The sequence below is a fragment of the Camelus bactrianus genome, chromosome 21, assembly GCF_048773025.1.
Source record: "Camelus bactrianus isolate YW-2024 breed Bactrian camel chromosome 21, ASM4877302v1, whole genome shotgun sequence".
Taxonomy (NCBI): Eukaryota; Metazoa; Chordata; class Mammalia; order Artiodactyla; family Camelidae; genus Camelus; species Camelus bactrianus.
The window spans coordinates 23,267,132-23,843,847 of NC_133559.1; the positions used below are offsets into that span (position 1 = coordinate 23,267,132).

General features: G+C 45.2%; 2 protein-coding genes, 1 long non-coding RNA gene and 1 pseudogene across 8 annotated transcripts; 1 reads left to right on the forward strand and 3 right to left on the reverse strand.

The window, feature by feature from the left end:
• Positions 1 to 8,503: 8,503 nt before the first annotated feature.
• ASTN1 (astrotactin 1) lies at positions 8,504 to 308,708 on the reverse strand. The gene is made up of 23 exons (XM_010954895.3): positions 308,189 to 308,708; positions 204,125 to 204,312; positions 174,817 to 175,210; positions 173,237 to 173,383; positions 172,041 to 172,148; positions 167,236 to 167,385; positions 166,080 to 166,247; positions 158,612 to 158,696; positions 114,209 to 114,283; positions 107,586 to 107,723; positions 106,927 to 107,077; positions 98,631 to 98,797; positions 95,487 to 95,681; positions 93,976 to 94,103; positions 87,678 to 87,782; positions 85,166 to 85,354; positions 48,635 to 48,903; positions 42,991 to 43,124; positions 38,628 to 38,779; positions 37,405 to 37,540; positions 31,687 to 31,787; positions 21,128 to 21,311; positions 8,504 to 18,092 (listed from the first exon to the last, which is right to left on the reverse strand). The coding sequence occupies exons 1-23, from the start codon at positions 308,469 to 308,471 to the stop codon at positions 17,855 to 17,857; spliced, it is 3,885 nt and encodes a 1,294-aa protein (XP_010953197.2). The 5' UTR covers positions 308,472 to 308,708; the 3' UTR covers positions 8,504 to 17,854.
• LOC105069007 (casein kinase I pseudogene) lies at positions 238,863 to 239,905 on the reverse strand (annotated as a pseudogene).
• Positions 308,709 to 314,411: 5,703 nt separating the features above from the next.
• On the forward strand, positions 314,412 to 422,073 carry BRINP2 (BMP/retinoic acid inducible neural specific 2). Of its 2 annotated transcripts, none has more exons than XM_074349834.1 (8): positions 314,412 to 314,973; positions 372,613 to 372,959; positions 402,097 to 402,287; positions 403,395 to 403,603; positions 414,039 to 414,144; positions 416,602 to 416,838; positions 419,256 to 419,478; positions 420,957 to 422,073. In XM_074349834.1, exons 2-8 carry the CDS (start codon positions 372,691 to 372,693, stop codon positions 422,071 to 422,073), a joined length of 2,352 nt encoding a protein of 783 aa, XP_074205935.1. In that variant the 5' UTR covers positions 314,412 to 314,973; positions 372,613 to 372,690. The 2 variants fall into 2 exon arrangements, with proteins under 2 accessions (XP_074205935.1, XP_074205934.1); XM_074349833.1 differs by having other exon boundaries at positions 314,413 to 315,445.
• On the reverse strand, positions 399,405 to 443,647 carry LOC123616826 (uncharacterized). 5 transcript variants are annotated; one of them, XR_012501400.1, is made up of 13 exons: positions 443,492 to 443,647; positions 432,391 to 432,488; positions 427,526 to 430,713; positions 424,881 to 424,975; positions 423,931 to 424,105; positions 421,270 to 421,380; positions 420,250 to 420,338; positions 416,628 to 416,868; positions 414,087 to 414,181; positions 413,022 to 413,130; positions 411,088 to 411,305; positions 409,869 to 409,944; positions 399,405 to 405,144 (listed from the first exon to the last, which is right to left on the reverse strand). It is a non-coding gene; the product is annotated as an uncharacterized LOC123616826 (long non-coding RNA). The 5 variants fall into 5 exon arrangements; XR_012501401.1 differs by lacking the exon at positions 424,881 to 424,975; XR_012501403.1 differs by lacking the exons at positions 423,931 to 424,105; positions 424,881 to 424,975; positions 427,526 to 430,713; positions 432,391 to 432,488; positions 443,492 to 443,647 and having other exon boundaries at positions 399,418 to 405,144; positions 409,869 to 409,941; positions 421,270 to 421,405.
• Positions 443,648 to 576,716: the final 133,069 nt, after the last annotated feature.

The following is a 576,716-nucleotide window of genomic DNA, read 5'->3' on the forward strand; positions in this document are numbered from 1 at the left end:
AGTAGATAATGAGCTGGAAATTTCATATAAAGCAGTGTTTCACACACTGAAGGAGGCGTCCGCCACTGAGGGTCGCTCGCCAAGGTCTCTGGCCACGCCAGGCACCACCTGGCCGCCTGAAGGGCGGGGTGGTTATCTCAGTACATCTGTGAGCCACGTGGGGAAGCCTACAGAACAGATGGCTAGAGGTGGGAGCTTGAAACTTGAGAGAGAGAGATGTGTGACCACATTAAACATTTGAGAGTGAAAATAATATGACCTGACAGTTCCTTTATGGTTTGCAAAATACCTGCCTATGATTTACTGCTCCCCATGGGTTACACAGAACAACCTTTTCCCTTTTTTCTTTTCATGTTACAGATGAAGCAACTGTGCATTAGAGAGGCCGTTGAAAACTCTGTTACTGTAAGTAAGTGCAGGCTGGGGTGGGACTCCAACCTTTCTGTCCCCCGGTGTGATGTGCTTTCCACCACGCGAAGTTCAGCCCACTAGACCCAGAGCGAACCCAGACCCAGCTGAAACGGGGAAGTCACATGTCTTTTCCCTTGTTTACGCTTCAAGGTGCTCGCTGGTCTCCTGGTGGCTGTCTTAGTAGCTGGTGGTAGGAAAACTGAGAGTAAACCTAGAGCATCCTTCCAGGGCCCTCTGCTCATGCCAGGCCCTGAGTATAAGCAGATGCCCCTGCACATGCCAGTTCGGCCGGCTGGACGGAGACAGCTGGCAAGGCTGCCTTGCCCCTAACAGCTTCCTCGGGGAGAGTCCTAGAGGAGAATTTGGAGCTCTGGCTTCCCCTGACTGACAAACTTAAATGACACGGTGAGTCACCCACCAGCTGGGGGACTCACTACTCTTAGATTCAGACCAACCAGATGATGAGGGGCTCAGGATGGGGAGCTGGGCAAGAAGAAGGGTTTTCACTTATAAATAACTCCAGAGCATCTCTGGAGCTGGCTTTGGGTTAGCTCTTTTTATGTCACCCCAGGGACCCACTGATTCTGGAACCCTAACATTTCAGTTTGCCCAGTGGTTGGCTGAGGAAGAAAAGGGGTGCTGATGAGAATCTTATATCTCATATGTCCGTGTCCATAAAACCCTGTGCCTTGGGTATTTGGGTCCGGAACAAAGACTCATTAGAGAATAATCGCTATTTTCAAGTGTGCGTGATTTGCTGATGATCCCTTTTTGTTTGTTTATTTGTTTTTTCCCTTGATCTTGCCACTGGATCTGCAGGTTACACTGCCAAGTGCTGGTAAGAGCTGGTGTGACAACGGCAGAGTCCATTCTTAAGAGAATCCGCAAGTCTTATCTGGTTAACATTCCAAATCAGTGTAATAAAAACATTGCTAAGCCCTGAAAGATAGTCCAGAGCAACTACAATTTGCTAATGTTCTTCAAATCAAATTTCCTTCCCAGGATAATTTAATATAGACAAACTCCCTTTGCTTTGTCTTTGTCCACATAAAAGTCACTTATTCAAATGCAAAAGATAAATAAATAAGGAAAGTGTTGACTTTTTAATGACTACCAATCACGTTTCATCAATTTGCCTTTTCTCTCCCTCGTGACTGCTATCTGAAGGCAGCTGTCTTTGAAAAAATGTTTGTAGACAGAGAAGTCACGTATTTGAGTCTCACAAAAGGCCATCAAAGTTCAACAATGTTCCCATACCACAATTCAATATGTGCATTTCAGAGTGCTTTCTGAATAGTGAAGCCAAGTTGTGTTAGGGCACAAATGACTTCCAAGGAATGATTTTGTGGGCAGTGAATCAATAACCTTCAGAATGACCTGGAGGAGAGTCCTAGGGCTTCTTAAAAGTGTCCCGGGAAATACGCTTACTAACTCTGCTCTTGCCTCCTCTACTTTGCTCGGTGACCTGCTGCAGGGAGCAGGCAGGGATGACTGAGTCTAGATTTTGAAGGTCAACGTGTAGGATGTATTAGTGACTTGCAATCTGTGGTCAGCATCATGGTGCTCTGCAAGGAACACAGCCTTGAAGCCTGACAAATTTAAATGTGAATTCTGACTTCACCGCTAACTAGGTCTATTACCTAGTTACTTAACGGCTCTGAGCCTCAGTTTCCTAAATATCTACCTTTGCGGGGCTCTGCCCACCTGAGCAGTGCCAGGCAGGAGGAAGTTCAGAAGTGATCGGTGGAAGCGATGAGGATAGTCTGACCATGGGCAGGAGGGGGGAACTGCCTTTAAATAGCTTGCAAAGACCCTTAGAGGGTCTATGAGACGCGTGCCATTGTTATTACATTCTCAGGACAGAGCAGATAGGAGACTCCCGCGTGGGGTCTGCCTCTTGGGAGATGTTCTAGTCTGTTGATTCAGAGTGAAGCAAAATGGACTTGTAGGATAATGGTGGTAAAGTTTGGTACTGAGAAAAATAAAGTGGGCTAAGGAGAAATTTTTGGAGTTGGCCAAAATGTTGATAAGCTCCAGATATTTGGAATGTATCTGGAAAGCTGTGCTAGCTATGTGGAATGCTGGCTATTTTATTCAAAGGATAATGGAATTACTGAATTCCAGTTTGTAGAAGAGTACTGTTAAATGCAGCCTTCTATGAGGATGGAAATGTCCTGTGTCTACACTGTCCCGTGTAGTAGCCACTAGTCACACGCTTCTGTTGAGCACTTGAGGTGAGACCCACAGGATGGAAGGACCACATTATTAATTTTTAAAAATTCCAATAATTTAAATGTCTTCAGACATTTGAAACCTATTTACCCGTGTGAAAAATGTCTTTCCTGTAGATTAAGTTCATTATGGGACTAAAACATGGCTTTAAGCCTTAACATTTTTTTTTAAAAAACATTCAAAAAGAAAACACTAAACACCATAGTGGACAGCGCATTTCTGGACCATTACAGAGACAAATCATTCACATGTGCTTTTGAAATATGCTTTAGGCACCATTTAAAAAAAAAAGCATGACACATGTCATGGCGGAAGAAAGGGTACAGCCCCTGTCACTTGGATATTTGGGTTATATTATTTTAGTGTAAGGAGACTAAACTTTAATAAGTCATCTATAAATTTATACATCCAGAAACTTCAAACCAGAAATAAAAAAAGGAAAGAAAAAGGTCTCTTACTGACATGTAGTTTACATGAAACCTCTGCAGGGATTTTTTGGTTTGTTTTTTTTTTTGATTCTGAAATATTTTATTTTATTTTATTTTATTTTTTTAACATTTTTTATTGTGTTATAGTCATTTTACAATGTTGTGTCAAATTCCAGTGTAGAGCACAATTTTCAGTTACACACGAACATACATATATTCACTGTCACATTTTTTTTCACTGTGAGCTACCACAAGATCTTGTATATATTTCCCTGTGCTATACAGTATAATCTTGTTTATCTATTCTGCATATGCCTGTCAGTATCTACAAATTTTAAAATCCCAGTCTGTCCCTTCTTATCCTCTGCAGTTTTTTTTATCAGATGAGTTAACAGAGTTACCACTGGGACCTTAATTCTGAGAAATCAAACAGAACCAGTAAAACACTTATCAAAAATGAGACATGAGAAGTATTCAGAGAGGCACAAAGAGGCCCAACGTGCACAGCTAATCAGCGGCAGAGCCAGGATTTGGGCCCTTGAGGTCTGCCTTTAGCATCTGTGAAGTTCCTACTATGCTCCAAGGGAACACTCCCTCTCGGGGGAGACCGCACGCGTAAAGCATGGTCCTTAGCCTTGTGGGTTCTCAGGCTTGAAAGGGTCTCCGAGAGACTGAATTATCCACATGATGTTCCCTTCCATGGGTTGTCCCTTCTCATTGCAAACCAGTCTAGCATTAAGGAACTCACTGTCTCCCAGACAGCACATTTTATATCTGGTCTGGTCTGACTTTAGTGAAGCAGAACAAAACAAACAAATAACCATCCAGCTGGTGCTACCTTTGTTTTGGCCACTGAATACTAATTGAGCACCTGTTCTGCGCCAGGCGCTGCTCGGGGTACAGCAGTGAACAGAGCAAAGTCTGTGTCCTCATGGAGCGTGGGGAGAAGTAGGTGGACACAGACAACGTACCCAGATAGGTACACCTGCCTGTCCGCAGGTGATGGGCGCTGCCAAGAACACTCAGCTGCAGTGAGCGGGGCGAGGCGTGGCCGGGCAGGGGGTGCCAGTGTGTACAGGGAAGGTCCCTGAATGCTGCTCAGAGACCAGCAGGAAGGGAGAGCCAGCGCCAGGAGCGCCCCCTGGGGGAAGAGCAAACCGGCGTGGGGAGCAGCCCCAGTGAGGTGGGAGGGGACTTGGTGGGCCCGCAGAAGAGCACTGAGGCCAGCGTGGCCAGAGCAGAACAAGGCAGGCAAGTAAGGGCGGAGAGGGATGGGGCGTGGGGAGGGGTTGCGGTGGTCTCCTCAGGCCCGGTCATGACTTTTACTGGGAAGGAAATTGTTTCCAACATAGGTTTCTCTGCATCTGCACCTAATCCAGCGGCATCCCCTTCGTCACTCTCACATCCATCCTCCTCCTTTCCACCGCCCTCCTCTCACCCTGGCTCGGGCTGCCATCACCTCCTCAACAGACCACAGTGACATCACCAAGCCAGGTCCCTTCTGCCGCCTCTTCCGTGCAGTCCACCGGCATGCGGCTTCCACATCACTCCTCGTAAAGCACAGTTCACATCCAGGCACCAGTGGTGCAGAAAACCCAGTTCACAGTGTCTGCCTGTCCTGAAGGGTCAAACCAGTCCTAGCACAGCCAACCTGTTACACCGACCTCCCACTACGTCTGCTTCCTTCCCCTCAAAGAGGATGTGTCCCTGTCCCTGCCCCAGAAGCCTCAGATTTGCTCAAGCTAATCCCTAACCTGGATGCTTTTCCCTCCCTTGTCTTCCCGTGCCCCAAACCTGCTCATTTCCCAGTCCCTTCTCAGATTTTCCAGTCCTATGGAGCTGACCTTCATCCCCCATCTGCCGAGATTCACTGTGTTCATGACCCATATCGTCCTCCCCTTAGATAATCTATCTGGTTGACTGATGTTTTGTTAGATGTGTTCTTGTCTTTCTCTCCTATTCAAACTGTAAACTCTTGGAAGCCAGGTGATCAGGGTGATTTCACACCTTTTTTGAGAAGCAGAATAAAGCACCCCTTCGTCTGAGCAAAAGCAAACCAGTGTCAGAGACCATGGCTTGAAAAGCGTAGCCCAGGCTGGGTTTCTGGCCATATTCACCCCTTGGACCAGGCAGCCTTGGGCAAGACACAACTTCACAGCCCCACACAGCAGCCCTGGCTTACTGATCTTCCTCGGTTTCAGGTCCCTGGCACTGTCTTGCGCAATGAGTAAAACCTTGAAATGTGCCGAACTGAATCCCAATCCTGATTGTTATGGATGTGAGAACTGAGAGAAAAGAGGTTGTTGTGTTTGGGGTTGGAGATGGGCGGGTGCGCCTGTGGCCACTCGAGCTTTATGCTTTCACCGGTCCTTCAACATTGGTCCAGACAATGATGACAACACAGGCCCAACACAGGAGACTGTGGCTTGGGAGTGCGCAGTATCAAGAAGACTCATTTCGAAGTCGACCGTCGAATTCAGGTTTCGTCCATCAGTTTTACGTTGAGGTGTGTGCTTTAACCCAGCTAAGACGTGCACATTTGGTTTTAGACGTGTAGTCCACGTGGATTAGGAAGAAGTAGCAACTGTTGATGAGGCAAGACAGACGATCTAAGAGACAACCTGACCTGAGATGAAGTTAAGTGACCTTGAGCAAGTTATTTAATGACTTAGGATTCCATTTCCCCACCTGTAAAATGGAATGGCAATTCCTAACTTAAAGAATTTTGATGCAGATTTACTACAATAAACATGAAGCAAATCTGCCACGGAGCTAGCACTTTTTAAATGGTGGTTTTAAGTATTATTACCTGAGGAAAGCAGAAGTGTCCCTGAGACAGAAGGGACCAAGAAGAAATGGAGTGGTAGGGATGGTGACTGCCTGGCTTTTGAGTTTCCATGCACCTTCTGGCCTACGATGTGAGTTTGCTAATGTGCTGGTTGGTATTCTGTCTCTCTCTCTCACACACACACATGCGTACATGCACACACACACACTCACACACTGATGTGTGTGCACACACACCCGTATACACACACTCACATAAAATAGAGTGTTCTATAAACCTCTGGCTATGTTTTAAACATAATTTCATTTAAAGCCATGCCCTGTGCCAGTTTGAGGCTCCAGATGAAATAGAATGTGACCCTGAGTCCAAGGATTAAGGGGAGGAAAAAATATTTTTAAACTATGTCAGCAAAACAATGTTATTTATTCACAATTTTAGAGGGTAGTGCTGATGCCAGAGCATGCCCTGGGGCCCTGGCTGGGCAGCATCCTTGGGAGGCAGCAATCCGTATCCACCCACAATAATCGTAGATGTAGGCCATTTATTTACCAAGTAAAGCAGGCCCAGGCAAAGGTCGGAGCTTGGGGAGTGTAATAAGGCTTCCTCTAGGTGTGAGTGAAGTTCCTGGAGGCACCAGGGCATCCAGACTTGACTGTCTCAAAGCAAACTTTGGAAACTGAAGGAATTTATGTATTCATCGTGTTCATGCAGAGGGTCTAGGCTTCACACTGAAGACCTAGTGTGGACTCACAGCTCAAGGAAATGTTGGGCAGATGACTGAGTCTTTTAGGGCTCATCTATAAAGTGGGGGGCAAGTTTATATTTGCAGATTTGTTATGAGCACTCAATCTGGAAACCTCAGTAACCCTTGAAAGCACCTGGCATGTCAGGAGTTCCATGTGAGTTTCTTTCCCATAGCATAGCTGCAGCTCAGTGAATACTCATTAATAATAAATATATATTAATGAATGTATTTCCTTCTTTCTTTTTCAATGAAGTAGCCAATACAATCCTATTAGCATTTCAGATGTACTTAAAATCTCACCACTTGTTTCCAGTTTCCATTCATGCTAGAGCTTAGACGAGAGTTTCTTCTAAGCCAGTTAAGGCTTCAGGGAAGAGGAAACAGGACAGAAAAGAGTTGAATCTGGAGAAGGGTTGAATCTGGCAAGACCTGGAGGTGAAGACGAGGTCAGATTCTGGCAATATCTTTTCCAGGCACTAGGGGGAGCTCCAGGCCTCCTTCACCGTAGATCACTTGGCCAGCAATTTACCTCACTCTTACCAGGTTTTCTATGAGTCTCCTGGTAATGGAAGCCACGTCTAACACTGGGCTTTGGACACAAGACCCTGCCTTGATCTCAGACTTGGTGTACTCTATAAATTCAGCTCTTCGAGTCACGCCAGCCCCACCCCTTCCCTGCTGTTGTCTTGTTTCTCCTGGCGCCAGCATTTTCCAGACCGGCCTCTTCAACCCAGTGCCATCCACGTTCCCGTCGCTAACACCCCACAGTTTCGTCTTGTTTGATCAAACTGTGAGGCTTTCGAGATCCCAGGTCCGGCCCCACCGTGAGAATACCACCTTGGAGAAGGGCAGGCAGCAGATGGAAAGACAGAAGTGAACTTTTGCAAGGAAGAACTTTCAAAGTGATTGCTTGTACCCTGAAGAATGTCAGGCTTGGAGTTTTGGGGGAAAAACAAATAATTTATAGATCAAGTCTCTTTTGGCTCTTTGTGGAGTTTTCCAAATTTCTTCTGGGAGGCCCCCATTCTGTGGCTGGGGGTAGGAAAACTCACACCTGGCAGGCCAGCTTGTGTTTTCCAAGCCTGCCTTCCTCCTGAGTGGCCCTGAGAGGTAGGGCAGTCCTTGCTGGTGGCCTGGCCCCAGGCTCTGTGGGGAGGAACCGAGCTACGCTCAGACATTCCAGCTGCTGCTGAAACCCAGCGGCACTTCGTTAAGTCCCGGGCCACACCCTCTCCTTTGAGTGTCAGCCAGCATTACCCTGGCAACCAAATGCCCTTTCTTTATGCTGCCCTCCCCTCGCCCCACACCAGTCAGCTCCATCATCAACACCTCGACTGTGGGCCTCTTTAGGTTCCTTCCTAGTTGCCAGGCTGCTTCCTACTCAGAGGCTGCAGGCTGAGGATGAAAACATCTTCCCATGTCTAACACCCAAGAGGGGGATGGTTTGGAAGGTCCGGAAATTGGAAGTACATTGGGCTGAACTTCTTGGTCAGGGGTTACTATGGTGTAGACACCACAGATCCCTGGGTGTGGGAGAATGCTTCTGTTCTCTCACTGTATAGACATCTGAGGAGCTGGCACGGTCTGCTTGAGAATCCGACCAGCCTGTAGGGTAGTGATGACTCAGGCCGGCAGAGATCAAAATGTCAGTAAGATCAGGCATGGGAGGAATTCCATTTCCACGGGTGCCAAGAAACTCATGTCACGTGGACCCTTGAAAGTGCAGAGGCCCAGCTCCATAGTCATTTCATGGCCAAGATGGACATTGTGCCGAGGACCAGGGCGAAGCTGTAAGACGTGGACGTGTAAAGACCACTTTGTCTCATTTGTTGGTTTTGCCGCATGCAGGAAACTCCCCGCCACCAACAGCAAAACAAAACAAAACAACAGGCAAAAACATTGTGTTCAGTCAAAGTTTACTGTTAGTTCAGCTCAGTCATCACATTGCCCTCATATAGGTTCCAAGTCCCAGGGGGACATAGAGCAGCTTTGCAGAGTGGTTAAAAGCATGCACTCTGGCTCCCACACTTCCCTGCTTTATGGCTTCGGGAAGGTTACTTAAGCTTTCTGAGTTGCCTCATCTGTAAAACGTAGCTATTAACAGTGTCTGTCCCTCGGCTTGTTGGGGGAATTAGACAAGAGAAGCCACGTGACAGTGGTTAGATGGTACCTGGCACATAATAAGCAACGATACATGTTACTTGCTAGCAAAACAACAGCGTCTTCAGCAACAACCAAAAAAAATCACATAAAATGGTAAAACCTCTTAGAGAAAGTTCAAAGATAGCACATGATATTGTGCACAGAAGTTGAAATAGAATGTTATACACATGAAACTTACATAATGTTATAAACCAATGCTATCTCAAAAAAAAATCCCACAGGAAGAAAAAGAACGCATAGTATGAACTTGAAGCATGTTTTCTTGCAACCCTACAATGTCGTCAAGAGAAATCAATTGGGAAAGGATAATATCGGAGGCACGTGTGACTCCATTTCAGTGTTGAAGAACAGTAAAGAGGGCCAGGGAGCACCAGTGTTGCTGAGCACTTCCTGTTGAATACAGTTGATTGAACTGAGTACATTCCCTGTGCTACACAGTAGGTCCTTTTAGTTTATCTATTTTATATGTAGTAGTGTGTGTCTGTTCATCCCGACCCCTAATTTATTGCTCCCCAGTTTTTCCCCTTTGGTAACCATAATTTGTTTTCTGTGCCTGTTGAGTCTATTTTGGTTTGTTAATAGAATTTATATTCTTTTTTTTCATTCCACATATAAGTGACATATGCTATTTATCTTTCTCTGTCTGACTTACTTCACTTAGTATAATAATCTCTGGGTCCATCCATGTTGCAGCAAATGGTGTTATTTCATTGTTTTTTTATGGCTGAGTAGTATTCCATTGTATAAATATATCACATCTTTATCCAGTCATCTGTCGATGGACAATTTAGGTTGTTTCCATGTCTTGGCTATTGTAAATGATGCTGCTGTGAACACTGGGGTGCAGGTGTCTTTTCAAATGCATGTTCCAGACATTGTGCTGAGTGCTTCCAAAAGCACTGTCTCATTTAATCTTCAGGATGGTTGTGTTGGTGAAACTACAGTCTCTCAGCTCAAACCCACCCTTTTGTCCTCTACTTTGTGATGCTGCCGTTGGAACACTGCAGACTTCAGCTCCTTTTGGACAGTCCATTCCATGTTAGGTTTTGTCAATAGGGGCCACTAGAGGGCAGTTGGAAGAAAGTAGGGAGAAAGGACTGGTTCCTTCTGGTTTGCTTGCTGTTCACGTCAGCATCATCCTGCTCCTGGTTCTTCATCGCCGCGGTGGCAGCAGTTCGTTCTAGTCTCTGTCATCTCTGTGCACTTGAAGAACCGGCTTTTTTATGTTCCGAAAAGAAGTTCCAGCACCAGGCAAATGGCCTCTCCTTGAGGAAACCTCCTTTCTGTTTCCTCCTTTTGTTCTCCTAGTGGTGGCTGCTTCCTGCAGTTATCAGCACCTAAGTGTTATCTCAGTGTATCAAATATTTTTGCCCTTTGATCCCTCAGTATCTTTTAACCAAGTCCCTATATTAAATTCTCTCTGTTGAAATCATGACTGGATCTTCACTGACATGCTGTTCAAGTGGCAGAAACAGATGGAGACTTTGAAATCCTTCATTTTATGCCACTAAGATACCAAATTAACGCCAGTAAGACTATCTTAAAATACAGATTCCAAAATGAAAAATGACAGTTCAGAAAGCATAAAGTGCTGTGAAAGTGATGATGGAGTAACAGGGCCAGAGATCTCAGAAATGTGTTTTTTTTCTCACTCTATTTCCATTATCAGTGAACCATGAACCTATATTCACTTTTGTGTATGTCATAAGTTATATGACATAATATTATATTTTGATGCATATATAAGTGATTTTCTTGGATGGTCCTGATTTTAGGTGTTGGTATCTATTCTTTTTCATATAAATTAGGGGAAGACAAATGCATGGCACACATCCGGCTGTTCACCATTTCCACATCCATGCTAGGCATTTATCACACATCTCACCACTCTTTCCAGCCAGATACAGGTCCATCCTCAGGTCACAGGCAGCCACTACACGTGATCAAATTTAGCACTCAGGCGAAAACCTATTTGCCATCCTTGTGCTCAATCTTAGAGTTTATGGAAATTTCTTTACTTTTGGCATCAAAATTCATCTTCCAGATTGTCATTCAGGCCCTAAAGGGTTATAAAATTCTTATGCCAGATGATACGCAACAACTTTTAGTTTGAAGTATGTATGAGTTAAGAGCCAGCTAGGAAAGCAGAGGACATCTTAGATCATTCAATAGCGAAAATTCAAAATGGGGAACCAATTAGAAAGGCTTTGGAGTAACAGAAAGGGCAGGTAAAAAATGTGGGTCAATCCAAAGTTTGGCGACAGCAGAAGCTCCTGCTTTGAGGAGGTAAGATTCTCGAACTGAAACTCAGGAGCTGGAGCCGCCTAAAGGGAGCTAAGAGCATGGTGGGAATGTCCTGGAGTTCTGAGGCCAGATGGGTAGCCAGAATCACAAAGAATATGCTAAAGACGTCATCCAATCAGAGAGAGGAAGAAATACACAAAGAAGATGCTAAAGACATCATCCAATCAGAGAGAGGAAGACATACACCAGCTTCCTCCCGCTCCCGGTCCTCCAGTCTTCTGTAAGTGCCTGCCATTGTCCTGCCGGGCTCGAAGTCTGTTGACGAGGGTGTCTGGAAAATGCAGCTGACAAGGGTCAGCTCTCTGTGACACAGAGTAGAGCCACAGAAGGTTCGGGAGTGGGTCCGAAGACAAAGAGGCAGTTGGTTTTGAGGAGTAAGTGTGTTACCAAATCATACTCAGCAGTCACTAAGACAAGATGGCAGTTAAGGCAAGTCCAACCTCGTCTTATCTACAGGGTGTTAGGTCCTGGGACATCGCAAGGACATGGCAGGAGACGGTTCATGTCTAAGTCAGTAGGTCACAGAACACTGTATAACTCATTGGGCAGTGACAGCCTCAGGGTCACTTGACATTTGGATCCTTCTGAACAAAGGAAGTTGCTCCTAATTATTAAATACAGAGTATGGCTGAGGTTTTCCTACTGGGATGGGTAGTAAGAAATCTATTACATTAATTCGTAGACCAGGTGAACAGACTTCATAAACTCTAAGAAAAGGCAGTTTTGGTGAAGAAGCAAGATAGCAAAATCTGCCCCTCCCTACAGGACTCAATTCAATGACAGCACACCCTGCAAGGTCCTGGCACACAGAGGGCTTTTCCCCTCACTTTGGAATAGTGCAGACGTAAGCCACATCCTGGAGCCCCACACGCATCCAAAGAAATTGTCAGTTACGCTGTATGACGCTGAGGTTTCAACTGACGCTAAGCTGGTTCAGTTGAAGAACAATAAATCAGGAGTTGCTGACAGAAACGGGGTTGGGAGGCAGGAAGTCCTCAAAATCAGGGCTTGGTCCTGGGTCAGCATATCAAGCCGTGCTGTTCTGAAGGGCAGGAGGCTTTTGCGCTCCAAGTGTCCACTCCAGGATCGGGGGTCCTCCACGGATGCATGCAGAACACACAGTACAGGGCAAAAGGACCATTACAGCCCATTATCAGGCTACATCGGACCTACAAAGCTGGGGTCACAGTCCCTTGGCTCCACATTATCCTCATGTGACAAACAAAAAACCAAGACAGACAAACCCCAAGCCAAGCCAAACACACAAGCGAACAAGCTATGCACCAAGTTGTTTTCCTGATGACGGTGGTAGGTCTGCACAGAGGCAGCCACATTTCCTTTGATGGTCTGACATGGGATAACCAGCCAGTGATTTGTAAAAATCTCAGCGGGAGTTTTCTGTTCCCGGGAAGCTCATTCACGGTGGAGGCTGTGTTGTAATGGCTCCAGCCACCAGCCCTTGGTCGAAACGCCGGCACTTCAGCTTTGCTGTGAACTGGGGCGGGTGACCTTAAGCCTCTGAGCCTCTGCTTCCCCTCTCCTCACAGTACCCGGTTCACAGAGTTGCCGTGACGACGGAGGACCAGCCCGCAGTTCAAAGCTAGTGTGCGGCGTCCAGCACACCTCAAGCGCGGGATGCGCACATTCACGTCCGGGAAGTTCCAGAGGCAAAGGGACAGAAAAACAAAATGATTAGAAGAAACCTTCCCTTCTAATTTTTCTTCTTTGTCCCAAACTGTCTTCTCTCTTCTCTTTCTTTATCCGCCTGGCCCTGGAACAACTGTCCCCCCTCCCAGGGTTCCCACTAAGTTCCTGAGGTTCAGTCTCCCAGAGCCATTGGGATGAAGTGCCCGCCCTTCTTTCTGTTCTCCTGTTAGAGCTGAGACTCACCTCCGTGGCGAGAGGGACGCTGTGTGTATGTAGCGCAGCCTGGGTAAAATTTCCTCTCTTGTTCGTGGTGAATTCCCGCCCAGGGAACTACTTAGGTGTTCCATCACTGGGGGATGGACTGGACACCACTGGCCCCAACTCAGGTCCCTTTTACTTAGCAGACCGACCCTCTTCATGGCTTAAAACAATAACCATTTTATTAGGCTGCGTAATTTTCAGGGTGAGGGATTTAGGCGGCACTTGGCAGGCTGACTCTTCTCTTCCAGGTGACATTAATGGAGGCTGCTGGGTCGTACACAGCTGGCAGAGGGACTGGTCTTGAGGGTCCGAGACAGCTTCATTCATGTGTCGGGTGCCTTAGCAGGGATGTCCAGAAGGTGGGCTCAGCTGGGGCGGTGGCCCTGAGGCTTACACGTGACCCCCCCAGCATGGTGAGCCCCGTATGTTGGCCTCAGATTTCTGCTCCAAAAGCAAAAGTTACAGAGAAAAAGACAGAAGCCTCAAGGCCTTTTCTTGACTCAGGCTTGGAAGTAACATAGCTTTACTTCTATTAGAATCTACTGGTCAGAACAGTCATAAACCTGCTCAGATTCAAGGGGAGAGGCAGCAGAACACACATCTAGACGGGAGGAGGGTGGGAGAATTTATGAGCATCTTTTAAAACCGCCAGTCTTCATCTTCTTTAAATAGTTCCTGTTTGCACAAAGACCAGGATTCTTGCTGTCACTTTTCAAGAGAGCCGCCTGGTGCCCAGGCACTTAATATCTGGTTACTGAAGAATTTAAAGGGAATCACATGCGTTGGTGGCAGCACAGATCACATCTATTGAAAGTCACACAGTAGAGAAGGCGACGAAAGATGGAGTGTGGAGCTACTCACCATGAAACCGTACATAATAGCCAGCCCCTCCCAGATGCCTCTACAGAAGGCAAGATAAGAACGTGTCAGGCCAGGCCTTTTGCAACATTATTCTTAGATGCCCAGCGTGTAGATTTCAGCAACTCCCACAGCATCCTGTATGCCTCTGTCCTCTGTCGTGGTTCTCCTCACCCTTGTAATGATGGGTTCAAAGTCTAACTTTCCCCATAAAATGCCACCCTCCGCGATGGAGAACAAACTTATCGCCAGCATACCCTCTGCACCAGGCCTGGTGTCAAATGCAGCAGACGTGCAGTGAATACATTCCGTTGGCTAATTATTTGGAGATGATGGCAGAAAAAAAAGATGAGACTCTCTAGTTACATAGCAAGCAGCTTGTAATTTGCTGTGAAGTATTTAACTCTTTTTTTTGACTTAGGACATCAAGGCCTATGGATGCAGAATCTAAAGTATAACGTTTAGAGTTCTGACAATTCCCCGTGGGTCCAGTCAGACCAGGCCGATGATTAAAGGACACAGGTAACATCCACACACCCGACACTTACTAACGGCTTTGTTTATTACTCAGTTGATTATTCCATTTTTTATAATCATACAGTGATTCCCTTTTAAACAAGACTGTTATACCCGAAGTTGGTCACACACTGTCCTCTCTCTTCCTTCTATAGTAGTAAAGGGGTTTTTTTTCACACTCAGTTTTTTAATAGAACATTTCCAAATATCAAGAAATGTGATTAACTAAAAGTAATGAACGGACCAAACTCCATGAGAAACGAACACACGCTCAGTGAAAGGTCCAGCGCGGTCACAGCGGGTCACGCACATTCAGGAGGGAGCACCAGCGGTCTCCCGGGGGCCCAGCACTGGGAGAGGGCTGGTGCGTGTAAGACCTGTTTGGCAGCTTGGAAAGTTGAGGTTTAATACTGGTCTTGTCAATCACCCTTTCTAACTAGAAAGGGTTCCTCCAATCAAACTGCGGGCAGTGTCCTCAGGGTGTGGTGAAGTGTGTCTCCCCAGGGCAAACATCCTCCAGGGAAACCCTCAGAGGGTCCCAACACTCTTTCCTGCTCCATTCAGGTTGGTCTCACTTTAAACTTGAAAGTAGATGGGGTTGTGTGTACAGTGTGTATGTGTGTGTATAGAGTGTGTGTGTCGTTTGTGTATACAATGTGTGAGTCTGTCGTGTTTGTATAGTGTGTGTGTATACTCTGTGCAGTGGGTGTGTATACACCTTGTATATAGAATGTGTGCAGTGTATGCATTGTCTGTATAGTGTGTTGTCCATGTGTAGCGTGTGGTGTGTGTGTATAGGTGTGTGGACTGTGTATATGTGTTGTGTGTACATCTGTGGCTGTGTGTGGTGTGTGTATACTGTGTGCATGTGTGTACGGTGTGTACACTGTGTGGGCCTACAGTTTGTGTTTGTGTCATGTGTAAATAGTGTAATCTGTAGTGTGTGTGTAGTGTGGACGCATGTGTGTATAGTGTGTGTGTATGCTGTGTAGTGTGTGTGTAGTCTGGATGCGTGTGTGCATAGTGTGTGTGTGCGTACACTGTAGTGTGTGTGTAGTGTGCATGTGACTGTGTGCGGTATGTGTGTATGCTGTGTGGTGTGGGTGGTGTGGACGCGTATGCGCACATGCAGTGTGTGTGTGGAGGGCAGAGGGGACACTGGAGGAGGAGGGGAGTCACGGGAAGGAAGAGGCTGAGCAGGAAGGGTCACAGGAGAAGCAGAAGGAGATGAGGTGGCTGAGAGGAGGTGGAGGGACCTGGGAGAGTTGTGGGGGAGGCAGAAGGAGGGAGGGAAAGCCAGGGCCTCCTTTATTGGATAACACAGAGGGAGGGGACAGGGCAGGGGGTCCCTGACCTGGGTGTCCTCAGACTCCTCCACGTTTTCTGTGGGGACATAAATAAGGGACAGCGAAGCAGCAGCAGCAGCCAAACCAGCTCCTCGCAGGCTCCGCCCCATTGGTTGGGACCCTTCCTCTCTGGTCATGGTCAAGATCAGACACTTGCCCTTTGAGGCAGTTTACCTGAGGCCTTGTGTTGACCACAGGTGGTCTCGGAGTTTTCTGGGAACTTTTCCCTGGAACTGGGGGGACCTCTGGGGGGTACATACCAGAATGCGATAAAAACTTCTCCGTCTTTCTGCGGAAAGACGCAGGGAGGGGTGTGAGATCAGCCTGTGCTTCGCTCGCGGGCACCGCGGGGAAGGCCCCAGACCCCCTGGTCCCTAAGGGCGCTGTCGCTGCAGAGCTGGGGTGCCCGGTGGGCGTGTCTACCCCGCGGAGGCCGGGGCAAGGAGGAGCTGCGTGTCCCGGCAATGCTGAAAGCAGTGCTGAGGGTGGCGAGGGGTTAAAATCCCGTGCTTGGGGTGGGGGTGGGGGAATCCGACAGCCTGATTTCATATGGTAGCTCAGGGGGGTAAGAAATGAGAGTGGGGGAGGGGACGCAAGTTGCATAACCTCTCTCTGCCTCAGTTTCCTTATCCCTGAAATGGAGCCAAGAAGAGCACCTCCCTGGAAGGGGCAGGGGTGGCACTGCGAGAATTCAGCGATACCTAGAGCGCTCAGAGCGCACCTGGCACCCAGGAAGTACTCAGTAAACGAGTTCTGTCATTACTACTGTTTAGGAAAAAATCGGTATGGCTCAATGACTGGCCCTACAGATTCTGCATCTCCTTCCTGACCCTTCTGTCGTGTTCCCAAACGAGGAGCCCTGGTCAAAGGCAGAGGGGCTGACAGCGAGCGTTCAGGCCGCGGGGGTGTTTAGGGGCGGTTAGGGCCGTCACGGGTCCGCAGGGCCGCACAGAGCCGTTTCTGAAGGGCAGGGTTTCCTGCCAGCTGGGCCCCCACTCACGCCCATGCTGTTGCTCGGGGAGTGGGGCAGACACAACGGCCGGGCCCTTACCTGCGGTCACCGAGCTCGCCTGCCCAGGCTCTCCGCCGCTCCCAGCAACCAGATGGGAGGCGAGATGAATGATCTGCCAAACCAGCAACATAATTAAGCAAATTCGGCAAGGGGCAAACGGACAGGGCTTTTTTCTGGTCGGCAGTAACTTCAGCTCACCAGAACGCTGAGGTGGAGGTGCCAAGCCCTCCTGACCAGAGCAGGCATCAGCCAAGACTCATCGGTCCAGGGGAAGCGGTGTGATGTGCACTGGGGGTCTGCAGAAGTTCACCCTGGAGGCACAGGAGTTTTTTTTTTTTTTTTTTAAACAATAAACTACACTTCTTTCCTAGAATGTGGGCTGCCAGTTAGACTCCCAGGTCGAGGTCTCTGCGGGTGCATCTGACAGGTAGCATTTTGTTGCCTCTTAAAGATCAGAATGTTCAGAGGAGAGGTCGGCGATCTTGCCCAGGGAGACTGAGTTGCAGGACCTCGAACTTCAGGGGGCCTGCTGGGGTGCGTAACGGGGCTGGTTCTCCTCTGGGGTGTGAAGACAGCAGTCAGAGGCCTTGGGGAGACACCACGGGACCCACCCAGGAGCCGCCTTCCTGATTTTCTTGTCGTTCTCTGTGGGCAGAGCCGGGGCTCCCGGTGTGAGCTGCTCCCGCAGGAGGAAGCCGGAGGCGGGGCCCGAGGCCGCCCCGCAGCTTCCTAGCCGCGTCTGTGCCCCGCCATAGGCGTAGGCGACGCGGGAATTCCGTGAGCCCAGGCGCACCCGCCCTTTTCGGGGACGCATGACAGAACTCTTGAGCGTCTTGATGAACCTCTCGGACGAGAATGAACGAAACAAATTAACCAAAAAATAAACAAGCCCGAAAATACCCCCCTAAAGAGAAACGCGGGAAGCCCTGGCTAGCAGGCTCACTGACCACGCAGCTGAGGGCGTCCTACCGAAGAAGGTCTGCAGGGAGCAAGGGTCACGTCCTCCCTGCTCGAGATGTTGCCTGCGGAGGTTTAAATGTTCCATTAAAAAATATTAAAAAGCCACACACCGACCCAGGCGCGCTGGCTCCCTTCCTCGCTCCGGCTTCCTCCGGGCAGCTGCGCTCCGGCCGCGCCGCGGCGCTAGGTGTCTTTGCTGTCCCCGTAATCGTTGTAGGGGACACTCAGGGTCTGCTCCTCGCACGTCTTCCTGAGGTCCCGGCTGAGCTCTGACCAGTCAAGCCCGTAGGGCTTGATCTCACTGTAGCGGCAGCCCAGGTACCTGAGGGAGCTGCGTCGCAGGCTGATCCTGGGCTCCTGCAGGAGTCCGTTGCACCAGCTGCTGAGATCCCCGAGCTGCGAAAGGATGAGGCCGGCCTTCCTGTGGGGCAAGCACGGAGGACGCTTAGGTTACACAGAGCAGAAGGCAGGAAGGGTCCACAGCGTGAGACTCTCAGCCTCAAGAGGGCCGAGCCGGGTCTGTTTTGCTTCCTGTCCCAGAGTTGGCAGTTAGATCAGGAGGCCCTCTATAAATATATGTCAAGCCAATGAACGAATGAATGAATGAAATAATTAATCAGGATGGATGAGCAAAGCGGGGCATCAAAGCAAAACAGAGAAGCAAAACGCACTGTGGACAAATAAAGAAGAGAAAACGACTCATATTTTAGTGGGAATTAATGCCCTTTTAAAATCATAGTTGTCAGTTTCCAAAGACAAATCAATTCACTTTAAAGCCAGTAATTTATCACCATTAAATGACAAATAATATGTTTGACTGGCTATTTCCCTTTTCAAGGCTATTTCTGAACTGAGTAGAAGCAGCCGATAAATTGCAGTTCAGGGGATCTCAGATGTAACTAATTATGCCTGTCTGGAGGTGATTATACTGTAATAAGGGCAGAAATGCCCTCAGTGCACACTGACCCAGGGTCATTCTTTGGGAAAATGCAGACTCGCAGTGGCACACATCACCTAATTAACCTGCAGGTGAGCTCACGCTCTGTTCTGCTGTCTCCTCTGGAAAGTCAGGAGGCCAGGGCCATCGAGCCCTCATCCAGGAGGTGATGACAGGGAGCCTGAGCTGTTGCAGATCCGAGAGCAAAAGCGGCCAAGGTGGGCAAGGTCTCCCCGAGTTCACACTCACTGGAAAGGAGTGATCCCACGGGGCCAAGAATAAAGTGTGAGACCCCTGGGTACAGCCTGGGGAAGCGGGCTGGGCTGTCACCACCATCTGGCTCACTGGGGTTCGGACTTCTTCTTGGCATCTACTTCTGTTAACAGGAGCGGGGACCACCGGATGGCCAGTTCTCAGCCCTTATGGCTTTGACTCTGAACACTTAGGATAAGTGGGGGGAAAGGTGTCCCTCACTCAGCTGTGTTGTTCCTTCTTCAAAAAACCTAAGTGATCAGAAACCCATGAAGGGATAGTCTCTTGTTCCAACAAGCCCAGGTGAGGCTGTGAAATCTCTTCTGGAAAGCTCCGTGAGCAGCATCCCTTGCAGTATTTATCGACTGCGAGGCCAACTTTACAGGTGCGGAAGCAGCTCTTTTCTAGTTCAATCAGCAATTCTTTCCAGAAACTGGAAGTTTCTGCCCCGCGTTTACAATGAGCTTTCAAGAACAATAAGCAGATTCATTTCATTCATTTTCTTCCAGCCAGGCGAGAAGCATCACAAGGGCTGAGCTCACCGCATTCTTAGGAGGGCAAGCGAGAGACGGGCAGAGGTGGCGCTGGAGGCAAGGTGTTGCGCTGCAGCAGCAAAATTCAGGGGCCCCGAGGGTGTGAGGTCATCAGAGGGCTGGTCACATTCTCTCCAACGTCAGTGGTGGGTCAGAGAAAATCAAACACACACTCTGCCAGCTAAACAGCTTCCGCATTGTCTCTCCCCTGCCCGTCAGCCTCTGCCATTTGGCCAAGCCAGCTTTCCAAAAATGGTCATCCACAGGGACTTTGGTGGCCCTCCTCTTAATCTGTCCTGCCGCGTGTCATTAGTTACTGACACATTCTTGGGAGGTGGAGGAAGGGGAGAGAAGGAAGAGTGAAGGGCCGTGTCTGCATCACCTTGAAGAAATGGATAAAGGTGCACCTTCGCCATACTTTCAAACAAATGGGTTTAACTAGTAGGTAGGGTTTTTGTGGCTATTTTCATTGCTCACTTTCTAAAAAACTAATAATGAATTTAGACCTGCCCTTGACCATCTCAGAACCTGTGGTCTTCTTGTTTCTTAAGAGCAGTGCAACCAACAGGGTCCTCAAAGTATTTCAACCCTCAACTCCATCTGGAAGCCTCCATGAATGCTAGTGGAACTGGGTTTAACTGAACCGAGGGGATCCTTTCTGCTTCCTTACAGGACACATGCACACACCCCACTGACTTTCCTGTTCAGTCTCACGGCTCACCCCAAAGTGGGCTGCTGTATCTCAAGGCAGGGGACTGGTTGTTTCCTGTGGTTCTCCCCGAGGTCCACGACACTGAAAAGTGAAACTTTATTTTCCACAAGCTAATGAAACTACAAATTCTGCACACCCCCCACCCCCAATATATAGTCTTGACAAACCAGTATTATACATGAAAGAGTCTCCTGGGAAGAGAGTTTTGAGAAGAGATCACCAAGCCAGCAGCAGGCCTCACTTCACAGTGAGATCCACATGTTCCCTCACTCCCCCTTTTCATTAACCAGCTGCCTTTCTGACTCTTGAGTTACAAGAGGGAAATTTTTAAAGCGATCCAGATTCCCTTGGAAATCAACACGATATCGGCAATGTTGGTGCTATTCCAATTGTGACATTCATGCACTTTGACAGAGAACTGTATATATGGCCTCAACTAATGTCAGAAGGAAGGAGGGAGGGAGGGGGAGGGGAGCAGGCAGACAGAGGGACTTGGGAGGAGAGGTGGGGAGAGGGGATATTAGGCAGGAGTAATAGTGAGGGCAGGAGTGATGATAAGATTTGGAGCAGGGAGGATATTTGTTCATATACACCTACTTTCTAACCCAGGGTTTCCTTTTTACCAAAATTGAGACAGAACAAATGAAAAGTCCCGTATCTGTTTCTCTCTGTGTCCTTCCACAGCCATAGGATCTGTTGGCCTACCAACCTTTATAGGAAATAATTTATGGAATGCCTATAGATTCTTCAGGACCTTACACATAAAATCATTTTATTTCAGGAAGATAATCCTAAATTCTCTCCTTTCTTCAAAAGTAAGAAAGGCAGGACTTGACTACTTAAATATAGCTTATCCATAACTAATCTGCATGAACTGAGCCATCTTAAAACACAGGACTTTCTTCTCCAAGCACGTAAGTGCACCTAGGCTGTCTGCAAATTCACGGATGCAGAATTGTAGTGGGAGAGGAACAGAATTTCAAAGAGCTGAGGTCTTTAAAAGAGACAAGTTTATCGATTACCTGGGGCCTAATTCATCCTCGCACCGCCAGGTGAATTCTCCAAAACTCTCATAGTGTTGATTATAGTGGTAGAGGACCCGATGCAGCGTCGGGGAGCCCAGGTCCAGAAGGGTGTTGTAGGCGGTCTGCTGTTCCTTCCCGCTGGTATAGCCATTGAAGAGGTTGTAGATCTTGTCTGCGATTTCTGAGGAGAAAAGGAAAATAAGTAAGGTTATATATGTATATATCAATAATTATAAATATAGACACATATGTGTGTATATGCATGTATATGTGTGTATTTATATACATCCATATGAGTGTGTGTGCGGGTATGTGGAATTATTTAAAGAATTCTGGACCTACCTAGAGCCTGGAGAAAGTGGTTTGAGTAATTCATTTTATTCCTGCCCCATCAGGTTTCAGTTTTCTCTTCTATATAATGAAAGCCTTCAAAGAGAATCTCTCTAAGGCCAATTTCAGGGACAATATTCTTTGTCTTTACCCATGTTTCCTAAAAATACAGAGCCGCAGGCAAAAGCTCATAGATTGATACTTTATTGGAAAATGCAGTCCCAGGGAAGTAGGAAGAGGATGGAGAGAAATGAGGCAAGAAAGGAGGCAGAGCACATACAAGAAAGTGCACTAAGGAGCCGATGGCTATGTTTTGCAGGAGAGGATGCACGAAACTACTGGATCCCCAGGGGTCCATCCGGGGGGGGGAATGGAAGAAGACTCTGTCACCTGCTCCCATGCAGGACTGCTCCATGGGGACTCTTCACGTTTGCCCCCATGAGGCATTAAAGCCCCTGCACTCCTAGATACAAAGTGGGTCCTGCAAAAGCAGTGGGGAAGCCCTGGACGTGAGGGAACAGCATTTGGCTCAGGGACGAAGTGAGGCACTGCCTTGAGCAACGTGAAGACCAGGAGCGGCCTCAGTGCCAAAGGCAACCTGGTCCCTTGTCAGCAGGGACGCAGGTCCTTTGCTAGGGCCACCCAGACAGGTATGAAGTGGCAGGTCTGTGGTTGTTAGAGCAGGCAGAGAGCTGGACATGAGCAGAGAAAGTGGGGCATGAGCCAAACGGCAGGAAACCATACGTCTTGTGAACAACGGGGGTCCTTGGGCAGACAAAGAAAAGCAGGGACCTCCGGATTGATAAGAAACCACACATTTTGGAATAAATGTCCTGGAGGCAGACAAAGGAAGGTGGGAAAAGTCAGGAATCTCTGGCATCAGAATGTAACCTTTTTCTCATTACGCCCTCACTGCAATAAAATGAGCCTTGCAGATAAGAAGTGCCATCATGCAGTGACGCCGTAACACTTCTGATCAAGATTAAATAAGGACAAAAATCCCTCCTCCCCTTGGGAAGGTGGCCCTGGGATGAAATCAAGGACTATGACCCCAAACCCCTCCCTCTTCAATGAGCATTCCACCCATTCGTTCTTATATGACCCCATATTAGCCAGCTTGCCAAAGAAACTCAGTGACGCTACAGTCCGCCGCTCTCCCCTTGAGAGCGTACTATTGCTTAATAAATCCCCACTCTACGTGTTTGACCTCCATCTCTCGTCTCTGAATTCTTTCTGTGATGGGACAAGGACCTGCTCTCCAGGAACATGGCAACATAGACATTCAATCCAGTGCAGGTCCAAGTGAGTCACCTTTTGGTTTAATTTCTCTCTCTTGTATTTCTGCCTCCAAGACGTTGCCAGGACTGAACTTGGTGAATGTGGCAAAGTGGTGATGAATTGGTGTGGCCTTGGCATTTTCCCCTATTGAGCTCTCACCACCTTATCCGTAAATGTCTTCTCATCAAACCTGTCAGCAAGGAGAACTGACCACATTTCCTTCCTAAGCAGCTGGGAACTGGAGAGCCGTGCTTTGTCTCAGATCCAGTGTTAACTCTGGGGCTGAAGAAACTGAAGTCTACTGGCTTCTAAGCCAGACTTTGCCCACTTGGACCCGCTGTTAGCCTAAAGGCGCTGATTCCTTGTCACCATTCCAAGTGAACTCAAGGCTGCTGGTAATGACACATCATTGCAGCAGTTTCCTGGGTTGGAGTGAATAAAATTTCTACCTCCACTCTGCCCAAACATTGTGATAATTCCCTTCTTTTTCTGTCTTGCCCGTTGCCCACGAGGACAGGAGCCAGATCTTACTTCCTCAGTGTCCTGAGTGGTGAGCACAGAGCCAATATAGTTGATCAAAAATTGTTGGCTTAATGAGTGAAATTCATGACTTTGGGAGTCATTTGAGTCTTCCTTGGGTGAGGGTTTCCAGTGATCTATCTTCAGATCAGGTTATACCGACCTGTTAGCAATTAAACTCTTGTAGTCAGCATCTTTAGCTGCATGAAAAATGATTTCAGTCCAGAAATCCATTTAGACTTTCAGGATGTTAGAATTCTCAGGTTATTAAAGCAGGGTCAAGAGATAAAGTGGACAGTGATTCGGAATATAAAGATCTTTGGTATCTCCAGTTATTTATCAGCAGGCTGTTGATTGCCAGGAACTTTACATACGTGCATTCACATCCTCACATCACCACTGCACAATGGGTGTGGACGTCCTTGTCCCACAAACGGGGACTTTCACGAGAGGCCAGGTTACCCGTCCAAGGTCAGAGAGTCGTTGCAGGCTGGAGTCAAGATTTAAAACTATATCCACCTTCATTGCTCTTTTGCATCGATGCTCAGGGGATGGTAGTGTTTAACCAATTTGAGATACAGGAGGCAGAGTCTTGGGGGATGTGATTCTGGTGACTATTTCCAGGGGAGGACATGGCCCTGGCTGGTCCACAGATGCCAAGTAAGGGAGAGGCCTTGTAGGTATGCCCAGTGTCTGTCTCTTCTGGACTTGAGATGGAAAGAAGCAGAAGGACTGTTCTAAGAGCTGTGCTGTGGTCAGCGGGAGGTAGGGACTGTGTACTAAGAGGAGAATGACCCACGGAGGAAAAGTGTGGGTCATGAGACTGGAGCCCAGATGGGGAGGTTTGGGGCTCCTTCTCCCACCCTCTGATGGATGTCCATCTGTTCTTATTTCTGGTGATGGGAAATAGGTTCCCAGGCCTCAGGCCCCGGTTGTGACAGTCCGCTGAGGAACAGTGATGACTGGGAAGGCATTTTCTGGCATATTTGCTGCTCTCATAAGGCAGCAGTAATGTCCAGCAAGAGAAGGCTGGTGCTTCCCATTAGCAGCAGCCTTTGTGCCTGGGACCAGGTGGGATAGGCCCAGGTTCCACTGTAAATCTCCTAAAACCAAGATAATCTAACTCCAGGGTGTGCTTGGAAAGCCTACATTGCTAAATGGGATGCTACGTTCAGAAAGATCTATATGCCAGGCTCCCGGAGCCTGAGTATTTCTGGCTCCTCCTAGCTCACTGAGGGAATTTATGGGTATTATTTCATTAGCTTTCATAGTATCTCAAGAATTCACTAACTCAAAGAATGTTAAAGATTAGCAGGTTTTTTTCAGTCATCATTTTACCCAGCTTTCCGCTTCACAGCAGTCTTGAGCTATCCAAAATAGGTATCTGTCTTCCCTTTCTTGGTCTGCATGCGATTCAGGAATAGTTAAAATGCAGGCGAAGAGGTGGTGAGGTGTCTATATACACAGCCTCATCACGAAAAAGGGAACCGAGTTATTAGAAAGATCTCCTGGGGAGCAGAGTAAATGAACGGGGCTGGGACTGAAGTCCTCAGACCCAAAGCTATGGTAAGGACAGGCACCATGGCGTCAAGTGGAGCTGGGTTCCATTACACTAGCTGTGTGGCCTTGGACAAGTTACTTAACCTCTCTGGGTTTTAGTTTCTTTGTCTGTTCAATGATGATAATAATACCTACCTTCCAAGATTTATTGTAAGAAAAAAGTGATGTTGAATGTAAAGCCTTTCTTTAGCCCAGTGTCTGGACAAAGTGAGCATACATTCATTCATTCATTCATTTATTCAATAAAATTTGTACTGAGTGCTTACTGTGTGCTTGACATCTTTCTAGGTACTTGGGCTACAGCAGAGAGAAACTGACAAAATTCCTGACCCTGTGACACGGTCTGGTCGTAGGAGACATTCAGTTAAGCAATAAGCATAATAGGTAAGTGTTTTCGAAAGTGGGAAAAAAATAGCACAGGAGAAGGAAGATTGGTATTGCTGGATGGGGCACTGCGATTTTAAATAGGGGGTGGGTCTCAACTGGAAAGAGAACATTCAAGCCAAGACATGGAGGAGGGGAGAGAGTGAGCAGTGGGGGGATACCTGGGGCAGAGCACACAGAGGAGAAGAAATGCTGGCACAGACTCCCCAGCTACGGCAGACAGCAGATTTGAAAACAGCAGATAAGCCATGGTGTTTGGAATAAGGTGAGGGAGGAGAGAGTTGGACAATAGTAGATATTATTATTTTTTAATTATTGGTCCTGGTTCCCTACTGGATCATGCTTTTCCCAATGCCATTAAATAGTCTTATTTAAATGAGAGGAGTGACTCCAGGAGCAGAAGTGAGCTTTCTCATCCCCCAGCAGTAATTGCTCTTTTTCCTACGAAATAAGAATCCTAGGAAGCATCTGTACCTTCCTTGGCTGTTATGACAGAGTCCCCTGAAGGGAGGTCCTAAGTCATCACTGTCAGTATTCTGGGGGAGCTACCTGAAACCACTGTCTGTCCGCACTGAAGTAACTGACCACAGAATTCCACATGAAAACTTGAGGACAATGACTCCCACCTGGCGTCACATCTTGGCATTCTTAGCACTGTCCAAATTGCAGAGTGTCTTCCTCCTTCGCCTTGTTCCCAATGCACTCGAGTTAAAGTTCTTCCTTCTGTCCTTCCCATATCATGTCCTTGCTTATATGTCTCCATAACATAGGTCACTATCTGAAATATTACTTATTTTGCTTTTTTGTTTGTTTGACATCCCTGCTTCAATATAAGCTCCCTGAGGCTGGGGGTTTTGCCCCCACTAATGCCCAGTTCAGGTGTTTAGTGAGGGCTTAAAATAAGTTGTCTGATTTGATAAACTTGTGAAATCTAATTATAAAATTCTTGTAAACAAATTCTGAGCCTAATTCTTTCTGTTTCTTTAGCATCTAATGTCAGGGCGGTGGCATAATTAACAAATGGCCGTGAACAAAGAAAATGAAGAAAAGGACAGTATTTATGTTTGGCATCAGGAAAGGAGGATGGAGGTTGGAGAAAAGATGGATGAGAACCAGCCTTCGCTTAGTGAAGTTACATGAAGAACTCTGGGAAGGCTGTGCCTGGACCTGGGGATCGGGCTGATCTGACTGCTAACTTCATTCAGCCTTTCCTGCTGGGAGAGGATGGCTTCAATAAAACAGCGGTAGAAACTTACTTGCACAGTGGCCTTACTGTCACGAGATGGCAAAATTCTACATAGAGAGCATCTCGCTTGGGAAAATGTTCATATAAGAAATAAAGTCTGGCTTCCTGCTAGATAATTAGGAGCTGAGGTCATGCTCTGGGTCACTCAAAAGGTAATTCCCATTTGTTACTAGGTTTAAACTCAACCCAAGTGAGTTGTATTTCCGATCGCCATCTGGGTTTGAAGGAGGCGAAACGTATGCTTTCTTGGTGTAAGTGCCAGGTCCGTATTAATTTGCAAGGATGCCCTCAATTAGTCTAACTCATTAATCTCCGCATCTGCCCCGCATGGGACTCCTTTCCGACTAGAGGAGAGCAGGCCCTGGGAATGTTAATTTCATTCTCTCAGCATTAAATTGCCTCTCGAGCTCCCAGCGGGTCTGCTGGGATTTCAGAAACCCTTCTTTGCCAGGGGGCACACAGGGTCAGAAGGAAGAAGCACATGTTGCTATGCTCTGGGGACTAGAATAAACGCAAAGAAGCCCCACAGAGAAGCAGGGAAGTGGTCTCTCCCAGGCAGATTATCCTGCGTTGGCCACTTTATCCCCGGGTCACTTCGATCCATCTATTCCTGCAGGCAGCTTTACGCGACGTCCCTCCTACCTGCTTCTCACCACCCGACGGCCAACCAGCCTGCTGCCTGTTCAGCAAGCAAGTCCGAGGTGCCTGCTGTGGCTGCCGGCAAGGACGTCAGCAAATTCTCCAAAACAGAACTGGCTGGGGCACCTTCTCATCACCTGTTCCTCTCTGGCTTGTAGAAAATCAACAGATGATGAACTAAGGGTGCTGTGGGTCCTCTCCAGTCTCTCCTCTAGGGGTTTTCAACCCCACATTCTGCTTTCATCATCAAGGGATTTCAGGGACCATCAGAAGTCATTCAGTCCATACCCTACGAGCCCGGCAGCGCTCAGAGTCCAGACAAAAGCACCTCTGTCTTCTACTTAAAGGTCTCCGTTCGACTGTTACGCCTCAGTGGACACCAACAGTCCCGAAGGGGGAGCTTTTCTGGTACCTAACTTGAACACTATTTTTTCACGTACGTCTTTTCTTCATCAGTATTGAAAGACAAAGAAAAATTTTCAGTCTTTTACACAAATAACCCTGTAAAATGTCTAGTTTAACACTGCAAGCAGAATGGGCATTGACGCCAAATGATGAGTCTGAGTGCGGGTTCTGGAAGATGCTAGCTTTGCGGCCCTGGTCAGCTTACTTTATCTACTCCGAATCTCAATGTCTGCACGTATAAAATGCGGGCAATATTCTAGTCATTTAATAAATACTTACTGAGTTCCTACTCAAGAACAAACTCCACGCATGGTTAATGATATTAACAGAGACAATGACTGATTCTGGAAGTTTAGGGCGTACAAGTTTCAATAAGAGAACTGTTGTGGCCATGCTGATTTGCTGGTAGCCCGCAGATCACCTTCTTTATGGCTCCTGACTCCAGCTGTATCAAGTTGACCATGACCGACACAGCCCCTGAATGTGTACTCCCTAACGTTTACCCAACACTTACTATGGCACTTAAAAAAATACTTTACAACCCACCAGCTGAATGAACTAGAAAAAGAAGAACAAAAAACCCCAAAAGGCAGCAGAAGGAAGGAAATTACAAAGATTAGGGAGGAAATAAATAAAATACACGTTAAAAAGACCATAGAAAAAAAATCAATCAAACCAAAAGCTGTTTTTTTGAAAAAGTAAATAAAATGATATCCCATGCTCTTGGATTGGAAGAATCAATATTGTTAAAATGGTCACACTGCCCAAAGCAATCTACAGATTTAATGCAATCCCTATCAAATTACCCAGGACATATTTCACAGAACTAGAACAAATCATAATAAAATTTATATGGAACCATCAAAGACCTAGAATTGCCAAAGCATTACTGAAGAAAAAGAAAGAGGCTGGAGGAATAACTCTCCCAGACTTCAGACAATACTACAGAGCTACAGTCATCAAGACAGCATAGTATTGGTACTAAAACAGACATATAGACCAACGAAACAGAATAGAGAGCCCAGAAATGAACTCACAAACTTTTGGTCAACTAATCTTCGACAAAGGAAGCAAGAATATACAATGGAATAAAGACAGTCTCTTCAGCAAATGGTGTTGGGGAAACTGGACAGCAGCATGTAAATCAATGAATCTAGAACACTCCCTTACACCATACACAAAAATCAACTCAAAATGGATCAAAGACTTAAACATAAGACAAGTACAATAAACCTCCTAGAGGAAAATATAGGCAAAACATTATCTGACATACATCTCAAAAATGTTCTCCTAGAAGAAATAAAAGCAAGAATAAACAAATGGGACCTAATGAAACTTACAGGCTTCTGCACAGCAAAGGAAACCATAAGGAAAACAAAAAGACAACCTATGGAATGGGAGGAAATTTTTGCAAATGAAACCAACAAAGGCTTGATCTCCAGAATATATAAGCAGCTCATAAGACTCAATAAGAAAAAAATAAACAACCCAATCCAAAAATGGGCAGAAGATCTAAACAAGCAGTTCTCCAAGGAAGACATACAAATGATCAATAGACACATGAAAAAATGCTCAATATCACTAATTATCAGAGAAATGCAAATCAAAACTACAATGAGGTATCACCTCACACCAGTCAGAATGGCCATCATTCAAAAGTCCACAAATGACAAATGCTGGAGAGGCTGTGGAGAAAAGGGAACCCTCCTTCACTGCTGGTGGGAATGCAGTTTGGTGCAGCCACTGTGGAAAACAGTATGGAGATTCCTCAAAGACTAGGAATATACTTACCATATGACCCAGGAATCCCACTCCTGGGCATATATCCAGAAGGAACCCTACTTCAGGGTGACACCTGCACCCCAATGTTCATAGCAGCACTATTTACAATAGCCAAGACATGGAAACAGCCTAAATGTCCATCAACAGATGACTGGATAAAGAAGAAGTGGTATATTTATACAATGGAATACTATTCAGCCATAAAAATCGACAACATAACGCCATTTGCAGCAACATGAATGCTCTTGAAGAATGTCATTCTAAGTGAAGTAAGCCAGAAAGAGAAAGAAAAATACCATATGAGATCGCTCATATGTGGAATCTAAAAAAAAAGAAAGAAAAACAAAGCATAAATACAAAACAGAAATAGACTCATAGACATAGAATACAAACTTGTGGTTGCCAAGGGGGTGAGGGGTGGGAAGAGATAGACTGGGATTTCAAAAATGTAGAATAGATAAACAAGATTATACTGTATAGCACAGGGAAATATACACAAGATCTTATGGTAGCTCACAGAGGAAAAAAAAGTGACAATGAAAAAAATACTTTACATAAGTTCACTCATTTAATTCTCACTAGAAACTTACCTACCATTTTATTTCCTCTGTCCATTTTACAGAAAAGTAAACTGAGGCATGGGGAGAAACAACCTGCTGAAGGTCAAGTAGTTAGATGGGAAAGCAGACATTTGACCCTGAGTGGTCTGGCTCCAGAGTCTAAGTTTTCCCATAACCAGTTGGTCTCCGTGCTGCTTTCTAAGTGTTAGGGACAGAATTGTGGGCAAAAAGAGATCAGAACCCTGCTCTCATGGAACTCACTAATGAGGTAGACAGGCACTGAACACATGATTATAGTTAACAGATGGAGATACATATCATGAAGAAAAGGAACATGGACCTGTAAGGGCATCTAGCAATGGCCCGTGACCCCTTCTGTAATGAGGCAGGGACTCTTGCTCTGAGATCTGCAGGCTGAGAGGAGTTAATCAGTGAAAAGGACGGGGCTGGAGAGCACTTGAGACAGTGAGACCAACATGTACAAAGGCTCTGCGTAGGAAATGGAAAAGGTGTGATGGACTAACTGAGAAAGGCAGTGAGGCTTCAGGAAATACAGCGATTGATGGGAGAGTGGCAAGATGGGGCTGGAGAACTGGGCAAGGGACACTCCACTTAGGTTCTAAGATGCCCGTTACATATTTTGATCTTTGTCACAAGAGGAATGGCAATCCATTAAAGAGTTGTAAGAAGAGGCGTTAACATGATCAGATTTCTGTGTTGAATATAACAGTGCCTTTAACATGCCATGCATGTTAAATAAGGTAACACATGTGAAAGTCCTTTCAGAAGTTGTAAGGTGCGAGAGCATCAGTGATTTTAATTAGAGCAGGTCTGGGTCACTCTTTCCACTGTGATGGGCATCACCATGGCGTCACCCCCTTGAGCACTGTGGGACTGTGTCATCTCATACTCCTCTCGATACAGCTGGAGTCAGGAGCCACAGTTCAGGTGATTTGAGGGGCACCACGAACCAGCCTGGCGACAGCATTTTTCTTATTGAAACTTGCACAGCCCAAACTTCTAGCATCAGCCAGTGCCTGGGTTAATGCACACATGCTATCAGCCCATTAGCAGTCCAGCTGCTAACAGGCATTCGTGTTTGATCAGATCACTTTAACCAGTGCCAGAGCCCTGCAGAAGTGGTGCCCAGGACGGGTAAAGTCTGGCTGTGTGTGTGTGGGGGGGTGTAATAAGTCTTAGATCAATGGATGATATCAAGACGGCCAGGGAGCTTCCTGAGAAGAAGCCCCAAGAAGTGTGCTATTTGTGTAATGGATGTGGACCCAACCCAAACCTTTCCTAACTGACAAAGGCTCATTTCAGTGCACGGAAGAGGGACGATTATTTACCAGGCACTGGTCCGTTGTTACAACTCCAAAATATACAGTGAAGATTCTGACACATCTCTGGCAGGGAGCATATGATAAAGCAATTAATTTTAAATCTGTAGCCCTCCTATGCTGTAATTCAAAATAACCTTTCAGGTGTACAAAAAAATATGAAGAGAGCGAGCGACCTGATCAGCACCCTGAGGGCCAAGGTCAGTTACGTCACCACGTACCTAAGCACCTGGTGTACCTCCATGTGTGCCTGGGGCTCTCACCAGTGTCTCCCACTGGCTCCTTGACTTGTGGATCACGTGGAATAATAGGATGCAAGGCGGGTTTCCGCCAGAGGCAGAGGTTGAGGAGTTCCTGGAAAGGAGATGCTCTTGCCCTGAGCCTTGAATTCTCCCCATTCCCGGCTGAACTCCAGGGCGTGGCATTTGACTTCCTTGCTCCCTGCTGCCCTGCCGTGAGAGAAGGTCCCAGGAGCACCCCTCCGCGGACTCTGCTAGCCTCAGTGCTTCTTACCTTGGGCTTTGACATCATCCACCACCGGACAAGGGGTCTTCACGATCACGTCACTCGGCCTGGAGCGCCGTCCTGTGTTGTCCACTCCCCACAGGGTGAACCTGGCAGGGAGGGTAAGGGACATTATCAGAGAGCACCTGAGAGCCTGGCTGTTAGCCAAATTTGCCTGGATGGGCCGGTCTGTCCCTGGCTGTTGTCACCATCCAGGTCATAAAGTACGCAGTCTAGAGCCTCTCACTGCCTCCTGGTGGGTCTCGGGTTGTAACTGGCTGTCTTGCGTATGTTGTCTGATGGCAAACATCAGGGCATAGGGCAATGGTTCTCAAAGTGGGGTCCCCAGGCTGGCAGCATCCCCTGGGAAGATGATAGCAATGAGAATTCTCATGCCCCCCGCCAGACCCACTGAATCAGAAGCTCTAGGGACGAGGACAGAAATCTGAGCTACGACAAGCCTTCTAAGCGATTCTAATGCCAGTTACATTCTGGCAACCACTGAGCTGAGGGGAAGAGCAGGTATCTTTGGAAACAGATGGCCTGAAGCCTCCACTCCCCGCCTTGTGGAGGTAGAGTTGACTCCTCTCAGCTTTGTTTTCCCTCTTCTGGGAAATGGGGATGATACTCAAACTACTCGCAGGTCGTTGCAAAGATGAAAGGAGATACTAACGTACAGGAAGACCTAGCACCCTACCTGGAGCCCAGAGACGGCACACAAATCCTATTAATTCTGCTCTGTCCGTCTGGTGCTCAGGTGAGGCTTTTCTGCAAAGCACCAGAGGACAATTTTCCTCTTTAAAGTCGAAGTGAAACAGTCAGAGCAGAGGGGTCCTGACTTGCCCATGGCTGGGGGCTCTGTTTCCTCCATGCAGCTCCCCTGGACCCACTGAGATGCTGCCCGGCGTGCGCCAGGCATCCAGAGTGGAAACCTTATGCTACCCCTGAGAGTGAGAAGATGTGGTTCTAAGAGCTCCCTCCGCCCTTCAGCGCGCACACACACACCCACACACCCCCCCAGGAAGAGGATGAAGCCCTGCTATCAAGGGCTGAGAGTAAGATCTCCTGCCCGGGTGATGCAGCTGGCTTGGAGAGGAAAGAGCAACGCCAGGTGCAGCTGCTCAGAGAGGGGTTCAAATACAACCACGGAAATAACCTCTGGTGTCGGCGTCCAGGGCCTCTAACGACTAATCTAGAGAGTCTAAAGCAAATCATTAACGCCGCCTTTCTTGTCTCTTCCTCTTGTGCAGTGTCGCCGTGGGAGGCTGTGTTTATTGGCAAGTCCGGGTTTTCTCTCCTCTTGGCGGAGCTACGGGGAGGAAGAGAGGTGGGAGGAAGAGAGATGCCCCGAGAGAGGGGCCCAGGTATGTTGTGCAAAGGTAAATGGGCATCAGACAGCTGAACCGCAGAGGGAGAAAAGCAATGGAAATTGCCTAATGATTCTGCCAGGAAGAATATGTTTCTCTTTGCAGAGAAGAGACAACCTTGCATCTCCCACTGGCTCCCCACAGGGCAGCCCAGGAAACGGTCAGTGTTAAGAACCGTGTGCCCCGATGTGCTGTTTTGCCTCCTTCTGCTTTCCCGGAGTCTCAGGCTGGAATCTGGGCACCTCACACAGCCAGGCTGCATCCCCCCGATTGCCCCCTGGGGTCCGAGTGAGCCCCCTTCTCTCACTGGAGGTCCTGGCAACAGGGCCCCTGATCTGCCGGAAGTCGGTCTGCCGGCTCAGAAGTGGGGCGCTTGGTCTTTGTTGCAGACTTGGCCCTGGCCTCACTTCGTGCTGTCACTTCTCACCACAGTCAGGAGACGGGAAACCCTGTTCTCCCCCAGGCTGATGCCCTAGTGCCGGCAGGGTCGCGGGGCTGCTAGCGGGAGCCTGGCCCTGGGCCCCGGTTCTCACTGCCAGGCTTTCTTCCTTCACTGCCTCGTCTTTTTCTGTCCGCCTTCTGGGGCCCTGAGCATGGCCTTGGGACTCCAGGTCAGGGCGGGAGCCTTGCTACTGCTGAAGGGGTGCTGCCTGTCCATACGCTTACAGGCTTAGGGGCACCTGCCCTAGACAGTCTGTCTATGGTGGGGTCCAGCCACATTTTGCAGCCCACCTTTATTTAACTCTGGGCCACTAATTTCTAGCAGCTTCCCTGGATGTGATGAAAAATGTCCTAAGCCCCAGGTACCAAGTGGCTGTCAGATGGACGCGCTCTCTCAGTGCCTGGGATGGAGTTAACCCTCACCCCCCACCGCTGAACCACTCCTCCCAGTTTTGCTCCCTGTTCCATCCTGCTGTGAGTTCCCACTAACTCTACTAGATCCTGGGCTGGATCTGGATTTAATACAGATGCCTGTATTAAATTAATTCTCACGTTACTTCTACAGGGAAATTAGTATAAAATTTAGGGTCCTGAGCCCTGACCATTTTTAACTGCAAAGCAAGCTTTTAGGAAAGGCAATATTCCCCACAACCCTCTGAGCAGAGAGGACACTTGACCTAAGAGCCCATCCTTAGTGGTCCCGGCTCCCTCAGTCCTCGAGGGAGCCTGAGGACCAGCCGGATCAATGTTGCTGCTGAAGCCAGACTGGGGGACACTTCGCACCTTTCATGTGGAAACGTGGTGTGCAGTCATTTCAGGAAGGCCGCTCCGTTTATTGTCAGCGTCGTCGTTTCCAGCACTGGACGGCTCGTAGGACAGTAAGAGGGTTATTAGCCGGGACTACTGGGCGGGAGAGATGAGCCCTGCTCCCAATCCGGGGAGCGAATGTGTAAGGACATTTACTGCTTCGCCCAACGCCCCTGGGCCCTTCCCACCGCTGCCTGGCTGGGACGGTTCAGCCTCCTGTTAGAGCCCGTGTGATGACACGTAGATCGTGTGTGTGTGTGCGTGTGCATGCGTGGGTGCATATGTGTGCAGGAACCAGTGCAGCCCTGTGCTGGCTCCAGGGCTGAGGTTTTAAAGTCCTGAAACGTGATGTGCGTTGAGCCTCCTTGGGCCTCCTGCCGAGGGCTGCCTTTCACACTCAGCCTCTCTAGGTGTAGTGGTTTCTGCGCATGGCTCCAAATCCACTCCCTTTTTCTGAATGACCTGTTTGCTGTCGCCTGCCCCCAAAGGCAGAGCTGTCCTGTGAGCACACGCTGTGATAGAGGGGTGGTGGGCGACAAGACCAGGGAGTCACCTCCCCACTCTGGCCTCAGTTTCCTCGTCTGTCCAGTGTTGACGTTGGACCAGACACACTTTAAGATCCCGTTCAACCAGGGACTCTTAGCTGTTTTTATATAGTGGACCCTTCTCAGAATAATGCTTTTCAAATGCATCAAATAGAGCTCATGGGAAGACAAAGTAAGCCAGCTGTGCTGAAAGACCATTCCACTCCGTGGACCCAGGTGAAGAGCCAGCGCCACGCTTAACGTGGGTAATACGATCACACTAGACCCTTGCAGGGGCCTGGAGTGGCTGGGGAGTGAGATGCAGTGAGGAGAATGCAGACCCTGATTCAGTTCTTAGCCACCTGCCGCGCCCCAGACGACAAGCTGTGTGATTCTGGAGAAGTTCCTCAGTGTTGCAGCACCTCAGCTTCCTCAACTATCAAATGGGAGCAATAACCCTTATCTCACAGGGTCAGGGGGCTCCCAGAACCACCCATACGCGGTGAACACTCCCATAAACGAAGGTTGCCTTCCTCCATCACACAGGTAAGGAAACTTAGCTGCAGAAACTTCAAGCGTAATCATTTAGTGGTTGGAAACAAAACCAGGCTTGTGGCCCATGTGCTCTCCGCTCCTAAGGCAGGGATCCTCTCCTTCACAGGGCACAGTCGCTCTGGCTTCACCCGCCCCCTCTGCGGAGGGGACTCGCCCCCAGGCCCTCTTCGTGTGATCCGCAGCGCCACCTAGTGGACGTCGGCTGTCTTTCCCCTCTGCTCCGTGCACTTGTCTCCTAAATTTCTGCAGTAATCAACCTTGACAGAAAGCTCGTGTTTTGCAAGACATAAGAGGGCGACGCTGGAAGTTCACCAAGGATAGCAGAGAGGGAGAAGGCACTGGCCTCAGGTCTTTGATCAGGAAATGTAGCCAGGGCTGGCCAACAAGGGGAGGGTCCCACGGTGGGTAAGGGCTGGCACTCCTAACGGACAACCAACCACGCCAGCCTCACTTCGAATCAGGAAACTTGAAATTCCTAATTAACAGTTGTTAATTACTTGGGAATTACTGAGCCGTATTATAAATGGTAGTTCCCGTTGCACTGAGTTGGAAGCATTTACAGCGGGTTAAGCGTTCCACGCTCCCAAATGTTTGTTCCTTTTACCTGTTCCCCTCCTGACGAAGGGCCACCCGCTACCTGCCCAGGAGCAGGTCAGCTGATGCGAATCCTAAGTAGACTTTCCTCTGTCCCATTATCACAGTTGGTCTCTCCTCATTCATCAGCCCCTCTAGAGTGTCACTCGTCTTAATGTATTTTACTTCCATCACGCTGGCCCCTTGGTTACCTCTCTCTTTTCTATATTAAAGACATTCAGCCTGAGCATTCAAGTTCATCTTGCAATCCACGCCACTCACATTTCTAGCGCCTTTCATCTCTGAACTCTCTAACTGTGGAAATGGACATGATTCATTCTGGAAACCTTCACTCTGTTCTCGTGACCTCATCAGTAAACTGCTAAATATTTTTCATACTGATGGAGTCACGGGGTCCCAGAACGGCATCACTGTGAATTCCGCCTTCGCTGCCCCTCAGTTTTCCCATCATGACTTAGATTCCATCACTATCTCTCCTCTTTGGTGTCTTTTATGTCTGCTTCACAAATACTTTACCATTGTTCCCAGAGCCCAGAGGGAAACGGGGAAGAGCTTCCAGGAAGAATCGAGCTGTTCCAAGCACCACGATATAGGCGCTCACTGTACTTTCTTTGCAGAAAAATGCTGACCATCTCTAACCTCTATAAACTATCTATTTCGACGCCACTGGAGCTAGATTTTCAAAGCAGAGTTCTTGGTATTTGATGCCCTTCCTCCAAAAAATGCGATCACCTCCTCTGACTTCCAGCGTTCGCTCTCTTTCCCCTGCTCACTTTCTTCAGTTCCCTTTACTCACCATCTGCTTCTGCCTCATTGTCCACTTGCTGCTGACCGTCATCCTCGCCTTTGCCCTTGCTGCTTCCTCCGCCCGGCGTGCCTCTTCCCATGTGACGCCACCTACTGAAATTCTCCACGACCCAACTCAGGTGAAGGCCACTCAAGGTGGAATTAATCACTTCTTTCTTTTCTCTTCTACAACACATCCCTTGCTCTTTACTTTTTTGCTTTTCTTTTTTTTAAATAGTAGACTTTGGGGGTAGGGAGGTAATCAAGTTTGTTTGTTTGTTTGTTTATTTTAATGGAGGTACTGGGGATTGAACCCAGGTCCTTGTTCATGCTAAGCACACACCCTACCACTGGGCTATACCCTCTCCTGCTGTTCCTTGTTCTTCGGTATCTAGCTTTCATCTCGTTCTACCTGCCGTTAAAGTTACTTGTTTCTATATCTCCCTTCTCTGCTGCAAACTCTTTGAATGATGGGACTACTTACCTTTCTTGAAGTGCCTGAAAGTTTCTTTCTAATGCTGATCGGGACAAGATTTGAGAGACTCAAAATAGTTTTCCAAGTCTCTGGAGGAACTCAAGTTAGCAAAAAGACACCAGCTGAAAACCTGGGGATGGTCAGGGGAAGGAAGAAGGAGGTGGTGAGGGTCACTCACATGTAGATGGTGTCGGGTTCCAGGCATCGTATGATCAGAGAGATGGTGGTGAGCTGCTTGTCCGGGACCTGAGAGGGCATGGCACACGGAGACTTGGCGCCTGAGATGATGTCGTCCACAAAGCTCAGCACCGTTTCTGCCCGGGGGGTGGGGGGTGGAGGGGAAAAGGCGTGAGAGAGTGTGATGGCCAAGCAGCCCCCGGCGGGGACCAACTCCATGAGAACTAAATATGAAAATCCGCTGGTCCCAGGCTTCTGAAACTCCTAGCAGGGAAAGGAGCCCCTAGAAGGAATGGCTTTCCTGCCTCTTTCCTATTCAGCTAGTCAGTTTAGAGCCATTTGTCCAGAGTTAGTTCTGAAACAACCAAGGTGAGATGTACCTGCCACCTCTGTGAGCTCTTTTACGACATGTTCTCGGCACAGGCAGGGAACGGCTGTTCTGGTCACTGGTCACTGCCCCCCCCTTCCCCGTACCTGTGCACATCAGGGGAGGACCCCTGAGGAAGCCGGGGCATGCCCGGCTCTCCACGCCCGGAGGCAGCGCGCAGGTTTCCAGGCTTTGGCAACAGTTTCACCAGAAGCTGTTTGCCCTGAATCAGACTGTGGACGCCACCATCCTGCTGGTGACCATACTCGTGCGTCAGTTTGAGTGATGATTTATGTTGACCTTTCCCTACTTGTAGACAATGGACCACTAAGGCATGAAACATTGTTTCATGGGGTGTTCCCACCCTTTTAAGACTTCCCTCTGCTAGCTGGAACTGGCAAAAGCAGAGTTTGCTTTAGGACAAGATGTGGGGTAAGCACATCTGTTTCTCCGTGTTTTTGCCTGAACAGGGCCGGGGGGTGGGATTTATTAGCAAAGGAATTTTTTCTTCTGTAATCATGGCAGTGGTTAACACAGAACTGTTTCCTAATTGTGGGCTAGGACAACTAGTGTAGTGCAGTGTTGTTTCTTGGTGAGTGTGCCTAGAGGCAATGAAATGGACACCTCTCTTATAAACAAAAAGAAAAACAAAATCAAAGCAAGATTGTCAAAGGCTCACCATGCAAAACGTCTCAAGTGGAAAAGATGGTGGCTGCTTTTCCTCCCCGCTCCTCCCACGTGGCCCTGGGACACTGGGGACCTGGAGCAAAGCCAGGAGGCGGGACATCTTCCTTGTCTTTTGTTTTTACCCCCTCCCCCCGGGATTGAGAAGAGCCCGTGAAGGGGGAGATGCTCACCTGTCTCCACTTTGGAGTGATCCATCCTGTCAGTGACCTTTTCTTGACGGATGAGGTAATCTACAATCTGCACCCCGATTGGAGGCTCCGAGTGCTCCCACTCCAGGACCACGAGGGTGCTGCTGGGCTCGTGAACCGTGGAGAGTCTCAGCCTGGGTGCCGACAGGAAGAAATATGAAACGGACGCCCAGCCGAGACCCGTGACGTCTCCTGATGCCACTACCGGCCACCTTATCAATGGTCACATCGTAAACTCTTCTTTCTAACCTTTCATAAACAACCATTACAATGATCTTTTTGAAGGCTTGTCTCCTTCCCTAGAGGAGAGGTTAGGAAGATCCTTGACATCTGTATTTTATTCATCTAAGTGTCTGTTACAGAGTGGAACTCAACATGTACTTGTAAATAAATAAATGAGTCAAAGATGAATGAATGCTTGCACCTTACAGGGTTAGTGGACAGGGCTTTGGGGTAACCTTTATAGGGCTTGGAAATATAATTTCTGGTTTTTGAAAGATAAAAAAATATGCCTCTAATGCTCACAACCCAGGCCCTTGCAAGGTGGCGTCTGGGAGAGCCTTGCATTAACAAGGCCATGGACAGCTCAGTGTCTGTAACGCTACCAGGATCTGCCCTGTTGGTGGAGCCCTGGCTTCCCCGCTTGCTGTGGGTACTAACTTGTGCTCAGTTTGGAGGTAATGCTCAGAGGGGACTTTCCTGGGCCAGAGAAAGTTGGACACGTGGCACGTTCTCCTCAGGGTGACGTCCTGTGTCTGCAAACTCCGGTTCTGATTTCTGTTTCTGTCTTTGCTCTTGGGTTTTGATGCATATCCCGATTCCCATTTCCAGTCTTTCTCTGCTTTTCCCAGTCACTGTCTCCTCATTTCATGTAAATTGTCCACTTTGACCACTCTTTGCCTTGCCATCTCATACCTCTTTGTAACTTGTGAAGACTCAAAAATGCTACTGACAGTCACTGGTATGAATCTCCCAACAATCTGAGTTGTTTTGATTCGCTGCCTTGTTCTCACCTCATGTGTGTGTCTTTGGTTTCTCACTTGCGTCCTGTCCCCTGTCTCTTCCTAGACCACTGGCTTCTGGGGGTGTTCCTGGTTTTTACTCACTCCAGCCTCCCTCTCTTCCATTCATCCCTGCTGTCCACCCGCATCCTTGGTTTCTTTATCTCATGATCACCCGTAACCCTGACCCTCGAGCCTCCACTCAGCTCACCAGATGTGCCATTGGTCTCCCGGATCCCTGGGCAAGGCGCTGTGGGTGGATCACACCAAAGCCATGTCCAGTTTCAAAACTCAACAAATATTTTTTAAGCACCCATTACTGATAAGAATGTGCTCAATGCTGAAGGTGCAGTGGGGCACAAGCCGGCTCCAGCCCCTTCTCCCATGGAGTGGCCAGGAGACAAACACAGTGACACATGTGATTGTAATAATGTGTGATAAGAACTTTAACAAGAAATCACGGGAGGCTGTGGGAGCAAAAGTGAGGAATTCAGCTGGTGGGGAAATAATACGAAACACATGCTCTTTAGTGGCTGATGATGAAGGAACGCATAGCTGACACATGACACTGAAGCTGGAATAGACCCGAAACAGTGTGGATATTGACAAACTCATTAATTAGAGTCATATGCAGAGGGCTATTTTGAAGGAAGAAGGCATCAGGAAGCTTAAGCAAGTAACTAAGCCTTTCTGAGAACTCAGATTCTGTGAAAATGTGGACTGAGGCTGGCCTCTGCTGAGAAACAGGGGTGTGTATGATTTACATAGGCTTGTGTAAAACCAGAGTGTGTTTCTATTTCCAGCTACCAAATTCAAGAGACTAAGGTCTGCTGCTGAGTGATTAGAGCTGACAAGAAAAGTAACGTCCTTAAAAGACGCTCCTGTTTATGGAAATTTAGCCCAATTTGATCTTTAGCCACAACATTTAGTAAACGCAGGTTTAGAAAGGAAATCACTACTTCACAATGACACCTACACCCCAATGTTCATAGCAGCACTATTTACAATACCCAAGACATGGAAACAGCCTAAATGTCCATCAATGGATGACTGGATAAAGAAGATGTGGTATATTTATACAATGGAATACTACTCAGCCATAAAAACCGACAACATAACACCATTTGCAGCAACATGGATGTCCCTGGAGAATGTCATTCTGAGTGAAGTAAGCCAGAAAGAGAAAGAAAAATACTATATGAGATCGTTCATATGTGGAATCTAAAAAACCAAACAAACAAACAAAACATAAATACAAAACAGAAACAGACTTGTAGACATAGAATAAAACTTATGGTTGCCAGGGGGATAAGGGGTGGGAGGGGACAGACTGGGATTTCAAAATGTAGAATAGATAAACAAGATTATACTGTACAGCACAGGGAAATATATACAAGATCTTATGGTAGCTCACAGAGAAAACAATGTGACAATATATATATGTTCATGTATAACTGAAAAATTGTGCTCTACACTGGAATTTGACACAACATTGTAAAGTGATTATAAATCAATAAAAAATGTTAAAAAAAACAAATACTGAAAAAAAAATTCACCAAGCTAATATCTGTCTCTCCAATAAATAACAAAATAATAAAGGATTATTATTTGTTTCATTCAAAAAAAAAAAAAAAAAGAAAAGAAAGGAAATCAGCCTTCAGGCACTGATGACTGGCTCTTGTGTCCACCTGATGAGAACCCTTTGGAGGCTTCAGTGTTGTGTGTCAAAGGTCGCTTTCTTAGCTGGTGAATCAGTCTAGAAGCACCATCTTCTAGGGGCTCCATTTCTACCAAAAGAAAGATCTTTTACTAATAATGGGCTTGATTCTCTTTTGACTCAAGAGGTCAAAGTCATGGCTGAAAAGAGCAGGAAGCCAGTGGGTGGTGTGTCTGAAATGAGCCACAAGAAGAAGGCCAGTAGGTAAGAGAAGACGTTGGCTTATAATGACCAGTGTGTTCTCCTCTTTCTCCACTTTCTTCCTGCTGGGTCCTGGCCCTTTAATGCCCACCCGCACGAGCGCGGGACCCGCCAGGGGGCAGTGTGCACCCAGACCAGCCTCTCTCTTGCCGATTTCCTCCTGCTGTCTTGCTCCCGCCCACTCCGTCCTCTGGTGACCGCGGGTGCGGGTCCTCCCTTTGGGCTGTCCTTGCCTTACCAACCCACGGGCTCACGCTCCTCCAGCCTGTCCTACCAGCTCTCTTTATCAGACACTATTTCTTTACTTTACTCCCCTGGCAGATGCTGTGTTCAAGGCTAAAAGGAATCCCTGCCTTTTACCTGAGTTCATCCAGTTCTGTTCAGCCATCCTCTGAGAGGCTGGAAACTGGGCGTGCTCGTGCTCAGCCACCTCTGCACACTGCTCACCCCTCAAATGCAGAGACTCGCTGGTGCTCATCCCGACCTGCTCCTCCAGCCCATACTTGTTCTGGAGCATCCTTTCTCACAGCTGTGGTTCCCTTTCTCATCCCTTTGGGGCTGATTAGTGCTTACTTGTTTCCAGGGCTCCCGTCTTTCCCTCTGACCCCTGAGCACCTCTGGAAGGCTGCCCGGCTATCACGCCAAGGCAGGTCCGAAGGGAACCAACCTCCTCAAACCTGCCTAACCTTTGATGCTTCTTTTCTCAGTAGGAGCCTCCTTAACTCTTCTTCCACCCAGGCCATCAGGCTTAAGTCCATTCTCAACTTCTCCTCCCTTCTCCCTCCCCCAGTCAGTCATCACCAAACCCTGCTGTTTCTACCCAAAGTTATCTCTCAGTTGTACTATAACGCCTGGGATCAGGGTCTCTTACCTATGACACTGCTTCCTGCTCTATGACCTTGGAAGAATGATCCTGTCCATCTGAATCCATTTCCTTGCCTATTAAACGGGAGGTGGGAGCAGTACCTAACTGCTCCCCACGGTGCCCGGCCCCCAGTCAGCGTGGCGCTGGCCCAGGTCTTATTCCTGATCTCTCACGCCCTCCACGGCAGTAGCACGGTGACCCGTCTTATCTTTGAGCCATGCTGTCCTGCTCTCTCCACCTTCAGGGAGAAATTCAAATGCCATCTCCTCCATGAAGCCTTCACCATTCTTCAAATTCAGACCGGACTGTCCCTTTTCACACTTCCCTTAAATGTCTCATATACCCCTTACCAAGCCATCTCTTCTACCATTAAATCTGTGCACCTGCCTCCCCTTGAAAATTGAAAGACCCCCCCCCCAAGCAGGGACTGCATCATGGTTTTCTTTCTGTTCCCTCGTACCCAGCCTACTGCTCTGCAAACAGCAGACACGCTTTAATAGACTTTGCCAGAATAAAGCGGAGGCACGCACACAAAAGAGAGGTGGACAGAGGGGGTCTTACACGGGCTGCGGGAGAGGCGCGCAGGTGGGGAGCCCGTCAGCTCCGAAAGCGGTGGAGTCACATCGACACCAGTCCTCGATGACGTCTCCAGTCCCTGAGCACCAGAGGGAGCTCATGGTGGCCTCCAGCAAGAGCTGCAAGAGAGAGCAGAGGAAAGAGTGAGCGTCTGGGAGCCCGGGCTCTCCAGAATCCAGAGATGGAGCATCAGGGCCCTGCTTGTCCCAAACGACTCCAGCCAGCAGGCTGCAGCACGACTTCACCATTTGTTTCTACCCCATGAGATTGTTTCTGGGAAACCTGGACCCTGTAGGACCTCTAGGATGTCTCTCAGCGTAACAGTTCATCCCTGCGGTTGAGGGCTGTCACCTTGGAGGCAAGGCTTCGTCCATCTCCCATTTCCCATTCTCTGCCATCATTCCAGGCCTCGGGCTCTAGTGACAATGACCTCTTCACATACACTCGAGGGAGTGGGGGCTGCCCTTACCACTCTTCCCTCTGCCCAGAGGCACTCAGCCTTTTCTCAAACGCCTCACTGTGCATCCTTCTCTTCACCCTGCCCCGGTATTTCCTCTGCACCCCTTCAGCATGTCTTGTTTCTCACTTACAAGATTCATGCAGTCCTGCCTTGGGTGGTGATTATGCGTGGGGCCCCTCTTTCCCAGGAGAACTGGAAAACCAGGCAGCACACAGGCTAGGAGCTGTGCTCCGGGGCAGTCCCCCCGGGTGAGAACTCCAGCTCTGCCCACCGCTGCCATGCGACCCTGGGCAAATCAGGTTTCTCATTTGTTGTAACGATGAATTGAAATAATAGATGGCAAAGGGCAGAGCACAGTACCTATGCTCTGCACATATTATTGCCACATAAAAAATACACATTAGTCATGAATAAATGTCAGGATTATTTTTGCCCTGGAATGACAGGATTGGGTCTTCTGTGGAAGCGTGTAAATATCACAGAGCCTAAAATAATTCTTTCCATACAGTGGGTTCACAGCAGATAGTCACCATTCAATAAAAGGACAACAATCTGAGAACACACTTAGGTCAGTGAGGGAACAGAATTTGGGAGAGGGGCAAGTCCCCGGTGAAGAAGTGGGCTTTGCCGGGTGCTGGCCCCTCAGTGGGGCCCTGCTGCCTCCACCCCAGGCCCAGGGTCGGGGAGGGCCTGAGAGCCTGAGGCCACAGGGCACGTGGCTAGCCAGGCTGGCCAAGGTCACGGCTTTCTCTCCGGGTCAGGGCAGCATCTGCAGCCTATGCTGCTTCTCTGATTTTCTTCTCTCTGTCCCACTCTCACCACAACCTCACACAACTGATAAACTAGAGAAATGAAACGGCTATCCTGGAAAACTTTAGGCCAAAAAAAAAAATCAAAAGACAGGGAAAAAAAGGGGGGGAAAAAGGAAAAGGAAGAAAATAAGGAAAAGAAGAGATAATCCTACAAAAGTCAGCGTGTCCAAGCCCAAAGCCAGTCTGCTACATCCCATTCTTTCCGGACTTAACACAGGCCACCCGAGGCTGGAATGGCGGACACAAGGTCCAGACGGGCCCCGTCTCAGATTGGAACCTCCAGGGAGTGGGGACTGGTCTAGCTTATCACCAGGATCTGTGTAGTGTCAGCGTTTTCAGGGCCCCTTCAGGAGCTAACCCTTTCATTTGAGCTCCAGGATAAACGGCCACCATGATTCTCAGTGGAGGACACTCAGAGCCCAACAGTTTAGGTGACTTGCTCGCAGTCGCAGGTTAGTAGCGAGCGGCCGCACGATGGACTGGGCATCGCAGGCTCTTTCCGTCACACGCTCTTCATTAACGCGGCGCCCACCCGCTCCTGGGGGGAGGCCCGGGGCATAGGAGCTGCTCCCTTCATGCTCTGTCTGACTGAACCAAATTCAGATCAAAAGGTGTGTTTTAACCTAAGAACACAGGCTTTTCTTATTGGCTCAGCTCCTCTGCGGGCCACTTCCCAGGCTAAGCATTGAGGCTACAGTGGAGCAGAAGACACAGATGGCCCCTGCCTGCGTACATCTTACAGCAAAATAATAAACAAAAAGTTACATAAATAACCAAATATCCGGAACTGTGGGCGGGCTCCGGAAAAGGGCGAAATGGTGGCAGGAGGGGCAAGGAGGGGCCAACCTCACAGAGGGGCTTGGGAAGGCCTCCATCAGAATGTGTGTTTTCATCTGAGCTTGGACGGACAGATCAAGAGTTATCTGGCCACAAAAGCTAGGGGAGTGTTTCCGGTGGAAAACCCAATATTAAGAAGACTGTAGCCTGGATGAAACCCTGGCTTCTAAAATCACCTGAGAAAAGGTTAGTCTGGCTATAAGAGATGGGGGTCAGGGAGGAGGGGCAAAGAGTTGCTTGGCAAGTGGGAGGGAGGCAGGGCCTGTTACAGAGGGTCCTTGGGACCCTGTGTGGGGGTGTCGGATTCTAAGAGCCACAGGAAGCCATCAAAGTGTTTTAAACTGGGGAGCAACATGACCAGGTTTTCCATGTAGAGGCGTGAAGACCAACCCCCATGATGGCAATTATTTTAAATGCCACCTCTTCGAAAGCTTTAATTTTCCACCTTTGATCCGCACCACTCCATGAGAGTTCCTACTCTCTAAATCCTGGGCTGCAGGTACCTGGGAAGGTAGGATGAGGCTACAAGGGAGAAATCACGAAGGGACCCTTTTGGAAAGGAAGAAAAAGGCAAATGACATTTTTTTCTTAGTGCCTACAATGTGCCAGGCATTGCCGAGGAATCCTCGTTTGTTATTGGACTTAATTCTGATTCCAGAAAAGAAATAGGATTTTCCAGTTTTTATTATTTTTTTCTCTAAGGAGAGCAGCTGAACTTTCAAGCCAAGTTTATCCATCCGTTCATTTCCCCACTCATTCATCACTTCGTCCTTTCATTCTGCAGAATGCCAGCTAGGTGTGACTACTGCTGGGCACTGGGATTCCACAGAAGAAGTTTCTTGTTGTCCAGAGGGAGTGGACAGCTACATGAACACTATGACAGTAGGTGATAATGATCTAAAAGACGTATGCACGTATGCAGTGGGAGCTGCATGAAGGAAGACTGGGTTGGCCTGGGAGAGGAAGGCAGAGCTTTTAACAGCTGGTGATGTTTAAGCTGAAACTTGGAGGTAACAGCAATTGCGAGTGGCAGCAATGTGGGAGAGGGTGTTCCTGGGAGAGACAGCTGCAAGTCTGAAGGGTTGGATTCACGGGAGAAAATATGCCGTGTTTAAGGAGGTACAAGGAGTTAAACTTTGGAAGGTTACACTCTGGAGTGGGTACAACCTAACCATGTAAGTGAAGACAAAACTAGACAGTGAACTGCCCTCGTCGTGATGTGCTAAGGACTCTGGATTGTATTTGCTGGATTATGCAGAGCCATTGAATTACCTCGCTGCTCTGTGATCCGAAGTCCGTATTAGACAGATGGCTCTGACTGGTCTAACAGGAAAATCAGTAAGAAGGCCACAGCAGTAGGAAGACAGTGGCCTGACACTACAATGGATGACTGAAATACTTAGGCTGTGACAGGGGCTATAATAAAAAGAGGATGGATTTAAGAAATCTGTGGCCCTGGGTGATGGAATAGACGTTAGGAATAAGAAAAGTCTGGGAAGTGCCTCTGGTCCCCAGTTCGGGCAACTTCACAGGACATAGTGCCATTCCCTGGGATGAAAGCAGCAGGTCTGATCAGGGGGGAAGGCGGTGAGCTCATGTTTGTGGAGACACCTGTTTGGTTATATTACCTGACCTACTTGTTTCTAAACTGCAATCATAGACTGGACTGAAATATGGCATTCGAGATTATCCAGTCCAACGGAAGAAGGACAATGAGGCCAAGAGATTGGAAAATTGGCGGAGGATCTACCAGAGAGGTAAGGAGAGGAACACACGCTGGGCCACTGACGCCAGGACTTAGCTCCCCTCTGCTCCTCCTTTGCTTCCTCACTCCTCCTCTCTATTTTTTGGGAAAAAAGGGAACAATTAGAAGGAAAAGCAGAAGAGAAGAGAGAATGGTACAGACAATGCCCAAGGAAGAAGAGAGAAGAAACACAGGCTGGTGACCCAACTCCCGCCTGGGCCACCGGGTCCGTGTGTTTAGAAATTGAAGGTTCAAAACATGGCCAGATGGGAGCTTTCTCTCCACCCTTCTCTGAAGACCAGTGCAAGGAGACAGGGACGGGCTAAGCTCTGATGATGGCCCTGCAGAAAGCAGGGACTCCAGGCCCCCTCTCCTACGAAGCTCTTCTGTTCTGCAGGTCTGCACACCCCGTCCCATCAGATGGGGCTGTGAGCAAGCCCCCCGACTCTGCTGTTCCCAGCAACGTGAACAGGAGCTCTCGGGGAACCACTGCAGCAGCCTTGCGAGCTCACAGAAGACCGAGTAGGACAAGCAAGGGGGAGGCTAGGCACTGGCTTAGAACCACTGCAGCTTCGGTTTCCATGGCAACACAAGCCCCTCCTTCCCATCATCCTTTCAAGTCCCCCCCCTCCAGTGGTCTCTTCCCTTCCACTTCTCTTCCCATAGTCACTTCTATCGTAGGCCAAAGGAACAATTCATCTTTTTGCTCCTGTGAAAACCCTTATTTTCAAACACTCAGTGAAATATCTGTGGCAGAGGCAGGTAGGCGAGAGAAAAACACACACACACGTGTGCAAAATCCTTCCCGTGGGTTTGAGCATCACCTGTGAAGCAAACTGACACCCCAGGTGTCCCTTCGAAGAGAAAAGAGAGAGCAATTATCACCCCACCTGGACAGGCAGCCCTCTCAGGCGGGCCCGCGGCTCACTGCTGTGCCTACCGCCCCTCGTCCCCAAGGCGGCCTCAGCCTGCGTCTCAGAAGCCCCACACCTGGAGCGTTTGTGTGTTTTATTTCTGTCGTTGTTGTTAGCATATGTGTTTTTGCCCTTTCTGTTCTTTTCATCCTTGAGATCAGAGAGCGAGGGCACTGCCTCTGCCGAGTTGATCCAGCCTACCCTTTCGGGTCCACTGGTTTCCGCCCAGCCCCTTTGGAAAGGGAGGCGCGGAGGGAAAGGACAGGTGGCTGGGAAACGTCATAACCCAGCTGCAGAGTATGAGGCAGAAAGAGCTGCACGGACGTGGAGTTTGGTGCTTAGGGTCAGAGAGATGGGCAGGGAGCCAACCTGCGCCAGGAGAAGATGGCCAGGGCCTTCCCTTTGGGATCTGTGCCTCAAAGGCTCCTGCTAGTCCAGCGGCAGCAGGTCCCATGCTTGGGGTCACTTAGGGGAGCTGGTCCCCCTGCCATGCCAACATGGGAGACACTGCCGGGCCTCTCCCCACAGCCATCCCCCGAGGCTCTCTGAACACGGCCGTGGAGACTGACTGCAGTCCTCCCCGTCTACCTTCTTCCTTCCGGCCCTTGTTGCTCACAGACCTGGACGAATGCTGAGCTGTGAGTCCTGAGTCATCATCATCAGTGCTGCAGATGCCTTGATTTGATTTAATATGCAAAAATGCAAATCTAAGCAAATTAGGTGCCTGGAATAGCTAAACAAAAAGTCTCACTACCCCTGTTCTCACAGGGAGCTCAGCTGGCCCCATCACCCCCTTGGGTTATGTGGAAAGCCCTCTGGTGTTGGGGACACGTCCCCGAGCCAGGAGTCCCAGGCGTCTTACCCTCTGGGTCTGGTTGTTGGTCACCAGTTCATAGATGGGGGCTGCTCTGGTCACCTCCAGCAGCACCGGCTCGGCAGGGGTGTCGGGGCCGGATGTCACATGACACAGGGGGCAGGACGAGGGGCACCGCCCCCTGCTCTGGCACTCCATGCGGACTCCCGCCGCCATGCGCTTGGTGCCAGACTCTGACAGGCTGGCGATGTACTCCGGGAAAGTCAGCACCTTGGGGTCTCTCTCCCGCTCCTCTGACTCGTCGGATGGGGAGTTGCCTGCCCGACACAAAAAGGAAAGGAACAGTGAGTGGGGAGAAAGAGCAAGGCCGTGCATGGCCTCGTGGCCCCTGCGTGCTGGAATCAAGTCCTTGAGAGGCCAGGAAATGTCTGTGAGAGGGTGAGAATCGGATGCTCAATTTGGGGAACTCATCCTCCCGGAAACCCACAGAGTTGGAAATGGCCCTTTCAAATGTGAGACCAGGCTTTTTCCTTTTTCTGAGATTCATCAGCTCCACGGATCCTTTCAGAGGGAGGCTTCTGCAGTCTTTGCAGGAGCCATGACTGTCATCAATAATACAAACAGTAACAGCAGTGATTGTTCTGTGACTCAGTTTCTTCATCCATAAAATGAGGATATTAATAGTACCCGCCTCTAGCATTGTGTAATAAATAAACAGCAAATTATTTTTAAAGGACATAACACAATGGCTAGCGCATGTCAAATCATCATCGTCACAGTTTTAATCATAACTGTCAGCAAGTCTCACGTCTGAACTATGAAAGTGAGATCTGTTCGAGACCTCCCTTAACCCCTACAATGGCTCTCTGTGTGAGTTCTGTCATTGTACCCGTTTTACAGATGAGGAAAGTCAGGCCAAGAGCCTCAAGACCACAGAGCTTGTAGATTGTGAGATCTGGGATTTGAATCTGTTTTCATCTGATCTTAAAGTCTTTCAGTCATAGAGAAGGACGGGACTTCCCTGCTTCATTATTAATCACTGCATTGAAGAGGGGGAGGGAATTTTGACTTTTTCAAAAAGACTTACACTCCAAAGCCTGACAGGTGGGTTCACATCACCCCAATTGATGAGTAAAAGGTAGTTGGGAAGCTCCTGGTTTATTTTTGGTGAAACACTGGAAATGCCTGCCAGAAAATAATAGTTTGTTCCCTTTATGATTCCAAGCCTTTATGATTTTTCATTTAAGTCATTCATTCTAGAGGAAGATGGAGGCAGAATCTGCTAACACAAAGCTCTGGGTTCCTTATGAGACCCCTGACCCTTCGTGGCAAGTTGCAGTCCCGAGTGTGAAACAATTTCAGGGCGGTGGCTGGGCTCGGGAAACAATAAGCAGATGCACAGCATTCCTTCTGGTCCTCTCAGGCACACCAAGGATGTGCTCCCTGATGGGCCCGAGCTGGGGGACAACTAAGGGGGAAGGATTTGCAAAGTGGTTCCATAGGGTGATCATGAGATTCGACTTATGACTTCACAGCAGAGTTCTCTCTTACAGGCTTCAGGCAGTTCCATTATTCTCCCCCTTGTTTGGACCATTTGGTCCAACCAAGTAAGACCAACCAACCAAGTAAGACCATGTGGAAGTGTCACGAGGCAGTTCGGCACTGCTGTTTCCCAGATAAGCACCGTCACTGTGCAGGTGAGGCATTTTTGCCTGCAGCTCCACTGACACAAAACTCCTCCTGCACACGAAGGCAAGGACTCACTCAGAGAGTATAAACATGGAGTATAGTTTATCTCACACGTGCATTTTGTTTAACAACGTATCCAGGGCTGAGCTCAAGCCCTTCCCAGGTCACATGAGAACTGCACCACTGCACACAACAAAACCAAGAACAGTGCTGTCAAACGGGAGGCCCAGGAGCCCACACCTGCTAGCCCCAGAGTCACTCCAAGCCAAGTGCATCTCGATGAACATCCAGGCTCATGTAACTCATTCAACCCCATGGCTGGGAGTGTTTGTAAAGTGGCCACGACCTGCCAGGAGCTCCTCACCCAGGCCCTGGCCAGGCCTCCGGTCGTCTTCATCAGGCTGTTGGGAGCGGGCCTGAACAAGTGGGGGTCGGGTGAGAGCTTTGCACCCTTGATGTGATTTCTAGAAAAACAGGCCCTCGAGAAAGTGAATGAAATTTTTAAAAAAAATCAGTAAAGAGACAGTGCTTCTTTTCAAGATAATATTTAAAACATTTCACTGTGCAAACCCTGCCAGAGAGCTTGAGGGTCTCTTGCCAGCCCCTGGTACCCCTCACGCTCAGATTCGTTTCTTTCATTATCAACCCACTCGTCTTTCTAACCTCCTGGGGGTTGAGAAAGTATTCAACTAAGAGCCTGGGGAAAGGGTTTCTACAAAATGACCACTAGATGGCGATATTGAGTCTAAAATGACCACTGTGAGAGGAAAGGTGTGATAAATTCCGTGCGGCCACATTGATACCACAGAAAATAAACTTATGGAAATGTTAACACCTGGCTACTTTTTTTAAAAATATGATAGTACAGTTTTCTTTTAATCGAATAATAAAAAAAGGTTGAGCAAAACAATTTCATAAATTTTACCCTAACAAGAAAAATATAGAGTGAAAGACACAAGGTAATCATGGGAGCCACAAGATAATGAAGGGAAAATAAAACAAGGGAAAATAAAAATCCCCGTCCAAGCCCTTCACATGGAGTAAATTTACTTCGATAAATAATATGTCACCAAATTCCTTTCCTCTCCCCTTTAATCCCCAGATACCCAGAAACTCCTCCCACACCCAACGTGCACATTCATATATGTAACATACAACCTCAGCCTATTCATCCCTTAGGGTGTAGCCCTGGTAGACAAACCGGCCACTAGAGGGCACTGCAACCCCAAACACTGTGGAGCTGAACCACAGCCTCCCTGACTTCAGGGCTTCATCATCAAGGCCCATAATTGCCGTAAATATTTGAGAGGCTGCTCCTCTGGCTGCTGCCTTCCTGCTTTCCCAATTAAAATCACGAGGCAACGAATGCCCCTCAGTGTCCTTCAGCCCTGGATTGGTGCAGCGGTAGGCAGTAGAGAGGCACAGAAGATGATGGAGGCCACCAGACCCTTGTTTTAATCGGAACTATATTTTCCTTCTCCTGCAAATACTCAGGTCCATACAGAGCTGGCCCTGCTGGAGGCCAAGGCGAGCTGCCCCTCTGGTCCCTTCCTCCTGCAGGATGGAGCTGTCTGGAGAGGCGTGAGATTTACACAGAAGTAATGAGCAGCTAGCTCCCCAAAGCCATCTATCCAGGCTCCAGTGAAGAATAGAGATGTGTGTATGAGAGAGATTTTTCGAAAAGGAAATGCATTTTCCATGTGCAGTTAAAGATACAATGGGGAAATACTCCTTAAAATGATGGAGTCCGGTGGCATAAGTCCAGATAAATCTCCCTTTGCCCAAAGGGAGCGCCAATAACCATCATGTCTGTGGCAAGTCAAAGAGCAGCTCAAATCCTCAAAGCTTCAGGGGAGTCTGATCTTTGACACTTGCTTTTAGCCACATCCCCCACCCCCACCCCCACCCCGCTGTGTCAGAGTGGGTGGTAGGAAGGTCTGTGTGTGGAGAGTCAGGGAGGAGGCACTGCCTTATCTCCTCAAAGTGCAGTGGCTGCCTTCTGTCATCAGCCCCTCCAAGTAGAGTCTTTTCTTACTTCTTCCCTCTTCTGGCCTCTAGATCCTGGGTAGAAATGCTCTAGTAATCTGAGACACTACATTGTCTCTTAAAAAAACGGACATTCTATTTCAACAAATACGCAGTTTCTGGACTTAAGAATAAGCTACAATTAAAGTCTTAAAAGATTAGAACTGACAAAGGTGCCTTCTGACCTAGAATAGCCAAGTGTGGCCCTCCTCTGACTCCTGTTTGCAGAATTCACCCCACTCTTCTCAGGGGAGGCTTTGGGGTCCCCAAGACACTTAGCTTTCTCACAAGTAGAAGAACAGCCAACCTGGAACATCGTTAACAACCCTGAAACTGCAAAGCATTTTGCAAATGCAGTTTGCTATAAATAAATGCCATTTGCTTTAGGCTAAATCTGTATCCGACAGCACTCAGTGGATGAGTTTCCCCAATAGAATATCATGGTATGAGCTTATTGGCATCTTCAGCGTTCAGAATCTCTTTGTGGATGTACCTATGGCCTTAGGCATCCACATATTGACCCACCGAGACTCGGGAGCACATGAAGATGATAAAAGTAACTGACCCATCCGCATGCAGGGTGTGCTCTGCTGGTGGAAACTGACAAGTCATGAAGGTGAATTAGTTGTGATGAAGTAAATTGGTACAATTCCTGTAGGATTCGGGGACCACTTAAGAATCTCTCTCCTGAGTTGGTGCCCAAGGCAATGAGATGCTAATAACATTACGGCTAGAACTACCCAGGTAGTTCATTAGGCAGCCAAGAAGTCAAAGGAAACTCATCACATCCCAGCTTTTAGAGACAGCTTAAAATCCACAAGAAAAGAAAGCTTGACACAGGGTAGGTGAAGCACGGCTGGAGCAAACTGCACCTGAAGCCCACCAGCACCCCAGTTTCTAGGGCCTGCCCCCACCCAGCCCCACACTGGAATTCCTGGAGTTTTACCAGAATTCACATTTCCGCCCATGCACCCAGGCTCAAGTCAGTCTCTCAGAGTGTTGGTCAGTAGACAGAGAGGGTCACATCACCCTGGATGGCCTTAAATTGAACTCCTAGACCTGCCATGGGACACATTGTCTGAGACCAGAACAAAATACAATACGATGGATTCATACTCAGGGAAAAGCAGACAGGGCATAAACTGGTCACTTCTCCCTACACCTCAAGATGAGCTAACAAGTGCCCTGGGGTCAAGGGATTACGTCTTCTTCATATTGAAACTCCTCTCCCTAGCCCAGGGGTATACATCCATTTCCATATCCATCTCTTGTTCTACCTATCTGTATCTATATACCCGTGGACTGTATATATTATTGGGGGGGGAAGGGCACTGAATATATTAAGTCATGGCCGTACATCTAAAATTTAAAAAGAAGTCAAACACAAAGAATAAAACCGGAGCATTTGTAAACTGTCTCTAGCCCCTTACCAAAGCTTCAAACAATCAAGCAGAAAGAACCAAGCGTTATCTGATGACAGCCAAATCTGCATCTCTCACCGGGACTGCTTCCCCCAGTATAACAAACAGAACCTAAACACACTTGCTCGGAAGTTCATTTGAAAGTCCAGCAGGCACCTCAAACTCAACGTGTCCCAAACCGCAGGACTCATTTCTCCACACCCTCCCCGGCAAGCAGCCCCTCCGCTTGCAGGTCCCGGCCCAGCAAAGGAGCCAGAAATCCTGGCATCGCTGCAGGTTCTTTCTTGTTCTCGCAATCAATCTCCCAGTATTCTTGAGTCTTCGTTCCTCAGCTCCCCTCGACCGTCCACCTCTCTGCCTGGCCGCTGCCGTCCCCAGGGCAGAGCAGTCTAAAGTGTGAGGTCGGGTTCAGGCTGCTGGCTGTGGTTTCTGACTTACCCCTTGTTAGCTGTGACACGTAGGGGGCGTTTCTTGACCTTTCTGTGCCTGGCCTTCCTCGTCTATCAAATGGAGACAAAGACTGTACTGACTGAGCAAGGCTGCGGTAAAGCCTGACTGAGCTAGTCCACGGGGAGAGCTGAGCAGAGCTGGGACACGGTGAGCATCTCTCAAATTCATGATTCCGACAATGCCCGTCTACCTACCCTGCCACCAGCCACACCATCAAATGGTGGGCTCCTTGAAGGTGAAATTACGCCTTGTTCTCCACTGTAACATCCCACAGTGCCTAACATGTAATGTAACTAATGCATTTGACACTTCATTAAACAAATATTTATCAAATGCCTACAAATGTGTGTCCAATTAATAAATCATTTATAATGACTCTTATACGAAGTGACTACTCTTTGTGCTCTGTAGGCACGAACTAGACAGGCTGGGTTTAAATTCATTTCTTGCTTTGCTGTCCTGGGTTCTTTGAGATTTCCTAGAAGAGGCACATCAGTTCAGAGTCAGTTCCACTACTTTCAGGCACAAACGGGAACTGGTCAGAGATAATTCAGTTGCAAAGATTTGTGATGATACTGCAGAAATCCTTTTTGCAGATTTTGAAAGCACACACGTGCATCTCGGAGGTTACTGAGGTGCGTTAAGTCATCACCTTGAGATGTAAGGATTTCAGCTTAAGAAAAGGAGTAGCCAGTTGTAGTGCTGAAGAGACAGTGGTTCTCCTGTGACTAGAAAATGTGAGAAAGGTGTGGCCACTAATGTCACAACGTGGCAGAGGGGCATGGCTGGTGTCCTGGGCCTGTGAGGTCATGGGGACCATTGGCTGGGGTGGAGGTGAGGTGGAGGTACATCGCTGGGGGTTCTGGGCGGCTCTGAGACCTGAGTGATAGCGTAGTACCAGGATTCAGCATCACATCACCCACTTCTCCAGCCAACAAGGCGGTGATTGTGACAGCAAGAGAGGGAGGCATTCTGGACCCCAAGGATGGTCACAGGGATGAAACGTGCAAACCCACATCTTCTGCACTTTTTCCACTCTGCCCCATCTCAGCCGGCACACAGGAGCCCGTCCACCCACATTACCAGCCAGGCATTCATCACGACCCATTAGCTCAGGGGAAGCACATCTTTCTTTTCAGAATTAAATACTGGACAACGTTGGTTCACAACAATCCAACATGCTCTGAAACAGTCCCAACTCTGAAGAGTTTGCACTCTTGTCCTTCCTTACAAATAAATCCACAATTAAAAAACAAAAATCCTTTGTCAGGATGTATCCTTTACTTTGTGGTCTAAAATTAAAGTTATATTAAGAGATACAAGCTATGAAGTATAAAATAAGTAAGATATAAGGATGTAATGTGTACCAAAAAAATGAAAGTTACTGTATTGCTTCAGATCTCATTCTTTGGTATTCCTACAGGGAGTTTCTGGAAATAGTGGACGGTCTTTGTCATAAGCAATTGCAGCGTGTCCCAGTGTGGTGAAGTCCAGTGTAATAATTAGTGGTCATCAGATACCCGCTGGACATCTCACAACGCACCATAAGTGGGGACGTTCAAGAAAAGGTGTCTTATGGAAAACTGAATTTTTTGTTTAACTGGTACTTCACCAGAAAATGCTTACTTTTCCTCTAATTCTTGTTGATACTTCTCTAAAAATGTGGTTTTCCAGCTTTCTGTCTCCCTCATGAAGCACTGCCTACCAAACAGATTAAACCTTTCCCCAAGGTGCCTCCTGGTGATGATTTTGTGCATCCATTATGACCATGCAGCTTTGGAAGCTGTAGGAGGCAGAGATCAAATGGTATGTATTCCCCAAACAGCTCTTAAAAAGTTGACCGATAACACAAGGTTCCATTTTCTTAAGGTCGCCGCCCTCTTAACGGGCACATCGTCAAACAAATAACCCCCTGGTTGAGGTTCCCGGCTCAGTCGGCTCATGTGAAGTTGAAGTTTTGGTGTAGACGCAGTGCTCTGTCTTTGCCAAAGGTTGTCAGTCAGCTTTGATGTGGGAACAGTTGATTTCATAACACATTGACAAACTGGAATGTTGGTCATAGTGACGTTCCAACTGGGATGAGAGATTGAGTCCAAGAAAGCGCGGACTGCAGCGTCCACCAAGGGATCAATAAAAACACAAACACAGCCTTTGCTTAGCAGTGGCCCCAAGGGCACCCTCTTCTTAATCTTCAACTTAGTGTGAAAAGGAAACTATGAAGACAGCCCAGTGATGCGACCACCACTTGAAGGATGCCCGGTGATGCCCCTCTGCACAGCCCACGCGTCTCAAGAAGGACGGAAATGAAACCCAAGACTTCCTAGGAAGCCCTAAAAGCTTTTACTACAAAAATGAGCTCTTCTAATCAGCTAGACCGCTAGTCCCCAGGGGGCAAGAAGCTGCCTCCAGTTTTGCTGGATGCCCCGCACTGGATAAGCAGTGAACAGACACACAGGGATGAAAAGCAGCAGGGATTTGAGCTCTTTCTAGTCTCTGATTGCCTGCGATTCCTCCGGACTGCAACCCGAAGCCCATTAGGATTTGTCATACAAGCCAGGCCAGGAAACCTGAAGTGCTTCAGCGGGGTTATCCGGAAGCACTTAGCAAGCGCGCACGTGGGAGGGTGTGAAGGCTGTGGGAGACGGCTGGTACGGTGCGGTCCCCACGCTCCCTCAAATTGTATTTCTAACTCTTTCTCTTTCCTTCTTTCTTCCTTTCTTCCTCTCTTTCTCTCTTTCTTTCTTTCTTTCTTTTTCTTTCTTTTCTTTCTTTTTTTTCTCTTTCTTTCTTTTTCTTTCTCTTTCTCTTTTTCCTTCTTTCCTTCCTTCCTTCCTTCCTTTCCTTTCCCTTTCCTTTCCCTTTCCTTCTTCCTTCCTTCCTCTATTTCTTTACTTTCTTTCTCTCTATCTCTCTCCCTCCTCCCTCCTTCCATCCCACCCCCTCTGCTCCCATCACCCCTGGTAGAAGCAATCCCACGGATACTTCGCGCCTGTGTCCAGTGGGCTACCTCCCACCCTGCGTCAGGCTGAGTTGGTTTTATGCCTTGTCCGTCCCACTCAGCCCCCCAACCCCCTGGGGTGGGGACGTGCTCACCCCGTCCTTAGAGCCCGGCAGCTGCTAGTCTGTAGCTGCTCCCTATCACGATCTGTCATAAACGCGTATGTGCGCGGTCTAACACCGTCCTTTTGTAAAGTTTATGTGATTCCGGTTTTCGTTTGCCTGTTACAGCCCCATTTCTTTATTCACCAAGTGCCTTTCCTGTGGCTCTTGAGTAGATCACCAAGAGTTTGATTCATACTGAGCCTTTCTCTCTGCTTCCTGGGGCTGCCATGACAAACGACGCCACATGAGTGGCTTAAAACAACAAGAATTTATTTCCCCAAGTCTGGGGATCAGAGTCCAAAGCCAGCGTGTCAGCCGGGCCATATCCCCTCTGAAGGCCCCGGGGGAGGGTGCCTCCTTGCCTCTTCTAGCTTCTGCTGGCTCTCGGCGCCCCTCGGCATTTCCTGGCTTGCAGTGGCCTCATTCCAATCTTGGCCTCACATGTTACGTGGCCTTCTCTGTGTGTCTGCGTCCTAATCTCCCTCTCCCTTCTCTTATAAAGACACTAGTCACTGGACTTAGGGCCCACCTAAATCCAGGATAACATCGTCTTAACCTAATTAAATCTGCAAAGACCCTATCTCCAAATAAGGCCACATTCTGCAGTTTCAGATGGGCATGAATTTTGGAGGGGACCCTGCTCAACCCACTGCAGCACCCACAGCCTTTAATATTGTAACATTGACCTGCCAGCCCTCTCCTGACCCACAGCCAGTGACGGTTCATTTACTGGCCACTGGGGAGCTGGCTGTCCATCCCTTCAACTTCCTCCCAGGGCAATGGGAAGAGGGAAGATGATTCTGGCTCCATCAGCGCCCCTGGCCCAGCCGCAGCTGCCTTCAGGTCCTTGTCAACATCCAAGTAAACCTGACACAGAGATTCAGAGTCACAGACTCCTGGGTGTGCGGACCTGCACTGGATTATCCCTGCTGATTCGCCACAGACAGAGCGGCATGGAGAGGGGGTGGGGGGAGGGGGCGAGGCTGAGAGAGAGCTGAGAATGAGGAAGGCCTGCGGGATTCGTCCTTTTCAAATCTCCATTAGCAGAAGGACCAGGTGAACGAGTGGGCATGCTCGGCGGGCTGCCAGGAAAGAGCCTCCTGTGCCCTTGTCTGGAGATTAAGGCTTCCCCCCCTCCCCAGTCTTGTTTCTCCTGTCTGGGAGGCTGAGCTGAGAAGCCAGGTGTGTACCCCCAGACCCCTCAGGAGTAGGCACCTCCCCTCTTTCCTGGCCCTCCCCAAGAAGAAGCCAGAAAAACACAGGGACAAGTAGAGGGAGAAAACCGTAATAGAAACAGAAAGCGTGTAGAGGAAAGGGCGTGCCCAGCACCAGCTTTGGCCTCTGTTCATGTTGAGGGCTCCCCTGGGGGCCTCTGTGAGCTTCTGGCTGCATCCGCAGAGTGGGACTAGCAATGCTGCCCTCTGACTGCCATGCGGCGTATTTCTCAGCCAGGGGGTGCCCGTGAGTGCCTTTAGCTTTGCCAGAACCATCAGCTCCATCTACCCTGTTACTCTTTTTCTTCCATCTCCTCTCCTACAGGTTCCAGCTCCTACCTCATCACCTCTTTCCTTTCTGGCTTCAAGCCTGGAGAAGACAAGCAGAGCCCGGGGAAACCCCTGGGCAGTTCCGAAACGGGTAAAACTGACACGTGACCATAGCTTGCCTTGTCTCCACGTGACAAAAACCGGGCAGGACACTGTGTGTACAGTGTGTGCGTGTGTGTGTGTGTGTGTGTGTGTGTGTGTGTGTGTGTGTGTCTGGGGATGCTAACACAAGTGGCATGCAGGCAGAAGTCCTCGGGGCTCGTGGGGTTCCACAGCAAAAGATTCAGTGCCTCGCTGAGATGCTGCATAGGCTAGCTTATAAATATATCTAACTACCAAATGGTCTAGAAATTTTTAATAAAAATATTATTCAATAATAATACTACTCTAACCAGCAAGGGAATGCTGTAACGATCTCCATTTTCCTCTCGATACTCATCTAGCTTCTGTTTTTCAAATGAATTTGGATGTTAAATCCTTTTGCTGCCCTGACCAATTTATTCTGCAAATTAACTATATGTGACAGGACTTTAGGTCTGTTGCCACTTAGCTTTGCCTCACTGAGATTTATGCTGCTTTCCTGCGCGTTGGAGCCACCACCAGCTCAAATAGATTGCGGCTCCTGGTGGTGATTTTGGATTCCGCACGAGCACCTCACTTCTTGGTCCTCTTCTCTTGAGTTTAAAAAGCGCTGAGTGGGCCGGGCCCCTTCCACCTCTCGGTGACCTGTGCCCTCTGTTCTCAGACACCCTGGTCTCTGCAGCTGCCTGTCCAGCCTTAATGAATCTCCCATTGTAAGGCGTGGTTTCACCCAGAGCCGGGGCCCACGCTGCTTTGTGAGGGAGACTCAGCCTGGCTGCGACACGATTTGTAAATGGCGGCAAGAGCCAGATGCGGGAAAGCAAGGATTACAAGATGAAGAGGCTGGCAATGATGGAGCATGGCTGCTGAGCCCAAGAATATAATCTCAGATTGTACTAAGAGAGTGCGGTGACCAAGCGATGGAGAGCAACAGTGCCTGGTCAAGCCACACACCATGATTTGGTTCAGCTCTGAGTGACCCAAGTCGGGAGAGACTCTGCCAAAAGGGAGGGCAGCCAGGCTTCCAGGGCACATGGAGACGGTGCGACGTGAACAGTGGTTGACGGAATTAAGGGAGTTAGGATGGATACAGGGAGACTTGGAAGCAGGCTTGGCAGCTCTCTCTGTAAATATTTGAAGGGAAGAGGGATCACATGAATTCCGTATGTGTGAGAAGGCAAAACAAAGACCCAAGAGGGGAAAGGAGAGAGAGGTGAGTTGACTGAACCACAAATTTTCACTGAGTCTGCTACGTGTCAGGTATAGTACTCAGTGCTCATGTATACAGGTCATAGGAGAGAAAGCTCATTTTCGGGTGTGTGTGGTGGGGGGAGTAGATAGAAGGGAGACACTGATAAGATGGATGTTAGAGGCGTGGAAGACAGGCTTTGGAGGAAGTTTTGAAATGTACTCCTGCACGTGGGGGAGGCTACAGAAGATGCTTGATTCCTTCAGGGACAAGTTTTTATATTGATTTATAACTGATGCAAAGTAGGATGGGCAGCCTTGGAGCTGACAAGCTCTGGGCTACACACAGAAGGGTTCTTGTGGGAGCCAGACAGCCACTTACCAGGGGTTCTACAGCGGTGGGGGGGGGGATATTTTAAAAGAATGAGTTCTATGTCCCTTTTAAGTCTATCTCCCAAATGTTAAATTTTTATTCTGTGACCTGATCTCCCAGTATTTCCTTCAATCAGTGAGGTGGAGCCAGGGATATGCATTTTATCAGACACGCCCAGTGATTCTGAGTCCAATACCTGTTGGGGTTCGCCACCTTAAACAAGAGTAATTTATTTTATAAATACCGTCAGAACCCTTTTAAAAAATTCTCCAACTAACCCTAATATGTAAAAGATATAAAAGGAGTAGACTCTTTAGGCATTTCACATCATGAGTGGTAAAAATAAACAACTCTGTCGTTGACGGAGCCATTCAAGCATTGACTCAGAGCCCCAGGGTCCCAGCAGCCTGATTGGAAAACTACTGATTGAGACAGGGAAGACACTGCTCCAGGAGTGATCGAGCATACTCCCCAGCCACGAGGACCACGTGCCTGCCCTGAGAAGGCTATTGCCACAGAAGTGGATTCCAGCACTGGCCATCGATAGTCACTTTGCCTCCTGGATTTTGCCAGACAGGAAGCAGTGTGTGCTCAGTCCTACCTGAGAGGGTAACAATGAACATCAGAAACCTTTTATGCTCTTGACCTAAAACAGATCTACTTAATCACGTATGTTCATCTCATGAAGAAGGGGCTTCAGGGAGAAGTGAGAAGAAGGCAGCACTCACGCAAACAGTTCCACCAGAGGGACAACGAGACAAACGAGGGGCAGATGTAGAAGCCAGCTAACACCCTCCTTCAGACAGTGATTATAAAGCTGGGTATATAGTAACAAGTTCCTTTATTAAATCATCTCACTCCGAGACCATAAAGCAAACTGTATCATTGCCTCCCACCTGTGGCGCTGTCACTTCCCTGCACGCTCACAGTAATCGCAGACACTGAAACAATTACGGATGTTACAATGACACAGCGGTGTGGTTTCTGCAAAGGGCCCCGCTGTTGTTCGTGTAGCGGGGCCCAGCTGGCAGTTACGACAACCAGTAAACGTTGCCCATTAAAACCAAGGCCTCCTTTAATGTCTCGCTCTCCCTTGTGCACACACAGAGTTTTTTTGGGGGTTTTTTCCCCCCAATAAAGAAACTATAGGGCAGAGCAGCAGTCACAGCAGCGAACAGCCACCGGCCCGACCCGGCCCATCCCAGCCACGGAGCCAGCAGGAGCGCCCAGACCCGAAGGTGGGTGAGGACGCGGTCCATGAGAAGGCCAGAGTCCCTGCGGCCTTTGAGGCTGGACCACCAGTCCAGGTGGGAAAGCAGATGTCTGGTCCTGGAAGTGAAGGGGAAGACCAGAGAGGGGTGTGACACCCCCATCTGTTTTCAGAGTAAGCAGCAGAGGCAGAAACCGTGAGTATATCGCATCAAGGGCCACCACCTCAGCTGGCAGAGACCCATCTCCACCCAGAATTCCCCATCTGATGACATGGGGCTCTGAAGCCCTGGTTCATACCCAGAGCTCTGAGACTGATCATAATGTTCAACCCCATTGGGCTAAAGTTTCCTGATCTATAAAATGGGTTTATACCAGAACTTACAAAATCATTCTGAGATTACATGGGATAATTCATGTAAAGCCCTCAGGGTGGCTTCTGGTATCTTAGCTTTCAACGGCAGCCATGGTTCACCAACAAATCCCCATTACCTAGCACCATCTTGGCACCAAACAGGTACACGATAAATATATAATGAATTAAAAAAAAACCCACTGATGCTCAAAAGCAAAACAAGGATCCCTATGGGCTAGAGACAGAAGAATATTTAGTAGTTAAGGACTAAACTTGCAGGCTTCAGGTCTGCAGGAACTCAACCCACCACAGTGGCTGTGAGGTCAGTTCCTACATAGTGAAGGAATCAGAAGTTCCCCACGGTGGGGTGGGGGGGGACAAAACTTGACTTGAGAAAGGGCTTCAACACTTGCCCCTCAGAATGAGGCTTAGGAAGCCAAGACAGTCCAGACCTCTGCCAGCAGCAAGATGCCTGCCTGAGATGGCAGGAGGGGGCAGACACAGCGTGTGGCCGACTCACTGGCTTCGGTACTGGAGCCATGAGGTCCCTGACAGCCCCACGGGATGGGGAAGTGGGAAAAAACATACAATGCTGAATCTATAGTTAGTTTGTAACAGTGTGCTCCTGTGTATAGATTTGACACAGGACATTAATCAAAAGATGAGGTTGGTCACCTCTCGGGCATCCCTGCTGTTGACGGCAGGCTTGTTCAGAGTGACGGACCCCTCTGGTCCATCCGGGGGCACGCTCAAGGCTGCAACCAATCTCTCTGGGAGCTGGGTGATCCTTTAATTGCTATTAGGGGGGAAATGGATAAAAAAGATGCTGCTGACCATGAGCTTGAACTGCTTCAACTAAAATTGCTACACGAGTGGAATAAGATTAAATGTTGATCTCCCAAACCAACCTTTCTAGTTACAAAATATTTCTCCCTGAAATGCAAGGTTATTTGGATGGTACTTGATTGGAGTGGATGCTATATAAATGGTAGTGTTTAAGGACCTCCACCCCATGTCTTGAATAACCATTTATAATACTGAGGTGTTAGTACTAAAAGAGTGCTGGGACTTTTAGATTATTTTTCATTTTCACAAGAAAGAGAAAAAGCAAATCTCTCCTAGGTATCAGCAAAACCCCACGGGTATCTTTCCCTTGTATCAACCTGGAATCAAAAACCAACAGAGAAGTACAGAAAATCAGCCACTTCAGATATATTAAGTCATGAATTCTGTTTCTGAAGCTTGCAACTGTGCGATTTTGTATTTAATTTCAATTCCTACGGTAACAAGTCTACTGGAGGGCAATTTAGATATTGTCTTTAGTCTAGTGTCAAACAAAGCCACAAAATGGAATGAATGTCCGCCCTTATGTGCATCTGCAACGCGCACACACACACACGCGCACACACACACACACGCACACACACACCCCCCCTAACAAAATACCACCTCTCCCCCAGTGCCAGGAACTTAAATGGTGTCAAGAAAGCTGAGAAAATAGGACCCTTTTAAAATGATAGGTAAGAAGATTCATCTTTAACTTTTCCAAATCCCTGAGGCACATCTAATTTTGCACACGCAGAGACAGTAGGAAGTGAATGTTGTCAACAAGCAACCAGGGCTAAAATTTTCCATGTATCGTGGTAAGTACTCATGTCAAGGTTGTTACCATTACTTTTTTTTTTTTTGAGTGCAGATCTTTTTAGATCCTTCCTGTGCTTCTGTCTCGAGCCTCCCAGGACTTTCTTCCCACCAAAAAGTTGGTTGACATCATGTAAAAGCCAGAAGACCCAAACTGGAACTGAATTCAATTTGATAGAGCAAATACTACGTTACTGAATGTCTATTTACAAGGCTCTGTGCAGACCTTCTGAATATACCAGAATGAATTATGTGTAATCCCTATGCTCAAAGGATGTATTACCTTACAGAGGAGATAAGACCGACATACAGAACTTCAGTGCTATATTTTTTTAAAAAGGATCCAATAAGGACCAGATGATACAGGACAGTTAGACCAGCAGAGGCCTCACTGAGGAGGGAGCTGTTGCGTTTGGCCTTGAGGGATGAGGCATCCTTAGGAACAAGAGCTACCATTTACGGCAGGAATAGGCAAACGTCTTCTGTGAAGAGCCAGACAGTAAATATTTTCGGCCACTCAGCTCTGCCTCTGTGAAAGCGCCACAGACAGTACGGAAGCGAGTGGGCGTGGCTCTGCTCCAATAAAATGCTATTCATGGAGACTGAAATTTAAATTTTATATAGTTTTCACATGTCATCAAATATTATTTTCCTTTGTATTTTTATTTCCCAATCTCTTAAGTAAGCAGAAGCCATTCTTAAATTGTGGGCCAGCCAATCCCAGGTAACAGACCAGGTAGGCCCACAGGGCCATTCGACCACAGCTAACAGACCAGGTAGGCCCGCAGGGCCATCGGATCACAGGTAACAGGCCAGACAGGCCTACAGGGCCATCTGATCGCAGGTAACAGGCCAGGTAGGCCGGCAGGGCCATCTAATCCCAGGTAACAGACCAGGTAGGGCCACAGGGCCATCCGAACACAGGTAACAGGCCAGACAGGCCCACAGGGCCATCCAATCACATGTAACAGGCCAGACAGGCCTGCAGCTCATGTTTGCTGAGACTTGACCCCCGACTTCTCACTATAAATACAATGCTTTATTATCGTTGAGCTCATTGACTCCTGACACCTTGTTCTGTAAGGTAGATGTAATTGTTTCCATGTTTAGATATCCAAAGTGAAGCTTAGAGAACCTAGGTCATACAGATTTCAAAGACCTTGCTTTTAACCACTAGGCCACGCTGTTTCTCGGCGGTGGTAAGGAGCTCACGGCAATGGTGAAATGAATAGGATTTCTTTGGCCGAAGGCACTTAAACATCTAAAAAGACCTTTAACAAGGAGCATGAGTTTTGCTCTCATGGCTTGCTTGTAGTCAACTCATTTTAAATCTTTGTTATCACCATGTTCCCTCTTTTCACAAGTCATGCAGGGCATGGGTATAATGGTTAATAACGTCTACTTTCCAGAATACAATATTCTCTCACATCTGAAGGAAAAAGAACAGCCTTCTGGCGTTTGTTGCAACCTCCCACTCCCGCCCAGGTTGCGCAGAGCCACATGGGGAAGGGCTTGCTTAGCCCTGCAGGTAGTGAGGGTGCTTGGAGACAGAATTCTCTGAGAGCTGGGACTTCTTTCTTTCTCTCCTCACTATTTTGAACAACAGTTTTCATTTATGGCGTCTTTTACTGTCTACTGTTTTGCTTTGTTGTCTTTACCATCTACTGTTTCAGAGCAATTTTACGTGCGAGAGAAGATGGAAGGAGAACAGGAATCGTCGTGTTCTCTCATCACCTGCTAAGATGACCTCAGGTGGTGGCTCCGTTCTTCCTTGATTGCCTTCTTTCTCTGAACAGAGCTAAGCGTCCTGTCCACTGTCCGTGGAGTCGTTCACGAATGTAGGATCTCACTGGTTGTCAGCTTCCAGATAGGATGCTGACAGGCTCGTCAGCCAGTCGGTGTTACCGACCTGTTACGTGCCCAGGATTGTGCTCCGTACTGTGGGGAGCTGTAAAGTATGAGACTGACCTCAGAGAATTTGTAATCTATTGGGGACAGCAGGATAACAAACATAATACAACAGTAATCATAATAATAGTAGCTGCTTTTTATTACCTGCCTTGGCACTCTACTTTGCTTGTGTTCTATCAAGTAAAAAACAAATCTCGACTTACTAGGGAGAGCCTTATTCAAAAAGAGTATTGCAAGACATGGGGCAGAGACAACTGTAGTAAGAGGGGGGACTATTACAATTAGGAGAACGCTCTGATAAGGTCTGCGAACATCTCGAGAGTTAGATAAAACGAGTTTTCCTTTCATAGAAAGAAGTAAACAAAGCTAGAAAGAACCACGTGTGGGGAAGTGGTATGAGGCCAGCCTGTTCACAAGGGGGGCCGGATACTGGTTCAGGCTGAAGGTGAGCCAAAGTTCAGGAGCCTGGAGGAAGGAGATAAGGTTAACCAAAGTCTGATTCACAAGCATTTTGTTTTGATGGATCAGCGGGGACAGGCAGTTCAGCTCATCATTTATACGGCAAAGAACGGGAATTTTGAGGGTCTGTGTCTGGCCTGGTCATTGATAAACAAGGAGAGGGGTGAGTGCATCTGTGAGTCTTCTAAGTCTCATGGGGATGGATGGTTCTTTGCAGTCAACCATTTTTTCAGAACCTGAAGGGGTGACTGGATTTCTTAACCTCCAGGTAAGATTTAACACTAAGATCACTTTTCCATATTGACCTTAGTGGTTGGTGCTGAAAGTGTCCCTGTTTTAGAGATGACAAAACTGAGCAACAGAGAGGTTAATTATTTTGTCCAAGTGCAGAGTTCCCACGAGAGGAGGTAGGACTTACACCCAGGTCTGTCTGACTCCAGGGTGTCCAGTCCACCCTCCCCCATATGACTGAGACTGGTCAGTGTCACTGGAGTTTGGAGATGAGAGGTTATCAGTGAGGCTGGAGAAGGCTTCGTGGAGGACCACAAGAATGGGCAGGAGCTGACTAGGTAGTTAGGGACAATGTGGGTGACCAGGGTAGGGGCGAGAAGGTCAAAAATAGAGGTAAAGTTAGCCAAGGAGGTCATTTAAAAGCTTAACTCTGTGACAGGGAGGTTTTAGCTGGAAAAATAATGGGCATCAAAGTTACGTAGATAGAGTAGGGCCATGCGGGATGGAGCCGACCTTCGCTGCAGCTCTGCAGGAAACGGCGTGGAGGGTGACATGGCCGAGGGGAAGGAGCCGGGCGGTGAAGTGCAGACTGACTTAGAGCAAATGAGTGCGTGAATGAGAGGCTGGAGGCAAAAATGACTGGCTGGGGGTGGGGGGGTGCTGTAGTCACAATGCAGGCTGGGAGGTCTGCGGTGACAACCACGTGTAGGGAACGAGGGGCAAACGGAGGGAGTATTTCAGAAGAAGCAAGAGGATCTGGTGCCAACTCTGGATAGAGGAGTTTAAAGAGAAAGCTTCTCCCTAATTATTAGAAGCTGTGTAGCTAAAAACTCAGAATTTTTCTCAGTAGATCTCACAGAACTTCTGTTTTTAGGATCTGTTAATAGCATAACTCAAAATAACAAACAGACCAACAGAAAGATTTTTTCAAGCTCTAACATGAGGGAGCAACTCAAGTGAAAGTTAAGCAGGTTTTCGGTAAATCTTCAAAAAGCCTTTAAAATTCTCATATGTATTACAAATCTCCAAGAAGGCAAAACACCATGCAGAGTTGTCAAAAATAATTTGAAAGTGGAATTCATGTCTTGCAGAAAATCTTGCTGGACTAGTGTGCCACAGAGCCCGTCCTGGAAAATAACCTCCCAGTTATTACTGAGGACCTACTATGGGCCAGATGCTCTGCCAGACTCAAGACCCTTGATCTGACAGTCCTCAGCAATCTGCTCATTATCCTGTTTTGCAGACAAGGATCTGTTTTAAAGTCGCTCAGCCACCAAGTCTCTACTCCCAAATCCCCCTCTTCCCTGTGCATCGTGCTTCCTTCCGCATCAATAGAAACACAAGATCTCCAGACCCCAGCTTCCCCAGCTTTCTCAGGAACACCCGAGTTCTGCATTCTGCTGACTTGTTTTCAACAATGTGAAGTCCTTTCCCAGGATGCAGGGCTTCATGTGTCACGGGCCTGCTGATCCCAGCTTCCAATCTGTTGGCATTCACCTGCTGTCATACACAGCTTCCGGAGGCACCGTTCGGATTTTAGATGACTCCTCTCCCTTTGTTCCCCAGAAGCTGACATCTATAAACATGACAACACAGGCAGGAGAGGGCAAGAGGAGCAACCTCCAGCTTCTCGGTGCGGGCTGGTGCGAGGCGGGGAGGAGGGAGGGGGCGCGGATAAGGTCCTGACGTCTCACACGTCCCTGCAATTGACATGTACCCCCCTAGTGCTCACGGCTGCTGCCATCACAAACTGCTTGGTGTCAAATTTAGAATAAAAACCAATTAAAAGATAACAAGGAAACATATGCTCGAAAGGGCAAGAATCTTGAGTGTTTACAGAAATATGACCTCTAGCTGCTGCAGGGGAGCATCTATGTGTTTTACAAAACAGAACCCTTCCTGCCCAACCCATTTTCTCCCATGTCCCTAGATCATCTCCACCCATACGGCTTTCCGTGGAAAAAACGCGGTGATTTTTTACTAGGTGGATGGACTAACTCGTATCTGAGACCCAGAGATCATGGAGATCATTGTTGGTCCCTTTCCCCTGAGCTAGGACAGAGGACTGAGTCTGGGCTGGGTCCAAGGAACTGTTAACATAATGCCTGGAGCTGGGTTCAAGGTGCTTCTACTTGGGGTTCCTGCCGAAGCACAGGCTGTTAGTGAGATAAGGAAGCAGGTAGGGTCCCCACTCCACCCTTGTATCTCACTGAGGCATGCCCACAGTTCAGGAGCCCCTAAGAAGGAAGAGACTGCTAGGAGGGACACCCTAGAATGGAGAGGTTGCTGCCTTGGGTGTCCGCTGCCATGTCAGCATCCGGAAGCAAATGCTACTATCACAGAAAGCAAAGGTTGTGCTACTCAGCACCCGTGTCAGCTCAGTTTAACGTCTGGGCTAGAGTGTTTTCAATTCTCGCTGCTCCATAATTGGGAAATCACCCCAGGAGCCACAGGTTTTCCATTTACGTCTCCCTAAGAAATTTCCACGACCGGGCCTTGCCATGGCTTACAACAGCCTCACCCTCCGCATCCAACGAGTTACCTGTTAGCCAGGTTTCCAAAATCACTGTCACATCCATCCTACACTTGACATTCCTTCCCCCTTAGTCCAGACCCTCAGCAGTTCCCATCGGATCTACTCCAAAATGGTCCTGACTGGTCACGCCGGCTCTAGATTTTACATCTTCCAGTCACCTTCCGGGGTGTTACCAGCTGTACGCCTCTAAAGCACAACAGGAACGTATCCTGTCTCTGCTGAAATCCGTTACTCACTCCCAAACCACATTAAGACAGAGAAGTAGGTCCTTCAAACCACTGCACGGCAGAAGCAGGAGGACTGGGCGTGGCCAGTGGGCCCTCTGCACCCACCCCCGGCTCTTCACCAGCCTTATTCCCCCACGTCTGGCAGGAGCACCTTTTCCTCATTCTGCGTGTTTACGGGCCCTGCCTCTCCCTGTTGAGAATACCATCTCCACCCACCCTCCACCTCTTTGTCCAGGCAACAACCCCGCAGGAAGGTTTGCTCCATCCTGCCCCAGTCTGGACTAGGGTCCCCTCTCCAGTGCTGACTCTTCTTGGGTCTCTTAGACTCCTTGCCACAATACACTGCAATTTCTGGTTTACTGGACACCCTCCCACATATTTTATAAACAACTTGAGGGCAGGCCCTGGCTCTCATTCATCGGCGTGTTAGCATACCCTTAGTATAGAGCCTGGCATTCGATACACTTTTAGCAGTAGGTAGTCAGTGAGTGTTTGTTAACTTGTGAAATGGAGCTCCCTCCCCAAGGGGGGCATTGTAAGGTGAGAACTGGGTGGAGTAAGGGTTTTATTTTGTCAGTAATGCCTAGTAGTAAAACCGTTAAGAGTGGATGAGCTCAGGTCGCAGATCTGGCAGCCTCATGGGAGGGGGTGCGTATCCTGGGACAGCCTCGTGGGCAGGTCCAAAATGCAGAGAGATGCATGCAGGCATTGGGACAAGCACCCCGAGCCCTCCTGGCTTCCAGCACTTTGGGAAAGCGACAGGCAGACCTGTGAGGCAAGGATGAGGAGTGAGCAAGCCTGGGTTCCACTTCCGGTTCTGCCCCTCTCTGCATGACCACAGACCAGTGTCTTCACCCCGTGGGCCTCAGCTCCTCCCCTGGGAGTCAGGGGTACAGGACTGCCAGTGGTACAGAAGCGCAGAGCTGGGGAGTCCTCCTGCAAGGCCACCTGGTCTACAGGCTGACGTCCCGAGCAGGGACTGGTTCTACCACTCCGCCCAGCATCCTGAGGACCTGGGACGGCACGCTGGCTCCGGGGATACCCCAAGGGACGGAGCTCAGCTTTGCAAGCTGTCTTTCATGCTTCACAATTCAAAGTGAAGCCACTGTGATTGAGCACAACTCACAAAAGACCCTTCACCAAACGGGGTCATAATACGTAACCTACCTCCTCACTTCATAGGGTGGTGAGAAATAGGATATATGTGAAAAATACTAAAGATCCTAAGTCTTGCATATATATTAGCATTATAATTATTTTTCAGGGTTTGCAGTCATAATGCTGTAGGATTCTCTAAGGGAGCATCGCTCTAAGGCAAATCTCACTGCCCAGCTCAGCAGGACAAGACATGGCTGCCCACTGTCTTCTCCTCCACAGCCTCCGCTGATTCTCCCGCCTCCTGGCTGCTCCCCATGCTCTCCTTTGTCGAACCACTCCCCGCCAGCCACCTCCACTCGGCCTCTAACTGTGGGAGCAGCTCAGGGCTTGGTCCTGGGCCTGCTTCTCTCCTCTCCTCTGTCTTCCTCCCTAGGTGCGGGTTGCACTCTGCATTCTCAGATTTGCATCTCTAGCACTGACCTCTCTTCTGAGCTCCAGACCTGCGTGTCTAACTGTCTACTTGACTTCTTCCCTTGGACGTCTCCATGGACACTCACAGTCTGCACGGAGCTCTTTACTCCCCCCCCTCCCCCAGCCTGTTCCATCCCATCGCCCCCTATTTGTGAATGGCACTCCGGCATAATCAGCGTCTCAAGCAAATGTCTAGGAATTATCTCGCTGCTCTTCCCCTGCTCCCCCCTCTCCCAGATCCCACTCCCCCCACCCCCCGCCGTCTTCAAGCTCCTCTGTACCATACACAAACCTTGCTCCGTTCTTTCCTCTCCATGTCCCCTGCCCTGGGTTCCTGCTTCAGGTCTCTAACTGGTGTCCTTGTGTCCACTCTGGCCTCCCTTGAAGTTATTCTCCACTCAGTGCAGGAGGGTCATAATATGTAACCTACCTCCTCACTTCATTGGGTGGTGAGAAATGGGTGCATGAAAGGCACCTTGCAAAGCAGAGCTCCATCCACACATACGTGTGACGGGGCACTTGCCTCCATGACGCTGCCTGGCCATCTTTGTCTTTCCCAGCCTCCAGCCAGCCCATGGTCTCCTCACCCCCCTGCTGCAGCCCCACTCAGCGCCTCACCTCAGGTCTTTGCACCGGCCACCCCCCCTTCCTGGGTTGCCTCTCCCCCAGCCCACCTCCATATCCCTGCCTGAGCGCCACTCCCGCCCTCCCTGATGGCCCTCAAGTGGACGCGGCCTCGGCCACCCTCTGTCACAGCGCCCCCTTCATCACCCTCACAGCCCATTCACAGTTCCCAATATTGTGTCTGTTCCTTATTTTCTTGTTTATAGTCTGTCCCACCCATGTCTATTTCACAAGAGCAGGAATCACGTCCCATCTACAGTGCTGTCTGCCCAACGCCTGCCCAAAGCAGAAACTCAATAAAGAGTCATTGAATGACGAAGTAATTTTTAAATGGTTGATTAAATCATAAGAGAGATTTTCTTTGGTTTCAATTTGCCTTTACGTTTACCTGTAGATCATTAATGATCTTTACCAGCCCCATGAGTGAATGCAGGATGCATGATCTATACTGGTCCCAACGCATTAATTACCCGTGAAGGGAGCTAGTGTGGACGTTTTGAAGACGCAATGCTGCTTCTTTCTACCCAGCCCTCTAAAAAAATGCAGTGACCAGTAAAGCTTGGGGGCACCAGCCTCCTGATTATCTTCGTGCACGTGACTGCGATCAAGTCAATATTGAATGTGAACCCACTGTGAGCAGAATCTAAGGCAACACCTACAGGGAGATGCAAAGAAGTGGGAGAGTCCCTGCTCTCTAGACGAGATGGCAAACAGACCAAATAAAAATACACACAGCCGGAGATGCCCCAAACACATCAATATATATAGAACCAGTTACCACCGCGATCGACTGGACTTTCAATAAATTGACAGGAGGGACCAGAGCAGTCAATGCGGGCAACAGAGCCACATGCAGAAATGACTTTTCAAGCTGCCTCTGTGCAATCAGCCTGACTACAGAAAAACCCCAAGGAAACAGGAAAAAAACATCAAGGGAGCCAGGCTGTTGGTTTGCCCAATTAGGCTGCTTTGCCCTGTCCCTGGCACTCACAGTTCGCCTACAAAGCACATATTTTAACTGGCAGATTCACTGAGAAATTGAGCTGGAGAAATGCTTCTTTCTACCTTTCTTTTTCTCTCTTCCTTTGTTATTTTTTTTTTTTTTTTACCAGCAAAAGGAAAATATTTGAAAGTCTTTTGAACTGGCTTGATTTTTGCGACTGCTCTAGGCTGAGGGCTTCCGTGCTGCTACATTCTAACTCCCCGGAATGAAGCCCGTCCCCTGCCAGACTTCACCAGGTGGATGGACCTTGTATGGTTATGACTTAGCGAAGCTACCTATTCCTTCCTTATCGAATTGGACCTTATGAGGAGACCAGTGTGGCCACTTTCTGGAGCCCCAGGGCATGAACTCTGTTTGGGCAGTTACTGTGCCCTCTCTGGCCTCAGTGGGCAGTCACCAGACCGCAGGTAGTCTGCAAACAGCCCTTCACAAAGCAGCAAGGTGAGAAGAGGTAAGATGAGGCTGGCAAAGGAAAGAATTATGCTTTACCTGAACATCTAGAATCCCACCGAAGGTAAGGAAATTTCTTTTATTGCCCACTGTATTGCTGATACCTAGCACGGTGCCTGATCTTCAGCAGAACACATTTACTGTACACATTTCTGAATGAACGCATGAACGTCATTACCGTGCAAAGGGGCTCACACCTTCCCTCAAGGTGCTGCTAATTGAGGTCTGTGTGTCTGTCCCTGACTCTGCTGGCAGCGGTGCATCAGCAATCAAGTCAAAGTGCACTTGGGAATTTTCTAGAAGGAAGTTGATCTGATTGGAAAACCATCTTCCTCTCATCAGTCACGGAGACAGAAATGATGTATTCGGAAGCCTTTGACAGTAGTAGCATTCATCATTTGCATTTGGTAGTGTAGCTGGCAGCTGGGGTCAGGATTGAAAACGATGTCAAGCACACTCTTTTTTTTTTTTTTCAAAATTAATTACAACAGACCTCATCCATTTCTTGCTCATTTCCTTGACGTTCGGTTTTTTTTTAATGTATTTTTAATTTTTCCTTTTAATTTCTATCTTTTAATAGCTGAACCAACTTCCAGAGAGCTCTATGAGATTCAGGGAGACCGCCTCTGACAACAGAAGAAGGGAAACTAGGAGTGACTACTGGCCAAATGGATAAACTTACATGAGACGGGCTTGTTGGTTTAGTGCTTTAAGCCAAAGTAGTCAAACACTGTCTTGTGTTTCAGTTTAAACACAAGTTGCATGTTACACCAAATACATATTCCCTTACCCCTCCCCCTCTACCAAGAAAACTTTCCTACTTGCTTTGTATAAAAAAGCAATTATAGGAAAGGTGGTAAAAGAAAGACCACTGTTAGCGCCTCAGACATTAACTGGGAGCCAGAAACTATCACAAATGGGAAGTCCACACATGGACTCGCCCCAGTTCCCAGTATGTAAACGTAGCCCTCCCTTGTGCTAATCAGGTGGTGGTAAGAGTCTGGCCTGTTCTTCTAATGCCAAATCCCAGCACCTGACATCATCCCGGGGTGGGGCTGGGGGGGCGTGACGTCCCCCACACAGAACATTCACACCTGGAGATGTGAAAGGGGGCTGGTGAGAGGGTGGGCTGGGGCTGGGGGTTGGAGGAGAAGGCATTTGAGGAGATGCTGTCTTAGACAATATGTGACCGTTTCCATTGGAAGGGGAAAAGGAGGATAAAAAAAGTATGGCATTTGCTCATCTAGTCATTCAACAACATTTACTGACTGCCTGCTAGATGCTGTGCATGGTGCTCCTCACTGCAAGAGATGGGGTGGGAGTAGGGAGTGAACTCAGATTCGTTACATGTAGCTCCACCTTTCAGAAATTGTTGACCCCCTCATGCCTCCGAGAATACAGAAGTGCTCCTCCAAAGCAGATGATCAGTAGAAAACAGGATAAGATAGGAGCCTAACAAAAACATAAAAACTACTAACCAGTTATCTCGCAACCCCAACACACACATGTTGGAGCTTGGGTGGCTGCTAGGGCCAGGGTCCCATCTCTGGGACGCAAGAGGAACCAATGACTGCATCGGGATGCAGGCAGTGGAACCAGACGGCGCAGGCTCTGGATCATAGGTCAAAAGGGAGGTGATGCAGCTGGACACTTACGTGAATTTCCCCCCTTTGGAGAATGCACCTGACAGCTCCTTTGCACTTAAAAAGCAGTAACACCCAGGCTGCTTATCAAAAAAGCTTCCTCAGGGAATCTTTTCCACAGCCAGCACTTTCTAACATCCCCAACTCCCGCCCCCACCAAGAAAAATCCCTCTCATTCGGGTGGGACAAATCAAGCTTATGTCCTGGTTTTTTTTCAGCAAAGGAGCTGCAACTGGGACTGAAAACAACTGCCGAAAGATGTGATTCTGGTCTTGATTTTTGAATGGAGGTTTGACCTCTCTGCACCCCACCCCCACTCCCATTCAACTAGCCTGCTTAGTAACCGATTTGTGACTTCTGAAATATACATCAGTGTTTCTACAAAGAGCAAATTTACCCAGTTTGACTGACATTTCTATTTTGATCTGTTGCTATTTTGTTCAGAAATAGTAAACTGAACTGCAAATGCCATTAAAGTAATGCTAGTATAATAGTAGTGATAATAATATGAGTCACAATGCATTGAACAGCTGCAGGATGCTAGACATCGTGTTTTATTATAAAATTATTGCATTCAATCCTTACACCACCCTTACTTGTAAGGTAAGTATCAACAGCCCTTTTTTACAGACATGGAAACTGAGGCTTGCAGTCATTAAGTAAACTTCTCAAGGGCCACAGCTAATAAAAAGTTTGATGCAGATCTGTCCGACTCCTAACCCTTGCTATAAACGGCTACATTAAACTCCTTCCACTGCAGTATCAGTTGAGTTTGCCTATTTAGCCTTGAGCCAGACATTATTAAATGCTGCAGGCTGTTATCAGAAGTTGAAATCATTTGCTGAGTATATGGAGTCACAGAATAGTGGAAGTAGAAGAAACTCTAAGTGTCATAGAATTCAAGTTAGTTATTATACAGATGAGAAGATGATTTTGAAGAGGGTTAAGTAATTTACCCAAGGTCAGCTGGCTGGCTACCCACTCCACTGAGACCAATAACCCAGGTCTCTTGACTCCCCATCCAGTGTCCTTTCCCTCAACATGCTGCCTTGGAGTAGGCTGGACAGTGTAGATGTACTACCTCTTAACACACAAGACGCTCATCCCAAAAGACGTGGAAGGGGTGTGGGTATAGCTCAGTGGCAGAGTGCATGCTTAGCATGAACAAGGTCCTGGGTTCAATCCCCAGTACCTCCAGTAAAAAAAATTTTAAAATTAAAAAAAAGATAACCAAAAGACATGGAAACCTCAAGTGATGTCAGGTTCAGATTTTCAGATGTGGTGCAGAATTTTGCATTGTATCACCATTCATGTTGTAATTTTTTCCAATATATTTTTTGCAGATATGAACGGTTAGCTGTGGGATGGAGACCTTAACTTAAGATCAAAATAAAAGTACTTCTGGATATACGTATTGTACTATTAAGCCTGTAGCCCTAGGCTTATTTCCCTTCATATCACCATGGCCAGCCCACTTGAGCACTGACCTACATCTGGATGCAAGAGACGGGGCTACCCAAATGGATCCCAGCTTAGCTTGCTGAATCCAGGAATCAGAACAAGTTCGGCCACAAGGAGAGTTTCTTCCCTTCATATCCTATCAGAGATTCCCGGCCTCTCTCTCCTCCAGTCATGTTGCGTATCAGTCTGGTATTTACCAAGTAACTTCCATATGCCCTACGGGATGCGAGAAGCTATGAGAATTCAAAAAGATGTGAAGCCTTTCCATTTGCTATTTCCTCTGCCCCCAGATCTTTGCATGGCCAGCTCCGCCTTGTCTGCCAGGTCTGAGCTCAAACTCACCCTTCGTCACCATCGCTGAGGTCTTCTCCATGCCTGCCATCTTAATCAACCCACGCCCCACACCCACCCATCCTCCAGTCATCCTCTTTTGCATCCCCTGATCTTGGTTCCTTCATAGCATCTATCGCTACCTAGAATTATTGCTTTCATTTATTTGTCACTTGCCACTCTCTTTCTCTTTTCACTAAGATGTAAGCTCCACAGAAGCAGGAAGCTTCCCCGTGTCACTCACCACTAAACACCCGGTGCCTAGACCAATGCTTAGATGTAGACAGAACTGAATAGATGAATGAATGAGTCCACTCTCAGGAAGCAATCCACCAAGCTGTGAAGGCAAAGCGCACATATTTGGAGTGGAGAATAATCCAGAAAATGAGATAATCAACTACTAACTTGTACTTTATGGGTAACATGTCACTATGGTCAGGCCCATCATTATACGAAAGGAGTTTGACATCATGAACAGAATTGTCCCATCAACTAAAATCCTAGCCAGGTTAAAATGGGAAAATCTAACAATTTGTGGTTTTTTAGAGAAAAAAAGATGGGGGCTTCGTGAACACTATTGTAAAAAATAGAGAGCATGCTTGAAATAGTAAGATGAGGACAGTGTTGCCTACAGTACAACGTTAAAAAAACAAACAAACCTAGCTTTTCACCTTTAAGCCTGATTGTCAGCATGTTTCCAATTCCTTTCAGTGCCCGAGGGCTTAAGACTGTTCAATTCTGCACACACGCCTAAGGATCAATGGTTTAATCAGAGACAAGTTCTGGTCCAAAGTGAAAACCACTCAGGCTCGTTCTCCTGTCTGTGACAGACCCTCCTCTGTGAAGAAGACACCAGGACACACCCCAGAGGCCACCATGCCATGGTTCCCGTGTTGAAGTTCCTGCACTAGGTAGGATGAACAGGGATGATGAGGGAACCCGCTCCCTGATGGTCTTGAGAAGAGACCACAGCTTTGCTTTTCAGAATGTGGTCCTCAGACTAACAGCTTTGGTGTTAGCCAAGAGCTCGTTAGACCTGCAGAATCTCAGGCCCCACCAGACTTACTGAATCAGAAGCACTATTTCAGCAAGATCCCAGGAGACACATACGCACATTAAATTTTGAGAAGCATTGTCACAAAGAAAAACAAAAACTCCTCCAGAAACTGTGTCATCATCATTAATTATGGACCCCTCAAAATCCCACACCAACCAACCAAAAATCTAGAAAGCTCAAGGTGAACAGCAATGGGTCCATCATGATGTCCAACAACGGCTGACGTCTGCCCCTGCAGTGTTCACCTTAGACCAGTGGCCTGGCTTCAGTTACGTCTTGACCCCACTTCCATCTTGTCCACTAACCTTCCTCCCTCAATCTCTTCTTGGGCCATTTGCAGGCAAGACAGCATGCCCCCATTTGCAATGTGTCTCAGTAGGTGAAGGCCCTCTTCTTGCCCTCACTCTGCCACTTCCTACTTTCGGGACTGCATGCAAGTTGTTTAAGCTCTCTGAGGCTTTATTTTCTTATCCATAACTGGGGAAAGTAAGACTTAAATGATGTGTACATTTGAGGATTAAATGAGAAAAGTTATGTAACATGTTGTTTGGTAATATTATGCGTGGTAGCTTCTTCCCTCTGCCTACAGATCCTGTTTACTCCGGACTCCGCATCAGAGCCTAGGGACTTGAAGACTCAAATTAAAACCTCACACATATGTTCAGAAAAGCTTAGATCCTCCTGGAAGCCTGTTTACGATACCACCAGGCTCGGCACCGGCAGTGCCTCCTTCAGGCCTGTCTGCCTGGGATGCCACAGAACAGCTGTCTCCTCCAACCCCCTCTCTGCTCACGACAGGGCTGTGCATGCAATGGGCCCTCAGCAAACGTTTGCTGAATGAATGAATTAATCTTTTAAAGAAAATAGCTGTATGCTGTAATCGCTTTGCCACTAGAGTGCTAACTTTGTCATTGTAAATGTGCACAAGAAGGGCCTTCGCAGCTGGTTTGTAACCCCAGGGTTGTAAAGTATGAAGTGTTATGCAAACCTACGTTATTACTCTTCACTGGGTTTCTATGCTGTGCCTTTAACTGCACAGCTTTTTGTGTCACGTACCACAAATATGCAAGTCAGCCTATGAACTAGACCAGCATCAAACACAAAGCCTGGGCCTCTGTGGCGCAGCACTCACAGACCAGGCGCAGAGGCTGATGGCTGGTCCGGCTAGCGCTTTTGGTTCAGCCACGGCAGAAATCCGTTCGCTCTCCTGGGGAGATGGACCGTCTGTCCTGGGCTCCATCCACCCAAAGACAAATTGATGAAGGTGGAAAACATGGAGCCCTGTGTGGTAGGAATACAATGCCACGCAGGTGGTTTACATTTTTGACTCTAATCTAACTTAAGACTTCCCAGAGCTAGAGGGTCCCTTTACAGGAAAGACTTTCAGTTTGTGTCTTGGAAGAGGAGGAAGCTATTCTTAGCTTTCCCCCTAGAAAAGAAGCAACTGGCTGGAAACAAACAAACAAAAACCGAACACCCCCTCAGCCCAAATCCCAGTGTATTATGGACTAGAAGGCGCAGCAGAAAGAAACAGCTTGCTTATTGCCAGTTGTCACCTCCAGATAACCCCACTGATACGCCTCAAAAGCAATGGCAAGAAAAAGCTATGGCAAAGATCAGGTCTAACGTAGCAGTGAGAGTGGTACTGGAAAAGAGAAGGAAGAAAGACTGGAGGAAACCCGCTCCTGCATGGAAGGAAGGAAGAAAGGAAGGCGAGAAAGAGAAAGAGAGAAAGAGAGAGAGAGGGAGGGACGGAAGGAGGGAGGGTGGAAGGAAGGAAGGAAGGAAGGAAATATATTGTGGTCCGTGTGTCAGATAGAGGATTAAAATTAAGCCCTCAGAGGTTCTCATTTGAAGAAGGCTCAATTTGGGGGGAGGGAGCTCACTTCTCTGTAATCTACAGATCTATAGCTCTTTTTCTTTTTCACTGGTTTCTTCTGAAGTAAGAACAAAATAAAGGATTTATCCCTTCAACAAACAGTAGATGCTCATTATACTCCGGGCACTGTGTCCAGGGTGAGGACTCCAAGATTAGTAAGAAATGGTCCTTGTTTAGCCCCTCCTCCCAGATTTCCAACCAAAGTTCAGCTCTTTGTAGATACTATCATGTGTTTTGTTTTTTTTCAAATAACTTTATAATAAGTCTTCACTCAAGATGGCAGAAACTTTTCAGAATATTTTTCTCAAATGTGTTAAAAAAAAAAAAAGATTTCATTGTAAAAGTGGCACATGCTTATTGTGGGAAAAGCAACACAGACATTTTTAGTACCAAAAAAAAATTCCCTACCCCATACCCCTAATCTTAGAGCAAACAAAACATTTGTATATATATATATACACACACACATATATATATACAATATATACACATATATATATACACACACATGCATACATACATACATACATATATAAAAAGCTACTTCAAGTTGAGATTATATACATGTTTCTGTAATATTATGTATACACACATATATATAAAGTAAGAAGTTAAAAATTATATATATTTATATAGACGTGTATGTGCATATATTTATATGTAACATTTTCAAAACAAACCAGACCTTAATATACCTACTTTCCTACAATTTGCTTTGCTCGCTTGAAAAGGCTAGGAATAAAACTTCCCTGGATGGAGAGAGAGCAACCTGGTAGTAATGGTTGCCTGGCTGCCTCTGGGGAGTGAAACTGGGAACCAAGAGTGGGAGGAAGATTTACTTTTCACTTTATTCTCTTTTATACTTTTTGAATTTTTTAAATAAATAAACTTTTTAAATTACAGAAAGAAAGGAGATATGGTACGTGCTGTCAGGTCTGTCATCTTGAGAGTCAGTCCCAGAGGAAAAGGGTGATTCAGGAAAGGTGAAGAGTGCTGCCAGGTGACGCACACAAGGAGGCACCGAGCATCAAACAGGCAGCAGCGAGCTCCAGCTAGAGCATCAAGGAGGGCTTAGTGGAAGCGGGGACTTTTGAGCTGGCTCTTGAAGAATAGGAAGGAGGAAACAGTAGTATGGAGGTAGACAGAGGACAGGGTTCGACAGGCTCAGAAGTGTGGAAAGGCTCAATGCCCTCTTCCAGATGAGAGGGAACTTTGATCCTGGACCCAGAGTCGAGGCCTGACTCTGGGTCAGGGTGTCATTTCATTGTAGATGGCAAATTATAGAGCTGAAGCGGGCAATTTAAAAATGCAAGCAAGAAACAGAAATCATAGCCAGGAAGACCAATCTGCTGATGCAGAAGAGGGGGAGATCCACCCAGAAACTAGGCAACCAGACAGACACCAAGGAAAAGAGAAAAACAGAGAGCTGCAAGAGGAGGGCAAGTGAGGAGCCCAAGGGGAACTTGCCGAGTGAGATTTTAGAGTCGTGGAGATTTTAGAGTGCGTATCTATGGCCTCAGACTGCGGCAGGAAGCGGGTCTCTGAGGCCTTAAGCTGTCTGGAATCAAATGCCAGAGTTCTGGATTGATAGCCAGCAGCCTTGTGTCATCAGAGCGGAGGAATGCTCGACGTAGGGAAGGGTCAGTGAGGCGGCAGCCCGGGAGGGCAGTGGGTGTGCTAGGCTGAATATCTGCTCCTAGAGATGTCCGGCCCTAACTTCTAGAACCTATGAGTGTCACCTGTGATTGGCAAAAACTGCAGATACACTTAAATTAAGGTTCTTGAAGTGGGGAGATTAACCTGGATTATCTGGTTGGATTCAATGTGATCAAAAGGGTCCTGATGAGAAGAGGCAGGAGGAGGCAGAGAGATGACCACGTGCCTCAGAGGTCAGGGTGATGCACTTTGAAGGTGGAGGAAGGGGCCACAAGCCAAGGAATACAGGCGGCCTCTGGAAGCTGGAAGGGGGAAAAAAAATAAAAGAGAGAGGGTAGTTCTTCCCTACAGCTTCCCTTCCTCCAGAAAGAACCAGCCCCACTGATACCTCGAGCTGAGCCCATGAAAACTGATTTTGGACCTTTGGCCCCAGAACTGTCAGGAAATAAATTTACGTTGTTTTAAGCCACCAAGTTTATGGTAATTTATTACTGCAGCCACTGGACACTAATGCAGGGAGGGAAGCCATATTCCTGCTGAGAAGGAAGTTAGTGAAGGGCTTCAGGCTGAACAGTCACGCCATAAAGGGGCATTTTAAAAAGGTAACAGACGGCGAAGTGTAGAACGGACCAGAGCGGCAGGAAACTGCAGAAGACGAGACACACGAGGATGCGATTTCAGTACTTCCCGCTTCCTCTGAGAGCTGGGACTGTGAACTCGTGCGAAATGCACAGGGGACAACACCTGCTGAAGAAATGTTTAGGTGGTGAAAAGAACAGAACTTTGTCGGCGGCTGAGCATGCAGGATGGAGGAGAGCATCGGGAAGGACTCCTCTCTTTCTGTTTTGGCCCATCAGTGTGGTTCACGCATCTACTGATGAATATAGAGAGGAGAGGTGTCTGTCATGGAGGTGCTTGTGGAATATACAGGTAGAAATGACCAACACTCAAAGGCAGGTGAATTTCTGAATTCCAGGGAAGAGGGAAGGATTTGAGATGCAGGTTGAAGTAGAAACAGAAGAGACTCATCCAGCAACGGTTGAAGAAGAGATGGCATTAAAGATGAAATCCTGGAAAATAACAAAATGTAAATGATTTCCCTAGAGGAGTAAGGGCAAAAAAAGAATGAGAAATAAAGGCCAGAGATTTATGAAGAGAATTTGGACAGAACAGCATCGAGGATGCCAAAGGAGAGAATTTGCAAGAAGGCAGACCTGGTCCAAAGGGACAAATTCTTCAGCTGAGACACATAAAATGGCCACAGAAGAGGAAAGTGAAACCGCTTATGAAGTCCTTGATTTCCTTCTACAGAGTGATTTCTACAGAGTGAAGGGGTTGAATATGATCATTTGAAGAGTGAAAAGAAGCTAAGAAAGTAGAGAAAAAAATGTGTAAACTACTTGCTCAAGGAATTTGATGGGGAGATGCTGAAAGGGAACAGAAGTAAAAGAGTTGCATATTATAAAAATATTATTTTTGGAAGGTCAGGGAAAGGATAATTGTGGCTAGAGAGGTTATAGAGATTAAAAAGGAGGAGAATAATGAATGAGTGAGGACCAAGAGGAGGCAGAGAGGGATGGAGCACGTGTGCAGGTGGAGAAATTAGCCTGACGGCATTTTCGGAGGCATGAGGGCAAAGGATGATGAGAAAAGATGAAAGTAAGTTTAGAAGTGAAGGGACCAAGGTAAGTAAGTTTAGAAGTGGAGAGAGCACAGTTGGGAAACTTCAATTCAGGTAGTCTTTATTTGGGCTGTTGCAAAAAAAAAAAAAAAAAAAAAGATAGGCAAATTTTGGACAATGAGAAATGGCAGGATATTATTCATAAGCTTCAGTCAGGCTTATCTGAAGATGGGTGTTCCTAATTATTGGTAGGACCAAACCATAGCCTTGTAAGACGACAAATAAGTGCCTGTTGAGTGAAGATCTGGAGATCTGGTCAAGAACATCCATCTCTGGGTTTTCATCAGTCAGGTACAACGGATGCAGTTTACACGCCTGTGATAAAACCCGCGTGGGAAGCCACCACATCAGAAGGGCTTTCCCCACCATTCCCACTGCCGCCGCCACCACCACCGGCATCACTGACAACGGCAGCAACAGCCACAAACCCTTGTAGGAGGATCATCATGTGCCCGGCTCTGGGCTAGACCCCGGGAATTCAAAGTTGAATAAGGCAGGGATCCCACCCTTGAGAAGCTGTGTAGTGATCTGTAGAAAAAAGAGGAGACTCTTTCCTCAAATGCCTGACCTGAGAAAGCTTCTCACCTAAAGAAGGACTCGCAGGATCCATAAACTAGCAGAGCTGGAAGGGACCATAGAGGGCTTCACGGGGGAGGTGCTGATAGTTAATTGACTAAACAAAAGCCATCTGGCTGATTCTGGAGTCCCAACCCTTCAGTCCTGTGATCTTTCCATTTCATTTCACCCCTGATAAACTTCCTTTCCTATTCAATCTGCAAGCAATTTTAGGTATCTGATCATAGGTATAAAAGCAAAGAACAGAAAATCTCTTTTCACTGGAAGGTTTTTAAAGTTAGTGCAGGCAAGAACCTATCATCAAAGGACTCAAGTCCAAAAAGGTGTCACTTTTATGTCATGGTAGGTACATCCCTCTCAGAACACTTGTCACCACTAGTGTATAAATTCCTTTCTGGAGCAATCCTCTCAAGAGTGCAGAAACGCAGAAGAAAAATCTTCCTTTGTCTTTTGCACTTATAATTCTTGATCGGTAGCACGCTTCATGCTTTTGGAATAAAAAGAAATTAGTGCCTAGGGAGGAGAAAAATATTTAAGGGTAAGAATCCAATCTGACAATAAGAGAGAGAAACTTTGTGACATAAAAGTAAGACTCTGGAGTCAGTCCCGGGGTGGGTATACGTGGACAATTGTGAGAGAGCAAAATAGACATACTGCAATCTTTGAGTATCTTTTAATGTCAATAAAAAGCAAGGGCTGGGATACATCATATTTATAAGAACTCAAGTCAACAGTAGGACTAAACCAGCTCCTGTGTGGCAAGAATGGCCCAAGATCAAGGCGGCTGGGGCACAGTGCCAAGTCCACAGACAGACTTCCCTCCTGGACTTAGTATTGAACCTTAAGGATACTACGATGCTCAGGATAGATGCAGGCAGAACCAGGAGTTCTGAAGAAGGTCAGACTCTCACCTTCCAGCAGTCCCAGAGCCTGGCAATCCTTTGACTACTGGCAAACAGAAATAGAGGACCGTTTAGCCGTTTGGTTCAATCACTGGGCTCTGGCATGGGAACTTTGAAGTCAGAAAGCTTTGCCAGCTGGAACTCCTCTTATCTAAATGTGGTTACATTATACTCCTTTCTTGGCAAATTGGAATCAGGACAATTTTAAGACGCTGAAGTTTGAAGGGATACAAGGAGCCTTGTTGTGGTTGTGTCTTTGAGCTTAAAGGAATCAGGGCGTGTGTGTGTGTGTGTGTGTGTGTGTGTGTGTGTGTTGGGGGGATGCCTACAGCCCAGGCAAAGCTTCTTGCTTCTTTTGGAAGAAAGTGCCCAGCCAGAAGAGAGGCGAAACAGAAATCCGTACGGAGCTCAGAGAACCGAGAGCATCTCAGCCATGAGAGCACGTCTCCCCTCACGGCAGCGCTGATGACAGCAGAGGGTCCCTGGTCTCGAGGGACCCTTGGTCATTAAATCTTACGATGACCTACTTCTTGAGTTTTCATTGTGCTAATTTCATCACTTGCCATTTAGCAACTCACACATCCATAACTTGGCCTCATCAGAATGCCATGAGGACAAGCTGAGAAGAAGAAATTCCATGAATGGCAATGGTAAACCAGTCCTGGTTGACCAGCATACTAATTTACCAGCCAGGACTCCTCCCATATCAGAAGGTGAATTCAAAAGGTTTGAAAAATTCCAATTTCTTGTACTTAACTTGGACTGAATACTAACTTGCCATCAAGTAGCGGACAGAGATTTATTCGTGAGGCTGTTATCCATGACTATAGAAACCCCTGGGGCAAAGGAGACTTCCTCACAGCACGAGTCAGCAGAAAAAATGGACCTGGACAAAGGGCAGGACAGAATGAGCAGGGGTTTACTACGTAACTACTGGAAGGGGTTGCCGGCCCGTGTAGGATGGGGTTGCTGGAGGCAGGAAGTGGTGGGGGAGACGTCAACACTGTCCCATTCTCCCCTACTCCATAAGCTCAGTCTAATACTTGGCCCTTGCTATGGTAGCAGAATGCATGGTGGCTGGTAAAAACCTTTCGGGGAGTCCCTCCTGCGTCCAAGTTCCCCCAGATACCCCCATTTTGAGATTTGGTTTTAGCAACCAAACCTTGGCAATCTGAAGAATGCTCAAGACCATAGAGGCAACACCTGAATTAGTCCTTTACCTACAGACGCCCGTGGTTTGGTCCTATGGACCGCACCTAGGCAGCCAGGACTTGCATGGGGAGTACAACTTGCCGATGTCACTCACCTTTGCTGATGTCTTCATATTCCAGCCAGAGTCTCCGCTGGACCTGCTTGTTTGGGTACCAGATGGAGCAGGATTCCTCAAAGCCATAGACAGCTTCCTGGATGTAATGGTTGCCAAACTGGTCCAACAAGGCTACAAAATCACCACGAGATGTAGCGCCATCCAGGGAGTGCAGAGCATTGCTTAGGGCTATGGAGAAACATCACCCAAGAGTAAGGATGAGGACTCACGATGGGGGTGTCTGGATTCCCGGGCCACTCGGCCTCCAAGGTGCAAGTGCCATGTGGCCTAGAGTGATGCTGGAGAGCTGGCTGCAGCTGTCAGGGGAGCATCTCCAGCTAGCTAAGTCAGACATTTCAGTTCCTAAAAGAACAGCTCTTCAAGCCAGTTGGTTAATTGCTAACTTCATGCACGTTAAGCAGAACATTGTCAAATCTCCACTACCCCCGTACTTAAGTCAATGTTTTTTTTTTTTTTCAAATCACAAGTCATGACATTAAATCAATTTAGTGAGCTCAAATAAAAGCATTAAAAAGAAAAAGAAGAGCATGGTCTAAAATAGAAACACAAATACCAGCAGAGAACAGTTCCCATCGTAAGATGAAGTACCGCTTCATGAAACTTCTGTGGTGAGTGTGTGGGAGTGTGTATGCACAAGGTCACGGCGTAACATGTATTCTAACTGGGGATAGTGACCAAAAAGGTTTGTGAAATATTGCCTTCCAACAGAGAAGTTGGTAATGGAAAGTTAATGGAAGAAGAAGGGTAAGAAAAGTCGCTAATATACTGCTTATATTTATTTAAGAAAATCAAAAGCACGAAGTCTGGGAAACGGCAAATGGAGAGCCTGTTTGCCCCCTCAGCCTCCTCCCTAGGAGAATCTCCTTGGATTCGCTTTCCCTGTTTAAGAGAATTATATTTGTTGGAAAGACAGCCACTGGCCAATTTTCCAAATCCAGTACCTTCTGTACCTGGCCAACTTTGTACAGCCTTCCTTTAGACACACCTGTGTCCCATAAGGACAAGGCAGAGCCGGGTCCAGGCATGAGACCCCAGGGGCTAACATGCATATCACCCATGATGCCATGTGGGGCTTTGAAAAGCACGTGGCAACAGAGAGCCCTGACTGTGAACCCCGATACACACAGTACCTGTGCTGGGTGCAAACTCAGTGTGTGAACAAGGCAGGGTCTCCAACCACCGTGTTTTTCGAGAAGGAAGAGTAGCTTATTTCTTCCCAGGTATTTTCTGTACTAGAAGAGTGTACCTCAGTAATATCTAAACCCCAATCTCTTCTTGCTAAGAACTGTTTCGTGATTTAAAAAAAAAAAAACGAAAAGTTCTGAGTCCCTTCTGGAAATGCTCTGTATCCTTAATGCATTTTCTCTCTCTATGCAGGAAGCTTCACCTTTTGTGAGTATGTCTCACTTCTCTTCATAACTCTCTACCTGTCCCCTACTCTCTCTCTCTCTCTCCTGTTGGCCCTAAGACTCTGCTTCCTTGATGCTGACCCTGAGACCCCTCTCCTTGTCCCGCCCTCCCGTGCCAACAGGATCACCTGGCTCTGGTTACCCGTTCATGCAACACGGTGAAGCCAGACTCTGGAGCATGAACTTCAGGTCCAGTACATTCTTTAGGTAGCCTCGTAGGAAGGAGTGGAGCAGTGTCCTTCTAGTCCACGGGGAGGAGGTGGAATAGGGATGTAAACCTCATGTTAAGGCTACTTGTAGAAATTCTCTCTTTTTTTTTTTTGCAAATTCCACATTGGAATCTCTCAAATGCTAGGAAAAACTTGATTCAAGGCATTTACCACTAAGATTTGAAGAATACTTACACAAGGTGCCTAGCCATTCTGTTTTGGAACAATTTATCCTAAGTAAGTTTAGAATTCACTGCTCCTTGCCTTACTAGACACAGATACAGATAAAGATATATGTAGATCTACAGATGCAGAAAAATCTACATCAATCAATCATCCATCTATCTGTCTGTCTGTCTGTCTGTCTGTCTATCTATCTATCTATCTATCTATCTATCTATCTATCTCACTTGCTGTTTAGGAACCACAGCTGTTTTTTAATTTTTACTCCTCCTTCCTCCTTCTTGCTCTCTTTCCCTTATTTTTTTCATCATATAGAACCTCTAAGTTATACTCTTTGCATTTGGAAAGGGTTATTCTGTCAATTTATAAAAACGTCTGTTTTTGCATATCCTCTCCACACCTTGGGTGACCCCAGGAAAAATGATAAAGTAGGTGTTTATCTTCAGTGGTACCCCCTTACCCTTTCTATCTCTTCTATCCACTGGGATAAAACCTGCAATTCAATCTATACTAAGAAAGCAGTCCTATTCTGTTTGCCTGGAAGAGTGAATCCGAGTGAACAGGTTATAGATCTCATGGAGTGGCTTCATTTTGGATGGCATGTTCCACAAGGGTAAAAGGCTTGTGCCTCTGGAAGGGAATTCCACAGCCCAGGAGCAGGTGGGAGGGGCGGCTTGCAGCTGTGCTCACCCTGAGAGACGGCCACTTGGCTGAGTTTGATGTGGTACATCACAGAGCGGACCTTCCAGTGCTGCAGCACGGGGTATCCGGACACCTCGCTGAAGTTCACCATCCCTAGGGACAGAGGAGATGCGGGCTCAGTGTGTGCGACTGATTCCCAAGTCCCAAGGCTCCTGGGTTAAGGGGTGTAATTGTGAGAACATGAGAAAGCATTCTTTGATGGAGAAAAGTTCTGGAATCATAGTAACAAGAGTTATCATTTATTAAACCTCTCCCCTGTGCCAGGCATTTGTCTAAGCACTTTGTATATAGTCATGTGATACTGTTGAGACAGGGGTTACTGTTTACATTTTATAAATGAGGAAACTGAAGCTCAGAGGGGGCGTTTAAATCAGGGCCCCGGGTCCCCAGTTAGAGCCAGGATGGAGTTCCAGATGTGTCTGAGACCAGGCCAGAGTTCTTAACCTTTCTATCATACGCTCTTCATAAACTCATATGAAATGCTAGGCTCACTGCAACACACGGGGTTTTACTCTCTTTAATAGCTGCAGTAACTGACTCAGCTCACATACCTGACAACGTTGATTTCTGTGTCCATTTAACTGATTTGTATTCAGTGTTTAAGTTTTAATTACTCTGAAGCTGATAAGGCATGCTTCTCCTTTACCAGGAGGGACAGTGTCCGTGTGGCTAAGTAAGGGGCAGGGATGGCCCTATATTGGGTGTCATCTATGTGACAGATGTTGTCACAGGCACTGTATGTGGTCCCTCTTTTACAGATGGGAAAACTGAGAGTCTGAGAAGCCAAGGTACTTATCCACAGTCACTCTCAATAAAGACACACTTGTAGCTTCTTAGTGATGTTATAGTGAGCTGTTCTTGCTTGAACACCTTGGAGAAAGAGTAGCATCTGAATTGTAGCCATTACTACAAATATAAACTGTTACAGAAACAAAAATAATTAGGCCACAGGACATCAAAAAACACCTTGCTAAGTTTAGAAAATCTATTTTAGCTTCAATTCTATGCCTGATATATGCATATGTGTATGCATATATATTATGTATGTACGCAAATATAATGGCCATGTATATGATGAATTTAGATAGATTGTGTGTGTGTGTACATATAATGGCAATAATATATACATAGTGAATTATCCTGCCATTTTGACCCACGCTTGCTTCAGGCTAAGACAACGAATTTCATACCTAAACTGGATGATGAGTAGGCGGGGTTAATTAGCCACTTGTCAACTCCGATCAAATTAGCTGAGTAATTGCCAAATTTCCATTTCTGTGTGAATCATATGGGAATAATTATTGGTAAGAAAAAAAGCAAAAAAGGTCAGGAGAGGTGCTTACTGAATCAATTGCCTAAATCTCAGGAAATCAAAGACAAGTTACTTGAAACTCAGGTTTTCAGCCTGTTTCCTTTCAAATGTTCTTCCTTCAGGGCGTTAAGCTTTGTGACGGCACTCATACTCCCACACACTCTGGCTTTTAGCCTTTATGTTAATTATAAGAGCGTATAAAGGAAATTCTAACTTTACAAGATTAAGACTCCGGTCACATACTTCCAAGGTACGTTTCATCAGCGTTATAATGTGCGTGCTCTGTAGAACTGTTCTGTGTAGCTGGCATCCTCTAGTGATGCCAGCTCATCTGCTTGTTATTTTGGAAGCTCTATTAATAGAAAAATAGCCGGCACGGTAGATAAAGGCGCCTGAGCTGCCAAGGGGGGCTGGGGGAGCTTGTGGTGCCTGGTCGTGGCATCTGTAATGCGAGAGGCTCAGTGACATGGCCTCTTGCGTCTTTTCAATTCTGCACTTCCAACCAGCTGTGTGACTTGGGGCGTGACTCATTTCTTTCTGTTTTCGTCCCTGGAAAGTGGGGATAATAGCATTCATCCTGCCTACTTTACAGGTAGGTTGTCAGGACACAATAAAGTTATGGGAATAGAGGGGAAGGTAGAGCTCAGTGGTACAGTGAGTGCTTGGCACGCACGAGGTCCTGGGTTCAATCCTCAGTACTTCCATTGAAAAAAAAATAAAGTTATGGGTATGAAAGCACACTGAGAAAAGACAGCATCACACACACGGAGGGTTTCCATCATGTTATCATCCTCCTCCTGACCTCTCTCTCATCACCCCTAATTGTGGGAACTTGACATTTGTTGATTGAGGCTTTTGTTATAGACTCCCAGGCTTTAGTTCAGGTCAACAGACGGGAAAAAAATAAATAAATAAAAGAAGCACGGATGTTGTAGGGGGGAAGGGATGACAGTGTCCCACATTCACTCAGGATGAGCCAAACAACCAAACTCCATTACTTAACTGCTACACAACAGTTGTACTGAATGCATTTAGGCTGCACCATCATCAGGGAAACAGCTGCATAACTGTCAGTGTCCGGGAAATGTTGCTTTGTGCCCACTTACAGATAATATTTCCATTGGTTAAAAAGAAAGGGGTATTTTAAAGTATATATTTTCTTGCTGAGTCATAGGATTCTTTTTCTTTATGCCCTTGACATGCAGTCAGCTCTAGTTTTTAAATTTTATTTTATTATTCTTTGGGACATATTTGTGAATGATTTTTTTCAAGCAAAATCTGACTATGTTTTCTCAAGGAAGAACATTTTTTTCCCCTATGCATGAAAAATGAACTATGGGAAAGAAAGGAAGAAAGCAAAAACAAAAAAGAAAGAAAGAGAAAGAAAGAAAAAAGAAGGAAAGAGGAAGCAAAGAAGGAAAGTAAGGAGGCAGACAAGGAAGGAAAGGAAGACAGAAAACAGAAGAATGAAGGAAAGAAGGGAGGGAGGGAGGAAGGACAGAAGTTTGTTTTCTCTTGTTATTTTATTGAAATGTTAAGGGGATGTACTGTCCCCAAAGTTCTAAAGTCAAGGGCCCGCTTCCTTTGTGTGAACCTGAAGAAGTCCCAAAGAGCTCAGAGCTCCAAGTCTTCACATAGATTGAGTGATTACAGCACCCAAGAGGCCCATGAATATGGCCACCAGCCTCCTCTGCCTCCTTGGTCTGCCTCTGACTCTCTTCTTTTTCTCAACTGAGAGACTGAACATGCAAATGGACGATGACCAGACCATTTATAAAAAGAAACCTCTGGCCCACAGTCTGCAGCAACCAGCCCAGGGAACCACCCACTCACCTACAGCAGCCAGCCCAAGACGCTAGTCCACTATCTCTAAGTCAGAACACCATCTCTCCTAGCTCAGGAGGCCAAACACTAACCCCTGTAAAAATCAGACCAAAATAACCAAGACCTGATTAATAATGAACAGCTTCCCGAATTTGTGTTCTTGCTTCCAAGTTAGGTCTAACCAGAGAAGGCAACTACATATACCCCTAAACATTTACATAGACATTTATGTTCCTGGTTAGTCGGACCACCTACATGCCCACAGCCTCCAATCAGGGCACATCTGAAACCCTCCCTCGCCTCCACTCTAAAGCTTTCCTACTTCTCTGCCTGCCTCTCAGTCTCTGCCAACATGGGAGTGATGGTGGCTGCCTCCCTGGCTATAGCGAGCTGTGCAGAAATAGCCTTCACCTGTTTTCATCCTGCTGGTCTTCATTTATCTCCACACCACTTATAACACCAAAAAGGCTGGCGAAGCTGAGAGTTCTTAACTGTCTTGATGAGGAGGGTGGCAATCAGCAAGATAAAACACATACATCAGTAATTTTCCAGTACATTCTTCAAACCCAATGATTCTGAAAGATGAAAACAGCTGTTGTAGGTAAAAGGATTCTCTCATTAAAGAGAGCTGGGAATTGCGGGGCTGAAGAAAGTGAAAGGGTTTTCTTTACTGCGGGGCTTCTTGGAATCTCTTCTAAGGTGTTGCAAATTGCTGAAAGGTGGAGACTACAGTCTTTCCAAAAGTATTTGAAGACAGAACCTATTTATGAGAAGTACGCTGGTTTTTCATGAGAAAAAAAAAAAAGCTTGAAAATGCTGATGCAGAAGATTCCAAAGATCACTTTAGCTCTAAATTCTTTAAAGCTTGTAGGTTTATGGGGATTATGATTTGTAATAGCATGTAGTGTGACATGGTATGACATTCTCTGTATGACTCTCAGGAAAGACATAATCAAAATGTTACCAGAACTAGAAAATAAATATGGAAGAAATGTGGTCAACCATCTCTTTAACTGATTCTTCACATCACCCTGGGCTTTGAAGAAACAAGACTGATTCCTTCTTACATCAAAGGAAACACCTGCTCTTGGACTAACTGGTGCCACCTCTTAATCAAAACAGGTTAAAAAGAAAGGCCGGGCAGAAAAGCAGAGGGCGAAGAAAAGTTCTCATGTCAGTGTCTCAAGGCCATGAGACATGGAGGTGTCCCACCTGGACCCCCTTCTACTCCTCTTGCCTCCAATGTGGCAAATCAGGCGGGGTCCAGGGGCACAGGGGAGAAAGGCGTTTCCCTTGCGAGTGAGAACCAAGTTTGGATCTCTCCCTTATTTCCAAAGACGGAGATTCAGACACACACTCTTCTGATGTTTTTTAGATCTATCCACTTAATTCTCCCCCAAAAGCTCAGGTCGCGTCCAGGACAACTTGGTGGACACAGGACAACTTTGTGGCAGCTGCAGGGCAACTCCTCACCTCCATCTAAGGTCTAGTGTGTGAGAGACATGCCCCAGTGACCCTTTAAACGGAAGCCTGGGAGTCTGTTGGTGGCACGCAGCCTGCCCTGCACGTGTCCGCCCTCTCACATCTTCTTTACCAGACATTTTACACACAGCCAGCAAGCGTTTCTCAGCAAATGACATGGAAACAAAAAAACTGTATTCCCAAACACTAAAGATGGAGGCTTTAAGGACACGCCCAGAAATGCGTTTTAATTTTTTTAGTTTTGTGTGTGTGTGTGTGTGTGTACCTGCGTGATCTTTTAGAGGGCAGCTTATTTCAATGAGATTGATTTCTGGTTCAGAATATATCTAATTGTTTTCTCTCTCGCTCCCTTTCCTTCTCCCATAGGGAAAACACTGTTTGGTAGTTTGAATGTTCCTGTTTTCCTTCTTCCTCGGTATACTTATTTATTTAGCAAACATACGTCTCACTATGTATCAGGAGCTGTTCTAAAAACTTTACAAATATTAATTTATTATTCTTCATACTAATCCTATAAGAAAGACAGTATTATAATATGCATTTGTTACAGGTAAGAAAACTGAGGCACAGAGAAGGTAAGTAACTTGTCCAAGATCACACAGCCAGTGAAGAGTTGAGCCCAATGTCCAGAGCCTAAGTTAGTAATCGTTATGCTATACTATCTCAGGTAGACCTACTTCTAATTCCGTTTAGGTCTAAACTAAAGTTTTGAACATAACTTGATATCTAGAAAAGGCTTACCCTCATTCCATCCATTCCTCAGAAAAGGGAAGGAAAAGGGGGAGAAAGGTATAGAATAAGGAAGACACAGAATGAGGAAGGGAGGAGAGTGATGGAGAAATGAACAAAGCCAACAGTGGAACTGAGCTCATGTCCAGCTTTCTAGCACAAGATGCTGAGTTCCCAGTTGGTTGCCTCTTATGGGTCCCTGGATCCCTTTGAAGTGTCCTCTTTGGTCCAAGAGGTGCTAACTTGGGGGCAGGTGGTCTTCAGAGACACAGAAAGGAGAAGCATCCCCTGATGCTCCTGCCTCTTCCAGTCAACCCATACCTTTGATGCTAACGATGAGCCCAGGAGAAGAAAGCCACTGGGCTCAAAACAACACGGAGGGCCAGGTGTCATGATCCCCGTCTTACGATAAGGGCCATGAGACCCCAAGGGACTGTGTTGTCTAATGTCACACAGCTAGAAAGTGGCAGAGCTGGGAGTCAAACCCAGGGCCATCTGGCAACAGAGCCCTTTCATTCTGTATTCCCTCACACCGCTCCGTAAGGATCTCCGGGGAGCCCAGCAGTCCCAGTGACAGATGTTTAGGTTACAAGCAATCCATTATCTTTCTGCCTCTCCTGGGGACCGGTCATTTCCTCTAATCCACCGAGAATTCTGAACTCTTATATATCTGTCACCTTATTTGTTTTCAAAATACCCCAATGAGACTAGCAGGGAAAGGTATTATCATGACCATTTTGCAGATAATTATATAATAATCTTGGCAGTTCTACTGACAAATAATCCTACTAGTGTTTCGTTTTAGGACTGAGCTTTGATCACGTGTCAAGGAAATCACTGGCTTTGAAATCAAAATAAGCAAAGTCGAGAGTCTTGAGTTTGTAAAATCATAGAGAGCCACCTGTTTTGCCAGTTAAGGAGGGTGTGTGGCACACTCACCAGTCAGGAAGTCAGGGTCTGGGGTGGGCTCTGAGATTTCCTCCAGGCACTGATTCTCCAAGGGGACAGTGGCCACCACAAGACCATCTGGCAGTTGCTGGTCTAAACCTCGCGCAAAATTGTTTTGCCTGGAAAACAGAGGCAGACTTTCATCTCTGAGTGTTCAGGTGAACCCACTCCTTGGTGGACGATCTGTATCTCGACCCACAATGGATCAAAAAGTTCCTCTCACCCTGAACCCCACTCAGTGTACACGCCTGGAGTAAGACATGAGTGTGAGAAATAGGGCGAGCGTGGGGGGAGATGGAAATAAACTAGCTGAAAAGGTATTTAGAATATAGAGAAGATTCTTCCCTCCCTCCCACCCCAGTCCTTACTCCCTGATCCCCTTCCCACAAGGTCTGGGTACACGCAGCCACCACAGTGTTAGTTATGACACCTTAACGCTTGCCACTGACAAAGTCCCAGGGGAAATTTTAGTAAAGCCTACTGTCTGTGACCGAAAACACAACTGATTTCAAAAACTAGCTTGGAAATTTGCTATTGATGTGCTCATAAGCATCCAGACCCAGCTTCCTAGCAACTGCTGGTCCGTATTGTAACCCTTTCAACATCCTTATCATCACCATCGTAATCACCATCACCATCACCTCCTGAAATGCATGAGTTCTGAGGAAGATGTATTCAAGCAGCCTAAGATAGATTAGGGACAGGAGCAAATGAAGTCTCTCCTGGGAATATTCTAGGTCAGTGGTTTCAAACATTTCTTTCTCAGGATCCCTTTATACTCTTAAAAATAATTGAAGACCTCAAGTAGCTTTTGCTTATGTAGATTGTATCGATCAACATATATGATATTAGAAATTGAAATAAAAATTTAAAAAAATATTTATTGATTCATTTTAGGTGACAACAATCAACCTGTCAAATATTAACATGTTTTGAAACATGATGAGACAAGTGGCATTATTGTAAAGCTTTTTGCAAATTTTTAAATGCCTGACTTAGGAGAAGACAGCTGAGTCCTCATCTCTGCATTCAACTTATTACAATATCGTGTTTGAGTTGAAGTATACGAAGAAAACCCAGCCTCTCTGTAGGTGGAAAAGGCAGGATCTTAAGCATCCCCTGCAAGGATCTCAGGGATCCTGGGACCACACTCGAGGACAACTATTCTAGATTGACTCACATGCTGAAACCTCCACCCAGAGGGACAATAGAATGTGAGCATTCTGTGATGGCTTCCATGGAAAATCTTGCAGTCCCTGTCTGGGCAAGGTAAACATTTATTTAACCGTTTACTGTTCACCCAGAGGAAGCATGGTTCTTGGATTCTTTCTGGAAGGAGGAGTGTAGACCTGGAAAAGACCACGGGAGAGAAAATAACCTATCTTTTTAGGATCACATTTACCTGGACCCAAGATACAAGACTTTATGCTGACTTTGAGGCTCGTCAGGGAAGACATCCATCAACAGCCCTGAATAACCAGTTCTACGGACATGGGGTTCACCTGAATGTTCCTTTCAGCACCTGTCCAGCAGCCACTTCCTTAGAATGGTTGTTGTAACCAAAGTACATCTCCCCAAAGAGGGTCTGGTTCATGGGAAGCTCTCTGCTTTCCCCACAGTCACCTCCCTCAGGGCAGGTCTCCGTGATGAGTTGGCAAGAGCGTCCATCCACACCAAGCTTGTAATCCTCGATGCACCTAATATGGCGGAAAACTCAAGGTAAGAAGTTATTCCATCAATGAGCTGCTCAGTCAACCCAACGTAGCAGATTGGAAAGAAATGCCTGTTGGATGGCCAACGATTATGAATATCCCAGTTTGGTTCTGCCCCTTTTATTATTCAGTTTCTTAAGTCTATGAACCAAGTCTCCTTGCATTAGATGAGCGCACGGAACATCTCACCTTTCCTTTGCAGATAAGTGTTTTCAGAGCTTTGGAGTGCTGTCTCCTCTAATAAGTGTCTGATTTCCCAGAGATGTCAGAGTAAGAATCACTGGAGATAAGCTTATAAATGAGTTAAGACATTTAAATCCAAGGTATTCTAGACTCTTTCTCCGGAACTATCCACGTGACCAGACCCTGCATTTGTTTGGAGAGTAATTAGGCAGCAAAAAGAATTGTGCTTAAGAAATTAATAACCTTTTAATCTGGTCCTGTGACAAGTCAAGTAAGAAATTTAAAAGACTGATCATCTTGCAGCTGTGTTCTGTTTGCATGTATGCAGACACAATTAACATATTAACTCCCCCTTCATTCAGAGTAGCCTTCCTGAACTAAACAGACGCCAGGGCATGTTGTGTGAACACCTCCTTGGTGTCCTCCCCATTAAGCACGTACAGTTACTGATGTTGGTAAATATGGGGCAATGACCCATAAGTCATTAATTGAACTTTATTTGTAGTTATATTGAGAAGAACACAATTTGTTCGTTCAAGTAAAAACTACTTTGATAAAGCTGTCATTTTAAAAGCATATTGATTTAATTTGGGTCTCTCCTTCAAAACATACCAAATTTAGAATTTATAGATATTCATGGCATTAAAACATATCATTTATTGCTATCTACAGTAATTGTGGCAATAAGATAAATACCTCTGTTCTAGATAGAGGAACACATAATCATAGTTTTAAGTGGTGAGAAGCAATATTATCATGGCAATAACTCTGCCCTTTACTGCATGACCTTGAATCAGTTGATTACTCCCTGAGCTTCAGTTTCCACATCTGTACAAACGGGAAAAACAGTAGCTGCTTTTTGGGGGTTGGTTGAGAAGATGAAGTGAGACACCAAACTTAAAGAATTTATATTGTGCCTAGCACATAGTGAGTGCTCATCGTGTTGTTATCATCACGAGCAGAGGTACAAATGAATCCTGCGTAAACGCGACTTTGCTTTCCCCATTTACCATTTATATATTGTGTGAACAGGTGTGAGGAGAGCTCTTTAATTATAAGTGCAAGTGGTTTGGTCTTCCTAAAGAACCTCAAATCAAGGACTTCTCTCCGCAGGCTATATATAGTGGCTTGGAGAGTGCAAAATATGCATGTGTACCAAATTCCAATGGAATGGGAAAGTCCCATTAGGGACCTACTGCATTTGTCCAGGCAAAGGACATGTCTTGAGACCCACAAGGGACTCTCCAGCACCAGCCTAGGTCTGGGACAAGATGGTGAAGGGCCTCCTTCCTTGAGCCATAACACAGTGCTTCTGGAAAGAACTGGGAGGCTGGCTGGGTCCCTCTCAGACCATCCTGAGCGTCTTGACGGCTTGCCTTTTCACACTGCCTCCTCCCCCACTGTCCTCTGTGTTCATAGCTGCCTGTCTCCCTGTAAACTCCTCTGAGAGAGGAGACCAGCTCTCACATCCTGCTGTCTCTCCTACATCTGACACCTAACCAGGGTCTTTGTGCAAAGAGGGAGCTCAGATATGTGCTCATTAAATAAATAAATTCTAGGCAACTGTGGCTGATTTTAACTCATTAACTGAAGTGGGTCAACCAGAATGGTAACGTTATAGAGACATTAAAACTGAGATCACATTCCATTTATGGAATGGGATTTTATAAGAAACAAAACAGGAAAATTGTTCAATTGCAAAGAAATAAAAATAAAATGGAATACAATAAAATAAAATTACTAGTCCACTGAATAATCTTTTCATGATGATCCAGCAAGCGCTGGCTTTTAGCAACAATCCAGCATGGCTTCATGACTCTAAACATTGATTTTCACCACAAGCCTATTCCGATTGTGAGATCCTTGAGGGCAGGAACCAAGCGTCATTCATCTTTGCAGCCCAGTGGCCAGCAGGGTGTGGGGCACAGAGGCAGTGCCCTCCCCGACAGGCAGGAAATGAGGGGGATGGGGGGGCAGGGGAGAGGGAGGAAGAGGGGGTGGAAGGAAAGGGGAGAAAAGGATAGACAAGACAACCACGGGTGTGGGTGTTGAAGGATGGGCCATATTTTTATGCACTTACAGATAAACAACGAAAATGTTTTAAAATATAATTCCAGTCAGTGGTATGAATTTCAGTTTTGAGGGAATTTCAGAATTTTTTTTTAAAAACAGGGAGGGCTTGAATTCCAGTGCTAATCGTCCCACCTTACCAGCTCCCCGATTTTGAGGGAGTCACTTAACCTCACTGCGTGTTAGCTTTGGCATCTGTAAAAGGGGTGGCACTGCCTGCCCTGTCCTGAGAAGGGGTGAGATGAGGCTGGCCCGCGGCACAGGGCTCTGCAACTCCACGCAGGAGCAGTCCGTCCGGGGAGGGAGGCTGTGCAGTCCCCTCTTCCCTTCTTTGACAGCTGATTCATTTCCCACAACCTTTCCCAAGCTTTTGGACCACAGAATTGTTTTGTCACCAAACACGTAGTGATCACACCACAAAACACAGTTAGGGAATCCTGGTGAGGACGGGCAATGATTTAGGTAAACCCTGTGGTCAGTTTCCCCATTTTCAGTGGTGGAACTAGACTTCTCACCCTCCCAATCTTGACTTTAAAAGTGCTCCTTTTCCAGTCCCAGAAGGCTCTTTCCTCAGAGCCCGAGGGCTGGCCTCGGTGACTGAGTTCATTCAGACTTACTTTCCCACCTCCCAGTCCCATCTCCCAGTCCCGACTTGTATGTCTTCACAGGGAGCTGACTCACCCGCAGAACATGAGGATGTTGTACATGGCGGGGTCGTCCGGGAAGGGAGCCATCTGCTGTAGACACAGCTGTTCACAGCCACCATTGAAGCCGTCCGAGCAGTCCACCCCGATGTGGCGGTCATAGCAGCCGGAGCTGTCCTTCATGGGGCTGAGTCCGGATGGGCACTGGCACAACCAGAAAGCATCCACACAGGTGGCTGAATCAGGGCCCTGGGTTCTCTGGGAACCAGAGTGTATCCACCGATGCCTAGTTTCAGCCCTCAGCCTCGAAACCATCAACACTGGTAAGTCATGCACGAATTTCCCACTGTGCTGGGCTCCCTTTAAAAGCAAATGACTTTTTTTTTTTCTTTTTTTTTTTTTTTGAGGTGATCTTGCTTATTCTCTCTTTTGGCACAGATCACACACATTTGTATTAGAGCCGATTCCTCCAAGCAGGCTGGAAGGGAGTGCTGTAGCAAAACAGAGCAAGGTGAACTGGCCTCCCAGTTGGGCCTCAGGCTGGCAGGAAGGTGGAAGTGAGGGGCCAGAATCAAAGTGCATTAGCAGAGATTCCTTTTGGGCTAGAGGAAGGGAGTGCTGCTGTTTGGATTTAGTATTAATTGGACTTTTTTTTTTTTTAAGTCCAAAGTACTTTGTCAACGTTGGTACCAGACGGCAGTGCTGGGGAGAGTGGGCTGGACCCAGCCGCCAGCCAGGAGGGCGTGGACTTTCCCTGTGACCTTGGAGGGAGGTTTCTTGGCTCTCCTAGTGGGAGTGGCTTTACTCATGACCTTCCTGCCTCAAGGATGTCCTGAGGAAGACGCAGACAAGGGCACCTGCTACATGAGTGCCCGCAGGTGCCACGCTCGGGTCTGGGCTTTGTCCCAGTGCCCTGGACACTCCATGTGCAACATTTAGCTTTTCTGCACCATGTCCTCAATAAACCACCCAGGAACGACAGCAAAGGAGACAACAGAGGAAGAGAGGTCAGCAGATCCCGGGGAAGAAGAAGGGGCTTGGTGAGCAGTAGAAACACTCATAAGGCCTCCATGATGAGCCCGGCAGTGTCTAACCTTCATACACCTTACTCTCTTACCCTCACAGCATCCCATAACGTAGGCAGGTGATCACCCTCATTTTACTTACGAAGAAACCGAGGCACAGAGAGCTCAACTTTCCCAGCGTCGTGAGGCTGAGCATGGCGGAGCCCCCCCCTGGCAGGCTGGCTATGGCGTCCATGACTTGGCTGCCCCGTCACTAGCTCACATCACCACCAGGCGCTCACACAACAGTCACTGTTCACTGAGCACTTACTAGGCGCTGGGCGCTATGTGATGCGATTCAGGTATTTCATCTCACAGCCCCCACGTTATCCTCGCTTAATAGACCTGGAAACTATTAACAATTAATGCATGAACTTCTCACTGCACCGGACTCCATCTACGAGTGAATGAGTATTTTTTGCCATCCTGCTTCTTCTGTCTGTGCAACAGATCCTGTGCATTTGCGTTACAGCCGATTCCTTCCAACAGACTGGAAGGAACAGGTAACTTACCCGGGGTCCAGCAGCTTGTATGGGGTAGAGCTGGGGGGAGGGGGTCTGTCTGGGTCTGATCTGCTTTTAATGACTGTCATATACATACCATCAGCTAGCTACCACACTCTTCCAAAGCTAAAACCAAACCAAAAAAAAAAAAAAAAAAACTTTTAAACCCTGGTGGAACCGTTTTAAGCGCCTCCCTCCTGCCCTGCTGCCTGGCTTCCACTTGCTTTTGCTCTCGGTTGCCAAGCACCTTGGCCTAGTAGCCTGGAGCTGCCGCAGGTGTGCCTCTGAAAACCCACCTCTCCTCCTTCCACACCTCCCAACTGAAGATCACAGCAGGATGTGCGCTGTTTGCTGACACTAATTCTGCAATTTCCCAAACAAATGGCCCCCCTATGGGCCTGCCAGCCTCCCAGCCTGGTCCATCCCCCTTCTCCCGGTGAAGCCAGCTGGAGTGCTGGAAGGTGACAGCCTTTCAAGATGTTTCCAAGGGCTGCCTTGTGCTGGGCCAACCCAGATGTTCCAGATGATGGTAAACAAGCAAACGAGGCAGCTGAGGATCGCACCCCACATTTTGTTCGCCCCCCCCCCACGTCCTTGGCCACCCAGCTGTCAGGCCAGATGTGCCACCAGAAGGGAGCTGGCTTCACCACTGTGAGGCTGTCCCGGCATGGGTGTGGGTAGTGAAACACGGACATTTGATTGGAATGAAACGGGCTGCCCTGGTTGCCAGGCGTTGCGTTTTCTTTCTTTCTCTAAAGCTTGAGAAAAGCCATCAAAGTAGAGACAAAGCCGTCACTCCCACCTCGCGTGTTTCCAGTCCCCGTACCAGCTCACTAGCTCAGTCACCAGCCAGGACTCCCCATCTCTGCGGCCACCTGCTTTTTTTCAGAATGCCCCATCAAGCATGATGTTTGACAAAGATGTCACTGAATGAGACCCCAGAGGGGCTTTGTTCCAGAATCCCAAACCTGGCACATCCACATCCTGCCTGGCTCTGGTATACAGATAACCATCGCTGTGCCAAACTGGATCACACTTTCTTAGGCGGCTTGGAGGGAAGACAGAGTTAGCTGCCTTGTCCAAGGTGGATGCTTTCTCCTCGTAAGCAAAGCTGAAAGTAATAATAACAGCTACCAGGAATTAAGCAATTTTATGTGCAAGACAGTCTACATCTATTATCTTCAATTGCAAAATTCAATTTGGCTTCTTCCCCCTTATTTTATAGATGAACAAACTTAGACTTGGAAAGATTAAGCAGTAACTTGTGTAAGGTCACAGAGGTGGAAACTGGCAGAATCAGAATTCGGACCTAGTTCTCTCTGACACCAGCGTTCATGTGGGTCTCTTCCACTCTGCCAGGCTGCTTGCCACGTGTGAGATAACCTAAATTTTTGGAATTGCTAAAAAAACATAGTCACTGTGTCAGTAGAGTAAAGTGACCCTGTAGATGTGTTGTTTGTCTGTCTGATTTTCTTAAGCAACTTCCGGAGTACAGTCTGGACTCAGTTATTTGAAGATTTGAAGATTCAGCCTAATATTCTCTCTCTCTCCCCCTCTCTTTCACACACACACGCACACACACACCCCATATTATGGGTGTGTATATTTATAGGACAAAAGACTGCAAACTGTCCAGAGCAACGACCTTGAAGACAAGACAAGATCCTCAATCACTAAAAAAGATGCAATTATCTTTACTGCACTGTAACTTACTTGGGCTGCAGTTCAGAGTAAAACATTTTTGAAATAGTTCCAGAAAAAAAAAAAAAGCTGAAACCAAAAATAGAGTTTTCTTCTTAACCCATGTTGAACCAGAACTCCCATCCCCGAGGAGTCTAATCACTCGTTTCCCATGGTAGAAATTTGCTCTTGTTTTTGCCTGAATGTTTCCTGTGTGGTTGTGTACACATTCTGTGCTCTTCAAAATCTGTATCAAAATACAAAGAGACTACAGGCTCTAAATAATGACCTCTTCCTAGAAGTACGTGCAGCCGGAGACCAGTTGTCAGGAGAGAAAACTTGTGTTTTCTCTTTGCAAAGTGCTGGCCATTGTCTTCTCCTGGCTTGTGGACAGTCCCTCCACTTGTCTCTCAAAAGAGAACTGTTTGCTCAAGACTGAGCCCCAAGGTCATACACTGACCCCTCTTTGCGTAGGTCACGGTTAGCAATCCCATGGCCTTTCCAAACAATAGACTTGAGAAGAAAACTCCATTCATTATGGCAACAACCCTCCCCCATCCAGAGGGTCTAATAAATGAGCTCATAGTTCAGTGACCCCTAAAACACACAAGGTTAATCATCTTTCATGAGATGCTCGTGGCTTCTTGACTTATTACTGGTCTAAAGCATAATTTGCTAATGAGATTAAAATGATTTCCCCCATTCAACTCCTTTTCTTCCCTGTCTTTCCCCTCTGTTTCTAGCAGTGATTTCTGGTTGATTAATTACTTTGGAGTCTAGCGAAATCTCCCTCAGCCTGAGACACACACACCTCAGCTCCATATCACGAGGTGGTGGCGCTGTTGGCAGATGAACAGGACTGATGGACACGAGGGCGTATTCAGGGCCCCTGGGAGAGAAGGAGCGACTTTCTGCAGCTCGCCGGCCTCGCCTTACCTGGATGATTCATAAGACGTGCAGCCAGAACTCCTACTCGAAATAGGTTCTTTCTAACAACATGACAGTCTCATTCCTTTCACAGCTAATGATGGGCTCTGACATGGAAGGCCAAGCCATGCAGGACTTCTCCCAAGGGGGAAAAACTGGATGGAATGAAATTTATATTTCAGCGTCCTGCCCTGTTCTCCGAGAGCCGCTGAGGCATACCCTCCTGCTTACAGGGAGAAAGAGGGAGGGTCACCGGGTCACCCGTAATGGTCACCACACGCCTGCACTCCAGTAGAGGTGAAATGACACATTTTGTGGGAAACCATTGTGGACGGCATCTGGACAGAAGGGCGGCAGGGCCACTGGGTCGTTCAAAGCTCATTAGAGCATAATGCTCTGGCCAGGAAGGTCATGCGTTCAATACAAGAGGAAGCGGGGCGGCCGCCCTCTTGCCTTCCACCTAAAGAAGTGCACATCGCACAGAGCAGAAGGCATTCTGGGGAGGCCACTGCCAGACGAGTGTGGAGATAAGAAAGAAGCGTTATGGCAGGTCTTTCCATTTTTAGAGTTTTTTTTAAAAAAATAGATTCATAGTGTTGGAAATCATTTTCAACCTTTCAAATAAAGTTTTATATTAAACCTCAATACATAGGCTTGTTAAGAATGAAGATGCTCTAGGGGGAGGTTATAGCTCCAAGTGGTAGAGTGCATGCTTAGCATGCATGAGGTCCTGGGTTCAATCCCCAGCACCTCCTTTAAAAAAAGTAAATAAACAAATGAACCTAATTGTCTGCCCCCGCCACACACAAATAAATGTTCTTACAAAAAAAAAAAAAAAGGAACGAAGATGCTCTGGTTTGGGAGAGAAGAGACTAGAATCCTACCCACTGAGGTTGGTGGTGGCCCCGAGGATGTCTGGGAAATAACTCCCAGAATCTGTGACAAAAAGAGGCCTGGCAGGTCAAGTTAAGGCTCTTGAGGCGGGAAGATGACCATGGATCACCCAGGTGAGCCCTGTAATCACAAGAGTCCTTACAAATGGGAAGCAGCAGAGGGAGGATGTGCTACAGGAGAACGGTCAGGAAATGCAACGTAGCTGCTTTAACGATCAAAGAGGGGGACCAGGAGCCCCCAGATGTGGGCAGCCTCTAGAAGCTGGAAAAGCCCAGGAACAGACTCTCCCCCAGAGCCTCCAAACAGGAGTGCATCCCTGCTGACACCTGATGTTAGCCCGGTGACACTCGAATTGGATTCTCACCTACTGAGCTGAAAGATACTAAAATGGGTCTTGAGTCGCCAGTCCCGTGGTAATTTGTTACAGCAGCGACAGGACACTCACACAGCGCCTCTGCAGGACCCCATGGGGCTCCACAGAACAGAGAACCGTGCCCTTGTGCTGTCCAGGCAGGGACCACGGCCCCCTCCTCGGCACGGCAAGGACAAGAGGTAGGAGCAAGAACCAGCAGTCCACGGCGGGTGGCTGACCTCTGCTCCAGCACCCACCCCGAGGGTCAGCGGGCCTGCGGTTGGAGAGTGGTCTGCTTTGGAACGGAGTGACTGAGGCTGGCACAGGGCTGTGCCTTTCACGGGTATTTGTTTCCTGTCCCCAGGGACTCTATAAACAACAGGGCAATTAACTGTGTAGCAATTAACCCTGTGGGAGTCCATGCGTAACAGAGAGATGTGCCCTGCCTTCCTAGAAAGATGGAGGCTGATGTGGACCAAGCCCACCCATCTGGCTTGAACTCAGTCAGTATATGACTGCACACTGTCTCTTCCTACCTCTCTGTCCCTCTCCCAGGTTCCTTAAGGGCCACCTTGCCCTTGAGTCCTCCTCTCCTTTTCCTTTCACAAGAAAGTGCCTTTCCGGGAAGCCTTTCAGCTCAGCACCCAGAGAACTGCACGTCGGGGCTGATGTGGAGAGGAAGACGGCCCGATTCTCCCCAGACTGCAGGCTCTGCAGCTGGTGCCCTTGTCCCTGGTCTGCCTACAGATGACCCAGGACCACTCTGCTAACACAGCAAGGCTTCGGGATGGTAGCGGTACCCAGTGGAGTCAGACCAGGCTCAATGTAAAGTTCTTCTCCATAGGGTCACAAGATCACAATGTGGCATGTCACTCTCAACCCTCCTTCTGTCTCAGGGATCCAGTGCTTCACAGCTAATGAGAAACAGTCAATTGAATGGGCCTGGCCCCCTCCTCCCTCCAAAAGCCACGTGGACCAGTGACTTTAAAGTCTTATGCTAATGCCAAGCACTGGTATAATTGGGCGCCTTTCTGCAGGGGCTCTGATTCTCAAATGCAGCAGCCTTACTGCAAATACATATTCATCGGAACTATTCCTGCTAGCCCCGTCTCACAGATCATAGTGTTAAAAGTACAAAAATACATCAGCACGGCTCTGTGCCAAGCAAAGGGGCAGGATCACCAGCAAAAGGCAGCTGACAAGGCAAAGCCTGAGGGGCTCAGCAAAGGGGTGGAGGAGGGGGAAGAGATGGGGGCTGTATCCTCCTGCACGTGTGTGACTGTGTGAGCATGCTCACACTCATATGAGGGGGCCACGGGGGGGCCCTGGGGGCTGTTCACATATGTGCACACACAGTGTTTCAGCACTTAGACTGACCCAACTGAGAGAGCAATGAGAACGAATGGTTAAAATCTGGATGAAGAAATGCATGTTGAATAGTAAAAAAAAAAAAAAAAAAAAAAAAAAAGAAATCAAAAAAAGTCTCAGCTGGGCACTCCATTAGACAGTGAAATTGTCTCCTGAGGGACCTGGTTGGGAAGCTCATTGCCTAAGACACCCGAAGAACACTTATCTTCGTACTTTTCTGATCGCCCTTGCTGTTCTGCTTTCCCTTCCTTTTAATGGACTGGCCGGGATCTCCGCCTCCCTGCCCCTCAGCCCTCTCTCTTTCCTTTTCCATTTCTTTATTTTCTGTCCCTTCTTGGATGAATCAGGCTCCTGCCACCTGCTGCCCAACCTGGGAAAGTCTGGGGAGGCCTCAGGGCCGAGAGAGTTCCACTCTGGACCCCAGGTACGCATCCATCTTTGATGGAGAACAGGTCCCCAAACAGAGCAGGTGCTTGGAGATGGGGGAAATGGGGCAGGGAGGGGGGCTGTGAAAGATGGAATGGGCCCAGCATCCTCACAGCTGGCCCCTGCCCTGGGTCCCTTTACAAGAGCACAGCTGTCAGATTGGGAAGCAAGATGAGGCATCATATCCTCCCCTAGCGCTGGAAGCTCCTGCACGACAACATGTCTCAATCAATCACCTTTTCCTCTCCTTTATGCTAACTTGGTGTATGGCTTTCCTTGTGTTTCCTCTCTGTGAGGATTGCATCATTCTGCCCTTAAAAGAAGGGAAGGCTGGAAACAGACACTAGTGTTGATGGGCACAAAAATGACTAATATAAAGGCACCAGCCGCTGAAGGCTTGCCCATCTGGTCCTGCCTCCATATACCAGCGTGGGTCCATCCATCTTCACGTCCATGGCGTGGGATGTCCACCCTAACCCAAATAGTCTTTCTAGTCCACTGCATCACATGTTTACACGTGCCAAAGTCCATACAACTGATAGCAAAGTAGAAAGCCACCTTTGGCGAAGCATGGTCTCAAAGGGGACGTATTTTAATTTTTTCTCTGGCACTCCTGGCATAATTTATTTCTTCCATCATTCTGGCCTTAAGTAGAGCTCCTCTAAAATTTCATATCACAGTCAGTGTAATTTGACTCTAGACAAAGATAGGTTCCTTCTAGAATTATCCTATTGTCAATATAGTCTATTTCTTACTAGAATCGATAGTGTACTATGAAGCAGTTAATTAGCTCTCGAACTGTTTAGGGGGGTCCATCACACACCAGACTGCAAGACTGGAAAGAGAGAATCATGCTATGTAACTCGTGAAGTTTTCCTTGGAGAGTTAGAGTACATGGATTAGGTGTTCCGTAAACACATCTTGGTTAAATGGCTGGTATTTGCTCCTCGTCTCTGTCAAGAGAAAATTCCTAATTTAGACCAGACAGTAGTGACAACGAGAGAGGGATGGTTCCTGACCCTCCCTTTCACTCACAGTATGTTGTCAGCTCTAATCTGCATTGTGCCGTACCCGGTGCCCCCTCTTCCCGAAAAGACCAGCTGGACAGGGCAGACATACCACGCAGCCAGTGGAGTCCAGCTTGCGATCTGAGATGCAGCGGAAGTTCTTGCTGCAGCCCCCGTTGTCCTTGCTGCAGTCACGCACTGGTCCAAAGGAATCCAGGAGACCCTCCAGACTGTCGAAGGAGGACGAGGTCATCAGCTCCTCTCTGGGGGGAGACACAGCAGGAGGAGTCAGGGGACAGCAGGTGCGACACGCAGCACCGTGTCCTCCACATTCCTGTCTGGCTGACCAGATCACGGCTCACTCTCTCTTACAAACACTGCAGATCAGCCATGCTCTGAGCCTTGAACTAACAAATTACGGACATTCTCCATGTCTGGGAAGTAAGCCAAGGCTGTAACGCCTGGTCAAAGAAGGAGGTCTAAACTTGGGCAGGGAAATTAACATTTTATTGCCTGTCAGTCCTTAGGGGATGTGGGAAGTGCTTATGAACTTTAATTTTATGCCCCCTCTTGGTGCATGAGCCTTGGGGTGTGCAATATTGACCCAGATAGAGTGGATCCTGACACTGTGTCTGGGGAATTCGAAGGCAGCCTGCCAGTGTCTCTTTTCAGCTTGTCTCGATTCCCTTCCCAGCACCTTGGACCTTCAGGGAGTTTCCCACTCAGCCTTCCAAACCCAGTGGAGCCACAGCACCCTGAGGCTGGACTCACCTGACCTCCACAGCATCCTCCATCACTGTCATGTCCGTCTTACACTTCGCTGATGGGTTGATGGCCAGTTCGGCTGGTGGAATCACAAAGCTCTTGCTGAGGGGCAACCACATGCCCTCCCCAAGGGTGTAGGTGAATCTGCAGAGACACCCAACACCAGCTGGTCATGCTTGGGGGGGTGAGGGGTGACCACCCCGTTGGAGGAGCTGGCTCCCTACCTCCAGCTGCCTCCTTCAGGAAGGAGAGCTTATTGCCATTTTATGGATGAGATGATTGAGTCTGAGGGAGACAGACAGGTCTGCCTCTGCTCACACGTCCAGACAGTTGGAGAACTGACAACATGGCCTCCACTTACCAGGTGTTAAAAGTGTCTTTGTGTCAAATCATAAAAAAATCGAGTTCCAGTTTCAGCTTCAGATTTGAAGCTGGGGGCTTCCCCTACCTTAAGTCGGCTCTAATTGGAAGCATTTTAATTGAAGAGGCAGGTTGGCCTCCCACCATTCCCATCCCCCGTGCCGCACACCCACTGTGGTAGTGATGGTTTCTCTCAGTGCCTGGAGGAACCCACCAAGGAAAAGAAAGAAGAAAAGCTCCCTTTTGCTGGCTTCTGTGTGATGGGAGCAGCGATGATTGAAGCCAGGAGCCTCCAGGGAAGAGGGAAGAGGGATGAACAAGACAAGCCCAGATGTATTTTCCACACTCCTGCCCACACCCTTAGCTCAGGGCGCTAACCCTCAGGAGGTGGGGAAGATTTTTTTTTTCCCTTACAACAAGGGCTAAAATGAATAAAAGAATCAATCAGCATTTCAAGGGAGAGCTTAAGGAACCATGAGAGATTATTTGTTTATTTATTCATTCATTTTATTTCAAAGGCATTCAAATGCTCTGTGTTCATAGTCAAAAATAGTCTACAGGATAAAAGCCAGTGTGGGTGGGATATCATGAGGCTGTGGCAGTCTGGCGTCCCCTTCCCACTTAATGTGGAGGGAAGAACAATGGAGAGAGATGCGTACAATTAAGCAGAACCCAGCACCAGCTCCATTAGCATGCTGGTCACAGAGTACCATTTCAGAATCCCGCTCCTTTTCCTCCCCTGACCCGCACACTCCCAGCTCCACTCCCTGGGTTGCCTGAGATGCTAGGAAACCAGACTGCTGATGTGAAATCTTTTATGGGAAATGTAGCCCTCTCCAGGATGCTGGCCACAGAGAATCCCTGCTGCCCGAGGCTCATGAGTTAGAAGCAACTAGGCCTCACAATTTTCATCCACTCCCTGAATGACAGACCTGGGTGGCAGAGCAGCTGAAAGAAGAGAAAGCAGATGCCCAGGGGAGAGGCAAAACCGCGGAGCAAGGGAGAGGTGGCCAGGATTTGGGACATTTCTCTCCTATTCCCACCCTCCTCTTGGTCCCTTACTTCTCTGACCTGTGGGGCAAACCTCTGCAGTCAGCAGCACTGAAATATCAGAGATGCTTTTTGCTCTGAAGGAGGCACTCAACTCCTCCACCCCCAGGAGACTGGGGAGTGAGGTCTGTGTAGGGAGGGGTCGGTACCAGCTGAAGGAAGCCCATTACTAGGGAGACAGAAGAGAAACGTACCACTTCTCTCTTCTGTGAAGCAGCTGGCAGAATTGAAGGCGCGCTGGCTCCTTCACACACACACACACACACACACACACACGACACACGACACACGACACACGACACACGTACGTACGTCATCAGACAAGATTAAGGAGCCAATTCGAGGCAAGCGATTGGCCTGTGGTGCCTGGGACCCCAGATTTAAGGACGAATGTGGGTTGAAGGCAACAACATTTAAGTGTTCATGTCCACTTTTCATTTTGACAGGGAGATTCTAATAGGCAGGCTCGGAGAGGGACACCGCCAATATTACATATAACATCGTTTCAAGGAGAAGATACACACATTTGAATGGCACTGGGAGGAGACAGCTCATCAGGACATAGAGGCGAGTTTTTGTTTTCTATTTTGGTTTGAAAGTTACAAGGTTTGCGCTGATGCAGAGCAACAAATCTGCGACCTGTAGCTTCTCATGTTTGTAACAGATTTTAGGAGATGACTGGCGGTTCTAGCATATTTCTTTTGGGAGCGAGCAATCCGTGTCCATCCGTCTCATGGTTTTTCCTCCTCCCCAGACGAAACTGTTCACGGGCACGCCAGACCCACGGAGCACAGGTCACCCTCCGGAGATGTCTCTCTTCAGCTTCTTCCCTCACCAGACCCTGCTTCAAACTTCGTGCTCCTGCAACGCAATCTGACTGCAGTTCCTCAAGTCGTCCTAATTTTCTCACCTCTTTGTCTTTGCTCTTAATATTCCTTCTTCCCGAGTTTCCTTTCCTCTCTTCTTTGCTGGACTCCCACTCAGTTTAAGACTCGGTAAAGACCTCTTCCTGAAAGCCCCCTAGGGACTTCACGCCGTAAGGCTGAGTCGGGGACTCTCCTCTGGGCATGTGCACGTGGTCCTTTGTCATCCCTAAGATGCTGACTGGTACCCATCTTTTCGTGTGTCCATCACCACTCATAAGAATGTTCTCTCTTGGATGGCAGAAGACAGTTCTTTGTCATCCTTGTAGCCCCACTGCCTGATATAATTTCTGACCCAAGAAGGTCTCTCCATAAATACTTATTGACTGATCAACAAGGAGACTCGGTTATGTGCTTTAGTTTGTGCTTAGCTATGTTCTTTAGCTTAAACAGGCTACTAGGGAATATAATCTCAGTTTTCCAATTTAAAGATACAAGTCGTGGTGAAGATTATTCTTCATTTAAAACATGATATGGGTTAACCTCTGGGTTTGAATAAATTTAATGGTCAAGATCGATCTGGGTTTGATAGGATGGAGAACCTCCTAGGTGCACAGCAGCTTCTGAAACATGACACATGAAACATGACAGTTAACAAGAAAACAGTGTAATCTTCAGTCTCTGGTGGGGTCAAGGTGAGATCCTGTACATGGAGCAAAGTCAGGTGTGGGTTGAAACTAGCCTTTATTGAGGCTTTATTGAGAATCCTCTAAAGGCAGGTGCTCTGCAGAGCCACCACATTTATCCTCACAAAAGCCCTCTTAGGTTAATCATTTGGTCCCATTTTACCAAGTCATCAGCTAATACTTTAAGAAGTTTAGCACTCTCTCCAAGGTGACTTCTCCTTAAGTGGGAAAGATGGGGGTTGGTCTGATTCTCAAGTGTTGCTCACAGCAACTTTCCAGCCCATGTTGGCTCATGCCTATAAAATTCTAAAGTTTCCTTTCATCTGAAAAAAATCTACTGAGCAACTCCAAAAACCAAATATAGAACAAACTGTCAGGGAAAAGCTGTGTCCTAAAATCTCATCTGTCCCTCATCCATGCGGATTTGGCAAGAACATCTTCAAAAAGCCACGGAAGAGAAGCTGGGTGAACATCTGGAATGCCTTCCCATGCTGGGCCTTCTCGCAGGACAGCTGGTGACGGCCACTGTGGTGGATGTCTCAGCTGTGGCCTGAGTCCTGCACATGGCCCTGCTGAACTCGAGCTTGAAATTTCTGTCCAGAATCAAACACTCGCCAGAAAGCACTGGACAGAATGAACCTGTGCTCTCACTGTGGTTTGGCATGAAGTAGAATGGGGGGGAAATAAATGATAAATAGCTCTTAGTTTGGCATCTCCACCCTCTCCCAGAGCAAGCCGTTCCAGAATGAGGTATTATTCCAAGGGATACAGGTACACGCTTGGAGGGAAGGTCTCTGAGAGTGAAATGTGGTCTGTACTGACCTCTGCCACTGGAGGATCTGGTGGAATGGAGTGACCTTAGCTACAGTGGAAAGGACATTTTCAGCACCAGGCTGAGTCTGGTGAGAAGATTCATTCTGGAGGTTCAGACTTCCCTTGGACCCTTTGAGTCTAGTTTGAACCTTCCTGGATTCTTTGGGATTGCAGATTACCAAGGTCAGGTTAGGTATCAAGGTTTCCTAATCTGGCTTCAAGTCCCCAGGAAATGCATGAAATGATCATCTACAGATATTTATTGAAGACCTACTATGTTCAAAGTTATGTTAGATTTTGAGTATTTAAAGCCATATAGGATGTTTCCCCTCCCCTGAAGAAGACAACCATGTTACTGAGAAGCAAATTGGCAAATTAAGAAGAAATATGAAATTAATAACTGACAAATAAATATTGCAGTCAGTATTATATACACATTTGGAGAGGAAGGAGTCATTATGGATTAGTGCAATGGATTGGAGATGCTTTAGGCCAGTGTTTCTCAATCCCAGGTACAGATTAGAATTACCATGTGTTTTTAAGAGACACTCATGCCCTGGCCCCACCTCCTAGAACTTTTGAATTAGTCGGTTTTACGCTAGGTAAGATCATTGCTCATTTTTAAAGCACACTGGGGATTCTCATGGACAGCCATAGTTGGAGAACAGTTCTTGTATGAGACTGTAAATTCCCTGACATCAAGAACTACCTTAGTCACATTTGTTTGGTCATATCTGCAGCATCTAGAACAGTGCCTTGCAATAGTAGGTGCTCAATAGATATTGAGTTTAGCTGAAACTCAGTCTACACCATGACAATGGGCAGTGTTTACAGCAGGGGGAGAAAATGCACAGAGGAAGTAAATGTGCAGAATGGGAGATGGTCAGGTTGCCAGGGCAGTGGACCGGTAAGAAGGTAAATCTAAGAATGGAAGGTTCTACAGGAGAAGGGCAGCTTATTAAAAGGGAGTTTGTACACTGGCATTCAGTTGTGGAGAGATCTGAATGTCAGAATTTACATTTTATTCCGTAGTCCAGGGAAATATGCAGTGGCTTGGAATTTATCAAGAGCCTAAGTCATAAGTGAACAGAGTAGCTAGTAAACAGTCATTAGCTTCTTGAAGATATTGCCATCACTGACCAGGTCATAGAAATCTCTAGGGTGGCCCCTGGCAGTTAGTTTACTGAGATCCCAGACTGGTTTTGATGAAAGTTCTTAATACCTGAAATAAGGAGATCACGACCCAGGGTTTTCACTTGAGAGACTAGTTATTGCCATGATAGGGACCAAAAGGGTTGGTCACTATTGATTAACCCATGGCTCCTGAGATAGTTGGTTGCATGGGTCAGACCACACAACGGGTCCCCTCTGCAGTGACTGCGTACCACATCCAGGTGGTAGCTAACAAACTTGCAAAGAATAAATGATGTTTTTGGGGATGGAAACAGAGTTTTTGTGCAGGTTCTGCTCTAATAGCAATTTCATCAAAGCTCTTGTTTTTCAAAGTGTTAGTTGCTGACTTTTAAGAGAGAGGGAACTTATCGATGTTAATCAAACTCCACCAGGCTCTCCATCTGCCTTGTCTTTATCACTCTTCGAAGTTCCCAAAAGACCAGCAGTAGGAAAAAGGGAGAAGAAAAGTTAGCCAATGATAAATCATTGTTGGAAGGTTTAAATGCCTGAGTCATAGTCTAAGGAAGATAGCTGACATCTCTTGCAGCACAGATCCTCAAAAGCAGCCTGCAGCCAATGCCATTAACAAGACCCAGCCGCCCCGGGAGGGACACTGAGGAGAGAAAAAGGGCAAGGAAAGGTTCCACTAGGAAATAGTTCTGTAGACCTGGAAGGGATTTGGAAAGGCAGCAGCAGAGAATAGGTGAGACTCAGTACACTGCAGGGTACAGTGAAAAGGAACTAAGTTTTCCATTTGCTCACTGTTCCTCCAATCCTGCCACGCAGTAGCTTGATGCCTCCTTTGACATCAGGCACTCGGGCAGGACTGTTTACTTCCTCTATCAGAGGGCTTGCTCGTGAAGGGAGATGCATTCCTGTCCGTACCACCAGCACAAGCACAATCTCTGGCACTTACTGGGTATTCAGCAGATGCACGTTAATTGAAAGATAGATTGACAGAATAAATGGAGGAGAAGATCTTGGCTTGGAAAGAAACTTGCATTCCAGCTAAGGCCTGGTGTGAATTAAACTTGAGGAAAACCCCACAGTTCATGGCTGGCACCCAAATTCTTCCTTTGCTTCTTCACTTTTCTAATATGTGCTATTCCCAGGTATGCAGGTAGACATTTGGGAGGGACTGGAAACACCCCATTTGATCAGGAGGTGGTAGATTGAAAAAAATAATACTGAGGTATAGTTAAGAAAGTGGAGAAGCAGAGGCGGGAGGGATTCATCTTGGACAACTTAAGGCTTTATGAGGAAGGCGCAAATTAGATGCAAGATGGGGAGGCAGAAACTGGCATCAGTTGCCTGTTCTGTGCTGGTTTCTGTGCCAGGGGCTTTCCCTGTATTATCTCATATATTCCTCTCAACAATAGAGCCAGGCATGTAATGAGCTCTGTTGAACAAATGTGGAAACTGGAGGCTCCAAGAGGTTGAGGTTTTGACTGGGGTTCATGGAGCAGGCAAGGAAGGAAGACAGACCTCAACAGAATCTGTCCAGCCTCCACATCCTTCATGCTGTCATGGCGTGGACGGGGGGCAGGCACTCTTGTTACTAGGAGGGCAGAGTGGCTAAAAGTGTTTCCCATTTTATAATTTACCACCAGGAAAGAAAGTTCACTGAGAAGTAGGACACGAGGCTTGCAGATATATATCAGCCAGTCCCTAGACAACCACTTACCTGAATATTTTATCAGAAGGCTGTTCTCCCAAAACCAGGTCAAAGCCTCGCTGAAATATTGTGTAAGGCCAAGGCCTGAAAGGAGAAACGACATTCAATTAAAGTCAATCAGCAAACGCTTTCTGAATGTCCACTCTGTGTCAGGCATCATGCCAGGTTCTGGAGACCCAAAGACAAAGCGGACCCAGTCCCTGTCCTCAAGAATCCCACCAAAGGGAGCTCACAAGACCTGGAATACCACAACCCAACCAAGAACAGGATCAACGCAAAACTCACTGACCCACTAGGAAAGTGGAACTTGATAAGACATGACAGTTTGGAACTACATACAGAGTAAACTATAATGGTGTCATAGCCATAATTTATTGTCCTTCAGATGTAGATTTAACAGACACTTAGATTTGCCTCACTGAAGGAAGAAGGGCAGTATGATTTCTCGGAAAGAGGAGGCCTCTGGAATCAGACAGTTCTGGGTTCAAACTCTGTTCTGCTGTTGAGACAACTGTCTGCCTTCGGGCGGATTATTTGCCTTCCTGAGCCTAATTTCATCACTTGTGAAGATAAGGTTGCTAATAGCTGCTTCACAAACCATTGTGAAGATGAAGCAGACCTTTCAGGCTAAGGCAACAGCTCATACAGGGTCCTCAGCATGTCCTCTTTCTCTCAGAATGACATGAAGATTCTGGGTCTCTGACGGTTCCATGTGGTTTCAACCACTATAATGTCACGCATTCAAACAGAACCAATTGAAATGGTATTTTAAAATAAGACTTAACTACCTGTCTCTCTAGTGAGCATCTAGAAGTTAGTGCATGAACCTGAAAGCATCAAAACTATTTCTTTTAGATTGTATATATCTTTTCACTAACCCAGAGGTCCAAGTCCCAAATTATTCACTCCTCCCAGCAGGGCTTAGCAGAGCCCAGCAACACGTCGGGGACTAGATAGGGCGCCCTGGGTGAACTGGGCTCTTGCTCTCAGGGAACGTACAGTCTCCATGTATAGCCCCATTATACCAACCCCATAACCTAATTATTGAGGATTTTACTGTAGACAAGCCTTTGGTTTTCAAGGACTACAAAAACTCAGGAGAATAAATCAACACGATTATTTGGGACTAAATCCAATACTAGGAATTAACCGAGTAGTTGTCAGTGAGGGCGGTGTCGCCCAATAGAGGGCATTTGGGGAAATTTAGGGCAAGTGCCCTTGAATGACACAGTGATTGGAGGACATTACTGGCATTTAGAAGGCAGGGCTAGGGAGGCTAGAGGATCGCAGTGCTCGGGACCGCTCTGCACCACCAAAAATCTCTCCACATCCTGCGAATTTTCTGAATGTCTTGTTGCACATTTATGGAGATAAAAGCCTGCTTATAATTATCTGAGCCTAGATGCTAACTCCATTTATATATAAGCACAAAGCAACACGTATTGTTTTAATATAAGGTGCATTTTCTAGGTGACTTACTACCATGCAAATTAAGGGAAGATTATACATTATCACTTCAAAATTTTTACCAAGAATTTGTTCATAATTTTGGAAAACCACATCATGGTCTGCAACGCTGTTCGTGGTCTTTGAATCACCAATACAGCACATCTGCATCAGTCTAACCACTCTTACCTGTGTCATGTATTACATATTACATTACGGTGAATCTACATTAGATGCAAATGTCTGTCAACTTTATTATTTCTTCTATTGTGCTATTGCAGAGAATTTTATACGTTGAAATAGTTACTATGTTATAAATTATTTCTCATTTCTCTTAATTCTTGTTAAGGCATATATATATTTTTAAATTTTGTATATACAGATTTTATTATATATGAATTTCATTTAAGGATTGTAATAGGGGCTAAAATTTATTTGTCATAAAATGGGGTGTTGGGTCCAGTGGGGTTGAGAACCACCAACGACCCAACCAGCTAACTAATCAAGTGTTCAGAAGAGTTGGTATTTGCAAGGGGAGGCCCGTGGGACTGCAGAAGGGAGTGGCTGGAATGAATGCATTCATTTTTTATCGTCAAGATCTATAAACACTTTATTCCTGGAATTCAATTTAGAAAGACCCTGAGGCAACTGGACTTGGCTCCCCAAAGTACCCAAACACTGTACTATGAATAACTCCTGCATCAAATAAACAACCCATGTGTTCTTCGTGTTTGTTCTGTTCATTGGAGGTGAACCCACAGAGTGGGGTTTGAATCTGATGCTGTTTTTCTGAACAGTGAATGGTGGCCTATGAGCAGCTAAAAAAATATGTATTATTTCAAGAGACAGTCTGAAAATCAGGAGAAAAAAATGTCCCATCTAATCCTAGATACCTAGAAAGGGCAATAAAAAGAGAAAAGAAACATGCAACTTTATCTCTCTTTTGGGCAAAATTACATTTAATTCACTATCAGTTTAACAATTTTAAATAACACACGTTTTGCCTTCAAGTCATCTCCAGTACTCAAAACGGGGATACTGTGTGATGAGACTTCACTCTTGGTGTGGTTCCTAGGTTGTTTGAAAATATAATTTGAGGAGCCAAATTTTAGGGCTAGCATTGATTTCGATGTGAACAATTAAATGCATGGGATAACATAAATAAACTCGTATTCAAGCCACAGGTGACGAATCAAGGAGCCCGGAAGCACAGATTAAGCACATACTGGCCTGTTGCTAGGCCATCAGGTCAAAGAGACCACCTGCCCTCAAGAGGCCTGAACGTTAAGAAGGGCAGCTCAGATGTGCTGCCTGGACCCGGCCTTGCTCACACGGGCGCCGTGGGTAGGACATGGGCTCTGGAGCCAGCCCGTTTCGAATTCCAGCTCAGCTATCAGTCGCTGTGTGACCTCGAGCAAGTCCCTTAACCATTCTGTGTCCCCATTGCCTCATCTGTGAAATGAGGCTGAGGGTAATGATTTTATCTACCCGGCAAGGCTGTTACAAGGAGGAACCAGTTACCATGGTTAAAGTGTTCAGAACAGTGCCTGGCATTTAGTGAGCATCACACACACATTTGTTAAACACGTTAAACGTACTAGTGACCTGAACCCAACACAAATGCCCTGACAAGGAGATCTCCAAATCCCTAACGAGGAAGAGGCATCTTTCCCTACGCGCAAGCACAGGCGACACCAGGTTTTCACTCAGACTGCGAGTGTATTTGTGTTGGCTGCGGAGAAGGGAGTGATGCACGTGGGGAGACCGGACGCCGCCCCCACCTCCCGGCCGGGGACCACTTCACAGGGCAGTGACTCCACAGCACTGACGTGAAACACGGAGAGAGGGGAAGTGCATGCTGGGAAATGAATGGCAAGAGAAGTCGGAGGGTTTGCAAACCGCTTCACCAAAGGGAGAAAAGAGAATCGACTTACTTCCTCCCCCCTAGTCGGGGATGCGCTGTCAGGGCGATGGGGATTCTTATTTGATTTATTTAGCAAATATGTACGGAGGGCCTATAGTGTGTGAACTGTGAGACTCGGCAACGGGAGGTGGGATAAAGGGGTTCTTGTGCTCAAAGGAATCTGTGGTCTTTCTGAAGAAACACACGTATGCCCAGACGAGTAGCAGAGAAGGAGTAAAAGGGGGGAGGAACGGGACGATGGCGATGAGCTAAGTGGGCGTGGCGGCAGCAGACACTCACTCTGGGCACCACGCCGGGAGGGCTGGGTGCTGGCAGCACATGGGAGGGCAGCAGAGGGGGCTTGATGCACGTGCGTGGACAGGCCACAAGGGGTCACCTAGGAAAAGGCAGGGGCAAAGTGATGAAGAGCTGGACCTAAAAGGGCCCCAAACACTTTGGGGGTGAGTTACCTGAGGACCGATGGAGGAGGCCTCTGCATTCAGGCTTTCTGGATGTGAGTAACAGTAAGAAAGCTGAACCGGCCTCACCAGAAGGAGGACCATCACTGAGTCAAACATCCAGGCTCAGATGGCAGCTGCCTTGAGGATGCCTGGCGACAGGGTCTAGAGGAAATTGCCCCTCTCCTCTTTTTGCTCTGTTTCTCACTCTATAGGCGCTGTTCTTTCATGAGGCTCCTGCACACAGTGGAGGCTTGGCTCCCCGCAGCTCCAGCTCATGTCTTCACAGGCTCAGACCACAGAGAGACACTCCCCCTCTTTGTTAGGGAAAAATAATCTGTGAAAGAGCTGCGTGACATAGCCTGGATCGGCTGAGCCACCTGGACCCGTTTGTGGGGCCAGGGAAGCAGAGGCATCCAAGCAGATGCAACTCCCGTGTGGTTTTCAGGGCTGGAGCTGGGAGGAGGGTGACTGTCAAACAAAACAATAATTTCCACCTGACTTCGCATCTGCCTGTGGGGGCAAGAGCGTGACCTCCATCCGGAGTGGATGGCATCACTAAACCGACTGTGCCAATATTGGTTCTGTGAAAAGAGTGCCCTTCAAGAAGCCCGAGGATCGTGTCAGGCCAGGTGTGGGGCAGGAGGCCGAGCACCGCAGCTGGAAGGAAACCTCAGTCTTTTGACTCCAGCTTAGGTAACGTGGCCTCAAATATTCTCTATCCTGCGTTGGGCAACCTAGTCGCATCTTCTTAGTTTAGGAAAATTAACAGAATCGGAAGTCAGAATAGAGCTTGTTTGTTTGTTTGTTTGTTTGTTAATATCCTCATTCTGATGAATCAAGACCCTGAAGATTGTCTCCCGAGCAGGCAGCTACAGATGGCCTAGATTCACGGGCATCACGGGCCAGCACAGGAACCATCTGGGATCCATTGCATCGAGCAAGAACATAATCTGTGCCACAGAGGAGCCCCGTCGTAATGGAAGCACAGTAAGCAGTCAGCAGGACACGCATGCAAACTGTGTATGTGGAGAGCTATCAGTGAACTCTTATCTGCCTTTTCTCTTCCGCCCCTGTCTCACACAATACCCCCAGTTCATGCAGTCTCCCTTAAGCACCGGCGATTTCTAAGCTTTTGGTTTCTCTTCTCGACTCTTGCTCTCCCAAGACACATCTGCCGTCACAGAGTGTTTTACTTTAGTCCTTGGGTTAGGCCAGAAGTTGGTTGTGGCCTTGACTGGACTTGATTTGACTGGCTGCTTAGGCGTTCCTTCCACTATGCAACCAAGAGAGCCAACTGGGTGAGTGAATCCCTGCACGGCCAGCCTGATGGATTGGTTCCTTCACAGTGGCTCTCCCAGGGCAGAAAGGGACCACATCTGTGCTGGACAAGAGCATTTTAGATGCTGCTTTTTGATTAAATGCTACTCCTAGTTTTCCACCTAACCATGGCACCTGGTAAGGGAACTCAGGAATTTGCGGTCAGCATGTCTAGTGAGGGGCTTCCTGGTGGAGAACTTAAGACTTAGCACCTGGGGGTGAGGGAGGAAGATGAGATGAAAGAAAGGTAGGAAGGAAGGAAGGAAGGAAAGAAGGAAGAAAGGAAAGAAGGAAGGAAGGAAGGAAGGAAGGAAGGAAGGAAGGAAGGAAGGAAGGAAGAGAAAGAAAGAAAGAAAGAAAGAAAGAAAGAAAGAAAGAAAGAAAGAAAGAAAGAAAGAAAAAGGAAAGAGAAAGAAAGATAGAAAGAAAGAAAGGAAGGAAGGAAGGAAGGAAGAAAGAAAGAAAGAAAGAAAGAAAGAAAGGAAGAAAGGAAGGAAGGAAGGAAGGAAGGAAGGAGGGAAGGAAGGAGGGAGGGAAGGAGGGAGGGAAGGAGGGAGGGAAGAAGGGAGGGAAGAAAGAAGGGAAGAAAGAAGGGAGGGAGGGAAGAAGGAAAGAAAGAAAGGAAGAAAGAAAGGAAGGAAGGAAGGAGGGAAGGCAGGAAGGAAGGAAGGGAGAAAGAAAGAAAACGGGGGTGGAGACAGTGAGAGAGACATGTATGTACGTGTGTATGTGCAGACACAGTTCAGTGGAGAGAAAGAATGTTTCAGCTGGAGGCGATAATGAAAAAGGCATTTCATGATGAGCTTTTAAAAACTAGGAGCTGCTTTTGAACTCATATATTCTTCAACCTATTGCTAAAGAGGTCATTTTACAAATGAAAATAACTTGTCTGTCGTTAAGTGAAAGCACACCCTTTTAAGCTTGCCTCTGGCCCACGTTAGGCCAAGTTTCTGGCGGACCCTGGTTTCCAGAGGTCCCTCTGCGCTGTTCACAACACTTTGGGGTCCTGGTACAGGAAGTCATACCATACGCTACGTGAGAGCTTTTGAGCAAATGTTCCTTTTCTTAACTAGGTAAATGCATTTGCAAGGAGGCAGCAGTGAGACAAACAGGGAGTAGAGGTTCATTTAAAAAAATAATAATAATAACAAACTTCTGGAAAAAGGTAGTTTGCGAGATACACAGAGCCAGGAGCCAGACTGAGTAGGTTTAAAACATGGTGAGATATAGAGGAGAAAGATAAAGACGAAACTGGTAAAAGTAAGTTTTCCAGCTATGCAGTTGGCTGAAACGTCCCACACCTCAATTTATCGTAAGGATGAGATGAGGAGATGACTGTGTGCCACTGTCTTCACAATCAGCAACAGTGCTGGGAGGAATGAGAACGGGAATGGCGGGTCATTAGGTTATCTGGTAAACTTGTGGCTTTAGCAGCAGTTAAATAATAAAGATAATGTTGCCCGATGTTTCTAAAAGATGCTTTAGGGCCTCAGGGCCTTTGCAGATGTTGCTTTACCTGGACTTTCCTCCCCTCTCATTTACTTGGATAACTTACACTATTTTTAAGTCAAACTAGAACTTCCCTAACGTTCCAAGACTAGGTTACATCTCTTTGTTACATAAAGCACCCTGCACTCTCCTTTACAGCGCCTGTAAGTATAATGTAAATATTACATATTTAGTTAATATGTTCCCCTCATCAGGTATAAAGGACCCTGTCATCATCTCTGCTCTGTCCTCACTGTCCAGCGTAGAACCATCACATAGTAGGTGCTCAGGGAAGAACTAGACCCCATCACAAATGAGGCTGAGGGTAGGACAGCTCTGGGTTTGAGTCTTTGATGAAGCAGTCCGCTGTCAGGTAAGTCCATTAATTTCTCTCATCCTCAGTACCTTCAACTATAAAATGTGGATAAAATCGTACCTAGAGTTGTCAACTGAGCATATATGTACTTGGCCCCGTGCCTGCCAAACAGGACAAACTCAGCAAACGTTATTGTTCATTATAATTAACATTCCCATGCAGTGAATAGAAAACGCATTTCTAACATTAAATTTCAAAAATAAATCACGATGACATGGTATATTTTACAAACTCATGTTATCTTTAAGCATATAAATCTCATGTAAAAGATTAAATTGATGTGATTTGATTCATTATTTAATGTCTATTAATAGGTCAACAAATTCATTTGGAAGTTTTTATGCAGAAAAATATATTTGTCAGGAACTAGCATAGCAGCCAGGAGTGTGACTCTCTGGAGCCAGACTGAGCAGGTTTAAAACCTGGCTCTACCGCTGATTAACTCTGTCCTTGGTCAAGGTCATTAACTCCTGCCATCAGACTAGCCTGTCCATGTCCTCCTTGTGCTCTGGTCGTGCAAACACCACATCACCCTCATCTTCCCTCCACAGTTCAGAGCCTGGCTCGCTGTCCTCTTCAATAATTTTTGGTGACTTCAGCAGCCCCTAAAATGAGACTTTCAATTCTCAAACCACTCAGCGCCTTGACTTTTCTCCTCAGTGATCCTGCCCCTGACCCTTCCTCCCACAGTCATAGCCTAGATTACCAATATCTGCAACTCTTCCTTGGTCATAACTTCAAGAATCCAATATCTGGCGAGCACCTCCTACCCTCCAAGTTCATTCCTCCTAAAGCCACAGAATATTTTCTAGCCTCCTGAGACTTAAAATCCATTCATCCAACCACCCTTTTATTGACCCTCACCCACCTCACATGCTCGTTTCCCTCTCCACTCAAATTCAATTCTGTGATCCATTATTGTAATCACCCTTTCATGTAACCTCAACTCTCTCGCCTCTCCACTGCTTCATCATACCCATCGAAACACTCCAACACTGGTTAATCTCAATGACCCTGTGGCTCCACTTCTGGGTTTGCACAAATGTGTGCAGCTGGCAACCACAGTGATTGGTCTCGCCTTAAATCCTACACCACTGACCTCAAGTGGGCTCCGAATACTGCCTACTGATCAAACTACATATTCCTCATCTGTTCACTCTCCCACTCTCAAGATCATTATTTCATACCTTCTCCTTTCTCCTCAAACCTCCAACACCTCCACCCCCATCCTCGCCCGCAGCTAATGATCCACTTACTACATAATTGAGAAAACAGAGGCGATCAGATTAAAAGCTTTCCCCACTACATCCACCCACCTGCCTCCCCGAGTGCCCATCACTTGGTCCTCTTTCCTTTCAGGGAAGTCATGAACAGTCTGCGTTCCTGTCTTGAATGCTGCCATCCCAACTCCCTCTTTGACATCCATCTATAGGCGATGGGATATAAGGGAAGGAGCCCTAGATGGAAGTTACAAGTCCAAACCCCGTTCTACTATTATGACCTCAAGTAAATAAGACTGATCTAGACCCTCAATTTCTTCACACTTAGAATGGGAATCATGAGATACAGCACACTCTATGCAAATTTTACATTGGTGACCAAAGTGTGTACAAATAAATTTTAGATCCTTAACAGTCTTTGATTTTTCATCTTTTAATCTACTTTCTTTTTTGCAGTTTTCATTTGATATTTTCTGTACATGTGCCTGTGTGTGCTTAACATAAGTAATCGCATTTAAAGATACAACAGTGAAAAACTGACATAATCCCTGGCTTCCTGGGGCTTAGTTTTCTCACCTATAAAATGGGACAATAATAGTACCCACCTCACCAACTGCACAGGATTAAATGATGTGATATGTGCAAATAACTTATAATAATCTTGGATATAGTAAGTTCTGAATACATTTAGCTGTTATTATTCACATATTATTTGGAATGCTGGTTCTAAATGTTGAAAAGGCTTTTGCCTGAAGAAATTTTAAAAGTGGACAAAATGATTTTGAAAATGACAATAACAAATGTTGTGACTTTCCTCCCCAATTTTGGCATTCAAGGCTACAACCTTGCCCCAAAAAGTGGTAATGAAGACAAATAGACACATTATGATGGTTAATTTCATGTGTCAACTTGATTGAGCCACAGGGTGCCTAAATATTTGGTCAGACGTAATTCTGGGTGTTTCTATGAGGGTGTTTAAATGAGATTAACATTTGAACTGGCAGACTGAGTTAAGCAGATTGCCCTCCCTAATGTGGGTGGGCCTCACCCCATCAGCCGAAGGCCTGACTAGAATTAGAAGGTTCACCCTCCCTGAGTAAGAGAGAATTCTTCCATCCTGATGGCCTTCAAATGGAGATATCTGTTTTTTTTTTTCTGCCTTTGGACTCAAACTGCAACACTGACTTTTCTTGGGTCTTGAGCCTGCTGGCCTTCAAACTGGAACCACATCATCAATTCTCCTGGGTCTGAGGCCCTTGCAATCACACTGGAACTACGCTATTGGGTCTCCTGGGTCTCCAGCTTGCAGACTTGAAGATGTTGGGACTTGTCAGCCTCCATAATCGGATGAGCCAGTTCCTTATAATAAACCTTTCTATATATTCTACATCCTACGGGTTTTGTTTCCCTGTAGAATGCTGTCTAATACACCCACATACACAAATGCACAGACAGAAATACAGAATCCACACTTAACCTTTCTGTCAACACAAAGAGTGTCAGAGAATTAGAGCAGTGAGGACACACAGGCTTGGACCCTTAGTCATGCAGGAGATATTGTTACCTGGACCCCATCACTGGCTTTATGGGGAGAAAGGGTAAACACCTGCTTCAGTACACTCAGGGGGCATCACAGAAACAGAGCCCACCTGTCCTCAGTTGGGGAAAGTTGGCCCAGAGACTTGCAGTTCCCTGTGTATTCTGGGATTAAGGATTATATAAAGCAAAAAGAAGAAATCCTGACTGGGTCAGAAAAAGCTCGTAACAGTAGCTGCCATTTATTGAACGTTGACTACATGTCAGGCAGGGGCATGCTCAGTGCTGAAAACATCAGCACATCCTTTCGCTACCACCTGGAGAGCCGTCCAACTGTACAGTTATTATCCCCACGTTGCAAAGGTAAACAAAGGTTCAGCATGGTTAAGAACACTGTCTGAGGTCACTGAGCCAGCAAGGGCACAGTGAGTGTCGTCATGGACCACATCGCCTGTTCTTTGTCCTACACCTTGCCTCCTCTTCTCACCGTCATGGGCACAGAGCTGCTAGAGAAAATGTGCAAAAACAGCATCTGGTCTACAGACGAGGATGCTGCCCGGGTACTGGCCTGGCTTGCTCACCGCTGGCCTCCAGGGGCAGGGAGGTGGGTAGGGGAAATGTTATGCACAGTACAGGAGAATTATCTGCTCCCTTGCCTGTGTTTTCATAGGGCACTTCTGCCCTACACCATGTGGTGACAAAGTTACCTGTTCATCTGTCTCCCTCTTTTCATATTCTTGCATTGATATCTAGCAGAATGGTTCTCGGGCTTCAGTTGCTCTCATCCACATAACCAAGGTGGAGCCAAACATCAGTATTCTTTATGGTTAGGGGGCTGATTCTAAAGCACACAGTAGGTGGAGAATCATCAGCCTGACATATGTCCACTCACACTCTCAATCTTTACCAATGAGTTTGGTCTTCTATACAAGAAGATCCCCATAAAAATGGAAATTATAATCTAGCCTAAATATTCACTGGAACCCTGAATAGTAATGAGGGATGAAGCATGTTGAGTTCTTTCCTGTCCCCTTTATCGATGAATTAAGAGATCCCAAATCTCATTATATCTATATAAGATGCACATTTGGGTTTTTTTAAGTTGTCAGTCATTTTTATTTTAGTGGATCAACATTTTCATTAAGACAGTATTAAACAGAATTGAGATGTTCATAAATGTGCCCACAGGTAGGGACACAGCCCCCCACAACACACATACACACACACATACATACAAGGGTCTGTGTATGTGCCACGGCAGACACCTCTGCCTCTCAGCAGTTCACCTAAATCACCCCAGAAAGGCCCCACCATGGCTCAGATTTTCTGTGTAGGCTCTGTGGAGTCAAGTCTGAGATCTGCATTTGAGTCCCTTGCCAGTTCTGAGAAATTGACGATTGATTTAACCTTTCCAAGCCACCCTTTCTTCTTCTGTGAAATGGTAACAATAATAACTGCCTGTTCCTCACAGGGCTGTAGAAGAGTCAATGAATAAACAAACACAATTCCAGTACAATGACTGAAGCACAGTTGTTACTTTCTACATATAGGTGTCCTTTCCCCATTTTTCTCTGGGCTCTGCATCTAAAGACCCAGCTGATTTTTGCGCTGGGCTGTGGAAGCCAGGATCTCAGGTTCAGTCCTCCTGAAAGCCTCTCAGGCTCACTTGCTCCTGTCCCTTGGGCAAAACCTGCACCAGGTATCCCTGGACACCCATCTTTGCCCACAAATGACCAGGATGCGAGCTGAGTGATGGATCTGTGCAAATCCATCCTTGTACAAGAAACACAGCTCAACCCCTGTTCACTGCTGAGTATGACCTCCCCACACAAAGGAGGGTGCAAACCTGGGACTCCCTCTTCCCCCAAGATGCACACATTCAATTCCCGCAAGAAGGTAGGAGAGTGAACAGCACTAACACGAGAAGAGAGTGAAAGATAAGAGGCAGAGGATGTGCTGGAGAAGAGACAGCTTCGTACATTTCTGTGATCTTCTGTGAGGGGAAACTGACAATGCAAAATAAACCAGGGGACAATCACAGCAGCGCCAAGGACTGTAGTCAGTAAGAGTCTAGAGCTGTTACTCTTTCCCCAAAGTCCTTTCCTATCTACTAATTTGTTTCAATTCAACATGTTATTTAGCAAGTTTCACTATTAATTCAGTCCCTCATTCACTCATTTATTTATTTACTTGAAAAATATTAATTAACCAGTTGCATTGCTAAACACTGTCAAGGGACACAGAAATGATTCATACACGTTCTCTGTCATCAAGGACTTCATTAAGTGACTCATTCCTTGAGCGCTTATTCTGCACCTCTGATGAGCCAGACGCAGTGGAGAGCGCGGGGACCACGGAAGAAAGCCTGGGTCCCCGCCCGGGTTCACGGCCTTTTGGCATGAGAATGACGAGAAAACAATCTGTGGCATTTGGTTTGTCGATTTTTATAATTAAGCAAGTAAAAACTATTATTGATTGTACATTTACTAGTCGGCGATGAGCCAAGTGCTTGATGTTTATTATTGCACTTAATTCTCATCCAGACCCTGCGGCATGAGCATGATGGTATTCGTCTTTAATAGATGGGGAGAGTGGGGCTTAGGACAGTTAAATAACATTCACTGAAGTCTCCCAGCTAATGCAGGGCAGAGCCCAGGCTCAAGCCCAGCACTCCCAGACGCCAAAGCCCTGGCAACGACCTCGAGAACATCACCCTCCCTGGTGCTGCGGAGAACAAAGGGGAGTCACTGAGCTGCACGGGCTGGAAGGGCTAATGAGATGAGAAGGCATCCGCACTCCCACGGGGAAATGAGGAAGTAGGGGGGGAAAGGGCTGAGTTTGACCTGCGAGCATCTGGCCAGAGGTGGCGCTAGACAAACGGGGCTGGCATTTAAAAGAGAGGCAAGGACAGAGAATCAGAGTGGAAACAGAGGCGGTGGCAGGAGAAGAGAGAGTAATAACAAGGCACTGACCAATCCTTTACTATCCCCGTTATCTCTGTTTCTTAGATAAGCTCACTGAGGCTCAGAGAGGTTACATGGCCAAAAACGACACAGAAGAGAGGTGACGTTAGATCATTCATTCATTCATCCATTTATTCAGCAAATATGTATTCAGCGGCCAGCACGGGACGGGTTCTGTGTTCTGGGGACACAGAGGTGAACAAACGCAAAGATGGTGAGGTTCTGCTTCTTGAGTTCACACCAATGAATCACAGTTGATGTGAGCACTCTGAAGAAAGGAATGTGGTCCTTGAGTGTGTATGGTCAAGGGGAGCCTGTCTGAGAAGGTGAGGGTTAAGCCCTGGGCGAGGAGATCTTCACAGACAAATCGGGTCCTGTCACTCCCATCCTTTAAACTCCTGTCCTGACCCTCAAAGCCCCCAGCATGCCCAGCTCCTCCTTCCTCACCAGCCTCACCCACAGCCTCTCTCTCCCTGCTTATTGTGCCAGACTCGTGGTGTCTGGCAGTTCCCAGTAGAGGCCGGGCTTTTTGCTGCCCCAGGACCGTCCAGAATGTGCCAACCCTAAAAAGCCTTACGCCTCATCCCGATCTGGCTGGTACCTCCTCATGTGTCCGTTTCAGCTGAAGCACAGCCGCACAGACCTCAGATTTCAAGTGACCCCGCTCCTCCCCTCACTTTAGCCACTCTCGGCTAGCCCTCTACTTTCCCTCATGGCACTTTTCACAGCCTGTGACGGGTTTGTTTTCTTGTTTGTTCTAGTGGACCCCTCACCAGAGCGTTTATCCCCCGAGGGCAGGAGCCCCGAGAGTCCTCTCCTCACGGTATCTGCAGCTCAGAGCAGAACCCTACACACAGTACACCCTCATGGAAAAAAAAAACATTTAATGAATGATTTTGGTGATTATAAATAAGCAGACACATGTGTGGTCTGTGTGTGTAAAAGATGAAGAGAGGAAAAAGAGAGAGAGAGAGAGATGGTCAAGCTGGGTTTGAAGTTTCAACGTCATAATTAAAACACCAGCATCAACCATCTCCACTAAGAAATTAACTGACGATAAAAGCAGAGCCAAAATATGTAGATATTTGCCTTTAAGAAATTTAAGTGGGGAAAGTAAATGAGAAAAATTATAGGAGAGGTGATAGAGTCAAGCGATCGTCTGACATTTGAATAAGGGATAGAAGGTGTCTGGGTGTAAAAGCAGATGCAAGAAATTGTTGGCTGGGGAGCACGACTGCCTAGAAAATAATCAGAGCTGGAATGACAAATTAAGGTGGAGAGTTTAGCTTTGGCACCGAGAACGACACAGCCACTTCAAAGACAGGCGTGAGAGGAGGTAAAGATGAGGAGAGAGCGAGTCAGCTGGAAGAAAGGGAAGGGAGCCTGTGTCACACGGCTTTGACTTTGCCGTTAGATCCGAGGTCATGGGCTGAGAGCCAGGGGCCAGCACAGAACAGGGTGCTTGAGCAGAGTGGAAAGGTTTTTGGCCCATGACAAGAGGTGGACAAGAAGACTGGGAGGCTGCTGTGGGTCCCTGGTTGAAATTACAGAAAGAAGACCCGCGAGCAAGCTCCTGTGGGGTTCTCCCTAGCTCTAGGAAGCCCCAGGGCAGCAGAGAAGCAAACAGAAAGCTCTTATAAAGGTTGGAATGGGCCAGCACTGGAATGGCAGAAAATAAAAAGGATTTGGGGGTGACTGTGAATGTATTTTTATGAATGGATTTGCATGGGGTCTAGGCTGGCTGGAGAGGTAATAATGCCAAGAAAAGGGCAACACATTTGATGACACTGAAAAATGAAGTCAAAGAGTAGAGTCTTTGGGAGGCTGAAGTGGGGCAAGGAGAAGCTGGGAGATCTAATGGTGGGATGCTTTTAAACTGTAATGCCACCAAGGAGTGGCCTTGCTGGTAATCACCTAAACTAGAGAAGAATCAGAAGATACTGATGAACTGAGACGTCTGTTAGAAGGACAACTAACGTGTATGCTCCTTCGTCCATGCAGGCAGCAAACAATTACAAAGGGCTTATTCCGTGTCAGACACCACACTCAGCATCGGGGAAATAAAGCCAAGTGAAACACGGCCCCTCTCAAGTACCTATGATCTAATGAAAGAACCGGACCAATCAATGGACTAGTGTCATAGCTGGTGACACGGATGGAATTGTGCCCCCAAAATAGTTATGTTAAAGTCCTTCTTGTAGTACCCTCTAATGAAAAAGAATATGGAAAGGAATATACGTGTGTATGTTGTAGGACTGAAGTATTATGCTGTACGCCAGATATTGACGCAACATTATAAGCCGACTAGACTTCAATTAAAAAGAATCTAAAAAGTAGGAATGTTAAGGTCCTATTCCTCCATGTCTCAGAATGTGACCTTATCTGCGGATGTAATTAGTTAACATGGGGTCATTATGGAGTGAAGCAGGTCCCTACTGCAACCGTGACTGGTGTTTTTAATAAGATGACGACCATGTGAAGACAGACATGCAGAGGGAACACCATGTAAAAAGGGAAGCAGAGATTGGAGTGATGCAGTTGCAAGTCGAGGACCATCTGGGGCTACCAGGAGCTGGGAGAGGCAAGGAAGGAATGTGCAGACAGAGCACGGCCCTGCCGAGACCCCAGTTTTGGACTTCTGGCCTCCGGAACTAAGACACAAGACACTTCTGCTGCTGGGAGCCACCTGGCTTGTATGGCAGCCCTAGAAAACACACACGCTTGGGAAAATGAACTCAAAAGAGAGCTAACTGCAGGGTTATGGACCCACAGAGGGAAGGTATCTATACTGTGGGCCAAAGAACGGTTTGCAGAAAAAGCAGAAGGAACCCGATTTTGAAGGATCAATATGAATTGATTTGACAAAGATGTGGGGAAATGCAGTCCACAGAGGAAAGTCCTGCCTTTAGCCATGGAGATGAGCACGGCAGGTGGGTCTGTCCTCCTGGAGCCCGGTGGCCCTGACACCAGCACTGGAGATGAGGCCAGAGGTCAGGGCAGAGCAGAGCCCGAGAGCAAAGGCTGTGTGCGCCAATAGAGGAATTTGGAATTTTGTCCTGAAAGGTAATGGAGAGCTACTGCAGGAATGCAAACCACGGAGGCAAGAAGGGTGGTTAGTGGCTCAGAGAGTTTCCCCGTGAGAGACGAGAAGGGCTGGGATGAAGGGAGCAGTCAGAGGAGAGGGGCCAGTTCTGGGTGAGATGAAGAAAGCAGAAATGAACAGGACACGGTGATTGACTGGATGAGGGTGACGAAAAGAGAGGACGTCAGAGTGAAACCCAGATTTCTGGCTTGAGCATCCAGGTGGTGGCGGCTCCGTTCTGGGACAGCTAAAGGAGGAAAAAGTTAAAATTAGGAGTTCAGTTTTGGGTATACTGACTTTGAATTGTTTAAAATGGGTAGGAATACGGTCACCAGAGGCGAGAAAGTGATCTGTCCTCTTTTGGTCTACCAAATAAATCGATTCTTTTTGTTTGTTTGTTGTTGTTGTTGTCGGGGGAGGCAATTAGGTTTATTTATTTGCTTACTTATTTTGATGGAGGTGCTGGGGATTGAACCCAGGACTTTGTGCATACTAAGCATGTGCTCTACCACTGATCTATACCCTCCCCCCTAAATCGATCTTGAGAATTAGAAAGTTAGGAGACAACTGGAAGCTGAGGTCAGCAGAAAGATGGAAGAGGCCTGAGGACGCAGAATTCAATTACAGTTGACTCTGAACAGTGGGTGTTAGGGGCTCTGACGTCCTGCAGTGGAAAATCCACAAAAGCTTACAGCCAGTCCTCCGTACCCGCGGTTCTGCCTTGTGCAGTACTATGGTAGTCACCACTGAAAAAAAAAATCCGCGTATAAACTGACCCACGCAGTTCAAACCCGTGTTGTTCAAGGGTCCACTGTAGCAGAGGGGCTTTTACAACTACACGTGCCCCAAAGCTTCCAGTTGCAACAGAAGTGTGAGGCAATGTCTGTGCAAATTTCCTTCTCCAAGGGGGCTGGCCAATGCACAGAAATGTCCTGTGAGTTATGTAGGGCTGGTTATTAATTGATTTCTGTGGAGAAAAACTAGGAGGAAGACAGAGAACAAGATTCCAAAATCATGGCTCTACCAGCCACACCTATTTGTGGAAGTCCCGAGGGCATGCAAACCAAGGGCAGATCTGTCGGGATGAACACTTCAACCATTCCCTTCAGGGACTGCTGACTGGCCTGCACCTAGTGCAACAGTTGCTCTCAACCTTCAGTGCACTTCAGAATCCCCTGGGAGGCTCACCCCAATGAGGACTGCTGGGCGCCCCCTCAGAGTTCCTGAGTCAGTAGGTCTGGGGTGAGCTGGAGAACGTGTGTTTCTAAGAAGTTCTCAGGTCATTCTGATGTGGCTGGTCTGGGAATCACACCCTGAGACATTGTACTAGTGGTGGTAACCCTCACTGGGCATCAGAATCACCTGGGGGCTTTTAAATTATACGAATGCCAGGTTCAACCCCCAGAGATGTCTGATTTCATGGGTTTGACGTGGGGCATGGCCATGGAAATGTTTTAATACACTCAGCGAGGTTCTAATGTGTAGCCTGGGAAGAGAATGATGGTCTTGCTTTGTGCCTGGCACAGAGACAGACACTGGGGCACACGGAGTAAGACGACCTGGCCCGGGTCATAGGAGTTCATGGTCAGGAGGAAGAAGTGCGTGTGTGTGTGTGTGTATATATGTAAATAGTTATACAAGTGTATATATATGTATATAGTTATGGACTATAAGAGAGGTGAGTCATAGAGGTTTGTAAAAGTACAGAGCAGAGCTGAGGGGAAGCAGAGGAAAGCCACAGAGCTGATGACTGACGTGGGATTTGGAAAGGAAGACTGGAAGAGAGAAGGGGTTTGGCTCTGCAGGTTGGCTACCAAGGAGGTGGAGGCGGTGGTGTTGCTAACGCTGCTGCGGGCGATGCAGATCGATGATGCCCGAGAGGACGCTCCAGTCGGGGAAGCAGAGAGCCTAAGAATGTGGTTTGTTTGGATAATGCAAGTGGCTCAACGCGGCAGAAGCACCAGGACCATGGAAGTGAGAGCCTGGGATGAGGCTGGCCGGGCTGGTGGGTGGCAGGTCAGGGAGCGGCACGCACGCCAGGCGGAGGCTCCGGGCCATCAGGGGTCACTGGAGTGCAGGAAGTTCTCCCTGCAGTGGCCCCGGCTTCCCCACTGGGCTCCCTTCCCGGCCTCACAGTCACAGCCTCCCACCGAACATCCTGACAAGTTTCTTGTTATTTTTCGTGTAAAAGACAGATAGGAAAAAGCAATTCAGTGCCTCGGTCTTGTTAAACTCGCAGTAGATTTCAATCCCCTTTACTTATTTATGGACCTATGTTTCCCAAGTGTTCCTTTTCCCTGGTATATTTGTAAACACCATTTTCATTTCCTCTTAATCCTTTTGGCAGCATTAACTCACTCCGTACTCACTACCCTTATCTTTCCTAGGGAAAATGTTCACAGACAAGGTTAAAATTCAGGTTTCTTTCTTTCTTTCTTTCTTTCTTTTCTGTTCTCTCCCAAAACTTTTTCTGATTTGAGGTTTGGGAATGTTTTCTCTCATAGACCACATTTTGCTGAAGGCAACTCACTCATAAGCTCAAGATATGTTCCTTACTTTCTGCATCTCAGTGCTCCCGTGCTGTGCACACAGGTCCCTTTCTGTCTCTCTCTCAGGCCTGGAAAGTATTCACTCTGATCTTGGCCTTGGGCACAGTGGTCGGCAGCCTTGCGCCTCTGGACTAACAAAAGGTTTCGGATTCCCTGAGGCTGTCCTTCCTGCATCTCCCACCAACTAGATTTCCACTCACACAAATGGCAGCACGGGGCCTGCCGCTCTTGGAAGGTGGCGCTACAGAACGTTCCAGCTGGGGCCTAACCCGTCTGTCAAGCCAATGGCGAGTGGAGACTTGAGGATGTCCGGTGGTTGTAAGGGCCTGGTCAGGGACAAGACAGAGGAAGACACAGCGGGGGAGGCTGCGCTCCTTATTCACGGATACCATGAATGCTCTGCAGTTTCTGAAGTCTTCCAGCATTTTCCAAGATGGGGCCTTTATTCTCCCTCCCACTGCTGCCAGGCTCAGTGACTATTCCGTGCAGACAGCAAGGGGAAGGGAGTGTTCCAAAGTGCCCTTCTGCAGCGTTTGGCTTTTGATTTTCCCTCCCTCCAATTTAAGTGATGGGGGATGGTCAGCACTGCTCTGGGGAGAAGGAAATGGGAGGACGTTACCTCCATTAGAACCAGCCAGAAATGAAAACCATTGCCTGGGAGGTAGGGAGGTCACCATCACACTGAAAGCCGAGAGGCTGGACCCTTTGGGAAATGTTGTCCGCATGATTATAGCCTCCAGGGAAAGGCTGGACTTGAGGAGACCATAAAATCCCAGGACTTCGAGACCACATCCCTCACTGCAAACCCACCACCGTGTGCCCACTGCAACGTCGTGAGCCTCGACTCCGAATTTCGGAGATTCCAGGGGACGGGACACTGGCTGCCTCCCAGGGGAGGGCATTCTGTTTTGAGATGGTGTTAAGCATTCAACATTTTTCTTGTTTAAATTAAAATCTGCTTCCTTCTCATCTCTACCTATTAATGTTGGGTCTGCCCTTCTGGGCAAAACAGAGCAAGTCTGACTCTCTTGCTACGTTTGTCACCATGTCCTCCATTCACTGCTCCTTCTCTAAACTAAACACCTCCGAGAGTGACCAGCCTCTGGTCACTCTCATCTGGACATTGTCCAGGTTGTCACTGAACTGCCCAGACCTAAACTTTGAAATCTGTGATTGACCAGACCAGGTACCAGAGGGCAAGATTCACACACACCTTCCACCCCCACCCCCCACACTTTCCTGGGCACCTGGGTCCTACTGATTCTGCAAGAGCACCTTAGACACGGCACAGGTAAGAGCTCGCACACGCCCCACGAGTTTGGCACCGGGGCAGATGCTGACGAGGACACCCACATCCGCACCTCTATGCTGCTGTCATGGATGCTCTGGGGAAACACCCAGATGTCCCCTTCAGGACCCAGGTCGCCCCAGGCTTGGGAGTGTGGCTGCAGATGGACCTCAGCTCGCTGGGAAGCTGCTTTGCCTAACATAGGCCTCCTTCTCCGGGGCAGCCCACCTCTAATGGCTGTTCCATGGGAGGGTCAAAGGCCCAATCCCCTTGCCTCAATTTGGGACACCTCTGAAAGGCTGTCCCAGTTCCATAGCTCCCCTGGGACTGGCCAAGGCCACCCTTGTCACTGCCTGGAGGTGACTGTCTCCTTCTGCCCAGTCTCCTTCTCTCACTGCCTCCCTCTGAGTTACTGCTCCTGAGGAGACCTCTGCCCTGCGTGCAGATCCTACCTCGGAGTCGCATCTGGGGAAAGCTGACCTGCTCCCAGCACACACACACCTCTCCCCCCACGCCGGCCTCAAGGCCAGCCATCAGGCCCTGGTGAGAAGGGAACTCGGTGCCCTCACCTTCTCCCATCATTTGTCTTCTGTTTCAAATCTAGACACTCTGGCTCTCCAAACGCCTGTCTGGCCAGAAGAAGTCACGTGTCCTGTGTGCACCACAGGCCCTCTCTCACTCTCCCCTCCGGAGGGTAACATAAGGCCTAAATAACATGAAGTCTCTTCCTAGGGCAAGGACATCTCAGAGAGGAAGACCCAGGGCCCGTCGTCCTTTAACCTGCAGAGTCCTGTTCTGCGCCCGCCTTCCCCGGCGCTGCTCCGCCTGGGCTGCCCCGCCTGGTCACGCTTCTCTCCGCACACCCCGTCCTCACGTCCCCTCTTCCCAGGGCTCAAGATCTCAGCAGCCCCTTGCTTCTGCTGTGTGCTCCCTGCTCCTGACTGACAGCACACGCCTGATACACTTCGGCAGCTGAGCAAGGACTTCAGCTGACCTGACAAGGAGTCTGGGCAGGGTGGAGAGGATGAGAAGGCTCTTAGACAGTTAGCAGGGCGGGATCCTGCTTTCATTATTGCCCTGCTGCTTGTTGCTGCCTGGCTGCTCCCTGGGACCAGCCCAAAGCCAAGGAAGCAGCTGGCAGGCATCCAGGCCTCCTGCACACCCGATTCCTCTGCCCAAGGTTCCAGAACCCCCCTACCTGGAGAAGTACTGGCCACTCATCCACCTGTCCTGCCCCGATATTCAGGGGTACAGCTGTTCAGCCCCTGTTGTCCCAGGGCTGGGCTAATTTACTTCCACACTGTAATCTTGAGACGAAGTTATTTCATTGACACCCTCTCTCCAGCACACCCAGACACAGACACAGACAAAGACACACACAAGGCATTTTTGCTCTCCACGCAGGCCATCTTCTGAATAAAAGAGGATCTACCATGCCTGCGGAATACAGGCATTTTCTCTTCTCACTGCAGAGCTGGACGACCCCAACATTCACCTTGAATCCCTGACAAACCCAGTAGCCCGCGAGCAGGGCGGACTGGCTGACAGGTTCCAGAAGCAGCAGTGGAGGGAGATCTGGCTCCCAGCACCGCCTCCGAAGCAGAAGCTCAGACCTGCTCTTTTGCCCCTGGAAGGGCTGTCTCCTTTTATGAACGCCTTCCAGCTTATTTCATTTTCCCAGATCCATCTTCTGCCCGTTTGTCTTCACAACGTTTGCACCCTCTATAGACAGAATAACCAGGAAGATGACAAATGTGTTCCCAAGTACAAACAAGAAATGAAGTTAAAGACGGTGCTGAACCACAGGAGAGGGGTTGCAATCACTTCCTAAGAGCGAATATGAAATCACTACTTTAAAAATGTGGTGGAATGATAAAGACAATTAACACCCAGACACAGGCGACCACGACCATCCTGACAGTTCAAACCAGGTGTCTGGTGCCTGACTCCCTCACAGCTCTATGTGTGCGGTGTATGGGGGCGGGGATTAAGAGGGTGACACCTTAAAGTGCAGAGATGCCCGAACAGATGCTCCAGCTGTTCATGGTTAGAGTGAAGTAAAAATAGTTTGGAAGTAGGGAGAAGGAGATAGGTCAAAACGTCCATTTTCTAAGCACTCCCATAGCCATTAAGCCAACAGGACAGATCCGTCATTTTGTGTGTCATTCAGTGCGGTCCTGTGGATCTGCACGTGAATTCAGGAACCAGACCACCTGAGTTCAAAACCTGGCTCTGCCACCTATTAGCTGGGTGACCGTGAGTCAATCACTTTACTTCGGTGTCTCCTTTCCTCACAGGTAAATCGGTGACAACAACTACATTCACCTTCCAAGAGACTAATGGTAAAATAGCGCCCACCTCACAGGCCTGTCGAAAAGATTAAAGGAATCACACGTGCAAAGTGCTCATGGTGGCGGGCGCATGCCGAGCACAATGTCAGGCTTGCTGGTACCATGGCCGTCACCCTGACCTGTTTAACTACCCGTCAACTGCCTCCAGTACTGCTGGCTTCACCGTAAGCCAAGGGGGGAAGATTTTGACCCCTCTCCTAACTGGCAAATGTCTGGACACACTTTTGATTGTCACAACTAGGGGAGGGGTGCTACATGTGTGTAGTGGGTGGAGCTCAGGGACATTATTAAATGTCCTGCAACACACAGGGCAGTCCCCTCACGACAAGGAATTATCTGGCCCCAAATGTCGACAGTGCTGAGGCTCAGAAACCCTGATTTAATGCAGGAGTCATCAAACTTTTTCTGTGGAGGGCCAAACAGTAATTCTTTTTGGCTTTGCAGCCATATAGTCCCTGTTTCAATGACTCAACTCTGCCTTTGCAGCAGGGAAGCAGCCATGGTTGATACACAAACCAATGAGTATGGTTGTGTTCCAATAAAACTTTATTTACAAAAACAGGTAGTAGACTGGCTTTAGCTTGAAAGTGGTAGTTTGCGGGTCTCTGAGCTAATGCCTCCTGGGCCTTCCTGAAATACCATCTTCATCACTCCCTCTCTTGCCCAAAATATACTCTACAGCTTCCCATTTCCTACAGGTAAAGTCCAGACCCCTTGTTTGGAATTCAAAGCCTTCTGGCCGCTGCCTGTCTTTCCACCCGTATCCTCCACGCCTCCCCATCAGGCCCGCTGCCCCATCACCCACTGTTTCCAAACTGGCCACATGCATTTCCTCCTCCACCCCTCACCGTCTGCCCATAGTCACTTCTTCATCATGCACATCCTCTAATTCCTGGGCTCTTTCCTTCTCTTCATCGCTCCTTTTTCAAAGGGTGAGCTGAATGGCACTGAGCACTGTGAGCAATATGCTAGAGGCTGTCGAAGGCAATGGATTGTCCTCAAGTCAGGTAACAGCTCTGGGAGGAGAGGAACATCTGGGATGGAGAGACATTTCTGAGAAGAACAAAGGGGATTTGGTGGCCAACAGCGGGACTTACGGAGAATGACCCCAAGATTCTCATCTGGGAGACTGTGTGGTTGACGACGCTATTTACACAGGCCCCAAGTTGGGGGCGCTGGAGCAGGTATCAGGGTGGGAACGGGTTTCATGCTCAACCCTGGACAAGTTAATTTGAGATGCTTGTAGGAAATCCATGAGCAAATACCCAGAGAACAGTTGGGAGTAGAGGCCTGAAACCAAGAAAACAGACTTGGACAGGAGGGACAGATTTGGAAAACATAAGCATACAGATCAAGTCCAAGACTCCGGGAGAGGGGGGATCACCCAGGGAAAAGGCTCAGACAACCGAGTGCGGAAGGGAGCCCAGGAGCTCTTCCTGGAGGCTTTGGCTTTTGGATGCTTAAATGTTTGACCTTTGTCCAGGACAGTTTTAACGTAGGGAAAGCTGAAGGCCAAGGTGTCACTTTAGATTATTTGCAAATCAATAGACAAGGAAAAAAAAAAAGGATTTCATCCCTAGGTAGAGTAACAAAGTGACTTCCAAATTAATTCCCAGCTCCTTCAGAATATCTTGGCTCTGGGTATCAACCTATATTCTATCCAAACCTAAATGTTTTTGAGGATTTCCAACTGATGTTAATTCCACCCATGGATACAAAGCTGGGAGGTAGCATTTATTCCTTGAAGGAACCTAAGAGATGCAATCCCACTTGCTTCTCTGCACTCTTCCAAGATATGTTGGTTTAAAGATCTTGGAAAAATTTTTAGAGCTGCAGTTGATAATGATCTGTGTATCTGTGCACCTAGTCCCGGGTCATGGCTCTAAGCACAGGGACAAGAGGAATAACACGCTGGTGAAGGAAATCAAGATTCAGTGTTAAGACAGAGAACCCAGGAGCAACTCAGTGTTTACACAAATACACATATTCTTTTGTTTGTTCAGATGAGATTAAAGTGATTGATTTCATGAATAAGGAACACTGGCTGGGAGGGTCACTCTTGTGTTAAAATTCCAAGGTTCTGAACAATAGGATTAGCATCTTGTCCAAAAGTATGCTCTGTCTGCATCTTGGTTGACACTCCACCACCAGAGAGGTCTTACGCGCTCAATATTCTGCAACTCAGAGCTAAGGAGCATTCCCCCGATTCTGGCTTTGCCCTGGCCCTCTGCAGAACTGGATTTGGGGAGGTAAAGTCGATTTGCCACTATTTCACTCATCTAGAGTTTTAAGTGTGATAGGGGAAGAATACTTTGACAAGAGGGTTCATTTTGATCTTTGGGATTTGTGTTACCTTCTGATTGACTCCAGGTTTAGGCATTCAATTTACTCTGTTCTAAAACTTTTTATCCAGCTGTCAAAGGCATTAGATCTAATCACCGCCACTTTCTTTACAGAATAGTAGCCTCTGCAAGGGGAGATATTTTTCTCCTTTTCAATGGTGGGAAAAGAGCCAATTAAGCTCCATCCTGCAGAGGTACCGTGGCCTCACACACACACAACATGAACCTAGCCACTCCATTAAACTTTGCATCCGTATCCCGAGAAAAATGAAACAGAAAAAGATGATGTCAGCCACCCCAGGTCTCCAAGGACCACCTTCCTTTTCTAAATCAAGGATCGGGGTGCCCCTTCCCTTCCCTCCTGAAGATTTCTTCTCCCTTCCTGCAGTGCACAAGGAGAGGGGGAAGAAGAGGGAAGGAGAAGGGGGTCGCCAGGACCGCAATTTTTGCCAGTAATGGAGGAATAATGGCTCATTCCAGGAAGACGGAGAAAATGGGCTAAATTAGAAAACATTTCACAATGTCCGGCCTCAGTATCAAGTTGAGCCAAACTCAGTCCAGCACAGCAATTTCCCACCTCCCAACTGTGTCTGCCTGGGCTCAAAGCTCCAATTATGTCAGCCTGAATGCTTCTCCGAAAACTACTACTTCTCTTGTCCGCCTTCCCCTGCCCCATCCTGAGCTCCGGGCTCCAAAAGGGGACAGTGACTGGATGCCGGCTGCAGCTCCTCCTTCAGCTTCCTCGAGCTGCCTCCCCTTCTCCCGCTTCCTTTATTAAAAATGCCAATACTACCATTTTCTGCCTGGTTTTCCGAAAAACGCAGCGAAAAGGAGCTGAGGCAGGGAGGGAACGGGAGCGGAGATGATCTGAACCAAGGAGGGGCTTTTCATCTGGCTGTCCTCCACTGATGCTCACAGTCCGGAAAGCGGTGACGGCGCAGCAGGGGGAAGGAGACGAGGCTGCAATTTTTTTTTTTCCCTTTTGAAATTAAAACTCCCTTAAAAGAGAAAATGCTGTCCTTGTAACTTTGGCAGGGACTTGCAGCTTTTGTTCCCTTTGTCTGAGTGGGAAATTTCGTCTTCTATTTTGGAAGAAGAGAGAAAGAGAAAAATGGCCCGGAAAACCTGGAAGACGCCAGGTACCAGGGGAAGAAAGACTGGGAGGACGATGAGCAGGGGGAGGATACCTGGAGGGGAAAGAAGCAAACCAAAAGCGGCTCTGAGGAGGAGGGGGCAGGAAGAAGTAAAAGGAAAAAAGACCTATGGGAAGAATTAGTGACTGGAATGGTTATAAAGGAGCAGGAAGGGAAAGTACAGAAAGGATGAAGAACACAGGAAAAGCTGTTAGAGAACCATAAAAATTTCCAACAGGAAGGACTACCCAGGTAACCCCCAGGGGTCAGGTTTATCATCCGCTCAGGCTTTTTCCAAAATGCTTACATAAATCAGGCAGCAGAGCCTTCCGCTCCCCACTCTGCGCACCAGCTAGTCAACACCAACATCGTACCTTCAGCCGAAGTTTCTCTGTCTGCTTCTCACTCGTTTCCTACTTACGCCCCCTGAATAACTTCTCTGCCCTTTCCTGTGACATTTACACCACGGAGATATTACTAGACGATGTCACATCCCCTTTACACGTGCTTAACCCAAGTTAGACACGGAATGATCATTCTTTTCCTCTCTCCCTGGAAACCAAACCTTTTGCCGCCATAATGAATCTCGGTGTTGTTCCCCCAAACCCCTCCCGTCTCTGCGCTTCAGGTACTAAAGCACCTTCAACAGTCTGATCATGAAAACTGGAGAGCAATTTGGGTGGTTGTCCAAAGCAAGGAAGGGAGGGACGTGTACAGTACAGAGGAAATAAATACAGAAGTAAGAGTCATGAGACCAGATCCCCAGGCTAAACTCTACCACTAATCAGTGATGCTACTGGGCCAGACTGTGAGCTGGGCTGCGTGACAGTCGAAGCTCGTCTGAGCTCCGACAGACTAAGATCTAATCTTCATTGACCCTGCCGTCCAGCAACTTTGTGGAGGCACGTGGGCTTCAGAATCTTCAGAGTCTGGTGATGTTGGGTTCAAATCTTGCTCAAACCTTGAAGTCATTTACTTGATTCTTCTGACCCTTTGTATCCTCGGATGTAAACTTGAGAAAATATTGCCAATCCTACCGGGGACGTTGTATGAAGTAAACAGAAGTTCCCAAACTTGCCCAACTCACAGCACCCAAAGTGGCAACCCTAGGCCCAAAGGAGTCTCCACTAGTTTTATTTATTAAATCGTCAGGTCCAAAAATCTTACTAAATATTCACATCCTAACAGTTTATTAGTCATTTGAAAAAAATTAAACTTGAAAGTGCTTTGAGTGGTATCTGTCCGATATCCCTGTGTTTCCCCTAACAATTTGAAATGCATCTCACAGAGCCCCTGTAAGGCCGCTGTGGGCCCACACCCTTCACTGTGTACCGGGGAATCAGGAAAGTTGTGTGCAAGTAAAATTACCGTAAGTGCTGAGTAGGGACCCGACAAATGGCAGCTATTTCTGCTACCAGCTAGAACATTCCTTTAGCATCTAAACTGGGACTGGAAAAGTGAGCTGAAGTTGATCCCCTTCAGATTCATTGCTTCCCCATGTGTTACATCCAGGCCCAGAGGAGCTGGAAGAGAACTGAAGTGAGCTCCTGGGTTGAACTCCACCTTTAAGAGAAAAACATATGTCTTGATGAACATTGTGAAGGAGGGTTACAAAGATGACCTTGGAGAGTGAGAATTCTACTTCTGAACTCATTAAGGACCCCAAGTTGGGCCCTGTGGCTCCTTAAATATCAAGGCTAGACAAGGATCAGAAAGGAGCCTTCTCGACTGTCTAGAATAAAATAGCAGAAGAAACTCTTGTGTCCCTTCTTTTTCCAATAAGACTTGGCATCTTTTCTAAGATGACCTTTGTTGCAGTCTCTACCATCGGGTATGACTTTGGGTGTCAGAGTAGAGAGACCCTCAGCAGGGCAAGAAAAATTCCTGTTGCTCTCCCCTCTCAGAGAGTGATGACAGTGGAGCTATCAACCACCTGCCACTATTTGCTCATTGATTCTGTCATTGATTTAATGTCTGTTGGGCACCTACTGTATGACTAAGAGGGCTTGGCACCGTAAACACTGAAAAGACAAGCACAGAGTTTCTTAAGGAGTTCCCCACTGCTTGTACAATCCAGTGGGAAACCAGACCAAGGGTTTACTGACCTCTTATGTGTAGGTGCTGTGGAATCTTAAGGAAGACTTTGTTCAACCTACTGCAGCAGAGGTGAGGAGCAGAACAAAGCAAGAGTGTTTGGGGAAGGTTTTCTTGGAATAGGAGTTAGAGGTTAATGGAGCGGGGACAATGCTTATTCTTAACCCTCCCACCTCTTCCCCCAATAAATAGAAAAACAAAACCATAAAGAAACCAGTGACTGCCCCAGGAACACTTCCTTCTTAGAAAACCACCTACTGTAAAGTCTGGCTGCATGCATCTCACCAGTGCACACCCAGACCTAACCTAGGTCAGGGGACTCTGTTGGCTTCACTTCCTTCCACGGTGACAGCCATCATCCCACCTAAGTACCAGCCCTCGGGTTATCAGTGGGACCATCTCAGGACCACTCTGTCTTCCTCAATGCACCTACCTAAGTCACTCTTCAAGATGCTTCCTTCTCATTCTTTTACTTATCTCAACTCATTCATTCATTCATTCATTCCTTCAGCAGACTACATTTAGTCAGCCTCCAGCTCTCCTATATTCAAATCTCTTGTATCCTGCATTTCCTGCACATTCTGCATTAATCTCTGCTGAACGTAAATGTTCACCATAATTCTGATGGAGACTGTTCATTTCCGCATGCGAGGCTGGCATTGGAAAGATAAATACATTAACTCAGAAACGAACACCATGACAAGTATTAAATATAAATAAACTGAGATCATGATAGCTATGGTGTGAAAACAATGGTGGAGATAATGCCTGTGAGCTCAGGATCAGAGGAGACTGGGTGGCGTCACACAACCATCTCAGAGGGAGCTATCTGGATGCAGACTGAAATAGTAAGCAGGCAACAGCCAGGAAACTTTGGCGTGGGCTAGGGACTGGGTAGGAAAAGCCATTCCAGGCACAGCACACCCCCGAGCAAATGCACAGACATGTGGTACAGCACAGTGCACACACAGGCTCTACAACAGATTCCATGTCCTGGAACATAAAATTCTGGGCAGACAGTGATCAGAGAGGATGGGGCTGAAGGGGTTGGCATGAACCAGGCCAGAAAGAGCCTGTAGGCCACCTCAGAAAGGTCCAAATTGATTCTGTAGGGCCATAGGTTTCATTGATGAGCTTTGAGCAGAGTGTAAAATGAACAGTTCATTTAGATGGATCTTTTTGGTGAATAAAGAGGAAGAATTTGAGGCCAAGTCAAGGGGAAGGGAGACTATTGTGGCGGTACAGGGAGAGAGAAAGTGCCAGCCTGAGAGGGTGGGGGTGCAGGTGAGACTGTGTGTGTATCACGGGCCTTTGGATAAATATTACGATGATGAGGAGATGCTGGAGTCCCCTAGGGGCATCCCATAGTCATTAGCAAGCCCCCTCCCCCCCGCGATCTGGACTCAAACGCGCCCCTTAAGAATTCCATGATGGGGCTCCACTGACGGATCTTCCCAAGATACAGCAGGTTGGTGGTCACAGCCCTGAACTTTAGTGCTGAAATCTCAGGCCCAGGCTCATGCAGAAATCTGAGACCTGGATCTAAGCGAATGGCTCTGTTAATTATTATTTCATTCACAACAGGCACTGAACTTCCAAGGGATTAAGAGACTGAAATTCAGAAATAAAGAGGCTGCCCAGGTACATGACCAGCGAGAGGCAAGGCCGGGACACAAACCCGGGTTTGTTTAACCAGCGTCCAGGTGCCCTCTCCCCCTCTCAGTCTCTCTCTCTCTGTCTCTATCTCTCTCTCGCACACACACTTCCACTTCACAGCGGAGTCCTCATGGCCATTGTCAAGTACATTCTAAGTGTCTAGAGCCTCAGAGCCACTTTTGCTACCTTCCCAACCCACATCCCATAAGGCCATAGATTACTGGCTGGATCCTTAACCACGTCCTACATTCCATTTTCCTGGCCTGAGCAAGGTTAATTGTTAAATTGGTTAAAACTGAAAGAATGGGGAGAGGTTTCGTGATAGCATCACCAGCCCTCTCCCTGGGCTTCAGTTCAAAGGAATCGCGGTTCGGGGCCGGAGGAGAAAACAGCGAACTTAATGCGCTTGCAGGCTCTTCCCCGCCTCCCTCTGCAGCCCTCGGTGAGCAAGGGCACCGCGGGGGCTGCTGGGAAGCGGAGTCTTTGACGATGTGCTCTCCCTGCTGGGAAGACTAACGGCTTCAAAGAGGGCATCCCGTCCACGACAGGGGCCTGTGTGGAAAACCCGACTGCAGTGTAATTAGGCAAGGGACTGGGAGTGAGGCTAGGGTGCCCAACAACAGCCTCCCCTGCCCAGCGGAAAGCACAGTTTGGGGAGGGGAGAGACAAAGCTTTTGACGAGCAGTAGTGTGTCTTCAAGGATGACGGCTGGGATGCTGGCAGAGAGAAAGAGAAGAGTTCAAACCAAACCCAGCCCAGAAACTCAGCCTGGCCAGGGGTCAAAGTGGAAAGGTTTTAAGTAATGGAAGCAGGACCTCCCTCCTGAAAACCATCCCTGACAGGTATTTTGATACCTGATGTGAGATTCTCTTTGACTCTTGGAGGAAGGACCATTTATTTGATCCCTTTGCCACCTGGTGTTACCAACAGCCTCCATGAGTTACACACTCTTGCTTTCTGTGGTTCTACCATTTACCTCTCACTACATTAGAGATGGGTACCATTATCACCCCCTGTTCACAGGGGGAGGAACCTGTGGCCCAGAGAGCTCAAGCAATTTGCCCAAGGGAAGCGGGTAGAGTCAGTAAGAGGTAGAGCCAGGATTTAGCCCCAGACTGCTTGTATGGTTTTAACCATTAAGTCCTATGGGCTCAGCTCCTCATGTGTTTACGCTTCTAATGGATTGCACCTTACAGGACTATTGTGAGGATAGAATAGAGTGTCCAGCACAAACGAAGTCCTCAGTGGAAGTGATGTGAGTGATCTCAAGGTGCTCCCTCCCGCCCGCCTCCAACATAGGCATCTTTCTATTAGCTCATTTCTCATAAGGCTTGGAATCTCACGAGCAGCAATTATGTAGTTTTTATTGAGCACCTACTACATGAAAGACACTATGTACTTGAGGATGAGACTCAAAATGCAGCCCTTGCTCTAAAAGTCTCACTGACTATAAGGGGTCATGACAAGTCTAGGGATATAAACATGGCACAATGAGACAACTGCCCCAAGAGAGAGTTTCTAGCCTGAGGGAGCCCAAAGGAGGAAGAGGTGGCTTCCAACTGGAGAATAGGGAAGGCTTTATAAAAGAGCTGGACCTGGGAGAATGGAGTGAGTTAATGAGGAGTGGCTGGAGGAAGAGAACTGGAGGGGAAGAGAGGTCCTGAGCACAAGTGGAGGGAAGATAAAATAAAAGGCCAGTGCGGTCTAGAGCAAGCAGCCCAGCTGGGCTGGAAACAAATGCTGGGAGTCTTGAGTGCCAGGAGGGACCTATCCTGAGAGGCTATCTGGTGGCCAAACTTGTCCTCAGACACCACACCGCAAGCCTAGACTCAGAGCCAGACTGCCACGCATCATCCCTTCTCCTGACCCCTACTGTGTGCTGCCGAGCAAGACTGAATCCCTCCCTGCGGGGACTTCCCCATCAGCACGGGTGATGAAGGACTGCTATGAGCACTCTCAAACTATTTACAAACAATACCTTCACTTAGAAAGCACTCAGTAAATGTTTCCTATTATTATTTAAAGTGAGGTAACACACAAAGCACCTGGAAGACATCCCAGCCCATAAAAGGAGCCCAGGACACGTGGATCTCTTTCCCCTGCTGGACGGAGTGCCCCACCCCCAATATCTCTCTAAGTGTACTTCACTGATGCCTGAAACAGTTCATTCCTCTGGGCTAAACTCCACCTCTCCACAGGCTCCTTTCAAAGAGCAAATGTTTCTGGGACCTGGGAGGAAAAAACCCCGTAAGTGGCTGAAAGTGGAGAGAAGATGACTGCAGGAGCTCAATCCCCCTAAACTGGAGAACTGAGAACACGGGGTGCAGGGCGATCCTGATCATTGTGCCTGCAGCCAGCCCAGCTGTCTCACATCGCTTCAGAGAGGGGAGGGTGGAGGGGAGGGTAAGGCATAAGCAAAGGGGGCTTTCGCCGTCCACAAATCTACTAGTTCACTGAATACACTACTTTCCTTGTGAGGCTGCGCCCTGAGAGTTAAGCGCATGGACTGCAGACAGATCGCCTAGACGCCGCTTACTTTGGTGTAAGCTTTGGGCAAGCTACCAAACCTCTACATGCCTCAGCCTCCCTATCTGCAAAAAGGGCATAGCTTCTTCAAAGAGTTGTGGTAAGATTAAAATATACAAGCTCATGGAAATGTGCCAGGCAGTGAGTAAACTCTCAGTAAATATTAGCTATTATGGTTTACCTTCACTTACCGGGTAGGAACCCACTGAGGGTCACAGTGCTAGAACTCCTTTTAAGGCAAGACTCTAAATGAGATAAAACTGCTCGGCCTGGAGGAACAGATAGCCTAAGAGCTACGTGGAGAGTGTGAAGGCACAGTTTTAGTAGCTTCTGGTTCTTTAGAGAAAGAGGATGGGGCAGGATATTAAAACAAAACAAAACAAAACCAGGAATGCCAAGATAGACTGGGTTCCCTAACAAGAGGGCGTCCCAAGCCAGGCTCATGAACACTTTTGATGGCATCTCTAGGTCAGCATTTCAAAGGGTGGCGTAGGCGTCATCTACCCTGATTTCAGAAAAGCATTCATTCATGGCCTTAGGAAATGCATCCTGTACCCATTCTGGGCCAGACACCTGACAAAATCTTTTATACAGATTAGAGGGAAATAGAAGGGTTGAAGGAATATGGCTGATGGATTTCTGTGTGATTCAACAAATGTAACCAACAAGTTTCAAGTAAGGGGTCAAGGTCAACCTGTGGGAAGGCCTCTGATGGGGGCAGGGCTCGGAGGTATTCTCGTTAACAATTTCATCAGTTACCTGGAGAAGGTCACCGAAGGGACGTTAATTAAATTCATAGATAATACAAAGTAGGAGGGACAGCTAACACCTGGGATAACAAAGTCAAGGTCCGAAGGATTTCAATGCCTGCAAGCTAAAATTTAATAGTTTTATATAAGACCTGAACTTAGGTTAAGACAGTTGTCTTCCGTCTTGAATATACTTTCCGTTTTTGACAGCAGTCCCTGTGAAAAGGATCTTTAGTCGATACCATAAACTAAATACATGTGAACCCCATGGCTCTTCCCTTGAAGGACCTAACATGAACTTGGCTTGGGATTCATTCATAGAAAACACAGGGGAAGAAACAGGCATGGTACATTCTGTAGGGTGTTTTGATCAGTCCTGGACACCATCTGAAAGGTATAATGACAAACTAGGGAGATGCAGAAAACCGTTAGTAGGGTCTCTACGGGATTCAGGAAAATCGCAGTCTAAAGACTAGTTGAAGGAATTAGGTACATTCAGAAGGGAAAGCTGGTTGGGGGGGGGGGAAATCATTGCAACTATTTGAAACATTAACGTGTAGCCAGCTCACATATGGAGATCCTGTTTGTTCACAGGTGCCCACCCCACACCCTGCAACAGAGGAGCACGTTTTTCTAATCCGCACAGAGGCACCACATAAGCTGGCAGTCCTAGGCGTAGAAGAAAGAAATCAGCGTACTCTTTATTGTTCCAGGACAGAGCTGACCAAACAGATGGAACTTACTGGAAAGCACACTCAGGCTCAGCCTGAAGAATGACTGTCTAAGAACCTGTATCACAGCAATGGAATGAGCTGCCTTTTCCAGGAACGTGGCCTCCGTCACTGACAGCATTCGGGTGGCCATCTGCTAAACAGGCTGTGGGAGGGGTTCCTCCACCAGTGGGCAGCTTAGATGATATGACCTTGAGATGGGCTCCCAGCTCTGAGGGTGGGGAATTGTTCATGAGTCAGCTGATATTCTTACTCCCACCTCCTGAAATTAGGAAGGTGAGTCACCACTCTCATAAGTCTAGAGATCCAGTTAGGTTCAGGAAACAGGGGTCTGTGTAAGCCTTGCTCCAAGATAAACACATGCCTTTATTTATTTAACCAATGTTCACTGAGCAACTGCTATGTGCCAAGCGGTGTGTTAGGGTCTGACAATACAAGGCTAGATAAGAGACACCACTTCTGCCTTTGTGGAATTTACATTCTAGAAGTGGATTATTCTAAACCCAACTTGCCAAATGGATGTGAAGATCACATCATTTGGAGGCAGTTCAAAGAACATAAATGAGGCCACGAGCAATGGAAAACATCGCCCTGGGATGCTTAATGCCGTCCCTTATTGAGTGCTTACATATTTATGCCACATTATTACATTCTTATTTTTACGGCAAAGGAAACTGAGGCTCAAAAAAGTTATGAAGCTCAGCCAAAAATACAGCGCTTTTAAGTAGAAGTGAGATTCGGGCCCAAGTCTGTCTGACTCCCATTATGCTCTGCTGCCTCCCGTACAGATAAAAACAGGAGCAGGTGAACCCACATCCTTGGGAGGTAGGTAACCAAAGCCTCCTGGCTGGGATGAGGTCGTCTGACCACGGCTATTAAGGGAAGTCTGGTTAATGACATTTAAGACTATACCTAGAAGGAAAAACTGCTGAACGTATCCCAGCCTACCTTCTTCCTAGTCCAAGTAGCTTGAAGAAAACGGATGGCCCCATCCTTCAAACATGAAGATGTCACTCGACCCACTGGGCGAAAGGCTCTGAAATCTTCACCAGTAGCAAGGACTTGCCCATGTGTTTTATTCTCCCTCATTTGTGCCAGCAGGTGGGCAAATGCAATGCCTGCACAGGGTCCACGGTGAGAGTGCGCCATGTCCTCCTGATACAATGGGCCCTCCTGACTTGGACCCTACAGTCGTGAATTTAGACCAGCCACAGCCCAGAGCTACTCAGCAACAGGTGCCTGGCCCCGACAGGTACCAGCCTGGGCCCCCCAGGAGGTTCTGACTGAGTGCTTTTTTTCACATGCATGGGACAGGAGGAGCCAATGGCATTTGCCGTGTTTAGGCCTCCAGCTAGGTCCCCCTGGTGACTTGTCCCTTTGCCTAGGACTCTACATCATTCTGAAAGAGATGCGTAACTGCAGACTACATGCTTATGGTTTTAATCAAGGCATTTGCTCAAGGATCACCTTCCCCCAGAGCCTCAAGGCTGAATTGTAGCTTCTCTCCTGCTTTCATTTTGAGACTCTCAGAACAGTAGCCGTTGTAAGTGTCAGCTATAATTACTACTATATTAATATCACTATTATTACTGCCGCACCTGAAGGGTAGAGTGTGGGGAGTGCTGTGACACCAGGCATGCGAAGTCCCACGGCTCCCTGGCAGGGACGTTAACTTCACTCCAGGTGGGGTTCTCTGAGTGTGGAATATGTTCCCACGTGTGACCATCCCACCATGGTGAGCACTCACTCCATTTATAGTCATCCTTCTCATGTGGAAGGAATATAACAAGACAGAAAGAGACTCAGAGATATTAGAGAAAAACTAGTGACTACCAGCGGGAGAGAGGGAAGGGAAGAGCAGCAAGACAGGGGTAGTAGGTTAAGAGGTACAAACAGGGATGTCTGTCAACGTTTTATAAAAACTTTGAATGGAGTGTAAGCTATAAAAATATTGAATCACTATGTTGTACACCTGAAACTAATATAATATGGTAAATCAACTATACTTCAATAAAAACAATACATGAAAAAAAACAAAAGTCATCCTTCTCATTTGGTTATAAACAAGGGAGCCGCTGCTGTACAGGGGACTGGAAGAGGTCCACGCCAAGCACCGTGCTCCGGGCAGCCCCTGGGACATCCTCCACCCCCAGGGCCCATGGGGCTACAGTGGCACTGCGGCACTGAATAGCTGTTCAACTTCCACCGTGCGGGCCTCCCTTCACAGTCCTGCACAGCAGACATCTGGGGACCCTCCTCCATCCAAAGATCTTTGCTCCATAGGCCAACCTCGACTGCAAAGTGTGGCTGCCAGGCGATCTCTCCTCAAGCCAACAATGCCACTCAGTATGAAAAACCTTGTGGAAAGGTTAATAAACTGGGTGGGGAGGCGAGTACAAGGGAAGGAAGAGATCGTTCCAGCGGCTGAGCTGCACTGTGTGACGAAAGGAGCCTTGATGTTGGCCTTAGGCAGTTCTGTTCACCAGTCTGCGGCCTGGCCACCATGCTACTGAGCCTCACATAATAATAGGCACCTTGCTCATTGTATATGAATATACACACACATATACATATCTATATGTGTGTAGAGGCATGAATGAATATATGTTTTATATATATGTATTTTTTTTTTTTACAAAGCAAGAGCTATAATAATACGATGTGATTTCTGTTCAAAAAATATTACCCCTAAACAAACAAAAGACTTCAGAATGAGTTCCCTCCATGGGATGGCCCTTCAGATGACTTGGATTGCCTTCTTTTTACTGTTCTGTGGGGTTTATTTTTTTTATTTAGATTTTCCACCCATTACATGCATCCCCTTTATAAAAATAGAAACAAAAGATAAAGACCAAAATGTGCAGTGATGAAATGTTTGCTCTCCAACACAAAGTTAAAACTTAGGGGAAAATAATTGTAGTTATGAATGTTTGAACAAGAATTTCAAATGCTTATCTAAGAAGAATAAACCTTAAGATGAGTTTTACTGAAATTGTTTTCACAGAAATTGTGGGTGGGATAAACACTACGAATTGCTCACCTCCTAACCAGTTTGGAGGAGTTTTATCAAGATTAGTGATGATATTAAAAAAAACCAAAACACTGAGCCCAGAATTATATGCTTAATATATGGCAGCAGTTAATCAGCATTATCTGAGGGGCTGCTCAAAATCTCCAGTGACACTGAAGTTGTACTGTGTTAAATATTGTGCTGAATTTGAGGGTCACTTCTTGGTGTCCATCCAGTCCTTTGCTTTACACAGACTTACAGAGATGTTTATATTAGAAGAATTTGACCTGAATGCTAGACCCTGAGCCACTTTCTTCTTTCCTCCAAAATCAGGTTTTCAACTGAGAGTTTTCAGTTAGACATTAAGAATAACTTCCCCAAATAAAACAGTTTGAGAAAGATAATGTATCACAAAGACACTTTTAAAGCTTCTTTCTTAACTGCCCCCCCCCATTTTATGGTTACAAAAGTAATACATGCTCATTGTTAAATTATGAAAGAGAACAAAAATATATTCAAAATTGAAGGGGGGGCAATAGGAAGGAAAAATTTTTGATGCATAGAACAATAAATTGGGAAGAAATATGCCAAAATGGTAACGGTAGTTTTCTCTGAGCATGGAATAATGAGTGGACTTTTTTCCTATTTATGTTAAAGAAAACAAGATAGTCAGGATCTCCAAAGCCAAGGAAAATGACAGCGTTCTCAAACCTAGCATTCTTAGATCGAAACCCAGAGAAGCTGCAGGTCTAAGGAGCAGTCCTAGTGGAAAACATCCATGCATTCAGTAGAATTTATAAATTCAGGACACTATCTGGAAAGCATAAGCCAGACATAAAACATTCATTTCTATAAAATTGAAACAATTTATCTTCCATTCTTGAGCAGATGGGAGGGTAAATTGAGGTTGATTTTTTTTTTTCACCCTGGTGGTCATGTTGGAGGAAATATGAGTGTTCCCACCCCCGGCACTGTTTAAAATAAGTCTCTCAGTGCCATGACTGGACCAGTCAGAGAGAACGCTGTGAAAGTTTCATCCTCCTTTGAGGGGGGTAGGCAGTACTATAGGGGGACTGCAGACACTTGTCACGTGGGGAGGGGTGGGATGAAGCTGAGTCCCGTCAGTCCCTGGGGGAGGAGGACACAGAGAAGCAGGTGGGGACCACAGAATGTCCACATCTCACCTGCAGCTGATAACAGACTTCCGGAGTGTCACATGCCTGTCACATTGTGTTCTCTTTGAAATCAGTATTTAACTAAATGATTTATCTCCAATACCCACCTGCCACTATAACGCTTGGCCACCAGCTATGTGACCTTGAGCAAGTTCCTTCACCTCTCTGATCCTCTGTTTCCCAAACAGTAAGATGCAAGAATCCTTTAGGATGCACTCAGACGCTAGTCTACAAACCTGTTCTTGTTTTCATTAGAGGGGATGCCTTCCTTGGGGGATGTGGAGCTCCTACACCTTGCTTAGGAAGGGTCCTTAAGTCTGGCTGTGTTTCAGAATCATTTGGCGGCAGGGGAGATTTTCTTATGTACAGAGTCTGGGCTTTCTCCTAGACCCATGAAATGAAAATCGCTTGGGGTAGAGATCAGAAATCAGTATTTTAAATAAGCTCCCCAGATGATTAAGTCTCTGCTCCATGAACTGGCATCAGGGAGTCAATTATTAGGGCGTATTTCGCCCTCGTATCACCCTGAGTAACCAAGAAGGTTACAATTGCCTCTAAAAGGAGAGCAAAGGGCATCGCCTAAAATGACCATGGCCAGGGTCAGCAATGGCTCCTCAAGTGCCTTTGTGCAAATGAGGAAAAGGCACGTATCTAGATAAACATCCCCTGTGTCTCAGAGTTTGCTTGCTTTGGCCGCAGGGGCAAGGAGGGTCTCAGCCCTCAGCCACTCTTCTAGCAAGATGTCCACCTGCAACGTGCAAAGTGTATGGCTGTACTCAGCTGCCTGACCACATGCTTTGTGAAAATGGGTCAAGTTCCAACATGTTTTAACTTGAGAAGATCCCTGAGAATGAGGTTCAGAATTCCCGAAGCCAAATAGGGGACTGGATCCCGTTCGGTCTGTCCAAGGAGGTGCTGGCAGGTGGAGATTCCCTTTCAACTACTCAGTTCCTGCCTGCTCGCCCAGCAGAGGTCAGTTCTATGGGGCAGTATTTCTGCTGGAAACAGGTCACAGCGGGGCTGAGACAGAGAGTGAGAGCGAGAGCGAGAGAGAGAGCGAGAGAGAGAGAAGGAACTAGGAACTTTAGGTTTAATTCTAAGAGCTAAGATGATCTGTTTGACATTGAAACGAGTGGTAGAGAGGACCGCCACATTTCTACTGACTCCTGGAGGAGACGCAAGTCAAGAAAAAAATAGGAACGAAAAGAAGAATGAGAAATAAAGGGCCAATTAAATACACAGGAAACCCTTGCTAGGAATAAGTCGAGTAAGTTAGGAGTAATTAGAAAGTCTCTCTCTCACACACACACAGAAACACAGAAACAGAAAAAAGGAGAAAGAAAAAGAGCTAATGGGAAGATAATCGCATTTGTGCATGGCGTGGCGGTGACAGGAGCTGGGCACAGACAAGGAGGTCGGGGCTGGAGGGAGGAGGGAGGGCACCTAGAGATAAAAGAGCACCAGCAGGCTGGCCTGCAAATCTTGTCTGAGGGGCTGGAGGGAGGTGAACAGGGCATCAGTGACACAGAAACAGGCATGGGGGTGGGGAAGCAAAGCCAGATGAGCTCACAACGGGCAAAGGACAGTCAGGAAATGTCATATGTCACGCAAGACTGTCTGACTCCATCTGAGTCACTTCTGATGAGACTTTGGGCAGGTCAAGGAGGCCAAGCACTGCCCGGGACCTGGGCTGGCAATCAGAGCTACCCCCCAGCACCCTAGTCACTGCCCTACAACAGGTCAGCATTTGCACTTTGATGGTCAGACAGCTGAGAGGACGTTCTCGCTCAGGTTTAGGTGGTCAGAAGGTGAGACTGGGTTTTAAATGGATCATTTTGAATAATCAGTGGAGGCTGGTCTCTGCTCCGTACCTAGAACCCAGAGGCAAAGGCATCCTCTCCAGCGGGCTGTGAGTGGCCTCTAGGGAAATGTTAGAGATGGCATCATTCAGACTGACTCAAATAAAATTACTTTCTGTCAAGGACGCTTTTGAGCAAGACAGAGGGGCTGAGGCCAACCATGACAACACCATCCTCAATCTTGGCTTGAAAAGGAAACTGGATTCTATGGTGTGGGGCATTTGTTCCTGATACAGAGTTAGAATCCCTTAGCAGTCACTCCTGGGAGGGTGAACAGAAGGGAGGAGCTGTAGACATGGAACAGTAAGCACCTGGAACAATGGAAAAGACATATTAAGGTGGTGTGGGCTGTATGACAGTGTGTGTGCATGTGTACACGCACCCACGTGCACACACGTGTACTAATCTGGAGGCAGGTCACGGTAAGCATGTGGCCTCCTGAGCAGGCAGTGAAAGGAGGCCTCTGATGAGCCGGGCCACTCCTGACAACAGCGTCTAAAACCTTGGAGAAACACCTGTTCCTTTTCCACAGCCAGTCTCTTCCCATCTCATAAATTATTACTTTATCACCATCCTTCAGCGCTGAAATCTAGTAATCTATTCTCAGGTGGGGCATCTCCTTGGTGTTGCTCCCTGTATCTGAGATGCCAGAATAAGAAATCAGACTATTATTTACCAAGAATCTTCAAACACATGAATTTAATCTAACTGCGATCTTCTGAAAAATGTATCTAGAGGCCACTGTATACACTCTTAACCTAACAAAAACATTATTATAGCCTCTCTTAATAATCTCCAAAGTAGTTTAATAAATGTTTTTCCTCCTCGAACATTTTCACGTAAATCAATCTCTCTTGCCTCCTCCACTCTTACTTACTGGTTTCATTTCTTGTTGGTGAAAAAGCTTAATTTGTCCTTGTTGCCCTAGCAGACAGAAATCAAACAGACACCCTAACAGTCCTGGCTGTGTCCACGCAGCTGTAGGCGTGGAAGGCGGTGCAGTTGTGCAGGGATCAGACAGAAGGTGTGGCGAAGCCCTGCGCTGGGGTAGGACCCCTCTATCCTGGCTCCTCTGTTGGGCACCTGGGTCACCAGGTGGGCTAGGGCACGAACTGACTGATTTTGTCGCCAACCCCAAAGACCAAGGATGTAAGCTCAAGCATCTCATGTTCTTCACTAGAAATCTGTCATCCAGGACTTTGTTTAAATCCTTCTGAAGCTATTTTTACTTTTAGTGAATAGGAGCCCTGTGTGTAATGACTTCAGTGATCTTATAACCTGCCACTTGGATCCTCTCACCTGGGTGCACTTCAGTGATGGGCTTTACCACCCAGACTCACACGCGGATGTCTCACTTCCTGGGCATTTTTGGCAAAACCAGAGTCACCAGAAGATGGCTGAATCCCCTCAACTCACATACCTTGTACATTATGGTCCCCAATTTTCTGTCATTCTTTGCTGTCTGGTCTTGAAAACTTTTTATCTACAGGATAATTTTCAGACTATGCTTTACTTGCAGAATCTAGATAAATAAAACTTTAGATAGCCTCAAGAGATTTTGTGTGTGTTCCCTTTGGTTTCGATTTTCTTTTTAGGATAATTTTAATTTATTTTGAAGGGCCCAGAAAAATAATGTGTAGTGAGGGGACATCCCACCAAATAAGCAGACGCTCCTGCTGATAATTCTAAGGCTGTACACGTGGAGCTTTAAGGTCCAGAGCCTTAAGAAGCAAGAGCTCTTCCAGCTTTAGTCTTTACCCAATTTATCAGCCTCTTCTAGTGTCTCTGTAAATTACACAGTTAAGTTATATTGAGTTATTTGTTGGCCATTCTTGGAAAAACCATGCTCCCTACGTCTCCATGCCCTGGCATGTGCTATTCTTTCTGCTTAGAATTACCTCTGTTACCTGTTAAACAGAACAGTTCAAAATCTAACTTCTCCCCAAAGTCCTATTCTAGACTCTTGGATGTCACATAAGTCACCCCTTAATCCCATTGAACTTTGCTCACAATTTGTTTTCACAGGTTTTAAATTCATTGTAATTTTTCCTTTCTGTTATGTGCCCATCTACCTGTCTAGACTATTAGTTCTTCCAGAGTAAACATCTAATTAGCAGCCTCGCTTATCCTGGGTCACAATGGGTGATGGAGTGAATATTTGTTGAAAACGTGAATGAGTGAGAGAAGAAATGATGGAGTGTCGTGGTGAGAGGATTTCTATAAACAGACTTGCTCACTCACACACACGTATATATACACACATACGCACCAGTCCAGGTAAAATGAAGCAACAAGGCTGGATAAAGCTGCAGGTGCAACTCCTCTGTCTCACAGACCCATCCATTTGTGGTTTTTTTGGATTAATGTCCTTGATCAATTTTCTTCCTTGTCTGAAAGTCATGAGTAGCTTATTGCTACTTTTCTCCTGGTACATTAACCTAGATTTTTCACAAGGGAATTCATTTTAACTATCGTGGGCCTAGGATTTAGCTGTTCTATTTTAAAAGAATGTTCAGCTGCTGTATAATGTATGCAGTCTAAGAATACTAAGTGAAAAACAAACACCCATGCATGCTGCTTACCTCTACCCTCTGGACCATTAAATAAGATATTCAGGAAAATCAGGCCGACCATTGATTTTTTCCCCCCATAATACCCCAAGCCATGTATCATTAGTCAGCAATCTGTCAGGTACTTTTTGAGCCAAGTGACAGTCTTCATGTTCAAATCAATTTCGATTAATTTTGTAAGAATCATTTAAAGAAACGCAGCATCAGATCCTTGATTTAAATCAAGATATATGGCATCTTCTACTTTTCATTTATCTTGTCATTTCATGAGGGAAATGCAATCCTTTGTCTGGCACTTTTTTATACACATATAAACTCCCGGTGCTTATCATTCCCGGTTCCATTATTCTCAAGATAGGCACTTTTTTCCCCTCCTACCAGTTGCTCCTTTATTTTATTAGTGTCCAAAATGAGACCTCATAGACAGTGATGATCAGGGAATAATGGAAATTGGAGATGGAAATGACAGATTAGGTCTCCTTGTCTGTTTCCTGGGGCTAATGTTCCTGTCAGTCTGTAACTCAGCGCTTGATCCTGTCTTATTTGAAATGACACCCACGTGGGGCCTCCACCACTTCCCTGGAGGCTCCTGTCTACATCCTAGGACTGTCTCTACACACAGCCAGAGGGAATAACAAAGCCTTGTGTAATTACCCAGTGAAGTCAGGCCCATCCTCACATGATCTGTCTACAAGGCAAGGGATGTGGAGGCCTGAGCGATTAGCCACCAAATCCAGTCTCTGCAGAGAGCCAGTCTGGACCATTCGGGGCACAAACCTGAACGATATTTTGTCATTGTTCACTTCAGCAGCAGGTACGCAGGTGAAAAGACAGAGAGCTAGTTATCTGTCACCTTTTGCAATATTTTACCCAATAAGAATCATAGTCAACTGAGATTCTTGGCCATCACATAAGCTAAAATCCTGGCTTCCCAGAAACTATGCAAATATTTCAGGGGTCAGAGGACAAGGGAACAAAACTGACTTTACACAGCCGTGGCGAACGGCACTCTTTATTCAAACTCCTCTTGGCATCTATGAGCCAAATTCTCTGCCCTCCCCACCGATCTTTCAGCCACAGGCCACTTCATATGTATTTACCCTCCTCCAAACATCTTCCTCTACATCTTGTGGACTGCCTCCCTGATAGGATCTAAAATTCAGCGGAGACGGAGCCATCCTTCATTTTTCACTAACGGAAAAATTTCATGGCATTTTGACTTCCTCTAAGCTTTCTGACCTGTGACTCAGATTTCCTTTCCCTAACTTCATTCTCTCATGTCCTTATCCCTCAACTTCAACCCGTTCCAGCACATCTGCCCTCTTTGAACGTCTAAGGGCATCCATCATGCCTTGACTTAGTCATCAGCTGGCCAAGTTCTCAGAGTGGAGTTCTTCTATCCCTTGGTCGTAAATCACTCCCTTGGGATCTTCAATCATTTTTATTGCTCTTCTCCAAACTCTCACCCATTTGTCTCCATATTTATTGCTTTAAGAGTCCAGAACTACATTCAATATTCTAGGCTTGGGCTCATCAGAATCATACAGAGGAGGCTGAGCACCGACCTCGGGGCGAAGAATCCTCCATGGCAATGTGTGAAATGACAGTGGTTCCTTTTTCCCACCTTGTCAGGCTGCAAACACATTTCTACTCTGCAGTCCGAGCAATCACTCTGAGATGGCTTTTGCCTTTATTTCTTTCTAAAGCTCCCTTCCCCATTGATGGCTATTATTAGTTAGCGTTTATTGATTTATTGATCCCTTTCTCCCCACACCCTCCTCCATAATGCAGCCAATGCAGAGAGGAAGCTCTCAGCACCCAAAACAAAGTAGAAAGTTGCTTTTAAAAAGCAATAGAAGATGGATGGTGGTGATGGTGGCACAACAATGTGAATGTGCTTAATGCCACTGACTTGCGCACTTAACTATGGTGGAAATGATCATTTTTACTTTATGTATATTTTATTACAATAAAAAGTTGAAGAAAAGAAAAGAAAAATAAAGCAATAGACAAGGTAACTATTTTATCCCAGTCATGTGTGCTTAGGGGAAAGCAAAGGTCTCACAGAGAAATGGTAATTGGGGATCGGGCAAAAATCCTTTGACTCAGTCCCAAGCACTCCCCGAGTCTTTGTGCTTCACACTCGCTGACAGCCCTGGTGAAAACAAGTTTCTACTCATGTCAGTCTCGCAAAGCTCGTCAGGCTCCGGGGGAGCTACCCTGGAGACTGTGTGGCTTCGCGTGCCTCCAACAAAACCATCAGCTAAGTTCTGGCTGTGGACTTCTCGTGGCTGACAGTGGCGTGAAAAGGAAGAGAGGGACAGCTTGATTTCCAGATCCCAGCTGGAGGCAGCCAGGCTGCGAGTCAGAGGAACCATCTCCAAACTCGTAAGTGGAGAGAGAGATGAGATGGACGTCACTGGCATGGTATAAATACGGAAACGCACGGGGACATTTTTACCCGTTTGCCGTTCAGAATATAACCACCCTTTTGCTCTGTTCCTCTACACGCAGTGGCTCCACGTCATGTCTGCGTGAGGGAGCGCTGACATCTGGGAACCGGCCGACCCGCCGCGCCCTCACTTACCCCTGGTTTGTGCCCCATTCGTTCCGAATGCAAAGATGCTTGTGGACTGGATCCTTCATGTAACCTTCATAGCAGAGGCATTCCCCTTAGAAGCAGGGTGAGGAAGGAGAAAAAGAAACATGAGGAAATGGATTAACATGTCTGTGTTGGAGAAAATTGATGAAATGATCACATCAAATGCTAACAGTGGCACGGATGAGACGGTAAATCCCATATGGCCCAACACACTCCCGCCCCCACTGCCCACGGCCAGGAACACACCACCAGTCTCTGCATTTCCCACTGCCTGATAACGTTCACTCGTGGAGGAAGCTGTTTACAAAGCACCTGTTACAAGGACTCTGCAGACACAAAGTCCAAGAACTCTTTGAGCAAAGGGACTGTTTTGCCTTTACTTTCTCAGTGGCCAGTACACTGGGAGGCACATAATAGAAGATCAGTATATGTTTAAAGACTACATCAGTGAGTTATTTCATCAAATACATCCAAGAAACTTGAAAAGTAGGTATTATTAACCACGCTATGCTGGTGAGGGCAACTGAGGCTCAGAAAAATTAAGGGATCTGGAGACAGGTTTTAAACGGCAGAGTTAATATTTGAACCTATGTCTGTCTGACTCCTGAACTTTCCTCCCAACCAGGCCATGCTCCTAGCCCAGGAATAACTATTGTATTTAGAGGAGGCCACTTAGACCCATGGTGCCATTATAGGAACTCTGGGTTTTTATTTTTAAGTGAAAACGGCTAATTATGTTGGTGCTGACAAACAGAAGGATGACCTATGCTAGTTTAGAATTTCACTCTGCTTCATTTCATGAGTTACTCCAACAGTTTACCAAGAGGTCCATGGCCCCCTGGAGTCGTACGCAGAACTGTGCGTGTGTGTATGTGTATCTTTCCTCGGCAGGCTTTCTTCACATTCACTGGATTTACAAGCAAATCCAAGATCCCCCGAAGATCAAGAGTCACTGCTCTACTTCGTCTGACCTTGGGAAAAATTGTAGCTGCTTCCTTATATTAATAATTCCTTAGGCAACGCTGTGTACCCCTGAAGTACTGAGACCAGCTCCCCTACAGTACCAGTCTTGATGCTTTCACTGGGCTGGTTTTTTAATTTGCAGGTAGTGGAAGCACAGGGTGTGACTTCCTAAAATTCAGAAATTACGAAGGTGCCAGACCTTAGGGAGACAAAGGATAATACGATTTCTTTATCTCCCTGGGAAGAGACATTCAAAAAGGAGATAGAAGGAATAATAGCTTTGAGTGCCATCTTCTCTTTCCAAAGATAAAGAAAAACAATAAAAAATGAAGTGCAGGGGCCTCACAGTTGGAAGGGAAGGGACTGGGTGGGTTCTTAGCAAGAAGTTTTTGTTAGGATCTGAGCGCAGCCATTCTTGTCAAGGCTGACCTACAGGCTTCTGCCCTGTAGGGTCTCCTACCAGATAACGCGCGTTTCCCTCTCCCACCCCTGCTCAGCTCAAGGTGCTGAGGAGTGGCGTGAAAATAAGGAAATTCTTAGTTTGTGGGGGAGCCACAGGGAGTGCTGGATCAGCTGTCCCCTGTGTGACAGAGTCAGGCTTCTACATGGCCTAGGTTCACCATAGGCTCGATTTCCTGGCTTCAGTGGTGTTGTGCTGTACCTAGGAATGGTCAGGGAGCTGTGAGTCGAACATAGGAAAACACAGCCTAAAATTCGGTAGGGGATGATAAGACTATCATGTGAAGGCTGTTTCTCTGATAGAAGGAAAGATGAAGGGGCCAGGTACCAGAGAAGGGCAAAAGAAGACAGGTACCATGAGCCGGGCATCATACCTCACCAATCCCAAAGAAAGCGTGGGCTCTGGTCTATAAGCCACACAGGGCAGCAACGAGTTAGTTTTCCCTTGTTTGAGTAGACCTTTTATAAACACTCTGTAATGGAAAATAAATCAATGAGTTAAAGAGTGTGCCCTAAATATATAGATACCACTGCCACTGCGTCTCCTCAAGACACCAGTATCGAGCCAATTATGAGCTTTCCTCAAGGAGAACATCTTTCAATCTCTTTGTGGACTTCAGACCTGGGGATAGTATTACAAAACAGGAAGTAACCTCGGGAGGGTGTCAAACCCATCACCCTGACTCTTAGAATGTTCTTGGCTGGATGCCTTGCCTAGAATTAAAGATTGATAAAGAAGGAAGTCCTCCTTCCATATTTGATATCTTGTTACGGCAAAACATGAAGAAATAAATGTGGTAACGACTTACGAGTTCAAGCAGAGCTTGGCTTTCCTAATGATGGCAACACCTACCATTTGTAGAGCATATTTAACCTTCTCAGATTGCTTATATGGTCATTATCTCCTTATGAGGTTTCCATCATTCATTACTATGTGGGGACACACTGCTGACAACAAATAAAGCTATTCTGCAGCTCATGTTATATACAGCCCAAAGTCAGAGCAACAGGGAAATTTTCAAACATATCAGGTTAGAGTGTGAGGATTTCCAGAACTGGCCTCTCAAATCATCCTCATTTCCGGGACTCATCAAACTTCCCTCTTCTGTATTCCTCCTCAAAGCCAGTTTGACCATCTACGTTGAACGGAGCTCAGACTTGATGAGGAAAGTTGCTATGGCAACCAACTGCTAAATCTTGACTTTAAGAGGGGTTTCGTGCAAGCACCAGCTCTGACTGTTAGCTGTGAATTTTAAAGACCCCACAAGGGTGTTGGATGCCCTCCTAAGCTACAAGCGCTACAGCGCCTGCATCTGCTGTGACAGATGGCAGGGAACACATGACGTGCCGGCTCTGCGGCGGTGTTCACAGGAGTCCAATGGAGAGACATGTCACGGCCACGGAGAAGTGCCCAACAGGGACAGCGTGTGCCCTGCAGGGGGCACTCTCAGGCCACCACACTGCCAGGGACTGGAAGCCCATCCAAGAGAAGACCTGTGCTCGATCTGTGCTTGGTACCCTGAAGGCAGACACCTCGAGGTACCTTCCATGGTGGACAGTGCCTTCAGTCATTTCCCATTTCACAGATGGACGGAGGCACAAATCTCCTGGAAGGATCAAAGAAAGACCTTGCAGCTAGGGCTCCTCAGACATGGCTGGGCTCACTATGAGTTCTCCATGAAGTCAACACAGATCAAGGCCAAAAATCCTGATCACCTCCATCCTTCTGGTTGCCATGGGCTTTTATTGAAAGGAATTGGGAATCTAAAAGGGGACATCTTTCTAAGACATCTGGGCTGGAATACTGTCTAATTGCCTGGTCTCCTCTCCTGTCCAGACATCAGGCAAGAGGCAGGCTCAGAGTCAAACAGCTCCGGTCATGTGGCCACGACTCTGGGAGGACAGAAGGAAAGGAAATAGGGCAAAAATACATCCTGAAGGAAAGTGCTTTAATTGAGCCACAAAAGGGAATTTGGGATGCGTGGGCGATCCAGGTAGCAGGAACAAAATGGGAGCTGTGCTACCGTGCCAGATTGGGTTCTAAAAACCAGGGAAGACTAGAGAGAGACAAAGGCGTAGTGCAGAGCAAGGGAAGGGGGAGAGGACAGGAGTGATTCTGGTAAACTGGTCCAATGCCCCTCCCAGATTTTACACACCTCTATACGTTTGGGGCTAGCCTATGGAAAGATCTAGGGCAGGAGGAATTTCAGTGAACATCTTGGATGGTGATTAAAACCTGGCTTAGCTTGGAAGCCCACGCTCCTTGCAGACCCATGAAAGCCACATATCTTGAAAAGGGCAGTGAGGGTCTGGGCCCAAATTGATGGGGGCTGTGAAGTCAAGCAGGTGTGTGGAGCCTCCACAGATGCCCTTATGGCAGAACAAAGGCCAGGAATGGAGCAGAGAGAGAAGTTGCTGAAGCCCGTTATTCTGTGTTTCCGTCAGAAAACAAATAAACAAACATATGCTTGCAATAAAAACCCTTAGAAAGTACGGGAAAAGTCCACCTCTGCCTGGATCCAGCCGGCCATCAAGCCAGACAATTTTAGTGGTTTGCTGTTAGCCCGACTTGACCAAAGTTGTATCTACGGTTAACGAACTCAGGAAGATCTGGGAGAGGATGTCAGGATGTAGTTGGCAAAGGGCTTCCAGGCGTCAGGCTACAAGTTTTAGGTACATTACGTTCCTCCCAGCTAGCATCTTGCAAGAATGCAAAAGGGAGGCTGGAATGGAAAAGAATGACAAGTTTCTTTCAGCTCCGGTCCCTCTCTAGACACCTGACACTTTAGAAGGTCTGCACAGCCACCCTCTGGAAACTGTGCTGGGGTGATGTAAAGAGTGCTGTGACAACGCTGCTGCCTCTCCTGCCCTTTCTGTCCTTCCCTGGTGCATTCGTTTCTATAGCTGCCATAAAACATTACCACAAGCTCAGTGGCTTAAAACAACATACATTTATTATCTTGCAATTCCGCAGGTCAGAAATCCGAGGCTAAAAACAAGGGCTTCCTTTCTGGAGGCTTGTGGGGAGAATCTTTTCCCTTGCCTTTTCCACTTTCTGGAGGACACACATTCATTGGTTTGTGCCCCCTTCCTCCACCTTGAAAAGCCAGCAGTGGCTGGTGGAGTTCTTTTCGTGTCATATCACTCTGGCCTCTTCTGCCTGCCTCTTCCACTGTTAAGCACCCTGCTGATTACATTGGGCCCACCCGGTTAATCCAGGATACTCCTTTCATTTTAAGATTGGTTGTTTAGCAACCTTAATTCCATCTGCAACTTGAATTCATCTTTGCCAGGTAACGAAACATTTTCAAGGGTTCTGGGATTAGGACGTGAACATCTCTGGGGGCCCATGACTCTGCCTACCACACCTGGTGTTCTGGACCGTTGGGCAGGTGATGAGTAAACACACATTTGAGTTTGGAACACGGTGGAAGGATGCCCGAGGAGACTTTCAGACACCGGAGGTTGTTCCTTTGCAGAGACCAAGGGCCTGTTGTTTGTGTGTTTGTTTGTATGTGTGAAAAAGTACACACGTGCACTTGCACGGCTCCACCCATCCATATGGGCAGGCCCCTCGGCATGGCTGGGAAAGCACATGTCCCAACACTACGACATTTCCAAGTGAGTTAGCTGGAGGACTGCAAAAATAACGTCGACTTGACTTGCAGCCAATTCCCACACTCAGCTCTTTGGAGAAAGGCTCTAGGATGGAGTGTGGGAGGCGATAAAGTTTCTCACTGATGAGCGTGTGGGATGACCACATCATCCCATGTGCAGAAAGAAGCAGGGCGGCAAGGGGGAGGGTTCCCAATTCCCACATTAATGAAGATGGAAGTTTCTGCAGCATCATTTCTCAGAGGCTTCCCCAAATGAAGATGTTGCACCTTAGTTCTGTTGTGGGTTTTTATTTTTAATCTTCCTCCCTGGCTTTCCAGTTGGATATTCATTAATTGTCACAGATACTGAGAAGCCACGTGCAGGGGAGGGGCTTCCCAAAGTCATTTTCAGCAAGGGTTAGAAATGAGACATCTGGGAGGGATTAAAGAGGTGATGAGAGCTTCGCTGTGGACAAGCAGCTTCCTCAGCTTCTGACTCGGGAAGCAGTGATGCTCAGCAACGGTGGTTGCCTGAATAGTGTTAGAGCTGCAAATATGCTGGATCTGAACTGCCTGGGGAAATGAACCACCTCTGCTCTGATTCCATGGTGGACAGAACACCGACTCTGCCTTAGGTAGCTGTGGGACTTCAGGCAAGTCATGTAACTTCTTGGGGAACTTGAGCATTGATCTCAAGTAAGGAGGAGTTTATGTCTAAGACCCTCCAAGCTTAAAACACCGATCCTTTCTTTCCACATGTAATTAAAAGTGCTTCCCATTCCTTAAAATCTCAGGTGAAGCTTCCGTGGCCCTCTGGAGATCAAGCTTCTCTCAGAAGTGAGTTTAACTACTGAGATTGTCCAGGGTCTCCTAATCCAGATCAGAGAGGGGACCAGAGACTAGCTCAGCTGCACGGAAAGGCCCCACCTCTGAGATGAGCTGGGTTTTCTCCCTCCTAAGCACACCGGCTTTTGGGCATGGTGCACAGCCCATCTGTCTGGTTTGGTGCTTGCCTGACAGCGTGGGAGGAGCAGCAAGTAAGCACAGTCTTAGATATCAGATGTTTAAAATGCTGTACTTTCTCCTCCATATGGGGGCCTAGAATCTCTGCGATGGGCCCACGTAAAAACAACTTTTAGACCTGTGAAGGTGAACTTTAGATGTTACAGTCACCTGTTATTCCCCCAGAGAGATACAGTAATCGATTAGAACAGAAGTAAGAGCTAGATCTCTTGGAGTCAACTTCTACCAATATCCTTCCACCCCAGCACCTGAAGAAGATGCATCTGTAAGTGTGTGTGTGCACGCGTGTGTGTGGTGGAGGAGGGGTGGTACGTGAGGTACAGAGAACTGGAGGAGTTGGCCCCAGACTCCAACATTTCACTTGAGGGTCTTAGGTATCAGTGCATCCCCTTCCTTGGTTCTAAGGCATCGTACCACCTCTCTGGGAAGGAGCTATCTGTGGTACTGAATCTACTGGAAATAGGTCTTTATAAAGACTACCATAGATGAACCCCTTCGACAGCGGAAGTGCGAAACAACCTGGCATGAAGGACCTGTAGTCCTGGGTATCTTGGGGCTTGAGAAGCACGGTGAGTGCCCCAATGCATGCCGTGTCTGAATTCAAACCCTCTCTCAGAGCAGCTCCGGCCCCATGTGATAATATAATAGCCTGAAAGATGTCTCTGCCCTTTGGCCCAGTAATCTCTCTTCTAAGATTTATCTGAAGACAATAACTTCAAATGTGCCCTACATTTATGTGGAAAGATATTCATTTTAGTAGTATTCGGAAAATTAAAGGTTTAAAGCATCCTAAATGTCAAATAATAGGGGACTATTTAAATGAGCTATGATATAGACGTACAATGGAAGACCAAATGGCCATTAAAATTATGTTATTGAGGATTATTTAGTGGTTCTGGAAAACTCTCGTGATAGAAGGTAAAAATGAAAAAAAAATGAAGAAAACTCTATTGGACTTAGTGTGTTTACAAGCCTCTAAAAATCAAGCATATATAAAAGATTGGAAGGGAGGATATTAAAATTTTTTAAATGATTTCTTCAGGAGATAGAATTACGAATGATTATCATTTTCTTCCATAAGCTTTTCTAAATTTTCCAAATTTTATAAACATGCATAAAAAGTCAAGCCCGGTGGCAGATATCCCCTGACTGGATGGAAAATGGGCTGTGGGGGTCATCCTGCACTGATCTGTCTGGCTTGAGGCTCGAATTAAGATGCTTCCAAAGCTTCTGCCAGAAGATGACCTCCGCTGTAAACCAACATGCTCAGGGGCCCAACCACACGTTGCCAGCTGCACGGTCTAGGTTCCCAACGGTAATGGACAATCGGGAGGGATGGCCTGGGTTTTGAGGGGGTGATTGCGAGAGGCATGAGCTCTGACAGTTACCCGCTGCCCGGTGCTCCCGCCTACCAGTTTCGGGGTCGCATTGGTGTTCACAGGGGTCCAGGAGCCGCCGGGCACAGAGGTCCATGGCCCAGGGCCCGCTGGAATTCTGCTGAGAGAAGAGAACCACTTGGGCAGGGTTCAGCCAGTCGCTGGCGTCCAGCTGGCTCCCCTCCAGCAAGATGAAGCGGCTCCCTGCAGGGGAGAGAGAGGAGGCACGCTCGCATGTGCACACAAAACACGCACACGTGTACACACACATCACTGAAGACAGGGTAAGGGCCGCTCTGCACATTAGTCCCAACCCAGGGTCATTACTTCTACTAATGCTGGCCCGCCAGGAGCCACAGAGCAAGGGATCAGCAGATGGAGGCGTGGCCACCACTTGGTCCTCCTGCTGTATCATCCCTGGCTGCCTTGTCTCGTCCCGTCTCTACTGGGGTGGACCCCAGGGCGCAGAGTCAGGGCAGCTCCGTGATGGCCGTGGCATGGCTTCATCAGACCCAGCCACAGGCACTGGCACTCATCCAAGGAGCAGAGACCCGCTGCCTGTCTTCACTTGCCGTGAAATAGCAGGCCCTCTACCACCACGGACAGTCCCCACCTGTTTCCAGCCTTACAGCAACTGAGAGAGCAGACATTAACAAGTCAATTAGGTGCTCTGGGCTTAACTAATTCAGGGGCTCTCAAATCTATATCACTCCCTCATTATATTGGTGTCCCCCTGGATGAAAGTGAATGATTGCTTCAGGGTTCTAGGCTCGTGAGTTATTGCAATTAGAAATTTCTCATCAGGAATTTCACACAGAAACATGGCTGATGCTTCAACACTCTACAACTCCACTTAGCTTTTTCCCTCTCAAAGGCTAAAAGAATCCTGGTGTCTACATACCTATATCCAGTCTGCTCTGTATTTATCCACAAAGACAGGTGCTTATTTAAAACAAACAGAAATGGGAAATGGGCATAGAGAGGAGGAGGTGATCTGTTCATTTTTTTAACCTGTTTTCTGATTTCATCTAATTTTGTCCTAAGCATTACTTATCTGAGTATAATCTTTTCCTCACTTACAGTCATAGGTCACAGTGCCCCCTGGCTTGTCTCCATCTTTCTTGCCCACCCTGAAACCTTCCCCTTGGGGGAGGGAGGGGGGAGGAGGTGGCAACCTCAGGGGTGGGCTCACCATCAGCGATCAGGTGCTCGGGGACGTGCAGGGTGATTTTGACAACAAGAGGGCAGCTGACGTGAGAGGAACACACAAGGCCAATCACGCAGCTGGTGATGCTGATCAGCGTCAAGGTGGTCTTATTCACGGGACTTCGGGGAGAGCCCACTGAAGCAAAGACAAAAGCAAGACACTTGGCGGTAAAAATCTTGGCAGTGAAGCATCAACAACCTTTTGCTGCCCGCCCTGGCAATCAGGGGAGGCAGCTGGAAAACCCAGTCCAGGTGGGAAATGTGCCCAGCGCATGAGTTCAGTGACCTTCAGCCTCACGAACACCATGTCATCCACTGCCTGGACTCAGAGGGGACTTGGCCTGCTGGTGGTCCTCAGGGGCAACAGCAGTCAGTTGCGCACAAGTCCTCTGCACGCCTTCTGGGCCAGGTTCACAAGAGAAATCATAAAGGAGGGCACTGTCCGCCTCTACTCGCCTGACAGGGCTCCAACCTCTTGCCCAAAGGAGACCGAACGCTTTCACCCTGTGCTGGAACCCCCTGCACTTCCCATGGCTTTCCACAGAGGGCGCTCTCACCAAACTAACTCGGCTCCAGGGCTCAAAATACCCATCAGGAGACACTTCTGAGCTTGAAGAGCTCACACCTACTCTGTGGGTGGGAGTCCCACAGGTGACTCTCACTCTGTAGGGCCTCAAAGGAGGAAAATGAGGGAAGTCTGCCCTGTATGAGTAAAGGAAGTTGTCACGCCAGAAGGCTCTCCCTGGGTCTGCGGTTGTTGGAGTCCAGTTGTAAATGGAAGCTTAAGAAAATACCAAAGCTGTGGGGTAAGAAAGATTCCCCAGGTAGATGGGGACAGGGCTAAGAAGGGAGGTTTTTGGGGCTGTGGGAATTTGGGTTTTTTTTTTTTTTTTTTTTTTTTTTTTTTTTTTTTTTTGGTGGGGGAAGGTAATTAGATCCATTTATTTATTTAATGGCAGAACTGGGGACTGAACCCAGGACCTCGTGCATGCTGAGCATGCGCTCTACCACTTGAGCTACCCCCTCCCCCTGTGGGCTGTGTCTTGTTTGGTTTTGGTGGAGAGAATAAAACGGTACTAACAAGAGGGACCTTTAATGCAGAGACAGAACCGATGCGGGAAAGTAAGAAAGTAAGGCAAGCTGCCAACAAAATGTGTGTGTCCTTTGGAGTTTTCTCACTGTCTAAGTGAACATTTATTACCGATAGCACTGAAAGGCATCTCTTACAGCCGACAATATGCTAAGTGTTTTATGGACATTCTTTTAAATATCTGCTTCCTTACATTAGGTGTATGAGTCAGCGCAGTGAGTACCCACTTTACAGATAAGGAAAAGATGTCTCAAAAAGATTTAACCTCATAGTGATACTGAACACTTATGAAGCATAATTATGTCAGGCACCAGCACGCAGGATTTTACGCAGCTTATGTCACTTAGCGATGACACGATCTGATGCGGCGGCTGCCAGGCGGGAAGAGTGCATTTGGGAGGCCACAATGTGTGTCCAGAGTCAAGCAGCTACTAAGGAGGGAAGCCAGAACCAAAACATGGTCCAGTGAGGCTACAGCCTGTGGGCAATGCCCTGTTCAGGCTCTGGGCCTGGGGGGAGTCTTTGGAACCGCGGTTTTCAGGAGCACAGGGAAAGGTCTGGTCTCGGGCTGCAGCACCCTTTAGGGAGCAGGTTCCCTGTGTGGGTGTGTTGGCGACAGCTGGGAGGGAGTGATTCCAGGGTGGCCGGCAGCCTCTGGACCTCTGTCCCTGGCTACCTGGAGATCTTCTATACGTGTTCGTGTCCTAACTTACAAATTTCTACCTCCAGCCCAGACCGGGCCTGGGCAGCAGACCTGCCACCAGCATGGCCCCCAGACACTCAAACGCAGTATCCACAACTGGCCTCTCCTCCTTCCTTCCAGCCCTGCTCCCTCCTATTTCCACTGCCCAGCAAATGGCACTGCCATCTACTTGGTTTCAGAACTCCAGCATGGCTGACTCTTCCCTCTCTTTCGTAAGCGACACCCTCCCCACCACTAACACCATTAAATCCTTTTTTCCATTTTTGTGTCCAAAATTTCTCTTGCCTCCATTCTCTCCACCCCTACCCGTGCCTCTCATCTTACAGCGGAGCAATGACAAGAACCACCCACCCAGCCCCACTGCCTCGGCGACCTCCTGCCCTCACGTAGCCTCCACTCATTCACAAAGCAGAGCAGAGCAGGGCTTCGTGCTTTAAAAGGCTTTAGTGACTCCAACTGAAGGGCAGGTCCAAGTCCTTCAGTCAAGGCCATGTACTTTCTCCCGATCCTCCAGCCTGATTTCCTAAGCAAACCACAAACCTGCCCCAGGAGCCTGATCCCAGCAAACTACTCACTGCTCTCTGACGAGACTAGAATTATTTCTGTCTCTGTGACTCTGCACGTATACTTCCTCCTCCACAGAAGGCTGTTTTGTCACCTTGTCAGCCTGGTGGACACCGCCTCGTCGAGTCTCAGCGCGAACAATATCTCCTTGTAAACACTTGCCTGAAACCTTCAAGAACAGCTTCTCGCTCCTTCCTCGCTGTCCCTCCAGCCCTCGGTTACAGCCCTGCTCACTCAGTGCTGCCACTGTTCACAGGCACTGTCTCTCTGGTCCCTCTGCACCATCAACCCACCATCCAGCATCTCTCCCCGACTCCAAGCTTCCCCGTGGTTCCCTCTGACCTGCAGAACCAAGTGCAAGCTCAGTAACAGGCTACAGGAACGACCCTTTGGCAGCCAGCCTGTTACCCAGCCAGCCTCATGCCTCTGTTCCCCAGGAGCCTATATAGTCATACCCCAGATTACCACCGCCATAGTGAACTATTTTTACTTGCTTGAAAAGACCATGTTCTTTTGTGCCTTCAAGGCTTTGTATCTGCTATTTTCCTCTACTGAAATGCCCTTCCCCTGGATTTTCCTCTTTCAAGAAATTCTACACATTGTACCTAACCCAAGTCTAATTATTTTCTCCTTTTTTTTGCCTCCTGTTGCTGCCAGGTGGAATTAACTGTTCTCTCTTCTGAGTATTCATTTTACTTTATTTCTGTTATTAAATTAAGCCTTATCACTGTGCCATGTTTTCCTGTTTCCACCACTGATCACAAAGCCTGATCCATGGCAGGTGGGTTATAAAATTTCTTGCTGGACTGATTGATGTATCCAGTTCAATTCAACAAACACTTGAAAGCATCTATTATAGGCAGAATTCCTCACTAGGCACTTTGGAAAAATAAATTCGACATGCCCATCCCTAAGAAGCTTACAGTCTAGTTAATAGCAATAAACAGTTGATGCACTAGGAGAGCTTGGTATTTAAAAGGCACAGTTTCATGCCACAAAGAAACGCATTCTAATTCATTACTATAGATTTTTCTGAAACAGGATTTTATTAAAGAAGAACCCACCATGCTTTGCTGGGGCCTCGGTTCGATGGGTCTCGGTCGACTCTCTGTGGTATGTAAATATGTAATGAGGACCAGAGGGTCCACGTCCTCACCTCGAGGGCACTGGGGCGTCACACATTAGGCTACCCAGGGCCTCACTGGTCTCTTGAGAAAAGTGGTGGGAAGAACTATTGTACTGATAGCGACAAAGCCTGCAGAAACTGGGACTGAGGAACTCACAGGGCTTCTTTCAGTCTCTGGGAAGAATTCCTCAGTATGACAGGAACTCAGGCAGAGGTAGGAGAGAGCCAAAAGGGAGGTGTCTTTTGGTGGGGGGCACTGGGTTGGTTACTGGTCGGGGAAAACGTTACTGAGTATAGCACAAGGAGATGTCACTCAGATACCCTCCATTGTGTCTCAAGGGGCCCCTGTCTAACAGTCTTCAAGATGAAGCGCTGCGGAAACCCGAGGCTGCACTGTGGAGCATTCTAATAGCAACTACAATAGAGATTTCATAGTGCTCTGCTGGTTACCAAAAAGGCACATTTTGATACAATTTAGCCCTACGCGTGATATATCATTAACCCCTTTAATATGTGAGGAAACGAGGTTCAGAGAAGTTGTTGTCTTTATCCAATATCACACAGCAAGTAAATGGGGAAGCTGATTGGTGCCTGAGCACAGACCTCCCTCGGTCTGTGGGACTGAGGTGGTGAGACCACCCATCACAGGCAGTGGCAGCCACACCTGAAGCCACTGAACATCGAAGTGGAGTGGCACAGACTGTGGCTCCGTGAAAGGACAGCTCTATCAATGCTGAGGAGAATGAATGAAGCAGCCTGGGTCCGGCCAGAGGAGGGGAGGGGACTTGGAGGCTGGGGGTCCTGTGATTGTACTGGATTAAAGGTCAAAAACCATTACACGTTTTTCAGGCCGTAGATGGTTCCGTAATTATCCTATCCCCACCTGGATCCCTGTCTTACCCAGTCCCAGGGCTAGTGTGGCTGGGCAAGTAAGGGTACATCTACTGTCCGTTTTTTCTCATGTAACACATTTTATCAACTTTATTTCCTGTGTCTAAACAGCAAAGTATGACTCCTGGGGCTTCCAGAAGGAATCGAGAGTCTTCTGACCAAGAAACAGCCTTTCAAACAACTCAAAAACTTGTTTGAGAGTGCCATTATCTGGGAGAGATGATTCTCTGAAATTCTCCACTCTAGGCTCTTCTTTCTTCCTTAGGAGGAAACACCAGTTCTGATCCAAGAATTCTGCCCGCAGAAACGGATTTCGGTCCCCAGAGCCCCCGACCCTATGACCCAGCCCCTCTGCAGGGCCCTGCCTTCCCCTCCCCACGGCCCCTTCACCCCGCTCTGCCTCTCTGTCCTTCCTACCTCTGCTGCGCCTTCGGCTCCGCGAGGGGTCGGTGTAAAAGGTCAGCTGGGGGTCGTTTTCTGCCTCTGTGCTTGAGTCCCCTTCAGGGTTCAGGAAGGCGGAACCGGCTGTGATGAAGAGACAAGGGCAAAGACGGGATCTTCAGTTTTGTCTTCATGACACCGAATCATTCGGCAAGTTCAAGAGGAAAACGAGAGCAGGTTGACTGACATTCTGGGAGGGGTAACCACAGGGACGGGAGCTTCCTGAGATACAGGTTTATTGGAGAAGTAGACCTTTATATGACAGCCGTCACTGGGGCCAGCCCACACTCCTACCGAGCCGGCCACTCCTGGCGGCTACCTGCCGGCCAGGACCTTCGCGGATGGCAGGTGGAAAAGGAAGAGGGGGCAACTCCCCTCGTTACAGGTCAGTTTTCTGGTTAATATGAGACTGGAACTATGTCTTAAGGGGCATATGTCTATATGTCTTAATAGCTATATAATATTTTTTCTCGTTCTAGGATTCATGTATATTCAAAGTGAAAAAGACAGAAAAGAATAAACAAAATACCCAAAATGTTTAAAAGGAACAACCCCAATGTACTCTAATAGGAGAAAAACTCAGTTAACATTTGATGAATATACTCTCCACCTTTTTTCTGATACAGGAACAGGTAAAGTTTTTTTCTTTTTTTTTTTTTTAAATAATTTCCCCTTAAAAATGGCATTCTGCTGCACCTTCTGTTTTAACACCTCATTTTTCCCCCACTTAGTAGATGGGTGGGCAATTTTCCATATTAACAAGCCTAGATCTATATCATCATCTTAAATGATCGCACAGTAAGCCCCTGGACAGGAGACAGATATGCAGGTAGTTAAGCGATTCCCTGCTGATGGACATCGAAGCAATTTCTAATTTTTCGCCCTTTTAAACAACGTCCCGATGAACAGCCTTTTACACACACCTTTGCGCACTTGCCCAACGACTTACTGAGGATAAATTATCATTGATGAAATTACTTGGTCACAAGGTTTGTGTAGATGTTCAAATTTTTTGGTTAAGTAACACTCAGCAGGCCTCCGGAAAGACTGTGCCCAAACACAGCCCCTCTCTAGCCATGCCTGAGAGTGGGGCGTGGGGGACGTTAAGGGCCCCGCCTATCCCCACACTAAGGAACCCGCCTTCAAGCCCTGCAGGCACCGCCCGCCCGTACCTCTTGCTTTGCTGTTGATGCGCTTTCTCTGGCTGCTGGAGGTGTGCGAGAGCAGGGAGGCCTGCTGGTGGTTGGCGTCCACGGGGCTGGTGGCGATGATGTTGTCTTTGTACTTGTTCATCAGGGACAGCTTGGCGTTGTCGCTCCCTGCAGAAGGCGAGGTCAAGGCAAAAGCTTTGAAGGAAAAGGCCAAAGGAGCTGAGAGCAAGAAAATCTGTATGAACCAAGGAGATGGGGGTTCACAGAACTGAAATATGAAAGCTTCAAAGTGAGAGATGGGCAGAGACAGAAATACTTCTCTGGGATTTCTAGGGGACTGTGAAGTCAGAAGAGAAGGGACGAAGAAAGAGTGATTACAACAGAAAACCCAGTTCAACCAATGCTGTATTGATAGGATCACCACGTGTGGCCTTTCAGTGGGGGGGCACACTGACTGCAGATTTCTTTCTTTTGGTTGGCACAGAGGTTTTGAAGAACCTGAATTTGAGTGCCCTCAGGCTGAACATGCCCTCTCTCTTTCACCACAGTCTGCACCGTTCCCTATTGTCTGACTTCCGGCTATGTCACATATTTGTGCCATCTGCCTGCTCCCTAAATGCATTTGAGTTTATAAACATGTGGCTACTTGGTGGCATTAGCACTACGCCAGGTGCCATAGGGAATATGAGATATCGAAGGCACATCCCCTAATTCTCAACAAATTTCCAGACTTTAAGTCTTACTAGGAAGTGCTCAGGCTTAGCAGGACCTTTTCTAGATGACAGGATCTCTGCGATGTGACTTCACTCTTTCCAAGCCCCACTGAGAGTCCACATATCTTAATCAACATTCAGTTTCAAAAATGTCTTCTTCAAAGACAATTGGCCAGTTCCTTGAAGGATCATTGTCTTGGGGTTCTATCTACGGATAGTTGTTATTTACAGAAGTATAAGAGAAAGACAGGCTAAATGAAAATTACAGTTGTTTGACCCTGGTCTTGTTCACCCAGATTAGGTCCAAGTCACTTCCACCCAGTATCTCACAGATACAAGCGTCTGAGGTCAAACGGTCTGAATGTATTCCTTCCTTTTCTTTGAGGAAGTACATCCCTTGTAAAGACCACAGACGCACAGGCAAGACCACACAGCTAGACCACCCCAGGCCGAAGTCTCAGGAGTCATAGGAAAGAACAGATACCTCTGTCCCCTCCACTTCAATGGAAAATTAAATTGCCTGTGCAAACATACTATATGCAAAAACGTCATACACACACGTAAACCGTTCTTGCTATCTCCTTACTTCCCTGAGGATTGCTCATTATATATGGAAAAGGCTCTAACCCACTCTTCCGTTGTATGTAAAAGTACCCCTGCTTCCAGTGCAAAGTGGAAGTGGAGAGGGATCAAATTTACACTTGTTCTTCTGATTTCCTATATTAGAAAACAGTTCCCATCATCTCAGGAGAAAGCGTATGCTCTTCTTGCCCACCTGGGAAAGGGCACTGGTGCGTCCCATTATGTATGACAACCAGCCATGAAATTAGAAAGCAGCTGCTCCCCGCCCGCTCCCCAGATCCTGGAGACCAGGCCCCACGTGCGAACCTGGCGTGAGGTCCATGCCTGCCTTCTCATTGCAGCCCTGCAGGGAGTCGAGGGTGCGGGTGACCTGGCTGGCGAAGTCCTCCCCTCCGTTCATGCACTCTCTCTGCAGGTGGTGGCGCAGGTCTGTGATGTCGTACTCGTAGCCGTCCAGGATGGGCGTCTCCCGGATGCTCAGGGTGCCGCTGGAGTTGTGGCCCTGAACGCGCGCGTTGCGCAGACTCTCCCGGCCGTGCCCGCCGATCAGCACAGAGGGGATGTAGTGAATCTCGTTGGCTGCCTCGGCGCTGGCACTCTTCTGGGGCTGGGGGACCCGGCGGCGCTTGCACCAGCGCCGGCGAGTGTACAGGATCATCACCAGGCACAAGATGGACAGCAGCAGAGCAATCATGCCACCCTGGGAAGAGAGGGCGGCAGGTGGATGCGGGAAGATGGGCGCGCTCTTCCCACAAAGAGGCATTGCCCCTCTCGCTGCCACCATCCATCACTCACCCATCCAACCATCCATTCATTCAATCAGGTGCAGTGAGCGCTTACAGCAAGCACCACTCAGCAGCAAAGGGTCAGTCTGCTGTGATCAGTGTTCAAGGCAAAAGAAAAATGGAACTCGGATGGCCAGCGCATCATTTCAACTGGCCCACAGTTTTTTCTGGCTTAGCGAACAATTTGAAGAAGAAAGAAGTCTTTGGGATTGTGTGTGTGTGTGTGTGTGTGTGTGTGTGTGTGTGTGTGTGTGTGTGTGTGTGTGTGTGTCATTTTAGCTGCAGAAATAGGGGAAAGGGTTAGTTTGTTAAGGCAAATCTGCTACATGTAAAGCTGGTTTCGGGCCAGCTTTTAGCAACGGGATGGCATCTGGTTTCTTCCTGTTTCACATCTGAAAATCAATCACGTACAGATTCTAACTCTGGCTCCACCAATGATCAGCAAATTCTGTAACTCAGAAACCTCAGATGCCTGGAGAAGATACCCCTTACCCTCGCAGGGTGGAGTAAGGACCAAGTTACATAACCGTGTCAAGCACCTCACAGAGTGTATCACAGGGAACCAAGGCGGTCAGCCCAACCTTAAATGTCTCCGTTGGAGTCACTGCCCAGCGGGAGAAAACCAGCGGCCAATCCAAGGGGACGTCTACATCCGCCGGGCGCTCACAACCAAGCGTGCGGAGGACTCTCATCCTTTGAATGTGCCTCTTTAGGAAACACTGCTGCTGCGAGACAGCTCTCTCCCACTCATACAGCCCTGAGTGATGCTCCCGATCCTGCTACAGCTCAGGAGAGGGGGCCCATGTCCTGGAGTCGGACTGGCGGAGGGGTTTTCTTCTGAACCTTCTCACGCTCCAAGGCCATCCTCTAAGCCGTTACTTAAAAACCCGCACACCACTCAGTTGTCTGTCACAGGAGAGGATGAAGGGCTCAGCGAGACCGAAGACCTTGCCTTGACGTGCACCCGGGGCAGGGTTTGGAAGGAAGGGCTGGCAAGCCCGTTGCTGCACAGCACTCAGCGGGTATAAATCTTCCCGTGTGCGATCTGTATTCACTCCCTTTATTTGGGTCAATATCCCTCCGAACCTATTTCATGAGGCGGGGGTGTGCCAGATGATTCTGCGCTCAACCTTGGGCTTCAATCACTGCCACCCCATCATACAGGCTAGAGATGAAAACCCTCTATTATTTTCCAGGGGGCCCACCCACGCAAGGCTGGGTCAAGATAAGTCCCTCAAATGTATCAGAGGGGGCTTTTTCCAGTCTCATAATAATTACGCTTTGGATTTATAAAGTTTCTCTCCGTGTAAATCTTCCCATTTATCCTCCCTCTCCCAGCACCACTGTGAGCAAAGGAGCATGTGCGCGCACACACACACACACACACACACAAGATGTTGCTGCTTTCAAACGGGCAGCTCAGAAGAACTGAGAGAAGAAGCAACAGCGTCAGCTGCCAAGTGACAGGTCATGTCAGGTGGCTGGTCCGGGACATACACTGGCCTCTAGGTTTTCAAATTTTTCTTTTATCTGCAGAACCCTTTCTCCTGGTGAAATCTCTCAAGCAAGTACAGAGAAAGCATGACTATGAAGTTGGAGATGGGAAGCAGGGATGGGAGTCCAGAGCCCAGCATTCCAGGTCCCGGCTAAGTGCCACCCACCTCCCCACCATCCATCACCCCTCCAGGCATCCCCGCAGACGTGCACACAGAGCCCCTGTGGCGCCTGAGCAGGGCAGGACCGACCCCTGCACCCGTGTGCTGAGGGTGAGTGTTTGAGTCCAATCCAGTGGTTTTTTGGCAGATCCTTTATCTCAGAGTCAGACCCACTATCCTTTCCATCACCCCAAATTGAAACTGCAACAATAAGTAATTAAGCCACACAGAAGGAATAACTTTCCGAGTGACGGAAATTGTCAGACATTGAATTAGGCTAGTGAAAGCGCGAGGTGATTTTATTCCCTAAAAAGCCGTGAGAGGAGCATAAACATCAGCCTCCCAGGAATGGTTTAAACTCCACCGCGCCTGCTCACAGACAGGTCCGCAGCAGCCCCTTCCTCTCCTCCTCTGTGATTCCCCTTGCAGGTGCTCACGGCAGGATGTGACAAGATCCAGGCCGTAGGTTCATGCCCCACATTATGCAGTAATAAAGCAGGACAGTGGTCCATTATGGGGCGGTCACTCTGTATCACACATTTGTCCCAAATGTGCTACACTTTTAACTCTAGGAGGTAGGGTCAACTATTTCTCCAGATTAGATTTGAAAAGGCTAGGGCACAGAGGTTGAATAACTTGTCCAAGGTCACACAGCAAGTGAATTGTAGGACTGGAATGGGACCAAAATGACTCCCACTCCCGAGTCTACCTTCTTAACCACCCGGCTACAGTCACCCTGAATGAGCTCTGCTCACTGGAGACGTAGACACCATGGCATCTATGTCAGGCACTGTAAGAGGGTAGAGTAGGAGAGTGTGGGTGGTTCCACCTAGATCCATCCTCACCTCTCGAAGGAAAAAGAGAAACGACTCCAAGTGCACAACTAGCTGACAGTGGGTCCAAGAGCCACTATCATAAACAAAGGACCTTCCACCAAGCACCCACTCAGTGTCCAAGCCAAGGTCAGCTGGCCGGGCCAAGACAGCAGGCACCGTTCAAGGTCTCTGTGCCAAAATAGGACTGTGCATCGCACATCACTACCTGCCTGGGGGACACCATCAGACTCTCAATTTAGTTGAATTTTAACAAAGAGATCTGTGTTCTCTTTCAACTGTAAGACCCACTGGAAATCCCTGGGCTCAGCCTCTCCTTTCCTGATGAAGAAACAAAGGTTCAGAGAAATGACAAAACTAGGGGGTGCAAAACTGGTTCTAGGTCCAGATCGTCTTCCACTGCTCTTTTCATGGCACTATTTTGTTAGGTTAAATTAATCTAAAGTCCCCTAGACCCCCTAGACACTCAATCAGCAGTATTTTATGCTGTTTTTAAAATAACAACTTAGAGTGAGCTAGAACACAAGTTTTCATTTGGCGAAGCCAGTGCATTTAGCAGTTCTAACCTTGGTTTAGCAAATCATTTCGTCTCCTTAGAGTCAGTGACTCCAGATGACCTCAACTTTTTAGTAATCAGTTACCAGCGATGAGCTCCAGCCATTAGGTGAAACTCAGCACAGACACAGGGAAAAGGAATTCTCAGACTGTCTAGTTATGAAACAGTCTCTCTGCTTCTATAACACAGATTGATGGCAGGTGTCACAACACTTTGTGATGACTTACCAACTGTGGACTACAATGGAAGTAATAATATACATAATGCTGTATGACATTAATGTGTAATATTACTTCATAATAATATGTTGTAATAATAATTTGTAAAATCTCTACACAGATTCCCCCCAACTGCTTATTGGTTCTAACCAGTGGGAAGAGTATAGGTCGGAGAACTACGTGCACAGGGGCTCTGGGAAAAGGCACGGGTGTAGCCACGTTGGTAACATGCCTTCCACGGTGAGGACGTGCAAATCCAGTCCTCAAATTTGATTGCTTTTGCACCTCTGTGATAAACCATAATTCTTCGATGTTATCATTATTTTTAACCTTTCTACTTCCACTGGGGATTCTGAGCAGGTTCAATGAAAGTCACAGGTGCGCTAGGACTTTTCTTTCAACTAATCTAAAGAAACCAAGAGGTGGCAGATGGAATAGAAAGAACACCGAGGTCAAGCAGGGCGATAGCTGGGAGCTTCTTAATAACCAAGTCAAAAAGAGCAAGGTGAGCTGTACAGTCTTCTCGTCGGACAAAAGAAAGTTTGTCAGTAAACTTATGGTTACAGAGGGAAGCAGGGGAGGATAAATTAGGAGGATTAACAGATACACACCACTATATATAAAACAGATAAGCAACAAGGTCCTACGGTGCAGCACAGGGAACTGTATTCAATATCCTGTAATAACTTATAATGGAAAAAAATATATAACTGAATCACTTTGCTGTATACCTGAAACTAACACAATATTGTAAATCAAATCTACTTCAATAAAAAAAAAAAGAAATTTTGTTGGGAGGAACAAGCTTCCTCCAAGCATTCAACCCCAGTTCGTGTGAACATGAGCTCAGTGGCAAACACAGGAGGCCATGTCATCACACTGGCCTCAGAGAGCTCCCAGGAGTTCTTCATATACGTACATCTGGCTTTGAGTTTCTGTCTTACCCTAGCTGTGTTCAGAGTATGTTCTTCATTTAAGTATTAGCTTCAATGTTTTTTTAAATTAATTAATTAATTAATTAATTATTTGACTTTTTTTTATTGAGTTATAGTCAGTTTATAATGTTGTGTCAACTTCCAGTGTAGAGCACTACTTTTCAGTTATACATGAACATATATATATTCACTGTTGCATTCTTTTTTGTTGTGAGCTTCATTTTTTATAGCATTAAAAACAAAACAAAACCAAAAAACAAAAAAAGCATTAAGGTACCTCTGGACCCAAGCAGCAGGTAATAAGCTACAAACTTTAAACATTAAAAAAATAACACTGACAGCAAGAGATGGAATTGTTTTGCTCTTTATTCATGTTTCCATGAGTTTTCTGATTATTCTATTGATTTTCCTCAAAACTGTTAACATTTTGTAACTTGAAGTGTGTTTGGGGTATATGAGATCTCCACATCTGTTAAAAAGATGCTTGCAAAAAATGGCATTTAAAATATATTTGTCTTTTTAAAAATCAATAAATCATTTCTACTGGCTTTAATAGAGATCAAACAAATGAAATCAGCTTTTATTTTATCATGAAACTAACATTTTCGGCACTTACCTGAGAGAGTAGTATGAGGTTTGTCAGATAATTTGCAGATTTGGGAATATTTAGGTTAACAATGGTTTATATAACATTGATGGTGATTGCTCAGGGATAGAAAGTTCTAGGCAGATTTCCCTTTTATGTTTATCCCAGTCACACAGGCCAACCACGAGACTGTCTCATTATCTGAGCTGGGTATTCATCCTGGGTCTGGGTCACCCCTCCCTCCCTTAGCCAACCGTTACTTGTCCTTCAGAGACAATTCAGTGACATGACCTCGGCCAGCTCTTTCCTGGTTTCACTGAACCACCCACAGAACCCTCCGCATAACTAACCACAAGTACTGTTATCTTTGCTCTACTTGCCAATCTCAGCTACTAGATTACAGACGTCATGAGAGCAGAGGGCACTTAGCTCCAGGGTCAATCATAGTGCCTTCCATGAAGCAAGTGTTCAATAATTGCGGAAGGAAGGGAGAGAAGGAGAAAGGGAGGAAGCGGGGGTCAACTTTGAGTAAATTTCAATATAGACATCATCTGTGGGCCTGCAAGCAAAGCTTATATAAGTTAGTTGCTTATGTCACTCGTCCATTCAATTCATTACTCAATCATTCAGTTCACTTTAGCAAGGCATTTTTCTGATGGTCACTGTCATGGGGAAACCGCAGTGAATAATACAGAGAGAGGTCCTGAGCTCATGGGGTTTACATTTGAGTTAGAGGAAATAATCTGTATAGTTAGGTTTTTAAAGGTAAGTGCAGGCACAAAAGGAAGATTAAAAACAGATCACTGGGACAGGCAATAGCCTGCAATTACTTCTTTTCTTTATAACAGAAGAAGCTGTGATGGGTAAAGACGTCTTGGACTGAGGTGGAAGACTAGGTAACACCTCAGGGGACAGCGGAATCCTTCTGTTATCTCAAGTTAGTGTCATATGGTCAGTAAACCCCCAAATAAAGAATCTGGACTTATCAAATATCACCAAAGTTCAGGGCTTTGTCACCTGGCTTTTGTGGACCCTTGGCAGAGAAACAGAAAAGCTGAGATTATGTTTCCAGCTACCATCTGTCAAGGGGCTGCAGCCAATCAATCAGTTCACATTTCAAAGCTTAGCTTCACCCTAGGAGTAACCAGAAAAGTGAATCTGAGACATAATTAATTATCCCTCAAGGCAAGTGAACACATTGAATTCAAATTATGTTCCTAAAGGAATTAAATGGTGGTTCAAAAGTAAGACTCCAGCAGACAAGTTTGGTGGCCCATGTCAGCTATTTCTCCCCCATAACAAAGCCCAGAGGTCAAGGGCAAAGGCCCTTTCCCATATCTGACACTGATCATTCACATCTACCTCCAGCTTTCAAAGAAGACAGAACAAGAGGAGGAAAAACTGTGCAGGCCCATATGGCAACGCTGGTCATATTCTAGTCTCCATCCAAATGTCCCAAGGGTTGGGAATGGAAAAGAGGAATAGATGACTTTTTAAGGTCCCATCCAACCCTGTTTCTCTGTGCCCAGTGGAAAACTAGACCTACATTTCTAATAGTTTGAAGGTCACCAATAAATTTGCAGCACTAAGCAGCCAGTTGCACACCCTCTCTGAACCTACGCCAGGCCTTCATCTATCAGATGGGGTGAAATACATACATTGCCTCTTCCAACTTGAACATTTCCTGATTCTAACACTGATCCCCGTCAACCTGGAAATAGCTCTAAACTGGTAAACTAATAGTGGATACAATGTTTGTGAGCGCTTCCTGACCAGTAATGGCAGCAGCTACAGACCAAGGAAACGATCCTTCAGAGGCAGGCTACCAAATCCAGGTAGCCAATGAGCAGACCCTGATAAGCAGACCCAGTCCTTTCCCCAAAGGCATAATAAGGCCTTGGAAACTGGAAAATGCCATCAGAATTGCAGGAATACATCCTGGACCTTGAGGATCCCTTTATTGCCAAGAGTCCCTAAACTGGAAGGGAAGGCCCCTTGGTTCGCTCTTCTGGCAGATTCCCTTTTCCATGGTGGCTGCTGAACAGAAACCCATTATCCCCTGCCCATCTCCTTCCCAAATGGAAGATGAGAGCTACCCGTTAAGCATATTAAATGGGGAGTTCAATTTATGGGTTATTAGGGACATTACCTCCCCTTGGGGGTTTTCTGAAGTCTATAATTGTGGAAATGCTTTCCAGTTGCCACATCGTTAATTAAGAGGCTTCAGTATGTCCTCTGGGGCTTCTGATGTGGCCCGCACATCCCCCCGTGCATGGCTAGCCTCTCGCTGGGGCCTGAGACAGCGTGAGTCTGCTGCCAAGAGAAGCTGCAGAACCTTCCCCACCCTTCCAGGTCCAAGTAGCCAAAGCTTAGGGAAGATACAGGGTGTCCCCCAAGATCTCTCATTAAAATGCCATTTGGGGGATAAAGATAGGAACCAGACAACCTTCCGTATATAAGCAAGAGACAAGCTCTAAGACCAAGAGCCCCCTAAGTGAGGTAGGTTGGTGTTTGAGGGCCCTCCCAACCCAAAGAGGCTATGAGCATGAAGTTTTCTCAAGAGGAAACTCAACTTCATGGCTTTCAATGTTTTTTCTTTTCCCAGGTCTGAAAGTTTTAATTCTGTGAGGTTTGGTCACTGTCTTCCTTCTTTAACCTGGGAAGTCTGTCTTCAGCATCTCTACGAGACTCAGAGCTTCATCTAATGAGCGCCCAAAGCTCCGCAGGGGAGGTGGCCAGAAGCTGGCGTGCTGGAGTCGGCCTGGGCTATTGTGCACTGTCCGCTTTCAGACACTTTTTATAGAGCTGCTTTTTTTCCTTCTTGGGATTTTTCTTACCTTGGAGCCTTGACTTTGCTGTCCCAAAGTAAAGCAAGGGAGTACATGTGTTCACCAGGAGCTCAGAGCTCCCTGATCATCCGTAGCTTTGGGGACCTGCCGTTCGCCTTAATGAGAAGGCTAAGGTTGAGGGGAGCTTGGATGAAGCAGGGTGACAGAGGCAGCCTGCCACAGGCTGGGTTTTCCGGATCCAAAGCTACCCTAGTGGATCCCCTCATTCCAAAGACTGGCCCACATCACTGCAGGGTGGGAGATCTGTGAGGAATCAGGTGACCAGGGCAAAGCTGAGGTCCTCCACCCCGTCTAGCTGTAGACTTAGCAAATTTCTGAGATGCTGCTGTTCAGTTAGACATTACAGATGAAGCCCCAGTCAGTGCTGTGTGAAGAGGCTGGCCACACGCGTAATCCATGTGTGTGGGTATGTATGTGCGTGCGTGCACGTGCACGGATGTGCGTATTGTGCATGACAGGCGGGCTAGGAGATAAAAGGGTCCCCACAGAAGCAAAAGCACTCCGAGTCGTTGTCTCAGCAACCCATGGGCAGAGCTGCGTGAGACAGGCTCCCTCCGTGGGCTACGTGCACCAGCCCTTCAAAGCTTCACAAGCCAAGCATGAAGCCAATAAATAAATATCTCCAGCTGAATAATGCTCCATGCCTATTCTTGGCCACGTTCCTTTCCCTTCTTTCCTCTTTGTTTTTAGGCAGTAGGTGATCTTGATGAAATGAAATAATAACAATAATCTGCTCCATTAGGACCAAACATTAAGGGAATTATTGAACAAGTAAGAGAAGAGGCAGCTGGCACAGTGTATGCTAATGACCATTAGACTTAAACCCTCTTTCTTTCTGAACATAATGGCGTTGTTAAACCCCTCTTCCTCCCACCTCCCCAAAAGTCAGGCCTCCCAGCCCGAGGGGAGGAGAGGAGGCCTTGGAGACCTAACAGCAATGTGGGCAGCAGCTGGGGCTGAGCAAATGAAAACCAACATTAAAAACTAGTCACTGAGGGCAGACCTTATGCAAGACACCTTGGGGGGCTCCAGTGACTTCAGATGAAAAAAGTCAGAAGTAGAAGGGAAGAGAGTCAAGATGTCAAGATTTCCCTGAATTTGGTACCTATTCATCTATACCGCTCTCTGAACCAGTGAAGATTTGAAACATCTTTTCTTCTTCAGCTGAAAACTGAAATGAACCATTAATGTCCTATTCAGGAGGTGCCTACTAGTGAGGGGACTGGCAGAAGGCCCTTCACAGAGGTGTGGGCCTTGATCATATTTCTGTCCCACACACAGAGGTCCAAGTTTATCATCATGACTGCCATGAGGTCTGGTGTGGCAGGGTCCAGTCAAGTGTTCAGGGGCCCTGCCCGGGTTCTCTTTCACAGGAGACCCTCCGGTGGCACAGTGTCTGTACTGGGAGAGGTGACAGTCCCACAGAGCTGATGGTTAGCTTTGTAAAGATCTCAAAGGCTACAAGTCACTACGAAAGCATTTCTCAGCTTCCTACAGCAATCCCATCACACATACTTAATTCTTCCCCTGAATTCCTGTCTTATCTTGTAATTCTGTGCACACCTTGCCTTATTCCTATAGGATCGGCACAATGGAGAAGACATGATGACAACTGCCACTTGTAAAGTACTTACCATGTGCCAAACATGGTGCATGGTGAACCACATTTATTATCTTATTCAATCCTGATAAATACAAGTAGTAAAAACTATATTTTTCGATGAGGAAACAGAAGCTCAGAGGGGATAAATAACTTGCCCAAGTTTCTGTGGTAGCATGACCCTGAACCAAGGCTCACCCACTGATCTTAATGATCTTATTTTATGAGGTTGTTGAGCAGAAAAGGGTTCCACCATGGTAGCCTGGGCTCCAATTCCCCGGCTTTCTATCTTCCCTAAATTAAGCCCTGGATGGTCTTGCTCTCACACCTAACTCTTAGGGTTATGCAAGTGAGGATTCCCAAATGTCTACACTCTGTCTTCACTGCCTGCCCCAGATGCTCCCAGTCTTCTTCAATTAAGCTGATTGGTTAATTTGGTCACTAGGTTGACCAAAAGCATAATTTCAAGCAATAATTTAATTGTGCCAAGGGTGACCATACTTACCAGGCTGACGTTCTAATGTGGGCAGGGAAGATCTATGAAGACATCTTGTTCTTGGGTGGATGTTTTCTAAGTGAAATCGAACACCTTCAGGGTCAACAGATACAGATGCTCAATTATTTCCTTGAGAAGAGCCTGCCACACTTGCACACAGACTCAGGTCTCTTTGCTGTGTGTAAGCCCCTGACCTGGGGTCAGAGACCTACGAGGAACAGTAGACATGTTCCATAATATAACACGCATGTAGAAGATAGACTGGGGAGAAAATGTGTGGCTTGAATAATTTCAGGAAAATTAGAACTTGTATTGGTTAGATCACCCAAAAGACTGCAGGCCAACAGATTTGGAAAAGGTAGGAGAAACCCTGCATGTCATGTTTTACATCAGGACCCAAACAAGGATGATGGTCACTCCTGATGCAAGTCATTCAATGCTGGTCAAATACAGAGGTTAGCAAAACTCTCCAGACATGGCTTTCAGCTCATAAATCTCCTCTAACTTGTAACTTACTTGACCCACAGTGCTGGGAACGATGGGCAACCATGGCCACATCTCTTGTAATACTCCTGCTGTGACCCAATCTTGACATCAAGTAAGATGCACATTAGAGCTGAAGCATTGTGGCAAAGGGACAGGCGAGGGACTTAAGGACTGGGGGAGACGCTGAGGTACGAACACAATTAGTGCATCATACACCGAGATCTCCTCCAAGCCCCTTATCCCTTGCCAGCAAGCTTTGTTGGACATCAAAGAGGGGAGGGAGAGGGAAGACTGACAGTCAAAAGGCCCTCCTCTGGGGCCATACACTAAGTGCTGTGGCTCTTGTTTCTCCCCCTTAAAAAAAATATTATAATTCAATTTTTCTGTGGAACTAATCAAGCACAAAAATCTGGAGAAGAGGCCTGGTTGTGAAGGCAATCTCTGAGCAAGACACTGACGTTCTCATTAGGGCAGGCTTCATTAAACCACCAGCTCCAACATCAGCAGCATATTGTCTTCAGCTAATTACATTTTTGCTGGCAAAGCCATCGTACAAGTCTTCAAATCCTTCCCATCATTAATTTAAAAACACACACACACACAACAACTGCCCTGCCCTGCCTCCTCCCTCCCTGGCATCCCACCCACACATCTCTGCATGCTGTCAGCTTTGTTCTTCTGGTTTTCCAGGATTCCTCTCTTATATTGGGTTTTGGAGGGGGAGGAGAGGAAGTGGAGGAGAGAACCTGCCACCTATTAGTTTGATTTTGTTCACTAGCTGACCATGGCTCCCTCTGTTCCTGGCCAGATGCTAGTTATATGCACCAGGACCTTGGGCTCAGGCCCAGTGCTCACCAACCAAAGATGGACCAAAGCAAAGAGAAGCTGGAAGTTGAACCCAGCTCTTCCCCCTCCTCCCGTCACTCATGGAAGGTGACAAAAGGCCTAACTCTGCGATTGTTTTGGTTTCCTCATCAGTGGCTTGATCAGGCAGAATGAATTCATCAGTCAGCCGGATCTGGCCAAAGACACTCACATGATACAAAGACAGTCAGGGGTTCATGCTTCCAAAGCAACTGGACGAGGCAGAGATCATCCACCCAGTGAGCGTGTAACTCTGCACCGTGGGGCAGGCCTGTTTTCCTGACCCTGGTGTTGGGGGTTGGGGGGGGTGGCGTTCCCAGCCAACCTGCAACATCATTACGACTGCATTCAGACCGTGGCGTTCTGTTGTAAGGGAGAGAGGGGCACAGAGAGAACAGGCTAGCGCGATGGGGGTGTCCGTGCCTGTCTCTGAGCCTCTGCCCTCTCCCTTCCCTGACATGTCCTTCCTCCCCCTCCTTCTATCCTTCACCCCCTTTAAGTCCCAGCATACGTTCCTCTCCCCACTGAAGCCCACTTTGACTACTCCAATGCTCAGACATGCCATCCTCTCCCAATTCTTAAAGCACATAAGAGCATTTCTTAATCAATCTCTAATCCCGAATTCTGCTGTTTCCCATATCACAGCTCTGACTGGATTTGCAGGCAGAGACCACGGCTTAACAACTTTCTAGAGCCCCAGCCTCAGCAGAGGGCCCAGCCCAGAACTGACCCCCTGTAAACAGCGCACTGCTTGATTAATCACAGGGAAGCACGTCCTGCTGGCTTGGCAAAGTTGATAAAGCACAAAAAGCATGATGTTTACACTGTCGGCTCAGAATTAAGGCTTCCATCTGGAAGCGTGTCCTCACTCTTCTCGGCTGGCTCCTCTGCCAACCCTGAGGAAGGAGTCAGCTACGGTAGGGCATCCGTTCTCTCCCCACCAAGGACGTGCAAATAGGAGGCCCGCTGCAGACCCACCATCCAGAGGATACTGGCTGTGTTTTAGGAAAGCATGATGGCTTCCACTTACCCAGCCTCATTCTAGCTCGCATCTTTCTGTACCATTAGCAAGCCATTGTGAGCTGGCAGAGGGCTCGCTTAAGCTGACCGAGATGGTCTTTTCTAGTAGAACTAACTGACCTGTACTTGGAGCTGACTGTTCTTGCCGTCCTCCCCAGAGCTCTGCACGAATAGAGTCTCATCACCAGACAGGTGAAAGAAATTTGTCATCGCATTTAAAAAAATTTTTTTTAGCAAATGTTTTGAAGTCTTCATTAGATTTATTTTTATGGGTTTTTTGGGGGGGATAATTAGGTTTATTTATTTAATTATTTTTTTTAATGGAGGTCCTGGGGATTGAACCCAGGACCTCGTGCTCTCTGCCCTTTGAGCTATACCCTCCCCCTCCCCCATCATCATATTTTAAAACATCTATTTAGCACCTAATTCTAGGAAGAGCTATACTATGTGCTTTACCAAAAAAAAGTCACTCTTCTTAGAAAATAAAGCTTTAATTTTTTTGTTTTTATTAACATATGCATATATGTATTGATGTGTATATATATATATATATATATATATATATATATATATATATATATATATATAATGCATTTCTGTTTCTGCAGAGTGACTGCAGGTAAGATGGAGAAGTTCTTTTTCACTCCATTCTGTAGTTGGAAAAATTAAATTTGGCTTAGCAAGAGGGATAAACACTGTCAGAGCCAACAATTTTCAACAGTTTCCTCTACCACCACACCGTGACAAATGTGGGCCACAACCTGGTAGACCCCACAGGCACACCGAGCATTTGATGTACTCCCCAGTTCCAGCTGTGACTCCATTTTTTTTTCTCTCTCCATCGAGAAGCCAGACCACAATGCAAGTTGAGTGAGAATGACCTTATTACAGGTCATTTATAACAGTGACTCCACTCTAATGGAAAGAAGCAAACCGGTCACAAATTTCAGCAGTTTACCCATTATTTGTATCAAATTCACCTGCCACATTTTACAACTGACGGGGTCAAGGCACTGTGGCTGTGAACTACAGAGGTGTCAACGTAGCCACTGAGGACAGGAAAAAAAAAGATTTTTTTCTTTTTCTGAGAGCCCTGTTTTGTTCAGAAGACTGAGTCAGGGACCGTCTGGTCTTCAGGTCCCAGGGGGGCCTCATCCTTGTACAACAGCAGGTGCTACCAGCTTGGTCCTTATTCCTTGCCATGTAATGCTCACAACTGAAGCTCTCACTCTGAAAATCTTTCACAGTCATTTTGCTTAGTGTCAATTAAAACAAAAATTTAATACAGATATATATAGAGAGAGATGGCCTTGTGACCTGGCCGGCTCTGGTGTGTGTGACAGTCTTCCCTAAGTTCCTTCTCTATGACATGTGAAAGGAGGAAGAAAGGTGAGGGGTGGGGGTTAGTGGAGAGAAAGGAGCTCCAACAACCAGAGGAGATCTGAGCAGAACCAAAGGTGTTGTGACACGGAAGAAGGGGCACTGACTGAGCACTTGGCCCCAAGTCCCAACAACCCTCCCTTTGGCCCCTCTGAGCCTCAGCTTTCTATGATGTCAGACTTGCCCAGCCTTCCTCATGGGGTTGTCCTTCCATTCCTAGAGTCCCTTTGGCCAGGCCCTCGGCTGGGATACAGACATGCATAATCCGGCCTAGTGAGGAGACGCGCGAGGGGAGGCAGCCTCCTGCACGGGGAACGAGAGCAGGAAAATTGCACTGGGGGCAGCCCTGCCCGACCCGCCCCCAGGGAAGGGCGCTCAGGGCCGTCTCCAGGGGGATGTCACGGGGCAAAGTTTAAAGAGAGTCATTAGAAGCGACCCTGCTCAGAGGAGACAAAAGACATTTTACGCTAAAGTACAGCACTAGTGAAATCACAGATGTATTCATCTGTCAGGCAGGGCCAGCAAAGATGACTGAGCCAGTCAGTGTGGCTAGAACGGACAGCGGAAACCAAGGAGTGGTAGGAGAGGAGCGTCAGGGCATGAGAGGGTCAACATCTTGGAATTTACCCTGCAGAGAGGAGGGGCTACTCGAGGTGTTTCACCAGGATGGGGACACAGTCGAAGCTGCATTTTACCAGGAACAGCCTGGCGGCAGTGAGAGGGAAGTTCTGTGGGGATCAAGTCAGCAGGCAGCAGCGTGAACAGGGGGAAAACCCTTGCAGCAGCCAGGTGAGAGGTGATGGGGGCCTGTATCAGCAGTGGTAGTGGGGAGGGAAAGAAGAGAGAAATTCTAGAAACATTTGGAAAATAAAAGGAGCAGAGCTTGGTGCTGGACTGAATGAATGAGGGGGGGAAGGGGCTCTAGCCTGGGTGACCATGTTGGTGGTCCCTGCACCAACAGAGGCAGAGAACACAAGAGGTGGGGAGGGTGGCGGGGAAGATGGATGATGCATTTCACGTGAGCTGTGCTGTTCAGAAGGCACGTGGGACATCCAGACAGATAGATCTGTATGTCAGAAGCTTGAGGGAGAGAAGCCGGGGCTGGAGATGGAGATAGATGTAAGGACCAAGGGGGAAAACACATGATCCAAACAAATAACATTCATTCCACAAACACCAACTGGGGATGTTTCTTGTGTGAAGCGTTGTGCTGGTAGCTGTAAGAAACATAAAGATGAATCAGACTCAGACCAGATCCGGCCATGTAGAAGCCTAGTAGAGAAGGAAAGACTCATCAAAATACTAACACGCTGGATGGCAATAGATACCACCCATGAGAGAGGCTCAGAGGACGCTTTCCTGTTGGCTCAGCCATAGCAAACCAAGAAGAAGCCATGGTCTCTGGTTGAGAGGTTGGAGAAGGTGGCCAGGTGGAGATGTCTGAGGCAAGACCTGAAAGAGAGGTTGGATTTGAACACACACACGGGGAGGGGAGTGGAGGCCACAAGGGGACGATGCCATGGCCATAGCAGGTACAGGGACACTGAAAGGGAGGCTGCAGAAAGTGGAATCTTGGGCAATAAGAATGAATAGGAAGATTGAGATCCTTCTGTTCCCAGGAAATAAAATGCACTATTTGTGCAGATGATTCTCTCAAGTGAAATAACTGTCTTTCTCCTTTTGGCTGTTCTTTCTCTGCAACCCTAGTGACCTGGGATGGTATTATCTGGGTAAGGCAGCCTTTAGCACAAATGCAGGTGAAAAAAGTCTGGATGTAGAAACAGCCCTTTGAATGTGCTCACAGTATCACACAGAAATAGTTACATGGCCCACTTCCCACTCTAACTTTTTTTTATTAGATAAAACCAGGTGAAAATGAACATCAGATCCAAGCTCGATCAAAGAGGCAAAGGAACTCACAAAGAACATGGAGAGGAGGAAGCAGGGAAGAGGAAGGCAGCTGAGTCTCCAGTGTCTCAGAGAGGACCTGCCTTCCGGATGGGAATCCAGAATCGCCTTGTCCTTGTCCCCATGCAGAGGCTACGCTGGGAACCAGCAGGGCCCACCTGGAAGGGGAGTCTGGGAAGTGCCCGAGAAGCCCCAGTGCTGGTAGTCAACAAGGCAGAGTCCACTACCCTGTCAGGAATTTTCCTTCCTCCTAAGATATAACTGCTGTCCTGAGGACAGAGCACACAGGGCAACTGAGGCTGTCCAGTGAGGGAAAAACACAAATAAAGCCGCTGGCTTGCCTGTGCATGCCAGGAATCATTCTGCCTCTGGCTTCACATTAGTCTTTTGTAGACAGGAGGATAAATAGCCTCTTCTCAGAGCACCAAAGTTCTCCAGAGGTGATTCCAGAGCTTTCTGTGGGACATTTCCCCATACCAGATCCCCCAAGCTGGAGGCTGCAGGCCCTTCCGGTGAGCTGGTCCCTCATGTGGTCCCAGCGCCACTCCATTCTGGAGCACCTCCTCCCAGCAAAGGTGGGGGCATGTCTAGAGAGGCTCCCTGGAGACTGTGAGATGCAGAGCTGGCTGAGCACAAGGGGCCTTGAGCCTGCAGTTCAGCAAAATCCCAGGATGTCTGCAGAGAGATCCCTGGGGGCCACAGGAAAGGGCTCACAGCCACCAAACTCCTTTCAATGGATCAGCACCGTGGGAAGGGATAGCTCCCTCCCAGGGCAGCACTGCTCCCATCAGCCCAACATAAGGCACAGATGCCTTTCATTTTCCCCACAGACGGTCATCTCATGCTCATAAACGGAAAAAAAGAAGAGCAGAGTTGCTGCAGGGGATAAAATAGAGGTTCTTCATATATTGCTCTGAAGTGAGTTCTAAGCAGGGATGGCAGATGTCTCACATGCCCTTCACTCTCATATTCCTGGGATGTGAGAGCAGGGTGGGGGAACTTGAAGGCCGCCTAGCCTGGGATTCTCAGGGGAGCACCCACAGCCCATCTAGTGCCCCTGGCCGGTGGCATGCCCGTGGCTGGCAAAAGTGTGAAACATTTTTATTTTATTTATTTTATAAAATATTATTTTCTCTAACCTATGTTGAAATAATTAACTATCACTTCAAACCCATGATTCTGTTGGCATTTTCATCTAAGATAAGATTAAAATAAGTTCAAACTGAAAAAGACAATCAATTTAAATAAAGATATTCATATAATACTAACACAGATTGTATAAAACTTTGGCAAAAAAACCCCAAAAAAACCAAAAAAACCCCGAATCCTAAATGCCCAAGGTTTTGAAAAACATTCACTTACAGATAAGAAAATTGAGGTTCAGGAAGGTGAAGGAGCTTGCCTGAGTTTTCACAGGCTTTCGTGGGGAAAAGGACTTTAATGAATGCCTCCTGACGTCTAATTCAGTGGTCTCATCCACCATTAGGCGGCTCGTCATCTCAGCAGAGCTTTAATCACTGCTGGGGAGAGTGAGAGGGGATGCGGTCTGGATGGGTACAGCTGGGCTCTTGGCCTGCATCACTGTGCTACGGATGCTCTGAGCACAGCCTTGGCTGGACATGTGGGTGCTGCCCCATCCCAACTCCAGATGGAGTCCAAGGAAGGCGATGGTGCCCTGGAGAGGCTGGAGGCCTTCGATGCTGAGGCTGCGTGCTCAGCAGAGCACTGAGACGAGTGGGGCCGCGGACTGACACAGCCAGCTGAAAGCCTGAGGATGGTGACCTGGATGTATACACGCCATGAAACTTGGGGAACAAAGACAGAATAAATGAGAGCTGCTTTAATGTCACTGCTGGGATGCAGAGTGCTTCTGAGTTTGTTCCGTGTGGCAACTTTCCTCACTCCATAACAATGTGTCTAAGGCCCATCACTGCCAGATTCTGACATGTTCACTCATAAATCCAAACTGCATGTGTGTCTTAGTCCCAAAGCTTTCCAATGTCTTCCTCAGACAAGATATAGGAAGGGAGGAAACAAAAGGCTGAATCTTTTTAATAAACACTTGGTGTCGTCTCTCCCATAGGGATCTCATACAGCCCTTTATGCTGTCGGAGCAGCAGAACTCACCTCAAGTTCACCTTAAGCGAACTTTGGGATTGGGAGCCAGAGCCCAGAAGGTCTCAGACACTGCTCCGCGAAGCACCCGCTGCTGTCAGCCACGATCCAGTGTGTCGATAAACTGAGCGTCTGATTCATCCCAGTTGGAAGGCTACTTGACTCATCTCTGCTGCTATCCAAGGATGTCAGCAGCAGTGACGGAGGTACCAGGAGAATCTTCAATGGCAGGGCAGTATCAAGAGGCTGCTGACCTCCGTGGCGAGCCCTGCGCAACGTTGAGGAGGGCTACTGACGTCAGCGCCTCACATAGGCAAGACTCTTAATGAGCTTTAGGAGGTACTTGAGGGAGTCACAACTTATTTTATGAGATGAGGTCTTAAAATGCTTTGTCCACCCTCCGCCTCCTCGGCAAGGCAGAGAGCCACCACCAACTTTTAAAGCCCTTACTTGTCAGCCCCACACAAGCCAGCTTTAACGTGACGTGTCTGGAAGCACAATTCTACTTCCACGCATGCATGTACATGTGTATCAGTATTTCGCTTTAAGGGGATATTCTAACATAAACAAGCATCTCATAAAAGTCTACTGTGTGTGGCAAAGTCGAAACCAAGCAGGAGACACAGGGAAGAAAAGATGGCATGTTTGCTTATCTGCGTCCTGTTCATACTTCTTTTGTCAAGTCTGTTTTTGTTTTTGTCAACTTCTGTCTTCACTGAACCCATCAGTGCCTCTTAGGAGAGGCTAATGTGAGTGCATGTCACCTGAATTTGTGAGTACCACATGCTCTGAATTGTAGCAAGAACAATGTTTATCACAGCCTCCCTTAAGTGACAATTACAACCAATCCACAGGAATCTGACAAAAACCAGAATCTATTTCCTTTTATACCACAAATAAGACCCTATCATGTCTACTAGTTAGAGTCTAGTCTCTGTTTGGGTTCTGTGGACAAAATGAGGAGAATGTACTAGATTGGGTTCAGCAAACTATGGTCTGTAGGCCAAATGTGGCCCGCTGCCTACTTTTATAAATAAAGTTTTATTGGAACACAGCCACATCCATTCATTTATATCCTGTATATGTCTACTTTGGCACTATTATGGCAAGAGTTAGGTAGTTGCAAAAGAGCTTAAGGCTTGGAAAGCTGAAAATGTTTACCATTTGGCCATTTACACATCCTTGGCCTAATTTCCTGCCATTAGCCATGCTAGGGCTCTCTCTGTGGGCTAGCTGGCTGTATCTCCTGTACCTAAATCTAGACTGTTTCCAACCAGGGCTCATGGGTGTGGGTCTGAGGTCATACTTAAGGGCAAACTTCAGGTCTGTGAGAGAATCTCAAAGCTTTAGGGAGGGGCAGAAGGCGAGAGAAGGGAGCATGATCTGATGCAAAGAAAATGGCATTAGGAATAGGGATCTCTGAATTTTTCCACCAATACTGACCCTGAACATAACCCATCATTATATGCCTTGTTTTCCCTGTATGGATATCTGGGCAGAAAAGGAATTCCCACAATGACATCATTTGGCCTGATCAAAAAATAAATAAATAAATTAGTGAAGTTCTTCCAGGAAGTCTGGAGCTGAGATTATCATCCTAAACTGTAAGACAGCTGCTAGGAAACCCTGTAAACAATGAAACAGACGTGACTTAACAATGCCCTGGATGTACACGGCCACAGCCCAGCTTTGTAATGGGCCCATTCTGTGGCCCTGATGGCCCTAATTGCCTCGGTCTTTTCTCTGAGCAAAACTCCTCTAGGACTCCTGTAAGAAGTTGCTATGATCCTACCTGCCTTCCTGGTTTCCTAAGGTACCGAGCCCCTGGGTAATATATTGCACGCAGAAATTGTTACAGCCAGCTTGCATAGTACCCCAGGAGTTTACCTAGGTAATATTTACTGGGCACCTCCCATGGGCCAGGCTTTGTAGGAAGTGCTTAATAAGAATCACCTCATGTAATCATCAAAACAGCCTTATCAGGTAAAGTCTATTATCATTCCCATTTTATAGATAAGGAAAGAGAGTTTAGAGACATTAAGCAATTTTTCCAAGGACACCAGAAAATCTAGCTCAGTGGCAGAATGAGGATTTAACTTGGTCTCTCTGATAGCAAAGCCACTACCAAAAGCTACCATAGCTAGACCACACAATTAAAGTTCTGCCCCACAGTACTTACTGTCTTCACTGGCTTCTTGACTTCTCAATGAGCTTTGCTCAAATGCAACCCCAAGAGATGCTTGCTCTTGTTGCTCAACCTAAGTCCTCATTTTTTGATGCGGCTCAGAGACTCCACCATGACGACATCTTGCCCAGTTCTCTATGTGCCTTCCTAATCTTCGTCAAGTGGGGAGTTTCTGCTGTGCTAGCTAAAAGAAGCAAATGTAGGACCTAATGAAACTTACAAGCTTCTGCACAGCAAAGGAAACCATAAGTAAAACAAGAAGACAACCTACAGAATGGGAGAAAATTTTTGCAAATGAAACCGACAAAGGCTTGATCTCCAGAATATATAAGCAGCTCATATGACTCAATAAGAAAAAAATAAACAACCCAATCCAAAAATGGGCAGAAGACCTAAACAAGCAGTTCTCCAAGGAAGACATACAAATGATCAAAAGGCACATGAAAAAATGCTCAATATCACTAATTATCAGAGAAATGCAAATCAAAACTACAATGAGGTATCACCTCACACCAGTCAGAATGGCCGTCATTCAAAAATCCACAAATGACAAATGCTGGAGAGGCTGTGGAGAAAGGGGAACCTTCCTACACTGCTGGTGGGAATGCAGTTTGGTGCAGCCACTATGGAAAACAGTGTGGAGATTCCTCAAAAGACTAGGAATAGACCTACTATATGACCCAGGAATCCCACTCCTGGGCTTGTATCCAGAAGGAACCCTACTTCAGGATGACACCTGCACCCCAATGTTCATAGCAGCACTATTTACAATAGCCAAAACATGGAAACAGCCTAAATGTCCATCAACAGATGACTGGATAAAGAAGATGTGGTATATTTATACAATGGAATACTACTCAGCCATAAAAACCGACAACATAACGCCGTTTGCAGCAACATAGATGCTCCTGGAGAATGTCATTCTAAGCGAAGTAAGCCAGAAAGAGAAAGAAAAATACCATATGAGATTGCTCATATGTGGAATCTAAAAAACAAACAAACAAACAAACAAAAACAAAGCGTAAGTACAGGACAGAAATAGACTCATAGACAGAGAACACAGACTTGTGGTTGCCAGGGGGGCGGAAGGTGGGAAGGGATAGACTGGGATTTCAAAATTGTAGAATAGATAAACAAGATTATATTGTATAGCACAGGGAAATATATATAAGATCTTGTAGCTCACAGTGAAAACAAAATGTGACAATGAATATATGTATGTTCATGTATAACTGAAAAATTGTGCTCTACACTGGAATTTGACACAACATTGTAAAATGATTATAAATCAATAAAAAAGTTAAAAAAATTAAAAAATAAAAAAACAGTGAAAAAAAAAAAAAAGCAAATGTACTCCACAGCCAGCAAAACTGGAGAAGCCAGCCGACCCTCACGCCACCAAGCTGTAGTCTTATAACAGAATGAAGTCTGAAGTCAGATGCAGACTTGCCTTGAATCCTGGCTCCACCTGTGTGACCTTGGGTGTGTGATTTACTTTCCCTAAGTCTCAGTGTTCACATCTGAAAAATAGGGGAATGAGTATCTGTTTCACAAAGATGCTAAGGAAATTGATTGATATTATTCATGAAAATAATCCCATGTATTGCCTGGGACATAGTGGGTGAATGGGTAGCTTCATTACTATGAATATTACCAGCTCTTGATATTGATTTAAACCCTGCAGAGATTATGACTCCCACTTTCAAAAAGATCTTCAGGGATTTGGGGAACTAAGTACTTAAAAGTAAATCGTTGGCTTCTATGTCAAGTGAGCTAAATTGCTGAACAGAATATTACATCAAGTTGTTAAAAGACATTATTATCCTTGTGAAAATTTGGCCTCTTAGCTATTTTCCTTGCTGTCTGGAGAAATGGTGGTAACTTGAGGCCTCCATAAGCTTCAGGAAAGAGAACAGAATTGTAAAGAGGAAATTAAGAATGGAACGGAATGGGGAACCACTTGGTACTCGGTTCTGCCAAAGGCCATCCTCAAATGTTAAGTATTAATAATATGACTGAGTATTCCTTGAAAGCCGAATCTTGTATTAATTTTCCATCTCCTTAGTAGTTAAAAAAATACTTGAAGCCTGACAGATATTGCTGAATGAAAGAATCAATATATAAATGAATGAATGAGTCGATGATTCTTTTAAATCAATGATAGGTCAATAATGCTTTTAAAATGCTTTTTTTTAGTTTCTAAAAGTTTACTGCCAAAGTGTGAAAGTATATACAAAGAAGCCTGAGTTCATGGTTACATGACTTTCACAATTTTAGAGTTGGAAGTCCCCAACTTCCCCGCTCCCTTCTCTGCCAATAAACCCGCTGCCAGCTGTGAGGCAGAGGGGCTGAAGCCAAGGTGAGCAGGTGGGGCCAGCCGAGCTGAACAGACTCTGAGCTTTTGGGGTGAGCTGACTGGTGTAGCCACAGAAAGACAGAGCTGTATCCCACCTTGGTTGTGGGACCTGGTGCTCAGAGTTCTTGGCTTTGAAGTAACACTGGGGACACGTGTCAGAGAACTCTCAGCAACAAAAGTTGACAAACAACAAAAGCTGGTAAAAGGACCTGCAAGAGACACATCGTGGGCACTCATGATGGGCCAGGGTATGAACTGGGTGCTTCCTAGAGCACAGAGTCTAGATTCTGACAATTGTCTCAACTCAGGTCCTGGCTCTGCAACCTTAGGGTTGTTTGACTTTAGGTGAGTTACTTAGCTTGTCTGGCTCTCAGTCCCTTCATCTGTAAAATGAGATAATAACAAACCCTTCCTCATGGTGTTGTGGTGAAGATAAAAAATAAGCTACTATATATTCAAAGTACGTAGATGGTTCGCACATAGTAAGCACAAAATAAGATTGTGATATGATGATTATGATTAAATCTTTTGATCCTCCTAACATCTCTACAAGTTAGATTAGTATGCCCACTCTATTGAACAAGTAAATCAGGGACTCACAGCTTCTCAGCCTCTGCTAAAGGAAGCGGTTCCAAGCTGTGTCCAGAGCAGGAGTGGCCATTATCTGTGGCACATCAGTCAACCTGCCCATAACTATAATCAACAGAAGAAGGTTGGTTAAGGTCACATCCACCCATGGGATAATTTGCTAGGAAGGTCTCTGAACAAACAGGAACTATGGAAGCCAGTGGGGTCCATCTGCTTGTTTCCCTGAGTTAGAATGAAGGGGTGGGGGGAAGTAGGAAACCTGGTAGCCACAGGAACAAAGTTGGAAACCCTGCAAAGCTGAGCAGTCAGGCAGGATCATAAATGAAGTGACTGGATGAGTAAACGGATAGTACAAACGTTTTATAAAAGCATCCTTGTGGGGTAACATTTACAGAGCAGACGGGACAAAGTAGCTCATTCGCGACACGAGGAACCATAGAAACAGCTGCAAACACCAAACCACATAGCGCTGAGGGGCAGACGGCGGGCCTGGATTCGAGACAACCCGCCAGTTCCAGGCTTCCTGAAATTCCTTGTGGACTTCTTTAAATCAGAAGATTCCTGTCTCCCTTGTCTCCACGTGAGCTTCTATAGTAAAACTCCATTATAGAGAAGGCCTGGGTAGACCTTCATTCTTTAAACGGCCTAACCAATGCATTCACTTCACACGAGGTAATGAAGCTTTCCAAAAGGACAGCAGATTACCTGAAGTGGTAAAGCCAGGATCTGAAGCCCACCTTCCGACTAAACACAGCATTTCTTTCCACTGAACCCCAGTTCTTACTCTGCAGGGATAGGGGAGGGCAGCAAGCAAGCTCAGATAGCTGATCAACTGAAAATGGATTCACGTGTACCTGCACCTAATGCATCTTGACAAGAGAGGCACAGACAAATCATGGTGCCAGGCGGGGGAGGTCTGCAAGCCAATGTTCCCTTGGCACTTGGAATAGCCCTGAAATGGACCCTGGCATCTCTTGCCTTTTGCACATCAGTCTGTCAGAGAAAACCCAAACGCAAAGGGGTTTTGTTTTTAGGGACCTTGCTCTCTTAGGAACCACCCACCATTTTCCAATTAGGAGGCCAAGAACACAATGATGGCTTTGGCAGCTGAGCAGTGACCAGTCAGTCAGTCCAGCCCTGTGACGGATGGCTTAACTGCCAGAAAAGTTCCTTGGACTCAGTCAGGACCTGTTTTTTTGTACCTTCCAATTCATTACTCAGGTTCTGTCCTTTGTGATAACACAAGACCTGTCTAAATGCCTCCATTTGTTTTTCAAAGATCAGAAGGACTAGCCCTGATAAGTTAGGGAATCCTCACTTCAGCTAAACAAATAATAATATTAATTGACAAAAAAGATGCAAAAGTGACTCTGATGAATGAATTTGCTAATGAAGTTTTTGTAACAGGTTTGTTGAAGAAAAAAGGTGCTGACAGAAAAACCATCCAGCCCGCTCTCCTAGGCCCATGCACACTTAACAAGCACCTGATAAGTCTTGGTGGCACCTAGCAACGACCATGCTTGGAACTGCTCCTCTCTGCCCCAGAAGTGACTGAGCTTTAGGAACGAAATGGAGGCAGCTTCAAGCAAAGTCATACGTGACGCTTAGGCCGCTGAACTGAACTTGAGCAAAGATGTTCAAGTAAGAGCAAGCATGGGTCCTCCGGCACAAAGTTGTCTGCAGCCCTGGAAATGCATTCCCAGAGGCCCCCACGGGGTGGTCCGCAGGCTTTGTACCAACTCAGTCCCAAGTATTTCTTCCCCAGAGTGGAACGCCCTTAATCTTGCTTCTACATTGTTTTTATTGGAAGAAAACTATGTGTCTTGGGCTCACCGGGGGCTCCCAGAAACGAGGAGCCTGGGGACACCTGAAAAGCCAGCAGTCGAAGGTCACAGGAACCTGCAGACGCTGGCTAATGGGTTCCACCCAGCCGGGGCTAGTGGTCCTGAGCATCGCCCAGGTCTGATCAATGGGTTCTCTTCACAAAATTCTCAGGGCAGATAAACATACACTCAAAGATGATTTTTTTCTTCAATTGTGAATTATGCCTAAGAAGGCAGAACTATGAAAAACAGTACCCACCAGCTGAGTTATCATATATATATCATGTATATATATAACTGAAGCATTTTTGAAAGGCTGCTTGCTGTGAAAAATATATTTAACCAACCCATATGCATACAGGAAATCTATTAACACTGCCATCTTTAATTACAAAATGAAATATGTAGTTAATACATTAAAATTCTATTATGCACCATTAACTCCTTCTGCATACTTTAAGAAGAAAAATGTAGAACACATAGCAAATGAGCAAAAAGTACAATATGGAAATCTAAATCCATACAGAGTCTGATCCAACTATCTAATGCAAAGTCATAGTAAAACCTGATCTTCAATGGAGTAAACACTTTGCTTATAAATAAAGAATTGCTTGACTTCTGGTATAAACTCACATATCAATTTTCATTTGATGATTTTGCTTTCACTTGTTCAAAAGTTTGCAAAAGAGTATCCTTGTGTACTTTCGTAGTTTTAAACATCAGTCATCTGGCAAAATTTGAAATAAATCTCTTCAGCCAAGTTTGAATCATGCAGGAGGTTAAAACACATTGTTTGACCCTCAAAGCAATAATATAAGATTTCAGAAGGGAAATCCAATTATTCTATGTAAGGAAGAAATAGTACCACTTTGGAAAAAGTAATTCAAAAATTTTGGGATGTGATTGAAAAGTAAGGGAAGCAGAAGGGTTTTCAAAGTTTTAAATTGCCAAGTTCCTAGCTGAGGTATTGGTTTTCTATAAGCCCACGATTTTGCTGATGGTATGTTTATACTGGGCACAGTGTGAAAGAGAATTTACCAATTGTCATCCATACAATGTCAAAAGGATACAAAAAAAAAAATGGTTTTCCTTTGCATCTCATTCTCTCATGACTTAGATTTTGCGTGTAAAACAAAACCCAGTAAAAGTGAAATATAAAAATAAACAGCAGGCTCTGCCTTGAGGCAATATGAATGAGAAAAGTGTAAATACAAAATGAAAGAAATGCAAACTTTAAGGTTTTCACAGAACCATTAATTCTCTCCGCACATACTGGAAATATTTAGGATTATCAGTTAAGCTTTTAAATAGACATTTTCTTCACAAGAGAAAAGGTTGGGTCTAGTCACGTTTTGATAATAACTTTAACTTTTCTCTGTTTGAATTATGCTATTCGGATCCAACTAAAAACCGCGTCAGTATTGATCATTACAGTTAATGAAAAATAGCCCTGCGATTGTTATTTTGTAACTTACAGGGGTTTGGGTAGTAAGGTTTCATTTAAGTGCATTTTGCAGCCCAACAAAGGATTTTGCTGACGTCTACGTTTACAATGCTGTCGCTCCAGATGCCTCAAACGGCTGCCTACTTCACTTCCAAAGGATATGGCATGAAGTGTATCAGACAGTGTCTACCAATCTCTGAGTCTCTTAAGAAGAAACCATCAGAGACTCTCGGAACGACATCTTCAAACAGGATACCCTCAGGCGTGATTTCTAAGCTGAGGGCAGATACACAACTCCAGTCTTTGAAACCATTTCTAGAATAGAATGTTAAGGACGGAGAGGCAGTGTATGAGGGTGTAGGGAATCAGAACGGAGGAAGGCGGGGTGGCAAGAGGGGCTGGGGGAGACTCCACTGACCACGCCGTCTTTGACAAGGATGTGGGGAGAGTACTTATATCTTCAGTTCACCTCGGGGGTCCCTGCTCTCCTGCAGAAATCAAAGGCTTTGCTGAATTTTGCATGGAGATATGGGCCCAACCACATCCAGAGATCCAACCAGAGACAAATCAAGGCTGGCCCACCCTTACCCTTTGCCCAAACCCTTTTAACCTCTGCCCTTTCCAGCTTAGTTGAAAATAACATAGGATAACATAAAGTAAAGCAGAAGGAATAATCTCTTCCATTTTTTTTGGAAAACTGACTGTCACTGTCGGTCTGGCTAACCGGCAGTGTAGGAAGGAAAGAGCTCAGAGAGTCCCAGGTTTAAGGCTGATGTGTTCTCATTCCAGGTCAGTGTCCCCTGTCCATTAATTCCTGCCCGGTGAGGGAGGTCTCAAAAAACATTAGCAATGGAGGGCTTTTCATAGGGGTCATTATATTTTAAGGATATTGTCTTTTCCTCAAATTCTTTGGCATTCTTGATCAGCCATGCACCCCCCACAAACACGTGGACGCATACACATGTGCGCGTGTGCACACACACACTTATCTAGAGAATCTCAATTAACCTGTAAACCTGACGCATAGCCGTCTCAATCACCTGCTCGCTCTCCGGCATATCTGGACACTGAGGTTTACCGTTTGCCATTCAAGGACTCTTTTCTGGACCACATAGGCCACTGAAGATATGATGGAGGACCAGGACAAGCTTTGGACTGTCTTTCCACAGATCCTCACAACACTCCCCCAACCCCGACTAAACATACCTTCTGACACCTCACCTGTCTTAACCTCTGGTTTCCAGGGTCTTCCCTTCAGACACAATCACACCCAACATTAGTTCTTGGGGCTCTCTACTCTTCTCTTCACCCTAAACATTTCCGTGATACTGGTTCTTTGAAATGGCCTTGAACCAAAAGAAACGGAATGAAAACCATGCATGGCAAAGGCCGCTTCCTACACTGATGGGAGGATGTGGACGGCTGGTGGGAAGTCCAGCCTTGTGCCCTTCTTTTCAATCAGACTACATTACAAATATGAAGACAATGTGGCTTCTACATCTGTCACCCCAGTCAGCGCCAGGGCTGATTGGGCCAATCTGCCTGATCTCACCACAATCTGGAAACTACAAGCCACACTGAGGAAGACAAAGCTTCCCTGAGAGCGGAAACACTGGTCTTTGATTAAGGATGCGCGTGCACTCTAACCCCCATGTCATAAACCTCAGTTACTTTGTAAATGTGAGACACAGTCATCTCATTTACCTGCTCGCTCTCTGGCGTAGCTGGACACTGAGGTTTACCATTTGCCTTTCAATGACTCTTTTCTCCACCACATGGTTTAAACAGAGTGGAGTAGTATGTATATGCAGGTAACCTTCCAAGTCAGTTATTCATGGGGACACTGGCTGAAGGAGAAATAGAAGGCTTACATTCTGAGATTTTATCAGAGATTTGATGGGGATATTTTCCATGCCAAATAGTCAGATAATAGAAATTTTAACATATCTAAAATGTGCTCAGTTATCCCCAATCTAATATGCAAAACTGAACAGCACATAGTGACGGTATTCAGAGTAATAGATTAATTAACATTTGGACCAAGACTTCATTTGGTTCTCTTTTGCGTTTCCTAAGAGTGAAAGAACCCAACTCCTCCCACACATATGGCCCGCAGATAATCAGTCAGGTCTCATCCTGCTTTCAGGCTACCCTAGGAGCAGAGGATGTACTGATTTTACTAATAAAAATACAAAGTGAACCAGGTATTTTCTGTCTCTCCTGGGAAATGAGTTCATTTACTTCACAAATAATTAAGCACCAACTATGTGAATTGTTATTTTAGGTGTTGAAAGTATGCCAATGAACCAAACACCACCAAACAAAACCCCTGCCTGCCACTGTAGCATTTACTTTCCAGTGAGATTCTAAAACACAAGTTCCTAGAATTTTAGGAAAAATCTTCTAATTTTCTTGAGGCCTCAAATTTCCAAGTAAGAGAAGGGATGCTGATGGTGAGATTTCTGAGCTCTCTAGAGGGAGAGGCAAGTATCTACTGGCATGTCTTTTATTGTAAGAGGAGAGAAAGTTAGGACTGACTTTCTCCCAACTGGGAGAAGAGAGAAGAGGACTTGGTAGCAGCAACATCTTGGCAATTCAGTCATTCAGCAAACATTTTTGGAGAAACTATTGTAAGATATTCGGATCCAGTTGAATAATTCTTTCTAAGACAATCCACTACCCCCATCTGATACTGTCTCTGGTTTGTAAAAGTGACTCCATGTGTAAGCGTGTTCCTAGAGAGAACATTCAGGTAATGGTGTTGTAGGAGTAACTGCAACTTTTATGTACATCACAGGGGGAGTACTTGTTAACCAGATCAATATCAGATCATGGCGTTGGGTCCAATGGAGCTAGGTCTGAGGCACCAAGACCCTTAGTGTCAAGGTAACAGAAGCCACGGCCTGAGAGGCTGAGGTGGTGCTGCTCTTACCATGACTGAGATGTGGAGGATCCTCAGCTCCTCTTCTGCTGACTCATGCTGGGGTTCTTCTGTCGGGTCTTGTCCAGGGAGGCTTGGGGCGCCATCTTGGTGGTGGATGTGAAAAAGCAAAGTGCCATTCTCCAGCCACTGCTGCCTCCAGCGCACCAGAGGGATGTCCTCCGTGTTCCCTGAGATCTCTAGAGGACGAACACCAAAGGCACAGATCAGAATTCCAGCTGGACCTGTCTGAACCTTCTCTTTCATCTCCTTCCTAGACATTGGTACCGATTAGCCAGTGTCAGCTGAAGACAACAAAAGGTTTCTAGTTATAGTTAGGTTAGGTTTCCTGCTGCTCTGAATCTCAAGGAAGGGAAGAGGCCCTGAGAAGAAGAGAATTATCCCCCCCATAGGTCTTTGCACCCTAAACTAATGGCCCGGGCTCTCACCCATTGAGAAAAACCCAAAGGTGAAGATTCCAGTTCTTCCCCATATTTCTATGATCAATAGCATCCTTTACTCAGCACAGTTTGAATACCCTGATAACCCCCTGAGGTAAATAGAAGGTTGTTTGCCTCTTGTAAATTTGAAAGTGCGAGTTCCCTAGCAATTACTCCGAGACACCAGTGCATCTACCAAGGAGAGAGTTGGTAATTACTGTGCAGAGAACTGGCACTTACAGAAGAGTCCTGGGAGGTTACTGCAGAGCAGCTGGAGCTAAAACCACACTCATTGGCTGCATAGTCCACTGGAGATGTCTGGTTCTTGCTGTGGCAGGTAAAGCAATGTTTTAGTTCCCTCTCATTTTTCCCTTCATTTCTGCAGAGCAAAGGTGGTGTACGTGGAGAGGGCAGTGAAGAAGTGGGCCCTTATCACAGACACAAGCACTCACCTGCCCTCAAAGCTCTAGACCCAAACACCGAACTATCATCAACAGATGAATAACAGCATACCAAAACCTACTATGCCTTTTGTAGTGCAGGTGCTAAGTGTTGCAGAAGTACCCCTTTCTCTGATATTCCTAAGCAGCATCTTATCAAAGATTTGAGACATCCCACAATAGAAAGAACCTAATTAACCCAGCTTTCTCGAGGTTCATTTGGCCCTAAAAATCATTTTTTCCTTAACTATTATTATTATCATCCTCTGCTGAACATACTTTGGCAAAGCACTGCTTTATAAAATTTCATTATTTTGAAAGACCTGGCTTCTTCTCCCGAAATTTATCACCTTTGACAAAAAAAAAAAAAATCAATCTACATAAAAAAGATTTAGTAAGACACATTTAGAATAGTATTCTCATCAAGTACTACAATCGTAAAGAGGAAAGCAATTTTAAATATTTATGGAGTTTATAAATATCTTTCACTCTTTGTGGGAGGGTACAAATGATGTTCTACTGTATTTATTTACTTATATGTGTTTTCATTAGTTTATTTAACAGGCATACATTGGGCATGTGTTACGTATGTGCCAGGCACCATCGTAGGCACTAAGAGACAAATCTCAATGAAGCCCTCAACGGGTTCTCCAAAGCGATGCACTGCTGAATGAATATGGCAAATGTTACACCACATGCATGACAAAGTTTTGTGGGGACACAGAAGAAGGAAAGAGTAATCATGCCTGGGTAGAGGGTGGAAGACAGACGGGGGAAAGTAGCCTTCCCAGAAGATGATGCTACAGGTGTTGAGCCTTTAAGTGTGAGTGGACTTCCTTTTAATAGGTGGGGAAGTGGGGAAAGGACATTCAGACACTGATGGGAGAATGAGGAGGAGGAGGAGAGGGAGGAGGAAGAATACTGGCTGGTCCTCTGGGCAAAGGTCAGTGAGAAGGATTTATGGGAGCCACCAGTCATCAGCCTGTCCCTAAAAGACACTGCTGTGATTCCCTGTCTCATCCTACCATCCTACAGACCAGGCAGGGGAATAGACGTAGGAGTGTGAGGGAGGATGAGGGCGCAGCAAAAACAAGATGCTAAGAGTTCCCACATTCTTAGCCTCCTCCCTAACTGCCTGAAAGACTCAGTCATCCTGTCCTGTTGGGCTGGTAAGCTCTCCGTGCTCGGGAAGTGACCCGCACAAGCATCCAGGAAGCTGCAGTGGGCAGAGGCTGTGAGAATGGAAGGGCCCCAGCAGCCCGGTCCTGGTTTTCCAGGCACAGCTCCATTTGGTAAATGAGGCAGTGACACAGGCTTCCCAAGTTCACCTTTCCTCTAAGGAGCCCTTCCAGATTTCCAGGTGAACAGAAACCCTGGGGCGCACCTCCAAAGATGCCTGCTTAGACCGGCTGCAGCCATGTGATGCTTCAGCACACGTCACCTGATCACAAACCCTACTCACAGCACGCCACCTTCCTCACCATGCTTCAAGCCTTCACATCAAAGCACCAGGAAGACTCCTCCTGGGAAACACACCTTTCTCTCCCAAGTCTGCCACTGCAGTAGAAACCAAATTCCATCTCTTTTTCAGCACAGACATAAAAATCACAAGCAGCAGCAGCTCCTACTGGAGGACCTAACGGCATAATTAAATCACCCAGAGCAACATCCAGTCTCTAGCCCACACCTGCTCTAACCCACCCTGGGATTTATTCCACATGTGCTGGCTGCCACTTTGGCCCTTTCTGTAACTATTCGAGAGGAATCCAGCACCTCCTACCTCTGAAGCACTTAACAGATTGGCTTTTTATTTCCCAGGAGATCCTCGTCAAATAGGTCAGACTCATTACCTCTGTTTTAACGGTGGAAGCAGAAACAAGAAAATACCCAGACCAAAGTCACCCCCGCCTGACACAGAAGAGGGACTAAGATGGATGAATTTCTGTCAGATCCCTTCCACCTCCAACACACGCATCAGACAACATGACCTTTGCACATGCGTAAAGAGTTGAGTTGGAAGTCCATGGGATCTTTTAGGAGTTTTTGTGCTGTAGTATTTTAATTTTTTGCACAAAGCCTTAGTATTCCATGAGTTCTTTTACAACTGAAATATAATTCATATACTGTAAAATTCACCCTTTGAATATATACAATTCAGTGGGTTTTAGTATATTCACGAGTGTGCAGCCATTGCCACTCTAATTCCAGAAACTTTCATCAGCCGCAGAAGAAACCCTGTACCCATTGGCTGCCAGGATTTTTTTTTTTTTTTTTTTTTTTTTTTTTTTGAGAAGGAAGGAGTTCTGTCCAAGGTTTTAGGATTTAGGAGTTTCAGGTGCAGCGGGGGTGTGGACAAAGTGCTCCCACGGCGAGGTGGCCTGAGTGTACAGAATCTCTAGCCTTGGCTTCCAGGCCAGCCCTCTGAACCTGACTGTGGGTTATTCGTGCCAAATTCCTTCGGAAAGTGATATCCCTGTTTGGCTCAGACCAGAATCATCACAGAGGGCAAAGGGTGAAGGAAAGAGAGTACCAGGCCTGCCGGTGAAGGTGCCTGTCACTTTTTAGATTCAAGATAATCACAGAATGATAGTTTCTTTCTTGGCTTTTTTCCCCCCCATCCTGGCAGGATTTGACGTAGGAGAGCTAAAATGCTAAACCAGGAACTTACTTACTTATGCTATATCTGGCCTGGGTCAACCAATGAAAAACCACACCGGGCACAGTGAATGTCTCATGAATTTCATCACAGTGGGGCTGAGATCAGAGCTGGGAACATCAGTGCAATCACGCTGGTCTGGATGTCAGCAGAACAGCTCAAGAAGAAGAAACACTCAGAAATTGCTTTACCAATGCAAGCCTGACCTGGGACTCCCAAGGAGCAAATATGAGAGGTGATAAAACAGTTACTTTAGTCCACGGCCTCCTGCAGGCCGTGGATGAGGCTCAGACAGAGAGCCTTTGCCGGTGCCCTGAATAAAACAAGTGCCAACAGGAGCCCACAGTCATCTCAAGATACCACAGGTGGTGTGAGTACGACAGCTATCATCGCACTGTGGGGCTGAGAGCTCCAGAAAGTGGAGGCTGTCCTCACTTTTAGCATTCGATTCTCCCCCTCCATCAACCTCGCAGATCTCAGCACCTCCAAAATCCTGGAATGCGCAGAATGCACAGCAACCAGGGTGCCATTTACTCTTGTATATAACAAAGATCGTTGGAGCACACCCTAATTTGCCACACTGAGCAAATTGTGCTGCATGGTCCCTACTCTCAAGGAGCTTTTGCTCTAGGAAGAAACTGAAGACACAGCAATGAATCAGTGCTCCAAGCCGTAACAGCAGTGCTGCGTGAGAGGGTGGAACTTGGCTGGGCGTAAACCCTCGGGAAGGGATAAAATGGGAAGAAATGTTGGGAGGCGATTCGAAATGAAGAGAGCAGTGTGTATAAAGGAACAGCAGGGTGATGCCTGTTTGCAGAACTGCGGGAGGTCTGGTTATGCCGCAGAGGGGAGGATACAGAGAGGAGTAGTGGAGGACACGCTAAAAATCTAGATTGGTGTCAAATGTAAAATTGTGAATGCCAGTTTAAGGAGTTCAGAGCTAATGGAAAGTCATCCATGGTTGCATTAAGCAGAGGAATGAACAGAGCCATGATTAGAAAGATGAAGAAGACTCAAAAAGAGAGTAGATGACACACTAGACTCAATCATCATCTCACTATACCTATATTCTGCAGTAAGCACGATACTCAACTGGAACTCAGGAGACCTAGGTCCAGAGTAACCTTGAATGTGATGTGTATGTAACTTTGTTTTCTCATCTCATTTCTTGTAGGAGGAGCTGTAGAGAAGAATTTCAAGATCCTTTTGTAACTTGACAGTCCACAATTCTAAATCCAAAAGGGTCTGCTTCATGTGACCATCCACAAAAAGGATGATTTTGATGTCCCAAGCGATGTCAAATCTTCTCTAAAGTCTAACCTGCACGCTACCTCTCCCCACCCTCTAAGCACAGAGTGGACGGGTTAGGGGTGATTTGATCAGAGTCTTTAAGAGCCAAGCCCATCTTCAGATTGGGCCTCGGGCTGGTGAGAAAGGGTCTTATTCATGCTGATATAGACATACGGTTTCTAAGAAAGAAACCTTGGAGCTTTTGCGTGCAATAGAGAACCAGGATGATGGGCCCTTGGGCAGGGGAAGTCATGCTACAGAAAAACCTGGGATGGGGAAAGGCAGAGAGAAGGAGAGTGAGATGAAATCACTTTTAAATTGGCCTTAGTCATTGTTCTAATGTTAGCTTGTAGCATTGTCTTTCTGTGGGGTTAGCTTAGGACACCCAAAACATGCTACAAAAATTCCTTCTCCAGGCATTACAACTTCCTTATACCTTCCAAGAGCTCTGGTCTTTCTGCAGGCATCCCCTCAAGTTGAGAGCCTCTGAACAGAGCTGCTAAGACATTACATCATATTAGAATCAGAATTTCCCCAGGAGGCAACTTGCATGATGCCCTCTTTCAAAGATGCTGGCAATTTAAAGTCAAACGTGGATTTGAACTAGAGAAATTCTCAAAGATCCTTTAATTCACTGAATAACTGAGAGTGGAGTAGAGCAGTCCTGGCATTTGAGGCCCCTTTTCCACTCCTGGCAAGGCTGAGTTTCAAACTAAATCCAGCTGAGTAGCAATGAGGTGGCTCAGGTGGTGAGGTCAAGTCAGGAAGAGGCCCCGACTTGTCACTTCTTGGACTCATGTTGAACCAACCCTGCTGTCTACCACGGTTCAGGGTGACACCCTCTGATGGCCACTATTACTAACCATTAGAAGATCTTGCTTAGATCAGGACTTTCAAATTCACTGTTAATCTTAAAAATCCTTCCACCAAACCAAACCTAATATGGCTTCCGGGTGGGGGTGGCTGATTCCCCAGAGCTGAGTTAGAAAAGAACTGGATCGATTGGAAGACAAATAAAATGCAGAACCATGAAATTCCCTGCCATTAGGGGATTTGGGGGGAGTGTCTATGGGTTATTAGTTTTGCTTGGTTGTTTTTCAATTCTATTAAGTGTGGTATTGTGGAAAAGCCTTGTATTCTTTATGAAAGAATTACAAGGGGAAGGGAACATCTCTAAAAATAGAATCTAGCCACCCCTCCGCTCTGTGCTATCTCAGCTGCCATTGTGAGTTTCCCGATGTGACGAGGATTAAGCACAAAGCTTTAGTAGCAATAAGCTAATTATCCAAAACTAAGATTAAAAATGAGTCTTGTCCATCAGTGACTATCATTAAGGTGACCAAAGGTAGGCCTGTGATACAGTTACCCCTTTCCTTTCATTCCTTTTTATTGCCCCTCCCATTTCAGAGTTTGAAAGGTATTGATGGTCAGTCTAGTTTCCCACATGGTCTCATTATGATCTTCCGACTAAAACGATTAACAGTGGCATTAACTTTCAACACCTCTGTTAGAAAATAACCTGCTTTAAGTCAGGGGTTAATAACAGTAGGGGATCACTAATTATCCTGTAAATCTTTACTCTGGTATCAAACGTGACCCAAGTCTTTAATGTCTCAGGAACGGCAGCCTCTAAAGACCCCAACTTGTTCCATAAACATAATGACAGCAGCGCATTAGTGTCCTGGCCATCTGTGAAGAAAGATGAAGGACAGGTGAAAATCAGACAAAGGAGAAGGATGCAGAGAAAGGACAAAGTCAGGCGGAGAGAGGACAGGACACCAGCCAGAGAAACAACGTCCCATGGGCTGAGCTGGCTGGGCCTCCACACCTCTCGCCACAGGGACCATCTGGTATGGAGTTCGGAGGTGACACAATCCCACATCCAAGAGTGAGAGCCACATGCAGTAAGGCACCCTGCTGGGCCTGAACTCAACCAGCACAGATGCCAGGAACACCAACAATTTGCCTGAAGTTTGTGCCTATATAGGCCTGGCTAAGTGAACGCCCAGAGGGGAAATAGCACAGCCAGGTCATTCTTTCGTGAAGATGTTCGAATCCAGCTGGAAATGGAACTCCCATTGTGGTCCCCCTGTTCCACCCACAGTCGGCCGTGAGGCTGCTGCTTATTTCTCTCTCGCTCCTCTGCCCCCACACCGAACTACGTGAGCAAAAGCTTTGCAGCAAAATGGCTTAAAATTTCAAGAATCTCTCACCCAACAGAAGAACAGGATGTTCCTTTTTCAAGTAACTAGAACCTTTTTGACTTTCTGAGATTTGGAACAGAAATTTCCAATTTGTGACCAGGAGAAGGATAATTGAATTTCTAGTTCCTCAGCTTGGTGACATTTGCTCTCAAAGGCAAAAACAAGAGAGCCTCAAAGCATTAATGATCCACTGATGAGAAGCGGAGTGGCAGGTTAGCGGGAGCTTTGGACTGGGCTGGGCGGGGGCCGGGGAGGGGAATGAGGCTGCTGCAATCCCCCGGGAGCCCACTTTTCTCATCTTCAAACAGTGGGACTAGAAGATCTCTAAGGACGCCCCAGCCCTGACCACGGTATTCACTGACCACACCTAACACTGCCTCCCATTGGGCCCCAAATCAGGTGCAGGCTGAGTATGTTTCTGCATGTCAACTGGATAAAAGTCTCTGGAAGTTTTTTTCAAATCCAACTTTCCTCTTGGATGTTAGAACGCTTCCAGCTCAGGCCAGCCTGTCCACTTACAGAGTAAGGACTGGCTGTATTGCAACTCATGATAGTGACCTATGGAAACTCTAATCAATGGTCCCCAATAAGAGAGAGTCATCCACATGCAGATGCCTACAAATGGTTTCCAATGAGTTTTTACCTTTTGTGTTTATGCGGACAGAGTAGTCTAAACAAGAAAACGTCACCTGATCTCTCTCTGCAGCCCCACCAACATCCCTTTATAGAGCTATATTCTAAAAATCAGAAACGTTCCCTTCCTTTAGAGCTGCTCACCCACCCACTCTGTTTTCTGAAGAGGTTTAAGATGGACTAAAAGGAACTAATAGAGAAAGCAGGACTGATGAGAGAAAGAAGTAAGGACTCTAGATAGTCCACAGTATGTTTCTCTGGGGGTGGGTGGGGGCAGGGGCTGCAGAAAGCAGAGGGTGGCTTTTCAAATCAGACTTGATGGAAAGCAGCGACGCTTTCTACGGATGCTCCTGGAAGTAGGTCACTCTGTGCTCCTCTGTGCTGGGATGAATAGCAATCGAGTAGCTACACGAACATTCTATTTACCTAGCCATGGAGATGAAAACATTCCTGTGGGGGGAAATGCAGCCAAAAGGTTCTGACACAACCAAAGGGATGAGGAGACATTCAAATGGCTTCTGATTTCATCCAAAATGGTTTGCTCGTTCCTACAACAGTGTTTCTCTGGATCTTTTCAAACCTCTGCAAAGAGTTTATCCACAGGATACTCATTAAAGTTCCATTTGAAAGGGGGAAAAAAAAAAGCCCAAAGCTCTTTGAAAAAGGCAGGGTTATCTGAGCTACAGATGTACTGGTAAGAAGAGCTTTAAATGTATCTAGTTCTATTCTCCACTGCCATCTGACTGACCTTTGTAAATTGAGATAATGGCACACATTTAACAAAATCTGACATCGAGTAAGATGTGTAATAATATTTAAACTCTGTAATGTTAAAATATGTATTTACGGATCATTTCATACATTGTGATGAGAATAAGTCATTTTGAAGCCTGCGGGGTTTCATGACTGGAATTCTGATTCGAGCTTGGCAAGTCCCTGGGGGGCCACTTCCTTGCAGTGTGGCACTGGAAGCAATACTGACACCTGGGTTTGGGAAAAGCGGGACACTGGTTGGAGGGCGACTGCAAGGAAACTGCCCAGGAGATCCAGTGAGAGCTCTATTCATTCTGAGTCTTCTCTTATACTCGAGTCTTCTGCTAACAAAGAGTTTAGTATTTGCTATAATTCTCTGATTCTGACCTGTTTCAGTGAAGTCCCCTCCCCTTACAAAATGGATGGGAAAAGGAAATGATAAGGACAGAATATCTCTTGTAAATGACTTACAAAAGAAGAGTAGCCTGTGGCTTGTCCTAAACTGTCTTGATTTATCTCCATTTCTTGTTAGTTCTCATCCACTTGTATTTCTCTTCTTACCATCCGTGATTCAACTCATCAAGTCATGACGTACCTATTATGTTCTGGCTCAGCTGAGAAGCCCTTTCAACATTCATGAACTAACTTCATCTTTATTGACCCTTTAATGTTGGTATTTATATTCCCATGTTACAAATAAGGAGCTCCAGAAAAGTCAACCTACTTGACCAAGTTCGCCCAGTTAGTAAATAATAAAATTAGGGGGAAAAAAATTCCTAGGTCTTTTGGCTTCAAGGCTATTGTTCTTTTCCACTATTTCAGTTCCCATTCTCTCATTTTGCACATCTCAACCCCAGGAAAACTTAAGTAAAGTGCTTAGCGATATCTGGCATACAATGAATGCCAGTCAACACCCATATCATCATTGTCATTATTAATAAAATGTGTTTTTTGTTGTCGTTATTGGTATCACTCATATATATTCTAAAATTGAGCAATAATCCTTGACAGAGTTAAGCAAAGGGTAACTTTAATTGTCACAAGCTGCTTAAAATCATTAAAAATCAACTCATTTCCAGTGGGGAACCTGGGCTGTGCCATTACTATAGATTTCTCTAATGCATCTCAGCCAATTGTACATTCTTTAGCTATCTCTGTTGAAACACCACTTACACTGTCTTCATTTTAAGATCCGGCCACGGGGGCTTTCGCAGATGATGCCGTCCTATTCATGCCCACTGAAGGCTGGCACGCGAGGCTAGATCCAGTGAGCTTGCTGTAAGGCACTGAGCTCATTTAAAATGGGGAGGTCTTCCCAGGCAGATGTGGAACTGGTGACTGTGGTCAAAGTAGAGGGAAGGACCAAGTTGAGACAGTGTTAAAATAATAGCTAAGCTTCCTTCAGGGGTAAACTGAGTCCTTTTCTGCAGACTAATTTGGGTAAGTGCTTATTATCATAAATGCCAAGAGGCAGTGCACTCAAGTGGAACCCTCCAGTCTCATCTTCACCCAGAGCAACAAAGCGTTTCCCCCAATTCCTACAGACCTGTGAGCTCACCTTGCCAGCTGTGAGCAGCCCAAAGCTGGGTGGCCAGTCATTTGTCTAGACTCCTCTCTAAACCATTTTCTCCTACAGAGAAGGGGGTCAGAGTGACTTCTAAAGCCTCTTTTCATTCTAAAATTCTCTGATTTTATTTTTTATCTTCCTATGATCTGCAATCACCACACTGGGGGCTGAATCTTAAGTTCCCACAAAGTGAAGATGAGAAGTGGTAATAATCTTATGTATCTCTGTTGTGTTATTCAGCCTGAGAAAAGGGAGTGGGAGGGAACTCTACAAAGGTTCGAGCACATGAAAAATTCCTATTATGATCATTGTGTTACAACTTACAAAAAGACCTGTCTTATAAGGCCCCCTCCTTTTTTGCTCATCAATCCTCTGTGGTAGGTTTTACAGATTTAGAATCGAAGGCCAAAGGGGTAACTGCTGATCTCAAGGGTTAGAGCTAATGTGATGGAGATGATTGGGCTCAAATCCAGCCTTCTGACTCCTAGCATAGTGCCCTTTCTACCAATCTGTGCTGCCTACCAAAGCAATGTTTATTTATACGGAGAAGTCATGAACCACTGTGCTGGCATGTCAGCTTAACGAATTAGATGAACAGAAGATAGACACCAATAGTAAACACTGTCAGGAATGTGAAGAGTTTGTGCTTACAGGCCTGGGAATGAAACTGAGTTATTAACCAATCCACACTAGTCTACAAATCACATGGCAATCTGATGTGATTTCCCTGTGACAGACTCCCCCGGAGGATCCGATCTGCTTCTTCCTGGATGCCAGCTACTGGTCTGAAGACTCTCTAGACACTGCCTTGGGCCCATTTCTGCAGGCTATTGTGTAAATGCTCAAAAGAGGTCAAGATGACCTCTGAATGACCTGACAGACATCTCCAGGGAAATGTTAATCTAGCCATCTAGTTCCTGCTGGGTGAATGATGACGGTTTAAAAGAAATACAAGGCCACTTGATTGCTAAGATACGTTGCTGCTCATCTGGGAGTAACAGTACACTGACAGCACCAGTTGTTAACATCTTTCCATGTTTCTCCTCCCTTAGTGTATTATAGACCTCTCCCTGGTCTCTCTTCATTCTAAAGCCCTCCTTCCTCTACAGACCCTCCGAACAAAACACCCATTATGGGGCTGGCAGTGGGAAGTGGGAGCCATGCACTCTTCAGGAAGGACGTACTTTAGAAAACAGGTCTGCCATTTTGCCCTCGTCAGTACCACAGCTCTTCCTGCTGCGTCCTGCGGGCTTCCAGCCCTCCACTGTGCTGGGCACGCTCTGCGGTACGTGTCTGCATCCATGTGTTCATATAACCATATACCCTTCATGGTGCCAGGATCTTTTCCTTTTTCTCATCTCTGTCACTACAGCTTGAAATCATGCTTTTGCACAGGCATACTTTAGAGTTCATAAAGTTTGCAGTGATGTGATGATCAGGGTGACTCTGAGAAGAAAAAGTAGGAACATCGATAATAATGACTATTTTTCACAAGAGCTCACTTACTGAGCATTAGCTACGTGGTAGGTAGTGGGCTAACCACATATATTCTCATTAAGCTACCTGACAGCGGATAAGGCAGATACTTAAGGGTATTATTATCCCTGGATTAGGAAAGTGAGGGACAAAGAGCTTAAGGAACTGGCCATGTGACTTTGGCACTGCGACTCTAGAAAAGGAGCACACTCTTCCTGAAGCCTCACCCTCTCCACCTGTCAACCAGTAAGAGGCAGGTCCAGGGAGGGACCATCAACACGCAGGCCAACAAATCCACTTCAACTCTTGCCCCCACTGACCACTGTGGCAGGAGATGAGTGAGGCAGTGTCCTTGGTGTCATCCGCCATGGCCAGGAGAATGGGGAGTGGTGAAACATGAACTGGGACCTGATCGTCTGTCTATACATCCTTTTTCTAAGAGTAGGGAAGTGTTATTGGGGTGCATGTACAAACATCAGTCCCCAAACACGGACTATCCAGTGTACACTGTGGCTAATGCTTACGAAGTATTTACAATATGACAGGTACTACCTAAAGGCTATTGAATATATTAACTCATTTCATCTCCCCAGCCATTGTGTGAAGTGGAGAACAATTACAGATGAGAGGGTTGAGGTACAGAAAGGTGATGTGATTTGCACTGTACACTTAGCAAGCAGAGGAGCCTGGTTCAAATTGGATGTCTAGCGTGAGAGTCTGGGTTCTGAAACATCGCACCTCACTGCCTCATCCCTATAAATCATTGTAATATGTACTCCCTGTTTTAAGACTAATTTCTAATTCACCTACTTGCTCACTAGGCGTTCCTTGCCCCTCTTCTCTTGGTTTTCTGTCATAGCTTTGTTACTATTCTCATAACTTAATGGGCGTTCCATTTCTGGAGTTCAAATTTGAATTTCAGCAGTGCTCCACATGTATTTCCACTGCAGGGTGACCTCCCATGGTTAGCTGTCCTTCTCAGCTGATCCTGGCACAGCTCACCAGCACCAAAGATCAGGAGATTTACAGGTGGGGCTGGCATTTCCATTTCTTACCGAGTAGCACTGGCTCATTACTTAAAGACTATAACTAAAACAATGTTAGTGGAGTTTTGCAAAATGGAAAAAAAAAGTGCTGGGTTTTCTGCAAGAACACACTATAAAGGAATACAGCTATGTTTCATGATCAAGCCGACAGAATGTGAACACAGGTGATGGTAACTGGAGAGAGTGGATGATTAGACTTAAGTCAGGACACAGAGACAGGAACTTGGGGACAGCAGATAGCATCTCCATCTAGCACTCAGCCTGTGTCAGGGCCCCCATCCTCTCTGACTTCAGTCTGAAAAGCTGATCTCAGATGCTTAGCAACGAAGTCTTCTCCATTCATGAAATTTTCAGGCTCTTTTTCGTCTTGTTTACTACACCTGTATTTTCTGATTGTACCACACACTGGGACATAAGTTCCCCACGGACAATACCTTCTGGGTGAAGTGGTGCTCCCTTTCATTTGCCCTATACTCACCTTCCTTGGGTTTCAAATAGAGCTTTGAATCCTAGCAGTTGAGGATTTGGTGAACAAGGTCACTTATGCTTGATGTGATAAATACGGATCACATTCTTCTCTTAGTCTCTGTATCCACAGACTCCCTCGTGCCCCTTTCATCCTCTCTGGCTCTTGTGTCTAGTATGCGTCAGGCTTTTCATTCTGCCCTCATACAACCACCCCCGCCTCCTGCTGACCATTACAGCTGCCTTTCCACGCATCTTCTCTGGGTTCATTAGATGCTCTGTCTGGAGTGGAGTCCTGCAGCAGGGCAGAAAGAGGAAGGATTCTAATCCAGACAAGGCTCCCACACCTAGTACCTCTGAAATATTTGTGTCTCAGCTTCTCAATCTTTCGATTCATGAGAATAATACAAACATCTACCTCACAGGGCTATACAAGGGAAAATGCCTACAGGAATGCTTTGAAATATGAGAAATAAGAGTCGTAGTTATTACTAATTTTAATATGATCATTAAAGATTTGTGGCAAGAAGAACTTCTGTCATTCCTGGTAAAAAAATCACTGTGATTCCACATGTGTCGAGTCCTGTCGTGTTTCCCAGGCCCCTCAAGATGACGTTTCGTTCCTCTTTTTTAGCCAGGAGAGCTAAAAAATGTTGGGTCAATGTTTTCAGAGAATGATTCTAATGAATTCTAGGTTATTTTCCTGAATCACTAATGATATGACAGAGAGCCTTTTATTTTACAGCTATAGCTAGAGCCTGTGTCTGGGAGAGCGTCACCTTGAAGTTGATGATGTGAAAATCACCACTCTTTTCTGTCTTCTGCATCGACTGTAACAGTCTTCTTGCAGTCTGTCTCCACCAACTTGACTTCTTAATCTATGAAGTTAGCATCATCTAAATCATGTATGAAGACTGTTCATTATACTGCTTTCATAACTGAGGCTCCATGCCCAACAAATGTGTAGTAACTTACCACTGGTAGTTGTACAATTGGTAACTTAGCAAATGGTGACAACTCACCATTTAAAAACAATAGATATTTCAAAGGTAAAACCTGCCAGAGCTTTTTGAAAAATCTAAGTAGGTCCCCCTGATCTGCATGTAGGGTGCACTCCTACAGAACAGTGATCATTCAGACTTGATTTCCCTTTAGAGATTCCCGCTCTCACCCAGCACCCCAGACACTGTGCCCACCTCTTACAAGCATGCTAGGTTCCCCTACTGCAGAAGTAGTTACCAGTCTCATCCAGTAACATCGACTTTGGCGGTTTGTCCCCCGTCAGGGCTCAGAGTCCTTCTAAACAGGGACGGTGTTTCAGATCGGGCTGAACTAGATACTTCATGCCTCTTCCCCCAACTTCCTCTCTGAAGTTCTTCAGGATGCTAGGGTCTATCTCAGGCAGCACAGTGATTTCACTGGTCTTGTTTCCTGGGGTGTTCTTTGTACTGACTTGTTTTAGTACTTAAATTTCAGGACGCTTGCTGAAATGTCACAGATTCTTCACTACAAACTGAGAAAAGTCACTGCATCAGTTACTTTTCTCACTTTTCTCCCTGCACAATCAGGAGGGAATTTAAAGGTTTTCTGACTAGCATCATTTCTTTGTATCTTATGGGGAATCTCTTACCTCCCTGATGGTAACAAAAATCTATTTGGGGTCAACTAACTTCTATTTAACACACATTTTTTTTTCATCCATAATAATCTATTAGTATTTTCCAAATCCCTGCTTTAAAAAAAATTCTTTTTGATATTTAAATTGTCGCATTAGCACAAGACAGACACTAGGTAGCTTTGTTTTCTTTGTGAGAGGTTTCCTCATCATTTAAGGGATAAATGATGCCCTATCTTGTGTTGTCTTTGCTTTTTGATGAAGGGTTAGATCTGGATTTGGTGGGGGGAAAAGTGCTTCTGGTATACAGATGGCTTTTCTTTTTCTGGGAAGACCTTTCTCTCTTGGGTGAGGAGTCCCTAACCTGCAGCAGAAACCCCCTCACCACACCCACTATTCTCACAGGAGCAAACCAGAAAGCCCAGGCTGACTGGCTTCCAGAGGGACACAAGCAGAGGAGAAATACAACCTTTGCCAAGATGGGCCAGTCACCTGGGGAGGGATGGGAAAAGGAAAGCTGTCTCCTGCCTCGGATTTCTAAGACTGTGTTATAGATGATCAAACTAAGACGGAGGGACTTGGCTCTGCCTCTTTAATTACCCTGTCTGGAGAGAAAGCCTGTCATCAGGGCAGGAGTCCGGGTCTGTTCAAGAGATTGATTGGAGGAAGACACTTTTTCGTCCCATCTAGATTGCTTCGGTTTTACTGGAATTGAGGCAGGCCATAAACCTATCAGTGACTCAAGAAAATTGAAGCAATTAAGTCTGCAGGTGCGCATATTTGTCATATTAATGATGGATCTGTGTTAATATAAGTCACGGAAGGCTCCCGCATGGCGTGTTCACGGCTGCCACAGGGTGAAAGGACCGAGGCGGCTCTGAGACCCCGGCCCGCGCTGACATCCGCAGCCCAGGACCCCGGCGATTGAACCACGCCCCCACCCCAAGCTCCTCCCCTCCATCCAGCTCTGCTGAGACGCCATCTCGTCAGGGCTCCAATTCCAATCAAACCGTTTCATAGACGCTTGATTTGACTCAGGTAAAGAAAACGCTAGTCAACGATGCAGTTGGATGTGGAAGGTGTGTAATTTGCAGGCATGACTTTGGAGTCAGACCGACCAGGTTTGAATCTGTACTGGTTTGTCTTGAACAGGTTATTTAAGCCCAATAAGGATTATAGTATCTACTTTCTAAAGTTGTTGTGAGCAGGGAATGAAGTCATAAATGCAAAGCTCTTAATGCAGTGTCTGGGAGCAATGGCCACTTTAATGATTTCTCCTTTTCTGACCTTGAAAGTATTTTAGCTCCTAGAAATTAATTTTCAGTCAGTTCTCATAGGCTGCCAACTCCTTCAGGGTGAACAGTTCAGGGAAGGTTGAGGAAAAGATGGGGAGGCCAGTGCCCCAGGCAGCCCATCTTCGAGCTCCCCTCTGCTCCTGCCGCAGGGAGCTGCCCTCCTCCCGCCGCCCCTCCCCGAGGCCCTTCTTCCCACAGGACCCCCGGGGGCAGCTGGGCACCCCACCGCGGGGTGTCTGTAGACTGGGCAGGGACCCAACACGTGGCCGGACTAATCCGATTCTCACCCCTAGGAATTCGAGAGGGGGAATGTGGAAGGAACCGGGCCTAAAGCAGCAGAAGCAGAGCGCAGGGAGATGCCGAGGAAAAGCACAGATGGGAGTCTGGGCCGGAAGGGCCACTTCAAGCTGGAGAGAGGAGGAAAAGGAAAAAACAGGAGTAAGCAAAGCTCTGAGGGAGAGAAAAGGCGTCGAGCACAGCGGACAGGGGAGGCAAGGTGGCAGGGGGACGAGAAGCGCGGCCGCGCGGCAGGAGACAAGGCACGTTCACGCAGGACGACACAGGGAGAACCTCAAGGCCCTTCGCGGAGCCCCGAGAGCGTCCTGGATCCGGGTCTACCTGCCTCGGGGCCTGGCAGGAGCATGGCTCCCGCTCCTTCATTCCTTCCAGGTCACTGCCTCCTGCTGACACCTGTGAGTCCCCATCACTGAGTAACTTGGGTCACTGTGCCTTGCGATCAAAGGAGCCTACCCACTGAAATGCGATGCCCTTCCGAGGATCTGGAATGCCCAGAGAATGCCAAACCTTGGCCCCTCGAGATGGCCTTGATCACGGGCACTGGGCACAAGCCTCCTCTGACCGCTTGTCGCAAGAGTCTTCCCCCTACCCCGCTCCCCACCCACCAAGAAACAGGTAAATACATATCACTCTTCAGGAGAGAAGGCATAAGAAAATGTTTGCTTAGACAGTGAGAGAGTGATTAAACGGGACCTTGGTTTCTTCAGAACTGTGTCTTTTCAAAGACTGCCTATGGCCCTGAAGTCTCTTTGTAATTTTGTTTCCATCTGCAAAATGGGAGTTACAATGGCCCAAAGGGCAGAACAAAATTCACTGCATCCATGAGGTTGTGCAACACACAGGCAGGTAATGACACTAGAAAGGTAATGCATTCTTCTCTATTATAAAAGAAAAGATTTTCCTCTGCCAATCCACATAACTTAACATTCAGCAATTATGAGAAAGGAAACAAAACATAAAAAAGCACTGTACATGACAGCTAAAATCAGAATTTGATAAAATATTCTACTTCTAAAGGGATACTGTCAAGTAAAAAAAAAAATCAATTTGAGTAGAAAAAAAAATCTGGTTTGTTTATTAGTTTTGCTCCTAATGCCACCAAATGGACCTCAATCTGAAATGGCCTTTGAAATCAAATTTGCTGTTCTCCAATTCTGCGACTTACTCTTTATGCTAATTTGTCTGCACCTGCAGGGACAAAGAAACTGGTAGCGTTGAACATGAGATCCAGGAAGAAAAAGCAACACGAAGATTCAGGAAATGAAACCAGGGCTAAATCACATTAGGTGTATAAAGGTTGGACTTTTCATAAAACAAGGAAAGAGTGGCTTGAATGTCTGAGAGAGTATTCTGACTGTAAAAATGACAGACCCTTGGTGAGGAAGCTGGTGTCTTTCCCAGGTCCCAGAGGAATGGCAGCATGGAGCGTGGGGTGATTTTACTGTAAGACCAAGTGTTGGGGCCAAGCTGGGTCGCTCCCAGCCTGCATGTCCCTTAATCATGAGGGTTATTATAAAAATATCTCGAAGGGTTTCATCCTTCAGGATTTAGCCTCTAGAGTTGGGGTTAATTCTCCCTTCCAATTAAAAAATTTATTTAGGGCCCTATTTTGAAAGAATTACCATGATTTTAAGGAAAAGACTCAGCCATCATTTTCCCATTGTCTTCCATTATCTGGATCCTCAAACGTTTCCCTTCTCTTGTTTCCCTGCTGCCACATCACCAGGTGTGCTCTGAAGGTGGCTGGGGACCAAACTGAGCACCCCGGCCATCATAAACCTACGGGCGCAAGTACCACACAGGAACTTAGAAATACCGTCCTCATTTTACAAATGCCCAATCCTTCAACTGCATACACTCCACACGCTCCATCTGAAATACAATAAAAGCTCAGAGAGTTAAGTATTTTGCCCAAGGTCACACTGAGCATTAGCTCATAAGAAATCCAGAGAAAGAATCTCAGATCGAGGCTCTTTCTGTTACACTGCCTCTCAAAGTCCAGAAAAAAAATTGGAAATATGATTTTTTAATATTCTAAGATGCTTCTACTTTGAATATTTTCTCTATTTCCCTGTCCAGTGTATTTAATTTTAGACTCTCCGCATTGTATACAGCACTGTCAAAATTCAAGTTCTGTCAACAGCCAGTAACCGCTGAGGTCCCATAATGAAGGCTGTGAATGTTATGTGTTTAATGCTCAAGCAAAAATGTCCATTTCTACCTTGGAGTTATTAGACCTGGCAGGGAAAAAACATCAATTTGTCACGTAAAATGTTCAACAGTCACACTCCTACTGTCCTTCGTCTTCCCTTCCTAAGTGTCTCTTCACTTCTCCATTTTCTGCCCTGTCACCAGGGGTAAAATACAGGCATCACACATCTCAAAAAAAGACTTTTTATAAAATTAAGTAAAAAGAGAATCAATTATTTTATCCACTGCTTGAACTCTACTAGACCAGCTGCCTTACTTCCTTTAGACCAACCGTAGTTTCTTGTAGAAATAAGGTCACTTTCATGGTTCGTAATTGCATCAAATGCATTTTTGTAGCAAATGACACACACTCATTTATGAAGTGACTCTTTTTCATTAATTGAGTAATTGATGAGGAAAGTCTGTGTGTCCCATCTTTGTGACTACAAAGAGATGGCACATAAGAGGTTAATGGACTTTCTCAAAATCACATCGTGCAACAGGATGAGAGTCAGGGTTCACAGCTTCTGCCTCTCCAGTCCAATTTGTTATTGGAGTCACAGAGGAATGTCTTTTAGTGAAACTTCTTGAGATTTTATGTCCCTAATTCTGTTCTGTTTCCCTAGGGAGGAAGTGTAGTGAAGGGGAAAGAGAATGGACATCAGAATCAGACAGACGTGGTTAGACTCCCAACTCTGACATTTGCTAGTCACGTGATCCTAGGCAAGTTACATCACCTCGGAGCTTCTGTGTCTTCATTTGTAAAATGTAGATAATAAGACACTTCAAAGGGCATGTGAAGATTAAATGAGACCACGTGTGACATATACAGCAGGCACTCAATACATGTGAGCACCCTTCCTGTCTGTACTTTTTTTGTTGGACAATTAAAATATAATTGAGCCACGAGAGAGATGACAAACTCAAGAAACTGAAGACTTAACTTCACTCATCTCCAATTAGTTTGTGAGTTCTAACATTTCAACTTGAAAATAAGATCAATTTTGTAGAGAAAACGCACTGATGGTACCACTTTAAATGCCAAGGTCTTCTTACCGGGCAGCATGTTCCATTGATCTTTCTATTCATGTGTCAGTCCACACTTCAGGACCAAGGCTGTTAATAGGTAGTAGGGAAAACATGAACTGGAAGAAGGAAGTTCAGGGACCACTAGTGGGCTATGTGGACTTTCTCTCATTCATTCATTTCTTTTCAAAGTGTTTTACTGAGTCCTACCTTCATGCTAAATACCAAAGATTACAAATATAAATAAACCTGCCCAAAAGTAGTTTACATTCTAGAATGGGCAGAGAAAAAAAAAAAACAACTAAAAATGCAATAAAGGGGCTGTGGGAGTACACACAAGATGGAGTGAGGGGATAAGATAAGGTTGCCCATCTTCAAAAGGAGAAGGCACCAGGGTGGTTTAAAAGAAGAGGTGATACCTTCACTCAGCTGAAAGGTGAGTGTGGTGTCCCAGCAGAGCGTGCGCGGTGAGGGGACGACACTCCGTGATGCAGAGCCATGTAATACTAGCAAGGCTCCCCCCTGGGGCAGCAAGGTGGTACTTGCTGGGTTTGAACTTTGTCCTCCAGGCAAAAGGGAGTGGAAGACAAGACCTGACTAGGGCTTCTAGAAAGGTGCCTGTGGAATGTAAAGACCAGAAGGGCTGAGATCAAAGTCAGGGAGATCAGCTGCCGCGGAGTCTTTGAGTGAAGAGGGGAGAAGGGCTTGCCCTGCGGAAGGGAGACATGGGAAAAGGCAGAGGGAGATGGAAGGGGAGGAATTAACAGAGTGTGTCACTGCTTGGATGTGGGGACGAGGGGAGGGGAGGACATGTGGATAACCCTGAAAGGCTAGTGTGAAGTTTACACATTCACCAGAGAGGAAACAGAGGATGGGGAGCAAGTTGGATGAGGGGGTGAAGGTTCAGACATCCGGACCCCTAAGTAGGAGCACCGCATAGACAGGAACGTGGACCCATCAGAAGGAACGGGAATGTCTCCTCTGTGGTCATGTACCAGTTACGGTAAGATGAAGCCACGGAAATGGATGAAGGCACCCATGAGTGTGCAGTGTGTAAAGGCTGGGGGCCAAGGATGAGACCAGGGACAACGCTGCCCTCTAGGGGCGAGGCTTCTCTGGGCCTCGGTTTCCTCTTCTGTTAAGTGAGTGGGATGGGCTTCTGGGCTCCCCCAGGTTACCTTCACCTCTACAGTGTCTCATTTCATGTCTTTTTATTTGGCTCAGGCTTTCCCTCACAGACGGCTCTTTCTTTCTTCCTCCTTTGTTATTTTTGGAAAAGGCTGTTTGAAGCTTAAGCTCCTCTGAAGGGGCCCCTTGATCCTTCTGTCACAAGGACGTGCATCGGAAGAGTACAGCAGGGAGACTTTGGGGAAGAAGAAAAGGCGAGCGAGAATCGGGGCCAGTCTCAGTGCCAGGCCGTGACCCTCCTGGGCCTTCAAAGAAGCCACAATAGCATGTATCTCCCTCCCACTCCTCAGATGTTCGGGGCAGGTGTTTTTGATACAAACCAGGAGAATAACACCAGCACCTTGCGTTAAATACTCCTGGCTTCCCTTCAACACTCTCCCTCCTGGTACTGGGGGGGGAGCTCCACCACCGCGGACCGTGCTGTAGTATTAGTACTGCTATTGCTAGCAGACTTTAAAGTATTAGGACCAGAGCATTTTCATTGGCCACATCCCCATTCATAATTTTACCCACTCTTCCGCAATGCATCCTATTTCCTATGTTTCTACATCCCGCCTGCATAAAGCACACGCGGATGTTCTCTGCGGAAAGTACACCCCAAATTCCTCTTAAACTCGAGATAAAGAGGAGGAAATTCCACTTATTTTTTGTATACTGCCTGTTTCTCATTAGCCTCGACTTCTTAGGCCCTCGGGTTATGGGCCAGTGGCTTACTTTCATGGCTGTATTACTAGATTTTATTACACTTGTACCGAGAGGCAAGATAGTCTCATTTTATATCTGGCGAAATAGGTTTAGTGACCTGATGACAATTGGCCATGGATCAGTATATTTTCCTTATTATGTGAGTCCAGGGCCATATGTTCTTGGTTGTCTGGGCGGAGTATAAAACGTATTGCCCATCACATGCAAATTCAACACCAGCTATCTATCGCCCTCTTTCTGGCACTGCCCAGTATCAGGAGATGACAAGCCTCCGGATTTTCTAAAATTCTTGTAGGAAAGCCATAGGTCCAAAAGCATTATTCTTTTCTCGATGCCAAATTAGGTCCTGTGCCATTGAGAAAAAAAATGTTTCATCTCATCTTTAAAAATAAAAACTTGTTTTTAGGTATTGGAAATTAAGAATTCCAAGTGTAAAGTCAGAAATGAATGAAAATGCAACAAATGGGCTTTCCCTGTATAACACTGTGATGAGGCTTTGGGTTTCTAACCCCTGGAATAAAATTCTTTCCTAATGCAAGGGCCTATTACATAGCAGAAAAGCAACAGAAGAGTTCTTTTCTCCCCTTGTTTTTGGTGGAACTCATCCTCAAATCCTCATTTGTCAACACGGTCTCTTAAGTGGACCACTCTCAGCGATAACCACCTGGGGTCAGGCTATCAAGATTATAAATGAAGTAGAGAACTGTAAGGGGGTCTTAACCCTCTTGGACCAAACCTCTGCAGGAAGCCCTTCTGCATCTCAGGTACCCAGCAAATGAGGGCCTGGAGGCCTCTAGGCATGCATGTTCTACATCCTCCAAATCCTTTCCACAGCATCCTTATCCTACCTTAGTAAGATGTCTTTCTTCTTTTGTCAGAGTAAATCCTCCCCTGCTGTCATTTAAACCTGTTCCTTTCGGCTTTGTCTTCTGCGGAGAGGGAAACCAGCTCCGTTCGAGCCTCCTCATAATACCTGCAAATATGTGACCGCCACCTGGGGAGGGCTGTGTGCCTCCGACTGTGGAGCACAGCGCTGCTCTGGCTCCCCGTCCCGAGGGGGAGTTAAGTTCTCCCAGCCACACTTCTGAAACCACCAGGGACTGAATGGTTGGAGGTGTCCCAATTTCCACTCAGGAGGAAGGAAAGGCAACTGACCACACTGAGCAGGGACGAGTGAAGCAGCCTGTTATGCGTTACCGCAACCCCAGGCCCTGCACGTCTCCTGCTGAAGACAGAGGCTGCCCTGTGAGTTCTTCCATGTGGTTTATCTAACGTCCCAATCACAGAGGTGCCTGAGTGTGTCCCTCCCCGAGGGAAAATCTCCAGAGTGGGTGCTTTCTGAGCCCAATTGCTGTTTTCATAACCCGAACCTATTATCCTGATCCCAGCCCATCTACAGGAGAGGTGGACTCCATTAACTTCCCTGCCCTTCACCTCAAGACATTTCCTCTCTTCACTTTTCCTTTCACGGCCCTTCCAGCCTCGAGGGAAAACTACTCTTCTTCTCAAAGTTCAGCCCCTCTGCCTGGGCCCCAAACTTCTCCCTCAGTTGCTGCCTCCGAAGATTGTGCTCTTCTCTCCCGTCCCTCTTACCTTCAATCTGTCTTTCCTGTAATTCTTCCTCTTTGGTCTAACATAATGCTAAAGGTGGTCCTTACCTCCATCTCCTCCTCCACAAAAACACTTCTGATCTTAATTTGGACTTCTCTTACTGTTCTTCTTTTCTTTCAATAATTGCCCATTCCTTCAAAAATGGAGCCTATGGAATAATTTTCTCTACTCATTCTCTCGTTTACTTCTTAACCCATTAACATCCACAAATGATACAGGGTGTGAGCAGAAGAGTCTGAACTTCTAACTGGGCCAAGAACCTCTCGAATACATGGCTTGGGCACAGCAAGTGAATGCTGAATGAGTAAAGGGATGAACACAGGAAAGGGATGGGCTAGCAGAGGGTCAGCATAAGGAATGACCTTTATTGAGTTACTGGTACTAATCCCTGCCAGGCACTGCGTTTGGTGATACAGATATTTGTCTTACTTGATCACAGATGACTTTGTTTCTCAATTCAAGTACTGCTCTTAACCATCCAAATGATATTGAACAAGTCAGTGACCTTTCTAGATTCTAGTTTCTGATCTATAAAACAAAGTGATTGGGCTAAAGGATTTCTCATGCTCCTTGACACCTAGGAGACAGGAAGGAAAAGCATTTGGTTGTATAGGACGGAGTAGAACTTAGAGATGAAATAGTCCTGAGTTTCTAAGTCTTCTTCCTTTCTTCCTTTTTCTTTCTTTCTTTCTTTCTTTCTTTCTTTCTTTCTTTCTTTCTTTCTTTCTTCCTTCCTTCCTTCCTTCCTTCCTTCCTTCCTTCCTTCCTTCCTTCCTTCCTTTCTTTCATCTGACATGGAACCTTGTATCGTATTTTTCTTTCTGTTTACCAAACTTATTTATTGTGTAATAATTTATTTTTTCTCTTTTTTTTCAAAGACACTGGGGTCATATGGCCCAATGACAAGATCATACTTTTTGAAGGCAAGTAGTATGAACTTGAATCCCACTTTGCCACTCACTAGCCCTATGACCCTGAACAGGCTACTTAACTGATATAAGCCTCAGATTCCTCACCTGTAAAATGCAGCTAAGGAAAAGGGCACCTGCAAAATCCCTGCCTCCAGGGATTTTTGTGAGAGGTGGTAGAGATAAAAAGCCTGGTTCACAGAATGGTTGGCAGGGAGAAGGCATGGTTATAAATGAGTTTCCCTCGTTTTCTCCTTCTCTTTTTCTTTAAGACCAAGGGCAACATTTCTATTAGATTCTTAACAAACACTGCAAATACCTCGTGGACACTTGACTCAGTGGCTCCTAGGCAGACTGGTGTCTTTCAAAGGAAATGACTGACCTCTTGGAACCCCATCATTAAATGATGAAATAACAGAGTTTGGCCACCTGCCCAAGTTTGTGGCAATGTCAAAATCAGCAACCAGGTCGTTTCATGATTCACGGGGTTCTTATTCAAGGCCCTCATGATGCTCCTTGGGGGATTCTTCATGGCCGATTTTGTGTTCCTCAGAAATGGAATGTTTTTTCAAACTCAGTAATTATGATCTGATACAAAGACTTCTCGGTATTGAGGTCGTCAGATGTCCTGGTGTTTCATAAGAGTAGAGAAAACCTCCCCTTCCCCCCACGTATCTTCTGGTGTTTTTCTTTCTTCCTTCTTGTCTCTCTAGTGGTACTTTCTCTGTAGTGTCATGGATCATTCAACCAACCCTTTTCTCTACCTTTAGCTTTCTTTTCACATCAACTAGTTTTAGACATAAATACAAATTTCAAGAAGGGGAAAAGCCATAACCTTAAATAATATTATAATGGAAAAAGAATTATTCCAAAAATGTTCCCTGTAGAATTTAACTCGCAGACACTGGAATTCATCTAGATGCTAGAAAATGGGTAGATAAATTATGGTACAGACATATGATGAAATATGATGTAGTACTAAATACCATTGACCACCATATGTTTCAAAGAACATTTAATGACATGACAAATCACTTACAATATACGGTCAAATAATGTTTTTAAACTTTTTTTAATTGTGTAAAATATGAAGTCAGTTTTCTAAAAAGAAGTTTTATATGAATAGAAAGTTGGTAATATATGTAACAAACTGTTTACAGTTCACCTCTGGAGAGTGGGGTTATGGCAGATTCTAAATTTCCTCTTTATATTTTTTTGCCTGCTTCTTCTAATTTTACTACAATCAATAAATAGTTTGTAGTGAAACGAAAATAATAGCTTTTATTTTGACACCATAGATTGTTAGGTATCTTCTGTGGCAACTAATAATGAATACTCAGGGTGTTTTGTTTATAAAACTGCCAGAGCTGTTCGCATGGGCTCAGACTATTATAGCTGGAGAGAACTGGAAAACAGCATCGATTCTCAAATTTTTTTCAACAGCAGAACTCTTTCTTCAGAAGAAACCTTTAAAGAGATGCTTACTATGTCAACAAAGATAAAAGAAGAGTGGTTCTCATCCCAGGAGGGATCATGGGCCCAGAGCATCCTCATCTTCCCGCCCACCTGATGGCAGCTGAAGCTGTTGATTGAAGTCCCGAAGGCTCTGGGAGACACTATGTGTCAAAATCCTGATATAGTACAACCTCTCTGTGCCACAGATGAAGAAACAGGCACCTAGAGGGGCAGTGACTTGCATAAAGTCTTCTGGGGTCTTGACCAGGACCGAAACAAAACGCCAATTTTCAGATTCCTGAGCTGGTTGTGTTAGAGACTTGCGTACGAGAGAAAAAGCATCTTTCAGTGATTGTTCTTGAGATCCAAGACTAGAAACAGGGCCTGTGATGCTGATCGTGAAGTCAGCCATCCTCAGCAGTGCGCTCAGCAAGCCATATGCAGAATTCTGCCCGTTCAGCAAGAGCCTGAACGTTATTTATTATTTGGAGGTGCCCGTGGCCTCTTTTTCAACCTTCAGACTCTGAATCTCCTCTGATCCCCACCTCTACCCTCAGGCTGCCTAGGTTTACAAGATGTACTAGTAAATCCTTTCCCCTCGTTGCGATGAATCAATGTCCCTGGGGTCTGCCGTCCTCAACCGTGTTTCACACAGAGCCAGCTTTGGGATGAAAGCATAAACCCTCAAATTTTGCTGAAGCTGTTCGGAGAGCCCAAGGTGCTGGTGGGAGCTGGGGAGTGTTCATCCCCACTTGCGAGGCCAGCTCCTACCCTGGTAATTACATTTTGCTTCAAAAAATGTGTCCCTGCCACTGCAGTTAGATGCAGTCTTCATTTTCACCTCTCCAAGTGAAGTTTGGAGTTAAGGTCTCTCTGAGGGTGGCCTGCTGACCCTGGAGGTGGCCTCGTTCCAGGCATGGCTGCATTTCGGCACCAGCTAAGCTGGGCTTTCCGTCCTGGGGTTTGCTGAGCTGTTTGCAAAGAGCTTTAGATTAAAGAAGCTGTATACCTGAAAAGCATTATTATCACCTAATCTTTTTCTATCTTCAACTCCAGCCACAGTGATGAGGAACCACCCTCATGTGCCCAGAGTTTCAGCTTAGTATAAGCCTAAAGGCTTGGATTTTGAAAATACATCTCAACCCCTCAGATGTGACAGAATTGAACTGGAAATCTACTTAAGAACCAAAAGAGAATGGAAGGCTTCCTACTGCTACCCATGGAGGTGGCTGCCTGCCTGATGCTTCTGCCAGCATGGAGAAGCCAAGACAAAGTTCCATTGCCAGAGTTGAATAATATTCACTCCTTAGTGTCCAGCCAAGCTTTTGTGGCTCCCCATCTCACAAGGGGCAAAACAGAGGCAGTATTCTTGAGCTTGAGAATCAGGCTGATAAGCCAAAGACACAGAGTAGCTAGAACCACGTGCTGTGACCTTCACCACGTGCCTGATTACATACTTGGCCGAATGTGGCTAGTGTCACCATTAGTACAATCAAAAAGGCAGGCAGGATAGTCATAAGGGGAAAATACACGTGTTTTGGAGTTATCAACAAACCAAGAGACACTAATTATTCTGAAAAATCCTACACTCTGTTGATATTATACTATTTTAAAAATCATTTTAAATGTTTCTCTTTTAAAATGTGACATGCTCATTTGAAGAAGTCAACCAACCCAGAAGTTTCTGAAGCAAAACTTCTGCCCCTCTGCCTTGCATCCTACTCCCAAAAGTAACTAATACTAAAGTTTGAAATATATTTTGCGCACCCTTCTCCGAGCTCGTGTAAATACAGATAAGCACACGTGGAGTTTTTCTTCCCTCCTTCTTTCCTTCCTTCTTCCCTCCCTCAACAAAACAGTGTAACAAAAACATCAAAATACTTCCATTAAGGTTTAGAAAATTGTAATACTCCTTTGATATGAACTGTTTCACCTGACCCAGAGTCAGAATGAGCCAAATTACTGTACGTGTCTCTTCTCCACAGCCCCCACTCCCCTCCACTTTACAGGAAGGACAATGGGCAGATACATGGGCATCGAGCAAGCAAGAGAGGATGGAGATTTCTCTTGGTTTCTGTAACCAGCACAGCCAGTTCTTCTCAAAAGCAGAGGAGGTGACCCAGGAGCCCTTGCCCTAACTTCATCAATGTGGAGGCTGGGGGCTTCCTGATCTGTGATTTGTTTGATGCCAAGAGTTATCCTGCCCAGTGGGAAGCTCACGCCACCAGGTGGTCCCTGGAGGCCCCAGGAAAGCTTCTGGATTGTTTCGGAATGGGACCAGATTTGACCCTTTCAATAACAAAAGCTCCTATAGAGGGAAGTGAAAGCTATTTCTGATCATTTAGATAATGTATTAATCTTTGCCCCATAGCTACGACCTACGACAGGAAGGAGAGAGACAGACACTGAAAGAGGCACCAGAGGGTCACCATACCCTGATAATGTTTGAGACAAATAAGATCAATAAGAACAAGTACCCCTTGATTTTCAGGGTCCAGTTCACAAAACATTAGAACCCTTATCTGATGACCCCCACCAGGATATACACACTTACACACCCACATCACCCTCTCACACACGCTCACCACTCACACAGAGACACATGCAGAAAGAGTGGTATCTTTATTCTCACTCACCCTGCAGCCCCCTCCCTGCACTGCCCCAGCCCAAGAGCCCGCCCTCCACCTGCATCTCACACTCTCCCCACTACCAGCAGCACGCTGGGCACTCTGGGCTTCTTCCCCAACCCCACAAACCCCGTCAGAATGGACTTTTAGGAAAAGGGCTTGAAATCAGACACTGAAATAGAAATTAGAAGTCACTAAAAACAGTCACCTCTTCCAGGGTGTTATCAGTCAGTAACTGAGCAAACCTTTTACTTCACTTTGTTTAATAAAAATAAGGCCATCCTCTTCACTTCTGACACCAAAAACATTAATTGCCCCTGTATTAGTTCAGCCCTGCTCACATGAGTATAAATGTACACACTTGTAAAACACACACACACACATACACTCCTCAGTCACTGCCACTTTAACCAATGCAATGAAACACAACTCAATACAATACAACACAATACAGTACAAAGGCAAGTTAGAAAGTTAGGACTTATACACAGTCAAACTGATCATCTCTGCAATCCATTTTTACCATAAGAGCCAACCATCACCATGTGACAATGTCCTAGATGGGAAGGAACTGGCAGTTCCACCAATCAGTAACCCACAGTGCAGCACTTTGTTCATCTACTATACATATATGCATGTATGTATGTGTGTGTGTGTGTGTGTCACATTGACTATATTTAGTTTATCTGTCTTCCCTAATTTAAAAGATGACTAACATTAGTTAAGTATATACTAGGTGCTAGGCATAGACATTCCTTTACAAACATTAAATCATTTAATCCTCAAAAGAACTCCATGGTGTTGGAATTCTTAGTATCCTTTTTAGACGGTGAGCTTCCTAAAGGACTGAGATCCATGAGACAGTCTTGTGTCTGCAGTCCCTGGTACAGTGTCTGATAGATAAACCAGCAGGGTGGCTTGACAGATAAAATGTTGAGATCTTAAAACTAGAAGAGATTATAAAGGTCATCTAGATCCTATTCCATCTGATCATAAATTCCGTCTAAATGGTCATCTGGCTTGTATCAACAAAGCTCAAATAACACTCCACCTAAAAGACCACCTATCCATGGAGAACTCATTTGAAATGCTCTCTACTTTGAGTCAAAACATCTCCTTCTCTGAATCTCAATCCATCAACCTTTTGTACACCTTAGTCTTTTCCCACATCTATGCTAAAGACCTTCAAATATCTCAAGTCTGCTCGCATGGTTCTCAGATCTTTGTCTGATGGAACAGAACTAGTTTGTTCAATTGTTCCTTATCCTTTCAACATGTCTTGGAACTCCTCTAACATTCCTTTTACATGCCTTTGTTTTCAAGATTGAGTGGTGAGGTGGGGCTAAACACAAAGGTTAGTAAGTGGCAGGTGATTAACATATATAAGTGAGTTTGGCCCTGCTCATGGTAATGAAGGAGTGATAAGGATGGTGGTGAAAGAAGAGGCCCATTTTGCCAAAATGCCTTTAAATAAGAAAACAGACTGTGAAAACTAAATATAATGTGCATTTGGACTACAGTCACCCACTGAGTTGGATATTCCCTGAAACACAGCAACTAGAACTGACCGCAAAAGTCTGGGTGTCATTTGACCAGCTCTCAGAAAAATGATGTTAATCTCTCATTGGAGTAACTATACTTCTATTAATGCTGCAAACATTACATTAACCTTTTAGAATGTGACATTCTGTTGACTCACATCAGGCTCTCTGCGAACTAAAGCCTGGAATTATTTTTATAGGGTTGTTATTAGTTGTTTTTCTTGAATGCAGTTTTAAGATTCTATGTTTGTTCCTACTAAATTTTACCTTGTCAGATTCGGCCTATCTTTCTGGTCTGTCAAGATTCTTTTAAGTACTGACTTTTCCATTTTTGCCATCCAATGCAAATAATTCCTTTGCTAGTTTCATGTAACCTATAATTATGATAAGCATGCCTTTTTATTGAGATATAATTCACATACCATAAAATTCACCCCTTTATAGTGAACAATCAGTGATCTTTAATATATTTGCGAAGTTATACAACCATCACTACTATCCAATTCCAGGAAATTTCCTCATGTCAAAAAGAACCTCTATTCTCATTAGCAGTCCCCGTCCCTCCTCCCTGCATCCTCTGGCAACCACTGATTTACTTTCTGTCTCTAAGGATTTGCCTATTATGGACATCCCATATAAATGGATTCGTGTAATATACGGTCTTTTGTGTCTGGTTTCCTTCACTTAGAATAATTTTTTTTTAAGATGTGTCCATGTTGTAGCATTTTATCAATACTTAATTTTTATGGCCAAATACTAGTATATTGTATGGATATAGCACATTTTGTTTATTCATTCTTCAGTGGATGTACAGTTGGATTGTTTCCATTTGTGAACATTAAGAACAATGCTGCTATGAACATTCGTATGTAAGTTTTTTTGTGGGCAGATGTTTTCAGTTCTCTTGAGTATATACCTAAAAGTGGAATGGCTGGGTCATATGGTAACTCTATGTTTACCTTTTTGAAGAAATGTCAAATTGTTTTCCACATCAGCTGAACAATTTTACCTTCCCACAAACAGTGTACGAGGGTTCCGATTTCTCCACATCCTTGCCAACACTTTCTACTGTTTGTCTTTTTGATGATATCTATCCTAGTGGGTGTGAAGTGGTATTTCATTGTGGTTTTTATTTGCAGCTCCCTGAAGGCTGATGCTGTTGAGCATCTTTTCATGGATCATTGACCATGTGTATGTCTTCTTTGGAGAATGTCTATTCAAACTGTAGCCCAATTTTGATTTGGATTATTAGTCTTTTTATTGTTGAGTTGTAGGAGTTCTTTATATATTCTGGATACAAATCCTTTATCAGATACATTATTTGCAAATATTTACTCATTCTGTGGGCTGTAGTTTCAATTTCCTGCTATTGTTCTTTGAAACACAAAAGTTTTGAAGTTTGATGAAGTCCAATTTATCGATTTTTTTCCTTTGTTTGTGCTTTTGGTACCATGTAAGATGTACTGCCTAATCCAAGATCACAAAGACTTACACCTATGTTTTCTTCTAAGGTTTTTATAGTTTCAGCTCTTACATTTATATATCAAATCCACTCTGAGTTATTTTTCATATATGGCTTCAACTTCATTCTTTTGCACAGGATATGCAGTTTTGCAGTTGTACCAGCACCATTTGTTCCCACACAATTGTCTTGGCACCCTCGTTAGAAATGAATTGTCAACAAATGTAAGGGTTTATTTCTGGACTCTCAACTCCATTCCACTTTAATATGTCTATTCTTATGCCAGTAGTGCACTGTCTTTATTACTGTAGCTCTGGAGGACAAACATGTTTTTCAGTGTTACAGAAGTCAGTTATGGAAAGGGTGAACAAGGCAGGACTGAGGACGGAGCCCTGTGGCATATGACACCAGAATATAAGCTCATGAAGGAGGAAGCACATCCTCAGTACCTAGAAAAGGGTCTGACATGTGGCAAAGCTCTGAATAAAAATATCTGTTGACATTGAATGAATAACTGAATAAAAAGTATGATTAGAATCCACCATCAAATTTCAACCATGTATGGATCTACCTAGGTGAGCCAGGATTCTGCCTTGTCTTTCCATCATGTCTGCAAAGCTAGTGTGGAAGACCCTGTCAAATGTTTTGCTGAAGTCTAAAGGACGTTTATTTTATTGCTCAGTGTCAGGATACTGAATGTGACATCCATCAACTTACTAGCAAGAGAACAATGACTTAGACCATTCGTAGGACAGGCAGGACTCTACCTGGTGAGTTAAGAAGGAAATCCTCTCTTACCTATTCCCTTAAAACCGCCACTACCAACTTAAAAGAACTGCAAAATCCCATGCCACTACATTCATATTATTTGATAATTCAAGAGAAAAAGAAGAATCCCTGTCTGGTGAACTAACAGTCTGAGACGTCACATTTGCCCTTTTGGGAACAGCAAGCTCAGGAAGCAACAATGAAAAACAAGCGAAAGAAGACCCTGCACACTTTCAATGCTGGGGCTGCCAGGGCTCTCCTGGCTTCTGAATGGGCTCTGGACGATTGAAAGACAACAGACAGAGCAGATTTCACCAAAAGACGAACGAAAAATCAACAAAGAGAAGGAGAGATTCCAACCTTCCCACAGATTTATGACTAACAGAGTTTTTGCTTTTTAAAGTTCGATGTTTTTTTCTTGATTGTATGTGACAGCTGACTTTTTAGCTGTGTGTTTGTAACAGTCCTAGACAGTCAGGTCTCTGCATTTCATTGAACGTTTATAGTCTAGGGCTTACATTTTGGGTGCAGATCTATACACAAATACTGACACTGACATCAGCTCCCAAGAGAGCCTGCTTATAGAAATATCCTTGCCTGAACTCTCATGAACTTTCAGGCAACTCCTATAATTCAATCACTCCAGCATCGTATACTAATGCTGCTTTCTTGTTAAAAAAAAAAATCATCACCATTTTCATTTGATATTGCTACACAAATTATCTCATTTACTCTTTTCAATTGAGATAGATATTGGCCTCCACTGTACAGATGAAAACAGCAAGTCTCAGAGAAGTTGAGAAAATGATCAATTCATAATCAGAGGAGCCAAGACTCAAACCCAGGTCGGTCTGACACCAAACTGCATGTTCTTAGCCACTGTACATCCTGCCTGTCAAAAGACCAGACTGCATTACAGATATGCACAGGGTGGTTTTAAATGAAGAGAGGCTGCCTGAGCACATGACTGTCTCCTGCATAAAATCCAACTGCTGCTCCTCTTCCTCTAGATCCTTGCCCTGGACTTGGCCAGTTCAAATGGCCATAATCTCAAGCCCATTACCTCTTCTTTTTATCCTTCTTACATTCTCAGTATGTATTTTCATTGGCAGTGTTGCTTTTGTGTGCATGCATGTGTGGCAAAAAACAAAAAACAAAAACAACAAAAAAACCCATTTCACATGAAATCTACCTTCTTAACAAATTTCTAAGTGCACAGTATGGTATTGTTAACTATACACACACCGTTGTACAGCAGAGATCTAAAACTTTTTCATCTTGTGTTACTGAAACTCTGTACCCATGGAAAAGCAACTTCCCATTTCTTCCTCCCCTGCTCCCTGGCATCCACCATTCTCCTTTCTGTTTCTGTGAGTTTCACTACTTTGGATACCTCATATAAGTGAAATTATGTGTTATTTGTCCTCCTCTGATGGCTTATTTTCACTCATTTATCAATGGACATTCAGCTTGCCCCACATCTTGGCTATTATTCATAATGCTGCAATGAACATGGAAATGCAAATATCTCTTCGAGATCCTGTTTTCAATTATTTTGGATAAATATCCAGAAGCAGGATTGCTTGATTGTTTTATACAGTGGTTCTACTTCTAATTTTTTGAGGAATCGTCATAACGTTTTCCATAGCAGCCATGCCATTTTACATTCCCACAGTGTACAAAGGTTCGAATTTTTCCACATCATGGCCAACATTCATTACTGTATGTTTTTTAATAAAAGCCATTTTAACAGGTGTGAAGTGGTATCTTATCTGCACTTCTCTGATGATTAATTATGTTAAGCATCTTTCATAAACCTACCAACCATTTGTGTATCTTGGAGGAATGTCTATTCAAGTCTTTAGTCCATTTTTAATGGGATTATTTGGTTTCACCATTGAGTTGGAGTTCCATATATACAATGGATACTTTTAGAGAAAAGTCCTATTAGTATTTTTCCTCCAACTGCCAAATACCTTCCCCTTATTTCACAAGGAAATTTCTCGATATTAGGTGTAGCCTTAACAAGTGGAGCTCCCATGAACACAGTCTTTGCGGTCAGAGCCTGGCCTGAATCCTAGCCTCATCATCTATCAGCTGTATGTCTCTACACAACTCATTTGATAAATCTAAGCCTCAATCTCCTCACCTCATAGTGGCTATAATAGTGATACCTAGATCAAAGGTTTGTCATAAGGATAAATAAAATAATACAGTGCCAGACACTTAACAAAGCCCGCATGGTAGCTATTCTTTTTATTTTGGTTTCCTTTCCTTTCCTTTTTTTTTTTTTTTTTTTTTAAGGCCTCTAAATTCTTTGGCTTCCAGAAAGCATCAGAGAAACGGAAGTGCCATTCCTATACACTTTGTAAAGCAACATCTCGACGCACACGCCGACGGGATGCCCCCAGCGGCTCTGCCCGTGTAGCACGCGGGCCCCCAGCGCACCCACACCACCTGGGCTCTCCGACGCGGCTGCCCGCTCCGCGCGCACCTGCGGGGCTGGGTCGGGCTTTAAGGCACTTACCTCCCACGGCTCCGCCCGCAGCACGGAGAAGCCAGCACACATCCCGCGCGGCCCGCGGGGCCACGTGCTGGCCGACCCGATTCCGCGTCCTGGCGCAGCGCAGGGAATGGGTGCGCAGGAACACCCCGCAGGTCACGCCCGCCCGCCCAGACTTTGAGAAAATGGCCTTTGGATCAAGGTAGGCAAGCTGAACTTTATGACACTAACCGGGCTGGGGGGGTGGGGGTGGGGGTGGGGCGGGAGGAGGGCAGCCACTCTACTCACTCAGCAAACACAGGCGGAGGCTCAGGGCCAGGCGGCCACTGTGGTTTTCCTTTTTCCTTGTTTTAAATAGTTAATGCCCTTGGCGGGCAGGACTAGACACAAGTGTAGAAATCTCCAGTCTTCTGTGAAGGAAGTGACCCCACGTGTGTAGGGGGTGGGAGGGAGCGGCAGCTCAGCCGCCCCCATCCCCCCACTCCCCGCAGTCTGCGTTTGTCTGCGGCCCCGCGGCGATGGGGCTGGCCCAGAGAGGCTGCCGCGGAAGGATTCAGGGGCTGCTGCAGCCCCAGGGTCAGTTGTGCCCCTACAGCAATTTTCTCTCTCTGTTCTCGAAGAAACAGCAGCACTTGGTGTGGTCAGCCACCACCACCTCTGTGGGGGCCGTGATGGGGGCATTGGAATGACCAGCTATGGGGTGGTCTGCATTCAGCTCCCTGTCGGTAGCGTTCAGTGCCTGGTTTTTGCTGTGTAGCAAGGCTTTGTCCCGAGCCTGAGGCTGCGAGGGCAGGTCGGTGTGGACCGTGCCAGTTGGCGTGGGCAAGGGCTTCCCGGCCCAGTCGTACTCTTAGCCAAACACCAAGCAGCTCTGGTGAGAGAGGTCGGTGAAGAGCTTGGGCAGATAGTCGTAGCTGGGCTTCTTTAAGTCCAGGCGCCGCACTTGGCCATCTCCTCTGGGTGTCCCCGGTCTTCTGGTAGCGCTCCCCGAGCCTGTGGACCTTGAGGCCTTCCAGGGCAGGCTGCTGCGCAGTCAGTACATGAACGCGCGGTCCAGCGCCTCCAGGTCGTCCGACGGCTCTGCTTCTTGCCCAGGTGTGTGTTGCTCGCGGAGCGTGCAGTGCGTCAGGCTCTTGTGCTCGCCGTAGGGTGTGTGCTTTTTGGTCTGGAGGGTCTAGGGGGTCCTTGGCCAGGCTTGAGTCGATGACTTGGATGGCGTGCTGCCACTTAGTGCCGGCCGCCGCGCCAGGACGCTCTTCGTCCTCACGTCCTGGCAGGGGGGGCTCGTGGTGTGCACGGACTCCGTGCACGTGATGAGCTGGAATGCGCGCACCGTCTGGCCGTGAACGTGCGCTCACACAAGTCGAGCAGGTCCTCCAGGCTGGGCCCGAGCAGCTCGGGCACCATGGTGGTGTACTTGCCGCAGGGGCCGAAGTGGTAGCCCTGAGGGACGCCCTCTGCGGCACCGAGCTGCTTGTAGAATTGGTAGTCCAGGTGCAGCTGCGGCACCGGGGACTTGATGGGCTCCAACTTAACAGATATTATTTGTTTGCATAGACCCTTTCCTAGCCAGAGCTCCCGGAAGTCGTCACAGCCTAGCCGCTTCTCGACCCGGAAGTTGGGGTCCACCATCAGGACCCCCGGGCTGGTCCCCGCGTTCCGGACACCGTGTGGCTGGTCCGGCTGCTGGCCTTGGACGTTCTCCGGCCCTCCTCAGACTCCCCTTTCCCTTATGGCAGAATGCGTAAGTTTGTGTCCCCTGGCCTGTCCATGGTGACTCTGCTGCTGTGCAAACCCCGGCTCCGGGGAGACCTGCGGTCGCGGCGGCTCTTCCGGGCGGGCACAAGGGAAGCCCCGCGGGCTCCTTGCTAGTGAGATGCGGGTGCTCGCGAGGGCCCCGGCCACGGCGCTCATCTCAGAGGCCTCGGGGCCACACGCGCGGGGGGAGGACACCCGCTGCTCACAGGTCCCGCGGGCTCAAGTCGCGTGGCTCTGCGCTGACGTCCTCCGCGGTGGCCGTGGCTGGGCGGCCCGGGCTCCGTCAGCAGCGAGGCGCGGGCTGCAGCTCCGGACCCAGTTCGAGCACCGCCCCCGGGTCACTGCCGCCCTCGGCATGTTGGGCGCGGACCTATTATTTATTATCTGCTTCTCTGGATCCTCTGGATCACTCAGTTTGCTCTGTCTCAGTGTTTTTCTATACAGTGATAATGTGACTTTTCTTTACATGGCATTACGTGTTGTGGTCAATGTCAGTAAGTAAATTGCTGAGAAGGAAGCAAGGAGAAACAGAATACAGAAAGGGAAAAACAGAAGGACAAAGTAGAAGAGAGATTTAAAAAAATCATTATTCATAATCTCTTATGATAATGAAGATCAGTTGATATCCATTCCTGCCCTCCATCTGCCCCAAGATAAGGAAGCGAGTATCACTGGGTACATCCAAGAGGGAAATAAAGGTGAGAATACTCATTCCATGACCTGTTGCTAAATGGCTGCCTATTCATCCCAGATCTCTTAAATGACCCAGTCTGTGATTTAGGTTCCAAGAGGTCATGAAATGAACCCAGATCACTTCTATTAATGTTAAATGAGCCTGTAAGTGCCCGTTGGGCAGCAAATCAAAACCACTGTTAGCATCTACTCTAACTTAGGAAGTTCCTGTCTCTTAAAGGACCAGCTAGCTGCCCTTTCATAAAAGATCTGTTTTTCCTATGAATAATACATATAGTAGTAGGAAAGAAAATACATCGCCATTAAGCAGTATCAATTCTCAACATACTGGATATAATCTCTTATACTACTATGATTAAAAATTAAACATGGAAGTATTACATTGAAGAAACTCCAAAGTTGATTTTTATGTACTCTCTTTTTTTTTCCTCCAAAAACATCATTCTTACCAACTTTTCAATTTAATTATATTCCAGGGAAAAACAGGCAGGCAAAAAAGAATAAATCAACATATAATCTTCCTTTAAAAGCCTGGCTTATATTTTATGATCTGCACAGGCTGTTTAAAAACAAAAATCAAGTCTGAACTCTTCTACAATGAACACATAATATATTCCATTATTTTGTTATTTTTAAAAGGATAATCATGTAAAATATCAGATCAGTTGTATTTTTAGACACAAGAGACTTTCATTGACTGTGCAGGCTTTCATTGACTGTGTGAGTTGCTGTTAACCTATTTCCATATCTTAAGTCCCTGACAAAGAGCTGGTGCTCAGTGGGTAGTTTCTGAATAAATAACTACCAGTACTGAAAATTAAAACTAGGAAGATATTTGAGGTTGGGACAATTCAGTGTCTGGCCAATAAGACTGCCCAGTGGATTTTCCCCTCCTCTGCTTCACTTCCCTTTTTGCTGAATAAAGAGCTGTCACTGAGAGGAGGATTCTTAATTGTTGTCCTTAAATTCACTTAGGACAAGCATTCTCATCTTGTTTATTTAAGAAAGTCCCTGAGAAAGCTAATTGAACTCAGAGAAGTATGGGCATCTACCTTCCTAAGCTATGAATATAAAAAATAACAACAATAATAATATATTTAATTTTAAAAAGTTGGTTACATGCATTTCAATCAACATACCCAAATTGATTAAAATTCAAATCACAGGACTTCTAAAGGTGTTAAGATTCTTACATGTCTTGGAACCTAACCTCTCCTTTTAAAAACTGTGTAAGTTGAAGTAGAAATTAAGTGAGTGTCCCAAAGATACAGACTTGTCCCCAGGTACCTAATTCCAATTCCAACGCGTGTTCCATTTGACTGCACTCTACTTTTAACCCCTTCGTGCTTTATGGACAGATAATAAAAATTAGTTAATGCAGATGATGACGATAACGAAATGTCACTGTGCTGGAAACAGGGAAGTGCGGTCAGTTAGCTGACATTTGGTGATGCTTTTTTAAGGCAGAACATGTATTATTTCCCATCTTTCTCTGCATTTAAAAAAAAAATCTATGTGCTTTGCAGAAAAAAAAAGCCTTAGGTAACTAAATATCATTCATTAAGACATTTAAGACAAGTGACATCTCCTAGTAATACATTTCCAGAACAGAACAAGCAGGATAACGATAGCTTAGAAACTGCATACACATAGAATTTTTCTACTGATACCTTAATCCCCTGCTGACCAATTGTTAAAAGTGGGCTTTTATTGTACCATAAAAATGAACAAGCTGAGGTTTTCACATCCGAAGAAAGGTTGGTACCGCCGTGGAAAATGTTTTGCCTTCAGGAGTCCAGGATGAGAGAAAATCGTTATTACTCTTGGGTAAGGACCACTAACTATTGGGATAGAATTGGGTAGTGAAACCTCATTTGTGAGTAGCACATAAACTACAGCTTGAGCAAGATGATTCCATTTCTAATTATAAGATTATTACTGATGCAAGCTTGGTCTTGGGGTCCTTTCCCAATGTTACCACTAATATGACCTTGTCTTTTAAAAGCCAAAGACCCAGCTTTGGAGAACTGTTTGACAGTAGCTATGAAAGCTAAGCACTTGCATCCACTATATGCCAGAAATTCCACTCATAGGTGTAGACCTAACTAAAATGCATTTATTTATTGGTCAAAAGACATGCACAAGAATGTTCGTAGCAGTCCTATTCAAAAGAGCCCCAAACTGGAAACCACCCAAATGGCCATCGATTGTAAGATGGATAAATACATTGTGATGCAGTCACACAATGGAGTACCATTTTGCAGTGATAATGAGTGAACTCCAGCTACTCTCAATTATATGAACACATTTTCACAAAAACATACTGTAGAGTAAGTGAAGCCAGCTATGCCAGAATTTGCACTGTATGATCTGTAATATGAAATTTAAAAGTGATCAAATGATAATATGTGGTGTTATAATTCCATTTAGTGCTTCCCCTGGGTGGGGTGGTGGTGAGTGGAAGGGCACAAGGAGAGTTTTGAGGGGGAGGCGAGGTGCTGATTCTGTTTTGTTTCTCGATCAGGGTTCTGGTTATACAGGGTTGTGACCTTTGTTTAAATGCATTGACCTATAATATATGTTTATGATTTGTAAGTTTATACGAGTGTATGTATGTCATTTAAAAATTCTGAAGCCTTAAAAATTTTCCTATAAAAATATGCTAGGGCAAGAGTGACAAATTAGTAGAAGAGATGTCCCATCAGTAAGATAAAGGCTGACTGCACCCACAGGCAGCCTTCCCTCCCTTGCCCTGTTTTTCCCTCATTGTTGCTTATGAAACCGGTCATCAGCCTGCAAATGAGCAAGGCAAATGTTTAAATGTCACATTCTTATGCAGGAACCAAGGCACTCACTTCTTTTTTGCCCCAAGGCAGGATTGGGTCTCAGTTTTCATATACTAAAAATGGACCTATTAGGGTAATGAGTGAGCTCACATCTGTCATTTCCAGTTGATTGCTGGCAGTCTGTGGTATCTGAGATGTGTCCCACTAATTAGAGAGAAATCTCATAAATTCAGGGAGCATACATCATTTGAGGATATGGACTAATTGGGCATTTGTCCTTTGTGCTCCATCCGTAAGGTCTATTGAGGGAACACAGAGGTCTGTCCTCAAGATTTAGTAAGTGCAGGAAGGAAGGGGAATAAACTTTTAAGTACCTGTTATGAGCCAATACAGTGTTAGGCATTTACATAATCTTCGAAATAGCTTTCCAAGGCATGTACTATTGTCCTCACTTTTCAGAGAAGGAAAGAAATTCTGAGAGAGGATGAACTATGCAAGTTACGCAAATTTGGGACCACTGACCGCTCACCCTGTTTTGTATAGGATAGCTTCAATAGAGGTCACTAGCCCTTTGACAAAATGTGTGCTTTCCCTAGAGAAGGGAACCAAAAGATTCTTTTCAACTCTGCTTCCAGTGTATCCCAGTACCAGAGAGTCTTCCAAGTGCAAGGAAAAACAAAACCAACCTTTTGCCTGAAAAAAAAAAATATCTTAAATAGCTGGGGTTCTGAGGATATGTTTGTTTTGTTTTGTTTTTTTGACTTTTTTGTTTTTTATCGAAGTGTAGTTGATTTACACTGTTAGTTTCAGGTATGTAGCAAAACGATTCAGTTATACATACATATTTTTTCAGATTATTTTCCTTTATATGATACTGCAAGAAACTGAATATAGTTCGCTGTGCTGTACAGTAGGTCCTTGTTATTTATCTATCTTATATATAGTACTATATATCTGTTAATCCCAAACTCCTAAGGGTATAAGTTGGAGGGTGTAAGTTGTTAATAATTATTATCACTGAGTCAGAACACTTTCCTAATCAAGCCAAACGTTTTTTCATAAATGATGATACCCAAGGGGGTGGTCGATGAGGTACCTTCCAAAAAGCAGGCCTCAAAAGTTTAGGTAGCCACGTTCAATGTGTCTAACCTCTCTTAGACTCAAGAAGGACTCACTCCTAGCACTACAGAACTAGCCAACATCCAAAGAGGAAGAAACCAATGGTGGCAACCCAAAGACTTCAGAGAAACTGTAAACCAGGTACACTGCTTTGAGGAATCCGAACTCCGACTGGGAGCAGGCCTCCCCTGAAAGCTTTTCCCTGACCATCACGGCTGCTGCTGTGACTGAGTACACATTTGACTCTCCCAACCCCAGCTTCCCCACGCTGCAGAAGGATGCTAAGAACTCCTACCTGTCCTGGGGGTGTTAAAAGAACCGGCTAATGTCTGCAGAAAGAGGCGCTGAGGGAGTGCCAAGAATCCTGAGACCCCCAGCGCAGGGAGCCTTGAGTGATGCAGATTGGCGTGGATCTTACACACATCACACAGATTCTCACCTCCCAACAGAGAAGGTTTCAGAGCGACTTTCCAGCTCATAATGAGACACTAAGGCAAATTGATGATGTGGAGTTATATTTGAGGACAGAAGGAAGAAGCCAGAAAAAAAAATTAGAGTGAAATTTGCCTGGCTAAAAGAGATCTACAGTAAGCCCTGCCCTTGCATACAAAGTCACAGGCTGGACATTTGTCCCCTGCGCGCTCTCTGGCAGGGTTAGCAGGACTGGGCACTGAGAGAATAGACTGAAACCACACTGGAGGGCTGGTCAGGAGAAAGCAGCCACAGAATTGAAACTGAATTAACCCTGATCTAACGCGGGAACACGGGGAGAGGCTACACAGAGCGACCGAGATAGGGCAGCAGGTGCTCAGTGGGCATATAAATCACACCTGATGACTGGCTCCGGAGCAGGTGACTCTCTTCGAGGGCTTCCATCTGGTGGCAAGCAGACGTGAATGCTAAGAACAATGTCCCAGGCTCTGAGTTAGGTCGTTTTACATGTTTATCACACAGTCCTCACACCAGCCCCAGAAAAGTGGGTATGATCGTGTTTCAAGAGATGAGGGTTGCAGGGGGAGGGTATAGCTCAAGTGGTAGAGTGTGCGCCTAGCATGCACGAGGTCCTGGGTTCAATCCCCAGGATCTCCCCCATTAAAAAAAATTACATAAATAAACCTAATCACCACCCGCCCCCCCCCCCCAAAAAAGAAAAAAGAAGTGATGCCTACAACAGTGAAGCCATCACTGAAATAGAGGTCTGGCTGACACAGGAGCCCTTGCTCATTCAGCTGGGTCCTCCATCTCTCATCACAGTTATTCATGGTGTATACCAGCTCTGAGTGGACCCCTAGGCCTACTCTGTAAGAAATCTACCCATGGTACCTGGCTTTGGAGTTAAAAGGTGTGGCCCAGAATGCAGAACTCATCCAACAAGCATTTGAAGAAGGCCTGCTATGGGCCAGGCTTGCGCTTGATTTGAGTAACACAGAAAAAGAAGACCCACGTCTTGGCCTTGGCCTTGTCCACTGACCTCCAACAAGGCGTGGCAGGGCAGCCATTCTGGGCAAGCTCTCCGCAGCACGGACCTCAGCCACGGTTGGCAAGATGTGTGAGCAACCAGAGAGGTTATGGCCCCCTTGAAAGCCGTTCTCACGGAGCCCCTCAGCAAACAGCCTATTCTTAAGTCTGAGTTTTTTTTTTTATTTTAATTTTTAAAAATTGTAGTATAGTCAGTTTACAATGTTGTGTCAATTTCTGGTGTATAGCATAATGTTTCAGTCATACATGTACATACATAAATGCGTTTTCATATTCTTTTTCATCATAGGTTACTACAAGGTACTGAATATAGTTCCTTGTGCTATACAGTAGAAGTTTGTTGTTTATCTATTTTATATACAGTAGCTAGTATCTGCAAATCTCGGACTCCCAATTTGTCCCTTCCCATCCCTTTCCCCCGCTGGTAACCGTAAGTTTGTTTTCTATGTCTGTGAGTTTGAGTATGAGTTTTGACAATTGTTTATTAATTCCTGAGGATATTGGCTAAAAACTGTGGCCCATTCCTTTACTTTAAATTACAGCCCTATGGAAGGTTTGCTTTTTTTTTTCAAACCCAAACTAGTAAAGTTACTGCAGAAGAAAAAAAAAGTTCTTAATAATTTATTCATAGTGCTATTAAGACCAAGTCATGTTTTATTGGGCTCTGTGTGTTTATGTTATGACGTAGAAGTCAATAAGAGGGAGTTTTACTAATATATATCTATTAATATTCTCCACATATGTTCACCAAAAAATGTCACAGCATCCATAAAGGATCTCAATAATTAAAAAGTATGATTTTCCTCGTTTACCTATTTCCTCCCAAAAGAATGCCACAGATGCTCACACGGAGAGCCTCGCATCCCCAGTGAAAGCAGCTGCCCTTTATGGGGAGAGTGATGCAGCAGAATGAATGTTAGTCCAGGAGAGGGGGCTCTTGTCTCCATGCTGGCGTGAACCACAAGTGACCTTGAGGTCTAGACCCTTCCTTCTTCATCTGTGCGATGAAAAGATTCAGATGAGATGATGGCCATGTCTTCCCCAGCTTTCCAGCTGTGAAATAGTGCTCCCCTGGGCCTTATCTTTATCCCTTCTTGATCACCGCTACCTTTTGTCATGGGTCTTTCTGAAATGAGTTTCTTGTTTCCCGAGTCGGCCTTCCTCTCCGACGACTTCGCCTGGCTCACAGAGTTAATAGGCAGAAAGGAGACCCACTGGGTCCAGAGACAAGAGAGGAGGGGTCCCTCTCTGACTTGCTGTTTGCCCTTGATCAGGGAGTCACTTAGGAATTCCAGGCCCATCCCTTCCTCCTTGACGGGGGATTATGTGACGATACTTAGCCACCAAGAAGGAGTGAGAGAGGATTAAATAATACGCTTGTAGGGGACTTAGCCAGCACTTAATGTTGTGCTGGATGTTCGGTAATAATTACTTTTTGAGTCTCACCAAACTCACCTGAGATACCTTCCTGAGTAAAGGGCTAAATGGTTCCATAAGAGGTTTAGTCCCTTTTCATTCCCCAGAGGACCTGTGCCACAAAGTTAAAGCCTTGACAAGCCATTGACAGCATAGATTTCCTTCACCTGAGCTCCTTGGAAACCACGAAAGAATCATGATCATGGTGTTTTACAGTCTCAAATCATGTGTTCCCGTATCCCTTTATAGAGAGACGCTCATTATGCTGTAAACATAAAAGGAAAATATCCTGGGGGTGTTTCAACACAGTTAAGACTCCATCTCCACCATAACTGACTTGGGTCATCCCACTATAAACTGGAAGAGGCAACGGGACTTCCTGGAAAGAATTCATGTCTAAGCAGGACATCAAACTTGATGAGATGATAATAATAATTATGGTTAGCACTGAATGAGAAATTAGTCTCTGCCGGCATTGTTCTGAGTAATTTTCACTTATCAAGTCTTTTATTCCTCAAGACAGCCCTATGAGATTGTTACTGTTTTCATGTCCATTTCGCTGCGTAAAGCACACGCAGCACAGGGAGGTTAGAAGCTTCAAAATGCCGCATTTCCAGGAACTGGTGCACACCAGGTTTAAACCCAGGCAATTTAGAGTCTGGGCTTTTAATTATGCTATTCCTCAGAGTTGGCAGGATGATCTGAAAGAATATACGTAGAAAGCAAGCCATTACTGACAGCACTCACTGGTCAGTATTCTTGTATTATTTAGGTTAAAAATAGCTCTTCTCTTAAATGCTGTTTCTTTTCCCAACTGAGTATGAGATAGATTCATCCTTTATGTTCCTCTTTTCTACTTTCACGTCTCATATTTTTGGCTCCACTGGCCCCATTGCCATCTCAGTCCACGGGCACAGGCCCAGTGGTATCCACAGTCATCCTGGAGTGAACTTCCTTTACATCTCACCTTGAACTTCCCTAGGTCCTAGCTTTCAGAGTTCCGCTTACTGATCTGCCAGCTTACTCTATGAAATACAGTTCAGAGGGACAAGTTCCTCCCCACTCCCCACACTTTCCTCACTATTCGTACCTCTCTGGCCTCTGAAAAACTGGTCATTGATTTTATAAGTGCTGCTGAAATTCCATTGAACAGTGGGGCCAAGGATGTGTTAAGATACCAAAATTTTTGTCTGCGATACCTTACCCTGTTGAGGGGAAGCTTGCCCTGAGATTACAGACTCTTCAGTTCCTGCATCTCACTGATCCAGTCACCAAAACACCATCAGCTATTTGGCTCAGGTAAGCATCAAGCTGAATGGTGTTCAAACAAATGACAGCAGCAGCGAGGCAGATAGCAGATCTTCTAAGACACGATTCCCGGAAGATAATCATAGTAATTTGCTGTCATCATTCCTTCACAAGTCCAGGGAAAAGACCAGCATTAAATCCCATAGAGAAAGCACAAATTTTGAGGCTTGGAGAGGCACATGGGACACCTGAATCCTGGGAGCTGGTGGCAAAGCCAAGAAATAATGAAATAGCAGATGACAGGCCATCAGCAGAAAGGTGGATCCTCCAACCACCTCACCTAACTCATTTGGGGCAGCTAGTAGTTTATCTAAAGACCATTTTCAGATCATGCAGTGCCTTGCTCTTCAAATTGTGGCCCATGGACCAGCTGCATGGACATCACTTGGGAACGTGTTAGATAGAAATGAAGACCCTCAGGCCCCTCCCAGACCTCCCGAGTCTCAATCAGCTTTAGGAGCTGGTTACCCTTGATGTATTGAGAAGTCTTACTTAACCTGAGCTTAAGTTAGGTTAAGTAAGACTTACCTAGCTATAGAATAGACTCCATTTTGAAATTTAAATGAATAAGTAAGTATATATGCTAATATGAAAGCAAAATTAGGAAAAGAAGAAATTTTAAAAGTGTTCCTAGGGTAAATATGGCGACACCAAAGTAGAGATGGCAAGAAGTTTACATGGACACTCAATAGGGATTTTTTTATCTGCTGCTCTGATCCACCCGCCTCTTTGTTTTCTTCTTGCTCTGTGCACAGGGAGGCTGACCTGTATGAGAAAAGAGGGCAGAAGAAGGGTGAGATTCCCCAGAGGCCAGCCTTGGGTTGGCCGTGTCCCTCAGTGGAGGTCACAGCTCTACCCCAACAGCCCTCACCATCTCTGGGTTCTAGGAACTGCCCCCTTCTCCTCCCCCTTCAGGACTAAGGCTGGTGACAACACTTTGCTGTCATTAGATTCTGCATACTGCACTGTTCCTTCATGTACCTTTTAAATAGTCCCTCAGTAAACTCTGTAAAGCTCAGTTGGAGTATATAACCTGTTTTCTGCTGGGACCCTGATTGACAGATGTAGACAAAACTGTTGGTTCAAAGAGAGAAAGGAGAACAAGAAACATTAAGCTATCATAGAGGAGACTTAAAACATAAGAATGGTCCAGGGGAAAGAGGCTGCAACCAGTTTAACTAAGGGTCATATTCCATCACACTTAGAGGTCAAACACAGGAAACATATTCTGAGCATGTTTCATAGCAAGCGTACCCCTCATCTGTTAAGGAATCCCAGTTCTCAGCATGGGGTTTCCACTGCGTTTCAATCCAGATTCTCCATTTATCAAAAGCATCCCAATTGTGTCTTCTAATCACAAGGTCCCTTTAGATGCACATCTGACTCACATCCACAAAACAGCCTAAGATAGATCATCTCCTGAAAGTGTCCCCTCTCCTTCCATTCTCCATGAAGTACAGAGGGGATTGGATAAGCCACTGCTTTGCCTGTGAGATGTGTCCTTTCACCATCAACTTGTTCTGGTTTCTTTGTGTAGCATGACCCCTGTTTTCCAGAAGCTTTCAGAATTAGATATGATCAGACTTCTTTCTCACGTCTTTAATGTCACAGAGTGTCAAATGTGCACACTCACTGACTGGCCTGCCTGCAAAACCAAATGAGACTCCAGCCAAGTGGAGTTTGGTCCACACCACCCCAGAGGGCCCCCTGCTACAAGGAGTCAGCATGACCAGCCTGGTCAGGTAAAAAGGCTTTCCTGCAGCTCCCCCTCCATCACTGTCACTCGGGCGTCAAGCTTATTCCTACTGCATCCTCATTCTGTCCTTCTGTCTAGACTCTTATCTGCAACACCTGGTTCTTAAGTAATTCTGTATCAGCCAGCATTCAAGGCCCTTAGCAGGTTCACCTTCTTTGTAAGGTCTTTCTTGTGACTTTCAAACATAAGAATGTCTCCCTTACCCAAGTCCTTTGGATCTGCCTGCTTCTATGTCAGAACCACAGCAGAGCATGTGTGCAAGCATGTATGGATACATGGGAATGACTTCTAGGTTCCTGGCTTAAGGGCTTCTGTGGAAGATGGTGCTGTTTACTCATTTTTTAAAGCTTATTTATTTATTTTTGCCACTTAGGCCTCCTTTATTCCCTCCCTCCCACTCTTTTTATGCCTTTGATTTTTTAGGAAAACTTGGTCATTTGTCCTGTAGTACATTCCACATCCTAGATTTGGCTGGTTGCTTTATGTGGTCGCTTTTAACATGTTCCTTTACGTTTGGGTTTGTTTTTGGTTTTGTTTCTGGGTTTTTTTTTTTTTTTTTTTTTTTTTTTAGCTTTTTAAAACTGTGGTGAGATACACATACCAAGAAATTTAACACCTTAACTGTCAAGTACATTCTCACTGTTGTACAATCATCACCACCATCCATCTCCAGAATTTTTCTCATCTTCCCAAACTGAGCCTCTCTCTTAACCCATCAAACAGCAGCTCTCCCTGCCTGTTTCCTGCTCCTCTCAACTCTGCTTCCTGTCTCTATGAATCTGACCACTCTCAGTACCATGTAAATGGACTCATGCAGTATTTGTCCTTTGTGACTGGCTTGTTTTGCAGACATAGCATAGCATGATGTCCTCAAGGGTGATCCATGTTGTAGCATGTGTCAGCATGTCCTTTTTAAGGCTGCATAGTATTCCTTTGTCGGTACAGAGCATATTTTGTTTACCCACTCATCTGTTGATGGGAACTTGGTTCTTCTCACCTTTTGGCCATTGTGAATCATGGGTAGTGCATTTACTGGAAGAGGTGTGGCAGGTAAAGGGAGAAATGATGAATCCAGTTTGGGGCATGTTAATGTTCAGCACCTGTGAGACGTATAAATGCTCATATTCAGTATATAGATATTATATGTGTGGCTCTTGAGTTCAGACAAACATCTGGACTGGAGGTGTAGATTTAGCAGTCTTAGACATTTAGGCAGCAAGGAAACCAAAAGAGTAAATGAGATCACTGATGGAGCACAGGCAGAAGGTCTAGGGCTGAGTCCTGCAGAACTCTGACTTTATGGGGGAGGAAGGAGGGTGAGCAAGGAAAGGAGACAGAAAAACGTACAGAAAAATGGGAAAAGATGCAATGGAGTGTGGGGTTATTTGACACTGAAGAACATGTGGAATAGAGGATGTCAGGCGTCATCAGTTTGGTAAAAACTCAGCTTGAGAATAGATAACGTGAAATTCTTTAAATTAGGAATATTGATTTTCCAAACATAGTATGCTACATTTAAAAGTATCTACCTGAAGCTTGAGGAAAATAGGTAGTAAAAATGAGAAACTCATTTGTTCAGGAAATAGTAGAGGATGAGAAATGCTTACTAGGAAGGTGTGCATGAAATCACCGACGTTACATTTGTGACACATCGTTAGAAGTTGGAGACACACCTGATAAAACTTTTAAAGTGGCTTTAAAGGAGATAAAACGTGTTTCACACACACACTAGCCCAAGGGACAGATGACTTCGCTGCCCTGGACATGAAAATGCTCTAGGATGACATTTCTAAACTCCAGCGCTTAGCAGTCTGCTATCTATAAAAATCACTGTTGAGCAAGAAACATGGGACTTAGGTTAGATTGCAGGAAAAGCTCTCTGTGACTGCAAATTGTTAAAAACTTTCAAAATTGTTGAATGCTCACTGCAATCAAGAGACCATAGAATATATTCCTCTAACGTTGTTTAAACAGCAAAAATGGGTTCTCATCTGTCTGGCGCTGTCTAAGTGCAGGCGTGACTTAAGACCAAGAAGACAGACTTGAAGATCTCTCATGGGTCCTTCCTTTCATAATATTATATGGTTCTTTTCACTGTTTTACCGCTTTTAGTGGAAGAGCTTTCCTCTTTCCAGTTTCCAACCTACTAGAATAGATAGCCTGGCCAAGTTTCTCAGACCCACTGATTTTTCCACTTCCTTGAAAAGATCAGCTGAAGGCATCCTTCACCTTTAATTATACTTCTGAACATATTCCTCCTCACTACTTATCATTCACGTGCTATTTGCCCTCCCTTCTCCATCACTTCTCTACCTTATTTATCTACCTATAAAGCACATTAATATTTGATTCTTTCTCACTGAAGTCTTAGTATGTTGAGAGCTCAAAGTTGGTGGGTAAATATGAACCATAATTCACGTGTGAAAAAATTATAAACACAAATTTTACCAGGTCAGAATTGTATTGCCTTTGCCCAAAGGCCATCATAAGACTCATGGAGGAAAAATAAAAGTACAAAGAGACCTTTAAAGTAAGTTAGCGAGATCAAACAAGGACTAAGTTGGAATGAGTTCCTAAGTGTAAAAATAGGTAACATTTCAAAGTTAATTTATCAAAATGAGTCATAAGACCAATTCATCATTACACGCTTTTGGCTGGAGTGGCTAACATAACATTAACTCTGATTCTGAAGTGGCCAGTGAGTAAAAGAGGATATAAAATTATGCATGTATCTCCGACACGGAAACCTTCCTTTCCCAGTGATGTTCTAGGATAAATATTAGTTTTAATTATCCCCTCAAAATGGTTATAGGGTTGTTTCTAGAGACAAAGGAGGAAGAAATAAACATGCATGAACACCTATGATGTACAAGGTTCTGTACTTCCGTCGTACGTAACTCTCTGCTTACTCTTCACAATGACCCTGTGAGATGAGGCTTTGTCAGCTCCACGTTCTACCTAAGGGAACAAAGGTTCACAGAGAGTAGACAGCTCCTCCAGGTCATCCTTTAGTAAACGGCAGAACTAGAGTCTGGACCCAAGACCATCAAAGCCCAAAGCCTGTGCACGTACATCGCTGTCCACTTTACAAAAAAGAAATATGAAAGGTCCCGATTCCAGGTTGCTTCTGATACGGGCTCAACAGACCAGGAAATAAGCCGGTAGCTTGTCTTTAATTATGACATAGACATAATTTAGAAAAAGATTGCTGTGAAAGCCTGGCTGAGTTTAAGAGTTAAGATCGATCAAGCCAAGTGAAATTCTATGTAGCCGTCCTATAACATTTGAATGCACTGGTTTCTATACAAGCTAGCCTTTTAGGAACAGGAAGCAGGGTGTTTCACTCAAAGGTAACTTAACAAGAAGACTTGGTTGCAGGGAGACTTTGCTAATTCATTCTCATTGCCAGCCACTTGACTTGAATTAGCTCACTGAATTCTCACAACCGCCCTGGTATCATGCTTTTATCCTGCAGAGAATGAGTCTCAGAGAAGTTAGGTGTCTTAGTCAATGTCATTAAGTGATGAAGCCAAAATTCCAAAAGACAAGGCGTGCTCCACAGTGATGCTGTTGAGAGAAACGGCACTGAAGACAGACTCAAATGTGCTTGTGAACCACCTGGGATCTTGATAAATCAGATGTCTGATTCACTGGGCGTGGGGTGGAGCCTTAGAGTGTGCATTCAGGGAAGGCACCCAGTGGTGCTGAGGTCTGCGGCCTCTCTTAAGTGTAGAAATGATGAGAAATTTACAAAGCCACCCCTACAAACGTCTGCGCAAACCTAGCACTCGTTGGCTAGCTGGCTTCAGTGAAACTTTGTGCTTTCTAAAATGTTTAATTAGTGCCCTACGTGGTGGGGCGGTTCTCTTCTCTGACGCAGATCCTGAGATGGAGAGTGACGGCACATAAAAGACTGGGATGGGGGTAGGTGTTCCACGCATATATCACCCCAAGCCCTCACCTCTGTTCTGCAAGCCTCCAGACAACTGGTTGGCAAAGGAAAGGTCCCCCAGCGCTTCCATGAGTAAGGTGGAATTTTGCTGTCTCTTGTGATCTTGGGGGCTGCAGTAGCTCAGATGCTCAGGATCCCACGTGACAGGCACCCCCACAGGGGGTGCAGCCCTCGGAGGATGGAGGGGCTGGCCACCTGGAGGTGTTTGGTGCAAAGTGGTGTCGTGACCCTGTACAGTGGTCCTCTACAGAGGGTTAGGGGGCGGATGAGAAAAGCTTGGCTTTGCATTTCACTCCTTTTCTCGTCCCCTCTCCCCCTCCAAGGCTTCACAGCCTCCTTGGAGCCCAGTGACAGGCAACCCTCCTCCATGTCTGCAGTCAAGGCTGCTTCCACGGTGTTCTGCTATTTTAGTGAAAACCCACTTCACAGCAAATTGCTCTGGTTACCGCTGGGGTCACTTAGCTGTTTGCATAGTCTGCGGTAATTGCTTTATTTCAGCAGGAAAAAAAAAAAATACTTAGGACCATGTTTTTGTAGCTGATGGTGGCTTTTGTGTAAAGAATCCTTCCCATCAGAGGAAGAGGGGCTCTGTTGATGACACACAACCCGCTGTTCCCAGAACTGCTGGCCCCGACCCACTGCACCTCCTCTGCGGGCCAGCTGAGACCCTGCTCACCAGGAAAGAGTTCCGAGAGGACACTCGGCAGTCACCCGTGTCCTGTGTCCCACAGGGGTGGGTGCCGCCTGGGTGATGACAGACTCGGGGTATGGACTCAAAGGTAGATGCGGGTCCGATGGGGAAATGGCTTCAGACTGCTCTTGATCAATCAGTATTGCCACGAGTGGGTTTTGCTCCCTCCCAAGTAGGCAGCTCTGTTCTCTGCATCTCACATCCCTAATGCCCTTGGGCTTGAGATTGAGCCTGGGAACGAGGGTTGGGGGGCGGACGAGAAAAGCATGAGGTGCAGACATCCCCCCATTCTAATAAGACAGCTGTGTTACCTTTTATCTCCACATTTCATGCAGCTTAGACAGTCCCGGGGCAGCCTAGAATCCTTTTCTTTTTTTCCCCCTTTTCAAGTCAGTCTGTTATCATGCCCAGCACTCTGCTCATTAATTTCTTTTCCCTACATCATCTCCTGCTCCTCCCTCTGCAATGACCTCTCTCCCCTGTGACTGGTTGTGAAGGCTCTCTTTCATTTTCTCTGTTCGGCAGTCTTTGTAGAGCTAACTTTAACTAGCCGGCCAATTTTTCCCCCCAAGCCTATACAAAGCATCCCATGAAAACGGGCGTGCAAGCGCATGAGACCCGCAGCCCTCCGCTCACTCCAGCCTTCTCTGCACACACTCAGCGTCTTCCCGGTGATGCCCTGGAAACTGCCTGTTTATCACAAGGAGTTCAGGCTCTGAGAGGCACAGGGCAGTCAGTTTGCCACAGGAGACAGTAAGTCGTAACCACCACACTTGCTTCAAACCAGGTCATCAGCGCTTAAGCTTGTTTCCAGCTTCCATGTGGCAGAAGAGAGGCCACTTTCTCCCCAGAACTAAAACAGATCACCTATGATATCAGGACATTCAAAGTTCAGTGATTAAATCTTATAGCAGCTCAGAGCCAGGACCAGCTGGCTGACACATGTTGCTGCCTGTGTTCTGGAATCGGTTGTGTCCCAGGGGAGGCACACATGACAATTCCAGCTGGGAAGGAAGTTTCCACTGTCATCCCCTTGACCATGGATTTGTCCTCTTCCATACCTTCCTCGACCACCATCCCGTTTCCTTTGGAGGTGCCAGTTTCTGGAGCTAGCCTTGTTTGGGTCTTAATTTTTTCTGTCTCCCCATTATCCATGCACCTACCTGGTTACACCTCACCCCTTCACTCTCATTCACATGTGCTCAGCCACCACCCTGGTTCTGGAAACTGAGCTCTGCCCTGATACCAGCTTCCAGGCCCTCCCAACCTTGCTGCACCCCCCCAGTTGCAGCTCCAGGATTCATCCGTATCCCATCCACATGCCTTGCATTAACAGAGTGTACAGGCAAGCCCCACCTAATTGTGATAATTAATTAGTGGGTGGAAAGGGAGTGGGGAGTTTCCCAAAGAAACCTAAGGGAGAGAGTTCAATTTAAAAAGACGTAACTCTCCACATAGCAGGGAATAAACCTGATTGATAGTAAAATTGATAGAGGAAACTAGAGATAGTAAAATTGGTCATATAAATAAGTGTAGTCAGTGTTTAGATCAACCCTTGGGGGAACAGTCCCAAAGGATCAATGCAAAGAAATGATCGTTGGGAGCAGACAAGACACCCCTACCTGTCTGGGTTAAATATTATTCAAGGTGAACGTGTCTTGCCTGACAGAGCACGGAGGGAGCACCGCTCAGGGATTAAGGGTGCACACTTTGGAGCCAGACCACCTGGGTTGGTTCCTTACTTTGCAATTACTAGCTGAGTGAGTGCGGCAAGTTACTTAACTTTTTTTGGAGCCTCAGTTTCCTTTTGTGCCGCATAAGGGCAATAATAAAACCCATCATAAGGTGGATGAACTGATTCAAAGAGAATAATGCAAAGTGCCCAGTTAGCATAGTGCCCAATGCTTAATAATTTCTTAATGGAGATTTGTTTAGAACCCTTTGTTTTTACTATAGAGCCTGCGCCACGTGGGCCATGGACCTGACATGACACGAATGGCTCGCACATACTTTCTATTTGATAATTAACCATTTTGGTTTTTTTCCTGGAGCTGGAACTGGGGGGGGGGGGGTGCAGCAAGGTTGGGAGGGCCTGGAAACTGGTATCAGGGCAGAGCTCAGTTTTGTTTTGAGATCGTTGTAGCACGGCATGCTGTTGCAAGAAATAACACAGAGAGAGCATGTGTCCTTCACTCAGTTGCCCCCAGTGGTAGCTTCTTGCAAAACGCTAATACAGAATCACAGTCAGGAGACTGACACTGATATGATGCACTGATCTTATTCAGAACTCCTCTTTTGCTTAGACTCATTTGTGTGTGTGTGTGTGTGTTTACCCTATGCAGTTTTATCATGTGTATAGTTTCATGCAGCCACCACCACGGTCAAGATACACAACAGTTTCATTACCACCAACATACATTTTTTTTTTTTTAAGTCAGTTTTTGAAATGGCCTGATTTGGGTGGCCACAGTCAAAACACTGGTTTTGCCTCTTTTCTGATTCCTGGTGCATTTTATCAGTGATGCCCGGGAACTTTTCCTGAGCCAGCTCTTCATCCCCCAGCACATGTGGTTCAAGCACAGAGATAGAGCACTTGGCCATTAGAGGAGCAGAGCCCACGGAAAGAGGAGGAGGAAGGAGCAGAGAAGGGGGAGAAGGGATAGCAGGAGGAGAGGAGGAAGGGGAGGACTCAGAGGAGGAATAAAAGGAAGGGCAGCAGAGGAGGGAGGTATGGAGGAGAGGGAGGGAGAGGGGGAGGAGTCATGGCAGCCGCTTCCATACCCAGCAGACCAGCAGTAGCACCACCAGCTCCTGAATCTTGATGCCACCCACTTCACTCACAGGGAAACTTCTGGTAAACCGGGCACTTCTGACTTGCTCTGGTCAAGTCTAAACAGAGTCTGTTCTGACTCATACTGAGGTTTGAATCTAAATACAGGATCACAGGGGTTGTAAAATCAGGACCCCCAGGTCCAGACTGTTCTGGTGAAAATGAAATGGAAAGACACGTGTGGGGAAACACATGTGCAATTGCACTTTTGTGATATTTAAGCTCAGTTTTAAATAATCTTTATAATTATAAAATTAAAGTATGCTCATTATATAAAACATGTCAAGTATATAAAAATATAAAGAGGAAAATAAGCCTTCATAATCCTATCACCATAGATAACCACTGTTAACATTTCTAGGTGAAAAATTCCCTCGGGTCTTCTTCTATGCAAATGTATCTATATGTGCAATATTTAATTTTATAAAACTTGTGTCATACTACATAGAGATTTGTATCCTGGATTTTCCCTGGAACATTTTCTTGGGTTTCCTCCGTGTTTTTGAGTATGCTAAATACTGCATATGATGAATTTTGAGAGGCACCATGGTTTATTCAGCGCTCCCCTCCCCCCCACCATTAGATGGTTTGTCCCCTTCTGTTTCTCAGTGCACTTGCATCAGGGTTGCATTTAGCATTGATGTGCAGTTGTCTTTCGGTCTTGTTTTTGAATAGTGTTTAAAAGAAAAACAGAAAAACAAAAAAGCTAAGCATTTGTGTGTTGCCAGTGTGGTTTTCCACTCAGCTGCTGTACCCGGATGCCCAGGTTGATCTAAACATGAGGGTTGGGAGATTCCAATCTGAAGAGAGCCTGGAAATGTGTAGAATCCTTTCTATTCACATTTCAGCCAACTTTATGTTTCTTTAACAATAATTCTAGCATTCTGAAGACACAGGACAAAATAAAATCTACAACTTGCAGGAAAGGGTTGAAAAAATTTACTTGCTTCTATTTGGCTATGTTATTTGGTTTAAAAAAAAAAAGGAGGGGGGGAACCTGCTTTTCCATTTGTTTCTATGCCAACTCTACTCTCTCATCTGGCCAAAACAAAGCAGTCAAGTTCCATGAAATCCTTTTCCACATAAACTAATACCACTACCACGGTAGGTCCCAGGCACGTTGACATTGGGCAGGACATCATCATTCTGAAACACTTTTCATGGAAATCCTCTGGAAGACAAGACAAAAGATCCAGTAACCTTCCAAAGTACCTCCACACCTAGAATTCTGACGCTTTCACAAAACCCAAATCGAGGACCATTAAGTTCTCGCTCTCTCCGACCTATTTTCCTCCTTCTGGGGTCTATGTAGCCATTGCCAGGCAATGGTGAGACAGGCACGGACAGGCCACGATGTCACCACCTCTCCAACCTCACAGCATTTACAGAAAGAAGCCCTCTTTCCACAGACAAAATCCGAGCTTGCCAAAATGATCATTATTAGTAAGGCTGCACATTGTCTTTCTGTATTGTGCTTGATGTTATCCCATTAAAATTGGGCTCAGCTGCATTATTTTATGTGTAGATGAAAGGTGTGTCTTAAGCTCCTTTTCTCAAGATCAAGATACTTTTCTAATGTTGTAGAAATGACTGAGAGTTTATTGTTAAGTTTTTCTGTACAAGCTCCCCTCTCATGAGCTCACAAACATACTTCCCTTCATAAAATGTCTTTCATCAACTCTGATTTCCTCTGAAGCCAAACCTTCCTCTCTCTTTTTATTCGTTGCCAAATTTCTTAAAGAAGCAGTCTGCGTTTGCGATCCACTTAGTCATCCAACATTTTTATGTTCCCGTGATGTTCTCTTCCTCCACCATTCTACTGAAATGACTCGTAGCTCTTGACTATCTAATCCAGTGGGCTCTTACCAGCCTTGACCCTACATTGTCTTCAGCCAAACTCAGTTCAATCAGAGAACACTCCTCCAACTTCTTTGACCCTCTGTCCTCCTGTTTTTCATCCTGACTCCCCAAGCTTTGGAATCTCCTCCCCATGAAAAGCAAGCTTTCCTCCAATTCCGTGTCCCATTCTTGTCCCATCCACGTCAGTCTTGCTCTCCATGTCCTCCGCAGGAGACCCAGGGCCCCGACCCCCTGCACTTTAATTATTACCTCTGTCCCAGCAACTCCCATGTCCCTCACTCTAGTCCTCCAGTCCCAAACTGTGCTCCGCTCCCCAGCTGTTCCTGTGAGTGTCCACGTGAATTTCCCAAGAGCCCCTCAAATTCATCCTTTCCAAAAGCAAAGCCGTTACCTGTCTCTTTTCAGCCGCTGAGACTGGGGGCAACCCCTCTCCTGGAGTTCTGAGCCTTGGTTAATGACAGTCCTAGCCAGCTGCTTATTTTTAAACATACAAGGGACATACTTGACCCTTGCCCCCACATTTACGCAGCGACCAAGTTCTCCAGTGCTTTCCTCGGTACCCCCCAAACCCTTCACAGTTCTCGGCCTTTCTCCTGTCACTCTCAGCTTCAGTCTCAGAGGTGTTCACTTGGGCTTCTGGAAGAGCTTTCTACCTTGCATCTCCTGCCTGAAGTCCTTCCCGTTTCCCAACTTTTACATCATCCCCAGAAACAACTCTGAAAGCCCTGGAAGAACCCCATTCAGCAGTTGTCTGCTGAGGCTCTGCCGGGTCCCCGGCCCTGGGTTAGCCCTTGGGATGGGAGTGAACCAAGCAGACAAAGAGCCTCGCCTGGGGGAGCAAGCATCCTGCTGGGAGGACACAGACAATAAGGGATAAACAGAATGGCATCAGCTCCCTCCTCAGACTTCTTCACTGGCTACTCATTTCTGCCTCCCCACCCCCACTATAAAAGTAAAATCTGAACTTCAAGGCATGATGACGTTCAAGATTCTTCAAAACCAAGTGCCCGATTTCCAGGAGTCTCAGACTATCCTTCCTCATGGGACCATTCACCATTTCCCAGGCACCCCCCCGCCCCAGATCCCCTTCCAGCCTTTGGCAAGGATGTTTCCTCAGCCTGGATGGCCCTTCTCCCCCATACCTACAAAATAGCCCTCATTTTTGGAAATTCTACATAGATGTTACTTTCTCTTACAAAGCCTTTCTCTCCTAAAAGCCCTGGACACCTTTCAAAATGAATCATTTCTTTTATGCATGTTTACAGCATGTTAATTTATCCTATCAGTCATTTTACACTTATATAATGTATGTGTGAGGCACAGTACTAGATCGATCGATTGATCGATCAATCTATTTACACATACAAATATATGCACATGTACATCTCCACCCTCCCTTCCATAAACATAGTAAATCATAAGATCCTTCACAATAGGACTTGTTCTTTCTCATATTTATATCCCTACCACATTGCCTTGAACATAGCTGTTGAATGAATGAATAAAAGACTATACATTAGTAGTAATATTGGGTGTGATAATGCCAATCTGATTATTTAGTGAATCCAGGTAATAAAAATAAGCCTTTGTATAAAAGTGCAATCAGTTGATGTGATTTTCTTCTTTCAGGATGATGGGTGTGATTTTTCAATTATCACCAATTAATACGCATGGAGTGTTCACAGGATGACTGGCACTGATCCTGGGGGTGGGGGTGGGGGGCTCTGTGGAATATTACTGAGGTGGGCCTTGCTCTCCTGGGCTCTGAAAGAAGTAATTTGTCTTCATATTCTTGGTGTCAGTATGCAAATTAGTATATCCCTAGGAGCATAAAGAAACCAGCTAGTTAAAGACCAATGAGGTAGTTCAGAACAGGTAGGTCTCTCTTTTTTAAAAAAGCCATTATGCAGAGTCAAACTAATGGTGGGATGTCTTAGGGAGAAAGTAATCTAATCACCAAACAAAAAGAGTTTTCAAATAGTTCATTATAAGCCGTCTTTAAAAAAGTTAGCCCTGACCACCCCCTGAGCCCTGCGTGGCATTTGGTTTGCCAGTATGACCTTTCCACAGAATGCAAGAAATGCATTTGTCCCTTAAAGCCAATGCATAAGTCAAAGCCCCATGAAGGACTGGGAAATGCTGTCAGTCCGCAGACTTGAAATCAACCCAAAGCGGGTAATGCTCCAGCCAGAGCCTCACAGCCTGTGCGCAGAAGCTCCCCAGAGGGCAGAATCTTCTTGGGGACAGGACGGGGGCATCTCAAAGTCATGACAAGAAACAAAATCATAATTTTGCTCTATTTCCTGCCTAGTAGCTGTTATTCCCACAGGAATTCCCTTCTCACACTGTCCACCTGGAAAACTCCTACTTATTTCGTTTTTGTCAGCATCACTGGGAAGCCTTCCAGCTCCTACCAAAGTTAGCTTCACCCTCCTCTGCACCAGGCGGGTGCAGCACCCAGTACATGCACACTGAATGGCACAAGTCTCCTGGGGTGGTGGCCTCATCAATGTCAAGGGCTATTTCTTTTTCACCCCGGTATCCCCAGGGCTGGTGCATAGTCAGTGCTAAATAAATGCAGAGAATTCATATTCAAGGTCAAGGAAGGAAAAAACGACATTCACTACCGAGTACACAGATTCCTACATACCTCTATGTGTGTATATTTAATGTTAATAATCCAGAAAACCAAACTTCTCCTGTTTCATTTTCTGGTTCGGCAACACTAGCTCCAGAGCGGGCTGTCACAGCTTTGCAGGCTGCAACTGGGTTGCCATGGAAACAAGGTTCTGGTTGGAGGCTGTGGGTAAAGAGCCCTTCTCAACTCCAACAAAGCTGCAGAGATGCAAAGAGTATTTTGGTTCCCTCTCCTTCTTCTCTCCTTTGCTCCCAAACCTTCGACTCATTTGAGCAACTTGAAAGCTGAAACCAGCTGAGTTCCGGGAGCCAGCTCTCCTAGAACTCCATGTACTCCCAGAATGGCCTCGCCCACCCGGAACACCGTGGATTTAGCTCAGGACTACTCTGAATGCCTCTGTTCTTCCTTTACCTTTCCTTCTGCCTTTTGCTGTTTTTCCTGCTCCTCCTTCCACTTTGCCTCATTCTCCATATCACAAAGACCTGTCTCGAGCATGCCCGTTGACAACCTGCATCTTTTTGATGATGATCACAAGCAGAGGCCACCCCTCAATCCTAAAATAGCAGGGAAAGAAACAGGATGGATTTGGGGGGAAGCTGTAGAAAGAACCCATCCCCCCCGTGCAGAAGCCAGGTGCCTCATTGCACGGTCCATCAGAGAGCCATGGTCAAAAACTGAATAGGGGGTGGGTGTAGCTTAGTGGTAGGGTGTGTGCTTAGCATGCACAAGGGTCGTGGGTTCAATCCCAAGTACCTCCATTAAAAAAATTAACAACAAATAAGTAATAAACCTAATTACCTCCCCATAGGAAAAAAATAAGGGAAAAAAGAAAAACTCAATAAACCGTCCGGGAAGCAGCCTCCTCCTCCTGTTTCTGTAGGGCCCCAGAAAGCAGCAATATTTTGCTGATGTTTATTTGCTCCACTCTCCACAAAAGGAAGCCACAACATGGGCTCAGAGCTGGAAAGTGGAGCAATAGTGGAGCTCCTGCCTCTGATCCCATGCTGCAAAGTCCCCTAGAAACGTGTTTGTGTGACTTCTTAATATTTAATTGAAGCATTAAAATACTGAGCTGCAACAATGACACCTGGAAACATCCTCTCAACAACCCGGGTGAAACATACACACTGGGAAATTTTACATGAAGACAGTATAGAAACCAGGCATTGACAAGCTGATCATCAGTGCCCTGAGCCCCACTGGTTCTGAAGTCACGAGCCCACCACCACCTTATCTTTTCACAAAGGGCCTTCTCCTCCCCGCAAGCATCCCACGGGGGGGTTTTCTTGATCCGGACTCTCACAAAGCTAAAAATCCAAGGCAAAAAACCCTGACAGAAACTTACTTCCACAGTCAAATTGAAAAGACCCTGCTAAAGCTAGTTCCCAGGAATTATTTACTTCTTTCAGCTTCTGGGTTTCTTTTTAAAATAAGCTTATTCTTTTGATGCAAGATGCATGACTGCCCAGTGCAGGAAGGCCCTCCACTGCAAAAGGACACACTCTCTTCTACGATGAGTTTCACCCTTCCTCCCTCGTCACACAGGCTCGGCCTCTCAGTGCCTCTAAGCTGGCGTCTGCCTTGGCGTTCCTCTGAGCTGCAGGAATTCGAGGGGAGAAGCCCATCAGTTAGAAAAGTCCAGCCGCTAGGAAGAGGACTTGCACCCGACCGGACGGTGTGTTCCCGCTGCGCCGGGAGAAGGCAGTTTCCCGGCAAAGGCTCCTGTCCACCCCAGGTAGGGACTCTTAGCAGGCACTCCCTCTCTCTCTTCTGAACTGAACTCAGCAGATCTAATACCAATATGTCCTCTGATTGTAGTTCTGTCTGGTTTGGGTTCAGTTTATGATTGTCACTGCTGCCGCTGTTTCCTTTGTATAAGGAGCAGCCTTGCCAGTGTCAGACATCCAAGTTACACACTGTGCAAACCACATGTGAGCTTTATGAGGATCAACGGTTTCCAGTTTCGATCGTGACTCAGAAATAGGGCCACCGGCCATCCCCATAATCCTGCAGAGGCAAAGGAAGTGCTGGGTGCCGTGTGGGAAGGACTTCAGGTCAAAGATCGAGAGAAAGGCCAGTGACCTTGAACAAGTGATACCCACTCATTTGCTCAGCAGGGAAACAGAAGGATGGACCCAGGTGAACGTTAAGTCAGGAAAAGAGCATTCATGGAGAAACAGGGCCCTTGAAATTAGATGGACCTACGTGTGCAGCTTGATGGTCACGTGACGGTGGGCAAGATACTATCTCCTCTGAGCCTCAAGTTTCTCATCTACCCACTCGGATATTTTGTGAGGTTCAGGGTGAAAATTAAGGGAGATAACATTTTACTACTCATAGAAGACAAGAAATGGTCTGTGAAAGTGAACTTCTCCGCCTCTGTCTCCTCTCCTTCCTCCAACTCCTTCAAGGCGTCTGTTAGCTCTCACACCTGAGACGCCTTGAAATTAGGTAACAAGACAGGCTATGGAGTATCATCTGTGTGTCCCCTTCAAGAGTCTGGGTTTTGTGGTGAAGACCCAGATTTAATCCAGGAGGTAGGTTACACGTGTCAAGTTTGAAGCTGGGAGAGAAGGAGAATGGAGCCCGGCTGGCGGAACAGAACAGCTCAGGGATGCCGCCCACAGGGTGGGAGCAGATGCAAGCAGAGGAGGGGACCTCTTGACCCACTTAGCACAGAGCTGGCAGTTTCATTTCTTGGCTGGAGCAGAGGCACAAATGCTGAGGAGGGAGAGAAGGACCGCTGCTACCTGGAGCACTTTTGAAGTGATTGGGTTACAAAAGAGATCGATGGGGACCCTACGGTGACCTGCCAGATCCCACTCTCCTGGAGCCAGAGAAATTTTAAAACGAGTGGCAACGAGGAGGTGGTGCGGATAAGCCCTGCATTACCGAGGGACTGAGAGAAAGCACCTCGAGTGACGGCGGACAGCCAGAGGCTTGGGGCAGGAGGGAGACGGGGACCAAAAGTGACAGGAGCCACGTCTCGCCTATTCTTCGAGAGGCAGAACATGACGCCACTCAGAACAGCACTCGGAGCGTGGAGCTGTCTTTGCTTCCTGTCAACCCAATTAGTCATAATACCTGGGGACACTGGAGCGGAACAACGACAGCTCAGAAGTACTTGACTGGGGCTAGAGTGTGGCAGCAGGGCCAAACCTCAACTTGCAAGGTCACGGGCGCCAGAGAGAAGACTTTTAAGGAGTCAAGTGTGGACACCCCCATCCCTCTCTGCCCTTTCCCACCCCTCGCCACCCTCCAGCCGCACATTCAGTGCACATGCTTGCTGGGCGGGCTGGGGCCACACTCCCCATCCTGGTGATGTGACCACTCATGTCACCGCTTGTTTTTGTTTGTTTGGTTGGCTTTATTTTCCCCCTGCTTTTGGCCACCCTACACTCCAGACTTCACAGGGGCCAGCGTTCTGTCCAGACATTACCTAACTCATCAGATTCACCGCGTTCCCGCAAGGGAGGTGACGGGAATTCTCCCCCTTATTTCAGAGAACCAGAGTCAGAAATGCCCAGGATCTAAACAGTCTTCTCAAGCTGCTTGCAGTAAATTATGGAAGAGACTGAGGGAGAAGATCCCTCGGGCTAGTGAGCTAGAATCAAGACTCAGAGCTGCACAGCCTCTTCCAGAGCCCTCACCCTTCTTCCCTCCAGGGACGATCATGGCTTCAGCCCTCCCTGGAGCACTGGCCCCCAGCTTCAAGGCCAGGACCCCTCTCAACACCCCAGGGAATGCCTAGTGCAGCAGACTCTGCCTAACTTATTTGAAAACCACACATAACCACATGCAGCTGGACTTGCCCACTCCCAGTCGGGAGTGGAGAAACACATACTTCTGCAAGATTTCATAGAGAGACTCGAGGAAGCCAGGACGTGCTGAATAGAAAGCGTTGTTAGTGGTCCTAAGCAAATCCTCACGGTACGTGTTATGGCTTCATTCAAATAGTAGGAAGTGTGGAAGGTCAACACAAATATGCACAAAATTTTCAAAGCATTCATTTAAAACAAAGAGGAAAAATTGACCCAATAGTAATCATTATTGGACTTCCATTTTCACTCATGACAATTAACACCCAACAACTGCCCGACGTCTTCTGTGCTTTAACTGAGCTCTTGCAAATACGTTGGAGCTGCTGCTCCTTATCTGCTCCCAGAGAGGAAGAAGGGTGGGTACTATTTTCCCCTTTTTACAGACGAGGTAGGCAACAGAGGCTTCCGAAAATACGACCTTAAGCCACCATCCCAAAGATGGTAATCATAGATCGTGGAAGGTGGACCTTCACCCCAACCCAGTGGCTTCCCGTGGCCCACAGGCTGCTTCTTCCTTTGTGTTAGGAGTTCAGGGTTGTGGACAGCAGACTTTCTCGACAGACAGCCGCTATTCATTTCAAGCTGCATCTTACCCACCCTGGCTCTGTGAGCTGATTCCATCTTGGCCGGTAGTGCAGCGAGCAGTTGGCACAGCCAAGCCATTGGGAGGCCTCGGGATCCACTTGTGAGCTAACCTCAGGCAGGAAGCCGAATTCAGTGGCTGATCAGTGACGAGAAAGAAAAGAATTAAGCTCCAGAGTCACAAGCCTATTTCCATCTTGCCTAGGAAAGGACAGGCCCATCGTGTAAAAGATTTGATATAAAGGCATTTAATTTTGTTCTTTCCAATAGAGATGTTTTCAAAGAAGCCTTTCAACCACACATCTGATTATCTCCGGGCTTTGGGAGCTGCTTCGCATTGCGGGCTTGACTCTTCCTTCCAAGATACCACAGTTTTCTTTCTAAGAAGCACAGGGCACAGTTCACCTTTTCCTTGCAAGGAGGAACACATACGCGTAAGGCAGGTAGCCAGCATCCCGGATGAGAGGCTCAGTCGGCCAGGGGAGCCACAGCTGCCCTCACTTGCCCTGCATTTATGTGTTTTCATCTCACTTCATCCTCACAAGAAGCATCTGGGAGATACTGAAACTGAGGCTGAAGGAAGTTCAATAGCACATTCCAGGCCAAACAGTTCAAGTCCTTCTCGTGCCAAGTCTTTCCTCTGCCTCCTACTGCAGATGGATTCCTGGCCTCAAAATTCTCGCCGGGAGAGAAGAGAATGAAGGCTCCTGAGACGCCGTCACAGATCTGGGGAGAGCGTAAGCTTGATATTGCTTTGGCTAATCTCGTAGTATCACCTCAGATCTGGGCTTGGGAGGAGTTGAGTAGTGAGAGATTTCTGCATCTGATGTCTGTTGCCTGCAGCATCTTGCTTACAGCTACCACAGAAGCCACTGCCCAGAGGGACAACGGGACAGAGATAGGGAAGGCAAATTCTCCTTCTTTTTTTGTTTAAATCGGGTAGGAGAATAAGTTCTTTATTATCAGTTAGAAGGTCTTTGGGACTCACTGGCGTGTTTTGATAGAGGAGGAGTGGGAATGAGTTAGCACCACTGAAGGGGCCAGTAACTTCGATTACTCTTTGTGAAAATTAAGGGCTGCTTCCGTTATCAAAAAGCAACGAGGAAGCCCTTTCACCCTGGAATAACAGAGAGCAGCCCACCGTCCCGACTCTGTCTGCTTGGCAGCACGCACGGCACTTCTCACCGGCCAACCTGACACCCAGCAAGTGTTCACCGAGCATCAGCTACACACGGTGGGGGAAGCTGAGAGCACTATGGGACCTCCCTTCTGCTCTCAAAAGGGCTTAAAATCTAGTTAGAGCAACGTGATCTATGTACAAACAAAGTGATCAGCAGCCAATTCAAGACAGCAGAAAGCTGAGTGCTTATGATCAAGACAATAAACAGCGAAAGACCGTGAGGAATGAAGTGGTCAGAGAAGGTTTGATGGAGAATTGGGAATTGGCCCAAGCCTTTCGTTGCATGGATGGGGATGAACAATGGGGGAGGACAAATTCCAAGTACAAGAGACTAACGTAAGCAAAGAACTAGAATTCAGCGTGAGTGTGATGAAACTAATGTAGTTTATTATACTTGTGTTTCAAATGATGATGCAGAAATCAAGTGGATTGATTGCCCGTTTAATTCCCCACTGGTCTGCAGAGGAGAATTAAATGCTAATAGACAGAGTACTGACAAAGGCAGAGTAATCCTTAAAGTCCCTCTACAGGAATGCAGGAAGCTCACCCAGATTTGGGGACAACAGTTCTGAGGCACCCTCCACTTCTTCCCACACTTCTCTCAAGGGAGAAGGTCCCTGAAATTACCATGGACATTAGTGATAAAAACAGGTATGTAAAACTCTCTCTATTGGCCCAGACCAATGATCCATTCGGACCAGGATGCAGTTATTGAAAATGACACCAAGTATATTAAGAGAAGGACATTACTGTCTTCTGTGATCTCAATCTCCAAAGGTTAGGGCTAGGACCCTAAACACCCTTAATTTCCTCCTAGTAGCCGATTATGGCTCCATAAAAAATAAACTTACCTAAATTATTCTTCAACCAATTTGTATTTTCTGACAGCATGACCTCTGAGGATGATACATTCCAAGTGTTTACTACTCACTATATTGGGTCATAATAATACTTCTTTTTATTTCTCCCCAAGTAAGTCTCTCCTTCAAGCTTCAAAGGATGCCCCCTATTTCTAATATTCCAGGATGCCGTGAACAGATCTATATTCATATAATTAGAACTTCCCTTGGCTTTCACCTTTCTAAATGGAAGAACGTTGAACCTATCCTTACATTAGAAACTTCTACTTGTTTGTTGATTCTTGTTGACCTCTGCAGGTGCCTTCTTGGCTCCATTTCTTGTTGTTTTTTTCTCAATCATCATCATCACCATCGTCCTATCAGATACATCTTATGAACTTCGTGATTCCCTTGGCCTCACCTGCCTCTGAGACCCTCCGCTGCTTGCTCCCCCTCAGCTGTCTTTGTGACTGATGAACTGACCTAAGCCAGCGTGGAACCAACCAGTTACTGCCTGGGAGTGACAGACCTCCCCTTTGGCTAGGGACACACAGCCAGGCTATCCAGCTGCATCTCTTTTGAGTCTTGGCATCTCTTGCAACTTCTGGATCAGATGTAGCACCATATTTTAGGGTGTGAGATCTGGCTTGCCGAGTGGCCACCGCAGGGGCCAGGTGGTGCAACTCCGAAGCACAGATGCAGACTTTGACCAATGAAAACTAGAAGAGAGGGAGCCCAGCAGATAAATGAGCCCTCCTTCCCCCCTTCCATGGGTGTGGTGTAGCCCTGTCCAGAGACTTCCCGCGTGGCAGAGCCAAATGTGTGTTTCAGGTGACCTGCTGTGTCTTCTTGCTGGTGTCACGAAGCAGTGGCCATTATGATAAAGCATCATCTCACACCTCTTTTCGTCTTCCCTCTCTCAGTCGCCTTCTCCTCACTTGTGTGGTCCTTGCCTTGCCAATAAACCATCAGAACTTGGTCCTTAGGCCCTGTTTTCTAGGGAATCTGAGCTACAGTAAACATCAAGAAAACTATTCATGGTTTATTAAGTATCTAGTGGATTCTAGGCTCTGTGGCAGGTTCTAGTGATACCACACACACACAAAAACACAATGTGACTGGAGATTCAAGATACATATGAGAAAAGGAAAATAACATTTTAAAGCTGGCATATGCCCCATGCCAGAGAAACAGCATAAACAACAAGCATCAAAGGCGTTGAGAGGGGTAAACAGTCACTGGGACCACCCGACACACCTTGAGCAGGTGGGCCATCATCATGTGGGTGGCAAAGAATGAAGCTGTAATTTTTTACCAAAGTCACTTTTCAACTCCCCCATCTAATCTTCTCTGATAGTTCTGAAATCCACTTCTACTGGCTTGACATTTCTGTATGTGGAAGACTTGAATGTCGATTGCACACAAAAGAAATTTCATTATGGTCTCTCTTTTCTGCAAAAATATTAACATGTTAAATCAGAAGTTTCAAAGTGGCAGTTTCTAGAAGACCCCACAGTTAATGCTTTTTATTCCAAGAAGTGCCCATTTATCGTCTCCCTGACATCTAAGCCGGTTCTTAGCCACGTCACGGTATGTTCTGCCATTGTACCCACACCCAGTGACTTCTCCATAATCAAACAGCTTCGGCACATCAGACCCACTGCATCCGGGTCTCAAGCCCAAGATCCTAACCACCATCCTGTCCTTCAACTCTGGATACGGTTTTGTATCCAGTCAATGACCCTCTCTTCAGACGTGCTTCAAGTCTTTCTTGCAATAGGAGGACTCTGAGGACCCAGAGGTCCCTTTTGCTGACCCCTGGATGTCCCTGACAGTTACACAGGGAATCCAGTGAATCTGGTTGCTCATACACAAGCCATCTGACACTTCTGGCCCCCAGTTTTACAATTTAACTCTCAGGTTCTTTCAAACCTATTGGATGGATGGCATCCCATTTTGATGATTTATTTAAACAGTTTGTCAGGTCAACCACATCCTGTTCGCATATGATTCAAAACAGAAACGTTTGCTGTAGATGTAATTTTTCATGTCAACTTATACACCAACAGAAAATGACCTTTATTTGAGAGCGATGCAATTTCTTTACAAATAGTAACATGCAATGCCCTGCTGAAGCAATCATCAGGTTCTCCTAAAATATATAATACAAATGTGTCTTTCAGTTGAACAGCCAAAATGGTTTGGGGGCCTTCGCCACTCCTTAATTACAACTTGACAAGAGGATTTAAGATTATTCACATGATTTCTTGTCATTAGATGGATGTGAGCAAATAATATATTTCTGAAGAGTCATAACTTGGAAGTACAATATAAAAAGGAAGCAAAAAGGGATCCACGTCCTTCTCACCAGCCTCTCAGGAGATTCCTTCTTATGTTGGTACTCACCCCACATTTTTTTATTATGAACAAGAGGAATTCTATACCTGGGGCTGGCCTTTCTATGGTGAATTCAAAAACTGCAAACCACATTTAATGTTTGCTCAATTTAATCAAAATTCTGTAAGTTAAACATTATTAGAAAGTTAAAATTGTTACCCTCAAATTACCCATATATTGCTTTCAAAAGTCAAATAAGTTACTTTTAATAAGTCCACAAATTTTAAAATATTTTTCCCTTAGTTTGGGGAACTCACAGCACCGCTGCTATTTTTGAAGTTGGTACGTGTCTGTTGGTGCGCGTATGCACCAAACACAAGATCTTATGAGCGATTCCCAAATTAAAACCTAGAAGAAACATCTGTGATAAAATGACTTCTCTTCCTTCTGTGATTTCAGCAGTGTATTTATGCTCTTTGGGTATTAGACAAGAATCTAAAAGACTAATCCCCTTTGGGAGCACTTGAGGGAAAGAGTTACTTAATTTTTTCGAATGGATTGAAGAGAAACTGGGGAAGCGGGTAGAACTAGCAACCCAACCTTAGGACACAGCAATCACTCATCTCTGCTCTGAATATAATATTAGGGTTGGAATTTCTCATCAGCATGGAATAGGAATGTGATAAACAGTCAAAAAAGGAAGTGTGAGTCTAAGGACAGAGAAAGAATCAGCCTGTGTTTGTCCAAGGTGCAAAAGGAGCTCCAAGGGAAGATGGTGCCCCTATCAGGCTTCAAGACCAGGTCAATGAGCCCAACTAGACCAGCTTTGTTTCACCAGATGGTAGGATTACTCTTACTGGGGAAACGAAATAATGAGTAAGCTTCAGGAAATGTAAACAAAAAAATCCCAGTAAGCAGGTGTAAAGGTTGAGGATATAACTTCCAGGGCCGGATAATCACTGAGTTCACAGAACAAGATGGTCTGAATTCTGAGGGACAAGTTTACATCCAGGATGCTGGGGACCAGACATGAATGGGAGAGATAATTATAGCTTCAGTGTCAAATTGACAATCAGTTTAAGGAGAGGAGAGTCATTTAGGAAGATGGAAGATGCAGAAATAAGACTGAAGAGCAGCTCTGGTAGGACCTGAGGGTCCCAGCAAAAAAAGAAGCAGCTTGTTCAAAGGATCTCTGCTGCTCCCAGATCTGGAGGCACCCATCAGCCCACGTCTTGCTCAGACTGAGAGCCGTAATGTCTTGTGTTTGTGTAGAGGTCACCTGAGGAAGAGCTGAGTAAAGAAAAGAAACAGGGAAGTAGCAATACCCACCCAACAACAACAAGAACAAAAAGCACCTGCCATTTGCTGGTGCCCAAGGAGGTGCTGAAAGCCATGCTCCATTCTCTTCTTTTTTTTAAAATATATTTTATTGAAGTACAGTCAGTTTACAATGTTGTGTCAATTTCTGGTGCACAGCACAATTCAGTCATTTTGGAACATACCTATATTCGCTTCCATTCTCTTCTTGGTGCTTTTTGTCTTTTAATGTTAACAAGAACCTTGCTATGTGAGGACTGTTGTCTGCGTTTCACAGATGAGGGAGCTGAGGCTCACAAAAGCTAACCGGCTTGTCCCAAGGTCACAGGGCTTGTGAACAGGCGATCTCATTCATGGGTAAACCTTGTTTTGCAAACTCATCTATTTTTTTTTTAATTCATTTAACTTTTTCTTTTTCTAATATTTCTTCTTTGAAGTTCCCTTTTTGAACCAGTAATCCTGCCCTGGGTGACAGAGAAGACCAGGGATAAACCTTGCCAATGCTGGACAGGATGGTCTAGGTAGCCCTGGATATAAAGTCAGGATCTCCCTCCAGAGCAGCCAGCAGGTCCACATTCCCACCCAGCCCTGTGCTATGTCAGTAAGGAGACTTTTAATGAACAGCACAAAGGCAAACTAGTCCTTGGCCTCAGGAAGATGACATGGCAGGGAGAACGGCATGGCACCCACGTGATGCCTCCACTCTTAAAACTGTCCCTGCAGCTCTTTCTTGCTAATGATTTCGGGCCGGGAAAATATCATATGTCACCTCCCCACTTAGAAGCATCACCCTGCAGGTCACCAGATGCCACCCTGTCACTCTCCTTGAGGTCCCTGAGCTGGGAGCTGGCTTTTTGCACCGGCCAGAGTGAGCCTGGGTGAGGGCCACGCCCTTCAGGTAAAGCTTTAAAACCCCAAGATGCAGCTCATTAGGGACCCTGGCTCATTAAGGCCCGTCACACGCTGTCAAGGGTAATTAAATCAGGGACTAGTGTCACCCAGAGAGTTCGGCGAGAGCCGGGCCCACATTAAAGTGTTTGACACTGAGTAGTGAAGGCCGACAAGGTTACTGTTAGCTCCGAGCCTAAAGCCTCCTCTCTGAGGCTGGTGGGGGCTGCCTGTTAGGTCCCTTGAGCAGAAGAAAGCCACGTATTTTCATTTGCCTCAAATGTTTTTCTTCTCTACACTGAGCCCCATGTTGGCCTTATTGGATTTTTTTAATTAAAAAGCACGTGACACATTTCACTCTTCAGATCCTATTTCAAAACACCTTCCCCTCAATTCGCCACAAGCTGCTCTTGTCCATCCTCTCAGAGGGATGGAGCTGCCAAAGTGGTCCTTGGTGTCTGTTAACTCGCTATCTGCCCGGGGAACAGTGAAATGCCTCTCACTTACCTCTTGTGGAAGTGTCAATTAATGCAGCCTTTCTGGAAAGCAATTTGGTAATCTGTTCCAAGACCTTTAAAAATGCTCCTATCCTTCTAACCGAGTGTACAATTACACTTCTAGGAATCTATCCAAGGAAAACCATCAGAAATACAAAAGGGGTTTGTTATAGCAAAGATGTTCACTGCAGCATTATGTATAAACGAAGACAAATCAGAAACGTCAATATTATTCAGTAGAATACTGAGCACCCATATGGTTAGAATAGCATGGTTCGTTTTATTCAACAAATCTTTATTTGCGAGGCACTGAGAATTTAATAGTAAACCATCTACATCCATCCACTGCCTTCTCAGAGTTTATAAAGTTAATGTTTTTAGATTTTGATAATATGGGAATTTCTTTATCTTAAAGTTTCCAATGAAAACCCAAGATTTTAAATTATATGCACAGTTGTATTTTAAGTAGGTTCAAGCTGTGTTTAAAAAATAGGAACTGCACTTGTGTGTCAACAGGGTTACCTGTTTGGTGAGGTTAAGAGCTACTTTTTTTTTTTTTCTTTATGCTTTTCTGTTTTCTCTGACACAAATACTGTGAATATATATTACCTTTATAATTGAAGGAGGTAGGGAAAGTATTGCATTTCTAAAAACCTGCCACCAAGCAACACTTTCCCCGCCGCTGAGTAGGAAATGTGATCCTCGGTGAAGAAGACTCACCTCTGCCTTGCGGGCTACCAGTTCCTATCTTCCTTTTGCATTTATTCATCACCAAGGAGAGATGATCAGGGAGCAGATGAAGTCACCAAAGATGTATGGTGAGAGTCTGCTGTCCCCGTCCTGTGGCTCCATTCAGATGACACTGTGAGTCTGGGGCTGACTCCCTGTGTGCCTCCTGCTGACCCCAACGTCGCCTGTTCCTACTCATCAGAAGGAAAGTGCAGTATATAAGCAGCAGGGGTTCAGTTCCTCATTAAGACCATACTTTCAACACAGTATCCAAAATAGTGTAAGCTAGGGGACAGCTGGGTCCCTGATAAAAAAAAAAGCTAATGTAATTCCTCTCTGCAGACCACCCAGTACCCCGTCTTGGTCAGCAAACCGCCTGTGTTTAACAGGTGTCAACTGCTGCAACGCCAACAAAGCTGTTCAGGGAAGACCCAGACTCACATATGTTTGCTGCTGCAGATTCCAGGTAGGGTTACAGGTGTTAACGGATATTCATACCCAGAGTGAGAACAGGATAAAAGGATGAGGGAGATGTTCCAGTGTTGGTCTTCTCCCTCTCTGTGTCACCTGGCTTGCGGTAGATTCTCCTTTCAGGTTAGTTCATAAAGCAGAACTGATCACACAATCTACTTTTAAGGACAGCTTTTCGAGTCTCCCTAGTATCCACGAACACGTGGACCCATCCCATCCGATCCTGTTTTTAATCACACGTATCACCTTAGTTGTCCAACTGAGGTATCTTCAAGGATACCTAAGTCACTGACCTAAGTAACAATCAGAAAAAGAAGAGCCGTTCGTCAACAATTATGTGCTAGGAGATTTACTGTTTCTAAACTTCCCTACCGTCCAAGGAAAACCCAGGCTCAGAGAAGGAAAGTAACTGGATACCAATCGCCCACCAGTAGAATTCAAAACAGGGTCTTTGTCTGGATACAAAGGCCAAGCTCTTCTCTTTCTACTAGTCTGTCACCTCAAACAATACTAGTTTTTTGTTTTTTGGTTTTTTTTTTTTGAGACTGATACATTTTCCCTCTACCTAACAAAATGCATGGTACAAAATCCACGTGCCATGTAAGCATGACTGCCCTTGTAATCCCGCTCCCTCACCACTGCCTCTCTCTTCCCTCTTATTGGTGATGGGAAAGCAAGGATGGAGATGGTCAAAACATGATGGGGCAGGAATGGGGCTGTCTCTGGTGAGGAACATCATTTGCACATTGAATTCCATCAGAACAAAGACAAAAGCCGTTATTCTATCCACAGTCCAGCTAAAAGTAAAATCTCGAACATTTGATGGTAGTTTGTAGGCAAAAATTTCTACTTATCCAAATGGCCAAGTTCACAGGTTAGCCTTATAAAGGTCTAATTTATTTCTGTTTTTGAGGTGGGGCAAATACGACACCGGAACATGACGAATTCTCTGCAGACGACCCGCTTCTGAAAGCTTCCTGAGGGGAAGGGATAGGTCTCATCCACTTCGGTGCACACACTAGTTTATGCGCATAGTGAGTCAGTGAGTACCGACTGTGTATCAGATGCCGGGGGACAGAGTCGTCTGTGCCTCGGACGGTGCTGTGGCCACAGCCGTCGCCCAGGGAATGGGGGCTGAAAGCATGTATTGATTACAGATAACACTAGCAGAAACAAGGGCACCGATCTCTGGATCCGCAAATTCTAATCTGTTGCTCTGACACCTGCAAAATGCATCATTCCGTGTACGTAGCTGGCCTCTGTGCCTCCATAGAGCACCAAGATCCACGGACCAGTAATGGATTGCAAACAGAAGAACGTCATTTTATCAGCACTAAATGGGTTACATTTTCATTTCACTGAGTGCCTTCTTGCTGCAGAAACATGGGCCCGGGAAAGCAGGGGCACCTCTCCGACCTCTCCACCACTCATTATCCACTCCTGCTCCATCTCACAGGCCTAATCAGCTCTTCCAGTTCTGATCTTGTTAGGGAACACTGGTCTCCCACCCCTGGAGTCCTGCCTATTACACCTCCGGGAGCAGCCTCCGTGGCGCTGAGAATCACACGGTGGCTAGATTCCAGCCAGATTACCCGGTTCTCCTCCTGATGTGGGTCCCCTCCCCACCAACCCAGGGAGTGAATTTAGGCCAACACTAAATCGCTAGGTTTCAGTCTTACCGTTATTCAAAAAGGAATGAAAAGAGCTACCCTCCTTAATACTTTAAAGGGATACGAAGGGGATTTAGTGCCTGATGTCTGCAAAAATCCTAAAAGAAAAATCCTGTGAAAAACAATGGATTTTTATTGCTTAAAATATTGACTTTTTTTTTCCCCTCAAGTTTTAAAAATGGCTTCACTGGACACTGCTGTAGAATGCCAAGAGGAAATGTTAAGAATGTTTACAGGAGGGAGTGGAAACTTAAGCAACGATAACCGCCCTATGAGAAGACACATAATTATTATTTTCAAACGAGTTGTGAGAAATGCCTTAGGAATTCCCAGAGGGACGTCCAAGGTGGTTAGTTATAGCAATGACCTGAAAAGCAGCAAGATGCAAGGGAAGACATTACAGCAGATGAATAATGAAGAGGTTCAAGGGAATGAAGGTGTGGGTCTCCTCTCTCTCCCTCCTTCCCCTCTCCCGCTGTCCTCCAAGGCAATATTAATAGAGGCGCCTTCCCTGGGATCCGAAGAGAACCTTTGCTGCACGTGGAGGGGCAGGTAGATGTGCTTACAGAGGCTGCTTTCGCTGGTTGCCTGTGTCTAGGCAGCGAGGAATGCCAGTGCACATTAAGCTCTGTGCGTCTCATCACATCACTAGTGGTCCTGAGCCAGCTCATTGGGTGCCGGGATTCATCTGTGACCAAGGTTAGAGCCTATCTCACAGAGGCACGCCCACCAAATGAAAATGGCCCATGCTTATCCTGCCAGTAGCCTATCACCGGTCCCCGGCAATCCTCTGCCCATCCAGCCCTGCTTCTTGCATCCCCCCGATCCATTCCCTAGAGGCAGGAGGCAATGGGAAAAAGAGACTGAAGCAGTGGCATCCAAATGACAGAGGCTTGGAGGAAATGCCGTCCCGGCTCCAGCAGGATTCACGGGGACCACAGCCCACGTGCTTCTAAAAAGAGAAATCCAAGGACCAACAACAGTATGTGATTCGCCAAAGACTGCACAGCGAGGCCAGGATGGGGAAGGTGTGGGAACTGGGCTGGGTACAGACATCTGGTCACCATACTGTGTCCATGACTGCCCTCAAGTCTCCGGCCTCACTTTCATCATGTGTGAAATACAGGCTTGGACTCAGTGACCTTTAAAATACTTCCCAGCTTTAACCCCCTGAGACCTGGTCACCCCTGGCGTGCCTGCGGTCCAGCAGCACCTGTATATATAGCACCATCTACAGCTTGTTAGAAGTGTGACATCTCGGTCCCCACCCCAGAAGTCCCTAAAGATACTTTGTATTTTAACAATATCCCCGGGTGATTCATATGCCCATTAAAGTTTTACAAGCATTGTTCTAGAATATTTAATCACAGGTTTATAGAGAACCATCAGTCCTAACTTGAGAATTATAAAATAAAGCCAAACAAATGCCAGATCAGATGACCTGTCTTCTTTACAAAAGCATCACTGTTGCTCACGAAGAGGACCCGACACTGCGCTAAAATTTGTCATCCAATGAAATCCCATCCCGCTCAAGGTTCTTGCTCACTGTTCCACTCAGAGCAGGCACCCCAGGCCTCAGAAGTCACTGCTGCAATCTGTGTGCCTGTTCCCAGGTGAGGAGTGTCCTCTTCGGAACATGTCTCCACTGGATTGCTTGAGGGTCTGGAGTCTTAGTGCATTTGGTTAAGAATAGCCTTTGGACATGTCAAAGTATTCCATGAAGTATCAAACCTCCGTTTTGGGCAGACCTCCCTTTCTGGATGTGATGGCGAGATGGTAACATGACTAAATCTGCAGTCATAGGGGCTCTGTTTACCTACCCAGACATTAGTCAGCCAAACAATAATAAACAAGTCCTCCTCTCTTTCTTTTATGAGTCTTGAGCTGCAGGCTATTTGAAACAGACATATTTGGTTTCTGCGCTTATGGAATTAAAAATGGTTATGTGAGAGTTTCTGAACACCAGCACTACGGACATTTTTGGACCTGACGATTCTCTGTTTCCCGGGCTGCCCTATGCACTGGAGAATGTTCAGTCACCCTTCAGCTGTGGCAGCCAGAATGTCTGCACACATTGCCAAACTCTCCCTGGGGGTGGGTGTGGGTGTGGGTGTATAAAGTCACCCCTGGTTGAGAACCACTGGATTTGAAGACTCTAGGGAGATAAACAGGAAATCGTAAGGAAGAAGTCTATGGGGATGTGATTGGAAAGAACCATAACACAAATGCTGAGAAATTATATTAATGGGTGAAATAAACAAAGAGGTATTCACAACACATGCAAGTCAAGGGGCTGGTGAAAACAGGAAGAAGAATCAAGAGAGATGCAGGATGCAGGAAGGAGAAACCAAGGGGAACAGGCTAGCTCTAATCGCAGCAAACATCGCATATTGGAGAGCAGAGGTCTTGATCACAGGCTGTTTCTCAGCCACAGGCATTATTAACAAAGATGGAAGTAATGTAAGAGACAAAGAAAAAAGTTCAAGGATGTCAGACAAGAAGGGCTGTTACAGTATGAAAATATCACTTTGAAGTATTAATTCTTAGAGGCTGCACAAAGATTCATAAAAATCTATGGCTGGAGTGGGCATTAGATTCACCTCCTCCAGTGCCGTCATTCTACACGTAACCCAGAGGGGCAAATGCACTCTCCAAGGTCAGTTACCTAGAGGCAGGGCTGGAACACTTGTTTGTGACCGTGAGCACTAAGCCTGCACTTGGTGTTAACTGTCTCTGGTTGCCCAGCACCCAGAGCTGGGCCTGGAGAATACTGAGGACCAGTGATGGCTGTGCAGTGAAACTGAACCTACATCTCCTGCCTCATAGCCATGCCACGCTTTCTGCCATGCCACGCTACCTGTTGTGATCTATGAGGATTTTAGAGTTAGATGGAAAGTCTGTTAATGAAATGCTAACTAAAAGAGCATTTAGCATATCAGGTAACATAAACAGTGCACCCCTGGATCTTCGATGGAAAATGGGAAGGATACAGTTTAGAATGGGGTTAAGTAAGATACCTCACTTAGGGGAGGGAGGAGGTCCCCTCCAGGGTACCAGTGGCAGGGAACAGAATCCTCCAGAGGCTGGAAGGGACCTAGGATACAGTACTCACTTATCTATCCAGTCCCTGCCAAGCCACCAGAGCAAGCCCCAGAACCCAGCCCAGGTCAACTTTCCCCAGGAGAAGAGGGAACGGAGCCACTGGGAAAGAAGAATGACGTCCCTACTGAACAAACACATCCTATCACCTTAAAAATGGGAACTTTTGGTTTATGTTCAAGGTCAAGGGGATTCGGATTGCAGCATTTTCCTGCTCCAGAAAATCCCCCCTTCTTGGTGATTTCTGGAGATCTCTTATTAAGGGACAGAGTTTTCTTACACCATCATAAACTGAAAAGGCTTAAAATACAACTTCTGGTTGGGGTAACACACTGGCTGAAACCCATTCACGTTTAAGTTCAATCAGTTGATCAGAGAGCATTAATTGTATCAGATCCTTCACAGTTTTTGTGGTGGGGTGGAGGCAAAGTCATTGAGGAATCTGGTTGCTGAGGAGGGGAAGGAGGAGGGAAAGCAAAGAAAGAAGAGGCTGTGGATCCAGATATATTTAGAACACTTGGTCATTTTGCTGAGCCAACATGGCTCCCTCTTCAACTGGACGGGGACAAATAGCTGTGTCCTTAGGTGGCTCTGTCATGCTAATATACCCAGACAGCTCCGCTTCACAAGATTTAGAGGAGGTTTTTTGTGAGTTTGTTTGCACCAAGCTGAGCTTCCTTAGAAAGGTTTCATTAATCAGGGTATCACCAAACAGAACGGGCACTTGGGAACTACCTGATTGAAGGCAGATGAGAAGGTGCAGCCTGGGTGGAGTCCAAATGGGTAGCAAGAAGAGACATCGCCTTGGTGCCAAACACTGTGCCAGCTTCCCTACAAAAGTGATTTCCTGCACTCTGAAGAGAAAAGAATTATCTCTACCATGCAGATGAGGCAGCCGATGTTTAAGGGCTTTGAATAAAACTTGGCTGTGGCCATTTAATGAATAACTGGTGGATTCTCTGATACCCAAGTCTATGCTCTTTCCATTCCACCTCGCAGAAAAGCTACAAAGAAAAGGGCAACCCATTGAAAAACCCTTCCTGGTGTGAGTTATCCAAAGAGTGCAAGATTTAGTGAATCTCAGCAAATGAGGACTCCTGCCTCTATTCCTTAACTCCTGAGCATCTTCAATGAGCAAAAGCATTGTCTGAGCTCCAACAAAGACAAGGGCTCTAACAAAAGACCCAGAAGAAATAGTTCCTCCTATAAATGGCCTTACCATCCAGCTGGGAGGAAAAATAAACACCAGAGCAAACAGTTAAGTAATATAAAATAATGCACATTAGATAACATGAACTGTGGGACTTTGGAGATAAGGAATGTCTATGAGAGATAGTGTAATTATGGGAGGCTTTTATCAAAGAGACTCACGCTGACCTTTGCAGAATAACTAGTATTTCAGGGAGTAGAGAAAGGGAAAGAACATTCCAGAAAAATGACATGACATGGACCAGTGTCAGGACCAATGTATGGTCCTGAACAGAAGCTGAGAGCTTGAATCAAGGAGGGCACTCTGAATGCTGTGATGAGGACAGCCTTACTGGAGCAGAGAGGTTGGGGAAATGACAGAATCTTGAATGCCACAAAGTCTATTGGAAATGAGGGGGAAACCTAGTGAGTCTTTAAGATTTATCTGGTAGTAATTATTATTCTGATTTTACAAGTAGAACACTCAAAGTGGACAGAAAGCCGGTGATTTTTGTCTACAGAGAGCAGAAGAGGGTATGACAAAGCCAGGAAAACTCTACTCATCTTGTTTATCTTCCAGGGGCCCCGCTGAGGCAACATTCCCAACAGGGTGAGTCACAGGTCCTTGGTCTGTTCCAGCCAAATATCCCAAGCACTTCCACTGCTTTATCAGGATATTTTTATCACCTAAAATAAGTCACTTTAGGGATGTTTTCCATATATAGCTGAGAGCATTTGGCATAGAAAGGAGACAATATATTTATAAATAAGCCAATCTCACTAAACACCAATGACTGAGAACATTCTGCCATTTTGAGCTCAGTTTTTTCCCAGTTGGCCCCAATCAGGAAGAATCTTGAGAAATAAACATATGGCTTCATAGCCACCTTTAAGCATGTAATTGAATGAAGGAATGAATGAAAATTCCACCACTGTGGTGATGCCAAATGTAGTTGTGTCATAGTAAGAAATGTGTGTTGGTCTCTGCACTGGTTCCGAAACTGGAGCTCCTGAAACCCTTGTAATTTCCTGAGCGATGAGGGTAATACACAGAACTCCTAACTCCTTCGGAATTTCCTGGGTGTTGGAGCATCATTTGTTCTCATGAGGTGACTCTTGGTGGGCTTCTCTGTGCAGGCTGGTCCCTAGAAAGACGAGGCCATGATTAGATGCTTGGAACTTTCAGCCCTACCCCCAGTCCTCTGGGGAAAGGGGAGGACCTGGAGATTGACTTAATAATCAGTCATGCCTACGTGGTGAAGCCTCCACAAAAGTTCCCTAAAGTACGAAATTCAAAGAGCTTCTGAATGGTGATGAGCATCTGTGTGCCGGAGAGTGTAGTGCACCACGGCTCCACGGGAACAGAAGCCCCTGTGCATGGGGCCCTTCCGGACCTCATTCTGTGTATTTCTTCATCTAGATGTTCACCTGTTTCCTTTCCTATATCATTTATAACAAACAGGTAAACATAAGTAATGGTTTCCCTGAATTCTGTGAGCTATTATGGCAAATTATTGAAACTGAGAAAGGGGCTGTGGGAATCCTAGTTTTCGGCTAGTTGTTCAGAAGTACAGGTGACAACCTGGGGCTTGTGACTGGCATCTGAAATGGGAACCAGTCATATGGGACTGAGCCCTTAACCTGTGGGGTGTGTACTAACTTCAGGTAGTTAGTGTCATAATTAAATTGTAGGCTACCCTGCTGGTGTCCAGAGAATTGAGAAACTGGTTGGTGCAGGGAAAATACCCACACGTTTGGTATCAGAAGTGTTGTGAGTAGCGTAAAAGAAACAGTGTTTTCCTTTTAGCAGTCAAATGCAATTGAAGTGTTTTTGAGAAGGATGAGAATTAAGCTAGCTGAAAACAGGTCTGTCAAGTATCCACCATAAGCCTAAACGTCCATCAACAGATGACTGGATAAAGAAGATGTGGTATATTTATACAATGGAATACGACTCAGCCATAAAAACTGACAACATAATGCCATTTGCAGCAACATGGATGCTCCTGGAGAATGTCATTCTAAGTGAAGCAAGCCAGAAAGAGAGAAAAATACCATATGAGATCGCTCATATGTGGAATCTAAAACAAACAAACAAAGCATAAATATAAAACAGAAAGACTCACAGACATAGAATATAAACTTGTGTTTGCCAAGGGGGCGGGGAGTGGGAAGAGATAGACTGGGATTTCAAAATTGTAGAATAAATAAACAAGATTATACTGTATAGCACAGGGAAATATATACAAGATCTTATGGTAGCTCACAAAGAAAAAAATGTGACAATGAATGTATATATGTTCATGTATAACTGAAAAATTGTGCTCTATGCTGGAATTTGACACAACATTGTAAAATGATTATAAATCAATAAAAAATGTTAAAAAAATTAGAATCCACCATAGCTGAGCAGACATTATAATTTTTTAAACTACCTTTCCTTTTATGGGTATGTACAGAGCCTCATAGTCCTAGGTCATGTGAGCATCACCTCTCCCATCAAAGCATCTCAGAATGGGCACCTTGTAAGTGTTTTATGGACGAGTGAACAAAAGAATCTCCCATGCACAACGTGACCCAGTTTACCACTTTATGGGAAACAAGACTAACCTCCTTCACCTAGCACGTGTAAGCTCACTCATAAAGAACATTATGAAAAGAGCATGGGCACACCCCACTCTCCCTGCCTCAAGTGTGCATCCTTCCTCCATGTGTGCAGTCATTGGGCATCATATGTGTGCCAGCTAACTGTAACTTACAACCATCCTTCACTCTCTATTCCTTATAAGACTTCTTTCATCTGTCAGGATTGCTTTTCTCATTGTCCAGACTGGGAAATCAAGAAATGAGAGACAGTGGCACTATGTCTAGGTGTAGATTTCTATTAAATGTAAAATGTCTGACAGATCCACAGCTGACATCATATTCAATGGTCAGAAACTGAAAGCAGTCCCTCTAAGATCAGGAACAAGACAAGGATGCTCACTCTTGCCACTTTTATCCAACATTGTTTTGGAAGTCCTAGCCACAGCAACCCAAATTGGAAAGGAAGAAGTAAAACTGTCACTGTTTGCAGATGCATAATACTATACACAGAAAATCCTTAAGGCGCTACCAGAAACCTGTTAGAGGTCATCAGTGAATTCAGTAAAGTTGCAGGATACAAAATTGATATATAGAAATCTGTTGTGTTTTTTATCTGTTGCATTTCTATACACTAACAATGAAACACCAGAAAGAGAAATTAAGCAAATAATCCCATTTACCATCACATCAAAAAGAATAAAATACCTCAGAATAAACCTACCTAAGGAGGCAAAGACCCTGTACTCTGAAAGCTGTAAGACACGGATGAAAGAAACTGAAGATTACACAAACAGATGGAAAGATATACCATGTTCTTGGATTTGAAGAATCAATATTGTTAAAATGGCCATACTACCCAAGGCAGCATACAGATTCATTGCAACCTCTATCAAATTACAAATGGCATTTTTCACAGAACTGGAACAAAAAATGTTAAAATGTATATGGAGACACAAAACACCCCAAATAGCCAAAACAATCTTGAGAAGGAAGAATGAAGCTAGAGGAAACAAGATCCCTGACTCCCTTGAGAAGGAAGAATGAAGCTAGAGGAAACAAGATCCCTATACTACAAAGCTACAGTAATCAAAACAGCATGGTATTGGCACAAATACACAAAGATCGATGTAAACAGCATAGAAAGCCCTTAAAAAAACCCATGCACTATGGTCAATTACTCTATGACAAAGGAGGCAAGAATATACAATGAAAAAAAGACAGTGTCTTCAATAAGTTGCTGGGAAAACTGGACAGCTACAATGTAAAAGAATGAAATGAGAACACTCTCTAACACCATATACAAAAATAAACTCAAAGTGGATTAAAAGCCTAAATGTTGTGGTTACCAGGGGGTTGGAGGGTGGGAAGGGATAGACTGGGATTTCAAAATTGTAGAATAGACTACACTGTATAGCACAGGGAAATATACACAAAATGTTATGATAACTCACAGAGAAAAAAATGTGTCAATGAGTGTGTATATGTCCATGAATAACTGAAAAATTGTGCTGAACACTGGAATTTGACACAACATTAAAAAAAATAAATAAATTAAATAAAATAAAATATTTCAATGAAAAAAAAAAAAAAGCCTAAATGTAAGACCAGATACTGTAAAATTCCTAGAGGAAAACATAGGTAGGACACTCTTTGACATAAATCACATTAATATTTTTTTGGATCCATCTCCTAGAGTAATGGAAATAAAAGCAAAAATAAACACATAGGACTTAATTAAACTTAAAAGCTTTTGCACATCAAAGGAAACCATAAACAAAATGAAAAGACAACCTACAAAATGGTAGAAAATATTTGCAAATGATGTGACCAACAGGGGATTAATTTCCAAAATATACAGTTTATACAGCTCAATATGAAAACAATGAACAACCCAATCAGAAAATGAGCAGAAGGCCTAAATAGATATTTCTTCAAAGATGGCCAACAAGCATGTGAAAAGATGCTCAATGTCACTAATTATTAGAGAAATGCACATCAAAACAATGTGGTATCACCTCACCCCAGTCAGAATGGCCATCCTCAAAAAGCCTACAAATAATAAATGCTGGAGAGAGTGTGGAGAAAAGGGAACCTTCCTACACTGTTGGTGGGAATGTAAATTAGTGCAGTCACTATGGAGAATAGCATGGAGGTTTCTTTAAACTAAAAATAGGGTTACCATATGATCCAGCAATCCCACTCCTGGGCATATATCCAGAGAAAACTCTAGCTCAAAAAGATACATGCACCCCAATGTTCATAGCAGCAGTATTTACAATAGCGAAGACACGGAAGCAACCTAAATATCCATCAACAGATGACTGGATAAAGAAGATGTGTTTTTTTAAATATATATATTATATATGTATATGTATATAATATATATATTACAGATATTTTATATGTATATATTTACATACACACAGGAATATTACTCAGCCATAAAAAAGAATGAATAATGCCTTTTGCAGCAATGTGGATGGACCTAGAGATTATCATACTAAGTGAAGTAAGACAGAGAAAGACAAATATCCTATGATATCACTTACATGTGGAATCTTAAGAAAATGATATAAAGGAGTTTATTTAGAAAACAAATAGATTCACAGACATAGAAAACAAACTTATGGTTACCGAAGGGTAAATGGGGGGATAAATTTGGAATTTGGGATTAACAGATATACACTACTATATAGAAAATAAACAACAAGGACCTACTGTATAGCATAGGGAACTATATCTGATAACTTATAATAGCCTATAGTGGAAAAAAATCTGAAAAAGAATACATATTTATATACATATATTTATAACTGAATCACTTTGCTGGACACTTGAAACATTGTAAATGAACTATACTTTTGTACATCAAAACTTATATATTATAAATCAATATGTAGTTTTTATTTAAAAATTTAAAATTTAAAACAAAGTTTAAAATATCTGAGACTTCCCAGTGCTCTGATTAAGAGCATAGGCTTTGGGGTCAGGTAGACTGAAGAATGAATTTTGTTCACACTTTCTAGCTACACAGATCTTGGGGAGACCACCCTTAGGCGGCCATAGTTCCTGCCGGAGTAAAACAGCACTTCCTTCATAGGATAGTTGTGCTGCCTGAGATCATGGAGGCAGAGGAGTACTCAGCACAGCACCTGGCACGCAGTGAGAGCTGGGATGGCGGGGAACCTCCTTTCCCTTGGCTGTGCGCTTCCATACCCTGGGGGTAGCCTTGCTGGTCTCGCCCGTGCACTCCCTGTGCGAGCGATGGGTATGGCTCAGCCCCGGCCACTCCTCATGTATGTTCTTGGTGTCTGCAGGCCTGAGAAAAGTGCACCTTCTGCTCTGCTCTCCACCCTGTGTGAGCTTAGCAAGGCCAGCTCTATTTCCCGGGAGGCGTGACATTTGGGAATGTCAGTTTAGTTAAAGAGAATGTTAGGCAAGCCTTTCCACCATATCTAAGCTATGTCTCCCAGCATAGTTTTCTCAGCAATAAAGGTGATCCTTTCATATCCAACTGCCTGTCTCCTGTCTCTGCCTCTCGATTGGTCCTGAACTTGGGTGGAGAAGAGGGGGGACATTCCTTGGGTATGAGTCATAAGTGTTCCACAAATCGTGCCTGGCGGCAAAACCAAAGCCTAGCTCTGTGCTCCACTGTATCGCCTGACTGTTTGAAATCACCCAACAGTCTGTACCAGTGTCAGTGGTTAGCAGGACATTACAGTGCACATGAGTGTAGTGGCTTCCACCTGCCAAGTTCGAACGAATAAATAAGCCAGTTTACAGGATGCCCCTTGTGTGTCCAGGGGGCAGTATCCGTGCCTTCCAGTGTAACCATGGGAAACTGTGCGCATCATTATACCATGAACCCCAGCTGTAATTGTTATGCAGACGTGCTCTGATGACAGCTCCCTTTGGCCATATTTATTCTGCAGTAATCGTTATTTGAGGCAATAAAAATAATAATTACACATTGCCAGCAAATTTACAAATTCTAGGCAAGGTGGTCAGTATGTGGCTCAGTGGTCGAATTGCTGTTCTTTTTAAAATTATGCTTGTAGTGCCAGCGGTTGTTACATGATAAGCAAATCCAGGAAAAGAAATAAAAGAATAAAAAATTAATAAACCAATAAGAGCCAATGCAGAAATAGAGGACTGAGTTAACTACACTTCACGTGCTAGACATTTAGAAATGAGAATCCTTCTCCTGTTATGACCGACCACCCCAGGACTCAGGATCACCTTGGAAGACCAGCTCATGTGGAATGGTCTGGAAAGCCAGGCAAATATAAACAAGAAAATACAGAAGGCTGTCAAGTAGCAACTACCCATCAAATACTCCTTTATACATCACTATCAATCTTCTGGCTAAGATTTTATATAAAAAATAAAATAGGGGAACGCAAGAGCATCTGAAAGGCAATGGGACTGAGTTTACTTTCCTTGAGAAAGACTCTGGTTAAAAAAAATTTTTTTGCAAAAAGTATACCATGTAGCAAAAAAGCACTCCTGCTCTTTCTGGAGGTCATTATTTAATCTAGGAAATTCCTGACTTCTATAAAGACAATGAAACTGGGGGACTTTAATTTAAGCCCTGTGTCTCACCAGGCTTCACTCACTAGCAATGAGAACATGCCTGGGAAATCAGGGAGAAGGGAGGAAGGAAATACAAAAAAGGAGGGCTGAGTTTCAAGAGTCATAAATTATTTAAAGTGATTTTTGTCTCCTGAGGGAGGAAGGAAGGCTGAACTTCAGAAGGCAGATGTGGTCAGCAAATCTCATTTGCTGACCCCACCCTGCCCCCGAATTCTTAGTCATCACCTCTGCACAGAACCTAGGAGAACGTAAAACTGCCAGGCGGCAGTGTGATTTACATGGTGACCTGAAGATGAAAGCGATTTTTGCATTTATATTGGGGAAAACCCATTAACTGGATAATTTACATTTCCCTCTCAAGTCTCCCTTTAGTGTGAACATTTCCAAGTTTTTGTCAATGTCCAGCCTTAGGAAGAACATTAACTTCCATCATCACCTCCATAATCATTAATCTACATTGTAATGTGAGGATTCTAGGGAAGTCAACTTTGCTGTGGACATGTGCAGCGACATTATTCTAGGCTTGACCATCATCAACCTACTGGATGGAGGATGCAAATCACTCAGGAGTGGCGCTCTGAAGCAGTAAAGCCCGCCTTGGGAAGCCAGCATCCAAGGAGGGTCTCCCAAGATAGTAAGAAAAAGGAAGTAAACGCTTAAATTTCAAGTCATGCATTTACTTTGACAGGGAGTCCCAAATGTCACTCAGTCAAGGGATACTTTTGTAATTTAATTTTGCCACAAACCACCTAAAATCTTACTCACTTTCATGCTTTTTTAATTAAAATTTGCTTTAAATCAACTTTTTGCTTAATCTGAACCTTTGTGAGAAAATCAATACTTATGAATTTGATATGCCTATAATTTTTTAATATACATATTTTCTAATATATGTTTAAATGTTGTATTTTTAAATGACAGGCCATGTACCACCCCAAAATATTCTCATACCAATGCTAATTTCTTAGTTTGGGTTGTTCATTCCACTTGGGCAAGACGTAAATTAGGAGAGGCTGAGTGCAGGGCATGTGGGCGTTTCTCTGAGTTATTTCTGCAAGTGTTCTGTAAGCCTAACATCATTTCAAAAAACAAGTTACCATTTATTGGGCAATGCTGACACGAAAAAAGTTCTCACAGGTAAACAAAATGTCAAGTTTCTTTCCTTTAGGTTTGGCTAGAACTTTATCAAGTCCCAATGGAAGCTGTGATGATTACAAATTTCCAAGGACTATCACTGGCCATTGATGAGCTCATGAGGAATTCTGACGCATGTCCCCTAGGCTAGATTACTGGACTAAATATGAATAGTACCTAAAACTGAGACAATATGTCAGGAGCAGGAATGAGGCCCAATGGTTTGGTGTTATCTCTGAGCTAATTTAACCCGCTGGGCAACTGGTCCAATTTGGAGGTACCAGTTTTTAGATGCTTGAGAAGGTTATTACTGATCTGTCATTTCACATGAGGAACCCACACAGGGTATAGTGAGATTCTAGCTCCTTCACATGAAGACACTGTAGACTAGAAATGATTAAGTTCCCAGTAGGTGTGTCAAGCATGCTGGTATGCTGCACACGGAGTACAGATGTGCTGTGACGTTCACCTCCAACCTCTCGGGGAACTGGTGGGATCTGGTGTAAGCCGCAGTCCCGAAACCCATCACCTCTGGCCATGAGAAGACATGTAATTTACTCTAGGGAGACAGAGAGAGAGCATCATTTTAGAGCTCTCCTGATCTAGAAACTTCCAGAGTGCTTTAAATCCCCAAATCTCTGAGTCTCCAAGTGTCTAATCTTCAGGACTGCGTAGTCCAGGGTCAAGATTGAAGAAAGTTGGATTATTCACTAGATTGCTTTAACCTGCAAGCTTAGAGAAGTCAGCTTTCAGCTCTGTTCCTCTGGTGGTAAATGAAGGTGAAAATGCCTTGGATTTAGAGTCTCTGTCTTAGAATAGCTCAAACTCTTCCACATGACTCTAGAGCAATAACCAGCCCCCTTATCTTTAGTCTCAAGACCCCTGGGAAATAAACTAGAGATGCTTTAAATGTCATATTCTCCCAATCGACCTCCCCTGTGACCTTTAAGTAAGGATAACAGTGAGTCTTCCAGGCTCACTGAATATCCAAAACACTGAGGAAAGCAGCTAAAGAAAAGTACCTCTGAAAGCGCCTTTAGGCACCATGATTCAGAGATTCTTAACTGCTTTTCCTTCCTGACCTTAGAAACGCCCCTCCCGGTTGAAGGGGATGGGGACTAAACACAGCACACAGCGGTTCTCGAGTGTGAGTAAAGCTCTGCCTTCCAAAGGAACCACGAGATACGCATTAAAACTCAGTAACAAGAAACAGAGCTGGAGGAGACGGAGGAGACCAGGAAACTTCATTCATTCATTCTTCTGTTCATTCATCAAGTACTAGGTGTCAGATCTGCTCCAGCACTAGGCTCACAGGCTTGACAAAAAACAGGCACACAAACTAATATGTTACTCTCTGGGAAGTCTTATGACAGAAATGCAAACCAAGTGCTGCAGCGCTCACAGGAAAGACAGTTAATTCTCCCTGGGATGTCAGGGTCAGTTCCCAGTTGAGATGCCGTGTGAGGTTCTCAAACATCTTGTCTCAGCAACACTTTTCATCCTTAAAAATTACTGAGGACCACAAAGAGCTTTTTTGGTTGTGTAAGTTCTATCTATCAATGTTTACCATATTTGAAGTCAGGCTGAAAAATATCTTAAATATTTATCAATCCACTGGAAAACAAGAAACCACTGCATAACATAATATATGGTTAACATAAACCATATATTTTATGGAAAAAAATTGTGATAAAAGAAATAGGGAGAAGAGTGACAATGTCTTACATTTTCTGAAACTCTTTTAAATATCTGGCTTAAATATGAAAACGAATATATGTATTTATATATATATGCATGACTGGAACATTGTGTTGTACACCAGAAATGGACACATGGTAACTGTGTGCTTCAATTTAAAAACAGGAAAAAAAGAATAGAAAAAAAAAAGAGCTGGCTTAATAAGAGACAGGATTCTCATCTCTGTTTCTGCATTGAATACACCACCACATGTTCTTTTGGCTGAAGTATATGAAGTAAATCTTACCTCACACAGGGATGAAGTTAGAAAAGCGAGGAGTATTTTCAAAGCCACTTCAGAAAATTGTGGACATTCCTCTTTGATACTCTATCAAAACTCAATAAATGTTAACATCTTAAAGGTGGGTGGCAATGTGGAAACAGAAGTCACACACTGAACACTGTGTACACCCTTTATGAAAATCCATTATTGTGTTGAAAATTGAAGGTACTTTTTTTTTAAATATCATTCATGGTTTTGAATCATTAGGCAGTGGTCATTTTGGAAATATTGGTTCTTCTAACTGTTGGCACACTTCATTACACAAATTCAAAAACTCTCATTCATTAATAGCAGTGCTGGTCTCAGGAGAAACGTCTTTAAGTGTTGGAAAACTGTCACACTCACGGTGGCATTGACAAGTTTTTATAATATTCAGGTTTTTTTCTCTTGAAAGCTTGGACTTCAGCACTAGCTACAAATATTGCCGGTCGCTTTCCAAGCTCACTTTGTTCATTTTCAAGATAATGTCAGCCAAGGACCCCAGTCTGTATATAGTTTGCTTGTTTTTTCAAGCAAAAATTGTGGTACAAGACCAAGGGGGATAGTTTAGCTCGCAACTCCAACAATCACACTTTCGTTTGTAGCAGAAGTGCTGTGTGTACACTTCCCATTTTGTCAGAATATTAAGAGGACAGGTGCTCAAGGGTCAGTATTTCGTAAATTTATAATTTGCATTGCTTCTAGGATACCCCTCAGTAAAGCCAGATTTAAAAAAGCAAAAACGAAAACAAAAACGACTGTGGGTGTGGTGACAAGTGCAGTGACAGCTGGCATGGTTTGGTGTCACCACATCAATGCCTGTTACGGCACCTGCAGTTTCTCCCACTGTTGCTTTTGCAGCATCGGTGCAAATATCAACTCAGTGGAGAAGACACGTAGTATCTTTATATTATGAGGAAAATAGTTTCCACCTCAAGGAGCCTCTGGAAGGGGCCTCATCAAGCCATGGGGAGATCTGTGGAACACTGAGGACCACTGAGCTAGACTTGAAGGCTTCTCAGGAATTAGTCTGGTGAAGTTCAGTGGAACCGGCTCAACATGCATTCACGAAGTACATACTCCATGCCAAACCGGCACCGTGCTAGAAGCAGAAGATACTGAGATGCTTAAGAAGTTGTCTGCCTTTAAGGAGCTTATTGCAACGGGAACTATATGCAGTACCTTGTGGTAGACAATGATGAAAAAGAATATGAAAAGGAATACATAGATGTATAACTGAATCACTGTGCTGTACACCAGAAATAATCACAGCACTGTAAACTGACTATATGTCAAATAAGAAAAAAAAAAGCAGCTTATCGGCTCATGGGATAGGCAGTCCGGGAAGAAAATAGCTCTAGAATGACAGTGTGTTACAGGTATGCGTGGAGGGCTATGAGAATAGAGAAGAAAGGCACCTCAGAAGAGGAGGCTGTGTCTAAGTTATACATGGAAGCCTGAAAGGAATTGGGGGGAAATTTACAGGGAGAAGAACAGGTCACCATTCCTGAAGCGGGAAGGGGAGGGGAATCGAAGTGACCTTGAGGTTCCCTCCCCACACTCCCTCTCCCCATGCAGTCTGGGAGTTTGACTCCGGCTCCAGGAATGGGCCCTAATGAGCTGAAGCTAACTGGTTACTGCATCCCGTTTGGTACAGAGATTGTTCCAGGGCTGAGCAGGCCTACGTCAACTGACACCAAAGAATTGCAAAGAGACGCGTGCAGGGGGCTCCTGGGAAAGAGCAGCCTTCCTCCTCTTGTGAGAGACTCTCAGAAGCAACGCCGACTCCTCCACTGGTCACTTTCCCATGGTTCCCATACAGATGTGATGCTTGGCTGCTGCTCTTCTGCCACCAGTCTAGGGACGTCACCCACCAGGGAGGCCAAAGCCCTGAGACCTGCAGAGACACGCAGCTGGAGCCCTGGTCAGAGTAAGCCTGGTTCCCACCTTCCCTGATCTGAGCCTATGAATCCCTTTCATCATTTACACCAATTTGAGTGAAGTTTTCTCTGACTTGCAATGGAGGAATTCCAGTTACTATGAGGTCAATTTGAGATGGTACTAGAGACAGAGGAACCAATCATGGAGTACCTTTCACGCCTCGCTAAGAGTCCCAAGCATCTCCAGCAGGTTCCGGGAGTCACACAGTGTCATAAGCTAGGACGTAGCAAGGCTTCTGAAGTTGCCACCAGCTGATTTTGGAAAGACTCTTCCTATTTCCATGCCCTGGGCACAATGGCTTTCTTTCAGTCTTACAGGGTACCTCCCTACCTGTGAGGAGTTTGTCCAATACCCAAGGACAGGAGGGGAAAATTTCAGTGAAGATCAGCAGTGACAAATGCAACAGTGGACCACTGAGATCAGGACAGAAGAGCGTTCCTTGGACTTAACACTAGGGGGTCACTGGCAGCTTCAGTGCAGTGAAGGAGATAGGAAGCTGAGAGCCATTGTGATCAAGGAGAGACTGATAAAGTAACTCACCTTGAGGGCACACGAGTGTCAGTGGAAGGTTTACAATAGGAGAGACATGAATATATCAACAGGCTGAAACAAAAGATCCTGGAAAAAGGAAGAGAGAGAAAAGTAAAGATCTACAAGAGAGGAATGAAAAATACAGTGAGACCCCAGGAGAGAGAGAATCCTTGGTTTGCTAAAGACAGGATTGTGTCTTTTTGTTTATTTCTCACTGCATCCCAAGAGCCTAGTGTCATGGCCGGTCCTTAGCAGCTGCTCCAAAAATACTGGAAGCTGGAGGTGAGAAGGTGACAATGAATGTAGAAGTAGGTCTACAAGTTTGAGAGTTAGGGGTGTACAGAAAATACACCTGATAGCCTCATTTTTTTACATAAAGTGTGAGGTAAGGTCTTATGCTAAGTATAAAAATGCAGACATTAAGATGGCAGCTTACCTGTCTTACTGAAGGTTTGAAATAGTCACTCAGGGCAATGAAAGGAGAGGTTTACCAAGGACAATAAAAATCAATAAACAGTGTTGAGGACCAAACTGAGATTCGAACCGAGATATTTATAGTACCTCCAATCCATGCAAACGGGAGAATTTATACACAGATCTCGGCCTTCAGTCTGGGTGTAGCAGTAAAGCGTGTGGATTTAGGGGAATTGATCCACATTTGGGCATTTAACTGGTGGATGCTGTGGAATAAGGATTCTGATAAAAAGGTACTTCAGGAAAAGGAAGGGATGCCCGAAGCATTCTCACAGACATGGGAAAAATAAAAGGATCAATGAAATGGTGGATTTCGAAGGACCAAATATCAGTCAGAGGGAGAGGGAGATTATGAGAGAGCTGGGAAAAGAATTTGTGCTGTGAGCAGGACCAGTTTCAGAGTCGGAGGGCTCTAGGGAAGACGAGGGCTTGTGACCACAGTTATGGGTAAATGGAGTGGAGTTTTAATGGTCAGTGAAGTGGCAGAGAGTCAAGGAATTATACAGTGGGGACTGGATGCGTTGTCTACATCGGGAGTTGACAGACTGCGGTCTGTGGGCCACTTGCTGTTTTTCAAAGTAAAATTTTAATGTAACACAGCCAGATCCTCTTATTTACATACCGTCTGTGCTTTTCTGCTAAAACGATATGTTTGAATAGCAGCAATAGAGACCATATGACCTGAAAAGCCTAAAATATGTTCCCTCTTGCCCTTTAAAAGTAGGTTTGTTGACCCAGGTTTGCCAGGGTAATGATATGCTCTTGGGTAAAGAGAGCAAAAACAGAGGGGCAGTGCCAAGTTCATGGGCGAAAGGCCTGGAAGCTCATAAACACAGACAGCTACCAAGGGCAGAGGTGACGGACCTAAAGACACGTATTCCCCAAAGGGAGGTGAGTGGAATTGTATGGGTCTAGAAGGATGTTTCTTAACTTTTTTGACATCCCTGTGACAAAGACTGCTATTTTCCCCCCAAATCTTTGCCTCACCTTGCGTTCCCTCCCCTCCTCCCCACTTCTCCCCCCCTCCTTCTCTTTCTCTCTCCCTCTCTTTCTCATTTAACTTGAGCACATGGCCCCTCCAGCTAAGACTGCATTTCCCAGCATCATTTGCTGAGATTTGCCCCCTATGTAACAATAACATGGGAGTGCACAAGATGTGTGCAATTTTTGCTTCATTTCCTTAAATTAAAAAAAAAAAAAAAAAAAGAAAATCGGTACCTTGGACACCTGCCCTTCTCCTTTGCGTGAGCTGAAACACACAAGCTGGTGAGCCAGCTTTCACATGGGGAGCAGGATAAAGACCTGGGACTGGCAGAGCAACAAGATGAAAGGATTCTGGATTTCTGAACCACTGCAGGGAGCGGAGCTGCCCTTCCAAACCGCACCACTCACCCTGGAACTGCCATCATCTGAGAATAAACTCTTCTTTTCTAAGTCATGTGTTTAAGGTATCGTAGTTCCAGAAGGTTAACCCCTTTCCTACTGACAGTACCCTCTTTAAAATCTGATTTAAGCTATGGACTCACTTTCCAAGAAATTGCACTTAAATAAACATGTAAAATTTATACACAGTAGACCCTGCAGCCCATACATGGTCCTCAGAAATTTGATAAAGAAGCATCAGTGAAGAAAACAGGAAATGGCCACTCCTCCCTTGGGCTTGGGGGAACATTCTGAGACGGTATCCAGAAGGAACTTTTCAGGAAAGTAGCCACTCTTTGCCATTGCACCCTTTCAGGTTACACCCCTGACTACGGCTAGACTGAAAAGAGCTACCCAAAGAACACTGGGGAGGAAAGGAGAGGGGACACGGGAAAGAGAATAAGGTCAAGACACAGGATGAGATTAATGATGAGGAAAAGAGAGTGAGAGAGAATGTTAATCCTCAGAATTCACATTTGGGGGAAAAGTAGGTATGCAGGGGAGAACAGGACAATCTGAAGTCATCAGTCAAGGTCACTAACCGTGCACAGACTTTCACTGAACAACTCCAGGTGATGCTATGTGTACATCATTTTCAATGGGAACAGTGCCTCATGAGCTGTATAGTGTGGTGGATTCACTGAGAGCATTTCCTCCCTACTTAGAATGATGAAGCTACCTAGAAACTGGCAATAGTAAAGGGTTGAACTGGATGCTTCTTTGGTTTCCATCTCAGCTTCATGCCCCTTCAACCAAAGGTGGTCAACTTCAACATAAGTGCCAAACACGACACTTAAACATACCCATACTGCACATCCTTTCACCTGTTTTGGTTTTTACATTTTCTGATTCCTGCTCCCTTAGGCTAGAGCTCATAATTTCTTTCCCAAATTCATAAACTCTGATTAGCAAACTAAATCCCACCATCCTTTGACTCTTGACTTAGGCCAATGTCTCTAGAAAAAATTCTCTATTAGACTGTCTGATTCAGTTGTTCACTATTTACTAACAAGTCATCAGTTCTCAATCCAGTCATTACACTCAGCATACTGTATGGTACAGTGGTGAAGAGGACACACTCTAGATAATTTCACTGTTATTTAAAGTGTTCTAGGGCAAAGATGGAAAACTTGAAAATTATTTTTATGCAAAAATGTTAACTGTGTTAAATGTAAAATTGATGACAAATCCTGACAAAGATTATACACACAAAAAAAGAAAATGTAAGACTAATCTCACTTAGGAATATTGATGCAAAATATCATTAATAAAATATTAGCAAACAGAATCCAACAGCATATTTAAGGAATAATTCATCATTAACCAAATAAAAATTATTTCAGGAAGGCAAAGATGGTTCAATATTAGAATATTTATTTATACAATTTATCCTTTTAATAAAGCTAAGAAGAAAAATCATATAACTATTTCTATAGTTCTGAAAATATATTTTTAATTTTAACATCATTCTTGATAAGGAAAAAACACTCAATTCTTCCTTAACATGGTAAATTTATTTACCTTAACCCAAAAGCCATTATCATAACTGGAAGACAGCAGTGCAGTTGGCATTAAAGTCAGGAAAAGACAAGAATTCACATTATCACATTCTATCTTGTAATGAAGTTACTACTAGTGTAATTAGACAAGAGAATGAGATTAGAGGTGTAAGAACTTGAGGGAAGGATATAAAATTATCAGCATTTGCATATAATATGTCTGTTTAGCTGAAATATTCAGGAGGAACAACTGAAACACTACTGTGGCTAGAGATTCAGTAAGGTAATGAGGTTGAAAATTAACACAAACATCAATAGCTTTCATATACACAAACTTAATTTTATATATATATATAAAGAAAATACTCCTTTAATAAAAGCATAAAATGATAAAATAACTAGAACTATATAAGGAAAAATAATCCTTTAAAACTCTAGGAAGTGGAAGACTAGAACAAATGAATAAATACAGATATACCAAGTTTTTGGATAGAAAAACTCAACATCATTAGGATTTAATTCCCCCTTATTTAATTAAAAATTTTAACAAGGTTTCTAACAAAGTATCACTACTGTTTGTTATTCTTGCTGTTATATATACAACATATATCTATATTTAGAACTAGACAAGCTTCTTTGAAAGTATATATTAAAAAGAAAAAGAATGACTAGGGGAATTCTGAAAAAGAACAGTAGCATCAGTGACAAGTCCTATGAAATTTTGAAACATACGGCAGAACTTCAATAACTAAAACAAGACGATAGGCATATGAATGGCTATATGTAGTAATAAAATAGAAGTTGAGATAAACCTAAATGTATTAAAGAACTTAGTATAAGATAAAGGTGACATCTCAAGTCAGAGGGGAAGCCACAAACTAATAAATGACACTGAGACATCTGAGTGACTATCTGGGGAGCTACAGCTGGTACTTCATACAGTCCATTTGGATAAGGTTATACCTCACAGTGTATACCAGAATAAGTTAAAAATATATCCGATATTTAAGTGCAACAAATGAAACCATGAGTGTATGAGGAACAAAAATTAAATGCTTTATTATAAAAATAAGGAAGAACTTATATCCTAAAGTGAGGAGGAATTTCCCAGCTAAGATACAAGGTGTAGAAGCCAAAACTAAGGAATGAATAATTAAATTACAAAAAATTCACAAGCTTCTGGAAAACCAACCAGCCAACCAACCAACTGACTTAACAAAAACACAGGCAAAATCAAGACATACATCCATCTGGGAAAAAAATTTATTTTTAATTCATATTATAATCAAAGTATTAAGTGCCTTAGTATTTTAAAGTGCTGCTAAAAATACAAAGTGGAAGAACAATGAGCTATCATTTTACACTTTGTGGACTGACAAAAATTGGAACGCTGGATAATGCCAAGCACTGGAAGGAATATGGAGATAGAGGAACTCTCAGATACTGCTGATGAGAGTGTACTTTGGGGGCAGCCATTCTGACAGTATTCAGTCAAATTAAGTGTACATTATCTTTATGAACCAGCAATTCCACTCCTGCTGTATATCCCAGAGAAATTTTCACAATGATCCTATGCATAAAAATGGTAGCTGCAGCATTATCTATGGTGACAGGGAGCTGGAGGCAACGTGGGCATCCATCAGTGAAAGGATTGGTAAAATGTGGTGGATGCCCATCATGGAATGCTCTGCAGCTGCCAGAAGTGAGGGGCTAGACCTGTTATGTCCAATCAACCTTTCTGCAATGATGGAAATGTTCTACATGTGTGCTTTCAAAATGAGGGCCACTAGCCACATGAGGTTATTTGAACATTAATTAAAAAAAAACAAAACAGACTCGGTTTCTTAGCTGCACTAGCTCAGTTTCAAGTGCTGAAGAGCCACATGTGGCTAGGGACTACCATCTTGAATAAGGCAGAGATAACATTATCATTATTGCAGAAGTTCAGCTGGACGGTACAGTGTTGGGCTATAATCACCCAGAGTACCATGAGTGGATCTTAAAATACAGTGTTGACTGAAAAGAGTTAAGAATCGGAATGTCGTTATAGCACATCACCATTTAGTTCAATTAAAAATACATGACCACACCAAACAACTATTCACATTTCACAAGAATGCATGAAAAAAGACACACATTAAGAAAATTAGAATCACGGCCTGTGAGGAAGAGCAGATGAACTTGGGAGTAAAGTTAAGTAAAGAGATAAAGAGAAACAAACAAGCAGGCAAACAGGTGAACCCCTGGAAGGAAGAGGGCTTTCACAGCCCTATGATACAGTGCATTTTGAATTATGAAGTATGATTAATTCAAACCTCTCCACTGAGATTACAAAAACAAAACAAAGTAAAACAAAACAAAAAAGCAAGCACCAAAAAAAAAAAAAAAACCATATGCTAATATTTACAGCACTTTTATTCTTAATTGTTAAAAACTGGATACAACCAAAATGTCTTTCCACAGGTGAGTGGATAAACAAACTCTGGTATATCCACACAATATAATATTATTCAGCACTAAAACAAATGAGCCAACAAGTCATTAAAAAAGACATAAATGCATAATGCTAAGTGAAAGGGGCAAGTCTGAAAAGGCTACATACTGTATGATTCTGACTATATGACATTCCAGAAAAGGCAAAACAATAGTGACAGTAAAAGGTCAGCGGTTGCCAAGAGTTTGGGGTAATGAAGAAAGGGCTGAATAGGTGAAGGGTGGAGGATTCTGTAGGGCAGTAAAATTATTCTGTATAATAATATAAATGTGGATATATGACACTATATATTTGTTAAAACCCATAGAACTTGAGAGCATAAAGAGCCAACATTGATGTGTACAAATTAAAAAAAAAGAAATCATTTAGGAGGTTGGGTGACAGAACACAGAATGTGACAAAGCACTAACTATATCATAAATATATGAAACAACTTCACCGGAGGGTGGGCGATGAAGGTGCTAACCTAAGGAAATGAGTGGAGTCTGTAAGACTAAAGGAACTGCACATAGGAACTGTACTCTGACTGATAAAGTCTTTCCTCATGGGGATATGAGTAAACAGTTCTGATACTGCTATACATGCACAGTGGAATTGAACAATGAAATAAATGGGTGGGAGATGGTGGGAACCAGGTTTCTCACTGTTGAAGCAAGGAGAAGGGGCTAGAATGACCCATGGACTAGACAAAGATATTAGATATTATTAGATAATTAGGTAATGGATTTACAGCTGGAGACATCAGTATGAAGTTATGCTTAGTTTAATATAGATACAGATGGTTACATATGGAAATACTGATACATATGTGTATACATGTGACTTAGTAGCACACATGTATTTCCTCACTCTGTTAGCTGCAGGGGCCTAGAAGTAACAGCACCTCAGTGTAGATAAGCACACCTAGTGCCTAGATCTTGGTTTCTACCATTCTCCAATGAAACATCTCAGGACTCCACGGAGAAAGAGCTTATTTTAGGACTAGGGCAGCGGACGAGGGTGGAAGCAATATACAAGATGAGCTTGCAGCAACATGTAGGGACAGAAAGTAACAAAGTGCACAAAAATCAAAACCAAAAATCTATATGTATTAACGGGGTTATGGCAAAGGGACACAGAGCCAACTGAAAGAGATCCCATTAGCCGAAGCTGGAACAATTTGAGCCCTAAAACCAATAAAACAGTATTGGAGTACAAAATAAATATTCATGAGTCAATATGATACAAATAAATTATTAAATAAATACATTAATAAGAGATGAGAGACAATTGTCTCAGGTAGAATAATTCAAGATAATTTCTGTAGATCCTCAGCCTTTAACAAGGTAGACCGTAGCTCCCCATGCCTTTGGTATGGGCTGTGTGTAGTGAACTCTCTTCGAAGAGAACAGTATGGAAAGGGGGAAAGAAACGTAATTTTATAGCGGAGAAGACTGACAAATTCCACTGCAGCCACATGATCAGGTCAACAGGTCATAATGATAAAACATACCCTTGACATGATGTGATGAAAATGAGACTTTATCTCGATGGCTTCCTCCCCCAAACTCATAGTTCCAACCTAATCATGAGAAAAACATCAGACAAATCCCAGCTAAGGGACATTTTGCAAAATAACTGACCACTAACTCGCCAAAACTGTCAAGGTCATCAAAACAAGTCTGAGAAACTGTCACAGCCAAGAGAAGGCTCAGGAGATGTGATGACTAAATATAGCGTAGGTTTCAGGTAGTAATGGACAAAGGATGTCAGGTAAAAACTAAGGAAATCTGAATAAAATATAGACTTTAGTTAATAGTTATGTATCAGTATTAGTTCGTTAATTGTAAGAAATGTGTCATACTAATGTAAGATGTTAATAACAGGATAAACTGGGTGCTTGTTAGATGGGTACTCCCCAAACTATCTTCACAATTTTTCTGTAAATCTAAAAATGTTATAAAAAATTACGCTTTTTTTTAAAAAGAAAGAAAAACAAAAATCAAGAACTGCCAGAATGTTTGAAGCCCTTCCTCCTTCCTCCCTCCTTCACAGCATCTTACCTTTCCACCAGAGCTAACACCCATCCTTTGTATTTTTTGTTTCCTTGCTTTTCATACAAATTTTACATCTGTCTGTATCCTTAAACAGTATGTTGTTATTTTGAATTTTATATCAGTGAAATTGTACCATATATATTTTTCAGCTAGTTCCTTATTTTCACTTAATGTACTTTTGTGAGATTTACCCATCCTGGTAAATGTAAGTACAACTCATTTATTTGCATGGCTGGCCAATACTCCATTGGTAACACTGTAACACCTTGTATACTTCTAGCCTCCTGTTAACAGACACTGGGTTGCTTCCAGGTTTTGCAATTATCCACAATACCACTACATATTTTTTTTTAATTTTTAAATTTTTAAAAATTTATTTATTTGGGGGTGGAGGAGGTAATTAGGTTTATTCATTTATTTTAATGGAGGTACTGGGGAGTCAACCCAGGACCTCGTGCATGCTAAGCATATGCTTTACCACTGAGCTACACCCTCCCCACTAAATGTTCTTGTGTACACATGGAAGAGTTCATGTGTAATTAAGACCCAGAAGTGGAATTCTTGGGTCATAAGGCATGTACATTTCCAACTTTACTATAAAGCACCAAATTCTTTTATAAAAGTCATCATGTCAACTCAGATTGCCATGAGCAACAATTTAATTTTTCCAAATTTTGTTCCTTGTAAATTGAAGGATCAAGAAAGGCACTTTGTTTTCTCTCTCGGCATTTAAAGTGTATATGATTAAAAAATAAAATATTAACTATTGCAAACTTATAATAAAAAATGGTGATCAATGCCAAATTGTGGTATTTTAAAAATCGCCATAGCCCTTAACTCCTGGGAGATTAACTGGCTCAAAAGAGAGCTTTTTCTGCCATCTGTGTGCATATATTTGAACTTGGTATAAAAGTGAAGAAATAAAGACTTGGCATATCCCTGCTGAAAAGGGGCCAAGTTCTGTTCTTATAAACTGGCCTTAATCTGAGAAACTACTAGACTTTTAGGTTTAATTACATTTCTTAAAAAGAAGAAAAGAAAGGAAAAAAATATACATATATACTACAAAAACAAGACCTCAATCTTGCCTCCAAAGATGAATAAAGAAATTAAGCTTATATTTTACTTTTCCTTCAGAAACTCCAATGACTTGGATTCAAACTGTATCAGTGTATCTGGAAGAGCATTTGAAGTGTTGTAAAATTCATCACTCTTGCATTCAAAATTCCTTTGATGTAAAATCCACAGTTCTGTAGAGAAGCAGTAAATAATAACCCTCTCAATACGATAAATGAGTGCATTCTGCTAGTACGAGTTATGTAAGTGCTGAAGACCCTACCTGAAGATTGCTGCTATTCATCGTCCCATGTCTTGGATGGGGCCGTCACTCTATACAAATTTGTCTGCTGTTAACCTAGGCAGCTCACTGTAGCAAAGAGCAAAAGGAAGGGACAGAAACAAATTTTAAAGTTTCTTCTTGCACAGGGAGGGGGGGGATGGTTGAACAACAACAATAAAAAGTGGGATGCTTCCTGTTAGGCAAAGCTCCATGGTAAGTAGAAAACTGTGTCTAATATTATACTCGAAGCCAATCAAAATGCTCAGTAATTGCCATTCAAGCAGCGCCACTGGGCTCCAATGGTGGATTCCAATGACAAGATCACCTAATACAAATGTTAATGGTCTTAGTCAAGAAGCTAAAAAAAACCACAGCACCTCCTGGATGGTGCCATTTAACAGAGGAACCTGCTCCCTGGGCCTCCCGGGTTGCATTTTGGTGGGGCCCTGCTCACCAGAGCGTGTGCATCAATGCCTGTAGAGGCCATAACACATCATAAAACGTGGCTACCCAGATCTGGAAACTTATGAATGAAATAATAATTTCCCAGTTTTGCTTAGGTAAGTGTTCCTGCTTAGGTAAATATGTCTTGATGAAGCTCACCCTCTTCTGCATTAAGGCTTATGTGAGAAATCACTCAATGGGCAAGGCTATTCAAAAGGTTTTTACATAGAAACCACGCAGATCTCCTTTATACAAACTAGGTGAGTGTGTTTGCCCTATTCTAACCATTGCCAGGGCTGTTTTTATCCAACCGTGAGAAAGAACAGATTTTGAAGACTTTTAAGGCATTTAAAAGAGTAACTAAGAGAAAGACTTAAATGTCATGTTGACCTGAGTTCAACTTACAGATCCATCAATTGTTAGCTGTGTGACCCTGAGTAAGTTACTTAACCTCTCCATCCTTATGTTTCTCCACTGTCGGAATAAGTGGAAAGTCAGGAGTTGACACCAGATCTGTCTTCAAAGCCTGTTCTTTTAACCACCACACTGGACGGCTCCAGACACTTTAAACAGCACCTTGCATGTGGGAACTCACTGTATCTGTACAGGCTGATTGATTTATCTTCAGGCGCACCTTCTTCAATCAAAAGCCTTGACAGCCAGAACTAAACTCCAAGGCACGAGAGAAACAGCTTTCTTCACTAAGCTTTACACTCGTTCAATAACTGGGACTGAAACAGAGGCGCATCCCCTTCAAATAGTAATGAGACGGATAAATATGTTCAGTTCACAGCACTGAAAGCCACACTTCAGCGTGGAAGCCCCACTTCAGGTTAACCAGCTATCTCGAAATCAAATATGCCTCCAAAGCAGGAATGTCTACTGTTTTGAATGATGAGATACACAATTTTAACTAAGATATGAAATTTTAAGTAGAAATTCAGCAAAATGTTTTTACTCTCCTGAGAGGAGAATGAGGCCTATGTCTCTAAATATCTTGAATTAGAAATTGCAGTTATTTTGTGATTTTGTAGCAAGTTTTGCAACACTTCTGAAAACAGGGGTTTAGGTTACCTGGCTAAGAGGTGCCAGCTCAGTACCACAGAGAAAGGGAGCACTCATAGTACGATCAGTATTTGTAGGAAGTATGGCAAAGCTAGAGAAGGCATGCCTTGCCTGAGAACATTCAAAGTTGGAACTACGCCTGGTCAGACAAAACCCATCTGAAGGTCACCCTGGGCCCTTTCACCAGCACCGGCCAATCCTACCCCAGAGAACAGGAGATAACGCCACCCCCTCCACTGCCCCTCAGAACTATCCTACAGGCAAAACTGATAACACTGATGGCTGAGACAGCCTCTGTGAGTCAGGCCTCACTGTCCTCTGTATCAAGTCAGCCCTCCCCTGCCTGGCTTGAAAGTGATGAACCATGCCGTCTACAGAGCCAGGCCTGGTCCTCTCCACTCTCATACCCCAAGGCAGGTCTCCATCCTGCGCCACATGCCCACCATTCCCATACTACCATACGTGGCTCATCTTTTTTCCATAACCTCAAGTAGCTTCACCTTTCCTAGGCCAAGCCAAATCCAATCTATCTTTAATTTTGCTCATTTCTCTGTGTGTGTGTGTGTGTTCTTTTTAATCCATGCAGAGACACAGAAGAGGGATGGACTGAGACTTCTTTGGGAGGGTAGAGGAGGCTTCATAGGGAGTTGACAAGTGTGCTGGGTATAAAAGGAAGAATGAAAAGCAGCCAAGTGGAGGAGGAGGGAAGAGCATTCTAGGCAGAGGAAACAGCATGTGCATAAGTCTTGATAAAGTCCTGAAAGCCATGGCAGGCTCGTAGGGGTAAGACGCTAGAGAAGGCTATCGTCAGAAGGGGAAGACACATGTTTGTTTCATTGAAATGATAGGACTTGATCCTGGAGACAAAAGGATCTGATTTTGGTCAAGGCCTCTAATCAAGCCCAGGTCTTCCATGGAGTCTGCTCTTTCCACGCATGTATCTCCTTCCTCCACGTTCCTACACCCCTTAACAACCTTACCAGATGATCAGGTGTTATTATTTACGGCTCCTACAGGTAACTCAGTCTGAGTTTCCAGTGACTAGAGAGGACCAGAGGTTAGGAGCCTTTTATTTTTTTTAACTTCTCCATCCTAATAGTGCCTAAGAGTGCCAAGCAAGTAAATGCTCAATAAATTCCCAGAACTGACACGTTCAGATTCCTCCAGGGGATGGATTAAGCAAACCAGGTTCCAGAGACAAGATGAGGAAAACCTCTAAACTCTAAACCAGTCACTATTCACTTTACTATTGGCCACGAGTGACAGGATCCAAGTGTACAAAAGTCAACTTCAAAAGCAACCACACCTGACTCTCACCTTCCATGAACTTGGACTCCTCTCCCCTTCTGCCCAGCTTTGCCCCACTGTCCAAGCTAAGATTCATTCCTTCTTCCCCCTGGGAATACTGGGCCAGAAGGGAAGGTACCAGCACATCTCTGGTTCTGAACATATCCCAATGACTAGGAGGACGGCAGACAATCAATGCATTGAGCAAATGCATCTGGCCCTGAAATGAGACAGTGTGTCTGCTCCTGTGTGTAAATGCCAAGTTGCAGGAGGTTACCATAGCAACTCCAGGAGGGTGCTGCCATGGGCAGCTTTGCACAGAGGTGCAGAAAGTCCATTCTTTAACATCTGGGCTTTTGCTGTGCACATTGGGTCCTAGTAGGCACATCATGGCTCTAGGCCTTGCCTTTGGGATTCTGCAAAAAAGGACGTGGGATTTTGAATACCTGCTAGTCCAATCATCCTCTTTTCATGCACCACACATGTTCTTCTTCATGCCCAGTAAACACTGCATGTAGAGCCCAAAATAGGCTCTTTAGAAACACATAAATCCCTATATTGGTTCTTATACATGATGAGGATCAGATTGTACTTGTACATCAGCATAACTTTAACACAAAATTGACATCCGTCGCATAACCCAGCAATTGTACATTTTAATGAGCACTCCCAGCCAGTCCCCGGGTTTTATTGTGCTATTAGTACATTTTTAATACAAAAATAAATAATGCCATCAAGACTGTAGTTTGGGCTTACGGGGCCTACTGAGCTGTACTCCAGGAACTGTAAACCAACTTTTCAAAGGACCGGGCGATTTTTGAAATTGTTTTTCCATACAGGTTGGGGAATGGGGTTTACTCACCCACACTTCTTAATGTTTTATGTCTCATGATAAAAGAGCACAAGGAGGATGTTAAATAGCATTCCATTTATGGTTCTGACCTATGGATAGCCATCACGAAACTCCGTCCCTACAAAGCGAACTTTAGTTGGTGGGGCATTAAAGAGATGGAACAATGACCTGGACATTTTCACTTTTTTCCTGGATCTAGAAACTTGCTTGTGGTTATCTTCGAATTCTCTCTTGGGCAAAATAAGAATGATTTATGGCAGCACTAAAGAAACGGATTTGCACGGTGGGCGTGCACAGCAGGGTGAAATGGAGCTGCACATGGAGAAGTGAGGGGAATTTTGGTGAACAAGTCACATGGACCTGTGGCACTTTGCAAGGTGCTGGAGCAGGACTACAATATCTTTGCAGCTTGGCAGTGGAAAAAGACGGGTGGATTGAGAAGGGTTGTAGAAGTTCCAGTATCTGAAGGAGTTTTGTGGCCTAAGAAAATGAAAATTGGGATATTGAGAGAGAGAGATGTAAACAAAGGAAGGAAGAGCGTCTGGCTCAGGTCATTCTTTGTACAGGAATGCCTGTCTGTCCAAGGGAGCTTGAGAACAAAGATGCCAATGTTCCCAGACTACAGTTGGATGGTTTCTTTATCCAGGGAATTGGGATGTGGCATGGAGATGTGGAGGTGTCTGTACCAGGAGGTTGGTACATGTAAGCAAGGAGATAGGACTTGCCAGGATGGACACCAGGGGTGCAGTCAAAGGCCAGAGAGTGTGGGTCACCTGGTGACAGATAAAGAGCTCTCAGTGAGCCAAGACTGGAGATCCAGCCAGTGCAGTCTGGCCTGCACATGTCTGGCTAGGGGAACACGGGATAGCTATTTCTAACTCCCCCAGGAAATGCTGGCAGTGGGAATCCAGGGGGTGTAAAGCGAAGAACTGAGCCTGTGGCCTGGGAGTGGGGAAAAGGGCTTCTGGGAGCTGGGAGCAGACAAGAAGTGCTCTGTCAACGGGCAACGAAAGCTCGGGAGGTCAAGGCTGGGAAAGGTTTCACAGAGACCCCTGCAACCTGTTCCTTAGGGGCAGGGCCGCTGAGGGGAGGCTGAAGGCCCAGCATCCGGGTCGGATGTGGGGAGAAGTCAGGTGCACCGAGGCGCTAGCCTGCGAGTCGGTACGGAGAATGGTCTGGGAGTGGGGCGGATCCAGGGAGGCAGGAGTGGGGGAGGGGAGGTGGCCGGCGAGTGGGTGTGGAGAGCGAGCCGGAGTGGGGGGTGGGGGCGCCGGGCCAGTGCCTCGGGCCGCCGCGACCTCCCCCGGGACTCACCCAGCACGAAGTAGGGCAGCTCCGTGTTCTCCAGGTCGTCCACCACGACCATCTCTCCCGGGAAGTCGTTGCGCACGGAGAAGAGGAGCTTGGGCTCGGAGGCCGAGGGGCTGTGCATGATGCTCAGGTCGTTCTCGCGCAGGAAGGGCAGCGCCGACACCGTGATGCTCTTGAGCTTGCACTCCAGCTCCTTGGAAGGATCCGCGTCGCCGGCGGCCGTGGCCAGCACCGCCGCCGGCCCCCAGCAGCAGGCGAGCAGGGCGCAGAGCCCGGCTAAAGCCATCTTGAGCCCCGGCCGCCTTCCTCCCAGCGCTGCGAAGGTGGGGGAGGAAGCGAGCGGGGAGGGAGCGAGCGAGGGAGGGGGGCGGGGGAGGCTGGGGAGGGGATGTGGAGCCGGGAAAGCCCCGGTCCCCGGAACGAGGTGCCGCTTGCCTGGCGCAGGGCTTAAGAGCTGATGCCTGAAGAGCCCGCGTTCTTTGTTTCCCGGAGCTGCTTATCTGGCGAAGGGAAAAGGGGGGAGGGGGGAGAAGGGGAGAAAAGGAGAAGGAAGGACGTCGGAGGAAAGAGGAAGGGAGCTGAGGATTCTAGGGAATCAGGTCAGCCCCCAGCAGGCTGCCGCCTTTCTCCTCCTTTGCATCCCCTTGCAGGAGCACGCTCTTGGCTATTAACTACCTGCACAGCATTTTTTTTTTTAACAGTTTTTTTGCAATGCGAAATCTTCCCTCTCGCTTCATCTTACAGATGGCTTGGAAAGGGCACACAATGCACACACCTTAAAAGGTGCTTCCTCAGAGCAGGGGGGCGGGGGAAGGGGGTGTCTCTAGATGCAAATAGGCCCCCAGTTATTTTGTAGATGTAGGTGGTCCCATTTCTTGTATTTTTTTTACCCACGAGTTGGATTTAAATTTTGGATAAACATGTGTTGGAATAAATGCACGTGTGTATTCTTACTCAGCACTAAGTTTGCAGAAATATTTAAAGGAAATATTTGGCATGAAAATAAACAACAAAGCCAGTGTACTGAATACAGTGAAGCAGGAGAGCAGAACTCATATCTGCAATCTCTCTCTGCCTCTTCCGTTTCATTTCTGTTACAAATGTTATCTGTAGTAACCAATATAAAGATAATTTGGGGAATGCTATATTTGATAGAAAAAGTAGAGCTAGCTCAAGGAAATGTTGGATCTTTTAGTTTTAGGAAATCCAGTGAACAGAATAGAGCTGGAAGAAAATGTGAGAAAAACAAAGTTTCTAAGCACGCTTAACAAATGGAAAAGGAATAGAAGAATATTCTTGGGCTCGTGCCAAGTCTATCCCAGCCCAGACAAGAGTAGGACATGTAGACAGCAACAACCACCACCACAACATTAACAACAAAAACCCATATAAGTTTTGTTTCCATTAGTACCAGACAGTGTCAGCTTCCAAAAATGATGACAATATGTAATAAACTGTGGTAGAAAAGTGATGCTTGTGTGTGCTGGAATCTGATGATTAACTGAACTTTCTCTCACATGATAACTGATAACTTGTTTCCAGAGTTGTCCCTCCAGCATCATTTATTCAGTGCTGACTTAAATACTAGGTGCTGTAAGACTGTGTTTTAAATAGTTCCTATTCTCTAGGAATTTAATGCACCACCCTTTTCAAAGAGGACCCCCTAGTTTAGAAACAATTACATTCTCTCTCTACCTGGTGCCTACTTATTGACATCTGTGAATGTTATGTCCTTTAAAAGGAAAAAATAAATAAAACTTTGCCATATATTTCACAAGGTTACTCTAGTCAATGAATGGGAATAGAGGAAATGAACCATAATGAATTAAGGTCATATTTGAGGGGAGAAAGACCTGTTTACCACAAAAAAAGAACAAAAATACTTTATGACAAGTTGAGTTTCTGAATTTGACGTACCTGAGAACTAACCCAGGGTTGTATTACCATGTAGCATTGCAAACTGATGCAAGAAAGTTTTCTGAGCTAATGACCTTTCTGCAACTCCCCTTCATCTTCATTGCCCCTCTAGGAGATGCTGAGGGAGAGGAAGCCCCCACGATACCTTTTTTGCCTACTCTCTCTAGCTGAAAAAGCAGTATTTACTTAGTTATACAAGGTTACCTGTTGAAAAATTAGAGTACATGCCAAGAAAATACACTTAGTCTTAGAACGTGAGAAATGGCATAAAACTAACAGATCATCTATTACCAGTCTCTCATTTAAAAGATGAGGAAGTTGAGGACAGTGAAATAGTGAGGTGGTTTACCCAAGATGGATCTGCCAAGAAGGGTTTGGGGAGCTAAGACCACAAACGAGATTTCTTTGCCTTGGGCTCTTTCCACTGCACAGCTATGGGACGTCTAGGTGCAACCATGGGTAATTATTGGACTTAATGGCTCCCAGTAATTCATTCAGTAAACATTTGCATACCTACCATATGCTGTGCGCTAGACTAGGCCTGGGCAGAGTCTAGGAAAAAGATTCTTCCTGCTTTTGAGTAACATATAATCTACAGTTGTTTTGAAATCATTCTTCCTCATTTTCTAAAGTGTCTTGAGTTATTTTAGAAAACCCAAGTGAATCAATTGGTGTTGATTTTCTGATAAGTCAATATCTATTTTACTTTGCCTATCTACAGTCATTTTTACATGCTTACATTTATACATGCTTTCTTATTCACAGATATAAGAATATAAGATATAAGAAAAAAGAGGGCCTGGATCAAATGGCCATTTAAAAATGCATATTGAGTTGGACAGAGCTAGAGGTTGGTGTCTCAAGCTTTATAGACCTCTTTCTCTTTGGAGGGTTGAGCAAGAGGATTATGCAAGTAGACAGAGAGAGCATACTGCCAGGGCACTGGATTCCCGTAAACATGCATACACTGTCACATGGCCTCGTCCTAGGGAATTAAATACCTAGAGATGGGGGAGAGGCTGAAGTTCACAGAAACCAGACCGTCTGTTCTGTATGATGTTTAACATTTAAATGGGACTGGGGGAAATTTGTATGCATCTAAATAATTACCTTTGTGTATAGGCAACATGACGGAGTGAAACAATAGACTTGGAGCTGAGTCTCAACTCCATAATTTGCTTATTTGGAGGTGAGCCTGGACCGTTCTTGTCTTCATTGTCCCCCTCAATAATATGGGATCAGTGATCTCTGTCTATTCCCCTGACCACAGATGACATAAATGCAAGTACTTATATTCGCTAAGACACTACAAAATAGGAGGTTCTGTTATCTCTATTCCTGACTTTTCTCCTGAGGTCCAGCTTGCTTTCTTCTAGCACCAATGACCTCACTCCTTGACTCTTATAATAGCTTTTGAATGTTTTCCCTGCTATTAACCTATTCTTTAGATGGCTACCAGATTGATCTTCATGAAATCTTGCTTTCCACCTGCCATTCTAAAGTTTTTCTTTCTTTACAGGATAAAATTCAAACGCCATGGTTTGGAAGTTCAAAAACTCTTTCAAATTTCATACTATTTATATTTTTAGGTGTATTGCTTACTATGTTATCCCCCCTGGTCTCAAAACACCCATACACATCCCAATCAAATTTAAGCCCATTCTTCAATTTCACTCCTCCTTTGCCATTCTGTCTGCCTGAAACACTCCACTCAGTTTTCTCCAGGTTGTCCCATCTCTACAGCCAAATCTCAGTCTTAATTTATATAGTGAGATCTTCCATCCCTCCCTTCTCCCTTATCTCCTCTCACAGAGCCCTGACACACACACACACACACACACAACCTTAGGTGGCCAAGGGCCATTTCCAAATACAGTGTCTTACAGTCAACATTTTTATTAGCAAAATGGAAACAATAATACATACTTTTTAGAGTAGGTGTGAGAAGGAAATGAGATTATATATGTAAAGGAGCTAACATTTTAGGCATTTAATTGGCACTCAGTAGTAATAGCTTTTGCTATTACCCACTTTTCAATTATTTCAGAAAGAAAATAGGCTTAAGAATTTTTTTCATGAGTTTTTTTTTTCCCCATGTAGTAGCAAAAAGCAAATTAAGTGATTTACATTCTTTGGCATATACCCAGGATAAATCATGGCATATGTCCACCAAAAGAATGTATAGAACATTCATAGCAACTTTACTCATAATGGATAAAAATGGAAACAACCTAAATATGCCTCAATAGGAAAATGGATAAGTTGCATATAGTCATTCAATGGAACACTACACAGCAATGAAAAATAAGCAAACACATGGATGAATCTCTCAGACATAATAAGTGAATGAAACCAGACACAGAAGAGTGTATGTGCTAAGATTCTATATCTATGAAATTCAAGACCATGTAACAATCTTTGATGCTGGAAGTCAGAATAGTGGTTATCTCTGGGAGGAGGGGAGTTTTGACCAGGAATACAGGAGGAGCTTCCTGGCAATGCTGTGGGTAGTGATCATATGGATGCATTATATAAGCAAAAGTTTATCAAACTGTACACTTGCAGAATTTTGTAATGTCTATTATACCTTGTTAGATTGTTTTTTACATGGCTTAGGACTCCATAGGAGAAGAAATTAGAGGTAAGCTTTTCTTTTTTCAAATTGTTTTCCTGTCTCCCAACTTTATATCTTCTTTCCTTCTCCTTTAGAGGTCTTGGAAATTTTAACTTTCTGTGGAGATTGGCAATCATTTGTTCAACTACTCCTTTCATTTGCGCACTCCTTTCTACTATTTCACAAGAGTCTCAACATTCAGTGTCTTGTCACCTGGGACAAAATTCAGGGGGTCTCTGTCTCTGGGAAGCACAGGAACAAATAATGCAGCAGTTGGACAGCAACAGATGTAGGCTTTCGCTGGTTCACTTAGATATTTTATTCTCTGGACTGTTCTCTGACATGTTTGATAGCTTAGGCAGATACCTACAGAACAGAGAGGGAAGGTCACACCTATATAAGATAGAGGCAGGAAGACAGAGAAAGAGAAAGAAATGGGTGGGGCTAAGAGTGTGTAAATGAGAGATGTTTCTAATTTTCCCCATTCGTTTAGAACACCTGGCGCCCTGATGCTTTGTAGATAATCCTGACATATACAACTTTGTCATTCATTAAACCTCTGCATTCTAGTTCTTAACAAAAATAATCTTTAATGTCTCTCTTAGAGACATTTTTAGAAAAAAAAAAACAATTGAAACAGTTCTCTCTCTTTCTGACTCTGTGTTATCCTCTCCATATTTTCCCTGTCACACAAGTTAGTGTGAACCCCTCACATTCCTTTGCCAGCTCCACCTCCCAGCAATTCTGTTGAATTGGATTTTTTGTTTTCCTTCAACTACTACTCTCCTATGCTCTGCCAAAATTTAGTGTAGTCTGCTAGTTAGCTGGACATAATTCAGTTTTGCATCCTCCTTAGGTCATTAAAAATATATTTTACACTCTTTGCTTCAAAGTTAACGTTTTTTTTTACTCTTTCTCCCCCTCCCACCCTGTCCCTGTCTGTCTTTCTCTCTCCTCTCAATTTGCAGGCTCAGCAACAGCACCTGCCTTACAGAAACAAGGCTGTTTCTGTTCTGATTTCTCTAGTCTTCCTTTAAAAACCAAGTAGAGAGTCACAATCCTTCTTCCTGACACACTAAAGTGAAAGGAAACACAGAAGGGAAACACCACAGGCAAAACAATTGGCTTTTTTGAAAGCAGGACATTTTTTCCCTTAATTTCTCCCCAGAAACCTGAAGTTCTTCTCTTTGCCGTCTTCACAATCTTGGTCTGGGGACAGAATGTTTCTTGATTTAGCTGTTCAGAGTCTCTAAATCTGTTCCTTTCTACTCACTGAGTTCCTGCTATCTTTTGCCTCTCTCTCTCTCTCTCTCTCTCTCTCTCTCTCTCTCTCTCTCTCTCTCTCTCTCTCTCTCTCTCTCTCTCTCTCTCGTATCTCTGGGTGTGTGTGTGAGAGAGAGAGAGACAGAGAAAATACACTTTGAGATAAGTATTCTCACTTGGGGGCTCATTTCTAATTAAATAATTCAGGACCGAGACCAAGAGGCTAAAATGCACAGCACAACAGAATAAAACCACGAATTAGAAGGAAAATGGCTCAAATGGGTCCCTATCTCTGCAAGTTCTAGTTAAGCAAACAAACAAAATGGTCTGGGACAAATGATTATTGTAACTCAAGAAGATTAGAAGAAAATGTAATTAGCTCCCAAGCTTCTTCCTGTTCCTCAGCCTTCTTCCACTCTTCAACTCCCCAGCCGTGAATTTACCCAAGGCTCCCTTTCCCACACCAAAAAAGTCCCTGCTGCAAAGCTGGGAGGGTTAACAGAGCTGGTACCCCAGCCTGCCAGCTAACCAAAGGAGACAGCCGGTGAGGCCCCGAGCCCGCCCCCTGCCAAGCCGCCCAACCAATGGGCGCCCGCGGGGAGTGTGGCGCTGCGTCCCATTGGCTGCCCACCTACGTGCATAAGAAAGCAAGCGAGAGGCAGGCAGGGCAGCATTGTTATCTTAAGACACTCAGCTGGAGCCTGAGTCTGCAGGTGAAACTGCTTAGGTACCAGCACGGAGTCGGAGCGGGGACGCGCCGGGCTGCAGCCTGGGATGGAATCCGCCCGCCTCGGACGCTGCTCTGCTCGCGGCTCCTCGGGCAGCGCCTCCGCTGAGCTCGGAGGATCCCGTTAGCACTTGCCCAGGGATGTGCACCTGCCGTGCGCGGCGAGCGCCCGGGCAGGTCTGCAGGCAGCCGCGGGAGCGGTGAAGCCAGAGGAGCTGTCTCTGCCCATGTGCAAAGCAGCGATTCCAGGAGAGAGACAGAGGGCAGGTGAGTCTCTTTAGAGTTGGAAGGAAGGCAAGATCTTGGGTTTCTCATCGTTGGAGGGACAGGAGACTCCCCGGGTCGGGTTTGGCACTTTCCTTCCCTCTCCACCCGCGTGCGCCCCGGCCCGGCGTCGAAACCCCACTTCAAACATGCTGTGGGTGCCGGGAATCCTTGCTGCTCAGCTGGAAGGCAGCAGGCAAGTGGTCTGACGGCGGCGGCGGCGGCGGCAGCAGCAGCAAAGCGGGGAGCAAGAGAATTTGAAAAGAGACATCCGCTCCCTCTCACACGCCGAGGGGGAGCCATTCGCGTTCCCCCAAATGAGAAGGAGCCACAAGAAATCATGAAGTAAAAACTTTGGAAAGCAGCCACTGGAGATGTTGCACAAAAACCTGGAATCTTTTAGGAGTCTCCTCCCAATCGGTGAAGGTTTGGGGAGCAGCTGATACAGCAAGGAGAGCTCTCGCAAGGATTCAAGGTAACAGTGCAGGATTTTGATGATTTTCTTCCATCCCCTTTTCGTTGTCTTTTTGGTGTGTACCTTGGCAAGGGGATCATTTTGCCCTCCAACAGCCCTCTTGCCCTGGCGCCTGGCAGTTGCAGGCAGAGGGAATGATCCCCTCTCTTAGTTTCTGTCTTGTGAAGCTGAGCAGTGGACTTTGGGGTTTGGCAGGAGATCGTCCTGTTATTGCCGCCTGGTGTTGCATGGCCGTCACACGACTTGGGCACTGCCTCTGACCTACATTGCTTTTGCCTGGTTTAAGTCCTCAAAGTTAGTGCAACTCCCATTAGCTTCAGAAAATCCAATTGGGCTGCATAATTGCAGAAGATGACGAGGACTTTTGCCTGCCCAGCAGATGCTGAACTGAACTGTACCCGGTTTGCTACGGTTGGGATGGACCCCAAAGAGCTGAGGTCATGATACATGGTACACAAGTTCGCAGATATTCACATGTTCGTAGAGCTATATTCACATGTTCATGGGGCTCTGGGGCATGCCTGTAGAGGCCTGTCTCTTTCTCCCATGTACATGCAGCCAAAAAAAAAAAATTGATGAGTGAACCCTGTAGGTTGCAAATTGTCTCCCCAGGGTGGTGGCGGAAACCCCATTGATTGAGTTGAGCCTGGCAGCGTGCTGGAGACACTGGGGAGAACATTGCTGTCCTGGAAGGAGGGGTGTGCTGGGATTATCTGGCAATCTCGATTTCTCTCCCTGGTTTTGTGATCATTTGAGTACACGGTCTAGTCCTGGTTATGGTTCGTGTGTATTTGTACGTGTGTGTCTGTGCTCACAGCTGTGTGCAGGGAGCTGGCTGCCGACAGGAGAAGCATGCATGTGCAGCTCTATTCCAAGGCCCCAGATGCCTGGAGTGTTCCTTCCTCATAGGAACATGAACTTGGGAGCTGCTGTTCTAGCCCAGAGGAGTTTTCTCCTTACCAAGCAGTCCCTCTGCATGGTACATATTTATCCAGGGTATACAGACCTGAGCCAAATATTAACTAATAATCCAGCTAATGTCCTGTAACATGATTGAACAGACCCCTCCGTAAAGAACTGTGTGTGTGTGCTCTTCCCGGCTCTGGGAGCCGGGCGCCCTGAGCAGGGACAAATGTTTTGTTAAGAAGGATAGCAGTTATAACAGTCCAGGCTTCTAGCTGGGTGATCTGAGTCTTATCCAGCAGGGACAGTGATCTGTCATCAGAGACCAGTCAGGAGGATAGAAGGTATTTTGTAAGTCAAGTATTTCAGCCTCTGTCCTTCTCCAGACATGTGCGTGTTGAAGGGACGCGCTTTCTGACCATGCTCTCTAGAATACATGCAACGCCAGTATTAACCAAGCAGCTCGAGTGTTTTACAAAATCCCCTGGGGGGCAGTCTGATGACATCAGGCAACAGCAAATTGATGCTGGAGTTTGTGTGTTTTCCCTCCTGACTTCACCCAGTTATGTGCATGTTATTTGTTTAAGGCAGGGCCCTCCGGAGTTCCCTCCCAACCAGAATAAGTTGCTTTGCAGCATTAGGGGCATGACCAAGCAATGCTGCCACCAACGATCCTAAAATCTTATCAATATCATAGCTGCTGCCTACTCTGGGGAAGGATGCATGCCTTGCTTCTTTGAGGCGGGATACGGTTTGAGTGGGTACAGAGCCTGGACACTGTGAGATGTGTGAGGAAAAGGAAGCAAATGTTAGATCATGGTCTCCCATCCTGGCTCCAAAGGGTTTGACAGCTGTTCTGCAGCCATGGAGAAGACAGAAGCATCCCTGACTCTTGCTTCTCCCTCCTCACCCCAAAATCGGGCTGGTTTTGTCTCCTAGAATGGAATGATGTGTGCTGCAGTGTGGCCACAGGAGAGGAGGGAAGGAGGGAAGGGCTGGGGAGGGAGGCGGGGTGCCACTCTGCCAGCATTGGGCCGGGCTCATGGATGGGGACCATCTTCTCCATTTTGGCCCTTGAGATCATCCTCTGAGTTTTCCTTCCTGGTTGCAAACAGAAACTCCTAACAGGTTGTTTACTGAGCAAGGCCAGAGGGCAAAGAACATCCCTGCGTCATCAGCTCCTTCTGATACCCTTTCCCAAGACACAGGCTAGCCACTGGGGAGCATTACACACACACAAAAAACCCATCCCCTCTGAGACGGTGCTCCAAAATCCCTCCCCAGCTCACAAACAAGAGTTAATCTGGAGGGACTCAAGATATCTGCGTGGGCACTTTCTGCTGACTATGGGATGCTTAGTGTGGAGGTTTCCTGGTTAGTGTTCTGCTTCCCCCACTGTGCGGGTTATTTTTGGCGATTCAACTCTTTCTCTTAAATAACAAGACCTTGGATACATTTTATAATGGCATACTTTTCCAAAGGGCTGGGACCATTTTAGGGAGCTTATCTAATTACGCCTTATTGTCTCATTTATCTCTGATTACCCTAAGAAGTCGAGCTAGAATGATGGTAGCCTCCTTCTTGGAAAAGGGAGGGCAGAGGACCTTGGAAAGAGGAACTGTTTTACTCTGGGTCTCACAGCATTTAAGGGAACCTATGGAGTGGGGTCCGGGTCTTATTGCTCCTAAACCAACCCCAGACTCTACCGACTTCTAAGGAATGGTTAATCCTAGTAACTCTGATTTGATTCAGCTGTTCTGTACTTTGGAATGGGAGATTGCAGTGATTTGGGCTTCGCCTCTGGTGCTGACGTGAGGGCTGCGAGGGATAAAAGTCTTATAAAGACTCTGTCTTTGCCTTCAATTATCTTACATTCTAGTTAGGAAAATAGGCTTACCTCTGGAAAAAGGGTAAATGACAATGTGCATTCTCAACAGCCATTCAGTAGAAGAGATTCACGGGGCTGACCTAATTAACCTGCAATTGATTGGTTATTGGAATAATGAGAGCTCTTGATATTCCAAGGAGGGAGAATTTGAGTTCTGCCACGGGGGACAGGGTGGGATTCGGTTGGAGAGGGAGAAATGGAGAAAAAGATTCCAGTTGACAGAGATGCTAACTGCAGCACAGCTGAGAAGGCTGGAAACTTCGAGGCTTTCTTGTTTCCCTGGGGTGTGCCCTCAGCCTCTTTTCAACTTGGATCCTGGAAACAGCATACACCTGGGTTAATTATTTGAAGCGTCTATTGGCCTAGAGGAAGCTGTCCTCGGACCAGGCAGAGGGCTCTGAAATGCTGGATATCTCATTAGGCCTTGCAAATCACCTGGCCTTGCACCCACCCTCCAGTCTAATCCATAGTTTATGGGGAAAAATAGTGCTCAGGGTCAGGGAGCTTCTCAACAGCATGTCACAAATTTTAGAGAAAGATATTGGGGGAAAGCAGGCACATTTCAAGAGAACATGAACAAATCTTCCCGTATTTTTTTTAGAATCAGAAACTCCTAGGAGAGAACCTTGATTTCCCTTCATTTCCTATTTCCCCACCCAAATGTCCCCATTGGGGTTTACTTGGAGCCGGCAAAATGCCAGAGCCCTCAGGCATTAAGCACTGAGGAGATTTTCAGTCTTAAGATTCTTGAGCATGCCCATGTACATAACCTCTTATCTCCCCTCCTTTTCCCTTTTAATAAAACATACGCTGTAGCAGTCACCAAGGAACAGACCACAGAAGCAGGCGGGGTGGGTGCGGTATCGCCCGCAGCGGTGCCACGAGGCCCTGTGACTGCTCAGCTGAGCAGCAGAGGGGAGAGGCGGTCTGGCCGCCCGGGCAGCACCCAGGAAGGGATAAGGATCCCAGACCACCAGGAGATGGCCCTGACCGCTCAGCCAGACACATGTGCTCCAGCAGGGAGACTTGTTTCCTAGAGAGAAGGTCAAGCTAAAGCATAGGTCCTGTGAGAGAACTGGTCCAACCGTGTTCATTGGTCTTCACTGGGTTTGAGATATCTGTTCACTCTCCATGTGACTGGTTGATTGGGTGACCCCATTCCAACATGGACAAAATTCCCATGAGACACAGAGAGTGGAATGACTTGCCTAAAGTCATGCCATCATTGACTCTCTGGTCAAGAGGAAGATCCCCAAGAACCTGGTCTGCTTGGTTGCTTAGCCCCAGGAGTTCACTTTGGGGACAAGTCCTGAGGGAGCTGTACTTTCTCTTCAAAATTCTCCCCTAGGCCTTGTTGTCACCTTTGCTTTCCGTGTTAAATGACCCTGAAGCTGGTCTTTGGGATGGAAGCCTTTTTTCTTTATTATTCACAAGTACCCACTGCCATGTGTAGGGGACTAAGGTAGCTGTCCAGGGCCATGGGTGTGGGGTCGTGATTGTTGGCTAGAGCCTCTTCTGTCTGGGAGTGAAGAGAAAGGCTGCTCAGTTATGGTTCAGACGGGGCGCTGGGCTGGATGGGTCTCATCTGCCCATTTAGGGTGCAGGCTGTTCTCTCTTGAAACTGTTGCTTGGCGATGCAGATGGAAGTGAAGTTGAGTAACATCATTACAGCATGGAATCCTCAACTGCTAGTTCCATCTTTCCTATCACTGAAGCTCGCATGAAAAGCACGTTATGTCTGGAATCCTGGACAAAGCAAAGCGTGGGCAGTCTACCACCTCACAGGACTGAGCTCTGCCCCGCCCTGCGCTACTCACACGGTGGCCGCTGGCCACTTGGGGCTCTTGAGCGCACGGAATGTGTGTTGTAAGTGTAAAAATACACAGTGAACTTTGAAGACTTAGCTTAAAGGACAAGAATGTAAAATATCACTGTTTCTTTCCATATTGATCACACAGTAAAATGATAGTATTCTGGGTCCCTTGGGTTCAATAAAATATATTAAGATTAGTTTCACCCATTTCATTTTACTTTTTAATGTGGCTGCTAGAAAAGTTAAAATTCTACACCTGGCTCTCATTCTGTTTCTTTTGGGCAGTGCTGGTCTAGCCCTGCAGAGGAGTGACAGGTGGTTTGGAGAAAGGGCAGAGGCAAGGAACAAGAGGAGCCAGAAGCATAAAGAGAGAACATGGCGGGAGGGATGGTGAACAGATCTGAAAGTGTCTAGGCATGTACTTCTGAGATCAAAAGTTAGGGAGGGCACAGATAGCTCACACTGCCTTCTACTCGATGGCTGGTGACCTTACCGGCTCAGACTCAGCCCTCTCAAAGCTGTTGTGGAGCATGGCAGCTCCTGGGTCTCATGCAAACGATCAGCAGGTAGGAGGCCTGGAAATTCTACCCTAGTATTTCTGAGTTTCTGCCTGGCAGTAGAAATAACTGAATAAATTACCTGTAGGGTCTGGACACAGCAATTGGGATCAGCAGGGTCTGTTTGATTTCCAGATCCCCTTCTCCCTTCTTACCTCTACCATGTTATCATCTTTCCTTGGGAGAGTTTTCCTTGGCACCAGACATGTTGATGGTGTGGTGGTGAGAAAGAAAAGTCACTGTTGGGTGTTAGAGATTCTTTTGTGGACCTATCAGTAAGAAGTATGGGGAGAAGGCATCATGACTGAGTTGTATTCATTAAGTTCAGATTGGAACATTGCCGTTCACTCATTGCGATGATCTTGTTATTTGTTGCAAGAAGGTTTGGCCACAACTGGAAACTCCTCATGCTTGCTCAGCTATTCTGTGGTCTGCAAAGTGCTTTACAAGCTTCCCCTCATCTGATTTTCACCACACCCCTGAGGGGTGGTTAATATCGCCATTCAAATTTTTCCATGCTCTGCCCCCAGTTGCCTTTATTACTTTATTATCTGATCTCTCTCTTTGTGTGCCCTTCATTCAACCTCACTTAATCAGACTGGTCTACTTACTGTCCTTCAGTGTTCACTACATAAAGTGAGGCTCATTACCTCACGGAGCCTCAGTTTTATCATCCATAAAAAATTGCTCCTCTCAATGTGTTCTAAATATTAAACAAGATCAAATATATAAGGAGTCAAACCCAATTCCAGGCACATGATTGATGCTCAACAAATGTCAACATCGTTCCCTACCGAAGGTCTTCACTTTGATGATCGCCGTTCAGGTGTCCAAAGGTGAGCTCATGATATACCCATTTCACACAGAAGATGACTTCCCTCCTGCCCAAATGCCCTACTTTGGTTAATGGGACAACTGGTCCCCCAGCAGCAACATTAAGAAATATGGGTTGTCCTGGGCTCTGCTTTCTCTCACACAGCCCCCCACAGCCAATCAGTCCCTAAGAATTGACAAGATCAACCTCCTGATGATTCCTTCAAGCCATGCTCCCTCCTCCACCCTCCTTCCCTCCACCGCTCTCCTTTGTCAGGTTCTCATCTCTTCTCACCTGAACTTCCCCAAGACTTGGTTCCCCTGTCTCCTCCCTTGAGGGTGAGCCAGCCCACCCCCATCCTTGCAGCCAGGGTGATCTTTCCAAATGGTAACTTTGATTATTGGGATTCTCCAGCGACTCCTCACTATGGTCAGAACGAAACCCAAGTTTCCTAGCATCACAAACAGGAGGTCCTTCACGGGCCTGTCTAGCAGCCTCTCCAGGCATCTCTCCACTTCCCCTCCTCACTCCCGCTATCTGCAACTACGGGCGGTCCCCTGAGTACTCCAAGGCTGTCTGATGTGTTGTGGTGTTTCCCTGGAGAACCTTCCCTTGTCCTGTTCTCTGCTTCCTGAGGGTTACTGAACTTCAGGGCTCTATAGAGACTATCTCCTCTGCAAAGACTTCTCTGAGACTCTGGGAAGGAATCCATTGCCTCCCCCTCTACCCCCTGCACGTCTCACGCAAACTCATTTTGTACTGCACCCACCGCGCGGTAGTGATTTGTGTATCTGGCCCTCTCCTGCACTCAGGGGCCGGGCTGGGACTGGGGTTCTAAGATGTACTTCTCAGGAACTATTTATTGTGTATAATATGAGTATGTACCGGGTACTCATCTTGGGCAGGCGTTGTGGGTTCTGCAGTGAGCAACGGATAAAAGCCCTGCTATCAGGATGCTTATATCCTAGAGTGGGGACAGGATGAAAATTGTAATAATGAAGATTATTGACATTGCTGATCATGCTAACACTTTAGTAATCCTTATGTGTCAGGCGCCATGCTGAAGGCTTTGCATTCATTTCCTTCCCCTAATGATTCTATAATTCCCTCTTTTTAATTTTAATTTAAAAAAATTTTTAATTGAAGTAGAGTTGATTTGCAATGCTGTGTTAGTTTCTGGTGTACAGCATAGTGATTCAGTTATACATATCCATTATTTTTCATATCCTCCTTCATTGTAGGTTATTACAAGATATTGAATATAGTTCCCTGTGCTGTACAGTAGGATCTTGTTGTTTATATAATTCTGATTTTAGTAAATCCTGTATTCCCATTTTACAGCTGATAAATTGGAGACCCAGCAAGGTTAAACAGTTTGTTCAAGGTCACACAGCTCGTAAGTGGAGTGGCTAGCATTCCAACCCAGTTTTGATCCTGAGTCCACATGGCTTATGACTGTGATGTCCAGAAAAATGAACATGTAGACAAAGAAGTAAGTGAGAGAATTTCAGGTGCTGAGAACGAAAAATATGAAAATAGAGTATGGTAGGAGAGGGACTGAGGCAGTGATCAGGGAAGGTCTTTTCCAGAAGGGAACATTTAACTGGAAGCTGACTTGTCAGTTGAGGAAGGTGGAAGTCCCAGAGTGGTGTAGGATCTGGGCATCTAAAAAAGAGAGACTGTGGACTCTGTAACCAAGACTCTAGCTGCTATGATGACCACCCCTAACCATTGAAGGTAGCAGACTCAGTCCCAGGGGAGAGGGAGAATGTCCTGGGGAGCAGCAGGTTGTCCTGATGTTCACAAACCTCTCTCCCATCAGTCTACTTGTCCCTTCTGTTCTCTTGGGTTAAGACCTAGCTCGCGAGACATCTGGTTTACCACAAAGGCAGACACTGTGGACACACACACACACGCGCGCGCATGCGCAGGTGGGTCCCTGCGCTGCTGAACCACTTTATCTCAGTTCTTTCCTGTGAATGACGTCACTCAGAACCTAAGTGAAGTGACAGGCACAGCAAACAGGCTGGAGACAGAGGCTTGAGTGAAAGGGGAAAAGAAAATGATTTTTTAACAAGATGAGAAGTGAATTGGACTGGAGGGAGAAATGGGAATTTGATCTGGCAGGGGCATACAGAGGAGGGTGCTACTGAGATGCTGACAGTTGACTGGGATGGCGGCTTGTCCTCTATTTCTCATATATATGTATATGTATAGACATATACATACATGCAGGCATATATATTCACACACATGACCCACCACATATATAGACATACATACGTATGTATCTTCTCTATGAATATTTCTCATAATAAAGTTAAAAATTAAATGATTTGGAGAGCAGATGAAACTTGGGTGAGGCAAATTCACATCAATTTAATATATATCTGAAGCCTATTTTATGATAAAAATTGTACTGAGCTTGTTTTAGTTATATTATCTCATTTAATTTTTATTACAGTCTTATGAAGTACGTATCATTCCCATTGACAGGCTGAACTTGAGGAAAACAAAGCCCAGAAGAGCCGACAGCCAACCCAGGGCTCTTGCCGCTGCACCATGCCCTCCACCTTCCACGCAGGGAACTTCTGAGAGTCAGCAAGGCAGGGAGAAAAGGCCCCTGATTTCTGGGTCAGACAAACTGGGGCGTCAGTCTAGTTTTGGTCACTTACTAGCTGTGTGACCTTGGATGCGTTCCACAACCTCTCTGAGCTTCAGTAGCTGCATGTAGTAAAATGGAGAGGATAGCCCCTTACGTTATGAAGCACAGACATCATGAAGATAGCAGACAGTGAATGAAAAATACAAGCAAAGTACCTTCCACACAATGGGCACCCAGAAAATGGCAGCAGCTGTGGGTGTGTCCCCAAGTATTAAAGCTCATGGGACATGGAGTTCCTTGGAGAACAGTGATGGCATTTAGCTGTGGTCAGTGAGAGTCAGGTAGTAGCTTGGGTATTTGCTGTTAGATGCCAGTGCTTCAGGAGCTACCCGGCCATGGTTGCCACATGCCTGACACCATGAGACATGCTTTCCAGGCATTGTCTCATTTAATCATCTAACAACCCTCTGAGAACAGTTATTATCTTCTGTTTATGGATGAGGAAATTAAAGTTCAGAGAGGTTAAATAACTAACCCAAGGTCACACAGCTTGGAAGCAGCAGAGCTAAGATTTGAACTCAGGTCTGTCAGATCCCAAAGCTCATGCTCTTTGACACAGCTTTTCAATATGATCATTGTCTTAAGTCACATCTCAGGTCATATCCAGGGGAAAGGGCACCTTTGTCAAGGTAAGGGTAACTGCTCCGAGATCTAAGCTAAATCAGGTGTGGGATGGAAGCATTGTTAGACCCTCAGGGTATTTCTGGAGCAGGCCAAGAGGGTTAATGCTTGTTCAAAATGCTGTAGAGTTTTGAGTGCAGTGCCTTACACATACTGGGTACTTAAGACATGTGGACTAAACATTTATGTGTCTCTGTTTCTGAATACAGGTGTGTTTCATTTTTAAAAGAGCAGGCTTTCAAAACAAATGAAATAAGGGTTGAGTGTCCTTAGACTTGGAGGAAAGGTTTCCCTGAATTACACAAGGATATTTTAGCAGTGGTTTTAACCTTAAAAAAAAAAAAAGCTGTAGAAGACGCTAATCAAATAAATCCTTACCTAGAACCCCAATAGATGAAGCACACAGAAGTGGACCTTGCTGATGGGAGCAGGCCTGAGGGCATGGAACTCCCCCCACCTGTCACTTCTCTTTCCTCACTCGCAAGTGGTCCTTGAGGCATCTCCTTGGAACCAAAAGGCTGTTCAGAAACACATTGAAAACTACTGCACTACAGAATTCCTTCAAAAACCAAGACTTGTAATTCATTTAAAACAACAGGCAACATATCTAAAGTTGATTTTAAAATGTAAGACTCTCGCCAGTGCTGACACACCTGTGAAGTTCAGGGAGCCTAGGACATATCTCTCTTGTTCTCCGTGTCCTCGGTGATGGAAGATGCATGGAATTCAGTGCCTATGAGCAAATGCCTGCTGTGTGGCAGACACAGGGCTCGGCACGTACGGACCAGCTATGCGATCTTTGAGTCAGCTCTCACAACCCCCTGTGAAGCTGATACCGTTATTCCCATTTTGAAGATGAGGAAATTTAAGTGCAGAGGGGTTAAGTCAATTGCACAGGATCTCACAGCTAGAATGACTAGTGGAGGTGGGATTGAAACTCAATCATAGAATGAGCTAGAGACCTGGAGTCTTGCCACCAACCCCTGCAGCCTATTCAAGCGTGGATCGCGAGGAATAGTGCCTCTCTCAAAGTTTCTTACTTTTTCCAGTATTCTTCTTTTGTAAGATTTTACGGAAAAACTCTGGACCCTCTAACCCTCAATGACCTTGCTTTCATAGGGCTCTCAGGTCTCCCAGGAGCCAGGCTGTCGTCCTCCCTCACTTTCTTTTCCCTTCCTCAGCTCCAACCTCAGGGAGGATCTGGCCGTCAGGGTCCAGCCCCAGTGGCAAGGGGGACCTTGGTGATGAGGGGGGCCCTGCGCTGTCCATCACTCTGGGGGTCTTGTGCGGTATCTTGAGCATCCATCCTGCTGAGTCCTGGGAGATTCCCGCTCAGGTGTAGTGCAGTAGCCTGGAGACAGGGCTTCCTGGAAGAGCGCGGGGTGGGGCTGCAGAGAGAAGTCCTTGGAATCCCCTTGAGGTATACGAACGCTTAAGTACTCAGTAAGGAGTGCGGGGCGGGGTAGGGGGGCAGTTAATTTCTGCCTCTCCTCCACTCATCGATCAGCCATTTAGCGTATTGTAAGTACGCCGTCAGGCGGGAGCAGGGGAGGTGGATGAACAGTGGTCTGGCGGGTGATGGGATCCTCGGGGCTCCCCGCACGCGCCTCTTTCCCTTTCTGCAATCTTCACCCTTTGGGATTCGCGCCCTGCCGGATAACGGAGCAAGGTCAGCATCCTCCTGAAGCCTCGGGGCAGTGGAGACCCCTAGAGGCAGAAGGCTGTGTTACAAGCCCCCTGGCCGAGGAGGCGCAGGGGAGGTTCTTGCCTGGAGGTCGCTGAGGAGTGGCTGGAACCTTTTTTAAAGCCCTTGCATGTAAGGACAGTCCCGGCAAGCTCCATAGGGACATCGGAGGAAGTGTGTGTGTGTGTGTGTCTTTGTCTGTGTGTGTGTGTCTGTGTGTGTCTGTGTGTGTCTGTGTTAGAAGCAATGCTGTGGTCCTCCTGGTCCTCCTTCCATCCTTCTGTCCTCCCTGCCCCATCCATGCAACTCCCCACCACTTCCATCAAAATGATGTCTTTTCCTCAGGGCCCTTCGCACCTCTCAGTAACCTGATCAACTAATTTGTGCTGAAGCATTAATGACTAATAATGATTTAATGTGCTGCCCTCTCGGTTAACACTTGAGCATTTCAAAAGAGAAATTCAAATTTTAAACCAAGTAGGAGACAGCGTTTTTTCCCTTTGGAGAGGAACTGTAGGCCCCTCAGAAAGGACCATACAGACAGCTGCCTAGTCAGTCCTGTGTTGCATCACTCTGATCTTAGCACTGTCTGGAAGCCTTATGCAGGGGCTCAAGCGAAATGTCCCAAAGGCTTGCTCTTATCCACAGTCCTTAAAAACAATGCCTTGTGCTGGTGGTGGGAGAACATAGATGAGCTCATCTCCTCCTCTTGCTCCTCCAAAGCTAAATGTGGATTTATTTGACTGAGAGGAACCCAAGGCAACTGAGCCCATGACAGTACTCACAAAACCTTCATTAAGAAGAGAAACCAGCAATGTGAGAGTTCACCTACGTGCCTACTGATGTCTCAATATCATGTCTCTAGGGGTTTAATGTGCTTTCTTTCGCTCACACATCAGATGACCTAGTCATTGAAAGCACAGGCTCAGGGATGATTAACTTGGGCACAAGTCATTGGCAAGCTCTGCCCTGTGCTGGCTATATGACCTTGCCACATTATTTAACTATGTAAGCCTCAGTTTCCACATCTGTAAAATGGATGTATTCTGTACTCAGATCACAGGCTAGTTTTGAGCATGAAAAGACATAATTCAAAATTAACACTTCCTGTAATGAGAGTGCTCCATAAGTGACAGTTCTTTTTCTTTATCATCTTATTTTTTAAATTTTTATGATTTTTGACCTATCCCAAACTTTCAGTACAGGACAGTGATGTGTTTATTACTTAAAAGCAGATGTAGCAGTCTGGCCTCCTAGGTGTGGTTGGTTTGGTAATGAACTAGATTTCTTTCCAAGTGACAGCACTGTATGAGGTTTTTTTTTCCCCCTTTGCTTGGTTTCTTTGAATGTATCTCGAAAATGCAGTGAGTAAAATGGATTTGGCAGTGACTTTAAAAGACTTAATGCATTTTGGAAAGAAGAAAACAACAAAAACAGGTTTTGTTTCTGTGATGTATGGTTCATGGGATATGACAAAAATCCATTTTTACACTTAGGGAAATTGGCTAATTTTAAAACAGTTGACACATGCCGTATGCATATAGAGTCGTGCTAGATTTTGCTCAGGCAAACAACAGAGGAACACAGGGCCAGTGATGTCTCCGTTAGGGCTTTCGGCGGTTCAATTCTTATTTAGTGGCAGCCCTGCTCCATGTAGGAGAGGACAGTAAAACAGGAAACGGACTCACTGTGGCCTCAGATGCTGGAGTCAGAGACTTGATCATAAAGACACCAACAACCAAGCTTGGGACACAGACACCGTGTTTTCCGGAAATGAGTGAGAATAGACTTGGGAACCTACCAATATGGCAAGCTTTATGTGCAAGAAAGCGAACAGTTTATAAAGATCTTATCTGGTTAAAAGGTGAAAATGATGCAAAGGATGCTGAGTTGTTGGGCCACCCTGATTTGGGGCCATTCCTGAGCTTTGCCTGCTCAATTCTCCTGTTGGACACATGGACACATGCTTTTTGGACTTCAAATACTACCTATAATGTCTTGTAAACCAGGATTCTCTGGTTTACAGCTCTGTGTAAATAACACTGAAAGGGAAATTCCTTATTTTTTCAACGTGTTTTTAACTACTGCTAGTTAGGACAAAGAGACTACATGTGAAAATCAAATGCTGTAAGAGTTGCACATGCAATAAGGGATGATTATGAAAAGTCTGAGAGAGGGAAGCCCTCTGTTATCCTGCTGTCCCTTCTGCAGATCCTGTCCACGTTCACTCCCTGAACAGGTCAGCCAGATACCCAGCCCTGTTACAGTCTCATGGTAGGTGTTTTATTTGACCCCCCAAAAAAGTTTTTGTGTTTTTATTTTATGTCTTTCAAGGCAATATTTAATTAGTGACTGCAGAGGGGAAAAGCTGAACAGCTCAAAGGTTTATGATTCAGGTCTGCAGGACTCAGCAATTTGACATTCTAATCCTATTATTTCTCACCTTAAACCAAACAGAGTCAGCAGGGTTGTGGGTTTGTTTTTTTTTCTCCCTTCCCCTATTCATGTAGCTATTAAGTTTCCTCTCCCTTTACTTCCCACTCTCATCCTTTGCTTCATCTGCCTTCTTTGTCCTGTTTCCTACTGCATTTTTTTTTTCGGGATATCAAAAACAAAGCAAAAAAAAAAAAATCTTCATTCGTGGCTGAGCCAGTTAAGGGGGAAGTTTATTCTTCCTCTCGCTACTCTCATTCCTAGAACGAGCCCCCTGGATCCCGTGTGAACTTGACTGCTAAGGTGACTGCAGGCAAGGCCCCACGATGATGCCAGGCAAGAGGCTGTATCCCCGGTCCCTTCTTAATTACAGACTGTAAATGCCTTGAAGGCAGGATCTGAGTCCTATTTGTCACTGTATCCCTTGCTCCTTGGCACAATACCTAGCACAGGGAAAACTTTTACTGTTTATGCAATTAAACAAACTTCACCATTATCTCACTGTACCCATTAATCATTAAAATACGGGCTTCTGGGAAGTTAACAAGTATCCTTCCTATCTTACTTATTTATTATTATTTTTTTTTGTATGTGTGAAGGGGAAGGTAATCAGGTTTATTTATTTGAATGGAGGTGCTGAGGATTGAACCCAGGACCTTGTGCATGCCAGGCACGTGCTCTGCACTGAGCTGTACCCACCCCCACAATGAGTTTCCTTCCTATTAAGGAAAATTTAGTATTCAGGATTTCTAATGTATAGAATTCCAAAATTAGGGAAGTGTTTTCTTCAAGGCTGCAGTTCTCAAAATTTAATGTGCGCCTGGGGAGCTTGTTAAAATGCAGAATCTTCAGCCCTTCCTTCAGAGTATGATCCTGCAGGTCTTGTGTGAAATTCAGAAAACTGCATTTTAATGAGCAGGTAATAATACAAAGACCGCACCACACTTTGAGAGACACCATTTTAAGGCAATCCAAAGGAAATGTTACCTGGCTCAGTTTGGTAGAACATTAATGTCCCTTAAGTAGTTAACTGGGGTCATGTAGAAGGAAAGGCTCTGGGCTTGGAAATTTGGGGAACATGGCACTCTTCCCTCTCAAACCCACCCCCTCATTCACAATTGTAGGTCACAATACATTTAGCCTCTTAAGGGTTCTGAAAAGTCCTGCAATAAAAGAATATGTTTTAACTCTGTGTAAGTAAATATTTCCAGTATGCCTTGACCTCGAAACTTTTGTTTAAGTTTATTTGATTGCTAAAAACTTATTAAATTTTGATGAATTTGTTATAAAAAACATTGCCATCGGGGAGTGGGCAACGCCTGGGAGACAAGGGTGATATTACAGCTCAGCTCTACTGCTAAATACATCTGCCAAGGACAGAATGAACACAGTGAGTGTGGAGTTGGGGGAATCACTATCCGCGGAGGTTATCTTATAGTCTGGAGGTGTGTATGTTATAATAGCCATTAAATGTTAAACATTTACTATTTCTCAGGCATGATTCTCCATTTTTAATATGTACCAACTCATTTACATCTCAGAACAAGTGATGAGTCACTTTTACTATCCCCATGCACTGAGGCTGAAACTGACATACAGAGAGACTAATAATTTGTTCAAAATCACAGAGTTGGGAAGTGGTGGAGTGGGATTTGAACCCAGGCAGTCAGCCTCCAGAGCCTATCCTGTGAACCGTTCTGCCAGACAGCCTCTCGTCCAATAGTGAGGCTCTGGAAATTTTTGCCTGGGAGGAGGGACAGCTCCAGCAGACATAACCTGTTAGGAGCCACGCTAGCTCAGTGCCTAAGGATTCCCCTCTATTCATGAGGGCCTGTGATCACTGCCCCTTATTCATCAGAGGATTTATTATAATGACCACCTGTACCTCTGAAAGATTTTGCTGTACTTAAACACAAAATGTGCTTAGCAAAACAACCTGACAATGATGATTCATGGAGAGCAATTAGGTGCAGAATTCCGTGCCTACCAAATCCCAAACTGAGTTGAAGATCTGACCATCCCGCTGACACCATACTATGGAATTCAGTAGCCTGGCCCTTACCCCCCACCCCACTCTCAGCTCCCCCATTGTTCCTAAGCATGGGCAGAATCCCTAAAGGACCAAGCTGGGGTGGATGACACAGTTCCAGTGATGGCTTTTGGCAAGTTACTTCACCTCCTTGGTCCTCAGTTTTATCATCTGAATAGAGAAAGAGGAGAGGAGAGACTCATGAATTGTTATAAGGAATAAGTTTGTATATATATGTATATGTATAATATACATTGTGTATACAGACATACATACGGTGCTTACTCACAGTGAAGGTGTTCAGCTTCTTGTTCTCACACTATGGAGGCCTGGGGTTGACATGGTGCAGTCGGAGACCTTTTCTGATCGGTACCTTCAAAGGTGTTAATTCGGGCGTAACGGGAAGCCAAAGTTATGACCCCGGGGAGCGAGAAGGAATTGAGGAGTGAGAACGAACTGACTCCAAGGTCCTACGTGTCTTCTGAAATGCATGTAGGATGTGGGTCACTGGGACTTAAAATCCAGCTAGGATTCCTGGTCACTTTAATTTCCTCCTCTGTAAAAATATGCATAGTATCACTTATAGGCATATTTCACTGCAGAATCTCTGTGTCTTCTTCATTAATGAATGCTACAGATGTGTCATGTGACAAATAAGGGAGCATTTTCCAACCCTGATTCCCAAAGAATTAATGTGTTCCAGGCATCACTTTGGACACCCTACAAACGTAAACTATACAAGCTGCTCCTTTTAAGATCAGGAAGCAGAGACTGAGACAAATTTGTTATTAGTCTGAGGTCACAGAAGTGGGAGAGGCAGAGTCTGAACTCAAGTCAGATCTGTCTAACCCAAATCGTTGATTCTTCCTGTCAGCCACTTGGGAAAGGTGTAGGAGGAGAGAAGACAGGAGCAACACCTGTGGGCTGGCTCTCCAACGATGGGAGCTTAGAAAGAGCTGCTCAGAATCATATCAGGATCTCTGGGGAGTAACGCTTCCCAGCATCCCCTTTCATACCCAAGTTCTGTGCCTCTCTTAAGTCAACTGTTGCCTGTTGTGGTACTTTGTGCCCATCTCTTTTTTTCTTCTATTTATTATTATTGTTATTGAAATATAGTCAGTTACAATGTGTCAATTTCTGGTGTGCAGCACAATGTCCAGTCATGCATATACATACATATATTCATTTTCATATTCTTTTTCATTAAAGGTTATTACAAGATACTGAATATATTTCCCTGTGCTATACAGAAGAAATTTGCTTTCTAATCTATTTTTAATATAGTGGCTAACATTTGCAAATCTCAAACTCCCAAATTTATCCCTTCCCACTTCCTTTCCCCCAGTAACCTTAAGATTGTTTACTATGTCTGCGAGTCTGTTTCTATTTTGTAGATGAGTTCATTAGTGTCCTCTTTTTTTTCTTTTTTTAGATTCCACATATGAGTAATATCATATGGGATTTTTCTTTCTCTTTCTGACTTACTTCGCTTAGAATGATGATCTCTAGGTCCATCCATGTTGCTGCAAATGGCATTATTTTATTCTTTTTTTATGGCTGAGTAGCATTCCATTGTATAAATATATCACAACTTCTTTATCCAATCACCTGTCAATGGACACTTAGGTTGCTTCCATGTCTTGGGTATTATATATAGTGTTGCTATGAACATTGGGGTATATATATCTTTTTGAATTAGCATTCCCTCCAGATACATGCCCAGGAGTTGGATTGCTAGATCATAGGATAAGTCTACTTTTAGTTTTTTGAGGAATCTCCATACTGTTTTCCATAATGGGTTCACCAAACTTATACCAACAGTGTAAGAGGGTTCCCTTTTCTCCACATCCTCTCCAACATTTATCATTCATGGAATTTTTTTTTAACATTTTTTAATTGAGTTATAGTCATTTTACAATGTTGTGTCAAATTCTAGTGTAGAGCACACTTTTTCAGTTATACATGAACATACATATATTCATTGTCACATTTTTTTCACTGTGAGCTACCACAAGATCTTGTATATATTTCCCTGTGCTATACAGTATAATCTTTGTTTATTTATTCTGCATATACCTGTCAGTATCTACAAATTTTGAACTCCCAGTCTATCCCTTCCCACCCCCCGCCCCCTTGGCAACCACAAGTTTGTATTCTATGTCTATGAGTCTATGAGTCTGTTTCTGTTTTGTATCTTTTTTTTTTTTTTAGATTCCACATATGAGCGATCTCATATGGTATTTTTCTTTTTCTTTCTGGCTTACTTCACTTAGAGTGACATTCTCCAGGGACATCCATGTTGCTGCAAATGGCGTTATGTTGTCATTTTTTATTGCTGAATAGTATTCCATTGTATACATATACCACATCTTCTTTATCAAGTCATCTGTTGATGGATGTTTAGGTTGTTTCCATGTCTTGGCTATTGTAAATAGTGCTGCCATGAATGTTGGGGTGCAGGTGTCTTTTTGAAATAGGATTCCTTCTGGATATATGCCCAGGAGTGGGATTACTGGGTCATACGGTAAGTCTATTCCTAGTCTTTTGAGGAATTTCCATACTGTTTTCCAGAGTGGCTGCACCAAACTGCATTCCCACCAGCAATGTAGGAGGGTTCCCTTTTGTCCACAGCCTCTCCAGCATTTGTCATTTGTGGACTTTTGAATTATGGCCATTCTGACTGGTGTGAGATGAATACCTCATTGTAGTTTTGATTTGCATTTCTCTGATAATTAGCGATACTGAGCATTTTTTCATGTCTCTATTGGCCATTTGTATGTCTTCATTGAGAATTCCTTGTTTAGGTCTTCTGCCTATTTTTGGATTGGGTTGTTTTTTTGTTTTTTTGTTTTTTTTCTTAAATTGTATGAGCTATTTATATATTCTGGAAATTAAACCTTTGTCAGTCACATCATTTGCAAATATTTTCTCCCATTCCATAAGTTGTCTTTTTGTTTTGTTTGTGGTTTCCTTTACTGTGCAAAAGCTTATAAGTTTAATTAGGTCCCATTTGTTTATTTTTGCTTTTACTTCTATTGCCTAGTTAGACTGCCTTAGAAGAATACTGTTAAAGAGTTATGTCAAAGAATGTTTTGCCTGTGTTTTCTTCTAGGAGGTTTATAGTGTTTTGTCCTATATTTAAGTCTTTAAGCCATTTTGAGTTTATTATTGTGTGAGGGAGTGTTCTAACTTCATTGATTTACATACAGCTGTCCAGTTTTCCCCAATACCACTTGCTGAAGAGACTGTCTTTTCTCCATTGTATATTCTTGCCTCCTTTGTGAAAGATTAATTGATCATAGGCCTGTTTTATTTCCGGGCCCTCTATTCTGTTCCATTGATCCATATGTCTGTTTTTATGCCAATACCATGCTGTTTTGATTACCATAGCTCTGTAGTATTGTCTGAAGTCTGGGAGGGTTATTCCTCGAGGTTTGTTCTTTTTCTTCAGTATTGCTTTGGTAATCCTGGGTCTTTTGTGATTCCATATAAATTTTAGGATTATTTGTTCTAGCTCTGTGAAATGTTATAGTTAATTTGATAGGGATCACATTAAATCTGTAGATTGCCTTGGGTAGTATGGCTATTTTAACAATATTGATTCTTCCAATCCAAGAGCATGGGATATCATCACTTTTTTTTTTTTAGCCTGATGCTGCTCTCTTGAAAGTAGTGTCCTTAATTTTTAATTAAAAAAAAATTTTAATGAAGTATAGTTGATTTACAATGTTGTGTTAATTTCTGATGTACAGCATAGTGATTCGGTTATACATATATACATATCCTTTTCATATTCTTTTTCATTATAGGCTTTACAAGTTATTGAATATAGTTCCCTGTGCTATATGGTAGGACCTTGTTGTTTATCTGTTTTATATATAGTACTTTGTTTCTGCAGATCCTGAACTCCCGATTTATCCCTCCTCACCCCCTTTCCCCCCTGGTAACACAGGTTTGTTTTCTGTGTCTGAGACTGTCTCTGTTTTGTAAATAAGTTAATTTGTGTCCTTTTCTTTTAATAGATTCCACATATAAGTAATATCATGTGGTATTTTTCTTTCTCTTTCTGGATGACTTCACCTCTTAACACAAAATGCTTATGGTGCATTCAGGCTAACCCACCAGCCCCAGGAGTTCAAACAGATATCTGATCTTAGTCAATGGCTATGTCAAAGGTCTCCCTTTCAGAACTTGTTCCTCTGGACTCCGAACCCTGTGATTGTAATGAGGTTTAGTGGAAAGTTCTTTCTTCCCAAAGTAAGCACACACACAAAAATTGGATCAAGCCTGATGAATCTCGAGCACAGGGTCTGGAATACAGCAGAGACAGAGCAGTCCATCCCCTGGGGCTTCGTGTAAACCTTGGTCATCAGCTGGTGAGGAGGAGGAGGGAAAGGAAAGGAGGGGAGTTTAACCAAAGTTGACCTCATAGAGGCTTTCCTGACCACTCCCATGTGTAGCCACCTGCTCTTCTGCTCGTAAGGAGTAAAATTTCTATTCCACTTATTTCTTCATATAGTGAGTGGTTATTACAATCGTGAACTCTGGGGACTAGGTTGGCTGTCAATTTATCATTGCGGGTTGAAGCTGAGCAGTGTGTACAGAGGGGTTCATAACATGATTCTTTCTACTTTTATATATGTTTGGGAAAGTTCTCTAATTAAAACCATAAAAAATAATCAAGGATTCTGGGGTGAAAGAGTCTGGAGCTGAAATTCCAGCCCAACAACCTTTCTTGCCATGTTGTCTGGGGCCAATGATTTTAATTTTCTGAGCCTTTGTTTTCTTATCAGTATAATGGGGTTAATATCTGTCTAAAAGGATTATTGTGGAAATTAAATGAAACAGTGAAAGGACAAAGTCTAGCACAGTAACAGGCCCTAAATAAGTGCTCGATAAGTAAGTATCATTGTTGTTGTCATTGTTTCTTTGTTGTTAGTGTCATTCTGTGCATTCCTTACAGCAGGTACTGTAACCCACTGAGTTTCATATTTGTTCTAACTCAATTCCAATCTCATATAATAAGAATTGCAAATATTTATTGAGTTCCCCCAAGGTGCCAGCCACTTTCCAGGAGCTAGAGATACAGCAGTGGACAGAGTAGACAAAAATTAAAATCCCTGCCCTTATGAAGCTTATATTTTTGTGGAAGAGACAGAAAAAAACAAAAATCCTAATAAATCAGTGAATTGTGTTTTTTGTTGGAAGGTAGTAAGCATTATGGGAAAAAACACAGCAGGGGAGCTTGGAGCACTAAAGGAGAGTTGCAAGATTAAATGGGATAGTCAGGGTAGAACTCAAGAGGTAGCATTTGAGCAAAGACTGCAAGAAGGTGGGGACGTGAGCCATGTGGATATCTGGAAGATGATCGCCTCAGTGCGAAAGTAAAGCATGTTGTCTAATAACTCTTTGATACCCATTTAACTCTTATATTACCTCTTAAACTTCCAAGATGTGCGTGTTTTATCCCCTGGTCGTCTCCTTGATTGCTTAGAGCATGCATTATACTCTACATTTGTGCTAGTTCACAGAGCTCCCTACTCAGTACTGTGCGTAGGTTAAGAACTTAGAAATTGTTTATAGAAAATAAACCCACACTTATGTTTCCAGAGAATCTTTTTATCATTTTTTTAAGAGCAGTAACTGCAGTGTACAGGTTTACAATAAAACTCGCCTCTTCCACCTGTACCTTTAAGAAACATTCATCTTTTCTAAGTTTTATTAGCTTGATGTTTTCAATTAAGCTAACTCATGGCAAAGCACGATTTAATTGTAGGGAAATGTGTAGTTTAAGAGAATTCTTGGAGAGGTGAAAAAGCTAGGGTGTAAAATCAGGGAGGAAGCACAACTGATGTCTCTAATGTAGTCCTAAATGTGACAAAACACTTTAAAAAGTCTTAATGCAGTTTGAGAATTACAATTATAGATTATGTGACCTTAATTAAAAGCAGTAGTTCTGGTTAGAGTTGATTCCAAAAATCCGAACAAATGACCAAAGCCTGCTATTAAGGAAGCTGAAAAAAGATCGCTGGGGGAAGAAATTCTTACAATGTAGTCAGCAAGATTTTCTGCCATGAAGCTATCTGACAGGTGAGACCTGTTTGTCAACAAGGTCCAGTTGGTAATCAAGTTCTTCAGTAAGCAAACCGCCCAGAGTAGGGGTCAGGACAGCCCCACCCCTGGCCAAGCCCCTGTCCACAGTGACTGGTGTAGAGAGATGGCAGAATGATTCCTTTGGTTGCCCCTGATCACTTCCAGAGAAGAACCAAGGCCAACAATGGTAAATTACCTTCAGGATGGTAATTTATCTTCAGGATGGTAAATTACCTTCACGATGGTAAATTGCCATCAGGCTTGTTACAGATCCAACCAGTCAGAGGTACTGATCTGTCCTCCTTAACACAGACCTACCCTGTCTGGTGCTGAGGAATCTTTTGGTTTTTTTCCTTCAAGTAGCTATATCAATATAAATGCTTCTCAACTTGGGGCCTATGCAACATTGATCATTATTTTAAACAGAGGCCTCCACATTGAGATTTTTTCCTCTGTTTTGTCCTCACAGAACTTGATGGAGTAACATACTGTACAGTTGCTTCTCTCCAGAGAGACCCTCACCAAAGCAGGTTGTCTATCTCCTGTCTCCTAAGGCAACCTCATGAATAAACCATCTTAATGTTAAGTCATGTGCATAAATAATTTAAGCTAGGCTTGGGAGGGAAAAGGAAAGGCAAGTATGTGGGACACTGATCACAGCATCAGTAGTCAGTCAGCCAAAATGTGGGAGCACCCTTGGAGCTTGGTAACAGGTGGTGCATCCATAAGGTTCAGCTGAACAGAAACTCCGTTTCATCGTATTGTCCCTTTTCTGGAACGCTGTTGACAGTGGGTGGGAACTGATACCATGCTAAGCCTCCTCATAATGGTCCTGATTTCTGCTCCTCCCTGTGGCTAACTCCAAACTAGGATGACTAGGGCAGGTTTCCTCTGGACATGGATTTGGATCCTCAACTGCCTGGAGGGGGAGCAGGTCTTCTGAATCTTTCCACTGGGCAGCTGTAGAAACCCTACAGAGAGGAGCTTGCTTCTCTTGTTTCTGATTGCATGTTCTCACTCACTTTTCTCCACTAGACTGGAGTTACGTGGCATTTAAAAAATGTTCTTTCAAGTCTATTTACCCATCTGTCTCCTAGATCCATCCCTATCCCTCAATCTTCTTCTCTTCCACATAGATTGCAAGTTTAGCTCTTTCTGCTTATGTCACACTTCTCTCCAATCTCTTTCCCTTGTTCTTTGTCAGCCAGCAAAAAAATCTCTCTGTCCCCATCTCTACAACAGCCTACACACCATCTGCCGGGGTTGGCAGGCTCTCGTTCTCTCCTCTCTTTCTTTCCCCAGTGGGAGTCAGTCAAGGAAAGCATATGAATCCCCTTTGAAGCAGCTGAAGGCAAACTGGACCCATCTCATGGTTCTTTCCTCATTAATGGACTGCAGTTTCATGGGGTCAGAAGTGAACGATGGGTACCAGTCTGCCTCCTTGGACCCAGGCAAAGAGATACACACAGGGTGTGGTTAGGAGAAGGGTCAGACAGTTTGGGTTTCAGTTCTGGGCTCTACTAGTTATGTGGTCATGAGTCAGTCACTTAACACATCTAAGCATCCTCATATGGAAAACGTAGCTGTACCTTCCTCATAGGGCTACGGTGAGGAGTAAATGAGATAATTCAGAGCTTAGCACAGTTGCCTGGCCCGTAACTGTTAGCACGTATCATTCTGTTATCCCAAACTGATGAGCAGAAGTATTTCCCTCAACACTTAAGAGAAGTATTCATCTTCGTACTTCAGAGGACCCTGGCTGTGTCAGTGTCTGTCCAGGGAGCATCACCCTCCTGGAATGTATGCCTCCATTGGCTTTTTAGCCACAGAGCACTAGTTTGCTAATCAAGGATCTTATCCCCCAAAAAGCCATATCTTAACTCGTGTCCTGATTGAAGAGGCAGTCATTTGCACCTAGAGCATTTCTGGGGCTAAATTTGAAAGAGCATCCAGGGTTTGTGTCTTCAGGAAGGCTTTCTGATGGCAGGCTCAGTTACCCAGACCTTTCCCTTTGGGGAATGCATTGTTTAAGACATTTCAAACTAGCGAAAACTCTGGAGACTATGAGGAGAGGATGGGAACAAACTACAGTAGCCCTTGGGGACAGAGGGCTTAATGGCTTTCTGTCCCTTTGCAAATCTGGTTCATTTGATTCATGTATCGTTCGCCTCTAATGTGTACAGAAGAAACCGTGACTGTAAACACCAAAATTTTGCAGTTCTCTAGCTGCGCATTTTGAAGCTAAAAATTTACAGTGACCAACCCTTTCCAAAGATCAGGGCTGTTTTCTACGTGACGTTAACTATAAGTTGTTCTTCTTAGATTGTCTTTAATGCGTATCATGGTTTAATCTTACATTAAAAAAATAAAAGATTATAATGAAAGACCATATTTCTTTCAAATAGGTTTAAAAGTGGCATCGATCAGTTGGAATAATGAAAATAACGGGCAAACAACTTTAAGTGTGGGATTCATGTTCACAGTGGAGCAATTATTCCAATAATTGCTCTACTATGAGCAGAGATAATAGGGGACTCCAGTGAACCTCATTTCCTCTCATTATTTCTCATCTTGGATGGAGATTCCTCACCAGTCTTGCAAAGTTAAGAACCTCCTTTAATGTGGAAAGGGTAAACCTTTTGCAGCTGAGACAAGAGACGTGGCTTCTTTAATGGACAGCCCGCAGCACATGTCACCATGCCTCTCAGTGTCCGGGTGCATGCCCACCTCAGCTGTGGATGGATGGGCCTGGTAATTATCAAAGGATTAGTCTAGGAGGAAAGTGATTTGCAGAAATGCAGGTGAGATTAGAGAGACCCACTGTGAAAGCCGTCTGGTCCCAAACTCGGTCTGACATTTTTTTTCTTTCTCTTATGACACTGCCTGGGTCTGTGCACATATGTTGGTTTGTGGAGAGGAAATGAGCCAATCCAAGCTCTATTCTTATTAAGCACATTGCTCATCCCTGGTACAACTGAGTTTCAACTTTTATTACTACCACTAACCAGTGGCCAGACCTTATGTTCACCTTTGGTTAGTTATAGTGGTGGGTCAGAACATGACTAAATGCAATTCCCAAAACACTTAAAACTTATTTTACCCAAGCCTTCCTGCAGATATATTGTTGAAGTGATGACCAAGGGAAAAATAGATCAGGTTTTACCCTGCTCAGCCAATGTTCAGAAATGAATTAGCAATCAGGTAATCAAAAACGTAAGGTAAACAAGCAAAGACCTTGAATAACTTAAAAACCAGTTCGATTTAGGGATATCCAAGACTGAATAGCCCAAGAACAGTAAAGATTTGATGGGATGGTAGAAGCCAGCAACAGCAAACCACTGCCCACATGGGGTAGCAGAGCCTGGGAGGAAGAAACCCACCTAGACAGTGAAGCATAAACTGCTCATGAGACCATTTGTGTCCGGAGGGAGTGCAGTGAGGACTGGGGCAGGCTCTGTCCACCTCGCTCCTTCCTCCCTATAGATTTTGACATGGAGGATCTCAGTCCAAATGGTTCTTTTCACCCTGGGAGACAAGAGCATGGTCAGAAGGCAGGAGCACGTGATGGGTGAAGGGAAGGAGCCAAGCCTCCTCCATTATGCTGTCAATTTTCCAAAGCTAGTTTTGATCAGCAGTAATAAATGCCTGGATTTGAGCAATTTCCCAGGCTGTGAGGGGGAGGGATTAGAGAGACAATTAGGCAAAATCATCTGTGTTATCTTATTGAAAGCAAATATCTGCCTTATGTTAATGGTGTTTATAGGATCCAGAGAGGTAATACTAATGGAATTATTGGGGATGTGGCCAGGAATGCCCAACAGGTGCCTATAGTAATTCAATTAGAAGAACCTTCAGGAACCATATAATTGCATGAAATTTTTCATTTCCCCTTTGTTGGGCAATTTAACAAAATCTTTATTTATCAGTCTCTCCTTGCTTGAGGAAGGAAATGAAAGCGTGTGTTTTCTTGAACTAGCGCCACGCCACTAAAGCAGCCATCAGGTAGAATTTAACAGGGAGAACCTCGTGGTGTCCAGCACGTGCCCTCAACAAAGGCGAGGGGTTTTCAGCAGGCACTGTTGAGGCATTTAGAGAATGTATTGCTCTATGTGTGTCTTTCCCTTCACATGGCGAAACTGTTTTTTTAAAAATATGAGCCTGCTGAGTGCTGGAAGGGAGACCCAGATGTTATCCACTCCAGTCACTCTACTTTATACAGGAGGCAACTGAAGCTCAGGGGGATGACTTGTTCAAGGTTACAGACCTGGTTACTGGTGAAAGTTGCAACTGGAACCCAGATCTCATTCTTCTGAGCCCATGACCCTGGACTTGTACATGCTGCTGTTGCAACAGAAGTGCTGGTGTTCAGGCTACACAGAGGCTGACCTGTGAAGAAGATACCGATGATGCTTGTGAGATGGTTTAGCTGTGTATCTTATTGTTTGTGCCATGGAGAAAGGACTAACACTCATGTTCTTTATGTGCCATTATTTTTCAATAGAAGACACGTAAGAGGGTTTTTTGTTTTCTCCAATAACATTTTTAAGGTAATTTGTGGGAAGCAACTTTTCTACTCGACGCCCTCAAGCTCTTATCATATAATTTCGTCCTGCTTCCTTCCACAAACAGGATATTTCCCTTGGCATTGGTTTTGTCGTCCACAATTCAAAGAGAATAGATGACAGGGTCCTTTCCCCTACTATGTTTCTGAGAACCCAGGCCCAGACTGAGGACACTGTGCCATGTCCCAGACTCCACCTCACCAGGATACCCCAGGACAGGATCACAAAGAAGATGAGAAATAATCATTTACCTGGTATCAGGCAACAGGGATAAAATATATTCTTAATTTACAGGTAGAATCTAGCGTCTGACCATTTAGTGTGTCAAATCTCCTCCTGTCCACCTTTTTGATTTTAATAAACCTTCATTTTCCCCTTTCTCCTGAACAGCTACCTGTGACTAAGAAGATTTAACTCTCTTTCCATACCTATAGGGATGTCTTGTACATACCTATTTGCATATGGATAGAAAAGGTAGGACTATTTGCATATGGATAGAAAAGTTGATGAGGGGGTGTGTGTGTGTGTGAGCGAGCGTGGGTGGATGCGAATGGAGTACGTCCATCAGGACCTGTGTTACCCAATGAGAGTTGGCCCTCAGATAGCTTCTAGTGATACTCCGCTAATTAGAACATCGTGGGCGTCCTTTGAAAAATATCTCCTTTGGGCCTTATACCAAAATATCTTCCACTCGTTCGTTCATTTGTTCACTGTTTCATCCAACACCTACCGGTCATTTATCATATGTCAAGCAATATGGTAGAGCCTACAGGTATAAAATAAAAGAATGACATGCTCACCATTCTTGAGGACTTTATGGCCCAGGGTTTTCCCAGACACACCCTGTTCATCTTCACTATTTCCTTTTTTATTCATTAGAGTCATTTGGCTCTAAGTGACTTTTATTTAAACGTAAAATATTTCCTCAAAGGAAAAATATTTGCCGCTATTAATTATATTTACAGGGATGTGCTTCAGGTCTTGGAAGCACTTCCAAAAATATTTTGGGTCATTGCCACATCCCTGGAATAAAGCAGTTTACCAAAGGGACTTCTTTTGATGAGCTAAATAAATACTCTTTCTGGATGTTTAAATTCTGGCATATCTAGCGAAGTATTGTTAAAATATTATTTTATTTTTTAAACTCTATTTCATACCTTTGAATTTTGATTTACACCATTGGTTTTCATACTTTTTTTTTTTTTTTTTTTTTGCTCTTCCCATCGTATGGAATGAACTTCAGGTGCTGACCGTGCTCTCACACAGATACACACACACACAGACACACACACACACACACACACACACACCCCTGATCCCAACAGGTCATGAAACAACACTCACCCTTACAAGGAGGAATGCTCGCTAATGTTTTCCTTTTTTTGTTTTTTTTTTTAAGCCCTAGTTCAGTTCATGGGCTACTAAGGGGGTCTTGACTGCAGTGTAGGATACTCTGACACTGTCAATTTGTTATTTTTATTACATATATAATAAACATTTCCCTAAATACAATATGGAAGAACTAGCACATTTATTCCCCAAAGCAGCAATCTTCCAAAGTATCCTGCAAGCACCACTTTTAAAATGAGCTTTATTACATATTTGTATTTCTTTATTTGTTATCCATCTACCTATTTATTTATTGTGGCTTTCCCTGTTTCTTACCCTAGTCTTCATTCCTGGGTGAAAAAAAGTGTTGCCACGATGCCTTTTTCCGTTCTAAGTTTATCCCATCTCTGTGCTGTATTTACTTCTAGACCTATGGTGTTCTCTTATTTAAATACTTAACAGATAGATCAAATAAGCATTTAGTAAAGTTAGGAATCACTGCTTAATAGTGATTCCTTTATTATGCTGGGTGACAAACTAATTGATTTATTTCCTTTTAAACTTGTACCCCCTGCACCCATTTAAAAATCGTACTGTTATATTTTGTAGTTTAATCTTACGCGCACAGACTCAGACGTGGCCGGAGGCAGGTTTGCACAGAGCAAAGCGTGTGTCCGGTGCCCCCTTTCCTTACAGCCTCCCCTCCTCTTCTGTGCCCACTCCTGCCCGCAAAGCACTGAGTCTGCCCAAGTTGTTTCCTCCTTGATCTGGGTTTGATCCCAGTCCTCCCTCTCGCTGTCTTTGAGCCTCTAAGAAAGTCATTTAACATCTCTGAACTGAAGTTTCTTTAACCATAATATCGGGGAAAATGTGGGATGCTGACTGTGGGCTGAGTAAGTCAATCCAGCACCAACATCCATAAGCAGAGGAGAGAGTCAGTCCCCAAAAAGCATCTGACAGAGGGTCCAGGCGGCCCCGGGATGCCAAGGGGCAGAGCTGATGTCACAGGCCAGCCATGGAACAAAGCATCCCCAAGGCCAAGTGGACGAAAATGTTTGGAATCCAAGCCCTAGATGAGTGGCAAAGATGGCCTGTAGGTAGCATTGTCGATAACACATCGGCCAAGAGCAAAAAACAAACCTGGCAGATGGCATTTTGCTGACTCGTTGCTTCTTTTAAAGGGGTTTAGTGTGGACCTCCCCCTCCCCGGGCTGTCGCCTCAAAGCGTTTGTAAAGAATAATGACACCTTCCTCACTGGGTTATTTTAAGATTTTGATGACACACTGAGTATGAAATTGCTTTGAAAACTGTAAAGTGCTCTACAAATGCTAATTTCTCTATTTACCCTTTTTCGAAACTGTTCAAAGCTGGCAGTTTTTCTTGGGATAAGAGAAACAAATTCATGGTCAGGAGTAGCAGTCTGATAATGTTGCATGGAATGCACATTTTAATGGATTGCATTCTCCCAGCCTGGTTGTTTCCGACCCAAGCTATCCATTTGAATCACCCGATGAACTTTGAAGACTGACCAGTGTCCAGGCCTCTACCCAGAGGTTCTGCACTGCTTGGTCTGGGGAGGGGCTCAGGTAGCAGCTTGGCGTAAAAGGTGGTCCCAATGTGTGGTCAGAATTGAGAACCACTGTCAAAAGAGGAAATCTCATATGTTAGAATTTAGGTGAAAATCTAAATGATAACCAGACAGCTGCCCTGACTGAGTTAGAGCATCGAGGCAACCCTGCACAGACACTCACAGATGCACGGGACTCTGCGTTAATTTCTTCAATCAAAATACATTTGCTGGGCAGCTGCTCTGTGTCAGCCGTATTCTGGGAAGTCAAAGATAAATAATACAAAACTCCCATCCATAAGCAGCTAAGTCCATGGAAGACCTAGGCTTTCATGGAAGTTGTAAGTAGTTACTGTTCCATGTGGTACGTTCTGTAGTAGGACGAGGAAGCTACAGGTGTAAGACTACAAATTCTACCTGGGGGCATCGGGAAAGCTTTTCAGCCAGTGTGAAATTTAAGGCGAGTGATGACAAACATGCACAGTTTTGCCAGGCGGAGAATAATTATGACAGCTAACATTCATTGGGCAATTAGCATAACCAGTCGCTGCTCTGGACACATTACCCTATAACTCATCTGATCATTCCAGCAACTAACTTAGGAGGCAGGTGCTAATATTAGCCCCATTGTGGTCCAGGGAAGTGGTTCTGTTCTCCACATGCGGTGTGGCCAACAGCAGCCGGGACCTTGTTAGAAACACAAACTCTCTGTCCTCCCGCCAGACGCAATGACTGGGAAGCCCTTCTGGCGGGTGTCAGTGACCTGTGTGTGATAAGCCCTCCAGGTGAGCCTGAGGGGCTCGCGTGCTGGAGAATCCTGCAGTAGCGACACTGAAACACAGGGAGCTGAAGTAACCTGCTCAGAGTCACTCGGGCCAAATGGCAGAAGGATTCAAAGCCAGATGGTCTGGCTCAGAGTACCCACTCTTAAGTTCTGTGCCGAGAAGGGGAGATCCTCAGCCCTCCTGTGCACTGAATTGTGTCCTCCCCAACTTCATATGTTGAAATCCTGCCCCCTGATCCTGACTGTATCTGGAGATAGGATCCTTAGAAGGAAATTAAGTTTAATGAGGTCACGAGGGTGGAGCTCCAATATCATAGGATTGTGCCTTATAAGAAGAGAGAAAAATTCTTTCTCTCTCTCCTCCCTCCCTTCCATATGAGAACACGGCTGGGATTTGGCATCAGCGGGCCAGGAAGGGATCTCCCAACGGAACCCAGCCATGCTGGCACTCTGATCTTAGACTTAAATTTCATTTGTTTAAACCACCAGGTCTCTGATATTTTGTTGCAGCAGCCCCAAGCTAGCTAATACATACCTCCACCCAGCAAGAGGGAAGGTTGTACAAAGGAGCAGAGGTGAGAGAAAGCCTGGAATATACCCGAAACAGAAATGAATAAGGTACAGAATGAGCTGTTGGATGAGGGGCACATGATGAGGTATGAGGAGTGACAGAACCTGAAGCATGAGCGATTGAAGCCAGATACTGAACGCCCTTGTAGGCAAGGGAAATGTGTTTAAACTGTTTCCTATGAGCGATGAGGAGCCACTGCAAGATTTCAAGCAGATCAGATTTGCATTTAGAACAATAACTGTTAGGGGAGAAATGAATGGATATGAATATGGTGATTTGAGGGGTAGATTGATTTGTTAGGAAACATGCATGATTCCAGGTTCAGCGGAAAGAAAATGTGAACATAAGTCACAGAGGTTTGGGTCTGAAGTTTAAATATAAGATGTACTGAGATAGAGATGCCTACGGGAGATGTATATAGAAAATATACATAAAGATATGTATCTGTGTGTAACATATAAACAAATATATGTATAGATTTACATGAGTATGAATGGGAGAAAGTTGCTGAGAAGCACACAATAAGCCATTCATATTTCTTATTCAGAGCAGAGAAACTGGAGGGGGAAGGAAGAAAGAATTCATTTCCTTATACCTCTGTATTATACGTGTTGCAGTGAGGGGCCGTGCCTGTTTAATTTTTTAACAAACCCAATGACAACCATACACACATGCCGTTCAGGAGGTCAGGTGCCAGAGCTTGGCTTGACGTGTAAACTTGGGCAACACTGCTGTATGGGTAACAGTGAAAACTGTGGGAGTCCAGAAACCTTGGGACTGAGGAAAAGTCCTCCAAGGGTGGCAGGCCAGGGCTACCCTGTTTAAAGGATGGGCAAAGAAAGCGTGGGAGCCTGGAAGGACCAGCCCGGGAAGGGACACCAGAAGAGAGCCCATGATCTGGGAGGGCAGACGCGCCATCCCTGGTGTAACCCCCCGACCTTCTCGACATGTAACAGATGCTCAGCAATTGAGGAATGAAAGGACGTGTTTCAGCAAGGGGAGTGACATCCATGTCACATGCTGCTCAGACGAGCCCTGCAAAACACCCTTTGAATTTGTTGCTTAGAAGATTTCTGAGTCAAAAGAGAAGCCATTTTTCCTGTTAATTTATTCCGTCATTTCTCCTGTCTGACATCTCCATTCCTAATCCTGAGAAAAATACACACTTGTAGATACACAGACACACACCGTCCACACAGAGATTCACATGGGTGTGGCATTCTATTTTTATCCCCGAGGTGATATCATAGGAAAGGAAAAAACACCCTTCGATGTTTTTCCCATTGCAAGATGGGGGTGGGCGTGGGGGTCAGTAAGCTATGGAAAGGTCCTTCACCATTATCATACCATACTGCTCCCAAATGGCTGAAGTCATAAACTTGTCATCTTGGCAGCATGATAATTGTCTTAGAGACAGGACACGTGAGGAAAATCAATGACCTGCTAGCAGCAGGGTGGGGGTTTGGAGTCCCAGCTTTGGCCACATGCACCAGAGTCATGTTTGACTTTTTCAGGGTGACTTTGCACAGCACAAGACCAGCAGAGAGAAGGATTATCTGATCATTTTGATCATCAGCTCCTTCTGAGGCCCAAGTCACAGAGATGGGCGGAGCCTGGAGGGCCAGCAAACCTCTGCCGGTGCCCCATGCATGTTAAACTGAGGGCTGTGTTAAGGATTCATTCCCATGTCTTCTTAATTGCAGCACCTGATCTGCACTTGCTTGGATCCAGAGTTCTCCATCCCGCTCCCACTGACACCCTTTCCCTCTTCTTTCTTTGGTGGCGATACTAAAATGACAACATTTTCAGGGTAAAAAGTGCTTCCTAGGAGTCTAATGTTTAAATTTTTGTTGAGATTGAGAAATTGGGGATGCAAGCATGTCTCCAGATTGTCTTGTTGACATTGTTGCATGAAAGCAGGGTAGGAAAGAGAGCGAAGGATGTCTTCTTTTAAAAAATAAAATGCTGTGAATTCTGGAGCATGGCCAGATTCCTCTCTTTTACTTATTCTTCCAACCAGTCGATGCATCACTAGATATCAATGGCTCCACGTGTACAATTTAGAGAGGAGCTGACCATTTTTCACCATCTCTACATCTCCCACTTGAGTCCAAGCCACCATCATCTCCCTGGTCCGTTATTCTGATCTCTGAACAGGTCTCTGCTTTATCGCTGGCTTCCTGGAGTCTATTCTCAACAGAGCAGCCGGAGCAAGGCTGCTCCAGTGTAATGTTACAGCCAGATTAAAGGTCAAGAACTTACGTAAAGGGTCGCACAGAGTCTGGTTGGCTGCTCCCTCTGTGACTCACTTCCCCCTCCTCTCTCACTGCCTTTCTGCCCTGTAGCCACTCCGGCCTCTTGGCCATTCTCCACACTGACAAAGCAAGCCCCTGCCTGCACTCACTCCTACCTGGGCCTGGCATGCTTTTATCCTCCAAATGCCCTCTTAAGTCCCCACCAAGCTTGCTTCGAGTCTTTGCTCTGATACCCTATTACTGGACTTCTTAAGGGCAGCTTTGCACAGCACGAGACAGCAGAGAGATATAAAAGATCTATCTATATATAAAACAGCAACCCTCCCTGTTACTCCCTATCCTCTTGCCCTGCTTTATTCTTCCTCTTGGAACCGTTTCCACCTGATACATCATGTATTTACTTGTTGACACACTTACTGTGTGTACCCTCCTCCATTAGAATGTAAATTAAGGAAGTAGTTGATTAGTGCTTAGTGTGTAGCAATTATTCAGTATTTTGTAGAATGAATATAAGATATGCAAATAATAATTATTGTGCCTCATAGTGTATAAAACCGGTATTGAATTCAATAACTTGGGCATCCAAAAGTTCTAGAAGCCTATACGTCTAGATGATGGGGCATCTATACTTTCAGTTTATTTTTGCCTAATTCATCCCTCATTTAATTAGGATAGGCCTGAACAGGAGTCTTCTGGCAATTTCGACTCCATCAATTGTATTATAAAGGACTGTTTCTTTAATAAAAAGAAAAGGTGGAATGTTTCTTCAGTTTTCTTGTGAGACCCTAAAATGGATCCTTGCTTGGTACGCGGAAGTCAGAGACGTTGCATTGTACCTCTTGGCAGCGCACGTGATAACTAACACATTGCTTTCCATGTAGTTGGTTGTCATTAAAAAGAGTTTCCTTGAAGAGGAAAAAGTGTTGGATGTTTGTCTGGTTGTAGTTGGTCTTCCCCAAAGTCTAGGCCATCATGTCTGGAACTTTCATGGTTGATCTGGACCGAGGATCAGCCTTATAAACCTTGGTCTGATCGGGGTCCATTGAGATGAGGTGAGGTCCAGTGCTCTCGACAAAAGCCATATCCGTTCCACTTTTCATTCATTGAGGGGAAATTTTAAGTGCCTGTTATGTGTCAGGTAATATGCTAGGTACAGGGGATAAATGATGAGCCAAAATGAGTCATGTTGTAGCCTTTGTGGAACTTAGAGACCAGTAGGGGACACAGACCTTGATCAGTGATCCAAACAGGTTTGTAAAATTGTAGTTGGCAAATGTGAGGAATAAAAGGGACACGATGTTACAGGTGGCTGGAGTGGGGAATCTGACTGACCCTGATGGAGAGATTCAAGGAAGGCTTCCTGAGAGGGTTGGCCTGAGTAAGAGGTGGTTAGGTGAACGGGGCCCCCAGGCAGAGACAGCGCGAGGAGCAAGGGCCCCGGGGTTGAAGGGCATTATTCTGGTCTGGGTCCTTCAAGGAGGCCTGCACAGCTGGTGCCCCGAGCAGGGTAGAACGTGCCAGGCTGGAGAGGTGGGTGGGGCCAGGCTGTTCGTAGCTTTGTTGGTTATACTGATAGGCTTTAAAATATATGTCTAAAGAGTGATGGGAAGCCATTGAATGATTGATGTGTTTTGGGGTGGAGAGTAAGGAGGTTTATTCGTTTTCCATAGCAGCATAACAAATTACCATAAATCTAATGGCTCAAACCAACTCGCATTAATTATTTCACGGTTTGCATGAGTCAGGAAGCTGAGCGTGACTTAGCCAGATCCTTTGCTCTGGATCTCACAAGCCTGCAGTCAAGGCATGGACCGGGATGTGTTGTCACCTGGACTCTCAACTAGGGGAGAGTCCACTTCCAGGCTCTTTTCAGCCTGTGGACAGAATGTATTTCCTTGAAATTCTAGGGCACAGGGCCCCAGTTTCTTCCTGGCTGTCAGCTGGAGGCTGCCCTGAGGTCCTCGAGGCAGTCCTCGGGTCCCTGCCCCGTGGCCCTCCGCAGAGGCAGTTCATAGCCTGGGCTGTTGGCTTGTCCAAGGCCACTGGAGAATCTCGGTCTCCAGTCTGTTAAGATGAAGTCTTATATAATGTCACGTAACCGTGAGAGGGACGGCCCATCACTTTGCTGCATTCTACTGGTTAGAAGTGAATTATAGATCCTCTCTATACTCAAGGGGAGGGAATTATACAAGGGCCTGACTCACTGGGGGCCATCTTAGGGAATGTCTACTGCAGGAGGGGAAAGTGATGGCACGTTCAGTTATGAGGCATTGTGCAGAGTGTGTTGAAAAGTCCAGGTGAGACATGATAGTTTAAGGTGGTGGCAGTGAGACCAAGGCTTATGTTTAAGTCTGAGCGTTATTTTAGAGGTCAGATCGATGGAACTTAGTGGTGACTTACGCTTTAGGGGCAAGGAAGAGGCAGATGTCAGAAATGACCAGTTGGTTTCTATTGAATAAACAGATCAGTGGCACTGAACATTGTCTATTCATTAAAATCCATTGGGAGGCTTTTAAAGAAATACCCACTCTAGAACCTGACTCCAGGTGGCATTTTTAATTTTTTCTTATTTTTAATTGAAATATAGTCGGTTTACAATGTTGTACTAGTTTCTGGTGTACAGCAAAGTGATTCAGTTATATATATATAACTGAATACATATATACATATATATATATATATTCTTTTTCAGATTCTTTTCCCTTATAGGTTACTACAAGATAGTGAATATAGACCCCTGAGCTAAACAGTGGGACCTTGTGTTTATCTGTCTTATACATAGTATGACATTGGTATTTTTTAAAAGTTTCTCCAGAAATTTTCAATAGGTGCCCAGGACTGAGAACCACCAGACTAGATGGATTACTTTTCCCTCCACTCTGATAGGAAACCACTTAGGATCATGAGGCTGGTTTTGCGGATGCTGAATCTGAGGAAGTTCTGAGACATCCAGTTAAAGTGCTCGGTTAGTTTGTACACCAGTCACACGAGCTCAGGGGGGAGGCCTGGGCTAGAGGCATGAATTTCACGTGATCCGTGGGTGACGGCTTCGGGTAACCCCGAAAGGGGCTGAGGCAGAGCACACAGTGAGAAGGGATAAAGGCCTGGGGCTGAGCTCTGAGGAACTCCAACATTCAGTGACTTGGTGTAGGAGTGTGAGTGTACAAGGCGTGGCCACAGAGAAAGCAGGAAAAAACAGAGTGTGGGGTCAAGGACGTCAAGAGCAGAGAACGTTTATGAAAGAGGCAGTGGTCAGTGATGTCAAATGAACTTAGAGATGTAGGCTGGGGGACTCTAAGTGCCTGACTCTGTCCCCAGAAAAGGATGTCAGAAAGCTTTAATTACTTTTAATTGAATCCCCAAACCAGCATCTACAAACTTTTTCTCCTTTTTCCTCATTACAAAGATAATGAGTGTAAAATGTAGAAAATTTAGAAAGAGCAGATTAAACCAACGAAAGAAAGTTTAACTACCCATAAACCTACCAACCAGTGATGACCACAGTTTGTATAAATCTGTGTCCTTGGAGTTCTTTTTAAATCAGATAGACATTATTTTAAACAGAATAACAACTTGCATACTGCTTTATAACTGGTATTTGTCACTCAATGTATCCTAAGCAATTTTCCATGTCATTAAATATTCTTACGTAGTGTACTTTCGAACGATTACATTAGATTGAATTGTATAGAAATGCCATCATTTGCTCAAGCAGTCTATTGTTTGACATTTAGGTTGTTTTGATTTTTCCACTAGTATAGAAAACACCTTATGAAACATAAGACGTAATTGCGGATGTGAGGGGTCAAGAAAACACTCAAAGATTGAGATCTAATATAGGAATAAGACACAAGTAAAGGTTGGCCTCATTCTACTCTCATGAGTAGAGAATGTGGCCCAGATCTGGAACTAACTCAGGCTTAAACAACGCACATCCACTGCGGGAAGACGGCTGGCAGAGAGAAAGAAGTCTAGAGCTAACAGGGCCAGGCCAGCTCCGTTCTTCTCCCAAATGCACAGTCCAAACAATTCCTGGTGAGGACTTCTCTGGGCGAGGTCTTCCCCTGTGTGTGGTAGCCAGCCTTCAAGTCGGCCGTCAGTGACTCCCAGTGCTGGCGTCCACACCCCTGTATAACCCCCTCCTTCAGGGCATCAGGCTTGGTCTACACAAGCAGGAAGCACAGCAGAAATGAGGGTGTGCGACTTCCAAGGCAAGGTCACAAACATCATCACAGCCTTTGCCTTGCTTGCTTTTGGATCACTTGCTCTGAGGGAAGCCAGCTTCCGTATTGTGAGGACATTCATGCTGCCCATGGAGAGATCTAGAGACCTCCAGCCAAACAGCCAGCACCAGCCAACAGGCCAGCCTCGAGAATGGCCCAATTTAGACATGGACCTTCGATCCCCAGTCAGACCCTCAGATGCCTGTAGCCTCAGCTGACATCATGACCACAATCTCACGAGAGCCCCAGAGCCAGAACCACCCGAATTCCTGGCCCACAAAAGTTGTGTGAGGTACTAAATGCTTTTCTATTGTCTTCAGCCACTTGGTTTTTGATAACTTGTTACATAGAACTAGATAATTAATATACTTTGGGCATATAAATGGCGCTGTCTCTCTCCCAGTCGCCAACCCATAAACACTTTGTAGCTGGATCTTCATGCATATCTTCAGACTAATTGTCCAGATGTAGACTTGCTAGATCAAAGGAAATGCAGAATTCCGGTGTCATATGATTAAGTCTTGAATGTGCTGTTTTTGACATCATGCCACTGGGTCCAGCCGTCGCTGCTCTTGCCCTATTCACACACTTGCCTGCAGAACCGTGTCTTTGTTCTCTGCATGGAGAGTGCAGGGCTGGAGCAGGAGGAAGGACAGAAAAATGACAGGAGTCCCCAAAGGTTGAGAGGAAACTTGATGGGTCCTAGGGTGAGTGCTGACTTTTTTGAAGGGTCGCCTTTGTACGTATATCAGAAGGATACGTGTTTATGAATGCTCAGTGTGTCAGCATCGACAGAGGAAGCTTTCTGCACTGGCAGAAGAATTTGGTGTGTTAGACAGAAATGCACTGATAGATGGAAATTCCAAATTCCTGGAAAGAAGAAGAAAGACAGGTGCAGAGACCAGGAAAAAGATGCATGGAGCGAAGAGAGAGGAGGCAAGAATAAAAGAAACAAAGAGCCCCAGAGCAGTAGATAAGACATATGGTGTTCGAGTTAGAGGAAGACGTAACTACCGCAGGAGAGGGAGATTTCAGCTAATGATCCCACCCGTAGCAAGCTGCTCCCGTTTATGGGCAGGAAGCGATAAAGTTCCAGCGGCAGCAGCCTCGTGCTTTTCAAGGCCTAATTTTAGACTGCTCCTGATAATGCCCCAGGAGCTGCTAGGTCTGAATTAAAAACTCCAGGTCCCTCCCTCCCCCTTTTCTAAATAAAGGGTTATTGATTTACTAATGGCCTTTATATCCTGCTGAAAACAGCCCTGTAGAAGAAGAAAGATGTTAGCCAGGGCTGGAGTGGCTAACAGCTTGGAAACACCAAGGTCGCAGGTGGGCAGGTAGACAGAAGACAGGCTGTGAGAAAAGCCAGCACCTGAGACGAAGGGAGGGTAGGAATGCAGGGTGGGAAGGGGCTTGGAAGGGGAAGAGCGGGCAGCTGAGCGGAAGTGTTGCCCTAGGATGCGGATGCGGAAGGACAGGCATGTGAGAGTCCTGTGCCGATAATGGTGTCCCTCAGATCAGTATTGGAACCAGAGGTTTTTCAGAGGAGTAGGGTGCAATCCAGGGTCTCTGGGCTGAGTGGCAAAGACCTGCCTCGATCCTGACCCCGGATCTCCACCAACGGGCTGCATAACCCTACACATTGTAACCGCACCTTGGACCCTGGTCCTTCCTTTGTGAAACGAGGGGCCTTTCTTTCTACAAGCCTAGAATTCCAGATATCAGTTGCTAATGTGGTAGCCATCTTCCTGGGATTTTTGTCTACCTGTATCCTTTACAGTTTTTTTTTTTTTTCTGGTTGGTTCCTTTCCCCCACTCCCTCAAGAAGGCTGGTTCCCAGGGCTGAGGGTGAGAACAGGCCCACGCTGAGTGGGTGGAGGATGGCAGGAAGTGAGGGGACTGGATCAGGATGCTGTATTTGGAGGAGGAGGCAGGAGAAGCAAGAGAAAGCAAAAATACAGACGCATGGGGACAGACAAGTCAGGCAGAGGGGCAGGCCGTGCCAAAGTCTGCGGGAGAGGTCAAGGTGATGAGGGAGACACGAGCCGAGGAAGGTAGAACGGAGTGGTTGCAGCCCGGACGCTGGGTCCAGACAGCCAACCCCAGCCATAAAACGCTGGCACCTTGAGAAATTACTTCATCTCCTTAGCTCCTAATTTCCCCATCCATAAAAAGAGAATAACAGGAGAACGCGATGCTATTTATCGTCCTGCGAATCAAATGAGACAGTGTCTGTAAAGCAGTGAGCCCAGCATGTGGCACCCAGTTATTACTCAGTAAGTAGTAGCCACAGGTACTAAAAGGTCTCTCTGGCTTGGAGATGGAGAAGTTGTGACGGGTTTGCAGAAGTCAAGCTTAATCACGTTTGTGGGATGGGGGGCTGGGCTGTATATGCATAGGTTCAAGAATTGTGTTGAGACAGTCTGGCGAGGGAGAGTTTTCTGTCTCTGAAATAGATTAAACAAGCAAAAATGGGAAGAGAAGTATTTTATGACGGGCGCTTACTGTCCGCTCTCCTAGTCTTGTAGCAGGCGCACCCTGCTAACTGCTGATCACTGCCCCTCAGAGAAGTGTCTCCCAGGTGCTAATCTATAAACAGTGTGCATTACCCTCTGGCTCCCCCTCCACAACTTTCTATATTTGCATCAGAGCCGCACGTGTTCTCACCCTGGCAAGCCACCTCAGGGAACTCTGCTCTTGGGGTGTGTCGATGATACCCAGAAATGTCCTTCATGATCGGACAAATGTCCCTTTTTTCTTTGCCCTTTGAGTATTTTCTTGCGCATGTTCCCTACTTCTGGACAACTGTGCTGTATCACAGAAAGGGAGGCTTAATTGTCATCTGGGAGGTTAAGAGGAAACACAGGACATGGCAGGGCCCCAGGTGTGGCTGACCACACAGGTTGTGTTCTGCTCAACAATGCAGAATGCTGTTCACTTAGACTACAAGGTGAGTGGTGTCTCTTGGGGTTGTGCAAGGACAGTTTGAACCGTAGTATGGGTTGGCCCTTTTGGAGAAGGTAGAGTTCCAAGTCAGGATGGAAAAAAGAACCAAAACATAAGAACTGGGAGCATCTTTAATTGAAACTTCAGGGGACAATGAGCACAGAAAGCATATGGGTAATCGCTCCCCAGGCCTTCCAAGCCAGCTGCGATGTCAGGAGGGCAGTTTCAGCCTTTGGAGATAGCTCATTAGGGCAGAGAGTGAGGATGGATGGGACGAGACAGAAAGCCCTGTCCTGCTGAATCACCAGTGCCAGTTCCAAGAGCTGCCCGGGCCATCCCCACGGGCTGCCTGGCTAAGGACTGAGCAAACACGAGGCTACAGAGCTGGCAGAGTGTCAGGGGTGGTGGGGCCAGATGAGAGCTGAAGGAGCGACATCTGTGAATGAATGTGATGAATCATCTCTGTTTCAGCTAAACCCCAGCTCCGCCTCCCACAAGTGGAGCAACCAAGGGTGAGGCACTGAGATGGTTGGAGAGGAAAGGATTGTCCGACCAGCTGTTCTAATTGGTGGTTGAAGCTCTCGAGTCAGAACAGCTAAGACTCAGATCTCGTTCAGTCCAATAGATGATGAGAAAAATGGAGACAAAAGTTCTCCTAATGACTTACTCTCATTTTTTTTTTAATTAGAAAGAAGATTTCTTTTTTCTGATTACAGAAACAATGCATTGTTTTTTTTAGAAAATTTGGAAATCCACAGCATCTTCACAAAGGCAATAAAATATATCCGTAATTGCATCACTTGGCAACAATTATCAATATAAATTCACTTGCAACACTCTTCTCTCAGGAGAGCAGGGCACTTTGCAAACATTTTCTAATTCATTCTACAGTGCAGGTGTGTGAGGGTTGGTTGGAAGTGAGTAGTGCTTCCTGTTATGGTCACCACAGGGAAGTCAAAATAGCAAAGTCACCGACTTGTTTGGTCTCTGTGATGGCAATGTTTTCTGTCCACCGTTTCCAGCCTCAAATAATAAAACATAACCTGAATGATTCACAGTTGTTCGCTGCTTCTCAGTTGTAAAGAGCTTTCCCTTGTGCCGCCGTCTTCTAGGTACCTTCCATATTTGTTCACCTACGTTCTAGTTCAGAGGCAGCCATGATTTAAGAGAGATTAACTGAGTAGTTGGAGGTAGAAAACCAGGAGCCAGGACTTCCGATCCCTTTACTTGTGGAGAACCATGCTTCACTCCAAATCTTCATGCTTAAGTCAGCAAAATGAAAAGAGTACACTGCTCCTTATACAGCTGTAGTGTGTCTGCGTCGATGGAAATGCTGTAAATAAGCATTGTGCACGCACAGGGTGCACAGGAGCAGATGATTTGTGGACCTGTCCAGCCGTGTGTTGTCCAGTATGGTGGCCACGAGCCACATGGGGCTGCTGAGCACTTCACAGTGTGGCTTCTGCAACTAAGAAATGGTTTTTAAATTTTATTTAATTTTAATTAATTCAAATTTTAAAACTTATACTCAATTTAGTTCTTGGAAAAAATTGAAGTATGCTTAGAATAATGTGTGTATGTGAATTTTTTCAACTGTAAATTACTTCAAATCTAAATGCAGAATCCAGTCTTTCTGATGAAAAATTAGTGTCTACGTTGAGATGTGCTGTAAGTGTTAAAATATACTGCAGATTTCAGACTCAGTGTGAAAAAAACACAAAATATCTTGATAATAATTTTCTTATAGTAATTATATCTTCAGATGAAAATATTTTGGATTCATTAGATTAAATAAAGTATATTATTAAAATTAATTGCATCTATTTTATTTTACCTTTTGAATGTGGCTGCTAATAAATTTAAAATATTTATGTAGTTTGCATATTTTTATTGGATACAGCTACCTGTAGCAGATTCCCAGCTATATCTTCTAAGCCATGAGCAATGAGGGTCTGTCTTAAACCTATTTATTATTCTATTTTGTCTGAAAGGCTGAAAAATTGTACTCTATCCTGGAATTTGACACAACCTTGTAAAATGACTATAACTCAATAAAAAATGTTGAAAAAAAAAGAAAAAAGAAAAACCAACAAACTATTAGACATCTCTCCTTCAGTTCAATAGACAGGCATATTTTAGAACCATGGATTGGTAAATGGCATAAATGTCAATGTTAGAACCACTAGGGTTTCAGTGTGGGCTGCATGTATAACAATGTATGATTTTCTGTTTCTTTTTTCTTTTTACTTTAGAATAATTTCAGGCTCATAGGAAAGGTATATAAGAGTAGAAAGAACTTCCATATACTTTTACCCAGAGTCCCCATTCAGGTGCTTACAACTGACCCAGTAAAGTCTTCTTTAACAGAAGCTCCAGCCCAGGATTGCACGTTGCATGGAGTTGTCGCCTCTCTTCAGTGCCCTTCCATCTGAAACAGTTAGCTCCTCAGTTCTTCTCGGACCTTTATGATCTTAAAATTTTTGAAGGTTACAGGTTTGGTATTTGTAGGATGGCCCTCAATTTAGGTTTGTCTGATGTTTCCTCATGTTGAGTTCAGGCTGTGAATTTTGGGCTAGAATATCATGGAAGTGATGCTGTGATCTTGCTAGGTGCTGTCAGCTGCATGTGACTTCCATTTGTCTAATTTCTGACGATGTTAACTTTGACCACTTGAGTTAGATGACGGCTGTCAGGTTTGTCCACTGTAAAGTTATTTTTTTCTTGAGACTTGAGACGTCTGAGTTATTTTATCTTGAGACTATGAAATACCCCATTCTTCACCAAATGTTACCTCCTAGTTTGGCACTGATTTATGTTTCTTGCCTGAATGGATTATAACTGTGATAATCCCTAAAATATAATTTTCTAATTCTATTGTTTTTCTACATTATTAGAAATTATTATTCTAAATTATTATTGTTCTTTACTCAATTATAAATTATTATTTTTTCTACATCCATTTTTCTGTATATATATAAATGACTTTCTAATTCCATTATTTTCAACACTTATTAGACATTTTATTCTACATTATTATTGATTATATAATCAATTATAAATTATTATTTTTCTATACATATTATATAAATATAATATGGCCTCTTGGATCTTTATTTTATTTAAAGAACGATAATCCATTACTACCATTATTTATTCTGACATTCAGATTGTCCCTGGATTCACGAGAGGAAGCCTTTCAAGGGAGCTTTTTGTCCTTTTGACAGGCACCCATCATTCTTTGGGTATTTTTTAATCTGGTGGTTTACTTGACTGGCTTATACTGCCTTATAAGAGCTCATTCTAAATTTTTCAGGAAATTTGAAAGTCATTGATACTTACAATCAAGCATGTTGGGAGAATTGATTTACACCATAGAAAATGGCAAATGCTACAACCAGAACTTTTTCCTCCAAAGATCTAGTTTGTTAGAAATTTGCCAGCACATCAATGTTTCTGCCATGAAAAGATGTTCCAGGGTCATCTTATTCCTTAACTGCCACAGGCTTGTATTCACCTACTTCTCCAAGGATCCTTGATTCCTTCTAGTGGAGAATTAGAAACCAAGATCTTGAAGCTAGGTGAATGCTAGTGGACACACTTGGGTGAACAGAACTGGGAAAGACTGCTTTGTGTGTGTGTGTGTGTGTGTGTGTGTATACACTAGGAAATGTATGCATTATATACACTTTAATTTTAAATAAACATTTTATTTTGGAATAATTTTAGATTCCCAGAAAAATCAGAACACAGGTTTCCTGTGTATTCTTCACCGCAGCTTCCCCCAATTTTAATATCTTATGTAACCGTGGTACATTTATCAAAACTAAGAAGTTAATATTGGTGTAATACTATTCACTAAACTATAAACTATTTAGATTTCATCAGTTTTTTCCACTAATATCTTTTTTCTGTTCCAGAATCCAATCCAGAGTATCATATTGTATTTAGTGCTTACACACACACACTATCTGTCCGTCTATCTATCCATTTCTTTCAAAGAAACCCAAATCCAAAATCTTTCCATCTCTCTATCCCTCTATTTATCTACCTGTATTTAGAACCATGAGTTCAAATCTCTAATCTCAAGGCCACACCACAGGGTTTATTCTAGCTTTTGTACTTTCCGTATTTGTATCTTCCTTGACCATGAGAAACTTAGCTCCTATTATCCTTATTGACTTATTGGCTAGATCCCTGTACGTAACCGCTTTTTTTTTATTCCACTGGGCTGTTGCCCCTTTCAACCCACTTACATCACATGGATTCAGACCCTTCCTAGGTCACCCCCTCACACAGGCCTGCCTATTGGCTTTTTGACTGAATTAGGCAGGAGGGTAGGAAAGAACATTGGAATTTATTCAAGTTTCTTAATCTCTTAGAATCTCATTTTCCTTTATTAATTGCTCAGGGATTAATAATATTGTACCACTTTACTGTTGTTATTGTTGTCAAGGACGAATTAAGCATGAAGCAGGGATCCTAGAAGGAGGGACTATGGAATTGAGTAATTTTGGTCTTTGCCACCGTGATGAGTGTTGGCAAACTAGATATGCATGAAAAATGTACCTAAAAAGTTGGTCTTCTATTATTCAGAGATATTTTATGAGTCTGGGCTTATTAGAAATTATTGGCATAAGTCAGAGCTTCTCAACCTTAGCAGTACGGATGTTTGGGGCCAGAGAATTGTTGTAAGGAGCTGTCCTATGCCTTATAGGACATTTAAAAGATGCCTGGCTTACCCCCCTAGAAGTAGCACCCCTCTCCAAGTCATTAACAGCAAAAATTTCTCTAGAAATTGACAGAGATCCCCTGGTGTCAAAATCATACACACAGACAGACACGCAGACCAGCTGGGATGGACTGGAGTAAATGGTTGGCTTTGTCTTAACTACATTCTCTGTTACCATGTTTGAGGAATGGAATCTGTGATTTAATTTAAAAAATTTTTAACAGTTACTTTATAGTATTTTTTCCAAAGATTTGGACTGAAAAATCAATGACGCAATTCAAAATTAGGCTGAAAATAATTTAATCTCCATTTTGATTTGGAAGTTGCTGATTCGAGCCTCAGTTACGACTGAGTTGTGGACATTTGCAAATCCTGGCCAGCACAGAGTCCTCCTAATGTGGCTTTGGCTAAGTATAGCTTGCCGTGAGAAAATTACAGCAAGGATTTGCTTTTCTCTCAAAGAAATCCAAGCACTACCTTCTAGTTTTTTCTCCTCTAGTCTCCTTCATGCATTTTATATTCTAGCTAAATGGAATGTTCTTTGTCCAGTAAACATTAGTTGGAATAATGAGTAGATATTTATTAACTTTCCTAAAAGGAAGGAAGTGGGAAACTTATTACCACATCGTACAAAGGGTTTAATTTGTCAAAAATGGCTCAAGTAGTCAGTAACAGTGTGAGCCGGAATGAAGTGTGAATTAAGATTTTTAAAGAGTTTCTCCGGTTCTTCCATTGAAGTCTCTGAAACCTTTTTGCACAAGGATTTCCAGCTAGTGTCCAAATCACTGCAGTCTCTCTGTCTACAGTTCCACCTCTGAGTGGAGGAAGAGCTTGCTGTTAAAAGAACTGGAGAGAAACACACAAAACAAACAAAATCGGCAACAACATAGCAACTACATAAATTCAAAATGATCAACACAAGTAAAAACCTTAACTCCTCAGGATGACATGGAAGAGGCCTGAACTTCAAAACACCTTCATTTTGCACCACCCTCTAGAATGGGGTTTTGGTGACCCAGGCGGGGCGGAGCGAGCTGCATCCACACAAAGGATTACATGGCAATAAGCCTTCTCAGCTGAAGATGGAAGGAGAGCAAGTGCCCAGTAAACTCTTGCAGGTGCTGACTTCAGTGCAGGAACACCAGCCGCTGGTAACCTGCCATTGTTAATTTAAGAGATTGCTAATATACAAGGAACCTGAAGAAATCATTGTAAAGGAAGGCAGGTCATTTGGCTCAAGACCTGAAGAGGGGACTCACAGTGATGGAGAAGCTTGCTCTCCATCAAACAGCCTTTCCAAACAACAAGTGGATCTCAGACCATACTTTTAGAAATGGTGCCCTGAGGCCATCAGTTCCAAAAGGTTGACAGTGATTTCCTCGTCTGCCTGGTAACCTCCGAGTTGGCTCTTATCACCACCCCGTACACAGTACACCCAACACAGCAAACTTACAATTGCACCCACTTTTCCTCCTCACGCCACCCTCCCCCCGGCTGCCCGCCAGTACCAGGCAAAAGGCCACTGGGGAGAAAAGTCGCCTTCATCAAAACACAAACAACCCAGAAACCACTTAGGTTTGGGTTTCTTGGACGACGCTACAGAAAGGGATAATGATCCTTTCTCAGTGTACTTATTGGCATTCATTGAGCAGCCAATAGTTTATTTTAGCTAGAGTTTGTGATGTAGCATCTATATTTAATTCCACAAGCTGTGGGGCAACTCAGATATTTACAAACACAATCCCGGAAACAATGTTGTTTGCTGGTCACAGCTGCATCTGTAACATCTCCGGAGCTCTGTGCTGTTTGGCAGAGCTCAGGGCATTATCATTTTACATTCTGGTCTGTGCCAAGGTCCCAATAGGGCAGAGCTTGGGCTAAGAGTTCAGATTCGGTGACAGGCATGGCCGAAAGCCAAGAGCGAGAGTAACGGTGAGGGCTGTGGGTCAGGAGGGAGAGCTGCTCGTCAGCCCCGCCGCGGGACTGTAGCCTGCACAGTGATGAGCAGTTTCTGTGTGGTTGGCTGAGGTTTCTTTTGGCTTCCCAGGTCTGAGAGAAACACTTAAACTCTCCTAAACAGGGGCTGGCTCTGCTGGGAAGTGAGCTGGGAGCTTCAGCATTGGAAGCCAGACAGTGGGAAGGAGGCAGGAACAGAGAAGGTTTCCTCTGTGGAGGATGGAACCAGCTGTGTGCCAGGGGTTGCGGAAGGATGACGAAGCCAGCTTCACTAGCTGGACCCTGAGGGGGTGGCTGGGTATAGCCGGGGCAGGGGCCAAGTGGCATGATTCCGGCAAGCTTGGTAACAGAATACATAGAGAGGGAAATATATATAATTAGCTGGTGGGACAATTCAGAATTAGACAAAGGGGCAGGCAATTCTGGGAGGTCTGTCTCCTACAACAGGATGTCGGGAGCTGAGAGCAGAGGATTCCAGAGCCAGTAAGGATGCAAGCCCCTTACGCCTTAGATGCCCACTCTGAGACTGGGCAGGAAGGAGGGGCTGGGGAACTTGGGCACAGGCTCAGTTGGGTTTGGGGGTCTAGGGGAAGAGGACTGTAACTCAGGGGCACACAGGACAGCAACGTTTGTAATTTTTCCACCAGGAGGACCCAGACTGGGGGAATGTGTCTGACCTTATGGTTTTTAAGACAGTACACATGAACTATAACTGGCATCTCATAAGGCCACGCTGACAGGCCATCTAAACAGGAGCCACACAACTTCCCCCAAAACAGAAGGCTTAAGTGTCTTTGTCCAAGGCAGGAAATTGATTTTAGATGAATCTTGCCTTTGTACCTCAAGATTCTAGACTTTTCATCAATCCGTGAACATTTTTGTAAAATGAGAGTGACCTAGAGGAATTGAGGCTAACCTGTGACCACAGGTCCCTTATCAGAGCCTGTGGATCTGAGGTTAATCGGCCATTTGGATTGTCTTAAGAGCTTTCTTGGGAGATCATTGTCTTCTCTATTCTCAAGTTTCCTCCTCTGTTAAATGGGCATAATAACAGCAAACAACATCAGCTTCCTAGGGTTTTATGAGAATCAAATGAGCCAATGAATGGGAAGTTTTTAGATCAGTGTCTGGCACATAATATCTGATGTCTAAACATAACTGGAGATGATGATGATGGTAGCTCTGGAACTCTTGGGTTCTGGCTTCTGAAAGTTTGAATTTCCTACTGACATGTGAAATAAAGACAAGATGGGCTCTAGGCTTAGTGTTGAGAGACCCAGGTTCAAGTCCTGGTTTTGCCCCAAATCAGTGGCGTGACCTGGAAAGACTCATGGCACCCCTGAGGCTCTGCGTTCTTTCATCTGTTGAACAGCGTGAAGGGGATTCCGTCACTGGCTGGTGCTGGAGAGTTATATCAAAGTCTCCTTCAGGGGCTTCTGAAATATTCCAGAATACATACATACACCCACATTCAAGATACTAGTTATTTCTCTCTTTCCTTCCCTCCTTGTCTCCAGACCTCTCCTCCCCACACCAGACACACGCACCACACCCACTCCACTGCTGAGATCCACTGGGCCAGGGACGCTCCAGGATCTTACCCCTTGCCCCCAGTTCCGTGACCTGATCAGGTGGAAATTAGTCAGGGACCAAAGTGACCAAGTAGTCAACACAGAGGCTATCTTCTTGGAGAAAATGAGTCTCCGAGATGTGATGGGCAGATACAGACTCACAGAGAGCAGAGGAAGGCAGGAGTCAGCACAATGGTGGGGCCCACAGCCAGGCTGTCAGGGGTCACATGACATAGGCCACAGCTAAAGACAAAAGGCCTGCCCACGTCTGCAGTCATTAACGACGGAGGGTGTGACAGGAGGACGTGGGGTCACTCGGAGTGACCTGAAGAGGCCCCCAGGGGGCTAATGAGGACACATTCTGAGCAGAGGCTTTACCTCCTCAGGCTCCTTACCTGTAAACAAGAACAGCAGCAAAACAAACCAAAAGCCCACGTTGCACGAGGTGGTTGGTGCCTATGGACTCTTTCCGGGCTTTAAGAACCGACGTTGAAGCGTTGGAGGAAGGGACAGTGAACGTACTCACTCAGCACAGGCCGGGCGCTTCTTAGGGCTTTACAGACACTAATGCATTTAACCCCCACGCCCTGTGAGGAGACGCTTTTATGATCACTCTTCTTCCTAACAGAAGAGGAAGCTGAGGCCGCAAAGTGGAGCCAGCATGGGAAGCCAGGCGCTCTGGCTCCATGGTCCATGCCCCTGGCGCCTCCACTACCCAGCGGCTGGTGGGGGTCACGGTGCCTGGCAGAGGAAGGCAGGTGTGTTCTCAGGGCCGCAAGTTGCTGCAGGGGTTTCATGATGAAGGAGTGTAATGAAAATGGTTTTGAGGAAGGTTAGTCTGCATGGAGATCAGGTTTGAAAGGCTTTGAAGTGTGCGAATGTTCCTGTAGAGGTTCTGTTTGATCTGCAGTGCCGTCTTCCTCTTTTCTGGAGACCCCCGTGACCTCAAGGGAAGCCCTGGGCCCTGGGGGGTGGGGTGGGGCCATATCCTGGTCTGTACACCGTGGCCTGGGCTTTATTGGGCAAGGCTCTGGGCAAGCTTGTCAGCCCGTCTCCCCAAAGAAAGTGCCAAGGATGCCCGGCAGGCAGTTCTGAAGCCTGTCACTGACAAATGAACCCCGTCTTTGATGAGTGAAGGGCTGGCTATCACACAGCAGAAACCTATAGATCTGGGGCCCTGAGGGGATGGAACGTATGAGGGCTGCTGCCACTAAAGCTTAGTGTGTGTTTGGGAGGGTGTGGGGGGTGGGAGGGAGGAGACAGAATATTACTCTTTTAAGCTCATTATTGGATTGTCAAGTCCTACATTCTGTTCATGCTCCCTGAGGGCCAGTCTATCTTGTTCATCAGATTTACCACCATCACCTAAAACAGTCCTAGTGCACAGAAACTGTCTGATGGACAGAGGTGAAGGAGGGTGAGGAGAGCTGAGTTATAGGTTTTGGAGACAGGATACCTGAGTTTCCCTTCTGCTTTCTTGTGGAATGATCTCTCCAGCAAGTCCTTTCACCTGTCCACGTGCCTCTCCTGTTTGAAGCCTAGCAGTGGGGAAATGCATCAAGTGTGCCTTGCTAGTTCCATGCCACTTCTGGGGGTGACACTGAAGGTCATATCCCAGAGCCTGGGGAGGCTGGTGACAGTCGGGGTGTAACATCTGCCCGGGTGCACGCAGAGAACGATTGCACTGCTGGAGCTCTCTGAAGCGCAACCAGGAGCACATTATAGGGGTAAAAGTGCCGTGGTTAGGGTCTGCTGAGACTGGCAGGTCATCCCAACAAGAGAGGAGAATAAAAGTTAGTAATCTGAACGGATAGCACCCCATATCTACCCTCCCCTTTAGGAATCCTCACCCCAGAATGTCCTGTCATTTCTCCTGTCTCCCGTCCCTTTCTAGCCAAAGCAGGAGGTTTCACATCAAGACGTTGTGGGTGACAAGAACAAATAGCCCTTTCTGTGGGTTTTTACCACTGACACCCTCAGACTTCTTCAAGAAAACGTCTCTTCAATAGAGTTGACCAATTAACCATGCAAATGGCTTGAAAACTTATTTAATGTCACTGCCTAATCACTTTAATAAATGTCACTGCTCCAACAGGCAAGGATTTCTGCTTTATCCCTCACTTCTCGTATGCTTGACTCCCTTTCTAAAACACAGAGCTCCTCCCCAAAAAGACTAAAATCTCAATGCCTCTTCCCTTCTATTTGTGCCCCCTTTATGTGCATAGCATTAAGGAATTTCAGCATTGGGCGGGACCATAGGGGTCATCTTACCTCTTCAATCATCTGACTGATGACCAAAGAGAGGGAAGGGACTTGCTCTCAAGGTTACTGACTTGAAAGTCTTGAAGCCTGCATGTTTGTATAGCTGTAGGTCATGTAAATAGCGCAGTGATTTGTGAATATTGTGGGATGTAGAGAAATCAGACCTGGATCTGCCCCTGACAGTCAGGACCTTGGGCAACTCACTGATTTATTCCCGGCCTCAGTGTTCTCATCTGTTAAAAGGGAACCTAAAATCTGGGAAACAAAGATTAAGTGCCATTTTATTATCTGTGCTCCATTAGCAGCAACTCCCACACAAATATAAAATGATAGACAACTTATGGTTACCAGGGGGGAAGAGGGTGGGAAGGGATAAATTGGGAGTTCAAGATTTGAAGATACTAACTACTATATATAAAACAGATAAACAACAGGTTTCTACTGTACAGCACAGGGAACTATATTCAACATCTTGTAGTAACCTATAATGAAAAAAAATATGAAAATAAACATGTATGTATATGTATGACTAAAACATTATGCTGTACACCAGAAATTGACACAGCATTGTAAACTGACTATACCTCAATTTAAAAAAAAGTTAAAAAAAAAGATAAAGGCCGGTATTTATTAATGACAATTTTGTTAATCATAATACTAATTTCATATCGGTTTCTCCTTTTCTTCTGGTCTCTAACCATAGCTTAGCCATGTCCTTACCTCCTCCAACACGTTATCTCTCCTCTGCACAATAATTTTCAAAGAGAAAACTCTACTTCTATCTCACTTGCCCAGACCGAGCACATGAGCAGCTGGTGCCCCAAATCCCAGTGGCTCTGTTGACACAGCTCGCACACGTGGAGATGGAGCAGGAGGGCTGGGTGATGATCTCGGAGTGGTGGAGGTCTGATCCATAAAATCTCTTCCATTTTGAAGACAGAGCTGCCTACTGCTCATGTGACTTTGTCTACCCTTGACTTTTTCTGTTGACAAAACTGGAGCCCATTGAATTCATGGCTTAATTAACAGGTCTGAGCTAACAGACAAAGGAAAACCCAGAACTTACTGTACGTACCTTTGGTCCAAAGCTAATTTATTATTCGTGCAGATGTAAAGCTCCGTCTTGAGTGTGGTCTAAGTAAATGAAATTATTTGGCTTTCACAAGTAAATTTAGAATTCTTTCCACAAGGAGCTAGCTTAGCCATGACCTTAATACACTCACATGTAACCCGAAGGTTTACTTTCACAGCCAGTCTCAGGACCGAAGAACTACGTGGAGGCGGTATGGGAAAGGCGCTAATTGTTTTAACCTGATGAACATTAGCGTTACCAGCAGAAGTCAGGAGAATCTAAATAGTTCAAATTTTTTTGAATTTCTTTTTTTTAATTTTACATTATTTTTTTAAATTCTTACTTTTTATTGAAGTGCAGTCAGTTCACAGTGTTAGTTTCATATGCACAGCAAAGCGATTCAGTTATACATATACATATATATATATATTTTTCAGATTCTTTTCCATTACAGCTCATTACAAGAATTGAATATGGTTCCCTGTGCTACACAGTACGTCTGTGTTGTTTAGTTTATATATAGTAATGTGTGTCTATTAATCCCAAACTCCTAATCTATCCCTCCCCACCGCCTTTCTCCCCTGGTAACCACAGTTTGTTTTCTATGTCTGTGAGTCTATTTCTGTAAACGGTAAACATTTGCTGGACAGGTTGCTGTTACAAAGTTTCTAGTGACATTATTTGTGGAGAATAAGTAGGAAATGGCCAAAAGCTATTCTCCTTAAAAACTCTAATTTTTACACAACTGTCAATGCAGCAATTATTTTGTCTTTTTTTTTTTTTTTTTAAGGTGAAGGAACAAGTTCTAGGGGTTTTATTTTTAATGAAAATTTTGAAACCTCTTTAAAACTTTTCTTACTTAGAAAGAGATTTTTTTTTTTTAGTCAAAATGTCTTCAGATCCTGAAGAAAACCAGTGAAATGGAAACCACGTGATCCCGAGGCCAGGTTTTTCAGAGGAGCCGTCAGCACAGAATTCAGGCGTTCTTGCTGTGCTCAGCAGACCCGGCCCGGCAATCAAAACCATTTGATGCTAAAGCTGATACTCCTATATAACCAGGAAGGTTCCAGCACATTGTGAGCCCTGAAAAAGCATGATTGCAAACAAAGAATGACAAGCACACGCTGACTTAATATAGCTCGCTTCTTTCAGAGAGCACACAGCTTTTCATACACATGCTCTCACCTGTCCTTAGAAAACTCTCGAGTAGCAGGGGAGGGGTGGCTACCACCTCTGTGTTACAGCACAGGCCACCAAGAGGTTCAGTGGCTGGGCCAAGGCCACACGTTGTCACCAGCTCACAGTGATCCCTCCATGAAACCCACGGAACTGATTCATCACTTATTTTTTTAATTGAAATATAGTTTATTTACAGTATTGTGTTAGTTTCTGGTATACAGCATAGTGATTCAGTTATACATATATATTCTTTCCCATTATGGGTTATTATAAGATATTGAATACATTTCCTGTGCTATACAGTAGGGCCTTGTTATTTATCTATTTTATGTAGTTTGCATCTGCTAATCCCAAACTCTCAATTTATCCCTCTCCTCCTTTCCCCTTTGGTCACCATAAGTTTATTTTCTATGTCGGTGAGTCTGTGTTTTGTAAAAAAAAATTTCATTTTTATAATTTTTTAAGTTTCACATATAGGTGATATCATATATTTGTCTTTCTCTGTCTGACTTACTTCACTTAGTGTAATAATCCCTAGGTCTATCCATGTTGCTGCAAATAGTATTATTTCATTTTTTATGACTGAGTAGTATTCCACTGTATAAGTATACCACAACTTCTTTATCTAGTCATCTGTTAATGGACATTTAGGTTGTTTCCATGTCTTGACTACTGCAAATAGTGCTGCTATGAATATTGGGGTGCATGTATCTTTTTGAATCAGTGTTTTCTCCTGTTATATGGCCAGGAGTGGGATTGCTGGGTCACATGGTAAGTCTATTTTCAATTTTTTAAGGAACTTCCATACTGTTCTCCATAATGGCTGCACCAAATTACATTCCCACCAACAGTGTAGGAGGGTTCCCTTTTCTCCATACCCTCTCCAGCATTCATCATTTGTGATTCATCACTTATTTTTGAAGACTATGTGTGAATGTTGGAATCTTTTGTAAAAACAAAGACCTGGCCTCTGAACTTGAGAGGGTTCATTATCTAGGCAAGGGTGATGTAGTATGACTCAGGGGAGGTGATCAGATTTAGGGGATATGATCATTATCATTCTGCTCAAGAAATTGCCACACTGGCTTTCTCTCATGCCAAGAATAACTGCTAGTCTTCTTCGGGAAGCACTGAGAGCCCTCACCAGGCCAGAATTTGTGCAGAATAGGAGAGAAGTATCATTGTCTTCTACGTGCCTGTATTATCTTTTGATTGCTGTGTAAAAGATTATGACAAACTTACACATAAAGCAATACCAATTCACTTGCAGTTTCTATGGGTCAGGAGTCCAGGTACAGGTTAGCTGGGTCCTCTGCTCAGGGTCTCACCAGACAGAAATCAAGGTGCCAGTCAGGGAAGCAGTTCTAATCTGGGGCTCAGGATTCTCTTCCAGGCCCCTGGGGTTGTTGGCAGAATTGGTTTTCTTGTGGTGGACGGCTGAGGTTCCTGTTTCCTTACTGGCTGTCGATTGGGAATTGCATTCAGTTTCTAGAGGCCACCCGCAGTCTCTTGCTGGAAGCAGGGCTCCCATAGGCCATACACAGTATGGCTGTTTGCTTTCTTCCAGGCCAGCCGAAGCCTGCCTCTCTGACACTTCACCTTCTTTTAGAGGCTCACCTGATTAGGCCAGGCTCACCCAAGATACTTTTCCTTTTGATTAACTCAAAGCCAGCTTATTAGTAACCTGATCATGGGAGGAGTATCCCATTATATTCACAGCTCCTGCTTGTACTCAAGGAGAGGGGATTAGATAGGCCATGCACAAAAGGGCTCAGGAATCTTGTGGACCATTTTAGAAACCTGCATTCTGCGTCCTTCCCTCTGGGTCAGTGCTTGTCCACCTTACTGTGTTTGCTGCCTTGGCCTGCTGTGGCAAGCAGCCCCAGTCTCCAAAATAGGCTTCCATCATTATGCCTTTAAATGCACAATGATATTTTATAAGAGGAATTAATCTCAAACGGTAGGTAGCGTTTCAGACAATGCAATGAGCACTTGCTTTCTGAATATGAAAGCAGAGTGTCTGGCACTTAGGAGTCCTTCATTTATGTTTCTCAAGCAATGGATGCATGGATGATTAAATGAGAAATATTTTGGGCATCCTCGTCAGATTACGTGCCATAAAAAGAATGCCTACCCTCCACGTGCAAGGCTGATTCCTCCTTTTAGTTCATAGCTCTTTTTTCCTCTGGTTTAAAAGTAATGCCTACTTCTTATAAAAATACTTGGGAATGTTTTTTCCTTCTTTTTTTTTTATATTTAATATTTTAATCCATCTGGAACTAATTTCCCAATATTATGTATAAATAGTCCATCCCCTACCCGCTAGTTGTTTTGTTTCATTAATCTGCCGCCCACTTCCTGTGCGGTATCACCCAGTTAGTTATTGGAATTTTATAACAGGTTTTAAGATGCGGGTGGGCAGGTGTTGCCTCATCATTATTCTTCCTTCCGCCCCTCTCTCCCCCAGCTCATTAAGCTCAGGTCTGTCTTGCTGCCTGCTCTTGTGCCTTAGTCAGCAAAGCATTCTTTGGCAAAGTCTGGACATGGAACCAGATCTAGGTTCATATTCTGCATTTGCATCTTCCTAGCTCAACGCCTCTGAGTTTCAGGGAAATGGAAACGTGCAATAATAATGCTAACAGTATAAACTTACTGTGAGAAGTAACCAGGGGGCAACTTCTAAGAATCACCCGGCACATAGTAGGTGGTCAGTGGAGTGGAGGAGTGACTCTGAAGGTCTAGGCGCTCAGGCTGCTGTCGCTCCATCCTTACCAGAAGACCCCGCAACTCTTTTGAAAGCATCTTGTACAAATGCCGAGGCTCGGATCTCTCAGACTCAGGCCAGGTGTTAGGCGGGGAGTGCCCAGGATTAATCTTGGCTGCAGCCTCTTCACGTTGGGGTTCACGTTGGTCCAGGGGCAGTCTGGTGGTGAACTGGAGCCATTCCAGGGTGCCCTGGGAGCCTGCGGAGCTGGTGTGAGTCAAAAGCTGAAGCCCACTTTACCTGACCTTCCAGGAGTCTGGGAGTGCCGGGGAATTGCTTTATCCCCAGGGAGCCCATCTCCGGACTTTGGCAGCCAGAGAAAGTCCTCAGAGCCACAAGTTACAGGTGTTGGGGACTGGAAGTCATTCTAGCACACGCCGGTTGGTACAGGTGAGGGGAGATGGGCGAGACTCTGACAAAATGGGTTGCACATTGAAGACAGAAGGGAGTGTGATTGCAAGAACCCCCACAGGATTGAGTTGGCCCTGTGCATCTGCCCACAGGTTTATTAAGGTGACTAGTCATCCTCAGAGAAGTGCGGGCACTGGAAATCCAAGGCCTGTGGTGAGTTGCAGGCAGCCAGGTGTTTTGAAATCCAAAGTCTGACTTCTTTCCTGGCACCTTCCCTCCAACTCAGAGAGGGCAGGGCAGGAATGCACTCATCCATTCCTTCAGGAAGGGTCTTTGAAGGCCTACTGTGTGCTCCCAGGAGCTAGGAGAGGAGGATACACAGCTTTTATGCTACACAGTGAGGAGAAAGAGAGCATGACGGGTATCCGTGTGTTTGGGGGTCTGCTCTCTGATGACAGCAATAGGGCAATCTGCTTTCTCATTCTAACACCATCCCTGCGTGGCTTTTTGTAAAAGAACGGGTTAGATGTTCAAAGCTAGAAAGGGTCTTAGACATAATCTAGTCCAGTCTCTTTACTTTCTCTAAGCATTAACTAAACCCAGAGACGGGATGTGATTTGCCCAAGCTCACCCAGCTTCATAGCAGTGAGAGAACGTCACTCCTCTGCCCACAATTCACCATCCGAAAAACTGGGGTTGTTATTTGCCTCCCATCAAGTTTCTAGGACAGCACACCACCCATGAGGCTGTTTCTGAAGCACAGTGAACATTCCTGAGAGAGGAAGACAGAAGTGGGTGGTGTTAGGTCTACACAGGACACAAGGAAGAAACACACTGTAAGGGTTAAGGATTAGACGATCTGAGTTCAGAAGTCTGCTCTCTACTTAAAAGCTGCATGAGCTTAAGCAACTTTCTTCATCTCTAAACCTCATCTTCTCTCATCTGTAAAATGATGACAATGCTGTTTCCTGTAGGATTTTTTTTTAGTTGAGCTATAGTCAGTTTACAATGTTGTGTTAATTTCTGGTGTACAGCATAGTGATTCATTTATACATGTACTTACGTATTTCTTTTCACATTATTTTTCATTATAGGCCATTGCAAGGTACTGGATATAGTTCTCTGTGCCATACAGTAGAAACTTGTTGTTTATCTGTTTTATATATAGTAGTCAGTATCTGCAAATCCCGAACTACCAATTTATCCCTTTCCACTCCCTTTCCCCTCTAGTAACCGTAAGTTTGTTTTCTATGTGAGTCTGTCTCTGTTTTGTAAATAAGTTCATTTGTGTCCTTTTAATTTTTTTAGATTCCACATGTAAGTGATACCATGGGATATTTTTCTTTCTCTTTCTAGCTAATTTCACTTAAAATGGTGATTGTTTTAAGAATTAAGTGAAATATACATCAACTCTTAGCTCAATGCCTAGAACGAAGATGTGTTACTCAAAGATTTGGAGAATGGGTCCTGCCCGCGTGCTTTGATGTTCACAGGCCCTGGGGGTCAGAACGGGGTGTGCAACTGACATGTCCGTGTTGTGCTTTTCAGTTCCAGGAGCCCTGGAGGAGCGGCTCAGAGCGGGAGAGGGTGGCGAGAGAATGAAGAAACCAACCTCCCGGGAGAAGCATGAGGTGGCAGTGCGGCACTCGGTTTAGAGGGCTCCGGCCGGCGGCGGCCCCGTGGGCAACCCTGCTGGCCCTGGGCCTCCCCGGTTGGGTGCTGGCTGTCTCGGCCACGGCGGCCGCTGTGGTCCCCGAGCATCGTGCCTCCCCCGCCGGCCAGCCGCCCCTGGACTGGCTGCTCACAGACCGGGGCCCCTTCCACCGCGCGCAGGAGTATGCCGACTTCGTGGAGCGCTACCGCCAGGGTTTCACCACGAGGTACAGAATCTACAGGTGAGTGGGGCTTCCCTGGGAACCCAACCTGGGTGTGTGCTCGCGGCCCCACCCGCCCAGCCAGCTGGCAGGCCACAGACCGCATAGCGGAGGGGCCGCAGGCGGGGAGAGTAAGCCTGCCATGTTGGCTTTTTAAAAAAAAAAGAAAGAAGAAAACACATGCAAGCTGGAAAACCTGCTGATGCCTCCTGGGGAACTTAGCAAAAGGGTTTCTATTTATAGGTTGTGCTGCTTATAAATTGAGGACAAATCAGGCGGCATCGAGTCAGCATGTGGCCCGCACTGCTGCGGGAGGTCAGAGTCAAATGCTGGGGCCAAGTTTTAACTAATGGGTGAGGTACTTTTATGAGTTGTAATTACCTAGACATGTAAATGAAGGAAGGGCAGCCCCAGCTCCTGCCTTAGAGGTGCGGGGAGCCCAGCAGGGGCAGGGACGGGCCTGCCCTTCACCACGGTCAGCACCACAGCCTCCAGGGGCCTTGTGCATGCGAATGGGCTGGCCCTTCCCTGCCCCTCAGGCTCGTCCTCAGGTGCATCAGAGCTGAAAGTCAAACATGGGACCTGTCTGGTCCACCTGAGGAGGGGTGAAGCAGGCACAGATTCCTGGCTGCTGGACCAGCACTTCCAAAGCAAAAAGCTCCTCAAAACCCCAACCTCGGGCAACCCAGCGAACCTCAGGGCTCTCTCAAGTGCACCCTGAGTTCAAACTTCCCTTTCATCCCTCTGCCCATTCGCCCCCTTAGCATCACCCCCACTTTCTCTTTACTTTGACTGTAGTCTTCAGACAATCCTGGGAGCTTTGCTGGAATTTTTTTCTTTTATCAAAGACATTCATTTTCTGATTACAGATTAATTTCTAATACAAGAGAGAGACACACACAAAGAGGAGGAATATATAAAAAAGGAGGGGGGTGCTGCGGGAGGAGAGAATATACGAAAAGTACAAAGAGAAACAAGGCTGGAAAGTCACCTATTCTTTTAGCACCTAGAGGTTGCTATTGCTAACCTTGGGCCCATGCATTCCTAGTCATACGAATGTGCTAAATGTTTCAGCCCTTTTGCTAGACCCAGCACTTTACATGCCTTACGTACGTGAGCTCATTTAATGCTCCTGACAATCCTCTGTTGGAAGAACAATTATTCTCCCCTTTTTCAACATGAGGAAATTGGGGTCCAGAGACATTAAGGAACTTGCTAAGGGGCACAGAGCAAATAGTGAAGGCAGAATTAGCTCCCAAGTGGTCAGACTCCAGAGTCTAGGTTCTTAAATATACTTAAAGAAATTATATTTTTCTGTTTCTGAGAGTTTTTTTTTTTTTTTTTAATTTCTGCAGTAACCGTGCAGTCCATTTAGTTTAGAACAGGCTCTCAGAAATAAGGTTTTCAGGTTTTAAGGTATTTAGCACCGGGAGATTCCCAGGGTAAGGGCAGCTGTTTACAGAGGCCATTCTGCTGGTACATGGATCCCACACACCGATGCAGACAAAGGGCCAAGACGAGGTATTTGAAGGGCTGGTGCTTCATGGGTGCAGAGGTATGTAGTCACAAAATCCTGCTCTCAGGAATAGCCTGCCCTCCTTTCAGGCCATTTCTTTCCAATCTGGCCTTAGAAGGGATTGCGGTTCACACTGTCTGCTTCAGTGGCTCTGGTCCCTGCTCTCCTCCAAAGACTAGAGTGGAAATTCACACAGGGCCACTGAGGCAGAGAGCAGCCAGCTCAGGCTGGGAGTGGCTGAGCTAACACCTGCTCCGGCACAAGTAGGCAGACAGAAGAGGTTACCTCGACTCTCAGTACATGTATAAGACACTAGACTGCGTCCCACAAATTTTCCATAAGGCACATTCCAGGTGATGTTCCTCTTTATCCAAGAATTTCTTTTTCCATCTCCCCCCACCCCCCCAAAAAAAGAGAGAGAGAGAGAGAACATCCACCCTAGAATGTATTTAAGTAGTGAATCCTTTCAGTCCAGGAAAACAAGATTGAACTTACCTCAGACTGTTTATCCCAGATCTTTCAAAAACACTGTTATCACCAAAATATATATATATTTAAAGTATATTGGAACTAAAACGTTGGGCTGGGAATCCCAACACCACTGTTCACATCAAAGGGCTATTGGGGGTGAAGCACCAGTTTCCTTCTCCCCTCAATAGGTTTTTCTTCTCATCAAGCCCCAGCCCCAAGCCTGGCAGCCCCCAAATGCCTGAGCAGCCGCTTGGAGCTGGCCCATGGGGAGTGTCTGTAATCACTGTGCGCTGACCACCGTTCTATCAGGCAGTAATGGTTTTTTGATCATTTAATGTGACAGGCTCTTACCATGTGCCAGTCTGTTTCTCTGGGGTCACTTATTGCACATGAACCTGTACTTGGGGAAACAGTAACCAGTCATTCTAACAGGACTGTGGCGTTCTCATTTGCGACCCCTTGGTGGGACGACCAGAGAGTGGTCCCCCGCGGCTGCTCCCGGAGCATTCTGGGAGTCCTGCCTCCAGTTCTCAAGCAAAGCGGTGGACCCAGGGAAATGCAGGACTCCGTATTGTCCCCCTGGGAACTCGCTCTAATCCCTTCCCTTTTTGTCTCTAGGGGCAGTTCCCTCTGGCAAGTTCAAGACCTTGCTTTCTCTAACTAGAGCGGGTCACAGAAAACTGGTGAAATATCCACTGAAGGTCATCCCCAGTGACTAGAAGGGCATTTTGTCCAGAAGGGCAGGGGGAGAAAAAGCTTGCAGAGAATGTCAGAAATGATCTGTGGTAAAATATAGGATCTTGAACAGAATTAGTCTTTTATTCAATTCTGTAAGAAAGCTTTTGGTACCTAAAATTCAGATGGCATCCGCATGTGCTTTCTATATAAGGAAGGAGATGGACCGTGATGGGGGAAGAAGACTTTCCAGTAGGGCTAGAATATTTGGTGCAGAATTACATGATGCTTTCTCGCACAGCAGAAGAGAGACCCTTCTTGCCTTCTAACATTGTAACAATTAGACAACCAGGTTCTAATATTAAGCTCCACATCCCAGCTATTCTTACTTGGATATCAGACTGTGCTCCCACTTGGAGGAGGTAACTGGTCATCCCAGAAGAGCTCTGGCCTCTCTAACCATGTGTCCCCAGGGACTGCTGCTCTCTCCATTTCACGTTTGTATTCTTGTAGGCGAAGGTGCTTCCGAGGGAAGGTTCTGGAGCCAGATGACCTGGGCTCTATTCCTGGAGCTGCAGCTTACTAGATGTGTAATGTTGGGCAAATTATTTAATTTCGTTGTTTCCCAGTTTCCTTATTTGTAAAATTAGGACACTAATAGCACCTGCCTAATGGATTGGCATGAAATTAAGTGAGTTAATTGATGTGGAACTCTTAGAAGCATGCTTAATAAATATTACCTATTACTAGGGTATCCTCAACAAATATTAACCAATGAGAAAATTATAATGAGGTGAGAGCCATGGGTGCCATCTTTGTGATGACATCTGCTGAGGGCTTAGCATGGGACAACTTGTATTAGGAGGAAAAACATGTTCTCTTGCTTTCCTTTTTAAAGTATGTTAACTTTAACTCTGTCTATCTGTCTCTCTGCTGGGAGAATGAATGAATCTTCTCTGGGGCACACTCTTACTGGTCTTGTGGGCTACCAGAAAGAGCTGGAGCATTTCCAGCATATTTTAGAGTCTCCACAGGTGAAGATCTTTCCCCTAAAGTAAGGGATTGCCAACTGAGCAGGCCTTCCTTAAGACGTCCTACAGAAGCAGGTCACTGGTCACTGCCAGATCCTTGGTCTCAGAGATGATGTGAACAATGCCAAGATGGCACCATTACAAGCAGAGAGACAATATACATTCATGTTGAACCTTCCTAAATAACACAGTGTGCTTGGCTGTCTCATCCAATTTTTGGCAAGCTTTTAAATTCCATTAGCCAGCCTCTCAGCATATCCTCAAGCCCGGTCAGACCAAGATCTAAGTAATCAGCCCACTTCTCAGACACCGCCTCATAACAGGCTAGCAGTAAGAGCTGTAAGAGCAGAGGTTCTCCAGTTCCACTTGTGACCCCCAACTACCCGCCTTTACTCCGCTCTAAAGCCCCCACTGCAACAAACACTTAAGTGATCAACCTCTCACAGCAGCCCTATGAGGCTAATGGGAGCTATTAGGGTTCAAGGCAGTGAGACGGACTTGTTCAAGGTCAGAGAGGTAGCCAGTCACAGCCAGAAATAGTACTCAGAGCTCCTGACTTGAAGTCTCCTGCTCATTACTCTAGACCATGCCACTTCCCTTTGACTGGTAAGTGCATCTTCATCATAACACGCAACCTAATCAGGCACCTAAATTGAGCTGATGCAAATGTAAATATGGTTTCTCGAAACACTCTAGCGGTAATGTTCTATTCTCTCTTTGCTACAAATCAAAGTAATGAGCAGTCTGGTTTTTTTTTTTTTAATTTCTTTTTGTATTAAGGCTTTAATAGAGAGATAATCATGGAATTGGAAAAAATCCAAGCCACTATGATGAAACACTTAAAACTCGGAAAGAATAAATTAAAATTAAGAGAGAAAGTTAGAAATTGTACAGAACAATGAGTATAATATTGTGGGTGGGAGAACAGCAGGTAGAATTCCAAATTATTGACCTTCGGCATCATTACCTCCATTTCTATCTGCCTCTCTTTCAGAAAGGAAGGATCTGGCGGTATGTTAGAAGTCTTCAGGGAGAAAAACAAACCAAAAATAAATAAAGTAAATAGATATCTTCATAGAAAAAAAGACCATTATATTCTGATCATGTTCCGGGCAAAGTTTGCAAATTTTGAGAACCAAAGTAGAACAAAGCTTAAAACCAAGAGGGTGGAGTGGTACCCAGAGGTGGGCAGCGTAGAAGCAGGGACGTGTTTTAGCAGGTGCATCTGAAAATACCCAGCAAGGCAACCAGAGATAGAGTCAGATGACTTGGTGAATGAAGGCAGTTAAGGCAAAAAGAACTTTTCAGCAGCCACCAGAGCAATGACTCTAAGAAACAGTAACCTGTTTGTAATTCATCAGATGGAAAGTAAGATTTGGCAATAGCTTACAGGTGAAGAAAGTAAGAAATAGGCAAAACCAATTCTCTTATCCACACTGCTCCAGCAGCATTGGCATTGGCATTACCCGAGAGCTTGTAGAAATCACAGAACCTCGAGCCTCACCCTAGACCTACCAAATCAGAATCTGCATTTTAACAAGAGCCCCCGATGAACAGTATGACATTAGAGCTTGATTGCACTCAGGGCTTGGGAGATGGAGAGGAGAGCAGGAATGACCAGGGTGGAGAGGGGCAGAAGGCTTCATGGTGAGGCAGCATCCTCCGTGATGCATCTGTGGTAAGAAAATATTTACAGGAGATGTTACAAATGAAGTCAAATAGTGGTCGGGGGAGGTTAAATTTAGGAGTTATCAGTGCCAAGGCACATGAACTCTTAAGAATAGATCCAGCAGCTGGGAGAAAAGTTTAAAAGCAGAAAAGGCCGGAGGGCCTAGAACCGGCCTGTGGGTGCCTCCCGGGAGATGCAGAGGTGAGGAGGCAGGGAGCAGCTGTGGAAGCAATCACAGAAGGAGCTCCAGAGCTGATTTATCATCCGGACCACGTCTCACAGACTTAACAAATACTGATTTGAATAAACAGTGAACCCTGGGAGAGACACCATCTCCAATTAAGAGATCACAATCCACATAAATAAACGGCAAGCGAAGGCAACCTCAGTGGGCCCGGATGAATCCCGGTGATTGGCTAGGCGTTCATTACGCTCCAGCGGTGGAGAAGGGCTGTGTTATCACGCGGCTGCAGGGCGCCGCGGGGGAAGCGTGGTTCTCCGGCGGATGGGACAGGCGTGGGTGGAGGTGAGCTCTTCTGGAGAAGCGCCCATCACCTGAGCAAACTGATCTCTGCCCTTCTCGCTGTGCTCATATTTTGGCAAGGGAGTTTGCTGGGGTGGAAGGATAAGCAAACTAGAGCAAAACAAATTAGAGCAAAATCGGAGGCAACGCGGAGTAATGAGCCTGCAGTCTGGGCACAGGTACTATTTCTCAGTCCATAGAAGTGAGGAGGTAAGAGAAGGACAGAACAAAATGTCTAGAATTTGCTTTCATCAAGAGTTCAGTGCTGGCTAAATGTGCAGCCGGATACCTGACACAGGATATCTATCCAAGGCTGTTGACCTAGCAGAAGGCCTTCACCCAAGGAATTCTATTCCAGCAGCGTCTGGATGACGAGCCTTGCGAGGGCACATGGGCCCTTGAATGGGGGCTTGCACATCCTCATCTTTGTGCAGCGTCCTGTCTCCATCTCTGCCATGGAAATGCAACAGCAGGGCAACCGACCTCTGCAGAGGAGAGGGGTTCTGCTCTCTTGGAGCAGGGAGAAATAGCACAGAGACCAACGACTAGGATTCAGGAATTGTAAGAGGAGCAACGTTCCTTCAGTCTGTTTTATTGAAGGCCACCCCTGCTTATGCTTCTACCAGATTCTGATAATAAACCATGACCAGGGACGACACAGGTCCTGATCTGCTTAGAACAGCAAGTGGCATGTGGTGGGGCATTGGTTCACTCATGACATGTTTATTGAGTATCGTTGTGTACAAAGTACACAAAGACAAGTACGTTTGGAGAAAGTGCTGGATTACTCTGCACAGACAGGCCAGGAAAGCTGGGCTTAAAAGAGGATGCCTGGGTCAGACTCTGATGGATGAGTGGAGACCCTCCAGGTGGGAGCTTGGGGAACGGTGCTGTAGACACAGGAGCAGAATAACCAGAGGTGTGGGAGCACCAGGTGCGCTTTAGAATCCAAGCAGCCCGTCCCATGTGTCCAGCGTAAATGCCGAGAAGCATGTGACTGTGTCCCTTCTTCACCCGCTCTTCTCTGCTGTGTTCTTTCTGCCATATCTTGTTCCTCCAAAAGGCGAAAAAGCATCTCTTAGACACTGACTTCTTCCAGGATGCAATTTTAAAAACCTCTCACCTGGAGGGGGCATGGGATTTTTCCCTGCATTAGCAGTGAGTAAAATGAATTAAAAGTAATTGCATATCTGGAGAAGGTAGGACCAAAGGCAATTCTTTGCATTTCTACCTTGGTAAAATGGAGTGTGAATATTCACCTGGTGAGGAAATGGCAAGCAGTCTTTAAGGTTTTATGAAGCCACTAGTTCAACTGAAATCCAGCATCATATATGCTTAAAAAATTAAATTCGGAATATAAGCTCCCCACACTGTGTGTTTGCTCACTTGGTCCTGTTGCAATATTTACGGAGCATCTGCCTTCTGGAAAGCATTATTCTGGGCATTGTAGCAGGCTACACAAGATGAAGAAAACAGGGTTTTACTGATTACCAGGAATTCAGCTGTCCAGTTTGAGTGACAGCACACACACGGAAAAACAGACTGGAACGTAGCGGGAGAAGAAGCTCTGGGGAGAAGAAGATATTTAGCACATTCTCGGTGACTGATGGATAGATTTGCTCCCTGGATGCCATATCAGAATGAATTCTCAGGATGTCAGTCCTGCCTTCCCCCAGGACAAAATGACTCTTGCCCCAAAATTTCCCCTGTGTTTTGGGGCTCTTTCCAGGTCATCCACTGGGCTTGAAATAGGATTGCAAAGATGGTCTGTAAAAATAAAAATGTGCAGGAAATTCAGGGAAAATCCAGGAAGGCCAAGGGGAGAGATCTACATCAGTCTTGTTTTTCGATGAGATTTAGTAGAGAGATCTTGAGTCAGTCAGGAAGAGAAAAAGAAGATTAATTTTTGCTTTGAGAAATAATTAATTTTATTCATGAATGAATGGCTACTTAGAGACGTGTCTATGTAGAAAGGAGTGAGGTAGGCTTCATCTGGAAACTGTCATGACACAGATGCAGGCAGGCAGGGATACTGGCTAGCCACGTGGTCTTTTCATTTTTTTTTCCTTTTTCTCCTCAAGAGAAGAGCTTTTTCTGGGTCAGCTTTTTCCCCTTCATTCAGCTTCTGCCACATTTATCCCACCTCAGGGCTTCCCACATCTCCCACAAGAAAATTGTTTCAGCCCACGTAGCCTAGAACATGTGGTGGGGCATTGATTCACTCATGGCGTGTTTACTGAGTGTCTTTGTGTGCTGGCCACGCCCAAAGTGCTGAGGAAACAGCCGTGAACAAGACACAGCCCAGGCCTCGGGAAGCTCTGCCCTCAAGGAAGACAGACCCGTGGGAGCAAGTGGTTGGAAGTGGGCTGCGGTCTGTGAAGCGGTGCAGAGCGCTGTGGGTGACGAGTTGGGTTCTCGTGCCAATCATCCATCTTCTCCAGGGTTAGAAACAGGTGAGTGTGCTCGAAGCTAGTGGAACAGGTTTATTACCAAAAAGCTGAGTTGGAGGTGAAAGTCTGGACCCAAGTCTGAGACAAGGATTTCTACCCCCACAATCCATCCCTGACTCGTATTAAAGAGCCTTTGGGTCTGTCGGACTGATCTGCACAATCCTCAGTGCTGGAGAAGGCATCACTGGCTACTGCGGATGGGCTGGGCAGGTGGCCTCAGGTGGAGCTCCACCGAGGAAGAGGGGAAATCCCTCGGAGGAACTGTCAGCTGCAGGGTGTGGATGTCCAAGAGACAGAAGGATCTTGTGAGCAGGGATCCCCAGGCATTGACTTACACTGTATTGAAGTGTGGACCACAGGACAACAGGCTCTCCCCCATCTCCGCAATTTCGTCATGGATGGAAGGAGTAAGGGGGCAAAGACAATAGGTTGTTCTGGGAGGGCAAATACATAACTTAGGAGAGGAAAGCAAAGTATTCCTTCTATATTGTGAAATATTCGTAACAGTAATTAATAGCTATAGATGTTGAGTATTCGTAATATACTCACCATTTTACTAAGTGCATGGTACTCTGTCTACGTATAGGCTAAAGTTATCCTGAGAGCTTTACAAGGGAGATGCTCGTTGTATGCGTATTTTACACTTGAAGACACTGAGTTTTAGAGACTAACACACAACTGGTAAGAGGAAGCGCCAGCACTTAATCCTTACAATAAGGATCTCAGTCTGACCATTAAATGATTATTATTGAATCAAATACATTGAATCAGATCTGAGCTGGGGATTCTTAATGCTCCAAGTGAAATGGTGCCTCCAGTTGTAACCAGCTTTGGTCTCTGCGCCTCCTGGTGTGCAAGCAGATCTTGGGGCTGCAGAAAATGGGTCTCAAGGGGCTGGAAGCTGTCCCATCCCACTCAAAGATCCTGCAGTCCTCTGTTTGCACCAGAGTTCTCCAACTGCACTTGGGCTCCGGGGAACCCTTAGTGGGAGGAAGCTGCAAATGAACCTTCCTGAAGCAGTTCACCCACAGAAAATTTTGTATGTGTTGGCCATGCCCTGCTGGTGTATTTCTGTAAGGGTGCAGTGGTGAATCGAATTTCCGTAAATCGAATCCTCTCCTGGAAGGACACTTAATGCCATTTCCAAAATGCAGTATCTTATTTTTTGCCTGGCAATGGCTTATAAAAATTCAGTGCTAAGCCAGTCTCTAGCCCCTGACTTTGGGATCAGGTAACTGCTCGTTGTAAGCACACATATCTGCTTGGAAATGACTTATATTTCAAGGAATATTTTCATACAGCCAGAAGACACTTGGGTGATGCAAATAACCTCTGCTTATTGGACTATTTTATCTTTTAAAAAAATTTAATTTAAAAAATAATTTTAAATTAAAAAAAATTATTTAATTTACAATGTTGTATCAATTTCTGGTGCACAGCAAAATGTTTCAGTCGTACTGGAGTTCTTCGCAAATTTGGAGTTTCTTATCGTGCAAGATTGGCATACGCTCTGGGTCACTCCCACTTACCCTTTGCATCCACAGCACATCATGGAATCAGATGAAGCAGTGAAGCAGACCTAGGGGCTGAGATTCCCAAGGCAGTTTTAGGCTTCGTAGGTCTAGGTGTGGGCGGATTAGGGCTGCTATACCAGGGACACGGCTTAGGGAGGATGCAGGAATCTAACAGAGATCCTCTGCCTTCCGCGTTTGCCCCTTGGCACCTGTTTAATGCTCCCTGGTTCTGCCACCATGCCACCATGCCACCATGCCACCATCAGGCTCTCCCCTGAGCCCAGAAATGTGTGTCTTTCTCCCTCCCCCTGCAAAGAACAAACAAGCTCTGGATGTCAGAATGAGTCGGGGTGAACAAGAAGTCTCACTGGCCAGGCAGGAGGCCCCGGTGGGAGACAAATGAGGTAGCCAGACCCAGCGCTGCCCCAAGTCCTTCGTTACCAGCTCCATGCCTGGGGGAATTCTCGTTTCCCTCGTATGCCCAGAGAGCCTGGGCCTTGCCTGGGGACGTGCTAGTGACGAAGGAGGAACAGACAAGAAGACTCTTTGGGGAGTGAGTTCTGGATCCACGGAGGCACGTGAACACTAATGATCCCTCGACAAGGGTCACATAGTTGGTTCACTAGTAACAGAGGCAAACTGTAGCGTGGTGAGCCGGCCCGTGCTTAGCTGGGTTCTGTTTGTTTTCTGAAGTGTGAGCCTGATAAAGGCCGCTTGGAGAGGAAGGGGGGCTGCGCAAGTCCTTGAGTGTCAGCCTCAGTCATCTGGAAACTCATGCTTAAACAGGACTTGATAGAAGAAATGAGACTCTGGAGGCTGATAGAATATTCCTTTGCCTTCTGTTACCACCAAGTAGGGCGGTGTCCATTTTGGTACCTGCAGGCCAGGAGACTAAATCAGGGAACTACGGATTTAGTGGCTGGCTTGGAAAAGGAGGCCAGGTTTGCAAAGACAGTGTCTGAGGATGCAAGGAAGCCTGACAGTGTGGGATGCAGAACAGAACCACGGTGCTTGAATCTGTGAATTAGAAGGAAACTTTTTCATTTTTTATTGAAGTATAGTTGATTTACAATGTTGTGTTAGTTTCTGGTGTACAGCAAAGTGATTCAGTTTCATAAATACACACACATATATATAATATATTTAATACACACACACACACACACACACACACACACACACACACACACTCTTGTTCAGATTCTTTTCCATTGTAGTTTATTACAAGCTATTCAGTATAGTTCCCGGTGCTATTCAGTAGGACCTTGTTGTTTATCTATTTTATATATAGTAGTCTGTTTCTACTACTCCCAAACTCCTAATTTGTCCCTCTTCCCCACTTCCCCTTTGGTAACCATAGATTTGTTTTATATGTCTGTGAGTATGTTTCTGTTTTGCAAAAAAGGTCATTTGTATCATTTTTTAGAATTCACATATAAGTGGTATCATATGATATTTGTCTTTCTCTGTCTGACTTACTTCACTTACTATGATAATCTCTGGGTCCATCCATGTTGCTTCAAATGGTATTATTTCATTTTTTTTTATAGCTGAGTAAGTATCTCATTGTATAAATATACCATAACTTCTTTATCCAGTCATCTGTCAATACGCATTTAGGTTGCTCTCATGCCTTGGCTATTGTAAATAATGCTATTATGAATATTGGGGTGCATGTATGTTTTTGAATTAGCGTTTTTCTCCAGGTATATGCCCAGGAGTGGGATTGCTGGATCATATGGTAAGTCTTACAGTTTTTTTTTTAAGGAACCTGCATACTGTTCTCCATAGTGGCTGCACCAATTTACATTACCACCAACAGTGTAGGAGGGTTCCAGAAGGAAACTTTAAAGTCATTTACTTCCTATCCGAGGCAGACAGCCACTCTGCAAATCCCCAGGAAAGTGGTCAGGCAGCCTTGGCATGGGCAGACCCAGTCCTGCCTATCTCTAAGCCGATTTCTATTCAACAGCCCCAGATACTGTATAGATCGTTGTGAAATTGAATCTCAGTCTTTCTTTCCATAATTCCACGTATTGGTCCTGACTCTGCAGTCTCTTCTTTCTCCAGAATAAGTCTCCAAGCCTCTTCTTCACAACAGGTCTCCAGGTATTTGAAGACAGTTCTTATTTCCCCTCATTCTTAGATTTGTTAGCAGGCTGTGGCTTCCCTCCAGAGGTTCTTTTTTCTCCCTTTCCTCTCCTCTCACATTCTCTCTCTCAAACTGTCCTTGTTTCTTTTTTTCTCAACTCTTCCTTTTCCATCTTTCATCTTCATGAAATCATTCAGGACCATGATTCCATCTATCCAGTCACTTTGTCATCACCTAAGGCCTCAGAGTTCCCCTCTGGGTCCTGGTGAACAAGGAAAGAGATAATAAATAAGAAATTGATGTTGACATAAGATTTTCTTCCTAAACCAGTTCTGGCTCCTAGAAATCTTGCTTCCTCGTACCTTTCAAAATCCTTACGAAGTTTGTCGAGGATCAGTACCAGTTCCCTATTCTGACATTTCTTAGACCCAGCATTTTCCTCTCCACGGATTTCTCTCACTTCTTGTGTTCTGTGCAGTTCTTGAAAATTAGTGATGGTAGTTCTAGGTCACTGGCACACCTCAGAAAATGTGGTGACTCTGCTCTGGACCCAAAGCATCAGTTCTGCAAGGGAAGTTGGAAACATGTTCTGGGTTTATGGTGAGAGAATATAGGTTTTTCATCCAAGTGAATTGTAGGAGAAAAATATCCTAGCTTTTTTCTCAGCTTTGCAAAGAATCTCGTCCCCCTCTTGATTTGGTTTCGTACAGCTAGACCTAGCTGGTGGTAAAATCATAACCAGAACTGCCCTCATCATGGTTCCTACTACACTTAGCATATCTCCTGTATTCTTTGCTGAGCTTCCTGGAATGAGCAGCAACCCGGACACTGTAACCCCTGCCTCTTCCCCATCCCCATCTTCCATTTGAGTTGTGGGGCTTCTGTCTCAGGACTGTCTTTCAAAGCCAGCCTCTTCTCTCTTGTCCTGGCTTCATCATTGACCACTTGGCCTTTTCTCTCTTCTCCAATCCAACCTGCCTAAAATCCTCTGTTGGTCCCTCTCTACCCAAAGGATAAAACCCACATGTGTTGTCCTCGCATTAAAGTCTCCTCTAAATCCGTCCATTCACTACTGCAACAAATAGTCCTTGATTATGGACCCTGTGCCACTGATAATGCCCCACCCTTTCTTCCTGCTTCTTCTCCGTTCCAGTCTCGGTGAGCATCTCCAGATTTGCCCAGACACAGAGGCCTATTTAGATCCCATGTGTCTTTCCATGTCCCATTTCCCCTTCCTGTAAAGCCCTTTCCATGTTCTCTGCCAGCTGAGCTCTTCCTCACCTTGCAAACCCATTTAAACGTTACCTCTCTGTGACGTCTTCCTTGGCTCCTGCAAGTGAGTTAGTTATTCCTACTTATGATTCCCCATCAGTCGGTTCATACTTCTGCTAGGGAACTCATTTTGTGCAGTTAATTAATTATTTATTTGACTATCTCTGTTTGCTCTTCACTTGGCTCTGAACTCCTCTAGGCAAAAAAAAAAAAAAAAAAAAAAAAGTTTTATTTCATCTTTGTATCTCCAGATCCGTGTACTATGTCTGCCACATGTAAGGATATAATAAGAGAATGAAGTCATTCATTAAGAGTAAGATTCTGGGACTGAATCAGATGAAGCAGAAAGCAAAGGGTTGAGGTTCCAGGCTCTAGAATCCTACTATGTGGGTTTAAATTGAATTTCTCCTGCTTCCAGCTGTGTGACCTTGTACAAGTTATTTGCTTCTGAGCCTCATATTTCTCATCAGTCAAATGGGCAGAATAATAGGACCTTATGGGATTATTTGGTAATAGCTAAAACATGAATTTGGTTTATTTCATGATAAAGACGTTCTTTTTTGTGAGTGGTCTCCTGAGAATAAATATAGGGGACAATAGAGTGGCAAATCTGGAGAAGAGGAAGGAAGAGAAAATACAGAGAGATTGATTGAGAAAAAGAGAACCAAGAAGGGGAAGTCTGAGTCTATCAAACCCTTTCAACTGCAGTCTTCATGCATTAACCAGATTTATTGCTTAGAATCTACATAGTCTTCTCCCTAACTGTAGCCTGAGTTAATCTATTCACTGATTTTATAGTTACAGATAGTCCAGAATAAATCCTTAACAGTGACAGGTACCTTCCCTGTAGAACACAACTCATCCACCACAATCCCATAGCGTTAAAGTCAAGGTCTCAAGACCAGCACCATTTCCAACTAGACTTACAAGAGGAAGAGAGACCTGATACGGGAATATTACTGAGCTGTGGATGTCTGACCACATAGGCAATAAAATCAGGTTATTGAAAGGGGCCCTTATGGACAGTCATATCAAGAGTGAAGGTTATTTGGCCAGGCTGCACTGTGAGATTGACATGATCAAGGCACAATTAGTCAGAGGAGGCTAACTGCTGGAACAAACGGCCCCCAAATCTCAGTGATGTAATGCAAGTTAATTTTTTTGCTCATGTCCAATGCAATTTATGGTAGGGTTAAAAGGAGATTGCTTCATGAAGTCATTCAGGACCAAGACTCCTTCGTTTTGGTCCCTCTGCCATCACTTTGGACCTCAGAGTTTGCTTGGAATCCTGGTAGACAAGGAAAGAGAGACAGAGTGAGAGAAAGCATGAAAGATTTCATGGGGAGTCTTGGGGAGTCTTATGGGCTAAGCCTGGGTTCACCTAGTGGCTCAGTCACATGGCTCCACTTAAACGCAGAGGAAGCCGGGGAAAATTACCTGTGGGCCCAGGAGGAAAATGAAATAGCTTAGAGAACAACTTCCCAGTCTGTGCCACAAGGGGTGAAATGCCAGAAAGAGGGGGAATACAAGGCCCTAAATTTAAGTTCAAAGCGTCAACTTCATAAATATAGGGTACAGGGGTCCTGGATTAGCTGTGGGGGAAAAACTGGGGTTGGAAAATGGGGGAGTCTGGTTTGGCCAAAAGATTTACTGTTAGCCAGGAATTTTGTCTCAAAAAAAAAAAAAAAAAGGAATGCAATATTCAGGAAATATGTAGAGTAGAAAGATCATCACTGTCTTCACTTTGGGTTGGTATGTGTCCTTGACTAAGGTACTTAAATTATCTGACTCTCAGCCAGCTCAGCTATAAAATAAGATTTAAGCTTGTGGTGTAAATCAGTGTATCTGTTGATTATTACCACAATTATGGATATAAAAATATCCCCCCCAACTCAGTAGCTTAAAACCAAAATCATTTGTCTTGCTTATGCATCTGTAGATTGACTGAGTTAGCTATGCTTCAGGTTGAGGGTCTGCAAGGGCACCACTAGGTCTTTACTCCAAAGATGTTTATTCTGGGTCTCAGGCTGCAAGGGCAGCACCTTGCAGGTCCATGGGGGGAGCAGTTCTCCTGGTGAGGGCAGGGATGCAAGAGAGAGAGAGTGAAAACATGCCATCTGGGGCCCAGAAGTGGCACTCTGTCACTTCTCTCCCTATCCTTTGTCCAAAGCAAAGTCACATAGCCAAGCCCATTGTCTATGGGGGAGGGACATAAATTCCATTCGTATCAGTGAGTGGTACTGCACAGTTACATGTCAAAGGGCATTCTAATACAGGCGAGAATGAGGATTCAGTCCACCACACGGACATTTGCAAGACTATGGTGATGATTAAAAAAATGTAAAGCATCCAGTCCCATGACTGGCAACACAGGGGCTCAGTAAACTGACACTGTTATGATAGTTGTACTGCTGATGATAATGATGTATTCAGAGATTGTATCCTAGTGCACTCCCGGTGGCTCAGAACACATCTGCTGGATTGGGTTTAATTTCGGTTGCCATCTTTGAAAAGAAGTACATGGACAAGCTAGATTGCAGGCAGAGAAGGTTAAAGCACCAGGGCCTTGGGATCTGGAAACTGTACCGGAGGAACTAAAAATAGTTAATCCAAGGAAGAGTGGCTGATATAAAAAGTAAATGCTCCCAGATACCAGAAGGGCTATCTCATTGCAAAGGGAATAAACTTGTCGAATAGAGGAAGGAACCGCCAGTCTGAGGGAATTCTCCTGGAGTTAAGTGGATAATGAGAAGCCCATGGACATTTGCTGGGGAGAAACCTGGCATGAGCTGTCAGCTTGCTGAACAAAGACAAGCACGCAGGAGGTGAAAAGTAGCAAACAAAACCATTTTCTCCACCAGCAGATGAGCTGTGGGGAGCGGGTTGGGAGGGAGAGCAGGTTTTCTGTGCCTCGGAAAACACAGGTATCAGCCCCTTTCTTTCCTTCTGGTCTCATAGACTCACTGATCCTTCATTCCAATGTGTCTGCTGCATGTCATGTTGATGCTACAAACACACCATTCTCAGTGCCCTGTCCAAGCTCCCCAGCCCCAACCGGGCAGTGCGAGATTCGCCAAACAGTAATCTCTTCCTCCTCCTTTAAGCTTGAGTCTCCCCTCCCCATTTCTCCCAATCAGCCTTAATTAAACTGTTTGAAAGCTACAGCTTGATTTTAATTAGAGCAAAATTGGGAAGATTAGAATGAAATTGGCCAATCATTGTTTACGGGCCGTTGTTTGAGAACACAGCAGGCTGCTAAATTACCTCCACGCCAGGCTTCTTGAATTCTTCCAGTGGGAAGGACCTGGGCACCGGGGCACTCGGCGGGCTGGCCTTCCTTCTGCTCTTATCCCTGCTAGAGTTGCAGGGGCCGAGATATTATTTAACCAAACACCCTTGGGTTGAAGCCGTTCTGCCTGGGGATTTCTCCCAGCCACAGTGGTCAGCGAGGCAAAAGAATTTCCTGGGATGTGTGACAGAGGTGTTCAGTGGTCTCTGAACTTGAGCACAGGTCATAGAGAAAGGCAGAAAATCATTTGTAGCAATGGCTTGGGTTCTCAAACTCTACCACTGATCAGCTAAGAGGTGGTCACTTTTCCCAGTTTCTCAGTTTCTCTGTCTCTTCGTTTGTTATCATCCAAAAGGTCATGATAACTCCACTTCCTCTTTCTCGTGGTCCTTGTATTGATCAAATTGTTGAGCTTGTGTAAAAACTATGTACAGTGGAATTTTTTTTTTACACAAAACTAAAGGAAAGCTCTATATCCATATAAGAGATCATGGTTTTTGTTATAATTTCTTTTTAGAGTTCAGATTAATCATGTCTTATTCATTATAGCCATAAAGACTCTAACAGCCAAGTACGTTACAGTAATCTGTTGTTGAGCTAGAAGTCTCCTGATGTGACGCATCTAGAAATACTGCCTCCTATGCAGGAGCCAAACCTTGTCTAGCCCTCAGCCTCTAAAATACCCGGCTCGAGAACAGGAAGCCATCCTAGTTGAGCCACCCAGGTGGACAGCTGGCGTCCCTCTGTGTGTGTATTGGCTTAGCAATTCCTTCATGTGGATTTTCTAAGACAAAGAGTGTGAGCCATATGGGAAAAAAAAATTGGGTAATGTCTTAGCTTGATGGGTTGCATTCCGTGAAGAGAGCCGTAGCCCCGAATGCATATGAAGACAGAGAAGGCTGCTTTGGGTCTGGAAGTCTTCAGGGGAAATCAGCACTCCAGCATTCAGCGGGGTTTACTGAGACTCCTGTGTCGAACTGGGAAGTCTCTAGCTAGGTGGGAAAAGGCAATTCTCCAGGAGAAAGGTGGGCTGTGAGAGTAAAGATGTTAGTGCTAGAGCCGGTTGGTATGTGAGAAATTTCCCCATGGTCACTGGCTGACGGTTTACATAGACAAAGTCAAGTCAGAGGAAGAATGACAAGAAACCTGTTTTTGTCCTTGGCTTAAGGCCAAGCCATCTTTTTTTGCTCCAGAGTTCTTAAATATTTTATTTAATGACCTGTCCTGTGTCTTCCTTCATTTTTCAAGGAAAATCCGTCATACTTTTTCCTTACATGTGTGGTTCATGTCCAGACCACCTTGTAGAGAATGATACCCCAGTTCCTTTCAACCCTAAAGGTCTGGAGGAGGTGCCACCAAAACAGAGGTTGTTGGAAATAGATCAGGGGAGCTGAAGACTAGAGAGGGCGGCCTTCCCGAACACAACACTTCACTCTTTCTGTTACTGGAAAGTAGGTTCTTGTCTCCTCGCAGAAAGAATTCAGATGAGACATGGAGGTCAGGAAAGCAAAATGAGGATTCATTGAGTCACGGTGTGTTCCCAAGGGGCGAACAGGTGGCCTCGGGTGCGCAGCTGCCCTGAGTTTCTTTGGCAAGCTGGTTACATGGGGTGTAAAAATGAAGGGGTGGAATAATCATGAGAGGGAAGGGTTTGGGGTCGTTTTCCCTGGTCTTCATCCCAGCTCCACCTTCCTGAGGGCAGGAGGGATTTTTGTCCTTGCTTAGTCTGGATCAGAAGTGTCATGGCATCGCTGCATGATGGGCACTTCTGATCTGCAAGGCTCATTGTATTGCAGTGAGGGTGTAATGAGCAAAAGGTTACATTCACACACTTGAGATTCCTGCCTTATCCCACCTTTCTTTGTCTGCCTCTAGGACACTTGTCAGCCCCAAATATGTGGTTTCTTATCAGCCATAGGTCCCCGCTTTTCTCTGTCTGCCCGAGGACCCCCGTTATTCCTGCCGTTTGGTTCATGCCTCCACTTACTCTGCTCATATCTAGCTGTCTGCCTGCTCTGACATTTCTGCCATTGTTTTCAACACCTTGAAGCTGAGCATCCTGGGCTCTGTGGCAACCTTAAGGCTTTTCCCCAACCTCTCAGGGAGTCCCAGAGTCTCTTCCGAGAACTGCTGCCTGAGTGAGCAGGTGATGACTGGCTGGCTCTGCTGCAAACAGCATTTCATCCCTCCCCATAAACCCAGGCTGGATTCTAACTCAGGAGGGGCAAGTGGGCTCCTAGCACTCAGGAGCACACTGACCCTGGGACAGGATGCTGCCAGCCTGCTGGGGTGCCGCAGCGGAGGGGGGTGGGTAGATTGCACACTAAGGGTACAGGAAAGGCGACTTGCCAAATGACAGCCATATCAGTGGTCTTGGAAATGGGCTAACTGTGCTTCCCACACAGAGAGGGAGAGAGATGTCTGTGGGAAAATTGGTAACAATAATCTGTCTATTAGCATGAAGTCTCTCAGCACAACCACTCATATTGTAGGTTGTAATATTCATTGCTACCAGATTTCAGCGTCATTGAGGTCATGTTGTTTTTGGTTTTATGTATATATATATTTTTATTGAAGAATAGTCAGTTTATAATGTTGTGTCTATTTCTGGTGTACAGCACAATGCTTCAGTCATACATGAACATACATATATTCGTTTTCATATTCTTTTTCACCATAAGTTACTACAAGATACCGAATATAGTTCCCTGCGCTACACAGCATGAACTTGTTTATCTATTCTATATTTATCAGTTAGTATCTGCAAATCTTGAACTCCCAGTTTATGCCCTCCCACCCCCACCCCCTCCTGGGAACCACAAGTTTGTTTTCTATGTCTGTGAGTCTGTTTTGCAAATTAGTTCATTTGTCTTTTTTTCAGGTTCCACATATAAGTGATGTCATATGGTATTTTTCTTTCTCTTTCTGGCTTACTTCACTTAGAATGACAATCTCCAGGTCCATTCATGTTGTTTTTGCTTTCAAACTATGGATTAAGAAAAAAAACAGCAACTTTCTCCTTCAAGACCTCACAGGGAGGGAGGCTTCATAGGTCAGGACTTCGTGGGAGCCGGATCAGGGTTCTCAGTTTACAAGCCTGAGAAGTGGGGCTTCAGTGCAAGGCAGCTAGAAACAGCACCGGAGGTGGAAGAGCCCGGCTGTGCTCTCTCTGTGTTTCATAGCTAACAGCCCCGGACCTTGCAGGGGAGCGTTTTTTTTTGGGGGGGGAGGGGGCTCTAGCTGGCGGTTCTCATTGACCGCAGAGGAACACAGTGCTGCCAGGTGCCAGGAGGTTGGTGACCTTAGAGTCAGTAACTATGACTTGGAGGCATCCTTTTTTTTTTTTTTTTCTCACTTACATCTTTTAAATTCAGAACACCTTGTAGCCATTTCATATTCTAATCAGAGGCCCTTTGCTTCAGACCCGGAGCTGGCCCGGCCCCAAGCCCTGCTGAAGCTCCTGTTGCCTGAGGGGTTGGCATGGCTGTCGTTCAGCTCTCCCATTTCAGGCCCCTCTCGATTCTGGGAAATCCCTAACCTCATGTACAACCAGAAGCATCGTGTACTGGCAATCTGGACGGCTAGTGTTAAGCAGTCTGGGACAAAGATAACTACGAGCACTTCAGAATGTAGATACGTAGTTTTTTGGTTATGTCTACAATGTTCTCAGCGCTGGTATGCACAGCCGCTGTCACACGCTGGATTTCTCCGTCCAATCTGGATTATATGTTTCCTGAACTTTGTTTTGGTTATTAAGGATGTTATGGGCATGTTAGTCCTTTGACAGAAATATGTTTTGTTCAGTCTAGGCTGATTTGAAACGTGATGGAAAATGGACTAAACTTCTGTTAATTACAGCATAGAGTGAAGAACCCTTTTGAAGTGTTGCGAGAACACCTTTGAGGGCAGAGTCCACACTGGAGACTGGTCACCCTTGGCTTAACCTGTGAGCCCTCTATGCAGTGGCCTCTGCTGTGCTAAAGGCCCTTTCCATGTGGTCTTCCCTACTGCTGGAAATGTTTGCTTTCTCAGACTGTTGACTGTGAAACAAACACAGTGGGAGAAGATTTTAGGAGAAATGGCTAAATTGAAATGGAAATTTACTTGATGTCTTAATTGAAACAAAGATGATGGCTTAATTGAAGTAGTATGCGTTAATATAACTGATATATAGAAAACATCCTTTTCCTAGGGAAAAAAAAAGAGCCTTGATTATTTTATTACTGGAAAAAAAACCTGCTAAATGAAAAATCGGAAATGAACATTTATTCTTTGAATAGCTCAGGCTGCCTTCCAGTGTTGCCTTCTGAGGTTTGCAGTTGCTGGAACGAACCAGGTTAATAAGTTCTGTAAGCACATTTTTTACCATTCTGGCTCAAACTCCATTCACAGCTGTTTCTCCCATTATTTTGATTCAGTGAAGGGCCCCAAAGGGCAGGCAGGAAACTTAGTGAAGTAGAAGAGAAAACCACTGGGCGCCTCAGAGCCTGAACCTTCCTGCAGCCAGCTGACGCCTTCTGCCTAATTCTGAGTTGACACCCTCCTAGTTTATGGAAATGGATTTAACTCTTAATTGTTTTAGGGGAGTATTTTTTCTCCAGTGAAATTCTCCTGCCTCCTCACGTATACACACAATGCACGAACACATGCACACTCTCCCACTCACAAAATCGGGATTGCCCCTTTAAGCTTCACGGGGGAGGTGGTGTAGCATGTTAGTAAATGCTGTGGATCGTGGGGCCACACAGCCTGTGTTTAAGTCCTGATACCGCCACCTACTGGGCATTACCCACTGGGCAAATGAACTTATCTGTGCCTCGATTTCCTCATCTGTAAAATGAGGATAATGCTATTTTCCCCCTTATGGGGATGTTTTGAATATTATATTGGTTAATACTTGCAGGCTACTCGGACTGCCTGAATACGAAGAATTCATTAAATGGTAACCATTATTTTTTATTACTGGCTCATAAAAAGCTTTCTAAGACAGTATCATTTATTTTCTAAGTCGTCTGTTAGTCTGTGTTCTGATCTCCAGAGCAGCCATAGGAGCTGGAATCAGGCCTTTGTCTCTGATGGCTTGCATGGGGCTGTGTCTGGACTTGATTGCTTTCTAGGTCTCAGCTTCTCCTCCTGCAGATGGATAAACTGAAACTCCCTTCATCCCAAAAGGTTTTGCTTAGATGTAAGGTTGCACTAGGTTTTGGATATACAGCAACTTCCTCTTTTATGTAGATAATGTAAGGAATTATGTGTTCTGGTTAATGAAAATATCTTCGTTAAAAGATAGTAAACATATGAAAAGCATTCGAATGAAATAAAATACACTTAACCGAACGTACACTAAGGAAAACAGTGTTACAAAAACAGCGATATGGTGTTGACCTGGGTTTTAACCTCAGCTCTGCCACTTACTGTGTGACTTTGTGCAAGTTCTTTCTTGACTTCTCTGGTCTTGTTGCTATTGTCACCGCAGTCATAGTTGTTGTTAATAACTCTGGGGGAGGGTCAGGACACTAGATTTTGCTCTGGTTCTGGTGCCAAGTGGTTATACTGCTTTAGAAAAACCACGTCCCTCTGTTTCATGGTTTTCTCTTAACGTAAGAGGAATGGAATAGATCTTCTCAGCTGCTGTGCGTGCACCTGCTGGTGCTGCAGATGGAATCCAGGTATGTCCATGTGTTGATCCCCTCAGCCCTTGGCACAACTGGGTAGGGTCTGGGGTAGCAGGACTCTGTGAGCTTGTCTCCTCAGGCCTGAGAAGCCTCATTCACTGACCCCAGTTCATCACATATAGAGAGTTTTCATTGCACACGATAGCATGAAAAATATTGGCAAATAGTATTCACATGTTTCTTCTCTTTCTAATAGCCCAAACTTCCCTCTTCGGAGTAGTGTGACATCAGGCAAATTACTTAGTTTTCTGAGCTTCAATATACTCGTTCATTTAAGTAAGATAGACTCAAAACTTTTTTTTTTTTTTTTGGTTTGGATAAAATATCTGATTTTCCAAGTCTGATGTTAGACAAAGAAAATGATGAAGGCTTTAGAAAAGTGCAGAACTCCAAAATCATTGTCTTTTGGGGACTGTTTAACACTATGAATGTGGCAGAAAATATTGTTAGACCTGGTACAGAGAATTGGAGCTGGTGATCGTTACCACTGGGAGTAAAGCATGGCAGAGTCTGAAAAGCAGCTCTGCGCTCACTGGACCTTAGCGTGTGGTCTGTGGACAGTAATGGGAAGTTGTCCATGTCCACCGGAGACAGTGGAAGAGGGCCCAGACTCAGTTTACCAAAGCACAGAAAAGTACCATCAGTGCCTTTATTTATATACAGAAATGCACAAAATTATGCCGGTAAGTTACATTTTTATGAATCAAATCTAATTTTCCCCTTGAGATGTATACACATTTAGAATGCTTTACTTTTATTTCAGACCAGTCACTAATTGGTTATTGATCCATGTATTCTCATCCAGTAACTCTTTTTTATCAAGTGGCTAGTAATTGCAAACAACTAAAGAATTAGGAGAGCTGTAACATAAAATAAATGACTGTTTATTTTAAATAAATAAATGAGAGAATTCCCCCAGTGATTCAACAGATATTTATCGAATATCTACTATTGTTCTGTTTTAGAACATCTAGCATCATTTTATTGCTGTTGACTAAGGAAGAATCAATCCTGCCCTCACAAAGTTTATATTCTAGTGAGAGAGAAGGAGAATTTTAAAGTATATTATGTCAGGTAGTGATAAGGGCTAAAAAGATACATAAAGCAGAGCATGGGGACAGAGAGTGGCGGGGGGTGCTCTTTTGGATGAGACAGGGAACACTTCTTGTAGGAGATACTGTTTGCCAGTCCTGAGTTAAGTGCACTGAGCAAGCGATGTGACCACCAATTTTTATTTATTAGACTTAATTAAAGTGGGAGCCACCTCTCTGGTAAAGTAGCCTTTCCTTTCAGTGGGGGGCTTTGCCCATTGTAAGAAATTACGGGAAATGGAAGAATGCCTGCCTTTTCCCCCCAGTGATCTAATGTAAGATAGAACTATCTTGTTACACAATGAAGTCTATGTGTGGCCTACCACACAGCAGGGACAATGGGTCTGGTGTCAGAAACAAACACCATCACCAAGAGTCATGTCGGGGATCTTATGGCCTGTGGTTTCTTCTAGGAGTTTTATAATATCAGGTCTTACATTCAAGTCAGTAATCCATTTTGAGTTGATTTTGTGTCTGGTGTAAGATAGGGGTCCAGTTTAATTCATTAGCATGTGGTTATCTAGTTTCCTCATGATCATTTCCATTATCTCAAAGGAGACTATCCTTTCCTCATTGAATCTCCTTGAACTCTTTGTCATACATTAATGGACTAGGTATGTATGAGTTTATTTCTGGACTCTCTGTTTTGTTCCATTGAGCAGTGGGTCTGTTTTCTGTCTGTACCATGCTGTTTTAATTGCTATAGCTTTGTAGTAGAGTTTGAAGCAAGAAGTGTGATGCTACCATCTGTGTTCTTCTTAGGATTGCTGTGGCTGTTCAGGGTCTGTTGTGCTTCCATGCCAATTTTAGAATTGTTTTTTTCTGCTTTGTGAAAAATGACATTGAAATTTTTATAGGGGTTGCCATGAATCTGTAGATTGCTTTGGGTCATATGGACATTTTAATAATATTCATTCTTCCAGGCCATGAGCCCAGAGTATTTACTTGTGTCTTCTTTAATTTCTTTCATCAGTGACTTACGGTTTTCAGGGAACAGGTCTTTCCCCTCCTTGGTTAAGTTTATTCCTAGGTATTTTATTTATTTATTTATTTGATGCAATGTTAAATGAGATTGTTTCCTTAATTTCTCTTTCTAATATTTCATTACTAATTTATAGAAATGCAACTGATTTTGTATGTTTATTTTTTTATCCTGCAGTTTTACTGAATGTGTTTATTAGTTCTAACAGTTTTTGGTGGAGTCTTCAGGGTTTTTAATATGTATTATTAGGCCATCTGCAAATAGAGGCAGTTTTACTTCTTTCTTTCTGATTTGGATGACTTTTATTTCTTGCCTAATTGCTCTGGCTATGACTTCCAGTACATATTGAATAAAAGTGAGCATGGGCAATGTTATCTTATTCCTGATCCTAGAGAAAAAACTTTCAGCTTTTCACCATTGAATATGATGTTATCTGTAGGTTTGTCATTTATGGCCTTTATTACGTTGAAGGATGTTCCCTCTATACCCACTTTGCTGAGAGTTTTTAAAATCATAATTGCATGTTGAGTTTTGCCAAATGCTTTTTCTGCATCTTTTGAGATGACCATGTGATTTTTATCTTTTGTTTTGTTAATGTGGTGTATCACATTAATTGATTAGTAGGTGTTGAACCATCTTTGCATCCCTGGAATAAATCCCACTTTATCAAGGTGTATGACCCTTTTAATGTATTGTTGAATCCAGTTTGCTAATATTTTGCTGAGGATTTTTGTGTCTATGTTTACCAGGGATATTGGCCTATAAGTTTTCTTTTCTTATAATATCCTTGCCTGTTTTGGGTATCAGGGTAAGTAAGTCTGGCCTCATTAAATGATTATAGAATTTTCCCCTTTTCTTCTATTTTTTTGGAAGAGTTTGAGAAAGACTGGTATGCATTCTTCTTTAAATGTTTAGTAGAATGTACTAATGAAGCCATCTGGTCCTGGACTTTCATTTGTTGGGAAGTTATTGATTATTAATTCAGTCACTTTACTAGTAATTACATTGTTAAGATTTTCTATTTCTTTAGTTTGGTAGAATATATACATATGTTTCTAGAAACCTTTAGGTTGTCTGATTTGTGTAAAATTGTTCACAGTGTCTCTTAATGACCCTTTGTATTTGTGTGGTATCAGTTGTAATGTCTCTTCTTTCATTTCTAATTTTATTTATTTGAGTCTTTCCTTTTTGCCCCCTTGGTTGGTCTAGTTATCAATTTGTCTTTGTCTTTCTTTATCTTTCAGAAAGCAACCTTCAGTTTGATTGGTCTTTTCTATTGTCTTTTTAGTCCCTGTCATTCATTTCCACTCTGATCTTTGTCATTTTCTTCCTTCTACTAACTTTGAGCTTAGTTTGTTCTTCTTTTCTAGTTGCTTAAGGTGTAAAGTTAGGTTGTTGATTTAAGATTTTTATCTTTTCTTAATATAGGCATTTATTGCTATAAATTTCCCACTTAGAACTGCTTTTACTACACCCCATAGGTTTTGGTGTTTATGTTTACATTTTCATTCGTCTCAAGATATTTTTTTGACCCATTGGTTGTTCAGGAGCATGTTGCTTAATTTCCATGTATTTGTGAATTTTCCAGACTTCTTTTTCTAATTGATTTCTAGTTTCAGACATTGCAGTCAGAAAAGATGTGTGATATGATTTCAGTCTTCCTAAATTTATTAAGATTTATTTTGTGGCCAAACATATGATCTATCCTGGAGAATGCTCCATGTGCATTTGAGAAGTGTATTCTGCTGCTGATGAAATGTTCTATAAATATCTGTTATGTCCATTTGGTCCAACATGCAGTTGAAACCCAACATTTCCTTGCTGATTTCTGTCTGGGTGATCTATCTGTTGTTGAAAGTGGGATATTGAAATTGCCTTCTATTATGTGGTGCTGTCTGTTTCTCCCTTCAGATCTGTTAATATCTGCTTTATGTATTTAGGTGCTCCTATGTTGGGTGCATAAATATTTATAAATGTTATATTTTCTTGATGCATTGCTCCCTTTATCACTATGTAATGATCCTCTTTTCCTCTTTTACAGTCTTTGGCTTAAAGTTTATTTTGTCTGAGATGAGTATAGCCACCCCAGGTTTGTTTTGGTTTCCATTTGCATAAGATATCTTTTTCCATCCCTTCACTTTCAGTATATGTCCTTAAGGCTGAAGTGAGTCTTGCATGGAGAACATAGTTTGGGTCTTGTCTTTTTAATCTATTAAGCTGTACTATGTCTTTGATTGGCCATCAGGTCATGAAGAAACGAGGTCAAGCAACTGTTCTTTATGCTACAGTGGGATTTGGAATAGAAAACTCTTGACAAATACCCTAGACTTTAAAGTTTAGCATTTCCTACACAAAGGAAATAAAAGATAATGTATTATTATGATCTTACCTGCTTAGATAAATAAAGCCACACAGCGGGGATATTAAAAGATTTTCTTGGAACCACAGATTATTAGTGATCCCTTTTCCATTATTCCCCTGGTCATGTTTGGCATGTGCCCTTCCTCTCTCAGTTTCCAGAGTTAGATGGGGGGATGGCTACAGCCTCAAATGGGCATAGATTTGTATTTATTTATTTTGAGTTATTTTATTTTTCTACAGCCCTGTCATTTGTACTCCGTGGATTTAGGGGGAAGGTTAGACCAAGGTTTAGCACAGTCATGAAACGCAGAGCTGGGATGGGTGAGAAAGTTGAGAAGACTTCACACTGTGTGCTTTTCTAAGGCAGCGGGGCTGATCCTTGCTAGTATAATTTAAGAGACAATGAAAAACTCTATTTTTACTAGTGGAAATGATCACTTAAATTTCATGCTTTAAAATACAAACATTATCATGAGTAGAAAAGTTTGAAGATTAAAATTCCAGATGGGACTGGAAAGGAACTTTGCTGTCTTCTAGAACAGAGCTTCTCAAAATGTGCATCCTCTTAGTTCCTTCCAGGATGTCCATTAACATCTGCACTAAAGCTGCACAAGGGAAGGGGAATGAAACTGCTGGCATCTTAATTTGAATAAAGGCAGTCTCACCAGATGACACTAGTACTCACGTATTCATCGTTACATACTTGCATCTAAACACATGCACACGTATACACGCAGGCTAGCTTCAGAAAAGTCCTTAAAGCAGTAAAATTTATTAAGTTTATATTATTGGATCTTAACCCTTGAGTACATGTCTTTTTAATATCCTGTGCAATGAAATGAGAAGTATTCATAAAACGTGTTTGAGGTTACTGAAGAATGATGATTGTCTTGGAGAAAAATACTTTCGTAATTGAGTTGTGAGTTGAACTGGCCACTTTTTTCATGGAATTGAGTTTTTCTTGAAAGGACCACCAACAGACAAACCATGGTTATTCAGATCTTGGTGTCTGGCAGACATTTTCTAAAAGTAAAAAGAAAAAAAAAAAAAAAAAACCAGAAACTGAAGCAAGCTTGCCTCTTCAAGGAAAACAGCTGACAGTATTTGTTACCAATGATAGAATTTCAGCTTTCAAATGAAAATTGGAATTTTGGAAAACTTGTATTTGTCACCCTAAGCTTGACAGCTTTACAATATTTAAAGACTTTTCAGATGAGATTTGTGGTGATACTAACAAATATGATGTTTTGATATTACATAATAAAAAATGTCAAAATATGGAAGATCTGAATAACTCAGTGGTCCCATATTTTCCAGATGGATGACCAATCCATGATGTTACAAAATCATAGAGTAGAAAGATCCATTCAAAATAGAATATAGAACACTGATTCTAATGTAACAGAGTATGAAAAGTTCATTAATGTGGTTTCAGACTCCGCCCTGTAATTAACCTTTAAGAAACTACATTTGTTGAGCTTAGTGTGGTACCAAAGAGAAATATTCAAAATATCACAACAGATTGAGTGCAGAAGCAGACACAAGATTGTAAAATGATTATAAATCAATAAAAAATGTTAAAAAAAAAAAGAACGCATCTTTCTTCTGCTAAGCCAGATACTTGAGAGATTTGCCAACACGCACAGTGATGCCACTCTTCTTACTAAATCTATTTTGTTTCAGAACATACATTGTCATACAAATATGTTGTTTATGTTACAGGTGATAGATTTATTGCTGTTACCTTTAGATGAAATAAATTTCAATTTTCTCAGTTTTAATTTCTAAAATGGTGATTATCATTAGATATAAGCCACATAAATACATGGGACTCAATTATTTTAAAAAAAATTTTTATTGAAGTGCAGTTGCTTGCAAACTGACTCAGTTATGTGTATACTTACACATACATATACACGTTTTCAGACTTTTTCCATTATGGCTTTTTACAAGAAATTTAATATAGTTCCCTGTGCTATACAGTAGGTCCTTGTTGTTAATCTATTTTATATAGTTAGTGTGTATCCCAAACTCCTAATTTTTCTCCCCCTCTTTTTCCTGTGAGGGGACTCAGTCATTTTTAACGGTGTGATAGGGTCCTGAGACCAGAAAGTTTGAGAACTGTTGTAAACCAACCTCTTGACTTTAAAAATGGGTAACTGAGGCCATGATGCGACTCATTCACTGAGTGGCAATTGTGTCTACATCATCTTTCTGCAAGTTACTGCCAATATTTTCATGGTTGGTTTTTTCCCCCCAACCATCATGATGTCTTCATATGAATCAGCTGGTTAGCTCGTCTCCGGTGAGACAGCCGGGTGGGAGCCAGTTCTGGTGGAGGTCAGTTGAGCCAGGGCTTTCTTACGGCCTGAGAACGAGAGGCCGGGTGCCAAAGGGCCTCTTGCAGGCACTGGGCACCTCCGCCTGCAGAGCTGCGCGCTGAGAGGAGGGGGCGGGGTGCACGTAGAGGAAGGACCATCCCTGCCGCCGATTTTATGCCTCTGGTCCCAAAATACAATGAGCTTTTCCTTCTCCCTCTTCCTCCAGGGAGTTTGCTCGCTGGAAAGTGAACAACTTGGCTCTAGAAAGGAAGGACTTCTTTAGTTTGCCATTGCCTCTTGCCCCAGAGTTCATCCGGAACATCCGTCTCCTCGGAAGGAGACCCAACCTGCAGCAGGTCACAGAAAACCTGATCAAAAAGTACGGCACTCATTTCTTACTTTCCGCCACCCTCGGAGGTAAGCAAAATCTTGATCCTCATTGGTTGCCAGGTCATTGAAAATCGCTTTATGACCCACTGACTTTAGCTTCACTTCTTTTCCTGGGTCTTTTCTTTGTCCTGGCCTATTATTGACTAAGAAACATTCTCTTTCTGGTGTATTTGTCAGCAGTGTAACCTCTTGACATCCGGATTCACCCCAGAACACTGCTGTTTGCTTATAAGCATCCTCCTGAGGAGGGGGTGTTGGGTAAGGAGGTTGGGGGACAATCAAGCTTCTAGTAAGCACTTGCCAGCAGGGGGCGCTCCCAGTTTCCTTTTGACTGAGCCACCTAACCCCAAGGTTTCTCCATATCCTAAAACTGGCTGTAGCAAAAGCTGTCAGATCCACAGGCAAAGAGGTAAACATCCATTATCCCTGACCTCTCTGCTTCCACTCGGTAGAGACTGGTAACCAGCCAAGCCAATTCCAGTGATTCTGGGCTGGGTGGAGGCAAAGGGGGGAGGGAGGGGGGTGGCACAACCTATGGCTGGGACCCAGGGCAGAATCAGAACCTCGGAAGAGGCAGAGTTCTCTCAGCCTTGGGAAGAAGAAAGCAGGATTTATTATAACATTTAGCTCGCTGTCTGATGGACAAACAGGAACTCTCCAAGGGTTCAGGCCAGCTGGCGGCATGTGGTAGGTGTTGCGTGTTTGATGGAGAGAGGGGAGGCAGCTTCAAGGCTTCTGCCCTTTCTTAGGGAGCAGAAATACCCACTGTGACTTCTTATAAACAAGTTGAGAGAGAGAATTTTCTCTTCCCCATGGAGGCAGATTGCCTGAGACAGAGATCAATAGAGGATGTTAAATGGATAAGCTGGAGGGGCAGGGGATGAGCTTTGGGAGATTACAGAAGTGAGGAGGAGGAGGAGGGCCTCTCCAGCAGCGGGGCCGTTATCCGGTGGCACTGTCTGATGGTCTGATGAGATCGTTTGAAAGATAGTAGGGATGGAGGAGGGGCCGTCTGCAGGGGCAACACGCTCCCTCTTAGCTCTGCCCCCTCTGCTGGCCAAGCATCTCCCATTCTTATTAGTAGGGCATTAGGGGGCAGACGGCCTCACCAGTGCACTGTGTCGTTTACTACAGGCGAAGAGTCCCTGACCATTTTTGTGGACAAGCGGAAACTGAGCCGAAGGTCAGAAACAGCCGGAAGTGCCCCTGTGGTCGGGAGCAGTGGGAACAGCTCAGCCGTGTCCCTGGAGACCCTGCACCAGCTGGCGGCCTCCTACTTCATCGACAGGGAGAGCACCCTGCGACGGCTGCACCACATCCAGATAGCCACAGGGGCCATCAAGGTAACGGCCTGAGAGGTACTGGGAGCAGGCGGGCAGACAGAGAGAGAGCAGGGACAGGGGTGCTGAGTCTGAACCGGCTCCGAGTCAGCCAGGCCTGACTGATGTGGGCACAGCCAACCCTAAAACGCGGTCTGGGTCTTCATTTCTGCAGCAAATAGTCATGTGGCATCTGCCCTAAGGCAGGCTGTGGCCGAGGGACTGTGGGGAAAGGTAGACAAGATCCCTGCTCTCTGGAGGTTACATTCTAGTGAGGAATGAAGGTAATAAACAAGTGAAAATCAGCAAAGTTATTTCAGGTAATGACATAAGGAAAAGACTGAGTCAAACGTATGGACTCCCAGGGGTGAGAGAGGGCAGCAGCTGGTGTTAGCCAGACTGGTTGAGGGAGGGCACTTTGGGTTTAGAGTTTAAGGCTGAGATCTGAATGATTAGAAGCCCAGATGCGTGTAGAGCCGAGGGAACAGCAAGTGCTAAGGCCCTGAGGCAGGAACCAGTGCGGTGCCTTGGTAGAACCCAGAGAAGGCTGCTGTGACTGCGGGGAGGTGAGATGCTGGTACATGATGCAGTTCAGAAGTAGGCTGGAGCCAGATTACATGGCTATGATAAGGAATTTTAATATACGTCAAAGTGCCATGGAAGACAAGCAGAGGAGTGACATGAGTCCATGTATGTTTGGGAAAGATCAACAGTTACTTTAACTGTATTAACTATAACCTCCATCCCATCTTCTCTCCTTATATCTAGATTTCTAGGAAAGGTCATTTTTTTTAGGGAGGAGAATACTAGTAAAGGTGCTTGAGAATGCTGGATATTCTCCTCCTAAAGTTAGGAGGAAAATCTGAAGTTTGGATGCTAAGGTCCACTTTGTCTCATATCCTGCTTTTATCCCATCCAAGAGTCACAAGGAAGTTTTGTTCATTTAGTCATTCAGTAAATATTTACTGAATGCCCAGCATGAGTCAAGTACTGTTCTGGGTAGTGAGAATCCAAGTGTGAACAAAACATATAAAGTTCCTTCCCCTGGGAAGCTAAAATTCTAGTGGGGGAGACACAATGAAATACATATGTAATGTCAGGTGGGATTAATGGTATAAAGAAATGAAGTTGGGGAAGAGGATAGGGGGTGATGGAGACATAGTACTTGAGGGGAGACCAGACAGAGATCCGAATGAAAGGAGGGGGTGAACCCCGTGGGTATCTTGAGCCTAGTGCGTTGTAGACAGAGGGGAGGCAAGTACCGTTGCCCTGCGGTGGGAGCGTGTTTGGTCTGATCCAGGAACACCTCGAGCGTAGCTGGAGTGGAATCAAACGAGGGGTGAGGGGGGAGCTGAGGCTGCAGTGGTTATGGGGCCAGGTGTTGAGGGATTTACTGATTCGGGAAGACAGGAGAACAAGGGGTCCCGGAGACCAATGCAGGAACTCTTGCCGTGGTCAAGGTGAGACAGTGGTGGCTGGGACCACGCTGGTGTTACGGGAGGTACTGGTTGCTCGCCGGATCAGGTTGTCCTCTGATGGTAGAGCACGCAGAGTTAGCTAATAAACTGGAAGAAAAGAGTCAGGATTAAGAGCAAGATCTTGGGCCAGATGAATGGTGATTTCATTAACTGAGAAGGATGACACTGTGGGAAGGTGCAAATCTGAAAAAAAAAATGAATCAAGTATTTGGTTTTAGACATATTGGGTTTGACATTCCTGTAGGGTATCCAACCAGAGATCAGAGATCTCTAACCAGCAGTTAGATAGAAGTTAGTTAAGAGAAAGGTCAGGACTGGAGATATAAATGTGGCAGACATATGTACACCCACATGTGGTTGGTATTTAGAACTGTGGGAAAGGATGGATGAGCTCGCTTGAGGCACGAATGCAGCTAATAAAGTGGCCCTTGGGCTTAGAGTTGTGAATCACATCAATATTCAGAGATGGGCCGAAGGAGGCAGCTTCAACAAAGGAGGATGAGACACAGCAGAAAGGTATGAAGAGAACCAAAGCCAGATCCCCAAGGCATGTGAAGGAAGTGTCTCACGAAAGAAGGAGCAGGTGGCTGTGTTCAGTGCTGTGGAGCAGTCAGACTGAGAGCTGACCTTCAACTTGACAACATGGAGAAGAACTAGCAGCCCCGATAAGAGCAGTTTCAGTGGCGTGAAGGGTACAAAAGGCTGAGTGGAGAAGGTGCAAGAGAGAGAGAGGGAGAGACAGAGCAAACTGACGAATCAGAGGAGGAGAAACAATCCTTTAAAGGTTTTGCTGTTTCAAAAAGTTGAAAAATAGGTGAGAGCTGGAGAGTGATTGGGGGGGAGTTCAAGGGAGTTGGTGTTTGTGTTTTTAAAATGGGGATATTCCAGGGTATTGGTTTGTTCATTGAAATGATTCTGCAGAGCAGGGCAAAGTGATGATGCGGGAGAGACAGGAGATAATTGCAGAAGCAATTGAGGATGTGAGAGAGGTTGACGTTCCGTGCTTGAACATAAACACGTCATCCTGTGTAGCAGGAGGCGGTACGGAGCACCCACGCACAGATGCAGCGGGATGGGGGATGCAGCAGTGGGGGAATGCGGACCTTCTCTTCTGATTGGTTCCATTTCCTTGATGAGACAAGCCAAGTCTGTGGCTAAAAGGAAGAAGGGGTTGTTGAGAAAAGGATGGAGGAAGTGGGCTTTTCAGAGAGTGAAGTGTATCAGTTGGCTGGATAAATGCAGGGGAATGTTGGGCATCACTGAGGGCCCCTTTGAGACTCACGGTCATTGCTGTTAACATGAGGCCAGTCAGCAGAGTTGTGAGTTTCATCAGCTACATTCAGCTCTTTGTATTCAGGCAGGCATGGAATAGATGGAGAGTTGGATCTAACCAAGATGGGTGTGTGTGTGTGTGTGTACAAGATGAAAGAAAAAATAGACAAGGGAGTGGATATAGAAAGGAGTGATAACAGTGATGGATCAAGGGAGTTGAGACCATTAAGGGATGACAGAAAGTGAAAAGTTGGCCAGGTCCAAAGACTGGAAGACTAAGTTGTTTTGATGACTTGTTAGTGGGAAGAGACTAAAGGAGGTGCAAGTGTGTGATGCTTAATATATTGAGATTAAAGAGGGAGTGCACTTACCAACAAAAGTCAGGTTCTGGGGCACAGCCATGGGTATGGGTGGCTAAGATGGGGTTGGAGGAGAAGATGAGGAGGTGAGGGGGCCAGGGGATGAAAGGATTACCTGTATGGGTGCTGAAGTCAGCAGGAATGATACAGACCTGGTGGTGGTAAGAAAGATGGAGGAAAGCAAGCTAAAGACTGAATATCCTCAATGAGTAAGGGAGAGTAACAAGAGAACTAGACTGCAACACGGAGGGGCAGTGCGGGACAGCGTCCTGATGGTTCTACTTCAAAGGAGCCAGAGATGCTTTGAGAGGAAGGAGGCACAGCGTTCAGGGTCACAATGGCAGACCCACCTCCTCCCTTGGGCTCCCAGGGGTGTGAGGTGTGGAAAAGCAGACAGCCGCAACTAGAGAAGACTGCAGGGGGACCATGTCCTCCAGATCTGCTGGGTTGTGGTTAGAGCAGAAAGGTGAGGCAGACACTTGAGAAGAGATCGAGGTGATAGATATTTTTGCTGCAGACCGAACGTGAGACTCATTGAGCACAGTGGAGGTTAACTGAAGAGAAGGGGTCAGGTTCGGGAATGTCCGGTGTCTGGAGTGAGAGCCTGAGAGAGGAGGAAGACTGAAGTTCATGTGGATTTAGGGTCCATTTGGGAGGCTGGTATCTTAGGCAGCTTAAGATGATGGAAGGGCCATAGAAGCATAGAGGGGGCTTTACCAAGAAGACAGAACTCTGTGGAAACCCCTTGTGTCCTCTTGTGGGCTATGTCAAAGTTGAAGATTTGGTCTTATGCATTCATGAAAGGTAGGCTTGGATCACCAAGTCCACGGTCCCATTAACGCCCCTTTGACCTGACCATCTTACTTTTCACTTTCCGTCACTCCTCCGTGACCTCCTTTTCCTCTTTGCCTAACTTAGATCCCCTGAGCCATCACTAACATCACTCCCTCACATGTATCTTCAACTCGTACCTGGTTTTCTTGCATAACTAGTCTTCCTGTCTGCATGCTCAGCTCTGCTCCCTGGCTCACCCCCTGTGCGGCTTGCATGAGTGCAAGCCATCATATCGTATCATCCCCCTGCTTAAAATCCTTCAGTGGCTCCCGACTGTCCAGGGTGGCAGGGGACGCAGTAGAAACAACACAGGCTCGGACCCGGGTCTGAGCTCTGCCACTGCTCATGGCCAGGCTCTGAACAAGTCACCCAACTTCTCTGAACCCCTGTTGGCTCCTTCTTAGAACTATTGAAAAATTAGAGTAACTTCTACCTTGAAGGATTTCTGTGAAGATGAAATAAGAAAATATACAGAAATCATGAGCCACCACAGAGCTGGAGCTTGAAAAGGGATCATTCCTCCTCTTCTTAGCAAAACAAGGAGGCCACTGACGATCTATCCCTGCTGCCTTTTTAGTTTCAGCTCCAAACAATCCTTTTACACTCTTCTCGAGCCCTGCGTTCCCTCTCAGCCCTTCACTTATTGTTTACAGACATGGAACCCCAGTCTAGCTACCTATGAGTCTTTATTCACATATGCCATGCTCTTGTGTCTCCCTTCCCTGGCACCTGCTGTGTGTTTTGCTTCTAGTGCTTGTCTGTTGACCTGAATAACTCTTCCTAGCCCTTCTTTACTCGGCTCAAAAAGGTGACTCCTTGGTGAAGCCTTATTGGATTCCCAGGGTAGTTAAATGCCCCTATTCGGTGCTTCAAGCACGTGCCTCCTTCACAGGGATTATCATTTGAACTGAGATCATTAGCTAATCTGACGACCTCAGAGACTATGAGGTCTTTGTGGGAGGGACTGGGTCTTAGGCATCTCTGGTTCCCAGTAAGAGAACAGAATGTGCTATGTGATGGGTAATGAGTAAAGGTTTGTTGAATGAATGAATCACTGACCCCACTTTTCCATGGATTTAGGCTCATCTCAGTGTGTGTGCAAGGGCATATAAGTGTGTTTAGTTGAAAGAAACAAGGTAGCTTGCGCATCAAGATTAAGATGAAGAGGACTCTGGTGAGAAGCATCAAGGACCTCCAAGAATGAGATGCTAAATCCAGTCCAGACTCATGGACCTTGTGAAGGACGGTAACACTCCCAGGTTACTCTGTTTCTTGTTGGAACACACGTCTCTACTTCAAGTTCTTTCCTCTGTTTATTCTAGGCTGGCTGTATCCCAGTGACTTCAGCTTCCATTTAGCTTTGCCTCACTTCGGAGCTGACTCTGACCCTGACTGAACATTATCTTTGTGTTTCATATCAGCCAGTGCCTTCAGGACAGGGACCCCCTCTCTTGTTCATTGTAGTTATCCTCAGTTCCTTGTACAGAGTAGGTGCTTGATAATTATTTATTCTGAATTGTGTAAGTGTCCATTGTCCCCTCTTAAATTTTTTTTCTCAGTATCAATTCTAAATTCCCTGGAGAAAAAAAACCTGGTTCTGCATCCGCCTTAGTGCAACACAGAGGGTAGGGGTTATGTAATCTCGACCGTGGCCTTACTGGACTCACCTCTCTAGCAAGGTCTGTGGAAGGGAGAGGGCGAGGTGGCCCGGCACTCAAAGCCACGTCTGTCCATATAGCAGGGGTGCCCTGCTGCACATCCCTGCTCGCTAACACTCTTCTGCTGGTGCCACAGCGCCCGTCGCCTACCCCCTCTGCTGCACATGGCTTCGCGGTGGCCAAGCTGGCTTCCAGCGCTGTCATTACTCTGCATGGAGGTAGGTGGGGGCGAGGGGCTCTGCTCACCTGCTCAGCCTTGGTGAAGGAGAGCCTCAAGCATATCTGCCCTTTCATTTCTCTGAGCAGGTGTGACCGTGTCCACCTCCCCACACACAGCAGGGGGGCTTGGAGCAGTGGGGACCCTGTTGCACGCGTACCGTTCCAGGTCCCTTCACCATATCTGGCACATGGTGACACACTCAGTAAAATGCCTGATAGACAGGCTACCTGGTTTAGTGGGAAACAAACTTACTCAAGTGAGAACTGGAATTGGGTTTCAGCCTTGATTCTAACCTATGTCTATGACCTTGAGAAGTTATTGAACTCCACGAATGGGCTTACATTCAGCTGATAAGGCTGCATCAGTGGTTAAAATATCAAAACACTTCCACACCAGCTGGTGGACCGCCTTCACCCCTCCCCTGGAACCCCTGGACCTCCCCCCACAGTAACCAAAGGACTTACGCACCTCGGGAGGCCGTCAGGACCCGGCTTTGGCACCGTGGTTGGTACTTCTTCTGGTTAGTCAGCTCACCCTGTACCTGCTGATACGTATTTGACTGTCACCCCTGACTCTGTGTCATAGGATTGGGGGTGACGCCAAATGATACAGCTCACATGGAAACACTGCAAACTGTAAAGGGCTGAGTGCACATTCATCCTGTGCATTATACTAGGGAAGGGATCAGAGCCCTGAAGGAGGGGAGGGGTGTATGTAACTGAAGGCTGAGGAAGGACTTGGTAGGGAGGGTTAGAGAGCTCCTAAGCCGCCTGAAATGAGCCCGGGCAAAAGTTCATGTGCACTACAGGAGGGCAAAAGGGAGTGGTTTTCACAAAGCAAAGCATCCTTAAAGCGACTTGTCCAGATTCCTCACTGCAGCAGCCTGGGATTCAATTTGCAGCTCTTTGAATCACACACCCTGTCTGTCAGCCTTGCTCTCCTGACCGGCCCTATCGCTCACAATTAGAAGCCCATTTTACCTGCACTTAGCTTTGTAGGTACCACCCCCCTACCCTAACCGCCTGAGTAGGACAGGAGCAGCCAGGAAGTGAAGGGCAGGGACAGGGAAGCGGGTGCACCGGAATGAAGGTTTGCACAATCCGGTATTTATGGAAAATTGGCTGTGCTAATGAACCTGAGATCCATCAGGGCTTTCTGAAGGCAGGACGGTCTCTGTCAACAGACCAATTAGCACACAATTATTTTCTCTTTCTGAAAGCTTATCTGAGATGCTCTTTGATTGCATGCCTGAGTGAACTGCACTTTCCATCACCTCTGTGGGCCCTCTTTATAATCTGCCGAAGCTGCCTGCCTCTTCTCCAGACAGAGGCACAGGGCTCTCTGGACCAAACTGCCAGACACTCCGGGACTTTCACTGCATGGGGGGCAGGAGGGAGGGGGTCCTTAGCCCACTCTGCGCATCAAGTCAGCGCTCAGACAGCATCTGCAACAGGAGCCTCTCCAACTCCCTTCCTCCTGCCTCTAGGGAGGACAAGGTGGCTCAGGGCAGAAGAGCAGTGGAGAGGGCAGTGGCTTTGGGATCTAGTAAAACCTGGATGAGCCTTCGTCACTCATGGTGATCTGGCTTGAATCCTTCCCTCCACCAGGGAATGAGCCGGGGATCATGGTCTTTGTCTCTTCCTCCTCCCCATCCTTGCACCCCGATTAACAAAGTGAAGCTACTCACTTGCTGAACAAGATGGTGGCGGTGGGGGAAGCAGATGGATCAGTGGTCGCTCGGTAGGGACAGTGGTGGGATAAAGGCGGAGCGGGCCCCCTTGGAAGTCGCCCTGCTTCTGCATAAGGCACGTAGCTCTCTCCCTGCCTGGACCTGATGCTGGGCGTGACCAACTCAGTAGGGGTGGATAGAAAAGCCAGTGCAGGACGGTGTGGTGGCCAGTTTACCTGGAGGTAGGAACACCCAAACACCACGCTCACCGCCCCATTCTGCCCTTCAGCCCGCCCCATCCCAAGAGGGGCCGGCTTCCCCAGAACGGCTGGGCTAGTAGTCTTGGCCACAGCTCTTCCTGCAGGGATGTTTACGCCGTATAGATAAAGACTTTACCTCGAAATCAGCCTAGCTCTGCCTTCCCTCTGCAGTCTGACAACCAGCCAGCCACCCACTCACTCAGTATGGAGCTATCACTCAGCACCTAGTGCCCACCCATGGAGGGGGCGGGCCCACGTGTACCACCAGGCTTACAGAAACATGTTTCCGCTTGTCTGTGAACTCCCGGTGGCCGTGACTGTGTCTTACTGTGAGTTTGGGATTCTCCCTGAATGTGTCCTAAATGAATGAATGCGTGAAAGAACGAATGAATGAGTCAGATGAAACCTAGCCTGGCGGGTGACTAGCTGTGTGACCTCAAAGAAATCATTTAACCTCTCTGGCCTTGGTTTCCTCACCTTTAATACAAGGATCACAATGTCTCAAGTCTATACAGCGTGTCCTGCCCCGTGTGTGCGTACTCAGGAGAGGGCAGATCACAAAAATATTCTGGATGAACTGGTCTGTTCACATTTGTCTTTAGAGTGATGTCATTGAAATGGGTTGAACTCATTTTAACTTTCGGCAGCCCTTTGACGTGTCCTCACGGGAGACATAGGGGGCTTTGAACTGGAGTCTGAGAACTCAATAGTCAAAACCCTGTTTTAGCCACTCAGCAGCTCTGTGGTCTCAGGCCGCTGTAACTCCCTGAACCTGGGTTTTCTTTGAAGAATGATAGTAGCGAGATTTGTCTCCGAGTTAACGCAAAAGTTAAATGGGATGATGTTGGAGGAAGTTAATGGGATTAACTTGGAAACGGTGGCGAAGTTGTGGCCTTGGTCCCGCTCCTCCTCCCGGCTGGGTCTTGCTGCTTCTCACGCACTGGGTGTTCTGCTGCCCCTCGGTCTTCTGCTGCCATCACCTCTTTTTACCCCAATCCCCCCTCTCTCCACCCCATCCCTACTCATCCCTCAAGGCCAATTTATGGGTTACCTTCTCCAAGAAGCCTTCTCTGACTACTTTCAGCTAGAAGGATCTCTCCTGTCTCTCTCTTTCCCGTATTATTAGTCAGTACTACAGCGTCTTGCACTTAATTACTCTGTTCCGTGTGTATTTTGAAAAACGAAGTCTGCTAAATTCTCTTTAAAGTGTTGCTTACACTTTGGTATTTACCATGATGACTAGCCCAGCCGGGTAGCAGACGCACACACGACACGCTTTCAAGCCCATGTGTCGGAAATCATGCTGCCCCTTCCTCTTCTCAGAGATCTTTCCCTCTCTTCTCTTACTGTCCACTTTCTACTCATCTTTAAGGACCAACCCAGTTGGTGTCTCCTCCGCAACATCTTCCCTTCTTTAGAGCTGTGCCTTCCTCGGGGCTCATTATGACCCGTTGCTTCTGCTCAGCGTGGATGCGTATCGGTCAGCTGTGTATGCACCTGCCTCCCCCCCAGGTGGGTCACACCCCCTGGGGGGCTCACTCCATAACCTGCACGTCTTTCTGCCCACCTCTCCACCCTGCAAGCCCTGGAGCAGATCCATCATACATTCTCTAATTTAGTGAGTACCTACCGTGTGCCAGACACTGTTAATTGCTGTTGACATCATGATGAGCAAAGTAACTAGGAGCTTACCTCTGTGGAGCCCTTAGGGTGCGGAGGACCCAGGCTTGAACCAGATACTCGCAGAAAAGGGTGGAACACTGGGGAGCGTGTGCTTGCTGCGGAGCAGAGGTGCCTGGAGCTAGGAGAGAAGGTCAGAGGTGTCAGGGCAGACTTCCTGAAGAACTCCGAGAAAGGCACTCTGGGAATGTTTGATAAATTGGATGGAATTGAACAGTGGCTGCTCAGTAAGTACTAACTGATTGGTTGATTGATTGTTGGCAAAGCCTTCGGAGATCCTGAGAAGAAAGGGCCTCAGGTCCCCATCATTCTTAGTACATAATTATTTCAGGGCATTTAAAGCGCCCCATTTTTCATCTTATACTTTAAACATCAGGGAAAAACTGATAGGCCAACTTTATAATATTTTTAAATGACTCTACGGTGTTTTGGAATATTACATAGCTGTAAGAGTTTATGTATATTTAATACACTTATTAAAATATGTAGTAAGCTCATGGCCGATTTTCTCTAAGGACAGCTCAGTGCCGACGTGGGACTTGAATGTTTAATATTAATAATAATACTCAACTCATATTTCTCTAGTGCTTTTCATCTTTGGGATCCCTAAAGCCTGTGAGCACCACATCAAGTAGATGCAGCTGGGCTCGCCAGTGGGCTGACAGCATCCGTATCTGGCCTCCTGTCTTCCTCTGGGGGAGGTTGAGGGGGAACTCCAGCTTGAGGGTCCAGCTTCCTCTGCCTGCGCTGAGTTTTCTCTCCCCAGACACAGATTCCCTTTGGCTTCCTCTGAAAACCTTCCACTTACGGACAGCTGCTTCCGCCAGCCCTGTGCCACTGGTACCCGCTGTCTTAGAACAAGGGGAAAAGTGACTTCATGCTTCCAGGGTAGGGAGACACGTGCCCTTCCTTGGGCGGGTCAAGGACAGGACACAGAGCCTGAGACCGGCTGACTGACCGGAAGGTGGACGTGCAGAGGGGACGTCTTGGCTCATCATCTAAACCCACACCCTGCCTCTCCTTCTCTAGGTCACAGAGACCAGGACCGGCCCCCTGGGCTGCAGCAACTACGACAACCTGGACTCGGTCAGCTCTGTCCTGGTCCAGAGTCCGGAGAACAAAGTGCAGCTACTTGGTAAGTTTTGCTGTGAGGATTTTCATGCTTTTCATACCTGGTTAAAAAAAACAAAAAACAAAAAAGCTTGGCTCACCAAAAGGAAAAAGCTGAAGACAAGCACTACCACTCGTTTGGGGACCTGTACTCAATAACTTCCTATCATTCTTTGGAGAAAACATCTTACCTGGTTTACTTTACACCTAGACCATTGCTCAAGCTTCTCACCACCCAAATCCTCCCACCTCCTAGTCCGTCCCGAGACCTCTGTCACTGTCCTACCTTCATGCCTGGACCTAGTTCAGTGATCTCCTGTGTTGCCCAAAGAACCCTCTGCCTTATCCTAAGGACACGCTGGGGACAGCTGGCCTTTGCAGAGTGGTCCCTACCTTCTGTTACCGGTCTGCAGTCTTCCATGGGAGATCAAAGCCAGGAGAAGAGTTTAAGAGGAAGGGGAGCTTCAACCAGAGACCTAACATGCAGAAGGAATGGGAGTGCCAGCAGGTCTGGAGGCTGGGAGACGAGGGGTGGCATTCAGCTCCTGCTCTCTGTCCCCCAAGCACCCGGGGGCAGAGCTCTGCAAGCTGATTCAGACAGAGCTGCTTGGCAGTGGGAAGAGTTCATTCTTCTTAAGGCCTAACTGAATTGGACTCTGTTTCAGATATTATTGTCTTGGTATTACAAAATCAATAGCCCTCACCCAGGATCTACGATTACAAATTCCAGGCAACCTGAGCCAGACGCAATCGCTCAGTGCTTTAGGAATGAAGGAATATATAATAATCAAAAGGATGAAAAGAATCCTTCACTGAAAGCCACCCAGGGCAGTTAGCACCCCTCTTCCCCCGCGTCCCTGGATGGGCTGGCTTTGTGTCTGGAAATTAGCGATGAGTGAAGTTCAGAGTGTCTGGTGGTTCATTTGGAATAGTTTATAGCGTTTAATTTTATAGCCCATCACTCATGCAGACATTGCTCGGGGCACTTATTTTATAGCAAGAGGAAATGTTATGGTGAGGAGGAGGGAGATAATGGGGGAGGTGAAAAGAAAGGACTTGCAGGGGGATGAGTATGGAATGCAAGCGAATGTGGCCAGGGTGTGTGTGTGTGTGGGGGGGACAGCTCGAGGGCCCTGGCGGCCACAGCGTTAAAAGAGGAAAATTTAGGAGCAGTTCAGAATAGGAGGTAGATCTCAAACAAGCACAGCACACATCTACTGCAGCCACAGCTCTAAGTTCTATTTTGAGGTCTGCTGAGACTGGGAGATGTTCCTTGGGCTCCCTGATTTCCTGCCAAGGACAAGGTCAAGGGTGTGACAATAAAGGGCTGGCAGACATCTGATGAAAGGGGAGCACACTGTATCCGGAAGTCCTTGTGTCCCTCACTCGCCTGGCACAGTGTCTCCCAGTGGCCCTACAGGGGGAGCCTCCTGCAGGTCTGACCTCAGACCTGGCCAAGCTGCACCCAAAGGCACGTCTGTCCTTCATTTATCTCTTGATATGCTTCCAGCAGCCACCTCGTGTGGCTTGAAGCCAACTCGGAGTATATTCTGCTGCTGGTAAACCAACATCTACTCCAGATGGGTAGGAAACCGGAAGCTTAGAGCAATTCAGTGGAATATAAACATGACCAGAAGCAGCGAATTAGAAGAGAGAGCTGAGACACATTTTTCCCTCTCCAGGCTTGACTGATCTTGGGGTGTCCACCACCATCCTATTTTCAGATCTCCTTAAGAGTTAAATCATGAGACAGGCAGGCAGTCCCAGTTACATGAGATGACCCAAGGGGACAAGGGGAGGGTCTGACACCAAGGTCACATTACTAGTACTGTGACTTGGGCAGGTCACTGTGGTCACTGGGCTTGGACTTTCTCACCTGTAAGAGCCTCAGTATGACCACAAGTGGCCCTTGCAGTCGTATATGGGAAGGACTTGGTGTAGTGCCTGGCCACTGCATACCCACAACACCTGTCCCTGCCTCCTACGGCGGGCAGCCTCCTTGGTCATCAGGGCTAAGGCAGGAGGCCCACGAGGGTCAGCGTTCAGTTGGGAGGCCTGCTGCTAATCTTGGAGAAGCCAGAAATAGGATGGCTATTAGAGGCGGAGCAAAAAGCCCATCAGGCCTTGATTCTTCCCCCACGAGGGCTATAAGCTCTTCTTTTATCTGAAATGTCATCCCATCCCATCCTAGAAATGCTGATGTGTAGCCGGTAAGCCCATTCACATGTCACGCACGCTCTCAGTTTGGCTGATGTGAAGGGTTCAACTAAGCCTTAAGCTCTGAGGTTCCCCATCTCATGGGGGCAGCAGTAACCCTCCGTCCCAACCAGCTCAGCAGGATCAGGCCCCGGGGTGGCCATTCTTGGGCCCAGGATGCACAAGTCGGCAGAACCCCAGGCAGGGCCCCAGCAGCTGTGGGTGTGGGAAACTGAGTCCCCACTGGTCCCCTGCCGGGCAGTTCCCTGACGCGCCCTCCCCTCAGGCCTGCAGGTGCTGCTGCCCGAGTACCTGCGGGAGCGCTTCGTGGCCGCGGCGCTCAGCTACATCACGTGCAGCTCCGAGGGCGAGCTCGTCTGCAGGGAGAATGACTGCTGGTGCGAGTGCAGCCCCACCTTCCCGCAGTGCAACTGTCCCGACGCCGACATCCAGGCCATGGAGGACAGCCTGCTGCAGATCCAGGACTCCTGGGCGACGCACAGCCGGCAGTTTGAGGAGTCAGGTGAGCAGTCGGCCGACCCAGATATTCCCCCTGTTGATGGGAAGTGGCTGTGAGGTAGGTGCAGGATAGGAACACGGGGAACAACTGCTCTGTGACCTCCAGCAGGTTATGTATCGCCACCCCAGGTCTCAAGTCATCTTTTGTTGTATATGCAAACAGACCTAATACCTACCCAAGAGATGTGTTTCAAGGACTTAATAAGCTAAGGTACGTAAAGTTGAGGGCACAGGCCTTGTCTGTCTTGTTGCAGATTCCACAGTGCCTGCACGTAAGGGGCACAGTGAGTATTTGGTGAATGAATGAATGGAGTACACAGCGTGTTTCTAGGAGGTGCCTAGTACATGCTTGTTATTGCTTATTGCAGGTATAACAGAGATCAGTGTCACCTTGACACTTAGGTTCAGAGGACGTGTTTTGAGTGTTGGCTCTGTATTATGGTTTGAATGCTTGTGTCCCCCACCCAGTTCACATGTTGAAAATCTAATGTCCAAGGTGATGGTATTAGGAGGTGATTAGGACACGAGAGCAGAGCCCTCATGAATGGGATTGGTGCTCCTATGAAAGAGGTCTCAGGGAGCTCCTTTACCCCTTCCACCATATGAGGAGCACGCAGCAAGAATTCGGCCGCCTGCCACCCAGAAGAGGGCCTTCACCAGACCCTGACTACTGGCATCCAGAACCTCTAGCCTCTAGAGATACACATCTGTTGTTTCTAAGCCACCAGGGTGTGACGTTTTGTTACAACATCTAACACACTCTCTTACGGACCAGTTTTACGACCTTGATTTAGCCGTACACCTTCTCAGTGCCTCTTTCTTCATCTGTAAATGAGGGAAAATGATCATAATGAGTGGATGGATGGCTCATATGGGACAGTGTAGATAAAATTACAGTATAAAGACCTCTACGTGGTATAGTCATGTATCTCAGTACTAAATGAATGCTAAATATGTGGCTATATCTCAAAAACCCTTACTGTTGGATAAGACAAAGCAAATGAAAAAGGTTATGTATTATATACATATAAATATTATATGAATATATCTAATACTATAATATAATTTATTAAATGTAATACATATTTTGTACATCATTATGTGATGTTTAAAAACATACTAGCCAATACTTAATATTATTGTGGACATATTTGTAGAAAACATTTAAAAAATAGACAATAAGAAAAAAGAAAACAAGAGAGTAACATCTAGATAAAGATGAAGGGGAAGTTTACGCCCTTCAAGTATATTTGCTTTGCCTTATTTCTTTAAAAAAAAAAAAATCTGAATCCAATATGGCAAAAATCTTTGTGGTGGGCAGATGGGAGTTTACATTGTTATTCTGTGTGCTCATCTGTACACGGACATGTTGTATAAAATGAACTGAGCCCTGCTGGCTGTTACCATGCTAGTGGTTAATGTCATTACTAGGCATGGTTCTCCAGTCATCTGGGTGGGGGATGAAGAACCAGGTGCTTGAGGAATCAGAACCAGCCGAGACCCCAGGCATTGCCACCTCCAGCCCTAGAAGAGGCATTTGGTAGCAGAGGAAGGTGCCACCTCCCAGGCCCCCTGCTGCATCAGACTAGTGGGGGTGGGATGGGTCAGGTAACGCTCGATCACGGGGAAATGACTTTGGGCTTTCAGTACTACGAATTACTGTAAGGGGGGGGGAGGAGGGCTATCTGGACCCACCCCCACTAGGAGACCGGATGGCTGCAGGTCCCAAGAGAAAGCAGATTCCAGATTCATGGACAGAGATCTGATCATGAGTTCAGAAAACATGCTGTATAGAGGGATGTCTGAAAAGAAGTCAGACTTGCAGTAGGAACTGAGAACCAGAAGGCACATTGCTTCTGGATCAGCTTTAAGAAAGAACAGGTATCTGGCCAAGAGGTCAATCTCAAAAGAGAGGAAGGGTGTCCTAGAGTCAGAGAGAAGGATGTGGAGGGGAGAGGCTGGTCTCCAAGACGACTTCTGAGCCGGGTGCTCAGTCTTCTGTGTCCTGATTTGCCAGTACTGTGTGCTCTTCCCTTCACCAGTGCCTCACACCTTCCCTAAGGGTGCTGTGGTGTCACTGAGGATCGTGAATGACTTACAAGGAGGTGCAAAGGTCAAGAGACATGTGTCCCAAGAGATCATTGGCCCTGTGGGTGGTGACAGAGATGTGTTTTGAAATTCATAAGCATATCAGAGACAGAAAGGATGGTTAAGAATCCCGGAGCCGTAGCTTACGGTGTGTCAGTCATTTCTCAGTAAAGCTGTTTTAAAAGAAATGAATAAAGGGAGAGTGGACGTGGAGCCGCCTCCCTCACACAGTGACTGGAGGGCGGGCGGGCCTGGGGAGGGCGCTCCTGCCTTCCCCGGGTCCGCATGCCCCACCCCCCCCCCCGGCTCAGCCCTCCTGTCTCTGCCCATCAGAGGAATTCCAGGCTCTACTGAAGAGGCTGCCGGACGACAGGTTCCTCAACTCCACGGCCATTTCCCAGTTCTGGGCCATGGACGCCAGCCTCCAGCACCGCTACCAGCAGCTGGGAGCCAGCCTGAAAGTGCTGTTCAAGAAGACCCACCGGCTGGTCCGCCGGCTCTTCACCCTGTGCAAGCGTTGTCACCGGCAGCCCCGCTTCCGCCTGCCCAAGGAGAGGTGAGCCCCCGCCCCGCTGCCCACCACGGCCGCTGGGGACCTGGGGCCTCTGAGAGCCCCCGGTCGTCTCCACCCGCCTATGTGCCATCCTCCACTCTGAGCTGTGTCTGAAGTGAGAGAGGAAAACAAACGGGAGAGGGAGGCTAACTTGACTTCCACATAAATTACAGTAGATTCCAACGTTATCCTCCTAATCCTCTCATTCTCACTCACTCACTTCCATTGTGATCAGTCTTTTAGGAAAGAAAGGGGTGGAGTGGCAGCTCAGACACCAATTGCATGTGATGAGAAATACACACAGGGGGTTGCTCCCCCAGGTGACTGTTCAGAGTCACAGGGGGAAAGCGAGCAGGCCCCGTGCCCTCGGCCCTCACGCACGCGTGCATGCAGCACAGATTTTATCACGTCCACGCTGTAGGTCCTAACAGCAAGCAGCGGGGGAATATTTGTTAATTGGGGAGATACAATAAATATACAGGAACATAAAAATGAGAAAATTCTATGTGGCAGCCACTTAAATTCATGTTGGTGGGACATAAATCAAAGGCCAGAGAGGAAAAAGCACCTCAGAGAAGGGGGTCTGGGCCAGATCGTGCGGGAGGAGATGGAAGAGGACTGGCGCCTGTTGAGATGGAGTGTTCCCAGAGGGGAGCTGCCCCTCCCACCATGGCACAGGTAGTGGGGGGAGCCTGGGCGGAGAGGACAGACCAGCCAGGGCTTTGGAGAAAGGTGCTTCCCCCCCCCCCAAAAAGATAATTAGTAAATGCTTACCAGGCACCAGGAACAGCGCTAGCTTCTGAGATTATATCGGTGAAGAATGCCATGTCTGCGCTCTCAGCGTGCTTGCAGGGACGCCACCTCTGAACAAGTAAACAAAAAGCAAACAATCATCCTTGATGCTGAACACTGCTGTGGCTCACATCAAAGCAGGGCGACGTGCTAGAGAGACTGGGTGGTCCTTTTGACAGGGGAGTCACAACAGGAGACCTCTGGGGGGGTGGGTATCGTAAGAGCTGAAATGTAAATCTTCAGAGAGAGCCAGCCACAGAAAAGCCCCGTTGTTGGCAAAGAGTGACGGAAGCAGAAAGAAAGGGCAGAGACCATGAAGTGGGAAAGAGGTCGGCGTGACCTCGGAAGGTTAGGAAGATGGTATTTAGGAGGCTGAGAACTAGATTAGAAACGGAGGCTGTTGGAGAGCTTCTGTAGGCTTCTGAATAAGGTGGTACTCGGCAGGGATGAGCCTAGCTGTTTCAGGACAATGTCAAATCTTTCTAGTGCTGATCCATCTGACACCAAGTTCCAGGCCTTACTCCGTCATCCCAGTGTGGTACGGTAGAGTTGCCATCATTCAGAGAACGTGGGGGTTTTCTCTTCCTCATCACCTTCCCTGTCTATTAGTCAACCCCCTGCCGCCCTCGGGGAAGCAGCAGTGTGTGGCTTCCTATGACTCTGCTTCATTTTTATCTCCGCTCCCCAAGGTCCTTGTCCTACTGGTGGAACCGAATCCAGTCCCTCCTCTACTGTGGAGAAAGCATCTTCCCTGGCACCTTCCTGGAACAGAGCCACAGCTGCACCTGCCCCTACGACCAGTCTTCCTGCCAGGGCCCCATCCCGTGTGCCCTGGGGGAAGGGCCTGCCTGCGCCCACTGCGCTCCGGACAACAGCACACGCTGCGGGAGCTGCAACCCGGGCTACGTGCTTGCCCAGGGCCTGTGCCGCCCAGAGGTGGCCGAGTCCCTGGAGAACTTTCTGGGGCTGGAGACGGACCTGCAAGACCTGGAGCTGAAGTACCTGCTGCAGAAGCGGGACAGCCGCATCGAGGTGCACTCCATCTTCATCAGCAACGACATGCGCCTGGGCAGCTGGTTCGACCCGTCCTGGAGGAAACGCATGCTGCTCACCCTGAAGAGCAACAAGTACAAGCCCGGGCTGGTGCACGTGATGCTGGCCTTGTCCCTGCAGATCTGCCTCACCAAGAACAGCACGCTGGAGCCCGTCATGGCTATCTACGTCAACCCCTTCGGGGGCAGCCACTCCGAGAGCTGGTTCATGCCCGTGAACGAGGGCGACTTCCCCGACTGGGAAAGGACTAACGTGGACGCGGCCGCCCAGTGCCAAAACTGGACTATCACCTTGGGAAACAGGTGGAAGACCTTCTTCGAGACAGTTCATGTTTACCTACGGAGCCGCATCAAGTCCCTGGATGACAGCTCCAACGAGACAATCTACTACGAGCCCCTGGAGATGACCGATCCGTCCAAGAACCTGGGCTACATGAAAATCAACACCTTACAGGTCTTTGGCTACAGCCTGCCCTTTGACCCGGACGCCATCCGGGACTTAATCCTCCAGTTAGACTACCCGTATACCCAAGGTTCCCAGGACTCAGCCCTCTTGCAGCTCATAGAGCTTAGGGACCGGGTCAACCAGCTGTCTCCACCGGGCAAGGTCCGGCTCGACCTCTTCTCCTGCCTGCTCCGGCATCGGCTCAAGCTGGCCAACAACGAGGTGGGCAGGATCCAGTCCTCCCTGAGGGCTTTCAACTCCAAGCTGCCAAACCCCGTGGAGTATGAGACGGGCAAGCTCTGTAGCTAACTGGGGGCCCACTCCAGTGCTGGGTAGGGAGGGATCCAGGAATCTGGGGTGCAAAGATCACCCAAGCCCTTACCTTAGTGCCAACAGGGTGCTCCCCTGAGACTGTCAGCGCCCAGCAGACGGGACCTCGGGGCTTGGACTGAAGCAGGCAGGAGAGCGAGAAACAGCCACTGCACACATACACACACTCACCACGCTCGTGCACACATGCGCGCGCACACACACTCACACGGGGAGCCCTACAGCTCTGCAGCCTTGAATCTGTACCGCCGGTGCTTTCCCAGATGAATGCAGTTGAAGGAGAGGCGCCAAGGGAGAGATTCAAAAACAGGACCGGCCAAACCGCGCAACCAACAAATCCTTAAAAGTGATTCTTACCATTCAGGAAAGCGAGAGGGAACAGCAGTGGGAGGGGCAGGAGCGCGGCCTCCCTCTCTGTGGAGTCACTTTTGTATTCTTTTTAACCAGATTTCTTAAAATGGTGTTGTTTCGTGATTCCCCACGTTGGTTCTTACTTTTTGTATGCTGCCTCTTCTGAGCCCTCCGGACACTCTGACTGCACCCCGAGCCGGCTCCCTTGGGAAACTCAAGAAGCGACACCCACGGAGGACCACTCAGGGCAGGCAGCCAGCCCTGCTCCCCACCCCTCCCGTGGCCCCTTTGCTTCCTCGGCCTCCCCAGTTTCGGGGCCTGGCTTGTTCCAGGTTCCCCGTGGTCCAGCCAGAGTTCCTCTTCCAACCGCACCACCCATTCGGTCCACGACAGCAGCTCTGTCAAGTTAGAGACCGTGTATAGGGAAATGTTCTTTTTAAAAAAAAAACAAAAAAACCCCAAAATATTTGTTTTGTGATTGTTTTTCTTGTCAATCTGCTCCAGCCACATGAACGTATGAGTAAAAATTTACCTGGTTTAATATATATTTTTAAAAAGGCCTTTTTTAGGGGAAAAATGAGAGAGAAAAGAGTATTAGTCTCTTGGGCCACCTGGATTTTTTTTTAATTGCTCTGTGTGTGACGTGGGTGTCCATGGATGGTGGGGACGGCTGTGTGGGAAGCTGGTTGACTGGTGTACACACAAGTGAATGCACATCTGGCTTGACTGTGTGTGTGTGTGTGTGTGTGTGAGTGAGTGAGTGGGTGAGAGAGAGAGGGGTAGGTATTAAATGAACAATCAAGTGAGGCAGAACTCTTCCAGAGATTTATCCGGCTAGTCCACCTCCTTTTCTCCCAGGTGTGAAGGCTACCACAGGTCCTACAACCAGGATTTCCCACTATCAGGGAAGTTCTTGCTGTCACAGGGAGCTGCAGCCTTCGTGGTGGGGCAAGACCCTGCTAAAGGGGGCTCCTCTTTGCCTACAGTGCGGCGGACATCAGGAGAATTTCCCGTACTCTGCATCTTACCTTTCGGCCTGGTGTCACCTTTTAAGGAAACTGGGAAAGATGCAGACATGACATTTGGTTTTCTCAACTCTGTCTGATTATCACTTTCCCAGCCCCAAAGGCAGGTTTGACATAACGCCACACAGAACAATGCATCATTCTCCCTTAGTGCTTCCTCCGGGTGGAGTGAGAAGCATTTTATAGCAAATCTTTCGGAGAATCACTTCTCTATTCTCCACATGATCCAAGTACAGTGCGTAGGCATGACAATCCCCATTCCGTTCAGGCAAAAGTCCCCACAAAAATACTAAGTACCTCATTCTGTACCTGTGGTACATCTCTGTTGGTACAAAAGGAACTAGGAGACAGGAGTGATGGTCACGCCTATATCTTCCCAGAGCCTTCTACACTTACTGTCATACAGAGAAGAATTCAGCATCCTATTTAATCACTGCACCACCTTTCAATCCACGGGTACCTGAAATCCTTGGTAGGTACGCAGCCTCAGGCATTTCTTTCTTTACAATTTCCCAGAAGGCTTCTTGTATGGAAATCCGGAGTGACGGGATGATCTCGGGATGAACGCAGGTACTGGCTGCCTATTTCTGGCTCAGCGACTGCTTCCTTTGCAGGGTTTATATCAAGCTCTTCATCTGTGGAAGATGGAACCAGCAGATGTCATTTTCATCGGTGGGGGTGTCGATGTGCCAGAGGAGTGTGCATTTGTTGGGAAAGGGGTTGCAACCGGTGGGAAGGCTTTGAGACCCTCCAGGGGTGGGGTCTGAGAGGTCCAAGGCAGACCTGAGAGTCTGGTGTTAGCATTCTGAGTATGCACGTCTACATGCTATAGGAGTGCATGGGCAGAGGCTTCCATCCACAAATTAAAGGCATATCGTGCGTAGCAATATTCAGAGTGGGGAGAAGAGCAATTGAAAATGTGCTGTGCCCAAAATTTGCAGTTTGACCCTCAGTAGCATGAAGGTAATTGGCCTAGCGAGAGCTGAGTCAGTACATGAGGGCTCACGTCCCACCTGAGCCAGCCCCGCGGCCAAGGGGTGGGAAACCTCAACTGTCTCTGACTCAGAGAGCAGACTCGGGGCAAAAGCCCACCTACAGAGTTATTAGGAAGGATGCTACATCTCCTGTCTCAGACTCATTCCCGTAGGAAGGTTCTGAGAAGATGCTGGTATGATGTGTTGTGGTTTTAGAAATACATGCATCTGGTTACAAAGATTTCCACGTCTTGCCTGCATGAAGGTTAAAACCATGAAGCTGAGGGTATCAACTTCATCTAAAAGTACTCTTACACATTGGTTAAATATCTAGGGGTGCCCTTCTGAGCCCAGAAGCAAGTACCATACTGGTAGAAGGCATTAATAATTAATTACAGTAGTAGACATGTTTCTGTTTGACCTACTCATCTGTTACCTGTGATGGATACCTGACTCCTCTGTTCCAAGACAGTGATGGAGTATCTGGTGTACAAGAGCTTGGATCAAAACAGCAGACCAGAGACTTGGCTTCTAGAAGGCAGGTGGAAGAAGAGGGGAGCATAGGATGGGCAGGATTCCTTAAGAGGCGTTTAAAGTCTTGAAACCACAAATTCAGCATAGAGTTTCTCAGAAAGCTAGACTGAGAAATACCACAGTAAGGAAAGGCTGTCCCCAAATTGTTGCCTTAAGAGTCTTTAATAGTCAGAAGATGTGAACTACCTATTCTCAGACACGGTTGCAAATAAAGAATTGCCATTAATTAATTAGTACTGGGTTGTCAATACTGGTGAACGCATTGTGGAATTAAGAGCCAAATCACAATTCAATTACTGAATATTAGCAATCTGAAATTCAACTTTTAATTGTAACCCCAAAGAGCTAATACATCAAATGCTAATCTGCCCTAATGCTCGAGACTAACACCTCTAATACGAAATAATATATTTAAAACCTGCTGCTGCTAATATCATGCAGACTCATGCACCCATAGCCAGAAACGTAACTGAAGACCGCTTCAGACACTGGGTTATCGGAAATAGTCCAGATTCAGTTCCTGGCTTCCTTTCACGAATATGGAAATAGCGGTCATGAGGGCCAGAGCTGCCTTATGGGTGGATGGAATACATACATTGCCGACCTGGTGTCCTGTCCCCCAGATACCACCTCCAGTGTCTGTAATTTCATCACGTAAGTCTGTTCTCTTGCATATAAAAGAGGTCTTTTCTTGCCATTATATTTTGTATGAAAATTACAATGCCCTTAGGAAGAAATACGTCTTGTTCAACCCACTGGCAAAATAGAGGATTAGGTTTTTGGAGATGGAAGGCTTTTAGAGGTCGCCCAAGTCTACTGATTTCCGACACGCGGAAGAAGGGGCGAGAGAACTTTCCCAAGGTTGTACCTATCGGTGGGGCTCCGAACAGCAGTCTAATCTGGGTCTTTTTCGACCGCTCTCTGCCAGTAAATGACATCCGGGTTGTGGGAGATGACAAGGACCCAGTTCAGGGCTTGGGCGTGAGAGTGGGAGAAAAGACCATTTTCCAGGAAGAAAAGGACTTCTGAGCGGTAGGAGTGTGCCCGCATTTTTTGCTGGGGTTGGTTCTGCAAAAATAATCAGTTGCTATAACAAGTGAAAGAAAAAAAAAAAAGTAAAGTTTCTCCCCTGAGAAGCTTTAAGCACCGAGTAGACATGTTTCCATCTAAGCTGGAGAAAGAGGATAAACCTTCCAGTTTCCTGATGACTTTTTCAGCTCGATGTTTTTTAATTACAACATCCTGCCTCCAATTTCTTGACATTTTCTACAGACCACCAATTACAGTTTGAGTATCTTTACAAATCTGATAACTTCTGCAAAACACGTTCCCTGTGAAGGCTAGAGGAATCTGGGTACCACCAACCTCCAAAGGTCTTAAGGCTGCATGGTCACCATAGCAAGTGTGTGACCTCAGTCCAGGATCGTGGCAGCGAAGAGTGACGAGGCAATGGTCTTCTGTGGACTGAGTCCTTGCTCCTTGCAGCAGAAAGGAGCGCATGGACCAAAGGGGCCCCCAAGACACAACGCTAAGGTCTGCACTCCAGACCTGGAAGGACAGGCTAGAAAGTTCAGGTCGGGCAACTGGCTGTAGACACACGTCTTTCTCTGGTCTCTTATTCTGCCACCAGCCAGCTCGGTAACTGCAGGCAAGTCACTCCACTTCCCTGGAGTTTGCTCTTCTGTGGACGAGGGAGTTGGGTTTCCCATGCAGGTACTGGGGGACCTTCTAGTGCGCTCCTTTCATGATGTTAAAAGCAGTGTGGTTCAGGAGACACGTAGGCCATAAGTCAGACAGACCTGGATTCGCATGTTGGCGCCACACTTATATTTAAAGTGACCTTAATTCTTGATATGTCCCCTTATCTGTACCCCAAGAGCTTCATCCCTGTCTCCCCAAGATTTGTCTCTCCTTTCTCTTTGTGAACACTCACTTCTCTGCAGACTTCTGCTCCATACTCTCCAACTTCCAGAATACACCTGTACCTTCAATTCTCTAAAACGGAACCCCATTTCTTCCCCCCCTCCCTCCTTCCTTTCCTCCTTCTTTCCTTCTTTTCTGTATTCTTCTGGGCCATGAAGAATTGTACAATATAATGTGGGAATGCAGAAACAAATCAGAGTGGTGCATTCTCTGGCTGAGATGTGCAAAGTCCTGATGGAGCACAGAAAGGAAGCAAATCACTCCCTGGACCAGACGCTGCTGCCGTTTGTTGTGAACCTTCTAATAACTAAGGAAGCAATACTCCAGGTCTCCGGGTGATTTACATATTCATGAGGGAAAGATTTACCACGTAATGCGTGCCTCTTTCTCAGAGGGCAGAAAAGAGCAGTGACAGCAGCAGAGCCCCACGAAGGCGCACACTGCGTCTTGCAGGCGCCTTTATTTCTAACTCCTGGGCACCATGTCAGCACCTTGTTGCGCAGTCCGAGGCACACTCAAGGCACTGCCATGGGCGATCTGTTTGATAGAGGAGATGCCTCCTCCCCTTGAGGGGAGAGTGTTCTGAAATCAGGGCTTCCCGGCTTTAATGTACATGTGATTTACCTGCAGAGTTGAATTCAGCAGGTCTGGGTGCGCCTCAATTCTGCACTTGTCAGAAGCTCCCAGGTGATGCTTCTGCTGCTGGCCTGAAGACCATCCTTGGAGGAGCATGGTCCTTGGATAGGATGCCTGTCATCTTCCTGCAGTGCTCAGGATGCTAAAATCAGGAGCCTCCTGGGAAGTACAGGGACTAAAGAAGCCAAAGGTTGATGATGCCTGGCCAGGAGGTGAAGACCTCACTTAAGAAAATCTTGGCACTCCGCTAGCCTTTAACCTCTCAACGAGTTAGGAGGTAGGCTCCTGGCCCATCTATACCAGTAGTCTAAGAAGAGAGAGGAGAAAGCAGAGGAAAAAGAAAGGAAACAACCAAATCAAAATTCTGTGGGCTGAGCTAGCTTGCCTGGGAATGTGTTTACAGACAAGCAGCCCCACAGACCAGCTGAATCATGCTGGTTGAGTAAAGATCTTTTCCCCGCAAGCCGATCAGAGTAAATCTGTTCCGAAGTGGGACCGGGAGTTCCTGTCGCTCTACAGAAACATACATCAGGCGAGATGATTAAATTCGCAGCAGCAAGGTCCAAGCACCCAGAGGCCCCTGACTTTAGACTGCTAAGGTGCCATACCACCTCTAGGTACCTAATCTAAGAAAAAAAATGAATTATTTCTGTTTTCAGTTCTGTCCCCCTCTCCTCCAGCCTGTACGATGACTACCTTTGCATCATTAATAAAAACAGCCACCAGAATTTATGTAGGGTCATTCTTCCAAGGATCGCAAACTTGGAGGAATGAATCAATGTTATTTATTGAGAGTTTTCAGAGAGGAGACATGGGGAATTAAACAAACATGTATTTAGTATGTAGACTCCCTTAATTCAAAAATCTTTGCAGATGACTTATATTATGAAACTTGGGGGTGGCTATACAGCTAAGTGAAAGCAGAAGCTGGACTTAGCATGCTTTCTGGTGTCAGGCTGCTCTGGTTCAAATCTCCATCTCTGTCACTTAACAATTGTTAGAGGCGGGATGTGTCATTTAATCTCTTTCAGCCTCAGTTTGCACATCTGTAAAAAAGGAGCAATACCTGTGTGGCTGTCATAAGATGCTGTGATGGTCAAATAAAGTAAAGCATGTAAAGGGCAGGGGTAGGCTCACAGTACATGATCAGTAAGTGGGGGTTATTTTTATCGCATTCAGTAGTTTCTATGTTTAGAAGAGAAGCGAAGGAAAGGAAAAAGAAATATATCACTCACCTGCAGAAGCAAACTTCTTCCTGGAAACAGAGAAATTTATCATCCAGGCCCTTACATAAGGGTCATTAGGTAATCTAATAGAAAAGGTTTTCAATTGCAGGTTTGTGGCAGGCATAGATAAGCCATTCACACAGATATTTCTTATATAGATCCTCTAAAAAAAGAAAAAAAAAAGCAGAGAATATCGTAATATCGCTCATCACCAAAACGCCTGTGCCTGGCTAGGTCATGTGGCCCAGGTACCCAGGTTGTTTCTGATGATATAATTTATTACAGTGACAGAGCTTGGAGCAGCAGAGAGAATGGCCAGTTAACATGCCCATTAGACTGTCTCTTTCAAATAGCACCTCTTAAGTGCACTTCTAGCAAGTACCGACTGCAGTCGATTCCTAGCTGAATTCCTTGATGGGCAACCAGGGCATAGTACTACCGTACCGCTTTTAGATACAGTCATGAGCCAGGCAGAGTTTACATTAGAAGTAGAAGACATGCACAGGCAGAAAGGTGGGGAAGCGTTCTAAGAAGTGGGAGCAGCAGAAGTCTAGACGCATATTCATAGACTCAGTGGTGAATCAGCCTAATGTTCACATTCCACATCCATCCTCCTGCTCTTCCTTCTTTGGAAAATAACAGCTTTAGTGAGATATAATTCACATGCCATAAAGTTCACCCCTCTAAAGTGTACAGTACAATAGTTCTTATTCCAAAAGTTGTGCATCGATCATTGCTCTCCAACGCCAGAACATTTACGTGACCCAAGAAAGAAATCCTGTATCCATTAGTAGTCACTCTCCATTCCTCCCTGACCCCCAGCCCTTGGCAACCACTAATCTCTTTTAAGTTTCTATGGATTTGCCTATTCTGAATATTACATATAAATGGAATCATACAATATGTATGATTTTCTTTTCACTTTCTTGATAGTATCTTTTGAAGCACAAAGTTTAAAATTTTGATGAAGTCCAATTTATCTTTTTTCTTTTGCTGTTTTGTTGCTACCTAAAAATCCACTGCCTAACCTAAGGTCACCTAGATTGATGCCTATGTTTTCTTCTAAGTGTCTTATAATTTTAGCTATTACATTTTGACCTCTGATCCATTTTGAGTTAATTTTTGTATATAGTGTGAGACAGGGGTCCAACTTTATTCTTTTGTATGTGGATATCCAGTTGTCCCACCACTTATTGAAAAGATGTTTCTTCCCCCATGGATTTGTCTTGGCACACGTGTTAAAAATGGACTGACCATAAAAGTATGGCTTGATTTCTAAACCCTCAATTCTATTTGACTGGTCTGTATGTCTATCTTCATGCCGGTGTTTATTTGTAGTATCTGTAGCCTTGTGGTAAATTTGGGAATCAGGAAACGTGTGTCCTCCAACTTTTTCTTTGTCAAGATGTTATGACTATTCTGGGGTTTTTGAGGTTCAATTTGTCATTTCCTGCAAAAAAAAAATGCAGCTGGAATTTAATGGGGATTATGTCAAATCTGTAAATCAATTTGGGGAGTACTGCCATCTTAATAATATTAAATCTTCTGATCTATAAACATGGAACGTATTTCCATTTAAATCATTAATTTCTTTTGATGGTATTTTGGAGTTTCTGGCCTTAAAAGTCTTACACTTCTTCTGCTAAATTTATTCCTAAGTATTTTATTTTTTGATGCTATTATAAATGAAATTGTTTCCTTAATTTCAGTTTTGGATTGTTCATTATTTGTGTATAGAACTACAATTGATTTTCATATATTCATCTTGTCTCCTGCAACCTTGCTGAATAAGCTCTAAAATTTTTTGGTGGATTCCTTAGAATTTTTTTATTTACAAGGGTGTAACATCTTCAAGTGTAGTTTTAGCACAGCCTTTGTTCTTAATGACTCTTCTTTAGCCGGTGCATTCTTGCTCTTGCTGTCAAGACACAGTCTTGCTCTTGCTGCTTCCTACGAAAGCAAAAGGCTTTCTTTATGATCTTACCGGGAGCACTTGAGAAAACTGTTTTACTGCAGAGTCAGATTGGCTTACAGAGAAATATATCACTCTCAGCACTATTTGTGGGCACACAAAGGTATCCAAAAGCTAACACACTATAAATGTGAGAGTAATCGATAATCTAGACTGTTTGTTCAAAGTTCTTAGCTCATCTCCAAAGCTCTCAGCTGTCTCCAAGCTGTCTCAGCCTTGATGAATGGAAACCCATGCTTAGCGTTCATGCCTGTTGCCATGACTGGTTCATGCATCAATTGTGCCAGCACCAGAGTGTCCAATGGCTTCCACCAGCTGACCAAGTCATGCTGTCTCATTGTTCAGTATCTCTTCCACAGCAGAAGTTCTCTGCTGAGCTTTAACATGCCGTTCAAAAACCTTCACACTTCCTGTCCACTTCCGTAGATTATCCAACATGCCTTTTCCCAGACCTCTTTGTCTCTGGCTTTCCAATCTTCCTCCTTCCAGACCCTGGACCAACCAACCATGCCACTCACTACTGCCCATGAGTTTCTCTCTACTCTTCCCTCGGGCCACTTCTCTTTCTACACATAGTTATTGAGTAATTGCACCTAATATCAAAATTCTTCCCACCGAGAGGATTTCCCCTCATCACTGTCCATCGCTGCCACCCTATAAATAAAGCTTGGCCTTTCTCCTTCCCTGTTATCTGGTCATAAAGGCCTACCATTAGGCTACGGATGTGAGCTGTGGGAGATACACTAACACAACTCTGATGGATGGCATTTGGCTCTGGGCCACCTGCTTGGTTAGCTTGTTAGCTCTCTAGCTCTGCTTGTTCCCAGTCTTGGATGCACTATATCCATCTTAGAATGGATTGCTGCTGGAAAGCCTCACCTTATGACTTGGTGGCTTTGACTGAACGTAGCTCACGATGGATACTGCGGCCGCAAGGTCCTTGGTCTCTCACAGACAGAAGCTCTGTATTTACCAGGGCCGACTAGCACATCAGTAACTAATTCCTGACGGTGACAGTCCTCTGTTGTAGATGGCAAGGACTTTATTCAGAACCCCATAGGTCTACATTGTAATTCTTCCATTGGGGCTTTCCATAAACTCTATTCACACAGATGCCATCAGCCCTATAGTGTCTCCTGGTCATATGGTTCAAATGTCAAGACCTCTTTACTACAGCCCAGTCCTTCTGCTGAGCTTTCCTGCTTGAGACACCACTCAAAGTTCACAACCTTTAATATTCCCCAATACATGGGTCAGAGCAGTGTTGCCAGGTACAGAATATGGTCCCTCTAGAACCTGAAAAGGTCTAGCTTTCTTCAGAACTTTGGATCCCTAAATAGTTCAGTAATGTGCTGGGGTTCTGAAGCGTTCATCTCCACCCTCTGGAGCGCATCTGTTTTGCCAAGGCTTTCAACACAGCTGGTCCTTCTTGCTTATCTGGTCCAATTAGCATAACATTGTCAATACAGTGGGCCAGTGCGATGTCCTGTGGGATGTCAGACACTTCACCTGCCTTCTAGCAATATTATAACTGAGGGTCAAAGTGTTAACATAACCTGAGACAAGACCAGAATTGTATTCCCTTGTCCACCTCACAGAAATATAAACTGCATCTGGTCCTCTTTTCCTACAGGGATGGAAAAGAATGTACTCACCAGATCAATGGCCACTTAATACGCACTGGAGGCATACATGCTTCAGTAAAACCACATCTGGCACAGCAGCTGCAACTGGGGCCACCATTTGATTAAGTCTGTAATAATGAATCATTTGGTCACAATTCATTCCGTTTTTGTATGGACTCTTCTATTAAATTAAATGGGGGATTCATCACAGACCACCACCTTTGTATTCTTTACATCTCTGAAGGTAGCACTAATGTTTACTCTTCTCCCCAGGTTGCAATGTTATCGTTTTATTTACTGTCTTGGCTTGGGTGAAAGTTGCAGAGGCTTCCATCCAGCTTTCACTACTATGATATTTCTTACTCCACAGATTAAGGAACAAATGCCAACTCCAAGGGTTTCTACCAAATACTGAGTATGTCATTTCCAATTATACCAGAAAATGACCATCAGGTGCATCCATGAACCCAGCAGGCCCACTGCGAGCCAGACCAAGGATTCCAGAATTTCATGTGTCTTCTGCCCGGTACAGCAGCACTATATGGCGATACTCCCCGAATTGAGTTCTAGGTCCAACAAGGCTATTTTGGCATATCAGGTCCCGTATTAAGTACCAATGTCAATTCTGACTCTATGTTTAACTGTCATTGAAAAGTTTGGGTATTCCCTTTTACCAAATTCACGTCACTTAAGTAAACCACTATAGTCCCGTAGGAGAAAGACTAGAGGAATTTCAACTGAATAAGCTGCTATAGAGTTGCAGGATTCTTTTTCACAGGAGCCAGCATCTCTTTCTGCCCTCGGTCTTCCAGGTCTGAGGACTGACTCAAGTCTGAGAACCTGACAAAGTAACATGAATTTTTTTCCTTCTAAGCAGTGAAATAATTAATGCTTTATTGTATAAATCAAGACATATCAATGACAAAAAAATAATAATTTGTGCCTGACATTAGTCTAAGGTTTTTAATAGCATCTGTAAAACCCACGTGGGGAAGCTGAGACGGCAAAGTAACATGAATTTTAATTCACGAGGCTTCCCTCTTCCTTATCATCATCCATCCTTGGTACTATTTGCTTATGTAAACTAAGAAGTTCCCTCTTTACTTAATTATCCCCTAACTTACCTCTGGAAACACCGAGTTCCCATTAATATCTCCACGGTTCTTTGGAGGTTAGAGTCCTCCTCCAGCTCAACCCAAATGCCACTTGGGTTTTGCCACATAACATGGTACCTATGGCCACTTCGCTTCATTACAATAACTGCAACTACCTCGCTTCTGAGGGTTGAGTGCCAACACTTGGACCTTTATTTTTTGGAGATCTAATCAGTCTATTGGAAGCCAAATTCTAAATCAGCCTCTGCCATCATCAGCCTGGACCTACAGAGAACAGTCACCACTGAGCTGACCCAGCTTTCACCAGCGTATTCCTTACTGGCATGACACTTGGGGTACGCTTCGGGCCCCTCCCATGGAACATACTGAACTGGTGGGTTTCCAGCCTTATGCAGTATATGCAGTCTGGTGTGCCAACTATTTTGAAACTTTCGATCTATTCTTTCACCATCCTCCACGGCAGGTCTAGCATTTCTACTTCACGATGTGTGGATCTTGGCTTTTTCCAGATCCTAACAGCCCTTCTAGCAGCAGAGTGGTATTAGCTCCTCGGTGCCTGCCAGGGTGTCAAATCACGTAAAAAGAAGGCTGTTCCTACACTGATAAACTCTTGGTTATCCAACCTTACGTTCTGGCCCTCTTGACCCAGGACTCCAGGTTTCAGCCCCACACACATGCTACCAGCTACTACGAGCACACATTAGCCAGGCCTTGCAGCTCCTTTGACGTGTCCCCTTCCTCCTTCCATAGCAGGCTCAGCCTTTGTCTAGCCTGCTTTACTGAGATTCAATCTTCCTTATTGGATTGGTTGCCAAGAGGGGTGGTGCGAGGATCCTAAAGCAGGCAAGCGTTGTCTTACAAAGTACATGCCTCATTTGAGGTCTCTGCACCATCTTCAAGCAAGGGGTGGGACACTATCTTCTAACGGAGGGGCAGACTTCTGAGGGCGCAGCAAGTCAAGGTCCTTAACGGCATCTACTTGGCCCACTGCAAGTGCCAGCGTCCTGTTCCTTCCCCATTAGTGCCCTGTGCTTGTCACAGGGACTTACAGAGGCTGAGAATTCAATCCTACCTGAAGCTCTACCACTTTAATGATTAAGTCCTGGGCCTAGTTTTCTATTCTCTTGGTATGTACTTTGGTTGCAGGAGACCAGGGTTTCCCTAAATGCTGTTAGGAGGCCCTCCAGCTTCATATTCTGTCTTGAAATGGTGATTAATCATCTGAGCCAGTCATTATTTATCTTTCAGAAATCAATGGTGCTCAGCAACAGCCACCCAATTCCATGGTCCTTATAATTACATTTCCTTTATCCCTTCAATCATGAGAAATACTGCACCAGGGCATGTATCATCCCCTTCTACAGATATCCCGTATCAGTCTTCTGCTGGTGACTGTTTCAACAACTGCACAGAAACTTCCCGAATTTTAACAACTTCACTGCTACAGCATCTCAGGGGCAAGCTCTCTCTACCTACTGCCACTGATGGGGTTGGCATTGTCAGACAGCCAATGACTGACCCACCTCCAAAATCCCATTTTGAAAGCTTCCTAAAACCACTTTCTGTGTCAACAAATTCTTAGATGAGAAGTTGCATGCAGAAGCTTTAATGGGGTGAGTTCTTGAGGGGGACATAGGTAAGGAAGTGAAGACGGAAAGTCTGGGCAGAAGCAGCAGCTGACTTGTAATGAAGTTGTAACAGAGACCTAAGCAGACTCTATGGGGAGTTTTGGAGCTCGAATGGGCCCTTCAGAGCTATGCCAGATTGAGATGAGAGAGCTAGCCTTTAAAATCTCCAAGCAGGCTATCATTAGCCATAGACTCTGTGGAAGGTGTTACGCATGGGAGGAGGCATAACTGTGGTCAAGGCAGTTCCGAGTGAGAGGCGTAGCTGTGAACTGTGAGCAGTCAGCAGTCAGTGTTCCAAGAACCCAGGGGGCATGTGCATCAACCCTAAAGAGGGAACTTCTGTGCCACATAACAGCATCTGTTACAAAGACCATCTCTGTTATCAGGACCACTGCCTGCCTTTCACAGTGTCTTACCAGACAGGAATCTCCACACCTGTGCAGATACAGTTTGCTTATTCTGGACATTCAGGGTTGCATTTTAAAGCAAAAAGAAAACATTCTGCTGCCATAGTAGCACCACAAAAGATCTGCTAAGCTTGGCTGGCAAATGGGGGCCATGAGTGACCATGATAGGTATTTTCAACATAAGCATTTTTGCTGCAAACATTTTCATCATGTAACAAATTGGCCATAAGGCAATTCTGCCACGAAAGATAAAATAACAAAAAATTAAAGGAGGACATAATGAAACACAAAAAAACGAATCACAAAACTAGGAAGATTGTATTGCAAAATACAAAATCTTTGAATACATTTTAAATGGGTGTAGATTCGTGGCAATGCTGCGCAGACAACTGATTTTATTTTGTGTATTGTACCTAAGCACTTGACTTCCAAGTCTTTCATTCATGGCTTTGTATATATATTTGCTTGTTGATTTGTCTCCTTGCTCAGCATTATAGTTTTTCTTTTTTGCTTAAATTTATTCCTTCATTAAGAGAGGTATCAATTTCCAAATACTAGGATGTATGTTTGTAACCAAGCTTTGTATCGTGCTAGGAAAGCCTCTGCACTGTTGTCTGTCCTTTGCATTTTGTCACTTGTCCCTTCATGGACCTTCCAAAGTTCTAAGGGAAATGTGGGTTCAACTCTGTGCCTTCGAGGCCCTTGGCTTCTTTCTCCTCCAATGTACTGTGTTTCCAAATAAGTAACCAACTCTTGGGGTGAATCACTGTCATCTGACAGCCAGATAAAGCCATCAAAAAAGTCACTAACTAGAAGAAATACTAATTCATTTCAACCAGTGGAAACCAAACTGTCAAACTAAAAACTATCGACCGGTTATTTTATCGTTCATGGCAAAAATGCTTTATAGCCAATTAATTACACAGTAAAAATGTTTGTGGCAAAGATATTTACAGAGAAAGTACCTAGACCCATGGATGACAATGTGGTGCCAATTAGTCACGCGATAGCCCTCCACTCTGGTGGCACTCTGGTGGCAGCACCTTTATTTGGCTTAGAAACTGATGAAATAGGTTTGGAGTACAGAGAGAAAATTTAGTTTGGCATTACAACTTCTTCACCATGACATTATGCTGATTAATGATCACCTTGAAACTTCAGAGCATCACCCTCTAATTAATGTTGCCCCTTTCCTGCAGCCTCCTGACTCTCAAACCTCCAGGGTCAAGTCAGAGCCTAAAACAGTCCATCTTATTCTCATCATAGAGAGAGAGGAAAAAAAGAGAGAGAGAGAAAGAGAGAGAAGAGAACGATGTGGCAAAGATCAACTAGATGTTCAGCAAGCATTTTTCCTATTTTTCCTTCACACAGAGATAGTCTGTATTTGCCAGCCTCCTGAAGTTAAGTGCAGCCATGTGCCTGACCTCTGGACAAAGGAACTGGGCAGAGATGATGTGCCTCCTCCCCACGCCTGGCCCATGGATGCTCCCAAATGCAATTCTCCTTTTCCTTTTCTCTCTTCTGAGAAGATAGGAAAGGGTTCTGAGGACTGAAGGTTAGAGCCAGGAGACGTAAGGTATGAGGGCCCTTGCACATCTGCTTGGAAGAAAGCTTTCCAGGAGAGCTGCTCCTCTAAATCAGACTGTTACACAATCACTTGTTGTGTTATCCCAGGAGAATTTGGGGGCTGTTTGTTACAACAGTTGGCTTATGCTGACTAATACAGAGATAAGCAAATTAATGTGCATCAGAGGAAACCCAAGGGAACCTGGACTGTACTCCTCTCCAATTCTAGGCATTAATTACTTGGTAACTTTTGAAAATTCTCAGCACCCACCCAATGACTTCAGCTGACCAAAATAATCATTTTGAACAAATATACATCTGAAAGTTACCTTGGTGGAAAGATGAGGTAGGCATGATCAGAAGGGTCTTAATGCAGCTAAGGTTTACTTGTAGCCTCTGTCTTACTCTTTGGACACCCCACGTGGAGATGGAGTTCTCATGGAGTAGAAAATGACTTATCTTCCCTCCCTCCTACCCCCAGCCTCTTTCCTCAATATTAAGCAACAAGCAACTCCATCTGGAGGGCCGTGTCCTGCATCTACTTGGAAAAGATTTTTGTATTTAAATTCCAAGGAGCTGTTGATCTGTACACAAGGGTTTGGCTGGGGGCATTCCCCAAGAGCAGCCTAAGGCAGGGAAGGCGGGCTCTGGGGAAACATTCTTGCACTTGGCCGTGCCAGCCTGGCACTCCACAATGCTCGTGCTCTTCCAATTAAGCTGTTCAGTTCTCAATCATCTGGAGCTGCTGCCAACTGCTGGCTGCTGATAGTCAGAGTGGCTGCTGCCTGGACTGTCAGCAATTCTGCTTTTCTGCCTCTCCTGGACTGGCTTCATGTACTCTTCCAGCTTCCCCACGACAGTCAGGTACTAACTTCCCGTCACCTGAGCGATAGCCAGGGAGACACCCAGGAAGGTGTGGTGGGAATTCCATGCAGCAATTCCTTTTAGTGATCACAGTCTACGCCTGGTACTGTATCATCCCAGTGCCTTAAGCCCCACCTTATCCAAGTCAGATGTCCATTCTTGTTCCTGGAGAGAGCAAACAGCTCGGGTAGTGGGGACAATGCTGGCTGAGCATACTTTGCCTGCCAGCCTGGGCTGATGTGTTACATACGGCACCTCAAAGAATCTTTACATCACCCAGGGAGGTAAATGCTGTGTCCAGATTTCACAAACCAAGTAGCTAGGAGAAGCTAAGCCACTTGACAACCTATCGCCTTCTCTCCATTCCCACTACCAACATGCTGGTTTAGAAATTTATCTTCTTCCCTTGAACCTTGTAAAACCCCACCTTTATTTCTTAGCATCTACATTCCATCCTCTAGATGTGCATTGTTCAGTACTGCAGCCTTTAGCCACGCGGGGCTACTGAGCACTTAAGAGGTGGCTAGACTGAATTGAGATGTGCTATAAGCATGAATTCACACTGGATTTTGAGGACTTAGTACAATAAAAAGGAATATAAAATATCTCATTAATATTGTTTAATATTGATTACATGTTAAAATGGTTATAATGATTGTATTTGAATATATCAAGTCAAATAAAATATATTATTCAAATTAGTTTTCCCTTTCCCCATTCCTTTTTTAATATGGCTCCTAGCAAATTTAAAGTAACACATATGGCTCGCATTTGTGGTTCATAAGATCTATGAATTGGACAGCACAGTGTCTAGAGATTGACCAGAATGTTCTGTTTCAAGCATAAATATACCATGTTACTCTCCGGCTCTCATAGTCTCAAAGTCAATTCCAAGGTCCTTAACGCGGTTGGCAAGACCCCGCCATGCTGTGTTCCTCAGGTCTCCCAACTCTCCACGTTTAATCTACGCCCCTGCCCTCTCCACGGGCAGGTAACCTCCACCTGCACCATCGTGGCTGTCACACCTCTCTGCTCTTCCCTCTTCCTGAAGTAACTTCCTTCCTCAGAGACCCCTGGAAAACCACCATCTATTCATCTTTTTAGACCTAATGACTCCTTCCAGAAGCCCCCTCTAACCCTTCTCCTTACCTCAGGGCCAGGCCTAGGGTAAGGTGGGCAGGGCCCCAAAGGCACACAATCCAAGGAGGCACTTCCACAGAAATGAGAGTACCGCCTACTTAAATCTGGTGTCCCAGGTACCTCGCCCGCCTCACCCCAGCCCAGCCCCGCCTGGCCTTGCCGGACATTCGCCCTCTTGGAGTGATGTCCCTGTGTATGTCTCTGGCTGCACTGTAGCAATGTCTTAAAACTATCTCTGCATGTGACTGTTTTGAGGGTAGGGACGAATGTTTAATCATCAATGAAACTTCAGTAACTGGCTTTCTACCAAAACCTTGACTGTAACCCTCAAGCTATAAAACGTTGTGCTGAGCATCAATCTTGTTTTTCAGGCACTGTGCTATGTGCTGGGGATTCAACAATGTCGTAGTCTATATGCTTAAAAAAAAATCACAAAACCTGGTTATTGGCCCTCTGCTTCTTCCCTGCTTAGAAGAGAAACTTGCCAGTTTTGAAACACTGACGACCTGTGCAGCCAGGTGAAGGCTGGACTCCCAGGTCCCATCCCAGAGCTCCCGAGTCTAGAGCTGCAGTGGGCACAGATGCTCCAGGAAACATTTCTCTACTACATCCCCTCATCCATTTATTTATTCATTCATTTGACTATTATTGAGTGGCTACTCTGTGTAAGTCTTTGTGCCAGGGGCTGTCAGGGGAACCAAGATAAATCAGGGAAGAATAATGTCTTACAGACGCCTACAGTTTATGAAATGTCTCTGTATGTGCACTTTGTTTGATCAGTGGATTAGAGATTATCTCCCTCTTAGGGATAAGGCTTATTTGTTCAAAATCACGTGTAAGTAGGTTGTGGGATCTAGGACAAAGGTGACAGTGAGTAAGCAGTGGGGACTGGAGTCAAGGTCATACAGAAAATAGTAGGGACTGGAATCAAGGTCATAGTAGTGGTGCCTAGGATGAAGGTCATAGTGAATAAACAGTGGGATCTAGGATGAAGGTCACAATGAGTAAGCAGTGGGGACTGGAGTCAAGGTCATACAGTAAATAGCAGGGACTGGAGTCAAGGTCATAGTCAGTAGTGGGGCCTAGGATGAAGGTCATAGTGAATAAGCAGTGGGGGCTAGGATGAAGGTCACGGTAAGTAGGTCAGACTAGGATGAAGGTCTCATAATAAGCAGTCAGGACTAGAATTGAGGTCACACAGACAATAGGAAGTGGGGATGGGACTCGAGGCCAGGTCACAGAGTTTGTAGCGGGGACTGAAATCAAGGTTACACAGAAAGTAGTAGGGTCTTGGACGAAGGTCACAAAGTCACTGGGTGGTGAGGACTGGAATCGAGCCCAGTAATGTTTTCCCACTTGGCACAAGAGTCTGCCCTGAAAAGGCGATCTTGAGGTTCACAGAAATTTCAAACCTAGGAATTTGAGTCCAGCAGAAAGAACAGGAGGAGGAGAAAGAGAGGAGATCCTGGAAGCCAGCGTGTGGAGATGTGGAGAGGGAGGGCCAGCTTGTCCCAGGAGTGGCTGCCAGCTAGCTAGCCGGAAGGTACTCAATCCCAATGTGACATGGGCCAAAGGTGGGTTCCACGGCACCTGCGTGCCTAGAGTCAGCTCTGGAAATCTCTGAGCTTCCCCTCCACTGCCACCCCTCCCTCGCCCTAAAGAACCCGTCCCAACCTAACAAGGGAGGGATGTCCTGAGAGGGCCTGACTTCTCCTCCACGCAGCCCCCTTGGACCCTGCGGCCCCTTCTTCCCCTGGGTGACTGGTGGACCAGAGGACACACCCACCTCACTCCCCTGGCCCCTCTGGGAGGCTTGCTGGTTAGCTCAAGGCCCTGCCTGACCCCAGAGGGAGGGCAGGGTAGGGAGGGAAGCTCATCACGTGGTTGGCAACCAGCAACAACTCCCCACCCCACCCCCAGGCCAGCCCTCCCCTCTCTGGGGGCTGGGCTCCCAGGGCTCCGGGTTGTCAGTTGAGCAGACCTGACAGCTGACAGCTTTCCGGAACAGCCGGAGCCCTGTTAGCTTTCCTTCTCTTTTTTTTCTCCTCTTCCTTTCCCCTGTTGTTGCGAGACTGGAAGCCTGACTGGAATTTAAAGCAAGGCTTTGGGATGAAAACGTATGCCAGCACCAAGCAGTGCTCTCCCAGCCTCCCCCTCAGATGGGCAGCTTTCCGCTCTGGGGTCCGAGAGGAGAGCACCTGCACACTGTCAGCGGAGGGGTCCGGAGCAGGAAGGCGGTGAGCGGTCCCTGCACCGCCGCCTGAGTGACCCTCTCTGTCTGCGCGCTCATTGTGTCTTTATTTGGGGCACAGGAGGGGCAGGAATCCTCCAGGGAAGTGCCTGTCACCTGTCCTCCAAGTCCTGAACCCCCTTTGCTGTCCTGAAGTCTGGGATGCCCAGAGGCTCCGTGCCTGCCACGAATCCATCTCACTCGCGTTCTCTATCTGTACCCCTATCAGCCCCTGCTTCCTGTAGATAGATAAATAGATGGATAGATAAGAAGGAGAGACTCTAAACAGCTTAGATAAACTATTCTATTTACATCTCTTGGTCCAATCCATCAATCCGGTCGCTCTGTCTATTGTGTTTGTGCTCTCTCTCAATCTGCCACTTCAGCCCTCATTAACCATTCATCTGTCTTCCTTCTGCCCTACACTTTGGCCTTCCACCCCACATTTCCCGGCATCAGAATACTTTCCAAGCCAAGACACAATGAGGCATGTCCTTTCACTCCAGTTATCCTGGAAGGGTGGCCGTGACAGCTGGTATGGGTGGCTTCCCAGGACTCCCCTTCTCAGGACATATGCAAATAGCCCTTGAACACTCCCCGCGGGGAGGGTGGGAGAGGGGAGGGGCTGATCTGCTGCTGGGCTGGTCCTAAATTCACAAGTTTTGCAAAGAAAGCAAAACGTTCCCAATCTAGACTCTCTTGGGATAAGGGAAGGTGGTGGAGGATGACGCTGGGCTGGGGAAGGGGAGAAGATGATGGCCTTGTATATTTGTACACAAAACGGTTTTATCACCTTTAAAGTGCTTCGGACCAACTGGGTGAAGACAGAGTAGGGGAAAAGAGAGAAAAGGTGGGAATTTGGCACATTTCATAATTAGTACTACTTGTTCTCCTTCAAAGTTAATTTCTTTGGATCCTTTGGACTTCAGATTTCACTGCTAACAGCATTAAGGGGCCATTTTGAATGATCACAATCCCAGAAAATGGAGTGCAAAGTCATGATATAAGTTGTATATAAAAAATCAACAATTTAAAAGAAAGAAAGAAAGGAAAGAAGACTAGCACTCTCACCAAGTCCAGAGTGTCTTCTGCGTGCTCCCTAGGCACCAAAAAAAAAAAAAAAAAAAGTAGAGTATCTTGCCCTTTCCTTGGGGCCACCAGGCATTTAAGTTTGGCCCAGAAAATACAGCAACTCTCAAGCTTCCCATTGCCCTTATGGGGCTCATCACCATCCTATTCCCACAATCCAGCCCAGGACTTGAGTCCCCAGCTCATGGCCCTGAGGCCTTCTCTAGCGCCTACACATCCCTTCTGTTGACCTCTGGATCGACGTGAGCAGAGGAAGGCAGCACCTCTGTCTAGAAACCCTTAAAAAAAAGAGAACCCAACAAGATATGGCAGAATTTTGTTTAAAATGAAAAAGATCACTCCTGTGATTAGCCTGATCCTCTGACATGCAGGTCAGAGATATGGGTCCATCCCTCCTCGCTCCTGGTAGGACGTGACTTGCCACAGGAGGGCAGCACCATCCTGGACCCTGTGAAACTTGAGCTGAGTACCAGCTGCTGCACCCCAACTCCAGCAGATCCCATGGCAGGTTTTAGATCTGCCTGGAGACCTGCCTCCCCATTGACATTGGAGACCGCTGGTGACAAACGAACGGAGCATCCTTGGAAGAGAGACCCAGTAAAGACAGGAGAAGCGGGGCTCATGGGGAGGCACTGTCACCCTCTGGGGCTAGAGAGACTCTGAAGAAAACTCAAGGCCACACTGCAGCCTAGGAAAATAAAGCACAGCTAACAGTTTACTCATCCACCCTTTAATAGGTATCGGCTGGCTCAGTTTGGGGGCATGGGATATTTATTTATAAGCCAACACTGGCACATATCAGATGTCAATAAGTAATTATGAACCCTGCAGAAGAAAAGGCCCGCTCCCCAAGCCAGCCAGATGAATAGACAAAAGGTAGAATTTTTTTTTGTAGGGGGAGACTATTGCTTCCACATATATTATTTCAGAATGAAGAGTTCTGAATAAACATTATTTTAAGAAATAAAAGGAGGAAAGACAGGAGCTCTAAGCCCCACATTTCTTGAATTGGGTGCTGGGAAAATCATCCGGTATTCCTAACTTCTACTCAGTTTATGTGTAAATGGCGAAGGGGGGACGATGGTTCCTTACCTTTTCGAGGACTGGGTCTCGTGAGGCACCTCCCAACTGTCTGATCCATGATTCTGAGGCATTAAAAGATTCATCATTCAAGGAAAGAAAAGCTTCCTTCTTACTTTAAAGATAATCCCTGGAAAAGAGAAAAGCAAACAGTGAAGCAGAAAGGCGAGTCTCCCTATATCTCTATTTACTCAAGTCAAAAAAAGAGAAATGGGGTTCGTGTTGACAAGGGAGCTCCTGAGAAGGGATGCAGTGGAATAAATTAGCACAGTGACAGGTGCACAGTAGGTGCACAATAAATGCCTGTAGGAAGGGACAGATAAGTGAATGAGTGAGTGAATGAACTAAGATGCCCTGAGTTGTGGCTCTCTCATATGACCACTTGGTACAAAGGGCATTTCTAGGAAAGGAAGTTGCAAAAATCCACGGAGGTCTTTAAAAAGAAAGAGACTACCTAGTGTGATGCTTCCGGAGTGGTTCTGCATGAAGATACTGGGAAAGGCTTGATCGGTTTTACGGACAAGCGGTATCAACACCTCCCAGGAAACTTGTTAAAAATGCAGAGTCCCAGGTGCCACTTCAGATCTACTGAATCAGAATCCCCAGGGTGGTGCCTGGCAACTGTATTTAAGGAGCTCCCAGCTGATTCTCCTGTAGCCAGCCTTTGATAGTTCCCCGATCAGCATTTGATGGTATCTCAAGAGCCCTTCCAGCCCAGGGAGTCCATGAGTCTCTGAAACTGACACTTGGGGGGAGTGATCCAGGCAAGACGACTTCACTCTTCCCACATTTACTGAGAACATACTAGATGCCAAGTATTGGATATATAACAGGAGATAAAAAAGGATAGTTGGGGGAGGGTATAGCTCAGAGGTACAGTATGTGCCTAGCATGCACAAGGTCCTAGGTTCAATCCCCAGTACCTCCATTAAAAATAAATAACCCTAATTACTCCCCCCAAATAAATAAATTTTAAAAATTTAAAAAAAGGATAGTCATGTTGCTATGGTCTTTTACTGAGCAAAAACAACTTGACCTCCAGAGAAGATCACCTACCCTCACCATCATCGTCTTCGAATAGGACAAGATTTTTTTTTTCAACTTTGAGTTTCCCATGGTAAAAAATAATTATTTATATTGCATAAAGTTTCATATTTAATAAAGTGCTTTTGCACACAGTAGTCACAGGATATGACAAGGTAGGTATCCCCATTTCACAGATGAGAAAACCAAGGCTTAGAAAAGCCTAATTACTTCCCCAGCATCATTTAGGCTTGTATATAGGAGGACCAGGAATCCAACCCAGGTTTTGAAACTCCTAATACAATGCTATTTTCACTGTTCCCTAGAGACACTTCATCTGTGGAGTTTGGCTTAGATGTCCCTGTGAAATTGCTGATTTCTTTTTCATATTTTCTCTGTGCAATGATATTAACTCCTAAGGCAAGGAAAGTGCCATCTTCCTTAGGAAAATATAACCCAGATCTACAAAGGGAAGGGCAGCTGGATGGATCAGGTTTCATTTTCCCCCGAGATTCATCTTCCCTTGGTGAAATTTTCCAAAGTGTGTTCTTCAGAACACTGATTCTACAAAAATGTCCTGAAAGGAGGGTTGGTTTATCACCGAGGTTTGAGAAACACTTCACAACACCTGCCTCATCCTGGAGATGCCCTCTGCTCGTAACGCATTAAAGGCTGCAGGGAGTTAAAGGGTGATCCTGAAAAAAGATATATTCACTCCCAAATCCCTGGAGGGATTTGAACATTACCTAATATGACAAAAGATGTGATTAAATTAAGGATCTTGAGAGGAGCAGTTTATTCCGGGGTGGGCTCTAAATGCAATCACATGTATCCTCATGAGAGGGAGGCAGAGGGAGGTTTCACACATGCGCACACACCCCGAAGAGAAGATGACATGATAGTGCAGCAGAGAGACACGTGAAGATGCTGGCCGTGAAGATCAGGGTGACCTGGACACAAGTCAAGAAATGGGGACATCCACCAGAAGCTGAAAGAGGCAAGGAACAGATTCTCCCCTAGTGCTCATGGGGAGAACACAGCCCTGCTAACACCTTGATTTCAGCTCAGTGTTACTGACTTCAGACTTCCGGGCTCCAGAACTATGAGAATGCAAACCGCCAGGTGTGGCAATTTGTCACAGCAGCCACAGAAAACTAGTGAAAAGGCCTTGTGCAGCCTTGCGAGGAGGCAGCTCATTTCAGATGCTTAACTCAACTTTCCCCAAATCTGGTTAACCATGGCGCTCTTTTTCCCCATAAGGCTTATTAATATCCAAACGGAACTCTCATTATATGCAACCCACTTTGGAAAATGCTGCCTAAGGGAAATCTTTTGTTAATTATTAGGGCCACCACTGCTCATCTGGGGACAGAGCTGTTCCTACTTAATGTTCTGACCAAACATGAGCCAGAATCCTGTCCTCCCAACTCTGTAGCGTAGCTAGGACCAGGGGGAATATTTAAATAAGGCTTTCCGGAGGTGGGGGACAAGAGGAAAGGCAAGCGGGATATGAACTTAAAATTAGATGCTGTTGCTGCCAAAGAACTTTTCGGGGAGGGTTCACTGGGGTGCATGGGAGGGATACTGCCTTGCCTAGCTCCTAGCCACTAGCATATGGCCCAAAATATAAACCCCAACACCCTAGAGCATACTGAAGTGCCTCTAGGCTTCTCTAGAGGGGCAAGTCCTTGTGTAAGGAGTCTGTCTGAGATGACTCTTCTGCAGTGACCAAGACTTAGACACTGGCCAGTGGGCCCAGTATAATAACTGTGTCTGACTATGGTGGGGGGGGGTACCTCTGGTATTAGTGCAAGAGAGAAACATGGTAGAAGGCAAGGAGAGCCATTTCTTCCTTCCACCTAGTTCCAGACGGCAGCCTCATCCCCACCATGCAGCAGTGCGTGATCAAGGACCAAGTCAAAACAGGAGGCACTCGGTCAGTGTGGCTGTCCCCTGCCCAGGAAGGAACACCCCGATCTTGCTTTGTAGGAGTTACACACACACGACAGGGGTGGGAGAGATGCATTTTATCACAGCCCCCACTTCCAGCCCTCCTTCCCTAACACCTACTTCTTGTTACGACTATTATCATTACTGTACGCACCTCTCTCACGTGAACGGTTGGCTATAAAGCAGCCCTGGTTTTGCTTTATCGCCATTTGCCTTACGTAGGCCATTAAGACTTTTACCACTTGAGCAAGCAGGCGTCGTTTTATTTTTTAAACAAGAAAGTTTTGTGACTTCAAGGCATTTGTGCACTCCTGCTGGAAGGTATCCGTCCTTTCCATGGAGATCAGAGGGCTTGGTATCCTGGCCACTGAGCGGCAGAGTCAGTCGCCATGACACTTCAACATCCACACCCACGAGTTTGCCGAGCTGCAGATTCTTAGGAAGAAACTCAGAAAGCGAGCAAGAAAGGGAGAAAGATCACCGCAAGATGGAAAGAATGTTTAGAGAAGAAGGAACCTACTCAGGACATGTGACAGACAGAAGAAAAGTGGCTGCGGGCTCAAGAGGGCAGGTTGCAGAGCAATTTCTTAAAGCTAGACTGCCTGCGCCCTTCACTGAGCTGATCCCGCTTGACAAGGAAGGGAAAGGGGCTGCGGAGGGAAGCAGACTTACTGTCTCCACCGAGCTGGTGAATACCGTGTGAATGCTCCTTTGTGATAGGGAGAATGGCTGTGTGAACTCAATTGATATTCCTAATGTGGCCAAGCCAGCCTCCCCGTAATAGACTCTAAAAGCATTCACAAAAGCCTTAGCAAGGGGCATTGAGAGAGGCGTGTGTCTCTTCTTGGGATCTGAATGGAGTTCTTTTATCAAAGAGTGACCTCAGGCTCATAGCAGGTCATTTCACCCCCCGGAAGCTATAGAATGGCTTTATTAATAAGCTGAACAGGTGAGCCCGAGGGGAACATCTTTAAAGACATTTCTATAATTTCCACTCAATGATGGGAGAGGAAGCCACTTCCTCCCGCCAGGGTAAAGGATGGTAAACTCCCCAGGCAGCCTCAAGAAGGAAGGAGAGGACATTCTGGGGGCTGGGAGGGTGGTCAGAGAAGGAAAAATGTCACTCTGGAGGCTGAGCAGCAGGTGACCCCCTCCTCTCTGGCTGAATGCTCGGCGGCTTTGTGGATGCACCTCAGAACCATGACAGCTGGAAATGGGTGAACTGGTGCAGATAAAAGAACCCGCCCCCGCCTCTGGAAGCATGGAAACAATCTCCACTAACCTTTATATGAGGCATTTGTTCTCTTCCCATCATTGTCTCTGCCTTTCTGAAGCCCTACATAGAGCCAGCATTGTAAATATCAATGCGCCAATTACAAACGTAAGGATGCAAGCTCAGCTGTGCCAAAGACCGTTGGTCTGCTGTGGGACAGTGATTGAGCGGAGACAACTGAAGTCTGATGGACCCCCTTAGGGATCACCTGCCTCTACACATTGTTTCCTGTCATCATCACTGACCCAAAATGGGACCATCTGACGGGGAACGGGCTGTGCAATCCGCAGAGTCCACGCCATATGGAACAGACATTCCAATTGCCCATCGCAATACATAAAAACAATTCAGGATTCTAACTCTGTTTCCCTGGCAATTGGGTTTAACTATCACTGGGCTCGCAATAATCGGATTCAGTTGCTGTATTTATTAAATATAAGTTGCTAAACATATGACTCAAGGGATGGGTAATCGGACGTGCAGTCAGGCGTAGCAGGAGTATCATTTTTCAGGTCTGCCCCCCAGGCAGTCACGGCCAGCAATGTGAACCAGACTACGGCTGCTAAGAGCCAATGAAGAATGGGTCGTCTCAGTCGTGGACGTGGCTTCTCTTAACGGTATATGGAGATGGTTAGAAGTTGCAACGAAGGAGGTCAAGATTATGCCAGATAGCTCTGTCTCCTCTTTATTAAGACAATATTTTAGTGAACAGCTATTATGCACCCTGCCCAGTACTAGGACCTGATGAGACCAACTGAGAAAATCATGGCCAATATACCGGCCTAGAAGCCACGCAGTCTAACGTGGGAGAAGGATAGGAAAATGCACATTTCACTCTAGTGTACTGAGTGCTGTAAAATACATGCACACAGACTGATATGTTTGGGAGCTAAGAAAGGGAAGCAATGAAAATATAACATGTTCTATTATTTGTACAGAGCATTGCACTTTACAGTTTCTGAACCTAACACAAAACTTAGAAGCAGAGGTGTGTTTTCTTCACCAGGGAAGGAACTGAAGTCAGAGGTTTTAATTGTCCAAGGTCAGACAGCTGATAAATCACAGACCCGGAAGGACACACTGCTCCCTGAGCCTCGCCAGCCAGGTCACACGTGTGAATTGCTGGTCACACACCGAGAGCCTGCTGGCCGATCAGGAAAATTCCCTCTCAAGACTCACAGCCCTCACCAAAGATCTGTAGCCGCATCTTCACAGACTAAGGTAATCTACTTATTAATTATCTGGATTGTGGCCCTTATTATTTACAGTCCTTCCACTAGGCAAAACCCAGAGTCATGAGATACGCATTGAGAAGTATAATTGTAAGAGTGTATCTCTGCATCTTCGTGAAACTCCACAAATAGGCCGATAAAATGATTTTTTTTAAAGGCTGCATACAGTCATGAGTCAAGAAAAACTAAGGAGGGAAAATGACCACACAATTCTTCGCCCTAGAGAGAATGGATGAGCAAGTGGTAATAAACTTAGTGCGTCAGAGCAGGCTGAAACCAGAGCCGGCGGTGAGAAAAGCCCAGCAGCAAGCAAGTCTACACCCTCCAAACTCAGAAAACCCCAGAACAGGAAGCAATGATACCCTTCAAGTGGGAGTGCAGGCAGGGCTGAAGACAAGAGTACTTGTTAAACGTCTCTGTTAGAAGCAGTTAGGCCCCCAGAGGCCTCTACAGAGTGCACGGGAGGGCCTGGGCCCCTTACCCAGCTCACTTCCAAGAACGCTGGCTGCCAGGTTTAGACCCCCAGGCAAGAGAGGAAACAGCCCAAGACCTGTACTAGGGAAACATCCAGCAGATGACATCCGGTGAAACCCACCCAGGCACAAGCCAGGGGCAAACCCCAGAGCACCCCATCAGCATTTAAATTTCTCACTGTTAAAAGATCCTGGAATGTTGGAGGGAAGCCCTGTGAAACGGCGAGACCAAAACAAACAGAAAAGAAAATGCAGAGGTGAAGCAGGAAGCAAAAAAGGATTTTCAAGGAAAAAAAAAATCCCTGTAATTAATATCCTCAGAAAAATGAGAGATGACATCACATACGTAGTAATGAGAGTTGACACGTACTGAGCACTCGCTACGTGCTAGGCGCTGCCCCATGTGCTTTCAGAGTAACTCACTGAGCCCTCACAGTAACACAGCGAGAAGTAGCTGTTGTTCCCATCTTCATTTTACAGTCGAGGAAACTGAGGCACAGAGGGAGGAAGTGTGTCGTCAGACGTGACACAGCTGGTTAAGCAGCTGAGCTGGCGTTTGCACCCGGCTATTTGCTCGTTCAGTTTACAAGTTCAACCATCATGCAAATGATGCTGCTCCAAGAGGCCTTTATAAAAAGGAACATTCAGAGAACAAAGAAGAGTCATTGGGAATTAAAGCTACAATTGCAGAGATGAAACATTTATTACTAAAAAATAAAGGTGAGGAAATCTTCCAGAAGACAAAACACAGAGAGAGAGAATGAGAAAGAATAGCAGAGAATATATAAAAACAAACAAACAAAAGAACCCATTCCCCGACCCCAAATCTATAGGATCAACCCTGCAGTCCTAGCCAAAAAAAAAAAAAGGAAAAATTAATATTTTGGGGAAAAAAGAAAATTTCTCAGAACTGAAAGATCTGAGTTTCTAGAATGAAAAAGGGTGTACAGGCACAGTATTATGAAATTCAGGATTTCTGGGAAAATGGTAAAATCTTAAATTCTTTCCAGAGAGAAAAAAATAGATTAAATATTAAAAATTGGGATTAAAAATAATCTGAGATTTTTCAATAGTCACATAGGAAGCTAGAAGACAATGAATAGATGACTTCAACTTCTGTTTCGATGCCTCAGTCAATTAGAGAGAATAGAATAATGATTTTTTTCCAGATATAAAAGTGACCTAAAATGTATCTCCAATTCATGGACCCTTTTTGGAAAGCTTTAGGAAGACCTGAGAAGAAAGAGGGGAAAAAAGGGATCTGAGAAATCCGTGACTCCCATACAGAGGGAAGTGTTCACTCCTGTGTGTACTCTCAGTTAACAAAACTGCCAGGAGGGCGGCTGGAAGTGGACCCAGCAAGCAACCAACAAATGGCAGGAGAGGATGAAGGCTCCAGGAGGGATGTTTCCAAGAGAAGGCGTGACAAGAGAGATCACCCCATGTGTTTTGAAGCACTGAGAGGAGATCCGGTTTGGGGATGAATTAAAGATAGTTGCACGTATAGCTGAGAGAAAAGATCATTTAGGCAAATTATTCACTTCAGGGGAAAAGTTGTACAAGGGAAAAATCAGAGGGCTCCATACAACTCAGCAGTATGAGCATCTTATTTATAACCTCACAGCAAGTAAACAATGCATATTGATCCCTTGCAAGATCGTGATGTGACTACAGCAGGAGAATGCAGCGAAGAGAAGGGGTGTGTGCGTGCATGCGTGTGGGTGTGTATGCATGCATCAGACTCAAATCTTAATTTTTCATAGTAGGAAAATCGATAGATTATGCCTAACATTGAAAAACTAGCAGTGTAAGCGTGTTATTTAAAATTATTGAGGTAACTACCAGAAGAAGGATTATATAATTGAAAGTGAGTGCCTCTGGGGAGAAAGAATCCGGGGCTGGGGCAAGCCGCTGAGGGTTTCATTGTAAACCTCATAGAACCACTAGAACTTTTTGAATGATGCACATCTTGTAAAAATTAAAGAAAAAAAAATTTTTTTAAGACAACATTAATTGTCTTACTGTAGGCAGCATCCCATGGACAGGAAAGGGTCAATTCCGCCTGGACCACCAGAGCTCCTTCAGTGAGAACGCTGCTCCCAGCCAGCCCCTGGGAAGGGTGCTCAGCCTGCCTGTGCTGAAATTCAACCCTCAGTGGACTGGAGCTTGTTGGGCCTGGGTGATCTTATTTCTGCCAGCCACAAATGCCAAGAAATTCACTGCTAATGGATCCTAGGGGACACAGCAGGAAACACTGGGATAAGCAGGATTTCACTGTGTGTGAATTAGAGCGAGCCCAGCCTGCTTTCCCAAAGGATGAAGGGCTCTTTTCACTTTAACTAGGATTTCCCCCTGCTTCTGTGCAGGTTGTTCACTGGCAACCACAGTGTTTAGGGAAAGAGGATAAAGGTTTTGAATGAAATGGGGAGGAGGTAACTTTTCTCATTGGCTTGAACCCACCAATGTTAAACAGCTCTGTCCTTAACCTTATGAATCAGTAAGTCAAAAAGCAAAAACTGAATTTCTCTAATGGAACCAGATGCCATTGGACAGATATAAAACCAGCCAAGGAGGTTTACATACTAATGAAAGGGACAGGGGATGCACGTAGGCCAGGCAGATACGTGCATGCCTATAACCACAATACCATGAGTTCAAAGACACAGGAATCGGCTTAGACATCAGCCTCACGCAAATCCCGATGGACAGCATTTCCTGTTGTAAATCCAGCTGAGCTGTAACTGGATCAAAACCAAAAAAGAGTTCTGCCTTACCCATCTCTGCCATGATCTTTGATGGCGGCCATCTGTGGGTACCACCTAAAGGGAAAAAACTGTTGGTGAAAATTGTGAGGGATTTCTCCCATCAAAAGCCACAGGCCACATTCTACTGCAGTGTCTTACTTCTTCCAACCTGCCTTTTCTAGTCCAAACACACAGTTAGGCACAAACTAAATAGCTATCATAGAAGAACCACCTTATTTGGCTTCAAGTTTCCTAACGAAGGGACCGCCCTTTGAGTAAGCTCCCAGCGGAAGAGTAATGACTTGTTCAGTGGGTTTGGGAGGAGGAATTGAATCACATGGTACAGCCTCTTTATTTAAATCTCTTTTTGGAGTGGCAGCCTGCTCCCTGGGAATACTCATCCTATCTTTCTCCGTGGGGTAAATCGCAGGTCCAGGTCTAGCTGGGGCGGCTGGTGTCTTCCAACCAGGCCTGGGTGGGCAAGTGTAATTCTGAGGTACACCAGCAAGCCCCTTCCCCAGCCATCTATGCCAGGCCCTCCAACCTGGCTTTTTCCAGCAATGAAGCTCCCATTTTGATCTCCATCTGTCTGCTGCTCCCGCGTACCTCAGCAGTGTCGCACGTCTCCCACTGGCTGCCTGATGTTAGTTCCTAGAACATACCAAGCTGTTTCACCCTCTGGGCCTCTGGGCCTGCTGTCTCCTTTGCCTTCAGCAGGTTGGAACTCGGTGCTCACAACTCTGTTTTATGACTGATTCTTAACTTCCCAGTTCTCTCAGGGAGGCCTTCCCAAACCACTCTATCTAGTAAGCCCACCTCTGCTCATTTTTCTCAATCAGAGCTCCCTGAGTGTGGTCCTTCTGGTGCTAATGACAGCATATATTCTTGCATATTTACTGATGTATTGTATTATACCTTCCTTACATGACGGAAACTCTATAGGGCAAGGACTTTATCTTGCTTTTTTATTGTGTTCCCAGCACCTACCATAATGCCTTGCACATAGCAAGTTCTTCATAAATATCTGATGAATCAATTAATGAAATTAATGTTCTCGACAAAACAAATGAGTGTTTCCTACATGCTCAGGTGTTACAGCACGGAATAGCTCTGCTGCTAATATTGGTAAACAGCTCAACAAATACGACTCCTTCAGGGATCCCGTTTCCTCTGTTTCATTAATTCACCAGGCAGCTGGTGATCAGCAGTGTGCTGCCAGCATCAGGGCTTTCCAGACGAGCGTGTGAACCTGGCTCTCACCTGGGACACTGTGGCTTATCCGTCCCCTTTCTTCAACCTGTGACATGAGTCCTCATGCGGACTGTATTTCGTTTCTACACAGTCCAGGCACAATTTTAGTTATCATCTGCAGTGCCATTCTATCCAAACTTATCTTATTCCCCCCCACCCCCAGTTCAAGCCTGCCTTTCTGTGTCCACTACGCACTCCATTTTGCTTTTGTAACACTCTGTCCAAACAGAAGCAGTAACTCTGTCTCCCAACTTCCCTCTCCAATCTGGAGATTGTTTTCCTTGCAATTTCTCCTTCATGGCTTCATGGCACTTTGCATTTAAAAAGTATTATCTGTATACCTTTAAAGAAGCCATGAAGACGCTACATTTATATTTAACAGAAATAATCCTCATCCACAGTCTAGGCGACTTCCCTGGAATTTTTAACCACAGTTCTCGGAAGACTCTGTGCTATCTGTTGTAGGGTTTGTGAGTAAAACTGCAGTTGGAAGGTACTAATGAGGTCAAAGGGCTCCCTCTGGATCTAGAAATCTCTAGGACCATCTGTCTTAGATGGTCCTGCCGGGATAAGGACAAGGGACAAATCAAATCACGGGAGGTTTTGTTCTCACGAGATTTTGAGTGCAGCCCAACTACACTTAACCGATAAGGCTCTCAGGGAGTGCGGTCATTCTCAGACTTTCCCAGAACTAGTGTGGGGTGGAAAGTTTATGGAGGTTTTACTTATTGTGATTCATTGTCTTAAAAGCCTTCTACCTATGAATCAGGGATATGTATAAAATATATATTAATATACATATGACTATATATGAAACCCATTTAAGGCAGAGCTGTAAATGGCCTTTGAAAATAGGAAATTATATATCCAACTGCAAGTGGTGTTCCCAACCAGAATAGACTGAATTTGGGGTGTTTTCTTTGATCTTTCCTTCCTATGAGGAGTGGTCTGGGGACAGACTGCCTTCAGAGTAGACTTTTCTGGATTTCAGAAAATTCTCATTCTTCTTACCCTAGGACCTGAGGATCTGAGCAGCCCAGAGGCTTAAACAGATGCTAGTATGAAATGTTCTGATTTAATGCACAAATGGGCCTAAACATTGTATCTAATGATGCTCAGGGAGCCTAGGAAAGCCACTGGCTGGGCTCATGCTCTGTACTTGGAGAAAGCATGTATCAAGATAAATTCATTCAATTTCATTTTCCACTTTACCTTAACTTTTATTTCTTCATCCTAATATCTTATGAACTGAGCATATTTCTATTATGTTCATACTAGATTTAATATTACAGAAGGCAAAAGCAGTATTTATATTGCCTTATGTATTGTTAAATATATGTACCTCTGCATATACATACAGATGGACTTTGCTATGCATGTGTGTGTGTGTGTGTGTGTGTGTGTGTGTGTGTGTGTGCGTGTGCGTGCACTCGCGTGTGCATACACACAAATTGAGAAATAATCCTACAATAAATGCTTGGGTCCAAGAGAATGTCCCTATCATGATAGTTTGACAAAAATACTTTGTCTCCCATTTATTAAGAATCATTAAGTCTCTTGGTTACAAGTGTTGTTGGAAAATGTGCTGTGGTGAGAGATACAAGCTTATGGAAAACAAATCTTGAAGGGAGAAGGTATGTCTGATGATATGCTTAAGCTAAAGCTGTTGCTAGAGGCAACCTGAGTCACTGATTGCGAATAAAGTATTGATCAGAAAGACACATACTTGAAAGACTTCCCAAGGAAGGGAAGAGTATATACAACAACAACAAAAAAAGTTGTAATTGCAGGGAAGTGGTTTTGAGGCTCTGTTATGTGGTTTTTCTCACCCTTTCCATATCAGCCTACAGGAGAGAAGACACAGGGCTGTCAGAAAGAATAGAGCTGAGATCTGGAAATGTAAAAGACAAATGAAATTTGTCCCTTTAATTCAAAAGAAGTCAGGTTATTGGTCATAAACAGCAAGAGACACACTCAGGACTCAAGATTCTGTCTTTCCTCAACTACCCTGCACTGTGCAAATCCTGAGGCATGAGATTCTGAGTACCCCCAGTGCCTAGATTAGAAACGGGTGAAGCCTTCTCAGAGCAGCCCTAGACTCAAACTGACATCCTATGAAAAAGAGGACCTCAGAGGGAAGATCCCTAAAGATGAGAATGTCTCAGACCTAAGCTCAATTAACTCCTTGACTTCGGTCTGTCACATCACCCCTTCTTCACTAAGAGATGGGGGTAAGTCCGGGCAGAGGAGGGCAGAGAGGGCATTGGGTTACTCCTGAGCTGAGCAACTAGTCTAAACTCCAAACAGGGTGAACAGATCAATGATAAGGGGGATGAAGGAAAAGAAGTCCCTGGATTCCCGGCAGCCGAGAAAAGCCCCTCAAGGGGCTGCTGTTGCAAAAAGGATCCAAAGTGACATCCAGTTCAGAAGAACGGCACCACGATGGGACTCAGAGTTCGCGACAAAGGAAGGAGGCAATTTTAATCAAGGTATCAGGATAAGGAGAGAATTAGATTACCATAATTTGCAAGAAATGTTCCGTAAGAGTGTGTTCTTTCTGATTACCTGCATCATCAATAAATTAGAAATTGATAGTATAAGGTTTCTACATAAAAGTAGCCATAAATGTACGATTACTTTCAGGTAGGGCGAAATTTCTAGGATGTAACTAATTTTGCCTGCAAAGTTCCAGGCACATGGTAGGTTTACTAGATATATGTTGAATTAATGGATTACTGAATGAATAAGCTATAATTCATATTTTAAACCTCATGGTCTTATATGACACATTTTTCATCTAGGGACTGCATCCCTAATTGTAAGCAAAGTGCCAAATGTAAAGAAATGCAGCGATATTGAAGTATCAGTATATACTACTGGCAAGGGGTTTGTGGGTCTGATTCTTGTGTATTTGTTTTAACAAGGATACACTAACGATGGACTGCATACATTTGTATTATTATTCTAGATGACCAGGAGACACACACACAAAAAAAAAATCGTCTCATCTTGGAAGTCCTATTTTATTTACCTGGAATTTATCATGGCTTCTAGAGTATTTTCTCATATTTAGGACTTTGAAACAGTGGAGCTCTTTTTATGTTTATAATGTCCCTTGACCCCCTAAGTCCCAGAAGAATGAATAACTCTAAACTTTTCTAAAGAATTTAAGCGAATATTCATACTCCAACATCAGGAGATGAGTGTATAGTGGGCTTTCAAAGCCACCTCCTCACTGTCAAGGATGCACTTTACTTCTAGCCAAGAAGGAGACAGAGGGAAATGACACAGTCTTTCTATTTTTCACTCTAATGAATGCTATTTTCATTTGCATTAGAGAGAGTCCTCAAGAAGACTAGTGACAAGATGAAGGTTCACTGGTTTCCTTTTTCCCTGACAGGTTCAAAAGTGCTGTGCAGATGGCAAATCCAACGTGGCTTCCCATTAACTGGTGGGAAGACAATTCAGGATCCTCAAGCACACATTGAGGTTTTGTGGAATTATTATTATTGTATTTATCATTGCCTCCAGTAATGCTGTAGGCAGGATCTCTGAGAAACGATACAGAGTGGATATCAATTAGAAGCTCCTTTGAATAAATGTCTTAAAGTAGCTAGAAACTGGAGATTACTCTTGGTAGGGTGAGGAACAAACCAATTGATATAAATTCTGAGCTCTGGGTTTGGGTAAAGAACTTACTCTATAGTTGTCTTTAAGGACTTTGAGAAAATAATAAAAAAGAATATTGAAATGATAATGACTATGATGTACGTGTGTAGGCAGCGTTCAGTGTTTGACCTTTATTTGGCCATTTGACCTACAGAGTAAACCTAAGAGATCACGATTATTTGTTGAGCCTTGGGGAAGTAGGGGATTGGCCAGCTTCACACAGCTTATTAGTAATAAAGCCATTATTCAACCCCAGGTCATCATTAGAAGGACTGCAACAAAGCAAACCATAAGAATAAGGGCATACACTCCATACACAAAACTAAACTCAAAATGCCTTAAAGACTTTATTAATATGAGACAAGACATGGTAAGTCTACTAGAAGAAAAGACAGGCAAAACATTCTCTGACATAAATCTTAGCAATGTTCTCCTAGGGCAGTCTACCCAGGCAATACAGATAAGAGCAAAAATAAACAAATGGGACCTAATTAAACTTACAAGCTTTTGCACAGCAAAGGAAACCATAAACAAAACAAATGACAACCTATGGAAAGGGAGAAAATATTTGTAAATGATGTGACTGACAAAGGCTTAATTTCCAGAATATATGAACAGCTCATACAATTTAATAGCAAAAAAAACCAAACAACCCAATCCAAAAATGGGCAGAAGACCTAAACAAGCAATTCTCCAATGAAGACATAAAAATGGTCAATAGGCACATGAAAAAATGCTCAGTATCGCTAATTATCAGAGAAATGCAATCAAAACTATAATGAGGTATCACCTCACACCAGTCAGAATGGCCATCATTCAAAAGTCCATGAACAATAAATGCTGGAGAGGCTGTGGAGAGAAGGGAATCCTCCTAATCTGCTGATGGGAATGTAGTTTGGTGCAGCCGTTATGGAAAAAAATACGGAGATTCCTCAAAAAAACTAAAAATAGACCTACCATATGATCCAGCAATCCCACTTCTGGATATATATCCAGAGGAAACTCTAATTTGAAAAGATACATGCACCCCAATGTTCATAGCAGCACTATATACAATAGCCAAGACATCGAAGCAACCTATCGTCCATCAACAAATGACTAGTTAAAGAAGTTGTGGTATATTTATACAATGGAATACTACTCAGCCATAATAAAGAATAAAATCATGCCATTTGCAGCAACATGGATGGACATAGAAATCATCATTCTAAGTGAAGTAAGCCAGAAAGAGAAATAAAAATACTATAAGATATCACTCCTATGTGGAATCTTAAAAAAAAAAAAAACAGACACTATGAACTCATCTACAAAATAGAAACAGACTCGCAGACATAGGAAACAATCTTATGGTTACCAGGGAAAGGGGGTGGGAAGGGATAAATTTGGGAGTTTAAGATTTACAAATGTTCACCAATATATATAAAAATAGATTTTAAAAAAGTTTCTCCTATATAGCACAGGAAACTTCAATATCTTGTAATAACCTTCAATGAAAAAAATATGAAAATGAATATATGTATATATATGCATGACTGGGACATTGTGCTGTACACAGAAATTAACACATTGCAATTGACTGTACTTCAATTAAAATAAAGAAAGAAAGAAGAAAGAAAGACAAGGGCATTGATACTTCTTTCCTTGGACATTCCAGCAAACAGAGCCAAAGACTGACATGGTGAATATTGGACTGGATTTACACCCAAGGAGGACAACTAAGGGAAGAACAGAAGAGAAGAATGTGTCTTTCTAAAGGCTGATGGTCTTTTCCATGGAACTCAGGGAAGTTTTTTTTTTTTTTTTTGGATGGACCAGCCCTAGATGTGCTGTGAGATAAAAACACAAACATGGAGAAGGACACATGTAAGAATGGGACACTGTGATGGCTTTGTGACATGTCAGCTTGGCCAAGCCAAACTACACTTCCCTGGGATGCTTCTGATCAGGGTGGGCTCCAAGGGAGATTCTTCCAGGAGAACTTGAGTGTCAAAGGTGGTGAGCAGCCATTTTGTAATGCACAAACCCCCCCTCCCAGTTATTTAATCAAACACTGGATACTGCAGTGAAAGGGTTTTCCAGGTGCAATTAAATTCCCAAATCAGTTGATTCTGAGTTAATCAAGAAAGGGAGTATCCTGGATGGGCCTGATTTAATTAGGTGAAATCCCTTTAAAGCCCTCTGTGAACAGCAAAGATTCCAAGCAGTAGAGGAGAAAATAAACAGTAAAATATTTCCAAATTCTGAGATCTCACACTCACCTCATTGCTGCCCATCTGCTGACCCACCTCACTGGAGTGAAGCAACTGCTCTCCTTTTCCTTCCTGACTGCCTGCCCTGTGGACTTCAGGCTGATGAATCCAGCTCCTACCACACTAAGCCTGCTCCCTGTAATTAATCATATACATGATTAATATATACACATACACACACGCATACACACACATACACACATACATACACATGCTCCTCTTTTGGCAATCTGATACAGACACTGAGGAATAGTAGAACCATAGCACATTTGAACGCCAGCCCTGTCCATCAGCTAAACAGGCTCATGTAACAAATTGTCTGGTTTCCAGGAGAGGCAGGGACACTGACTGGTACAGCAGTCTAGGTAAAAGAATAAGCAAATATAATATAAAGCCATATCCAACAGTGAGGAAGAGGGTGTTCTTTTCATGGAATAAGCACATTGTACTAGTCTGCTCGGGCTGCCATAACAAAATAGCAGACTTTGTGGCTTAAACAATAGGAATTGATTTCCTTACAGTTCTGGAGGCTGGAAGGAAGTCCAGGATCAAGCTGCCAGTGGGGCTGGTTTGGGGAGGGGGCCCCCTGTCTACAGCTGGCTTGTAGACAGATGCCTTCTCACTGTATCCTCTCATGGCCTTTCCTCTGGGTGTGCAGAGAGAACTCTTTGCTTTTAAGAACACCAGTCTTACCAGATTAGGGCCCTACTCCTACAATCTCATTTAACCTTAATTATCTCCCCCATGTCCCTACCTGCACACTGTCACACTGGGGATTAAGGCCTCAACCTGTGCATTTTGCAAGGACCCAACTCAGTCTATAACATACACCTCATGAACAAAAAGAAGAAAAATGTTTCCAAAATTAGGGAGGTTGAAGGATGGCCATTCCTACTTAGGATCAGCTAGTTATTGGTAGAAAGAAGAATTCTTCTGCTGTTCAGGTCGTCACTGGGTAGCTCAGCACATTTTTTTTTCAACTTCCCTCCTGCCCTCTTATTCCCACCAACCGTTCAGCCTGTCTTTGTCTTGTCTTTACCAGATTGTAGGTCAACATCGGCTCCTTCGTTGTTTTTCAAAAGAAACCCAGTTCATGTTTGTTAACAGATTTTATTGAAGAATCATAAGAAAAACAGAAAGGAGGGTTTATATTTCACCCCATCCCCACAGCAAAATGCATCGTCTTCTTACCAGATATGTCTCCTTCTCCACTCCTACTGTGGTCCTCACACGGGATTCCCACACCTAGAGGCAGCCTTTTGTTCCTCTAGTGTCCCACATAATTCTGCCCCTAATCTGAATACCCCATCAGGCTGCTGTTACTTAATATAACTTTGAAGTCTCAGCCCATCAACTTAAATGACTTATCAGACAACACACAATGGTCTCCCTCGAGGAAGTTCTGGTAAGACCTACTTTTCTCTACCTTGCCTCAAGAGAAACAGAATTGTTAAAGGAGTTTGATGCCTGTACGAGACAGGTACACTCCATCAAAAGGACACCCCCAAGCGGATGACTGTGGCACACCAGCCTGTTAGTCACTGGTGGAGGTGGGCCGATTCAGGCAGGGCACAAAGGTGGAGGGAGAGGGAGGTTTCAAGGGACCAAAGATAAGCAGGTCGCAGGTCAAGGTCAGACTAAGCTCTTCAAGGAAGAAGAAATGCAGCCAGTCTAGTGGCATCGCAGCCACCCACTCCTAATCATCCAAGAGAAACAGGCACTGTCCTGACAGCCTATTGGGACAATTGGGCTCATGGAGTGTAGCACACCTCCCTCTGAAGGGATGCTCTCCACTGCTCATCAAAACGGTGATTTAATACAGTATCAAATTAATAATGGAGCATAACTGTGCCACAGCACTAAAGGCCTCCCATTTGTCTGCTGCACTGTTGGGACATGCCCTCTCCATGACCTTCCCTCATCTCATTACACAAGAGCTGCTTTCCGGAACTCACCGAAAATCGTTCCCTGTGCAGCTTGCATCCTCGGGTGCCTGAAAAACGTTCGAGCCATTCAGTTTGGAGAGGCCACGTGGGGTAACAGGGAGAGTCTGGGGAACAATGTGTGTCAGTGTGCTCTGTCCATGAGTCAGATAACACATAAATGCACATTGTATTTTTTACGAGTCGGGAGCCAAGGGTTCTAGTACCCGTTTTACCAATGATTGTCAGAAAGTCACTTGACCTCTTGAGAACCGAGTTTCTTTATTTGTAAAATTGCAGTATGTAACTTGACGCCCTCTAAGGTCCATTCTGGGTGAATAATGACCATCATCACAGTGATGACCTGACATTTATTGCACGCCCCATATATATATACACCAGGGCATTCTTCTATTCCTTTTATGTGTAGTTTCTCATTTATTCCTCAAAATAATCTTACAGAAATATTATCATCATCATCTTCATTTCTCAAATTAAAAAAACAAACAAAAAAACAAAACCCGAGGCACAATGACATCAAGGAGCTTGTCCAAAAGTCATTCAGCTAAGAGAAGAGCTAGGATTTTTAACCCAGGCAGATTGCCTCTTGCCGACACACAGCCACTATGCTCTTCTGCTGTTGTGAGTATATTTTAATGATGTGCTCTATAAAAACAAAAACATACTGACAAGAAAGAAAAAAAGCTTTGAGATTGTCAACACAACATCAGGAAACACAGCCAGTATTGAACTGTGGGTTTTTTAATGGTGGTAGCAGATTCGTCATAATCCATTTATGCTCTTGTTCAGGCTTCTTATGACTAACATAGAACAGTTGGCCTGAGATTAGTGCCGCAGACTGATGTCGTGAAACAGGCAGAGCTGACTGGTCTACCCAGGACTGACCCTTGACTTTGGGCACTTGATCATTTGGAGATATTTCACTTCCCAAGTTTCTGACAGACATTTGCTCATGCTGTGCCTGGAGAACCAGGCTTTGAGATGACCAGCACTGACTGTTGACGGCCTGCTCATGGGCAAATGGCATCTTGTCTCACCTTCCCCTTAGGGGCCATCCAAGGATGCAAAACAAAATGCAAAAGAGGCAGCCTTTTACTCGGTACTTAGAGATGGCTCAGAGCATCAGCTTTGGGTTAGCTCTGATCCCTCCAACATCCCAGCACATTTTCCATACCTTGAATGGCGTTCCCCATCTGCCTGCTCACTCCGCACCCACTCAATCCTCCAGAATAGCCATTCACAGTGATTTATCCTTCTTTGAACGTGTGCAGTATTGTCAGCTCTGCCCCAGAGTTTACTGCCTGATTACAAGTTTGATCCTGCTGCGTTGTGGCTGTGTCATGTGTAGTGGAGTCTCATCTGCACCAGCGGGTGCCTCGGAGAAAACAAGGCACACTTCTTTAATTCCTCCACAGCACCTGGCTCGGTGATGTATTAAGCACGTGGTTCTGTGACCACTCGCGAGACTTTTGCTGAATTGGATTGAAAGGAGGAATAGCACACAGGGACCATCTTTTGAAAAAAAAAAAAAAAGAGCTTTAGGATCCAGGAATCTTTGTAGGAATGAGAACCCATGACATGATTTGTGTGGGGCCTAACCTCCTACTTGGTGTGGCCCACAGTCATCATTTCTTCACCTTGTGAACATCAACAAAAGTTTTTGAAGAATAAATGCCATCTGGGAAGAGCACTGTACACTGTTACTGCCGGACATCACTAGGTCAACTCCAGTTGGTAGAAAACCACGCAGAAAGTTAGAGCTCTGTGAGAATGGCCTCAGGAAGAAACAAAGGTCAGATCTGTGGAGGCAAAGTCACTCCTGGATGAGAACAACACAGAAGGTGGGAAGCAGGAAAGTAGGAATGCCAACAACGGAAGTGAGAAAACCACTGCCTTTGGGGATGTCTCTTGCGTATACTTCTGTGACGACATGAGCATGTGGAGATTGCAAACATTGCATTTCCTCAAGCAGGAGGCACCAGATAACACATCTGCTTACAATCTAAAGGAGCCAAGGACTCTCCTTGTGTTGTCCTGATGTGATTTGGTACTCTAGGCCCCAAGAGAAGACTGATGTCTTACTTCGAAGAAACTGCTTTTGAATCATCCATCTCTTTCTGTAGATCTATTACAACCACGGTTCTCTAAGAGGACTTACTGGACTGAAGGGATGTTTGAACATCTTCCCCTCATGAAGTTTCCAAGGGTGGGAAGTGGAACCTCTGATCTGCTCAGCCAAGGATGTGCTGCAGAGTCTCTCCCAAGTGTGTATGTGCTCACGTCAGGGTAGAGCAGAAGAGAAAGCATTTGACTGCTTCCATCAGAGTGTGTCTGAGGTTGACTGTGAAACAAATGTAGGCAGTTCTGAGCCAAATGTCTATTGCTGTCCAAGGCATCTGCAAACCACATTTGTTTTTTGGCTGTGATGGAAAGGGGTTGGCTGCCTGTCTTGTCTTCCTTTACTTCCCTGATCCCCTGAGTTGGAGGAAGGTGTTGCCACTGATGTCTTTCCCAGGTAAGGTTTGTTGTTTTTCTTTGTAGATTTTATGCACTGACAGCCAAAAGCCTTGAGTGAGGAAATGATTCTTTAGGAACAAAAAAGCTCTTTTGTCTGTGACATTTAGGACACCAGGCAGAATGGTCTTTCCAGATAAAGTTGGCCGGCGATGGGAAGAGTGGCGTCTATGGGTCACAAAGCACTATGTCTGTACATATTTCCTGCCGACAGGCACTCACTCCGCGTGCCAGTCCCATGTGTTAATGTCACTACTTCCTTCTCCGTGTGGCGTCCAGGTCTCTTTGCTGAATAGTTCTGCCTGTGGCAGTTCCGCTGGAAGAGCTGGGAAGGAAGAATGCACTGACCTGAACATCTTCTTGAATGATTTGGTTTTTTTAGTTGGCTATTTCTAAATATTTAAAATTTTCTAAAAAGCAAGACAAAAAGGTAGGAAAAAAGGAAAAAAAACCAGCAGCTAGCTATTAATTTCTTAAAATTGGATTCAGAGCTTAGAATTTGAGTGGGTATTGATGGACTCTACCACTAATGCACATGTTTAACAAACGTTTTAGAATAAAACAATAGAGACAAAAAGTCCTGAGCCCCCAGTGGTACCAGAGGTGTCACAGAATAAGTGAGCGTGAACATTAGCCAGCGGTAGAAAAGGAGCATTTTGTCAAAGGGACTTGACAGTGGATGGAGACCTCTGATCCTTTCTGTTAACCTTGTCATGGCTCCCCAGCTATGCGCCCCCCACCCTGGGGCATTTCTTTGATCTTTCATGTCCTGCGAAAATATACACAGGAATCATCTTTTTAAGTCCAAACTGGAATTATCACCCAGGGATTTGGTAAAAGAAATAGTTTGAGGTTCTACTTTTTAGTGGGTGGCTGGGAAGGGGCAGGTGGCGAGAAGAAAGGATCACAGGAAGAAAGGGTGTTTTCCCACCTTTTACTGACACTGTCTGTCTTGTAAGAAGGGGAGAAAAGTTACAGAAAAGTGAGAAAAAAAGATATGAGCTTGTCTGACGCACCTCTTCCCGAAGATAATGGGCAGCTGTCAATCGGAACCAAGCCATGAGCGAAGGAAGTTTCATCGCTTTCACTGATCTGCATAGTGTATCATTATGATCAGTGATTTTTAAAAATTGTTCTAACTTTTATCTACTTTATAACTTTAGGTTAGGTTTCTTAGAATAAAATGTAGGGCAATAAAAGGAAACCGAAAATGTGTATTTTCCTCCTTAGGTAAAATCAGTGCGAATCTTCATTAATATTTACCCAAAATATGTCACATTGGAAATTAGTCTATCTTTGGAGCTTCTCTCTGATGCTCTCCTCAGAGTCCACAGCTCAGAATTGTCTCAGTCTAAAAATACTTCATAACTCTGAGGCTACAAGGACAGAATTCAGTCTGGGGGTAGAAGAGTCTGAAGAAAGATGTAAGATGTGCTTTCAATCACAGGGACTATTATTACATGAGGGGTGGTGATTGTATGTTCTCTGTTCCTAATGATGAGAAAATGAAAGAACAAAACCCTGAATAAAGAAGAACTAGCACACAGTGAGGCTTGCTAAGAATGAGAGAGAAGGAGGGGTATTTTTGCATCTCCCTTCTTGTGCAGCGTCTGGATTACAAGACCCCAATATCCTAGTGGGGGTTTAGGAGATTCTCACCTCGGTGCAGGGGACGGACGAGGACCTCCAACTCACAGAGTCGAAGTAACCAAAACACAAAACCAAACAAAAAAACAAAACAAAACAGTGCAAGTATGCAAAAGTTTGGTATCAGGAAAAAAAGCATTTGGGGAATTAGTTCAAAATCTCTCTCCCACAGCTCATTTCCAGAAATGGCAATACAACGAGCAGTTGTGGGGTGGTGTCTGGAAATCTGTACGGATTCTGAAGCAGGTCAAGGCTTGAGGAGTACAGATGTGGTGCTAAGGCCTCTGGCTTAGGTGCCAGGAGCCTGGGTTCCTCCCCTAGTCTGTCCCTAATTCATGAAATGGTCCCATCAAGTATCGACTTCTTTGCCTAAAAAAATCCATACTTCATTTGGTCCTCCTGTCTGATGAGAAAAGAGCTGCAGAAGAGATTTTCTAAGGTAGAAGACTACTTTACCAATCTGATGGCATATTCTTTTTATCAACTCTTACATCCCTCATTAATCACTCTCCCAAATTAATCAGAAAAAGCCTTCTCTTCCCCAAGCTAATTTTACTCATGGAATTTCAAATCCACAGACACTAATTAGGAGCCTGTCCTGCGCGCAGACCTAGAGAACCCAGTCTGCTGCTTCCCACTTTTGCAATCACAGGCAAATTATTCATATTATCTGAGTTTCTATAACCTCATTTGTGAAATGGGGGTGCCTTTACCTGCCTCCCTGGCTGTCATGAGGATAAAATCTGTAACATCCCTGCTACCTTCTAGGAATCTGATCACTCCCACCCCCAAGTCCTTCCCTTCCTCTTTTCCCATCTCCTTCTCCTACTTTTGAATATGGCTGCCTCGTGACAGAGACTGAATGGAGACACTGGACTGGAAAACATAAGGTTCGTAGAAAGCTACCCAGAACGAATAGAAATGAGCTTTTTATTTTCTCCAAAAGCTCAACAAATTTCTCATGAAATGTATGTGTACATTTAAACAATCTCAAAATGGTATTGTCCTCTTAATAACACAAAATACAAAGCTTAGAACTGGATCGCTTGGCCCCTTCTATTCTCATCTCCTCCCAGCTCAGAATGCTTGCATCTCTTAATAGCCAGCTTCTCTTAGATCTGCAGCTGGGCTCAACACATTCACGCCTCAGCACAACCTTCTTTGTAGTTTTAGCCCTTTTCCAGATAGATATATAATTATATAAAATATAATATATATATATTAAAAAACACATACACAAATATCTCCAGAAATGAGTCGGCGGTGCCTGTCCTTGGGCGTGTGGTGAGGGACACAGAATCCCCTTGGGGCTTCTGCAAGGCCACAGTAAACAGAACACATGGAAGTTCCAGAGGCTCCTGTCGTGGGGTTTAAAAAGCAAACAAAGGTAAATTTAGTGGGGTCTTTTCTGGCCTCAGCTCTGGAATGATTTTTGTTCTCTTGCTAAGAAGGAGCTCAGGGGCGCAAATGGCTTGTGTCAGACAGGAGAACAAGGGAGCCATGTTTGGGCGGGATTTTGAGAATTACAGTTATGGCACATTTTATCCAGAAAAACTGCTGGCATCAGCAGAGAGCAGACATGGCACATGCCTTTGGGTACATTAATTTTCTTTTTCTTTTTCTTTTTTTTGGCGGTGGGGTCGGGGAGCCCTCGCTGTTTCGGGTCCGTTAGTGGGTGTGTAGCCTGGTGCTGGCACAACTGCAGTTCTCAGAGAGAGCAGAACACCCAACCAGAAACCGCCCACTCTTTTCCTGCAGGCGAGCGCAACATGATGGGAGAAACATCCTTGCAACTTGCACCTGACAGTGTCTTTGCAGGAGGTGGTGGCATGGCCATCCGACAGTCAGCTGAGCACCTGGGCAGTTGCCTTTGAAGCCACCTTCATATCTTGAATGCTCAGCTGCAGAAGAGATCCTGGGGCAGAGGCTGGCCGGTCACCTCCCTGAGTCTAGGGGTCTAGGGGTGTGAAAAGTAATTGGACTGAAGCCCAAACTCCCTACCGTGACACATGAGGGCTTTCCTGATACACCACTGGCCTGCCTCTCCAACTTCACCTTTGCTCCTGCCCCCTCCTCGAAGCCACTGTACCCCCCACCCACCACACATAGCTCCGTGCGCCACACTGGCCGTGCACCCACTCACCCAGCCATGGCCTGCTTCTCTTTCACATCTGAACTTTCACCCCACTTTTCCCCTCAAACCCTCCCTAACCACCTCGCTTCCCAGGAGAACCTCTCCTCTGTGCTCCACGTAACACTTCACTCACAGGTGTATTTGTCTATCTACGTGTCCTTCTCTCCCATTAAACCGGGAGCTGCTGAAGGCAGAGTTTATGCTTTATTCATGTCTGTTCTCAGGACTAACACTTAATCAAAAGGGCTCAATAAATGTTATCCAAGTGACTGACTAATTGAATGAATGAATCCTTTCAAGCAGCTTCTTAAAAGCAAAAATCCTACCCTCCCCTGCTCCCACCCCTCATGACTCTACATATTGGAAGCTAAAGCTATATAGTATTTTACATTTTTCTAGAACGAGGAGATATTTGGGGTAAGGATTCGCTGACAGATGGGCCTTTAAGTTTATGTGAGAGACTCTAATCCCATCCCCCACCCGCAGATATAGGGTACTATAGACTGAACTTGGTGTCCCTGAAAAATTCATTTGTGGAAGCTCTAATCTCCAAAGTGATGGCATTTGGAGATGAGGCCTTTGGGTGATAACTTAAGAGTTAGATTAGGTCCTGAGAGTATCTCCTGATGGAATTAATATCCTTATGAGAAGAGGAAGAGACAAGACACCTTCATCTGCCAGCTGCAAACACAACCAGCCCCTTGATCTCGCACTTCCCAGCCTCCAGAACTGCGAGAAACAAACGTCTGTTGTTTAAACCACCCAGTCTACGGTATTTCGTTACAGCAGCCCGAGCAGACAAAGACAGAAATTGGTACTGATCGTGGTGTGCTGCTGTAACAGATACCTAAAAATGTGGAAGTGGCTTTGGAACTGGGTCAAAGGTAGCAGCTGCAAGCGTTTGGAGGTGCCTGCTAGAAAGCGCCGACAATGCCACGAAAGGGTCTGGAAAGCCAATCTGGCATCTGTTTGCAGTTTGAAAAAAAGAAATTTTTCAATGGAGAGAGAAAAGTCCTGGGGGAGAGAATCCTGGAAGAGACCAAAGTGGGGAAAATAGAGAGAGAAGGTCCAGTAAAGGAGCTCGTTTGAACTTTAAAGGAGGGCCATCTTGTCCTGGGGGGGTTTTAAGAATTGTCAGAGAAAATGGCTCAGGCCCACGGCCACTAGATGAGGGGCTCTGGATGCCTTTGCTAGTCTTTCCTGCCACCAAATCCCACCCCCCAACTTGTTATAACACTTGTAGGCATCCGACAAGTAGTGACGTCTCTTTATGGCGCATTCAGCATGGTGCTAAGTGGGCTGAGCTCTCTAGAAGATGCAGGAGACACAGGTGTACACCCAAGTAGCTTACAGCCTCACAGAGGAAACAAGGTTCATTCATGTGCAAACAAGCATGCAACCCCCCCACCCCCCAGAACACAATGCAGCTAGTACAGTTCGCAAAATGCTCTAGGTGGTGGCTCTTTGCTGTGAATTAGAATCAGCTGGGGAACTTTAAAAAAATCTTGAGTCTAGGCCATACCCCATATAAGTGAAATCAGAATCTCTGGGAGGGGAGCCCAGGCATCAGTATAGTTTTTTCATTTCCCAGGTGATTCCAATGTACTCCAGCCAAGTTTGAGAAACCACGCTGAAGAGCGAGCATCCGCTCTAGCTGAAAGATGTCTGAGCTGTCCATTCATTAGCTCTGCAGCCTGGGGCTGGCCAATGAGCATCCTGGAGCCCGGCTATTCCAGAGATTTTTTTAAGTCCTATCAAGGGCACTTTAAGTCTCCAATGATTAGCATAATGACTGACACACAGGAAGTACCCAATATAGAGATATTTATCGGAATGAATAACATAGGAAGAGTTATTTGATAAGCTTGCAAATGTACTTATTAGTAATGGTACGATTTGCTAAAGATAGTTTAGTGATAATATTGTTAATAATGGCTGTGCTAATTCAGGTTCCAAGGTACACAGCAGAGCCAAGCCCCGTGTTTACCATGGTGACTGTATATAATGGTGTTCCACTCATGTGTGCTACACTGAGAAGTGCCCTGGGTGGATTGGAAGAATCAAGAGGAGAGCTTTTTACTTCACCTTGGGAAATTGCCTGCTTCACTGCTCTGGTCTCTGTCCATCTGTCCATGTACCACTGAGATGCCAAACCAATCAGCCATATGGCAGAAGTCTGGGAAAATATAGAGGATATGGCGGGGGTCGGGGGGCAGAGAGAGCACAGAGGAGGTGGAGGAGGAGGAAAGGGTTCTTGGGAAGAAGGAAGAGGAGGGGTGTGACGACAGTGATAGGAAGGGAAGGAGAGGATGAGGGAGGAGACAGTGAAACACTGGGTGGGCCCAATGGTTCAAGGCGATGAGATGACAATAAAGGTTTTGTTTGATGATGATCTGAAGGTCCCAGGAGATGGGGCAGAGGAGAGAGGGGGTTGGACTTGTAAAAGGAGCTGATAAACCCTAAGAATTCAGAGAACATGGGTATAATAGCCCACCAAGAGCATGTCGAGTTTTACTTTCCTGACAGTTTGACTGTCTGAAGGTTGTTAAGTTGCCTCCATTCCTGAAAAAGCCCAGGCTGGCCGCTCCCTCTGGGACTCACATTAACCCCTGTGCTCCACTGCCAGAATCCTGAGCTCACTCCACTCATCCATCTGCAGTCCTAGCAAGCATGATCAAACTTTATGAGGCTTGTTACAAGAAAATTACACAGGAAGCTGCAAAGAATTGGAGGGAGGGGGTGGCGGGGGGGGCCCAAGCACACGGCCAGGAAAGGGGAACAAGGGTGGGGATGCTGGGCTCAGCCTTGACTTGGAAGGCATCGGAGCCCATCACTGAGCAGCTGGCAGCTGGCAGCTCGTGCCTCCAGGGCCCCATTTTCCAAGCGAGGACTCGAGCGTTCACACCTGCACTGGCTGGGACTGAGGCCCTCCCTCTGCAGAGTTAATGGGGCAAGCAGAACCAGGAACTCTCTCTCGCCTCCTTGGCCCCACCTTCTCTACTGGCAGAGCAGGCTTCTCTCCAGCTCCATCTGGGCCTCTCTGCTGCTGAGGTGTGCAGATGCCCCTGGCTCGGCAGCCTCAGAGAGACCCGCTCCAAGACACAAAGGAATCCCACCCAGCCCACTCTCCCCCTCCATGAGCAGCTGGGTCTCACCCCATCCCCATTAGCCTTCTCCTCCGTTCCCAATGTAAACACCCAAACTATTACTATTTATTTGACTTTTTCTCTACATAATACAGCCTTGGACAATTCTTTCTCTCTCTCTCTCTTTTTTGGCTTCCCCTGGTATATTCTCCTGGAAATAGACTGGGGATGGAATAACTAGAAATATCCCAGGAGCTGGGTTTCCTGTGGCTTAATGAAGCTCGTACGGAGAGAAGTAAAAAGCTTGTGCAGATAATTTTGCTTGAATACTTTCCTACAACAACTGCCCCTTGGAGAGTCTCCACAAGCAGGGCTTCTCTCTCTTCAGCGCCACACACTTTTGTGTGCACACACACGCACACGCCCAGATGAACACAGGCTCGCTCAGAATCTTGCTGCGACAGAACCAAATCAGAGTGTTCAAACAGCCTTATGGCTTTTGGACAGTTTAGGAGATGGATGCAGGGTGAGTTCAACTTGGGCAGAGATTTGGACAGATGCTTTAGACCAGTCTGAAATGCAGGAAACCAAGGAAGCAAAGGAAAGATGCTATGTGAACGTTGTTCTATAAATTTTCTCTCCCAGCACAGACCAAGGTGGTTAGATGCCGTTTCTATCCAATGGGAGCTCCTGAAGCTCTCCCGCTAATGCTGGAAAAACATTCACTTAACAGGCTTGTCCAAACAATTCCCTTTTTAATTCAGACATGATGAACTGCAGGGGGGAAGCAGAGCCCCAGGGCTGTCCACCTCAATACCATCACTCCTGACAGGGCACAGAGCCACACGTTCACCTCAGCGGTCCATTAAAAAGCCTGATGGGGAAACTGTGTTTATAGTCAGGTTATAGAACAGGCAGGAAGCAATTAATGCCTTCCCCATGGCCCTGTGCTGCTGTCTCCTCTCCTTCCCGACGCCCACACAGCACATGCACACAAACCCAGATCCATCCCCTGCTCTGATTTACACGCTCTTTCACAAGCTCCTTTTCTGACCCACCCATCTTCCCGCACAATGGTTCTCTCCAAGTACAACCCTCGGGAGAAACCATACTCACACGTAGACTGCACACTCACACTCCATCTCAGATCACAGCTAGACCCCTCAGCCTCTTTCTTGTTTTCCAGCCACATTTTTTTTTCTAAACCCATTCACTTGCCATTTCGTCTTTAACCTTGAACCTGCTCTCACCCTCCTTTCATACACAGTCCCGCAGAAAAACACTGCTGCCTCATGCCTGTTCCCCACCCCAACCGTCCACCATCCTTCTTCTCTCCACCTGTCAGTGACCAATTCAGAGCTGCCCCCTTCCTGGCACTCCAGGAGCTTCCACGTGAGGCAGTCTTATGACTATCTGATTCCTTCCTCTCTCTCTCTCTCTCTCTCTCTCAATATATCCCTGTCCTTCCAACTGAACTAGATTCCTCTGAGTTAAAAACCTGACTTTGGATTACGTAACAAGTTCCTTGGAGAATACACGAGGATTCAGCCCATCACTTAAAAGTAAAGCAAATCTCCAAAAAAAAAAAAAAAAACCCACACAACTATTTTAAAAATGGCTAGTTTACACAGGAACCCAATTAAAGAAAGATCTAGTTGGTGGAAAGTATTGGGAATCAAGGCAATTCTAGGTTGGGTAATGTTAGATTCTTGTCCAACAGCCATTTTGCAAGTGTTAACAAGATAAAAAAAAAAAAATGCCATTGGAGAAAACAGGCATCTCTGAATGCCTCATATGTGTTTCATGAGCAACTGAGTCAAATATAGCAATATTCACTGTAGCAATACAAAATATATACCACAAGTGTGATTAATTAGCCGAAGACTCTCTATACCATGTGGTAAGGAACATTCACTATTATGTTGAAGTTTAATAACATCACACCTCACACTGTGATTAATATACATCCGATTATTCAAATATGGCTGTGCGGATCGTTTCTTTGTAAGAAATGGAAATCATTGTAACACATTTCATACACGTTTCCATATATAACTATTTTTCGGTGATATTTCAAAAAGTTGGATGTCGTCCCCATGTGATTGCTCAAATGAAAATGCTCAAACGTGTACACTGAGTTCCACTGGCAGGCTGGCTTCCAAAAAGAGCAGTGTTGAGATGTGGGAGGGGAGGCGTGCGGGCGGCCGAGGGGCGGGGCAGAGCCGGAGAGCCAGCGGGAAGGCTTCGCACCTGCCTTTGCAGCCCTGGCCCCCTATTTACCAGAACAGATACACAATAACCAGTAACTGCTAAGCACTTCTTGTGGGGGAAATTGAAACTACTAAATCCAATTGACAGGTTAGCGTGTAAGACTGCTCTCTAATGCAGGGGTCAGCAGACAGCAAATCTGCCAGGAAAGGGGCAGATAGTAAATTGTCTTGATCGGAGGGCCATATGGCTCTGTCACACCTGCTCAGCTCTGCGGCTGAGGTGCGAAGGCAGTGGTGGAGAACGACCAATGCGCAGAGCTGCTTTCCAAGATAACTTTATTTATGGGCACTGATATTGGGATTTCATATAATTTTCATATGGCCCAAAATATTCTTCTGTCAATTTTTTTTCTGCCACTTAAGTATGCAGAAATGAGTTGGAGCTTGTGGGCTGTACAGACAAGTGGTGGGCTGGATTTGGCTCCCGGGCTGTGGTTTGCTGACCCTGATTTAGAGTGTTTTACTGCAGACACTACTGACTCTGTAAGTCCCTTCCCACCCTGCCTTCTCCTCTTCACCCCTCTCCACCCGCTTCCCTCACTTTCCTTCCTCCACCTCCCAGCTCCTGCCTGCTCCGCCTCCAGCAGTTACTAAGGCCAACCGGATCTGCCAGTCCACTCTCTCTGTATCCATGGAGTCCTTGTTTCGTTTTGTTGTCGTTTAGAGTGAAGATTTCTGTTACTTCTTCTAGAAAATGCCACTGCAGAAGTGCCTTTCTGGATACCCTGATCAAGGAAGCTGCTGGTTCTCACCTCCAGAGGATGGGGGCTCCTTATCCCCACCGGGGAGTGGGTGGAGGAAAAAGGCTGCACGGAACTGATGCCCTAGGATTGACAAGGTGTCTGTGTTCCCACAAGACAACCACAGCCAACCATTTGGGGAGCGTGTGGAGGGGGACGGGGACTGGGTCAGTCATTTTGGGCCCGCGAATAGGGTCTCACCAAGCACAGGTCTAACGCCCACCCCATACCAATTCCACTTTCACATTCACTCTGTGCTTGTGAGCTGGAGGTAAAAGGGAGACCTCCAGAGGCTCGCTGCATCTTGTCTCTTGAGTTCCTCATCCAGGAGCGCACTGTTGAACTTGGAATTGGGCCTCCAAGGGTACTGCATGTGAACATGGCATGGGGTACACTTTTGCCTCGGGCCAGTCCTGACTGCTACAGGCTATAAGCACTTACCAGAGCTAAACAGTATGTGAGAGGCCAAGCAAAGTGCTCCGTTATCCCCAGTTTACACAGAGGGACACTGAGGTTCAAAGTCAGTAAGTAATAGGTCCACAATCAGAACAAGAGATCCAGCTGCAGCAGAAAATCACAAAGGCTTCTATCACCAGGCTTTTGTCTCCATGGCAGGGGTCCCGCGTGAGTATGTGCTAGCTTGATCTGTCTTCGGTGAGCATTCTTGGATTTCTATGGCCGTAACATTTGCCAAAAGGCACCTGCACCAGCTAAATGAATGTCATACTGTAAGCAGCCCCCACATCCAGCCCCAGGTTCTGGGGGTGGGAGAAATTCGACTAGATCTAAAACAAGCAAAACTCCAAAACTAAAGACAAGCACACGCTGCAAACAAAGTCTTAGTCCCTGCTCTGGTGCGGTTCTTCCCCCGGTGACCCATGTTTCATGATAACTCGCCTGCGGAGAAACCAATTAGCAAAGGGAGGTTCCTGAGAGCTGGAGAAAGTCTGAAAGTGTTCGAGGCGTTTTATAAATCTCTCTACAATAGTCTGAAACATTGTCTGATACCACTGCAAGCCCACACTCTCCCTCCAACTAGTTATTTTTAACAACAGCAAAACAACAGCAGCAGAGCCGTAGGGGTGGGCAGGCATGAAGGGCTGCACCAATCACCAAACATCCCTTCTCCCTGCAAGCAGACAAGCAAAGCATCCTTCCTTTGCACAGAGAACGCATCCCTCCAAGGACCTAGAATCCCTACCAGTATTAACCAATTGGTCACATCGACCAGAATGGTGGGGAAAAGCAATAATGCCTCTCTGCTCTGCATTGCAATTGCAAGAGGTCAAGGCAGATTTAATAAAAGATCGCAGCATGTGGGCAAAAGGCAGGAATCGATATAAAAAAATAAAACTGATATGTGGAAAGGGATAATGATCAGCCAGTGTCTAGTTACTTTGAATCAAAACACACGATCCCACGGAGAGCAGCTAGGACTGCCAAAATACATCCGCGAAGACCCCAGCAGGAGTCTGTAATTATATTTCTCTAAAGTATGAGTCCTATGTTAAGCAAATGGTCTCAAATATTTCATGAATCAAGCTATCAAAAGCCAACTGTTGACCTTGCGACTTTCCTTTAGAAAGAGCCAGAACCAGAACGTATGATTGGTTCAGAGGCCCAGTATTCAGGACACTGGGGACGGGAGATGGATACACCCACATCACAGTTTAAAAGCTTTGCGAGGCCAGTTGCACAGAGGTAAGCTTAAGCAACTATTTAAAGAAACAGTTCTAACATTTAAGACCCAAATGAGAACGCAGTTTACTCTTGAACAACATGGCGCCCCGCTTACTCGCGGGGCGGTAAAAATCCACCGTTATAGTCTGCCGTCCGCATCCGTGGTCCTGCGTCCGCAGATTGTGCAGAACTGCCTACGTATTTAGTGAAAAAAATTCACGTATAAGTGGGCACACGTGGTTCAGTCCCATGTGGTTCAAGGGTCCACTGTACGTCGCAAGTTCCTCCTGGGAACCATTTCAATTGATTTCAGCTCTTCAGAGCCCGTGATGAAGAAAATGTCGACGTGAACCACCAGGCAGGCAGAGCCGACCCACGCCCTGGCCCTGGGGGAACGCACCGGGACTGACTGCACGTGCAGCCACTTTCACAAACTCACGTGGTCCTTCGTCCGGCAAACACTTACTTGAACACTTTCTTTGTACCAGGCTTTATGGGAGGGGCAGGGGAAAAAACCAAAAAAAGAAAGTATTAACTCTACCATCAGTTAGCTTACAACCTAATACGGAAACCGGCATGAAAATGAACAATTACAACACCATTAGATAAGACCTATAAAGAAGGTGTGTAACAGAAATAGTTACTGTTGGTGTCCGGCTCAGTAGGTGACTTAGGGCCAGATTACTTACATTATTACATAAAATTACAAAGGAGTGAGAGTCTAGGACAAGTGCCTTAACCTTCCTAGGAAGGACAGGGAAGGCTCTTCAGAGGAGACAGTACTTAGATTTTTCACAAAGGCATGCAGGCTGCATCCTAGACAGAAGAGACAGCACACACAACGGCCTGGAGACACGAGAAAAACACGGTGGACGCAAGCACTGACCAGGAAGTCGGAGGCTTCTGGAGGAACTCAGCAAAGCGAGAATCTCCCCCAGATGACACCCTCCTCTAAGGAGATAAGTGATTCTCAAAATTCTGACTGATCTTCTCCAACGGGAGGCATGGATACCCCAGCTGACCTCTTGAAGATCCATGTACCAGCTCTCCACACCCCCTTTCCTTACATGTTCTGCCCCCTTACCATGCTGGTGATGATCCGTCCTGACAGGAGTGACAGACTGCACTCTGGTTTGGTTTTGTTTTGTTTTGTTTTAAATTGAAGTATAGTCGGTTTACAATGTTGTGTTAGTTTCTGGTGTACAGCACAGTGATTCAGTCATATATATATATATATATATATATATATATATATATATATATACACACACACACACACACACACACACACACATATATTCCTTTTCATATTCTTTATCATTTTAGGCTATTACAAGGTACTGAATATAGTTCCCTGTGCTGTACAGTAGGACCTTGTTGTTTGTCTATTTCATATATAGTAGTTAGTATCTGCAAACCCCGAAGACGCACTCTGGTTTCCCAGCCAGCAGGCAGACAGGCCAAGCAGAACCTCCAGGAGACTGGCCTGCACAGCCAGTGGTAAACACACTCCGAGGTCCTAGGGTCCAAGCATATCTCACTGCTGCTGTGTCTAACCTTCACTCCTAGATACCCCCTGTTTCTGCTGATCAGAAAAGCAGCATTTTGAGACCCAGTCTGACGCAGAGGGAAGAACGCTGGAGGAGAAGTGAGGGGGTCTAGGGATCTCTGTGAGCCCACCGCTCATTAGCGTGGCTCTTCTGCCACATCTCTGAGCTCTCGGGGCCTTGGTCCCCACATCTGCAGAATGGATGGGTTGGAGTCGGTGACTCTGAAAGTCCTTTCCAGCTCTAAGTCTCGGAGTTATTGCTACTTAGGGCACACAGTGGGTAGAGGTCGTCACCCTACTCCCAGTTCAGCCACACTCTGTGTCATGGAAGGTCATTCTAGAACAAAGGCTGGCAAACTACAGCTCATGGGTCATATCTGGCCTGCGGCCTGTTTTTGTACAGCCTATGAGGTAAGAATGGTTTGCACATATTTTCTAATTGGAAATAAAAAAGAATACATGACAGGGACGACTTGTGGCTCACAAATCCTAATGTATTTACCATCTGCCCCTTTACAGAAAAACTTTGCTGGCCTCTGCTCTAGGACACCCAGAAACTGCCCACAGAGGAGGTCTTAGCCATGTTTATTCTGACAAAACAGTGCTTCCTAACTTCGCCTGGGCTCTGTGGCAGATTATATATGGTCACAGTGTTTTTCCATTCTTCCTATTGGTGTGTGTCCCCACCCCTGGGCTCCGGGTGGGTTCTGTGAGAACTTTGTTCAATAGGATATGAAGGAAGTGCACTGAGCCAGTGTTGGGGCCCAGGCCTTGAGAAATTGGCAGTTCCCTCTTTCTATTTCTTGGGAAACTCTCTCAGGGGGCCTGGGGTTGCATCCCAGGAAAGGTGACAGATGTGCAAAGCAAAGCCATCGTGGCTCCAGACTGGCTCATCTGCTAGCTGAATGCACCAAGGGACCACATGGAGCAGAGGAATTGTCTGGTCAAGCCCTGCCTGAATCTGTGACCCACAAAACCTGCACATGTAATAAAGCGGCTGTTGTTTGACCGTCTAAGTTTTGGTATAGTTTGTTACACAGCAAGAGGTAACTGGCATAGGACAGGCTGCTCTCAGCTCCTAGAGGTCACCCATGTTCCTCAGTCCCCGGCCCCTCCATCTTCCGAGCCGGTAACGGAGAATCTCCCTGCTGTCAACTCTCTCTCACACTTCCAACTCTTAAGAGCCCAGTCCCTTTTAAAGGTTCCTCTGACTAGGTCTGATTTCTCCAGGATTCTCTCCTTTTCTTATAGTCAACTGATTCGGGATCTTAATTACACCTGCAAGGTCCCTTTACAGCAGCAGCGAGATTAGTGTTGGCTTGAGTATGTGGGAGAAGGTACGTGTACACCTGATGATGGAGGTCTTGGGGCCCCTCTTGGAATCCTGCCCAGCATAGAGCACAGAGCACAGAGCAGGAGCAGGCTGACGAATGGAGGCAGCTTCACAGGTGTGTCCTCTCACAAAGATTTCATCTTTCTCTGTATGCAGAGGCCCCAGTGGAGAGGGAGCCATTCTAGAACCTTAAGGCAGATGATTATATACAGCGGTTTCTTAATCTGAGAGTGAGGGTTAGAGAGGAGGGAGCGATGGCCCACGAAACAATGACTCTGCATATTAATGTGCTGTACAAAAGTAGCGAGGCTGTGAAGAGTGGTACCCCATGCTGGTTCCCTGTCTTTCTCCTCTTAATAAGGTCTCTGTGGAGAGCATTCGCCCCAGAGGTATGAGCCGGGCAGGGTCTGGGTTTGCCTTTCCCCCACAACCCTGCATTCTCTGCAGAATCTGCTGCTTTGGCAGGAGAAGTTGATTACTGAATAATGAATTATAATTCCTTTTTCATTTTCCAGCCCTCTCCAGAAATGTGCTGCTAACTTTTCTGCTTTTTGGGGCTTAAAATGGAAAGAAAAAGAAGATTCTTCTTTCATCCAGAGGTGGGGGGAACCCACAATCTTACCTAACAACCCCATCTCATTCCTGGGGATATGATGGTCATTAATTGTTTTAATCAATTCAATTTCTAACTTTGGAGAAATTTCATTTCTTCCTTGACTGGACAATAATGTCTCCAACGAAGCTAAGCTTCATGAGATAATTCCAGGCAGGGCCACGGTCAGATCAAAAATGTCCTTGCCCTCTTGGGGGGCTGCTTTATCCCTGCTAGGCAGGGAGGGGGTGTATCCTGGAAATAAATTCCATCCAAGAGAACAGAGGTGTGGCTGCGTCGGAGACCAGAGGGATGCTCGAAAGTGCTCCCAGGGCAGTGGTGGAGGCGGCTCTGAACACCAGGGTGTGGGATTCCTGCACAGGATGGAATTTATTCTCCCGGGAAGCAGAGTGCATACAGAGAAACTGTCATGAGAGACGAGGCAGGTAGCCAGAGGAGAGGAAAAAGTAATGCCGTCCACAGACATCTGGATGAGGGAGGCTGGAATTCATGTACAGCAGGGTGAGCAAGAACCTGAAGGAAGCTTCAAGAAAACAGACCTGTGACCCAAGACCAGACCTGAAGTTACTGCAACCCCAAGTAGGAGCCTGAAGGACGGAACAGCTGACAAACAGCTGATTCTGGGACATGACTGCTTCTCTGAGGGCTGATTATAGTGAGGTCCCATTGCAGGGAGGGATCTCAGGATGTGTGAGAGCATGTGAGTGTATGTGAGTCTGAGTGTGTATATGTGTGAGAGGGTGTTGTGTGGGTGAGTGTGTGTACATGGTGCCAAAAGGAGTCATGACATAAGCCAGGTTGCCTGAGTGACCTTTCCAACAGATTTAAATCCCCAAGCAGAAGGAACGGCAGGCCCCGGCAGGGCAGTGCTGGGGAGAACTGGGGATGGATTCAGCACTTAGGAAACAGAAACAACCGAATGGGGAGACTGGGGGAGGGGAGGGGCAGTGGGAGTCAGGAGAAATCTGAGTTCCCAGCTTGAGCAGCTGGGTGAATTGTGGCCCCACTGACATGGGGAACAGAGAAAAATGGGAACAAGGTTGATAGGGCATCAACTGAAATGAGTATATGCTTTTGAGGAAATCACATGGGTCTTCAAGAAATACTTTCTGTTCTCAGAGTCTGCAAAAGCCCTAGGTCAGTCACCATCCACAAAATGAACTTCCAAGAATCTTATTTCATGCCTTCATCACATTTCCTGTCTCTCAATCTGCCTTCCTCTGTGTCTACCAAACGTTCCCTCCTGTCCTGGTTTTTGAGTTTTGCTTTTTCCACCCCCCGCTGATCCTGTGCACCCATCCTGTAGAGCGAGCATGATCTCCCCATCTTGTGAGCTGGAAACGGAGCGCCTGCACAGCTGGCGCACCCAGGAGATGCCCCCAGCTGTTTGCGGACTTGAACTGCACGTAACTAAAGATCCAAGAGAGAGTAAACTTTTCCCTGGTTTTTACATTGTTTAAAACTTCCTCGCTTGATCCCTGCTAAGGACGCTCAGGAACGTAACAAAAATAAATAGAAATTAAAATAAAAGCAAAGGCTTCTTTTATTTGTCAGAGTTCTCTCCATCATCAGCTAATTCAGATGACTACCATCAGTAGAACCTGGCCTTCCCTATGGGCTGGTAGCCCCTTAGGGGGTTAAAAACTGTTGGGGATGGAGGGGCAGGGAGATGGCATCAGTTAGAAACCTCTGGAAAAGGATAAGTGATGACAAGACTGAGACTAGGGAAATTGGAGAGGACAGCTTCCGTGAAAGGTGGCCAGGCAGGCATGTGACAGGACACGTGACATGCTGCCATGTCTCAGGAGGCTCCAGCCGAGAGAGAGACTGCCTTTTCAGATGGTCCATTACTGGAGGATTACAGTTTTAAAAATTAACCAGCCCCCTTATGAGAGCGACCAGATTGAAGACAATATGCTGCTTTGTTTCCTAGTTCTCTTCCACTGCAAACAAGGCTTTAAAAATGCTTCGCAGAACTAAATCATGAATCATGCAGGAGAGAGCTGTAAAGTCCAGATGAAGGACAGGCTGCTGCAATAAACTCCCAACACACCTCAGGAAGGGGACCCGTGGGCAGGCGTCGCAGGGTAAAACGTTCTGCGGCAGGAGTCGTGGAAATGTGTAGAAAGACAAGGGCAGGAAATCTGAGGACTGAGATAACTGGGGCGGGGAGGACCTGGTTATAAGTAGCAGTGAGAGGGGCCAGGCATCTCATCCTAGGAATTGTGAAGTACCTCTGTCACAGGTCTGGAACCCGGGGAACTGGTGTGCCTGGAAGGGCATGTGGGGAGCTTGCTGGCAGACACAAGTCAAATCAGCCTTGGGCACCCCCAGCCTTTTCCTGTGGCACCCAGATCATCAGTGTCACAGAGATGAGCATGCTCTCCGTCATCACAAAAGCAGAACTCTAGACGGCCCACGCAGGCCGCGTGAGTGAGTGACGCCAGCTAGGCAAAGGAAAAACCATTCTTTTGGATCTCTTGACTGATGGAAGCATGGAGACAGACACATATTTCTCTACCATCAGGGAATCTACAGTGTGAGAGGAAGGTCAAAGGCCCCCTGGCACTCAGCCTCAGTGTCAGAAGCCAGAGGTGGCGAGCCGGTTCACGGTAAGGGGGCAGTCACACGTCCTACAACCCACTGCCAGCAAAGGGGTGCCCCAGGCCGCCACGTCTGCTTGTCAAAAGAAGCTGTACCAATTTTTATATGACGTCTGCCAAGTTTTAAATATGTAGATTTTTAAAAAGATACAAATAAAACACCTGGGCAGGTTGCATTCAACCTGCATGCAGTCAGTTTAAAATCTCTGATCTGGTTCAACAGTCTCTCATTTTATAGATGAGAGAACTGAGGCCCATGGTGAAGTGTCTGGCCCTCTGTTATGCTGTGAACTCGGGCCAAGACTACAGCAAGGTCTAGGCAACAGCCTAGGGATTCCCCAAGTCTAGGCCTCCTGCCATCTCCCGCCCTTCCAGACCGCCTCCCTGGATGCCTTATCATCCCCTCTCAGGATCTGCTGCAGCCTAGGATCCTGTGCACCACAGATTCCACCTGCCGAAAGGAAACAAAGCAAAATCCCTTACTTGTCCCTCCAGGACCAGTAGTGGGCTGAATGGTGGCTCCCAAAGATATTCATGTTCTAACTCCCAGGACCTATAAATGCCATCTTATTTGGGAAAAGGGTCTTTGGAGACGTAATTAAGTTACAGATGTTGAGATGAGATCACCCCGGGTTTACAGCGTGGGTCCTCAACCCAGTGATGTGTCCTGATAAGAGGGTGGCAGAAGATGATCCCAAAGACAAAGAGGTGGAGGCAGTGTGACCGCAGAGGCACAGATTAGAGCGATGTGGCTGTAAGTCAAGGGATGCTGGCAGCCACCAGGAGCTGGAAGAGGCAAAGAATGCATTTCCTCTAGGGCCCCCAGAGGAAGTACATCCCTGCCAAACCTTGATTTCAGACTTCTGGCTCTGCATCAGTGAGAGAATAGATTGTAATTTGTCACAGCAGCCACATAAAACCTGACACAGGACCCTTCCTTCTGCTAGGGAAGACGGATTTCCTGGGAGACTAGGAAAGGTACTGACCACCATTTGTTGATTGCCCCGTTTATACCAGGCCATCTGTTTTCTGCACTCCTCACATCACTTCTTTAAAATAGGTGTTATAGCCTCTCTCGCCCCTCTCGCCCACCCATTGCACAAATAGGGAAACTGAGGCACTGAGAGGCCACACAGACCCTAAGCGGTGGAGCCAAGACTTGAAGCCCAAGCTTTTTACTCTCACCACCCTACTCATCTGGGACTCCCTGGAGAAAGCTCTTGTAACAGTGAGCTTCCATAGCTCAGAAAGCAGCTCTGAAGGTGGGAATCTGCCACTGTTAAAACAAATCAGTGCAGGTATATATATATATTTTGAACAATGGCCAAGTTTTTTGGTTTTAATTTTTTAAGCTAATGTTGTGTTAACACAACATTGCAAACCGACTACAATTTAAAGTTTTTTTTTTAAGAAAAGAAGAGGAAATATTTTAGGCTAAATTATCCAATATTAAAGAAAGAGCTGAGCCTGGTGCCCAGACCTGTGGGCAAATACACATTACTTGCAGATGCAGGCACTGCCAGACTATATCCTTAGATGAATCACCATGAGGAGAGACTCTGTTCATGCATTGATAATCTCATTGTTTTCGACCTCTGGGAATGACCACTGCACGAATGTTATAAAGTCAGGAAAATACAACTTCATACTAATAATGCAGATGCAAAACATAGGTTGACCAAAACTGGAATAGGCTTTACTAGAGGCAAGGGGAAGTAGCTGGAATTGTATGATGTTTAAGTAACTAGAGATATCTGGGGGAGTACTCTGATCCAGAGAAATCAGATCCAAGTGTGAATTTTAAACAAGTAATCTTGAGCAGTTAGATAATTGAATTTAATCTCTTTGAGACTCAATTTTCAAATCTGTAAAAGGTAAGGATGGAAATGATGTGTGCGTATCGTATGTGACACACATCTGGTTCTCAGTCAACAACGGTTATTAAATTATCATTATTGCTGTTGTTAACCGTCCTGACTCTTCCCTGCTTTATTATACAAAATTTTAACTCAAATATTCTGTTAGGGGATATTACAAAAATTATCCAATCACCATTTTAATTTCTCTTTTTATAGTTATATAGAGAATTGTAATTCCACATCAGAAATAAACACCCTTTCAAATTATCCTTTAAAATAACTTGTTGTGAGCATACATAAATTCACTGCACGTATAATATTCTTTCAATTGACTTAGAGATGTGAAGGCAGACTTGTTAGAGGGAAAAAAAAAATCTATAAAGGCTGTACTCATTCATCCACTAGATATTTATGGAGGAACGTCTCCAGAATCAATGCAAAGTGCAATAATTGCCCTAAGAGCTTTGAGTATAATGCTGTGACATTATAAACAGAAAAAACACAAATTTGATCATTAAAAAATTAAATGTGAATTTGGAAGAGGGAGAATTCCCTTCCAGTTCCCCAGGGATGCGGGGTTGTGGGAGGGGCGAGAGGCACGATGGGGAAGAAAGCGTAGCGTAAGAAGCTGCTCTGGGAAGGAGGCAGATTCTAGTTGGATCTTAACAGAGCAGTCAGGTTTCAACCTGGAAAGCAAGGGTCTCCTATACAAAAAGACCCTGAAACATTCTAAGTGAGCATGAGGATCAGCAAAGAAGTCTGTTTGGATGAGGCAAAGAGGATGTAAAAGTGAATATTTGATTTAATATTGGAAAGGTAGGTAATAGAGACCCCACATATGGCCAAAGCATCTTAAACCTTATTTGTTAGATAGTGGATGTTATGTTAACATCGTTCATAGAGGAAAGATATGATCAGAAATGGGCATTTTGTAACTTGATGGGTAGCCAGTATTGGTGAGAATGGAAGCAGAGAGAGCAGTCAGGAGGCTAGGTGATAATCTAGGTGAGAGGGAAGTGAGTGATCAGCTAGGGAGGAGAGAGTGGGATGGGAAGGGAGTGAAAGACAAGAAGGAGTTAGCGGAAGGGAGTGGTAGGCCAAGCAGGGAGAATCAAGGATGACTCTGAAGTTTTAAATCTAAATGCCCAAGAAGATCTTCTGGGAGTAGCTGGAATAGGGAATGCAGAACAAAGAGTAGACTTTTCTGGAAGAATTGATATGTTTAGTTTGAGATGCACAGAGATGCCCATCATACAAATGAAAACAAAACAAAACAGAACAAAGCACCCTTAGTGTAGAAGAAAGCTTGGCCCTGGAGACTGACAAGGGCATAGAGTTCTACAAAAGGTAATGGTTTATAGCCTTGAGAAAGCTTCAGATTACTAACGGAGAAGATAGAGAGAAAGAAAAGGAGGAGACAAAAGACAGACTCTGGAGGGCAACGTCTAATTTCACGAGGTAAGAATAAAATAACACCCAGAAAAAGGGCACTATGAGAGGTGGAAGGAAAACAAAATATGTCTGGTGTCTCTAAAGTCTTTGAAAATGAAAAAGGCAGAGATACTTTACAGACCAAGATCTAAGAGAAAGCTGTGCTTTTGCCAATGCTCTTCCTGTCTGGAATGCCTGCTTCACCCCCACCCCCCTCCATCTAGCCAATTCCGACTCATCCACAAGGCTCAGAGTGAAGGCCACCTCCTCTGGGAAGCCATCCTAAGCCACATCCTAAGACACATTGACCCTGTGCTCTCTGTCTTAGAGGAATTTTCACTCTACGTGATCATTGCTTGGAGTCATGTAGTCATATGGTAGACCTTCTCCACTGCTTGTTGCTCAGTGCCAGGGCCAGTCCTGAAGGCCTAAGAGAAGGGGCTAGGCTAGTCTTGGTCAGCAGGAATGACACTTTTCTTCTAAGACAAGGGACAAGGGAAGACTTCTAGGCTTAGTATCTAGGACCTACAGGCTTTTCAAGGGCTTCAAAAATATTTGGGACTTCGACACAAACAAAAGATCCCTCCAAAATATGAAAAATTATCTGAAAAGCAAAATTAATAAATATTTAAATATCTATAAATGTTATTACATTGAATAGTCAACCATAATTCAAGTCAAGTTTCCTATAATCATGGAGAAATGTGATTTCATGTGGGTGTGGGTGCATTAAGCACATACATACTAGATAAACAGGTTTGATATGGTTTGAGGTGAAGCATCCAACCGTACGCATGCCCAGAACCTGGGAAGACCTTAAACCATCCTGAGAGGAGGCCACTGGAGGAAATCTGGAGTAGAGAGGACAAAGTAACAGTCCACGCTTTACAGGCTGTGTGTGCAGGCTGCTTTATTTCACACACACCGTGAAAATAAAGGTGTGGTGTTACGGTAAAGACTGAGAAACGAACCCAACATGCTCTCTTCCAGGAGCCTGGGGTTGCCTCCAACTCATCTTTGTTTCATCTGCAGCAATGACTGACAGGGGGGCAGGTCTACCAATCATGGCCTTGACTTTCAGGACCAGAGAACAGCCATTGACTATCCTAGGGGTCTAGTGATCTCGGCCCAGGCCTCACAAACATGCATTTAATTATTATAAAAATGGAAACGATTAATAAACAAACATAGGCAAAACAAGCTCTTTACATCCACAAAGAATAATGATGATGTCTTCAGAAGCAAGCCCTGACTTGCCAGGCTATTTGCTGGGCAACTTTCAGGCTACAGTAAATCTGTACACTTAGTTTTGTTGTCTTTACAAAACACATTAACGAAGTAATAGAAATATGGCTGCTGAAAAGACGTGATGTCTAGGTGAAGCCCTAAAGGGATTTTATAAAGTAAAGTGACCAGATGAAGGTAATGCCTTTTCCCTTAAAAAAATTTCAATGGATTTTTTTTTTCTCTTAATTTCAGATTTAAGAATTAAAAGTGGAACTATATGCACAAAATATAATCTCATTTGTGAAAATGACAGCCCCAAATCCTATTTCAAACCCAATTTTCAGTACATGGAAGTTGTTCATGAGCATGTGAGTCATATTAGGACATTCTTGGTAAAATTACCAGTCTGTGGAGAAAATTAACTTTCTGAAGTATCCCATAGGTGCAAAAATTATAGGCTTTTAAAAAAAATTAGCATTCAGTTTTCTAAAATACATTGCTGGGTCTTCCTAAGACTGTACATTGAAATTAAACAGGCACCATACATATTAAATGTATATAACTTTAACGTATATACTGTTTTTAATATAATTATGGTCTGATAATTTCATATTCCATATGTGACATTATACCAATTTCTGTACATAGGCATCTTTCTCTCCAGTTATTTAAAATGAAAAATCTCACTGGTGTTTTATTAATGGTCTCTAAGAAGAGAAAGGCAGAGGCGGCCGCCTTTCCTGGCAATCCACCGCTGCCACATTCTTCTCACATTTTCATCCTGAAATTCCACTTATGAAAGGAAGCAGCTGTGGGAAAGGGGAGGGGTGAGTATTATAAGAAAGTGAAGTGAAGAGGCAAAGATAAAGTCAGAAACAAATGGTCATTTCGAGGGGCGAATATACAGCCAGACTTAATGCTCTTGGATAACCAAGCATTATCTCAACCTCTTGTGTGTTGTCCTGGATAGAAAGCTACAGCTTGGAATACCTCCCTCCCCTGAAACCACATCAAAGCGTCAAGAATACATGTTGTTGTCCTCAAACTGCTCTGGAGCTGGCAAAGTTAGCAGCGATCATGCAGACTGGCAGGGAGAGGCAGGCTGGCAGTCTTAATTGCCCCATTTGCACTTTAAGGCTTCTCTCTGCTGACCTCCATTTTGTAGAACTTCTATTAACGATCAACAGGCTAGGTACAAGCTACTTACAGGGCTTTTTAAACTTTTAAAACTACTTAGAGCCACTTACACACTTGGAAAGATTTCCATTTGCAGAAACCAAGCTCTTACATTAGCTGGGTGCATATGCATTTTAAGGATTACATATTAATGAGACCAAGCAAAATTTGGTCATTTGAACAACTGACCAGGCAGGCAATTGCTGGGACTCTATATACAAAAAGAAGTTCTTAATTGGGTCACTGATTTACATAATTGAAGCAATTCCCTTGGTGCTCTGCTTCAGTCTGAGGATGAAACTCGCTAGACCGTGGGAGGAGGGTCAACGTGTCAATCAGAATGAGGACAGACCTTCACCCTTCCTCTGCCCGAGTGAGTTGCACTTCCAGGTTATGTGACTATCTGCCCTGTAGTGAGCGGTAAGAGTGGACCCAGTGTATTAGATCACTGAGGGTTTCTCTCTTGTGTACAGTTTGGAGAAAGATAGTCAGAGTCATTCCTTTTGACAGTCTTGATTTCTTCTCTGTGCTCACTGAGCTCAGAAAAAGGGTATGGAAGAGAGGCCACAAGAGCGGACCAGGCAGAAGTTAGAATAGGTTTTCGATCTAAAGCTTGTGGCTACCTCGCTGTACAACTCCCATCAGTCATGTCCCCTCTCCAGCCCTCAGAAGACCCCAGGTAGAATGACCAGAGGAACCAGGGCGAGGGCCAAGGGCAAGGGTATGGATTAGGTAAAACCAGTTCCTAAAGTCTGAATGTGGCCAAACTCACCCTAGTAGGTTCGGGGAACCATGCTCAAGTTATTAGAATGAGGCATTTCCTGGGACAAAATAAGTGGCCATTTTATATGGTTCAATTTAGTTATAAAGTGTGTGTTTTGCTGGACTTTCCTAGCTGGGTTTAGAGGTTCTGATGCTGATCTCTTTCAATACATTCCATTTCCTCATCTAATGTTGGCTTTAAATAACAGCTTTATAAGTAAAAGCTGGTATAGCATTTAATAGCTTATGAATTTCTTCAACACATTTAATCTGATTGAGTCCTCATAGCCTTATCAGAAAAAAAAAAAAAACCTATTATCATTCTTGGCTTCCAACACATAGCACTATTCTGTTTATTCTCCCATTCGTGGCCCATTCCTTTTTTAGCTTCCTAATTGGCTTTTCTGTGTTGGCTGCTTATTTCAGGGTAAGTATTTTTCAAGGTTCAGGCCTCAATCTTCTTCTCCACCCCAGAGACGTCATCCATTTTTATACACATGACCTTCACATTTTTACTTCCTACCTGGACCTTTTCCCTAAACTTCACTTCTACCATTCAAAGTATCAGCTGGATACTTGGTACTTAATTTTCCAGCATCGCCTCAAACTCAACAACTTTATAGCTGAATTCATCATTTCTTCTCTCTCCTCCCTTCATCCCTTGTGGTCCTTCCTCCTGACTTTTCTACTCCAGTTAATAGCGTCATCATTCTCCCAGGAACCTAAGTTCAATATGCTTATCGTCTCAGGTTCCTCTCTCTCCCTTGTCTTCCAATTTCATCAGTCATCAAGGTTTTCTGATTGTTTCTTCATAATTTCTCTCCACCCACAGGGTCAGAGGATAATTTACCCATTACGACTTGAATACACTATTACCTCACTAGCCCAAGGAACACATAGAGAAATTCCTCCAGGTTCCATGACATGTGTGCCCTAGACTTTCCCCTTCGAGTGGTGAGAAATATTTAACTCAAGAGTGTCAGGTTAAAAAAATAAGTCAACAAAACCTTCCCTGGGGCTGTTTGGCCTGGGGTTGCTGGGTTGGGGAACTGAGGTAGAGAGTGGCTTTTGGACAGTTTACTTGGGGGGATCCAGACTTTAAATTTGCAACACTAAATAAATGGGAAACCCTGAGGAATTCCAAGCAAAAGTAGAAAACTACAGAGGAAGACAGATTTGGCTCTGAGATCCCAATTTGCTGTAATTTCGAACATGATTTTAGCCCTCAGGACAAAGAAGGTGATACATTGCAACTGTCAAAACAGCAACGAAGAAACCCCTGCTCCATTTTCTTTTCCATTTCTTCTTTTTGAGCAGATGTTGAGGCACAAAGTGCTAATTTCAGACTGGGCTGATGAGAAAAATAATGTAAATTTTTAAATAAGTTAACTAAATTAATTAGATGATTAGGAACATAGTGTAAATGTGACCAAGGACACAGCAGAGAAAGAATGTTCACCATAGGGCTGTTCAACACCCTCACGTTTCCGCAGTTTGCTCTAAAATTGTTATAATAAGCAAGTTTACGTACAATGTGCGTAAAGATTATAGGGCGAGAATTAAGTCAGTGGGCGCAAGGGCTGATATGTGCATGAGGGAGAGCAATGACGTGAACGCGATTAAAACTAGGTACGTCCGAGAGGTGACGGTAGCCTTCACACATACACTGGTTCTTTACGCCCAGGGGGTGAGAAAGCAGAGGTTCAGAGAAGAGAAATTCATACCAGTCAGACAGAATTTTTTTTCTCTTCCAATTACCATATTAGTTAGTTTTTAGGCTTCAACTTCTTTATCTCTACCACATGGGAATTAATGACGTCTACCTCATAGGTTGTGAGGGTTTACTGAAACTGCATGGAAAGCACTTAGCATTAGTAAACTTCGTTATTATTCATAGCTTTTATTAGTGTTATTGTCCTATTTTCATGTCAATAGGCACTGAAGAATCAAGTCAAGCTGTGGACCGTGCTGTTGGTTTAGGCAAATATTCACAGTTCTTAACCTAGAGTCATGGTCACATAGGTGGAACACAGATGTCGGTGAGGTGGTAATAGTTTTAGTAGGTGAGTGTAGAGCTCTTTGGTATTTAAGCATGATACTGTAGTGTATTTGAACAGCCTACAGCACATTTCAGCCAACTATCATCCATTTTGGCTTGTTCCACTGTGGAGTACTCTAACAAAAGCATGAGGTTTGTCAGTCCTAAGCCTGAGGGTGAGACTCATTTGAGACAGAGCCATGGTTGGTGTGCAGCCAAAGCCGGTCTCCCCAACATCTTCTACAGAAATGCCAGCAGTTCCCAAGGAGAAGACAAAAGGATGAATGCTTCAACATGTCTACTCGAGCTGCCACAGCAGCAATTCAAAGGGCATCCCAACAGAATACATGTAATCCAGAAGTGGGGGGGGGGGGCTTCCCCTGTGTAGCCTTCTCATGAGATGGAAGGGATGGAGGATTCTCTTTTCAGGGACAGTGTTAGGACACCAACATACTAATCATCCAATAGGTGAACAAGGTGTTGCCGAGGGGACCATAAAACTTAAGCGTTTTACAGGAGAAGGCTCACCAGAGGTTAAAAAACTTTTTGAAATTATAAACACATTTATATTATTATAGTTTATGCCAGAGATCAAAATTCGTTAAAGTTAAATGAGCAGTTAATGGGCTACTTTGTGGTTTATCTTTGTATCATCATTAAATTGGAGCGTGGGGACGTGCATTCCCTTAAGTACACTGGGAGGCAAGAGGGTTTCCAGTTTTTTGTGTTTATTGTTGGTATTGTTCTTTCATTAATACTCAATGAATTATTCCTAATGAATTATCAAAGGCACTAATGGTACCCAGGTTCCTCTTTTCCACTAACTATCTCAAGTGTAGAAAACTTTGCATTTTCTGGAAAGCTTTAAAAAAAAATAAAGAAAAGAAAACTAATTTCTTTGGCCTTCAGATGATCTCAAATTGATCCCTCCCATCCTCCAATGAAGCTTTAGAAGAAGAAGGAGGCTGAGAGGGAGTGAGAAGTTTGGAAGGAGGTAGTGATGATCACAGTCCTTACTTGCTCCTGCCCAGCAGAGGAAGGAGCTCAAATAAGCAAATCAAAACACCACCACACCTTCTGTCCCTTTGTCCTTTTATATACAACCACCTAAATTAGCTTGATGTTCCCTGAAGGTAGAAATAAGGTCTATTTTCAAACTGTGTTCAGGATCTAGCACCTTGTTTAATCAATGTTAAATAGTAACAGTGCATTTTAATTGGCCTACTTTCAGAGCATCAGATTAAATTATTCTGCTAATTAATTGGTTGATCTCATATTTCACTTATATTGTCAGGTTATTATTTTTCCCTTAAGGGCTCAAGACACCGCTGACAGTTCAAATACTTCTTCATTAATTACCATGTCTTAGATTCGGCATAATCTTATTATAATTATTTTGATATCATATTTATTGAGGACCAGCATGTATTATGAGCGATTAAGAACAGAGAATGAGTTTCACCTCTTCTCACTAACATGCACATTGGTTCATTGCTCAAAATCCAATGGAAGGTGCACTTGGCTTGGCAGAGGAGAGCCTTCAATTAGGTTTAATTGGGCAGACATTAAACTAGTTTCATGTAAGTGATCAATAAACATTTTATAACATCGGATTAAGTTTCCTTTTCACCAGCCAAATGTTTCCTGTTAATCGGCTCATCCTGTCTCCCCTAGGTAGCTGTGATATATAACTAAACCAATCACTGCACTTTAAGAGAGAACTAGGCAAGCTGGTAGTTTTTAAGAGAAAAGGAAGCAAGAGAGAGAAGGATTTGAAAGTCAATGTAGGTCAAATGGTTAAAGGAGCTGTGAGTGTTTAGCCTGGAAAACAGAAAATGTGGTGAGACACAAAAGCTACATGAAGCATTTAAAGAGCTTGCGTAGATGAGAAATGGGTTAATTTCATGTAACAGAACAAAGTCCAACGGATGGATGTTACAGGGAAAGAAAACTGCACAATGTAAAAAACTAACAAAATGTTAGAATAAAATATATACGGGGGATCCTTATACAGACACTGTCACTCAAAGAGGTGCTAAAGATTAATTTTTAAAAATTCAACAAATAATTCTGAATGACTATGTGAAGTATGTTCATAAGGAGAAGTGAACGCATCGGAGTATGGGCTGCCAAGGAGTTTTTAGTGTGTGCACTTGGGGGGGCGGCGTATGGTGGTTTGGGGGCAGTCACAGAACATAAGCAGTTAGACTACTGTGCCTCAGGTCATGGAATGTGCTCGGATGTCAGGAAAGTGAGGTCAGAGAGACAGTGTGGGCCTAAGCATGCCAGGGATTTATGGGGCAGGGTGGAGAGGCAAGTTTTTTTTTTTAAACTATCCCATTGGATTTTTTTTTTTTTTTATATTGAAGTATAGTCAGTTACAATGTTGTGCCAATTTCTGGTGTACAGCATAATGCTTCAGTCATACAGGTACATACATACATTTATTTTCATATTATTTTCATTAAAGGTTATTATAAGATACTGAAAATAGTTCCATGTGCTATGCAGAAGAAACTTGTTTATCTATTTTATATACAGTAGTTAGTATCTGCAAATCTCAAACTCCCAATTGATCCTTTCCCACCCCCTGCCCCACCGGTAAGCATAAGATTGTTTACTACGTCTGTGAGTCTGTTTTTTTTGTAGATGAGTTTGTTAGTGTCTTCTTTTTTCTTTTTTTTTAGATTCCACATATGAGCGATATCATGTGGTATTTTTCTTTCTCTTTCTGGCTTACTTCACTTAGAATCACAGTCTCCAGGTCCACCCATGTTGCTGCAAATGGCATTATTTCATTCTTTTTTATGGCCGAGTAGTATTTGTGTGTGTGTGTGTGTGTGTGTGTGTGTGTGTGTGTGTGTGTGTGTATCACATCTTCTTTATCCAGTTATCTGCTGATGGACACTTAGGTTGTTTCACTTCCACATCTTGACTATTGTAAATAGTACTGCTATGAACATGGGGGGTGCATGCCTCTTTTCAAATTATATTTTCCTCCAGATATACGCCCAGCAGTGGGACTGCTGGATCATATGGTAAATCTGTTTTTAGTTTTTTGAGGAATTGGAGAGGTAAGATTTTAATCTAAGTGCAGAGAGCTTTTGGATGGTTTTAAGCTGAAAAGCCATGATTTGATTTGCATTTTTATTTTATCCTATCTTATTTTTTAATTGAAGTATAGTTGCTTTGATTTGCTTTTTTAAAAGCTCACTCTGTCAGGTGTGTAGAGAGTGGATGATGGAGGAGGAAGATGGAAGCAGGGTGCCCCTCTAGGAGACCACTGGAGTGAAGCAGGTGAGAGATGTCGGGGACAGACGGGAAAAGGACAGCCAGAGGTGGAGCTGCTGCTAGGTGAGAAGTGATGGATGAGGGATGAGTGGAAGGAGGTGCCCATCTCCAAGTGATGCTTGATCAGGAATTCTTGCTTTAAAGGGGAGGTTGGAGATAATGGTCTGCAAAGGCCCTTTCAACTCTAAAGTTGTAAAATTATATGATAAAGTTTGGGTGTGGCAACTCTATATCCTCCATCTGACCTTTGTTCTAATGCAGAAGTACTTATGTGAGCACCAACACTGATTATGGGACTGAAAGGAATACAACATCTACGAAAGCAGAGATGTTCTACTGCTTTCTTTGCACTCTACTGCCTAGTACAGTGCCTGGCAAATCATCCGAATCCAATAAATATTTGGTGAACGAATGAATGAGTAAAAGGATAAAAAATTTGTAAATGAATATGTATATTTTAAACCTATAGTAGATATTAAAATGAATTCATTCCTATTGTTTTTTATCTCTATTTTATTCCATATCTTGTAATAACCTTTAATGAAAAAGAATATGAAAATGAATGTGTGTGTGTATATGCATGACTGGGACATTGTGCTCAACACCAGAAATTGACACATTGCAATTGACTGTACTTCATTAAAAAAAAAAATTCATCCCTACTAAATCTACCTTGCTCTTGCTGTCATGCAAGAGTTGTACTTGGTGCCAACACAAAGACTAAACAGTCATTTCCAGACAAAGGTATCAAAGCTTAGCAATTAAAATGGGTCAGTCTCCTCCTCTCTCCCAAACTCACAAATCTTTTAAGTTGTCTCTTCTTCTACAATGATGCCAAGTCCTCCATACAAAAAAAAAATAAAAATAAAAATGGAAATAAATACCATGCTAATGTTAAGTAAAACCACTTGAATAGTATGTTTATGCTTTCAGGATATGTGTGCTATGTGGACACGGGGGAAGGCCTTTGCCAAACTGTACTTATAACCACAGGGCTCCTAGCAGGCCCTCAGTAAATATCAGAGGATTCCCAAAGTCTAAATTCATTGAGGATGAGAAAAAGGTACCAGGTGTGGTTCTACAGACCACCCTGAAGAGCTACTCAGCTCTGCCAATGAAGCCCCCTCTTAAAATTCTCGTAATTGGTCCATCGTGTCAAGGTCTCCACATACCTGCCTTGAAATCACTCTAGATGAATTGCTTCCTGGTGTTAATGGCTTTTGTTAAATGTGTAACTACAGTGGGTTCCAAAGCCCAACAGTGGTCTTTCTAGAGGTTCTCTGCGCCTGCTCTTCCCTATCTCCCGTCATCGTTGGACTGCTTCCTCTGTTTCACCGAACCCACCGTTCATCTCCCCCTCTAGGACTAGGAGGCAGAGGGGAAAACAACAACCCAACACTAAACCGCGCTCGCAACACACAGAAGTTGTTGCCAAGGAAACCGCACCAGCGAGTCCTGCGTCCAGCCATCACAGCGCGAAGGGAGCTTCAGATGCGCTCGCTTGAGGGGCAGAGGGACCCTTCAGGAAACAAGCTGGCCTGATAAAGGAACCAGGGAGTTACTTTTCCAAGTGATACCCTTTTCCCTTTCTCAACAAAGAGAAGAACCTGTGAAAGCCCTGAAGGACAGACAGGCTGGGTAAACTAGATGGGGCTTCAGAAGATCGTGTTCAATTAATCTGACTGTGGATAGATCGGAAGAGTTGTGCTTGTGGGTGCACACAGAGGGAAGACTTGAGGGCAAGGAGACACAGGAAAGGGGACAGGGCACTACACACACCTCTGACCCACTGTGTACTCTCTAACAGGAGTGACCGCCTTTATTTCTTCAATGCCTTTTGTCCTGGACCCTGCAAGCACAGCATAGACATTGTCTCCCTGGGCTTCCAAACACCCCTGTGAGCTGCGGATCAAGGGCAGGGATTATTTTACAGATGGGAAGGCTGGCACTGCAAAGCAGCATATGTGCCAAGGCCCCTTCACAAGCCAGTGGCCCAGCCAGAAACAGGATGCAGGTAAAAATAACAACAATAAATTTCTTTTTTTCTGCTTCTTTTTTTTTTTTTTTTTTTTTTTATTGCTTCTTAACATCTTCCCTGCTGGATCAAGACCTAGTTCACACAATGACTTTAAATAGCCAAAGTCTCCCTTTCTTCCCAGCACAGTGAGCTTACACACCCTGAATGCATTTGTTCAAGGCCCTGACACCATGGCCTGAGAAGAGGGTCAAGCGTGGGCTTGTGGACAACAGGGATCACGTTAAAGTGCCCCCGGACAGCACTGCAGCTGCTCTGGACCTCACTCTCCTGGTTTACCAGCCGTACTTTTAGGGGATTCATTTCAACACCTCCCAACCATGTGGATTCTCAATCTGGGAATCTTAATCAATCAAACAAATGTTTATTGATTGCCTACCAAGTTCAGACCTAGTGCTGTGACCGAATAACAAGAGTTTACTATGGTATTCACCTGCCAAAATACACTGTGTATCCAGCACAGAGCCTTTTACAGAAGAAGTACTGAAAACGGGTAGTGAACAGTCAATAAACGAACAGAAAATGAACATGAAGACGTCAGAGACCATACGGCAGAAGCAGAGGGTGCAAGGGAGTTCTGAAAAAAGCAGAGTATGGGGACCTGAAGCCAGGGGAGCCCTGATCAAGGAGGGGCTCTTGAACTGTCTGCCAAAGGCTTGTTCTCTGGATGAAATGATACGGTGGCAGCCCCAGATGAAACAGACTTACACACACATCGTTTCAGAGTACCCCTCACGTGTGCTCCAGTGACGGGACCCAGCACGCCGTACTGTACGCATTTACTTACCAACTTCAAAGTCTAGTCCTTCACCGGATTGGGTCCTTCTGAGCAGGGACCATGCTCTACGCATCCCAGTAACCCTAAGTGCCTAGATCAATGCCTGAATAAGCAATATATCAATAAATATATGATGAATAAACGGATGGATGAATTGAATAAACCAATGTCCTGAGACCACCATCATCATCATTTAATGCTCTCTTCCATGCAAGAAATCATAACTGATATTTAATAAATAAGTTCCCATACAGTACAGAAAACCAGTTGAGGAGTTTGAGTCTTGCCTCTGCCATTTACTACCCTCATGGCCTTAGAACAAAGCTCCAAGTCTCTGTATCCTCTCTTATAAAATATGAATGAAATAATTGTATTTACCTCAGTGGTTTTGGTTAGGATGAAATTAGATAATGCATGCAAAAATGCTTTGTGAAGTGTCAAGCAGTATACACATCTCAGTCATTATTGCCATCAGTAATGTAATTTGATGTATCATTAATTTACGTCATCCATTACATACTTTCCCCACCAAACTACTGTTGGGTATCACAGGCCGTTCAAGATGAATAAGCCAAAGTCGATGTAAAATGATTTCTCCCCAGGCCCCACAGCCAAAAGCAGAGCCACGTCTCAGACTCCTGGTCTGTGCCCCTTCCATGAAGCAGCTCCTAGAAGGGCCACTTGGCAGATAAGCCGTGTGAGGACAGAAGCTACACGCTTGCTTTCCTCCCTTCTCTGTCCTCACCCCGCAGCATCACCGTGTCGAAGCAGAACCGGAAACGTTCTGTCGTCCTTTCTTGTCTCTGTCCTCACTCACGGCCAGGTGCTACTCCTCTTTCCTGCAGATGGTGACTGCACTTGGTCAGCCCCCCAGCTCAAGTCCCTCTCCCGTCACAACCCAACCTGGACTCTGACCTTAAATCGTCTTCCTCAAGCATCCGGCGAGCAGGTGACTGCCCTTCTCAGACCCCTCAAGGAGCTTCTGCTTGCTTCTTTTCCTACAAGTCCCCTTCATGGAGCCTGAACCTCCTAATGCACGCCCTCGCATGCTTGCAGAGACCAAAGGTTAGGTGGGGCGGGACTGTCAGTTATCACTCTATTGACTGGCTCTTTGCATAGGACCAAGCCCCCACTAGGCTCTCAGTGTGATTTTATTAACTTAGAGGAATCACACTGAATCCTAAAGAGTGAACACCCTTCCAACTTCCCCCTCAGTCCTACACCCAGGTTCACAGATTCCCAACGAAGTCTCATATCCACAGATTCTATGGAACGTACCCCATGACACTTGATACAGGCAGCACTGCCAGTGGTGGGGGGCATTCGCGACACTTACCCTTCGTCTCCCTTCTTGTCCTCTCATTCACCACCCCCACTCACTTCCCCCAGCTTGGTGGCAGGAACCCCCTCCCCTCCCCATCTCACACACACTTTCACTACCCTTCACGCTCTGCACAATATACTAGCCATCAAACCCGGCCTTTTCCCATTCATAACTGTGCCCAGAGTCCCCTTCAGCAGGAGCCCGCCCCCCTCACCCCCAACACCCTCACCATATCTTCTTCCACAGGGTCTATTTCAAAATGGAATTCTCTTCAGCGGCAGCCAATAGGTACTGAGTCCCTGCGATTGACAGGTCTTAGTATGAGAGGCCAAGCAAGTTACCTGATGTGTGTTTTAGTCCCTGCCTTCGGGGACCTGATGATGAAGGTGGGGAGGCAAGAAACGTGCATCAAATAGTTGTATGGCTTACAAGGCCCTTGCATCTGCAGGCGTTTCTTTCCCACCCTGCCGTGTGATCTTTTTATACAGCTTGGGCCAGCCGCCCCGGCTGTTTCCATGTCAGTGTGCCTTCTGCACCGTGCTTGTCTGGGGAAGTCCGAGTGTGCCACTTATGCTCTGAGGTAGTCTGTATGTCTTTTTTTAATGTGTGCCCAAGCTCTCCTGCTGGAACATAAGCTGGGGGGGGTGGGCACTGAGGTCCTTTCTGTCACTCCACAGGCTGCTACATGCAGTGGCTTTCAGGAAGTGCTAGGGATGGGGGCTTGGTGAAAGAGGTCACCTGGCCCAGTTGTCACCATTACACACACACACACACACACACACACAGATCTGGAAGTACTGACCTTAATTAGAATCTCAATGCCGCCCTTCCCAGAGGAATGTCAATCAACCATGTCAACTTCCCTGTGACTGAGAGACTCTAGAACTTAACCTGACACCCGCTGAAAACAGAAAGGACTGCAGCCAGGTACGCAGGGCCACAAAAACTGCACCAGCTCTGCCATCTACCACAGTGCCTCCAAGAATTACGCTCGCCACTCCCTGCTGAACTCGTGTAGCCTCTCCCATGCTCCCTGCGTATGATATACACCACCTCTTATCATGGATTGATTCATTCTTTCGTTCAGAAATACTTGCTGAGCATCTCTCTCTACTGTATGCTGGTAATAAAACATTACGGTAGCCTCTGCTTTTAGACAGCTTCCTGTTTAATGAGAAAAACAGGCAAGACATGGGAAATCACGAAGAGCAAAGGTGAAGGTCCGAAAAGGGTAAAATAAGAGGGTTACCTCACCCACAAAGGGCTGATTGCCTCAAAAAAAGTAACCTCAAAGTTTGACCCGAGGATGAGCAGGTCTTCAGTGAGACGCAGGTGGAAGGAGGGAGAGGAACACCTGCGGATGCAAGGACTTTGTAAGCCGCGTGACTGTCTGATGCATAGTCCTTGCATCACCAACGACATCGTTAAGGTCCCCGAAGGCAGAGACTAAAACACACCATGTCGCTTCCTGGACACCTAATACTAAGATCTGTCTGTAACAGGCGCTCAGTATCTACTGGCTACTCAAGAGAATCCCTTTTTGATGTTTCAGGTGTCACATTCTGAGGAAAAATACTAGCCCTTAGGTGGCACAGCTTACGCATCCACTTGGCTTCACTGATGAGAAGATAGTCATAAACATGCAGGTGGTGGGGAATCGCCACTCTTCCTTCCTCGGAGACTCTCAAAGAGAATTAGATGTCTCCAGTCTCAACTAGTCTCCTGCACACTGTCGATTTCCTGAGGCTGGGAAACCCAGCTACATCCGAAAACGCAGGGAGCCTGCATGAAGCCCTCTGGAGGCCCCTGGTGTCTGGCACAGGGCCTCGTGGCTTGAAAGAAGCATTTAGCAGGGGCCCATCTGCCCGTCCTTAGGAACCCGGTTCAGAATCACATCTATTACAGAGAGCTTTCCTTGAATTCTCATGACGAGGAGGAGGAAGAAGGAGGGTGGTGGTGGTGGTGACAACATTCAGACAGGCTCCTCTGCTGACCCTCCCAGAGCAGGAAGAACCAAGGAACAGCCCAGGGAGGAGCCAGGAAGCGGCCGTGGGGCATCAGAAGCCCCCATTATTCTCTCTACTCAGCCCTCCCTGCCTCTTTACCAGGTCAGACCAGAAGCACTGCCTGCTCCAGCCCCAGCCTACCCACGGCCGGCCACTCCGATGATTTACTCACAAGCCAATGATGTAAACTTTGGAGAACACAGATTTTCAAACGCTTGCCTTTTCTGAAAAGGCCTGGATAACGTGAGCTGTAAATAACAAGCACTCAGCAAGTAAAACATGCTCTCTGAACAGTAGGATGCTGCCTCCTAAGAGCTTCTACCCATAAGTCTCCCAGGCCTCCTAGGGCAAGATTCTGTGCAAAGTCATCTTCAACTAAGCTAGGAAATCTATGGAGAGAAATAGAAAAGACATATGTAGGGGCAGCTGGGAGTAAATGGGAGTGATACAGCCTCCTTGTCTCCCTGTTCGGAGCGTGGGCTCTCTATAACACATGTACCTCCAGGCCAGTATTTTGTTGAGTCATTACAGAACAGAGCAAACAATAAGATGAAAATTAAAAAAAAAAAAACAAACAAAAAAACGGGGGGGGGGGGGAAGCGAGCAAAGGGAGTTTAAGAACAGATAAAATACAGACTAGAAATAAAATCAACCACCAGAAACTTAAAAACGAGCTACAGACAACTAAAAGCAACAAAAGAAAGACTCAAAATTTAGGCTAAGTATTTCAAAGGTTTCAGGGTTGAAAAAGAAGGCGGAGCCAAATAACTGGTGAGAAAAAGAGAGAAGCTCCGAGCTATCCAGTAAGAGATTAAAATGTGGAAGTTAAAAGATTTAAGACTGTGATAAAGCCAAAATCCAAAGGCAAACTTAGAGCTTTGGGGAAATGAGGCCAAGAATCAACAGAATCAATAAAAGAAAGAACAAGGGTGTGTGCGGAGAGGTTGTGGGGGGAGGGCCGAGAAGGAGAGAAAAAAGGAGCACGCTGGTGGGGAGAAGACAAGAGGAGAGGGTCTGATGGAAGCGTCTTGAACCCTCGGCTAACTGAACAGAGACGAGGCTGCTGGGGCCACAGCATCCCCGCTGCACACAAGAGACAAAGGCATCCAGAGTCCAACACAGCCGTTTCTGTCTCGGCCCTTCAGAGTGCTTCTGGAGAGTTCTGCCCCGAGACGAGGCTTCACTTTCGCTTTTGCTGTGGGGAAGAGGAAAGAGGCATAGGTCCGCCAGAGCTGGGCAATAGATAACTACCCTTCTCAGATCCCAAGAGCTTTGATAATGTTCCCTTTTCCCAGAGGACGAGCTCCCCTCTAGGTCCCCCGTCAGCCTTGCATCAGAGCACTGGACTGGGAGTCAGGAGTCCGGCGTTCATGACCCTACGCTGTCAGTAGAGAGTGACTGCTCTCAATCCCCTCATCACTCTGGCTTTCATCATCCCGTCTGATGTAGGAAAAGGATCAGCAGTTAAACGACACCCAGCCCACCAAAAACCGAGCTGGACCGAGGAGATGCTGTCAGGCAGAGCCCCTGGGATCTCCCGAGGTCCCGTCTCCCAGAATCCCCTTTTCTGCTTCCCAGTTCTTGCCCCTGTTACCTCTGGAGACTGACTGGGCTTGTCTCTCCACCTCCCAGCGCCGTCCCACCATCGGACCCTGCTTTTTGGATCATTAACGGAACTCAACGTCTTTCTGGGGCAAACCTGGATGTCGCGTAGCGTTGACTTTATTTCTACGTAACGCTGGGCAAGGCAGCTTCTATTTCTTCCGATGACAACATACTCTGATTCTTATTCCAACCAGCTGTCTTAGAGCATCGGTCACAAGAGAGATCAGGAGAGAGTGTGTGTTTTGTTCCACATAAACCCATCCTGACTGCTAGATAAACAAAGCCAAACACATGCTGTGTGAAGAATAAGTCAGTGGCATCGGGTTCCTACATGAAGGGCAGGCCAGTGCATTTTCTAAAATCAAGGCACTTCAGGGGGAAGCAAATCTCTCCTATTTCTCTTGTTCTTCGCCCTCAACTAATTCTTTGAAATGTAAAGACAGCTGCATGGGAGAAACAGAGCCCGGAGCTGCTAACACCGAGAAATCCCGGGAAACAAGAGAAGGTCTTGTTAGCACTGAGGTGATGTCCATTCAGAGCTGTCATGCCCGACATTGCTTCCTGTCTCTTCACCTTAATAACGACTTGCCAGACACCGAGTGAAGGCTCCCTGAGTAAGGCAACAGGAGAACACATCTCCGATGCTGCAAGCCACAACGAGGACCGATTTTCATGTTGCTTAAAGCACCTGACGTGCCTGTAGCACCGCAGCTCACAACACCTGTGCCTGGAAATGCTGCTGGAGGAGCAGATCAGCTCCAGAATAGCACATCCTCCTCTTGATAAACTAAACTTGCAGATGGAGCAACTAATTAGGTCCCATGTGCTGAATGCAGAGGGACTTCCAAACAATCTTTTTTTCTGGGCGACCTGAGGCTGGAGAAAACAACCAGATATTTGATGTAGGTGACTGTGAAGTGCTGTCTCGGGCAAGGGCTCCACAGAGGGCGCTCAGGGTGAGTGCTCAGCCACCAGGACGGGGTGGGTCAGGCACGTCCTGCGAATGCTGTGCTTGGCCAGTGAGGACTCCACAGCATCCTCGTCACAAATGCTGACCTCCTTTGGAGATCTGGGTCAAGGTGGGGCAGGGAATAGTTCTGTTTGTATTTCCCCTAGGGCCGGATTAGTGTCCTTTCAAAGAAAGAGTTGCGGGGGGGGTGGACCCCAAACCCAGGAGTCAGTGTGTCAGGTTATCAACTGAGGGCTCACAGCTTCACAATTCAACAAAAAAGCAGTCACCCAAGGGAGGAGTCAGGTAGGGATGCAGCCTCTTCTGAAATCCCCAGCTTTCCCTTTACCCAGCAGCCCGCAGTCCCGACTTTCAGGACAGCAAACGCACACTGAGACGCCAGAGGGCACGCACCACCGTGCTGCATGGCCCCTATATGAGATACAACTCTCTCTGAGGCTATAATGGTAAGAAACAAGTCTTATCATCTATTTGACTTTGGCACCCATGAAATTGACACATGCCAGGGTTTTGACAAAACCTCCATTTCTCCTTCTAGGCTTTTCTGCATGTAAAAACCTAGAGCAATGCCTCAATCTTCTCAGTGACTCGGGGATCCAACTCCATCCTGTCTCAGTTTTATAGAACCAGTGCTTAGCAGAGCCCGAAATGACTCCCCTCCCATCCTCTCAAAACTCAGCCGGGAAACATCCCTAAATTCCGTCACTAGAACATCCCCGAACCTGCTCCTCTGCAGATATGGGGACAGTCAACGACTCTCCAGCGTCCGTGTCCTCAGGCTTTTGTGAACTTACTCTCAATCCTGTGCGTCATCTGTAATGAATCACTTCATGCCTTCTGACTCATGGTCTTCCTGAGTGTGCTTGAATTCATCTTTATGTATCTTCTCTTCTTTGGAAACATGCGGTAAGTTTTTCCCTTCACCTCCTAAGTCCAGGTTCCACAGGTGCACTTTCCTTCTATAAAGCGATTTTCCACCAGCAGAAATACATTTCCTAGTTATCATCTCAGCACAGATGTTTTAATAATTCATTTTTTTTAATACCTACTGACCCAACAGAAGTGAGGCAAAAAGTGGGGATTCTTAATCCACAAAGAGATTTAGGTTTAGGGAGAATCACTGAAGACGATCAAATGATCAAAGTGAAAGACAAATTTAAAAAATCAGTTAACACGGGGTAAAATGTTCAGATTGCGTGAGCATTCACTCAAACTCTCCTTTTTAACTCTCAGTGCTGTTCATAAGTCACTTGATACGGAGTGACAGGACGAGAAAGAGGCAGGTTGAGTTGAGGATGGTAAACAGTTCAGGCCCTCACGGTGAGCGACAAGGAGAACATGAGATGAGCCTTTTAGGAAGCCTACTGGAACACATCAGCTGGAGTGTGTTATTATTTTTTTTAAAGAAAAGAAAAAGTCAAGTAACTCAATTTACTAGTAGGGATTTGGCCAGGGTAGCTATGCAGCCTGGGGACATTTATTTTATTTTCAGATGTATGTACTATGGAAAGAGTCCACATGAGAGCCATGACTGTTACCATAATTCTTAAAGGAGCCATCAGAGAGAATGGGCCATGGAGCTGGAGGACGGATGTGTACGTCCTTCGAGCAGTGCCTCTTATGAACCACGTGACAAGGACTGAAGCTGCTGATGTAACTGTTCGCATATTAAATGTCTCTGTGCTCCAATATTGCCGGCCTGCCTTAAATCATCCTTTCCTGGGTGCCTACCCCAAAGGCTTCTCTGCTCTTGCCCAGCTTCTAATGGGCAATCTAGTAAAGGTAACACATGGAGACACCTAGAATTGTGGAGCTGAAGGAAACCTTACAGATACTATGGTAACCCAGTTCTTATTTAATAATCGGTTTTCCCTCAAATTATAAAGCTGACACGTGCTCATTTTAAGGAGTATGAAAAACAGTATGGAGATGAAATAACCTATAATTCACTTCTTGGAGTTCTGAATTTCTTCTTAGTTTTTTTTGATGGATGGATGGCATATACACAAATATAAATATTTGTATAGATGGGTGAATATATAAGTGTGTGTGTGTACACACCCCTACATATGCACACACTCATACACACTTAAATTTACAAAATTGGAAATATACTGTAAGTTCAGCTTTTAACAATATGTACATGATGTGAATTTTCCCATGTCAGTAAATATTCTTTAAAAACTACAATTAAAAATAAATAACTTATTGAAGTGAAATTCACCTACTGTAAAACGAATCATTTTAAAATGAACAATTCAGTGGCATTTAGCACATTCACAGTGCTGTCCCACCACCACCTCTATCTGCCTCCACAACATTTCTCACTCCAAGATAAAACCCCACACCCATTAAGCAGTTTCTCCCCATGCTTCTCTCCCCACCTGCAGCCTGGATACAACCAATCTACATTCTGTCACTATGAATTTACCTGTTCTGGATACTACGTATACATGGACTCATACACACATGACCTTTTGTGTCTGGCTTCCTTCCCTGGGCATAATGTTTCTGAGGTTCATCTATGTTGCGCGTACATCAGCACGTCACTCTTCCTTACAGCGACAAGCAGCCCACAGCGTGTGTATACCACAGTGCGCTTTGCCATCCAGCTATGAATGGGCATTTGGACTGTTTCCACCTTTTGGCTATTGTGAGCGGTGCCGCTGTGAACGTGTGCACGTGAGCTGCTTTGAGTGCTTGTTTTCAATTTTTTGGGTATATGCCAAGGAGGATTACAGGGTCACAGGGTAATTCTGTGTTTAACTTTTAAAGGAACTACCAAATTGTTTTCCATAGCTTTTTTTTTTTTTTGGATCTTTTTATCTATCAGCAATGTATAAGGGTTCTATTTTCTCTACATCCTCATCAGCACTTGTTACTTTTTGTTTTAAAAAAAATATAGCCATTCATTCAAGTGAGTATGAAGTGGCACCTTACTATGGTAAAACCACAATTTTTTAATGTCATCTAGTTTTTCCATAATATGTTAATGTCCCTACCCTATTGTTGGCATTTAGTTGTTTTGAAATTGTCCCTATTGGAAACAGCTATATGATGACATCTTTACACAATACATGAATCTTTAATTAAATCTCATTGTTTCCTTAGGGGGCAGTCATCTGATTTTGCAGATGAAGAAGCAGAGTTAAGAGTTGGTGAAACAATAATTCGGACTGCCTATCCTTCAGCCAGAGCTGTACTTTGATTTTTCTTGATGAGGTTTGGTCAGTGATTCGTATGTCAGATATACAGCAAATGAGGTGGAATTCAGTGGAAAAAACAGTGAATGCTTCCGTGTTGGGTCTGAGGCTCTGCGGCTTCAAAGCCACCTCTGGCACTATTTTCACTCATTCTGTTGTGCCCTGAATAGAGAAGGGGCTGTAAACACAGCAAAACGCTGTGTGCTCACACACAGTGCTGTATACTGTGTACCATCAACACGTATCACCTTGAACAAAGTCTACCGTAACTCCATCAGTTCTGCATGGGCTACAGTCTCCTGGTGGCGTGTGTTCCGCTCAGTCACACAGGATCAGGTGCCCTGCGGTGACATTGCTTTTCCACTTCTATGGCATTCTGTGGGTGGGCAGGAGAGTGACACACAGATTTGTGCTGTCATTGGTAGACCTCTGTTGAAAGGATATTTTCAATGAGGTTCGAGTTGGTGAGAGAGTGAGATGCCGTGATACATTTTGAAGTTTTTAGTGAGATCCCAAAAAGAAATATATCCAGCCACATACAGTGCATAAAACTACAGTCTGTTTCCCCTCTAATTGGTAATAAATGTAAATGTTTAGTTATGCCTGACTAGGGAGCTATGAACAACACATCTGTCTGACTGCTTTCTCAGCCTTCACAAGGACTGCTGCATTTATACCATCTGTAGCTTGTGAAGAAAGAGAGAGAGAAAGCGAGACCGAAATTGAGAGAATGGATATTACTACAAGCGCATAGGGAGTTGACTGGTTCAACAAATATTTATTGAACATCTACGATGGCCTGGGAACCAGGCAAGGAAAGAAGGGTACTGTTGATTTGAGGGAGACAATAAGTAACTTCCCTTCCTAAATTCTAAATCAACTGAAGGGGTGAGGGTCAGGGCAATGAAGGTATGAATGTCAGATCTGTTACTGAAAACAAGTTCTCTAGAATCCATTATTGGGTTGAGTGGGTTTCCTAGCAGTGAACTCCAGGATTAAACAGGCCTGCCTGCCCAGACACAGGCAGCCCTGGGGGACTGCAGGCCTTACCCGCAAGGGAAGAGCGCTGACTGCCTCAAGGGCTGGCCAGGAGCAGAGCGGCTCTCTGCAGGTCAGCAGGGCTGGGAGAGGAAGAGGGGGCAGCTGGCTACAGCCAGTCTTCCGCTTACACTCAGTCGGATGAGTGAGGGGGCAGCTGGGAAGGACCAGGACATGTTCACAAATGCTCTGGTTCTCTGCCCTGCCTGGAGGTTAGGGTTGCCTGGGAACTTTAGCAAAACCTAGATTCAGTCCCCAAACCCAGAGACTCTGATTCCATTGGGCATGGATTGGGTCTGGGCACGGGTATTTTTTAAAACTCCCTACATAATTCTATGTGTACATCCAGAGGCTGAGACTCACCTAATAGAAACTGAGGGGATAGGAGCCCCCCATTTCACAAAGCCCAGCACATACAATGATACGTGAGGGCCAGTTCCTATCTCCCCGGACCTCTCACCCTCCCGAGAGAGAAGTCATGACAGCAACCATGGTGCTATTTGCCGAGTGCCACGGGTGGAAAGACCAAAGGCTCAGGGTTCCAGACCCCTTCCCAGGACCGTGGGTGGCCTGGGTTTGGATAATTGCTCTGGCAGCTGTAGAAGAGGCCATAAGAGAGGCAGATGACCAGGCGGCCCCCATGGGAAGTCACGATAGATCAAGAGAGAGAATAAAGTAAAAGAGGAAACAAGGTAGCTGGAGACACAGATTGCTCATTAATTGGCATCCCCCAGGGGTCAGCCTTGGAATAACAAGCCTTCCTTCTAGAGCTGTGGTCTGTGCTGGCCGTATGGGCAGCCTCGGTGGGGGGCTGGGGGCTGCATGAGGAGCTGTGTGTGGTCTGTAATCTTGGGGTTACACAGAGGAATAGAGGAGAGGGCGTCTATCAAATACACAGCCCAACACCTGGTACAGAGTATGTCCTTACTAGCCGTCAGATGCTACCGTTGTTTGTTTTGAGAAACCACAGAAGCTGCAGCAACAAGGTCTTTCTGTGGCTTGTTTGCTTCAAGCTCTGATTCACCTGCATGAAAGAGGAGGTTTCAATATCGCATCACAAACTGTTTTGCAGAAATTCCAAATTTTCTAGTCCATTTTTTTTTGGTTCGAACTCCCAAAGAAAAAAGGGAAAAAAATTGCTGTGGATTCCTGAACCTTATATCTTCTTGAGCTTTACTGATAACAAAGACCCGAAGCCAGGATTCAACAGCAAACAAGTGTTGTTTTTCTTTTCATTTAATCCTCATGGCTACCCTGTGAGGTGCCTTTGATAATCCCATTTGACAGATGAGAAACTGAGGTCAGCAGAAGTTAAATAACATTTCTATTGTCAGCTGTTAAGTAACAAAGGAAGGATGACAATCGGGGCTTTTGGTTCCATCTCGGGCTCTGTTTCAAGTATATGACACCACGTTAACAGGGCTTACCGCCTTCAGAGACAAGGAGGAAAAGAAATGTATGATTCTTAAGTCCTCCGAAGTGCTGCCTACAAGTTGCCTTCGCGGTATGTAGCGCTGGGTTTTACCCGTTTGCGAATTCTTGCTAAGCTCTACTTCCCAGAATAGTCACCATTTCCCTTCCAGACACTGGAAAAAGCCCTTACATGAAGGCGAAAGTAAAATAACACTCACCCTCTCTATGAACTTGTTTTTCAAGGGGCCTATGGCAGACTGTGAAGACTACGGAAAAATGAGAACTTTCTGAACTGAGTCACTCTTTTCCCCAATTTAACTGCATGCCACGTTCCTTAGACTAGTGTCCTCATTTTACGCTTTATGCGCCTGCAGACAGTCCGTGGGAAGTATCATGACAAATGTTGACCATATATTCCTTAAATTTGCACTTGTGACTCATGTTTGAAGGATGACTTTTGACCAAATGAATGAACGCATGTTGGGGAAGATGGATACTGTTGGATTCAAAAGGTAGCAGAGATGCTACGCTTTACTTAGGGAATATTTTAGAGCATCTGAGGGTCCAACCAGCTGGAGTCTGACAGCACAAGGGGAAGCTGAGAAGGGAAGAGAGGTGTCCCCACCCCTCCCAGGGCCTGGTGACAAAGCCCTTCGCTATGACTGTGAGTGTTTGATGCTGTTCCTCATCTTAATTTCAAATGGACTCTCCTACTTTGAACCAGTTAGACACGGTGTGTTCGCAGTGCTGCATGACACCGCTCGTGTTCCAGGCCTTCCCAGAGGTCGCATCTCGGCAGCCCTTCCAGCTGATTTGCATTTATCGTCACCCAGCTTTTAAAGAGGCATCTGACCAGGAAATTCACTGTAGAGAGAGAGTCGCTACGTATTTTCCCATGACTGTCGAAAAGGAAAGTGGTGCCTTCCAGTAGCTTCGCCCCACTTGGCAGCCCGAGTTCAATTCAGCACACATGTATGCGGATCATTCTTTATGTGGGACACTGTGACAGAGACTCCCAGGGTCTCAAGGAGAAATGAGTCCTCAGTCTCATCTTCCAGGTGGAAACGCTGGGGCAGGCAGTAAGACATGTTACATAAATAACAAGGGAACACTGGAGTGGCTACCGTTCGATGACTATCCACCGTTAGAGCACACGGAGCTTCATCACCTCGTCCTTGGACATGTATCTATCATCATCTTACTGAATACAGCTGTAGCTCTGACTCCCCTACGTCCCCTGAACCCTGCTACGGCGGCATGAGGAATCATAATAGAAGTGGTTTTTAAACAAGGTTTGAAATATCAGGAACTATGAGTGATGGAAACTACAAACACTTCGTATAGGAAAAGAGTGATATCTTGATGCTATCTTAGGTCTAGGGCACCTTATCCAGAACTCTTAAGGCTTCCACCTCTTAAGAGGGTCTTTCGGATCAGCAAACATTTGTGGAACACCTACCATGTCCTGCCCACTTAGCTGGGTCCCGGGGAGTAGAAATTAAAAGACATTGCCTGCCTTGAAGGAGCTTTCAACCTTGTGAGGGGCGCAAAAACATATTATTTCAATAACTAATGTTGGGAGGTTAGGCGGAGAGTCACACAGAGCACTATCTTAGCAGAAAAGGAGGCGGGTGCATAACCCAGGCAGAGGGCTTGACAGGCGCCCTGAAGAAGCGGTTGCTCTCCTACGCCTTGAAGGTTGGTCAGGTGATGAAAGGTATGAAGGGAAGTCCAGACAGAGGGAAAAGAAAAGGCATGAAGGACAGAAGTGCATGGCTTTTGAGGGGAATTCCTACTTTAATTTTTTAGAATTAAGTACAAGTCAGGAAATGGTGGATGCTGTGGGAAAGGTAGACAGGTCAGGTTTAAGGAGGTTTGGGCGCTGTGTTAGGAAGTTCAGGTCCCATCATAAAGGAGCTGCCCTGGAAGACACCGTGACTCCAATGCAGGGAACGGGGTTAAAGGAGCAACACAAGGGGTGGGAAAGTGGGGAACCCAGTTCAGGAGGCGACAGCTGAGAGGTTTTTCAAAGTGTGAGCTAGGCTGTAAAGGCGAGGGGAAGGGAAAATTTCAGAGCTGGAAATTGGATGTGAATATTCAGGGAGGAGAAGAAGACTAATGACCTTGAAGTTTGGTGCCTGGATGACAGGGCGGGTGGCGGCACCATTTAGAGGCACTGGAGATAAAAGAGAAGATTAGAGCAGGTGAAAAAAAGCCCAATTTGGCTTATGTGTTGAATCTGAGGTACCTAGGGGACAACTGCGGGAGATGCCAAATAGGATACTGGATGTACAAGACTAAAGAACAGAGAGGCTGGGGCTAGAAATACAAGCAGAGAACTTGTCTTCCAATTCTCCTCTCAGATCAGAGCTTGGGAAGTAGGAAGGAAGGAAGGAAGGAAGCATTCCAAGTTGAAGGCTGACTGCTTGGGGGCCATAAGGTAGAGATATTTGCCATAGGAAAGATGAGTAATGAAAATCTTTTAAGATTTTCTATGCCTTAGATTCTGCAACACAGAAAAAACACCTTAGACCAAGACAGGAGTTGGCTGTTAATGCCAGCCTGAAAGCTTTTTTTTTCCCCACTACCTATTTTTGGAGTCATTCAGTTTATTTTTAGACACCATTGAAATTAACTTTGGAGAATCTTCTCTTGAAGTTTGTCCAGGGGAAGTTGATCTGGATAGTGAACTATCTGGAAATCCTTTCATATGAGGATTGATTTAAATACTTGGAGATATTCATCCAGGAGAAACACACACACACACACAGATATCTGCATACATAATAACGATGTCCTCCAAATATTTAAAGGACCATCACATAGAAGAAACAATAGATTTATGAATATGTCTCCAGTAGATCAGTGAGTGGAAGCTATATGCAGGTAGAGTTAACATTTATTTGATTTACTCAAATACTTATTAAGGACCCACGTTTAGTAGGCACTGTTTCTAGGTACAGGTACAGTGATCAAATGAGGAACGTAACAGATAAATTTCCTTTCCTCCTGAAGTTCATGTTCTGGTGATAAAGAGACAGGTAATCAAGAAGATAAATGACTTCGATACTGGTAAATATTGTGACGACAGAAGCGCAGTACAAAGAGGGAGAGTGTGGCCAAGGGGGAGCGCACACGATGGGGGACCAGCTCCTGAGCCTGGGTGCTGGGGCCGCCCTTCCAAGGAAGTGACCTTGTAAGATCAGGATGACAAGCAGCAGCCAGCCTTAGGAAGGGCGTTCTGGGCAGGGGGAAAATCCAGCGGGAAGGCTGTCACTCAGGACTGAGCCTGGGCTGTTGAGGACCAGGAAGTAGACCAGTGTGGCTGCAGGAGGGTGAACGTGGGATGGGGTGTCGGATGAAGTCTGATAGGTAGATGCAGAAAACTCATACAAAGTCTCTTCAGGTTTTTTTTTCCCCCCAAGTGTGATGGGAGACTGTGTACTGTGTAAGTGTTGAGCAGGATTTGTCCAGGAAGTAAAGTGATCCAAATCATACTTTAAAAGAGCACTAACCATACAGCATAGAGTGGAGTGTGGGCGAGTTAATGCTACTGCCAACTTCCAGGGCACAAAAGACAGTAGCTTGACGCAAGGTGGTAAGACTGTAGCAAGAGAAAAATGGAGGGATTCCAGCAACATTTATAAACAGAAATGGCAGGAGCTGCTGAGGAATCGGATGTTGGGGGAAGGTGTCAGTGAGGAAAATGGAGGATTGAGGCTGACGCTTGGGTTTTTGGCTTAACTACTCAGCTTGATGGCCCTGCCCTTTATTAAGATGGGGAAATAATTGGGAGGAGCAAATTGTGGAACAATAAGCAGGGTTGAGAGTTATGTTTTGGATTTATTCTGTTGAAATCCCAGTTTGTTCACAAGTGGCTTTATCATGTAGGAAGCTAGATGCACGCGTCTAGAGCTCACAAGAGAGGTCATGGCTGGAGACACGAAAACTGGGAGTCGTCAGCACATAGATGGCACATGAGTCGTAAGAACATGGGAACAGGGATAGAAGGAAATAAAAGAGAACCTAAAACTGAGATTTGGGTGCTTCCAATGTTTAGAAATCAGTTAGAAAAGGCAGCATCAGTAAAAAGGGGGGCTGATGAGATAAGATACAACCCAGGAGAGGGTAGAATAATGAAACTCAAAAGAAGAAAGCATTTAAAGAGGAAGTCACTTCATTTATGGGAAATTCCATAAAAATTAGATTTTTTTCCTTCTATGGAAGGAATCTCAAACAGTCCCCTGTGAAGACCTTACTGTTCCATCTCTCTCCTCTTCTGGATAAAAGCAATTTAACTTTACTAGCAGGCAAAGATCACTCAGGCCAGGACTGAAGCTAAAACAGAGAGAGAGATTTATTGGTTGTTCAAGGCTTGGCCTCTGGACACTCTTGTTAGAGATATGACTGCGCTCTGGGAGATCGCTTTCCTAATGCTGTGCTCCGCCTTGTCCTCAGGTTTTGGTTGCCTATTTCAGGACTTTACCCTCTAGTTAGAATCTGATTCTTGCTGTCAGACATCACCACCAGCACCATCTTGGTCCTCTACAACGGCCTCACTTTTCCAGTCCCTTCACCTGTCACTGTAACTGTGGTTACTTTCTGATCACAGACCAACTCTCAGACTCAAGCCCATGCATCTTGTATAACCAGAGCCTTGACCTCTGCCCAGCCACAGATCTTTCTGGATTCCAGCACTAAGTTGCATCTGATCTGGGACAATTCACAGCACCAGAACCCGGTTATGATCATCCCGCGTGGCCAAGCTTAGGTGGGATGAAGAATGTGGAAATGGCCCTCCACCAAAGAGGACACTTGCCCTACGTGGGAGTGTGAAATGGATGGCCTTTGAGCACCCTTCCAACACCCAAGATTCTGTGGTATCTTCAGATCCAACGCAAAATAATGAATCCTGGGCTCATTTTTAGGGAATCATTTTGAAAGCAGACATTTAATGAAATAAAATTGCATTTTGTGTTCCCTTGCATCTAACTACTCTCATTCTGAAATTCTGTTTTTCTGTTTCTCTCATATGTTTTGTTTTGGGCTGAGGAAGCCCTTGTTTTGCTGGCAGGATTTCTTCCTTGAGGCTAGCACACTGCTTCTCAGGCATAATTCCAAATGACAAGGTTATCCATCAGGGAGTTCTCATCCTTCTGGCCCAAACTGACCTCCTAATTATTTCTTGCACATAGTAGGCACTCAGTAAATATTTAACGAGTTGAACAGAAACCTTTTTGAAAGTGGCTTCCTTATGAAAGCAAATGGCTTGTGCTGGTGTTCATTACCAGGACGCGGCAGAGGATGCGGAAAGGAGTTTTGGGAAGCACATTTCTGTTTCTTCCCTCATCTCTCCTCCCGTTGATGTGAAGATGACAGGTTGATGCTTTCCTGTCTGTACCAACAATGTTGACAAGAAATTATAAATTATAGATTTGGGACATCTCAAACTATTTCTACACTTACCTAGACAGTGGCATTGGCTTAGTATGTATGAATGTGGGGGGTGGGGCATGTGACATCGTCTTGTCCCCTGTGCCCATCCCATGGCCACACTCACTGCAATTTCCAGGGTAGTGGGGAGAATGGTACCTAACACCTAACACCAAAGTCTTCAATGCCAATTCTCCATATTTAGGTCGTTTGACTGATGGAGGGTTTCTAAAACATTTAGAAGCCATGCGTTCTCCAAGTCTCATTCTTCTGAACTGCATCATTCATTCTTGCTACCTGCTAGCTCTGGGGATGCTTTTCAATGTGCAAACTGGATCTAAAACAGGATAGAGAGGGAAATATGGCAGTGCTTATAAACTGTCGTACACAGATTTTATTTGGACTGCAGTAGTGTAAACATCGCAGAGTTTTAAGACAGAAACAAATGTAAACTATAACAAGCTGGAATGAGAAAGGGGCAGGCAGAAAGCAGCCTTAGTCCTTCTCATCACTGCCCCTTTACACACCCTCTTGTGGGACTGTTCTGCCTACCACCAGATGGCCCCGGGCAGATCCTTATTCTTCCTGTCACTCTCAGGCATTAATAATTTAAAAAAAAAGAAACCTGGCTTTTAAAGTCTTTAGACTGTCCAGTCCAGCCTGAGATCAAAGCTCCAATCTCTCGTCCAGCTCAAGTGCCCCACCGCTGGCCCCACACAGCAGCTGGGGACTCGCTTAGGTCCAGGAGCCCGGGTCGAAGCCAGGTGAGATTAGTTTCTTCACTCTTTGTCCCGTTCTATTTTTCTTCTCCACTTTTTTCCAACTCTCTAAATCCTGTCACTGCCCTGCTCTTGGGCTGGACTCAGGGAAGAGTGATCAGAGAAAAGGCCACGCTCTTCCTTTGCTGGAGTGTTTGCGTCATGGCCGGAGGTCACATCAGAAGGCCACGTTTAAGTCTCCCCCTGACAGATCTCTTTTGTGTGTCCTTTACACAGCTCCCTGCTGGAGGCCTCCCATCAGTGGGCAGTAGCCCCACCAGCAGGCTTTTTATTACCTCCCTGTCATTCCTGGATTCTGACGCATCAGCGTGGACTTTCTCTCCTGGCAATGGTATTCATCTCTCTTGACTGTCCTACTGGGAGAGTGCTTTTTAAGAAGTCCCAAGACTACCTACTTTTTTGTGGGGTTCACATATGACCCACAGGGGGGAAAAATCTTGAATCTGGTGATTCTGGAAGCACAAGCCATTCCCAGTGAGGCCCTCTTTGTCTTGCTGCTACCAACCGCCCCACGCAGCCGTTCACCTGTAGACCCCCTCAGGTGCAGCCAGGGAGGTCCCTGAGCGCCCCACGCTTCAGGGACTCCATGCCAAGCTTCCCAGGGGAAAGCATATGAAAACTTTCCCTCACTGGCTTGGAGTGGAGGGGAAAGCACCCCTCTGTTCTCTCACGTCCGAGGGAACAGCAAACGGACTCCCTTCCAGAATTTTGCACTCACTACTGACTTCTCCTGTGTCGCCTGGGGTTGGTTGATGGGCTAAGGCGACAAAGCAGGTTCCGGTCTGCCCCTGTCCAAGCCTCGCGTAAATGATACCATGCCTCACTTCAGAATTCAGAGATACTCACCATCTATTATTCTCAGATTTGGGGCCTGAGCAACAGAATAAGAGATCTAAGTACTCTTTATATCCTGAGTCAACAAAATAAAAATTTTCCTCCTACCAAAAGCCAATCAATCTCTTTGCTTGGACTTTGGATCCTGCTCCCTGTTGACTTTTAAAGGCCTCCTCCCCTCTTTCTGCACAGCCTCTCCCTCTCTATTCAAACAGGCCTGCCAGTATCAAACAAGCTCTGTAACTCGCTGTCTTAAAAAACACCGGGTAAGTCTCCCTCCAACTCACGTACTTCGCTATTATGGCAACATTTTTCTGCTCCTCTTCACAAACTTCCTAAAAGGTTTTTCAACACAAGCCGTCTCCACTCTCAGCAACTCCAATTTACTCTTCACCCAGCATCTGACTTCTGGCTCATTACTCAACTGAAACTACTCTTGTCAATGTTAACAGCCTCCATGGTGCCAAATGCCATCAACCCTGTTCTCTCCTCATCTCTCTGAGTGTTTCACCACCATTCAACCTGACAGACTCCCTACCAGAAACACTTTCCTCTTCTGTCCCCACGACACCCAGCTCTCCTGGACTTCCTCTTACTCACCTTTGTCAGGTTTCCTCCTAAATCTTTCCTCTTCCAATTGACCGAGATCGTTAGACTTCCCCAGCACCTTCTTCTGGGATGTATTCTTATCTCCAGTCTTTCCTGGGGGATGTTCTCCACCTTCATAGCTATAAATATCATCCATATTCCCATGGATACACACTGCAATCTCCAGTCCAGACCTCCCTTCCACCCTAGCCTTGCATATTCCACTGTCTATTCAACATGATGTACCACGGCCGTCTCGCACTTAATGTGTCCAAATCAGAAGTAAGTTTTCCTCTCAAAGCTATTTACGTCTTCCCCATCTTCTCAGAAAACAATGCCCTTCCTCCCTGTTGTGAACACCAAAAATTCGAGAAATGTTTTTCTTTTTCCTCCTCCTTCCAAAATACAATTTAATCACATATTTTTTGAAGACCTATTATGGACCTAGTCCTAGGTACCCACATTCCATTCTTCTCCAGTCGCTATTGATTCTACCTTCAAAACGTATGGCTAATGTGGGTACCTCCTTCCCATTTCCTCTGCCACCACGTGAGTCCAAGCCTCCATCGTTTCCAGCTCAACTCTCACGACTGCCTTCTAACCGACCTCCTCGCTTTCACCCTGATCCCGATCTCACACCCACCCGTTTTTTCACCCAGCCTCCATAGCAATTTCTTACATGTGATAATTTCACTAAGTCTAAAACATTTCAATGTTTTGTAATTAATATAAAATATAACACCCACCTTGGGGTGAGCACTGGCCACCCAGCCTCTGCGTTTCTTTTCATTTTCAGACATGACTCCCATCCCTCACCCACGACTCTCTGGCCAGGTAGGCCCTCCGTTCTTCTGAATAAGCTCACCTCTTTCCTGCCTCAGGGACTTTGCACTTGCGCTCCTCTTTGCCCTGCACTGCTTATCTTATTCTCATCGAACAGGCCTCAGCATAGTGTCACGTCTTTAGACATGCTGCCCCCAACCAGCATCTACAGTGTTCCCCTGCCATCCTCTGTCCTGGTTCTCTGTTGTTTTTCCCTTTATAATTCCCCTCATAACTTGTAATTATTTGTTGCTCTTCAATGTTTATGATTCCCACATGGTGGTAACTTCCGTGAAGGTAGAAAATGTGTCTGGCTTGCTCACAGTTGCTTCTTTACCTACTATGGGGTCTGACTGATAGAAGGCAAGCAAGAAAGGTTAGTTCTACCAGTGAACAGGTGGATATGAGCATGGCTCATAGACAGACATCTCACCCCTATTGTCTTTCTGATTGCAATGGTTTTGGACATTATAACAGGGGACCAATATGCCAGAATATTGGAGCTATTAATTCATTCCACAAATGTTTAAGAGATCTGTATTTACCATGTGCCCAGCACTGTTGTCTGTACTGGGAATGCAGTTAGTAAGGTGTAAATGTAGTCTCTGCCCACGTGGAGCTTTTGTTCCCATGGAAGAAATAGATCACAATATATTTAACAAATAAGGATACATTATCATGTCATTTCATAAGATATAAGAAGTAAACCAGCCAACAGGATAGAAAATAACAGGAATGGGGCCACTGTAGACCGAGTGGATGGTAAGGAAGTCCTCTCTAAACAGGTGACATGAGCAGAGATGCAGGGAAAGAGTATGTCTGATGAGGAAGTGGCAAGTGTAAGGACCCTGAGACAAGAGGGCGTCTGAGGAACTGAAGGAATGAAGGGAAGTCTGAAGACTGCGGGAGTGGAGTCAGATAAGAGGAAGAGAAGATGATGTTGGAGAGGTGGAAGGGGGCTGAGCACAGGGGGTCTTAGAGGACACGGTAGCATGTTGGAATTCTATTCTGAGTGTGACAAGAAACTTTGCAGGGGTTAGAGCAAGAGAGGAATGTGACCCCTTTGACATTTCAGACAGAGTCTCTCTGGAAGCTCTCTGGGAATTGACCAGAGGCAACAGGAGCAGTCGGGAGATGGATTAGAAGGCAGCTGAAGTAGCAGAGGTGAGGGATGAGCCATAGACATGGAGAAAGTGCACGGGCCAGGGATATGCTTTGAAGGTAGGATCAAGACAACTGTGGGTGTGAGGCAACATCTGGGCAAGGCTTTACTTTTGGGCTTGAGCAACTGGGTGAATATTGGTGCCATTTACTCCGACGGGAAGCCTGAGGGAGGGCACACTGGGCAGGGGTGAATAAAGTGTTCTCTTCTGGCCATGTTATGTTTGAACTGCACTGAAAACCGACGTAAACCCGTTTGACAGTGCACAACTCTTAGGTTCATTGTGGTACAGAACTACAGCCGCAGAAAAAAAGTTGAAATGGATAAATCAGTCAGTTGCCCCTACAACTTCACTACCAAGTTATAAGGAAAGCAAGTCTCAGATCAGATTTTACCCCAAATGCAAACATAGCAAGTGGGCACAAAGCACTTTATATATCTGCTTTTTAAGCCTGAGGTAGTACCAACTCACTGGACTTCCAATATTCCAACCACTCCATCGCACGAGGCATTCACCCAGCAGAAGATCATATCCCAAGGCAGTCAGACATAAAAGAAATCCTTTGCCCCAATGGCTGGGAACAAAATTGCTCAAGAATCAAGTTTAAGGATCAGGTAATGTCCCTTAGGGTACAGTCTACTGGCCTTGCTAGATTCTTACCTCCTATTTTCATATGGGAAGAGACTGTCCCTAAAATATTTTCGCCAATTCCCACATCTTGATTACCTCTAATTTGACCTAGGAAAGCCCATTTCTAACATCCATTATGCTGATTAACAAGCCACTAATTTCACAAATGAAAACCTAGTTTTGACTTCAGCATGCTAATTAGTAAAATGTCTGGGGTTGATCAGAGTTAAAGATAGCTGGAGTGCTTGTAGTAGCTGCCTCTGGAGAGCGGCCTCTCTGTCATGAAGCCAGCTGTGGTGCAGATTCCTGATGAGAGCGACTGCTTTGAACTTTGAAGCAACTACCCCACACTTTTGGGGAGCCCTCTCTCTGCTACAGTATTATGAAAGAGATGACAGACAGTATCACAGGCTGCCTAGTAGACATCCCCATGGAGGTATCTTGCAGATGGCCGGATACACAAGAATGATGCTCAGGACTGCAGCAGTACATTGGAGTCCTCAGCATATGAACGCTATTTAAAGCCATGGAACTAAATGAGCTCATCCAAAGAGTATGCACGACAAGGAAAGTGGTCCACTGGTCCCTGGGATGCTCCAACTTTCATTGGTCAATTACAGGAGGAGGATGCAGCCAAGATCAAGAAGTGGCCAGTGATGTAGGGTGATGGCCAGAAAAGTTTCTTGACATGAAAGCTAAGTGAAAAATGTTTCAGAAAGGAGCAGTGGCCCAATGTCTCAAATGTTCCAAGAGACTAAGTAATGAGACCGAGAACTGACCATTGAGTTTACCCAGACTGAAATTATTGATATCTTGATAAGGTTAGTTCCCATACAGTGGCAGAGACAGAAACCTGATTGGAGTGGGTGAAGGAGAAAATGGGCAGCAAGGAAGCAGAAACAGAGTTTACACAACTCTTTGGGGTCGCTCTCCTGTAGAAGGAGAAAGAGAAATGGAGTGGTGCTTGGAGAGGACAAGAGGTCTAAGAGGTGCTTGGTTTGGTGGTTGTTTCTGCGACATGAGATCCTGTAGCATGCTTGGATGTCAGCAGGAATGGTCCATTACAGCGGAGCTATGAAGTGAGGTGGACACCCCATCTTGACGCTATGACATGGGCGGGACACTGTTCCCACCCACTATTCCCATCCCAGTTAGTAAGTTCCCTGCCACCAAGCAAATTTCGTCCTAGAGTAGAGCTGTGGGAGCTGCTTGGTGATTTATTGTGGTGAAATTTTTTTTTTCCAGAAGACTGAGAGTTCTAAAATAAAAGACCACTAAGGAACCCACACTTCAGTCCTTGCACCGCTAGACCAGGGGCCAGGAGTCGATGAGACACTTCTCCTCTGTTACCCATCGGCAGTGGGTTTTGCCTGAGAAATGTTCTGTTACATCAGCCTCAGTGATTGCAGAAACAGCCTCTGGTGATAAGATCCCGAATCTGCATGCTGGGGTGAAAGTGAAGAGAAGAAACTTCCAGCCACGAACCAGAGAGATGAACTCCACGCTCCACCGAGGGTGCTCAACCTCTCTCCATCCCCTCTTGAGATCATGAATTATTATTAACTCAGAAGCCTCTGTGCAAAGGCTAAAAGTGGCAGACCCAGACCAGCCTGAGGTCTCCGGTCCTCTGGTTGTGGGGTTAGATGCCTGCACTGCTGGCCTCTCTCTCCCACCCAGTCAGCAAAGTCAATCAATTCCCGTGTTTCACTGACCGCTGACAAGGAACTCCAGGATGAAATGTGACCTCACAAAGGCCCCCTCTTCTTGCTTAGCTCTGCATCCATGCCCAGCGTGATTCAGCCAGGAACTCAGTAGCTTTCATCTGAAACTTTCTGCAGTCTCTTTGCTGCTAGCCTCTCCATTCTTCCAGTTAATTATCCTGAGAGAAACTTCCAAATGGAACCTGTCATTGCTCTTCACTGCCTACAGACTGAGAACAAATACCTTCCAAGGGATGAAAGACCCTTCCTAGGCTGCCCCGATCACTTTTAAGCCCTCTTTGCCTCTTTCCACTTCGCTGCCACCTACCTGCCATCACAGGTGCCAAGGGTTTCTGGTCCTTGGGCAAAGGCACAAGCTGTTTCCTTTACCGGAAATGCACTTTGACTGTTCTCTGTCCAGTGAGCTCTTATTTATCCGTCAGTACCCAGCTCAAATATCATTTTCCCTCTGAATCCTACTGCTGTGGACTTCGTTGGTTACTTACCCACCCCGCGCCCCCAGCATCTATTTTATTCCTCCTTTATACCACTTCCTATACCCTGCACAGGGCTCAAGAGAAGTTAATTCCAGGGGAGGGGCTGTTTTAGCTAAAGCCCATCACGATAAATCCCTACCCCCTTAAAACGTTCCAGGTGAACGTTACTGTCCCAAGAATGGGTTATATGACTTGAAATGACTGAAGGCAAGAAAGTGTCTTCCACAATTTGAGCAGAGATTTTTCTCTCTCTCATACTGGACGCTCACCAAAGAAGCTGCTGGCCGTCAGCTTGCAGCCAGCTAGGGAAGCTGAGGTCAAATTCAGCCCCGACAAGAAGGCAGAGCAGAGAGAAGAGCAGAGAAATGGAGCTGGTGCCCTGGCCATACCGTAACTTTTGCAGACCATGACTTGGATGGTGTGTTTTTGAGAGAATTTTCCTCTTATTTAACTCAGTTTGAATTGGGTTTTCTGATCCTTGCAGTTGCATGCCTCCTACCTAACACATCTACTCTCTCTCACCTGGACAGAGTTAGCATCCTTTGATGCTCCCCTCCCATGGGACTTTGTCATAGCACATTCATAGATGATAACTTCATCAATACCTGTGTATCTTTAGTGTCTTGTACAGTTCCCAGCACATCACAGGTTGATGAATGTAGAAGGCATAAGCAAATGAATGAATAAACCCCCTGGTAAGCCCAAAAAACTAATCCAATGAATTACAAATTATGAAGAAAAAGGTAACAAATAAGAAACAAAGAGAGGGAAGAAGAGCCTATTCCAAGAGAACAGGCTAATAACTGAAGAGATGTCAATTTTTTGGATTACTTAGTGTCTTTAAACCCAGTTTCCTATTGTGGCCCTACCTGCAACAGGGACAGGAAATTGCAGTAAAATCAAGGCAGGTGAGTCCACCTAAGAGTTTATGTAAACTACAGATTTCTTGTGGGATCCAATGCCGGCCCCAGAAATTACAGCAACTGGCTTTGTGCAACCTCTCTGAGCTTCACTTTCTTCTCTATGATATCAGGGTAACGATATGTCACAGGGCTGCTTGAGGTTTAAACAAGGTTAAAACAAAAAAGAACATATCCTAGTACGTGGGTCAGTAAACACCTAAGCTCGTCCAGGGAAGTGTGGGAAACAGGGAGGTCGTTACACATCTGTCTTCACTGAGAAAGTTTCCCTTAACAGAGAGGCCCTCTACTGTCATTCCCTTAAGATCCTTGCTTTCTGCCTCTATTTGCATCTGAGCTTGGCCCAGATACAACTGTGGAAAGGAAGGCAGGACATCCCTTATGCTGTGACAGGAGCACTGTAGCGTGCTAGTTAAACTAGAACAGAAGTAGGAAGCGCGAACAGGAAGAAAAGGATGGCCATGGCTCTTCGCTGGGCCCCTCTGCTGGTGGGGGCAGCGATTCCCCAGCTCTACATTCAGTGATGTGGGCATCCTCAGGCCCGTCTTACAAAGGGCTCCAAGACCCAGGGAGCAAAGGAATTTCCCCAAAGTCACACAGCTCATCAGGGGCAGAGTTTCTAATCCAGGGCCATTTGGTTTAAGAGCTCAAAATGGGAGGCCAGAAAGCCTGAGGACTAGAGAGAGCCTGGGGTCTTAGCACACCAGAGTGGAGTCCCAGGGAGCTGAGACCACACACCTGGTCTATTTGCATTTTTTTCTGGGTCCCGAGAGAGAATGATCTGTTAGTCATTTAATCCATTCCCTGCGGTCGGTGCAGTATGATTCTCTGACAACCTGCATTTAGGCCAGTCCACAGGGGGACCAGGAAAAACGAAGCAGGGCTCTCAGAAATCATGTTCCGCACATGAAAATAGATCAGGCAGTGGGAGGGGGCGAGCCAAAAATAGCCTGAGGGAGTGAGAGACGAAACATGAGAAACAGCGAAAGGGAGGCTGAGACAACTGTGATGTGGTGAAGAAGGGGCACAACACGGGGAGAGGAGCAGATGAAGGGACGAGGTGGAATGGTTTTCTCTCGGGATTCTGTTAAACCATCCATTCATCCCCTCAGGCAAAGCACTGCTAAAAAGACAGGGTATTTTAAATTATGCCAACTTAGTTAAAGTACTACTTTTTGGGTAGTCTATCTGCCCTACCAGAACATCATTTTCTGAAGAATATAAATAAATAGACAGACAGATAGACAGACAGGTAGATAATATTTCCCCCAGATGTGAATTTAATATATATTTATTATATAAAATTTAGAATGTACAGAAAACCATGATGAACGAAATCACTCATCCCATCACATATTACTAGCATTTTATATGTTGAGCCCAAGCTGTATATCTCTCTCTATCCATTCAATCTATCCATCCATTCATCCATCCATCCATCCATCCATCTACTATCCATCTATCCATCCATCCATCCATTTATCCATCTATCTATCCATCCATCCATCTATCCATCCATCGATCTACCTTGAGGTAAATCCATATTGCTGCAAAGTAGCAAACAGAAACATTTATGAATCTCTAAATTCCTGAACAGAGAGTCATATGGCTGAGGCTCCCAGAGTCTCTGGAATTACCTGTGTTCTGATTAGCATCAGATTCTTACCTTCTTAAAGATTTTTCAGCCTTCATTTATGCCCTATCTCTTCTGCATCATAAAAATAGATTTCAACATATTAAACACACACATCCCTCTACCTACCACCTCGTTTCTCATAACCATCTCTCAAAAGAATTGTCTTCATAGGTTGATGCCACTTCATTTCTAATTCATTTTTGTTTTAAAGCTACTGTATATATAATAGATAATTTATATTGTCATTCATTTTTGTTTTAAAGCTACTGTATATATAATAGATAATTCATATTGCCATTAATTCATTTTGTTATTATTTAAATAAATACACTTGTTGATTAATTATATAATTATGTATGTAATTAATAATGTCTAGTTTTAAAATTTTACTTCATGTAAACTTTTACTTCGTATACCTCCACGAATTCAGCCCCCGCTGAACAGTTTCCGTAGCTCTTTTCTTGGAGTTCATTTAGTTTCTCCAGAAAAGACTACCGATTTCTTCTCCAGACCTGTCAGAGTTCTGGGAGATAAATGAGGAAAGAAGGCTGGTGCCTCACTTTGCAAAATGCAGACTTTTAGTCATTCCTCTTGTTTTTGCAATCGCCTCGCCACCTCTGCTGTTCATGCAATTGGAGAGAAATCTGGCGGGTCTGACTGCTCTTCACAGGACTTCCACACAGTTCTCTCATGCTTAGCTCATCCTCCCAGTCCTGCTGTGGTACATGGACCTAACTCTTCATCCATGTTCTTTGCCATGTATGTGGCTTTGCAGTTCCTCTCACTAAAGATCAGAGTCTGTTCCCCCATCTCTTAAATTGAGGCTTGGCGATGTGACCTGCTTTGGCCAATCCAATGGGGTATGAGTGACAAGTGTTCCAGCTCTGAGCCTCATTCTTAAGAGATCTAGAATTGTTCCCTTGTGCCCCCATGCCTCTGCGCTCACCAGGAGGAAGGCGTGACGGCGCTAGCACACTGGCCTCCGGAAGAGGGTGACAGACACGTGGAGCAGAGCTGCCCCTGCTGGGAGCTCAGCCCAGCCCAGCCCAGCCTTGAGAAAAGCCCCCAGCTGACCCACAAGTGTAGGAGCAACCCAGTCAATCTTCCGACGTGTGACAGATGTGCAAAAGGTTCCTCTATGCCACAGAACTTTTACGATTGTTACACATTTTTATTGGGACAGTACCTAATCGATAGACCTTGTTCCTCCAATACTGCAGGTTTTTAGGGGCCAGGGGTGGGTGAGCAGATTATCTCTTTGTCATCTTTTTTCAACATTTACTACTTCCCCATTTGATTCAGCTAATCTTCATGTTCCACATTTTGTCAACATCTCTCTCTCATTGTTTCTCACTCATTCTCTTTGCCCTTCTCAACTTCTACCTTTATTTTTACTCCTCTATTATCATTTTAAAGGATTATTTAAGGGTTGAGGAAATAAGAAATGCATGTGTCTAATCAGAAGTCTACCTACCTATCCATCCATCCATCTACCCATCCATCCATCTACCCATCCATCTATGCATCTATCTACTCTTTCCTAAAATGCTCTGCTCTCAGTATGACGGAAGCAATGCTATTGTTCACCAAATAATTTTTAATTTTCTCCTAGGTATAGACCTTCTCGCACTTGCTTGCATCTAGGTTCTGGCCAAGATGACTAGCTCTGGCCAACAGAATGTGAGGAAAAATGCTATATGCTACCTTCATGGCTCTGTCCTTTCCCCGCTATCCTAGATACAGTATATTTATAGTAACTTGTTACTTACTCTTTAGATTACAGAATATCAAATGGCATTTTGGCTGTGCGGGGAAAGGAATGAACATCTCCCACACACGGATATGTGGGATTTTGCATTGGTGACACTGTTGTTCAGAAGTTAGATGTGGACTGAAGGGTGTGTCTGGACACTGAAAATCCAAAGGAGTACGCGGTACCGAGTGTTGTGTATTAAACTTTGTACCTTTGCTGCCACTCTCTGCTCTTCTTTCTATTTAAGGCTGTAAATTTTTTTTCAGACTCACTTAAAAGACAGTTTTCAGTTGGAGTCTGCTTATCAGAGACACTACCATGACTACTGTGACTCCCTCGGGAGGTTGTGAGTCCAAACTCCACCCGTGCTAAGGAGTGGGCGGACACCACCGAGAGGCACTGTCTTCTCCCAAATCGTTGTCGGCCATCAAGCCAACCAGGTGACTCAAGGGAACCTCCAGTACTTGAACCTTATGCCCTGTGATGCTGAACATCTGGACCTAGACACCTTGCCATATGCTTTTCACGTTCACCATGCCGCTCTGTTCACCTTGAGTGCAAATGTGTGCATTGCACAATCACAGCACCATGGTGCAGGAGCAGTATGGAGGTGATGGGGTGACCCTAAGGTCCCTGCTGAGATGACTGGCCCCAAGTATGGGACAGACAGTAAGAACACTTCTAGAAGAAGAAGAAGTCCCTGATCTATTCAAAAGGAAACATCTGAAATCATCTGACAGCATGGGGGTACATAGTCATTGAATTTGAGTACTTCCAGAAGAATTGTCACCTGGGCCATTCTGAGTTCTTCGGTGTGGTGACCTCCTCAACTAACCTGTTATGATGCTGGGCTTGCTGGTTTGTACTGGTTATTCTGGGGAGAACTTGGTACCCATTTTAGTGTTTGCCTACTTCTAGTGACTTGGGCAAACTCTGCTGGATCACAACCCTTAGTACCCACCAATGAAACTACTGACAGTGAATCATAGGACAAGGGACTGAGGAAGCCATGCAAGATGTCTCTTCTGTCTTCGGGAGACACTGGAGGAGGCTTGAAAGTAATGCTGCCAACTTTAGTTAGCATTTTCTCAACCTCTGGGCAACAGCTGCAAATGCTACTGACCCAGCTACACTTCTCATCTGAAGGATATGCACCCCCTAGCTGTTTTTATGCATTAACTTCTTTGTGTGCCTTAGGTGAAAAGGACCTGCCTCCTGAGGATGATCAATTGACCATTACTAACCATCTTCCAGTGTCTTTTAAAGCAATGCCAGGGACTAGTCTCATAGCTCTCACAATGAAACAGTATAAGTTTCTGATAGTGGGATACAGTGCGTACACACAAACTCAGAATCAGAAGGCAGACTGGGAGCATCTCCTGCAGGACCCCAGCAAAGATCCGTGGAAAGTGGCTACAGCCCAGGGCTTCAGTCAGTCAATACTAGTCAACCAAAAGGCCTGGACCCCAGGAACCTTGTCAGACCAGGGGAGGGTTTGATGCTTCTCCAACCAAGAATGCTAATGGAGGAAATCTTGCCAGTAATTCACCATGTCAGACTGTTGCAACTAAGTCTTAGATCCCAGTTCCCTGTTCACATCAAGAGCGGGGCTAGTTCTTCATGAACCATAAACATGGAGCTAACAGAACTGGGCTAGAGCAAAATCCTGATACTCATGTTCTATTGAATAAAGGCCACTGACTGTGCCCAGTGAAGGGCTGATGGTGCCTTAGTCAGACAGCTGAGAAGTCCCATAGCCCAAGGGCTGAAGTCTAGCATTTGACCCTGCTAAATTTCTGGGCCTTGACCAAGAATGCAACCAGCAACAAGAAACCTGAATACTGGTTACGATGCCTCTATCCAAGAGAGATTTTTTTCTTCCCCCAAGAAATGTTGCTCTGACAAGCCTAGCATGGTTGCTGGCTTGCTGTTTGCCCTGTTTTGCATGGTCCTCAGTATTCAGCTGTGGTCTTTTTCTCTCCCCACACTCTCTTTCTTGAGGACATCATCAGCTTGCATGGTTTCCAACGTCATCTAGATGCTGAGGGTTCTCAACTACATGCTGTACTCATACCTTCAACATCTCTGAACTCAGGAATTGCATCCCCAACTACTCAGGTGCGCTATCTCCATCCGAGTGTCTCACAGACTTCTTAGATTTGCTGTGTCCCAAACTAGAACATGTCTCTTTTTCTCCTCTGCTACTACCCTTTCCTAGGCCATTCTTCTACCTGTCGCATGGATGCTGTCATCTCTCACCTGGAACGCAGACCCCATCTTGGCCCTCCTCTACCACATTCTTATAGCAGACAAGGTGATCTTGCAAAATGTAAACTAGGTCATCCTATTTCACTGCTTATTTGTTTAATAACCGAATAAAAGCCAAATTTATACGATGTAAAAGGGCCCCAATGACCTCCATGCTGACACAACTCATCCTTCAAGACTCAACTTGAAAATCACCTTTTCTGACCAGCCTTCTTTACTAGGTTATCTAAGATACGTCCTTAACCTTACTCTTTAACTGAGTACCTTTCACGATTTGTAATCAGTTTGTCTGTTTGCTTAATTGTGAGATGAGTTTGATTGTTCCATTAGCTCCACAAGGGCAAATATGGGCAAATGTTATTCACCATCATTGTCCCAGATCTGGGACAATGGCCAGTACATCGGAAGTGCTCAGTAACTACTTACAGAATAAAACAATTTAAATTTCAAAAATACCTAGTATGTCTTTTACTAAGCGTATCTTCACAGCTTTACTTGCCTTTGTTGACTTTTGCTACTGTTTTCTCTCTTAATTGATGGCCATTTTAAAGACAAAGAAATAACATATTTTACTCTAGTTTAGTGTTTACTCAGTGAAGGCAAACACTGCACATAGGAGGATGCAGATGCTGTAGAGCTGATCAGATTAGCTACCTCACTCTGTGATGCACGCCTTAGCTTTCAACTGCAACACAATTTAAGACGGCTACATATCACAGGCCTTTGGGATTGCTTAAAAACAGAAATATGAACTCTACCAATGGCAAAGGGTTTCCCTATGCGGTTCTGTATTAAGACATGTACTTGAGTAATGACTGCTCATGTAATTATTACAAATTCATTAGTTACTTGGGGAATGTCTTCAAGTAACTTTTTCAAAAAGATTAGTAGGTAGTAATATTAACTGGTCCTATGTGAAAATATTTTGAGTAACTGTCTGGTTGGGTATAATATTTGGGCTACTAGTCTTCATCCTCACAGCACTGAAAATTCCAGATGTTGCTCCACTGTCTTCTAGCATTTATTGTTGAAGGAAATTAGTTGTCAGGAGTCTAATATTAACACCTCTGTAGAAAACCGCTCCATTTGTTTTCTTCCTTTTGTTAGAGGTGCTCACAGGATACCTTTTCCTCTTTACAGGTCAAAAAAGTGTGCCTGCCTACATCTGGGTGTAGGGATCATGTTTAAAATTTTTCCTATAGAAGTGAGCAGGTTGGTTACCCCAATGTGAGATCTTTTCTTAAAGTCAAGAAACATTTTCAGGAACATCTTTTCTAATTTAATGTGGTTCCCATAGGTTGATTTTCCTTTTCAGAATCACTTCTAATTATCTAAAAGCTGCTGCCTTCTATCGTCTGCATTTATAATTGGCTTTCTCATTTTCCCATTTCCTCTGCATATCTGAAGAGCTTCTCAAGTTACTCTTGCAAACTGTGGTTCACTTTTTTTCCCCAGCATCAATTCTAAGTGCCTCTGATGCAAAATCAAGTCTTTCCACCGGAGACCCCGACGTATAGTAACTAGACTTGTACTTCCTCATCCCCACAATTTTTATGATATTTCTTTTCATGATCAATTTAGATTATTTAGTAATGATCTAAACTGGTATTAAAGATGATCTAATGACTGGGAATGACACCATCACTAATGCTACTGCCATGCTAACTCAATTATCACACTTGGTTAGCTGGTGAGGTACATCCTGCGAACACGCTTGAGCTGTGAGACTCTCAGTCACGCAAGCTCTACAGTGAGGCTCTAACTGAAACAGAAGAGCAAAGGATGGGCAGAGGAGAGCTGGAAAACAGGCATTTGCTCTGAGGGGACCATTAGAGAGATGCGCTGCCCCTGGGAGGACCTAGCCTTGAAGATGAGCGGAAGGTACCTTTGGTTGGACACAAACTTATGCCAAAGAGCATGGCTTAGGGAATGGAACAAGAGCTGGATACCAGCTCTATGGTGCCCCCTTGGCTGGGCACCTGTGCTGTGCACATACCGTGCAACTGCCCATGACAGCTCTGGTCCCAGGGTCCCCTAAGGCCAGAGCTAGCATTTCACAATTTGGCTGTATGAGTCAATACATCCATTGTTTGCTTGAAAGAATTCTATCACTTACAAGTAAATAAAATTGGTTTATCTGTACATATATTTATTCCTTCAAATGTGAAAAAATAAGGTGCAGAAAGTGTTGGAGTCAGTGACTGTCTGAGGCATAACAGGAAGTCTGGGAATAGCCGTTGCGGATAAAGCCTTAGGTGGTCTGACTAACGGACACGGAATCTGTTAAGGTGTAACTGTGAGCCAAGCGCACACATATTAGTCAAGGAACTGGCTCTCAAGACAAGTGAGTCCCTGAGATATTCTCTCACAGCATCGTAGGGTTGGGAATGAGGGCCACTTACTTGGTTACAGGGACCACGTTGATAAGAAAAATTACAGTGTATTTGTACCATCTTGAACATTCAGAAGGGAAAGGACATAAAAACAGTTCTTCCAGTCCACAGTGGAGACCTTCCTGGTTACTGCTTAGACCCAGTGAATCAGTCTAGTCACTAGGCCCCTGCCTTTTCCCAGGATGGGGAGGACCATCCTGCAACAATCCAGCCTACCCTCGCTGACGACAACTGAAAGGAAGGAAGGGAGGAAGGAAGGAACTGAAACACTCATGATAAAGTTTAAATATTGGTATCAGGTTGAAGTGCAACTTCTCTCTGAGATAGTTATATTAAAAATAAGGGGGGAAATGCCAAGCTACTGGAATTAAGACAAAAAGATAAACTCCTTGAAGGAACTAAATAGAGTCCGTGCCTAGCAAAGCACACAGCATAGAGTAGATGTCCTGAGTAGGAAAACCCACGTTGAATGCACCAGCATGAGCTCAGGGAGAACTGTGGCAGGGGGCTCAGTCCTCTGGAGACCACGCCTCCCCAGGGAAGCTGCCCACGCCCACGTCTCAGAGGCAGCTGGTTTGCCCTTTGTGTTCTCCACAGACGCACACATGTCCATCAGCACTTATGTCTGCTGTAATATTACCCTCGGTGTGTGTCCTCAAGAGTTTGAGTTTTTGCCTTTATGTTTGTATGCTCAGCACCTGTCTGCTAAGAGTGAGAGTTTATTAATCTTTAATAAATCAACCAACAAACAAAAGAAGGGAAAGAAGGAGAGGGAGGTGGGGAGGGAGGGAGGAAGGAAGGGAGGGAGGGAGGGAGGCTGCCCGTATAAAGAATTAGCAGAGTTCAGGGAGCTCTGAGAGTTGAGATGTGGAGTTTGGGGCTGCAGCAGCTAACTCCAAGCACCCTTCTCCCAAGTCTGTGAAAATGAGAAAATGAAAGCAATCTATTACATTGGGAAGCTGTGACAGTTTTTTTTGTGTAATAAACTACCCCCAAAATTAATGACTTCAGACAAACAAACAGCCATTTATTTAGCTGTCAAGTTTGCAGGTTGACTGATCTAGATTGAGCTCATCAGAGATGTTTGGCTAGTCTTGGCTCATACCCTCACATGCCTTTGGCCAGGTAGGGGTCAGCCGACCTAGGCCAGGTAAGGCTGGGAGAGTGTCTACTCCACGCGACTCTAGAGCCAGCAGGCTTGCTCATCTCATGATGATGGCAGAGGTACAAGGGCAAGCCTAATCATGCAAGCATCTTCAAGGCTCTGCTTGAGTTACATCCACTAACATCTCACTGACCAGAGATGGAGAACTGGGGCCATTAACGCAATCCACCTAATTTTTGCATTAATCTAATTGACTAACCTAATGAAGAAGGCCTTCATCCTTCTGAGAGCAGATAATTATTTTAAAAGCACATTACGGACATACCATTGTTTGGCACAGATATAAAAACTTATTTCTGGAGGGGAAAAAAACTTCTAAAGCTTTCCTAGGAAGTCAAATTACCAATCACAAAGTGAAATCTCTTTTTTATAAACCTGGAAGTGGTAATACGTTGATCAATAATTTAACAGGTCTGAGATTTCACCCTGCTGGCATGCTAGCAAGTTCGCCTGCCATAGTTGCATGGATACTGGCAGAAGACGTGAGACGCTTAGGTCAGAAACAGAGGATGCTTTACTACTCACAGCAATAGCAACAACCAGAGCATCATCATTTTTGCATCAGTTCCCTGAGCCCAGCTCCCGTAAGGCTTGTTTAGAGGGCCAAGTAACAGCTGTGTACTCAGTGCTTTGCATTCCTGGAGAGGGAAACTGAGCTTAGGGAACCCAAACCTTACATAACAGATAGTATCTCTTTCCCTAGCAGGGCCAGGCTTACTATCTCCCTCTTCCAAGGCTTTGATTATACACCACTCTGAGGACAGCCAGGAGTAAAGGCAGTCAGGGCTTCTTCTGACAAAACTTATGGAAATGCAAGAGATCCATGAAGAATTGCATCCCAACAAAATAAAAGCATCTTGGCTCCTCTGTGTGGGCCTTGGCCACAGCCAGGATTCCACACAGGGCCTTTAATTTCTATTTTTGGTATATACACGAGCTGTGGACCCAGGTTCACACGAAAAGACATGACAGTATAGGGCAAACATCATTCACTTTTATCCTGCGACCCATGGTCACTCACTCCATTTAAGTCCACACTCCAGTTAGGTCCATGATAATTAGAGGCACATGGAGCAGACACTCCCCTAGGCTTACCCAACCCAAGTCCATCCCAGAGCAGGACAGCGGAAAGCAAAAGCTTGTCTTTGAGTCTCAGTGACCCCCATCTATAAAATAAAGGGTAGGGTTAACACTTTCATTTACCTGCTAGATCCTCTATCCTGGGTTGTAGCACGCTTTCCCAGAGGCTGCGAGCGATGGCTGGTGATCCTCTCTGGGTAACTGCCCACGGCCAGACAGAAGCTGTCACACCCAAGATACTAAGCCATGCCCACCTTTGCCCTAAGGGAAGTCAAAGATTGTCTGAAGGGAGGGCAGTGGGCAAAAAGAAAGCCACCCCTTCCCTTCCAGGTTGAACAATTCCATGGTGCAATTTATGCTCCACTTGGTCTCCAGTGAAATCAAGCTGAAACCAAATGCTTGCTTAGCTCTTTCCCCTGGCCTATCTGGCTTCCCTCTCTCCATTTCTCCTGAGAACATCCCTTTTATAAATTAAGTGTACTCAAATCTCTGACCTGGGCTCTGATTTTAGGGAACTTCACCCAAGACAGAGAGTAACAGCTGCCCTACAGCCGCGTGATGAACTATAGCTCGGTGCAGGTCAGAGGTAAAAGAGTTGTCGTTTTCCTACCATTTCTGACTCAGGCCCACAGAATTATCTTGTCCTCTAACTGTCCTGGCTTATGTGTCTTCCCACTGGAGTTGACCTTTCCTGGTCTACCAGGCTCAAAAGTATTTCAGACCTCGATCTCCTGTTTAGAGGGTCATGATCCATTCTAAAGGAGGCTACATCATGTTTGGTGGTGACCCGGGTCAGCAAAATTCCGGGTCCTCAGGCAAGCCTTCTAGGCTCCAGACAAAGCCACGTGATCTGCAGCAGTGTGTGCGTGTGTACAAGAGGGAAAGAGAGAGAGAAAGACCCTGAAATCTGCCTTGCCACAGCAGTGCATGTAGCCACAGTAAATACAGCCTAAAGTAAAAAATAATTTGCCAGGTTGAACCTGGGAATAACGTCGGGAAAAACAGTTATTCACTGAGACTGCTCTTAGCTTTCAGGTCACTGCACTTACCTGCTGCTCCTACAGAAATCCACGCACATACGCACTAACAATGCCCCTGGCGATGCCAGCGCCCAGAGAGCTGCCTGCCATCTTCATTGGCACCGATGCCACCATTAATGCTAGACTACTGCTTCTGGAGGATCAGCTTCCACTTTGGTGGCAGAGAGTCAGCCATTTCTTAACCTACGCAGTTACATGCTTGGGTGTAAGCACCAAACCAGACACATCCTACCAAACTTGAGTCATTTTTCCAGTCCTTTCATTTCTGTTTCCAGCACTACACGGAATTCCAAAGTAAGTTCATATGACCTTCTTTTTGTCATGATAAATAGCTGGTCCTTCCCCAGAAATCGTCTTGTCTGCCACATTTCTGCCTAAAAATTGCTCTTTTGCTCCCCTCTCCACTTCCTTTCAGTTAGCAATCTCTCTCTTGAGTTCAATCAGCCCATTAGACCCATTAGACCTTTTTCCTGACATTTTTTCCATCTAAATAAAGACAATTCTGGACACAATGTACTGAACCCTCCAATATGACACTCTGATTGGTAGCATTTTTGATTAGTAGACAAGCCATGTCCCTAAGGTCAAACTAGCCAGGGATGAGTCATGACAGGCCAGCTCACATCAGCAACTTCATCCTGGCCTCCACACCCCACCCCCCATGTACAAGCAGAGCTGTGTCCAGTCTTCACTGGTCAAACAAAACACAGAACTGGCAGGATCATCTAGATGTTTGGAGCAAGGCTCATCTCTCATATATAGCCATGTATTTCCAACAGGCTCTCAACTTGAGCACAAATAAAATAGCAAAACGATGCACATGGAATCACATCCCACCCAACCTAATAGATTTGGGAAGCACATCTGATTCCTCAGTAGAGTCCCATTTTAGAAATGTAGCAACTGATCACCAGGAGGCAAATGCTTCTCCTTAGGATGTTCTTTGACTCAGTAAGGCAGCATCTGCACAGGAGGAGACTTGCTAAGACTTGCTAGCACACGTTCATATCAGAAGAGAAGAAGAAATTTGTGCACAATCGGTGTTGAGACTCATCTTACTTCCCGGTGCCTCAGAGGCAATCAGGGCTGTGGCAAAGAAGACCAGCACAGATACGGCGACAGTGCTTCCGCATTTAGAACATTCACAGCATCAGAACACAGAGATGCATATATTTGCTGCTCTGAATCGCTGGGTTTTTTTTTTTAATCTAAAAATACTTACTCTTTTGTCAGGCTTTAGAAAATCAAGTTTTGAAAGCTCCTCTCCCCCCTCCCCCCCATTCCTATCAACATTCACAACAATTTACAAGCAGCCAGGGATGAAGAGATACATAGACTATTCTGTGGAAACTAACACGGTGACAAAAGTTTCAGATTCTAGGTCTTGCAGTCAAGGAACAGAATGAAAAGTACAACAACCGCCTCCACATCTGGTAAGGAGGCAAGGAACTGTCACTGACGAGGCTGTCTCAGAGGCATCGACACACAGTAGAAAGGCTTTCCTTGAATCTTATCTAACTCTGGTGTATGAACACGGCTAACACCCAAATTAAGACATCTATTTACGCCACTAAGAAGAAGACGTTTGTCTATATCATCCTGAAGACTAGACTGGATCATGAAATATCGATGAGACTGTAATAATAGAAGGTAAGAGTTTGCAAAGTCCATAAAGCAGAATAATAATGTAAGAGTGTCCACCACTGTCCAAGAAAAAAAAAATGACACTGTAAATGCTGAACACTATAGTCAGTACCTGGAGAGCTGTGCTCTAGGGAAAAGTAAGGGCAGTGTGCAATCCCTGCCCAGTTCCCGTGTAATTCCACCCACTCTTATGGCTTTGTTTATAGATATGCTGATGATTCTCAAAGCAAGCTCCAGACCTGCGGGACATTGCCACCTGGATATCCCCCAAAAAGCTCACAATTCATAAATCTAAAACTAAATTCAGTGCCTTCTGTTCCACGACCAAAATTTGGAGTTTCTTCTCCCTCAACTGCCACAGCCAATCAATCAAATTCTATTAGTTCTTCCTCTAAACTATGGCTCAAATTCCACTTCCACTATGAATCTTTCCATCATAAATGCTACTACCTCAGTTCAAGTCTATCTCATGAATTATTTCAACAATTTTCTAAATGGTTTCCCTGCCTCCAACTTTCTCTTCTTTAAACCTCTCTCCCCCCACCCACCTTTTAAATGACTAGGAAAACCACAGCTATGATGATGTCTTTGCTGGCAATGATTCATTATTGCCTTCAGGCTAACTCCTGAATGCTTTATAAACCGTCCCCCCAGCCCGCCCATCCACCCTGACCTCTTATCATTCCCCTCCTTGTAGTATACATTCCACCATGCTGGACAACAATTTGTGGTTCCTTGGAGAAGCTACTCAACTCTTTTACTCACCACCTGCTCTGGCCCCTCCCTCTTCTCTTTTACCTAGCTAGATGGACCCCATTCATCGTTCAAGACTCAATTCAGGCACACCTGATTTGTAACATCTAGCACTACTGATTATTATGCATCATGTATTATAAAGGTCCTCTCTGACTAGGCTAAGCTTTTGAAGATAGGTACCATGTCTTGTGTGGCACATAATAATGGCTCAATAGGAATATGCCTAATTTAAAAATTCTCGTCTTTTGTAGAGTATGTGACAGTTCTTCCAAAACTTCTCAACTACTTTTTAGCAACTTCAAATTCAAATCCCTGTACCCTGTTATCTTGATACTGGGAAGAAATGTAGAGGGTAAAAGCATCCTTAATACTATTAATGTTTTTCGTTATGAGAAATAATTTGAGTTATCATTAAAACTCTATGCTTAATCACTCATCATCTGTAATTCTATGATTGCTTCCCTGAGATGAACTGATGAAGGAGGCAGGCTAAAATGTCAAGGCAAAGTCGCCCTTTTTCCTTTGTGCCTATATTTTGTTCCTGTACTGTACTGTATGTCCCCAGGACAGGCCACGTGACCCTGCCAGATTATTTTTTTTTACTGGTTTGACCTGTGTCTTATGGCTAACTAGCTTTAGATGGCTGTCATCATCACAAAAGATGAGATGAGGCTCTGCTTAACATCAAGCAGTGAGAGAAATGGTGACTAGAAGGTGGAATGAGCCTTCCGCCCTCACCTCCTCTGGAAAGTGTTCAGCAGTTTACATTTGATTTCTTACTGATACAACCAGGATCTCTAAGTAAATACCTTCCATTCCTCTCACAGATGTTCAGTCAGTGGGAATCTGTCAGATACAATGGAAGCCATCTGTCTTTTCCACACATGACTGTCGTTAGGAGATCTTGAGGGTCCTCTAAGAATTCTGCCCACTATGCCCACAGCGACACAACAGGGGTAGCCTTTCTGGATCTGACCCTGAACACTTGGAGAAAGTATTAAAGGAAACCACAAAAATGATAAAAACATAAGCTTATATGCATCAAAAAGATAATGTCTTCAAATGTAGCAAATTGGCTCACCTACCAATGCCACGTCTCAGCCCGGGATTACAGATACATACAGACAAGAAGCCAGCAGCGTCTAACTCTACTTCTTACAGAGGCTGAAAAAGAAACATCCTACGTTGAGGGTTATTAAATATTAGAATGATTCATCCAGAGTGAGAAATACAATCTCTTATTCTGAAAAGCTATAAAAGGAGAACTTGGGCTGCCAACTGTTTACCTGCCTGAGGCAGGGGAATGGATTTTATAGGCTCTTAGTTTCCCTCCTGGCCCCACAATCCTATAAATCTTTCTAATAGAAGATTGTCAGATAAACCAAGTGATTTGTGTTCATTTTTTCCTCTAAGTTTAAAAAAAAAAAAGTAAAAATCACTGGCAGGTGGTTCATCTAAGGGCCAAGTTTTCAGGAGAAGGGACCCCCTCCCTCATCTGGATAATGTCCAGTGGCCATCCTATGGACTTGACTTACACCTGCAAAAGAGAGCCTAGAATAGAACTATAGATCAGGAGAACGTATCTGGAGCAGCCATTTTTCCTAACAGTGACTAGGAACAGACAGACTCCTGCCATCAGGCAACCTGGGCTGGTGCATGATAATAATAATAATGTATTTGCTGCTAAAAGTTTAACACTAAAATTCTGGAAGGTGAACAGAACTAAATACAAAAGACAGTAGGAAAATCAATATAAACTGCCCCAACTCACACAGGGAGAAAGGATTACGCCCAATTCTTCTACTCTAAGGGAAAAACCAAGAAGAGATATTTCTGAGAGAAATCTATTGGGTGAAAGTGTGACGCTCTCATTCCAAAGCTTTATGAGACCGGCTGTGAAAGACCAGTAAAATATAAAATTCCTAGGGACAGGGTTCAAGGTGACAGTGTAGGAAGATCCTGAATTTACCTCCTCCCACAGACACAACAAATCTACAACTACATATGGAATAATTCCCTCAGAAAGGGACTTGAAAACTAGATGGACAGAGCCTCCACAGCAAAGGGTAAAGAACAGCAAGATGGGCAGGAGGGGCGGAGACACGGGCTTGCCAAGGAAACGCCCATAGCCCAGCGGCAGCAATCCACAATCGGGAGGAGTCACGAAGGTTCAGATCTGTTCCCTGAGGACTGAGGGATGAGTCCTGCATCAAGCACCCCAATCCTCAGATCTTTTATTGGATAGTTAAGCCCCCAGAACATCTGACTCTAGAAACTAACAGGGAATATGTCCAGGAAAACTACACAACTGCGGGGAGCAGAAAACCTGACCTGCTCTTAAAGGGCTCACATGCAGACTCATTCAACCCAGAAACTACTGCAAAAACACCAGATTGAAAAGCACATGGCCCACAGATGAAGGGGAACCATTTATTTATCTTGAAGTGTCTGCCAAAGAGGCAGGAACCAGCTGGATCACTCCCCAGGGAGTTAGTCACTGGCAGGAGCCATTTATCCAAACTCAGGCTACCTTGCTAATAGGGGCACTTGCACGAGTCATTCTGTAATTCTCCACCTACCTATTAGGCTAGAGGGGGCACCTTACTGAGAGCCCTGCCCACCAGCACCCTGTGGAAATCACTGCCGGGCCCCACAGCTGGTCTGGGCCAGCCCATTCCACCAGCGCCCCCCAGCAGCTGCAGCCCACACAGGGGACGGACCTTGAGTGCCTGGCACTGGTGGATGAGCAGAATTGAGCTTCTAAGCCCCACAGGACATCTCCTAAGTAAGTCACTCCTTCAAGCCTGGGAGACAGCTGATATACCTAACACATAGAAACAAAGAAAATTAAGCAAAATGAGATGACAGAGGAATATGTTCCAAACAAAAAAACAAGTCAAAACTTCAGAAAAAGAACTAACCAAAATGGAGATAAGCAACCTCCCTGATGAAGAGTTCAAAGCAATGGCCATAAAGATGCTCACTGAACTCAGGAGAAGCACCGATTGACACAGTGAGTACTTCAACAAAGAGACAGAAAATAAAAGTAAGTACCAAATAGAAGTTATAACTAACCTGAAAAATACACGAGAAGGGTTCAACAGCAGATTGGATGAAGTAGAAGAATGAAATCAAAGAGCTGGAAGACAAAACAATGCAACTCATCCAATCAGAGCAGCAATTTTTTTTTTTTCAATTTTTAAAAAGTGAAGATAACTTAAGGGACCTTTGAGATGTCATCAGGTAGAATAACACGCACATTACAGAACTTGCAGAAGGAGGAGAGAGAAAGGGCCAGAAAAATTGTGTAGAACAATAATGGCTGAAAACTTCCCTAATTTGGGAAAGGAAACAAACATCCATGTCCAGGAAGCTGAGAGAGTTCCAAATAAGAAGAACCCAAAGAGATACTCACAGAGATACATTATAACTAAAATGGTAAAAGTTTAAGACTAAAGAGACAGTCCAAAAAGCAGTAGGAAAAAAACTACTTGTTACATACAAGGGAAATGCCATAAGGCTGTCAGCAGATTTTCATCAGAAACTTTATAGGCCAAAAGGGAGTGGCATAACATATTCAAAAATACCAAAAGAAAAAAACTTTCAACCGAGAATGCTCTCCCAAGCAAGGTTATCATTCAGAAGGGAAGGAGCAATAAAGACTTTCCCAGATAGCAGAAGCTAAAGAAGTTCATCACCACTAAACTGGCCCTGAAAGAAATATTAAAGGGACTTTTTTAAGCTAAAAAGAAATGGCACTGATTAATAATAAGAAAACATATGAAAATAAAAATCTCACTGGAAAATGTAAATATATAATAATGCTGTGAATCAATCATTTATAAAACAAGCATGAAGGTAAAAGGAGAAAAGTAAAAATAATAATTAGTTAAGGAATGCATAAAATTAAAAGATGTAAAATGTGTCATCAGAAGCATAAAACATGGTGGGGAGTAAAAAAGCTATAGCTTTGTAATGTATTTGAATTTAAGCTGCAACCAACTTAAAACAGGCTACTTCTGTAGTAGCCTGTTTTAAACCACTACTTATCACAAGAAAAAAACTTACAGTAAATACACAAAAGAAAATAAGAAAGGAATCTAAACATAACACTAAAGAAAACCATCAAAGTATAAGAGAACAAAGAGAAGGTGAAAGAAACAGAAACTACAAAAACAATTAACAAAATGACGCTAAGTCCAAACCTTCCAATGATTACTTTAAAAATGAATGAACTAAATTTACCAATCAAAAGACACAGAGGGGTCTTAGATAAAAATCAGAAGATCCATCTATATGCTGCCTACAAGAGACTCACTTTAGAAGAAAAACATGCAAAGTGAAAGTGAAGGGATTGAAAAAGATATTCTATGCAAAAGAAAATGGAAAAAAGTTGGGAGCAGCTGTACTCTTATATCAGAAAAAATAGACTTTAAAACAAAGGCTATAATACAAGACAAAGAAGGGCATTACATAATGAGAGAGGTCAATCCAGCAAGAAGATAAAACTCTTACATATGTATGTACACCAAGCAGAGAATTATCAAGAAATATAAAGCAAACATTAATAGAGTTAAAAGAAAACACTGAAAGCAATACAATAATAGTAGGAGACTTTAACATCTCATACATCAATGGGTAGATTACTTTAGATAGAAAGTCAGTAAGAAAATATTGGCTGTAAATGATGCATTAGATCAGATAGATTTGATAGCTCTACACAGAACATTCCATCCAAAAGCAACATAACACATATTCTTCTCAAGTGCATGTGGAACGTTCTCAAGATAGATCACATGTTAGATCACAAAGCAAGTCTCAAAAAAATTCAAGAAGACTAAAATCATATCAAGTGTCTTCTCCAACCACAATAGTATGAAACTAGAAATCAATCACAAGAAAAAAAAAAAAAAAAACAGGGAAAACCACAAAAACAAGGAGATTAAACAACATACTACTTTACATCAATGGATCATCTAAAAAAAAAGGAGAAATAAAGAAAAAAATACCTAGAGGCAAATGAAAATGGAAATACTACATACCAAAATCTAAGAAGGAAGTTTATAGTAATACAGGCCTATCTCAAGTAATAAAAATCCTAAATAAACAATCTAACTTTATACATCTAAAGAAACTAGAAAAAAAGCTCAAAATTAGTAGAAGGAAGGAAATAATAAAGATCAGAGAATAAATAGAGATTTAATAAAATTTTAAAATAACAATGAACCTAAGAATTGCTTTTTTTAAAAGAAAATCAAAATTGATAATCTTTAGCCAGACTCATTAAGATTAAAAAAAAAGAGAGAAGACTCAAATAAAATCAGGGTTGAAAGAGAAGTTACAAATGATACCACAGAAATATAAATGATCATAAGAAACTACTACAAAATTATATGCCAATACATTGGACCTAAAGAAATGGGATAAATTCGGGGAAACATATAATCTTCTAAAACTAAAATCATGAAGAAATAGAAATTCTGAATAGACTGATTACTAGTAAGGACGCTGAAACAGTAATAAAAATGTCTCAAAGAGACAAAAGCCTAAGACCAGATGGCTTCACTGGTGAACTCTACAAAACATTCTTAAAAAACAGAAGAGAAGGGAAACCTACCAAATATATTTTATGAAACCAGTATTACCCTGATACCAAAACCAGACAAAGACACCAAAAAAGAAAAAAATGACATGCCAACATCCTTGATTAACACAGATGCAAAAATCCCCAACAAGATAATGGCAAAGCAAACCCAACAACACAGTAAAAGGATCACACACCATAATCAAGTGGGATCTATTCCAGGGTTGCAAGGATGGTTCATCACCCATACGTCAATCAACGTAACACATCACATCAACAAAATGATGGATAAATATCATACGACTATCTTAATAAAAGTAGAAAAAGCATTTGACAAAATTCGATATGCATTCATGATGTTACAAAACTCTCAACAAAGTGGGTACAGATGAACCCTACCTCCACATAACAAAGACCATGTATAAAAAAGCCCCACAGTTAACACAGTGCTCAATGGTGAAAGGGTAGAAGCTTTTCCACCCACATCAGGAAGAAGACAAGAATTCCCATGCTCACTACATTTATTAAACTTGGTATTGGAAGTTCGGGACAGCACAACTGGACAAGAAAAAAAAAATAAAAGGCATCCAAATTGGAGAAAAAGAAGTAAAGCCACCACTATTTGCAGATGACATGATACTATATATAGGAAGCCTTAAAGACTCCATCAAAAGCTATTAGAACTAATCAATGAATTCAATAAAGTTATAGGATACAAAATGAATGTACAGAAATCTGTGGTATTTCTATACATTAATAATCAACTCTCCGAAAGAGAAATTAAGAAAACAATCCTACTTACAGTTGCATCAACAAGAATAAAATATCTAGAAATAAATTTTGACCAAGGAAGTGAAAGATCTCTACACTGAAAACTCAAAAGTCACTGATAAAAGAAATTAAAGAAAACTATTTCTTGTTCATGAACAAGAAGAATTAATATTGTTAAAATGTTCATACTATTCAAAGCATCTACAGATTCAGTGCCATCTTTACCAAAACCCTAACAGCATGTTTCACCAAACTAGAACAAATAATTTTAAAATTTGTATGAAATCATAAAAGGTCTTGAATGGCCAAAACGATCTTGAGAAAGAAGAATGAAGCAGGAGGTATCATGATTCGTGACTTCAAACTATATTATAAAGGGTTAGTAATCAAGCAGTATGGTCCCGGCACAAAAGCACACACACAGAACTGAGAGCCCAGAGATAAACTCACATATATGTGGGTAATTAATTTATGACGAAGGAATAAAAAATGCAGTGAAGAAATGCATATCACTTCCATGAATTATGTTGGGAAAACTGGACAGCCATATGCAAAAGAATGAAACTAGACCATTATCTTATACCACACACAAAAATTGGCTCAAAATGTATTAAAGACTTAAATGTAAGACCTGAAACTATAAAATTTCTATGAGAAAACATAAGTGGTGACTTTATTGACTTTGGTCTTAGCGATGCTTTTGTGGATCTGACTCCAACCTAATAAATGGGAGATTTTACAAATCATACATCCAAGGAGTTAATATCCAAAATATGTACAAAGAACTCATACAATTCAATAACAAAAACCAAAAGGACCACCCCCTCCCCGAAAATAAAAAGATCAAAAAATGGGCAGAGGATCTAGAAAGATATCTTTCCAAAGAAGAAATACAGAAAGCCAACAGGTGCATGGAAGGATGTTCAACATCACTAATTATTAGGGAAATGCAAATCAAAACCACAATGAGAAATCACCTCACATCTCACACCTATTTGAATGGCTATTATTAAACAGAGAAGAAAGAACTAATGTTGGAGAAGATGTGGAGAAAAGTGAATCCTCATACACTGTTGGTCAGAGGCTCTAAACTGGTACAACCGCTAACGAAAACAGTATTGAGATTCCTCAAAAAATTAAAAATAGAATTATCATATTACTCAGCTATCCTACTTCTGGGTATGTATCTGAAGAACATGAAAACACTAATTCAAAAATATACATGAGCCCCTATGTTCACTGCAGCATGATTGACAATAGCTAAGATAGGGAAATAACCTAAGTGTCCATTAATGGATAAATGGTAAAGAAGGTGTGGTGTATTTATATATGTATGTGTATGTGTGTGTGTGTGTGTATATACATATATGTGGAATACTACTCAGCTATAAAAATGAATGAAATTCTGCCATTTGCGAGAACCTGGATGGACTCTGAAAGTATTATGCCAAGTGATATAAGCCTGATGGAAAAAGACAGATACTGTATTATTTCACTCATATATGGAATCTTAAACAAACAAAATAAAACAAAAACTTAGATACAGAGAACAGAGTCATTGTTACCAGAGGGGAAGGGAGTGGGTGAAATGAGTGAAGAGGGTCAACCGTATGGTGCTGGATGGCTACTAGACTTGTGGTCTGTGTATACAGATATTGAATCATGATGCTGTGTAACTGGAATATATATATTTTAAAATTCTTAGAATTAGGAGGAGGATCTCAGTAAACTTTAAGACATATTTATGGATGTTTGGCCACGGTGACTAAAGTCCTACAAAACGAGAAATCATTAACGTATTCTGTACTCAGCACTGCATGTTTAATATTGCATACAGTTATTTGGATACCCTTACACCTACTCAGTAATTACTGGCAATGAAGCAAAGTATCACCAGAAAAATATCCTGCTGTTACGAAGATGTATGACTTTAAAATCAGAAATTAGAGGTTAAAATATATGTATCTGACAAATGTAAATGAAATACTACATCTAACTGGTAAGGGGATTTCTTTGAATAAATCCTAGAGTTTGTAGTAAATCTCCACTTCAAGGTTTTTAAAGTACTTTCTAACATTACTGGTTAATTGCCACAAAACCAAAATTTGGAAAGAGAAGGAATGAATTCACTTCCATTTTTAGGACAGAAAACAGAGTGTTGACCTGAAAACGGTGGTGTTGCTCTACCTCAGTAAAATGGGGGTTTTAAAGAACCATCAGGAGGTTAAGGAAGACAACTCTCTCCCTAAGGAAGCTGTTCTGCCACCTTCTCCATCTCCACGTACTTACAGCCCAGCCTTAGCACCAGGGATTCAGAAATTCTGGACAAGTTCTTAATCAGTCCAGAAGGCATGGCCCCACTGGAGAGATAGATGCCAAACCTTGCCCTCTCTCACAGTCTAACTGAGTCCAGTCATCAGGCTATTCCACAACAGCTGAAAACCCACCAGCCACAGAATGACTAAACAAACTGTAGGAACACTGGACTGTGGAAGTCTATCCAGCAGTTATCAATAACACCAAATTCCAAGTGTGTCGGCACACAAAGATCCCTGAGACATACTGCTGAGTGAGAAGCAAGTTACAGTATGATATATACACTGTGACATTATTAATGTTAAAAACACAAATGACACAATATTCTTCTGCACATAACTGGCTTGTTGAAAAACATGACTTACTGCACTATGTATATAGAATTGCTTTATTATTTTTTTCAATAACTGTATTTAATGGTGTTGAATCTCCTTGTTCAAACCCTCATGATACGCAGGACAGGTCTCCTAGCTTTCTGATCACTTTCGCATATTAACACTCCAGTTTAGTCCTCTACATATATCCCAGCTTAAATCACCAAGCTCACACCTTTGCTCCTACGTCATTCATCTTGACCCTGGCTGGGGGGCGTGGAGGGGGGAGGACGCCTGGCTTGTTCTTTTGCGTCTTCTCCTCACCCTCCCTCTTCTAGGTCTCTCTCTCAACTCCAGCACACTGGAGTAGAGAGGTGGGATTAGAGTTTCTGTACCTTTGAGGTCTTCTCTTGGTTGACACAGTCTGGCCTCTGAGGCCATTGAGTTGACTGACATCTTTCTTGAGAAACATGAGTAACCTCTTTCTGATGGAGAAGAGAGGCTCTGATGTGACCTCTACTGACCCACCTTCCTAGTGGTCCAAACCACATTCTCTTGTTGACAGGGTCTCCTCTTCTGGAAGTCAGCCACCTCGGTCAGACCAACAAGAGTATTCAAGCCACCTTCCTCCATGTCCACCGGAGGCATAGAAAACTCTTTTATCCTTGCCAAACCAAACAATGTGCAACTGCTTCATTTTGCCCTCTCCATCCAAATTTCTTTTCACCTTGCTCAAACAGGTGCTGAGTGAGAATCAAGTCCACTCCTCAAGAAGATGTCCAATCAGGGAATCAGAAGTCAGTCTCCCCTTCCTGTAGACACCCTCAGAGTAGACAAGTGTTTCTCTTGGAGCCTTTCTCCTTTGACTAGAGGCTAAAGCATCTCCTCTGACTGCCCACAGAGATGGAAGGAAAAACCCACAGCACTCTCTCTAAACCAACAAGCCACTTCCCCACTTCCCTTCTTATGCATCTTGAGGGAGGATTTATAGGGTGTTGGTAACAGGGTCAGTTCTACTGCTTCTTAAAGAATCCTGCAAGGAGGCTCCCAGTGACTCCTCACCTGCACACCCATGTACCATCCTGTACCAGACAGCTATACGTCTGTAAAAAATGAACTGGTTGACAGTGTTCTCCTCTGGGTAGGAACATGAGATGGTAAGTTGTAGTAAACAGGTTTTTAGTCTGTCTGTATTGTTTGAGTTTTTGCAAAGAGAATGTTTTTATATATTTCATTCAATAATTCAAAAGAAAGCTGGCTTGCCTCTAGAGATACCATGGATGGTTTAACCAAAAAAGCTAAGGTTGGAGCCTTAGCCCTGACTACTGTATCATGCTGAGTGCCACTGACTCTGCATCGATAGATTTTCCCAAAGTTTGATGGAGGAACCACACTCTCTCCAAGAGCATAAAGTGGCAAGTGGAGCCATGGAACACAGCACAGACTCCCTTCACCCATGTTGCTGAAGAGACACAGACTACAAGTCCGTGTTTCCCTCCAGGTCCCACCTGCTACCATTCTGTGTGATCATCTGCTAGACTCTGGCTAACGAGAGCAGCAGACACCCCGCAGGGCAGCAGGGGCAGTCTGGCAGGAGTGTCCGGAGGGAGAAGATAGCTTTGTTTTGTGACGCTGAATGCCACGTGGAATTACCAGTTGTCAGGGCTTCCTGACAGGCATTTAGAGAGCTGGGAGGTGACTGAGTCAACATGCAAGAGGCCTGGGACGCTCTCCTGTGTGTTATTCTGCATCTCCAGAATAAGAGAAGCTCCCCAAGGCACTTCTGTTGGCAAGGAGAGAAAGTAACATAGCCAGCTTCTACCAGGGTGGCAATGGGCACGTGAAAACATAGTTTTTACATCTTTGCCAAGACTTAAGAATCGCAGTGGTTATCTGGAAAGGAAAGGAGTCTACCACCTCTAGCAAGCTTCACTGACATTGGACAGCCAATTCAAAAGAGATAAAAAGAGAAATCTGAAGTTTTCAGATAACAGCACAAGTAATGTGATTTTGGTTCAAGACAAGTTTGTGCAGCTCTCTAAAAGCTGGTCCAAAATTTCCTCCATGACTTTGTCCTTGAACATCTAATTACAAGAGAGATGTGATTTTGTTGTTATTGTTTTAGAAATTACAACACATGCGCTTTCATTCCTAGCTTTCTGTCTGAGTTTCCATTAGGATATCTCTTTGATCAAAGACATACAAAACTTGGTGCTGGAAAGGAATCTTAGAGATAATCGACTATAACCATCTCATTTTGCAGATATGGAAAGGAGGGATGTTAAGCTTGCTGCCTGAGGGCTCACTGTGTTACAGCAGGAGAGGCAGTACTCAAATCCAGCTCCCCAGATTCCCAGCTCTATCATCCTTTGCCACAAACGCCTGCCTCTAGCCCCACAAAGGAACAGCTCTGAGAGTCATAAGTTACCCTCCCGACCAGTGTTCTCCAACATCAGTGCTGACGGTAAAGAATAATAAAAGTACCTTAAACGTTTACAGATCATAACAATCACAGTACTTTCACAAACACAACCTCATTTGATTGCAACTCTAAGAAGCAAGCAGCACAACCATCACTGGGCCCATTTTACAAATATGGTGACCAAGTTCAAGAGATTATATGGTTGGCTTAAAATCATGCAGAAACTGTCAGCTCTGATCTTAGTTTAATTTTACTTCCATATCATTAATCACAAGTCTTTGTATTTTCCACAAGTTTTTAACATCATAATTTGACTACTTTACACCTGAACTTCATGTTTTATTCATCTCCACATGGATAAGCTTCAGGTCAACCATGTGTTTATTTTCAGATGTGCCTGCTAGAATTTTATTGTGAGAATATGGCGTACTGAAATTAACAGAAGCCACACAGCCTCAAAGAAGCTCAATATTCATTTTGTACTAATTCTCACTTCCTCAACTTGGGCTGGATGCCTTTGGAGAAGGGTTTCAGTCTGTGCAAACTGAGAGATACAACAGAAGAGCACGGCCCACGACCGGAAGGTAGGTGCTCCCAGCATCTCTCTTCCTGCTTGAGCCCCGAAGGCCTCTGCCTATCTCCTGGCTCATTACCCCCAACAAACACGCATCAGGGCACCCTCAGTTGGCTCTGTGAACAGTAAAACAGATGAGCCACACCAGGCAGGCCTTGATACACGGCTTGCTCAGCTTCTGGTGCCTCCTGCTTCGTACCTTCAATACACACCACTTGGCCATATTAATTTCTGTCACAGGGAGGAGACTGGTCAGTGAAATCTAAATGGGCTTTTCCTATTTATTGATACAATTTCGTGGCAAGAGCAATTTTCAGAGCTTATTTTCCACTCCATTGAATTCCATGTTACTGCAAATGAATCTATTCCTCGGTCAGTGCGATGGCAAAACACAGTTGTAAGTGCTTTATGCTTCATTTGGATAAAGAGTTCAGGATATTACCAAATATAAAAGGAACTCAAGGGCCATATTTCATTAGGAAGCTGTCTCCCCTGTTAATAAAACCTGATGTTGGTGGTAGACATGTAAAAAAAAAAAATCAGAGCAGAGACTGGTGGCTCTGGCTGGCAGTCGGTAAGACAGACCCGTGATTGCAACGTCACCTGAGCAGAGAGGAATACACCACATCTCCCGTCAAACCAGTAGCAACACTCCAGCCTGGGGATCAGGAAGAAGCTGGGTCGTAAGCTGGATGTTTCATAGAAAGCTGGAAGTTTCATAGAAAGCTGGAAATCCCACCCCAGGCCTAAGTATGTTCTTCTTTGGGTGCTAGCTTGGCTGCCATTAAGAGAAGGCTCTCGCTAACACCAGTAAGTGTAGGAGGTACCAGGTAAGCCTGTTGTGGGCGAATGCATTGTGGCCTTAAAAAATGATGCATTAAAAAAGGGATGCATTTCCTGTATTTTAACTGTTTATTGGATCTAGGAAAAGGTAGTCCCATCTCATTTCTCAAATGGGAAAACTCAGGAGCAGCCCCAGGAATCAGTGAAGAATTGAGTCCTTTATAAAAACTAGATAATTCTCAAATTAGAGGCCCCTGAACATCGTACATAAAGGGTGAGACAGCTCTCCCTTCTGCATGTGGACTCATGGCCTAGTCTTTTCTGTACCCGTCTCTGTAGTGAATGACCCACATCATAACACTCTCCACCAAATTATAGCTCATTCACATCAAAGCTGGTAGCTCATTTTATTCAGCCACCAACTCTTGAGAAATGGTAAGAGTTACTGGCTTCTACAGGCGATGTGAAGAGTACCTTCAAAATCCAGGTATTTTTTGAACAGGATAAAAATTTTCTCTTTTGTCAGTTACCTGACAGGTAAATTATATCCCATCCTCCACCCTCACTGAACTTCCCTGAAACTCCCACGGCCAGGTCAAGCGTTCTGTCACTGACCGAACTCCCTCTCAGCACCTTCCTGTTAGGTAGATTCATGGTCTTTGCCCTCCTCTGACCTCTGAATTTCTGTTTCCTATCTTAGAGACAAGCCTTTATCTAAATGAACATTTCTAATGCCAAAGTTACGATAGATCATCGAACTCACTTTTGTGTCACCCAAGAAGGAATGAGGCCTCCTCTGCAAACCCTTGTTTCATCTGACCACCTACTTTGTTTATGCCAAGAAAGCAGCTTCAAACCGAGGCATGAGGGACACAGAACCTGCTCCAGGATCAAGACTCAGTGCAATACTCCTGCTATGGAGGGTTCTAAGCCCTGATACACTGTATTCCAAGCTGATAAAGTCCAGATTCTGCCTTCCCCCTTGTGCTTAGCATGAATCCTCCCATCAGGATTCATCTGTACATAACTTCTGGATACTGACGTCTGCTTTGGCCACGTTCCTGCCTATGCTTTCTGTCCAACTGGGTCTTCTGAACCTCAGGCCAGCCCTTCCAACTGCTCAGCCCTTGTCATGACCCTCAGTGTGTCCAGACCCTCCACACTCTTACCTCAGGGCCAAAACCTGGCTCTGCCTCTTACTAACTGAGCAAGCTATCTTGACTCTCTGAGCCTTATCTTCCCCATTTATAAGATATAAACCCCATTTATAAGAGTTTAATAATACGCATCTTATACAGCTGTTGTAAGAATGAGATGACATAAGATGCCCACTTCTAATAGGGACCAAATAAACATTATTTCCTTCTCCTCTACCTGGTCTTTGCTTAGTGTTCAAGCATGGTTGGCTCATGTTGACTCTCTGATACCATTTCCTCCCAGAGTCACAATTCACCGGAGTTAAAAAACAGCCAGAAATTAACCCCTTGGGCTTCAGGATGTAATGAATTTGATTCAAGGTGCAGTAGCTTGGAAATATTCACATCAAAGCCAACTTGTAGCTAAATCTCATCCAGATTTAGATTTAACAGCTATGTTTTGGAAAATTTGTATCCTGACATAGGTGAGATACTCTGTCACGATGTTTCTCTCTTGAGTTTTTTAAAAGGCACTTAAGAAAAAGTCCAAAATCATTTTGTCTGAACAAAGAGAGAATAAAAAAATCATTGGCTATATTTTTTATTCATAACTTGATCAGTACAGGCAAAGCCTCCTCGAAGAATTAGTGATGACTTACCATTGGCTCTCACCCATCATTAGGGCACAGTATTGATTGCCACGTTTCCCCAGTTAGACTCCCCAATTATGATTTTTCTACCCATTCTCCTTAACTTCGTCCCTATGTCCTCGTTTGAGATGAGTATAGTCAAAGTAAGATCATCAAAGAACTCTTAGATCCCAGTAACATTTGCCCAGGAAAAACTAATTTTGGTTTTTAAGTATTTGTTTGATATTCATGAATTCATTTATACGTTATTTTAAAAATAGACATTTATTAAGCACTCATCATGCAAAACTCACTGAGCTACATAACAGTCACTCAAAGACCTTGACCTGAATAAAGACTCTCTCTGTTGGGGAGGCCAAGATGTAAGAGAGAACTCTCATACCATTCATTGAGTGTGACAGAACAGTATGACGACTCTTCGATGTAGGTATCTGGAGGGTTCTCGGTTTTACAAGTAAAGCCCAGAGTCACAACTCAGGGGCTGATAGTTTATACTCCCAATCGTCAACTATCTTACGTGATGAATCCAATATTTTCCTAAAGAACTGCAATACACTGAAAAGTCTAATGAGAAAAGAGTATTCACGTTAGTGTTGTGAAGGAGACGTCATCATGGTAGTAGGATGGGGCTTGGACCACGATGGGACTATGAGCAACAATAAAGGAGCATTGGGCACAGTGGTGGATGAATTTCTCCTCAACAGTGGTGAGCAAGACCAGGGGAAAGCCATAGACAAAACACCAAAAATTATATGAGTGCTTGAAGTTTAGACCTCCTTTCAATTAAGGGAAAGGCAAAAAAAAAAAAAAAAAAAAAAGCCAAAGTGACTGAATATTTATCCAAAAAACTTGAAGAAAAAACGTGATAGAAGGGACTTTATTACCTCAGTAAATAAGATTAAAATTTCTTCCACTGGTAGGATTTGAGAGTTATTTGAGATTTAACTAAGGTAAATTCAGATGTAAGTAAATAAAGTTCCACTTACGCAGTAGAGTCTGTCACTATGAAATTCATGCCATGTACGCAATCATAATTTTTTTTAACTGTACTAGATGGTGATCTCTTTGGAAGAAAGATTTAGACTTTTTTATCTTTTGAAGAGTGGGCAGAGTATGGATTTTAGGAATCAGACAGGCGTTCGAGTTTTAGCCCTGTCGTTTATTGTCTGCACAAATTTCTGCAGTCTCTGTTCCCTCTTTTGAAAACCGTAGATCACGTAAGTTACCACGTACTAAAGATATTGTGAAGATCCAATTCAATAATATGCAGGAGGTATCTGGCACTCAGATGTCTAATCAATATTTTTTCCCAGTATCTCCTCCTCCCTCAGCACACAGCAAAGAACACAGCACACACTGATACTCAGTGAACATGTGGCTTCCCCTGCCTGTAGCATGCTCCCCACTAGCACTGCCCGGCATGATCCTGGAACAGTATCTCCTTCCTCTCCCCTAGAACGTTCCAAGTGGCTCTTAGTTAGATTTGCTATGCCCTTCCAGGAACCTAATGATGTTCATGTTCTTATCCCCGTGTTTCAGATCAAGAACGAGGCACAGGACAGTTCAGCAACGTCTTTAAAGTCGCACAGCTGGTTAAGATCACGGAGACAAGCTCTTTCCAACTTCAGAGTCTATACCCCTACCTACTTTCCCCTCCTGATTCCAGGTCCTTCCAATTCCAAGCTCGTACTTCTTCCACAGCATCACAGTCCTCCCTTCCACAGATCAGTTTTCCTTCTTACAAATTCCTCATTCGGTCTGAGGTAGCTTTGCTGAAGTTAAACTCAAAGCTCCCAGGGAAAGAACTCTGTGATTCTCAGCTCCAGGAAGCACACTGGCATGCAGCCACTCTTTCAAATGTCTACCAACTCAGCCAGTAAGCTCTTAGTGAGAACCAATATTTGGTCTTGAGTTCTGAAGGATGCTGGAACTCCAACTGAGGATCTTGAGCTACAAAGACAGATGGGGCACTGAAATTAGCCTAATCAATGACATGCAGGTCCTTTAAATTCCTATGTTCTCTCTGGAGAGCTCAGCACAGCTCAGGTGCTGAGCCAGGACAGGGCTCGGCAGTCCAATCCAAGGAGAGAGAAGAATTCAAAGATACCTCCCTTCTCAAACAAAAACTTCCTTGGATCTTCTCATTTAGGAGGTGATAGTCAGCAGTGTGTCCCGCCATACCCTGAATATCGAGGTGAGGGTCTCTGGTCCTCCAAGGCTGGCCCTTTCCAGCACAACACAAGCTCTATGAGAGAGAAGGGCTCATTCTCCGTCGTAGCCCCAGTGCCTAGCACAGGGCCAGGGATACTGTGTTTCTCAATAGATAGTCATTGTATTCATGATTAAATGAGTTTCCCTTCTCAGTTTGAAAACTCTGATTCAAAAACACTGCATTCTTTCCTCGTTGACTCAGTTTGGCTGGGCAGGGGGAGGGAAGGGAAGTGACGTCCATTGACCATGATTCTTTCTCAGGCACGTTGTTTTCTACGCATGATATTTAGTCCTCAGAACAAATTCTGTGAGGTAGACAATTACTACTCCACCTGTAGATAAGAAACTGGATCTTACAGAGGTAAGGTAATGAGCCCAAGATAGCACAGCTGGAAGCAATGTCTATGCTGATGATTTTTCTGTCCTTGTGGAACAGTTCTCACGAAGCCTAAAAAATTGATTAATTTTCATGGTTTGCCTCCTCTTCAATGCTATTAGATAGTTTGATCTAATTATCATTAATAGCAGGTGTGACTTTATTTTTTTTTTTAGCACTTACCGTGTGCCAGGCATTGTTCTCACGCTTCATATGTATTAATACATTCAATTATTTCCACATCCCTCGAAGATTAGTGATATTATTGTTCCTATCTTACGGGTGATGGATGGATGGGAAATTTGAGCAAAAACAACTTATCTAAGGTTATATATCTAATAAGCAGTGGGTCCACATTTCAAATCTAGGCTTTCCACTTCCTGAGCTCTTAAACACTCTGCTGCACCTTCTCTCTGAAATCCACCTATGTTGGATGTGTGCAAGGAGCAGCCCAGGGCTGCCAAAGACCAGCCAGTCCCCACCATGGCACCAAAGAACACCCCTGAACTCATCATCACATCCTAGATGTTGGTTACCAGCAAAGTAAATCTGGCAAAATCTGGACTGATTTGAATTGGGTAAGTTCTGTTTCTTTCATATATACGGACTAATTGGTGACATGGCCATCCTTTTTGTCTTCTCAGTGTAATCATAGCTGGGACCAGTTTTCTTATTTTTTAAAGAAAGTCTTAACAGTTGTTGATCGCACCAAGCTTTATCACTGATGATCATTCTGCTCAAAGTCACTAGATGCTGACATTTTAAGAAACTTCAGAGAGTCAATGACACAGCTCAACCCACTGGCACATTATACTGTGAAGTGGCTCAAGATGTGAATCAGACAGAATAGCTAAAATTCCAGATGCATAAAGTATGGAGGGCAGAATCCTCTGAGGAAACAAGAGAGGACCAGTCAGGCAGAGATGATTCAAAGTACAGAAGAATCTCCGTTCAATTTCCTCATCTACCCACCTTCATAAAAACTCTACTCTTGCCCTGCCCTCAAAGCTAAAAATGAGAGTAATCCTTAAATAGGAGGCTGAAATTTGATTTTCTGGTGACCTACATCATGTAAATACAATAAGTAAAATTAAAAAAATTTATTGTAGCTATCTAACCAACGTGGGAATGGTATTTTTTTTTATTAAATTCTCAAGAGTGACCTGAAGATTTAACCAAATTATGCTGGGGATGTGGGTAAAAAATGTTTTTTACCCCCACAGAGAGCAGCTGCTTTTTGAAATCAAGGGCACTGACCAGCGGATGGAGTCTCTGCAATTAACCTGAAACTGAAGAAGGCCACCTAGAACATAATTGACACCATTCCTATTCCTGGGTCAGGCCAAACAGGAGCCGTAATGATGAGATTCTTCTTCACATCTGTTCTTGTAACACAGCCGGAGCAGGAGCAGCCATTCTCTACCACTAAGGGTTAACTCTCCCTGGTCCACAAAGGCCTGGCTCTCTCTTCATTTTCCTTTTTCTCCCTCCCTCCCCTCAGCCATCACCACCCCCCACCACCGCCCACCAACCCAAGACAATGCACTGAGATAACCACATTCCAGGATGACAGCAAATACCCTCTAGGGGTCTCAAAGACTGTCTTATTCCAGGCAGCTTTGAGGCTGGGGTCAGCGAATCACAATCTCACAAATACTCACAAAGAAACTAGAAATACTGTTCCCAGTGAGTATAATAAGCTGAAGACGGACAAGGGTACAAACCCAGCCATGTCGTCTTCTCCAGCGTCCACAAATCAAGCTGAATTGGACATAAAGAAGCACCATTCCTGTGTTTAAGTCACCACGTGACCTCAGACAAGACACTTCATGTCTCTGGGTCTTCATTTCCTCACTCATAATGAGAGGACATTGGGTTATTAAATTAGAAGGATGACCGTGGACTGCTCTTCCTCAAATACGCTATGATTCAAAATACAGTCATATTGTTTCATTTGTGTAGATTCATAAATTCATATTTATTCACACAGCTTGAGGACCCCGAGCCATTTTATTTTAGTGAAAACGTGTATACACTCTGAAGTGTCTGAGCATTAGGGATCAGCTTCTTGGGAATAGATGGGGTTAAATGTAGATTTCGTGTTTTTATACTGAGGAGTAAGTTTTTTTAAAAAAAATCAGCGTGACACATTTGGAAAAGGGGGTGGTTGGGAAGGATGGATGAAGGAGACATTATTGGTGCAAGTGTCCAGGAAACAAGCTTATAGTTGTCAGTGGTAGGTGACCTATATTCATAATTTATTATTTACTACTGATGTTCATCTAACCTGTTGGAAGCAGATGCATGAGGTCCCCGTCCTAGGGAGCAGATCAAGGACAGTGATAAGCAATACTGACTTACACCAATGTCATCAATTCTAACTAAAACATAAGCACTGGGCCAATTTAACAAGCACATCAACCAGCACAGCACGTCTGCACAGAGGGACTTGATGCTACTGAGAAAGGATAGAAATTTTTCCTGAAGCTTTGCTGAGCTTTACAGAGATGCTTTATGGGCAGAGGAGAGGGCTAGCTTTGCTGAATGGACAAGATACACGCTACATTGAATACAGGTTTTGTTTTTTTTTTTTTAACCATGTTACCAAGGTTGCTTACATAAGTTTGGGAAGATAGGAGGGTTCATTGAGTTAATAACAAGAATTATGAAAGTAGCTGAACCCAGGAAGAAGACCATAAGTACGGCCAAAGCTATTCTGAAGTCTAGACTACCTCGCTGCAGTGGTCCCTAGTGTGCTATTTGGCATTCCTTTTAATTTCCCTTCAGTTGTAATGAGATAACCAAGGTTTATAATACAGTAAATGTACAATTAAATGCAGACGATATGGTATTCCTGGCAGCACAATTCAGGATGCTGGGTTTATACTGCAAAATATCATGACCACTTTGAACAGAGATTTGTTGCTCAAGGAAATCAAATCTCTAGTAAAACGGGTCACTTATAAAAGTCTTATTAACTTTGGTGGTGATTGGGAAATTTAGCCATTTCAAGCATCTTTTATTGACTAATTCACTTAATAAATAATTTTTGGACACTTACTGTGTGTCAGGCACTCTGCTGGGTCCTGAGCACAGAGCAATGCCTATTCACATGCACCTGACATTCTATAGGGGAAACAGTAAGCAAACATTAATACACAGAAAAGTTGTATATTAGGGTAAGTTCTACAGAAAACAAGCAAGGAGATGCTATAGGAATAATGGAGAAAGGCAGCGTTTCCAGCCAGTGCTACTGAAATGAGCTGGATGCCTGAGGAAATTATCTAAGGAAACTGGTACAAGCCTTTTTGGCTCCCTCATCTGAATCCCTGAGGACACAGGACTGGTAGCTGCCACTCTGGCAGCAGGATACCCAGGGTTATGAATCAAAATAACCTGGACTCAATTCTTGGTTCTGCCAATGGCTAACTGTGATTAAGGGCAAGTCACCGGCTTCCATGATGGCTTTTCTCATAGACAAGGTGGATAATCCCTGCTCTGCTTATTTCTATCATGGCAGAAGCGAGGAGCAAATTGATAGGAAATGATAAACTGGTACACGAATGTTAAGTTGTGCTATAATTAATCAACCCTAGGAATTTCACATCCTTTCTCACACCTTCAAGATGCTGATCATGAAGATATTATCCTTTTTTTTTTTCCTTTCTGGCTTTCCATGTACAATGCCAGGAATGTAACTCTGCCTTCTGGAAAAACGCACCCTCTGACATACGGTGTATGCAAACATCCATCTGCGGGCAAGAGAGGCATGGTAAGCGCTCTGCGCATCAGGAGTGGGAGTCTGCTCGTTAGTCAGTTGTTTGAGGCCTGGGTGGTGACTTCTTTTCAGTTTTCAGGTTATATAAGGAAATAATCAGTAAATAGAAAGATTGCCTCATTATGCAAAGTGAAATACAATCCGCCTTAGAAAGGAGAATCGTGCCGGGAAGCTTGCTGAACAGACTCTGCCTCCAATTAAGCTCAGATTATAGAGCTGTGCTTTAGCTGAAAATCCATTCTCCAGAATGGCTTACATTTCAAGGGACATGGTCAACATGGTAATGACAATGTTATCCTGCTGTTTTCTGTAATTCCTTTTCCCAAGGAACTCGGAGTACCATCCTTGTCTTAGCTTTTCTCTTCAGACCCAGTTGGGAAAATGATGGGTAGAGATTCTGCCCTCTACACCCCTAAACAGAACCAACAGGGAAATAATGCTGTGGGGTTTGCCTGGAGCACCAGGGTGGGAGCTGAAGTCAGGCTCCAGGTGCTTCCTCCTCAGCGTTATCAGTTAGCACCTTTGAAGTGCTGATGCCTATACAGTGTTATATTAAAAGTTATAAATAACAAAGAAGCTGGTTTGGCCTCTGAGACAAGAAAGATGCTGGTGGGGAAAAAAAAGAAAAGCACCTGAATACACGTTGAACAAATACACAGACTAAATCCTGGGGCAGCCAAGAGGCATCTCATAAACATTACCATTGTGTCCCACCAGCCACAGTTCCAAAAGACCAACAGTCTATCAATACTGTATTTCATGGAATTGAAGGTGACCATCAAGCCACACCATTATCTTTCCTTACCACTACAGAAAAAAATTCCACCAGACTCTGACACGTTGCTTTCTTAACCTTAATTGTAGGACATATATTGATTTTAGAGATGTTAAAATGTAGGGGGAAATGCATCTTAGATTAATCGATAAATCTGTTTTTAGCACACCTCTAAAAAGACACACAAGAGCTAGGGAAGTCTCAAGAAGCTGCCTAGCTAATTTGATAAAATTTGAGGTTCTTCTCTATGAGAAAAAACAAGGCCTCTTTAGAAAAAAAACAGGAACTTGAGGGGTGAGTATGAAAGACACCTGAAAAATCACACAAGGTACAGGGAGGGCACAGGACACAGGACCCAGGGATCAAATCCTAGAAACCCAGAATTAGCAGGAGTTCCTATAGGCTTAAAGGAAGAAATTTCCGAAACAAAAGGATGTGTTATTTCACACAGCAGGCACTCGACATAAGGAACCCATTACCCCTAGAGACAGCACACACTAAAAGAAGATCATTTGGTTCAAAAAGGGTTTTAGATAAATTCAGACGGTAGATCCATAAGGGGGTCCACCCTCTATACACTTAAACACTCTTATTAAGTCATCACTTCAGCTTTTTCCTTCTGTGCTAAATAACAGTGCTTCTTCTAGCTCTCCCTAATAGTCCCCATTTTCCAATCCTTCAATTTTATCTGTCTTCCTTTAAATCAGTGGTCCCTTTAAGTGAGTCCCCCACCCTGACCTTTTCATTAGCCCTTAAAAACATCATGGAAAGTTCAGGTATAATGTAACCCCAAGTCACTGTCAGAGTTTGAAGCTCACTGAAGGCAGAGACGTATCATCTTTATCTTTGAAACTTCACAGCGCCCAGCACAGTGTCTGGGATAAAGTCCCCCCCAACAGATGAGTGAATGAAGGAGTAGATGTGTGTAACCCTTGTTCTCTGGAACCCACCTGGGTTGCCTCGTTGTCCCCTGTTCTGTGTGGATCGTCTACGTGTGTGATGGCAGATTTCGGGGTGGGTATTGCGGAGAAAGGAGGGAACAATATGTTTACTGAAGAGGGATTTGCATCTGCTGCCAAACGCCCTGGATCCCCAAGTTCAGTTATAACTCCTATTACAACTATCTTAAGGGGAGCTCAGGGAATATGGGAGCTCAGCCTTGAACCCCATAGTCAGGTGTCTGTTCTTGCCACAAGACTGAAGTTAAAAGAACAGATGAGGTAGACAGGTAGAAAACGTAAGTAGGCAGGCAGAGTTGTTCGTTTTTGTTGTGGGAGGGGAAGAGAGATTTCTTCCCACAGATTTTTCCTTTCTAAAAAACCTTTTCTTTGCATGATCTACATGATTTTGCAGATGTCCATGGGGGCTCAGCCAACAGCCTTCTGCAGGTGAGGCAGAGGGAGTTTAACTGAGCTGTCTCCACACCTGCAGGGTTTCTAGTCCACAGAGAGTCGGAAACTGTGCAAAGCTATGAAGTGCCCACAGGGCCACAAGTGAGACTGGAATGCTAGAGGTTGTCTGATGCGGCGAGGGGTTAAAAACACGAGGAGATAGCAGACTTAGAAGACTGGCTTCTTTTTTTTTAAGGGAACTACATTCAATATCTTGTAGTAACCTACAATGAAAAAGAATATGAAAACAAATGTATGTATGTATATGTATGACTGAACTGTTATGCTGTACATCAGAAACTGACACAACATTCATAGTAAACTGTCTATACTTCAAAAAAAATGAAAAAAAGAAACTGGCTTCACTTCCTCTTAAAGTAAAGGGTGGAGGGAAGTTCTCTTAATTAGAAAGACTATCAATTAACCCAAAGGTGACTTTGGTGACTTGAACAGGAGTCATCCAACAAGCCTGACCTGTATCCCAGTGGAACCCAGCTATGGCCTGGAATAAAGCACATGAGTGGCATCATTTAGGAAACACACACAAAGCAAAAGGACAGCTAATGCTTCTGTGAACTCAAGGATCATGTCCCTTTGGCCTCCTTACTCAGCAGTCTAGATTCCTGCCGATGGAGAAAAACTGAAGGAAAAATAATTATTCACACGTTCACATGTATATGTGTGTATTTATTTCTTCAAAGCAGTTTCGTAACATCCTTTTGAGACAGGTTCTAAAACCTCACTTTCACAACAAAGCTCCTTTATGGGCACACTTGTCTTTCCGCAGTGGCCTGAGTTAGCACTTGCCGTCGTGTTCCTTTACACACCACACTTACAGACATGACACCATGTGAGAATGAAATGCTTTGCGGCTGGTCACCTCTGTCTTGTTACACAGGATTCATGAGGCCCGAGGGGCAGCCCTCATCACTGGCCCTAAGCCTGATGGCAACATTTTATACATTTTCTCTTTCTCCTTGTTAAGGAATTGAGGATTCATTTTATCTCATTATTATCTATGGATTTTCCTTTCCTCCTGCCATATTTGCTAAGTATTTTTTTAAGTAGAGGAATATTGCTTAAGAACATCTTTTGTGACATGTACATGGGTCTGTGTGCATGTCTGTCTTTACGCACTTGTGTGTGTGCATGCACGTGTGTGCATCCGTGCATGAGCACTTGTGAGTCTGTGTGAGTGGTTGGGACGACCTGGGGACACACAAGGGACAAATCCTAGCCCTAGGTTTAAAAAAAGCTATTTCCTCTAAGCACCGATCCCACTTGTCCACTGTGCACCTTAAGCAGGTTTACATTCTTCAGGAAGCACAAAGGGAGTGGCTACTTCCTGCTATACACACTGGTCACATCTGTGTGTTTCCTAAACCTTCCCTCTCAGCTGAGTATCATTTATCTTCCCAGACATTTCGCCTCCACAGACGTTTCGAGTTTCTGCATCACTCATAGGACAATGACAGATCATTTGGTGCCCCTGAGCTTCTAGACATGGGTTTGTCTTCTGTTAGGTCCAGTGAACCAAAACCAGGAACTGTTCAAGACATTCATACTTATGGAACACCCTTCAAGTATAGTGTGGAGAAAGAGGGAAGAGATAGAAAACTAAGGAGACCTTTTGAGATCCAGGCTCTTACTGCTTGCCTTGACAATCTTTGTAGGGACCAAAAAACAAAAAACAAAACAAACCACCAAAAAACCAAACTTTCTATTGTGTGCAAGGAACTGTTTGACAGTCTCAGAGAGCTTCCATATCTACTACTATGTTAATATAAAATGGCTTTTTTCAGCCCTCAATTTTTGTATCTGTGATTTCTTACCTACATGTTATAAATGAAGAAACTGAAGCGCTGAGAAGTTGAATAGCTGGTCCAAGAGCAACAGCGGAGAATGAGGGCAGAGAGTAGATTCAATCCCAGTCAAACAGGGAAGTACCAAGTGGGAGCTAGGAGCATGGCATCCAGAATCCAGTGCCCTCAGATGCCACAAGTGCCCTCAGATGCCACAAGTGCCTTCTACTAACATTCCCCCTAATGGGAAGTCTCGGAGCCTCAGTCACCTGATCACGAATGAGGGTAGTTTCAACCTCATAGGAGCTGAAAAAATGACTGAATGAGATAATGAACGTAGAGTCCTAGGCCGATTGCCCAACCGATATTAAACTTACAATAACATTTACTGATATTTTATTCTTATATTTTATAGTGTTATTCCCAAAGAGAACCTTTGAAAGTTTCACATTATCCCAGGATATTGCATGGTTCACTCTGCCAAAGTGCATAGAATTTACAGATTACTCAGAAGAAATAGAAAGGTAATTTTTCTGTGATAAAAAAGCTTAGCATAAGGTGTTTATGAGCTGAAAATGTTTAATAAAAAGGTAATAGAAAACAAATCACCAAATCAATTGTTACCTGGGGAAATAAAAAAATTAAAGGAATATCTTTAATTACATTTGTAAGCTTCTAAATTCTAAAAGTTACTGGGGTCTAGCCTTCCTTGCATACCCTTAAAAATTAATCCTGGTTGTGACCTATATTCCACACAGTGATCGTTCAAGCATTATCCTCTGCTTTCCTGAAACTTTCCACTCTGCTTGAATGCGAGGGACATTTTTACTTTGAATTTTGGCATCACCCATCTTCAAGGGAGGCCTAAGGAGATGTCTAGAAAGATAAAGACTGAAATATGTATCCTTCAGATTTAAATCACGCTTCAGTTAGCTTTCACTGCACAATTGACCAACCCCAAAACGTAGAGGCTTAGAAACATTACCATTTATCTAACTCATGATTCTTCTAGGTGGTTCTTTTGGCCTGGACTGGGGTAGATTCAGTGAATCTCAGCTAGGAGTGTCACATTACACTGAAATGAATGATCTGTTAACCTGCCTCAACTCTGACAGGGCCCGAAGGATATAAATTGAAAGCTGGTAAATGCTTTTTTTAAGTTACTAAATTAATGAGTTAACAAATTAATGGATGAGAAAGTGAAGTTTTCTGCCCTTGGCTTTTCTTGGACACTGTGGTGTAGGGCTCTCTCTTGGAGAATTACAAAGAAATTATTTTCCCCAGCAACCTCTCAACATTCTTTTTCTCTTGGGTTGATCCAGTGCCTCTCAGTTAGAAACATACCCAGACCTGCCCTCCCTGAGTGCTGTGCCAAGTAAGTCACATAACTTTTCCCAAATATTCCATTCCTTCTTTTCTGTTAAAACGCCTATTCTTTCAGTGCCCGAGAAAAAGTCTTCCCCGCTTGATGGGATGAATTGCAAGGGCATGAATACTAGGACATGATGGCCATTTTTGCAATCCACAAGAGGTCACAATTTATGGATTCCGAAGTGCACCATGCCCTCCCAGATCACAAGGTAGCATAGAAATGTTGCTGTGTAAAAGAGAGCAGGCGCCTCTTTCTAATACTCTTCTTTCTATTTAAAAATAAAATGCTCCTGGATGTCAGCAATTCTCAACCTAAAATAGATGCCTCAGCCCCAGTCAAACAGCCTTTAAGCTCTTTAACATGCATTCATCATAGCCTGGAGAAGTGACAGACACACTCTGGAAAGGAAATCCCAAGACCAAAATAGTTATCTGTCACTTCCGACAGAGGATGGCAGGATGCCGGGAGGGGAGCATGAGCTGGAGAAGAGGACCCTACAGAGAAGGCTGCTCTGGGTCACCACCGTCTGCTCGGCGGGGACTTGCAGAGCAACTGGAGATCTCATTCTGCAAAAGTATGCTTTAACTGAGCTCAATTTCTTAGAATAAATAAGGGACTAGGAATGATGGATAGTTTGGTTGGTCCTTTATTTAACTGAATGGAACTGGAGATGATGCATGGCCCCCCTCCCAGAACCTAAACGCAGGGAGACCATCAGCAGATACCTATACTCCCAGTGGGGTAAAGGAAGTTTCAGCTGCTGAGAGGGATTCTAACTTGTCACACATACACGTCCATATTCAGGGACACTATCAACTGCTGCAGACTCTGTTAGCTCCGCTCGCTAGTCTCCATCCCCCCCGCCAGGCTCCTGTCTGACTTCATGCCCTCACTTCTGCGCTTCCCGCCTCCAGACCTAACTCTTTCCTATCAAGTTGGCTCTCTTTCAAAAATGCAGTTCTGACCATGTCACCGTCAGCCTGCTTTCAGGTCCCACATAGCTCTCAGGATCAAGTTCAGATACTTTGGCTATGCCCTCCCCTATTTCTCTCCTCTCCCACCTCCACACACACCTCTGTTCCTTCCACCCACCCTTCACCACACATTATCAAAACAGTCATTCGAAACGACTTGAGATTCCTTAAAATACAGCAGGCTGCTTCAGGCTTCCAAGCCTTTGCACATATTGTTCCCCCTTCCAGGAAAACACTCTCTCCGCCTCCACGTCATCTAAGACTTACTCCTTCTTCCAAATTCAGCTCAAGCATCACCTCTTCCAAGAAACCCTTCTCGAGCCTCCTAATTTGATACAGATGCCCTGTGCTCCCCTCACAGCCTTGCTACCTCCGCCATGGCTTTGACACATTATACTGACAGGGGTGTGTTCTCTTGGTCTGTCTCTGCCACCACTCTGTGATTTTGTCATAATCAACTCTCCTGGGGCTGAGCACCAAGTGAAAGCTGGCTAAATGGTTTCTGAATGAATGAATGAATGAATGAATGAAGTTACCAGCACTTGGATCTTTTTAGATATTGTATGGTCCATGACTGTCTCTCAGAGAACTGCACCAGATTTCTCCACCACCAATTCACTATCTCTTGAGTTTTTCCAGTACAATCTGCCTCCCAGTTAAACACATACCCAGACTCATTCTTGACAAGTAAATCATGTAACTTCTCCCAAATCATCCTTTCCTTTTTCTTTAAAACTTTTCAATCTTTTAGTATCCTGAGACAAAGAGAGAAAACTGAAAGGTAATATCATTTACAATATTTAACAATGAAGCGGGAACAGCTGAAAATAATAACCCCTTATGATTACAAAGTGCTTTCCAGTTTAGGAAACACTCACCTTCATTACCTTTATCTTTCCAACAGTCCTTCTGAGGTGGGCTGCTCAGCTACTCTCATTTCATTTTATACCTAAGAAAACTTCAGCTCACAGTTGTTTGGTAACTTTGCCAGAATCACATAAGTAATAAGCAGCAGACTTTCAATTCATATTTTTATTCTATTTTATAGTGAGAGGTAGTCTTTAAGCAACATTCACAGAATAAGAGATGTTGGAAATGCTTTACAAAACCACATTAATATGTTGATTAAAGGTCTTGGCTGATCCCTTGAGGTCCATGGCCTGCTCATCAAAAACCCGCAACTTCTCATCACAGACAGATTTCTCCCAGAGCCTGCATCCAAGTCCATGACACAGCAGACTGTCCTACAGATCTGCTGGGAGGCCACCCTAACCATCAGGCCAAGTGATGCGCAGGAAGAATCAGGGGGTCTAGAGTTAGTCACTGAGTGGAGGAGGATGGAAGGAAGGAAGAAACAGGAACAGGTATCTGAAAAACTTTAAGGAGTTCCAGACTATAATCATTAATCCTGCACCTAAGATACATGATTATACAGATGATCACCCACGTTGACGAGCCCCTGTAGGGCAGGAAAGGTCGTGTGTCTTTTCTCAGCCCCCTACGCCACATCCCTACCACCATGCTCCACCACCCCTGCCAGCATCTGTGGCTGCGCTCAGTGTCTACAATCACTTACCTACTGATTGCCTCTTTTCATTTCAATCTGAAAAGGAATTTGGGTCATTTCTATGAATGACTGATGAAAACCTGAGCTGAGATGACCCTCTAATTCTGGGGTCTAGCACCTTTGTAAGTGAGCATCACTTTCCTGAAGAGAAAGACATAGTTTAACTCTAATGGAGTCCATGTTTGTTGTTCATCTGTTTCTTTCTTTGCTTATAACTTCTGTAGAGCCTGTCAAAGATTAGGAGCTCAGGAGAGCAGACTTTGAGATGGAGTTCAGTGTGCAGAATGTTTATAAGGACGTGGCTCTGGAGTAACAACAGTGGAAAGAGGAGAAGGAAGCTGGATGGGGAGAGGAGGAAACTGAGCTCAGATGGCGGCCTGAACAAGCACCCCAACATACTCCACAGGGGAACACTGCAGCTAAAGTGGCCTGTCAGAGTTCTCCCACCCTGGGCTAAAATGGCCAAGCCCTTATATCATTTCATCTCTCAGTCGCTGAATGTGGCATGCCTCAGAAAGAGCACGGCCTTGAGCAAAGTGGCTTTCTGCAACTCAGGCGAACTCTGAAGGGGCTGACAGCTGAAGACTGCTCACAGCACTCCCCGCTACGAGTGCAGCAAGTCAGTCTTCGCAAGCAATCTGGAAGGCACACGTCCATGTCCACTACAGTCCACCCCTTGTATCACTTGGGCCAACATATGCCTTTGTGGACCAGCTTCTCTAGCATTTCAGTGGGCCTTTCTTCCTGTGGGAAATTTAGAAAGGCAGTTTAGTGGCAGATACAAGAACAGGGTGAGGATAACTAGGAGAACAAAATTTAAGGGGGTACTTGCGTAACATACTTTCAAAAATTTTGATCTTTCTTAAATTATTGAGACCTATTTTATGGCCTCACGTATGGTCTATCCTGGAGGATGTTCAGTGTGCAGCTAAGAAGAATGTGCTTTAAACTGCTGTGGAAGGAGTGTTCTGTTGATGTCAGGTTTAGTTGGAGTATGGTGTTGTTTACATCGTTTCCTTGTTGAGCCTGTGCCTAACTGCTCTATTATTGAAAATGAGGTACTAAAGTTTCCAACTACTGTTGCTGAATTGTCCATTTCTCCCTTTAATTCTGTCAATTGTTACTTCATATATTTGGGGGCTCTGTTGTTAGGTTCATATATGTTTAGAATTGTTGTGTCTTCCTGATAGACTGTAGATTCTTTATTCTTATTTCACACTCATTTCCAGGGTCATGAAAGTACACAGTCAGCACTCGAATGACCTTGAGAGACAGTATCTCCCTAAAATTTTCACCCTAGACAACTTGCTGGCCCTTGATAGTGGAATAAACTGCAGTTGGTCTCAGAGTCACAACTTATAATAATTATCTCCCTGCTATTCAGTTCATTCTAGATTTCCCTCACCCTTTGCCAGTTCCTCTACTCTTCCCCAGTGGCTTATCTAATGATGTACCACAGATCCTCATCCCTGAGTTTGATGAGTTCCTGGTCACCATGCCTTTCTTGGGCATGGAGTTTTCTTCACTTGTCCATTTACCATCACAACTGGGCAACAGAGAACAAAGCAGTACTCAAACAGATCATCTGGATGTCAAGTAGATTCCATACTTGCATAGATTAGATTCCGTAACAGCAACAATAGATCCTCTTGGATCAAGGTCAATTATTCTTGCCGAGATTATGCCTCTTCTTGCTTGCTGGTAGTTGGACACAAAGAATTCTAAGTTCTCAGGTGGTAGCCATAACTTATAATTCAATGGGATTCTTTCTAAGTCAGCTGAATAAAATAGTTCCTATTAGGAGAAAAAGATCTCTAACCCTGAAGATCCCAAAAGAACAAATTCCCCAAGTGGGCTGTTGGAAGTGATGGTAACCAGCGCCACTCTTGCTTCGATCCTCTGGTTTCCAGACTCATGTATTCTTGCTAACAGGCACAGAACAGCATGTGAACATCTTGACTACCATAAGCAGGTCTCTAGATCTGATGTGATGTTATATACACTCCTATGAGTGAATCAAACATTTTAAGTCCTCAGACAGTGGTGTTGGCTGAGTTCCTGCAGGCAGGAAAGGAATACCTATTCCTAGAATATGTGCCTATTCCTGCCTGGATGAATAACTCTCCCTTCCAGGATGGAAGGGACCCAGTCCTGTCAGCTTGCCACCAAGTGTTCAGTTGATCTCAAGTGTTGGTTCTATATTGGAGGCTATGCATTGATTTCCTTTGTGGGCAGATTGGATATTTGATTGTGGAAGCAGCTAGGTCAGCCTTGAAAGGTAGGAACGTATGCTACTGGCTCCATGCATAGCCTTCATCTCTGCCACCATGATCACTTCATTGATGTGACTATTAGATTAGCACTGAGGTAACCAGTGGCAGAGGCTGCTTATCATTAATTGGACAAATTATTTTGCCTACTTATTTGTTTAAAGTCTTTTCCCACAATGGATGCTCTCTGGTGAGTATTAACATGTGAATCTTCATGCTTCGTGTCTACTCCCATATTTTTAGCCACATGCCTCAATCCCACACTTCCTTGGTCTCAAGCTTCACACATTTTTTTTCTTTAGGGCTCCTCATCATCCATCCAAGTCATTTTCCACTGCCCAAGGATCCATATAAACTCCAAAAGTGGGCCACTTTCCCCCCAACACAAAGCGTATGACTGTGCTCAGCCTGGTGTTCTGCCTATTGAGATTTTTCTTATTTTTTTTTTCTTTCTTCTAGTTCTACTGAGATATAGTTGACATACAGCGCTATATTAGTTTACAGTGTACAATGCAAGGATTTGATTTACATACATCATGAAATGATTACCAAAATGGGTTTAGTGAACATCCATCATACATATAGACACATTAAAGAAACAAAATTATTTCTTGATGAGTAGGATTTACTCTCTTAATTTGTATGTATAATACGCATCAGTGTTAATTGTTACCGTGTTGTACATTACATCCTTAGTATTTACTTATCGCTGGAAGTTTCATCTTTTGACCGCCTTCATCCAATTTCCCCTCCCCCAACTCTCTCCCTCTGATAATCACAAATCTGATCTCTTTCCACAAGTTTGTTTTTTGAAGTATAATTCACCTATGACACTATGTTAGTTCCTGCTACACAACACAGTGATTCGATACTTCTATACATTTCAAAATGATCCTCATAAATCTAGCTGTCATCTCTCAGCATAAAAGGATATTATGTAATTAGTGACTATATTTCCCACACTGTACGATTCATACCTATGACTCATTCATTTTGTAAGTGAAAGTCTATACCTCTTATTCTCCCTCACCTATTTCCCCCCTCCCTCTCCAGCAACCGTTTTTTCTCTGCATCTACGAATATTTTTGTTTAGTTTTGTTTATTTTGTTTTTCAGATTCCACAAGTAAGTGAAATCATATGGTATTTACCTTTCTCTGTCTGACTTATTTCACTTAACATAATACCCACTATGTCCATTTGCGCTGTCACAAATGGCAAGATTTCATTCTTTTTTGTGACTAAACTATAAAACCATATTAACCATTGTGTATATACATATATATGTATACATATATATCACATCTTCTTTATCTGTACATCTATTGATGGACACTAAGGTTCCTTTCACATCTTGGCTATTGTAAATAATGCTGCAATGAACGCAGGAGTGCATATATCTTTTAGAATTACTGTTTTCATTTTCTTCTGATAAATACCCAGAAGCAGGATTGCTGGATTGTGTGGTAATTCTATTTTTAATTTTTTGGGGAAGCTCCGTATGTTCCATAGTGGCTGCACCAATTTACATCTCCATCACCAGTGCACGAGTGTTTGGGGAAGATTTTTCTTGCCACTATCTTTCAAGTCCACCCCTGAGACGCTATGTATTGCAGTGGTTGTACATTTTAAGCATACATTCATGTGAAGAGCTGACCCATTCTTAAATTAACCTAAGTTATTTTTCCCCTTCCATGAGCTAGCTGGAAGATGACCCACAGTTCATTGATACGAACTTACAGAGGAGCATGCTTGCAACTAGTGCTACCTGACATGGAATCCAGGCTACCCGTTCACACGGCTTGGCCATGCCTTCCCGTACTTGATCCCAGATGTACGATGCGCAACTACGTTGTAAAATAAATTGTTTCCTATCTGTCCAATCTTGTAACTTGGTAGGCCTGACCAAATGCACATCTTGACAGGAGGTTCTAGATGCATGATCATTTGATGCTCCATGATCTCTATTCTGTCCCTACCACGGCCCAGTGACACAATAGATGTTGTTTTTCAGAAATACTATAATTCTTCACTGAAGATAGCAAGGACCAGTTCCAGAACCCCAAGGTACCTTCTGATTATTTTATTGGATCTTGCCATAAACTCCGCATGGCATCTTTTTTTCACCGCTGATCACCTCTAATACCATAAAGTCCGCTGGACTGTATGACCCACGTGCAAAGCTGCTTGCCGCATAGGCTACACCTGCTGAAGAGCCCTTTCCTGCTCTGAGCCCTATTCAAAGCTGGCAGCCTTTTGTATCACGGATGAAGCAGTATTCTCAGGTGTGAAATACGCTACTTCCAGGACCTTAAAAGGACCATAGGCTTATGCATCCTTCTTTGTGATGGGAGGAGCAAGATGCAGTAATTTGCATTTATTTTGGAGGGAAAGTCCTAGAATGCCGCTGATCACTGGACTCCTACAAATTTTACTGATATTCCATTCCAGGTCCTGAATATTCATAAAGTTTATCTCCTACCTTCTTGACAGCATGTGTCTCACCAGGGTTTCTAACCACGCTAGCCATTTCCTGCTTATTCACCTCATTAGCATAATGTCTTTGATATAGTGTATTGATGTGATAGTCTTCAGAATGTCCAGAAACACAAATCTCTTTGGTTTGCATTTTGACAGAAGATAGAAGAATTAGCATAGCCCCAAGGGTAAAATGCAAATATATTGTTGTCCGATCCACAGAAATGCAAACTATTTCTGATCTTTTCTCCGGGCAGGGATAGGACACAAAACATTGGCCAAATCAATAGCCATGTTCCACAAACCTAGGTGAGGGTAACCTTTTATAGCAAGAGATACCTCATTTGGCATGCCGTTGCAATAGGGATTACGATTTGGTTGAATCTGTGATAGGAGCAGTCTATTTTTCCTACAGGTACCAGATTAGTGATTTAAATTGAGATATGATGGGGACCACCACTCTTGATAACATTAGATCCTTAGTGGTAGCACTCACTTTTGCTCTCCTCACCTCTGAATGCAAATTTTTTAAAAAAAATTAGTATCTTGCCCTTGATCTTCCCTATTATTATAGAACTTACCCCACTGGCCAGGGACCCAATGTGGAGGTTGCACCAATTACCAATTATACTTTTAGGGCCTGGGGAAATTACCACAGGGTGATTAACAAACCCGAGAAACTAAAAACAAGCTAGACATTTGTCAAAGTCCACTTTTACTTGGACCCCATAAATCTCTACCTGAACAGAAGGACCACAGAAATATTTCATGTCTCCAGGTGTCAGTTAACCCCCAACATGATATTCAACAGTCTTTGAATTAGCTGGATATTCCCTTTTCACAACGTCCCTGAGTAAATCGCTACGTGTCCCTTTGGGGAAGGACTGGAGAAATCATTACTCTACTGCATACCTTGCTGTGGGTCGTGGTGCAGCCCTTCATCCAAGAGGCCCTACTTCCTCTTCAATCGACAAGTTCAGGACCCAAAAACTGGCTCAGATCCAGAAAACGGGCAAAGAACCGTAACTTTTTATTCGCGTGACTGCCCTCAGCCTCTTGATTTCCTCTGATGGTACAAGTTGAATAATACCTTTGTTGGATGCACATCCATTCTGCCCCTAGGGACGCCACAGTCTGTTAACAATTCATAACTCTCTGCAGATCACATCTTCTTGGCTGCCATTCCAACCTTGGCGTTCTTTATGAAAATTACATCCACCTGGCTTCTGGCTGTTAAGCACTGCCACCTGGCCTCAACTGTTTTAGGACTCCAGTCATCCCATTGCTATCACAATGAGCCGTGTCCTGTGCTGGCTGCTCCGTTATCCATGACCTGTACCTGACAGGCATCACTAAGTCCCCGATGCTAGTGATCTCATCAGGGCTTTCCTTGTGACCTTGGCAAACTAAGACCCTGGGTCTTCCCAAGGAATGTAAAAATCTGGTGGAGGTTTTTGCCTTTACATAATATATCCGTTTCAGCATGCCTACTTCCCTGAGTCTTTTAATAATTTCTTCCATCTTCTTCCACAGAAATTTCAGCATTTCAGCCTCACTCGGGATGGGCTATTGATTTTTCATGCTTCAAGACTTTGTAACAAGTCTGCCATATCACTGGGGTTCTTGAAACAGTATTAAATCCTGTATCTCAGAGGAACAGTCCTAATTTTTTAAAATATCTCCCTTATCCAGACATATATTTTAGTCCTCCTGATCAAGCACCCTCAGAATCCAGTCCCACACATACTCCACCCCCAGCTCGTCTGAGTACGTTCTGGCTAAGTCTTGCATCTCCTTTAATGTGTAGTTTCTTTTCTTCCTTTGCAGGTCCTGTACACCTCTGGCTGCTATTAGAGTGGTCTAATGGTCAAGCAGCAGAGATGGGCAGATCCTGAAAACATGTTGTTTCTCAGGGAAGAGGCTCCTGCAATTTCTTCAAGAAAAGGAGTATGTTAACTCTTAATAGGGATGGGTAGGCCACTCCCATGGGCTCAAAAGTTCTGGAAGAATCTAGAAATTTAAGATTGTTAGAGGGATCAATCCATATGTCCCTATTCTATGTGTCAGTGTCCCCTTCTTTCCTAACCAGAGTCCTGACATTAGCTTAACAGACCTTCCTTGGCTGGGAGTTTAACCTTCTTTGGGGCTCCGTTAACTCCACTGATTTAAGTCCTGGTTTAGCTCCATAGCTTTTCTGCCTTCCCACTGCAAGGGACAAGAGCATCTTTGTCGTTTGTCAAAAAGGTCTTTTGGGTTTGACATTTGGTTTTGCAATTGCTTGTTAATCATTCTAACTCTTTCTCTTTTTTTTTTCTTTTGCAAGGGTCAGCAAACTTTTTCTTTATAGAGCTATATAATAAACGTTTTAGGCTTTGAGACCATAAAGTCTCTCTCACAACAATTCAACTTGCCTTTGTAGTGCAAAAACAGCTATAAATAATATGTAAATGACAGGTATGGCTGTATTCCAATCAAAGTTTATTTATAAAAACAGGCAGTGGGCAGAATTTCACCCATGGGCCATGGTTTGCTGTCTCCTAATTTATTGCATCAATCAAGCTTAGCAATAGCCACTCAGTTCCATTCTAGTTTTTCCATATTTCTCACAATTGATACATAGCAGTTCCTTCCACGGGCATACCATCTAACCCTGGTGAAAATCTTAATAACTGAACTTTCTCCTTGTGCCAGAGGCTCTTTGTGCTCTGCTAGTGACGGAGCTCTCATTGCCAGATGGGTAGTAAATCATCTATCTCCACAATGCCATCTTAAAACCTGCTCTCTTGGACCACCCCAGCACTAAGTGTCCCTGGCTGAGTAATCTGCAAAGCCAACTAAGACAGAGGTTAGCATGGAGGATGCTTATTGAAGTGTCTGTAGGAGGGAGAAGAAAGAAGGCTGTGTAGAGGGAGAAGCTGAGCTGCAGTACAAACCCAGATGACAGCCTTGGCCAATCCCACGGGCAGCTCTGGGGCTACAATGTCCCAGTGCAGTTGTCCTGCATGTCCTGTAGTGGCCAAGCATTCCTCCCCCACCTCTATCTCTAATTAGATGTATGTCATCTCAGGAAGGTGTGGCCTTGGATGAGATGCTCTCTGTAGGTGATCCAATCCATAAATGGACTGAGAACCGAAGGCTCTCTGCAGATAGCACTCCCTGCAGCTGGGGGCAACAATTACAATTACCCTTGGACAACGTGAGGGTTAGGGGCCCTGGCCCTCAGCCCAGGTGAAAATCTACATGTAACTTATAGTCAGCCCTCCATATTTTCAGTTTCTCATTATTTATGTGGTTCCTCCACCTCCATGGTTCTGCATCCGCAGATTCAACTAATCTGGGACCGGGGAATAGCGCAATATTTAACCTTGAATAAAACACACGTGTGAGTGAGTCGACCCACAACTGTACTTCTCTGAAGGACTGGGTAGTGCATCTCTGAGTACATCACAGATCTCAGCCTCACCTTCTTACCCACCAATCTCCCGCTTCCTGCTCCACCCATCAGTTAGTCCTTTACCACCACACTGGCTTTGCCTTTGCCTCTTCACTGATTCTGGCTGCAGGACACTTCATGGTACCTTTTCCAAGGTCTGCACTCCACGCTCCTTTCCTCTTTTGCTGACTGGCACACAGACACCCCGTCTGGCTCTCACACTGCCGGTCTACCTCTCTCAGAGTCAAAGCCCTCATTAATAATGATTTGCAGTCTTGTCTCTGCTGTACTCCTATTATGTTTCTAAGCATGGGGAGTGGGTAAGTACCTACGGGAGGCTTTTAACAATATTTATGTTTGTCTTCAAAAACAAATAATTACAGACTTCTTGTGGGGTGGGAATGAAAGCCAACAGCTAAATAAAATTCAAAGCCTTGGTATAAATGGTCAGACAGTAGACAAAATGGCCTCCTGCTGAGTGGGACCAACAGAGCCATCCAGAGATAAACAGGCAGCCCTCAGCCCAGGCTAATTGGTCTGGTGCCCTGGGGTAAGTCTTCATGCTCCTTTCCCACCTCCCAAACCCCCAGCAGCCCATCGGCATACTGTGGGACAGAGCTTTTCACCTCCACTTCTGTTTCTCAGGGCTTCATGACTATTAAAGATGCATGTTCTTTTGAAAAGGGGATACACAAGTAATATTATTTTGAAAAAATCAAAAATATTATAGAGGGGGAAGAAAGAGAGATTCGGGGCAAAACTACAGAAGATGAATTAGGTTTCAAATATGGAGAAGGGAAAACGAAGTAAAATCCAAGATAAAGGGAAGGAGATAGAATGGACAAAAAAAAAAAAAAAAAGTATGGGCAAGGAAACTAAAGAAAGAGGAAAATAGAAAAACAAGAAAGCAGATTAAAAAGAAGCAGAAACAGACTACAAAGAGGAGGAAGAAGAGGAGAAGGGGGTCAGAGAAGACCCGTGTGAGCTCTAAACTTCAACCGGAGCAGCGCACTCCATTTAACTTTCACCTCACATCCAAACTGAGCCTGAATCTCATCATGGAAATGAAACTGGCAATCCAGAAAATGAAGGTAGACGAGGAAGCCGAGATCTCAGACAGAATCTCCTCAACTACAACCCTGCCTTGCACTTGTTTGTCTGTACAATATAGCTTGTTGGCTGGAATGCAGTTCTCCCCCAGAATCCAAAAGGATCATCTAAAATAGGTTCCTAGAAAAATCAGAAAAAACAAAACAAAACAAAAAAACCCTCCAGCTTCTAACAAAGAACAGAAGCCACAGAGGCAGGAAACTACACGTGTAGATTCGGATGCGGTTCTCTGGTTTCCCATCCCACTCACCCTATCATCTGAGCTTATGCTGGGAAACTCAACCATTATCCGAAATCATTTTTAAGAACAGGAGAGAGCTGCACATTAACTTCGTCTGCAGATTTAATACGCAAAGAATGCCATAAGAAATTTAAGACAACTGGAATTATTTTTTAAATGTAGCTTCATTGTGCTTCATTCCCCTGCCGGCAGTAAAGTGGACTCCTTAAATAGGCCTTGTAAAAGCAGATTATAAAAGCAAAGATCCAAGAGAAGCAGACATTTACGCACCCCACCTGCTGTACACACCGGTCACCAAGGACCTCTCAATGCGCATGCTAGCAACAAGCACAGATTTTTATATTCGCTTTGCCTCCATTACACAGGTATTACATCCCAGTCTATCTCCCTCACCTTTGGCAGTAATTATTCCCCATCTCAGCATTTTCCCCCATCTCCCCTTTCTTCTTGTGTAATAGTTTTAGCCCTCCGGGGTGTAATCATTTCTTTGATCTGGAGGACAGAATCAAATTTGGTTTAATAAAGAAGCTCTCATGGCTAGAGCTCAGAAAACTTGAAAAGGCAATGCTGATGCACAATGGTGAGTGGGAGAAAGGTTCCAACACCTTTCTGTGTTAGACGTCTCTTTCTCTACTTGGGTAGAGATTACCTGACCCATTTTTTACCCAGCTGTTGGGGGTCTGAGCGCACCACCACAAAATACAGATTAATCCCTGGATAATCCTACACCAAGGAAATGATCTCTCCTGCCCGGACCTGGACTAGAAAGGGGACAGCTGTATTGACTGTTTTCTCACTTCATTTACAAGGTCTTTGAAGTTCATTGAGTTTGTAACGAAATCGGTAAGGTAGAAAGGGTCGGGGTGGAGGGGTCTTAAAAGCTCTACGTGAAGAGAAATAGTGAGGATGAGAAAGTCCTGAGGGTGGTACGTATTGGAAAGTAATCTTAACATTTCCACTCATTAAACACCCGCTATGTGCCAGGCACACTATATAAATGACCTCTATTCAAGCTATGACATTGAGACCAAATCTGGGTTTAAATTTTAGCTCCAACTGTTATCAGTTGCATAATCTTGAAAAATTAGTTTGCCTCTCTGCTCCTTGGTCATCTCATCTGTTAACAGGGGCAATCATGCCTCCTTCAGAAAACAACCGAGGAGGATGAGGGCTGCTTCATGGAAAATGTTTATGGTAACTATTATCATCATCATCTTCAATCCAACTCTCCTACCCATGCATTTTAAAAATGAAAGAACTGAGGCTCTAGAGAGTTTAAATAAATTGTACAAGGACACAGAGCCAGCGAAGAGCAGACCTGGGATTTGAGTCCAACTCTACATGACTCTTTCCACTGTGTAATGACACCTCAGAGCACCCAAGATAGTATCCATGGCAACTGCAGAGAGACCCTGGTGGTGGTTTTTCTAGTTATCAGCAATATACCAGTTCACCTTCGAGGCATAAACATCTCCATTCCCTGTTCCTCTGTTTAGAGCTTAGCTCATCTCACTGACCTCCAGAGAGTTTATTTTGGTCCAGTAAGAAAAAATACACCAGTAAAAGATAAGTGATGGATAATTTTGTATCTTATGATGGAATATTAGGCATTCAGCATGGAAGGAAGACCGATGAAATGTATGCTGTCACTATGCGTGACCATTCTCCTCGACCAAGTCTCCTATTTATTCATTCATTCAACTAATATTTATTGAGCACTTATCACACGTCAGTCACTACTCTAATGCCGGGAATAAAGCAGTAAACAAGAAGACAAGGTCCTTGCCCTCAAAACTAACAGGAATCATTGGAAAGACAACCTAATTGAATATCAAGACGGGAAGGAACCTTAGAGATCAACTCACCAACATCAAACCATCTTAGAATGTCTTCAACATGTATAATTATAATAATTGAAGAAATGCATAATTGAAGTAATTACATGAGTTAAATGAGAAAGAAAGAAGGGTCAGAGATTTTAATGGCAGCGTGACGGGATGGATTCAGTTAATTAGATAAGGCATTCTCTTTACACTAATCCCTCCCTAAATGGGCTTGTCAGTCATGGAGCTCACCACATTCACCAGCTCTCCTAAGGAAAATTGTCTAGCCACAGTCTTTACCCTGGGGTGTTTTAATAAATAAAGATTGGCCACTAATTGAGCAACACAGAGATCTGACCCAAGTGTGGTCAACCTAGACACTGGTCATCAGCCAACTGATAACTCTTGTAAGAAAAGTTCTACACAACAGAAGTCATATAATTTTCCAAGACATTCAGTATCTTGCTCCAGATTTAGCATGTAAGAAATTGACAGAATGTATCAGTAATAAGGGCTTTAAAAATATGCACTCATTAGTTAGCAAAATAACCAATGAGGCAAGTACTATTATTATTCCCATTTTACAGATGAGGAGATTAAGGTTAAGTAATTCACACAGCTAGTAAGAAACAAGAGCTGGTGTTTGAAACCAGATATTTTAACCCTAGAATCTATGTTCTTAGGCACTGCGGATCTCCAAACAGTGGGAAGAGAAATGATAAATGACACAAAGAGAAGCACCAACAGAGAAAAACAGAGTCTTGTTAATGGTGTCAGAGTGTAGATCTATATATTCTTGGTCCTAAGGGGACAACAGACATGACACTAGTGCTCAGCACTACCTGGGAACATGGGTAATGGATGCTCCTGGATTCCTGTGAGAATACTATCCTCTTTATTGCCACGTGTGCCCTTTCAGGAAACTTCCACTACTAAGATAACTTGAGCAAGTTTCCTGAAGCCCAAGTGCCTAACACTGTTTTTCAACTATGAGTTCCCATTCATAAAATTCTAGAATTCCAGAATTTGTAAGTCATATCTTTTTGCAACAATATGACATGTTTTTTCTTAATCTTTTTCTTGTTTTTTTTTTTCCTTCCCAGAAAATACCAATTGTGAATCACTCCTGATGAGGAGATCTAGGAAAAGAGTAAACTGCAGGTTAGATGACTACCTGGACCTCTCTCTCTTCCGTGTTCAGCACAGGGAGATCTGGCCACTGATCTCCTACGTACCTGCCTAAGGATTCTGGGCATCATTCCGAAGGAAAGCTCAGCCAGCCAAGCTCGCCGTGCCTCCCACGTTTGTCACTCATGAACACAGACTAAGGTGTAAATACTCCAGGCATCTTTCTGCTCTTCATTTCACATTCCCATCTTGCTTTGCCTAGCACGCACTCTTGACCCAGACTCTTACGTTTCCTTCCTTTCTTATATTTTTGAGAGAGCCCCCTGGAGTTCTCATATCTTACAAGTGAGTTGCAGTTAAGTGTGTCCCTTCCTTCATATATAAAATAGATCAATTAAATGGTTACTGCTTCATCATCTTTGTTCTAACTTCTGAGTCTTTTTTTGCTCATCGGACACATACAGTCTATATATACAACCTCCCTGAACTCCCTTCCAAACTCTTTTCAGATTCTTTATTCATTCAGAGCAGTCCGTAGGTAATAACTGCCATTTGTCTTTTCACAAAAGTATAGCTATTTAAATAAAAGAAGATCTGAAGTTAGAATTTCATTTGTGCTTAAAAGTAGGGGAGGATTTTAGGGGTGGGGAGGTAGCTTGGAGACAAGCACCTCTTTTACTTACCATAATCGACTTCAATATTAGACCTGGGGACAAATTACTCTAAC

What these genes read in the sequence shown, in the direction of transcription:
- ASTN1 (XM_010954895.3), bottom strand. Translation starts at nt 308,471, where the DNA reads ATGGCTTTAGCCGGGCTCTGCGCCCTGCTCGCCTGCTGCTGGGGGCCG. An exon ending in GCTGCCCTACTTCGTGCTGG is followed by an intron (nt 204,313 to 308,188) that starts GTGAGTCCCGGG and finishes TTCGTCCTCTAG; the next exon opens with AGATCTCAGGGAACACGGAG. An exon ending in GAGGATGCTGTGGAGGTCAG is followed by an intron (nt 107,078 to 107,585) that starts GTGAGTCCAGCC and finishes GTCTCCCCCCAG; the next exon opens with AGAGGAGCTGATGACCTCGT.
- BRINP2 (XM_074349834.1), top strand. Translation starts at nt 372,691, where the DNA reads ATGAGGTGGCAGTGCGGCACTCGGTTTAGAGGGCTCCGGCCGGCGGCG. An exon ending in TAGCCACAGGGGCCATCAAG is followed by an intron (nt 403,604 to 414,038) that starts GTAACGGCCTGA and finishes CTCCTTCTCTAG; the next exon opens with GTCACAGAGACCAGGACCGG. An exon ending in CCGGCAGTTTGAGGAGTCAG is followed by an intron (nt 416,839 to 419,255) that starts GTGAGCAGTCGG and finishes TCTGCCCATCAG; the next exon opens with AGGAATTCCAGGCTCTACTG.